Source organism: Bacillus rossius, chromosome 7 (assembly GCF_032445375.1).
Source record: "Bacillus rossius redtenbacheri isolate Brsri chromosome 7, Brsri_v3, whole genome shotgun sequence".
NCBI lineage: Eukaryota > Metazoa > Arthropoda > Insecta > Phasmatodea > Bacillidae > Bacillus > Bacillus rossius.
Genome location: NC_086335.1, coordinates 55,497,329 through 56,039,047, shown reverse-complemented (window position 1 = coordinate 56,039,047; position 541,719 = coordinate 55,497,329). Strand labels below are relative to the sequence as shown.

General features: G+C 38.3%; 18 protein-coding genes across 54 annotated transcripts; 6 read left to right on the top strand and 12 right to left on the bottom strand.

The window, feature by feature from the left end:
* Positions 1-18,868: 18,868 nt before the first annotated feature.
* Positions 18,869-54,915, bottom strand: LOC134534076 (trifunctional purine biosynthetic protein adenosine-3). 3 transcript variants are annotated; one of them, XM_063372088.1, is made up of 18 exons: positions 54,808-54,915; positions 52,409-52,506; positions 47,359-47,448; positions 45,030-45,277; positions 42,982-43,162; positions 42,120-42,333; positions 38,323-38,453; positions 37,160-37,283; positions 34,546-34,795; positions 32,580-32,802; positions 31,420-31,618; positions 27,960-28,211; positions 25,978-26,181; positions 25,355-25,504; positions 25,048-25,190; positions 24,226-24,348; positions 21,883-22,140; positions 18,869-20,822 (listed from the first exon to the last, which is right to left on the bottom strand). In XM_063372088.1, exons 2-18 carry the CDS (start codon positions 52,481-52,483, stop codon positions 20,637-20,639), a joined length of 3,051 nt encoding a protein of 1,016 aa, XP_063228158.1. In that variant the 5' UTR covers positions 52,484-52,506; positions 54,808-54,915; the 3' UTR covers positions 18,869-20,636. The 3 variants fall into 3 exon arrangements, with proteins under 3 accessions (XP_063228158.1, XP_063228160.1, XP_063228159.1); XM_063372090.1 differs by having other exon boundaries at positions 34,546-34,765; positions 54,808-54,914; XM_063372089.1 differs by lacking the exon at positions 54,808-54,915 and adding an exon at positions 52,844-52,941.
* LOC134534078 (deoxynucleoside triphosphate triphosphohydrolase SAMHD1) lies at positions 52,885-69,942 on the top strand. Of its 8 annotated transcripts, none has more exons than XM_063372102.1 (10): positions 52,885-53,030; positions 56,775-56,865; positions 58,341-58,515; positions 60,580-60,751; positions 62,454-62,606; positions 63,326-63,582; positions 66,327-66,389; positions 67,260-67,455; positions 68,012-68,232; positions 68,737-69,942. In XM_063372102.1, exons 2-10 carry the CDS (start codon positions 56,796-56,798, stop codon positions 68,834-68,836), a joined length of 1,407 nt encoding a protein of 468 aa, XP_063228172.1. In that variant the 5' UTR covers positions 52,885-53,030; positions 56,775-56,795; the 3' UTR covers positions 68,837-69,942. The 8 variants fall into 8 exon arrangements, with proteins under 8 accessions (XP_063228172.1, XP_063228170.1, XP_063228171.1 ...); XM_063372100.1 differs by having other exon boundaries at positions 52,885-53,269; XM_063372101.1 differs by having other exon boundaries at positions 52,885-53,434.
* A 2,225-nt stretch (positions 69,943-72,167) lies between these two features.
* Positions 72,168-111,066, bottom strand: LOC134534077 (guanylate kinase-associated protein mars). Of its 7 annotated transcripts, none has more exons than XM_063372091.1 (17): positions 110,578-111,066; positions 108,616-108,809; positions 106,101-106,165; positions 105,576-105,672; positions 103,331-103,389; positions 87,977-88,088; positions 86,389-86,743; positions 85,373-85,493; positions 83,265-83,517; positions 82,270-82,447; positions 80,790-80,891; positions 78,293-78,414; positions 77,105-77,186; positions 76,589-76,630; positions 75,561-75,629; positions 74,979-75,053; positions 72,168-72,377 (listed from the first exon to the last, which is right to left on the bottom strand). In XM_063372091.1, exons 1-17 carry the CDS (start codon positions 110,792-110,794, stop codon positions 72,328-72,330), a joined length of 2,193 nt encoding a protein of 730 aa, XP_063228161.1. In that variant the 5' UTR covers positions 110,795-111,066; the 3' UTR covers positions 72,168-72,327. The 7 variants fall into 7 exon arrangements, with proteins under 7 accessions (XP_063228161.1, XP_063228163.1, XP_063228162.1 ...); XM_063372093.1 differs by having other exon boundaries at positions 85,373-85,484; positions 110,578-111,065; XM_063372092.1 differs by having other exon boundaries at positions 87,977-88,085; positions 110,578-111,063.
* Positions 111,067-127,906: 16,840 nt separating this feature from the next.
* Positions 127,907-146,878, top strand: LOC134534075 (little elongation complex subunit 2-like). Its single transcript, XM_063372086.1, has 12 exons — positions 127,907-128,020; positions 129,442-129,604; positions 131,301-131,462; positions 133,228-133,356; positions 133,742-133,864; positions 138,101-138,218; positions 138,859-139,014; positions 139,295-139,433; positions 140,300-141,095; positions 143,298-143,442; positions 143,663-143,876; positions 145,228-146,878. Exons 1-12 carry the CDS (start codon positions 127,989-127,991, stop codon positions 145,430-145,432), a joined length of 2,382 nt encoding a protein of 793 aa, XP_063228156.1. The 5' UTR covers positions 127,907-127,988; the 3' UTR covers positions 145,433-146,878.
* Positions 146,879-152,576: 5,698 nt separating this feature from the next.
* On the bottom strand, positions 152,577-154,521 carry LOC134534074 (26S proteasome non-ATPase regulatory subunit 11). The gene has a single exon (XM_063372085.1). It carries the CDS (start codon positions 154,459-154,461, stop codon positions 153,193-153,195), a length of 1,269 nt encoding a protein of 422 aa, XP_063228155.1. The 5' UTR covers positions 154,462-154,521; the 3' UTR covers positions 152,577-153,192.
* An 8,153-nt stretch (positions 154,522-162,674) lies between these two features.
* On the top strand, positions 162,675-186,720 carry LOC134534072 (translocation protein SEC62). The gene is made up of 9 exons (XM_063372082.1): positions 162,675-162,787; positions 166,095-166,215; positions 166,702-166,807; positions 167,413-167,617; positions 167,707-167,894; positions 170,175-170,361; positions 179,369-179,574; positions 179,677-179,824; positions 184,226-186,720. Exons 1-8 carry the CDS (start codon positions 162,752-162,754, stop codon positions 179,810-179,812), a joined length of 1,185 nt encoding a protein of 394 aa, XP_063228152.1. The 5' UTR covers positions 162,675-162,751; the 3' UTR covers positions 179,813-179,824; positions 184,226-186,720.
* A 557-nt stretch (positions 186,721-187,277) lies between these two features.
* Positions 187,278-195,944, bottom strand: LOC134534073 (tetratricopeptide repeat protein 36). Of its 2 annotated transcripts, none has more exons than XM_063372083.1 (3): positions 195,621-195,943; positions 191,679-191,867; positions 187,278-189,798 (listed from the first exon to the last, which is right to left on the bottom strand). In XM_063372083.1, exons 1-3 carry the CDS (start codon positions 195,721-195,723, stop codon positions 189,542-189,544), a joined length of 549 nt encoding a protein of 182 aa, XP_063228153.1. In that variant the 5' UTR covers positions 195,724-195,943; the 3' UTR covers positions 187,278-189,541. The 2 variants fall into 2 exon arrangements, with proteins under 2 accessions (XP_063228153.1, XP_063228154.1); XM_063372084.1 differs by lacking the exon at positions 187,278-189,798 and adding an exon at positions 189,810-189,995 and having other exon boundaries at positions 195,621-195,944.
* A 5,108-nt stretch (positions 195,945-201,052) lies between these two features.
* On the bottom strand, positions 201,053-207,898 carry LOC134534091 (biogenesis of lysosome-related organelles complex 1 subunit 1). Of its 2 annotated transcripts, XM_063372124.1 has the most exons (4): positions 207,706-207,898; positions 206,494-206,566; positions 205,535-205,752; positions 201,053-201,444 (listed from the first exon to the last, which is right to left on the bottom strand). In XM_063372124.1, the coding sequence occupies exons 1-4, from the start codon at positions 207,764-207,766 to the stop codon at positions 201,425-201,427; spliced, it is 372 nt and encodes a 123-aa protein (XP_063228194.1). In that variant the 5' UTR covers positions 207,767-207,898; the 3' UTR covers positions 201,053-201,424. The 2 variants fall into 2 exon arrangements, with proteins under 2 accessions (XP_063228194.1, XP_063228193.1); XM_063372123.1 differs by lacking the exon at positions 201,053-201,444 and having other exon boundaries at positions 203,453-205,752; positions 207,706-207,895.
* A 1,242-nt stretch (positions 207,899-209,140) lies between these two features.
* Positions 209,141-234,659, top strand: LOC134534089 (uncharacterized). Of its 2 annotated transcripts, none has more exons than XM_063372120.1 (8): positions 209,141-209,396; positions 216,714-216,917; positions 220,978-221,130; positions 221,223-221,302; positions 224,312-224,410; positions 226,167-226,817; positions 226,909-227,083; positions 227,474-234,659. In XM_063372120.1, exons 2-8 carry the CDS (start codon positions 216,755-216,757, stop codon positions 227,572-227,574), a joined length of 1,422 nt encoding a protein of 473 aa, XP_063228190.1. In that variant the 5' UTR covers positions 209,141-209,396; positions 216,714-216,754; the 3' UTR covers positions 227,575-234,659. The 2 variants fall into 2 exon arrangements, with proteins under 2 accessions (XP_063228190.1, XP_063228191.1); XM_063372121.1 differs by having other exon boundaries at positions 209,141-209,462.
* A 1,042-nt stretch (positions 234,660-235,701) lies between these two features.
* On the bottom strand, positions 235,702-348,947 carry LOC134534086 (bifunctional 3'-phosphoadenosine 5'-phosphosulfate synthase). Of its 2 annotated transcripts, none has more exons than XM_063372118.1 (10): positions 346,830-348,947; positions 272,318-272,432; positions 268,831-269,205; positions 267,140-267,258; positions 264,517-264,723; positions 258,873-259,112; positions 248,859-249,056; positions 243,059-243,265; positions 238,854-239,130; positions 235,702-236,977 (listed from the first exon to the last, which is right to left on the bottom strand). In XM_063372118.1, exons 1-10 carry the CDS (start codon positions 346,860-346,862, stop codon positions 236,886-236,888), a joined length of 1,863 nt encoding a protein of 620 aa, XP_063228188.1. In that variant the 5' UTR covers positions 346,863-348,947; the 3' UTR covers positions 235,702-236,885. The 2 variants fall into 2 exon arrangements, with proteins under 2 accessions (XP_063228188.1, XP_063228187.1); XM_063372117.1 differs by lacking the exon at positions 346,830-348,947 and adding an exon at positions 332,670-332,822.
* Positions 348,948-348,990: 43 nt separating this feature from the next.
* LOC134534090 (uncharacterized) lies at positions 348,991-352,345 on the bottom strand. Its single transcript, XM_063372122.1, has one exon. It carries the CDS (start codon positions 351,034-351,036, stop codon positions 349,687-349,689), a length of 1,350 nt encoding a protein of 449 aa, XP_063228192.1. The 5' UTR covers positions 351,037-352,345; the 3' UTR covers positions 348,991-349,686.
* A 4,220-nt stretch (positions 352,346-356,565) lies between these two features.
* Positions 356,566-381,259, bottom strand: LOC134534088 (U3 small nucleolar RNA-associated protein 6 homolog). Its single transcript, XM_063372119.1, has 11 exons — positions 380,923-381,259; positions 378,338-378,464; positions 376,972-377,112; positions 375,883-376,065; positions 374,432-374,590; positions 370,618-370,754; positions 370,084-370,236; positions 365,870-366,065; positions 364,833-365,178; positions 358,157-358,327; positions 356,566-356,850 (listed from the first exon to the last, which is right to left on the bottom strand). Exons 1-11 carry the CDS (start codon positions 381,012-381,014, stop codon positions 356,681-356,683), a joined length of 1,875 nt encoding a protein of 624 aa, XP_063228189.1. The 5' UTR covers positions 381,015-381,259; the 3' UTR covers positions 356,566-356,680.
* A 5,136-nt stretch (positions 381,260-386,395) lies between these two features.
* Positions 386,396-408,125, bottom strand: LOC134534459 (transmembrane protein 181). Of its 6 annotated transcripts, none has more exons than XM_063372928.1 (13): positions 407,724-408,125; positions 405,113-405,284; positions 404,028-404,131; positions 403,759-403,923; positions 403,311-403,413; positions 400,537-400,690; positions 398,779-398,859; positions 398,589-398,688; positions 397,200-397,327; positions 394,928-395,077; positions 392,602-392,704; positions 389,054-389,278; positions 386,396-386,780 (listed from the first exon to the last, which is right to left on the bottom strand). In XM_063372928.1, the coding sequence occupies exons 2-13, from the start codon at positions 405,268-405,270 to the stop codon at positions 386,650-386,652; spliced, it is 1,602 nt and encodes a 533-aa protein (XP_063228998.1). In that variant the 5' UTR covers positions 405,271-405,284; positions 407,724-408,125; the 3' UTR covers positions 386,396-386,649. The 6 variants fall into 6 exon arrangements, with proteins under 6 accessions (XP_063228998.1, XP_063229000.1, XP_063229003.1 ...); XM_063372930.1 differs by having other exon boundaries at positions 405,113-405,281; XM_063372933.1 differs by having other exon boundaries at positions 389,054-389,226; positions 407,724-408,062.
* An 8,134-nt stretch (positions 408,126-416,259) lies between these two features.
* LOC134534071 (protein wntless) lies at positions 416,260-421,466 on the top strand. Its single transcript, XM_063372081.1, has one exon. The coding sequence runs from the start codon at positions 416,422-416,424 to the stop codon at positions 418,045-418,047; it is 1,626 nt and encodes a 541-aa protein (XP_063228151.1). The 5' UTR covers positions 416,260-416,421; the 3' UTR covers positions 418,048-421,466.
* A 3,268-nt stretch (positions 421,467-424,734) lies between these two features.
* LOC134534069 (polyphosphoinositide phosphatase) lies at positions 424,735-458,288 on the bottom strand. 6 transcript variants are annotated; one of them, XM_063372066.1, is made up of 16 exons: positions 458,186-458,288; positions 456,450-456,675; positions 452,706-452,849; positions 447,574-447,781; positions 446,280-446,368; positions 444,711-444,756; positions 442,828-443,059; positions 441,757-441,952; positions 441,444-441,642; positions 440,226-440,460; positions 437,358-437,583; positions 432,820-432,958; positions 430,857-431,057; positions 427,891-428,046; positions 426,752-426,925; positions 424,735-425,384 (listed from the first exon to the last, which is right to left on the bottom strand). In XM_063372066.1, the coding sequence occupies exons 1-16, from the start codon at positions 458,258-458,260 to the stop codon at positions 425,123-425,125; spliced, it is 2,808 nt and encodes a 935-aa protein (XP_063228136.1). In that variant the 5' UTR covers positions 458,261-458,288; the 3' UTR covers positions 424,735-425,122. The 6 variants fall into 6 exon arrangements, with proteins under 6 accessions (XP_063228136.1, XP_063228139.1, XP_063228141.1 ...); XM_063372069.1 differs by having other exon boundaries at positions 442,981-443,059; positions 458,186-458,283; XM_063372070.1 differs by lacking the exon at positions 424,735-425,384 and adding an exon at positions 425,564-425,718 and having other exon boundaries at positions 458,186-458,267.
* A 5,230-nt stretch (positions 458,289-463,518) lies between these two features.
* On the bottom strand, positions 463,519-471,790 carry LOC134534070 (uncharacterized). Of its 7 annotated transcripts, none has more exons than XM_063372075.1 (3): positions 471,721-471,790; positions 468,376-468,595; positions 463,519-466,508 (listed from the first exon to the last, which is right to left on the bottom strand). In XM_063372075.1, the coding sequence occupies exons 2-3, from the start codon at positions 468,590-468,592 to the stop codon at positions 466,372-466,374; spliced, it is 354 nt and encodes a 117-aa protein (XP_063228145.1). In that variant the 5' UTR covers positions 468,593-468,595; positions 471,721-471,790; the 3' UTR covers positions 463,519-466,371. The 7 variants fall into 7 exon arrangements, with proteins under 7 accessions (XP_063228145.1, XP_063228146.1, XP_063228147.1 ...); XM_063372076.1 differs by having other exon boundaries at positions 471,656-471,750; XM_063372077.1 differs by having other exon boundaries at positions 468,376-468,625; positions 471,656-471,749.
* A 339-nt stretch (positions 471,791-472,129) lies between these two features.
* Positions 472,130-492,450, top strand: LOC134534068 (cyclin-L1). 2 transcript variants are annotated; one of them, XM_063372064.1, is made up of 9 exons: positions 472,130-472,467; positions 475,949-476,133; positions 478,238-478,358; positions 479,083-479,147; positions 479,342-479,546; positions 481,230-481,441; positions 484,633-484,734; positions 488,145-488,273; positions 490,297-492,450. In XM_063372064.1, exons 1-9 carry the CDS (start codon positions 472,243-472,245, stop codon positions 490,460-490,462), a joined length of 1,410 nt encoding a protein of 469 aa, XP_063228134.1. In that variant the 5' UTR covers positions 472,130-472,242; the 3' UTR covers positions 490,463-492,450. The 2 variants fall into 2 exon arrangements, with proteins under 2 accessions (XP_063228134.1, XP_063228135.1); XM_063372065.1 differs by having other exon boundaries at positions 472,157-472,467; positions 488,145-488,269.
* A 385-nt stretch (positions 492,451-492,835) lies between these two features.
* Positions 492,836-526,305, bottom strand: LOC134534568 (SET domain-containing protein SmydA-8-like). The gene is made up of 8 exons (XM_063373049.1): positions 526,228-526,305; positions 520,600-520,744; positions 505,101-505,385; positions 500,760-501,014; positions 499,443-499,750; positions 497,868-498,256; positions 496,293-496,411; positions 492,836-493,213 (listed from the first exon to the last, which is right to left on the bottom strand). Exons 2-8 carry the CDS (start codon positions 520,732-520,734, stop codon positions 492,950-492,952), a joined length of 1,755 nt encoding a protein of 584 aa, XP_063229119.1. The 5' UTR covers positions 520,735-520,744; positions 526,228-526,305; the 3' UTR covers positions 492,836-492,949.
* Between the last annotated feature and the right edge of the window lie 15,414 nt (positions 526,306-541,719).

The window sequence follows — 541,719 nt, the reverse complement described above, 5'->3', positions numbered from 1 at the left end:
TTCTCCTCGACAGCAGTGATAACGACTCCACAGGCCGGCCATTGGTCCGCGGACTGCTATTGGTTATTCACAGTCACCCCAGCGAGATTGAAACTCTCGAGCTGGGCTCCCGTATCCGCCACCCGCGGGACGCTGTCAGTAGCAGTTGGCACTGCTAGGCCGCCCCCAGTACGCACACAAATCCCACACGTACTGCCAGCCTTCGGTTACCCAATAGGGCGCAGGGAACTCCCAGCCAACAGCCCGCGAGAGAGATGCGCACGCCCCGAGAGACGACCACCGACCTTTTTGTAAATTTTAATCTTTTGCTATAAAATCTCAAAGAATTATTACCTATGTGTGCGATTGATTATTGTCTGGACGCAAGTTGAGTTATACAACCTGATACAGTATGCCCAAAAATGCCGCCATTTGGGCGAGAAATTAGAGTGCATGCCACGAGGCGACTACGTGGCGGGTACCGACCATCCTCAGCCCTTAAATATCCCTATACAGAGGTAGGTACACATATCGCGAGAGTGCGCGGCCCTGTTTGGGAAAGTTGCAAACCACCACAAAGACGACAGTCCACTAAAAGCGGACATTGCCTCCTTTCGTCCGTCAACGCCACGCATATAGCCAAGCTATTTACAAATTGCCTTCATCCGTCCGTCAGAATATTTTCCCAAATAAGTGCTCCCAGAAATACATTTTTCTCTCTCGGAAATTTGTATAGATGTGTTCGTGATTTATGTCGTGTTTTTGTATGTGTTGTACTTGCATTCCCTGGGAAAAATTTTGAGTCGTTTTTAAATAGTTTGAACATTAGTTTTAAGAGCTATAATGTTAATATACTGACGTCCCTCGGCTTCTGGTCCCCGTTTTCCCGTTGAAATAAATGTCCTGTTATGCCCGTACTGCCCTCGTCGGAGAGGTGTGGGTCCAGGCCAACGTGGCCGGGACCGGGAAAGGCGGGACCTGGAGGGAGAGTGAAGTGATTGCGAGGAATGTTGGTAGGTTGTCGCAAGCAGAACACGGCATTAACGAATTTCACGAGCCGTCTTTTATTAACGCTTATAAAGTCCTGCCACAGCCTGGCGGAACCGTCGCGGAACAAGTGCCCTACCACGGCGACACGGACTCCCTGATGACGGGGCGGTTCTCAAATACGTTTCGGCGCGAATCGTAAAGTTTATTAATGCTAAGCTGACCCAGTGAGAGAGGGCCCGAAGACGGAGCGCTGTACATACGCGGCCCGTTACGTAATGTTCCGTGGACGGCGAAAAGTTCAGAGACTCGTAGCACCACGTTCGCGTTGTAGAAACTGCCCGCTAGACACGTCTCCCGATGACTCGTAAGTTAACAATGCTAAGCTGATTCGCGGTGGCAGCTCAGCTGCCGTGACAAACTGCGGACTGAGCGAACGTTCAATTCCGAGCGCAACGTGCGCGGCTCGCGGAGCAACGAACACGTCTGTCTCCGCTCGAGACCAGGACGCGACTGCCTCTCCCCGCTCGCCCGCGGGCCGGCGCCCGCGGCTGGCGGGGAGGGAGGGGAAATCGGCCGGCGTGGGAGAGAGCTCCGTCCCGCGGCGCGCCAGGCTGCGATTACATACTACGGCGAAACCCTTCAGAACAAGTTATTGAATTATTTACAAAGACATACACGAGACATTAATGAATAAATAAGTTATTTACATTTAAGACCCTTGATCGTTTGCAAATATATATACACAGACATAACCCTCACTGGCATGCTAGGGCGCACGCGGGTGCGTCCCTGGCCGTCGCACTCCACTGGGGACACACAGGGAGGACGTTGACGAGGCATAACGGCCTGAGGGAGCCGAGGAGACACTTGGGTCGACGTCAATACAAAACATGTGAACGATCTATACTTTCTATGTTTTCTTTTTTCTTTACGATCTATGTTTTCTGGTAACAATTGACTGCTATGGCCAATACCATAGGTATATAATATTGTGAAAGCAAGGTATAATGATATAGAACCAAATTAGTTAACTCAAGTTTTTTTTTTAATGGTACACAATTCATACGAACAAAAAAATATTATCACCATGGCAAAAAACAACCAACAAAGAAAGTCATGGATATCAACATCATGCAAACAATGTAAACAATGTATGTATAATATATGAAGTTTGTTCTCAGTCACAACACTCCCACTAGAACATACTTTGTGAATGTATTAGGTCACTGATTTGAGTCCCATTCCTTGAACACAGAAACGGTGTTTGGTGACTGGCAGGCCTTTGGTCAGCACATCAGCAATCATGCCAACAGAACCTTGATGAATCACGTTGATCACCTTGTCTTCTACAAGCTGACGTATGAAATGATGTTTTGTGTCAATGTGCTTGGTTCTTGCTCTATAACCAGGTGATGTCGCCAAATCAATTGCACTTTTACTATCACACAAAATGTTTATTGCTCCATGTGAACAAATATTGTCTAACTCGCCTATCAATCCTCTAAGCCAAAGTACCTCTTGACATGCTGCGGAGAGTGCCATGTACTCGGCTTTTGCTGTTGACAGCGCTACAGTTCTCTGCTTCTTGCTACTCCAGGTAATGGCACCTCCTTGCATAGTGAAAACGTAGCCAGTAGTGGAACGTCGATCATCGATATCATTTGCCCAGTCTGCATCACAATGTCCTGTAATGTCACTGGATTCACTACTACTGAATTCAAGCTTGACATCTGCTGTACCCTTCAAATAACGCATGATTCTTTTTACAGCCACCCAGTGAGCCTTACAGGGGTTACTACTGAATCTACTAACTGCATTTAATGCAAATCCAATATCGGGCCTGGTTCCCTGATAAACATACATCAAACTTCCAATAGCCTCTTGGTAAGGTACGTTGCTGAACTCTTCAGGTTCTTGTGATTGCAATCCCATATTCTTCGACAGCCTTTGGTTGATGTCACTAGGGCAGACTGCTGGATTGCATTCTTCCAAGTTAAACTTGGACAGCACCTCCTTGATATAACCTTCTTGATCAATCCAGATCTTCCCTGCAGTACGGTCCCGTGTAACTCTTATTCCCAGAATGCATTTGACCTCTCCCAAATCTTTCATCTTGAATCTCTCCATCAATCCATTTTTAATGGCATTTTTGGTTTGGCTGTTGTTGTAGGCAATGAGTAAATCATCAACATAGACAGCTACAATGACGATGCTCCCACTTTCTTCCTTAAAATATATACACTGATCTATCATTGAACGAGAGAGCCCAATCTCTTCCAAAGCTCTATTTAGCTTCTGATTCCATGCTCGACTACCTTGTTTAAGACCATATATTGCCTTTGAAAGTTTGCAAACCTTCTCTTCACCTTCTTCAAAACCTTTTGGCTGAGTCATATATATATCTTCCGAAAGATCTCCATGTAGGAAGGCTGTCACAGCATCCATGTGATCAATGTCTAGGTCATACTTTGCAGCCAATGCTAAAATTATCCTTATTGACGAGTGACGAACTACAGGCGCAAATGTCTCTTCATAATCAATTCCTCTTTTTTGAGCACAACCCTTTGCAACCAGCCTGGCCTTATAACGTTCTATTCCTCCTTCTGTGTTCCTTTTGGTTTTGAATACCCATTTGCAGTCGATGGGTTTTCTGTCAGCTGATAGGTTTACGATTTCCCATGCGTTATTCTGTCTTAATGAGTCAATTTCTTCCTTCATGGCATGAATCCAATGTTTTCTCGCAGAGCATGCTAGAGCTTCCTCCAGAGTCTGAGGATCAGCAGAGTCAACATTAACCTTGTACATGATGAAGTCCTTCATTTGTTTTGGTTTCTGGGCTCTACCAGAACGTCGGAGCCGCTGATCTTGTGTATCATCACTAATTCGTTCCTCGCTACATACATAGTCTTCAATTGCACAGTCTCCCACTTGACTGAAGCCTTCTTGAGCCTCAAAACCCTTAAATTCATTCAAACTATCTGTTTCATGGCATGAATTGTCTTCAACATCATCTGGTACCATGATGGGAATGTCTTCCTTTAACTGGAGAGATGCAGTTGGAATAGGTTTAAACACATCCTTTTCAGCCTCACTGTGAACTCTGTGAACTCCTTCATTCTCAATGAACACTACATCACGACTCTTGATAACTCTTGTAGTTCCCTGTTTGAGAAGTCGATATCCTTTGGAGTTCTCACAGTAGCCTACAAAGATGCATTCTTCACCCTTTTCACTAAATCGTCTACGTCTTTGCTTGGGAACGTGTGCAAAGGCTTTGCACCCAAAAACTCGCAGATGTCGCAAGTCTGGCTTGCGCCCACTCCAGACCTCCTCTGGTGTTTTTCCAGCTAACACTCTGGAAGGGGAACGATTGTGCAAGTAAGCCGCTGTGTTCACTGCTTCAGCCCAAAAAGAGTAATCCAGCCCTGCCTCGATGAGCAAACAACGTGCCTTCTCCACAAGAGTGCGGTTCAGTCGCTCTGCTAGACCGTTCTGCTCAGGTGTGTAGGGGCAAGTGGTCTGATGTTGGATTCCAAGTTCCTTCAAGATCATCGATAGTCCACTGTTGACATATTCACCCCCATTGTCTGTACGCAATATTTTGACTTGCTTATTTGTTTGTCTCTCAATCATGGATCGAAAATCCTTGAATGTATCTGTGACTTCACTTTTAGATTTTAAAAAATAGACGAATACCTTTCTAGAGTAATCATCTATGAGAGTGAAGAAATAGCGGGAACCTCCAATCGACAACTCTTCCATTGGACCACAAATGTCAGAATGCACTAACTGCAATGTGTCAAGTGCCCTTGTTCCTTGATGCTTGAATGGGAGTCTTTGCTGTTTGCCTTTTACACAAGTAGTACATGTAGCACTGTCCACGTTCGAAAAATTCAGCCCCGACGCGGATCCATCCCGCAACTGTTTCATACCCCATCGGTTCAAATGACCTAGCCTTCTGTGCCACAGAGCACTGCCAGAAACCGATCTGGTACAATTGACTCTTTCTTCAGATTGGTCCAGCTTGTACATATTGTTCACTAAAGAGCCTGTAGCCACCAGCTCCCAGTTAGTATCATAAATGCAACAACCCTTATCAGAGAACAACACAGTGTGGCCATGCTTGACAATTCTACTCACAGACAGCAGATTAGTTGAAACATCAGGTACATACAAAACTTCCTCTGCCTTAACAGTATCTACCTTTCCAGCTACAGATACCTTCAAGTGTACATCTCCTTTGCTTCTAGCTGGCAGTCTATTGTTATCCGCCATCATGATTTGATCATTTGTATCTTCACGAGTGCCTGATAGCCAGCTGAGTTTTCTTGTAATATGTGCAGTTGCCCCCGAATCAATGTACCATTCCTCAGTATCAGCATTTCCTGTAGTGAGAACAACATTCAGAAAAGCACGGTGACCGGCGCCTTTATTTTCTGTGCCCTTGTGCTCTGAATATCTTGCACGTTCAAATCGTTGGGGGCAATGACGTGCTATGTGGCCATACCCATTGCAGTCAAAACACTTGGGACCCTTGTTGAAATCCCTCCTCGCCTTGGAGCTGTAGAAGGCAGACTCTTGTTCAGGAACTCCTGGTTTTCTTGCAGTTACTTGGACTTCTTGCAATAGTTTGGTCTTAATAGAATCTCCAGTAATAGGCGCTCCTGAACTTTCTAGTCCCATTATCATTGGCCTATAATCATCTGGCAACCCGGCTAACAATAATGTTCCAATCCACTCTTCACTAACCTCAAAATTAATGCCTCTGAGTTTGTGTGCAGTAGTTATAATACTATTGACATACTCTTCTACAGAAGTACAGCTTTCTAACCTAGTCGTAATTAGAGACCTTAACAATCCTACTCTTCTTGTTAACCCTGAATCCTGAAAAGCATTCTTCAACTTGTCCCATGCCTCCTTTGCTGTACAAGTGTCTTGAACATGTACATAATTTACAGAGCTGATTGACAAAATAATCTTTGCCCGAGCGCGCATAATCTTCTTGTCATCCTTTTCTTCACCTGTGACACACTGCCACAATTCTTCATGTTCCAGATAAGTTCTCATTGCAAACTGCCAAGTATTATAGTTTTCCCGTCCGACCAACTTTTCGATCGTCGGCAATGAGCTATGAGCTTGTCCTGCTGCCATATCTAATACCATGTTTTCTTACGTCTATATCATAATTTCACGTAACTGGGCCCATAACCTATTGTGAAAGCAAGGTATAATGATATAGAACCAAATTAGTTAACTCAAGTTTTTTTTTTTTAATGGTACACAATTCATACGAACAAAAAAAATATTATCACCATGGCAAAAAACAACCGACAAAGAAAGTCATGGATATCAACATCATGCAAACAATGTAAACAATGTATGTATAATATATGAAGTTTGTTCTCAGTCACAACATATAATCCATCCGTTTATACGTCAAATTTAGAGCTTGTCAAGCTGTACGACGGTTGGCGTCATACTTAGATATAGCGTACATTTTGCACGCATTCGTTTATTATATTCTGTGCTCTTGATAAGCTATATTCATATAATTTGTTAAGCTTTTGGCAGTTGGGATGTGGCAATGAGCTTGCTAAAATGGATTACTCTACCAATCATAATAAAAGCGTGACGCCACTCCCGCTGCCTGATCAAGTTTAGAATAAATATTGAATTGAAAATGATCTCAGGGTAGGATGTTTTTTTTTTTGGGGGGGGGGGGGGGGGTTCGACCTCGTGGCTGCAGGCAGGAGTGCGTCGTTAGTTTAAACTACCTGGGCTGTTCAGGCCACCCAGGACGCCTTGAAATAAAAGGAAACTGACTGAAAAGACACTGCACTTTATTACAGTTTGATACACTTGCTGTTCCAACCCTGGCCGAGTCGGTTGTCAGACCGTCTCTACACGGTCGGTTCAACACACCGACGTTGAGCGCGAACAGGTTAGGCGGCAAACGCGTGTAGAGGTTCTATCATGCGGCCGGCACTGACAAAACTAAGGCCGTGGCGAACCACTGCAGCACTGAAAAGTTGCAACTAAATTTATATTATGACTGAATTTGAATACGAAATGGCAAAAGTACACGATCAACAGTTCTTAAACAGGAATGTAACTACATATTGACGTCAGCCGGGGCTACGCCCCATGAGCCTAGTCAGTCTCCGTTTCCTCAACATTCCTCTCCCCTTCCCCGGCATTTGTACCGCCATGTACGTAGTCGTGTGTTTGAATTGCGCGCCACGAACTACCACAAGAGGGCGCTTAGAAGCAGTGCGGCGATCCCTAAAATTGCTATGTTAATATTAATTGTAAGCCTTTTTGTTGTTTTCATCCATCTTCGCCCCAGTGCTGTGTAGTTTACTTGTGTTTCTTTAATTTAAATAAGTTACCTTAAATAACTATAGACGTTGCCCGGGCGGACCCGAACAGGCACGGACTTGGATGAGGATAGGAATGCTTTTATATGAATTATCATTAAATAAGTAAATAGTAACAAACTTTCCATTGTCAGTAATTTTTATATATTTTTAATGTTTATCTGTAATTTACTCAACTTTCGCCGGGGCACGGAGTCGTAGAATACAGTAACGGTAATTGTGTTGGCGCGAAGGGCGCCATGTTGCCACCTGCGAGCGATGAGCTCAGCCCAGTCCATCTTCATCACTGACCGAGAGCAGACGCGCCAGCACCCCGGGGACCTCAACCTTTGTTCATCACTGACCAAGTAATTTCTGTATCGTTAATTCTTTTTAGATCGCTTTCGTTCGTCATCCTCGGGGCAGCTCTCGGTCAGCGGGCTGTTTAATTAATTAATTGTCTCAGTCGAGTTTTTCATCACCGTGTAATAAGTATACTTTGCAGTATGGCCACGTGTGTGGACCATGCCCTCACCTAAACCGATTCGTGCCTCAGGCTTTTTAACCGTGTAATGTGTAACGTGTAACGGGCGTGTAGAGAGACGTGTTAGTGAAATTAAATACTTATTTAATCACGTGGTGAGTGAGTCTAGGAGTGTGGCGTGCCCGACGCCTAGAGCGGGCCAGGTCTGGGTAGCTAGGATAGAAAGGGCTGGTAACTCGTCCCCACTTGGGCTACGTCACGCCCTGAGTGAGAGACTCCGCCGGGTCCACGTGCCCTTCCACGTGGTGGCGCCCATAGTTAACATCTCGAAATCACCGGCAATGCGCGATCAGCCCACAAATGGCGCCCAAGAGCGTGGGGCGAGTTACATCTTCCGCGAAAACCAGACCTGTACGAGCGTGTGAGATAGGCGGTTGTTACGCGGAGCGCGCGGAACTAAAGTTCGCGCTGGAACTATTGTTCGCGCGGAGCGCATAGCGGGACTCTGGCGCGCCGGCCACGTGACCAGCCGGGCGCGCGCTTCCAGGAATTCGCTGCGAGCAGCCAGGTGGCCGCATTCCTCGCGACAACAGCAGCCGGGCCAGGTCAGTGTGTGTGTGTACCGCCATCCGCGTCGCGTCGCGTAGCGAAGGGAAGAGGGGCAATCGACCGGCCTCACCACCACACGACCATGTCGGACAACCACGGACTTGACAAAAATCCGGGCGCGATTAAGGCAAGTGAGTTGTTTCAAAAGAATAGCTTATATTGTGTTATGTGCGCGCGACCGCGCCAGGTGAGCGGGACGGCGATTTCTTCGTGGACGGACACGTGCGTGTGCGTAGGACAGTATGAAGCGCAGCCGAACCACGAGCAGGCAGAACGGGCGGATCAGTTTGAGGCGGGACACGGGAAGTGCACGGATGCGGAGTGTGAGGGCAAGACGCGGGAGGGAGGCTGGTGCCGGAACTGTCGCGCGTTCAAGCACACGGCGTGTCTCGCGAAGTCCGAAATAATCTCCTTTCAAGACGGGTGGTACACGTGCCAGTGGTGCCACCACGTGAGAATAGCGGGCCCGTCAGGCCGCAGCCCGGTGAGAGACGCCGCCGACACACCACGGAGCAGGGTACCTCTCATAGGACACGTGGAGCTACCGGAATTTGCGGGCAGAACCAGCGACGATCCGCGGAGATTTGTACACGCGTGTCGGGAACGCCTGAATCGCTACGGAGTGCCGGAGTGTGAGTGGGCGAACAGGGTGAGCACCGCGCTCAAAGGCGACGCCAAGACGTGGTGGCAGATCGTCCAGGAGTATGACATGCCGTGGACCGAGTTCGCGAGATTGTTCGAGGCCAGATTCGCGGACGTGAAGACAGAGATGAGAGTGCGGACGGAGCTGTATTGTCTCGAGCAAGGCGCGACGGAGGCGGCGGAGGCGTTTATCATGAAAAAAATACGTCTGTACAAGCGGCTGTTTCCCGGAGAAGAACCTACCGGAGTGCTGGAGCGGGTAGTTGAGCTGATGCGCCCGGAATTTCGCCCGTATTTACGCCCGATGACGCGGCGTCCGGCAGAGGAGTTCGTCCAACAGGCGCGCGTCTTAGAGCAGGACCTACGAGCTGTCAGACCGACCAGGATCCACGCCACCCTGAGCACCAAGCAGGAAGACACGACGCCCGCCGACACCAAGGCGCTGGTGCCCTACACGGCGCCCACCCGAGGCCAAGCTAGGCGCGACGAACCCGGACCGAGCGGCCACGCGCAGCTGACATGGCGGAGACGGACTACCGGCGGCAGCCCACCACCTCAGTGCCACACGTGTCCACCAGGCACGTTCCATTGGCACGAGAACTGCCCGGTGAGGAACAAGTTCCGGCCTGACTTCGCGGCGCAGCAGCCGTCGGGAAACGGACGGCAGGGGGCGGCGCGCTAAGACAGCCCACCTCCCCCGCCTCACCTAACAACAACAGACCTACGGCGGCGGGGCCTCTCCTGGGTCACGTGGGAGCGGCGGAGGCCGACCTGTTGCGCATTCCGGTGGTTGTCAACGGGCGCGCAGTCCACGCGCTTGTTGACACCGCCGCCAGCCACAACTGTGTGGCGGCACGCGTGATTGGCCGTGACAACTTCGAGTACCACCCGGGCCAACTCCAGCTGGCTACCACGGGGGACGCCTGCTACACCCAGGGCGTCGCGACGCTGGAGGTGGACGTGCGGGACCAACGGTCCGTCACGACGGCGCTGGTGGTGGAGCAGTTACGTGATGACGTCATTCTGGGGCTACCCTGGCTCTACGAGCAGCACGCAGCCATCGACATCCGGGCCGGCTGCGTCCACGTCGGCACCCAGGGGCGGCGGACCATCCACGGGCTGGGTAAGCCTACTCCACCAGCAGTAAACCAGGTCAGTCTCGACGAGTTCCAGCACGGAGTTCCCCCCGAGTTTCGTGCTACCATCCAGCAGGTCCTCGATCATCAGTGTAATGTGTTTGCGTCCGCGGACCCGCTGAAACGTACCACCATAGCTGAGCATGCCATCCCGACCCATCCTCACGAGCCAATGTTTATCCCACCCGGTAGCTACGGCCACGTTGGTAAACAGACCATCCTAGACCAGGTTCAGGACATGTTGCATGACGGGATAATTGAGCCTAGCGAAAGTCCGTATAATTTCCAGGTCGTGTTGGCAGAAAAAAAAGACGGGAAACTACGCTTCTGTGTCAATTTCAAACCTATCAATAGAGTGACAATTAATGCCCCACCCCCCCTGCTGAACATGGCCGACACACTTTCAGGCCTGGGTAACGCCAAGATATTTTCTTCCCTCGACCTAAAATCTGGGTATTGGCAGGTGCCGATACGTCCGGCGGACCGACCCAAGACGGCGTTCACAGCCCCAGACGGGCGGAGATTTCAGTTTTGCGCGATGCCATTCGGCCTACAGGACGCCCCCGCTACCTTCCAAGGGATGATGACACGGGTCTTAGACAACTACTCGGGCAAGTTTGCGGCCGCGTATCTGGACGACATAATTGTTTGGTCTCAGACGTGGGAAGAACATGCGCATCATTTAGCATTAGTCTTGGAACGCCTGGCGAGCCATGGTCTGACATGCAATCGCGAAAAATGCCACCTGGGGACCACAGAACTAGATTTCCTGGGCTTAGTGGTTAACGCGGACGGAAACCGACCCACGGAAAAACAGCTGAGTGTAATTATCAACAAGGAGCCCCCACGCACGCGCAAGCAACTGCAAAAGTTCTTGGGGCTAGCTAACTGGCTGCGAGCCTTCGTCCCAGAGTTCTCGGTAGTAGCGGCGCCGATGACAGAACAGCTGTCACCCAAACGTCCGTTCAGGTGGACCGTGGAAGCCCAGAACGCTTTTGACGAGCTAAAACGCAGATTTCAACAGTGCCACTTACTCGCGCGGCTGGACCCAGGCAGACCCCTGATCGTACAAACAGACGCGAGCGAGAAGGGCATCGGGGCCATCCTGTTACAACTCGGCGACGACGGCGAGCCTCGGGTGATTGAATATGCAAGCGCCAAGTTCGGCGACGTCGAGCAGCGGTATAGCGTGAACGAGCGTGAGTGTCTAGGCGTAGTTTGGGCCCTCAGACGCTACCGCCCACACCTGGAGGGGCAGAAATTCGTACTGAGAACTGACAGCCAATGTCTCAAATGGCTGGCCACGATGCAGGGGCGACGTTCGAAGCTGACGCGTTGGGCCATGCTTCTACAGGCCTTAGATTTCGAAGTCGAGCATGTACCGGGAAAACAGAACGAACTAGCGGACGAGCTGTCGCGAGATCCGGACGTCACCGTCACAGCCTGTGACGATGCGGAGTGGGAGGAGCTTTTGCCACCACCCAGCGGGCGCATACCCAGGACCCCGCGCACCCCGACAACCCAAGCCGCATTGTGTGCCCTAAACCTTAACGTCATACCGACATTACCGCCAGGCGCGGAGCTTGATGACTTAGACGCCTACGTGCGAGCGGCCCAACTCACGGACACAGACACACAGGAGATCGTGCGCCGTTGCGGGAGCGGAGAATGTGAAGGCTACCGTGTATTGGACGGGACACTGCAGGCGCGACCTAAGGGGACAGCTGGCCAATGGCGGACGTTCGCGCCAGCCGCCACCCGCCGGGAGGTGTTTGACATGTATCACGTGAACAGGCTAGCCGGACACCCCGGCGCAGACCAGACGCGACGCGATCTGCGGGAACAGTTCTACTGGCCAGGGGTAAACAAGTTTGTACGGGACTGCGTGAGGAGATGTAAACATTGCCAGAGGCACAAGGCGCGCCGCACCGACGGGACAGCCCAGCAGGTACCCAGGCAGCCCACCGAGCCATTCCATACAGTCGCCATAGACCTAATGGGACCATATCCCCGCACGCCCCGAGGGAAAAGATTTTTGTTGGTGGTGACAGACTGCTACACGCGTTGGGTGGAGGCCTACCCCCTGGCGAACATCCGCGCCGGCACCATTGCACGCAGCCTGGAAACGGAGTTTTTTCCTAGGTGGGGGTACCCCCGGGTCCTGTTGTCGGACAATGCCACCCAATTTGTCGGGCGCCGGTGGGCGCAGCTGGGGAGAAAATGGCGGGTAATCCTACACACCACCCCCGTGTACCACCCCCGCGCGAACCCCACGGAACGACGCAACCAAGAGGTGAAGGTTCAACTGCGGTTGAGGCTCGCGGATGACCACGCCCAATGGGACACGCACATCCCGGACGTTCTGTACTGCATCCGGCGACGGGGTGAACGCGGCAACCGGCGAAACACCAGCCACCATGGTCCAGGGGCGGAACCTCACCCTCCCCGGGGAGTATCACGTGCGGCAACAACAAACGGACCCGGACGTAGAGAGCCCCGAAGGACGCCTGAGGCGATTGGCCGAGACGCACGATAGGGCGCGACGTAACCAGGCAGCTTACCAAGCACAACGCACACCCGAGACGACCCGCCCGCCCCCTGAACTGAAACCAGGCCAGCTGGTTTACGCGAGGCTCCACCCCCTCTCCTCCGGCCGACGCAACTTCTGCGCCGGCCTGGCGCCAAAGTGGTTTGGCCCGGTGGCGGTGGTCAAGGCGGGGCCCACGGCGGTCGTGATAAAGTTACCCTCAGGCCGGGCCGCGAAATATCACCGGGACGATGTGCGCTTGGCACAGGAAGAGACGGAGGCGGCGGACGAGGCGGAGACGGGGCAGGAAGAGACGGAGGCGGCGGACGAGGCGGAGACGGGGCAGGAAGAGACGGAGACGAGACGTGACGGAGCAGGGACGCGGCAGGAAGAGACGGAGGCGGCGGACGAGGCGGAGACGGGGCAGGAAGAGACGGAGGCGGCGGGCTGGGCGGAAGAGACGGGAACGAGACGTGACGGAGCAGGGACGCGGCAGAGAGAGACGGAGGCGGCGGACGAGACAGACGGGAGGGCGGCCGCACAGCTGGTCACGTCCACCCCAACAGACGGGGACGGGTTCAGAGGCTTCCCGGACCTGGGGGCGGGACAGGCGACGCCCCTCGCAGTCACAGATGTCCGGCCGAGGCGGCTGTTCGAAGACTCGGGGAGTGACGTCTCGCCTTTCAGGGGATTTCTCAGGGACACGCCCGGAGTGACGGAGGGCCAGTCGACATCCCAACCACTGATAAGGTGGCCGGAGGAAGTAGAGAGTAGGCCGGGTTCGCCGGACGAGCCATTATGGCCGCTGCATTACTCGTTGGCAGACTCCACGTTCAGGGTGACAGTAACCGAACCGCAGGAAGACGAAACACCGCGGGAAGAGAGGGGAGACCGGGCGTCACAAGACCCAGTTCCGGCTCCGCGATACACGCTACGACCCCGAGGGATCGCGAGGAAGCACAGCTGTTGTTGATAAGGGGGCGACCACGCCCACAGGCGACCCAGCGGAAACGTCGACATGACCGGCTATTCGAGGGGGGGGCAATTGACGTCAGCCGGGGCTACGCCCCATGAGCCTAGTCAGTCTCCGTTTCCTCAACATTCCTCTCCCCTTCCCCGGCATTTGTACCGCCATGTACGTAGTCGTGTGTTTGAATTGCGCGCCACGAACTACCACAAGAGGGCGCTTAGAAGCAGTGCGGCGATCCCTAAAATTGCTATGTTAATATTAATTGTAAGCCTTTTTGTTGTTTTCATCCATCTTCGCCCCAGTGCTGTGTAGTTTACTTGTGTTTCTTTAATTTAAATAAGTTACCTTAAATAACTATAGACGTTGCCCGGGCGGACCCGAACAGGCACGGACTTGGACGAGGATAGGAATGCTTTTATATGAATTATCATTAAATAAGTAAATAGTAACAAACTTTCCATTGTCAGTAATTTTTATATATTTTTAATGTTTATCTGTAATTTACTCAACTTTCGCCGGGGCACGGAGTCGTAGAATACAGTAACGGTAATTGTGTTGGCGCGAAGGGCGCCATGTTGCCACCTGCGAGCGATGAGCTCAGCCCAGTCCATCTTCATCACTGACCGAGAGCAGACGCGCCAGCACCCCGGGGACCTCAACCTTTGTTCATCACTGACCAAGTAATTTCTGTATCGTTAATTCTTTTTAGATCGCTTTCGTTCGTCATCCTCGGGGCAGCTCTCGGTCAGCGGGCTGTTTAATTAATTAATTGTCTCAGTCGAGTTTTTCATCACCGTGTAATAAGTATACTTTGCAGTATGGCCACGTGTGTGGACCATGCCCTCACCTAAACCGATTCGTGCCTCAGGCTTTTTAACCGTGTAATGTGTAACGTGTAACGGGCGTGTAGAGAGACGTGTTAGTGAAATTAAATCTGGAGAATAAATATAAAGTGAGTACTTATTTAATCACGTGGTGAGTGAGTCTAGGAGTGTGGCGTGCCCGACGCCTAGAGCGGGCCAGGTCTGGGTAGCTAGGATAGAAAGGGCTGGTAACTCGTCCCCACTTGGGCTACGTCACGCCCTGAGTGAGAGACTCCGCCGGGTCCACGTGCCCTTCCACGTGGTGGCGCCCATAGTTAACATCTCGAAATCACCGGCAATGCGCGATCAGCCCACAATATATTAATAAGTGAAAGTTCGTGATGGATTGCAAATACGTTTAGATGTACGTGAAAAATATACTGCGAGGCGTGACTGTTACTGATGACTGCCGTGAAGCGGCTGGATTATGAACACATAACACAAATTAAATATAATAATGTTAAATAAACTATGAACCTTGAAAAGCCTAACTTGATAATAAACGCTAAAACATGAAAGTTACTGTAGATCGCCGTGACGCGGCAGGATTGCGAATACAAAAGCCCTTACTTATGATGCTATCTTACGCCATGTCGCCTAGAGGCTGGTTTTGGAGCGATGATGTCTGCGCGACTGGCGCATAGCAACCGTCCCTGGTGAGCGCCGGAAGGCAACTGGCTAAAAAGCGCGGCGCCAACCAACGAGCATACAAGCATCTGGCGCGAACCTCCGCCAAAACGCGTGGAGCGCGGGAAAACAGCCACGACCAGTTATTGACTTAGTTGTTAAATTTTGTGATATTACATGATTATTTTACAATTGCACATAATTCTCATAATACTTCAGTATTTTTTAATTGTTATTATTTTGGTTTCTAAAACGAGGAATTACTCATTTAATTACACACTAGCGCATTGCCACATCCGGCCGGGCGCTTTGGTCGACTTGCTGTTCGTGGCGGCGCACTTCAACTCACACGGCGGACATCACGCACGGGCGTGTTCGTTGCACTTACGAGTAAGTGTTGTTGGGACGTTAACGGCCTGTGCGACCCAGAGGGAGCACCGGCGGCTGGCGTCAAGCGTGATAACAAACCAGTCTGACATATGTATATAGATGTAAAAAAAAAAAAGTAGGAATTTGGTAGCGAAGCTTTCAACGGCGACCTAAGCCTCCAACGAGTGGAAGATAGGGGCAAAGCCCTTCTGCGGGAAAGGGTAGGGGTGAACTTGAATTCATATTCCACAAGCGAAGTCCCTAACGATTGAAGCTAGTTTTTTTTATATACAGTTACTAACGTTCAATACAATAATAAAAAGCAATAGAATAAATCTTCTTAACAAAACTAGAAGCATGATATTTTGCATAGGAGTTCCTCACATAACGTAGGTGAGCATATGAAAAGAATTTTTGAAAATAAAATAGGGCATGAAAGTTTGTCATTTGTAAAGATAGAAATTTGGAAACTGGTGTTTAGGCTTATGTTTTTGTCAATAGTCAGTTATATCAGCGCTTTATTGGCAAATACATAAAAAATGAGGTTCAGATCGGGCACACGGCTAGTAGTATATAAATCCCAATAATAACAGCAATAATAGTCATAAATTGTTTGACGTAATAAATCAAGACAGTGATGGGTACAAACTTAACATATCATGTATTGTCTGTTATTTGAAACAATAGTCATTAACCTTCGGAGCTCTGCAGTGTTTCAGCCAGGGCTAACAGGAAAAATCCTCAAGACTCGGTACATATAGCCTCGTTAGCAGTCCGGCAGCGGCGCTGTTGTCCGCGCTGATGGAGACCCCTTGTGTTCTGTCCTTCGCCCGTTGTCGCCGGGTCCGGACGAGCGTGTGGCATTCACGAGCGGGCCGACGGGACGTGTATAAGTACGGCGCCGGGCGAGGGCACCAGCACCAGACAGCAACATGGCGTCGGCGCGCTTCCTCCTGCTGTGTGTGGCGGTGACCGTGTTGCTAGCGGCGCGCTCCTCGGCCGAGCTAGAGGCGCAGACGGCCAGCAGCACCGCGGTTCCGTCCGAGGCCCCGCAGGGGGTCCAGACTACTGAAGCTGAAGGTGGTAAGTCTGCGCCCTACATTGTTTTCTTTGATACAATTTTTAACAGACGCGAATTTTCCGTAAAAAAAAACAGGGGGGGGGGGGGGGGGGGGCGTTGCTGAGAGCAGTGGCGTAGCCAGGATTTGCGTATGGGGGGTGTTAAGAAGCATGCCCCCCCCCTACCCCGCCGTATTAAAGTGGGGGGGGGGGGGTCCGCGGGTCCTCCCCCGGTAAAATTTGGATTTTTAAGGTGTAAAATAGTGCTATTTTAGCAGTTTTCGGTTCTTAAATTTAAATATTGTAATGGTAAATTTTTTTTATTAATTTTAATATGAAATTTGTTTGAGTTATGAATAAGAAATTAATTAAAGGTTTAGGTGCTAAGGGGGGGGGGGGGAGTTTGAACCCCTTAACCTTAACCCCCCCCCCCCCCCCCCCCCCCCCTGGCTGAGAGTGGGACATTCTTTTAACGACACACTATATTTGAAAATTTTTTTAAATACAAATTCAAGAATTGAAGTTTGTGTTGACCAGCACTTTATTTTAATTTCCCCATGTCCATATTTTAAACAGAACACTTGACTGACAAATAAGTAAAATAAAAATGAAAAACGGCACAGTTCTTGATTTAGAGCAGCCATCCGGATTGATCGAGCATGCATAATATACTTTTACGATTTATTTAAAAAAATTTAGTGTAAAAATGTAACGCTAGTACACTGAAAAGCTTATGTGCAATTTTTAATTTTGCTTCGAGCTTGATTTTTCAAGTCTGTGGTAAAAAAATACCAGAACCTATTGGTGGTCTATCAAGGCTAGTTTACGACAGAGTACTTATTATTAATTAACAGTCCTAGTCTTAACCATTATACTCGAACACACACACTCATATTTTAAGGATGTTAATTTAAATGTTAATTCTTAACTACTCACTCACAAACTAGCCTAAAGGCAAAAATAACTGTTTTACGCAGCATGTCTTAAGATTTTGATGATTTTGAATACGAAAGGACAGCAGTTAATGATATAAATAATTATTTAATAAATGCTTTGTTTCAGATGAAGATCGCTCGACTGTTTGCAACTACTACTGTTATCGGAACTGCTGGGCAAGAGGCTACTACCGAAGCTACTGCTTGTATGGCCAATGCCGCTGCAGAAGATAGAACACACTCGCACGCAGAACATACACAAGACAACCACTGCTTGTTATAGTGTTGGCAACTTTGGAATAATTGTGCAGATATGAAATAAAATATTTGAATTTAACTGCAACTGTTGCACTTCCTTGCACTTCCATGATTGCTTGGCAAAGAAACACACACATTAACTGTATAAATACTTTCCAAAAAATGACGTGGTTCAACTTATAGTTATATCAACGGGATTATCATTATTGCTAGCAAACATTTCTTTGATGTGTTATTTCGGGAAGAGTTCCAGTTTGTCGTTGGGTTCCTTCCACTTATTTCTGCTCTTAACACTGCAGCTACTGGTCAAGAAACGCCCTCCACCCCAACTTCCCAGTGGACAACTGTATATCACAGCATTCTTTGCTTTCTGACCGATTGCTTTAGAATTACAGCCACAACTCAACTTTTGTTTCTCCAATTTTCTTTAGAAGTTTCAAAAGAGTCCTCGTAAATTATCTACTAACCAAAGTTTATCCAGGAAAGCTTAGTAAATGTAGTAAAATTTAATAATTTAAATAATTTTTAAACTTCTGCATTTTTAAATTGTGATTTTCACAATATTTTCATCAAATCATAATCAAGACGGTCACATTAGATTCAGTGTCTCATTATTGCAGGTAAATATGGTAGGCTGGTTGCAAAAACGTTTAAGACATTAAATACGGTCCAATTACAAAGCAGGTTTTTAGGCCTTTTGTTGTTTTAACTGCACCTAGGGTGAATGACATTAATTAAAATACATAAATAAATATATTGTGCAGTATAATTTCAATTTTTCTATGTTGCATCCTCCCACAATTAGAGTTGTGTTTTTAGGCTTCTCTTGCTTAATAGTTTCCAGTGACTGGCTATTAAGATGCCATGAAGAGAACAAATGGTTAGGCTAGGAGAGGAAGCAAATGGAACGGTTGCAAATCATACATACCTGCAGCAATGTAGTGAAACCAAACAGCAGAAACAACAAAAATTAAATCACACAACACTGGCATCTGAAAATAAGAGCTAAATGTAACACAGACATGTCTATATAAATGGATAAAAAATAAAACTACATAAAAATATTTAGTTTAACAAGTTTTATTTTAAAAAAGTACATAAAAATATTACAATGTAGAAAAATACTATCAGCTTACATGCTCATTACAAAATAAAAATTTGATTGTTTATAAAATACAGTCATAATTCCTATTCATAAAATCTCAGATTTAACATGTGAATTTTCATAAACAGAAAAAAAAATTATAACAAAAGTTAACAAAAATATATAACTTTAAAAAACCTACAGCAAAAATATAGGGAATTCTCATTGAAAAATATTTAGTACTTATAATCATTAACAAGCCTAGGGTGTAAAAATAAAAGAGATATTTTTAAAGTTGTTACATTTCATTGGAATGCCACAAAACTGAAAACCACACACACTTTGTACACGGTCCTGTGTTACATATAATTCTTGGTCACTTGAAAAATGTAAATGTCAAGTTTTTACAAGTGCTAAACTACACAGAGTTTGAAGTACAGCTCGTATACAATCCAATATACAGAACCACTACATGATGTTTGTAGTTGAAATTTGTGTGACTTTGAGCTAGAATCCTTTAGAAAGAAAACATAATGAGTGTTGAATATCAAAAAAATATTATGAAAATGTACCCATGAAAAGTGAAATATTAACCAGTAATAATAAGGAAACATTGTTCAAAGAGTAACGATACACACCCAGTAAATTAAAAATGCTGGCTGGACATTAATGCAACTTGGTAGTCAAGATCAACATCTAGAATCCACCTGAGAAATCTAATAGTGAGCAGCTTGATTGGTGCAGAATTACAAGGGATAAAATTACACGGCGAACTGCGATAAAGCCAAAATAACAACGAAAGGTGTATTAATACACAATATAACAATGAAATGTAAGTTAGAATTCCATTTAGCACCAAAATGCAACTAAAATCATGAAACCAACCAGAAATTTAATATTTTACTATAGTGAATTCAATGAAACTAATTTATTTAGCATGAAAAGTACACCAAACAAAAAATAAATAAATCAAATAAAATAAATAAATTTCATTTCATTTCATTTGATCTTGTATCCCTTATTAGTTGGGACAAGATTATATGGTGAACTGCAATAAACCTGAAATAAAACAGATAAACATATGACTACACCATAAACATCAAAATGCAAATTAATGCAAACACCGTAATGCAACAAAAAATCATGAATCAGGAAACTCATTACAAATTTTCAAATATATTAAATTCAATGAATGTAAATTATTTAACCTGGAATTAGTACCAAAATGTTTATACTAAATATATTGGAAAAAGTTTTGCTTTTTTTGATAGTGCAACTGTTATTAGTAGTAACTTATTTTTACATAATGCCACTGGCACATTTTTCAAATGTATATAAACTAGCTGATTTATTATTATTATTCCTAGTAGTTAGACATGCTTATTATAAATTATTATACTGTGAAAGTACATCAGGCATCAGTCAAAATGATACTGTTTTGGTGAAGTATCATTAAAAAAGTAAATGTATTTTTTGAAAATTGTGCAATCTTCATGAATGAACAGAGTTTATAAAAAAAATAAAAACAATAACCAAAATCTATTTTAAAAACAAAATTGGCCTAAAACTAAAAACCCCATAAAATCTTGTCTCCACTCAGATTACAGAACGTGCTGAACGATAGAGAGTGCCAGATCAAAGTCCTTTCCACTGAACGGATATATAACTGAATGCAGTAACTTGTTGGTTTGCAACGCGTCTCTGGATAGCTGCAGAACATCGCGAGCCCGAGGGAGCGACGGCGAAGGTCAGCGCCTCCACGCGAGCGTGCCGTCCTCTCGGAGCCGCACGGCGCCGGTGGCCACCAGCCTCAGGGCCGTGGGGAAGACGCGGTGCTCCGCGACCTTCACGCGCTCCTGCAGGGTCTCCTCGGTGTCGCCCACCTCGACCGGGACCGCCTCCTGGGCCAGTATCGCCCCCGCGTCCACATCCTCCTGGGGACACCCCGCGCCGAGCGGCGTCACAAACCCGACGGGCGAAATTCAAGCTCGGGTTCCTACTCCAGTGCGAACTAACTCAAAATTTATCCGCTTCAAACCTACAAAGATAATACAATTTTCAGTACTTTAAAGAATTTGATCACATACAAGTATCACAGAATTTTAAGAACAAGGCAATGATTACTAGAGTGTGGGGCACCAGGGGTGTAGCCAGGTTTTTTTTTCTTAGGGGTTCAAACCCCCCATCCCCCCCTTAGCACCAAATCTTTAATTAATTTCTTATTCATCACTCAAATAAATTCCATATTAAAATTAATAAATTTTTTACCATTACAATATTTAAATTTAAGTACCGAAAACTGCTAAAATAGCACCATTTTACACCTTAAAATCCAAATTTTGCAGGGGGAGGACCCGCTTTAATACTACGGGGAGGGGGGGGGGGGGGAAGGTTAGTGAACATGCTTCTAAACACCCCCCATACACAAATCCTGGCTATGCCACTGTGGGGCACTCAATGTCATAGCTACCCCCAATGTAGAAGACATACATATACAATTTGCCAAATTTTTGTTTTGAAAGCATGTAAACATATAGTTGATAGCCGTTATAATTATGTAGAGGTATCCAAATTCATATTAGTGATATACGCATAAATAAACAAAACAATTGTATGCCTGCCTGCTTACAGTACAGCTCCCGCCAAGATAAACGTGAACACATAGCGCCCAACAAAATGTAACAGACTTGTTTTTCAGCCGATTTTACTCAAATTTTCGACTTTCTCTGCTCAAATTTTTCACAGTTTCTCAAAAAACGGTCGTATAAACGGAATGGATGCATCAGAGAGAAGGGGGGGGGGGGGGGGGGTGTCGCATCGGCGGGATTCTACTGTATTGCAAAAAAAAAATTCCAAAAAATTTTTAAAACAATTTTCTTCACATATAGGTCGCACTTCATTTCCCCCCTTATCAAATCTGGTAAAATTGCCGCGACCTATATGCGAGTAAATACGGTAATTGTTAGCGGGAGCGGGAAGCGCGCTGCCGCGCACCTCGACGAAGTGGGCCGTGCAGCCGGTGACCCGCACGCCCGCCTCCAGGGCCTGGCGGTGGGCGTGGGTGCCCTTGAAGAGGGGCAGCAGGGCGGGGTGGATGTTGATCAGGCGGCCGCGCCAGCGCGCCACGAACCAGCCCGTCAGCACGCGCATGAAGCCGGCCAGGCACACCAGCTGCGCGCCGGCTTCCTCCAGTGCGGCGTGCAGCACCGCGTCGAAGAGCTCGCGCGTCGCGTGGTCCTTGTGGCTGATCACCTGTGCACACGTCGTCACCCCCGTCACGAGTCGACATCTGGGTCGGCGAGCGCGAACCGTGACGCGACTCCCAGACCTGACTCACAGACGCACCACACGCACTGCATTATCCACGAAGGGTGCCCTGAACAATCCAACACCCCCAACCTTCACCAGCTGCCCCCTCAGTACATTCCACTCCACTCACCACCATCGACTGTCTACCCCTCTCCCATCCTCCGAACCCTTCGGATCTTCTCGCTGTTGTTCCCTCTCCCCCTGTGGTCACCTCTGACTAGTAATTGGGAACCTTAAACTCCAACTGAGTTTATCTTTTTTTTTTTTTCTCTCCCAACACACCAAAGTCCTTTAGGTGAATATTTCTTCCGGTATGACCATTAAAATTGAAATTTCATAGTTAATGGTTTCTAAAAGACACTCTCCTAATTCAAAATGTCAGATATTCTATTTATTATTTTGTATTATACTATCTTATGGAAAAAAAATTAGAAAGTAACTCCATTTATGTGAATTATCATAGATACGTACAGTATACGTAACAGCTTTCATTCCGTCATTTAAAATAAGCGCGAGTTCTGTTTTGTACATAGTGATATAGTGATATTATAACCTGGCAAGAACTTATTTATACTTCACTAGTTCAGAATATTAACTTCTCACACGACAAAGTGTCTACGCAACACATCACGAAAGTTACGAAATACACATAAAAGGAAACTGAATGACTGATCATAAAACTTTAATTCCCAGCAGTCTTTTTATTAATTTGAATTTTTTTTATGCCTCTTTTTTGAGTTTATAGTGGCACATTAAATATAAATTTCGACTTAAATCATGTGAAAACTGTATCTCTTAAAAGGTTTTAACTTTCTAACATAAAAAATTAGTAGGTTCTTCCGTAATATAAAAAAAGGTTAAATAAAATTTTATCAAAAGTTCCTGAAATTTTATTACAAGGTCCTTTTAGTACCTAAGTCATTTTTTTATAAATTAATCTGTTAGGCCACAAAATAAACAACTGGCGTGCGCACACACACACACACACACGGGAGCCGGTGTGACCTTGAGCCAGTTCATACTTGAATGCAGCGTCGTTTAGAATTGCATTCATAGGAATATCGAGCGTTATCACAAGGGTGTGTGAGCAGCAGCCTTACTGCAGGGACCTGGCACCCACTCTCCTCTACTAATGGTTAGAGGTACACAACACCACGAGGACTACATCATGGACCTTATACATTGTGCTAACATTAATAATGTAAATTCTGCGCTGTTACGGAAAAAAGAAAAAAACAAAATGAACTACACATGAAATTAGGTATTAAAATGTATGCAACGCATTGTGTTTACTTTCCATGGTTTCTGGAAAAGAGTTGTTATTTTGAACAGATCATTATTGAAACAGAATTGATCGTTCAGGTATATTTTTCACAAAGAGTCAGTTTTCAAGCGTTACCAGGTTTTACTGGCCAACTGGTGGAGTGTCTGCCTTAAGAGGTGTGGGCATGTGGTGAGATATACTGTGTGTGCAGATGCCGGAGCAGTTTGAGCTACTCCTTTACTGCCCAGTAGTCTTGATAGGTAACACCTGCTGGTGAGTAGTACCTACATTGCTTTTCTCAAAAATAAAAGCAAGAAAAATACTTTTAGGTCTACTTTCTTCAAATTTTCAAAATTTCAACAAAATTTTTTACAATATTAAAAAAAAAAAATGTTACTTTGAGGTTGTTATTTCCTGGAGCCATGGAATCTGTTCAATTAGTTGTCAAAGTCCCATTTTTAACATTCTGTCTGCCTACTCAAAAGAACACGGATTACAGGACAAATTACAATTTTCCAGGTTAAAATTAAATGCTACTGGCTACACTCAACACAAAAATTTAAGTACCTAACATTTTTAGGATCAAAATTCTTCAAATATTTAAGAATTATAACACCTCACTAAAATTAGAAAAATTTATTTGAGATAAATTGGTGGTTTCACTAAAACAGTATGAATGGAGAAAATATTGAGCCAGCCAGCATATCTCATTTATAAATTACAAGTACACATTTACATAAGTGATATTCTAAAAACGTGAATACCTTTGTTGGAATTCCGGCTTTCTCTGCCCGCTCCAAGCCTGCCACTTTAGCTTTATTTGATATCACCAGCACAATCTCAGCACCAACTTCTTGGTTTGGGTCATTTGTTGCATCAATCAAAGACTGAAAAACAATCAGACGAGACAAGATTTTATTTATTCCTCATTTTAGTTTTCAAATGGAAAATTTGGTGTTAGTGGTTTAATTTTTCATTTATTTTAATGCTGTTTGGCTTGTCCAATAGCCACTGCAAACAATATTATGTTAGTTAATAGTTTTTTTTAAGAACAAAAAAAATTAATTGGCAAACATTTGTGTTTTTCCAGTACACACCAGAAACTGTTATTTGGGAATACAGAATTTATATATATACACACACACACACACACGACACACACACACGACACACACACACGACACACACACACACACACACACACACACAGACAGAGAGTTTTGTGAATAGGATTGCATTGGACTTACAGTAAGTTGCCCTTCACAAAAATTTTTTTTGGATAAACATTTAGAGTAGCAGGATCAGGAAAATAAAGTGAATTGGAACTGAAATGAAAAGTTGGTAAATTAGGCTCAGTTAGGTTCAGATAGGGTAGCTGCATAGTTGAAAACACGTTTTATTTCATAATTTAAATATATTTTAACAAACATTTATATATAATTATTGTAGCTGACTTAGCCAAACCAACCTTTCACATTCAAACTAAAAAACTGATATACTGAATTTATCTAACTATAAAATAACATAACATTTGTATGTACATATTCACTGAATTGTAGGTTGTATAAATATTATTTTATAACTACCTGCAAATTAGTCCCACTGCCAGAAATGAGAACTGCCACTCTTTTTCTATTCGGTTGAAGTGATCTGACGAGCGATGGAACATAAGGCTGCATCACTCTTTCCATACTGCTTATGAAATTATCCACTTCGACTCTCCTACCATCTGGATTCAGAAATTAAGACATTAGTACTTTTGATAGCACTACAAAGTCACAAATTACTATTAAATACTGATACAGAGTTGTTTCATAAAACTAATAATGATGAGAAACAACACCTATAAGCACATAATAATAGCATGAAACTACCGGAACTTGGAAATTTTACCTCCACTGAAGCGTTCTACCTTTCCAATAACAGTGGCATGTTCACTGGCAAGCAGGCTGATCACTGCTTCTCTTTCTGATGAACTCGTGATCACCACTGCTCCCACGCCACAGTTGAACGTGCGTAGAAGCTCTGCATCACTCACTCCGCCTGAAACAAGTGGTATAAATCACTCAGGGCCACGATGTTTTTGCGAGGAGAGAGTCCAACCATGATTACTAAGCAATTTCGATGGAGGCTAATGTGAGCACATTCAATTAAATTTGATACAAGTGTATAACCAAGTTTTCCCAGCAATTCAATATGTTTATTTTAACGTAAGCTGCTTTTTCCACATGAAAAATTTTTTTTTTACTCTACTTAAGGTAATTTCAAAATATACCAAAATTTGCCATCTATATAAGCAACATTTTGGCATTTTTTTTAAATTAACTTAAATAATATAACAGTATGAAATAATATTTTATTCAAATTTTAAATTCCAATTCACCTCATGAGATGCTTACCTCATCTTAACCTTAGAATAGTAGATATTTTTTGCTAAAGTAAGGTGCAAGAAAATGTAGTTACTTCATTAAGATAAACTGAAGCTAAGCCTTGAGCAGGCTGCCGAGGACACACACCTGCGACGGCCAGCCAGCCGACCACGGGCGGTATCGTCCACGCGGCGGCGTCCAGCGTCACCCTGCACTCGGGGGGCAGCACCCGGGGGATGTTCTCGGTGAGGCCGCCGCCCGTGACGTGGGCGAACGCCTTCACCTTGCCGCTCCTCAGGGCCGGCAGGGCGCCCTTCACGTACAGCCGGGTCGGACACAGTAGCTCTTCGCCTGGAGAGCACGGCAACCATGCAGGAACACTCCTGGCTACAAGCACTAAATAACTGCAATGAACCGCGAATATACTCCTTTCAAAATACAGAGAAAGTTCATTCATCTGGTATTTTTTTATTATCTGGCCTCTGTCAAGCTATTCGTGTTCGGATTTATCCGGGTGAATTCCAGAATTCAGCAAAGTTATGTACATTACTGCGCTAACTGAATTTTTAATTAGCTCAGAGTTTATTGACACTGTTGTTTTAATTTCGGTACAGCGTTTCAAGTTTCCCAGCAGGTTACATTTAGTATTCCCGTTAAAACTGAAACTGTGTTCAATAATCGTGCAAAATCATTAATCTGGCGTGGCCATGGACCCAAACTCACCAAATTAAAGACTTTTATTTTCACTCAAATAGTATATTTAGTAATACAAAACAATACAGAGGCCAAATACAATTTTTAAAATTCATCTATGACTGTTCGTTATATTGTTATATTGTTATATTATGAAAAAACTATCAAATAGATTTTGGTGAAACTTAGCAAAATAATAATAATATTATTGTATTGAATTAGATTTACAGCACTTTTTATTGCAAAAAATTGTACTCCTCCTTGCAAACAAAATCACCTACCTGCACAACTAGTTTCAAATAAACCAGGTAATTGCAAATATTCAGAATAAGCTTAATGTAACCAAAAATATATATCTGCATTTGGCTATACAGTTTAATTACCGGTAATTAATTATTAATATTTTGGCCAACCATCTCATAGACAGCGATGCTATAGGAAACATACACTTACCGTATCTTCACAGTTCAAAAAAAGTTGAGGAAGGAAGCGGCCATGGTATAGATTATGAAACCAATTCAGCAATTGCCTGGAGTGATTTAGAGAAACCACAGAAAACCAAAATGGGGATGGTTTGACAAAGATTCGAACCCGCTGGAATGGGAGGCCAGTGTAACTACTGTGCCACTTTCATCTATTGGAAAACAATTTTTTTTTGGGTAGAGGGGGAAAATTCTGAGAGTAAAAAAAATTCATCTCACTAAACTCTTTCCCGAAACAGCTGTGGGACGGTTTATCAGTAACTGGAGTACCCAGCGCAATTGGCCCGCTGGGAAAAGTCACACCTGAGGACGGGTCGGCCGGCCAGGATTGACACCCAACACACACCGCACGTCTGTGGGCCTGGTCAGCAGGGCACCGACAGCCACTTGATACAAGTCTTCTACCTCATCCGGTCTTATGCCCTACCGTTGTAGGGGCAGAGTGAAGCGACGAGAAACCCAATTTTGCCTGGCTGGCAGGGGACAGAAGCACTGCCCACGTAAAGACCCGCGACAGGGCCCCAGCTCAAGCTCACGAGGGCCGGAACAGAAGCACCCCAGCCATTGTTCGCACTGCCAAACTGTCCCGTGGCCAGGAAATGACGCCCCTGCCTGTCGAGCCATACCATCACTCAAGCTGCATCAAGACCTGTAGCCCGAGCAGGCACATTCTGATTGACTCGTACTCCCACCAAGCCCAACGCCGGAGCCCCGGCGACGCTAACTTTTCTGAGGCAATAAACCCTCTGCCCTGTGGCGTGGCAGCCAGAAAAAAGGCCACCAATTGCTATTCACCATGTAAAATTGCCTCTATCTATAACCTAAAGTTTGTCTTAAAAAACACAAAAAAAAAAAAAAAAAAAAAAAAAAAATTAAAGAAAAAAAAAGAAGATTGGACTAAGTGAATGCAATTATTTTCTGAAACAGAGAGACGTACAGTAGGTACAAACTCACCGTAAGTCCTACCAGTGGGGCTGAATACTGCCTTGTCTGAATACTTGACCCCTGACTTCTGCATGATACTGCGCACCAAGCTGAAGCCATTGCTGTGCAGGCCGCTCGAAGGCAGGCCTATCACGATGTCCCCGGGCCTGATTTCATCGACTCTCGGCAGAAGCTTGCTGCGCTCCACTGCGCCCACTGCGAAGCCTGCCAGGTCGTACTCCCCGGCGGAATACAGGCCCGGCATTTCCGCAGTCTCGCCTCCTGCAATCCACACAACATTTGAAATAATGTATATTTAATAGTATTCAAAGGGCAGTGAAGTGGTTGCATCAGCTAGTGTAACTATTGGCATTTAGTCTGAGTAATTTTTTAGAATATAATTTGGAATGTGAGTTTACCCATTTATGATATATAAATGGACTTGATACATATAGCTATAATTTATTTCAACATGTGCAAAACAAAACAACAAAAAATATCACTAAAATTTTTATAAAATTACTTTTTATAGCTTTTTTGTAGTTATAACAATTTATTACTATAAAATATATATCTTGCCATAGCAAACAATTATGTACAAGTATTTATTAAAATATCACTTTAAAATTACAAAAAAAACAATGTCAAGACATTTATTTCCCCATAATCTTGCTATTCGTATTCAAGATTATTTTTATATATTTGTGTTCAAATTTGATTGAAATTACCGATATCAGCATAGGCCTACTACTCTGAACCATCTGGGTCTCAACTATATTTAAATTAATGAATCATGCTGAAAGTTTAATACAAACAGCACTTCACACTAACACAGGTGTGTGACACCATAGCGCACATGTCTGTTATAGGATATGCCTGAAGCATAAGAAACAGAATAATGCAGAGTTCAAAATTCACCAAACTGATAATTCAGACTTTGGTTGTTTACGGTGTGTGAAACCATAGGCCATATTCCAGAGCCACAAGCAGTGAAGCTGGGTACTACAGGACTGCATATTTTGATCATTACTTGTTATTATGGTAACAAAACAAAATATTAGGGTTGTGCGAATGTTCGGTATACCGATACCGAAATCGAAATTTTGCTACTTTCATTTTCGATTTCGGTAAGAATTTAATCTGTCGAAGTTCGTTTTTAGCGAAATATTTCGAGCCAAACGAAAGTTCAATAGCTTACCGAAGTTCGTTTGTTCTAGTTGAAAAAGAACTCGTAATTTAATAAAAATGTACAGTAGAATACCGGTATAATAACGTACCTTATTATAAAGTATATTTCACTTTAACGAATTTTATTTAAGTCCCCGCCAAAAATCGTATCTTCGCCATGCAAAACGGTTTCAGTTTAAAGTATCATATTTCCACTATAATGTATAAATTCTACTAGTAGCGTGGCATTACTACACCAAAATTTACTTAAACTGGTAAATATATTTCCAGCTAAATGATTAATGTAGTAGAACAAAGATACACAAATACCACCGCAACGTATTTTCTAACCTCTAAATTCTCAAAAGAAAGTGAACAAACAGTTGCGCGCACAACCATAGATTATACCGTACGTAGTATGCGACGTGAGCAACACAACACCATTCGATACATCGAAAGACGGAGGTTTGAGAGAATTATTAATTATTTAGACAAAAGTGTTACGCTACGCTAAAAATACTGTTTGATGTCTGTGCCGGGATTGTTTATTTTTATTGTTGAGTATATTTTCAGGTTACGTTATTTAGACACTGCATTGTATTTGTGCTACAATATGAATGATCCTGGAGATAAAAAGAAACGAAAGTAATTCACTCTTAAGGAAAAAGTGGATATACTCAGAGAACTAGACAAGGGGAAAAAAGCAAGTCGCAGTTGCGAATACATATGGCATTGCGGCTCTCCTGTAGCTATTTTTTTTATATATTTTTTTTCTCTTTGTAAATATATGTATGCATGTTTCAGTACTAAGTACAAAAACTTGAGGTACCTGTAAGTACTTAGCACTGAGATTCTACTGTAATGTCTTTATATGATTTGCTTGTTATTACTAATAATGTAATAACATATGCAAATCATATAAAGACATTAATTAGAAAAAAGATTTCCATTAAGATTAATTTACGTGGTGATGAAAAAAACTCACTTTAATGAAAATACGGTAAAATCATAATTTGAACAACCATGGCAGATAAAGTAAACAAAATTCAACCGTGATTACAGTAGGCCTAGGTATCAAAACAAAATCATGCAATATTTGAAAAATTACCTGATTCATTTGCTTTCAAACAGTAGTGTAGGTACTATATTCGTAAAACATACATTCCAGAACTGTTAGTACACTATTTAGTATTTACCGTATACACATAAACAAAGAACGTACCTACTTTTATTCGCGCACAGCCAAACAAAAACATCGTCGTCTGCTTTATTTAAATTTTACATACTCTGACTGGCATATAAAATCCTCATAATATACAGCCAATTAGACAAAAAGGTCAAGTCACTGCATGTAATGACCACTTGGCAGCAACCATTTGTTATGTTTTGTTTTGACCATGTCCCTTGCCTGGTCTACAGCTTCCTGAGCTAGCCATGTGTGACAGTGGTGCAAGATGGTGGTCGTTCCGCAGTAGTCACGTGTTTTTTCATCAGTACCATGCACGTGATAAATATATTATCATAGACTGCGACATTACAACTGTAAAGGAAATAGTCTGTGCGCTGAAAGATCTGGATTGATTCTTGAAATTTACGAGTGACATGGGGCTGTGTTGTGTGGTCTAGGGCGGATGTTGATTATATTAAATAGTAATATTTATATATACATCAAAAGGCACCAAAATGATTTATGTAATAGAATTTATTACTGAAGAGCAAATTTTGGGGCACTTATTTTCTTTGTTAATTAAAAAATTTCGCTTAACTTTCGTTAAGAATATATTTATCTCATAGAAAAATTCATTTTCGTTTCACTTTCGCGAAACTTGATAAATTTTCTTTCACTTTCATTTCGTGTGGATAAAGTCACTTTCGCACATCCCTACAAAATATCAGGTCTATGTGTTCAATCTCAACCACCGGCATAACTAAAAATCATGAACACTTCATATTTTGTAAACCATTTCACAAAAAAATAACAATAATAATAGCTTACATTTTTTTTTTTAAGATTCGAGCTTGGGTTCGAGATTTGGTAATCTCAGATAAATATTCGGGTATGGATTCGGATTCGGGAAACAATTGAATATGCCCTATCCCTAGTCACAATAGCAGTAACCATATTCCATCACAATATTCTAAACAGTGCATAAACATTTTTGACTGAAATCCTATATAATATTTTGGTGACCGGGAGTGATGTGAAACCTCATATTCTGCTCTGGTAAATTACACGGTTGTTGTTCAAATGCTGCAGGATGTTTTGTTACAAGATACTGAATACACGGGTTGTGATACCCGGCTGCCACCGACGACCACGCACCGATGAGGGCACAGCCCGCGGTGTGGCAGGCCTCTGCGATCCCGGAGACGACCTGCCCCGCCACGCCCACGTCCAGCTTCCCGCAGGCGAAGTAGTCCAGGAAGAAGAGTGGCTCCGCCCCGTGGGCCAGGATGTCATTGACGCACATGGCCACCAGGTCCTGCCCGATCGTCGCGTGCGTCCCGCACAGCTGCGCTATCTGCAGCACACACAGTCACCTTCATGCATTTCCACCACACTACACAGTATCCTTACTTATATACGCCCCTCCTCCTTGTTTTGTAAACATTTTAGAGAAAAAAAATTTAAAAATGTGTTTTTCTGGGTTTATCTGAGGGCAGGGCAGCTTGGCATGCATCAAACAGCAAGCCATGTATTGTGAGCGGCGGGAGGTGATTTTGTAAGCGGCAGTGATACAGAGACTGGTATTATAGTTTGTCCGCTCTCAGTAGGACTGTCGTGAGGCGTGACAGACGTACGCAGTTAGTCGTATCTCAAACGACATAAAGATAAAGAAAGCTGGACTCGCACGCTTGTGTTGATGTGCAGTGTTGTCGGAGAAGAAGAGGGGAAGGGAAGTGGGTGGAGCAGGTACCTACGTCTGGTTGGCTGGCTAGCTGGCAGGAAGAAGGTAAAGCCACATCTCTGCCTCCCCCACCCTCCCTAATTAGAACAAAGACGCAAAACTTGCTAGTCGTTCCGCTAGCTGTTAAATTTAATCAAAATTTAATTGGTGTTTAAATAAGTTGTGGCGGTATTTCATTTTGCTTTTATTAAATGTTAGTTTTTCATACCTGAAAAAAAAAAAAATCTATTTTTTCCTCCAAATTAGCGTATAGGCACCCCCCCCCCCCCCCTTTTTTTTTTGGAGTCGAAAATTTGGAAAAAATAGGGGGGCCTTTACGCGAGTAAATACGGAAAAGTGAGTTTGCTTGTTTTGCCTGCAGAAACAACTTTATTACCAGCATATAACAGTGCAAAAAAAAACCACACTGTGTGTCTTGTGCTATAGACACTACAAGTGTGAATAGTTACAGACGTTACAGAGTTTTATATTTATTACTGAGTGAACATGTTCGCGTTATGTTCCTATCTGAACTCAAGTTACACGCAGGGCGCTGCAAGGAATCCCACAGACGGCGGCAGCAGCCGGCACAAACCTTCAGCTTGGTCCCTACTCCGTCCGTCCCGGACACCAGGAGAGGGTCTCTGTAGCCTGCAGCAGCCACGTCGAACAGGCCGCCGAAGCCACCGATGCCCCCGACCACTCCGCTCCTGTTCGTCGTGGCGACGACTCGCTTTATCCTGTCTACTAGCGTGTCTCCAGCGACAATGTCCACACCACTGTCCTTGTACGTCAGCTTTCCTTTCTGGAGGATCGCCCTTAAACAAGTACAAACACTGCATTAGGAAAATGCTTTTCTAAGTTATTATCATTGGTCTAAATTATAACTTTTGAAATATTCTGTAGTGTGTGTACATATGGTACTATCATTACTCACACCACAGTAAAACTTCCACACAAAACATTTTGTACGTTATCAAAACATAGAAATCAATATCCAAATTTTTTAAAAAAAGTCACCTGTTGACTATGTTGGAAATTACGAGATTTTCAAATAGATCAAAACATTCATTGAATTGCTGCTCTTGTCATATCACTGGGAAAAAATTACTCACAAGGGATTGGCATTTTCCTCCCATATCAAGGCAAGGCCATACATGACGTACGTGTAAATTACAACACCTACACTTAATTGCTGGTAGCTAAGAAATTATTTTAACCATTTTCACGGCTATTCCATGGAAATTATACACAATAAAATAATATTGTTCTATAGGTTTCACAGGTAAACTACTAAACTAGAAAGAGACCAGCTATTAATCGAGAGAGAGTTGATTATAATCAGTATGTAGCTATATTTCCTTATGAACAATAATTTCGAGTTTTATTTATTTAAGTCATTTATTAAGAAAATTCTTCTAAGTGAACAAATTGCATTTTTCCTCACTAACTAAAACCTATTTTGAAAAAATTAGTTCATTACAATAAAATGCAGTAAAACCTTCTTAATAAAGTTAAATATGTTTCCTGCATAGTAACTTCTTAACAGGGATTTACGTAACTACAAGTTTGAGCTTACCTTTGTATAACAATTTTCTACGCAATTAATACCTAAATAAAATAACAATACTATAACAAAAAAATTAATTCAAGTTAAGAGATAGTTTTTATATTTGTTAACTATTTGAAGTACCCTGCATTGCCCAGACTCTACACACTAAAGGGGATGAAGTTTTTTTTAAAATTTTAAATAGAAAGTAATATTCCTCCTAATTAGGGCCAAAATTTAGCAAAGCTCGAATAAAATTGGATTTTGGAGACTTAAAACACCCTTCCAAATAATTATTTTTATATAATTACAATCTTTTATTGTAAAGCTTGAAGGTATACAATGTTTGTCAATAATCCATATGGATGGTCTAGAGATAAAGACAGTAAATGTTCCTCTTATTCTGAACATCTAATGTAAAAAATTTCAACAATAATAACAAAAATTCTGCTTTAAGGAGCAAGAAAAAGGTATTTGAGTAGTTTTTTTGAAATTGCCTGTACACAGTTAACTTCCGCTTGTTTTGAAGGTCAAGTGTGCAAAATCTCATTAAGCTCAAAGTAGAACAACTGTAGATTTTTATAAAAAAAAAACAAACCCATACACCCTTCTCTATAAATAAATGTGTGCGCGTAGCCATGAGGCTACTAATTACTTTGCAGGGTAAGTAGACCGCATTAAATTAAACCACGGGTATGCTGGTAAGAACTTATTTATTAGCCCAACCGACTGCACGAACCAATACTACTGCATTTATCACGCAGCTGTCGCAGGCAATGAGAGTAAGAGTGACTTGACTTGTTCGAACGCCAGGAAATGTTGTTTGTCTCTACGCAGGGCTGGAAACACCCCCAGCGGGGGGTTTTTTTTTTTTTTTTACAATCCCCCGGGCAGCCGGGCTAACGTAACTCCTGAAGGTGTGCTGCCTCCGTCGCCCAGAGGTGTACATGTGTATTAAATGGAATTAGCTGTAATTGTGAGCCTGCTGTTACAGCAGAGAGGCGGGACTCACCTGGCCACACCTTTGTGGGCGATGTCAGTGCGGTGCTGGGCCCCGTCGAACCGGACGAGGCGGCACGCCAGCGTGGCCCGGGCCGCCGCCACGGCCAGCTCCCGTGCCCGAGCCACCACCAGCAGCACACGGCCCCCGCTCGTCACCACCTCCCCACCGTGCCGCGCCGTGCCGCTGTGGAACACCAGGTGGTCCGGCAGCCGGCACACCTCCTCCAGTCCTGCGCCCGTTGCGACCACGCACTTAGCCCCTGCACACCAGGCTTCTGTGAATCCTCCTCTTTTTTTACTCCAATTTAATATCATATTATTCACGAATATAAAAATTTTTGTAATAAAATCTAACCAAACACTAAAATATTAGTACAATATTTCTATGCTGTAGGTAGTCTCTACCCATGTATAGTCTTTAGTATTTAACTTTTATTACTAATATTTTATAACACTTGCTAAGTTTTCTATTACCATTATACTAGAACACAGATAAAATCTTTAGGTATGTAACATTAGAGTATCCCTGAATGTAAAGTATGCATGATGCCTTTTTATACCACCTAATGACTCACTTCTTTTGTTATCAGATCATTTTTTTTTTTATCAAATGGTACATAAAATTTATTATTTTTTTTCCCCTGTTAACAACGTATGACTCAAAACATTTTCCTATTTCACAAACATATTATTCGGGAAACTACTCTCTCTACCTCAGGCAGTTAGTTACTGTCTAAGAAAAAATAACATGCCCTCTTTTATCGCATAATCGTTGCACTCGCGTAATCGTTGCACCCATATTTTTGGTCTTCAAAATTTGGATAAAAAAAAACTCTCGCGTAAACGTCGCATGATGTTTTTGGTCCCGCTATTAGATGCCGAACGCTTTGTGTAGGTATCTTTTCCGTATAAAACAATGTATTTTAAAGAAGAAATCTAATATTTATTCTGACATTGCCACTTACAGTGGAACCTCATTACGAGTATGGAATACTACGAGACCTTCGTTGTTATGACAGTTTTGTAACGCACCGTCAGTTTGACTACGTAAATCATAGTAAATTAAACCGGTTATTACGAGTGCCTCCTTGTTGGCCCTTTCGTAAGTACGAGTGATTTGAATGGCATCTTCAAAAAAAGAAAAACACGGTCAGTTAAAAAAATAATGTTCACGCAGTAAATACAGACAGCTATGTGGCTACGCGGGCGCCAGACGGACTGGGTGGAAGGACTGGTGACAAACATGCACTCTCTCTCTCTCTCTTTCCCTCCCTCTCTTGACGGCGCCAGTAGCCTCCCATCCTAAGGCAGCGGTGGGGTAAATCTAAAAATAGACCAGCCAACACCCTTCCTTTCTTCTTTATTTTTTTTATTTTCATCGCTTCACATACCCCTCCGTGATCTTGAACGGCGCTGGTATTTGTATCAGGCCATTTCATTCGCAATTAAATCAAAAACCGTTGTAGATACAAAAAATTTCATAGACACATTCTATTCGTAATTTAATTTGCTACAACTTTTATTCGACACATTTTTTTCACTATAGTGCACCGTTTTCAAGTTACGGTGTGAAATTAAGACTGTTTGGACGGTCCAGAATCTAACTTGACTTTAATTTTTTATATTCGGTAATTACGATTACTCGTTGTTATGAGAATTTTTGTCGCCGTTGTCAGGTCTCGTAGTAACGAGGTTACACTTAAGTTGTCTGATGTGTAAATTTTCTTTTAAAAACGTTTCTAAACTTTATAACCTTCATCTTTTCGTCTGCGTCGCCACGGTGTACCGCTTACAAATAATGTGGCCAGCGCTCGTTACAATCATTAATTTTTGGTTATGTTGCTTCCCGTATAGAGCGCGCAAACGTAGCTGAATATCGATATCTCGTCAAGTGCGTACAACGCGCGCTCTCCGTCGAGTGCCGAGTTAACTACATCTGATGGCCCACTCTCTTTTGTGGAGTGTGTACTTACTGCTGTGATAGTTAAGCGTTCGTTCGGCTTACATTTGGATCACAGATTTTGGTTTTCCATTTAAAGTTGAAAGGTTTTTTGTTGCATGACTTATTAATATAATAGTTTGGCGTGCTCTTCTATACTTCACGTTTTAAATAAACGTACTTTCCATGAATTGGTTTTTTTTATGAATAACTTTATCTGACTATAAAAAATTTTTTTCAGCATAATCGTCACACCCCTGTTTGTCAAGCTTGATTTTAGAATAAAAAGTGCGACGATTATGCGAGAAAACACGGTATTTAAACGGAAGATAGTTTTTTTCCCCTACATTTCTTTGTTTCCTTCAACATTTTAAACTACAGACTAAGAGAACTCAATGTAACTACTGTAACATGAACCTGATTAAATTTTCAGTATAAATTTCAACATATTTAGATTGGCTAAATTGTAACACATTCTGCTGCACCACTTGCATTAAAAAATTAAATCAAAAAGAGAGAGAGCCTAATTTTTGGAGATGAACTCAAAACACTCGGCGACTGCCACTGGTGATCCAACTATTGAGCCAAAGCTGGGTCTAGCCCATTCAGTATTTGTCGATTAAATATTTTCCCATCATCCTTAGACACAACTTTAGTATTCAATTATTTAACAGCAGCTACTAACCTTCAATGACATTTCCCTTTGTTGAAGTCTCAGGATAGCCACGACTGGCCATAACAACGCCAACTGTATAAATGTCAGTCTTCCACTTCAGATCCATTTCAGCTAGTTTTCCTTTACAACACATCTGCAGGTGAAAACAGTAGCAGGTATAAATGATTAGGGTGATAAAAACTGAACTCACATTTTGAAGCAGCAAGGTCCGGCCTTCATGATTTCAGTTTTCCAAAAGCTCTCAAAATCACTCCAGGCACATGCTGGGAAGGTTGCTTGTCATAGGCAGTGGCCAAGTCATTTCTCAACTTTCTGAATTTTGTTACGGTATGAATCCCTCTCTTAACGACCTCATTAGCGAGATGTAAAGACAAAGTAAAATTATACGTACATCAGTAACTCAAGTCTTTACTTATTAAGCTGGACTCACAATGATCGTTTCCATCAATCACGTGACCTAAGGACAATTAGAAGGTTTGAAAAATTCCATTTGTCTGTCCGTGCATCAATAGATTCCCAAGCTTTAACTTTCGACAGACAGAGGAATGAAATTATAACCTCCTAAGTGTAAGCAAGGTATTTCCAGCAACTTTAAATATCTTAAAAATGTTTTGAAGTTTGGTTTTGTTTAACTTCTTCCATGAAATGTATTTAACTTATGTTTGAACACTTTTTAAAGTTTGAAGTTCAGTACAAAAATTGAAAAGACATAGAAGTGTAAATAATTATGCTTGGTAAAACTGAAAATATGATAATAAATATCAGAGCAAAAAAAAAAGAGTTTAATGATTACAAGACCTTAACTTACATTATTGTCAAACTAATCTACCCATACAAGAGAAATTTTCCCACTATTTAAGCCTTCTAGGCTACTAGCAGCATCAAAATGGAAAATTATTTAACGAACGTGCAAATCACTGTGAATCGCTCAGATTGTTGACAGCCGGACGAATGGGTGACGGATAGATGCGACAGAGACACATGACCTTTAGAGGCAAATTTAAACCACCTTAGCTTTTTGTACTCAACATTCAGTCAGCATAATTACCTTACTTGCTAGTGATTATTTCAGGACAAAACACGTTCATGCAAAACCTTTAGGCTAGACAAAAAGTTTCAACATGTTTAAGTAAGTATAAATCAATGAAACCCAACTATTCTTTGCAACTAACCATCATGACACTATACAAGTCCGACTCCAGAAGTGGCAAAATAACTTCCGTTTCTGGATCACCAAACCTACAGTTGAATTCCAGGACTTTTGGTCCATCTGCCGTGATCATAAGTCCGGCATAGAGAACACCTGCAAGAAGAAAGTCAGCTCATAAACACGGCCAGATGTACAGCAGTCAGAAACCCTTCAATCAAAATAACTTAATCTAAGGACCATTCAATTAAGATTTTTTTCACAGTGGTAAAATGTTGGCCAAATACAATTATTGTTGGAGTTTGGTGCTTCAAAAACCCCAGTCATAGTCTAAATGTCGCTGTTCAAAAGAAGTAGTAATCCCACCACAACATTCCTAATTTAGAATCAAACATACTGCTTAACTTTGGGTTTCTTCCATCTTGTTTCGGCTTGCGCTAGTGGAGAAACTGATGCACAACAGTGTGACGGTAGCATTCACTACAACTAGCCAGAAAACTGGTGATTTAATCTGCCTGGTTACGAAACTAAGGAGCTGTTAATTATAGTTTGTGCAAGCTGTCAACAGGATGCCAGGACATAAGTATTAATTAAGTTGTTTTTTATTTTAACTAATTTTGATGTGAAAAAAAAACGTTGCTATTTTTTAATATTTAAATGTCGTACACTTGTCACCAGTATAGTACATAAATATATAAAATTAATAATAATTTGGCAAATACATATATATTTTCTATTAACAAAATATTTTTAATTAAAACTTTGGTTTTTACTTTTACATAATACTTGGTAAAATAATATACACTAATAAATAAATGTTTATAGAAGTACATAATAAAATTGCAGACTTTCGCAGCCACAGTCTAATACGTTATCCTGGCTTTCCGTTTGAGGTGCGTTGAAGTGGCAGGTTGTACAGTATAACCCCGACCTAACGAACACCGTTATAACGACAAACTCTTTATTACGAACACGCAATATGGTCCCGCCAAAACTGTATTATTTTTTACGTATATTAACCTCTAATTAACGAGCATTTTTTCTTCGCCACATGACGTAACTCCGTTATTACGAATTACTTTTACCATAGGACGAGAACTAAAATAACTTTAAACACGATATAGTGTTTGCAAGCTACATATTTCCTTGTATGTATTATGCTTTCGCGTAATATGTATACATTCGACTTCACAACGTAAATATTGGCTTAGCTTCATAGATAACCATAGTACAGGCTACATACCACATCTATTGAAAAAAGTAAACATCTATGAAAACCTATTCCATAGCTGCGACAATACATTTTAGAAAAACCTCGACAGTAACTATCGATTATAGCCACAGTTGCAGTCTCATCTCTGTTTTGCCAGGTGACGATTACTGCATTTAAGTATGACATCTCTGACTGTTATGAGTTTTTTTTACCGCCCGCTAGTTACATTCGTGTGATGTTTGTGTGCGCGATACACTGCAACGAAATTAACGAAGTGAAATATTAATTTGTTTTGATCGATGGAGGGTAAAAGAAAACGCAATGCAATTTCGCTAGCCACAAAAATGGAAATTCTGCATGCTGTGGATAGTGGTGAAAAAAAATCTGACGTCGCTAAGAAGTATGGAATACCATCATCAACTCTCTCGACTATACTTTCGAACAGAAGTAAAATAGACAGTGCAGTTCTTCTTGGGACAGATAAAAAGAAATATCGACCATGCCAAGATGAAGCGTTAGATACGAAAATGTTCGATTTTTTGATGGAGTCACGATCAGCAAACATACCTATTTCAGGGCCGATTCTGCAGGAGAAGGCACGGTATGAAGCACTGAGAATGGGGATAGAAGGCTTTCAGGCATCTAATGGATGGTTGCACCGATTTAAAAGTCGATGGAGCCTGACAACTTTAAAGGTTTCTGGCGAAGAAGGCTCTGTTGACCCTGCAGTAGAAGAAGCATGGACTTCAAAACTCAATGGAATTACAGCCGGTTATGCACCAAACAACATCTTTAATGCAGATGAGGCTGGTGTGTTCTTTAACCTCCTTCCAGATAAAACCTTGGCACTGAAAGGGGAAACATGTCACGGGGGAAAGAAAAGCAAGGACAGGTTTACAGTTCTTTTGTGTTCAAATTCAGATGGAACAGAAAAGTTGGCACCACTTGTCATTGGTAAATTTGCAAGACCCCGCTGCTTTAAAAATGTGAAGAACCTGCCATGTCCTTACAAATTAAACAAGAAATCATGGATGACCTCATCTATATTTTGTGAGTGGCTTGGAAGCGTAGATGCACGAATGGGTTGTAAGAACAGGAAAATATTAATGTTTCTTGACAACTGCTCTGCACACAGAGTGGAAGGAATACAACTGAGAAATGTAAAAGTGGTTTACTTCCCACCAAACACCACTAGCAAGCTCCAGCCAATGGATCAAGGTGTGATATCGCAGGTAAAGAGGATTTTCCGTCGCCAACTTGTGCAGTACCTCATCAGAAAAATGGAATGTCAAGATACAGAAAACATGAAGTGGAACATACTACAGGCAATGCAACGCATATGTATGGCATGGAGCAGCATTGAAGCAACTTCCATTGCCAAATGCTTCCAGAGAGCAGGCTTTCAAGTTAGCCCTAACGAAATAGATGATGAAACACTTGAACATGTTGATGAGGATGAGTGGAAGCATGTTACCAACAATGCAGCAGGTGCTACATTTGAAGATTTTGTTGAGGTTGACAGTGCAGTCATCACAAGCTCATCTTCCACAGATGAAACTCAACCAACATGCAAGGATAATGAACAAGATGAAGAAGGTGAAGAGATTGAAGCTGAAGTGACCAGACCATCAAGAAAAGATGTGTATTCTGCTCTTGACGTACTCGAAAGATTCCTTTTGACGTCAGATTGTTCGAACAATCAGTCAAGCTTGAAATCACTACGCCAGGTAGAGTGTGCAGTTGTACAAGAAATGAAAATCAGCAGCTGTAAGCAAACTTCAATTCGGGACTACTTTTCAGAAAAGTAGATGTATATTTTCTGCATTGTACAGTAACCTGTACAGAATTACATATTAATGGGTCAGTGCCGATTGTCCTTATTAATCAAATCAATTAATTTTCTGTTTTTATTGTGAAATGTTGATATTATTTGCTAGGGCCTAATTGTAAGTTATTCTCTTGCAATTGTGCCATGTTATTATTTTTTATGATTGATGTGTACAGTATGTAGGCTATTGTGTTTGTCTTGGATCGTTTACTGTATTTCAAAATTCCTATTATCGATACCTTATTAAATTTGTCAAAAAACAAACTTTTTCGAGATTTTGGATAAAAAAAATGACCCCTTTATAAAGAACTCCTTTATAACAAACATGCCAAAATTTAATCCCTTCAATTTTGTTATAAAGAGGTTTTACTACCAACGTTTGCTCTGCATCGCAGCAGGCATGCTCAGGGTTTAACGTCTGTACACTCTACCTCTCCAACGGGACTGAACCTCAAAAGCCCAGAATAGTTTAACAGTACACAATTAGGTACATAATTCAGTTGAACTTCATTGCAATTGTGATTTGCTTCTGATTTAGGTGTTGTGCTGAGTATTTTCATCCATTTTGGTGTTATTCTGGTTTTAAAATTATTCACCATATAGGTAATCTTTCCTCTATCATTTTGAATACTTAAGGACTTTCTTATGCTTGTCTTAAGTTTGAATCAAGTTGGCACAATGAAGTTACTTTAAAGAGACACCTCTGAAATTGCCATGTTGCTGAAAGGTATTACCACTAAAGCGAAATGAGCAGCAAGGCGTGACCGCAGTCACGACTCACCAGTGAAGGAAATGTTCTCCTTCCTGAGGCCGTCGACGGCAGCCTGCAGCACTCTCTTCTTGACGAACTCCAGCTCCCGGCCACACAGCAACGGGCACGGGCAGTAGGCGCCCATCCCCCCCGTGTTGGCGCCCTGGTCTCCGTCCAGGTGTCGCTTGTGGTCTTGCGACGGGAGCATCAGCTTCACCGTCGAGCCGTCGCAGAACGCCAGCACCTGAAGTGCAGCCAGCCGTCATGCAGCTCCCAAAACTGTTTCAGGTTTACTTCGTTTGGCTTGGTTGATTATTGCGACAGTTGTAGTCACTCCTGTTGATTATTTTACGGAGGTTATACCAGTAAGTAAAAAGAAGTGCACGCTTGGAATAGTAAGACATGCTCATCATGCCAAAAAATTAGGATAAATAGCTTAAAATTGAAACCACCCCAAACAAAAATTGAAAAATCCACATGGCAAAGGCTAATCTTCCTTACAAAATCATTTTCAAACAAACTATTGAACACTCTCACCTTACAGGAACATTCCATTTTTAATTTTCCTATTACACAAAGTAAAAGAATAGCCTATTGGGAAAAAAAAGTCAGTAGCTTGCAAATAAAATAAAAAAGATGTAAAGTTTAAATTTACCTGCAGAAACAGAGTAAAGATCCCTGACAATTTCAATGCATTACACCATCTCCTCGCAAGTGGGTTCTCAGTAGCTGTGTTCGCTAGCGCGTCACCCTCATGTGGCGAGGGTGCGGGCGTGATCCCAACACCCCAGCAAGACTCACATTCATGAGCATTCTTAGTGGTTCGGAGCCAACTGTAACCTTGCGCCCGTGCGCACAAACAACGCGACACTAAACCAGGTGAAACACTCACTGACACTTCCTCTCCCTGCAGCAGCTCCTCGACGACCACGCTGTCGCCGGCCGCGCCGAACTTGCGCGCCGTGAGCACGGCATCAACGGCAGCGCACGCTTCGTCCCTGCCGGAGGCCACGACCACCCCCTTGCCGGCCGCCAGCCCCGAGGCCTTCACCACCAGCGGGGCGTAGCTGGCCCTGCACAGCACGGCACGGACCGACCGCTGAGATACCTCAAGCAAAAACCTCGTTAATGTCGTGACTGTTAAGAAATAAGACTGTAGACATTTCCATAACTTTACCGCTTCAACACCACAATATGACTGAACGCCCGGCAGGCCATTCTTTTACAAGACGATGAATTCACAACACTGAAATTACACCAACTTTACAACACTAAAAACACACATACCAACTGTAACATATACAACATCACCTTCCTCTTAAGTTGAAGACCGCTTCCAAATCAATAAAACACTAGTCATACCGACTATGAGAAAAACGGACAGGAGGCTTAACATTTCTTACAGGTCTTTCGTGCAAATTAACATAAATTGTTTCGCCAGTATTTGAATCTAAATTATTTTCTGGATTATAGTCACTTGCGAGGCCAAAACAGAACATAACACCGAGCCCGACAATCCACGACGAAAAAATGGCCATCCTCGTCTCCAAATATGTCGTGACTGTAAAGAAATAAGACGGTAGACGTTTCCATAACTTTACTGCTTCAACACCACAATATGACTGAATTCACAACACTGAAATTACACCAACTTTACAATACTAAAAACACACTTACCAACTGTAACATATACAACAGTTACAAAGTTCCTCACTTAAAAGAACACTGAAACCCTTTTAAAAAAAACTTTCCTGACTTGGTAACTATGCAGTGTCCAAACAATAGGTGTTTGTGAATAATATATTATATGGTTTGAAGAATATACATTTTAAGGAAAAACTCATTTTTTTGAATAGTTCACAATAATATTCTAATATATTAAATTTAATTTTAGAAAGCCATCAATTTATTCAGATGTTTTATTTTTTATGGAAAGATTCATTTATAGCTTCTAAATTAATTTAATCAATAGTATTAATGCAGAAATAACGGAACTTTGACTTAAATATACAAGTATTCTACCTTACTTATTAGTTTTACAATTAATGAAAATATTTTAAATTCCTTTCCTTAATATACACAACCAGTATAAATCTTACAGTCAAATAAACTAACATGATACTGCATTAAAAACCATTCATGTTTTTAGAAACTTTTAAAGTTGACAGTTATTTAATCATTCTTCAGGTATAAGTTAGTAACGTGACAATTTATCGAAAACAGTGACCACCTAATACTTTAACCTCATAGTTGTTTTGGTGCCATTATTTTGGATGTGGCGTTCTGCAAATAACTTTTTTTTTTCACTAGCTTCATACCTCAAATTGGATTTATATAGCTGTGTAAGGAGATTGAGGCAATGGTTTTATCATTTTAAGTATAAATTCTAAAAACAATTATGTAATAAGCATGTAGGAATTTAAAGGTAAATAAGTATTCCAAATCACACACATTATTGGAAAACTATACATATAAGTTACTCATTAAGAAGTTTTCCTGCTTAATGAGTTTTTCTTATTTAATATGTTAAAATTTTTAAATATGTACGTTTAAATTTTTACACCTGGCGAGACACTTTTTGACCGAATTTTACAATATTTCATATCTCTACAAGATGCTATTAACAGTTCAGTATAAATATTTCTCATTAGTAAGTATAATTACCAAAACTATCAGTATTTTCAGGTACGTTGTAATGAGATTAGACTGTGATGAACTAATATAATAATTCAACGTGTAAAGACATTATGAGTATGAAATATTAACATTTAAAATTAATATTTCGATGGCAGAAAATATTATATTTGTAATCAGATTGCATGGATATAATGTATTTATGGCAGTTTCAATTTAAGCTGAATGGGAGAGGATAATATTTTTTACCAAATGAAAAATAAAGAAGGCAGTTCAAAATGACGGGGAACTGTCTGACTGACTCACCCCTGAATAAACAATTTTGCTTCTTCCGCCGAGGTGAACGACCTCCATTTAGCCGTGGGGATGCCGTTACGGTCCATGAAACCTTTCGCCCAGCTTTTATCGGACTCGATGCGAGCTCCATCTCTTCCCGGCCCGAAGCAACAGATGCCGGCGTCACGCAGAATGTCTGCGATGCCGCCGGCTAGAGGATCCTCCGGACCCACGACCACCAGGCTGACGTCTTTGGCCAGGCACCATGTGGCTACAGCCTGCAAGTGGCAGCACTGTGTCAGCAACTTCAAACACAACACTTGGAACTCATCCTTACTTATCACTTTACATGATTCTTAAAAATATATAATATCGATAGTCATTCCTCATTCTAGCAGGGACAAACCAAATAAAATTTTTTTTATAGCAACTAACACAAAATTAGAATTTAATTCTGAGTAACAACCATGCAATTTCATTAGACCAACCATCACTAATTCAACTAGTGAAAAACTTTAATGTTCTCTTGTATAGAAAGATGTCCAACTTGTAAGCTGAATGGTTAGAGATTCTGGCTGGAGCTGAGGGTCCAGTGTTCAATTCTTGGCCGGGTTGCAAATTTTACACATGTTGAAAATACCCTTCCCCGGGTTCAGGACACGGTGTCGTGTTAGCCCTTCACCTCCGCACTGCAGAAGGCAACGACGGACCACTGCAGAATCGACTCGCCTGGTCTGCCCCTGCCACGCAGTGGTATTCATCTCGCGACGATGACCGGGGATCCAAGCCAGCTTCCGGGGTGCTCACGCATTCCTCATCCCACAAGAAGCCATCATTTTCAAATTAAACTATGCCCCAATGTAGGTACTAAATACAGTTGGTGCTCTTTAATTCATGGAGCCATGCATTTTTCATGAAAAGATTTCCAGACCAGCTGTGTATTAAAACACTGTAGCTTGTCTGTGTTCAGCATCCTGTGCTGAAGCAAACACGTCCTGAATGGCTCAATCAAATAGGGCAATGGCTTCTCTTGCCGACAGCCACCAATTACAAGGGAATAATAGTTAATGCGGGCATACTGTATTGCAATCTAATGAGCGATTAAATTTTTACACAAAAAATACATGCCTCTAGTAATCCTACAATCTTTAGTATGGCACATTCAAAAATGTGGCACCAATCTAATCGCTCGCGTTCAGATTTTTGAGGGTGATTTTCTGTTTCCTAGTAGTTTATAATCACATTTGCACAATAATATAACTGTGTATGTACCATGTACAGCCAGAGAGCAGCTCATTACAACTCCTTTAAATACTGCTGGACTGTATATTAATTTTTTGGGTATTCCTATAAAAAAAATATATATTGATACATGATTCTGAAAAATTGATAATCTGGAAGAGCTTTTATTATACAATGAACACGAGACATTCTGTAAAAATTTAAAAACTTCACACTGCATACCAAAGGACAGATGGTAACAGTGCACATTTGTATGTGCTGGGAAGCTCTCAGATATAGGCAAATTCAAATATCAAACAGAACTCCAAAATGTGAATTAATTTTATTGCACAGTAGCAAGTTTTAAGTATCTCATAAAAAAAACTAACAAGTTATGGTACTGACATGGTCAGGGCCAAAAAGAGATTACATAATAAGTTCTAAGTTTTCTTTGGATGACAAATTTAAGCAGTATCATTTCAGGGCTTATTCTGAGAATGCAGTTATACAGTTCAGAACAAGATTCAAAGAAGGCCTATGGATCTGTTTTACTACAGTGATAGTGGTGTCGCTTAAAATATTTTAAGACGAAACCTTCTGTCTTGATGGAGGTGGAAATACAAAGGTGAGAAGATGACCAATGGAACAACTGAGGAAGGGTGCCAGCCAGCCAGCCAGCTGGCCGGCCAGCTAGGTAGCAAAGGTGAGGAGCTCCGCACTAGTTCATGGCGGGCAAACGCGACGTGGCGAGAATTCTCAGGGTTGTGACGTCACGAGTGGTAGTGGCATAGGCAGGAGGGTTGTACCCCAGAAAGGATACAGCACAAAGGTTTTGGCTTGCACCCTTAAAAAAAAACAGCCGCTCCAGTTAACAGTCGCCACATACCCTGCAACTGCGCCAGTCCGAAGTCCGCATTGTAGGGGAGGAGGGGAGGAGGGAGGGAGGGGGACAGGAAAGAGGGAGTGGGAGAGAGAGTAAGAGAGGTGTATACATCTTCCCATCAACTCTTCCTCCCTAATGTACGCCCATGTAAAGAAGTACATACATTTTTCTCATTTCATACATTACCAACATGTTAAAGAAAAACCGTCCATACTCAATAAAACACCTGAATATCATAAAACATGTAAATCTTACCTCATAGTTCTTTACATCTAATTCAACTAAAATAACTTTATCCACTTGACTTATTCCAGCATTTCCTGGTGAAACAAAAATTTGTTTAACCTGAAACATAAGAGAGCTGTGTATAAGGAAATAAGTTTTATATTTTATTACACAAGTTAAATACCCGCAACTGAATATGCAGCACTGCTACTAGTTTAAACCAAGGCTGAAAAAAAAAGGATAACTTAAAGATAACTTTGATTCCTAAAAAAATATTTAGAACCGCAAAACAGGGTGTATAGGATCAGAGGGGTAAAGAGTATCAAAAGTTTGTAACATTATATTTTGAAATATAATATAGCAGAAAATAATTATACATAGAACTATGTATTAGAACTATCATGAAAACTATTAGAACAATGTATAATTCTTGAAGTGAAACTTCTTTGCTGAGAGGGCTACAATTGTCAAGCATTACAAAAATTCTGATTGCACAAGGGTAATAGGTGGTGGGGGAACCGGTAGAGAAGTAGAGTGTGTCAGCAGCAACGCCACTCCAACGAACGCACTAATGGTCGAATGGGAAAATGGCAAGTGGGGGATAACTACATAGCGTAGCATGCTACATGCTAGTTGTAAGGCTGGGGAGAGGTAGAAATGACGCAGCAGTGATGCTACGGAATTCTAGTAATGCTTCATAACAGAGCATGACATTTCCTCACAAATTATTATCATTGAGGAATTTCCATAGATTTTCCAGGTTTTGATGTAAATTTCCTGACGTTCGTTGACCAATTTCCACTTCCCTAACTTTCCAAAAAATAGACACCCTCAAGGTATAAAACTGCAATGTAAACATCTGCCAATTTTCGCCTTGCGTTTCCACGTTTTTCATATGAAGTTAAGTGGTCCAAAAATGTTTTCAAGATTCTGACATGTGTATGGCAGGCTACATTTTTCTTTTCATCACATGCAGCACATTTTCATGAAAAATATTACCACAGTTTCTACATTTTTCAGATTAAAATTTTATGGTTGGTAATGTCTCGCGACTTTAGCATTTTATATTCTATCATAGTTTTCTTGCATTTGTAGCTTTTTACATTATTGCACTCTTACATTTATTGTGAAATTTATATACCCAGGCATGTATCTGTCTGGTGTAGGAGTGCAACACTAAAAAAAGGGGGAAACAACAAAAATGGATTTATTCAATTCCTTCTTTTATTTTTAATACTTCGGTCAAGGCATATTCAGGTATTTTCAAGAACTTAACATGTAACTGACCATTTTACATTAGCATGTGTGTGAACTTGGACACTGCCATACTAAATATTTTACTTCCAGCCATATGCGAAAACTATGTGTACAATTGTTGTGTAAAGTGAATGAAGAACAGTATTCACTTGAAATAGAATACGATACAAACTAAGGTGGAAAACAGTCTTGGCCCCGTCTTTAACGTAATGACATTTAACATTCTTGTATTTTAAAACAGCCTCAACAACCTATGCTATATTTCTAGTGCTGTTCTTTGAAGTCTACAGGATCATATTGCAGTTAGAAGCAAGTAAACAGTGACAACAGGATCAGGGATATTAGCCCAGTAAATGAAGGCCAAAAATCGCCTGTTGTCGCAACTAATTCCGGGAAAGCTGAATTTTTGTCAGATGTTAGACCCTTATAAGACACGTATCTCCCCCTTGTGCTTTCCCCCCCACCACTCTCGGAAGTTCTAAAATGTTGACCTTTACAGAATCGCTTGTGAATACGTAAATAATTGTGTAAAGTCTTATCTCGGCAATAGCGTGAAGAGTGGTTTAGTGGTTAGGGTCATGGCGGGCGGGCTGCAGGGCAGCTATGAAAAAAATGAAGGGACAGTCTTTCGGAGAACTGAAATTACATAGGAAGGATATGGTACTGACTCAATCTAGTCACAAATCTGTGGCTGTTCGATCAAAGCGAGTGACTGTGAATCCTCAACAGTTATTCAATCAAATACTCTGTTTGTGTGATGGTCCGACTAGATTAAAAGTTTACCTTTCGTACGAACTGGCTTCTCGGCCACCATCCTTATTCGTTGATGTTTCATTACGTAAAGGAGCAAAGTCACCATTCCTGAAGGTATTTTCTGAGGGCATTACTGATGAAATTAAACCCCAACAATATACAGGTACTGGTATAGTTATTGATGGAGGCTTTCTCCTCCATAGTGTAACATGGCCAATTGAAGAGACGTTTGGAGAAATCATTGAAAATTACTGCACATATATCGTCACTAAATATGGAATGAACTCAAATGTTGTTTTTGATGGGCACCCTTCAGAGCCAACAACTAAGGGAGAAGAACAGTCAAGAAGATCTGCTAAAAACTCATAATGTAACTTAGAATTTGAGACAAATACAAAATGTATCACGAAAAAGGAAGCTTTTATATCTAATACGAACAACAAAGAAAATTAACTATGAAACTGTCTGAAGCATTAAATAGAAGGGGAATAAGTTCATTCATAGCCGAAGGAGATGCTGACTTAGACATCGTAAAAACAGGAATTGAACATCTCAATAAATTCAATGTAGTCATAGTTGTGGGATCAGACACAGATCTTCTGGTACTGCTTGTAGCACTTGTGCCTGAAAATAACTCTGTATTCTTTCGAAAAGAAATCTGTGGCAAAAATCCTTCCGTTGTTTATTATGACATACAAACACTAGTAAATGTGCACAAGAGCATCAGAAAACTTCTTTTATTTGCATATGCAATTACAGGCTGTGACACCACCTCGTCATTTTTTGGTTTGGGAAAGACAAAATCTGTTGATGTGATCAAAGTTGTACCACAAGCCAAACTTCAAGCAGAGTTATTTTTGGAAAAAGATGTATCTCGCGATGAATTACTCGAAAAGGGAGAGACATTCATACTTGGGCTTAGGGGATATTCTAATCTGAATGAAGCTCGCTACTACAAATTTACATCCATGACATGTAAATCTGCTTTAAAATCAAAATCTAACTTTGGTTTATCAAAATTGCCCCCCACATCAGAAGCAGCTCACCAACATCTATTACGAGTTTACCTCCAGGTGCAATATTGGATGGGCAATAAACTTCCACCTACAGATTGGGGTTGGAGGCATGAATATGTAAAGGAAAATTGCAGGAAAAATAAAGTTTTAAAACCTGTTCCCAGTACCAAAGCCTTTGCCCCTGACGACCTTTGTCTTCTTTCCTGCAGCTGTAATACTTCATGCGGTAACAATTGCAAATGCAGAAAATCCGGTCTAAGCTGTTCTGCTATGTGTGGAAACTGTGATGGATTATCATGTCTTAACTCTCTAAATTTCGACGAAGAAATTGAACTACCTTCAGACAACTAGTGTCATAGTAAAGTTTGTAAATGCCAATGACTGATGCAGATGAAGGTCAACATGTATTCATTAAGGACAATTTGTTAAAAATTAAGGATACATTACTTTTATATTAGGGGCGGGTGGGCGGTCCGTGATGCTGTCATCTAAACTACAATTTAATATTTAAAACATTTATAACTTGTTTAAAGTTATTCATAATCATGACAGCTACCGGTTTTAGCCAGTCAGGGACACGGCGGGTGGTGGATAATGGGAGGCCCTTAATTGGGTAGGGGTATCTTTCCCCCCCGAACCAAATCTAGCTATGCGTGTTTAAGTAAAGAATTTATGTACACAGAATTGCTTTAAGTTTTTGCTAATATATATTATTGTTAACATAAAGTGCAAAAAAGAAAAAAATTATGTTAGTTGTTTTATGAATTATTTTATATAAAAATGAATACTGTTTAAAACTAGATATATTATTCCTCAAATAATTATGAAGGCTACGCGAACGGACTGCGAATACAAAAGGATGCACATAGTAGGTCGGTGCACTCTAGCCATACGCATGCGCTCACTTCCCCCCCTACCCAGCAGTAACCAATGAATTCCCCGATATAAACTATACAACATTTTAAAGCTGGAGCTGGAAGTGTGTGCTACAAAATTTCCTTGAAGATTTTTTGTGTATTTCCAATATTTAAAAACATCCAGAATGAGAACTGCACATTTTGACATTAAAAACCATTTTTTTTTTTTATGTTTGTGATTTTATAACGCCTTAACTATCAACATTAAAGAAAATATTGTCAGAAACAAAATTAAAAACCAGATTTTTGTGAACCAAATATGCTATATATTTACTACTTTACACAATTATTTACGTATTCACAAGCAATTCTGTAAAGGTCAACATTTTAGAACTTTAGAGAGTGGTGGGGGGAAAAGCACAAGGGGGAGAGGCAGGGACTTTTGAGGAAATACGTGTTTTATAAGGGTCTAACATCTGACAAAAATTCAGCTTTCCCGGAATTAGTTGCGACAAAAAACCTTTATTTACCGGGCTAATATCACTAGTTGAAAACCAGTCTCAGTTACGCTAATAAATAAAACCATTACAGGTAATATTTATAATAATTGTATGCTATCTATTAACACAAAAATATTTTATAACATTTACCTGAACATGGCTGCGCCTGAGTCACCGCACAAACAAATACAAAATGGTTAATTACATGTGAAGTTGTTAAAAATATGTCTCGACAGAATCATTAAAAATAAAAGGAACTGAAAATATCCATAATTTTTTTAAAAGCTTTGTGTTCCTTCACTAGTCAATAATCTAAAAGAAGAGATAAACTAGCTAGACACTTTAAAGCATAAAATAGGCTATTAACTTTCTGAGAGGAGAGTCAAGTGTGAAGCTGTTAAGCTGTAAATGTAATCATATGTTAGCATGAGAATTTTTTAATTAGAAATACATTATGTAACATGGAAGTAAATAAAAACATTTGGTTAGCACAGGAAAGAGTAGATAAAATAATCAAATTCAGGGGCCTGATGAATTGGCCAAGTTACAGCTTTATAAAAAAATCCTTATGGGATAAATATTTTGTTTTTAACTTTACCTTCGTCCTTTTTTAACGTAAAGACATATTAACATGACTATGAACTGAAGTTAAATGGTGTAATATAAATAGTATATAAATATATTTGCAAATACTTACGTGATCAGACTGGCTCAATTTCCAACAAATAGCATGTTCTCTTCCTCCACCCCCAACCACAAGAACACTTGACATTTTCCAATTTTGAACAGATAACCCTACAAAAAAATTACAAGGTTAATTAATGATAAAAAAAATTGAATACTGACTGTCAAAAAAGAAGCGCGAAAAGTTAATCAGATATGGCCACCATAATGTAAGTTACAGCAAGCCAACATAAGGAAAAAAATATATCAATGTATAAAAATATATAAATACTTGTATTAAAACAAGATAAAAAATAACTTATCTAAATACTGTTATAAAAAATGTCTGCTTTTACCTAGGTTGAAATCATCAACATCTTAGGTATATAATAATACTATTTTCTACATTAATTAAGGTTATCCACTATTATGAACATTTACGTAATTCACATGAACGCTGTTACATCACCTTGGCTTGGCCCTTGGCGTACCCCTTTACCCAACTTCTTGGGCACGGTCTCCCAAAAGCACGGTCATATAGTTTATATTACTGTTTATGTACTCTAAATGACCGTGGTTTTGGGCGCACCACCTGTGCATGTATTTACTGTAGTAAAAGGAAGGGGTTTAAAATAAACTTTCCCGATAGATGAATTGTATGTTGTAAAGTTTGAAAGATTCACGAATGTGAATCTCATAAAATTTTCAAAGAATTATTTAATTTTTTTTTTTCTAAATGGGAGACCTTCCGTAAATTTTAAGTCACCGATAATGTTAAGTACTGCAATATGCATGCAGATTTAGGATTAAAACAGATTATATAGATTATCTCGCAATTGGGCTTTCACTTGGTGGTAGAATGAATACGTTTCTTCGTATGTTGGAAACATTGATGGTATTTTGTACATTTCATATTTAAATTTATAGTCGAAGACTTAATTTAGGTCATAGTATCATCATCTGGACGCCTTTTATGTATCAAGCTCGTTACTTTTGTTCTGTGCACGTTACAAAGTTAGGCAAATTGTGTCCGTTCCATATGTTGCATGTAATTGATAAGGTACATTTTGGCAATGTAATTCTATAGAAAGTATTTTTTCGTTAAAATTTTTTAAATGCATTTACTTGCTTCCTAACGTATTTTCAAATCATTCTTAATGAGGGAGCTGTGATAGTTTCAATAATTTGCAGTAGTTTATCATTTCAACAGATTGCTATGTTAGGTACATTGCATGTATGGATGTTATGAAAAAATATGTGAATATCTTAACCGTCATCCTTATTTTACAATTGTATAAATGTATTTAACCTAATCAATCATTAAAACTGTATTGTATAATATGGTGAACTATATGCCCCTAATTATTGCAATGCCTTTTTACAGAAACAATAGTACCTACTTAATAATGTTAGTACTTGAAAGAAAATTTTAGATTTTTTTCTGGGGCTCCTAAATTCAGGATTATACTAGATCGCGATACCATACCAATAATGATTACCTCAGAAATATGGCATCGCTTGCCTCATTTTGAGGGTTTTGTGTGGTGAACTATAAACTTATATTTTTTCATGAATTTAATTTTTTTGAATATTATATTTTTTCAGTATCATGAACTAGAACATAATTCCCTTCCACCTTCTCTGGCTCTATTCTGTTTTGATATACTGAGTTTTCATTATCACTGAAATTATGTCTATAGACGTAACAACTAATTGCGGTATTAGGAAAATAATGTGTGCCCTATTTATTTTAAAATTTATTATATTGAAAACTGAAAGTTTTGTGAAAAGTGGTAATTTTTGAGGAATAAAATATCTTAACTGCAAATAGAGTTGACCGGATGGGATAGTATTCTAGTCAATGATACCAAGAAAATATTATATCGTCAAAGATTTGATGCATAGGCCGTTTTAGGCTTTATTATCATAATGCAAGAGTTTGTATCAGTTAAGGCTATTAAGTAAATAATCACTAATCATCACTTATTTGTAATTGTTTGCTGTAAGATGATTAAACACAAGTCATTAAAAAGCTGTAACAATTCTCGAATGAATAAATTGGTGACACACATTGCAGACCAGAGACAAATGTTTTCAGAATAGACTATATACTATTTCATTTTGGTCTTATAAACCACCTGTGGAAAGGTATTTAACCACCTGTGGAAAGGTATTTGGAGAATTCTAAAATACCTGTTACAGCAGAATTGTGTAAGGTAATCAATAACTTACACTAATGGCAGGCCAAAGTATAACTATTATAAAATGAAGATGTTTTTAAAGACATCTTTAAGAGGTGTTATTGAGAAAATGATTGAAAACCATAAACTGACTGCTTTTCTATGTTTTAACATAAAATTCGGCATTTTTTAGTTGAAAAAAGGCAGTTATTGTAGGAACACGTTATGTATGCATATGCAGTAAACTATTTACCTTGTGGGAGTACCGCAGCAGCTGGTCGTGATATGTTGTGCTGTGTGATTTAGCTTTAGTCTGGCACTTGTTTGTTGGACTGATTTTTGGCATGGAAGTGAAAACAAGTTGTGTTTACAAATGGCTCTTTATCTGGTGTTAGAGGTTGTAGGGCAAAGTTCAATGAATACTGTTGTAATCGTTCCGTGGGGGGTGTGACAAAATAATTACGTGTTACGTATGCGTTGTTGCAACCACCACGCAATGTTGGCTCATAGCTCTTTTTTGTAAAACTACTCTGTGGTAACAGCTAACACAGTCTCCTAAGAAGATTAAAAAATTGTTTAATATCAAATTTTACAAAATAATATTTAGATTTAAATATTTTAACATAATTTAAATAGTTTTTAAAAATAGGCTTATTTAAAAAAAAAATTGGAAATTCATGCAAGTCTTTGTTACTACAGAGCTCCAGCAGTAATTAAATTCTGTATTGGTAAAAGATTTGAATAGTATTGAAACATTAAGTATGGTCTATATGATGTCTTTTGGTCAGAAATTTCACTTATGAAGTATGAATTTGAAAGAAGAAAAAACTGCACTGGATGCAAATTTGTACAGGGTTCAGATAAATTCAGTGAAGAATTATTTAAAGTGGTACATATGTCACCAGTACAATTTTTTTGATTCAGTAATTTTGCATTTTCTGATTGCTCATGGTGATTTCCTAACAGATGCTGTAATTATACTACACAGTTTTGTCAATGATGCTACTCCCTACACTCCTTACTATCTATTGAATGCACCCCACATTTTACATTTTAAATGTTACAAGTATTTTCATATGTACATACCTATTAAAAATTCACAATCACAAATTTTCAGAACAATCTGTATGGGGTTATAAATGGGTATGGGGCTAGGAGAAATTATTTTATTCTTTTAAGTCCATTTTAAAAACTTGATTTATAAAAAAAATTATTTTATAATTTTTAAATTTATTACAAGTTTTTAATTTAAAATTTTATATTTGTTGTAATAGTTCAGCATCTGTTCTTTTATATAATAAATATAGTTTAAAAAAACTAAAGAAACATGCTTTTAAAGATTATCAAACTAAAAAGTAAAAAATAATTTTAAAATTTAATTTATGACAATAGTATATAAGCAATACTAGTATAAATGAGAAAACAGCTTGAGGCGCTTTGTGCCATATTTTTTTGTATATTAAGCGCCCCATGCTTTTTTCTCATTTATACTAGTATTGCTTATATACTATTGTCATAAATTAAATTTTAAAATTATTTTTTACTTTTTAGTTTGATAATCTTTAAAAGCATGTTTCTTTAGTTTTTTAAACTATATTTATTTTTAACTTTTTAGTTTGATATTCTTTAAAAGCATGTTTTTTTAGTTTTTTAAACTATATTTATGTATCATTATCATAGGGAAATGAGTTACCGACACTACCTATTACCATCTGAGATAACTATTTGGAGTTGCAACGTCACAAAGAAATGGTAAAGTCTCTCCGAATTAGAATTTACCGGAAAAAAAAAAAACACATTTTCGTTTTCGGCGTGGCCGGGAGAAGCCTAGAATCCACGATCGCTGAATCCGAACGCTGACGTCACAGAAGTCGCGCGCCTTAGACCGCTCGGCTAACGAACGTAATGAACTTGGTGGGACATTTTACAGTGATGAACCACTCACTCTTAGTCGAAAGAGTTACAGACGGACAGACAAACATACAGGTGAAGCTAATATAAAGCATGTAAAAAGAGTTAGTGTTATTTATTAAAACCTAGTAAATGTGACCAAAACCTATTTAATGTTAATCAAAAATATTCTAATAATGTTCTAAGAAACTGAAGTATTGGTGGGATTAGCCATCTTCTACCAGATTAATGACATGAGTACATGGTATGAAAACTTGGCTCTCTCCTATGCTTGCTCCTCATTCACCGGTGGGTGTGGCTGTTCACCAGTGTTGACCCTGGAGCAAGACCATGCACAGCGTTTGGTACGACGCGTCTGCCGAGCGAGGCGTCACGGCTTCGCCAGCTCTCCCTGAAGGAGGTGAGTGTGCAGCCAAGCACCTTAGTTGAGTAGCAACAGCTGGACTGCGTTCAACCGAGCTTTCTTTGAATTCCTTGTGCCGTGTGCCACAATAATTGTCGCTGGTCGCAGAGTCCGGTGGGGCACTGAATATTCTCGCCAGATAGCGTAGCAGCTCAAAACGTTTATTGGACAGAGTTTTAGGAACGAAGCATCGGGATGAGATGGATTGAACGAATGAAAAAAAATTAAAATGGTATGAAGGTGTGAAATGAAATGTCTCCTGTAAAACATCACACTAAAACCTGACTGTGTTAAAAGCAGTCACTGGGGTGATCCACCACACCAGTAAGAGTTTGGGTATATAAGCCAAACGGGAACTGAAGATAAAACTAAACTCAAACACAAAATTATAAAAATAATTATAATAAAATAATGCAGACGGTAGGGACAGTATTAGGTAATAACGCTTTAGGATAGAGAAGTACCTACTAGGATCAGGTTTGCATTCTTAAGTGTAGAACCATAACTCACGAGCCTTAGGAGAAAAATAAAATAAAAGTTTTTACTTTTAAGTTGACCACAAAAAAAATTAAATATAAAATATTTGGCTGGCAGAACTTAATAATTTAATATTATTATTTTTTAATTTCTGTTCAAAACAGTATCACAGAAATATATGTTTTTTTTAAAATTATATACTTATGTTTATCAAAAACAATAAATGTTTCACGACGACAATCAAAAATCATATTGTTTCATCTTGGGTTAACCGTACGTGTCATGTCTTAGTATGTTTAATTTCTACCTTGTTTTAATTACTTACAATAAAACTTGATAAATAAAAAGTATTATACAACAATTTGATAATATCATTACATGTTTTAATCAGTGACTGGAAATAGTTTTGAAGGTATGAAATTACACTTACTGTAAAAAAAAAATTATAAAAGGAGGTGGTAAATCTGAAGAGGGAAAAAACTTTACAACTCAACAATGTATCATTATTATTATTAATTACTAAATTTAAAATTAAAAAAAAGAAACAACAATACTCATCTTTAACTCCTCACATATTGACCAGTTGTCAAAGGGCCCGTACAAAACCTACAAAACTTAAGGAAAAAAAAGAAAATAGCTTCTCGCTCAGCCAGACTTTTCTGTAATCCTGTTTGGCCGAATGGTAGGCTCTAGGGTCGATTTTCTCTCAGATGGGCAGTGTCGGCCAAACAGCATGCGGTTGATATGCCACAGTCCAGTTATGTCACATGGTTTCATGGTCAGTTTGTTTTAGACTATAAAACTACATGATGTATGGCAGAAAATGTACCATGGGCTAATAAAATCTAAGCATGTAAATTAACATTATTGGCTATATATTTTTGATTTACTGTATGCTAATTTTTTTTTAAACAAAAATAAGTTTATGATATTGTTTGACTAACCTAACTTAATTTTTCAACAGTTCTGTTGCATGCTGGGATTATTTTTCACAGCAGTCGAAGGCAAAGTGTTCAATGATTGCATCCATGGACACATCACACTGCCGCCCGAGTGTGTGAGTATAATTGACACTCCAGAGTTCCAGAGGATGAGGAACATCAAGCAGACAGGCTCAGTCTACTTCGTATATCCAGGCGCCAGTCACAATCGCTTTGAACACTCTTTGGGGTGAGTACAAGCTTCCAACAGACAGCTTTATCTATTGTTTCATTTTATTTTACAATCGTTCGACCCAATTCTGGGGTATGATACATGTAATGCATATGTCTATATACATACATATGTAAATATTATAACGGTTCGTTATATACAAAAAATAAACAGATGTTGAACGCCGATTGTAATTTTGTTGTTTTTATTTTTTCATACTAGGATGCATAGACAAATTGAACCCAATGTTTCATTCACTCGTTTCACACGTACATCTGCCCGTCGAAAAATGCCCGCAGTTCGCTTGATGAGAATTAACAAAAAAAATAGCGTAGATTAAGTCCTTCAGTAATGTTTTACTGCAAGTACACGAAGATGGTGCGACCTTGAACAGGGCCGCACCCAGCGAAAACGAATTTCGCCACGAGCCAAAACGCCTACGAAGGTGGCCGTAATTTCTAATTATACCCGAACGAAATATAACAAATAATTAGGTTAATTTAAGAATAGGCCTGGCTCCGACCACCAGCGTGAAATTATCTCTTCAAAATACTTCTACATCATCTGCGAGAAGCCACCGAACGCGACCTACTGGTGCAGCGATCGACGGACGACTGGTGAAGTCCTGCCACACTCTCCTCCATGCAGGGAGTAGACGTCACATGACCTCACCGACCAATCACACGCACGCTTCTTTCACGCTTACAGATACAAGCCAATCACAGAACAAGTTACAATACATGAAAAACCCTGTACACAGAACTCGGGGCTTCCCTTGATCGGTCTCTTTTCAATTTTACATCAAAATCGGGGACTCCCATTTTCGTTCTCTCTCCCACACCGTGAGAGAGCAGTTATCACTCAGTTCCTACGCAGGGGGGAAATTACCGTCTTTATCTCGGTTGGCGGGGAAGCACTGTTTCTTTCTCACTTACACTTACAGGCCTCTCATGCCTCTCTTTCTAACCATCACACTAGACACAGTCCCTTGTTATAGAATTATGCAACACGTTAATTAAAATTAAGAACAATAATCATAATACGAATTACTTTACAAAATTCAACTTATTGAGAAAAACCTGAAAAAGTAGGCTTAAACAGGTAAAATTCTAGTATAGCGACTTCTTTGTGAATAATTACATAAAAAATAGTACTGATTAAAATTGTCTAATAAAATACAAAATAACTTCTTAAAACACATAGCACGTGCAAATAACATATATTAATAGCCATAACGTCTGATTATACTGTCTCATAACATACACACCACTCTAAAAACATTGACTTATTACTGCTTACATATACAAAAAAAGAAGTTTAAAAGAAAATTATTTAGCTAGGATGGCAGGGTCTTGCAATGCTACAATATACTTTAATAATACTTAATAATAATACATATGTGCACCATATTCTATACAACCACAATAATAAAGCATTAATTTATACATTGGTTTAAGTCATCCTACAACCTTATTATATATATATATATATATATATATTTTTTTTTTTTTTTTCATAAAACTTATGAACTGTGGCTACAACTAACATTTCGCCAAAGTTATGAACTGTGGCTACAACTAACATTTCGCCAAAGTTATAGACTCCATGATTGAACTGTGATTTTTTTTTTTTTTTTTCCTAAACCTTTAAAATGAAATATAAATAGTAGGCAATTGTAATGTTATTAAATTTAAGTAGTTTTTGGTCCACAGGGATCAAGTTTATATTTTTTTATGAAGAAGGGGAAAAAAAATTCTCTAAAAAATTAATGTTGTGCCAAAAGCTAATGGTAACAAATTGTAGTTTCCATAATACATTGTATCAGGTAACAAAGTTCTTAATCTTACCTGTATTAATAATAATCAAAATGCTAGTAGATTGGTGGTTATGTAGCATCTTACAGTCATAAATTAAGAAATTTATTTATATAAAAGACTAGATATTCAAGTTGAAATTATTCAAGTAATAATTCTTTGTTTTCTTAATTATTAAATTTTCTGTATTTTAACAAACAGTGATTCATGCCAAACAAAACTGAATAACATAAACTTTAATGTGTTAATTAAAATCTGATTTTTTTAGGGTCTGCTATCTTGCTGGTCAAATGGTAGATGCATTGAATTATCCCAAGGATAGGATTACGGCATCACATAAAATGTGTCTTCAAATAGCTGGCCTTTGCCATGATTTAGGACACGGACCATTTTCCCACACGTGGGAAAAATTTCTGAGGAGAAGTAACATCGACTGGATGGTTTGTATGTATGCTCGTGTAGAAATTTAATTAAAAAAAAAAAATATAAGCATTTGCTTTGTGATAACCAACTCTGTAATGTAGCAATTCCAAACTTGGAAAAGATTGCAAGCACTACTGCAAGTCAGTTTCCTACAAGCGACGGGTGTCAAACTCGTTTGGGTCGCTGCCCATTTTTCGTTATGTACGTGTTAGGAAAGCAACACGCTTAGAATTTTGTGCAGCCAATTAAAACTAACATATTTTATGTAAGTTTCAACATTTTGTTTATTGTTTTATGGTTTCTGTTGAGACTCATACAAGGCAAGGGCCACTGAATTAAGTAATAAGCATTTATTATATGAGTGTAGTGCTTATAGCCTCTTAGCCGGACATAGCACACACACAATTTCCCCTTTATTTCCCCTTTTACAACTATCATATCAAGTGGTCGGAGGAAATGTATTTCATAAAATTTCTATATAATATTCCCATTGTATCGTTTCGATATTTCCCCCATAAAACGTTCAGTCATCACCAGTACATAATACCATACTTGTACGTTTTCGTAGATTAACGTCCTTTGTACAGTTTTCATTTCTCTTCAGTAAGGAGCCCTCGGAAGATGTTGACTTGTAGAATTCTATAGTTCCCTTCACTGATTTGCTGACCGTTGAGGTAGAATCCTCGATGCGTCCTAAACAGTTCGGCGAACTATTCAACGACACTAATGTTCACTCATAGAATTCAGTCGTTTCTCTCATAGTTGGCGTATCAGTATAGCAGAAATCACCATGTGACGTAGAAAGTCCTCTAACTGTAGAATTACGTAGTTTTGTGTATCTAGACTTCAAATACTGCCAATGTTAGTAAAGTTCGAAGATAGGTAGTAACTCCAGAGCAAAGATTGTTTGATTCTTATTAAAGTTAAGGCATGCAAAAATATTTTTATCTATTCATTCCTGAACATATCTCTTCAATATTTTAGTTTCAATACTGGCATATAAAGGCAGAATATATGCCAAAACTGCACACTAAAATCATTAATACCCAAACTCATTCAGTAACAAACACATTCTGACTAAATGTTCTAAAAAGAACCAAACATTATCTCATTTTTACATAGCACAATTCGTAAATAATCAAAACCAAAGGTTTTACTATGAAAATCAATTTCTTTTTGCAAATACTTGATCAAAATTTCAATGTTATTAATCTATGAATATAATTAAATTTCCATTTAATATATTTTTCTGTGAATAATTGGCTTCACACCAAAAACAATGTAGTTGATTTTTTTTTTGTGACAGTCTGATATCATTGGAAGAAAGTGTGATAGAAAGGGGGTGGGTCGCAAACAACCCTTGGCGGGCCGTTAGCATCACACACCTTTAATAAAAGATAGTGAAAACATTGCCAGTTTAAGTCATGTTTTCTGTCCAAAAATATCTATACCTACATTTAAAACCAACCAAAAAACAAACTGGTATAGGCAAGTGTAAAGGTTCCCTAAGTGCTGTTCATAAGCAGGTGCCCTGCAAAAATCTTTGGCAGTTTCTTAATTTAATGTTTTCTGCTGCAACTATGCCAACCCTCTGCTGACCCAGGCAGGCAGTAATTTTGAATGCTTGTGAGCTATAACGACATGTCATAATTTATATTTTTATTTTATCCATTGCTTGTGTTAGCTAAATAATTGTTTACACAGTTACTTTGTTTTCAGCATGAAGAAGCATCTGTTGAAATGTTCAAGTATTTGCTGGAAAATAATCCTGAAGTAAATAAATTGTTTTCAGAACAAGAGAAAACATTAATCAATGAATTAATAATTGGGACAGGTGGTTCATTGAATGACGAAGAAAAATACTTGTATGAGGTGAGTGTCTTCACAGGCACAGAATGTTGTGTGCCTAACATATACATATTTAAAATGAGGAACATCACTATTTGATAATGTGCCTTCTGTGGATGTAATGCTCGTGTGTGCGCCATCGTTGCATGGCAACTGGATAGTGGTGAGTTCTTTACATTAATTAAAATTCTTCATGGGCATCTTTTTGATGTGATGTAATGTAATTTCCTGGTGTCACTTAATGTCAGCATGTTTTTTTAAATGCCAATTGGGTCTCCCTTTCCCTCCCTATTCCAAATAATAACAGATAATTTGGATCTTGACTGTAATAAAATGAAAGAGTTAGTATAAGTTTTGTGTTTGTCCTTAAAGGATGCTTTGCACTGAGTTTTGGTATCTAAATGCTAGCTTAATGTACAATATATATCAAAAAATAATATTCTCAAATTTTCAGTGGTGTGATGGTATTTACTAGTAGTGAAGAAGACACTGTATGCAGACATTATGTTAACATCATTAGGAAAACACTATAGCTGGAAAAGTTATTAATCATCCTTGCCTCCCCTTGATTATAAAACAATATGCTGGCCATATTAAAAATAAATCAAGGTTAACATTATATTGTGATGGTTACAGGAAAACTCTGGCAGTTATAAAGTTACGTGGATAAGTCCTGAAAATAGAAGAGTGTCTTAGTGCATGAATACAGATATGTTCTTGACCAAATTTTATAATTCTTCCAGATCATATCCAACGAAGAAAATGGGATTGATGTCGACAAGTGGGATTATCTGCTCAGAGACGGAATGCAGTTGAACTTGAAGATCACCTTTGATTACAGACGGCTTCTGCAGTTCTGTCGCATCCTCCGCGTGGGTGGCAAGAACCACGTTTGCTTCCAGAGGAAAACGGAGATTGATGTCTGCAACATGTTCCAGATGCGAGCGCTTCTCCACCACCTCGCATACCAACACAGTGTTTCCAAGAACATAGAGCTGATGTAGGCATGCTTCCCTACATCTTTAACCTGCTGTCATGACTTATCTATAATTATAAAATAGGATGTTGGTATGTACGACGTATATAAAATCCGACACCGTTCAACCAGTCGCCATGAAAGTTGGCACATCAAAGTGTTTTTTTTTTTTCATGGAGAAGGTTTTTATGCGATCCATTTTTTTTTTGTAACTCACCAGTAGATGGCACTGCAGCACATCAACTTTTAAACAGTTCAACAGAACGCCATGGGTAAACAGAAAATCATAGGTCATAGACATGCAGACAGAAATTGTGTGCTTTTTTGTATTTCCACTACACTGTCATATGGCGCTATCCATTTTGCTTAAACTCGTGGACAATATATCACACTGTGTTCAGCCCAGGCAACGCCAGGGACTGCAGCTAGTGGGTGTATAAACGTGGAAATATTTTAATTTGCATCATTGTTTGAAATATTCTCTTCACCAGCAGTGTTGTTAAAATGTCAGTGATGGTGGGAACTTGAGGCTCTGTTGCACAATTTATGTTGATTATTTTATTATTGTGTCACTAGGCCTGTGCGAAACTTCAACTAGGTAATCAAACAAATGAATCAAAGCTCTTTTTAATATTTATTCAATGTGACTTCGCCAGAAAATCTATTAGTTTTATTTGAAGCTTCGATTCTGATGCATACCTTTGTGTCTTTGTGAAGCTTAGTGTTTGTTGCCAAGCATTAAAACATTGGAAGCCTAAGATATGCTCATGAAAAAAAATATATATATATATTTTTTTTGTTGTATATGTGCTGCGTGAAAAATGTTGGTTACTTAAAAAAAAAAATCAAAAGAAAGCAATCCATTTGTTTTTATGAATGCTCAATATTAATATTATACATTTTTTTAAAATATTTTTTTATTTAATGAGTTTATACATAAGGCCCAATTGGTTAATCAATTACTCAGTTCAAACATTACAAATGTTAAAAAAAAATTTTTACTTTAGTCCTTTATTTTATTAAATAATTGCAATTCAGCTTCACCGAGAAAAATATTTACAATTGGATTCAACTTCACAAATATTTATTAAACATTCAAAATTGATTTTTACTGATTATCTAATAACGATAGAAAGTCATGCAAATATTCATAATTATGACCACTTATTTGACCTTTTACAGCTGAAACATACTTAACATTTTGCAAATATTTGGTGATAAGTATTGTGAGTAAACATAAAATGCAAGAGAGCTATCAGTATAAATTAAATAGAAAATACCTTAATTAATAGTAATGACAATAAAATGAAATAACCAACTCGGTGTGTGAGGCCAAGCCTAAAGCTTGCATACAGTACTTACACCAGGGGTGAAGTGAGGGGAGTATATTGGGGTCTGGCCATGCGCTAGCTTACAGCACACTTGTTCGATGTGAATTACTTGAGAAAATAATTTTGTAAAATCAGTGTCTGAAATGCACGTAACGTGCCTAAAACATTGACTGACATTTTGCTACAAAAAAAATTTAATAAACATTGTATGATAACATTCAAGACTCCAAACTGCTGTTTTAACTTACATTAAATTTTTCTAACTGCTATTGTCAAATGCACAATGTTATGACTGGTTTCATCTTATAAAATGTATTAAATAATGGATGAAAGGAAAAGAACATGTTCATTTATTAAGGAAGGATGGATGCATATATGAATGTATGTACAATTCTTACACCTTGAGAATTTAAATGTGATTAGGATGTAGACATAGAAACCAAACATATCTCTAACTATTGTTTCTGTGTATGTACCCTCTTTTATCGCGTAATCGTCGCACCCATATTTTAGGCCGTCAAAATTGAGATTAAAAAACTTCTCGCGTAAACTCGCATGTTTTTGTTCCCGCTAGTAGATGCCAAGCGCTTTGTGTAGGTATCTTTTCTGTATAAAATTATGTATTTTAAAGTAGAAATCTAATATTTATTCGGTCATTACCACTTACTGATTTAATTAACGGAAATACAAAAATGTCTGGCGTGTAAATTTTTTCATTATAAAGACTTTTTAAACGTTATTTCCTTTATCTGATCGTCTGCGTCGTTGCGGTGTAGGTATCTTTTCCGTACAAAATTATGTATTTTAAAGTAGAAATCTAAAAATTAATTTAGGTTATTACCACTTATTTATTTAATTAACGGAAATACAAAGTTGTCTGACGTGTAAATTTTCTTTTAAAGATGTTTTTAAACGTTATTTCCTTTATCTGATTGTCTGCGTTGCCGCGGCGTACCGCTTATAAAAATGTAGCCAGCGCTTCATTCATGTTTGGTTATGTTGCTTCCCGTATAGAGCGCGTGCACGTAGTCGAATATCGATATCTCGCAGATTGGATGCAACGCGTGCTCTTTGTCAGGTGCCCAGTTAGCTACATTTGATAGCCCGCATTCTTTCGTGGCTAGAGTGTACTACGAAACGTTAGTTCACGTCAGATTCAAGTGGCTTGCGTTCGCGTTAGAGTTTTGGTTTTTCTATTTAAAGTTGAAGAAAGGTTTTTGTTTAATGAATTATTAATTTAGATTGTTTGGCGTGCTCTTGTAAACTCCACCTTTTTTTAAATAAACCTACTTTCCATGAACGGGTTTTGTTTTTATGAATAACTTTACCTAACAAGTTTTTTTTTTCCACATAATCGTTGCACCCCTACTTTTCATACTTGATTTTAGAATAAAATGTGCGACGATTATGCGAGAAAACACGGTATTGTTGTTTCAGGTTCGTAGATGCTCTGATAGCAGCTGACAATGCTGGCTTTACAGTCAACACAAAAACTAAACAGTAAGTTCGATGAAATTGGCTGCTGCTTAGCCAGTATAAACAAAATTAAAAGGAAATCAATGGAGAATGCTAAAACTTTGAAGCATGTTTTTTTTTTTAAAATATTATGTCAGTTAATTATATTTATGTAAAGTAGTGTTTTCAAGATTATTTCAGTGATTGTTTACTTTTTTTGGTTTGATGATTTCAGTTTGAAAATATTTAATTTAAAATTTAACTATGTAATTTATAATTTGTAGATCCAATTTTTGTCTTCCCACATCAGCAAGTACTTACGTTTACGTGCTTCTCTTTGTGGATTAACCAGTGCTATGATTCACCCACAATACTAAGTTACTTGCACGCAGCCAATCTAGTTTGAGATGCTCAGTTTGCAAGTTTTTCAAACTTTATACATTATACCTTTGAAGTCATGCCTGTTATATGGCAAGGTTTGCTGTGATATATATTTATGGGTAGCCATGGCAGCAGTATCAGCTTTTTTTAAAATTTATGTGAATAAAGTTATCTTGCTTTATTTTCTGAAGTTCATCCAAATATTTTTACATTACACAGCACAAGCTTCCTTTCGATAGAACAGGCTGGATATAATTAGTTATAGGCTCCTTTGTGTGATAGCCTGAAAGGAAGTATTCTTTACTTCATGTGAGTAAATAGTTACGGTAGTCCACAATGGTTGACTCAAAGTGATAAGTGATTCTGAGCACTGTTGAGCTGTAAATGACAATCCATAATCTGTATTGCTTGCTGTCGCAAAAATTGGGAAGAAATAAAGTAAAAATGAAAGCTATAAATCTTAATAAGTGAACAATTGTTTTTTGGAAACTAACATCTGGGTATGTGTGTGTGTGTGTGTGTGTGTGTGCGCAGGTACAAACTTTCAGAAGCGCACACAAGTATGGAGGCATTCAGCCATTTGACAGACCACATATTTTACGACATATTGTACAGCCCCCTGGAGGAACTCTCGGAAGCCCAAAAAATTATCAAAAGAATACTAACCAGAGATTTGTACAAATTAGTTGGTTCAAGATATCAGGATGTAACAAGCACAAAAGTTAACGAGGTAATGTTCGAACAGAATTCGTAAAATAACTGTACACCATTTCTTACTTCTGTTGTGTGAACTTTTGAAAGTTTCACATCATGTACAACAAAAATTGTAATGATACAAATTAATTTTTTAAATGTAATTGTTTTAATAATAATAGTGGTTAAAACTATAATGTATTCTGCTATTCTCCTAAGATAGCAATTAAATCAATTTTAACCAACTAATTTTGTTTTCTAAACTCCGTTAGCCAGGGTATAAAGGATCGCTCGTTTGTGATGTCAGCTGCTGACAGGTAGAACTGGGAACAGTCTTCAGATGCATACTTAGGTCTGCTTGCACAATCGTGACTCAAGTCAAAGTAAAATCCTACCTGTTTTCATCTTACTGTTTAAGTATGCATGAAAAATCAACAAATACAATTTTATTTATTGTGGTTTGATGATAGTAATTAAGGAAAATTTTTGTGCGGAATCAGTTATTAAATTCAGTAAATTGATTATTTATATTTGGTTTAAAAAAATTATTAATTAAATAGAAAACTTTTGAAATGTATTTTTTTTTCTTCCAGATAATTAAGTGTCTAAAAGATGAACTCGATCAAAAACTAGCCACCGCTGTCGATAATGATGAAGATAGGCTGAAAAACTTTGCAATAGAGATTAAAAAGCTCGATAAAGGCTGTAAAATGTTTGCTAATCCATTTGCCAACATTTTCTTCTTCGATAAGAACACGCCAGATGTTGCAGTCTCTATCAATCCACAAAATGTTCCTATCTTTGGATGCAATGAGTAAGTATTTCTCCTTGTTGCAAAGTTCTCTAGGTTTACTTTTATATAAATGGTAGCTAAATGCTTCACACTTATATTGTAGCAGAACAATAGTGGAAAGTTGCAAAAAAAAAAGGGGGGGGGGGGGGGGGGGCAACACATTATGGAACACATTCTAGTGGTAGGTCTTGGTTCCTACCCTGTTAGCATACATATGATAAGGGTGTTTTGGCAATTTAGAATGTATGTTTTTTTCCCAAGTTTTCTGTAATTTGGTTATTTATTGTGGTTGGAAAAGTTCGTGCAATGTGTAGTTGCAACAATTCCTACGTTGCTAACTGCTCAAAGTTGTTTTTGAAGTTGAAAACAGGATACCCATAAAGAAAAAAAATTAACCTCTAAAGTTTACTAGTTCATCAGATTTTGATGGTATTTGAAGATTTTATGGGCCCTTAGTTTTAGTATAAGTGACTGAGTGGACATGTTTCCATTTATGAGTTCTAATTAGTTTTTTCTTCCCCTCAGAGATTACACCCTCTGCAGAATCGAGGCTCTTGTGTTCTGCAAGACAAAAATTGACGATGATGATTGCAGCAAGTTGAAGCTGGCTCTTAACTTGGATTGAGCAGACAAAAATTCCTTTAGAAGTTACTCTAAAGTCAAATGTGGTTCATATGAATCATGGAGTGGTTTAATGATTGGGTGTTACTGTATGTAGCCTCTGAGTTTATGGTAAATGTACATTTTTATATACAAAGATGATTATTTTTATTATTTTTTTGTACGTTTCAAACTATTAATCATGAATATTTGTGTATGCTCAATACCATTTTGATACATACCGATGTAATGCTTGACATGCAAAATTGTGAATACTGATTTCCATATGCAGGTTGTGTTCGTAACAAAATTATGTAAGGGTTTTAGTTTTATTACATATTAGATAAGTGTGCTTTATCACTAGTAGGAATATAGTGTTATTTATGTGGCTTACCAGCATTGGTGCTGTAGTAATGGTATTTTAAAAATAATTTATTACAATGTGTACAAATAAATCCTTAAAGCTAGTCTGTGAAACCAAGGGAAAGAGGATTTCATTTGTTTGGAATATTTTTATTTATTTCTAAGAAGTATAAAACTTGACTATTTTATTTTCAGAACCTAAGTTCAAAATGGCTGTGTATACTTAATACCTATGAATTGTGTGTGATAGCCAGATTGGTAACTGGTGAAAGACATTAACTAGCTGACAGTAATATTAACTGTGTGCATTTATGTTCATTTTAATGTGTTCTTAGATAGTAACATTGAAGACCAAAGTGAGTTAAAAAGTATTTTGGTTGCACATTTTAAAACCAATTTCATATTGAACTGTGTTAATTGTTTTGTTTACAAGCTTCATGTTCAGTTTTTAATAGTGTTTGGTCCATTCCTAAAATATGCAGATTCTAAAACCAGTTGGATATGCTTCTTTGATTTTGTACTCTACCAGATAATGCTTATCAAAATACTTTTGGTTTATAAATGTACTCAATACAAAAACCTGTTTATTTTAAAATGTAATCACAAATAAAGTTGATTCATTTACAGTAACAATACACGTACAGTTTATAAAGACATGACAGTTTCAAATTGTAACCAAGAGCCTCTAACGTGTACCAGGGTTGGAATATTTAAACGAGAACCATTATTTTTTAAATAAAAAAAATTGTGCATGTTATGTTGCATAAATTTTCTGTTTTTTTTTTTTTTTTTTGTTATAAATGTGTTTGTTAATGGGTTCAGATTGATTTTTATTTTGTTTATTTAGAAAAAAATTGTTTTGTTCATGTACTGGCTTACTACATGAAAGCTCCTTAACCAACTTGAATATAAAAAATTTGAAAATTTTGTGGTGAATACATTTAATAGTTAACTCTCATAATACTCTGAAAACTGGACTTACAATTTTACCCTTGTAAAAGTTGTGCCTCAGTCCCTGGGAATATGCAGGGCCTAATATTTATTTCATGTAGTCAATTCAACTCAATAAGTAAAGACAAATTGATTTTCTACCTGTCAAAAACTGAACTGACTTTACTTGTGGTTAAAAAAATCCTAATTTTTTTTTTATCTAAAATGACTCAAGCTGAAAAATTGAAAAGCCTTACTCTGCGATTTAAAAATGATCAATTTGATATCTTACTAATTAAACAGGCATGTTAATTGACCGACTGTTACACCACCTTTGATATCATTAAAATATACTTTCAATTTCAAGTAATAATCACTAAACTTTCATTCCAAAACTATTTGATTGTGAATTATTCAATCTCGCTAAAATACATAGATGGAATCAGCCAATTCCAGAACCAAAATTAACACAACACTTGTATTTAATATACTAGTGTTTTAGTAAATGGTTTTTGATTATTAAAAAAACTAAACTATTTATTTTGTACATAGAAAAAAATAGTTTAAATCTTCCTATTAATTTATACTGCATATATTTATAAAGTTTCTTGTTTTTAGTTAAACCGAGTCAAATTAACAGTTAATTCTTTTTACATCTTTATCTATGTTACATTAAAATCTTTGCATGTTTTTTTCATATTACAAAAAACAAAGGTAATTACTTTTATAAAAAATATATTTTTCAGTTTTACTTTGAAACAGACAGGCTTCATTACATATTTCTGGCCATGACACGTTTAATAGTGCTTGGCAATTTATGAAAATTTTTTTCTTATAAATAACCTGTTCCATTGTACTTCAATTTACTTTGAGAATCGTACACAAATCAGCAAACCTTGACAGTCATGTTCACTGTTCCGCACATCATGGAAGGGGGGGGGGGGGGGGGGGGGGTGTGTCAACATACAGTGAAGCTAGTGTGTACGTAATTAACTAAATTATAGATAGGTTGCAGGTGTGATGATGTATACTCTGTTTGGTCACACCAGCGAGCAATCAGTTTGTGTGTATTTGGGGGGGGGTGTTTCAATGGGTGTGCACTCTCTCTCTCTCTCTAGTGTCAAGCACAATTATCACTCTATAACCAGGAAGCCATCTGCACATACTATGCTGCCAGTATAAAGTACTTCAATTATGAAGTACCAAAAAATGTGTTTTTTTTCTTCTGGTACATTGTAATGAGTTTTTACTGTACATGTCTGAGTTGGTTTCCTGATATTTTTTTTTGTGTTTGAATTTTTAGGACCTGAAATGTTCAGAGTCCATGCAATTAGTTCGGGTTGTGGACCAAAACCAAAACTGAAGATTTATGACATGCACACTGGCAACTCAGATAAATATGCATTATTATGATTATTATTTTTAATGGATTGATCTATGTTTATGTTTGACATTGTCATTTCTACACACACAAAAATTTGTTCTTCCATACCAGCATGCACAAGCTTCTGCTAATTCAATAGTCAGCATCTACTGTTTAACATACAGTACTTTATTGTATCAGAAATAGCACTGCTAGTTTTCAGGCAAGAATTTGCTTCTTTCTTTTTCTGGCATACAAACTTAGTTATCTCCCACCATATATTGTGCGATACAAAATGAGGGTAATTTAGTTTTTGGTAAAATTTATATACGTGAAATATTGTGCACAGTTTAAAAATTCATGCTGTACTTTAGAAGTATAAAAAAATTTGTTACTTTCATAAACCTAAATAGGCTTAATATGGTAGTATAAAAATATTTGTTACTTTCATAAACCTAAATAGGCTTAATATGTGAACATACTACTTTTTTTGATAAAATAGCTTAAATCCATACTCCAGCATCACTCATACCAAATCATAACTACGAACTTAGTACAACAGTACACTGAAACACACAAGTTACATTATTTTTCTACCTTCAATATACATGCGTGCATTATAAGGCTACCATAATCTCTGGTTATCAGACCAATAATTACATACATAGACAAAAATATGAAATATTTTTTCTACAACCTATTTTTTAAAGCACTATTAAAACTTTATTGCAACACAATATTAAAAATACAAAATAACCAATGAAAAATTGACTACATTAATCATATTTTAAATTCAGTCCTATTATTAAAACTATATAGTGTTCATTGCTAGTAACTATTTATATTATATTGCAGATCCTTCACTCGAATGTCAAAGCAAGTCGTTTTGAACGCCGAACTCTTGCAGGTTCTAGAAAGGAAAATACAATTAGAGATGTAAAAATATACACCTTCATTTGAAAAATGGCCATAAATCTATTCAACAGCCAAATACAACGTTAAAACATTTCTAACTGCACATAGACATTTAGTTTTGGTTTGATTCCTTTAAGATTCCTTTCTTTCAGATAATGGTTATTAGTAGAGGCACGATTATATGGTAATGCGCGATAAAACGAAATAACACCGAAAACCGCTTGAAAACACGAAATAAAACGAAATTGTGCGAAATCCGCGATATGTCACGAAATTTCGTCTATCCTGATTATTTACGTTTTTTTTTCCTATTCTGTAAGGACAATTCACTATCTTCAGCACAATCAAATATTTCTGACAGTAACTAGCGGCCATATATATTATATGCGACGGTGATTCATTATAGATTTTAAAATGAAGTCTCGGAATTAACGTAATATTTTCTTTAAACGGTAATATTGTGTACCATAATAATTTAAGATGTTGATAACTATGATACAATGGCCGCCGTTCACTTTCTGTAAATACAAAAATAACAAACGTCCAAAATGTTTTTCTAAGATTACGTTTTTAATCATTAAAATATTACACACTAAAGCGCATTGCTTTTACTGTTTATTTAAAATAAAGTACGTAGGGTATGAAAATAAAATTAACCCTGCTTAACGTAACGATTGTAAATAATAAATAGTACATGTTTATGTCGGTATCAATTTTCACGTACGTATGTTGGTATTCGGTATGTGTTTGTATTCGCATCTATTCTCCATTGTTTTGATCTTTCCAGCACGGCAAGTTTTAGCGTATTTCGAGGTTAAATTCTTCCTATGTGATTAAATTTTTTTGATAATGCCTAAAACGAAGGTTTCTGCCAGTGACCGATCGAAAGAATTTTCCAGCGAAGGATTTTATTTCAGTGATAAAATTTTAATGTGCAAATTCTGTAACTGCAGGATAGACTACGAGAGACGCGATACGCTTGTGAAACATGTCGTGAGTAAGAAACATAAGCGTTTGAGGCAAAACTCATCTGTTAAACGAGATCCTTGTCTAAGAGTCTTTAATGCCATTAATTTGCGGTTCAACCCAAGAAATGTGAGTAGGGTTAGCAGTTAGCATAGAAGATGCAAACCTACAGAAGTCTCTGCATAACTTGCCTTCTGTTTCCCATCTTCCCATTGATACATTCATAGATGGCTATGTTGCTTTCAAAAAAAAAATTGAGGATGAACTTTCATTGCCAGAAACAAGCCAAATTGATGTTGCAAAGGTACTTTGCTCCCTTAAAGGGGACTACAGTGAATTTGCTCAAGCCAGTTTAAGGGCAATCTGGTTCCCAACATCAAACGTTGATGCAGAACATTCATTTTCCAACTCACTGGTAGTTAGTGACAGAAGACAACGTCTCACTCCAGAAAATGCGGAAAATTTAATTATGATAGCATTTCAATAAAACCGTCTTAATAGTAACTTTGGAAGTGCTTAATTGTGTAATTTTGTAGTGTATGTGATTGTAATTAAGTCGATAAATTTTTAGTAGTTATTTCAAAGTTTGAATTTATGAATTTGCCAATGAACTTAATTGTCTATGAATTTGCAAATGAACTTAATTGTAATTAGATCATGAGGTTTTAGTGTTTATTAATATTTGTTTTAATAAATTTGCATGTCGTACAGAAAAGTAAGAAAATTTTGCCGTGGGTATATCGAGCAAAAAAATAAAACCATATAACACCGAAATCTTTATTTCTTTACACCGAAATTTGTCTTAAAATAACACCACAAAATCTTGACTCTAGTTATTAGTAATTTATTTATGATGTAACAACTTGTATTCAAAAATCTGTTTTGATTTTCAATTACAAATAACAACACAGCTTTTAAATATAGGGTAATATAAATATATTTTTCATAAGGTACCTGAAAGCCCCAAATTAAAGTAACTAGTGTGTGCCAATGCTTTCTCTGTAAAACAACTGCTCAAAATAATATAATTTATTCTCAATATATCTTACACAACAAATATAAGTTATGGTACATAAACATAAGGTAGTTTTATTTAAGAATCAGAGAAAATAAAGTAAATTAAAACATTCAACACTGAAGTTAACTAGGTCATAACAAAAAAAATCTTGTGAAAGGAACAAGACTTCTATTAAATTGGTTTGAGTTACCTAAAGATAACTTGTCTTCTTTAAAACTTGGGACATATTAGGAAATTCCTTTCTTTTTGTGTTGCTCTTTATAAGTGGGATTCTAAAGTGAACAAACTGCTGGAACTTGAACTCTTTATTTGTGAAAATCTCTATGGGTGCATTTATTGTATTTTGCATCATCAAAGAACAAACAGGCTTATAGCCTAATAAATCAGCAATAAATTTAAGGGGAAAATGGAAACTTTTGCCCTCCAGCAACATTTTCATGCTTTTAAAAAGAAAATTTTTCAGTTCCTACTTACGACTCATTTTTTGTTGTTGTTTAAAAACAACCTAATCCATAAAAACCACCGAGCACTAAACTACTGCAATACAGCAGCATTATGGCACACATTATGAACAGGAAGGGGGTAGGAGGGTAAAAAAGAATAATTACTTACCTTGCACTGGAGTTTCAATGTTCATTAAATCACCAAACACCTTTGAATTTTTTGAGGTGCTTGAATACCGAGAACCTGTAAGTATACACATTACATCTGACACCAAAGGCTATAAAATATGCACTTAAAGACTAAAAGCAGTTTTTGACTGCATGTACTTCTAAGCAGAACACTGGTCGATGGAAAAGTTGCCAAGTTATTTGTTGTAACACTAATATACTTGTACAAATTGTTTAACTTCTTCAAAAAACATTTTATACAAAATCGCAAAATTTTCTGAATCGTAGAATACTGTTGAATTAGCCACAACATAACTGGCATATCTGCAAGTAACTGCCTTAACCTAAATCTACATAAAATTAAACTAAATGAAATGTGTGACTATCACACAGTACACATAAAAGATAGTATTTACTTCTGTATTTTAGCCAAAGTGCACAATTTTTTGCAATTAAATAAATGCTATGCAAGAAGCTGTTATAATAAATTGAAAATACGCAGTGCTTTAAGACTTTACTTAATAAAGTGAAATTTCCCACAGAAAAAAAAAACAAGAAATTTTTATTAGAAATAGTTACTCACTGCGTCTTCTTCGGACATAAGGCGTTACAGAGTATTCCAATGTCGGTGACGACTCTGTCCCCTCAGTTTCTGTAACAACAAAAATCATGCAACAGGGAACTATCACATACAAAATTTATAATTATTTAGACAATTCAGTTTATATAAATTTACTAAGCACAGTATGTCCAACTCTGATCATACGACATGGGGAAATTCGATCAAGTTATGTTCTTATCTATAAAAAAATTCCACGAGTACATTCATATTCCGTAACTGTAATTCCAGATTTTTTGTACAGAAAATAATCTGGGACTTAAAAGGTCGTCGCTGCTCCCCGAGCTCGTCCTGCCGCGTCACCGTTAACTATCGCCGAGCGGCCTTGGGAATTCCGTGGGCCTCCACGCGGAGCGGCAAGAATGGACACCGCCCTTCTGGACTGTTCGGAATCGGGTCGGCCCGGAAGGAACGACGTGACTCGTCAGAGCCGCTCTCGTCTGTTCTGGAAAGACGGCCCACAAGTACTCGAGCAGCAACACCGGCCTCCGCGGGAGTTCCGAGAAGATTTCGAGCGAACGGAAGTGCGACATCGGTAAAGAGGGTGAGACAGAGAACCCCTATATAAAATATAGTTAAGTTTGCTAATATAACACAAAATAGAACGATAGCATTTATTAAAAGTAGGAACTTTGATGAAAGTATTTACAATCAAATAATTACAATATAATTTATGTTTCAAGCAGTCACAAATTTTGCATCCAAAATTTCCCTTCTTGTTGTTAGGCATCCATTTCTTCAACTGAACTGGAAAGTTGCACGAGTGATAATAATTACAAAGACCTGTATGACTGTTTACACCCATTATGTGACACTTAGAGAATACCTATCTGTTGAAAGTGTTTGTGACAGCAACAAATGTTAAAATTTCAGAAATAGGTACCCCTTAGATAATAAAAATAATAATGAAATTGAAAAAAAAATAATCAAAATTGTGTATCAGATTAAGCCATAATTATACTGAACTACGGATAATTAATTTGTTTTTTTACCTTGGAAGTGAACAGTAGATACTTCTTTTTTCGCAGTTTCAACTGAAAGAAAAAAATTCAGTATTCACTAAAAGGATCACAAAAAAAAAACCCTTCATGTTTATAACAACCCATACATAGTCACCAACTTTCACAGTTGATGATTTAGTTATCCGATTCTCTGTAGGGAGGAAGTCATCACTCAATGTTTTTCTTTTATCACTGATGTTTCTTTTTTATTTTTACATCTGACGATTTTCACCAATTCAAAGTTTTACAAGAATACTTTATATTTTTACATAACATTAAATAGTTTGTATTTAATTTATAAGTAGTTAATTTGTTTCAGCTCTCAAACTAACACTGTTAGCTAGTTACATTTATTGTTATTAGTAATAATAATCTTTTATGAAATTTCTAACAAAAACCTTAAAAATTATGGAATTATGTTTTCCTAATAGTGTGGCCACCCTGTAGGTGGAAGCTAAAGACAATTACATATTGATCACATTAATAGACACACATTCTACTACTTACCAGACTTCTCCAGTTTGTTAGCCAAAGATTTTTTCTTCAGAACACTTCTAGGGGTGGCAGTGATAGTTGAAACAGAGGATTCCTGCAAGAAAACAAATATGTACTGGTAAGAGCAAGAGGAGAACATAATAAACGAATCTGGCATTCCCTGATTCGGCATTTTCTGCAATCTTGCACTGATTGAGCGGCTCACGGTAAAATTTTTGGGGAGTAATTCGTGTTTTAAAATCCCATCAAAAATAGAAGAAAGAGGATTGTCTAACTAACAACAATTAATTGTAAAGGTTGTATTTTTGTGAACCTCAATTTATATGACCCAGTATGTCAAAAAATTTGAATTTAATATTTTATCAATTTAAAAACTGCAGTCACTATGATTTAGGACTGCTCTGGTAATACTAGTCATGCCAATGCCCACCTTGAAAAATGGCTTCTGTGTTCTACATGCGCCCCTCAATCCCCCTGCCAGTATAGGTGACTAGGTTGTTGGCAGTTTCTCACTAGCTCATCACACTTATCCCTCCATTCACAACCATGTGAAGCAAAATCAAAATACATTGCTGCATGCATGATGTTGGCCAGACACACATCAGTTTACGCTAGGGTATTCAGAACCGTAACCAATTTTCAGACGCGGGAATTTTGTTACTAGTCTTCGATGGAACAGAGAATTTACGATACTTTCAGTGCTAGGTAAATACGGGGAGGGGAGGGCGGAGCCACCGACACATTGTTCGTATATAGTTTATAGTACACAGTACACAGAATGTGCTGATTGAACATTCACTTAAGCACTCAATGTTATACCTAGGTGTTTTTCTTAATGTAGCCAAATATTTAAATGATCATACTTCAACTTCGTCTTTGAAGACTTAGATCATCTTCACCTTTGATTCGAATTGGGTGTGTGTGTTTTTTTGTCTCTTTCCTTGCTTTTTTTTTTTTTTAACTTTCCTTACATTTTTACAATAAATAAAATTTTCTTATAATCCTAAATGAACCTTTGCCTGAAAACTTAATAATGATAGTAGTAATAAAAAAGCAAAAGTAATCAATGTTTCTCAATTTATACAATGCACACTGCCTGACATGAAGTCTATTCTAAGCATGTATTGTAAATAATATGAAAGATGAGAAGCAAATTCTAAAAATACGTACTGCAGTTTAAGTTACTGATTTGAAAGCTACCTCTCTGTTTGCAGTAGTGCTTGAGCCAGACACAGAGTCCCAAGTTACTGTTTTCCTCCTGGATTCCCGCACGAGAACTTGCTGATGCAAACTCGCACTCTTCGCTCTTGGAGTTCGTAGCGCTGGAAGAAAGATATACTCTTAAGAATAAAATCAACACCTACAAAAAATCATTCACTAAATTTGTGCTACAAAAAACAAGCTCTCTTTACAGTGTTAGTTCTCTATAAAATATGTACCAGTATTACTCAAATAACTACGAAGGTCATTTTATAAGTAAAGAACATTTGTTCCTCTAGATATTTTTATTTAAGATATGAAACAAAACTTATGTTACAACAGATATACTTTAGCTATTTTTCTACGTAGTGGCCATATAAATTTAAAAATGGTCATAGCGTATCACAAACTTTTCTATGCCTTCTGCAAGTTGCTTGAACCAGTCATTAACATACCCTTTCAGTTTTTTTTGTCACTTCCATTGTAAAACATCTCTTTCATTGAATTTTTTCTTCAATCCTTTATTTCAGTTTGCCAGGTCACAACTGAAAATTGGCCTAAGTGTTCTTTATGAACATATGTTTGTCCGCCACTAAACATGAACTGAAGCTTCATTGATCAGTTTACCTTCACCATAAACCTAGGTTATATGGCGGTAAATTTTTATAGGATGGACTATTTTTCGCATTAAAAAAAGAACCTCACACTGGAGGGATCTTTAATTTTGTCACACATTTCAAAGTCACACAATAAAGAGTAAACGACCGTTCCAACTAGCTCGCTGTTAGCATCAGACTTGTGCGAAGCAGGAGGTGGGGGAATTTCATGGCTTGTCAGATCAAAACTTTTTTTCACTTTTAGAATGCCCCTCATACATGGTAATGTGGTAGCTTGGTGGGCTATTAATTAACATTATAGCAGTTGATGAATACTTTAACTCAAAGCTGTATGATGTTAAATTTTTATTGCTGTGCTTAGATGTTTACTGTATAGCAACATCCTCAATTATAAGTTCAAAATTCAATAATTAATTAGTATTGTATTAACCTTAAATTTGTTAAATATTGTGAATTAATGATGTAACAACATTATCAAACACAAACCAATACATAGTTATGGAAAATTACAAGAACATGAATTAAGGAAATATTCAAGATATGAAGAGCCTATGGTTTGCCACAGTGTCATCTCGCTCATAAATGCAATTACAAATGAATGGCAAACAAATAAACTTATGAATAATTCTTCATTTATAAAAAAAAAATTAAATGTGCACATACGGGTTGCCTAAAGTAACGGGTGAACCAAGTTCAGGACATTTTAATGTCTTCTTAATAACATTTTCTTACAATATATTATTTTTATAATGTGGTAATTTTATATATATAAAAAAAAGAAAAAAATGAAACATGATACAAAATATATTTACTGTTGCAGGAACATTTTGATTTTTGTGTCGTAAACATTTTAAGAGGTCATTTCAACACTTTTTTTATATGCGGGGGTTATAGAGAGATCAAGAGAGCAATCGTGTGATGAAACACGGACCCAAATGAGGCATATAATAAAGGTTGTGATGTCGCCAGTGTGGGGACAAAACTCTAACCCTCTTATAATACCAAAGAAACACCGCTAGATGTTCTAAGGATACTGATTTTATTGAGTTAATTATATTTATTTAATTTTACTTTTGTATGGATAGTAATATGAAAATTATTCTTTGTTTCTAATTACCCGCAAAAATACTATGTAATCTTTGTCCATTTTATAATAGGAGGAAGTATTGCTGAATTTTGTATGCAAGTTATGGAATTTTTATTTTTATTTAGCCATACGAATGTTAGTAAAATTTCCAAAAACATAAAATAATGTTGGAAGACTTGAATGAAGCGCGACAAATTTAAGTTTCTCTATAACTTATAATATTTTAACACTGTCAATAAGCAGCAATAGTAATTTTAAAAAAAATGTATCATTCCTAAGAAGACTATCCAGTTAACAAACATGTGTATTACAAAAGGAATGCTAAGTGGTGCGAAATGAGATGACTGGATCTTCCAGATGCTACAAACACAGTTTAAAAACTACTCATCCACCCTCCGCACATTTTTCCATGCTTTTCATAAACACACACCATTCGAATATCTTAAGCAGTATCAAACTGTGTCTTTTTTTTTTTTAAATCCTTGCAAACCGTTTGTGGGCCCAGGTAGGTGGGCCCCTCAAGGCAACTGACGGACCTTCAAGATAACAGTGGTGTCAGATTGGCAAACAGTCAGACATCTCAACTGTGGCACGTGTGTGCCTTTTGGTGGCAGAAATAGCCAAAGGACAAATTAATTAGAGCATAGCCTTTTTCTGAATGCACATTAACATGTCAAAAAACAGCAGGCTGATTCTACTTCCTATGCATATTTTCTATACACAAAATTCTACCCTAAGACTAATCATCAGTTGCAAATGTTATTTATTATATTCAGAACCAAGAAGCACTTACAGGGTGTGGTAGGCACCGGCTCCAATCGATTCTCAGACAAAATCATGTCTTCATTAGATTCTGACTTGGCAGAATTATCTTCCTTTTGTTTCTTACGTGCAGCTTTAAAAAAACAAGTAATATTAATACATATAACAGTTATGTGTCTAAATTAACAGGAAAAACAGAAGATACTTATCAGCAATTGTGACTCAGTATGAAATTTCAGAAAAATCAGTCTAAACCTAGACCCCACAGTTTTCTGAAGCATAAATATTTTTTGCAAACATAGCATGTAATCAAAACTCAAACCACTTACTGAAGTTGAAATAATACTTCAGATATATCTGTGCTTCTATAAGTAGATAGGTATCAATACTAAAAATCTGAGAATGACACGAGTCTAATTTACAATGCAATATGCATTTAAGTATAATACATACATATCGCAAAAGGTACAGAAAACTGTAAATCACAATGACAAACATGTGAGCCTCATTACTGATGTGATTCGTTTATGTTGTTGGTGCACAATTGTGTGTGCTATATTTAGTTAAAATGCCAAATTGTTCAGAGTACGGATGTCACAATCACAAAAAAAAAAGACTAAAGATACTGTAATAAAACATTTCTCATTTCGAAAAAATTAAGATCTTTGTAATAAATGGGCGAACAAATGCAAAAGGAAGGGCAAATTCTGTGTTAGTAGATGTAGGTTTAAACAACTGGACATTTTACGTATAGACATGTTACGTACTTGTTTTCTAAAACATTATCCCGGTATTTCAATCTGGGACAAGTAAAAAAAAAAATTCTTACAAGACCTAAAAGAATACAGTGGTCATCTGAAGATATAGCAGCTCATATATCATTAAGAAGTTTCAGCCAAAAGGCCTACCAATATTTGCGACATAATCACGAGTATTAGCTTCCAGCAGTAACAACTTGGAGATGGGCTTCAAAACTTAACTGTGATTCAGCGTTACAAAACACATTCTTTTGTTGATGAAAAAAATGGCACAGAGTTTCTCTATATATGAATGTGTTACTGGGCTGTCTAGTCGAAATGCAAGTCCTAAATTTAGTTTGTTTCAATAACAATATTTTTTTTTAATCAATATTCACAATAAATGTTTTAGGAGTACATAGTTATTTTATACTAACTTGTAACTTCATATTAACATTTTGTCATTTTATAAAATAAATATTTTTTTTTCAACAAAAAAAAACATGTATATCCATTGTATCAAGATTGTTTCATATCTAAAACATTTGGTGCAAAATCTTTAAAACAGCAGAGGAAATGTAGCATGCTTTTAGCTCAATTACTTTACTATGCCACAAAAGGATCAGGTTACCATTTGACACCATACACCAGAACAGTACCAAAACATAAGTGATGGCTGATTATAATATAAGAATATTTTCTTATTTATAAGACTTTGTCCAAAATGTCAAAACCACCGAATCAATAAACCATAAACTGAACCAACTGACTCACCAGCTATAAGGGCACGCACAGATGACTTTGTTTCTACCTTAGGCTTGGCATTATCAACTGCTTTCTTGTTCTTAGAAGTTTTCTTCTGGGTTTTCTTTTTGGAACTGACAATACGTTTCTTTCCACCATTTAAATACAGCTCTTCTAAAGTACAAAACCTCTTGCGTACATCAATAATCTGTAAAAACAATAACTTACAAAATAAAGAATACAAAAAAACCTGAGGAAAAAAACATTTATCAACTTAAAAACAAATTCAAAGAAAGCATTTAAACCATGTGACACACCACATTAAAGAGATGTGACTGATAGGTTCAAATCAGGTACAAAGGTGAGAGATCAATCCTTTTAAAGCAGTGAATTTAGCATAAAATGAAAACTGGTTGCTCCATTTGAACCCAATTCTTTCTCCTGACTGTGTGGATACAAGGTAGACATACTAAACTCACCCAAATATGTTAAGTTATGGTTGTTAGGGCTAGTCAGCTCTCTCTCTCTCTCTCTCTCTCTCTCTCTCTCTCTCTCTCTCTCTCTCTCTCTCTCTCTATATATATATATATATATATATATATATATATATACACTTGAACTCTTTGTTCTTTTTATATATATATATATATATATATATATAAAAAGAACAAAGAGTTCAAGTTAGCATAACAATACAATTTCAAACAATTACAATAATGCTTATACATACTTAGAGGTTGAAGAAATATTATAGCATATTATTCAGAAATGAAAAAAAAAAAAAAAAAATATATGTGAACCTTATGCTAACATGTCAGATGCAGCTTGAGTAAACACAAATATATTATAATACCAGTATATGTTATTCTATTATTGTTAAATATTCCAATGCTAGTACACTTAAATCAAAACTGCCAGATTATAATGTATTGCATGCGTACATAAAAATAGTAAAATAGCATTAAGATAAACCAACTGGGACTAAATGCTGGAGAGATATTGAAAGTTGGCAGCAGTGGCCTCACCTGCATGTTCATGACTTCCCAGAAGCCCTCCAGGTCGTCCACGGTGACGAGCCTGTCGCCCGTCTTCATCTCGCAGTCCGTGATGAGTGTCTCGAACTGGGCCATCTTCTTGGTCAGGAGCAGCTTGCTCTGGCCGACCGCCGAGTCTATCAGGTCCCCGTGGTCCCGGAGGCTCTCCTCGTTCAGCTTCCGGACGGCACTCCAGTAGTCGCAGAGGCCGTGTAGATTACCCTTTTCCATCTTCAACTTCAACCTGCAGCAACACACAGTTTGCCCAAAATGTTCCCTGCAGTGATAGCAAACCAAAATAAACACATTCTGCAGAGTAAGAACAGTATTAGTTCTAGTCAACTACGTTTTAAGTACTAAAAGTTAATTGAAATTTTTAAAAATTTCTAATTTGTGTAGGGTGCAAAATGGTAGTGCCAACGGCACGTGGTGTTCCCAAGCGGTCATCCATCTAAGTACTAACCACGCTCGACGATGCTTAACTTAGGTGATCGGACGAGAACCGGTGTATTCTTGAATTTTTTCCTTTTTTTTTATAAATATTTTGGCGTGCCCCGGAATCAAAGACAATGTCCTGGTCCTCACGGAAAGGAACTTGGAGTGCACATGACGTCTCAGGGCGAGATAGGTTCGTGGTGCCTTATTCCTTACAAAGGCGTCAGAAAGGTATGACGTGCGTGCAGCCAGAAGGCAAGCTCGGAACCCACTGCTGCTGCATGCATTCACTGCGACCTCCCGCCCCGCGACCCGTCAGTCCTCCATGGGTACTGTTACCATGCCTGGCTGACTGTGATAACATAGGCACCTGACACAAGTCTTAGGGGTATCCATTATTTTGAACTTCACCTAATTTATCATTGTCTGTTTTACTAATGGAGTTCCAAATAACTGACCCATATTCTAGTTCTTCTAGCTAAAGATATTTTAATAGTAAAGACTTAAGATAGAATCTAAATTAGATGCATTAAAAGTAATATATTTAATTACATCAAGAGTTTTATTCACACTAGAAATTAAGGTTTGAATATGATAATGGAAGAATAATTGAGAATCAAGAAAGATACCTTATTTCTTTCATATATTTGGATTTCTTAATAGACTAATTTTAACATTTATAATCATAATTTATAGTATATTTTCTAGTATATGTATTGGTAACTGTCTCATCAATTGCACAACTGCAATAGTATAGCATTTGAATGCTAGCTATATTTAAGTAGTTCATAATACCATATTTTAAATAAGGAATTTATAACTAAATTGTATTTTGCATACAATAATGTCAAGTTCTGTGCAGATTGAGATCTAAAATCATTAAGTAGTTGTTTACTGAACGAATTATGTTAACTTCATTTCCTTCTAAGTAAAATAATTTTGTTAATATTAAATATTTTCAAGGGTCTGCAATGGTGCCCAATTTCCGATAACGTGACCACACTTCAAAACACCAACAGTGTCTTCAATTATATCACGGAATGTTTGGTTGAAAGCGAGGAAACAACACCGTTTGGGTACAGTTGCATTGTTGAGAACCTGTCAAGATAGGCACATTAATTGTGTAGGGTGCCAGTTCACGGGACATTTACAACTATGTATGAGGGAGGGAGAACTGACAGTGCCACACGGCCTCATGTGCGCACACACACACACATGCTCGCTGTTTTTTTTTTAGAATATCCCCTCCTTCCCGCCAGCTTAGCAGACGTCACTTACCAGCGCCGATCCGACGGGCAGCAAACATATAACTGCACTGTTCACGGAGCTTTACATTACTACTGAGATATGTTAATTAAACAAATTATGCGTACTCATGGAGTTATATTTTAAAAACTAACATAGGCTAGTTATTTACGGACATATGCAATCACACAGTGCTTGGTTAATTTTTTTTTCAACAAAAAAAAAACTTGCATTAGATACTACATTTTTTAATCTAAAAATCAGCATAAAATATGTGATCCTTACATGAGTAAATACGGTAACCATTATTATATTTAGTTTTAAAAGCTACAGCTATGGGAAAACACTAAATTAGATATACCGAACAGCATATGCAACAAGAGGTTATAGAAATTCTTGCTTTGTTAAACCAGACATACCTGAAATATTTTATTCCTCGCTGACCTTCGTCTTCTAAGCTACTCAACAGATTTGAAAGATTCTGCAAATATCGAGTTGGAGTAGAACTCAACACGCCTGGACTGCTGCACTCTGAAATGACTAATGACATGTTTGTGTAAACTGAAAATTTTGAAATATGAATAAATATACACAAATATTTAATCTCAACTAATACAAAAATTTTAACTTAATTAAATAATTTATACAAAACATTTAAATTTCTTACAAATACAATAAAATTTTAAAAAAAATTACTTAAATGCCATCACTTTTTATGAGGTGGGTTTTTTTTAAAAAAAAAAAAAAGGTAAAAATTTTACAAACATAAGCAAATAACAGACAAATGATCAAGATATCTCATGTTGACTGTACAATATCCTTCAACCCAATTCCAAGTTTGGAGTTGAAAATACAGTACAAATTAAAAGTTCTTTCCAGTTTTAAAGTGTTTAAAACTTTGAAAAACACACTTTTTAATATATACTATGTACTTTCTCAATGTAATTTTTCTCAATGTAAAACCTTACTCCAGTGCTTGCCCCACCAAATCATAAAATTTTTGAGTATGAAGTACAACTTGTGAGTAATGAGAACTACTTACACTAGAACCCTGATTTTACGTATTCATTCAGTTCCACAGATTGCATTTGTAAAATCGCTGCTTTCATTAAATTAAGGGTTGCCCATTTTGATCCCACCCCCAGCCCCAGGCACGTTAAAACTGAAGAAAAATATTGTTTTACTTTTTGAACCGAATATATCTTGTATTATTTGTGTTATAATAAATAATAAATAAATACATAAATAAAATACCATTCAATATTAATACTAGTAATGCAATGTAAAAAAATAACATCAGACAGCAGCGTGTGAACATATAATACGCGCTGACTCTCCTCGCCATAGTCCTCTGCCACGCCGACAGGCGACCCAATGTACAATTATTGTATTCGAATTCGAAATTTTCGAGTACTCGCAAATCCCTACTACCAACCTTTATTTTTAGAAGCACTTCTGCTTTTTCCTCGTGTAACAGTAATGTAAGGACTGTGCATTACTGGATAGTCTTCATCTTCTGCTCTATTTTCCTTTTCTTCCAATTCTTTCTGCGGTTCATCCTCGCTATGCTTCTCAGCAGCATCCAAACTCTTTGGTTCACCCAGCACATTTGGAAGTTGCAGCTTTGGTGATGTAGAAACTGTGGAGCCAGACATCGCAGGCGAGGCACTAAATGTCATAACTGCTGCGGCTGCATCATCTCCCACATCAGATATTGGAGACCGGCTCCTTACACCAGTCACACAAGACCCAGCTTGTGAAGTAGAAGCGATAGGTTGTTCATTTTCGTCCTAAAATAAAATCAGCCAATAAATTGAAGGATTACAGACAGCTGCATTATTCTAAAATCTGAATAACATAAGATGTTTACACACTTCAAACCACTGCTTTTCAACACCTTAATTTGCATAATTACGTACATGAGTATGCATAAAAAAAATCCCAAAAATTTTAAAAGCAAACAATTTTTCTTTATTCTAATTCATGTAGGTTTGCAAAATGCTTCCATTATTTTGACAATAAAACATTTAGATAACAGTGACAGTAAATTTCATGGAGGTATTTGAAGAGGGTGTTTGTTCTAAATTTGAGGTCAGTCTGGTTAACAACTGGTTAATAAAACAAACCATAGCTGTATTAAGGATAATGCTAGAAGTTATATTAATAGCTTTTTTTTTTTAGGAAGAATCATAAAAATGATATCATGAACTGATATCACATCCACCAGGAATCAGCACAGAACTTCGCTGTAACAAAACAATGTTTTGCTATATAAAAGGAAGAGAGAGATTAGAGTCGTTATCATTTTGACTTCAATTATTAACATAACGCTGCAGACACCCATTTCCTAACTCTTACCAACATGGTAAAAGCAATAACAAAGTTGGAGTATCGAGTACAAAACTCACCTAACTCCAAGTGGTAAACCGAAATTGATCCCTAATAAAGATGTAAGAAATATATCTGCAGATGGAGCATGTCCTAATTTAGTCTACAGTCCATCTTACACTTTGATTGTAGTACATAGAAAAATAGTGCTACCTGTTGCCAGCTTTACACTACCCATGTTAGATTAAAATTCTTATTTTTTTTTATCTATAATTATATTATGTTTTAATTTTTTTTCAATTTTACTCTTTGTGGTTTTTTAAGATCATAAAATAGTGTGACAATATTATCATAGTTTTATTCATTCTGAAATAAAAAAATAAAATTCTAAACAGGTTTTATTAGTACACAGGAGAAACTATTTGCATCAGTCCGACACTATATAAAACAAAAAGACATTACCTTTTAATGTATTATAATCAGAGACAACATTTCTAATATGTAATGAGAGATAAAAAATTTGATAAACAGTTGAACTCAAGATGGCATCTAACAATTATGTTTTCTTAAAAGTAAAAATTTAATATTATCAGATAATGCTCTTGACGAAACATAAGAAGAAAATATATTTACAAATCTCTCATAACAAGAACTCAAGGATTGAAGAGAACAAGTATGATATGGTATAAACTTACAGCAGGAATGAGAGGAGGTGCAAGAGGAATTGCTACGACATTACCATGACGAGGTCGTAATCTCTTCACTTTGCCAGAATCAACTTTAGGTAGTACCTTCTTCCAACTACTACTGCAACATACAAACATATTAATATTTAACTCTCTCAAAAACATAAAAAGATGAGAATTGCATGCAAAATGTAAATTCACAATTTCAAAACCAATTTTTTTTGGGGAACATAATAATTTTTTTGATCCTTAATCACACAATTATATATTATAATCATTAATCATTCAGAAATATCAGCATTCAAATGGATTAACTATTAATATAACTACAAGGTGTAACATTGCAAGACCCTCCTACCTTCCCCAGCTTTTAAAATAAATTTTCAGGAATAAAAATAAATATGTTTTGTCTTTCAGAGGGAATAAGCTGATTATATAGTTTCAAGGTTATAGTGAACCAGTTTTTATACTTGTAATTTATCATTATTAATATTCTTGTAAATATTTTTTGGGTTGAGATGTTTTGTTTAGAAAAGCTGTTTAACTATATTTTTTCTGCTTCTCATTTGTCATAATGAGTTATGTGGATAAATGCAGTTTTTCAGTATGATATTTACTTTCGATTTTGTTTTAATGCCCATGTTTTACGTTTGGAGTGATTCAGAAGCTTTCATGATGATTTTAAAAAATTTGGCATTCTTTCGGAAATAAAGACAGAAACATATGCAACACGGCAGCATCCATATTTTCAGGTCCCGAAACGTTTTGGAATTTTTTTTTATGTATTCTTATGATGGTAAAGTTGAACTTGTTTATTTCCCACAGGGTTTATAATCTGACTAGAGAGTCAGAGACAGTAAAGCAGGCACTGTCTTCTGTTAAGTTTATCTGTAGTGACGTGTTGTAATCAGTTTCTTTGTAAAAGTTGTGTTGTGATTGGGCAGTGAGATCACGTGGCTTCCTCCTCCGTGTGGCTAGAGGCAGTGGTGGCATCTCGCCAGTTCACTGCTCGATGTTGTCTGAATATGTCACATTCAGAAGTGGCTCAAGCCAATTAATATAAATTAAGTGACAAACTTTACAGCTATGGTCCGGGCTGCGCTGGTATTAAAAATAGTTTCAGACATTTATTTAAAATTTCAGCCCCACAGCCTGCAATCAGCCCACGATGGGACTTAGTAATTTTCAGCAGCCGTCCCAAGGGAACCTTTATCCTTGGCTTGTACCATCGATGCCAAGCAACTTTGTGACTTCTTTACGAGATGTAAAATGTGTGAGCGAGTATTAAAAACGTTCTGGACAACATAAAAATTAATGAACATTCAAGTTTTCAAGCAAGGACATTTTATTTGGGTTGTTATGAGAACTGTGTGTACTTGTACACATTGTGTAATGGCAGACTGTGTTTTGCAATTGTTCAGAAACTAAAATAAAAAATAAAGTTCTAATTAGGGGTGTGCGAATATTCGTAAACACGAATAGTTGCGAATAGTAACTGACGAACTATTCGCATTCGTATGTCGAATAGCAAAATTTAAAATTGCGAATACCGTATTCCCGAATATAAGGCGACCTGCAGTTTCAGGAGGCCAAACAAATGTAAAAATAATTTTGGTAGAAATCAATGTGAAAATTCATTAGACATACATTTTGTGTTGATAAATCCTTTTTGCATTTATGTATACCGCATTTAACTTTCCGTTTCACAGCTACGTATTACTATTTGGTAGTGTGTTAAACGTAACAAAGCAAACAAAGAATGCAGCTTGCCGGAACTAAACAAGTGGCTAGCTGCCATGGTGAAGCATACGGCCATGAATAACTTCGGTGACGTGACCGCGAATATTTTTCAATATTACTCTCTGACAGATAGTCTCTGTCCTATGAATTTTAAAGAATAATCTAAGATAATGTGCGGGAACCTTCTTAGTTGTTTAGGCCCCGCTAGGGTAGCCAATTAAATATGTAGAGCTACTTTCGTGCTGCTTAGTAGGCTCCACACACACACTTAAACGTTGGGCTGAATAAAACTGTGTAATAAATTAGATTTCTTAAATTGTGTGACTCTTCACTGGTAATGTTGACATAAGGTAAGTCACAGTTAGGTGTTATTTGATTGATATGGAACATACATAAATACACACTGGAGTAGGTGGAATTACAAATAACACAACACAACACTGTGAATATTAAATATAGAATTATTTTATTTCCAATGTAAAAACGATTTAAAAGATTTCAATCTTATTAATATATTTAATTATTATTCATATCCAAAACAACAACCTAACTTAACGGTGACATCATAGTAATTCAATAAAAGTTCAATTACCAGGAGTTATGTTGCGCACATTTAAATATTTTCAAAAGTCTTAATTCGGGTTCGTTGACACTACACAGTTTTTAATTAATGTTTTTTTTTTTTAGGGAACTTAAATCAATTTACCTCGGCTAGATAGGTTCAAAATCATCGGCAGAGCTCAGAGCCTCTCATCTATAGGACCACTGAGTCTGTTAATTAATGTGTAAATTCGTAAAATTTATGTCCAAGTATTATTTAAATCCTCTATAAAGTCAATTTAATTCATGAAATCAATGTTTATAATAAGTTTCGGCGACGATGTGACGTAAAAACGGGAGTTTCGTGATTCGTGCATAAGATTAGGGCACAAAAAATCTGGGCACTTTTATTACTCACGTTAATCACTCCTATGATATTTATCTTTTTAGATAAATCCTATTTAAATGTTCTGAACTCCCTAATGGTTCATAATTATCATCCACTATCCGGGATGCCTGATGCTAGATAGCTAATTTTCAGGATTTAAATTCGCCGACGTCACGAAGTTGCCGCTCATTCAGCTGGCCATTGTAGAACTCTCTTTCTTACTAGTTTCCTCAAAATAACCAGTAAGACTCACTTTTAAATGGTGGCCCGTGATTGGCCAAAAGGACCGTTTCAGTTACCTAATTTCTTACCGAAAACGTAAACTCCGAACGCAACAATTGCGCAGATAACAAAATTTCACTTAAAATTCAAATACATAAATATTAAAATTAATAATTTACATAATAAAATTACGGCGTTAATTTTACCGTTTACAGTTTTCAAGTCCATTAGTCCTTAGAGGGGTATCAACAATACCTCGTTCAAATAGTCCGGTAAAAATCCAAAGAATCACTTTTCCATAGACATACATAACCAAATATTGCCGTTTCTGAAAATAAATGATATTATACATAGAGCAAACAAAAATAAAATAAATCGTAAATAATAATAAATAATTAAACTGTCAAAACAAACATGTTGCAGTACAGATTTTGCCGCCCTTGTCAATTACATTGAACAGTGCTCTTTGACCTGTTCAAAACGGTGCAATGTGATTGGCACTTCCCTTTCTCCGTCGCACAATACACAACACTCTTCGTTGCCTAGCAACGCGCGCACCAAACGACAAACAAAAAAAAAAACAACTTGAGAGAGACTACCTCTCCTCGATTCGTTTTTTACCGTTGCGCGCCTGAAAATCGCGCCTTTTTAAACACTTTTTATCGGGTCGTCGCTGCTAACAGACCTGCGCGAAGAAGTTCACGGATTTTGCAGTGCAAAATCTTCGAAGGCTGGAACTGCTGCTGCTCTCCGACAGCTTCTGCCTTGAGCCGCTCCTGTTGAGAAGGACTCGGGAGGACTTACTTACTGTGAGTGTGATTCACTAAAGGGATTCGAAGGGGTGCAATGTACACGTGAGTCAACAATAGGACGTTCTCCAGGTCACGTCACGGCAGTGGGTCAACGTCCACCTGCGGTGATGACTGCATCCTGGCTGCGACTCCTCCTTCCTGCAGCGGACAGCGGCGTCGAGACGGCGCCTGTCCTCAAAACGACCAACAAACCTGGCCTGGTTCACCACGCGTCGACGGGGTCTGGCGTGGGGCGATGATGCTGTACCAGACAGCACGGCATCTGGCAATGCAGCTGACGTCATCAACTGCTGATGTGGCGGCGTCCAGCCGCCCTGCCTCACGACTACGCGCGAGACGGCGTCGTGGCGTCTGCGGTGCTGATTGCGTGGGGCGAGGTCACCACTTCCCACAAGGAAGCACTCGTCTATTCCCATCACTGTTAGGTACACAATCGTTGCGAACCGCACTACGTCTAGCTCACTCTGGTGTAACCTTCGCACCTGACTTAAGTATAGGTGTCCGGGTCTTAATCGATACCTTAATCACTATGTGCGTACTTGTACTCTTGCAAATACAAGTGTCTGCAGGCAATACAACTTGTGTACTTGCCGCGGAACACTATGACGTCACCGTTAAAACAAAAATATCTTAAATTAACCTTAAAATTCCTAGCTTAACATATAACATTCTCATTATTAACATCATTGTTAGAAAAAAAAATAAATAAATACTATTAATTATTAAATCTCAATTCTTGCATAACAATGCCTGGTTATCAATATCCATTAAATTCAATATTAGTACTTTGCTTGCTACTAACATATCACATTGTTAGTTCGTACTTGATTAGTATGCATCACAGTGCATTTGCTTGTTTGTGTTCTCATTTCATGAGATTTCATACATTTCACCACAACATTTCATTATAGCGTATCATTATTGAATATCAAACATCACATGTTTTGCTTTTCATTATAACATATTGATAGCTAACATAATTTATATTCATTACTCAATGTTTGTAACTTACATGTTTACATTTCATTATTAAAAATATTTGCATTTAACTATAGCATATTTAGCTTGCAATTTACATTTGCATTTCATCACACTTGTTAACATTTCATCCAAGAATATATATCATATCATGTACATACTGACAATTAATAGTTCATTGTTATGTTTACATAGTACATACTAGCAATTGATCATATAATATAACATTTATATATAACTATATATATATAATAACATTTACATAACATACCATTAACCTTTCATTATGTTTACAAGTTATACAATCAAAATTTCATAGCGTTTTTACACATTGTTTACATTATCTTCTCCTATACAGAGAAGTCGTTGGTTTACACAATTACCAACTTAGTAACTTTTTCAATTTCAGTCTGCTGTGCTCAGCTCAACAGCTGTAGAGGCTTTATCTTCCTCCTCTCATCTTCCATTACTGTGTTTTCATCCCGTAGCGGTCTCGCTGGGTTGAATAATGTTCACATTTCATCTCATCTTGGTTACTATCAGTAACACATGAGTCTTGTAATCTACTGAGGCTCCTGGCTTCAGTGTAGCTAAGGTTCCTTTTACAAATCAGCTGTTTCACAAACATGCTGTATCAGGATAGCTTTCAACATAGGGTATCACATGTTCAATATCTTTTTCATTTCTTTTTAAGAAAATTTTCTTGCTTCTTCAATTTTATAACTTCTGTTAGGCGAAGTTGCTTGTGGACACTTGTTTGCCGGAGTATCTTCACTTCTCGTGACAAAGGGCTTAGATCCTGAGTTTTTCAGATCCACATTCTTCGCTATTCTTCACATCATTCGAAGAATACTATTCAAGCAACTATGACAGTGATGCGAGTGAATAGTGTTGAGACGACGTAATTTTCTCGTATAGGGGCTTCTCCCAATAAATTCTTAAAAATCATCGATTTCAAATTTCAGTGTTTTCATTTCATAAAATATCAATGCCTTGACATCCAAAGTTTAATAAACTAAATATTTCAGCTAAATCTGATTGGATTTGTATGCGAAATGAGTGCATACTTTTCTAACCTGCATTCTGGGTAGAATGCAATCCTAAAGATCATTCTTTTCCCTAAATTCATCCCAGAAATGGTAATAAAATAGTGAAGTTTTAAAATCTTAGTGAGTTCTTCTATAAATATTAGAAAATTTAGTGATTTTCTATTTTTCATCATCAACATAACGACGCCTATTGGATTACTCAGCATCATCATTAAATCAAGGTAACCTGCATAATATTACTCTGCTTGTAGTTGCAAAGGGTTATGTGCTTTTAGAGATGCTTTGCATGCCAGTGTTTATATATGTCTACACAGCAGGATGGGGTATCATACCACCTAGTTACATCGACACTAAATAAGCTTAATTTCTTCTCGTTTGTTAGTACACAGTACATACAGCTTCACATAGGTATAGGCTAGTCTAATGTTGTATATATATGTCTTAGTGACATTTGAGTTCATACTCATACGAGGAATTGTGCAAGCCAACTGATACATAAACACAATACACATTGTACACAGGTAGCTTCACAGGCTACAATAACATCTGTATGGGTGGCATTTCACTTCACCTCAAATACAGCAATATAGCGGGAATTACACTTCCGCATAACCACAGGGTAAATATCTGCATAGGTGGCATTTTACTTCACCTTTACACAGAAACAAGCGGGAATTACACCTCCGCTTAACATTACAAATTACAGTGGCTGCACTACGCCTCACATGGCGTACTAGATCACATAATCACAGTGACATACACTTACTCCTCTGTACAGTTCAGATCCTTGGTCTGAAACTTACACTTAGACTGCTCTCAGCTGTTTATGGTACTACACCTTGTACCATCACGAGGCATTCGCAGCTTAGGTCGGTACTGCTTACATAGTAGTAGGGCTCTTGTATTCCCTTAACTGCGTTATATTATAACGGCCTACTGGTCGGCCTGTTGCTGGCTCTGCTAGTGCATAGCAATTCTCTTGTACTATGTCTGTGATGACATAAGGACCTTCAAATAACAAAAACAATTTCTTGGTTACATGTTCCCAGGCCTTGCTTACCGGAGTTGTTTTCTTCAGTACCTGGTCTCCAATTTTAAATTTTGCTAATTTTGATGCTGGTTTCCTCTTGCGTCTGATGTCAGCTTCTGCTGTCAACTTCCTCTTCACTAGAGCTTCTACCTCTTCTCCTGTAGGTAGTTTTTCCTCTTCATTAGGGGTGTGTTCACATCGGGGTAAATATTTCGGGTTGATCGCCACCGATCTATTCAGGCTCATGGCTTCTCCAGGGGTAACTCCAATAGAACCATGTACAGTATGGTTAATAACGCACTCTACATATGGCAACTTATCTCGCCATGATTGCTGCGAGTTATGGCATAGCGTACGTAAAAGACTCCCTATTGACTTCATGAGTCTTTCCACAGGGTTACTTTGTGGATGCCGTACACTGATGGTTGTAGGTATTGCACCTAATTTCCTGACTCCTGTTTGCCACAAATCACTGGTAAACTGGGTACCTCTGTCTGACAATACCACTTTAGGTAAACCAATTTCTTCAACGAAAGTTTTTAATTTTTGCATAACTGCTTTTGCAGTTGGGTTCACAATTGCATACAATTTTGTGAATTTTGTGAAAACATCTTGCATCACAAAAACATACTTAACACCTCCCTTTGACTGTGGTAGGGGGCCAAATAAATCAACGGATAATAATTCCAATGGTGCTGTTGGAATAATGGGCTGTAATTCTCCATGCAGGTGTTGTCCAGGTGGTTTCACCTTCTGACATAGGTCACAGGCACTTGTGACCTTACTTACGTAGCGTGACATGTTAGGCCAATACACTTGTCTCTTTAATGCTTCAATGAGCTTCTTGCTCCCTACATGTCCCAAGGCTACATGTAGTTCCCAGGTGATTGGTTGCCTCAAATCAGCTGGTATCACTGGTTTCCAGTGATCTTCGAAAATGACTCTCTTCCTTGACTGGGCAAACAAAACATTTTCTGCTGACAAGCAGAAATGCTGGTGAATTTTACTATCAGCTGACTGCTTCTGCAGCTGGTTGATGGTGTTTTTGCAGTACTCATCTGCTTGTTGTTTACATTTTATATCCTTCAGGATATCTCGGAGTTTATGGTTGGTTTTAAATATTTCTGTGGATGCTGGTGCCACTAAAAATTCCTTCTGTCGTTTTGATGTAGATGGTGAACTTTCTGGTAGTTCATGCAGGCGACTTAGGTAATCTTCAGTGGTGTTGGCAGATCCCTTGATATGATGTATATGAATATCATATTCCTGCAGTAGCAAAAACCATCTCGTAAGGCGGCTACCAAATAACTTGCCTGCCTTAAGGCATGTTAACGCCTGGTGATCTGTTAACAATTTCACTGTTTCTCCAAGTAGCAGATCCCTGTACTTCTGGAGTGCCCATATAATGGCCAGAGCCTCTCGCTCTGTAACAGTGTAATTTCTCTCTGCTTTGTTGAGAGTACGACTAGCCATTGCTACAGTCTTTTCAATTCCATTTTCCTCCTGTGCAAGCTTACAACCTAGGGCTGTGTCAGAGGCATCTGTGTATAACAGAAATTCCTTCCCTTGGGTTGGATGGTATATGACGTGTTCAGTCAGGAACAAGTTTTTCAAGCTGATGAAGGCTTGCTCGTGCTCTTCACTCCACATCCATGCCTGACCTTTCTTCAATAGGCTGAACAGTGGAACTGCACACTGTGCAACTTGGTTGGAGTATATCCTGTAAAACCCAATTATTCCAAGAAACGCTCTTAGCTGTTTCACGTTCCTCGGTGTAGGAAACTCTTGGATGTTCTGCAGCTTGTCTGGGGCTGTCTTAATGCCTTCAGGTGTGAGGATGTGTCCTAAAAAGGGTAATTCCTCTCTGCAGAAAACAGATTTTCTAATTTTCACAGTCATGCCTGCCTCTTGCAATTTGTGCAGTACAGTGGCAACATGCTGCATGTGCTCTTCAAAATTTGATGATGTTATTAATATGTCATCGACATACGCCCTTGCAAATCCCTGACACTCGGGTCCTAAGGTTGCGTCTAGACATCTCGTAAAGTCAGCCACTGCGTTACACAGTCCAAACGGCATAACTGTAAATACATACTGCTGATTCCTGAACAGAAATGATGTATATTGGCAGGAATTAGGCTCTAATGGTATCTGCCAATAGCCTGACGACAGATCCATGGTTGTGAGATACTTCACACCTTGATACAATCTTAAAATTTCTGCCGTTTGTATAGGACTTTCCCTGTCCTTGACTGTAATTTTGTTGAGCTCCCTAGCATCGAGACACAGTCTTACTGTCCCGTCTCGTTTACTCACACAAACTATGGGGTTAGCATAGGGGCTTGCTTCTCTCCTGATTACATTCCAATCAATCATAAGTTGTAGGTAGGCTGTGGCTTCCTGAACGTACTTCACCGGAATGGGATAGCATTTGCGGTGGTACGGTGCCTCCTCATTTATTTTAATTTTCGCTTGGTAGAATCTGTTTCTGCCTGGCTTGTCAGAAAATACTGACTGAAAATTGGCCAGTACACCAAACAGTTGTTGCAGCTGACTGGGTGATACACTCTTCACCTCCTGTAGTGACTGTCTTATGTCTTCAAGTGATGCCTGAAGTTGCTCACTTGCTTGTGCATTGTATATGTGCCTGTGCATAGGTTCACTGTACAATATTCCCACAAAACTTTCCCTCACATGCCACTTGCCTGTGAGTGTGACTGGAGTTTCACAGTCATTTGAATGAATTTTACATAGTTTAAAATCTATCACTACACCAAATTGTGATAGAAAGTCGGTGCCTATTATTAGCGGTTTTGCTAGGCCTTTCACAACTAGTGCAGTCATGTCTTTCGGTCTGCCTAGGCCGTGTACTGTTATCAGTACCTGTCTGTTTACAATAGGGCTTGCCCTTGATGTCACTCCAATTATCTTGAGTGCTGGTACTGGTATCTTGGGTAGTATGATGCCCTGATGCTCGAGGTAGTTCACCAACTCCTCACTGATACACGTGACTTCAGCGCCACTGTCAATTAATGCATCCACGTTGCATTCTTCAATTTTTAATGTCACATGTGGACAAACTGTACAAACTTGATGAACCCTATTTTCATCATTTTCATTATAGAGAAAGTCCCTTTCACTTTCTCTTAGCATAACAGTGCATATAAATTTATCGTAGCTGATGCAGCTGTAAATTGGAGTTTTGTCGTTATGTACCCCTGAGCCTGAATAGTGGGTTTCTGTTCGGGGCGATCCAACTGAAACCCGTTCTAGTTTAACGTGCCCTGGTTGGCACGTCCATCTGGAACACGTTGTTGTTGTTCTTTGTGGTTCCAATTACTTGGTCCTGCGACGCTGGACACTGCAGCCTTGAACTCGGCTGCTACCGGGTTCACTTCCCCTCTCTGGTAGTATGCAGCTTGATGTCCTGGATGCTGCGCCTGGAATGGTGGTGGAAATGTCGCGTTCTGGTAGCGTTGCTTGTTTCCAGAGAACTGGCTATTATGGGCTTGGCCGCCATGATTCTCTGTCGTCTGGGGGGAATAATGGTGGGGTGGCATTCGGGTTTCTTCGTGCCGGCCCTGGTATCGAGGTTCCTCCGTCTTGCGGTACTTCCTCGCGTACTCTCTCTCGTCTTCAGACGAGGATCTTGGGCGTCGGTCACGGGACTCCCTGGGAGGCCGTACTTCAGGCGAGTAGGAGCGGCGGCGGTTGTCGTTGCGGTCGTCCTTCCTCTTGCGCTGGTACATCTCTTCGTCGCTATGATAGTTCCTCGTATTTGACCACCAGGTCTTCCTCTTGTTGTAGGGGCCTTTGCGTTGGCTCATAGCGTACCGGCCATATGAGCTTTGCTCTCTGCCCTTGGGTTGCCACGTCATAGTGTGGACAGCTGCCTGACGGTTGTCCCTTGGCTTGTTGTCCCTGTTTTGCCAATAGTTATTCAGGGGTGGCTGGCGGTTCTGCTGGGGTACCCTCTCGTGGTCCTCCTTGGGTGCTGGCGTCCTGTCCATTTTCTCCAGCTTGTCGTAGTTCAGGAGCCTCTCTCTGAACTCTGTGACGTCTCGGTACGTCAGGCCGGACAACTGCTTTTGGTAGCGCAGCGGCAACTGAGTGAGTATTGCCGCTACGAACTCCTCGTCCGTCATGGGCAAGTCGAGGTATCTAGTTTTCTCAAACATTGTTGAGAGGTGGGCTTCCAGCGTTGTGCCCTTCCTGGGGTCATACCTCTCAGTATGGAGCTGGGCACGCAGATTGCTCTGAATGCGCAGACTCCAATACTGCTGGCGGAACATGGCCTGGAAGTGATTGTAGCTACTGGTGGTTGCACTCAGCATTTCCCACCAGTAGAAAGCCTGCCCTTTCAACGCACTGTTGAGGCATTTTAGTACCTCAGCCTCGCTGAGATTGAACGTGGCCGCATATTCCTCAAAGCGCTTCAAGAACCGTATAGGGTTCTCGGTAACCCTTCCTGAAAACGTGGGCATGGCCTCTGCCCAATGCTTGGCCGGGTGGTGGATCAGAGTAGCAGGGTCCATACTCGACGTGTTTACAAACGTCCTGCTACTTGGCCGATGAGTGATGGGGGTGACACGTGACGGTTCCTGGGGCAGGTGCTCAGTGTAGCACTCGGTGCCGCCCTGTTGCTTGCTTGTGGTGGGCAGTGTTGGAACAGTAGGTCCATGGCACTCGCTTGCCTGGGCCTGGCCTATACTACCAGCTGATGCAGCTGTAGGGCTCGGTTGGACAGATAGATTTTCAAACCTGTCCCTCAGCGTAGCTGTGGCCACCTCGATGTCACCAAGCCTACTCTCCAGGTGCTGGATGTGCTCACGCACCTCTTCCCTGGCGTTGGCCTGTCCTCGATGCTCGTTGGCCATCATGTTCCTCAGGGACGTGACGTGGGATTCCAACCCATCTACCCTGCTGTTGTATTGGGAGACCTGTTCGGCTATCTGCTGAATCTCCTCATGTTGTTGCAAGAGTCTAACCTCGATGCTGTGCTCGAGATTCCTTAGGCTGGCATTGTTCTGTTCCATGGCAGCATTGGTCTGTTCCAATCCAGCCCTCAACTCAGCCGTGAGATTGATGTTATTTTGCTCTAGTTTTTCAGTGAGAGCAGTGTTGTTTTGCTCTAGTTTTTCAGTGAGAACGGTGTCGTTTTTTTCCAATTTAGAGTCGTTCTGCTTCATCTGAGCATTTGTCTGCAGCAAGATCTGCATCAGTGACTCTAGTGTCACTGGTGGTGGAGTAGGAGTGCTATCCTGGGGTGCAATTGTGTGTAGGACAGTGTCATTTATGTTTTCCTGCTCCATGATTAGGGGAGATGTGAGCCGCCCTAACCTTTCCTCACAGGTGACTACAGGCGAATTCCCTGCAGATGATGAAGGATTCGACTCACTGCTTGAGGTTTGTGCAGTAGCATACTCCTCCCCTACACTTCGTGATCTTTCTCTAAGAAAGTATTTGTTTTGTTCGTCGGCCATAGTGGTGTGCAAGGAAGTAATTGAAAAAAATAATGCGTTACACAAATAGTGCACTTGCACACAGTACTCGGATGGTACAGAATTTACACAAAAAAATTGTTGAGGTGTCCCTTAACCTCAAAATCGGCCCCACCGTATGGGCTCCAAATAAATATGTGCGGGAACCTTCTTAGTTGTTTAGGCCCCGCTAGGGTAGCCAATTAAATATGTAGAGCTACTTTCGTGCTGCTTAGTAGGCTCCACACACACACTTAAACGTTGGGCTGAATAAAACTGTGTAATAAATTAGATTTCTTAAATTGTGTGACTCTTCACTGGTAATGTTGACATAAGGTAAGTCACAGTTAGGTGTTATTTGATTGATATGGAACATACATAAATACACACTGGAGTAGGTGGAATTACAAATAACACAACACAACACTGTGAATATTAAATATAGAATTATTTTATTTCCAATGTAAAAACGATTTAAAAGATTTCAATCTTATTAATATATTTAATTATTATTCATATCCAAAACAACAACCTAACTTAACGGTGACATCATAGTAATTCAATAAAAGTTCAATTACCAGGAGTTATGTTGCGCACATTTAAATATTTTCAAAAGTCTTAATTCGGGTTCGTTGACACTACACAGTTTTTAATTAATGTTTTTTTTTTTTAGGGAACTTAAATCAATTTACCTCGGCTAGATAGGTTCAAAATCATCGGCAGAGCTCAGAGCCTCTCATCTATAGGACCACTGAGTCTGTTAATTAATGTGTAAATTCGTAAAATTTATGTCCAAGTATTATTTAAATCCTCTATAAAGTCAATTTAATTCATGAAATCAATGTTTATAATAAGTTTCGGCGACGATGTGACGTAAAAACGGGAGTTTCGTGATTCGTGCATAAGATTAGGGCACAAAAAATCTGGGCACTTTTATTACTCACGTTAATCACTCCTATGATATTTATCTTTTTAGATAAATCCTATTTAAATGTTCTGAACTCCCTAATGGTTCATAATTATCATCCACTATCCGGGATGCCTGATGCTAGATAGCTAATTTTCAGGATTTAAATTCGCCGACGTCACGAAGTTGCCGCTCATTCAGCTGGCCATTGTAGAACTCTCTTTCTTACTAGTTTCCTCAAAATAACCAGTAAGACTCACTTTTAAATGGTGGCCCGTGATTGGCCAAAAGGACCGTTTCAGTTACCTAATTTCTTACCGAAAACGTAAACTCCGAACGCAACAATTGCGCGGATAACAAAATTTCACTTAAAATTCAAATACATAAATATTAAAATTAATAATTTACATAATAAAATTACGGCGTTAATTTTACCGTTTACAGTTTTCAAGTCCATTAGTCCTTAGAGGGGTATCAACAATACCTCGTTCAAATAGTCCGGTAAAAATCCAAAGAATCACTTTTCCATAGACATACATAACCAAATATTGCAGTTTCTGAAAATAAATGATATTATACATAGAGCAAACAAAAATAAAATAAATCGTAAATAATAATAAATAATTAAACTGTCAAAACAAACATGTTGCAGTACAATAATTATGTTGTTTGAGAGGTTTTTACATAAATAAAGAGTGGATTACTGTGAAATTATTAAAATAGCTTTTGAAGCAACGTACCAAATTCCTGTAAATATGGCGTCTTCGTGCGTGTTCGGCAATGTTCATTTTACAACAAACAAATATTGTGGAAAGACAGTTGGCAGCCGTGAATTTCCAAACATTATTTCCGAAATGTTTTGTAAACGTAAACAATCGTTCTGAAAATAGCTGTGATATTTTAGTACAAATTTTCCGTTAAAAATCTGAAATTAAATTAACGTAAATGTTAACACGCGATTGTACACAAAGTACAAATATGATATGTGTAATAAAATGTTTCCATTTTTAGATGCTTCAACATTCACATTTTTACTTAAGAACAAATATTTTAATTTTCAACGTTAAACAATTGTGAATTACTGCAATATTGGGTGGATTTATCGTTTTCCCCGTGTGAGCTAACGAAGTTTTTGTTAGTATAAAAATCATTAACAATTTGTTAAAAAATGTTTCTACTGTAGCTTTCAGCTTGGAACTAATGTTTGCGGTGCTGACGTCTTTTGGGCGAAAATAAGGCGACTTCCAATTTTCTCATTTCTCGTTTATGTAAAAATGGTCGCCTTATATTCGGACCAATATTTGCATCAAATATAAAATAGATAACAATTATTAAATATTATTATATATGAAATATAAATTCATGTCCTCAATAACTCTTAAAAATACTAAGTGAACTTTTTTTTGTGGTTTCATTCACAGAAAATATCTTCTATAAACTAAATATATAAAAACCCACCATTGTTCAGTGTAGTAACATTATATATATATATATATATATATATATATATATATATATATATATATATATATATATATATATATTACAACTATTCGACTTCGAAACTATTCGCATTCTATTCAAAAATTTTACTATTCGATTCAAAATTATTCGACCATCAAAATCCACTATTCGCACACCCCTAGTTCTAATAAATCTTCTTTCTTCAGTAAAAACTGCCCAAATAAATTCATACTTAACCTCAAAATTTTACACCATCACAAACATTTCCAATGACCATTTTCATCATTAATTATTTTTTAAGTGTTTATGAATGTTGCTAATCAGGTTTTCTTTTAGCTGAGCCGATCTAAATTGTAATAAAGGATATTATAGGAGAGGTAATAATATAAGATGTGTTAACACTTAATACACACAAAGTTACTTAAAGATGAGAAAACTCCTAGAAAAACTATTGAAGGCCTGAAAATTTAAGTATAAGTATTAAATATGGCAAAACCAAATGTCAGAGTGTACTCATGGGATATTTTGAAAAGTGTGCAATTGAGAGCAGCAAACATTTACAAAGTGATTAAAAATTTCAAACAACCTTTCTCTTACAAAGCACTATTTCTAAAGTTTAAATGACACATGCTGTTAATTTTGTGGTTGGAAAACCAAGTTGATAATGTTGCTAAAGAGGATGTCTACACATCTAAAAATAAAATTAATAACTATGAATACCTAAGGCAATTGCTTGATTTCAAAACCACTCACCTCAACTGATCTGGTTTCTTCGATAGCTGGGGGGTTGGAAAAAGCTTATCTTTCTTGGCCTAAAAATTAAAATCTGCGATCAAATACAGAATTTGTAAAAATTAGAAATGGTCAAATAACAACACTGTGTATAGTAGTGCTAAAATTATCTACGTTTTTTTTTCAGTAAGCCAGTCAACGTAGCACATCAAATGGCACAAAAATTCAAGAAATTGTTTTATAATTTTGTCATTTCACCTCTAACTTCTTTTTAAACTCACAATCACATGTTCACATTGCTGAAAAACCTGAAACACTCATATTATTCACAAAAAAAAAATCTTTAAAAAATGTAGTGAACATACTAATATACCTAAGTATTAAACTTTAATTAAAATTGACATGCACCTAGTTGAACCTAATTGCATCTCACCTATTATTCCTACAACATGATTTATAATTTTATTTTACCTTTTGACATTCTGACATCTTCTCCAACTAGTCTTATCACTGAATTGCCTTAATCATGGCTGATGACACAAGTCCTAAAGTATAACGCTTGGTGTTCCGATGTGACAGACCCACTACTCACCAAGGTTACATAAATATGAATAAAAGTATGTTTTCACCGAAAGCCCTGTTCACTGTGAGCCCATATCAACAGTTAACTTATTTGGTATAGTTATATGTAACTAAAGAGAAGTTTGTATTAAAAATAAAATGTTAATTTCATTTTTTATAAAATTTTGATATCAGTAATTTTTTGTATTCAGGTCTTTAGTAGCAATGTTCTAGCTAGTGGGCCATTCCATGGAACCAGACTTCAAAGTTTGGGCTATTTTTCATACATCAAGTACTAAATTTTTATTATAATAAAACATCAACAGTACTTTACTTCAAGCAGTATTTCCTCTTTGTATTGAAGTTATGCATTTGTTATTTAACCTTTCTGAACTATGTTTATGTAACTACGAGACAAGGAAACACAATTACAAGAAAAAAGACGCACATTTTATAGCTCAATTTTGAACAGTGAATTTCATAGCACAATTATTTAATTTTAATTTATTTTCAATCATCCATTTTAAATGCATACCTGGGTCACTGTTAAAAGTTCCAATATTTCCCCCAATTAAACTGACAGAGCACAGTCAGTTTGTGCCTGTATGCGTGGGACGTGGTGGGCTTAAACATTATCCAAGGACGTATACATCACTGATGATTAGGGGCAAGCATAATTCGTGAAAAGATTCTGAGACTAGCTGAAAGTCAAAACACTGTAGCATCGTCTGTTTCGTGATTGTGAGTGTTTCTTTCAGGAACATGTTGATTGTTACAACATCAATCACAGTAATTCAGTGCGGGAGGAAACGCAAGCCGAGTGGCTCAGTCAAATAAGTCAACGACTTCTCTCACAGACAGCCGCCAATCACAAGGAAAAAACCGCTGGCGCGGGTATGCCTTGTTGCAATCTAATAGACGTTCAGATTGTTTTCACGAAAAATGCCTGCCCTTATTGATGATTGATAGCCAAACAGGAATGAGCACAATGCAACAGGCAGCTCACGTCGGGTAATTATTTATTTGGTGTGCCGAGAATAACAAATTGTTGTAATTGATGGCGAAAATCACATGTTGTTCATTTGATATGCTAACTGGTTGAATTTGGCACCACACTTTAATAGTGTGGTTACACCACGTTTCAAGTCTTGCCTGGTTATTTTGTAAACTCTTCATGTGCCGCAAAGCAGTCCTACTACTTTTAGCGAATGTCCACTCCAGCCGGGGAAGTTTATTAAATTCTATTAAATGAAGCTTTCTTTTAAACGTAATTGAAAGCTGTAAATATTGGTATCTTTACCCACACCCCCACCCTTACCCAACTCAATAAAAAAAAATTATGTACATGATTCCATATCTGTGTTGTTTGTGAGAATTAATAAATAGCAATGAGCACAACTGTGAAATATAAACAGATACAGATTCACTTAAATGTAATGATAGTACAATAGTAGATTGTCTAATTATAGGTATGACAATAAATTATATTTTCCTGTATAGTGCACATTTTTAATACCTAAAGCAAAATCCACAATTATTAAAAGGATTGGGAACACAGACCACTAAATTGACAGTTTTTGTTTAGGGAATGCTTATTGGAAATGTATACCTACATTTGTATACCAAAAGTGCAAGTGGATCTTAAACCATTATAAAAGTCTTACTGGACAAACATTGATGAAAAATAAAATTGTACTGCACTTACAAAAGCTTGCAGAGGTGATGTGAGTGTAGCTGCTACGGCTGTTTTCTCAATCTTCACTCTGCCAGAATCACCCAATGGAAGTATCTTCTTTCGGCTGCTGTTGAAACATTCATCCAAACCAAAAAAATTAATTCTTTCTGTACACTTTAACACCAATAAAATAAATTGTCAAGAAGGTACTAACTGTTAAGTTTGGAAATATGACAGCTACTAACAAAACGTGAATCTAAGTACATTATGTAATCAGACAACATTGGCGATAACAGTGAACTAGACCATGAGAGCAAAATTTTTAAAAAAAGTTTACTGTGCCCTTAAAGCATGCTCAGCTAAACACGCAATAACTTTGACCCTTAAAAATTGGTTGAAAGCATAAAAAAATTACTACCGCAACACACAAAATCTCAAGATAAACACTTTTTGAACTTGAGAAAGATGGTAACTAATTTCAATACATTGCTATAGAAACAAATAAAATTAAAACTAAGTCATCTCTAATGCACTGCTCACTGTCAACAAACTTACCTTAACTGATTTGGTTTTCTTGATGATTGGGAAGATGCATTTGTCTGCTTACCATCTTTGTTTACCTAAAATGCAAAACTATGTTCAAAACAGTCTCAATGAAGTGACATGTATGTATGTGTGTATATATGCGTGTGTGTGCGTGCACGTGCATGTGTGTGTGTGTGTGTGTGTGTGTATAAACATGTACATTAAATGCATCTAATGTGCCCAGGAAGAAATCTATAAGATAAAAAAAAATATCAACCATTTATTTATTATAATTTCCTTGATATTCTTTATATGATACTATATTTCAAGTCAATGACAACAGTGCATTATAACCATCACAGGAATTAGAATGGACATTATCCATCCAAGACAATAGAACCCCCCCCCCCCCCCACACACACACACACGTGCGCACGTGCACGCGCACGCACACACACACACACACACACACACACACACAGAGGAAGTAATGGAAACCCTGGTAATCTGATCATTATCTTTTGACATTTACACATTAAAGTGGACGACTCTCAATGATTCCTGAATCATTCATGATTTTCATCTGTCAACTCAACACCCTGCATGTCTTCATAATATTTTTTCCAGTTGTATGCCACCAACTGACAAGAAGGCTAAAACTTTGGAGAAAAACTATCTTTTCAAGATAAAATTGTTTGACAGTCACATAAGCTAAGAACTAATTTTTTTTTTCATTCTGATGTTCATTTAAATATATTTTTGAGTTAACATATGTTATTACACTTCTTTGCCTCTGTTGGAATTTGTTTCAAATATCAAACTTCAAAACATGTTCAAACACTATTTAGAAACGCGCTACGGGAGCAGTTGAGCATATTGATAAAATTTAAAACCTTATATAATAAGCACCATGCCTAGCTAACATTTTTTAGGTCATAATTATATCAGTCTGTTGAAAGTTGAAAGTTAAAAGTTAGAAAGGTTTGGCGGATGGATGGATAAAATTTTCCAGACCTTCTGATTGGCTTGAAATAGCATGATTGTTGGACGGATGGGAAACGGATGGATGCGGTGAATCATTTGAGTTCAGTTTTAGAGATAAATAAATAAAGCTGGGCAAGTGTGTCACACACATATCTAAATGGAAAACAGATGATACGGTATACTAATTTTCTTATTAAAAGAAAAAGTAAAAAGGTACTTGTAATGTCTGACTCCACAGCAAAAGATATAAAAACTTTGAGGCAAAGTTACAAAGCATTCAGCGAATCATCAATTTCACTATAGACGTATCATGTGATTTTAAAAAATGTACTTCGCAAATTCAAATTTGGAAGAAAAAAAAATTTCTTTACAAATTCATTATATGATTTTGCCATCAAGCATCAATTCATAGTTAGGTTTATATCCAGTCAAACTGACAGCATTAAAAAGTATATTTAATGAATTGCAAGCCATTGCAAAAATAACTGTCACAATATGTTAGTTATATGCAATATTAACTTCCTCAGATATTCCTCATTTCTTAACTAGAGTGAATCGTTAGGTTCACAGTAAATTTAATTTTCCTTAATGGTATAAAGGAAATGGGAAAATAAAATACAAAAACTTGTTTCAATCTTGTGGAGAAAGGTTGTGTAATGGTCAAACCCTGAACCAGTGTTCCAACGACCAGTGTTTAAATACTGGTCTAGCGATCCTGATTTTATTTTCCCATGCTTCTCGTGTAATTACTCCAAACAAATGCTGGAATGGTTCCTTAGTGTCTGTAATTGATTCCTCAGCCAATATACCTGTTCTGTAAAGTTGTGTGTAACTGTGAAAACATGTTAATCCCAAAATTTTTATTTAAAAAAATAAGTCTCAATATTAAACAGTAAATTTTGTAGTCCAGTCTTGAGTAGAGTATAACACAGTCTGGAAGGTAATTTTAAATCCATAGATGTTTGAATAAAGTCACCTCCTTTCATGAAGCTCAGTCAATTATTGTATGACAAACAAATTTAACATTGCTATGACATCTACAATATACAAAGTTAAACAAAAAAAACCTTTATCCTAGCATTGCCCATTTACTGAACCTACTATACTAAAGTTTCTTCATAGGAATTACCAAACTACGATGTGGCTAACCTGCGTAACCAACCGTTCACGTGATTTCACAGTATTTATAATGTCGCTATACTAACCCAACCGTCGACAATATTTTTGGGTATTTCTTATGTTACTAACGTAACCTATGAATTGTCCGTTACCAAGTTATTCAAACACTATTTTAATTAAATTTAAAAAAAAAAAAAAACTTTCTTAATTGAATGACATTTGAACAAACAACCAACAAACAAAACATATACAGATGTTAATTTCAAAGGAATTTTGATAAGCATATGTGAAAATACTACACCTGTATGGCAGATGACCAATTTACTTGTAACTTAACACACCCGTCGGTTCAAGACCTACAACAGATTGAAATCTCGCAAAGCATGCCATTAGCATAGTTCCATAAGACAGAAAATGTTGCAAATAACTGTGTTTAAGCTACCTTTGTTTTAGAGTCGCCACACAGCACGGCCTTGCAGTTCTCCTTGTTGCAGGAGCTCAGCGGAGAGTACACACTGTGCTTAACCACGCCCACTTTGAACACTGGCTTGTCCAGTTTCTTCTGGAGCCGCTGTCTATCCTCCTTCTCCTTCTTCCAGCGCTTCAGGGCCTCGAGGCGGCTAACATTCCTGCGGACTGCAACATATACAACATGGGTAGGTAACCATGGGTGTAGCTTCAAATGTAATTATTTTCTTAAAAACACTGGATATTAAGTCAGAACCTTCCATTTTACTGGTTGATTTGACATGAAAAAACTCTCAACTAGTACCTTGAATTTCTGCCACTAACAAATGTTGGTTTAAACCATTGCGAAATAGCATACTTTTTTTTTGTTTAGTTACATACAAGTAATTTTAGCTTAATGTAGTACATCAATGCCACACCTTACATTAACCCCTCACTAGTCTCTTTGTTCTCAAAAGAAAAATATAACGACCTTCAATATGTCACAGTTAGTGCCACCAGCTATTGACTGTTACTAGTAAGTTGGTAGATAAGTTATGTTGATTATGTTAGGCAAGCTGGAGTTTATGACTTTTTTTCTTTCTTTGCAATCCTAAAGTATCTGGACTTTCACACCACATTATTGAAGGAATCAACAGCAGGTCTTTGAATTGAAATTGGTTTTCACTTGAAATGGAAAAAAATTAGGGAAGGAAACATATTAGGGTACAAAGGTTTTGGCCCCCGCCGTAACGTAACGACATTAAACATCCGTCTTTTTGAAACAGTCTCTGCTATGTGTTTTCCTAAAGATATCTAGGAAACCACAGGATCAAGTTGCAGCTAATCTCAAGTAAACAGAAGGGCAACAATAACAACCAACAGGCAAATCTCTCGTGGAAAACAGTCTCAGCTATGCTAAAGCGCAACATGGCGACTGTTGTGTTACCGCACTTATTGATGGTAATTTCTTAGAAACCACTATGAATTTTGAAACATTTTCAGGGTAAATAGAGAAACAACTGTAGTATTCAAAAACGCAACGTTTGGGATTTATAATTATTTTTACGGAAAAGCTGGACCTGTACAATTTACCTTAAAGTATTTTTAAGGGAGTAACATAACCTAACCAACTGTTCACATTATTTTAACATAATCTAACCAATTGCCCATTCCACTTTAAATTAAATTTGAAAGTAGCTCTCCTAACCCAAACAACAACTCTCACAATATCAGTATTTTAATATACAAACCTAACCTAACCTAACCACTCATTAATATTAACTGATTCACTGGTCCTGTTGTTGCAGTTTGGCACAAGCTTGATAGCAAACAGACCTCCCTACTTTTTTCCAACACTTCTCGGATAAAGTGACCACATTCCATGCCCATACACATTTCTCATCCAAACTATATACCATTCCCCATTGTTCTCATAATCAGAAATTTCTTACCCCGTTCATTCTCGCTCTAAACTGGCTAACTTTCCTGCTTCTAAGTTCCCGTCTCTTACAACCATTTCCAGACTTTAGCCTCTCTGATACACCACTAACATCTGGTACATCCTCACCAACCCCTCTGCTATAAACCACTACATTCCCTTCACTCAATTAGCTGCACATTCTCCAGGTCCCTCTACTGGTAATAGTAAGATTCTTGCATTAAAAAGGCCAAATTATTGCAAATATCTCAGGAAATAAAAACAAATACTTTAGATTTTTTTTTCCAAAAAAAAATCTCCATTCTGAATTACATGTTTTAAATCAAATAAGAGATAAGTACATGTTTGGGTTCCTACCAACTCAAGTAAATCAAAATATAAATAATCTAAGTAGATCTTTTACATTTAAACTAATTAAACCTTTATATTTTCTTAGAGTCGCGGATTAACCATAAAAAAATATATTTTTATCAGCCTCCATTCTAGAAAATTACCCTAAAACTAATAAAAAATTACCTTCTTTTAAAACGGGAGGGTCTTCATTACTCGCACTCTCGTCTAAAGGTGAGTCGACTTCTGAAATTTGCCTGTGACTTTGAAATGCATTTTTTCTGCGGTTTTTGCGATCATCTAACAGCTGCTCCGCGCGTAGAAAACGCTTTGCGTCACTATCACCGAAACACAATCCTCGTTGCTTGTAAGAATCTCTAAAATCTCTCCTCGAAAATGACATCTTAAATTAAACTTGTTCAGACACTTATTTACAACTATATATATTCATCAAACACAAATGTTCTTTAGTTGTCAACAAAATTGAAGAACCTAGTTTGTTACTAAAATATAGTATAATATTTAAAATAGTCAAAAGACAATCTACGTCAAAGAACACACAATTACATCCAAAAATTCTAGTCAAATTTTCATAAAAACTAAAAATCTTCACAATAAACAAAAACCAACAGAAAGACCGGTAAACTTAACTGTGTAAAAAAATTCAAATATACCAAAGAAAATAGTACGTAAGACGACCGACAAAAACCAAACAAACTCTATCTTACGTATCTTTTACGTTTTATATATAAAATATATTATATAAATATGTAAAACAATTTAATTTCCAAAACAGACGTGGTATTTTTACTCATCGATTACGATGACATGCAGCATATTAGATATTTTAATGTCACTATTTTATACGCAGAATTTCGTTTTTAGATATTTTTAAAACTGAGGTTTTTTTTGGAGGGGGGTAGTATATAATTATTTTAAGATCTATAGACCATGGAAATATTTGACAGAACCGAAGGAGTAAAATCACTTTGCCAGTGTGGAGTTTCATCCCACAAAATTAAAAAGGTTTATTATCTTGGCAATGTCATAGAAAAGTACTATGTTTGGTAATAGTAATAAACTGTGTATTTTAAATAATCCTGACGTCACCCGACCGAAGGCCACCCTAAGGCTCGACCTGCAACCGCCAGTATCCGAGCCCGCTAACGGATTGTGCCCCTAGCCATGGCCCACCCGAGTCAGGCGAGCGCCGCGGAACATAGGTATAATCTGACGCCATCCCCGCTGCCTGTCCTGGAATTTGGTTAATTGAATTTATATAAAGTGAATTTAGTCTCAAGGGCGGGGATCCTGGCCTCGTGGCTGCAGGCAGGAACACGTCGACAAAGGGCCCCCCGGGCTGTTATGGCCTCCCAGGACGCCGCATCAGAGAAACACACACGTAAATTTAAGCATTTTATTCCGGTAGCACATGTTACAGAACGTTACATGAGGCACTGGCATGTGACTGGCCGTATCGTCGTCAACCTTCGCTCCGCCTACACGGCCCTCGAATAGCGGCACTGATTACGTCTCACGGTGTTCCGAAGACTGCTCCACCAAGGGGTGCAGGCTATTCTGAGCTACGGTGATAACGGTTCGTGGCTCGGCACGTCTGGTGCATAACATGTGGTAGTCCGTAATGCACTTACTGACTGGAATTGTTACTGTCTTGGTGAATCAACAATTAATACGACTGATACATGGACACGGTGATAACGACATGCACTATTCTAAAACACGCTAATTGACACTGAATAATTATTGGTACGTCCCGGACTCGAAGTGGGTACGGTCTTCAGGCTTCTAGTGATCACGGGGAGCGAGGTTTGTCCTCGTAGTGGCGGGGCCACGTTTAAACTGGGAACGGACACGACAGGGACCCGACGTGGTCTCTCGTTCGCGGCCGTGGTACGTCCCAGAGATTGAAGCGTTCGTACGTTAATCGGACGCATTTGGCGCAATGCCGCCCTGCGCAGGCAAAGTTCAAACTCCTCGTGGGGGAGGTCTTACAGAGTGAGGCGCAGGCACCTCGGCGGGTTGCCTTGAAATATAAATTACATATTACATTAAAGACCCGTAGCCGGGTCACACACTTTAATTATGGACCGCACGACAATTCATACGGCCGGTTAGGGCCGACCAGGAAGCTGAGGAAAGGTGATTCGGAGATAATTACCTATTGATGCTAAACGTGGTTATTGGCGCGAAAGTTGGATGCTCCCCGTGCGCGGGGCTGCCGGCCCTGGCGAGTGCTGGATGGCTACTGACGACTCTCCCTGGCGGCCGGGCCAGGGAAGGGAGGAAAACGCGTGGGAAAACGACGGAGCGCGGGAAGGCGATGCCGGCCAGTTTTTTGCACGGCATTAATTTACAACATCATTAATTAATTAAACACAATTTTTATGCTTGTTAGAATTGTTAGTTTCTGTTTGTTAAATCATTTGCATGTGCACTGAATACCTGTTGTGCATGCCACACCCGGCCGGGCGCTTCGAGCATTTAGGTGGCCGTGACTGACGTCACGCCGTTCGGGGCGCTGCACTAAGCCACACGCGCGGGCGTGTTCGTCGCACTAGCACTGGCTTGGGTGTTGAGGACACAGAGCGGTCTGTGCTCTCAGAGGGAACACCGACGGCGGCGTCAAATCAACGCCCTTGACTTAATCGGCAAGACAAACCAAGTCACGTACATGGTAAATTCAATACACATTAAAGAATACATCACTTTAAATTAACAACACCGTGCAACACAAGTGCGACGTAGGAGTGCCGGGTCACTCACGTGTGGTTTTTTAGTAAAACAGCTGTGAGTGCTCCCCTTGCGGCCTTCAGCCTGATTTCACTAGTGTAATATGTGACTTAATTAAAACCACCCCAAATTATCATTTATCATTCGCCACTGGCGTAGTCATCAAGCGACGAACAGTCTCCAGTGTGACTCTGATAATTCAAACTTATTTTATATAAACTTGTTACATCTAATTTCTAAAACAAATATTTATATTGAGTTAATGACTTGTGTGAATTTAGAGCCACTTACATTTTCTTATTGATATAATTTTTTACGAAAAACGGAACTTTAGAAACTCTGGCGCGACAGGATGCTCACCCCTCCCCTTGCGACAGGGCCAGACGCCAGTACAGCGCGACTCGTGGACCGGGATGGACGCACGTCCCACGGGGAGACATCATCCTTTGTCTTCACTCAACTTCCATCTGGTAACTATAGTCAAACTTCGAAACCTCTTTTAATTACTCCCCGTGTGCGCCCAGTCCTTTTCCGGTGTAGGGCCTATCCCAGCCGCGTAAACATAACACGCCCCGCACAACGTATTACGCAGGGCAGTGCAATATACGGAACGGGCCGACTCATACCAGACTTCCAATTAACTGCCGAGTGCACAGGCACTGGCTACATCTAATCGAAGACTTTACTTAATTTAATAGCGAGCCGCGGTCCACACAGGTGGGCCCGCGCGTCGCCGTTTACAAATTACGGGATTGGCCGACTCCAATCAAACTCTCTCCCTCAACCTCGACTGGCGTGAGGACGTAACTTTAGTGACGGCGCGTCAGAGCACCCAGTGTATAATAACAGTGTACTTTATGTAGGGAAATCGTGTGAATGTAATTGCAAGTGTAACTACTATGTAATTAGCCGACGGACGTGCGCGCGCGCTCCCCGGCTTTAATGTGTTATTATTTCTTCACTACCGTTAAGTTCGAGTTCCACTCATAATTGATTCATCGCTGCTTAACCTTTCCGACTTTCATGGGTTTTCATTACCCGATAATAATGATACGATCATTGAATTAGTTCCTGACACGGTTACTAAAATGTTCAGATCGCCTACTAAAAAAGTGATTTCTAATTCGCCGGGAATATCTGAAAAAGCAAGTGAAAGTTCATCGAAGCAAAAATCATCTAGTGAAGCTTGGACGGTAAAACTTCTTGATCCCACCATGGAAGACTTAATCTCGGCCGTGAAATCCCTCAGTATGAAATTTGACGAGTTAAAAAGCGAGAATATGGTGTTAAAAAACCCTTCTTATCGACTCTCGTAGTGAAACTGCAGAGATAAAAAATGAACTGTAACAGATCAAACAGATCTTATCTTCTAAGACTTATTCTGTTAATTCATACAGTCAAGTAGTAAAAAAAGTCTCCTCAAACAAGAAACCTGTTTGTGTCGAATCATCCGGTGTATCTGGCAACAGTGCGCCCACCAGTGACCCACTTACAACTCAGCGTGTCTCCAACGACGTCATCAGAAAAAACGGTAAACAGCTCGTCGACGAAGACGGCTTCACCGTAGTACAACATTTACGCAAGTCCACGAATAATGAAAACTCCGATATAAAATCATCTAACACGGATCGTAAGAAAAATTCCTTGCAAATTGGCATCATGAATGTTTCAACATTAAAAACAATTGCTAAACCTATTTACAAAAAAACAAAAGCTCTCTTTGTCACGCGTTTTGAGCCATCTGTCATGGATAAGAAGTCGTAGATTATATTTCCAACGAACTAAATCTCAAGCAAGTCAAAGTGGCCAAGCTCCGGACAAAGCATAATTCTTACGCCTCCTTCCATGTATCTGTTCTGGAAGAAGATTTTAGTAGAATCAATAATATTGTTTTTTGGCCCAGTGGCTGTTTAATCACACCTTTCTTTGGAAAACTGCATCAAGACCAAATTGTTAGTACTAATTCATCTCCTGAAGCTCTCGGTAATTCTACCCAATTACCTCCAAGTTCCTGCAGTACATCGTCACCTTTTATGCCAGCAACTTTTATGCCAGGGCCTGGAGGAGTGCTTCCTACTCACTTTCCAGTGAATGCCCAATCTAAATGAATGGGAAATTGCATATCAGAATGTTAGAGGACTTAGAACAAAATCCGTTGAATTCTTTGATAATCTTATTAATACTCAGTATGACATAATCTGTCTAACAGAAACTTGGTTCAACGAAAGATTGTGGTGATATTGGTTTTAACCTCTTAGCAACCTCTTTGCATGAACATTGTTTAACCTTTAATATTATCTCTTATTCAAATCTATGTATTAATTCATGTAACAATCTAAGTCATGTTTTGTGCTTAATAAAGCCTTAGTTTCTGAAGATAAGGTTTATTTTGTCAATTTATTAAGCACATTCTATCAAGAAACATTTAATACAAACAATGGACAAGTATTTCAAGCCCGAGAGATTTGAAGCAGATCACACAACTGGGAAAAGCTCCTCACAATGGAATCACTGGAAGAAAACATTCGAAGTCTTCACAGCTTCAATCAAGGCTTCTGAAGCTGATAAGCTGTTACTACTCTACAATCACGTGAGTCACAGTATATACGAACTTATTAGCGAATGTACTTCTTATGCGTCTGCAATCGAAAAGCTAGATTCACTCTTTATTAAACCTAAGAATGAAATATTTTCAAGGCATAAACTAATGAGCCGACACCAGCAACCTGATGAAAGTGTAAATCAATTCTTACAATCTTTGCGTCTCCTTAGCTCTGACTGCGAGTTCAAAGATGTTAAAGCAGCAGCTTATAGGGATGAATACATTAGAGATGCATTTATAAAAGGTCTCTCATCGAACAGTATCCGACAACGTTTGTTAGAAAACGCAACTCTTAGCCTGGATGAAGCATTTGCAAAAGCACGATCATTAGAATCAGCTCATATAATTTCTGAATCTTATATTCCTAGCCAGACACCTTTAGCCTCAACTGAGCCGGTTCAGCAACCAAATTCTCCTGTAACCGCAGCCAGCAGTAGTAAAAAAAGTTTCTTCTGTGGGTTCCCTCGTCATCCTCGTTCTTCCTGTCCAGCGCGAGAAGCTACGTGCAAACTCTGTGGTAAGAAAGGCCATTATGCAAAAGTCTGTAGGTCAATTAAGCCCAAAGATCGTACTGCCGCCTTACCTGACTCTCCTCAAGACACAGATGACTTCTCAACTATTGCTTGCCTTCCTGCTAAGTCTCTGGTTTTCCCTACTAACCAATCTAATCGTAATCGTAAGACCAAACCAACATCTTCCAAAACATCAGCTGCTTCTCCAACTAGCCTTTCCAAAACCATTGTCAAACTGAAAGTAAATGGTTTTCCAGCTGAAGGGCTAATAGACACGGGGAGTTCGGAGAGTTACATAAATGATGGTTTTGTCTCCAAACATAAATTAAAACAATATCCTACGTCATCTGAAGTAGCTATGGCATCGTCCTCTTTGGCCATGCCTATAAAAGCTTATTGTTCCGTAGATTTACAAATCTCGGACAATATATACAGAAAAACAAAGCTTAACGTTCTAAACAACTGTTGCGCAGATGTTATATTAGGGCACGATATCTTTAAGCAGCATTCCACTCTGTCGATAGTTTTTGGTGGTAATAAACTTGAACTGCAAATCAGTAGCTTAGCATGTGCCAAAGTCGGTCCGGTCACCCTCTTCGAACACTTAACACCAAATTGTAGACCTATCGCGATCAAGTCCAGACGACACTCAAACGAAGACGAAAAATACATTCAATCCCACATAGAAAAACTTCTCTCTGACGGTGTCATTGAAGAAAGCAACTCACCCTGGAGGGCGCAGGTACTAGTCGTTAGTGGAACACATCGAAAACGTATGGTCGTCGACTATTCTCAGACTATAAACCGATACACGATGTTAGACGCTTACCCAATCCCTTCCATAGAGAAAATAGTTTCCGATGTAGCTAAATATAATATCCACAGCACAATAGATCTCAAGAGCGCATATTATCAAATACCAATAAGGGTTGAAGACAGGCCGTACACCGCCTTCGAGGCAGCAGGAAAACTCTGGCAATTCAAACGTATACCAATGGGTGTCACCAATGGAGTGTCTGCGTTCCAGAGGAAGATGGACGAGATCAAGACCAAAGAAAGACTACAAGGAGTTGACATCTACTTGGACGATGTGACGGTGAGCGGAAAAGACCAATCTGAACACGACTCCAATCTACGAAAATTTTTAGACATCTGCAAGAAATATAATTTAACCATTAATCAAGAAAAATCCCATTTCAATTTGAAGTCTCTTAAGCTCCTCGGTTATCTCATCGAAAACAATATACTCAAACCAGATCCCGACAGACTTAAGCCACTGATTGATTTCCCTATCCCTAGAAACAAAGCATCCTTGCAACGAGCACTAGGGATGTTCGCTTATTATTCTAAATGGATTCCAAAATTTTCAGATAAAATACGTAGATTAGTGAACTGTAAAGTATTTCCTATGGCCCCTGAACTAATCCAAGACTTCAACAATTTACGGAACTGCATAGTTAAATCCTTCGTCGTTAACGTAGAGGAAGACATCCCATTCTGCGTCGAAACAGATGCCTCTGACGTCGCAATCGCCGCCACTCTGACTCAAAACAAGAGACCAGTAGCCTTCTTCTCGAGAACCCTCACTAAGAGCGAACAACACCATTCAGCTGTCGAGAAGGAAGCTTATGCGATCATTGAAGCCCTTCGGAAGTGGAGGCATTACTTGATAGGAAGAAAGTTTCAACTTATAACCGACCAGAAGTCATTTCTTACATGTTTAACATTCGGCATCCTGGTAAAATCAAGAACGAAAAATTTACAAGATGGCGGTTAGAACTTGCTCCTTACAACTATGACATCATCTACAGACCGGGGAAGGAGAACGTGGCGGCTGACGCTCTCTCTAGGACTTGCGGCTCGCTCCATACCTTCGACAGACTTGTCCACTACCACAAGGCTTTGTGTCACCCAGGGATCACCCGGATGGCTCACTGGGTGAAGAATCAGAACCTTCCCTACTCCATCGACGAGATACGCCGAGTCACGTCTTCCTGCAGAACATGCTCCGAAATCAAACCTCGCTTTCACAACAAGCGGAGCACCCTCATCAAGGCCACCGCACCCTTCGAACGGCTCAGCGTTGATTTTAAGGGACCATTACCATCCAACACTCCTCGAAAATATCTGTTAACGGTAGTCGACGAGTACTCCAGGTTCCCTTTTGCCATCCCTTGCAACGACCTATCCTCCACAACCGTCATTCAAGCACTAAATCAGATCTTTACACTCTTCGGATATCCTTCATACATTCACACAGACAGAGGCACATCCTTTATATCCAGAGAACTTCAATCATTCCTACATTCCAATGGAGTTGCTACTAGCCATACTACACCATACAATCCGTGTGGAAATGGCCAAGTAGAACGTTACAATGGGATAATATGGAGAACTGTATCGCTGGCGCTGAAAACGAAGGGACTTGTGATAACGCAGTGGGAGAAGGTGTTACCTGAAGCGTTGCACTCCATCCGCACACTGCTCTGTACTGCTACTAACGCTACACCCCACGAACGTATGTTCTACCATAAGAGAAGGGCCAGTTCTGGAGTTTCTCTTCCTTCGTGGCTTACTACACCAGGGAAAATTCTAATGAAGAATCACGTCCGTCAGAGTAAATATGACCCCCTGGTGCAAGAAGTAACTCTGCTTGAGGCGAACCCTGACTATGCTCTGGTTCAACTTCCAGATGGTAAGGAGACAACAGTCAACCTCAGGCATCTCGCTCCTGCAGGGGATATTGTCAACAATGAACCTAACTTAGAAGACGTGAATTTTCCAAACCTCGCTGATGATCCTAGTCAACACACTGAAGCATCTGAAGACACCCAGCTGAACCTCACTCCAGAAGATTCACCTGCGAAGAACATGAATGATCAAGACCTACCTCAAGTGAACCCAATTCCGACTCCACCCAGATCTCCTCCCAGACCTCAACCTCCACTCCGGAGATCTTCCCGCACCACTAGACCTTGTGAATATCTCAAGGACTATGTCCTTAAATGAAGAGGGGGCGAATGTGGTGATATTGGTTTTAACCTCTTAGCAACCTCTTTGCATGAACATTGTTTAACCTTTAATATTATCTCTTATTCAAATCTATGTATTAATTCATGTAACAATCTAAGTCATGTTTTGTGCTTAATAAAGCCTTAGTTTCTGAAGATAAGGTTTATTATGTCAAAGATGTATCAATGCTCATTATTTCACCGATAATTATTCTATTTTTAGAACTGATAGGGATCCGCTACTCTCATCAATGGAACGTGGTGGCGGAGTGTTGATCGCAGTGAATAAACATAAATTCCCTTCTGTTCAGCTAATTCAATTATATGACTATCGTGGAGTAGAAGCCGTATGGATTAATATTAAAATTGCTTTTAATAAGTACTTAACATTGGGTAATATTTATCTTCCTCCAACAACATCACCTAATCTATTCACATTGTATTTTGAAGCTCTTGAACAAAAACTCGTTAATTCTCATGATAATGTGATTATCTTAGGTGACTTCAATGTACCTGGGATAGATTGGAAAGGTAATCACTATTTCAATATTGCTCATGCACATGTCAGATCCAAGGCTCAGTGCCTACTTGATTTCATATCTAATTTGGATTTAATTCAGCACAACCTAATACAATCTTCCAATAACCTTCTAGATCTTTGTCTTTCTAATCTATCCCATTGTGTGGTTGAAAAAGCTGTTGAATCTCTGGTCAAAGAGGATATCTATCATCCTACCCTACTTATTAATCTACTTATTGAGGCGACCTCACACAATTTTACTCCAGATTCTATTTTCAGAAACTACAAAGCTGGTGATTACTTAAGTCTATATAACTCTCTAAAAACCCACAATTGGGATGAATGTTATAACACCTCTAATGTAGATGCTCTTGTAGATCAACTTACATCTTGTATCTGTGATAAAATCAATACTCACATTCCATTATCCACACGTAAGGCCTCTAAACATCCTTATTGGTTCTCTGGTGATTTAATTCATGCCTTAAAATCTAAAAAACACTTTCATAAACTCTATAAAAGAAACAATAATACTCAGTATTACCTTGACGCCGACCGCCGGTGCTCCCTCTGGTTCGCACAGGCCGTTATGTCACAACAACACTTACTCTTAAGTGCGCCGAACACACGCGAGCGTGATGTCCGCCGAGTGTGTGAAAGTGCGCCGCGACGAACACCAAAGCGACGTCAGCGCCCGGCCGGGTGTGGCAATGCGCCTAATTAATTATATAATTATTTTGTCAAATTAAAACACCTAAATTAATAACAATTTAAAGGAGGATTCATGTAAGGGAAATTATGTCTAATTGTTTTATAAGCATATATTGTGTAACTTGTCTTTAAGTTCAAAACTGGCCGGGTCGGTTTTCCCGCGTTCCACGTGGTTAGGCGCGAGGCCGCAGGGCGGTTCGAGTTCAGTTACCGTCGGGAGCTCGAAGGGGTCGGGCGCTCTGCGAACGTCGGGCCATCAACTTTCGCGCTTCATCTCCATATAAGCAATAATGTAAGTCTTTTAAAATCTTTTAACTTGCTCGGCGCCGACCCCACCTCAGTCGCACGATATTTCGTGCGACTCGTAACTTATTAATTTTTATCCCGACAGGGAATTTTCTCATGTTCTACATAATATCATGTCCAGGTTAAGGACAGCGTATAGTGTTACGCAGTTTTCGGCTTCATAGCCAGTTAATCGTTATTACCGTAGGCTCTTTGTAACGAGTGTTGAATGCTACTGACTAACTTTCGCCTTTTAATTATCATCATTCTAAATGTGTAATTTGTAACGTGTGTTTTAACTAAATAACTTTCATTTCCAAGAGGCTTCAACGTGTACGTCTCCATTTGGCGTATCCACGTAATTTTAGAGACATTAATATTTCGTCGCAGGCTATACTGCAAACAATCCTGAACATAGGAATTTCTCTACGTGTTTACATGTCAGCCCAAGTTGTGGCAACACCAGTCCCGTGACTATCTGCCAAACCTTTCATAGGGACGAGTATCCACCGTTTCAGCTTGTCGATATTACTTTGCAATCTATCTTGGTCGTGCGCGCCGTTACGTTCAGAGATACGCGTGTCACAGCGGTCTGACAACGGACGCGGCCAGTATCGGGACGAATCAGTGTATCAATACTGAATAAAGTGCAGTGTCCTGTAACTCGTTTACCAATCATTTACAAGGCGTCCTGGGTGGCCTGAACAGCCCAGGTAATTTCCGAACCGAGACGCGCTCCTGCCTGCAGCTTCGAGGCCGAACCCCCGTTAAAACCCCTGAGATTCTTTCCAACGCTAATATTTAATTAAAAAACTAAAACAGGCAGCGGGAGTGGCGTCAACCTTCTATTCTCTAAATATAGAGCACTAGTTAAAAATCTTATTAAGCGTGATAAAACTAATTGGAAACGTAGTATCAATAATAAGGTTAAGAATAACCCTAAAAAATTCTGGAGACATGTCAATGTTATGAAAAATGGTTATAGTGAACCTCATTCTCTTAATGTCAATGGTGATATCTGTAATGATCCAGGTATTCTATCCAATGTCTTTGCTAAGTACTTTGCTAGTGTATATGTACCATCCACCAACCACCTTCGTATCATTGATCCCGATATTATTCACGATTCAATTCCTGTATCATTCTTATCAGAAAGCCAGGTCTTATGGGGAATTAAATCATTAAAACCAACTATGTCTACTGGTCCTGACGGTATACCAAATTTCATTATTAAAGGCTGCTCTTTTATTCTAATGCCTCTATTGTTGCATCTATTTAATACAAGTCTAAAATGACAAGTATTTCCCACTAAATGGAAAATAGCTAAGGTTATTCCCATACATAAAAAGGGTAGTAAACTCAGTGTATTTAATTATAGGCCTATATCATTATTAAATGGCTTTACTAAAATCTTTGAAAAAATAATATTTAAACATATTAACTTCCCAATAAACAACAGATAAGCTCCTAATCAGCATGGCTTTAGAAATACAGTATGTCATCGGTTTACGTCGGGGTTACATTCCTGAAAACCGCGACGTAAATAGAAACGACGCAAAATGAGGCATGTTTCATGCCACCAGCCGGCCACGGCCCAAGGTCGGCCGGAAGCGCTGGCATACAGACGTGACAACGGGCAATTTTATCAGCAAATGACAACCGACAGCGTGGGAAACAAGTCCAACTAGTACTTCTCAGCTTTATAGAATGGTTATTTAACCAGCTGCTTTATTACCTTTATTGAGTGAAATATAAAAACAGATATATAGTACATATTGTACGTAGTATAAACGCATAATGCATTCAAAGTGTAAGGATACAAAGTGGTTTAGCGCTACACAGATTTTACTTTGAGTCATTCGCGGGAGAAAACAACTGTTTTCTTTTGGAGGCTGGTAAGAACAAAGTCAAAAGAAATGCATACATACAATAAAAGTACTATAAGTATGACAAACATTGAGAGCCCTTGATTTAAAATAATCACATGAAGTAATAAACACCTAAAAGAGGTTATACAATAGCGCGGCGCAATTCTTACAATTTATGTACGGGAATAATTATAATAAAAATCAATGTAAAATATTTTTCATGAGAAACACTACTTTAAATTTACGTCGCAAACAATATAAATTATATCATTTTACGTAACAACGGCACGTTTAAAACTCCGGCCAACTCAATGATATCATAGCGACTGAAGTGCCAAGGAGTTGGACGAAAAGGGGTAGGAGAAAATGCTGTGTCGTTGCGGGAAGTAGATAACACTTCTACGTGCGACATACGTGGGTGGCCGAGCGGGCGGGCTGGTAGTATTGCATCACCGCGCGGAGAGCAGCGGAGAGCAGGAAGCATCCCTCATGATGTATGATAAGATAAGGCGGTGAACGTGTAGCTTACGCTACATAGCATAAATTAACTACCGAAGGAAACAAAGAATTATAAACGAATTATATACGGTGTTTTGGTTAAAATAAAGATTTACGGTCATTGTAAACGACGTTATTGTGAATCGGCGACAACTTAAATTGAAACATGAGTACTCAAACATTAGCGACGTTAATCCGAAACGACGTAAATCGTTACGACGTAAATAGAGGACTTACTGTAGTATGACAACTTCTACTAATCTTCTCTCATTTATTAATCCTATATACAATAAAGTTACAACAAGGGGGCAGGTTGATGCATGTTATTTTGATCTGGCTAAAGCCTTTGATACTGTCAATCACTCCATTTTACTAGCTAAACTTTCTAACTTCGGTCTCTGTAATAATTATATAACCTGGTTGACTAGTTACCTTAAAGATAGATGTTTCTTTGTTTCACTTAATAAAAACACTTCTACTTTATATCATGCTACTTCTGGTGTGCCTTAAGGGGGTACTTTATCTCCCTTATTATTCATTATTTATATCAATGATATTTTTAAAGTTCTTCATCATACTACTAGTTTTCTGTTTGCTGACGATCTTAAAATATCCAGAGAAATTTCCTCCTTAAATGACTGTCTGCTTCTTCAATCTGATATTGCAGAAATTGATAATTGGTGTAAAATGAATTTAGTTTCACTTAACAAAGATAAAACAAAAATTATTTCTTTCACAAGGAAAATTCATCCAGTTAAATATGATTATTTTCTTGACAACTCAAAGATTTCCATATATCTTAGTATAAAAGATCTTGGTGTTATTCTTGACTCCAAACTATTCTTTCATCAACATGTTAATTCTTTAGTATCCTTTTCCCGTAGAACCTTATATTTAATAAATTATATAACTTACTATGCATCTAATATTGAATCCATTCTTACTCTTTATTTGTCCTTTGTTAGAAGTAAACTCGAATATTGCTCAGTTATCTGGAACAGTATTAACACCACCGATAGTGACAAAATTGAATCCATACAAAATAAATTTTTCAAAATAATTAGTTCTAGACACCATCAATTACCCAATTTAGAATCTCTTTCAAATCGTCGCATCCATCTGGATGCCCTGTTTGTGTTTAAGTGCTATAGTTCAAAAATTAATTGCTTATACTTACTTGATAACTCTGGTATTCGAGTCCCGCAGTTCAAAAGCCGCCTTCGATCCCTATTATGTTCCTTACACAATAATAATGATTTAATTTACAGACTTATCTCCAATTTCAATAAATATGAAAATTTTATTAAAAACTTTAAATTTTAATTTTTTATGATTACCCTAATATCTTGAGTAATTTTATAATCCTGTTTATTCTTCCCATTCTAGATCATTTAGTTAAGATTTTCTCAGTTGCTGTTTTTTTTTATTATTGTGTCGTCTTTTATTATCCTGTGTATGTTGTATTTATTCGCTTGTATGTGTCGTCTTTTATTATCCTGTTTATGTTGTATTTATTCGCTTGTATATGTCGTGTTTTTATTACTTGTTCTGTGCACACCTCCAAAGCTTCGGCTGTTGGTGTGCATGTCACAAATCTAATAATAAATAAAAAAATAATAAATAAACATCCACCTCGCGCACGGAGTGCAAAACCGTGTACGTTATTTGCAAACCTCCCCAATCCAGTTAGGGATCAGTGTCCTATGCTGTGTAGGGCCAGTGGTGCAGCAGGCATTAGGGACGCCTAACATCACGACCACCGCCGCCGTTCCTAGTGGGCCACGCAGGGGTCTTCGGACCTCACGACCCACCTCGTGGCTAACCACCGCGTTATTCTGGCGCCCTCCCGGACACGTTTCCCCGCAAGAAAACAGCCTTCCCACTAGGAACACCGCCGAGTCTCGAACACGAGAACCCGGGCGACAGCAATCCTGCTCTATGAAATTTTGTAATTATCGCCACAATGGTAAATAACACACACATTCTGTTCAATGTTTTAAAACTCAAATATATTCTATATGTAAAAATAGAGTTGTTTAGTTTAAAAAGTTAACTTTTGGAAATGAGTGTTATTTGATATTCCTGATGAAAAGGATTATATTCGCTTGGAGTTAATGCAGTATATCATACAGTAAAATGTTATTCGGATTGTAGCAAGAGCTTATTATATCCATTTTAAGGAATTATTTAAATCCATACTTCGTATAAAGTATTATATATTATAAAACTTCAAGAATCTACTAAAGAGAAATAATAGTCACCCAAAAAGTTCAGCGAGTTGATCTTGAAAATTAGTTACCTAAACAATATTGACGTCGTCCGGCCGAAGGTCACCCCAAAACCAGACCTGCAATCGCCAGTATCCGACCCCGCTAATGGAACGAACCCCTAGCAATGGCTCGACCGAATCAGGCGAGCCCTTGAGGACACACGTAGAACCAAAGCCCATGCCATAATTATTCAGCCAACTCGTCCCCAGTGTATGATAAATCAGATACAATTTAATGGTAACAGCACTTTTTATTAAAACCCTGTCCAAGGGAAGTGCGACGTAGGAGTACCTGGGTCACTCACGTGTGAATTTACGTAAATACATTTGTGAGTATTCCCCTTGCGGCCTTCTGCCTAAATTAATTAGAGTATTATGTAACGTAAATATGACTTCCCCATTTTTTGTGTATCACTTGCCACCGGAGCAGTGAACAAGTGATTAACAGTCTCAGGTGTGACTCGTATTATTTAAATGTAATTTATGTAAACATGTTAAATATAATTCTTAGAGAGTATCTGCAAATTAGGTTAATCTTTATTAATGTATGAATTTAGAGCCACTTTCAATCTCAAGTTAGTTTTTAATAATTTCCGAATAACGGAACTTTAGAAACTTTGGCGCGAGAGAACGCCTCGTGCCAAGGCCAGACGCCAGTACCGAGCGACTCGCGGACCGGGGCGGACGTGCGTCTCACGGGGAGTCTTCATCCTTTGTCTCCACTGAAATTCCCTACTGGTAACTATAGTCATAATTTAAATCCTTTTTCGTTGCGTAAACTCCCCGCGTGTACCCGGTCCTTTTTACGGTGTAGGGCCTAACCCAGCCGCTTAACTATAAACTCCCCGCACAAAGCATTACGCGGGGCAGTTCAGCATACAACATGGGCCGACTCCCGCCACCAATGACTTTTGGATAATCACAGAGTGCACAGGCACCGACAACAACGACATAAAGTCTTGTAATAAATTTAATAGCGAGCCGTGGTCCACACAGGTGGACCCGGGTATCGCCGTTTTGCATTTTTCGGGATTGGCCTCCTCCAATCGACCTCCCCCTCAACCTCGATAGCGTGAGGATTTAAGATTAGTGATGGCGCGTCAGAGTGCCCAGTGTCAATTTAGTGTAATTTTCGTAGGGTAATTCAATGTGCATCGTGTAACTGTAAACTGCAAGTGTAACTGTTCGAACCAATTATAAGTCCACTCCACACACTCCGTGCGCGACGTGTATACGACAGTGCAAAACCGAATCTGTCTATGTTATTGTGTGAACTTCCCTAACCCAGCCAGGAATCAGCGTGTTATGCTGTGCAGGGCCCGTAACGTGTCAATATAGCCAGGTATCCCTCCAACCACGACCATCGCCGACGGTCCTAGCGGGCCACGCAGGGACATTCCCACCGAACGACCAAACTCTTGGTTAGACACAGAGCTAACCTGGCGCCCTCCTGGATACACTTTCATTAAAAAACCAGCCTTCCCGCTGGGAACCACGCCGGATCTCGAACACGAGAACGTGGACGATGGCGACGTACACTGTCAATAGATATTGGATACATCCTGAAATTTCATTGACTGCAATTAACAGTAAGATTTCAATTGTGAACCGATTTTGTACAAGTTGTGCGCATGAACTGCTATGCACACGTATTTTTTTAAAAAATGTGAACTCAGCCTTACAGTTGCAGAAAAAAATTGGTTGTCTGTAAAGTCGGTTTACAGACGATCGTTTGTGACTACGCCACATAACAAAACATTGATGAAATGATTGCATACTTTTATGAATAAAATTGAATCATTTTTATTTTAATAATAAAAGAATAAATACTTGTAATTATATTAATGCAAGAATAATTAACCTTTATTGCCGAAATTGCTGTTGTAATAAGCAATGAAAACAACAGTAAATTTCACTTCACTTTATAAACAGTCAACGAAACAGTTCACGTGAAAATGTAAGTTGTGTGCTGCCACTGCCTTTCTTCTCCTCGGACGCATAGGCCAATCGAGTGGAAGAGAGATAGATGCGGCGCAAGCGTACAATGAGCGTAATGGGACACAACGTAATGGAACAATGAGCGTAACGGGATACAGCTTAACGGAACAATGTGTGTAACGGGACACTTTTTCGTGCGTGCAGCGGGCGTTCATCGATTTATTAGTCGTTGTCACGTCAAAAAAAGTGCTCCTCCCATCGCTAATCGCTCAGTCTTGACCTTATCTTGTGAGTGAAAGTGCTTGTTTGAAGACCTGGTTGTGTTAGCACATCGTTACGTAGTTCACTTAGACGTCGTCGACCTTGTGTACATCTAGTGCTGGTTGTGGGAAAAAGTCAATAACCATATAATCACCAAAAAAAAAAAAAACATTTTCAGTCGCCACCGCTACACGCGACGTGTGTCGCCGCGACTAATATTCCCCTCCACTGCTACACGCGACATATCTGTCGCTGCGACTATAAATATTCCCCATCCCTACTATTTGGTATGTGTATGTTCTATGATGTTTATTTGTCCCCCTAATTTTATATTGACGTGAATATTTTTATAAGAAATTTGATATGAAAATATGGAAGAAGAGGATGTTCGTGCTCTGTCAAGGTATTACGTTTATAAGATACGTGTTGGCAAAGCACATTTGTAAATTTGTAATTAAGTGTATATTATTATAGTTATATGTAGGACAATTAATAAATTATTATTATTTTTTAATTTTTCCAGTCTATCGTCTAGGACTTTCATTATGGTTTATAAGGATTTGATTAGATTTGTTAAACTCGCAATTGGGCTTTCACCTGGGGGCAAGGAGTCCTCCCTGTATTTGTTTCCCCCCTCCTTTTTAAATCTTTTCTTCAGGTCTCTTGCATCTCTCACATCCAGCATTGGGCAGATTTCTAACTTCAGTACTTTTTCGTAAATAAAATAACAAAATTTAATGTTTTTTTTTTTTAACAATTAAGACGTTTCACTATTTACCCTAAAAATATTGTTAAATAATTCGTACATTACTGGTTCCTTGAGAAATTACAGTTCATAGGTTACATTATAAAACCTGTGCAATGACGTAGCTGTGGCCAATTTGTGCTTTATTTGTTTTTAGCATAGCAGAATCTGTTTTCAAGGAGATGTGTATCTGATCCTGTTGTTGCCCCCTTCTGTACTTGATATTAGCAGCAACTTTATCATATGGTTCTTCAGAGATCCTTAATACAGCATAGCTGAGACTGTTTTCTAAACGACATGAATGTTTTATGTAACAGTCGGGGCTAGAAATGTTTCCCACCCTAATGAGTTTTCTACTCTAATTGTCCCTCTCTCTCTCTTTTTTTTTTTAAAGCCTAAAGGTTTCATATCATGTATCCAAGCGTGCGGGGCTGCTTGAAGGGAACAGGTTGGACAGTAAAATTGATGATGTAGGTATACCACATTGTTCTAGCCATTGATGAAGTATGCAACAGGCAGTACCGGATCCATACTTGGTGATGGAGGTATGAGAGCTATAGAAGGTTTGTCAGCACCAGTGGCCTGGTGTGACATTGTGAAATGTGTATGCACAATTTTGCAGGTTCAGAAACCAATAATAAAACAAATTTATATAAGGTTTTTCCTTCAGGGAAAATAATTATAAAAACTTAATGGTAAAATTCTTACAAATTAATCCATAGGGTTGATTCCCAGTTGCCAAATAAGAACAATTTCAATTAAAATAATAAGAGCTAAAAATTTAAAATAATAAAAGTAAGTATAATTTATAATTTTTCACTGAATTAACTGCTCTTAAAAAATTGTTGCTGATTTAAATGCATGTCCAGATTAGAACCATTCATCACTCCACATTTACTGTATTATAAAAATATGTTACAAAAAAAAAATTGTTCATTGTATTATTTATTGGCATCATTATTAAAGAAGACATTTTTTCTGTAGCAACAAAAATTACATTTAAGTTTTTATAATACATGTTATGTTAAGCAATTGTTCTCTTATTTTTGAAAATGCTGTATTTGTTTATTTTGTTTCAGTTGGCATGGGGAGCCTAATTTTCAAGAAGACTGGTTTCGAAATAGTGCCATGGAGCGCATACTGTCAAACTGTTTTGTGGAAAATCTCAGAATCCAAAATTTGTTTAACACAAAGGCCAGGCCTCGTAAACCTCAAATAAATGTTCTACAGCCGGAACCACAGGTCCATTTGGCATTTTACACTTTTAGATTATGGTTGAATTAAATATTATCATTTAAGGTATTTTTAAATTAGTAAATGTTTAGAATTTTGGGTATTGGTAAAGAGTTTAAAATTGTACACCTTACAGTGATTTTAGTCACATTATTTTATTTTTATTATTATTAAGTTGGTTCCCTTAAGAAATTTGAAAATTATTTCTATTTGTGGTGAAATTAAATAGAATTATTAGTTATGTAAAATATTATTTTTATATGGAATATGTCAAGGCATACAATTTAAAATACATGCACCAGCAATGTTGTTTACATATTATGATAATTTTTTTTCCAGGTTACATATGCTTGTTTAAAATGTTCTGCAGGATTATAAGCTTAATACATGTACAAGCAAGCTATACAGCTCTTAATTAAGTTTTTGGACATAACATTACATAGATTTTTGACAAAGATTAAGGGCAAAACAAGGTTTCATTGCATCTGAAACTTTGACTAGAGTAAGGTTAATTCTACTACAGGTTAGGAAGAAAACGGGTTTTCTTATGGGCGAGTTTGGCACAGGGAAAATTTCTGCCGCTAGGTGCGCTGGCGTAGCGAAAGGTAAACACACTGCCATTTTATGAGGGTGAACCGCATTGAAGTCAAATAAAATAGTCTGTATGATATTTGGTTTTGTGCTTTTTGTTTGCAAGAATTATATTGAACAAGTCTTCCGTAAAGAATGTGTGAATTTCACAACTTTATGGCTTTTGGATACGTAAATAAAAACTACACCTATTACAATTATCAACAGCCCAAAACGTACTGAAAATATGAATGCCAATTTTTTTTAAATGTTTGGGGTTATTGGCATACAAAAGATGTAGGTAACCTGAAGTTTTTTTTAATAATGATACAGAAACAAACACGAACCTTAACATAAACAAAAAGATCATAATGCATGTTGTAATACCATTTTTATATCTGGTTTGATACCAACGAACTCATCCTACTACAGAGCCTAACGTGACCATCAAGCTGGAAGTCGGGATGGAATTGGTTAGGATATACAATTTATTTTCACGAACCTTGAAATGAATTTCACAAACATAATCAGTTTTCCTCAAGTCTCTATCACTCCTTGGGATCTTTCTGTTCCATAATTCAATTTTTTTTTCGTCTGCAGGAGCCTTAAATACTTTAATGCTTGTGTCGTAATTTCTACTACATCCAGTTTTGCAACCGGGCACAAAACAACACTTAGGCATATTGAAAAACTAAATTAAAAACTACTTAAAGATGAAAGTTAAGCTATCCTAATTTTAAATTCAAAACGAACTGAGAAGTTTTACACATATTGTTATTTCACTTTGAAAAATGCAAATGGCCCCTTTAAATGTTTCAATGCATTGAAACAGATGAAAGTGACCACCTCATCGAACACCACTGCTAGCTGGCGGCGAAACCAAATAGTGTGCCAAACTTTTAACATTGATCTTAACCTGTAGTAGAATTAACCTTAACTAGAGCTACCTTGTTAGCAGAATGTCATAACTCATTTCTTGTTTCAGTAAATGTGTTTTTTGCTTTAAGGGGAAGTTTTTTTAGATGGTAGAAAACAGGTTCGTTAAACTAGGTTGTGGCAGTTGCTTGATTGAGCCTCCTTTCTCCATTTTGCTATTTCTGAGTTTAATAACATTCAAAAAAAATTTTTTTTTCAGGCAAAAATTAGTGTGTACGTACCAGGTGGTAAAATATCAGTGGAGAGTACTCTCAGATCTGAATTGACCTCCAAAGAACAAAAAGAATATTTGAGACTCTACCTTGCCTACAAATGCAAGGGCAAGGGTGCATTACAGAAACAAGAAGAGAACATGTTTACCGTAAGTTAAGAGTTAATAAGTATTATTTTTTAATGATAAGCTGTTGTGTGTGGCTAAACATAAGTAAGTTAGTAAGCTGTGAAACAATAATTATTAGAGATGATAAAGATGTTTTGAAATTTACATGCACAGTGGCATACCCAGAAACCCATGCATGGGTGTAGGGTGCTCTGGTTGAGAAATTAACTTTTCCCTCATTTTTCCCAGATTCCCTTGACCCTCCAAACACCCCCTCCCCCCTCCAACCTTCTACCTTCCCCTTAAATGCTAGCGTTAGCACAGTATTCCTTAGTGTATTTTTATTCATATCTATTTAACTAAGGCTCATTGTACATCTTGGTTAAACCAACACTTGGGTAGCATCTAAAACCAAAGTTTTCATTATTTCATGGGGTTTTATTTTGAATTCATAATCGTAATTCCTTTGAAATTAGAGTTCCTGAACTTATTACTTGAATATTTGTGCTGGAACTCCAGAAACCTTAAAAAACACGTAGAGAGGAGTTGGATCTTGTAGGAAACAAGGCGCCTCCGATCATGAGAAAAATAATCCTTTCCAGTTTTATAAATTTTTTTTTTCTGTTTGATAAAAGACTCCTATTTAACAAATGGTTAAAAGTTTTTAAGATTGTTCTAAATGATTTGTCAAGCTTGTTAAATGCATGAAAATTAGGCCTACTTTACTGTTAACAGTAGAAATGTTGATAGTCTCAAATTTAACTGGTAAAAATTACAAAAAAAAAATCTAAACCTTTCTGAAAAGAGGCAGTTTGGTCTAGTCTGTAAATAAACAACCCTTTTTTTTATGTACAAATTCAGATTCAGGCACTTTCTTTAGTAAAACTTTTTTATGATAATATATTTATTTGTTAATACAATGCATAATGTTATTTAAGAATCACTATGCAATTTGTGTAAAAATTAAAAAAATAATATTTTTAACATAAATAAGCTAGGCTATGTTAAATGTTAGCTTTGTAGATTGTAATATGAAGGAAGGGTTTTCTTTTCACTATTATAATCATAACTGTACATTTTAAAATAAATAAACTGAACAACCCTTATTTGCTCAAGGATAAAAGTGACGTGACTCATTGCTGTCCTTGTTCTTTTAATTGATTTTACATTGCTTTTCCACGAGTTTTATTTACATAATTAACTTTTATACACCAATCTCAAATTAGATAAGCATTTCAGTTTAAGACAATGCAGATTAAAAAATTTTTCTAAATAAAAATTTTAAAAAAAAGTTTGGAATATGTAAGTGTACAAATTATAGTATTTTTTCACCATTTTTTTTTTTAACTTATGTGACGTGCCATTAACTGGATGAATTCTCGGGGTTTCGTGTGTTTTGTGTAATCTTTTTGCATATAAATATTTGCTCTCAGATATTCCAGTCATCTTCATGACTTTTACTTTATCAGCCTCATCTGGCTGTTGGATTAAAAAAAAATTCATTTTAGAATTATGGTATTGTGGTAAATTACAGTCTTGAGATTCAGGAATAGTATTTGAGTTACGCTAATCTTAATTTTAAATCAAATTTCAGTTTATGAACAGGCAAAAAGTACACTTTTTTGGCGAACCAAGTTACATATCCATATTACAAAGTTAGAAATTGTATGTATGTATTTGATTTTTAGGAAACGTTTTTAAATTGCTTTAGGTAAGAATATATATTTCATGTAGGCAGATATGTATGTGAAACTACAATCACGTAGGGTGTGTGAGATTTGTAATCTATTTTGGTGTCTGTCTTTAGTTTCTGCGTCAAAAAGTGGTAGAAGAAAACGTAAAGTATGAAGAGTTTGTTCAAGCTTCAGCATCAAAGAAAGAAGAAGACTATCATCTACAGGAAAGCATTAGGATTTACACATCCCAGGCTTGGCAGGTACGGAGCATGGCAAAGTGGCATAACATTACATGGACACATCAAATGGTGGAATACATTCCCGTGTAATTAATTACCTTAAAATATGTTTAGTGTGGTTTTTAAAGAGTTGCTCTAGAAGTTTTGAGAATCATTGAAATGTGGGCAGTGGTGAATGGAATTGTGGGGAGGGGGGGGGGGGGGGATCCTAAGAAATCGTGAAAATAAAGTCATACCCAACAACAAACAGGAATAATTTGAAAGCAAACAGCAGGCAAAGAAATTCTATCACCTCTGTGCCCAGATGAAATTCTGCATATGCTCCTGACAGTTGATTTCCGTGAGCTAAATGTTACTTCGTATTAAAATTATGTGCATGCTAATCCTTTGTTTTCCTCTCCGCAAGTTCCGACTCGCAGCTGTTGATGAGTACCCAGCATTGTTCAAGGTGATAGCCACCCTACCCCTCGTGACAACTTTGGATGGATCCCTCGTTAGAATGAAGCTGGAACGCACTGTCCTGGAATTGGTGAGTTCAACATTGTGAGCGTCTTATGTTTGCTTGGAAACAAAGTAGTACTGTCGGCACAGAGTCTGGCGGTAACATTAACCAGCGTGGTTAAAGTGTTGTAAATGTGTTCCTTCAATTGGTCAACCATGTGTCTTCTTGCCTTGCCCTGTGTACACAAAATTTTTTTTCATAGAAAACTAGCTGCCCGACCCGGCTTCGCACGGCTATACTAATGGAAAAAAATTAAGCCACATCTCCCATTTACAGTAATGGTAAATAAAAATAATTCAGTGAAAATTTATTACATTGCTGTATAATGTACCGGAGAGAAAATGAATAGCACCGATGGTTTCCCGACTCGTGCACGCAACGTACAACTGATGTACCCGTACTTCGCTACTGCAGTCTACAGGCAGATCACTCTTGCGCCGCTCATTATACATGCCCCTCCTTGTGGGTACCCCACTGCCGCGCGATGCCCGTTGCCATGGAGACGCAGAAGGCATGAACAATGCAAAATCCTGTTCTCATGCAGACAAAGTACCCACTGTTGCCTGGTTTTAACCACCCATGGGATCTAATTTTCAGAAAATGTCATCCTGCATAACATAAAGAACATTACTGTGAAGTTTCAAGTCTGTAAAATATATATACTTGAAAAAAAGGGCAATAATAAACAAATTAAACACAGAGAGAGGAAAAAAACAATAGTTTAGGTTTGCGATTTAAATACTAATTGAACTCTTATGAGGGTACTAATTGCTTCGTTGTTAATATCACATGGGTGTTTTTTACTTATTGTATGGGAAAATTAAGAATGATAAGGCATCTAGTGCGTGGCAACAATGTTAATAGGCAATAGGAAATAAACTTCTAGCACCTGCGGCATTGTCAACACACACTTCGTACGTGTACTGCATGTTGTATCTAACCCTTTCCAACGCATTTGATTCTAAATTGGACTTTTAGTAAGGATCCCTAATGTTACTGATAATATAATAATATAGCCTATAGCCTTTCTTGATAAATGTACTATCCAACTCTGAAATAATTTTTCAAATCGGACCAGTGGTTCCTGAGATTAGCACGTTCAAACAAACAAACAAACAAACTCTTCAGCTTTATAATATTAGTATAGATATGGCATTCAGAGTTGCAAGATCTCATTACATGGTAACATTTCAGACCCCAGGCTACCTCTAATTGATCTGACTGTTACATACAGACATGAAAACACTTCAAATATTTTGCGGGGCATTGTAAATATGGTTTTTACCTCGTTAACTATGCTTATTGATCTTTTAAATGAAATAAAGTCTCTTGAAATGTTCACAGATTTTTACTTTTTATTTTTTTTTCTCTTTCACGAAAAACCAACAGTCACAGTGGTGGCCATCTTCTGACCAACAAAAAACATTTACGTGATAAAAACAAAACTCATAGAAACCAACAATGTATTGCACAAACAAATCAGTTCATTACTCGAACATGATGTTTAATTAAAGTTTGATGTTAATACCAGGTCGTGGTAAAAATCGCTGAGAATCCAGTCCTCTTGGCATGAAAATCAATTTACAAAAAAAGGTGTATTTAGGTGTACTCTGCCATCTCTGGTCGAAAATTCAAGTTAAGAAAAATGACCGAAATAAAGGTTAAAACAGCATGTCCCGGACTACAGGCGTCAAATTTACTGACAATATTGCGATAGACTCCTTCACCAAGAAGGACGTTCTCACATGACATGCAATAACCAATCACAGAGCAAAGGAAATCACTCAATAATGTTTGTAATTCATATATAAATAAAATAAAGGGTGGCGTGTAATAGTAAGACACTGTCCTTAACACTCCTGAGCACCCAGATTCAAATTTTGTGTTTGGTCATAATGTCAGGTTTTCCCTGGTTTCCTGAATGCTGGGATGTTTCGATAATGTGAAGGCCATAGCTGATTGCTTCGCCAATGTCCCTGGTCTGTATCATTATTTTATTGTTGGTATTGCCAATAAGCCAGAATAAAAAAAAATATTTATATTATGTGAAAATCCCACTAGGCAGGATTTAGAAAGATAGTTAATTATCCTCAAATAATTTTTTTGGATGTCTCATTAAAAATAGAGCTATAAATATATTGCCATTTTTAATATATGCTTTAAATGAAAATTTGTTCTATAAAATGAATATAAGATCCAATTTTGTGTATAAGATGCCTTAAATACTTTTACTTTTTAAATAGGTAGTTTAATTAGTTTTTTGATTACAAATGTGTATTTTTTTACAACAATTTTTTTAAATATGTTAAGTTCATAGTTGATAATCATACTTATTCAACTGAAAGCTACAAACTCATTTCCTCATGAGTATAATTACTTGATCTATTTTACCTATCTTTAATTTACATACTAATTAATTAAGCAAATTTATATTAATAATTCCTGGCTCATAATAAATTATACAAAGGGTTCGGTTCGGAAGACTGAAAATGGATAATGTTTTCCCATGTGCCAGTCTAACTTTCACTTTACTAATGGTACATGAAACTATCTGAATTTTTGAAATATATCTACCATTGAAATGAAATAAAACTTAGAAACTGAACATTTAATCTAGGTATGTGATATAGTTTCAAGTATACAAGTATACAATTATTCCTCAACACATACCTATCACACTAATATGGGTGACATACAGTGGCATTGGGTTATAGTATCCAAATTTGTTTTGTGTACTTTTATATTTTACCAAAGTTAGTCAACAATGATATGTATATTATATCTGTTCAGTTAAAACGAAAGCTTTAAACATACGTATAAGTGACAAATTAAATCAATATTACAAATATTAACTACTGTACCGGACTAGTCAAAAATCATAGAGCAGAAATGAATGAGAGTTTTCACTTCAGGAACCTCTAGGAAATTGTTAGCAAGTAGGTGCACGAAAACTGTTGAATCAAAGATGCAAGCTAAAAGTAAAATTAAGTTTTCATTATCATGAAACTGAAGGTGTCAAGCAAATTGGTCGGGTATATGCAGTTTAGTTAATAATGCTTTGGTCAAAAAGTATTTATTATCTTTTACTACACATGATATACATCACACAAACGGAAATGGCCATGACATACACACACTAACCGGGTACAGGAAAAAACAGGCATCAAGAGTCAAGTCATAGAGTCAAGTTAAGGTTTAAATAATTTACAAACCAACAAAATGGATAATTTTGGATACAATAAATAACAATTCATAAAACCCTTTATTTTGAAAACTAAAACATCTTACGTACTGGGATTTTTTTAACAGTTTAAATACCAGTATACAATATTTTGTCCATAGTTACTACTATTTAATATGAGAACCGAAGTTTTCCACTATATCGGAGCATATTATAGTCTGTAACTGACATTGGTCTTCGCGATGTCATACACATAGTCAACTGCTGAATTTGAATTCGCTGATCTCGGTCAATACACTAACACCTCTTGAATGACTATGCATCCTGACAAAAAGTTTCTGGTTCAAAATGTTGACATAAACTTCAGGTCATCGACAAGAAGTCTCTAGTCGAAATGTATAAAATAGGCTGTTTTTAAAACCAATTGTCCTTTTCAATAAACAATTGAAATTAGTACTCCACAATCAATAGTTCATTTAACGCACTTGGGTCTCTGGCTGTGAATTCGTATCGATGTAGCTGAACAGTATCTTCAGCATGTAGAAATAGCTGCAATTCGACTCATTCTCGATCCGGTTAATAAATTATTAACTCTTCTTACCGTTGAAAAGGTTTTTAAAACACCAAATCCTATAGTAGAATTTAATAAAACCTTTATATAAATTGAAGTAGTCCTTAAAATATTCAGCATTAATACATTTGCTAATACCAGATCCAACTATATCCAAAGTCTAAAATGTTCTGAACCAAAAGAACAAACTTGCTTAAAATCAGAAACAAAATTCCAAAACTGTTGATTACTGAATTTTTTTTTTATTTAACTCTGCAGTTACGTAGGGTAATTTATAATGTTCCTGATTAAGATTATAATACTTGAATTAAAATTTACATTATTCCTCTATGAAATTTCCTTACAACAGGTATGTGGTGTATAAAAAAGCTTGTTTTTGAACATGCATTTAGTCCTCAGTCTCAGTGTTTATCTTGCCTGGTATGTTGTGAGATAAGTCTGTAGCTCTCGACAAGTGCATTGATAGCAGAGTAGTTGTCCTGAAGAAAATCATTTGCTTTTTTTTCCTCAGGGAGAGGCTCCGAATATTTCACCGCCACAGTTCCAGTCCAAACTGTGTTGCGGTGGGCAGTACGATAAATTGTGTCGTGACTACCCTATCCACAAGAGTGTTATGAAAATGTGCCCAGGTATAGTTAGCTATGAAAGTTATTGTACCAATATGAATTTGTTGTTTTCTGGCTAGTTCAGAACTAGGAAGAAACATTGTGGTCTATAGCTGATTTTAATTTAATTTTAAAAATTTTCAACTCAATCGTGCTTCAAGGAAAGTTTAGCCTTTTAATTATTGCAGCAATCAGTAGTCAATAAAAAGTAAGTTTTGAAACTTGTACTTTACAATCTCATTGGATTGCCGTGCTTTCAGACAAGGGAAATAGCAAAACAAGTAATGAAAGATATATGACTAAACCTGAAAACTTAACCAACCAGCCCAATAGTTAATAATGACTTGGCGGCTTTAAAAGTTTTAATTAAGTAAATAACAGATCTATTTTAAAACGTGATCTGATGAGAAATAAGAGCAAAACAGCACATTGCTAACATATAACTACCTCTGAAACATTCGATCGGCCATTATTTGCATTGAAAAGGAAAACCTAACCAAGTACTTAAAGTTATTAGAAAACATTATGAAATTATTTATTTCAATGTTTTATATGTTGAGAGGGTAAGGACTTGCAATGCTACAAGTAGAACATTGATGTTAGGCATGGAACATGTTTTTTAGAATATATTGAATCTATTACTGAAGCTGTAATTTTCTTCCAGTTAGCAAGGATGCAACTGCTGAAAGGCTTGCTCTCGCTCACAATGCAGACATTGTGATCTCGTCAAGCGCATTGCTGCACTTGGCAGACAACTACCCAAACTTCGACAAAGTGTGGGACATTCCGGTTGTAATCAAAGAACTGGAGCATGATGTGGGTGAGTATCATTCAAGACCATAGAGATAGACCATTTTTAACTGAAACAATGTTGTTAAGTCATTACTGAAACATGTGCTAGTTTTATGGTCCACAATGTGTGTGTGTGTGTGTGTGTGTGTGTGTTTTTTATATATATATATATATATATATATATATATATATATATATATATATATATATATATATATATATATAAGTAAGTAGATTAGGATTTTGGTACAGATTGTTTTTGATGTCGTACAAGGGTTGGCTGAAAAGTATTTACTTTTTTTTTATAGGATCTGGAAATATGAAAAAAATAATATTTATTGATAAAGCCCTTCCATCTACAACTATGACAGCCGAACAGAGAAATCTTTGGTTCCATAAAATAGCGGTGAAGAAGATGTTCTGTTGTCAGAATAAGCCTGATTCAAAGTAAGTGCCCATATTAAGACATTCTATTTGTGGATTTCAAACTATCATAGATCATAGTTTTTTACCTGCTGTATTGGTACAAATCAGTTTGTGATAGAATATTCATAATTTTGTTAGTTTTGAGTTTGATAATGTTTATTTACTTTTGATATGATTCTTAATAATGTTGTATTTTGGATTTTATCTGGCATAATGGTGTGGTGTAGGAACTTGTGTTAGTTTTCTTCTCTTGGTTCTCTCCTCCCCCCCCCCCCTCCCCTAATTCCACCATGGAATCTTATATACCTCCGTATTTGCCGTTTATAACAGTTAAAAATATATACCTCTGTCCATAAACCATGATAGGTGAACGTGTTTATTATGTTGCGGAATTTCAAGAACATTAGTTCCTTCACTGACATAGTGTCTTTTAAATAAGGTGAAATTTTTAAGTTGATGGTAACTGGAATTGACATATTTCTGTTAGTTTTTCACCTTGTTGGGCACAAGCTTACAAGTCATGAGGCCTGTGACAACATTAGATGCTCATGTTTTGGAAGGATACTGAATGTAGATCTTTGGGAAAGTGCATATTTATTTGGGAGACTACTACAAAAATTAAAATTGCTTGTAAAACTTGTAAGTTTTTATTGAAGATTGTTGTTAGTACAATTTTTGTTTGCCAGTTCATTCTTTTTAAGTTACGTATGCCATGCAGGATAATAAAGTTTTAATATGTATTTAATAGTAATAAGTGCTATCATTGGACATTGTTTATTGTTAATAATGATTGAGTGTGGTTTTTTGGCTTGTATATTTTTGTTGAAATCATCTTGTTTTCAATTGACAGTAGAAATTATTTTCTTGGCTGTGATTTTTTTTTCCAGGCACACTGTCAAGAGACCAACATTTGTTGCTAAAAAGCGCAATAAAAAGTGTAAAAAAAATCGACACAAGAAAACAAGCTCAGTGCAGGAAGTTGAAAACGCACCAGGCTCTGAGGTTTTATCACAGACGGGAAGTAATGCCTCAGGGAGCGATGAGCCAGAAGCAAAAGAGAGGTCGGCCAGGGACACCACAGAAGTACCTGCGTCACCAGCGGGGACTATAGGAGACGCGGGCATTTCCCAACGAGGTGTGAAGCGCAAGCAGGTCGTTGCATCCGGGGGTCCAGGGGCCGAGTCGGATGGCGATGACGAGAGTGATGGGTCTAGCTCAGGCTCGGAAGGTAAGCTCATGATCGCGTGCGACGAAGCTGGCGGTGGGCGGGCGAGAGTGTCTAAAAAGAGGAGGACGTTGAGTTTCGACGACAGCGAAGATGATATGTTCATCGATCAGGGAACTGGCGGAGAGGACAAAAAAGTTTTGGAAAAGTTGTGTGGTGAAGAGAAGGAGGATGATTATGATGATGATGATTCTCCACCTGACGAGGTGAAAGTGGACAAAAGTGCTTTTCAAGATGAGCCAATGGAGCATCCAAGTGCACAGCAGTCAAAGGAAGAAGAGGAGGACTTGCCGAGCAGTTTACAGGAACCGTCAGTGGATTCTTGCATCGCGTACAGCATGTGGCAGCTTTGCTTGCAGGAGAATGAAAAGGAAGATTTGAAAGAAAGGATCCTAAAGAAAAAAATCCAAAATAAACATTTACGAATTTTGGTGAGGTGCAAAGTTGATGGTGTAAAGGTGAGTCAGTCTCTTCTTTTAGGGTTTTAAAATTTGTTACTTTTTGGAAATGTGTTGTTAAAAAAATACTTAGTAATGAAAAATATTAAAAAAAATTAAAGTTAGTACATAATGAAAATAACTAGAATAGGGCAAAATTAATTGTAGAAAATTTTAATGCATGTTACATAACATGTTAAATATATTCTTTGTTTTAATTTAAAGAAAACAAACAATTCATAATTTAATTACACCACATGCTTCATATTTGTTAGAAAAATATCTGCTGTTAAAGTATTTCATTATTATGTTAGTATAATTGCATAAGTCATCATTTTTATAATATAGGAAGAGATTATTATGTATGCGAGTTTTGGTTTTTAAAATAGATTGAAAGCTTTCACTGCCATTTTCTAATGAACTGTTTCGGTGTTCGTAGTTGAACAGTGTTGCAGTGCTCGTATGTGCCAATGTTTTGTTCTGCATTGAGAATCAGCTGAGAGCAAGCCTACCGTTGTCGTGTCCTCACGCGCCCAGCTGAGGGCGTGTCTGCGACACTTGGAACTTACTGTTCCCATAACTTTCTGTGTGGGTTTCATTTCAAAGATCGCAACCCTGACGACATCTCGTGGAATTGTCGGAAATGGTCTGGTCGCGGGACGCTAAATTATATTTTATATTAAAAGTGGCTCATAGTCCAGGAAAGATTAAAAATTGTTCTCGTAATGTTGCATAATATGCCCTCCAGTAAATTGGCTAACTGGCGTATGAGAGGTGTTTGTAAAGGCTTATAATGAATTGCATCAAAAAAATTTTTTATTAAATTTGTTTTAAAATGTGTTGTTAGGCTCTGAGACCGCATTAGTTTCCAGGCTCTGTTTCTGATTACTGTCAGTCTTTGGGTCTCGTTGCCTGTGCTCGACCAGTTACATTTGGAGGCATTTCGTCATGTAGAGTGCTGATATCCTCTGTGGGAAGATAGCTGTATTGAGAGACAGTTCCTGTAATTATATATGTTGTCCAATATATAACCAACAGAGAATCACTGGAACAGGTCAGACAGTGGAACCATATTTATATTTAAACATCAAACAAACTCGTTACAAGAGGTTCTAAGCTGAGTAAAGCATGGCAGAACGAAAGGAGAGAAGCCACTCAGGGTCCAACTCAGATTGACCAACAACAGCCATTGAAACGAGACCTTGTATGATTAGCCAATAGAGAAGTCACTGGCAGGAAAGCCTTCCCGTGATTGGCTGGCACTAAGCCAATGGGACTATCCTGGAAAAGTTTATACAGCCATACCACCACCCAGCTCTCTGTTGATTCTCAACCCTGAAATGCATGTTTTAATGCAGAGAGAAACATTGGTAACATTTCCACTGTGGTGCTCAACTTGAAATCGAGATACTTTATCTTGTTTGCAAGTTGAGATCTATATGCCTTTATGTTATTAGAATTTTCTACTAAATAACTCTGTCATTTTAGATGATTCTATTGGTTAGTTTATTGACTTAACTTCATTTTTAGTGGCTTACCATGCAAAAACCAGGGGATATTTACTCTAAAAAATAATATACGTTTATAGGTCCATTACCCCTGAAGTACAAATCAATTCCTGCTCATTACCGAAAAAAAAGTATGATATAAAAAACAAAGTGGTGAACGACCAACTTAAGAATGGATGCATTAATTTTGAGCTGCACGGTGAGTCCAAAGTTTATCTTAAAATACTTATTTTATTAAATTCATTTCAAAAAACATGTTTTATTGTGTGAAGTCAAAATTAATGCTACATAAGTGGTAATTATATAAAATGTTATCGATGAATTATTATGATAGGCACTAAATATTTCCTTCTTATAAACCATCTCAAAATTTTTACAGGATATAAACTATGTGGTTTGTAAAAAAAACTGCATTTTAGAGAAGTAAATAATTTCATTTAGTATGTAATTATGTGTCAGTAGCAGAAATTATCTTCCAGATTTAGACAGTCATCATAGCAATACAAAATAAAAGGGAATTATTGGTCTTGGCCCATGGATCATGGTCTTTGTTTACTAGGGAACCATGCAACATTTGGAAGTAGGAAAACCATGGTAAACCTGAATCAGGATAGCCGGACGGGGATTCAAATTTCCAAATTATACATTGTACATTGTAAAACAGGTTAGGTATTTGTGCATGTGTTTGCTTGAACTATTTTGCTCTTGTTTTCAGACTGTAGAAGGGGAGTCACAGAAAATGTGCATTGTGCCAAAAATGGAACACAAGGTTGAGTTTGGCGCAGAGAGGTTGTCTTCGAGCGAAATAATCAGATCTTGGGTGACACTGTTCTTTAGACCAGGAGTGAACCTAGCGCGAGGTAAGTAGCTGTTTCACGTGACTCATCTCTGGAAGACACAAAACAAATAAATGTAACTGAATCACTAAAATAATAAATTATTATATATTAATTACTATAATTCATAAATCACATTTGCAAATGAGTCACAGTTTGATACTAAACCTATCATCTCAAGATAATTTTTTTTTTTTTACATCCTGTTGTATCTTTTACTGAATGTGTTTGTTCTTGTTCAAAGTTCGTATAGATGCCAAGACGTCGGAAGTGCTAATGTTTGAGGAGACTAATTTGAAGGAACTAATGGAGTACGCAAGTTTTTCAAAGTTTCCAGTACAATCTACAGTGTTGGGAACATTGTACACAGTTCTGACTGCGATAGACGGCTATAAGCCAGGAACGTACCTCATGTCGCACCGTCGTGATAGTTTCTTCAACTTCCTGCAAGCAGACATGTAAGTATATCCAGTATCCACTGTTCTGAAAGAAGTTCTTTTGTGATCTGTGCTGTTTTATTGTAACATTACTGAAATAGTTGCTTGTCTAGATCTTGTAAAGTTTTTAACAACCCTTTCTACCTCCCTCCCCACTAGTTAAATAGTTTAATAAAAGAGTTATTATGTCTGGTTAGGTTTTATGCTATCATTAAAATACCAGCTTTTATTACTTCTAAGAAGTAGCTGTGTGTTTGTTATGGTTTAATGATCATAATATGCATATTTTTATACTTTTTAGGTGTTCCTGATGATTTGCTTTCTTTATAGTGAATAAGCCACTTAAAATTGTTTTTACCTGTTTATTTAGTTGTGAAGTTTGTATAAGCTTTCACATATGTTTTAAGTATTGCTTTTTTTTTTTAATTTGTAAATGTGAGTTCACGTAATTTTTCTTTCATATTTTTTGTTTGCCACGGTACTTCTTTTGAAAATGAGCTGATTCAATAGTTTGCCAGTTATATAGTAATTAGAGACAGAGTTCTGGAGCCTGAGAAATACTCTGGATTTTAGTTGAAGTGCTGTTGCCATGCGCCAGTATTGGCTGGTATTTTTTGTGTAATTTTGTGTTTGGTCAGAGAGCATGTCACATGAGCACGCTGTGTCCTTCTTCAGGAAGACGAACGACCATGAAATCAGTCGGCATTTGTACGATGTATCAGTAGGTCGGGTCTCGGGCGGTGGCTAACAAACATTTGATTAATAATTAAAAAAATTAAATAATTTGCATTCTTGCATCTTCTGAGTTTTTGTTAATTTTTCCGGGATTGAGCATTGTACTTGTCTCAATATATTGTTTTTGCTAATTCAAAATTCAGTTAAAGCTCTTTTATTTACATTCAACTAGTAACAGTTTGGGATAAGTTAATCATCATGTACAGAACTCTACACCCAACTACCCGCAACAGTTGACGAGAGAATTTATAAGTGTTCTTTTGTACGTGCAAGGAACATTCTTCGTCTTAGCCGGGCACAATTATTGTAACTTGTCGCAAGTTGCACTGCTACAAAGTAAATGGTAATAAATGTATCTCGTAGTTACAAAACTAATATGACTGTTGTCAATATTTGTTACAGAACATTCAAAACAAATGTAAATCACACTGTAACTGTGGTCAGACTTGTTGAATTTTGTAGGAATGGACTTTGATTATTATAAATATTGTATAATATGTTGTGTAATTCTTGTCTGCGGCACGTGTGCTCATTCGCAAGGCGGTCCAGTGTTTCTAATGTATTGTGTGTTTACATCGGAATTTTCACCTCCCTTAAGTAAAGTCGTGAATTGAGTGTTATTTTTTTTTCATATCAGGAATGGCCGGCATGATTTGAAGACTGTTTACCGTGTCAACTGTAACGAAGTGTCTGCAAGCAGGCAGTCCCAGTACCTGCCAGTTGACCCGAGCGTCCTCATGCCTCGCAACGTCATCTGTGGGAGAATTCCCGGCACGTTCACTCCTAAACCGATTGCAAGGCCGGGCGTGAAAAAGAAAAAGTTTAAGAAAAGGAAAAAATGATCTGTACATGGTTTTTCTTTGACTTCTGTTGTATGATAAATATTTCTGTGAATAAGAAGTACCTTTATGATAACAGTACCTACTGTAATCATTTGAAAGAAATAGGTAGTTAATTAAATACACTAAAACATTTTTTTTTATAACAGTAGTAGTGTTTTCTTTGTGACAAAATATACGTTTTGCTGTTGCTACCATAATTTAAAAGCATGAAACCCAAAACTACAATGTATAAACAACTTTTAGAAAGGCAATTCATTGAAACATAGTTCTTTTGTACTAAACTCTTGATAAATGATGTTAATTAGGGACTGAAAACCAATTAAAACATGTCTGAGTGAATAATGAAAAAAGATCAAGAAAATTAATAAATTGTTGCTCTATTTCTTTTGTAAATACAGAAACCTGTTATAATGTTTTTTTTCAACTTATCATATTTTTTTAATTCTCAAATATTTCTTCATGAAGACAATGTATTTACTTCCTATGTAATGTTTTATGAATTATGCATTTACTTATATTCTCGTAAAAATTCAACGAATACAAAATAAAACATTCCAAAACTTATCACATTTGTGAAGTTTAACAAGTTACACTGTTTAATTTACACTTATTGTTCTTTTTTGTTTGCAATAATTAAAACATTGATAAGTGCTAATTTGATATTTTCAAATTATAATGTCGTCCCCTCAGTCATTAATATGAAATTAGGCATTAGTCCCCTGCATTGTGAAGCTATCAAATTTTTCTTACAACCTCTGAGTGTACAGTCTAATAATTTGCAAAAGCATAACTATTAACCTTGCACAAACATCAGTCCTAAAGTGAAATCTCATTTTGAAATTCCTGAACAACCCAGTTGTTTTTTGTTTTTTGTACTTAATGAGTACTTTATACTGAACTGTCACTGGATGTAAAACATCATGTACAGATTTGAAAACTTACACTTTAAAGTAAGAAATCAGTTAGTAAGGTATTTTGTACTGATGTTTTACTGTAGTATAACCATCATATCTCAGTTGGACAAGGGTGTTAAGATGGTTAATGTTCTTAAGCTGATTTAAAAAATTGTTTTTCAAATTTTTAAAAAATTAAAACTTAATAAATATGAAAGGCCAGTGCATACACATAACTATTCTGAAACATAGACCGAGAGCCCAAGGAGGGATATGTTGAAGTGTGACTCCTGCAGTGGAAACTGAAACCATGTTTGACCTTACATGTGACGCTATCTGTTGAGTGGGCCCACAACTACTAGCGGGAAAAAAAACTCTGGTAGGAGGTTCAAATCCAAAGTGTTAACTTTATAATGATGATTTAACTAATTGGTGACTAATTGCTTGATAGAAGAGATTTTAACTAAAAACTAAATACTGTTTTGTAATAAAGAAAAAGCATGTGCCATATCACAATGTATGTGAGTACCAAAATAAAGTGAATTAATTGTCACTGGTTTTTTTGCTGATGCACTACTTCTAACAATGTAGCTATGTTAGTAATATATTATGATAGCTGCTATCTAGTTTGGGAAGAGGGGGAGGGGGGGGGGGCGAAATCCTACTTCAGAAACTAGGTCTCAGTCTGTGCTGTTAGTTTCTTCCCCATGTTCTGAAACATCTTTGGTTCACTTATTTTATAACACAAAAAAAAACTGTGAATATAGATTTTTTTTTTTCTTTTTTTTTTTTTTCTTTCAACAATATGGTTGCCAATGTCTGCAAGTATTCTGTAAGCGCATATCACTATCAGGACTGTTTCACTTATTCAGTTCTCACTCCACTTCTTGAGCCACTGTTTTTTTTCTGTAATGTTTAATAGTCACGACACACAACAGTGACAATAAAACACTAAAGAATGCTAGTCCTTAAATTTCATCACCAAGTTTTACATGCCCGAGCAGTGACGAGAGCGGAGTCCAGTTTGTTTACAGAGATAAGAACGTGACTGTTGGTGTTGATGGTAGCGGATAGGAAGGGCTGGCTCAGCAAGCCTCTGCAAATAGTGTTTAGTACTGCTTCTTCTAAGCTGATAAGCTGACCGTTTAAAGTTCCGTTAGCCATGGGAAACTGTTGCAATACTCAGCCACTATGCAGAATTGCTAAATGATGCAACATATATACTTTAGAAAATCATGTCATATTGCTGAAAAATGTTGTGTGTCCGTATAAATACATTATGTAATTCTAAAAGCAGAATAGAAATATGCTAATTTAAATTTAAAAAAAATAAATATCATAGAAGCAGAGATTAGTTAATGTGCTGTTGTATACTCAAGTCATCCACCAGCACACAATGAACATTACACCATTCATATTGCATAATAGTTCATCAATCAAATGTCAAAAGCATTATTTTACACCAAAGAAATAGGTCCATTATATATGTGTGTGTGTGTGTGTGTTTTATACTCATGAGCTTTTTTTTTTTTTTTTCATTTGATTGCAGAACTATGAACTAACATATTTAAATAGATAAAACAGTAATTCTGTAGTATATATGTGCAACACATGTCAACATCACCCAATGTGGATTTAAATTTGTCTCTGGAAGTAATACAAGTGAAAATGGCAAATGAGGTCATTAAGACCTACATATAAAAATATTCTGGTTACTTGCCCGAATAATTTTTTTTTCCTTCTGTTTAACTACAAATGCTTCCAGAATGTTGTCTGATTGAAATGAGTTTAAGTAAAAGCCATTACCTACAGTATTTGATGGGAAAAGAGAGCCTAAAAAATTTCGAGCAATTTTGAAAAGTGGTAGACAGTTGACAGAAAGTCAGCTCTCACAGTTATTCCAGACCTGCCAACTCTCACGATTTTGGTGTGAGGCTCACGATTTTAAGGTCCATCTCATGCCCTCACGCCAAAATAGTGTTTCCTCACGATTTTTTGGGGCCCCAAGATTTTGTTTGTAAAAGTTACAAAACAAGTTTTACGAAAGCTTACAGTAACGAGTTTCCATCAATACTCGAGTCACGTAAAGGAAGCAATTTTGCGTTTTGTAACATGTGCCGTGCTGATTTTTCTATCTCGCATAGTGGAAGAGGAGACATTGTGAAACATGTCGCTACAAAAAAACACAACTAACACGTGAAGTGTATTGCTTCCAATAAAAAAACTAATTTTGCTGTGAACAGTGATAGTAGTGTTACACGAGCAGAATGTTATTTTACATCTTTTTTAGTTGCGGCCCTGCATGATCACTACACGACAGCGCTAAATTTTGTTCAACTAAATTAAATCTGCAACCTATAATTTGTTGAAATAAATTTTGAAGCAGAGACCATGTAACATATGTACAGGTATGTCACTTAAATTTAAAGATTCTCATTTGTTGTTTTTTATTTCTAACTTGTATTTATGGGCCTAATTTTTATTGAGGACCTCATGATTTTTTAAATTTGAATGTTGGCAGGTCTGTTATTCTATTTTCACACCGGTTGCATTCTGCTACATATTGCCAACCTTATTTTGTGTCATATTGTTACACTTGTGATTGGGCTTCCGCTCGTTAGCAAGGAGTTCCCCCCTTCCCCCAACTCAACCAATTTCTGAAGCCTCTTCATGTCCTTTCATCTTCTCACATCCAGCATCTTTCCCTCAATCCTATTCCACTCCTGCCCTGACCGTACCAGAAATACTTGCCTTCCTCTTTCTGTTCTTATCCACAGTTTCTGAATCTTCCACCCATGATCCCTCCTTTGTTCAACCTGTCTCCCAGAATCCCCCAGCCCCCCTTGCCCCTTATCCACCTAAAGAAAACTGCACCAATCTCTACTTTCCTCCTCCTGTGTAGTGTGTCCACCCCAGCTCTTTCGTCATCACAGATGGCCTGTGTGTCACCCTTGGCCCCTCCCTTCTAAGATTGGGAGGCACAGAAGATGAATGACTTATTTTGTCAAACCCCAACGTCTGCAAGCACACAGCAAAAGCCTATAAATGTAGTACTCAGGACTTATATGGTCCTTAAAAGTCTTTAATTTTGACCTACTACAGCAATTAAAGGAAAAATTTTGGCTTGCTGAAGCACTTGAAACAAATAAAGGACCACATATTGCATCATTCACAAAGCACAATCTATCATGGATATGTTTTTTATTTGATGTAATGCAGTTGATAAGCCAACATTATTGGACACGTACACGTGTTTATGTTAAAAATAAACTTAATGAAGTTCTGAAAAACAAAGTTCCAATCTTCAGTACACGTTATTGTTGCTGACAGTGTTGTGACACGTGACTTTATTTTACAACAATTTCTATTGCCTATCTATCAATTGCAAAAAAAAATTTGACATTTCATGATGTCTTAACTTCAGAAAGCCAGCAACCTGATATGTATCGTAAGAACATTGCATTCTAATACCTTTCAAATTTGGTGGTTTAATATAGATTTTTATTGTAGTTTTTTTAATTGATACTTTAAATTTATTTAATATTTATTTGGGTTACAAAGGAGTCTGGACAAGGGATACATCAGGGGGAGTGTGTGTGTGTGTGTACACACACACGCATATATATATATATGCGTGTGTGTGTGTACACACACACGCATATATATATATATATATGTATGTATAAATTCCTATCAACAAAGGGAAAGGATTTGGAAGTAAACTGGGAAAAGTGGTTCAATTTCCCCCCTTCCCAGAAAGAAAATTCTTCATCATGCGCTCATGCCCTATAGTGAATGACAGTCTGTCATCAATGTTTGCTGTGCAATTTAAGTCCGTCATGTATTTTAACGATTGAAAATGACATTAAAAAATTTCTGTAGTTTCAAACTCAAGAGAAAAAAAATTTTTCCCCTACATTACTGCCTGGGGTCACCTATGCACACAATTAATTTCCTTCGACATCCTCTGTTATAAGGAAGCATATCTCGAGGCTGCATCGGTGCTAGCCTCCATGTCACCTGTACGGTGTTCCTCAGCACAGCACACATCTTTGAAGCAGACACTGAAAAGTACTGACTGGAGATTTTAAAACTTTTATGCAGTAATGGTGCCCTGCAGCACTTATTTCCACCTGCCAACACATTTGGCATGGACAGTACTTTTTTTTTGTAACCACCATAAAAAACTTCCAATTTTTTCAATCGCTTTATTTTTTGTAAGTACAGCACAAAAAAAAATCATTTACAAACAGGTCAGTCAACTTCATTTTTGATGTTAATATGCAAGTCATAGGTTTCGCTGTGAATATTTTGGCAGTACAATGATGGCAGGGTATAATGATAAATAATCAATTTGACAATTTGCTAATGGAAAAGTCTTTAAACACTAAATGTGTGCAGATTTTAATAATTCTTGTGTTTCAATTGGTACTTAAATTTCCAGTGCATCCTTAAAAATGTTCTGTTTTAAAAATGAATAAACTTGGTCATATGAAGCCGTATGGCTTTACGGTCCAAAAACAGACAAATGTAAGCTGGCTTCCATCTGTCCCCATTAAACATAAAAAAAAAAAAAAAAACTTTAAAGTGGGCTGTTTCTTCAGAGCTTGCCTGTACAACATTTCGAAATCAGAATAAATATGGCTTGAAGCTTGTTAACATCTGCAAAATCTAGAGTTTTTAATCCGAATTTGAAAGCTGAAATAAAAATATACAGACATTGTGCTGATTAATCACAAAATAATTTTCATTGACATACAACAAAAACTTGATTTCAAGTAGTTGATCCTTTAATGAGTACATATCATGTCCATCGATGTTCGACAGAACCAAAGTGTCGCTAGCTGCTAAAAAATTATTTTCTAATACTGAGTGCACTGCCAGTGTTCAAACACTGATAAAAAGTTCAAATGTTCTTCAAATCATAAACATGCACAATAAACATTTAAGTTAAATTTTAAATTAACATTAAAACAGATCAAAAGTTTAAAAAAAATTATCAACAAATTACTGCCATTTTTAAACTTTAGTGAAATTTCCTTTAAATAGAGAAAATTGCATCACTGATGAAAACTGAAATGTTCTAAGGTTTTAACATTGATGCATAAGCAATGCTTTTTTTAATTACATGCAGTTTTGGTTAGTTGCAACCACATCAAAATTTACATGTACTTAAGTTTAATTATAACCACACCATTGTTTTCAAAAATGCATACAGTGACAATGTAGATTATTGCAACAACAAATTATTAATAAATCCAACATTAATCCCCAAAAAAAATTAGAGCCCAGTTCAGTTTTCAGTAGGCTTCAACATTAGAATTTGAAAGTTACTAAGCTACAGCTGAAACAATAAATATATCAACTAACATCCTTACAACCTTTAATCAAAACTTATTTTTAATACTTTTCAGGAAAAGCAAATTAAGAAATGTTTAATGTGCAAAGAGTGAAAGTTGGATTTTTTTTTTTGTTTTTAATTAAAGAATTTTTTTATATCTCACATTAGTATGCTACATGGTTAGAATGCTTGAAATAGGTTATTTCAGTCATATCGTACAAAATACATCTCATAATATAGACTGCAACTATGTGTAATGAGAGCAGATTTAAGATATAGGAAACATGCTGCCCGTATAAGGAACAGTCGAATGACAAGCCTAAACAATGTGCTCATATCACTACCATAATTATTCTGAAAGTGTTAACCTAAAGCTTAGTTTATAAACTGCATAAGGGAGCAACACACAACAAAAGAAAGAAAACCAGTATAATTTTTTTCAAATAAGTTGAGACATGAATAACCCCACACATTGATTTAGAGAAAAATTTAAGAAATTCCTACGGACAGTTCTTTTGATAATTTTTGTTCACCCTGAAGCCACTTCCACTTACCAAATGTTTAAAGTAAAAAGAAAAACCGCAGCCTTCTATAGATATTAACTTTAAAATATTTTCTGACTTCATTTAATAATAATTGTAGAAATTAAATATGCCAGCCAAAAAATTTAGTTAACAGTTAGAAAATAGGTGTGTCACAATTTATAAACAGGCACACTTAATTGTATGTATTTTTTACAGCATTTTGCTTTCTTGAATTATTTGCATATTTTATAGCTAGGCCTTACATGCTTCCATCACCAGACTACTCTTTCTTATCCATCAAACAATTTTCTTTGATACTTCAAAATAATTTTTTTATAAAGAAACTACTCAGAATGATTACCAGCTAGCTTTACAACCAAAATGAGTACTGTACACAAATACACATGATGTATTAGAGAACTTCAAATACAGCATTGTTTAATTCCACCACTCCTTTTAAGCAGGACATTTAGACCACAAGTGCAAAACATGGGGACAAAATAGTTAAGTTTTCATGTTTTATGCCAGCTAACCAAGTTCTTGGATTTGTGACACACGAGCAAATAATTTCAACAACTTTATTAAAATGCAAGGATAAAATAATAAAAATTGACACTAATCTATAAATTAAATGTAATGAAAGATTATAAAAAAGGATTTCCTACATAGAACATTGTTTACAACATCAATGTTCATGTGGCTAAACTTTAGAAATAATTCACAAAGCCAAAAGTGTACAGAATTATTATTGCCACACCATCCTGTTAGAATAATTAACTTTATTTTGGTTTAATAAGTTTACCACAGTTGGTTTATTGAAACTACAAGCATGCTATTAAAAATCAAGCCAAACAAATTCTTTCAGAATGGATGCAACTATTCAAAGACACAATATTTTTTTACAGTGGATTAATTTAGCAGAATAAGAATTCACATCTGCAAAGTTCTTGCCAAACACTGCTCTGTAAATTTTTTAGTTCTTGAGCAAACACAAAACAGAATTTAGGACAGTTTTTTAGCTTTTTGATAAAGTGTGTCCACAACTTTCCCCATACTATGAATAGTTTCAAGAGCAGTTTCGTAGGTCTTGTCCACTGGCGTTTCTTCAAACACAACCAACACACCTTCACCCTGATCTAGAATTCCATGGAATTTCTTGTCTAGAATCATTTGTGACAGTTTTTTCTCTACTTGTTGAGTCGACAACTTGATGGACTGCGAGACGTAATCAACTTCAACTCTCGAGTACGGTTCAATAATACGACAAAGGTTTTGTTCGAGCATGTTATCATAGAGGGTTCCCAAGTGGGCTTTCACAATAACGTCATCCTCAAGTTCCACCTTGAATGTTTTTAATGCCTGTTGGAAATCTGCTAATGAACGTTTGTGGCTGGCTTGAGCCACACATTTCATAGCTTCTATATCTTTACCTGCGTATTTCAACGCCAACTTCCCACTAATGATTTGCTGGACATCATCAGGATTGCCCAGCATTATTTTTGACAATAACATGTATTTCAGAGCTGTCAAAGCTTTCCCAGATTCAACACTGTCATAACCTTCAAATGCTTCGTAAAAATAAGAATATGCCGTTTTGAAATCACGTTCATCCGCAGCATGTAGGATTCCCGACTGCAAATCCAATGCTGCTTGTAATTTTGGTGGGCAATAAATGGCATTTGCTGTAGTCCGAGCAGAAGTAAGAGCAGCACGAGCTTTAGGTAGATTACTCAAAGCATGGTAAGTTTTACTTTCTAGGAGCTGAACTTCCACTAGCAAATTTTTGTCATCCAACTTCTTCAACTCTCTAAGTAACGTTGAACCAAGTGCGAGCGCTTCAGAAAACAAGCCAGTGTCGAAATACAATGCAATAAGGCGGGCCTCCAGGGACTGGCGAAGAAATGTTCTCCTTTCTTCCTTGGCCCACTCAATACATTCTTTGCACAACTGTACTTCAATACCTATTCCAGCCTCGAGATCTAAAAACATATCTACTAGAGACCTCACTAATTTTGCAGCTTTAGCTTTGCTTATCAGGCTAAGAAATGGTCTTGTGGCCTTAATTAGCTCCGCAAGGTCTTTGGCCTTACCCTCTTTCTTGTACAACTCGCCGAGTTGAAGGATTCCTTGCTCCTTCGCACGAATTTTTTCTTCGTCATTTTCAGCTACTTCTTGTTCTTGAATAATTTTGTTTAAAAGACTAATGCTGTCTTCTCTTTCATTTGAAGATGACACAGATCTTGCACGTTCAAACAAAACAGCACCCGCCATGTTTAAGTTCACATAAAAACCTACAACATTCGCTCTGTCATTAGAGCAATGTGATATTCATGCACTAGTAGTTAACTACGGTCAAATTTTCCTATACTACCCAAGACATGCAACAGAACAAACATAAAAAATATCAATTAACTAAATAAATCCTTTTATGTTGAATTGTTGTTTTTTACCATTGTAAGTGTTTTTTTATAATTCGTAAACTACTTTTTAAAATTAATAAAACATTTTTTGAGTGCCATCATCCGCAAGCTTGTGTTCGAGCCTGGGGTGTACCTAGTGGGAGCTGGTCCGAATGAGGTTTGACTAATCTGAGAGGGTGCCTGGCTAGCTCTTGCAGCTAAACGATGATGTCTCGTGGGTCATCAGACCCAACTTGGCTCACTAGGTTCAAAGGCTAAAATTTTATTAGAAGCCCAATAAACACCAGAAACTCGGGTTAAGCTGAAAAGGGTCGTTGAATGATGGAAGCATTTGGAAAACAATTGTTTTATTCAAAAATAACTTGGTTTACATATTTACAGTTTGCGCAGGCAAATTACAATACAATTTGCCGTCCGCCACGGTCTCGTGTTCGAGGTCGGGCGCAGGTCCTAGCGGGGTGGCTGGCTTTCTTAGCGATTTCTGTTCCGGGAGGGCGCCAGGCTAGCTCGGTGTCTAACCGTGTGATGGTCGTGGGTTCGTTGCCCCAGCGTGGCCCGCTAGAACCATCGGCGGTGATGGAATTTGTTTCCTGATTAGGTTGGGTTGTTTAGGTTAATTTACTGTTGTGTCCTATATTTGACCTCGGCCTCCTCTCTCTGCAACCAACATGGCCGCTTCACAAGGAAAGCTGTATCCCAACAGACTTCTCTACACCAGCCATGGGATATAGGCTACGAGTGGTGCCGCAAACATAACATAGATGGCAGCACGCATCCTTTTGAACGTTTATAGCAGTGCATATGGATTTATTAAGGACTATATAATATAACATGTGTGTCAGTGCTATATATGTTATAAGTAAATAATATCCTAGTGTGTGAATTCCTGGGGAGGGCACAGGATGGCCTGTTTTTCTGTATTGGGGAAAGATATGTCGCTCTGTCAGTGATCATTGTAGGGAGGAGATCTATATAAGCTCGGTACAAATTGTGCCTAGCGAGAGCTCCTCTCTAAGTAATTGGCAAATATAACTTGGTGAAATTGGATACAGAGGAAACATTATTTAATCTATCTCTTGCTCTCAGCTCCCTTCCTCCCTCTGGAGCGGCCTTCGGGTGCTCGCTCTAGAAGCTCTTTCCTTCCTCCTTCTAGAGCGGCCCTCGGGTGCTCGCTCTTGAAGCTCTTTCCTTCCTCCCTCTGGAGCGCCCTTCGGGTGCTCGCTCTAGAAGCTCTTTCCTTCCTCCCTCTGAAGCGGCCTTCGGGTGCTCGCTCTAGACTTTCCTCCCTCCTTCCTCTGGAGCGGCCCTCGGGTGCTCGCTCTAGAACTCCCACCCCTCCCCCCTCCTCACCCCTCTCCTCCTGCCAATCAAGTGGGCTGGCAAGAAACACCCTAAGGGGAACAAGGTGTGTGGCCAAGAACATCAGGGATACTTCTCTAGACCTGTGGACGCCGCGGCATCCAGCCCAGAATACAGCCTCTCCAGCACCAGCCCCGGTACCGGGACACGTCATTACATACACTGTTCTGGTTGTTCTACGGGTCGCACGTCGCGCACGGGAGGTGCGGGGTGGACGTTTTATTGTTCACGATTTACACTGGTTCATTACATTGGGCGCGAGGTCTACTCGGCGATACATGACTGCCAATGAGGCGTCGGAACACGTAGAAGTTTTGATTACACTATTATTACAATTACACTTGACAAAACGGCACTCTGTGGTGCTTTTACGTACACGATTACACTGCACACGTTATCTGAGAGGGACACCTGCGTGCCTCTACGTGTGTTTACTTATTAAGTCCTCACGCCAGTCGCAGTTGAAGGAGAGCTTTCGATTAGCATCGGCTAATCTCGTAATCGGTAACTTGTGACGCGCGGGCCCACCTGTGTGGAGCGCGGCTCGCTACTAAATTAAAAACACGTTTAAGCTTGGATGTAGCCTGTGCCTGTGCACTGGGCGATTAACTATAATTCTGGGGTGGCGGGAGACGGCCCGTACCGTATACTGTACGGCCCCACGTATTGCTTTGTGTGGGGCGTGTTAAATTGACGCGGCTGGGTTAGGCCCTACACCGGAAAAGTACCGGGCGCACACGGGGAGTATTTTAAAAAAGGTTTTGGTTGTGACTATAATTACCAGATGGACGTTCGGTGAAACAAAGAGATGCTGGCTCCCCGTGGGACGTGCGTCCGTCCCGGTCCGCGAGTCGCGCTGTACTGGCGTCTGGCCCTGGCGCGAGGGGAGGGGTGGGCTCCCTGTCGCGCCAGAGTTTCTAAAGTTCCGTTATTCGTAAAAATCTATATAATTAACTAAATTTAAGTGGCTCTAAATTCACATAATAAAACATAATGATCAATTTAATATCTATATATGTTTTAGAAATGACATTTACTAAGTTCGTCTAAAATAAGATTGAATATTAGAGTCAAGCTGGAGACTGTCTGTTTCTTGGTAACTACTCCAGTGGCGAATGATAATGCTAATTTGGGGCGGTTTGCGTTACGTCACACATTTCACTACTGAATTTAGGCTGAAGGCCGCAAGGGTTGCACTCACAGCTGTTTTAGTAGAAAGCTACACGTGAGTGACCCGGGCACTCCTACGTCGCACTCTATTAATTAGGGGCTTTTGTTTGTTTCTGATTACTTTATTATTGTGTGGGGAATTTTGTAGGCACGGGGAGTGCGTTGCATGCGTAATTAAAATGGTTCGCTATTCTCTAACTTGGGCTGCGTTCCGCTCACTTGACTCAGGTGGGCCATGGCTAAGGGTGCTTTCCGTTAGCGGAGCCGAGTACTGGCGAGTGCAGGTCGGGCTTTGGGGTGGCCTTCGGCCGTACAATGTCAAATTGAAAGAACAAAAAACCGGAACACAACTTATCAATCTTACTTAGTCCTCGTGAAACAATAGTGATGGCCCCCCGTAGTACAAATTCACAAATCCATTGAATAAAAAATATATTTACATATTAGTTGGCGTCAAGTATAAAAATGCAATCATATATTTTTTTATGTAAATGTATAGTTTTAAATCATAAGTCAAATCAGAGATCTTTCGGGACTTGCTGTGACTACTCAAGTTACTATTTTGACCATAGGAAAAACAACTAAAGGTATGGATTAATTTAAGAATTTAAAAAAAGAATTTTGAGCAAACACACTAACTGACTTATTAGTTAGTTGTGTATTAACACTTCGACTTCTCTGAATCGTGCAATCCGGTTGGAGGGTGCATTAGGCCAGTGGGGGAATAGTACTGCCGAAGGAGGTATGGCATCTGGGGAAACTGAATAACAAGAAAATAAGTAGCCTACTCTATAATAAACAATAGCATTCAGTACTTATTTAGATTAGTTTGATTCATTTAATTAAAAAGATCGTTATTTGTTTAAACAAATTTTTAAGAGACATTGTACCACTTATTTTAGTAAAGCTCGGTCTCCATCCTGCCAGTACCAGTTCCTGCAGGTGGAACACACCCTAGCATCACATCCAAGCGAGTCAAATAACGTAGAAAAGCTGCAATTCTTACATCACTGAGATCTGCATGCTGTTAAATCTTATTAAATAACCGAATCCTTCGGTACTTAATTCATAGAAATACCTGGACCAGTTCGGGGTTCAGGGTCCAACCTTCCTGCCATAACTTCTCCTTCGCCACGCGACCATGTCGTGAAGTTTTAAAAAGAGTTCAGGGCTAACTGATTCCGATGGCAATACTTTGACGTCACTCCCGCTGCCTGTTTAGGTTTTTAATTAAATATTAGCATTGTAAAAGATCTCAGGGGTTTTAACGGGGGTTCGGCCTCGTGGCTGCAGGCAGGAGCGTGTCGTGGTTCAGAACCTACCTGAGCTGTTCAGGCCACCCAGGACGCCTTGTAAATGACTGGTAAACGAGTTACAGGACACTGCACTTTATTCAGTATTGATACACTTATTGGTCCCGGTACTGGCCGCGTCCGTTGTCGGACCGCTGTGACACGTGTATCTCTGAACGTAAACGACGCGCGCGACTAAGATAGGTTGCAAAGTAATATCGACAAGCTGAAACGGTGAGTACTCGTCCCTATGAAGGATTTGGCGGATAGTCGCGGAACTTATGTTGTTACGACTTAGGCTGACACGGAAACACGAAGAGAAATCCCTATGTTCAGGATTGTTTGCAATCTAGCCTGCGACGAAATATTAATGTCTCTAAAATTACGTAGATACGCCAGCTGGAGACGTACACGTTAATGTCTCTTGGAATTGAAAGTTATTCAGTTAAATCACACGTTACAAATTACACATTTAAGATGGTGAAAATTAAAAGGCGATGCCATCAGCCGGGGTTTCGGGTGCGATTCCCGCGGCGAGTCTAAGGAGCTGTACGTGAAAATTGGGGTGTTTTCCGGGAGGGCGCCAGGCTAGCTCTGTCGTCTAACCGTGAGTGGGTCGATCGGCCCCAGCGTGTCCCCTAGACTCGGTGGCTTGACTTGAAAAGTAGCGACGGCCGGGTTAATCCCTGCACCATAGAAAAAAAAAAACCGACCCGGAGTCGCGTGGGGAGTTGCGTTGTAAAAGGTATTCGGTGATGACTATAGTTACCAGTCGTGAGGGATCAGAGACAAAACTTGAAGGCTCCCCACGGTACGCGCACGTCTGGTCCGGGCCGCGAGCTGATCAGAACTGCCTCAGGGGTTGGCGTGCGGAGGGGGGGGACACTCCCTCCATGCACCAAGGTTACGCCGCTCGTCTCATTTGGGTGAAGACTTGGCGAGGGGTACGTTCCGCCAGCAGGAGCCAGTACTGCGGGCTGAGGCCGGGCTAATGGCCTTCGGTCGGTACGACGTCAGCGAAAGTTAGACAGAAGCATTCAACACTCGTTACAAAGAGCCTACGGTAATAACAATTAGCTGGCTGTGAAGCCGAAACTGCGTAACACTATACGCTGTCCTTAAACTGGACATGGAATTATGTAAAATATGAGAAAACTCCCTGTCGGGATAAAAATTAATAAGTTACGAGTCGCACGAAATATCGTGCGACTGCGGTGGGGTCGGCACCGAGCTAGTTAAAGGATTTTAAAAGACTTACACTATTGCTGATATGGAGATGAAGCGCGAAAGTTGATGGCCCGACGTTCGCGGAGCGCCCGACCCCTTCGAGCTTCCGACGGTAACTGAGCGCGAGACCGCCCTGCGGCCTCGCGCCAAACCACGTGGAACGCGGGAAAACTGACCCGGCCAGTTTTGGACTTAAAGACAAGTTACACAATATATGCTTATAAGACAATTAGACATAATTTCCCTTACATGAATCTTCTTTTAAATTGTTATTAATTTAGTTGTTTCAATTTGACAAAATAATTATACAATTAATTAGGTGCTTTGCCACACCCGGCCGGTAGCTGACGTCGCTTTCGTGTTCGTCGCGGCGCACTTTCACACACTCCGCGGTCATCACGCTCGGGCGTGTTCGATGCACTTAGGAGCAAGTGTTGTTGTGGCATAACGAACTTTGCGGACCAAAGGGAGCACCGGCGGTTGGCGTCAACTTCTATAGTGGGGCTGCCACCAGATGGTGTAGACAAGTAACATGAAGTGCAACATGTGTTAACAGTGTTTCCATTGTAATTTTTAGCATAATGACTCAGGCATAGTACCTGCTGGCGGCTCGTGTGAATAAAACCACACTCACCAAAACATTTGTTTCATTCAGTAGTTCGCCAACCAACCCACTTAGGAATCAACTACCTATGTAGAGACGGGAGTGCTCAAGGATGTTGTTAGTTAGTAGAGTAGCCACCAACAGGTGTAGTCACCGAGCTTAGTGAGCGTCCTGGCGCCGGCGACCCACACCAACCCTTGGGTTAGACATCCGGGCTAAAGGTACGATTCCTAAGGCGCGACTCACGCGATTCTAGCTGCGTGGCAGAGCGTCACGAGCATCTGCGCATGCGCAGCATGATGTAGTTTGGCCGCGCGCGACGCGACCCGACTGGTGGCGGGACCAGTCCAGTCGCTTCCGTTGCGCGCCGCGGACTGAGCTGCTGATCATTCAAATTGCATTTTGAAGTACAGAAGACGTAATGCTTGCTGAGTTAGTTGGCCAGCATCCATGCTTGCATGATTTAAAGCATCCACAGTATAAGGATCAAAATGTACGGGAAAATGTGTGGGCTTATCTAATGAACGTGAGGAGATCCTGAAAGCTCTTAATGGAAGTAAAATAACGGAACGTGAAAATGATGTAACTGATGTGTTCTTCAGAAGTATGTCGCTAACAGTGAAACAGCTACCACCCTCTCTACGTGCACAAGCTAAGATGCGCATCTGCAGTGTTGTGTCAGAATTAGAAATAAGAGCACTTGAGATGGCACAGCACACAAACCTGTCTCCTTTAGGAGCTCCTGTACGATCTTCATCCACTTTGTCGGACACTTCATGTCCTAGTCATTCGGCGAGTGATTACTATGATGATGTTACAAATAGTGGCGAAACACACCAATCGCAGTCATTGTTACAAGGTTCCTTCCAATACAACAATCCTATTATCAGTGAAACAAACGAAACGTATAAGTTAAATATGTCATAACATACAAAACTTATCAATTCGTGTCATCTCCACAGTTGTATTGAGCGCGTGCTTTGTCTTTATATTTCTCTCATACTACTTTATGCAAGATAATTGTACTTTAAGCAATTTTATTCGCTCTACTTAATATGGCAATTGAAAGTTACAATTCCTGATACTAATATTTATTTTAGAAATTAAATTTTATAACTCAAATTAATATTGATGTGAGTGCTTTTGTTATATTTAATTTATAATTAAGTTCAACAGTTTACCTTAATGTTATGGCCCGTTTCTCTGCAGGTGTTATTGGTTCTCTTACTTTGTTGCACGACTTACATTTGACGTCATCTTCCACTAGTCCCAAAATATAATTGAACTGCCTTACATTTAAACGGAAAAACTCCCTCGTCGTCTTTCATTAAGTGTCTGTTAATAAGGACTGTGTAGAATCCCTCTTCTCATCTTGCTTTAAACATCACATGTGCATCAATGTTTCTGATGTTGTGACTCAGTAACAACGTCATCAGTTCTTCATCTTCTTCTTCGTCCAGCAGTAACCATTTAACAACGTTACGATAATCCATTGCTACAAACAACTGGAACTGCGCTGTGATCGCGCCGCATGAAGTATAGTTTTCAGCCGCTTCTTAGGAATGGGGCAACCTCACGAGCCGCGCGACTCTAGCCGCGCGACGATAACCGCGCGGCTAGAGTCGCGCCTTAGGAATCGTACCTTAACCTGGCACCCTCCTGGACCAATCTCATATTTATATTATTGTAAATTACTTCCACATCGCTAAGTACAACATGGTTTTCAGCCACAGGATGGCCGGGCGATGGCAAAATGCAATAATTGCCTTCACCTTGCCGTTCTTCTCCACTCTCTCTGAATCTTCCACCTGTGATCCTTCCTCCCTCTATTCACCCCTTTGTTCAACCTGTCGCATAGCATCCCACAGTCCCCTAAAAAATCTTCAATCTCTCTACTTTCTTCCTTCTGTGTAGTGTGTCCCACCCCAGCTCCTTCATCATTACAGATAGTCTGTGCATCTCACCGTTCATCCCTTCCCTCCTCCTCCTACACATACCTATCACATCACCCATCTAGTCACACTACATTGCACCCTTTCTAGTTCCTTAATTTTTATCCCTCGATATGGTCTCAATTTGCAGCTGCATATTCAAGCATTGACCTCACCAACAGTGAACATGCCTTCTCCTTTACTCTCTGTCCTGTACCCTTCAGTATCCTACAATCATCTCTAGCCCTCTCCTTCTCTTCTTTACCACCCTCTGCACCATTACTTTTATTCCCCTACCTCCGGAATCTTTTGTCCTTTCCAACTATATATTTTCATAATAACCTTTATTCTCCTTGTAACTAACCTGGATTATCAAAAATCCATCAAAAATGGGCTAGAGAACAAGCCTTCACACGATTTTCAATTTAATTCTTATTAAAAGCGGTTTATCGTCACTTTTTTTGTATGAGCTAACGAAACAAACACATTGAATGTTATCGGCAATTTATTATAAATACCGAAATTTGGTAGACCTGTAGTATTGTTTGTCTGTCAAAAATGGCTGACAAGAAGAAAGGAAAGAAGAGGAAGGAGGTAAATTCTTTACAATATGTTTCTGTATTGGTGTTTAGGCGAAAGAAACTTTTAAATTGTTTGATTTTATATATATTTATATTTTTGTGTTATCGGATGGTAGTTAGAATAGGAAAAGTAGTCTTCGGGAAAATATTGTCATGACCTTTGTGGGTACACAGATGTCATTACGTTGTGTAATTGTCAAACAAAAAATTAAATGTTTATTGTTTGTACTCGAAAATATCTTTGATGTAAACTTTCCTTTTATCTCATTTAACCTTACCTGTCAAAGAACTTGAGACGTTATTGTCTTTACAAAAATATACACACAGCTTTTAAGTCCGTGACTAGCACAATGTGTTTATTGTCTCCCTCTTGTCCTTCTCCAAAGCTTTTGATGTATCCACCACGTACGTAAACAGTCTGTCTGTCCCGTACTATGCAACATGCCTGTTCTCAATAGTTTTCAATCACAATTGCTTCTCGGGAGGGAGCTGTATGTTGTGCTGAATGCAGTCCATTGACAGATCCGTAAGCTATTGCTAAGATACTAATGGCTAATTGTTCTGTATCAAGTATCCAAGTTTATTCCTGATCATGATAGCATGATCCTGTATGATTGATCTTGTGGTACATCATGTTTGTTGTTTTAATTTGGAATGTCGAAAGATCCTGGACATAACAAAAATATTACAATACAAAAAAGTTAGGAAGTAAAAATATTAATATATTCTTTTTTGATCTGATATTAGGATCATAATTCATTGTTAAATCACAGTTTTTGTTATATTCAGGATATTTTGATGTACTAAATTAAAATGGCAAGCATCATGTACCACAGGATCAATGTATTTAGGCTAATGTCATTAGGTTCAAGGGATAGGCTTGGATACTTGCTACGGAACTTTTACCAACTAATGTTCTTCCTCGTTTTTCGTGGAAAAAGTAAAGTTGTCATGTGTAAATTGCAATTAGAAAGTGAGGAAGGATTGTAGAGGGGAAAGATGGCGTGTCTCCCCTTGGATCCACTGCTTTTATGAATATTGTTCGGCAAAATTGTAACAAACAAATACAGTTCTGTTTTTATTGAGATTGGTCTTTCTAATTTATCTATCAGACTTAGAACCATGTAAATTGAATGGATTAAAGTAGCGGCACACACTAGTAGCAAACAAAGACAAGTACACTGACGACACTAGGTGGGCGAAGGTTCGACCTATCGACCTCCATCAATATGTTGTCATGATATTGGTGACACAGATTGGTTGAGTGATCAGATCTCTTGCCTTTTATCAAGGCAAATTAGGTTTTTGCTAGTAGAAAATGTGGCAGATGTTTATATAAGGCATGGGATCACCCTCTCCAATTCATTCCATTAATTCTCTGTATCCACATTATTACCCTTAACTGTCCATGATGACCACAATTTAGATGAGACATTAAGCTTTTGTTCATTGAGTCAGTTAAAGAATAATCAGTTTTAAGACACTGGACCACAGCAATGTCAGTCAACCAAGGCCCATGGACCATTTTTGGCCTGCATCGAGGAAATTACTACTTGACTGCTAAATTAATTGAAATTAAACAAGAGTGCACATTCTCACAAAATTTTATTTTTTAAATTATGCTTCTCAACTGTTGTGAATGAGTGTGTGGTTTTTCTGATATGAGGCTCAGTTGCTTGCTTGTCCTAGTATTCTACCAATCACTAACAAAATTGTGCCATAAACTTTGGACAGTGAAAGGAATTACACATTATTGGAATTGATACTTTATACATATATGTATATATTGCTATTAGTTTCCACTTTTCAAGTGCAGCCATCCCCGGACTACAGAATTCATATTCAGTTTAACGTTGTTTGTTCATTCAAAAACTTTTTTTGGTATTTTCATGCCTTGTAGGTACATAAATTTCATTTAATTAAAACAACTCCAAATGAAATGTTTAATTTTGAATATTAAAATCAAACCAATTAATGCACTAAGCTGATAAAATAGAAATTCAATGACTAATATTGTCCTGTTCTTGACAAGTAGCTACTTGAAACAGTCCCATTTTACATGAATAAATATGGGGATAAGGCAGATAAACCATGAAACAAATAGAGTCTTAATACAAAAACATGAAGTCGACATAATCAAGTGGTACGATAGTCAACATGTTTAGCAGCCATTGCAGGATTCGGACAGGAAGTTGGAAAAACATTGCACCGGTATGGGCCATCTGGAATAAATGCACACTGGCACTTAATGTTGCTTTGTGATACTCTGTAAACTATTAACTTGCTGATTATTTCATATTAATTCTGCAATATGTAGTTAAAATAACATGGTGTGGATGCCCATACAAATTGTGTTTTCTAGAAAAAAATGATGTGAACGGTCATGGTTCTACCTCAGAAGTTAATAAACAGAAAGTAATATCTCCGTGCCACTGGTGTCTCTAAAATGGAAATTTACGTTTTATTCTGTTTTTAGCATAAATGTGTAGCTAATTTGCAATAGCCCTGAGAACTGAGTGTAATCTTAATTCATTGCCATCTTGGAATTTTTTATTTTATTTGAGGAACTTTATTAGTTTGCTAAACTGATGCCAAAAACTTAAGTCAAAAACGTTGAAAAAAAATTAATCTAGCTGATTTCGTTAGTTCTTTGATGTCATTTAGTACTGATACATTGTGTCTGCAGTGTTCGTATATTTAATCCATTTGTGACAGTTAAATAACTGCATTTTGGTGTTTTGATTTATGCCTTGTAGTTCCTATTATGTAGTGTTTTTTTTATTATTATTATTTTTTATTTTTTATTTTATAGTGCATATGCTCTTAATAGAGTAGATAAAATGCAAGTGAAAATTCACTTCTTCTGATGTTTAAGAGTGTTTCATTTTTGACGTGATAACGTCTTATAAATCGATGAACGCCGGCTGTACACACAAAAAATTGTCATGTTCCGCCTGAGCCGAGCATGCAAGAACCGGCCAACCACAGTGTGAAAAAATCTTCTATAATATCAAACAGGTTAAGGTGGGCTTTTTAACTGATTGTTCGTAATTATATTTTAAAAAAAATTAAATTAAATTTGCAAAAACTGTAAATAATATTTGAAAATTAAAAAGTATGCAATTTTACATCAATGTTTTCTCATGACGTTATCACATAAAATTATCGTCCATAAACTGACTTTACATACAAACCACCCCCCCTTTTTTTTCTTCTTTTTTTTCTTCCTTTTTTATTATTCTGGTACATGGTGTCAGGAACTTTGTTTTTAGTATTATTGGTGATAACTGGCTTTACTTATTCACAATTTTTCTTTTCAGGAAATAACTGAGGAACTTGAGAAACCTCAGAAAGAAGAATACACTATAGCCAAGTGGTTGAAGAAAAATGTCCCAACAAAAAAGACAAAGTTTTTGAATCACAATGTTGAATATTTTACAGGTTTGTAGGGTTTTGAATTTAATAATTTAAAAGCAACAGAGGTTCAAATGACTTGCATGAATTTATGTATTTCTTATTATAATTGTGACATGCCTACCTACGGCTAGATGATGCCTTAGAATTTAGATGGTAGGCACAACACAAAAATGCTGATACACACAACAAGCATTCACGCAAAGCTACAAGAGAACAAGTAGAAAAAAAGGTGCTAGGATATGAGAAAGCTAGACAGTACTGGACAACACAAAAACAAGACTAACCAATGCCAGTAGTTGTACTATATACTAGACCAGGCTTGGTTTTTGCCTTATTTAGTATTGTTCTTGCATGTGTCTTGCTTATTGTAGACAGGTTCAGCTAAAGTGCAATGGTTCTATCTGTTTCAATAAAATCAAGTTTTTCAATAAATGGTACAAGGGCTGGAAAATATCATTTAAGGACTTTAATTTACTTATGAAGATAAGGACTGTGTGCTGTGCTCGACAGCTGCGAAAGCAGTGGACGCCTTCATGGCGTCTCCGTGGGCCACGGAGAAGGAAGGCGTGGAGCCGTACTTCGCCACGCGGCTGGATGTCGTGAGGTACCTGGACAAGTGAGTGTCTCATCGGCAGCGCGTCATCTCGTCTCGAGTGCAGCGTGAAGGCCCTGCAAGCGTTGCACTCACTCCCTTCCCCTGCTCATCCCTTCTCACGTGTTACAATTGAAAAAAAAAAATTAGTAAACTGAACAATAATACTTAGCTTCAGAGTGTTATTATAATTTAATTTTGAAAGTCATTTTCAATATTTGCTATAAAAAAATATATATTTTTTTCAACTTTTTTTCCATCGATAGTTTTTGACAGTAACTATTTGCACAAAGTTTATTGTTTCCAGATTTTGTTTAGTTTTCATAATAATTTTTTTAAATTAGCATTTATAAAAAATTAACAATTTTATGTGTTTTTTATACATCTGCATTAAGTCCAATTTCCTGAATTAATATTTACACAAACACAAATAAATGTTCTTCAAGTATTAAGTGTTTCTTCTAAAAACAATTTTTAGGAATTGTTTAATTTTTATTTTGCTTTTAAATCATTTCAGTATAACATTATATTCAGTAATTTAAAAATTAATTTAAATTCTGAAATTAATTTAAAATATGAAAACTTAATGGCATATTTGCATTACCTTTACTTGTTTTCATTGTTTTAAGGATGTTGAGGCATAAATTTTTCCATCGTGCCAAAAAAGTCCCAGTGTCTGAACAAGAGCTGAAGGCAAAACTCAAGAAGAAAGAGAAGGACAAGAAGAGTGAGGGAGGGGAGAAGCGAAGCAAGCGACCTGAAGAGGAGAAAGATGACGCAGAGAGCAGCCACGCAGAAGGGGACAAGAAAGATGACAAACAAGGTGGAAGTGTGGTGAGTGGCATGTTGTAATCACGTCATTGACGTGTGTTTGTTGATGAGGTGAGGCGGATGACTTAGCAGTTGCTCTTTCAATCACATAGGAGGACAAAGAAAAGAAGAAGCGCAAGATTCGACTAGAAATGCATTTAGAACAAGCTTTTGTTGATGGTCTGGATGCATATGTCTGGATCTACGATCCCATCCCAGTGTATTACTGGTTTTTCGGAACGTTAATGGTGCTTGGTGCAATAGCTATCTGCCTGTTTCCGTTGTGGCCGCAGTCTGTCAGGTAAGGTGTTATCCTGTTCAAATTTGTTATTGATATTGCTATTGAAGATGAGAGTTACCTAGCACATGCTATTCATTTTTTACTTTTCAGTTTTGAATTTTTTTTAGTAAACTCTGAAAATAGCTTGCTATAAAATGAAGTTAATTTTGAAAATGTATTTTAGAGCTGATGACTAAAATGGATTCTCACTAATCTGAACCCCGCTAATCCAAACATGTTTAGGGTGAAAATAAACAAATTTAAAACCTTAAAAGTGTTAATTATTTTAAAAGTTATTTTTGATTCTGATCCAGTTATTTTAAAATGTTGATTGATACTGTGCTTTTCTAAGTTAGAGGTGGGATCCCATTTTATACCGAAAAATTGGAAACATCTTTCCCGAAATTTGGTGCTGGAAAGTACTTTTTCCTGTTCTCCTGTTTTATTCTGGTAGTATAAGTGTCCATGTGCAAAAATTAACAAACTTTTTTTAAATCAAAAAGTTCAATCTAATCTGATTGAATACATGCACGCAATCAAAAACACACCATTTTTAGCAGTTCAAACTCAATTTATTGTTGGTGGCATAAAAAAAACATTCACATGCATGATCTTTAACAAGAACCTTATTCAGCAATTAAAACATATACAAAATAATCAGGTTATTTTTATTTAAGTTATTAATTTCGTATTTACTTCAGCAGAGCCTTGTTGATGTTTGAATATCCCTACCATGTAAACGAATATAATTTTTGTTATTAGCTGACATAACCTCACCAAAACTTTCACTTTGTTTTTATAACTTCAACGATTGCAAAACTAATCCATAGGAAAATGAGCCTTTTTACAGTACCTAATTTTATGATTCACCTAACCAAAGAAAATATTTCACCTAACATCACAAATAAAAAACACACAACACACCTCTTACCTAACACAGCAAACAAAATGCACATAAAACAAAACTACAAATCACAAACATTTAAAACTACAAAAGACCACTTACCCTTTCTTGGCTTTATGGCAATAATTATTTACTGTTGATACATCTCTTGAATGTATTAAATTTACACCGAATTTTTTTTTTCTCTATTTGATTGCTTCTGTATCATGAAACGCGAACCATCACTTTCCACACATTCTTTCTCTACCATTACATTAATTCAGTATAAATAAAAATATCTTGTTCTTCTCTCATGACTTCTACATCATCGCTATACATATTGAATAAATTTCTAACTACCTACTAAATACTTATTGTGTACTTATTTATTCACTTTATAAAAATATTCCATTTCACATAATAATACTGCACTCCTACTCGTACCACAACCACTACTATAGCTCCAAAACTCACACCATCATTCGTGTTTATTTTCAAGGCGCTATTTTGTCTTTCACTGTTACCAATTTTGCATACTATATTTTCCTTTGTTCCTCCGTTCTAGTTTATTATTGGCCAACTCGCATGTCAGCTCAATGTTTGTTGTTCAAGAGTATAGAGTGCCCAAAACTTATACATACAGGGAAATAATAAATCATAAAATGTTGACTTAATAAACATATTACATTAAATTATGACATGAGTTCAAGAAACATTTTTCCTCTTAATTCATTGTCCTCTGGATCTAATTCAAAAGTCCACACAGACAAAGTCGCAGGTAAAAGCATGTTATAAAATCAGATGATTTATACTAAAATTTAAAAAAAAATTAGTAAATATCATTTTTAAACAGTTTTGTTATGTTTTAAACACCCTATATACACCTGGCAATTTATTGAGTGTATTTCGTTAGTCAAATTTTTTGGAATAAACCACATACTTTTCTAACAATGGTAAAATATCAGCAATACCATGAAATTGCATGAGTGAAGCCTTTTATTATTAGCTAGTATACATACACCCATACAAACACACAGACAGTAGGTCACTTAAAAATTAATCACATTTCAAAAAAAATCATTTAAACTTAGGTAATCCCTCTTATGTAACATTCTAACATAATTTGGTTATTTTGATGATAAAGACTAATCTTAAATATGAATATTGCAAGTCTACAAATACCACTGTGTTGCCAAACATATTGTGTTCCGAGACTTCAAGAGCATTACACTGAGTGAACGGAATTGAATTTAAAAATGCAGTTTTCATACTTTTGTGGTGCTCAAATGCCTTTATATTTTATGTATTAATATTGTCCAAATGAAACAATGTTCATGTTAATTTTCAGTTGCAATAATTTGTTGTTTAGCGAATGTAATTACAATGATATCTCTTTTTTTTTTTTTTTTTTGCCCCAGGAAGGGAGTGTATTATTTGAGTGTCGCATGTGCTGGCTTCCTTGTCTTCATAATTGGACTGGCCATCTTGCGAGTTGTGATATTCTGCATCCTGTGGGTTCTTACGATGGGGAAACATCATTTGTGGCTGTTCCCGAACCTCACAGAGGATGTTGGTTTCTTAGCATCGTTTTGGCCTTTATATCAGGTACAGTTTTACTGCACTATCCTTTTTTTCTTAGAATAATTATTTATTGAGTTATGTGAATAATACTTTATACATTACAGTTGGATGCTATGGTGATATCCAGTGTAATGTATTCACTTTTCAGCTGGGTGAACGGGTTTCGATATTTGGCATATGGAAACTAGTGTGGTTTGCATCATGCCCATGACTTCATGAGTATTAAATATTTGATATTCGTGAATAATTTGGTATTGGATTCAGCTTACAAATCTAGGTAGTCTTTTTTTAATTATTTGCTATCAAAAGAAACAAGGGGAATTCATTCATGAAAAATTTAACTGAAAAAATAAATGTATTGTTAATGAAGCTAAGAAGAATTATTGAGATATTTGGGTTTGTTTTCTGCAACAATAAATGTATATTATTTTTATATGTAACAAATAATATGTGATCATTTTATTTTATTTTTGATCAATTTTGGTTGAACTCGTGTGAAGTGTGGAAAAAATGTTTCACTGTATGTTAAAAGCCGATTAGAAAAATATTATATATAATTGTGGTCTCTGTATTTACATTCGCACAGCAGACATTCTGCCGAGCAGACTGCTGTGTCAGGTGGCCTTCTGGGTCGTGGGCTATGCGAAGGTTATCAGCAACTGTACTGTGACCTGTTGGTAAAGTATTCACCAGCATGGAACACTCATGACAACTCTTCGTAACAGTGGTTTTATGCTTGAGAAATAAATTCTTAGTTATTTTATGTTAAAATGTGGCTCATAACACAGTGTGAGGATGATAGGATGATTAGTCTGCCATGGGCAGATGACAATGCAGTGACTAAGGCGAACTAGACGAGGTGATACTGCGATGGTTCACAGTTGCCTTCCGCAGTATGGAGGGAGAGGGAGGACGTGAAAACAAGTCCTGGACCGGGAAGGATCCAGATCTGGCCGCGAATCCAACCCAGTTGCTCAATATAGCTACAGCAGAACTTGTCTACTAGGTTGTTAGTACAGTAGTGCCTGAATTCTGAATTAACCGAGTTAATGTGGGCTGCTGCTGCCTTGAATCTATGGTGACGTGGACATAAAAAGAAAACTGTCTTGGTTTTCAGATGGCCCAGTGGTATCATTTTTGAGGTGGATGTTTTTCCAGCTTTTCTCCAGTGTAAATTCTTTAACAAACACTGTGATTAATGGCATATTTAAGGTTTTTTTTATAAAGGCTTTTGATAATTTTTCTAGGTACTTAAGCAAGTATTACTACAGTTTTTGCCGGTAATGGCGCTTTAGGTCGCTCAGATAAAATGAAAATTTGGTTAATCGAAGATCTGTAATCAAGCCTACTGTATTTTGCATTGCCATTGGAGGTGTTTATGTAAAATCCCTCTTTAAAAATAATGTCTTTGTCTAACTTAAGATAGTTTACGTAACAAAGTCATTTCAGTAAAAAACAATTTCAAAGCAAATTGTTTTAACAGAAACCTTTTCTGTTCCAAATGCCAAGCTACGATTGTATTGCAGAAAAATGCATTTCTCTAGTTTCTGAATCATTTTGTACACATCATGTGCACACACTGTGTGTGTTTGTTAATGTCATCCTAAGGTGTTCGGAGCCAGCATGATGCGTTATTAACACGCTAATGCACCCTTGACCTGACTTGTCACATCCTCTCTGTTCAGAACACTTCTCCTTGCACTCACTTGCACTCAGTTGCACAAATCTTTCAAAGATAATACTTCTCCTCCCACTTCTCACCATAACACTGGTGTGCTTTCTAAGTCAATCCAACACGCTGTAAGTTCATTGTCAGTTTGTTGTCAGTTTCTTTCTTTTATTCAGTGAGTTGAAAAACCAGAGAACACATCCTGCACTTGTGTGTCCGGCTGTCATTCAAGTACAGTTCATTGAATATGCAATGCATATTGCCAAGTGAAGTGTTAAATTTTCCCTTTGTTGGTCACCAATTTCATCTCACAGACATCTTTTTTTTTTTTTTTTACAAGTAGAATCTAGTTGATAACATTGCCTTTTATTGAACTCATTTTGAAGAACCAAGGAAATTTATACTGCATGAGATTGGAAAACATTGCTCTAAAATATTTGGGTAATCGTGTAGCCGAGGCCTATTCAGAAAGTAGCCCGCAGATCACATGCAACCCCCAAATCCTTAAGGGGATTGGTGCACCAGCATCGTATTAAAAAAAACAATATATTTGTTAATGATTCAGCTACTAGAGAAGATTTGAACCATTCTGGTGTAAAATTATTTTTTTAATTTTTTTATTTTAATTAAGTTATTGCTGATTTTCGGGATTTTTTTAAATTCAAGCTTTATTAATAAACTATAAAGAATTCAGTGGTAAAACTTTCGCAGATAAATTTTCAGACACGGGAGATATGACTGTGACCATTATTTTATCTGTAATTATTATTAATTTAACGTATTTACAATTTGAATTTTAATAAATGAGCTGCTACGAAATTGCGTGATATTCATTTGCGAATTTAATAACATTCGCGTTTTCATTTGTAATTCAAACGCCAATATATCTGTCGGCTGAATGATTGACTTTATTTTAGTCTTTAGCTTATTGCAGTCGGACCTAAAGTAAAAACGTAGCTGTAGAAGTTTGAGCAGCGTGCAAGCTCGGATACGAGAAATTATGGAGCGCGCTGGACAGTAGTGACACCTTGCGACAGTTTCCCGAACTGTTTGCAGCCAGTGTTTTCTCTCGTTCCCACCCTGCCTCAGCTGTCTGCTGTTTACGAAGGGGAGACGGGATTTCGCGCGAAACTGATATGAAGGTCAACGTACTCATTTTCAGTAGATAAGAGAACGTGTTTGGTCTAGCTCGGCGTATAATTGAATGGTTATTCTCTGTTATTATTTAACACAGTGATTTAGCTAGATGTTTTTTGTTGTAAGCGTGAGATTTATTCAGGAATAAAATGCCGAAGAAACCTCCACCAAGCATAGTACACAAAAGAACAAAACTATCGAAAGCCATTAGAGCACTTAGAAAAAAGAATAAAGAAAGATAAGAGATTATTTTATTATAGCTTTTTTACCATACATTTATTTTTCAGAGTTGCGTATGTACAACGCGATGGACGCGATGCGACAACATAAAGATGTGTAAAATTGTAAACATGCTTTTTTTTTCTAGCAATGCGTGAACCATTCATAAACTATACTCAACATGTATCCGTATGATTACGTTTGAATTTTTTTTATGACAGGCATCAATGTTAACAAGTTTATTAAGCCACAATATACTTTTTTTCAGAAAAATAAGTGTAGCAGAAAACACTCAACATAGTCTCACACAAAATCAGTTTACATGAATGCAGTTTTAAGAAGTAAGCTACGTAAATAATAGTTAAACATTATTTAATATATGCTGGTAACGTTTCCAAAGTATCAGCTTCGCCTTCATTCACGAACAATATTCGTGGCCTTATTTATTTATTTTGCTGGCGTTTCGTTGGTGACTGTTAGGACTGCAAAATTAGTAAACATTTTTCACCCTATCCTGAGTTAAATCTAAGTGTGCGCGGTTAGATGAGGACCAGATGTGTATCATGCTTACGCCTTTACACTCTACTCAGGGGTGCCCACAAGGGGGGGGTAACGACGCAGACTGCGTCATTAAAATTTCAGGGGGGGGGGGGGGGTGGTTAAAAGACGAGAAAAATGTATATATTATTTACATAATTATAGCTTCTAATGTGAAAATACGATTCTGGTGCTTTGATAAATGAAAGGGATCTTGTAAATCAAATTGGCAACCCCGCACTTTCCTCAACAAAAGCAGTTTGGCATCTGTCGGTTCAGGATGGAAATATTACCTGATATTACCAAAATTATTATTAGAAAATCAGTTTTAATTAATGAAAAATGTGATAAAATATAATACTAAAAAAGTATAATATTATAAAATAATTGAGTAAATCATTTAGAACATGGCATAAAAAAATTCGGGGGGGGGGGGGCATAATTAGTTTAGGGGGGGTGAGTCATAGTGTTTGGGGGGGGGGGGGGCACCTCTGCTCTACTCATGCGGGTATTAACCATGCGCGTAAGGGCGTGTTGCCAATGACCTGTACGATAGTCAATCCTCTACGGACTCGAAAAATGTCACCTGCTCATTGGCTACTTGACTTGTGACAACTGTTTGTTATAATGCCTGTGATTCATCGTTGATTTTGTTGAGGAGTTTTCAGTGATTCAGAGCCTCCCATTTAACTGTGGCCGAATTGAAGAAGCAGTACAAATGTTACATGCTTGAATTCATAGCGAATGGAAACCACAAATATTTACTGATGTAGTGGTTGGTAAAAAAAAAATATTATTCGTATCGCGTCCATCGCTTCGCGCCATGGTGGCTCCTATATTATATGGATTTACAAAATATAACGATTCATTTACGACACTTAAGATAAGGTGTGTAGGATTTTAAGAATTCACTTGAATTAATATTTAAGAACATATTTCAGGATAACTTGTGAAGACGCTCGTACAGACGGCACCGGTTGTGATGACTCATTGTTAGGGACACCTGTATTTCGAGAATACATTTCGTGTCAAGGTATTTCACAAAATACTGTAGCTTTTCTCTTGTGGTTATTGGCTGAGAGCGGTGAGAGGTGTCGTCCCGCTCTTGACGAGGCCAATGAGAATGTGGTCACAGTACTGCTGCACCCTCACAATTTGCCTTTCCTCTTATAAAAAGCTACAGTATTTTGTGAAATACCTTGACACGAAATGTATTCGCGAAATACAGGTGTCCCTACTCATTGTTACCAGAGCAGGGGCCATCTCGTGTACACGAAGTGGCATGCGAAACCTCAACACAACTCGAAAATCAGTGAGTGTTACATTGAAATGTGTCCGCTACAAATGTTCAGGAATTATAATTTTTAAATCGAGTAGAAATATTCCTGCAATTAGCATTAGGTATATTTTAATAGACATTGAAAGCGAATCATTAAGTAGCTTCAAAATCCAAATACCGGAATACAGATAGTCTGTAACAATACAGACCTCACCGACTAGATATGGTCCAGATTGTTAATACTAACACATTTGAAAAAAAACTGACTAGTTAATGAATATGTTGAAATTTTGTAAACCTGTTACTTAAGATGATTGGTGATGTAATAATGTCTCTTGGAAACTACATAAGATTTTAACTGCTTTTATTTCTCCATAAATTCGCAAATCACCATGGCGGCCAATTTACGATCACGATTTAGTTCTTAAATTTTAAATTAGTTTATTTGTTGAGAGCCTGGTACAATGTATCTGACCACTAAAGCGATCCGAGCCGCGTAGTGTATACTACTGCGAGGTTGCAGAAGTAGGCTCGGGTCGGGACGAATTTCGCTGTGAAGAAACAAAGGTTTTTAATACATAGAAAATTATCCCAAAGCCGAAATTTGTACAGTAGTAGAATGAACATTTCTTAGTAACACGTCAAAAGTGTAAGTACTGCCGCAAACCTTGTGTGTCACACCGAAAACGAGTAGTTAAGTCCAAAATTAAATTTTTTTGCAACGATCCACAATAATGGATATTGCAAATGCAGTTTATGGAGTAGACCTCAGTATGGAACCCAAAATAATCTAGAAACATTGCCCTATCTAAGGATAGTGATAAAAAGCACAAAGTTTAACATGTTTCTATAAAATAGACCTTTTAAATCATTAAAGTTAACGAATTCACTTTCATTCAATTTTAAGGAAATATAAATACATCTTACATAAACTTAAAGAGCCCAACGTGGAAATCGCTTAAAGTAATCGTTCTTGCATATTTATTCATCTTTAAATTGGTATATTTTTTAAGTGTCTCATACAATTAGTCTGACCACTAAAGCGATCCGAGCCGCGTAGTGTATACTACTGCAAGGTTGTCGAAGTAGGTTCGGGTCGAGACGAATTTCGCTGTTAAGAAACAAAAATTTTTAATACATGGAAAATTATCCCAAAGGAAAATTTTTGTACAGTAGTAGAATGAACATTTCTTTGTAACACGTCAAAAGTTTACCGATGAAACCTTGTGATCACACCAATAAATGAGCAGTTGAGTCCTTAATGATAATTTCTACAATGATCCACAAAAATGTTTCGTAAATTTAATAACTTTAATACTTTTTTAAGTCGGTTCTCATTATGGCACCAAAGTAATATAAAATAATGCCCTACATGGTAACTGTGATAAACACCTCAAAGTTAAAACGTCCTATTATTAAATTGGTAATTTTAATCATAAAAGGTAAGAAAAAAATATATATTTTTTAATAGAAATTTGACTACATGTTACATAAATATGTTGAGCGTAACGTCAAAATCACTTCATAAATATTGTCTGTGTTTTTTTTTTTTTTTTAAGGTTTAAATGTGTATATTTTGAGTGTCTGGTACAATAGTCTGATCACTGATGTATTTCAAGCTGCGTAGTGTGTGGTGCAGCAGTGTTAAAGTCGCTCGTGCTGGGACGTTTTTTGCTCCAGAAAACTAAGGTTTTTAATGTATGGTAATTCCAGACTGAATTTTACTCTGAAAGAATAAAAGTTTCCTAACTGCAAGTGATTTTTGCTGCAAACGTAGATAAAAATCTTCCAGGATGCAATTTGCTTAGGTAAAAATGTTAGTATGATCGACTCTTTAATTTCTAAATTATAAATAACAACAATAGAACTTCCCGGAAAGTTGTGATAAACTGACGATATTGCGCGAGTAGCAGACCCGTACGTGACTACAGAGAAAGGCTATTTTCCTTGACCGTTAGGATTTCTGGGACGAACACCCTCTCACAGCTGGGGTCATAAAATACGGTCAAACTCTTGCAAAACATCCACCACCGCTCTTTGCCACTAGCAATTCAACGAAGTAAGCTAGGCGCAGCACTCCAATGAATTAACTTAGAAAAAAAAATTACTAAATATGTAATTCTATCAATACATTTTACAACACAACTTATGTATTATTTATTTTCTGGAAAAAAATAATATTATCATCCGAATTATGTTATAAAAGTGACAAAACTCAATAAGCACATTAACGGTGTATCGTTTTCTTCAATTGTTATATAGTAAAATAATTTCATACAATTAAATATATATATATATATATTTTATAATATAGGCTACATTAAAATTTTGCACAGTTCTGATCTAAAATAATATAATGTATTAGAAATAAAAAATAATTATATTTTTTGGTATTAAAATAATTTTTAATAATAAAATTTTTGTAACAAAATACGAACACACATATACAAAACCAGAGGTCCTCTAGAATTTTGATTTACAAGTTCCAAGCAGAAATTGTTTATTGTTAATTTTATTGTATCAAAAATCATTCATATATAAAAAAAATAATATGTATATCTCAAAAGATGTAACATGAATACACCCTATCATATGCATTAAATATATTTTAAGTAATCCCTAAATAATACCAAGTTTATTGAGTGTCGCAGTACGCAGCGTGTTTCAAAGCCCGCCGGCCGTGAAAGATCAGTACGGCCGCAGTACACTGCAACGCTCGGGCAGCTTTAATGAGGCAACTAATTATGCTAGACTCTTTATAAATATGCTATATTAAAGCTAAAAGTATAATTAAAAACATTTATTTAGACATTTTTTCGCATTGGGCTCTTCAAATCGGTGTAAATCGTATTTTTATCTGGGTGGCAAAGATAAAAAAAAAATATGTCGTGAATTAATCGCTTTATATCATATATATTAAAAATTTAAATTTTTTCTAACATTAATGGGTGTATTAAAGTTTCTAGATTATTTTGGTAAGTTTACGGACAGTCTAAATTAAAAACTGTATAAATGGGTAGCATTTTAATGGACTGATGCAAGTTGCTGTCACCTAGGACTTAAATACAAATTTTCGGTGATAACGCACAAGGTCTACAGCGGTAAACTTTCGGTATGTTATTAAGCATAGTCAACTCTACCACAGTACAAAAATTCAGCTTTGGACAAATTTTTCACAGGTTGTCTTGGTTTCCTGGAGTAACATGAAAGTCTACGCGGGGAAGGGCGGCTACCTGATCCGAGAATGAAGGATAGGGCGAGATGGGAAGCGAAGATAAGAGCTGGTTGGGTGTCCGTGTTGGAGAGAGAGAGAGAGAGAAAGAGAGAAAGGCGATATTGTGGAAGACCTTCGAAAGATTCCCGCTAGATGGCAGGCCTCAGAGCTGCAACATTCGACAACCTCCCCTCACAGAAGCTCTCTCGCCACTAACTTGCCAAATCTCACCCGCTAGCTTATATACGTGCTGGCTGGCCATACAGTAGTAATAAACGAGCATTTATGAAACACTTAAGCTCATTTCCAACAAATTCTGACGAATGACTGTTTTTTGTCCTGCACCAATCCCCTTAAGACTGACCATGGACTAAATAATTTATGTTTCAAAAATTTTGACTTTCCAATGAAAAAAATATATATGAAAGTTTTCTACATAATTGTGTGGGACGTGGGTGAGTGATGCTGGTGTTATCTTCATGCTAGATCCAGTTTCAGTATTGTTTTCTTTAGATTTGACATCAAGGAATAATTCCTCGAAATTATATGAAGTGGTCAGTTTGCTAATAATGAATATTAATATAAATAATACTGATAGTGTATGTCTCAATTGTAATTCAAAATGATGTATGTAGTTTTAGTCGTGGCAGCCGGTGACAAAATTATTTATTATTTATTTTATTTCTGTGCTTCATCCAAATCATTCTTTCATTGCCAAATGCCTGACTTTTTTTACTTTGGTTAGTTTTAGTTGTCTGTTAGCACTTGGAGTGCACACTGGAAAGTGGTGCATGCATTAGTGCACGTTACGAGCTCTGTACCCAAAAAACTGGGCCAGTGATTGCCGCAGTACAAAAATAACATCCAGGTATTTGTAATATTCCATAATTTTCGGGGATAATTTTTAGTTCAGGTAGTTAAAGTGATAAAACATTGAGAGAAATCATTGCTGACGATGGTGTATTGATTTTTCTAGTATGAATACAAAGGACCTGCGGGCCAAGATGCCAAGTCAAAAAAGAAAAAGAAGAAGAAGGATAAGGATTCAGATAATGAAGACCAAGATGTCAGAGATGAAGAAACTCGAGATGAAGAAACCAGAGATCAGGAACACCAAGATCTTGAACCTCTTCAAGAACCAGAAATCCTTAAAGAAGAAATTGAGAAGTCTGAAGCTATCAGGTATGATTATAATATCCATTTATTAGTTTTGCAGCAACTGTCTTTCAGCTAGTCAGCTTTGTGCAAATGCAGGTTTACTGAAACCTCAGTATGGTGTTTCAGGCCTTCAGCAGAGGAAGTTAAAGATGAGAGACGGAAGAAGGGAACCGAAAATTCAGAAAGTGAATCAGAAAGCAGCCAAAACTCACAAACCGGAAAGGACTTTGAAATTGTTGATAGAGAAGAGGTTGAATCGTAACGCACATTTCAGGTGAAGTATATTATATCAGATATATCCATTAGCCATTCCATTACTCTCCATTTATAAAAATGTAAATGTAATCTTGACATAGAAAAAAGTTTCTGATGAAAATATACTACTTGTTCCAGTAATATATTTTACAGTACACTCCCGATTATCCGCTAAATTAAGTGGCAGGGCCACCGCGGATAGTGAAAATCGCAGATAATCCGCAAAAGAGCCGAAAATGTGAAACAAAAAAGGAAACATTAATTTCAACTTAAAAATCTAAAAATTTATGTGTAGTAGAAGTTACAATTAACAGTAAATATTTTAAATGATGCTAAAATTTTAGTATTTTACTGAATAATTAACATACAATACATTTCAGTATTGTAAACATAAAAGTGCTCGGTACTTACTTCGTAACAAGGATACAGTACTGTAAGTACTCAGAGATTTCATTAGACACTGCGTGAGTTCTGAGAAGGCCTGTGGCGTTTTACTGTATACTGCACACAATACACTCGTCAGTAGAGTTCAAATTTGCTCACATGTAATAAAATACAGATTTACATATGTGCTGTATTTTTTTGTAGCATGCGTGGATAATCCGCACCGCCGATCATCCGCCCGCAGATAATAGGGAGTTTACTGTATCTGCATTTGTTTTTATATGTGCAACATCTTAGCTGTCTATACTGCATTTGGAGAGAGTAATTTCGTGACTGCTACTGTATTCAAGGAATGGAAGTGTGTAAACCACAGTGCTGACATCTGTGGCGAATGGCACAAACCAAAGTTCACAAAGACAAAGGGAAACTTTATATTATTAACTGATTATTGAATTTTAACAAGATGGGCAACATATTAATAAAATTCCTTGTTGAAAATCAGGTCTAAAGCTGGGGTTTAGTATTTTCTCAAGTTTTTTTTGCATTTATCGGAGCAGTTTCTGGATAAAAATTGTGGTCTGCTAATCAAATGAATGAATAAGTCACCTTAGAGTCCAAGTAGTATCAAGATGGTGAGGCCAAGAGCGAAGGTGGTGGTGGCAGTGGTTGTGTGCGTTAAGTGGGGGAGGGATACTTTTCACCTGAAATTTTTTCAAAATTCTTTTAGTTTTTTTAAATTTAATTTTTGTTGCGATTTTCGACCACATGTTCACAATAATCTACCTGCCAATGGCTGTTGCATTGTTAATTATGCTTTCTTCATCTCCTGGCATTGCATTGTTAATGATTTATTCAAGTTCGGATCTCAACCCAGTCTTTCTGAAATTATCTTTGCCATCGTATGTGATAAATTTTAATTTGTGACTTTTAAAAACTGTTAAATCTAAGATGACATCTTTGGTTTATGGGCATTTCTCCACCAATTGGCAAATCGTTTTCCCAAGCAAATTTGACATACTTGGTGTTTTTATTACCGAGTTCTGTATATTAATGACAATATACGGGCCATTCCATGTCAAATCAACCAAAAAAAAAATACTATTTTCAACCCGACCTCCTCAGATTTGTCTGAAATTTGGTATGGTGGTAGCCGTAGTAAATACTAACTTAGAGCAATTTTTATTTTATTTTATCTCTTCCGGTTTTTAAGTTTTGCAATTTTAAAAAATAGCCAAAACTCCAGGTTTTATGCTTGTGAGCAAATTTTGATTTCTTTATAGGTTGAGTTCTAATAAAGTTGGGACAGTCAATAGGGGCTCATTTTTTAAGCTAAATTTCTGGGACTCAATTTGATACACAGCATGACCACATTAAAAAAATATTTTAAATTTTCTAAAATGTTTTTAAAATTGTATATATACTGGGTTTTGTAAAACTGTACTTTTAAAATTCCAAAAAAATATATGTTAATGAACAACTTACTATGAATGTTGAAAGTTTCATTATGGAATGCCAATGGGATCATTATAACAAATAAAAACAAAGGTTTTAATTTGTTACATTTAATAAAAATCTGTTTTTTCTTTCATATAAAATCACTCCTGGATGATAAAACAGTCCCGTGTTGTTAATTTTCATAAAATTACCATAACTCGTAAAATAAGAGGAAAGTGTGAGCTTTTTGAAGATATATATTTAATTTATTACTGCGTTTTGTTGTATTTACATTACTTCTTAACTATCAAGAAAAATAGATATGCTTGGGACAGTATAGTATGGACTATTCTCCGTTCACTCTTAGCTGAGTTTTGAAATAAACAAACACCGTCATATCACTGCGCTGCGTCCGTAAGTGATAGGCTGAATTCATCTTGCGCGCCAAGCATTAGTTGCAACACACACACTTCAGTACAGTCAGTGCTAATAAAATAACAGGAATATAACAGGAAAATGGTGCCATTACCGTTCAGGACACAAATGCAAACAATGTTTATTTTTTGAATAATCGATATAATAGCACCGTAACGTAACACAACAGTATGATAGTGTTACGATTTGGTACTCACCTAATCACTATTTGGCAGTGGTGCTATCCCTTCCAGACTTGAATCAGACCTACCACCACTATCTTCTTCACTACTGTTGTCACTGACACCGAGAGGAACTATAACACTGTCAACGACAATATCACTGATACCATCCAATTCTCACATTCATTCCTCTTCTTTCATTACGTGCCGAATACAGTAGTTCCACTTCTCTGGAGTAATCTGAGACAAAGCTGTGGCTACCAAATCACGTACCTCGCTTAGCTTGAATGTTCTGTTATTACGTGGCATGTAGCCTTTAATCTGACTCCACACGAGTTCGATTGGATTCAAGTTGCAATGATACGGCGGTAGCCTAAGTACAGTGTGCCCCGCTTTCTCAGCGATGTTGTCAATCACATATGCAGTAAAAAATGAATGTACTGTTTGAACTAAATTCAGCAACTGCACTTTCACAGACGTTGCACTGAAGGATATATTTTTTGACTGTAACCACTCGATAATATTATGGTTTTCTCCACGAATGATTTGGCACACGAAAACACTTTACGACTTTACACTGTGATAGGACGCATTCTCCATAACAACAACACTGTTCTGTTCTAATTTTGGCAATGTTTTTTTTCAAACCAATCCCGGAAAACGTCACCATTCATCTCTTCATGATAATCGCCGGATTTCTTTGACTGAAAAATTAACTCACCGTTTTCCACAAAACCACTGTCGCTACCAATATGAAGCAATATAAGGCGCTGTCCCTTACCTGTTGGATTTTTTAGTCCTGTTGACAGTCCTGAGAGAAAAGCTTCTCTCTTCTTCTTAACTGTAGAATCTTTCCAAGACTTGTTTGTAGCATACCCTTCATTCACCCACGTTTCATCTAAATAGTATATTTTGCGTCCTTGTTGTCGGTAACCACGGATTTTGCTTAAATAATTTCTTCGCCATAGTGAAATGTCGTCCCTATCAATTATGACATTTGTTTTGCTTCTCTTTACGTACTGAAAACCGATAAGTATTAACAGTTTATAAAATGTTGTTCGTCTGAAATTAGGAAGTTCAGGGTCGTGGTTAACACACCGTAGTACTTTGTTCAGCGTAGGTGGTTCATTTGCGAAGAAAAAACTATGCACTTTCACAAAATCATCGCAAGTTTTGATAACAGGATACTGGTCCGGCGTCAGCCATAACAAACCATGCGCGCGCGAATCCGAAATACAACTGTTGCGCCGGGCATCAACTGTACACTGTACACATGGCCTCTGCTAACATAATTGTAAGTAAATACTTGCTGACACATTAAACTGTATTGGATATTAATGGTGAAACGCTATAATGTTATATAACAACAATTGTTATAAAAAAGGCAGTGTAAAAATACTTACAAATGGTGTTTAACCAAGGGACTATTTCTTGCGCACGAATAATGTGCGTGGCGGCTGGCAGCCAATGAAAATGTTTGTTTACAAGAGGCTTTGTTTATTCCAAAACTCAGGTAACAGTGAACGGAGAATAGTTTCCAATCAGCAGAGAAAGATCCTTACATTTATTCCGGTTAATCGTAGTCCTAACAATTTTTTTTTGTTCCATAATTTGATTTTTGAAATTTTAACTAAGCAATTTTTTCAGTTCGAAGTGCAGTGGTGGTGCACCCACAAGAAGGGACATGTATAAGAGCAGTTTTCTGCTTGTAGACTTCCGTAGCGAAGTGTGGGCGCATCAACTAGTTACTAATTGAATCCCTATTTATAAATGTGTTCTGCTGGTGAAGGATTATTGTTGTATTTTGGGGTGATCATAATTTTTTCCCTACCATAAGTTTATTATTTTACACATGCCATAAATATAATTTCAGGCATCAAATCAAGATTACAGTAAATAATAGAATTGCACTTCGATTACAAGTACGGTCACATAACAATAAGAAAATATTTTTATATTTTATATGTTTTATATTTAAAATATAACTTTTTTTTATTATTTTACAGATGCCATCAAGAGGGAAGATCATACATTTTAATGCAGAACGTATTATTGATGTTCGAAAATTGTATGTGGTAAGGTCTTTTTATGGTCACGGTGGTCATAAGGACGAGGTGTCTATATTTCAAACACTGGTTCATTTGTTTCCTCCTTCAGTGTGCTGGTTTCTGTGGACACCTTTAAGGGGACTTATGTTACAGATTGCATTTGGGTGCATTTTTAGTGCAGTTTACCATGCTGTGTTTATCATCATAATTTGAATCAAGTTTTTGGTTTTGATTTTTTTTAAATTTTTATTTCGTGTAAACATACACTACACCATACTCCGATAATCATGTGGAAGAAAATGAATTTTACTTGGAAAAACCTACTGAAGTTGTTCAGGGAGCAAACCACTTTATTTTTTTGTTTTTAAGTAACCACAAAGATTTATCTTTAATATTTAGGGAGTTTTAAGTCCATACCATATCAATGTCATTTTAATTATGTATTTTTGAAGCTTTGTGTTCATACCTAATGTGCCATTGCCATTAGCAGAATTACTTACAAGTCTTGGTAACACCCTTCCCCTCTGTTTTTGTCGAAGGTGGATCAAAACTCAGAGCATTATCATACTGAAGTAAAAAAAACTGTTGACATGTTGTTGGTAGTGATATTATGTAGTTACTCTTAACTTGAATCTGCGGTGTGTGTGTGTGAGCGGGTTGATCTGTTATCGCTGCAGTCTTGGTAGGTTGTAAGAAAAACAGATTTTTACAGTCAAAATGGAATTTTTTTTGTATAAATATTTTTTATTCCCTAGAGAGGATTGGGATAAAACTTCCTGAATAGAAGTGTCCACCCATTCCTTTTCCTTTTGTCTGGTTTGTTAGGTGCTGTCAAAAATCTAGACACTATTGAATTTTTAAATTTAAATAATGGACAATGATATTAACTCTTGGTAGAGTTTGTGATGTTAGTGAATTCTACTAAACACGTCAATTTTTTTTTTTTTTTTTTTTTTTTTTGCTATTAGTCGGAATATTTTCATCAAATAAAATAGAATAATATAGCGCAGCATCAAGATCTTAGTGCCACAAAGTTGGCATTGTTTCACCAGTCAAACACATGGCAGAAAAATGTTTTGTCACCTGATGGTAAAATAGGTAATTTAACTATTTATTTATAATAATTATTGTAATGGAGCATTGCTGCTAGGTCAGGTATTTATCGCAGGTTCGCCTTTGTTTATAGCGTAGAGCTGTATGGTATTGGTCCCCAGTGTATTTGTTTTTAAATTGCTGCTTATTTAGGTCATTTTTGAATTTGTGGTGTACTCAAAGGAAAATATTTGTCCATGCTGACATAGCCTTAAATATTCAACTGCAGTTTTGTAATAAAAATGTTTTCAAATAATACAGTTTTAAATATAATATTTTCTTGTGACATTAGACTCAATTAAAATTTAAACGTAAATTTAATTTTGTTTTACTTCACTAAATTATGCTGTAAAATTTTTGTTGGAAGTGTATTTGTTCAATTTGATCCAAGTTTGTTAATTTTTAGTGTAAGATAAGCAATAGACTAGATTAGTAATAGTGTATTTTTAAATTTTTGCTGATTCCTTGGCTTATGACTTGAAGGCAGCCCGAGTACCTACAGGTTTACAGGAAAACATTTTAGCATGTATTCGTTGTATACGTACACACCAAAGCCAAGAATTTTCACATTTAAATAAAAGTGAAGTTATATATGTTATTAATTATGAAATTAATGGTATTACACTCATTAAGAACAGTGTATACACTAATACATGTTTTAATTTTATTTTAATTAATTCAAGTCCTGTATTTAAAAAAAAAATTAATTTATATTATTGATGATGAACAGAAATGTTGAAAAAAAAAAAAAGGTGGGGGGGGGGGGGAGAAGGTAGGAATTGTTTTTGCAAAACCTTAAGAAAAATTACTATCAAATTATTGCACTGCTTAACTGAAACAACCCTACTTTGCATTTGATTTGAGCATTGTTTTGTGTATTGAAAGGCATTGCTATGTATGTAAAAAAATTTTTATGTATGCCACATTACTTATGTATTTATTTGGGTTCTAATGTTGTTGGAGGACCTGGTCAGTGTTCTGCTGCGGATCACTCTATAGAACTTACACTGAAGCAACTGTTTCTACCCGGTCCAAGTGCAAACACTGTTCATACAGCCCAGCAAACTGTTAATAGCACAAATTCTGTCATCTTGGAAGGCATTAAAAAAAATTAGTTTTGAACTATTTAGCCGAAACTTGTAACCTTAAAATTCAGATGTAAGATTTTAATCTGGACAGCATTCAAGTGAAAATACCCAGTGTTGTTAAATGTTTGTGTGACAGCCATGTATCGGAGATGTGTGTAGCTTATGAGAAGTTTTTTTTTTAAGTTGTGTACTCAATGCCCACACAAAATTTGTAATTGTTTTTTCTTGTATTACAAATAATTTTTCAATTATATAAAGACTGTAAATATAAAACTAACTTTTTTTATAAAGTACCCAAATTTGAGTTTACCAAGCAACATTTGTTTTGACCACAAATACATTTCCTTGGTTTCATTTTATAGCTGTTTAAACTTTAATTTGTATAGTTGAGCTTATTTTTCAACTCTGTTTATGTTCTTTCATCTCAGCTGAACTTTTACTCATGTTAATATATAAGCTAGTGAATGTCTTAGTGATAAAAGCACATAATAGCTCATAGAAAATGTCCACTTGTGAGTGGGGGATAATGCTATTGCAGGGAGTATGGCAAAGTTCCACCATCTGTCCTTGGTTCTCTTTAACTATGCCATCGTGTGTTGTTTTGACTGGTACTGGGCTAGAAACCTAGAAATTGAATGAAGGTCCAATTGCATTAATTTAAATACAAATTGATTTGGGTGGAATATATTGGGTTCAAAGGCTAGCCCAATTGTTTGGTTCAACATTTATTTATACACTAATATTTACACAATTTTTCTTCACTATTTTGATTAGTTACACACTTAATCTTTATGAGGGTCATTCAATAAAAGTAACAAGATAAGTCAATGTAGCTCAGAAATGATTTATTTAATAAATGTGACACTTGCACGGCCGCATACAGCACAGATAATGCAAGAATCCATTAAAAAACTAGACAGGGAGATTCTTCCACACCCTCCTTACAGTCCAAATATCACCTCAGATTTCCACGTTTGGTCCCCTAAGCTCTACATGGCATAAAATTCAACTCCAACAAATAAGTCAAAATTCAGGTGCAAATGTGACTCCGAAAGCAGCCAAAAGAATATTATGCCAAGGAACGATGGGACAAGTGTATTAAGTAAAATTTTATTTTAATTAAACAGTTTTTGAGTTACATCGATTTGTTTTGTTACTTTTTGAATGACCCTCGTATAAATCAATCTGAAGTTTGTTCATGTATGAATACTTAACCTAATTATTTATATTAACCTATGATTGATTTATACAAGGGTCATTCAAAAAGTAACGAAACATGAATAATATTATGTGACTGAAGTCTGGTCCTTGTCTGTGTACTGCGGTGCCCAAACACACTTTCACCACTTACGTCTTGCATGCATGTCGCAAACAGCTGCAAAACCTCTCTTACCAGCCAAACAGTCTCCTCTTTGCCAGCATTTATTTGTGGGTATCGCTAAGCCGAGCACTGTCTCACTCTGTCAGCTGACTTGTCTAGCATGCAGATCTGGCCGAGGAAAGATGCAATAGCTTTTCACTGTTGCTTATCTGCAGCCTAGAAACTGCCAGGGAATGCATTTGTGTTGTCTGAGCTTTGACTGGCTGGAGAGTTCAAGACACAGCGGCACAATGTAATGACAGTGATGTAACACAAACAGGAGCTTGCTTGCCAGGGCAGGAGTTATAAGTAAGGATAAAGTGTAAAACAATTTGTTCGTGTGCTAGTATTTCTCTTCATCACTGAGTTATGTCCACAGGAAAGTGATAATTAAACCCACATAGCAACACTATTCAGTGCTAAGAAAAATTGTACTGAAATGAAAACTGAAGGTGGCAATAAACTTAGAGGGAACTAAAAATGCCAGCACTGCAATAATGCAAACTGGTGACCAAGGTCAACAGCTGGAATCCATCCAAAAAAAAAACACAGTAACATGAGAAGTTTGATGGTTGCCGGATTGCAGAATGTTGGATTTAAAGACTTTTCATTGTATAAAACAAGGTCTCCATAAAATGTTTTTTAATAATTTTACCTTTGTTTGTTGTTGATTGATGAAGTTTATCATTGAAAATTTATACAGATTCAAAATTAGTTGATAAGCTGCGAAATACGGAGAAGAAATAGTGTGGAAAGAATTGAGAGAATTTGAGGTGTGTTCATATTGATAATGCCATGTAAATAATTCAGTTTTTAATTATTCACACTGTAATACAAAACAACCTATTTTTATATTTTTCTCAACTGTCATTTTGTCACTCTTTATTAACAGTTCACCTGAGAATTTGACTTCGAAACACCACCTTGAATTTTTTTTTTGCATCAGATGTTTTTGGTGGTCCCATTCGTGGTAGTGTGGTCCCGGCTTTCCAGGCTTCTGAATAAATTAATTTCTGTGAGTTGAAATACTCTGCAAGTGAATAGAAATCATTTTTTCCAGATGAAACTGTTTAACCTTATCCTTAAGAGATTATTGTTACTAAAAAAAAATTACCTTCCAGGGAATGATTTGAATATTTTTACTGTACCACACTTTATGCTCACACTCAGTTTGATGTATAAACAGAGATGTTTCAAACTTTAAAGCCATCGCCAGAAAGTATCTTTGCTTTCACAAGAGAATATAACCATTGTTTCAATGGTTTATTTAAAAAAAAAATTATTACATTCAAGCTCAACAGAATTCTCAGTACTAAACAAGTTCTTTCAAAATGGAATTTTACTTAATAGTAGACATTAGATGGATTTTGTGCACAAATTGAGTAAATATTTTCAGATTAAAAGTTAGTACTATGTTAATATGGAACATGATTAACAGGTTTATTCAGTCAGGGGCGCAACAGCAAGGGGGGGGGGGGGGGGGGCAAGGGTATTTTGCCCCCCCTCTGAAACCTTGAATTGGGGGCAAAGAAAGTGCTGTGTAATCAATTTTTAGATAATAAAACTGTTTAAATAGCACCATTTTCCACCTTGAAATACAAATTTTCCCGGGGGAGGACCCCCAAACCCCCCGCTTCAATAGAGGAGATCGGTGATTCTTTATAAAAAGGTATATTGTCCCCACCTTTGAAAATTTAGTTGTTGCGCCCCTGAATTCAGTGACTTGCCAAAGGGCTAAGCTTCGCCAGACTGAAGCTTGAGAAACGCGTCGTGCAACATCTTGTTGCAAAGGGCAGCGTACGGGTTCAACTGGGCGAGCTGTGCCTTGGCGAACTGACTGCCGAGCCTGCTGGCTGCCTGGAAGTCCCTCCGGGCCGCCTCCTCCCTGCCCTCCTTGCGGTGGACGATGCCCCGCTGGCACAGGGCCTGGCGGCCGGTCCGTCCCGCGCCGCCGCTCAGCGACACGGCTCTGTCCAGGTCCGCGAGTGCTCCTGGGAGCAACGCGTGGCCTCGGTTGGCTTGGCTAGCTCTCATGTGCCATGTCGGAGTGGGGCGCTCGATTTAGAGATGGCGGATCCAATATGGCCGCCGGGGTCAAGGTCTACTTGTCCCGTTACGACCATCCAAGATGGCCGCCGTGACGTCACAATCCAAGATGGCGGTCGGCACCACACCCTGGACCCTGTGCCTGGACCGGCCAAACTATACTACTATAGTCACTATAGTTTTACTATTGTCATTATGGTTTTTTACATTTACATTTGTTGTTTATCAAAAGATCCGTTACCAAATATTTACTAAATGTGATTATAAATATATAAACACTTGCGTGACTTTTTACTGCCATTAGATAACACTTGGTAAATATTTAGTGAACACAATTTGTGATGAACTATCGTGATGAATGATAAGGAAATGAACTAACCAACATGTCCTGTGGAATAATTAGGGGTAAACTTGATCAGATCCAAACCAATTATTTACCTATACCGAATATTAAGCAACATTTAAATAGTTGGGGGTCCTAAATAAATGCACTTAAAATTTTGAACTAAAAAAAAAATTTTGTTTTGAGAAATCTAATTTTTGTGATTTCCATACCCAATTCTGTTTTTACTTTATTTACAGCTCGTGAACTCTCAGAATCGTGTTTTATTTATTATTATCTTTTTCATTATCTTGGTGATTAAATATCAGTTTTAATTATCATATAATATTAAGATTTTTGGTGGCCTGTAATTTGCAAATGCATATTATTCACCTGTAAAGCTATGTCGGCCAATTTAAATGAACACACATTTGAATTAGTACACCTCTAATATGAGAATTTTATATTAAAATTTAGGTTTTGTGAGTGATATACAGTTTCAAAAATGATTAAAAAGAATGAATGCGGGTTTAACATCTTGTCATCACTGTCATTTAAAAAGCTGAAGGATGGCGAGATGACAATGGAGCATTGATGGAGTGTATTGGTGAGGGGGGGGGGGGGGGGGGGTGGAAGTACCCCGCGAAAACACACCCGCTCATGGAATGTCCGCCTCTTTTTCACTTGCAACCCTACCGGTAATCAAACCTGGATCGCTGTGATAGGAGGCTAGTGATTGGACCACTCAACTGACAAGTTTCAAGTATAAATAATACTTTGTTTAAAGGCCTACAGCAGTGGTTCTTTAGGTACAAAAAAAACCTTGTGAATTTAACTGTTGAATAACTGTTACAAAAATGATAATTGGATGGGGATCGTCCATTAATCACGTGAGGCTCTAAAGGGGGGGGGGGGGGGGGTTGTCGGGAAAAATCACGAAATATCACAAGGGGGGAGGGGGGGTGTAGAGAGATATCACGTGTAGTTATTTTTTCGCGCGATTTCTACTAAACCGAAAAGCGACGCGTGACCTTGACTCGCCGTAGCCAGGCAACAATATCCCCGCCCGCCGCAACATGAACCACCCGGCTCGGCTTGCCAGTCGCCAGTAAGACTGTGATTTTGGCACCGAATACATGCGTAAATCACATATAAGCCTTTCCTTTATTATTTTTTATGCCAGTGAGAATAAACCTGCAACCGTAATGTGTGTCTGGACATTTTTATCACTGTGCTTAATTTTCCAGAATTAAATTAGATTATACCTATATTTAAAGATAATATTCTTAAATTTAAAAAAAAAATATTTTGTACCAAAAAAATACACGTGATTTATTGGGGGGGGGGGTAGTCTGAAACCTCACCACAAATCACTAGGGGGGAGGGGGGGTTAAAAATTTGCTAAAAAAACATCACGTGATTAATGGACGACCCCATGGGAAAATTTTGCAGTGAATGGTTTAATCATAATTTAAAATGCATGTATTTTTAGAATAACGTTACCTTCTATGTTGTCTTGGATTCTGTAAGCTTGAGCTCTGTTGTTGTAACAAGATGGCAAGGTGGGGCAGGTGTTTATTGCTCTCGTAAATATACCAACAGCCATGGCTACGTCTCCAGATTCTGCAGCTTTCACTCCTTCCAGCTCCAACTGCTTGGCCTGTTTCGACTCTAGTGTCTGAGGTTCATCATCTGTAATCATTAAGGATTACAGATATGCTTTGTTTTAATGAGTTTGATGCATTGACAGATGTCATCACTTTGATTTGTAGCAGCCTTTTGCTAACTTACATTGTTTGTTTTTTTTGTGTCTCATTTCAGTAACTGAATAAACTAATTATATTTGCATGTTAAATGTAAATAATTCTTTACTGACTACTTTAATGACATGAAAATTTTCTCTACAAAGCTTTCAGCATTTTAACATAAAAATTTACATGTTACTGTGAACAGTAGATCTATTTGGAATGTTAATTTTGCTTAACTTATATTAAATGAATTTAAAGGTCCTGAAAAACCTGAAATTGGTTACCCAGGTGTTTGTAAATATCCTGTTTTATCACAGCTTTTCAGATTACCAGATTTTCATTCTAGCCAAATTTTTTGTATAATTTAGTGATAAGTTGTACATTTAATAGTTAATGTGACCACTGTCATTGTTTAAGTTCTCTTGTAAACACAGCTTAAGTACCAGGTTACTTTATGCATATGCTTTAGTTTTTTTGTGTAGTACTTTCAGAACATGACTACTATACATTGACGCAAACACATACGTGATATGACAGAAAAAAAATCAATCAACAATATTAATAACAGGGATTCATACATATGAGATGCAATTTTGTCAATAATTAGCAAGGCACACAGTACAAATTCATTTTTTCTATAGGTACTAATGTCCATTAAATAACACGTTTCATCGGAAGGTATATTGATACAAATGCGTTTAACCGAGGTTCAGGAACGTGAACAAAACGGTACGGGCGCAAGATGGCGTGGTTATCAGTAGCATGCGGCGCAGGGCGGTCGTGCGGAAGCCTAAGGCCCGGAGCACACTTGCGGACATTGTCCGTGCGGTGCCGCTGCGGCGCCGGAGATGCGTTCTCGGAAGTCTTGACTGATAAGAAATAAAGCACACACAGCTGCGGCACCGCACGTACAACTACGTTCCTTAGTACATTGTTGTCAATCGAGCAGTGCACACGTGCGGTCGATTGCCGCAAAGTGAGATGGCAGCATCACGTGAATTTGAAGACATATTAGATGTTGAACTTCATCGCAGAAGTTAAAAGTTACCCAGAGATATGGAACGTAGTCGTTGAAGAATGCCATGACCGTAATAAAAAAAAAAAAAGAAGTGCGTGGATCAACATGTGCCGTAAATTTTGCGAATCGTTTAACGAAAAAGGTACACAAAGAATATCGGTTTACATTTGTACAAATCCATCTCGTTAGTCGGCATCGTTCAGACTGCGGTATTTGTCCGTACTGTGTGAATGTGTTTCTGCGGCAACGTTGCTGAGCCGCAGCGGCGCCGCGCGGACAATGTCCCCATGTGTGCACCGGGCCTTAGGCTTCCCGCGGTCGAAGGCTCCAGACGTGCGACGTGGCAGCTGGCAGGCTCCGTCACAACTCTGGCATACCCACGTCCTAAACCACATCACATGCCAGTCCGTCTGTACGTAGCACACGTCCGAGACTAATTCGTGGTAACACGCGTGTGCTCGGTCAGTCCCGCTGCTGATACGTTCCGCGGCACGTTCGTGAGTTCTAGTTCGATGACTGATGTCCCGGCGATATAATGACGGTTGCGTCTGCTTGGAAAAAAAAATATGGCCCTCAACACAATATTTTAAGTAGGTAAACTTAAAAAAATAATATATCGAAACACTGTACCTTCAGTGGCTATAGCCCATAACTGTAAATGTGACCCTTGCGTACCCTTAAGTTTGTTTCCAGCGAATTGTATTTGCAAAAAAAAAAAAAAAAAAAAAAAAACCTATTTCATCCTAATATTTGGATAAAATCATGCATAAAAACGTTCTCAAAATTCAACAACTAGGTGGTATCCTATTTTCGACACCAAAACACTTGTAAAGGAGTCCAGTTCGTTCTAGCTCTTGAGCAATCAAAAGCCACGCCCACCTTGGGAGAGGGAAGGGGACGGACACGCTCCACCTACCCGGGCACACACACGGTGCGCAGAGCTTCAGCATAAACAACGTGATTTCAAAACTACTCAACATATCCGAGTGAGGTCTGCTCACGTAAAACATTTAAGAGTTCGCTGAGGGCCGAAAATTCCGTTCGATTTCGGATTAAGTATTTAAACTGTATTCTTAGAACAGTTAATATGGCTAAAATGCGTGCTTTCAGAGTATTTTTTAGGCGTAAAACAACCAGTACAGATTCTTGAAAGCACTTTTTACGGTCTTGCATTACACTTTTATCTTCATTTCTCCGCCATATACTGTTAAGGTCACCGCTCAAATTTCACAGTTATTTTGTGACGAGAAGACTGCGCGCCAGTTCAGAACCTTGCGCTTAGAGGCTATACCGCGCTATAAATACCAGCGTAGGTACGTCGCGTTTATCATCCCGCCTCACTAACACACATACAATCAGACCGAAACGTACGGGGTATTAGGATATAAATATGGATTGAAACGAAAACGTTTATTTAATGTTTTTTTTTTGCACTGTCTCATGAAAAAATTCCGAAAATAAAAAATTAAGAAAAACATGAAAAAAATTCACAGAAAAAAGACTTAATCAACTGATGTCGGACAAACGGGACCAACGATGAAACTAAACAAATATTATGGACATCACAACCACAGCACGGACAAAAAAATTTCAACATAGTAAACTCCCTATTATCTGCGGGCGGATGATCGGCGGTGCGGATTATCCACGCATGCTACGAAAAAATACAGCACATATGTAAATCTGCATTTCATTACAAGTGAGCAAATTTGAACTCTACTGACGAGTGTATTGTGTGCAGTGAGTGTACAGTAAAACGCCACAGGCCTTCTCGGAACTCACTCAGTAAGCTGGCATGCGTCGATATTATTGTCTCTGTCGCACTTTGTTTCTAGTCGTATGGTTGAACACTTTTATGTTTACATTACTGAAATGTATTGTATGTTAATTACTCAGTAAAATACTAAAATTTTAGCATCATTAAAAAATTTGTACTTTAATTGTAACTTTTACTGTACATAAATGTTTAGATTTTTAAGTTGAAATTAATGTTTCCAATTAGTTTCCCATTTTCGGCTCTTTTGCGATTATCCGCGATTTTCACTATCCGCGGTAGCCCTGCCACTTAATTTCGCGGATAATCGGGAGTGTACTATAACTATCATGCAGCACAAGAGTTCGTTGAAGGAACTTATTCATGAAAAAAAAAAAAAAACACATTAGAACACAATGGGCTAACAACGACGAGACAAGATTAAATGCAGGCAGACAACTAACCTGGACAACGCAGCAACTGTGTAACAGTCTGTGTCTGATGACGGCAACAGATGTCAGTTCTCGAAACGCCGCAACTGTTCTCATTGGAAATCACCTGTGTTCGTCAGTGCTCTCGTCGTTGTTGTCCGTAGTACTTGTCTATCTTCAATCCTGCCTGTACTTTATCGAAGTATTTTTATATATAAAATTAGTACTTCGTAACCTTGAAATGCAATCTCATTGGTTGCCAATAGTTACGTTTCCGTGGAAGCAGCAGGCGCGATAGTGAAATGTTCGGGGAGATACGTAGTTGTACGCACCGAGGTCATTACAAGTACTGATGATTTTAGAACAGTTTGTGTCGTGGGGCTCTACCTATTTGGTTCTGCCGATCCGTTTCAAGCAAAGTGTTTCCATACAGCTCTTAAGACGTCCGGATGACACTATAACACCGCAGTTATCATCACAAACCATTTAACATACCTGTAAGATCAGCAGGCAAATCCTCGTCGTATGCGTTCTCCCCGATTGGCAGAAGAGGGTTGAAGATGCAGTTAAGCACAGCTCTGTCGTGTTCGCTGGCCATTTTCTTCAGAAAAGTTCTACTTGTGCACAAGGAACAGTCTGCACTGGTGGGCAGAACCACATGTAGAAGTGGAATTAATTCAAAACACGGCTATCAAGGGCGACGGAAAAAAATTAACTCTAGCTGGTTTGTTGCGTCATCACACGTAAAGTGGGTAAACATCAAACTCGCCCGACTGGTTGCGAGTGTTAACATCTCGCCGGGGCAGTACCACTACAAGGAAAAAAAAAATCGTTTTGAAGTAATTGTTACTGACGAATTTATGAGAACAACGCAGGGACGGTTGTGAGATTGGAAATAGTTCACATTTATAAGCTAATAACGCATAACGGCAAAATATTTTATGTATGCAAGGGCGTATCCAGGTATGAGTGGCAAGTGGCTGAAGTGGAAAAAAATTATAACAATAAAACGAAGAGCAATGAGCTGTAGTTCAAAAATGTGTAACTAATATTCACAAACTATTGTTCAATTATTATGTTCTTCCTTTTATTATAGTATGGCACAATTGACCCTCCTCACCCATTAGTTTGAAATCCGAAAATATTTTTCCTCCCCCTTTCCTTTTTGAGCTGGATACGCTCATAATAGTCTGACATGTAACTTGTCTTAAATTTGACAATTCTCAAAAGTAGTACCACTTTCGTTTTGACAACAGTGTTCGTAAACAACTTCACGTGGTTTTGGTTGCAAATGTAATTAGGCACAGCTCTGTCGTGTTCGCTGGCCATTTTATTATGATGCTTTGCAAGTGGTAATTGGGGAAATGGTCCATACTTTTTATAAACTGTCTAATTTGAAACAAGTTACCTGTCACAGACTATGCCTACTAAGAAATGCAGTTAAATTACGTATCGATCCTGAGACAGCCATGGCTTCAGGTCGTGAGTCCTGGGTTCGAACATAGCTTGTAGTCTACAAGCAATCGTAGATAAAGCTGCAGGAGTTAGCATTGCAAATTATTTTTGAATGTCCGATATTCAAAAGAAGATGTTAGTACTGTAAACATACATTAAAACAAATAGGTACTCAACCTATTTAATTATCCTGGGAATAAAGTCGTCTATTTCTCACTCACTTTATCTCTTCATGTCCATTCGTTGTGTTAGTGTGCGTCTGTCTCGAAAGACCTTGCTGTCGACGAGACGTTAACACCAGACAAAAAAAATAGCTCTCCGCCCAAACTGTATAGCAAACTACGTCTACTTTATCTTGCTGAAGTAAGCGTACCCGTACCGTTACAGATACCCCTGAGAGCACCAACTCCAACGATTATAAACTAGTGGCCTTGAGTCAGAAATGTGTGTGCTCGTTGGCCTAAGTAGAATCTGTGATAGTCGACCTAAACCCACGTATTTTGGTCTGTAGAAATAGCACAGTGGTTCGACACGTTCGAGGACGAAGCTAATTCTTTTAGGATTCCGGCTTATGGGATCACCTTCGTGTGTATGTGCGTGCGTACATTCACCACGTAAGAATGTTTTCTTCTTCTATCCCACTTATCACTACCACCATTACCTAACTTTCCCTCTGGCCCTATCCTTCCTTCCCACACTCTCTTTATCTCTTACCTTTGCTCTCTCCTATATCTCCCTCCCCTTCCATCTCTCAACCACTTTCTATCGTTCCACTCCCTCTATCATATCACTTTCATTCTTCCTCTACCCACTCTCCTGCCCAATACCTCTCTCTACCCTCTCAACATCAACAAATCGTCACTCCTCTCCCCTACCGCCCCTCTTTCCATTGGCGTAGCACGCGGGTGGTAGGGATGGCCCCCGCCAGGGGCGCCGGAACAGGAGGGGGCGCTGCCGCGACGGTTTCGCTGTTAATGAACGTTTTAATCCAAGAGGGGGCGCCATTTTCAAGTCTGGCCCGGGGCGCCAGTCACCTTGGCTACGCCACTGCCTTTCTCACACCTTTCTTTTCACACACTTTCTCCTTCATCCTATCCCTCTTCTTTTTTAAGTGCAAGCTGTAAAATGTCTTGTAAGTGATCATAATTATGATCAAATACTATAGAACTCAATACCAGACACTCTGTTTAGCACGGAGAAACTTGGGAACCACTGACTTTAGCACTACCTCGGGAGGTCTTTATAAACTGTTTAGAATAGTAAGAAATTAAAATTTAACCTTTCCTATTATGGCATATTTCATGTTGCTTCATGTTCTTTCAAATCATTCCATGGGCTCATATAGTTATGAAAAGTATTGTGTTACATAAAGTAACATTCCTTTTTAATTGTGGGACATACCGTACCTTCTATCATGGTTATTGTATTGTATAGAATCGGGAAATTTTCTCATACAACTAAAAAAAAAATGTTGCTGTTTGTATAAATTAATTTCAGTTGATACAAATTTATCAGACTGATTAAATCGTGACATTAATTTAGATTAGTACTATAATATTATAGTCCCTAAATTTCACAACTCTTACAAATCAGCTTTAATGCTAGTTACGAAACTAATATTGCCAGGAGTGCCGAACGCAGTGGTTTCCATGATTTCCAGAGTGTGTCTGGTATTGTTACCATTAGATAAAACTTAGCTAATATCAGGTGACATTATTTAATACCAAATAAATGCTGGAAAGTTACTGTGTTCCTTTTACAATAATTATCGTTAAATATAAGTAATGACATGAAAACAAACTAACCAACATGGCATGTCAACCCAGACCTTAAGGAGTGATTGTTACATGTTCTAAATAAAAAGGTCAAGGTCTGGGCCAAATCCCAAACCAAGGAGAATGCTTTTACTAGGAAACAATGCTTTGCAGGCAGACCTCCACCATATACATAAGTTGGTATTATCAAACATGTGTTAGAACCACGGACACGGATCCCGGGATGCCCGGACCCGGGTGGAATCAAAAAGCCAAGCGGCCCACTCGAGCTTGCATAACCGTAACTGTGAAATGGGAATGATAAACGTGAGTTCCTGTTGAGTCAGACTGCAGTGGCATTGTTAAAAAAATTATTTTTTCGGCATCCAAAGATTAATTATCTTTATGCTCTAATGTTAAATTATTTAGTACCAGATATATTAATCTAAGGATACTAACTGTATTTATCTACATAATATTATATGTTCTATACTTATACATTTATTACTCTCATGAAACATTTTTGTTATTTTAAGTAATTTTTAGAATTTAAGCACTCATATGAATAGGTGTGCGCAGGACTTCAGTAGTGGTGGTGCCAGAATACACAACAGCCCTATCATTCACGGACCCGAGTCTAAAGCGGGGGGTCCGGGGGTCCTCCCCCGGAAAAATTTGGATTTGAAAGCTCAAAATGATGCTATTTAAGGTGTTTCCGAACAAAAACATTAAATACACAGATGTAAATATTTTAACATTTTTTATGACAAATTATGGCTTTGAACGTTTTAATCGCCAGGAAAACTACTAAACTATTTACAGTTTTAAGCTTTGTTGAGCCATAAAGTAAATTGCACAAATTGTTTGCACAGAATTCATGCTGGTGGCTTTGAAAAACCGTACTTAAGCCCGCCGCACATGGTACAATATTCCTTACAATATTGTAAACTAGGAGTTGTACTGGCTCTTCTACTAGTTTCTTCACTAGAATTCAAACTGGATACTAGTAGCTGTACTAGCTGGGCTACTGGTTTTGCGTAATAGACTGCGTCCTATTTTCGTTGCTTGGTGTGTTCCAATATTTAAAGAGTGGCCAATCAGAACTCACGAAAACAGCATGAGGGGTTGTTTACACTTTTAAGCGCGCATGTCGTGATAAACATGGACGGAAAGAAGTGGAATAGTGATCAACTCCTCGTTTTAATAAATGCATACAAAGAAGAGCCTTGCTTGTATGTAGTAAAAAATGTGAATTATCATAATAAAAATTTGTTGTGGAAAATATTCTCTTAACAAAACTAGTAAGGCAGCTAGAATCGTGTGCAGCAGAAACTTGTAGCGCACCTAGTGTTTCAGCTTGTAGCCTACACAGTACAGAAACCAGTAAGCATTCTAGTAAACAAACTAGTAGAAAATATTGTACTGTGTGCGGTGGGCTTTACATGTTTTCTGAAGACGCCAAATAAATGCTAGAAAAAACATTCTCAAATGTTAAGTTTTAAAATCCAGAATTCAAGGGAGTTTTTGTAACATACCTCAAATACGTAAAATATTAAAATAATAAAATTACACAAATAAGAGTGGGCAAAAGTTTTAACTTTTGGAATACAACAAAAATGTATTGTCGGCGACTGCATATAAGTCATCGAGTAATCCTCTTTGGGATCCGGCTTTTTAATTTTAATCACCCATTTATACATCATACAGCTAGACATATACAGCAATTAACGAACCATAACACCTGTCAACTAGTGAAAATAAAATGATAATTAATTAATGAGTGATCCACGCAATAAACACAGGCTGTACTCGTATAATCATTACAACAGTAAACTGATGAGTAAACAGTAAGAGTAAACACTACACAGTAGTGCTACCTGGCGGACGGCGGCTATTATTCCGTGCGCCTGCCGAGTGGAGTGAACAGTGGACACCGAGCGCGCATTCTATGTAATTCGAGGAGAACTAGGAGAAGTATTTACATTTCAGAAGTTTCGTAGCCACGACCCGCGTGTACAACACAAGTAATTGCACCTGGCTTGTTTCCGTGTGTATAGTTGGTTCGATTGATAATTGATATCCTGATAGTGTTATGAGCACATATCTGTAACTCGACACGATTGGAAAACATATTTTTTTGGAAATAATACGGTTTTTTGTAAGTATGTATTATTTCTGCGTGTAAAAAACAAAATAACGTTAACCCTAATTGTGGTGCCAAGGCACCTGTGGCACCTACCGTGCGCACGCCTATGCTCATATGGATATTTGTATGTAATGTTGTCTTGTCCTACTATTTGTTGTTCTTATAATTATTTTGTTCTTATAATTGTTTTGTTCTTATTTTTGTTCTGTTACTGTATTTGTTTTTTTTACTTGTCTTACATGTTGTGCCCACCCTTGGAGCCTTGTGCTGTTGGTGTGGCATGTTACAAATCAAATAAATAAAATAAAAATAAATAAATATTAGAGTAATAAGGTTAGTTCTCTTTCTTAGGCAGGCAAAAGGACTGAGATTTAGTGTGAAGTTAGTAAGATACTGGAAAAAAAAAAAAAAAAACTTGTATAAATATTAGTGATTAAATAGAAATACAGCTAAAACAATTGGGCTACCCTTCAAACCCTATATTCCACCACTTGTAACAAAATTTATTGATAGCTAAATGTTCTTATTTTATACTGGCATTATTTCATTATGGAACATAAAACTAAACTGAATTAATGTTTCTTGGCAACCGCTAAGAATATCATGGTTTATTTCTGACATGTCATTATATAACATAGATTATGTGAAACACTCCCACAAACAATACAACAGTCACAGCCAAAAACATACATATAATAAAATGTAACATAATTTGATGTACAGAAGAACATGTTTTTTTATATTAATTAATGTAAAATCAATAAAACAAATAAGAATGTACTATACATAGGCTTCAAACAAGTTCATACATGATTCAAAAACAATGAAACTTCAGATCACTACACAATTCTTCGAACGGTGATCTTGATAGTCTTATTCTCCCTCAGTAAATGCCAATGCTTCACTTCCAGGTGGAATATTGCAAGGAGTAGTGAATTAATATTCTAAGATGTATCTTGAGTAACTGAAATAAAAATAGTGGATTACAAAAATAATATTGAGCTAATACTTAAACTAAAATAATTTAAAATTCATTCTGTGGTGTGGGTCAGTCATGTCTTGAGGCATGAGTTAGGGAAGGAGGTAGGAGCTCTGGAGAGAGTGGATTCAGAGGGCAGAGCGGTCTCGCTGGTTGCTTCCGGACAGAGGAGATTGAGAGGGTTTGATTTGATTTATTTTTTATTGCATTCAATAGACCATACATAATGGTATAGAATATGTCATAAAAGTATGTCATAGGGTATGAGCGAGCCTCGAAGGTCACTTCCCGAGTGATGGGATTGAGATGGTTGGAACTAGCTTTGAAGGTTGTCTTAAATAGAGGTTTGGGATGTGTAGTGTGAATCCTGAACAACACTTCCCAAAAAGAGGACTTCTAATGAAAAAAAATATTCCAACTAATCACACTTACAGGTGATTTTCCTTAGACTGCTCTGGGTGGAATTATCTCAGGTAGTACAAATCTTGTTGCTATACACATACAAAGTGGATGGGAACATAGCAGAGAGTATATTGACACATGAAGTTCTAGAGCTAACACATACCTACATACTTTTTCGGTGTCGAAGGCAACAAGTTCAATACTTTCTACTCCATTTGTCTTGTTCGCAATTAACCTTACGTGTCATTGTATCGGAGTGTTTGTAACCCTACCGAGTCCATAATATACTATGTTACTGTGGTATCAGTGTGTCTCTTTGGATCGCAACACATGGGGTCTGTTGGTAGTGGCCTATGCCAAAATGGTGGACATGTCATGCTATTAACTTCATAACAGTGTTAACAGTATGTTATTCCATCAATTCTCCAGGGTTTTTCTTGTGCCTCAACAACAGTGTTGTTTAATTCTTATATTTATCATTACATATTTCACACACACTTGTTCTACATGATCTTTCTTGCCATTTTAATGATGACCATTGAATTCTCTTCCTTCATTTCACAAATTGCCACATCTTTACGTAGAAAAAACATCCAGTACAGGACTTCAGACGAACAGCAATAGAAGGATTGGTAGAATTGAGTCACTGCAGTGTCTCCCGAATACCTGCTAATTAAATGTAATTTTTAAACTTACTTCTATGGAAAAATTTATAGTATGTATAACCTTGTTATAATGTTTTCTTTCCTGCTTATAACGTCATATTTTTTAAGTCCTGATATTTTCTCCGTAACGACAATGTATTTATTTCCTGCATATAATGTTTCACGTATGGTGCATTTCCTGCTTATAAACTTTGCTTCTAAACATTCAATAAATGAAGAAAGAAAAAAGTTTTAAAAACCTAACTACTCCAACATTTATCCCATCTGTGAAATTTAACATGTTAAAAGGTTTACTTTACACTTTACATTTGTTTTTGTTTATAATGAATGCTATAGCATATACATATGTAGATTGTTCAAAGAGGATTATATACAAAAATAAACTGTAAGTGTGACAGAACACTAGCGTTACACATTAGTGTTGGATAACGCAGTGTATCTGATATATTGAAGGTACTTAATGTTCGTAGTTACGTACCTGTTGGTACCCTTGTCTTGGAAAAAAAAAATCCTTCAGTTCTTTGCCATTCTAGTGTGTTTTTAGATGTACGTACATAGTCCTACAATATTTTAGTTGACAAATATTCCTTTATGGCAAGACATAAAGTATTTTCTATTGCCGATAAAGAGTTTAATTTATTTCATTCGTAGGTAGGAATCCAAAAATTACACCTTATAAAGTGGCGAAAAGATTGGAAATAGGCATTCCCATTCTAAATGTCTTCGTTATGAATTGTGAGAAAATTTTAAAGAAATGTGGCTGTGTGTCTTTAAAGACAAATAAAATATAAGCTGGAATAAAAAATGAAGGTGAAAAATTGTTGGCTTGTTTAAGCAAATTCAAGCATTGAGTGTAACCATTAGTGGTTTTAACATTAAATTTGTTTACAAAGCTTGATGAGTCCATTGCTAAAAAGTTCAAACAATGGCAAGTGCTAAATTGATATGTCGTCCTGTTGATACCTTTTTCCTGCTTATAATGTTTTTATTCCTTCTGCCCCCTTGAAAAACATTATAACAGGGTTCTACTGTATATAAATAGCAAGTAAGAACAATAAAAAATTACAACTATACCTAACAGAAAAAATAATTATAAAACCTCAAAAGTGACTGTGTACAGTAATGACTGTGTACTAAATTTATTTTGTCTAACGCTCAGATGTGATAACACTATGATACCCCTAAGAATATTATTACATAATAAATGGCAAGGTGTACACACGTCCTCCTACACCCCTTATATTCGTGAATAGGCACCCAAATTACTCGGCATTAGCTAAATATATTATGACTACAGTGTTGAAGTGATTCAAATTATGTATTTCATTATAAATGTAACAATAACTAAGGTTTTAATATTATTGCATTGTATTTTCTGATTAGGCCATTATTCAAATGTTCACTTCAATATTTAAAAAAATTTCTCAACTTGCTATGCAATGTTTGGTTCCGGTTGTAACAACCCAGATTACAGCCTTCCTCATGCAATCCAGTAGTAATCATTTGTTATAAATTTTTTGTCATTTTTCAGGTTAGGTTTCCAAATGATGTAAAGTTTTTTTTTCTTTTTCAAAGTTATTGTGAAAATATTTCACCGGGTTTATTGTTTATATTTTTAAAATGCATAAGTTTATTTTTTAAGTAATTTTTTTGCTGGCTTTTTTGTGTGGGATGGCATGCTGACGTAATTCTCCTTCGTTATTTCCACGACCGAGGCTTTGTTTCACACGCTAGGCGTTTGAGTCACAGTCACGGGAGAGTGTGTGAGAGAGAGAGAGAAAATAGCTGCATCGTGGGAACAGAAGTAAGCATTTCGTGGAAGTTTCTGTTGCTATGCGCCGTGATTGGCTGAAAGTTACATCAGCGAGCCCAGGACACTGCCCACACACAAAGGAAAGGAAGGCTGTAAAGTCAGTCATTGTCCGAGCACCGGGCCAAGCGGTCATTGTTCGAGCGCCGGGCCGACCAGGCCGTGGTTGGGCGATGGCTCCGTGTTGGATCTTTCCTCGATGTACAGTTTAATTTTTGTTTTGTGTTCTGTTGTCCGGAATATTGTGATTTTTACATGAATTAAAAAAACAGGTAATACATTGAACATTGCATTTAAATTTCTTCGTGACCTGCTACTAACCTGTAGGTTCCACTCAGCACCTAATTTTGAGCTAGCCGGAGGTGGTGAGTGGTGACACACGGTGTTACTCGTGCAAAAATTAAACTGGCAAGGGAAACAAAAACATCCACGTAAAGAACGTGCCGAAAGGCTTTTTTTCCCCAAGTTAGAATAACTGTTAGGGCCAACCCTCAACTCATTCGTTCTTGGGAGGAGACTGAAGGGGGAGGGGGGAAAGCCAGCACAACTCCCCTTGCGCCTTCCTTCTCTCAACTACCCCGCAAATGCAAATGGGGAAAGAAAACAAAAACTACAGAACTAACAAACTATAGCATGTTACTATTAGACAGTGCATACTTTTATCCACTAATTCACCTCAAACTGAGGCAGTTTCTCATTTTGCAGTATGGTGGTTTCACAAAGCACATTGGTCTTCAAAATGTCACAGTCACATACAGTGAGATCTTTTGATCTCTCTAAAAATTATTACAAAAATTTACAGCAATAGTAAATATTCTCCCAAGGAAAATTTGTAAATCCCAGAACCTGGAAGAAAAACCAGGGATGTTATAAGTGACAGGATGATCACTAAGGCTGATTCACATTTAAAAGAACGATTTTTGGAGTCTTTCTACTTTCAGTATCCCCGCCATAAACTTAAATAGAGACCATGTGACCTGTAGGAATGCACCAAGCAAGGTGGAACTATCATCCTCTTCTAACAAATGCAAAAATTAATTATTTTCAGGAGCCACCAAAATAAAAAAAATTGCTAGTTTTATAAGATGTTATTTCAAGGAACTACTTTACTTGGCAAAGTGCTGACCTAACCGGGTGTGTATTCAACCCTGCACAAGTAAACGTGAATGCATCTCCGACAAGTGCTTCACCAACGGACCTTTGTAGGAGTACTCGAGGGCGCTGGTTATCGTGTGCATGTCAGCTTCAATGCTCTGAGCCCAGTTCTCGGCGTCGCCAATCTCCTTCAGCGCTCCGCTGAAGGCTTCGACCAGGTTCAGCCACTGCTGGGTCTGCTTGGCGAAATTCGTCGCGTTGTGGTGAAGCTGCTTGGCTTCTGCATCGAGCCTCTTCTGGTTGAGGTAGGCCTGGGCTACCCTGCAGCAGAAGAAACGCTGTGTGGCTACGCGGGGATACGAGGTACTTACACAACCCTTCCCCCAACCACCACAACACACTCACAAAAAATGAAATTCTGCATAACACTCCTGGTTTCAAGTTGGTTGTAAAATCAATGAACAATTTTTTTTTGTTTCTTTCTTTAGTCCATAACTTTATGCTGGCCTCTCATTTCATACCTTTTGAAACTATGAAAACTAAAAGAAAAAAAATATACTGAGCCTTGCTTTATTTAAGATTACTGATAATATTTATGTTTTAAAATATAAAATAGTGTGGCCATCCAGCAGTAAAACAATTTCAATACAGAGCAGCTGTGGTGCAAGGAATTATTTTTTTTCCCCTACAAGAAACAATGCATGGTTATTTTTCATTGATTCAGTCCATCACTACTACAAAAAGTTTTAATAAACTCATTGTGCAAAGTAATTTTAGTCCTATGAAGTTTAGTATAACTTTACTAATAACAATGTTACAGTATTAGTAACCTTTTTTTTGTGTGGTGGACGTAAAATGAATTTAGCAAACTAGACTCAAATCAAGTGTACCCACGTAGTGTTGTTTATCCAAATTTCATTATTACAAAGTAGGTAACAATTTTAATGTCCCTTCAGTTGTGTGTATGAGTTTTTACTGTTGATATGACAGAGAAACTGTAGCACGCAGCAGATATTACACTCCTGTGTTCAACAGTAAGTAGGATGATAAAATGCAACTGACCCAACATTCAAATGATCCACCAAGGCTTGCGTCAAGTTGTTAGCAGCTGCCACTGCTTCTTTTCTCTTCTGCTCTGGAAAAAAAAAAAAAAACCTCAAAATAGGAAATTCCTTCGGAGTAATACATAAGGTCTAAATGCAACAACCAGTCACAATACTACATATTTTCCTTTCCCTGTAGTGTAGCATTTCAAGTCCACAGCTTCCCATATGATATAAACATAACTTTGATATTCAATACAACTACAACATGTAATTTTTTTTGATGTCTGATAAATCCCTTCAAGTAAAACGTAATGAAAATATGAGCAATACTGCAAGTCTTTACTCTGCAGTAGTATTCCAGACCCTATGTCACCATTTTTTATGTTTTTCTATAATAACCAAAATATTACATATCACCATTGTCATTTGCATACATGAATAATATTTAAGTTCAGATAACCTTTGATAGTAGCAATTGCAAAGGTAAATGTTCCGTATCACGTATCCAAGTTTATCCCTTGATTTGATGGCATGATCCTGTGGTACAAGATGCTTACTGTTTCAATTAAGTACGTTGACAGATCCTGGACTTAAGAAAAACTTGTAATATAAAATTAATTATGATCGCAAGTTGAAAACAAAAATAAAATTCCTCAAGAACTGACATCATTTGTATTGTGATATATTTTGTTATGTTCACATCTGTCAACATACTAAATTAAAACAGCCAGCATCATGGACCACAGATCAAATATACAGGATCATGCCATCAGGATGAAGGAATTAACTTGGATACGTGATATAGAACAATTACCTTCGCTTATAACGATTCTCCTCCACTTTCCCTTAGCTCATCTAGCTGTTTTCCTCTACACCCCCTCCGGTTTCCTCTAGGGCAATGTTGTATATGGGTCCCACACTACTGCTGCGTATTCCAGCATTCTGCGAAATATTGTCGCGTAGGCCTTTTCCTTTAAAACACTGCTTCCTTCCCTAAGCACTCGTCCAAGCATGCCTAGGGCCCGTCTGTTCTTCTTTACAACCTTCTCCACTTCCCCCCCCCCCCCAAGAATTTAATGAAGGATCACCCCTAGGTATTTATCACTTGAGGCCTCACCCATCACAATTCCCCTCCAGTGGTAAACCCTCTTAACGTTCTTTTTCATATTGAACCTGGCCACTTTCGTTTGCCCACATTTCTCGTCATGTAATTCCTTTCAATACTTACCTTGAACTTCCTTTCTTGTCGTTTGTTTAGCTTGATGTTCCTTGACAAGTGATGATAACATTTTTAATATACGTGGACTTCGATTCGGTTTTGGTCAAGTTTTTGTATTTATATCTACCAATTACACAAATTGCACTTCACAAAACATTATACGGCCATGATTTCGCAAGTGGCTGTAGCTAGCTGCATAGAGAAAGTAAAGGGCTAGCTGAACCAGCTGAACGTAGTGTACGTTCCGTAATCATAAAATTAATCTAACATGATATTGTTTCGTTGTGTTATTCTAACATACTTTTTAAATTTTTATATATTTAATTTGGATGCATTGTTATGGCTATATTAATATAAAGAACTACCTATACACACAACACTTATATCTATATAATGTAATTTTACACAAAAAAAACAGAACAACTAAAAATATAACATCATTGAAATATTTCCTGCAACATTACGGAAATATTTCAGAAAAATTAGTCATAAATATGTGTAGTTTCTTGCTATAAACACTCATTAAAAGCTCGCATCTAGGGATTTGGCTCGCATGTACATCTACTGTAATTATTTACTCTATGAACGTATGCATGCCTGCGCTTAGGTTTGGATTCATTGCGATCTGCGATGTGCGTTGTTCACTTAAATGAGTCATAGAATAATTTGAATGGACCAGCTACAATCGGAACTAACCAAAGTGAATACAGATCATATCTTTCGTCTATCTTAATCACACAAACCATCATTATCTCTAATCACCTCGATATCAATGAAGTGTTATTAAATCCTTATTCCTTCGTTCTTCCCTTCTCCCTCCTGGTTCTGTCATTCACTAGTCTATCTTAAATGTGGGGCTACGGTGATTGAGTGGTCACATTACTCGCTTCTCACCAAGGTGATCTGAGTTCGATTTCTGGCGGAGCCAAACTTTGATAGTTGCAAGTGGGAACATTGCGGACTTTGCTACGAGCCGATGGGTTTTATTGGGGAGCACTCCTGTTTTCTCCACTCATTCATTCCATCAATGCTCCATTCTTCTTCTGACAACTTTCATTTTCTGTAATGACATCGATGTTGACAAAATCTTTAGCCCATTTGTACATTCTAATCGTATTTCCTATGTCTCACACAAGGCATGAAGTAAAAAAAACATATAATTAAATAAGTGGCACGTAAATACAAATGACTAGAGTCAGTTTGACTTTATCTTTTTTTAGGAGTTTCCTTTTGCAGGATACTGTTTATGTATGAAACAGAATCAGGTGTGGTTTAATGACTCACGCGTGATTGAGTCATTCCTAAATTCTTTTTCCATTTGTCGATGAATAATTGTGCTTCTTATATCTAACCCAAAGTGTTTTAAAATCCAAAATAAAGTTCTATGATGTTAACTTTAGATTTAAGTTAAATTTGCGCGGGCTGAGTGTGCGTAATGAATAACGCCCCCACCACTTCCAGACGAAAATTCTTTTGTCACTATTTGGTATTGGTAGCCATATTCGTACAAGGTGGAGCTCGAGCAGACAGAAGAAAGTTGGTGTGACAAGTAGTGATACGGTGTTTACCTCGTCATTAGTTGATGTTTTATGAAGGAAATGCCTAGTTGTAACTGACGTAGTAATGTTAAAGAAATCTGGGAACAAATGTCGCAAACCTGAGATATCTTTCCTTCTATTCTAAACAAGATTACCGTAAATGTAAGTGTTGATGGGCCACACAGTAAATAACGCAGGCTTCGTACAAGGCTACGATGCCAAGTGGACGTATGTACCTGTTTCACATTCGTTAGCACATTTATTATGTAATTAGAATATGAAAGGACTTTCAGAATTACTCTTATTAACTATATCCTCATTTGAGTAGAGAGAAACGTAGTAGAATATTAAACGGCAGTAAATCACTTGGTTTTCATGGGCAGAAATTTCGAATTATCAGTCAGGTTCAAGAAAGTTGATTAAAGAAGACAGTGATTTTAATGTTTCATACTTGTTTTTAAAGTTAATGTATTGGGTTTCAGAAGTGGAATACTGCAAATCCAGTAAGCTGTTGAATTTTTTTTTCTGTTAGTGAATAAGATTAAAGTGAAATTATTAGTTCTCTGTATCCATCTGTGAACATTATAGTTAAATGCACATCTACTTACAGTGAGTCAAAATTTATACCAAATAATTCTTTCTAACTGCATATTTTGTCTCTTGAGAGGTATTATTTTTGTAACTTAAAAGGCTGTATAATGTTCACCAAGTACATAAGCGAGTTCGACACAGTGTTTACTTACCCTTACTTATATCAAAGTTTTTTGTGGCTGTAGTCATTAAACATATCTTTTCATATGTCTTGACATTTGCTGCTCAATTTTTCAGCATTTCTGTTGGGTCGTTAAGGCCCGTCTGCAACAGTCTGGAATCTGAAAGCAGTTTGTGTCCTTATCCTTACATGAATGATGTCACATTGTGCACGAAAACAGCTCTGTCTAAAATTGTGATTTTCAATGTCTGAATATACTGATTTCTAAAGTAGTCACCAGAACGCAGTAAATATACAGCGCCAAAATAAATGTTTTTTGATGGTTTTTATATTTATCATGCATTGTACATGAGTGCACAGATAAATTTTGTATAGGCTATTCATTTAACATATGAAAGTTTTGGTAGTTCAATAATATTCATTTATACTTTAAGGCAGAAGTAAATGCTAATATATGAATTTGTGTGTTCGGCCTTTGAAAAGTTCTGGTCGTAAACTTGATGGCACTGATTAGTGTTTTTTCTCTTTCTCGTTGAATTTCTACCATACTGTCCGTTATTATCCGTTTACCTCTTCGAAACTGGAACATCGGAAACTGCAAATATCACGAGCGTTCTTCTATGCTACCAAATAACTCAGATTGGGACAAATAGTTCAAGTTGACAAGGGAGATTCTGACCATCCCCCACACCACCCATGACGTCAAAGGGTCACGTGGGTCAGTCAGCGGTTAGAGTCCGTCGGACACAATATAAAACATTGCAATTGTAGACAAACCTTTATCGACAGATATCCCTAACCCAGTTGCTAGGATATATTTTAATTGTCAAAAGGAGCCACAGATATCCAATTCTAATTTTTTTTTTTTTACAAAGTGGAAACTTGGCAGAGGTGTGGGTTTTCTCAGAGTAGGTATATGTTTATCCTCCACCAGTTGTACTTTGTTAATGCTCCAGTTCACCTTTTCACCTGCCATCCATCATTGATACATTCTTTGCCATTTGAGAACTGACAAATTATTTTTAATTATGACAGGAAAAAATGTTTCCATTGCTTGAAGGGTTATGTTTTTATGATTAATGCATGGGTACTTTTAGATATGCTAATTAGGCTTACAAATTGATGTTGTCATTAATCATACGTGGTACCTTAGTGTGTTCAAAATTCTTGGCATGATTTGGCCTGTACCTCATAATGTATTCTAAACCCATTTACACTTGCAATTATTGTGCATCCCTAAAATTAAAATAAACCTCAAATTGCTGCCCGCCAAACACATCCATGTTCTACTGTAGACCAACTTGGACTGATCTTGCATTGTTGAACAGTTGATAATTCTGAAGGAGAGCCTCTTTTCTGTAAAAAAAAAAAAAAATTGTTTACTTCTGATGTCATTAAAAAAAAACATAAGCTCATGACAAACTTTTGGTTGGGTTAGGTTAGCTACCTACATTAAAAATACTGCAAAATTGTGTGAATGGTTGGCTGGATTAAGTTAGCCATATTAAAATTTTGTTAAATCATGTGAATGATTGGTTAAATTATTGACTATTATTCTCCTAATCGGGCTTTCACCGGGTGGCAAGGAGTCCCTTTTCACTCACTTCCTTCCCCCCAATCCTTTACCACTATTTCCTTCTCGCTTCCTTCACAAGCTCTCCCATTTCCTCCATATTCTCAACCCCCTTCCCTGTACATTAAATAATTTGTGCCTCCCCCTCCCCCCCCTCCCCCCTGGATGATTTCCCATCTCACTCCTCATGTTTCTGATTACATCTGTCGAATCTCCTATCCTCCTGCCACCCTTAAACTTACAGTACACCTCCTCCCCTGCTCCCCAACCCTGACCCCTCTCATCATGGAGTCCCCAGTTATATCTTTCCTCAGTCTCTCATTTCTGCCCTTTCTCCTGGAATTTACAATTTCCCTTCTCCAGCTGTGTTTCCCTCATCTCTATTGGAAACTCCACACTTCCCTCCTCTCCAGCTATGCTGCAGCTTTTTCCTTCTCCCTTTCCTCACTTCTATTACTGCTTTCAGGCCTTCGGCACCCCTCACCAATATTTCTGCCCCCCCTTCCCTCCGCTATTACTCCTTCTCACTAACTAAATACACCCCTATTCTTCTCTACTCCTGCCATGTCACTTTCCCTCCTCTCCTTTTCTTTCCTTCCATGATCTCTACCCCTTATTTCTGACACTGTCCTCCTTCACCTCTGGTCCCCCACTCCCCTTCCCACATTGCTTACCCTGTCTTTCCCAGGTCCTAACCGCCTTGAAATATAACCCATCTCTAGTTTACTCCTATTACTCCCAACAATCTCAATATTCCCTTAATTTCTATACATTTCTGTCTTTCTCTATCTCTGGCTCTTTCTGCCTGCAATCTCTGTAGTCTTTCCTCCTTTACATTCTCATGCAGCTCGTCTAACACTGCGTTTAAAACTAGACTTCCATCATCCCCCTATTTTTCATGTTTCTTTGTTTAATTTTCATCCTGAACTTGTTTCTGGATGTCAGCCAAGTTACCCTCCAGCAATTTCACCATTTGCCCCAGCTTTCACACGTCCTCCTCCATCTCCCAGATAGCTCATTTTTCCACTTCTTCCTTCTACCTGTTCCACTCCTGGCACATTTCCTTTCCTCCCTCCATAATTTCTCCATTTATAGTATCTCTTAGCCAGTCATTAAAACTCCCTCCAGCTGGTTTTCACATATCCCCCTAACATCATTATCTCCTGCCCCTTGCATAGCTCCCTCTTCCCCACAAGCCTATTTATTTCTGTGTTCCTTTCGTCCTCCTTTTCCTCTACATTTCCCTTGTCTGCCTCCTCCTCCATCTCCTCATCATAACATTTCCTAATTTCCGCTCGCCCGTATCCTGTCCTTCACATTTTGTGTGAAACCAAACTCCACACCCATCACATTTAACTCCCTGCTCACTTGTGTTTTAATTGTCTCGTACGCTCATCCCACTTGTCTATTGGTACTTCCTGTTTATCGCTGTCGGGTGCACATACTTGTTGGCATGGCTTTCTCTCGTGCTGCTGCCCGCTGTGTTATGTTCACATTATGCTACATTCTCAACGTGATGAATTATGCTCACATTTAATGTCGCCTTGTGAAACTTACGATCCACCTGTTGCAGTCCAGCCAATCAACAAGTGTACTTTTTTTTTTCACAGGTTCATATAAGGCAGTCATTTCACATGATTCTGATCATTAAAAAAAGTAAAAAACTTTCCAAAGAACTAAGCTAGCCAACCATTTACCATTTTTTTTCTCTCAAAAATGATGGTAGAATATTTAGTCATCAAATTAAAAACATTGAGAGTTACCTATCAGAAAAGTGCACTTCCTTGTGGGATATTCTATTTTAAATAATTATTACTCCGTACAATATTAAAATTAAAAAAAAAATGGTCAACTATCATCCTGTCTTAAAAAAGGTAATGGAAACACAAAACATATGGTGGGCAGAGGGTGGTAATTTGATTTATTATTAGTTATAAATTTTCAATTCAATAAAAAAAATTATATTTTTTTTACTCAAGGTTTTTGGGTCATTCCATGTGAAAAAAAACAAATTTAAATTATTGGGTTTCATGACTATTTTATTAAAATTTTATATTTACACCATAGATGTACCAACTATTTAACAGTACAAAACCAATTTTTAAAATTTTTTATTGGCAGCCATATTGAAATTAGACTAATTTTTCTACACGAAAAGTAAACGTATGAAAATGTGTGTATTTTAGGGTTTCGAAAAATTAATGCTGTACTTTGTCTATTACAATTAGAACATTCTGGTTTTGACTGGTTGAAAGAAGGTATTCTAAGGTATCATGTAAGGTATATACATGCAAACAAGCATTTAAGGTACTAGGGGAAAATGGGACTTAAAAGTGTGCCAAAAATGAGCAAAATGACCTAATTCAAGGTCATACTGATGGTGAAGGGCTATGAACCACTGACTGGCAATTTTTCTTCAAGAACTATGACTAATAGGGATCACATCCATGGAGAAGTAAAGACTGGATTGTAAGCCCTTCTTGCTTTTTTTATGTTAAAGTAGCAACATTTAAAAAAAAAAAATTGAAATTTCAAGGTTAAATAACTGTTAAAAATTACCAGATGCTAGACTTATCACTAATACATTGACAAGATTCATTTAGATAAGAGCCGACAGAACAAGCCATACTTAAATAATAATACTGTGCTGTATATATACCTCACTCATGCGTTAGGTACAACAAAACTTGTTGACTCTATTAAAGTTCACTGCACACTGACTTGCTGGCTACGGTAACACTGGAGTTAGTTGGTTTTAGCCTACAAGAACCAGTTTAAAACAGTTATCATGCAGGATTGGTAGAGACTAGTTCCATGAGGTTTTTTCTATTAGTCATACAGTATACATTACATCTTTATTACACTAAGCTTTCGGAAACATATATAATTTATTTGGATCATAAATATATAGCAAAAAATCTGCAATTGTATATATTTAATGGGAAAGCAAACAAGTGAATTTCTGTACACCTTTGAGAGCCTATGGCTAAGAAACCACAGTGAACCACAAAATGAAACTTGCAGGTTGTGCTAAGTACCAGTAGGGGTATGCCATCCCAAAGTGTGTAATTTTTGGCAGGTCCCGCTTAACAGTTATTTGACCTTGAAATTTCAATTTTTTTTTTAAATGTTGCAACTATAACATAAAAAAAAAGCAAGAAGGGCTTACAATCCAGGCTTTGCTTCTCCATAGATGTGACCCCTATTAGTCATAGTTCTTGAAGAAAAATTGCCAGTCAGTTGTTCATAGCCCTTCGCCATCAGTATGACCTTGAATTTGGTCATTTTGCTCATTTTTGGCACACTTTTAAGTCCCATTTTCCCCTAGTACCTTAAATGCTTGTTTGCATGTATATACCTTACGTTACATGATACCTTAGAATACCTTCTTTCAACCAGTCAAAACCAGAATGTTCTAATTGTAATAGACAAAGTACAGCATTAATTTTTGGAAACCCTAAAATACACACATTTTCATACGTTTTCGTGTAAAAAAAATTAGCCTAATTTCAATATGACTACCAATAAAAAATTTAAAAAATTGGTTTTGTACTGTTCAATAGTTGGTACATCTATGGTATAAATATCAAAATGAAATAAAATAGTCGTGCAACCCCACTTAGGTGATTTCACATGGAATGACACTTTTATTATTATTAACATATATTTGTTACTTGAATGACCAAAACTAATTTTGTTCTACACCAAGTATAACATTTGCACATTTGACTTGTTTCTTTATGGGCATTTTGTTGATAATATGTATATTTACCATTCATTATATGTAACAAAAAATTATGATCAAAGAGAAACCAAAGGTGTTAGGTAAGATAAATGATTACACTTTGAATAATTTATAATGTCTAAAAGTTATACTGGCGGAATAATTTGTTTTGTATTGAGTCGTATTTATGTGTTACTGTGTATTCTGGGATAGAAGATATTCTGTTAGTTTGGGCTCTAATTTTATCGCCCTTGATAAGTAATAATCTCACTTCCTTTTCCTGTGGTAACAGTGGATGTGCTGTGTGCTGGCTTAGTTTAATTTCTGGTCATATTTATCTACATGGCCACACAGAGATTTTCCCAAGAATCAGTCAGGAGTTGTATATCAGAATGCAAACATTTGAAAAAGCAGCTGCTTTTAAACAAGCTTTACATACACTGTTTAGTTTGCCATTTTGTATTTAGGCAGTTAGGCTAAACCTCATGTAGTAAAATTTTTACTTATTTGTTTTTAAGTTTTGTAATATATAGTCATTTGTGTGTACATGTTTCAAAAGAAATATTACTTATTTTTGATAATAAAGGTAGGATAAAGTTTTTACTACCCACTTTTAAATTATTAAGTTAGTACAGATGTAGTAAAATATCTAATTAATTATTTGTTTTTTCTTTTCGGGAATAGTTATTTGTGTGTACATATTTTAAAAAAAATACTACCCACTATTAAATTATTAAGTTTGTACCATTTTTAAATGGTGCTTAGTCTTGTGAAGCATAGTTTATTTGGCAGCCCAGGAAGCGCTAGCTAGGCAAATGTTTTTACACTTCAAATCCAGAAAATATTTTTAGGGCCCTGACATGTATTATTTCCTCAGTTTACTTGAACCTCGATAATGTGCTTCCTCTGTGACAACATATTTGGCCCAAATAAATTACAAAAAAAAATCTATTATATCAAAATATTAGCTTTTTGGTTTTATTTGTGGGCTATTTCATTAGGAAAATTTGATACAGGCTGTTCACATCTGGAAAGTCAGGGAAGTTGGAATCACTTGCAATCTCAGAAAAGTTTTGAAATTCCCCAGTGAAAGTAATTTGAGGGGTAAATTTAATATTCTGTCCACACCCAGACTTTGAAAGAATTTTTTTCAAATAGTGTTTTAGTATATAGTCATACACTGTAAAATTGTATATGCCAGTTTCTGTTTGAATTTTAACTTTGGTATATAATTATGTCACCTATGGGAATGGTGAAAGATTTATTTGCATTGTTTTTTTTTAAATCGCAATATAGGTGTGTGTGTGTGTGTGTATATATATATATATATATATATAGTCTAATAAATTTTAAGTTTTGGTCATGGAAATTCGAAGAAATTTATTACAGGATTGTGTCGGCATTTGGTTAAAGCAGTTGGCTGGTTGTTTGTGGAGGAATGGCAGTGAGGTGACGCGGTGTGCGTTTCAGGTGCGTGATCAGTGCGTGCTGGGCGAGGGGGGTGTAGCGAGATGCCGCTCCCTCCCCCTCCACCGCCGGGGCCCCCGGGCCTGCCGCTCGGGCCTGTCCCCAGCTCCGACGGCGATGGCAGGGGCATGCTGCTGCAGTCCATACGGCAGGGCAAGCCGCTCAAGAAGGTGTCCACCAACGACCGCAGTGCCCCTGCCGTGTCAGGTACGTGGCCCTCCACTCTTCACTCTGCAAGTCACGAAAAAGTAGCAGAATTGAAGGAGTGGTCACGACTTCACTCTGCATGTCACGAAAAAGTAGCAGAACTGAAGGACTGGTCACGACTTCACTCTGCAGGTCAGGAAAAAGTAGCAGAATTGAAGGACTGGTCACAACTTCACTCTGCAGGTCAGGAAAAAGTAGCAGAATTGAAGGACTGGTCACGACTTCACTCTGCAGGTCAGGAAAAAGTAGCAGAACTGAAGGACTGGTCACGACTTCACTCTGCAGGTCAGGAAAAAGTAGCAGAACTGAAGGACTGGTCATGACTTCACTCTGCAGGTCAGGAAAAAGTAACAGAACTGAAGGACTGGTCACGACTTCACTCTGCAGGTCAGGAAAAAGTAGCAGAACTGAAGGACTGGTCACGAAAGTCTCGAAATAAACAGTAACGCTCTAGAAGTCTCAAAAGTGTGTGTGTCCCGTTCTAGGTTCATTATTTCATATTCATGTTTAACATGGTTGAACTTGCACCCTTTTTTAGTTTCCAGACTTCAACAAGATGAAACAGTGTATTGTGGATACTGGCAAAGTAAATTTTTTTTTAATATTTTTGTATGCAGCATGGATAAGGAGAACCAAATGGAATAAATAACTGAAAATTTTTGGGTTTAAAGGCAATGCTGGTTGGTGAATTCTACGAGATATGGTTTAAAATTTCTTCAGAAAAATTTATTTTATTCAGTCTTTTAAATTTATAAAAAAAAAATCTGAGGATTATGATAGGCTAAGTTAAATTAATTTTTTTTTTTTGAAAGCCATGATTCCTTATTACATAGTAGTCAGTAAAATTTTAATTTTTAAATCTAAATAGTTTGTTTTATATTCTAATTCTTTCTCCTTATCCATACTCCACGAAAACAATAAAAATGCAACATTGCCGGCTAATTTCGCAAAAAATATTCAATGTAATTATTTTTCCATAGTTGTGAAAGTTCAGCAACCCAAGGTCAGCAAGTTTAACTGTGTGGAACATAAATATAAAATATTGATCTGGAATGGGACATCCCCCCTTAATTTCCAACAGCTCTTGGCTGACTTCCACACTGTTTTTTGACTCTTCACTTTAGTTAATAGTTGCACATTGCAATAAAATAGTTTAGGACAATATTCTTATATGCTTAATTTGGAAATTCAGCATGTTCCAGCAAATAGAACATCTCTTTGAAATTATGTTTAATTTTGCTTATATATAAAAATAGCATTATGGTATTATAAAGTTGTATGTGACGAAGTTAGGTTTATTAAATTTCTGTCTTTAACGATGATCTGTTTATGTAAGGTAAACAACTTTTTAAGGCGCATAAAAGACAAAGCGTTTCATTATGTGACGAAGTCGAGAAATTGTTTCACCATGTATTTGTAGACATTGTGATCTAGATTTGATCCCAGATGGGGATGCACCCATGGTTACGCAGGTAGGTGGTGGTGTGAGCTGATGGGTTTTCGTGTGCTGGTCCAGTTTATACTTAAAATACATTCCGTCAGTACTCCAATCTCAAATAATCACTTCTCATTATCTCTTTAAGACCAGGCGTTCAGCCCTAATACAGCCATCCAACTATCTCGCTGCTTTCACCTTGTTAGGGGGTAGAAAGTCAGGTAAGTTGCAGTTGGTCAGGGAAAGTCAGGAATATTACATGAAACCCTGGAAAAATCATGGAAATTCCCTAATGATAATAATGTGAGGAAAAAAGAGTTATACTTCAGTCTGCCATCACTCAGACTGGGAAACGTTTTTCTTCTTTTTCTTTTTTTACTTTTTATTATGTAGTCATTGGTACTATAAAATGGTTTATGCAATGTTCTGTTTGAAATAAAGAAAGTGGGGAGCGAACTAAGCCAGCCATGGAAATGGCGGAGCCTGGATTTTCTTTATTTTTATTAAAAATTGGCAAATATGTAAACTATTAAAGACTAATAATTTTGTCAGGGATAAGGCATATGAAATTTATCAGTATTGATACTTGTCCAAAATTGGTAACTTGAGTACTGAAATTAATGCTTCATTTATGGCAATTGAGAACCAAGTTATTGCATTTGTGTTGATTTTTGCTCATGTGTATGTGAGTGAGTACCGGTCAGTTGCTTTTTCGTTCAAACCGTTTCTCCTTCATGTATACGTGGTTTTTAGATAAATCAGTCAGTGCTTCTGCACTTTATAATTAGCAAACAATTAAGATATCTGTAAAAGTTCTCAGCCTCTATAAAGTTGGTGGTAATTTTTTTATATAAAATTTTTAATTCCTCTTTTTTATGTCGGTGGTTTTTTCGACAGTTGTTTCTAGCATGAAAATGAATTTTTTTTGTTAAGAGGTTTTTGTCATGTAATGATGGTATGTTAACAATTTTAGCATAATAATTTCCTGGCTATTATGATTTTTATAAATCCTACATATATTAAAATGAATGTAAGAAGTTATGATCTAAACCTACATTAGTGTTGTGTCCTAATGGTGAGGTCTTCAGCACCCTAGCTAACTAAACTCTTTCAAAAAATTACTGCATTAGCTTATCTTTTGTTTGGTTATCGTCCGGTATTAGCTGAGGTGATAAAACTTGCCTTAAGTGATAAGATATTAGCAGTCTTCTGACAGCTGTTCAGTAAATGTCAATTGACAGCTATTTGTATATTATTACAGTTTGCTAAGCAGTTGCTTCAACCCAAATAAACAATTTATTTTCAAATGGGACACAATAAATTGGCTGTTATTATTGAAAATTAACATATGTTACACCAACATTGGAATATCATTAATTTAATGATTAAGAAGTAAATTATTTTTCAAGTCTTAACCTTTCATGTAATGCTAGTCATTTGTGTTGCTTTTGCATTTAGAGACAATAACACAGAAAAACTCTTAATAATATTCTACTAAATGTTTTACATTCTGTTAATTTTATTTGTCCATTTAACGCTAAAACTTAATTTTATCATTCTAGTCTATGTGTGTATTTTCGTTAATTAATGCTGCTGTCAAATATTTTGTAGATTGTATAATTGTTGAAAGTAATGAAAAAGAATGTAAAATGTTAAATTTTTTACTGTGAATTATTTTTAAAGTACTGTTTATACACTTTAACAGGTACCTTCGGGTTGGTATCATTTCAGTTTCTCTCCATGTCTAGTGGTATTTTGGATCAAATTAATTTGCCATGGATGATGAAGTGAGAAACAGGATAAAAGATTAGTCAGAATTACTGCAGTACTCTAGTTAACAAACGATTTGAATGATTTTGTCAAAGTCTTTTAAATTTACATAATTCACAGGGTGTCCACATTGTGGAAATTCAGTGAACTGTCAGGGAGTAGAATTAGGGAATTTACATGAAATCCTGGAAATGCCATAGTGACAATAATTTGAGGGGGAAAATCTCATGCTTCAGTCTGCCATCACCCAGACAGTGAGAATGTTATTTTCCCGATGGTGTTTTAGTGCCTAATCACACTACGAAATAGAATACATACTCAAGGTTCAACTAGAAATAAAGAAAAATGGAGAGAGAACAGGGCCAGGCTATGTGGATGCCTGAGGCTGGATTTTCATTTATTTCCGAAAATTGCAGCATAGATTTAAAAAAAAAAAAAAAAAATATTTGGAAAATTTGAAATTTTGGTCATAGAAATTTTATTACATATCTGTGTGAACATCATTATATATATCAATGGCTTAGAATGAAAACCTTGTATCTCATAAAATGCAAATTTTACAGCAGAGACAAAAAACAGTGCTACTGATATACGTGGTTTCTTTTTTCCCGATAGAAAGCAGTAGGATGCACATTTTATTTCTTTCAGCCAAACATTTTGTGAGATACGAGGTTTTCCAGCCCAAAACATTAAAAAACTTATTTTCGTCCAAAAAATTGAGATACGAGGCTTTCATTCTAAGCCATCGATGTATATATACACACACACACATATATATATGAGTCTGGATCATCATTGTAGCCAGTTGTGCATGTGAGCCGTGGCGGGAAGATGTAGGAACTGACTTGTGTGCAGGCGGGGCGAGCAGTGCGCCCACGACGCTGGGCAAGAGCGCGTCGCCGTTCGGGACTGTGAGGGTCGCCGGGGGCGGAGGCGGCAGCAGCAACGGCCTGGGTGGGCTGTTCTCTGGCGGGATGCCCAAGCTGAAGCCGACGGGCCGCGACATCGGTCAGTCTGCGACACGCGCAGTTCTGTGTGCTCGTCTCCCTCCCTCTCCCTCCCTCGCTGGAGTTGTTTCTGCACGGTGGTCATGCTTCCAGGTGCCGTCGCTGCGCCTTGCTCCAGAGAGGATTGGTCGTCGCACTCGAGGCCCGCGCAGAGTACATCATCATCATCACCTGTAAGTTGGTGTCGAAACTGCTATTCGTTAAGATTTATCTCATTTACAAACAAGGTTTTCCATGTAGTTTTAGTGTTCAGAGTTAGTTATACTAAGAGATGGAATGTACATTTCATCAAAAGAAATACTCTATGTTATATTTTGAAATTTCAAAAGTTTTCAGGGTTATGTTCTAAAATGTGACACTTAATACGCACCATAATAAATTATAATTATTTGTTAAAATTATAACTGATGCATTTAGAAACTGTTTTTTTTTGTCCAAAATATGTGCAGTTTTATTTCTTGAGAGGTTGGCCAATATGAAGGGAAAATTCTGAAATAAAACCTTAACCATAAATAAAAGGAAAGAATTTGAAAGCGAACAACAGAGTTAATCCCCCGAAATGAAATTCTGTGTTTGCTTTTGTCCAATATGTATGCGTGCAATCTGCATTCAAGACAGGTTTTTATTAGTGCAAGTACTGGAGTGATTATAGTTATAAGGGTTGTTCAATAAGTAACAAGACAAATCAAGGTAGCTCAAAAACTGTTTATTTAATTAAAATAAAATTTTTACCTCTTTTTCAACACAATTCTCTGCCCCCAACCCAACACTTATACACTTGTCCCATCGTTCCCTGGCATAAAATTCTTTTGGCTGCTTTCGGAGCCACATTTGCACCTGAATCTTGACTTCTTTGTTGGAGCTGAATTTTTTGCCATGTAGAGCTTCATTAAGGGGACCAAACATATAGAAATCTGAGGGGGTGATATCTGGACTGTAAGGAGGGTGTGGAAGAATCTCCCAGCCTAAAATTCTTTTGGCTGCTTTCGGAGCCACATTTGCACCTGAATCTTGACTTCTTTGTTGGAGCTCAATTTTTTGCCATGTAGAGCTTCATTAAGGGGACCAAACATATAGAAATCTGAGGGGGTGATATCTGGACTGTAAGGAGGGTGTGGAAGAATCTCCCAGCCGCTAGTTTTTTAATGTATTCTTACGTTATCTATGTTGTGTACGGCCGTGCGTTGTCGTGAAGCAAACTTGCTCTTTTTTTTCAAAAGTCCATGACATTTAGTGCAAATTACAGGCTTTAATTTGTTTTCCAGCATATCAGTGTAATATTGACCAGTGTTCATTGATCTTCAAAAAAAATTCACATAAAATCGTGCCTTGTGAGTTCCAGAAAAGTGTAAGCGTCACTTTAATAGCAACTGGCTAGGTCTTTAATATTTCTGCATTGGAGAACTTGTGTGTTTCCACTCAAGGCTTTGTCTCTTCAATCAGGATCGTAATAGTGAATCCATGTCTCATCGCAGTCATCGCCCATTAAAATTTTTAAATAATAATAAAAAAAACTTCTTTCTCAGTGAAACATCGAGCTTTCAACTGTTTATTCATTTGGCCTCGTTTCTTTGTGGGAGTCTGTAAGTTGTCCCTGCACCAATCTCACGAAGGTTTTCTTGTATTGCAGTTTATTTTTAATGATATGGACAATTCCAAAACTTACAGAACTTTTGCAGCTATAATTTCAACAGGGATTATTCTCTTGTCTCGGATTATCATGTCCATGCGAGATTCAAAGGAGGAAGTGGCAATTTTGACAGCTGGTCAGAAATCTTGTAAGGATGACAACCTAAACTTTTGAATGTTTCACATTTATTAAATAAACCGTTTTTGTGCTACATAAATTTTGTCTCTTTACTTATTGAATGACCCTCATATTTATTGTCCTTTTTTTCCATTTAGATTTTTTAATTTTTATTTATTTTTATTTATTTGTAGAAATGAGTTTTTGGATACTTGCTTTCGTTTTGTTCGTACAAAGATTTCTTGAATATTTTTAATAATTTGGTCATTATTGACAGTTAACTACCTAGTAGCCTCCCGATTATCTGGGTGCAGTTTATTCAGTTTGTGGGTTAACCGTGCCATATTTCACTTTCATAAACCGTAAAAACCAAAATAACTTTTGAAATTTTATTTCCATGCACATACAATGGCAATGGCATTTATGTAGCATTAAATACAATGCAATGAAGTAGTAATGCAAGTTAATGTGACTAAGCAACAAACAATATTTTTCTCTTTCCTCAGTAGCTATTCGCTTATTTCATTGCATAATTATTTCTGACTACGCTCAAGTGTTCAGCAAATGTTTATGTTCCTCCATCCTGCAGCTCTGGAGTGAAAATCAAGAAGCTTTCAGGGCTAGTTTACCTGGCACCACTAGGATGTGCTAGTGGCAAATCTTGGCACACACACATTTAGTAAACAACAGTTTCGAGAATTATGTAAACAGGTTAAATAATCTTTCTAATATAAAATGTTAAATTAATTCTTTTTAAATTCTTATTATAACTGAAATGTATCTTTTATTTCAATAACATGATTATTTTGTTACTCCGAAATGTTGGTAGCGCCTACATAGGAAAAAAAAATGTTATGCTTAAGCCCTATTATATAAGCAATGCGGTACGTGAAATTTTTAAATTTAATTTTTAGTTGTTTAATCTTTAAATGTTATGCAACATTTATTTAAATGCACATCAATAGTATTTAGATATATATTAGTACTGTAAATAATTTTAACAGGGTAAGTTAGTCAGCTAGCACACGTACTTGTTTAGAAAACAAATTATTTTGATTAAAATACTCTCTAATGGAAAAAAACGTATTTGACTAGCGCTGTTTTGATTAGTGCTCAGTTTTACTGGAATTAATTAGGGTGTTCTTTGAGGTGCGGGTGTTGCAGTATTTGTCCAGATAGTCAGGATGAACAATTTTTAATCAATATTTTTTTAAATATTGTTTTAACCGTGATTTTTTCGGTTATCCGTGGACTCCTTGATGGTCATCACCCCAAATAATCGGGAGTCTACTGTGTATTGCTTTCACATTTTTTTAAAGTGATCTAATGTGATCACTGTACACATTCCAGTTGAGGAGATTGTGGTAATAATTTAGCATGGAACTTTTCTACTTTAAGAAGAAGAGACAGTGAGGTGAAATTTTTTTTTTTCTAGCTTCAAAACTCGAACAGGCGCCCAACAGCGGCAGACATAAAGAACAGGGGCCCGCCTCCACAGCCGCCTCCCGCTGCTCAGAAGCCAACCATGCCACTGGTGAGCACTGTTCAGGTGAACAGTTCTACTTCATACTTATCATTAACAGTTTTACACTGTTTAGAAAAAAAATCTAAAGCCAGCTCCAAACAGTTTAAAAACAATTAAATTTTTAATGTAGAATATATTTAAATGAATGTACAACATCAAAACGCCATCATACCTCATTATCACTTGATTAATTACTACACTGTGAAGTAAATAAGTAAACAAGATTTTGACTTTGTTTTAAACAAATTGTACAGGAACGTTAGGGGTATTTTGCATCAGACAGTCGGTGCTTGTACTGTGTAGTGTATCATTGCAGTAAAATCTATTTAGTGTGATTTGCTTTAACACATGTTAAATATATATATATATATATATATATATATATATATATATATATATATATATATATATATATATATGTTGTTTAGGCAAAAATTTTCTCTTTTTAGTAAAAACAAGCAGTTGATGGGGTCTGAAATAATGTATCTGAGCCATACATGAAACATCACTTCATGATTAGATCATCCTTTTTGCATTTATGTATAACAATTTATATTGATCACATTACTTATTAAAAAAAAAGTTTGAATGGTCTACCCTAAAAGTCAAAAGAAAACAATTAGAAAATATTTACATTTTTAAGTATTACACAATCACTCTTAAAATACCGCGTTTAACTTTCCGTTTCACTTAAGCTACGTATTACTATTTAGTAGTGTGTTAAACGTAACAAAGCAAACAACGAATGCAGTTTGCCGGAACAAAACAAGTGGCTAGCTGCCATGGTGAAGCATACGGCCATGAATAACTTGGTGACGTGACCGCGAATATTTGTCCATATTACTCTCTGACAGTCTCTCTGTCCTATGAATTTTAAAGAATAATCTATGATAATTATGATGTTTGAAAGATTTTTACATAAATAAAGAGTGGATTACTGTGAAATTATTGAAATAGCTTTTGAAGCAACGTACCAAATTCCTGTAAATATGGCGTCTTCGTGCGTGTTCGGCAATGTTCATTTTACAACAAAGAAATATTGTGGAAAGACAGTTGGCAGCCATGAATTTCCAAACATTACATCCGAAATCTTATCATTTTCTGTTTGTAAACGTAAACAATCGTTCTGAAAATAGCAGTGATATTTTAGAACAAATATTTCCGTTAAATATCTGAAAATAAATTACCGTAAATGTTAACACGCGATTGTACACAAAGTACAAATATGAATTGTGTAATAAAAGGTTGCTATTTTGAGATGCTTCAACATTCACATTTTTACTCAAGAACAAATATTTTAATTTTCAACTTTAAACAATTGTGAATTACGGCAATATTGTGTGGTTTTATCGTTTTCCCCGTGTGAGGTTAATATAAAAAATGGTGAACATTTTGTTTAACAATATTTCTACTGTAGCTTTCAGCTTGGAACTAATGTTTGCGGTGCTGACGTCTTGGGTGCAAAAATAAGGCGACTTCCAATTTTCGCATCTCTCGTTTATGTAAAAATGGTCGCCTTATATTCGGACCAATACGGTAAATGTAAATACATATGCTTTAGTTCTTATTATTAAAACTTTGAAACAAGCCTGATATTGTTATTACAGTTAATATGCTTCTTTCATCTATGTAGTGAATGTTGTCTGTTCTAAATACTTGCCACATTTATGTTATGAAGTCTCAAATTGATTTTTTTTGTGATGTAATGATACTACAAAGATATTATTGTGAAAATATAAAATTCTTGGTTGTTTTTTGTTTCCAGAGTTCGTCAGATTCCGTGCACGCTGGCATGAGCAACAACAGTGGCATGTCTAGTCGGCAGCCGCCCAGTTTACCGAGCAAGCCTCCGGCAGGAGGCTACGGGAAACCGAACCTCGCGCCTAAGCCCCCGAGCACTTTGTCGAAGCCGTCGCCACCGCCCAAGAAAGTGATGATGAACGGTGGCGTGGGCCGGCCCATGGTGACCAGGGCTCAGAGCATGCGAGTGCCTCGATCGCCGCCTGTCGCCCCGTCGACGGAGCCACCCTTCCCTCCTTCGAGCAAGGAGTTCGGCAGCTACAGGGGGACGGGCCTGCCATCTTTCCATCAGTCCCAGGACTCCCTGCACCATCAGCGCTCGCACCTGCACCCCAACCCCCCTCCGCCCCCTCGCACAGCCACCCTTCCTTCCAACCTGAACCATCACGGCATGAAGCAGCCCGCGCCGCCTCCCCCGCTGCTGATGCGGCCGGGCATCAGGCCGCCCGTCACTCGTCCCCCGCCCCCGCCCTCCCGGCTCGGGTCCAACATCCTCCCGCCGGTGTGCCCGCCCCCTCCGCCGCCCACCACCGCTCCCCCTCCTCCCCCGTACCGCACAGCCCCCGCCTCTCACGTGCCGCCGCCACAGCCGCCGCAGACCAGGCTGGCCCCTGCCGTGAGTGTCCCTGGTGCCCTGTCGTGCTGCTTGCCCTTCGCCGGCGTGCGTAGGTGGGTGTAGCCTGACACCTGGTGCTCGCTGTTCGTAGGTTCCGAGCTTGGCACCGCCTCCTCCGCCAGTACGCAACACTTCCATTAGAAACGGCGTGTCTCCGGGATCCACGGACATTGAACAGCGCTTCGCTAGTATGTTCCATTTGGTGCACGAGTTCCCCCCACCTCAGCCCTTCCTCAGAGTCGCCAAGATGTACAACAGCCATAATGGTAACTTTCATGTGCTTGTACATGTTCGACTATTAGGTTACGTATTAATCAGGAATATGTTATAAACTAGAATGTTATAACATGTTTTTCCATGTTCTATTTGCATATTCAGACTTTTATAATGATTTGTTCAAACATACTTAGAAATGCATGAGTGATGTGTAGTAGGTTTATATGTTTGTTATGGTCAGTCATTTATCTTTACAACACTGTGTAAAGCCTGAATTTCATGAATTATGTTGGGTGGGTAAGTGAATCGCAGAATGTGTTTTAAGTGTCTTAAGGAATACGATTATTTATAGTCATGTAGCAAAATGAAGTGTCTAACTGTTTCAAGTTGCATTTGTTTTGCCAAACAACCTGATTCACATGATATTTTTTCTGTTTCAGTGAAACAGCAGGCACCCATGGTTGCCAAGCAACAAGCCCCACAGCCTCCAATGTTACAACTGAGTAACAAGATGTGGGAAAATGACTCCTCCAATTGCTAGCAAAAAACATTGGTTCGTGCGTGTTGGCCCAATGTGATTATCGTTAATCCTTTTGATATGTTCAGTGAAGTTTCCTGGACGTAACATTGTACATATTGTGATAATTAATGTCTCGTAGAGCATAGACCTTATGTCAGCTGACATTATTTTCACTCCCATGTAGGATTTTGGCTATAGTCATTAAAGAAAAAGTAAACAGCTATGTGAGCATGGGCGAAGTAACTTATAACGTTATAGCTAATGAGTGGTATTGTTTGAAAATGGAAAGCTTTGTTGGTACAATGGGTGTTGATATGCTGTGTAAGGTATGAACAGCTGTGCTCATTCGAAAATAATCACAATCAGTGATGTTTAAAGAGTAGTCCATCGAGAGGTTTTGCAAATACTGTTGTAAATGTGGCAGCTGGTCTGTCTGTAAAGCTATTCTACAGAAATTTTTTTCAACCCATTAAATTTTGGATAAGTAAGGACAAAGTAACATGAAATTCGGTCCATTTCACTTAAAATGTGAAATTTTTTGAAAAGCATCTTTATCTGTTTTTGAGTCATAGCATCAGTTTTTTTCATAGGTAAATGCATCAAGCAAGCTGCTACTGTATTACATGGTGTAGATTGATCGTTCTATCTTTACACTTCATTGCAACTATCGGGTGTCGCCATTTCCCGTAGGTGGTGCTGCAAGCGAGAAAACAACAAAGCATGTGCATGCAATTATCTAATATGTTTGAGTTATTCTATTGTGACCTGTAACCAACACACTACAACACTTACAGTTGATACTATTAAAATTTATAACTGGGACATTCTTTTATGTTCATATTCTACCGTGTTTTTTCACATAATCGTCACACATTTTGTACTAAAATTAAGTTTGAAAAGTAGGGGTGCAATTTTTATGCGAAAAACATTTTTTGTTAGGTAAAGTTATTCACAAAGACAAAACCTATTCATTGAAATTACATTTATTTAAAAATTAAGAGTATACAAAAGCACGCCAAACAATTTAAATTAATGTCATACAGCAAAAACCTTTTTTCAACTTAAAATAGAAAAATAAAATTTGTGACCCGAATGCGAGCCTGAACTAATGCATAAATATTGTTGTACACTCACCACGAAAGAGTGCGGGCTATCAAATGTAGTAAACTCGGCACTCAACAGAGAGTGCGCGTTGCACGTAATCTGCAAGCTATCAATATCGATATTCGACTATGTGTGCACGCTCTATGCGGGAATCAACTTAACCAAACATGAATGATGCCAACTAGCGCTAGCTACATTTTATAAGCGGTGCATCGCAGCGATGCAGACGAACCGATAAAGGTTATAACATTAATAAACGTCTTTAAAATATTAAACCTGAGCAGAGCTATTGGAAGAAGATTTTACCTGCATGCACTGTCCTACTACCATATTCTGGAAATGCAGCAAAGCCAGTGTTACTACAGCTTACAACTTCTAAGTGAACCCACACTCTGATTGTTTCATTTGGGATACTGTCTGAGTGATTGTTACTGTGACCTGATAAAAGGAACACACGGGTATGAATTGTGGCCAAGTGCTTATCTTACTGCCTCTTTTGTGGGACTTACAAACTGAGCATTAAATTTTTACTTTTGCATTGAAAGTTTTAAAAAATTCTAATTTTTACCCCAACAGTGCAAACTTCGGACACCTCAAAGACACATGTTGATGACCTCTTGAACTACCCTAAAGCTTTAAAATATTTTAAGTGTTACAAAGGAAATAGTAAAGAAAATTTCATGATACATTTCTGATTGCCATTAGAAATTTTTCTTTCCGCTCGAAAATTTACCAAACCAACAAAGCCAGTCAAGCGCAGACCTTGTAAAAAGTTTTAATTTTCCATGCAGGAGACTTGCAAACATGAATTTTCCTGAATTTTTGTAATTCTGTCTAAAAGAGAAATTCTTACTGTGTAGTAATTTAATAACAATATTTTTGTTATTATTGAACTCTACTTTTAAATATATATTATTGTAAAACTAAAGAATTTGGTGGTACATTGCTACATAAAAGGTAGACGAAGATAGGTTTTCTTTTGGAATTTTCCATTAATTTCTCTATTTTGTACATGCGTCAGAACAGTATCGGTATTACTCCCTAAGTCTGTTTGAATCAAATAAATGTTAATGTAATTTTAATTACGGTTTTGCCAATAAATCTATGAACAACTTGACTTACCTTAAAGCTGGTTCTCAAATTTAAATTTATTTCAAGCACATGGGTTTGACTCTGTAGTTTGGCTTCAGTGTCATAGAAAGAGATAGCTTATCAATTATAACCACAAATTATTAGTCAACAATTGATAACTTAAATGCATTTTATTAGCAGTGGCGTGGTTTGTATGCTTTCTAACTTACAGGATAGGATCAGTGAGAGGTTGTGAAGTAAACTCTGTTGTTGATGCAAGGCTTTCCAGCTAAGAACTGCTCACTCAGCTATTGAGGCATTGATACTACCACAGTTAGTTGCTGATAAAGCATGTTGGAGAATGTGAAAACATATTGATCATTACATTACACTTAACATTGTAAGGGTTGTGACTAAACAAGAAAAAAATATTTGGCTAATAGTAATAATATTATACAAGTCTTTTGTACATAATGTTATATTTATATTTTAATAAACCAGTTTTTACAGGTTAATGGGAATAGTTTGTTGATTTTAAGCTGAGGTTGGTCTTGTAGCAAGATGAGACAGCAACAGTTAGAGATAGAAAGTGATTTGTCACATTTTCACTGTTCAGTGTATGTATGTACGTACATGCGTGCATACTGAAATTGAAGATTTAAAAAAAAAAAATTTTTTTATGCTCACTTGCTGCAGATACTATTGATGGAATCCATACAATCGCATATTTCTATCAAATATTTTTTTGTTCTGCTCGTAATATTTTCGATAAATGTTTTTGTTTAAATTCATAAATTGGAATATGTATCTTAATATTTGATAAGATATCTTTATTTTATTTTGTTATAGCCGTGTTCAGATCTGTCATATTGCAGTTTTGTAATTTTCCCATTATAATGCATTCAGCATGCCCTTTTTTTGCAGTCAGAACTACACTTTTATATGGTTAAACTAGTTACGTGAGGATTTGATAGCATTTTGATAAAATATTTTTTTTTTTTTTAAATAAATTACATCTTAAAATGCCTTAAATTTTATCTCACTAATAGTGATAAAATATTTACTTCAAGTATAGCAATTAACTGCAATTTACATCATTTATTTTGGTTACCACATGACCTATTTTTATAATTCTCATTTTTCAAAACTGTGTAAAACTGGTACAATGTTGGTATTTTTTTTATGTAAACTATGTGTCAGGAAAGACTGTCCGATCTTGGAATTTTGCCTAGAGAAAATGCTATTGCCCAAAAGTTAAATTATCCAGACTTGATAAAAAAAATTTGCAGGCGCTGAAAAGTGACTATCTAGGTATTTTTTAAAAATATTTTTACTACATACTCATTTGATTTGATTAATGTTTGCATGGAACACAGAATAAATAAAAGTTTACATAATATTGTAAAGGAACATTTAGGAATTCCTGAACAAATTCTGGCTCTCGTTCCTGAGATAGTGGTTTTGAAAACACAATTTAGAGATTTTCCAATACTTACACGTGTTAATGCCTATTACATAATTGGTTTTTAAATTTTATATGAAAGATTACGTAAATGATTCTCAAAAGTATTCAGTATAGATTAAAGCATTGGCCATTCACAAAGATTGGCGGTATCTTTGTTGAACTATGTAACTTTTTAATTTTGGTTTTTCATTCACTCTTTCTGATACTATATTGAAATTGTCTTCTTAACTGATATGAAATCCTGAAGTTTTACCAATGAGTTGTGTAACTGATATACATTTCTACTTAATTCAGTATAATATATATTGAATAGGCTAAATTTAAAGTATGTTCTTATTTGGTCTTGTAGCCATAGAGTATGTACTTTGGTTTTTCTTGTCTACATTTCCTTTTATCATACCAAAATAACATCATAATGTAAAAAAAAACTCCTGAAAAGATGTCTGATATATCACACTTGCATAAAAAATATAAGTATATTTACCTCTGAACACATGTGTATTGCTCACCTTATAAATCGTGAAATTGCTATTGCTGAAAATTCAATTTCAATGGATTAGTTAATGTTACAACTAATAGGTATGTACACATTTCTTTTAACTCTCCCATATTTTTATAAACTTTAATTTAATGATGGAATTTCATAAGAATTTTTAAAATATCTTTAATTTTTTTTATAGAAATATAATTTTTCAACATATTAGGTTGATCATTTTTAGTTTCATGTTTTGTGTAGATTTTATTTGTTCTGCCTACACACACACAGAAAATGTTTCACACTCCTGTAACAGCTTGTAACATTACAAGTTGAATTTTATAAATGTTTTCATTAAACAAGAAACTGTAGTTCATTTGATGTTTATAGCCCATCCCATCATAAATGTGTACTTCTGAATGCACATTGGTGGCCTTGTTTTAACTATATACAACCAGGTTTGTTAGCTAATGTTTTATGTTTTCAAGATTAATATAATAATAAGCAGCAGCAACATAAGTCGTGTCAGTTTACATATGTAATGTATTACTGTTGTTGAACATGTTAAAGTTTGTGAGTTAAGTATGTTGTTTACTTGGTTCTCGGTTTATTAGAGGCCATTTCGGCAAAAAATACCCTGCAATTAACAGATGTTTATTAGTAACAAGTGTTAGTATTGCAATGCATTCAACCATTTTTTTTTTTTTTGTGATATAACTTTTTTCCTAACTAGCAAGTACCTTAAAATTGTAATGGCTGGCCGATTCTGCTTACTAAAATATTGCTGAAACTTGGTGTTAGCTTGTTTGTTTCGGTGTTGGCCAACCTGAGGTGTGGGGCCCGCACTGAAGTTCGTCCTGTTCGTAGGGCCGTAGGTGATTGTCTTGGCGTCGCGTGTACAGTGTAAACAAACCAACGTGTGTGTTAAAGGCTGTGGTTTACATGCATTCTTTTAAGGACAGTTGTTTTCTCCGTTTTACCAGTTTTTAATTGTGACCCGTTGTTGCGAGTGAAGTGGGGGGTACAAAGATTGTTGATGGATTTTCATTGTTTGTTAAGACTGATAGTGTGTAAAGTTGTTAGCGAATGGGGTTCTTGTAACCGAAAGAAGTCTTTGCGCTACCACATTCTGACAGTCCACCTCCTGGCCGAGATTAGCGAGAGAGATTTAAGTTTTGTCATGCGTGGATGTAAACAAAGTAACAAAAAATGATCCTAGTTTGTGCACACCTCTAAGCCTGTTCTTTTACTTTAGCGGTAAATAACAGTTTTTTTTTTTTTGCTTTATTAAATTTTTTTTTTTAACATATTTTTTGCTTAGCTTTTAAGTTTATAACCAGTTTTCAATAAACTATCATAGGCTTTCCCTCTGTCTTTGCTGAAATCTTTCCTCCCCTTTAATATAAAAACATACAACACTTGTTCTTGTACACACATTTACATCCTCTCCATATGCCAGCAACACCTGCGGTGTTACCTCAAAAAAATGTTTGCAGTGATGATGGGAGGTTTAAGCAACGAACATATTTTCTTTATAATAACCCAGTGTTCCTATTTTAGACTGATAAAAGTTTTTCTATGTTCTTATCTGTACAGCATTTTTTTTTAACTGCTTTTTTGATGAAGCTGAGTTAATTATCACTGAATAATTAATGTGATGCACGCCCATAATTTATTTGAAGCAATCAATGTAGGCACGTGGTCCATATAGGTAAACATCTGAAAAGTTTTTTATTCATTTATTATTGACTTTATGGCACATTTAAAGTGTTTAGTCTTCTCTTACACGTAACCAATTTGCCCTACTACACAAAGCTCATGAATACTAAATCTAATTTATCCAAACTAATAAACAATAAAGAGCTGATATGATGTGCCTCAGGAATAAATTAACTTGGCTGTGGTTCTGTAATCATTGGCGACATTTAATTATGTGTTTTGCAACCTTATGTTTGCAAGAGTTTTTGAGCCTCGCAACTCTGAAGGTAGCCTTGCAAGATGTAGAAGTAATCCAGGTTCCAAAACATCCATAGCTACCTTGCATTATTTAATATATTGCGAGCTTCTGGATTGGTGACGAAGGTGACTGTCTGTGACAAAGCTTCTTGACGTTTCATTGTTGTTGAATTTGCATTATGTGCTGTGGTGTTAGCTATTTACCTGTTCATCTCTTGTACAGTTTCTTTCACTGTCATTGTCAAATATATTTTTTTCCCGTGAATTGCTAGTAGCTCAAATGAAAATGTTTGGGTAGTTTAGTTTATTTATTTTAAATAATTACGTAAAATGTTTGAAGGAATTGGTATGTGTGTGTGCGTGTATGTGCTTGTTAAAGTTTTGTGACTGCTGCTTTAAGCAAGTTACTTGTTAGTTTGTGTTGATCTGTTACATTAAATTTTATAGAGTAAACTGATCACTAGTTGATATAATGCATGACTTATAACTTATAACTTCTAACTTCTATCTTTCTGTAAGTGTTGTTGGAAGTCATTGTACAGATGTGGAAGGTATTTATCTTAAAGTTGTTTTGAAACTGGTGTGTTGTAACCTATTGCTAACTAAAATTTATGTTGCTTGAATGCCATTTTGAGGCTAAGTAATAACTTCTTTTTTTTTTTTTTGAAATTTTTGTACTTAGATAAATATTAGTTTTTAGTTATTGAATTTTGTGTATATGTTATTCTACTAAGAAATTAAGTTGAAAGTATTACAAAATACTTTATATTATGTAATTATATGAAATTAGGTAACAAGTTTGGCAGCTGAATGTTTTTCTTACTTTCACTTTTTTTGGTTAGTGTTAGATTGACACTTTTTGGACTTAGGAGTGTTACTTTTATCAAAAGCTGTTTCCTTTTGATGGTGACTACATGCCATCTTTATTTTTATAAAGTTGGTACACTGCAGGAAACTCGAAGTATTTTGGGTATTTATAGAGAAGCTCATAATACTAACTGTGTGCCTGATGAAATATGTTGATAAATTAAATTAACATAAGTAATCAGCAATTTGAAAGACAAGTAATAATCTCTAACATATCATGTGTTTTTTTTTTGTTGGCAGTATAATATTCAGAGCTAACATAATGCTAATTAAATGGAACTACATTTACAGAAATTAATGTTTTTGAGTTTAGTACTAAAAATAGATATATTATTATTGTGACATGCATCAAACACATGTAGTGTTATTATGGTAGTTCACTAAGTTTGAGTTAGTTATCATTTTTGATAATGAGTTAAATCTCTCTATGGTTTATTTAATTTTCATATACTATATTGTATGTTTTTTTTTGTTTCTATACTTAGATACTTAAGTACCAAACTAGTGTGACACGATTATGATGATAAAACATTTATAACCTATTGTAACTATTTATTTGAATAGTGTTTGTATTTAAAATTGTGAATTTTTTATTTAAGATTTAACACAATATTTTTGAATTAATTTTTTTGGTGTTCAAAGCTTTTTTTTTAATGGAAGATGTATTTAATTGAGCTAAAATGTTTCGTAAGAACATAAGATGCCTCTGTACTGTGACTTCTAAAGGTATCTCTCTCTCTCTCTCTCTCTCTCTTGTTAAACACTAGTCACTTGCGCTTATCTTTATTTAAAGGAAAAGTAATAATAGGCATGGGATGGGAAATAATATTGGAAAATTGTATTGAGTGCCTAATGAAGCGCAGTTCGTAAATAATACAATAAAACTGTAAATATGGTTAACTATATATATATATCCTGTAAATAGCTATGCTGATTTATAAATATAATGTAAATCTGTTCACAGAAATAAATATTTTTATTTCATCCAAATATTTTGTTAAAATTTTTCTGTTTTTATCATTATGCTCATTCAAATAACATGTTTGTTCCCTGTACATCAGAATATCTTTGGTTGAAATTGATATTTTCAAAGTTATTAGATAAGTAAATTTAAGAAAATGGTAGCATCTCACAAGTTTTAAACTCCCTCCTTAGGATTTGTGTTGGTATAAAAATGGGCAGTCAAACATGATCAAATCAGTAACATAAATTTGTGTTAATACTGTTTTTATTGTCAACAATGAACAAACATAACAGTGGTCTAAAATATAAACATCAACATAAATATATACTAAAAAATCTATACATAAAAATTCTGAAATATTATTTTGTGTTTACCATCCTGGTTGAAGGAGTATAATTAGGAATGTACCTATTTAATTACAATAAAAGAAGCAATTAAATTTAACTGTTTACTTACAATTTTTTTTAAGTAGATTGATCATGACCCTGCTTGTACGCCATTAGGCATTGGTTTGTAACTAGTTAAGAGGCTGCCTACCCTCAGGCCTAATACTATTTTCAACTGGCTTATTAAAAGGCTCTCTCCAACCAAGGACACAACAGACACAAATGGTATCTCTTTATCATACCTTCCCTTTCGATAATAGGTCATTGGTCATTATTATCAAGCATATGGCTGTTCTGTGTATGTACCTCCAGTATGACAGTGTGTGTTTAGAATTATTACCTGTTATTTTTTTATTAGCAATATAATTTCTTGTTTAACACAACAGTGTGTTCCTATTTACACAGTTTAAAAAGTTCTTTGTGATTCATATCTAAGTTAATTTTTACAATGACCACTATGATTGATTGATTAATCACACATCACTCACTGCTCATCAAGGTGATTTAAGTTTCAATATTCCTGGTCAGTCATAACCTGGATTTTTCGTAAGTAGGAAACTTTGCAAATTTGCAGTGGACTGGTGGTTTTGCTTAGTGTTTCTTTTTCCCATGCTCCATTCTTTCTCATCCCTCCCTCATGCACAATGTCGACGATATAAGCGCTAATTCCTTCATTCAATTTTTAGTATTTTCACTATGATAGATGAAATATCTGTTTTTAATGATAAATCATCATCTACACACAATACCGTCCCCATGATCTGCCAATTCCTAAATGACTGTATTATTCCACAGTTCACAGGCTTGTGATGCAGCAGCTTTCAACGTAAAATTGGTTAAAATGGCAAGAACCTTAATACTTTCTGCTTTTTTTTTTTTAGCTTGAATGGAATGTTAGGACTTTGCTGCATCACGTGGCTGTTCACTTCCATGCTCTTATTCGAGGAATGTAAATGACAACCTGTAGAGCATGAGGTTTACATTCTAGACCATCGATAAAATAGTGTGCTGTGAATATAATGACAGGATATGTGCAGCTGCTTCTCACTGGAGGGACTGGTAGTACCCGGACAGGACCTCCCATGCCTTGGGCGCCATGAAGCCGTCGGGAGGTTGCTGGCCCGAGCGAGCGAGACCTGGGGAACATTGAGGGGGCATCATTTTCAGCATACCGGCGCACAAGTCCATTCAGGAAGTATTATGCGCACACAGAGCAGAAGTTGATTCCGACATGTGAGGAACTCTGAAAAGCTTGTTTGCTGCAGCTGAAGTACATAACTCGTAGAATGAGAGGTACTTCACCCGGAGCCAAGGCGGCTACAGTGCAACCGCCCAGGGCCCCATGCTGGCCCTTTTCTTTTTTTAATTTTCCTTGTATGTTAATTTTTTCTGTGGCAAATGTGGACATTACTGAAAAAATGGAACATTCTATTGTTATTTGCATGTAATTCAAATGAGTTTTCATAATTTCTTACAAAAAAATCTAATTTTTTTTTATTCTCTCATGTAATAACTTCACCGGAATTTGATCATTAGCATTTATAAAACTAATTTTAGTACATCATCATTTCTTTAGACAAATTAGCAAAACATTCACCTAAATTTGAGTTTGAAGTTGGATTAAAAACTTTGTTATAAATAGTTTATTCCTCAAATTTTCCAGGGGTGGGTTATACCATACGTGCTAGGCACCCCGGAAGGCCTCTCAAAATATTTTGGGCCGCGATAAAGTGAATGGCTGAGGTCTCTGAAAGTCTAGAGCCGGCACTCCTAGACCCAGCCTGCTGCAAGTGGCAGAGCAAGAGAGGTGGAGGCTGTATCCCAATTAGCCTTCGAGCCGAACATGCAAGCATCATCTTGGCCAGAGGTGGCCCTAGACTTTGGAGAGTGGCCTTACCAAGAGGCCTGGGGGATATGCACTATCCACCAGAGTGAAGGGAGTCCCCTGTTGGAAAACTTAAAATACAAACGTATAAAACAATAAACCAACCTAGAACTTAAATTTTGATGATGGTTTTGCTAATTTATCTTTATGGAAATTTGATATTATTATTACATTTTAAATAAATAATTATTTATTTAATTATTTAAAATTGTAACATGCCCACCAACAGTCATATGACTTTAATGGTGGGCACGACATGTAAAAACAAATACATAGTAATCACTGCAAAGGTATGGACTTCCAACACTGTCGGTACCACAGCAGGACAGAACATCCGCAAATGGCCAACACACGAGGGAAGAGTACCACATATTAGCTGTTATAACAACAAATAAAAACATTAATACAGTAAATAAAGACAAACACAATAAAAAAACAAAAATAATGCTTATAATGTTATAAAATGAGTAAGGGGTTCACAGTTGAATAACGAACACTTTACATGACAGATGCATTTGCCGTATTGTAATAAAAGGACCGGTGCGAGCAAAATCACAGGAGATGGGTGCATAGGTAAATATGTAGTTGGGCGATACCTATGTGTTAAAGAAAATTTTTTAATCCGGAAATACTTTAGGAGATATCTAATTTTTTTAATTTTCATCACAATACCTGTGCATTCATGCGGCGTTCATATTGTTTCTTGTTGACGAGTATCCTTTGTCCCGGTTTGTTAGGACAGGTCAGTTACATTATAAATACTTTAAAACTAAACAACCATTAAAATTAATTCATATTATTTTTAATGTCCGCTTAGTTTGAAAGTATTTATAATGTAACTGACCTGACCTAATCGACCATTTTAATTAATTAGGCATTCACGAACACATGACAAAATAAAAAATTTCTTCGGTCGAATGATTGCACAGGTCTTGTATTGCAAAATAAGAACGACGATATCTCCCAAAGTATTTATAATTTCTTATCTCCGCCGGGTTTTTTTTGAAAAGAGGAAGTTAAAAAGCATAGAATAAAAGTATTTTCGGAATTTAAATTTTTTTTAACAAATATCGCCCAACTACATATTTACCGGTGCATGTTTCCCGTTAAGAACAGCATAGGCCTACCTCTCATTTTGGTCCCAGATATGAATTCGAAATCTTGTTTCCGCTCGGGCTCGAAGAAGGACATGCGGCTGTTGGCGCGGTCGTACGCCGCCACCCTGAAGGGGATGATCTCGAGCTGCTGCAGGCCGGGCGCCATCTTGAGCACGCGGCCGCCGTGCGTGGCGTCGTAGAGGTCCCTGCCGAGCGCCTTGTCCGGGTGCGGCAGCCCCGCGGGGTCCCTGCCCACGATGTAGAAGTTGGCGCCGGCGACCATGCGGGCCTTGGCGTGCCACTGGACCTGGTCACACGGCGCGGGGCACAGCCTTTTGTCAGGGCCGGTGCAAGGTAAACTGGCGCCCTAGGCGAAAAACCTTAATGCCCCCCCCCCCCCTCAACCAACGCCGGACACCCCAAAAAAAATTTTCCTTGCCTCAAAATACATCACGTAAGCCTAACATTTTGTCAACAATCAAATGTAAGCAGGCTTGTGTTTTTTTTGTTTACTTTTTTACTTATTACAAATCATAAACAGGTCACAGTGGACTTCAAACTGTTACAAAAATCCATTTTCATCTAGTTTCAATAATCGTTAAACATATTATATGAGCTGTTGTGTGTCGTGCTGCGCCGCCCCCAGCTACTTGGCGCCCTAGGCGGTTGCCTAGTTCGCCTGTATGGACGCGCCGGCCCTGCCTTTTGTTTCTTCAGTCAACAATCATGTGAGCGAGTCTTTCTGTCAGCAGTCGCATCTAACCTCGGTAACGAGCAAAATTCGCGTGTTTCTCAAGTTGCAAATACACTTATAAAACGAAACTCGGGACACTAGATTTAACTTAGAATTATTTAAAATAATGCCGGGCGTGATAAATATAGGCAAACCGTGTTTTCAACTGCATTTCTGCACGCTGAAACACGTATTTTCCGTATCCGCCTCTAGAATTCGCTGCCGGAGCAGCTGAGTCAGAGAAAAAGAGGGATAGTTTGCATCTGTTCACTGCTGCCCCCCACCCACAAACCAAAGAAATTAAATTCTGTGTACTCTCCAGGTTGGAAATAGCAGGCGTTTGGAATTATTAATTCGAATCTGTTACTTTTGCATTCGAGTCGTTAGTGGTGAGCGCTGTTACGTAAAATAAAAAGTAATTCAGTAGGTGATAGCTAAGAATTGACTCTGCAAAAAAAAAAAAAAAAAAAAAGAATACACGAAATCAATATGTATCATGATGGATGAATGCCGTACATATAAGCCTATTAAAATTCTACAGTCTGAGGTCTGTTTAAAGAGGAATATGTGTTGGTCAAGTTAAAGTGGTGTAGGGCTGGAAACGTAGGGCAAATACCTTTATATTATGACAATCAAACAATTGTAAATCGAGGTAGGTCTGCACAGTTTATTTTCAAGTTAATTTTTAAACGTATATTGAACCCGTGTTACTTTCATACGGGTCTACTTTTAGTTGAAATGATCACAAGTGTATCCTAGTGAAAGGAAGCACAGAAAAGGTCCAGACACACAAAGAACCTTCTTTGTTTACGTTCGGTTACTTCCTGTCTGCAATATCCTTCCATCTGGGAGAACTATCTAAGCGGTGCGGGGGGGGGGGGGGGGGGGGGGGGGTGAAGAAAGGGAAGGGGATTGTCTGCGCGCTGCGCTGTCGCAGACAATTTTCAAAGATTTTTATAATCCGTAACTTCCACATGTCAAATTGGAGGGAGTATAAAGTATGTATATCTATACATTCACTTGAAGGGGAGTTGGAGGCCCGTGTGGTGTGTTCTGGCTCGCGGAAGGTAAGTTTTGTCCCTCAACGGCATTTTACCGGAAGTCTACTGTATTTCACACTGAAAGGTTTGCCCTCCCTATTTTTTTAAACAATCGAAACCAAAATCTTTCCCGACAACACCTCATATTAATTAAACTATTACAAATATTTTTTTATTCAATTTTGATGGTAAGTAAGTAGGTTTATTTGCAGTAATTTAATTTTTTAATACATACCAATTAGGATAGTACATGAAAAATGCCATTTTTTAAATATTTGGTGATATACATATATGTATCTTTCAATACAAATAATTAAGTTTATCTGCCCTCTAACATTTTTTTTTGTGTTGTAACACTATTTTCTTTAGAAACAATCACTCTGCTATGTTAGCGTCCCCCCCCCCCCCCCAACCAATCAGGGCACCCGGGGCCAAGCCCCGTCTGCCCTCATCTAGTTAGGTCCCTGGCTGTAAATAGTTCCTTGGCACCTGGATTATATCTCTGATTCTCGGTGCTCGATAAACTGCCGAGAACCGGGGCCGACACATCGCTAGAAGGAGGTAGGTGTCATTAAATATGTGCTACTGGGGCTATTAACTTTGCAGCATAAAACACTATTCACAGTTTTCGTTATTCTGTACGAATACAATTTATAAAAATCTGATTTCTTGACGGTGAAAATCACTATGTCACCTTAGGAATTTAAGATAATTAGTAAGTTGCACGTATATTTATGTCACGTGAGTTCCCCTATAATCTGCACATGATAAGGAAACCCCTGGCTTAAACTAGCACTAGCCTATTTCATTAAAACCTACCATGGAAATAACCTTCTGTTTATTTTCAACTCACAAGCATGAAATTTGTAAAACAGTTTATTCTGATTCACGCAAACCAACTTAATTTTATGGCCTTACACAAAAATTTACATAAACCAACCAAATACCTACAGTGAAAAATCATTACAATGTATAAGCAAAAAAAAAAAAAAAAAAATCAAAGTTTCTGATTAGTAACACCGAATGTACTTTATCCCGAACAGTTACCAAATGTAAAACATCGTGTAGGGATCATAACAATACTTAAAAGTGAGAAATCCTTTAAAGTGGGGTATTATAAATTAGGTTTGACCATGAAGTTAAAGCAAGCTATACTGCCAAATGAACAGATATCTCAGGACAGGTGTAGGCCTTGCAGATGTGCAATCAAAGGATAAAATATTAGGTGCGTGTGCGTGGTTGCCACTTAATAGTACTAACAGTTTAGTGACATTTAACGAGATGTGCAGTATTTTATCAAAATTCCTTGTCAAAATTAGGTATGCAGAAGTCAGAAGTGAAACTTCACACTTCAATAGCCTTCTGAACGATAAAACTAAAAAATGGAGGTTAGCAATAATATATATATAAAAAAAACATTCAAAGAGTCTTAAGGGTAGTCAGGCCACGCCATATTGGATTGTTCCATCTTTATGCTATATTTCTAATTTTTAACTACTTATTCCAATTTTTGTCATGTCAAAGCATAAGCAATTTCTCCCAGACCTTGTTTAGCCTATCTTGTTGAAACCACGTATTTACTATCAGGCTCTAGTCTGTAAGCGCCGCGAGGAAATGACTTATTATTTCACGTGATCGACTACAACTGTCATGATTAGAGACCCGGAATTTTCGCGGATTGTTCTGGCCTCAGGATAGAATTCCTATGTGTCCAAACAACAACTGCGTGTCGATCACGAACACAGTGCGAGAGTGTGAAGGTTTGCATTCTAGCTTGCGACTAAATGAATCCACGAAATTTCTGGGTCTTTAGCATAGGCGTGCCCAGACATTTCCATTAGGGGGGGGGGGGGGGGCCCTGCTAAATTTTTAAATCAGAAACTGAATTTAGAATGTTAAATAGCCTAAATACAATCACTCATTGCCGTGTTTCTATTTTTGTGCAGTATCAACGAGATATGTTTACTAGTTAATATTTATATCCGTATAATTTTAACAATATTGAAAATATGTTGTTTTTTTTTTCATAGACAATGTTTAAAGGGTACTTACACATTTTTCCCTCTCGAATTTTCCAATAGCTTGGTCCAGATCTACCTTGAAATGAACTTCTTTTTAGTGAATGCAAACACAGCAATTCAGACAACAGAAATTTAACAAACCTCTTAATTTTTTTTTTTTTTTTTTGCTTGGCCATTTTAACGGACCTCGTGTTTTAAATAAACTAATGCGGCTGTATTTCCAGAACGATAAAATGTTTAAAAATATTGTTAATTAGCACGCTGCAACAATGAAAAACAGTTTGAGTGTCACAGTGCCAGGAATATACGAATATTAACGAACGCATCAGAGAAAATGCCGATCTGAGTGATTACTACATTAGGGGGGGCCAGGTGGGCCATGGTCTCTGGTCACGATGATCACAGCAGTTGACGGGTGCTGACCGGCGGGGCGGGACTGACCTCGGTGGGGCCGGCGTACAGCATGGGCGAGGGGAAGATGGCGAGCACGGTGAGCTCGGGGTCCAGCACCCCCGACTGCAGCACCGCCTCGTGCTGCCTGATGCGCACCGGCAGGGGCACGTCGTCGTCCTTGGTCCAGCCGCCCAGCGGGTGCAGCAGCAGCACGGGCTTCCGGTAGCCCTTCTCCTGCAGCAGGCGGCGCGTGTCCTGGGGGGCAGGAGCGTGGACTAGCGCGGGCTTCTCGTCGCACCAGTGCGTCACATCATGGCAATGTTCGCTCGCTCGCTCGTTCCAATTAGAATATCTCAAGAAACTTCTGCACAGATTGATTTGAAATTCTGACGCAACGTTCAGTTCGAATAAGCGCGTGTTTTTATACACCTGCGTCACACCTGTGACAGGTAAAAAAAAATATATATATATAAATATAGATATGTAAAAACATTGATTTTTAATATTTTCCCTGCTATGGAGTGCTATATATATATATATATATATATATATATATATATACACACACACATATATACTAGCTGACCCGGCGAACTTCGTACCGCCTAACAGTCAATGAATGTCGTGTTAACTTTTGGCTAAACTTAATTTAGGATTTTATTAATGTAACAAAATTAATACTAAAAATTCAATAAAAGTACAAAAACCAAGTATTTCAATAGCGTGTCAGCAAGACGTTTGCTTTAATGAAGCTATGTATTTTGCTGCATGGGTTGCACTCGGGTTGATTCTCTTCAGTGAAGCACTTTGTGATATACAAAATTTTTCGTTTTGTTATCAGGCGCAAGAACAAATAAAGCGGCTGGTTTGCCGACACGTGAACATGCCACGTACCATGAGAAAAACATGCATTTTCTAGATTCAGACGTTGAAATTTCTTCGATGAAGCGTTCCAATTGTAATAACGTGGCATCTCCGAGTAAAGCAACGTTCGTGCAAACGGATCGCTTTGGCAAATCGCAAAGAAACTGGTCAATGTTGTCGCTGGAGGTGATTCAGCATGTTGAGTAAAATTCTACGCGGTGAAATAAACTCGTTGACCATTCTCCAGATGCACCGCCAAATTTTCAACAGTGGGATGGCGTTTGTGAATAGAGAATGAAAATCTACGCCAAATCGCCTCATTGCAGTCCACATATCGACCAACTTGATAGCGCGTAATTTCATCGTTGGTATTGGATGTTTGGTTGCCAAAAACCGCCATAACGCTGCCTTTCGCGATGCATTTGATGAACTTCACCTAATTGCAATACTCAACGTTGCAATATGTCTTGAATGTTTTGGAAAAAGTGGCGAATATGGAATAATCCAACTGTTGTCGACCATGAAATTATTTCCTTTCACTTTCATGAAATTTCAAGAAATTTAATTAATTTTAATGATAAAAGTAAACAATACACCACAAAATGGGTAAAAACTATTGTCCCAAACATGGCGACGACAAACGGTATAGAGCATTAGTTTTTCTTACTCTCTCTACTTTATTCGTTAGAATAGTTTCGCGGCAATTGCTTAGAGGACATAGAGAAATAACACTCACAGTTTGTACATCTGTAACTTCGTATGTCTATGACCAACCTGCGTGGCATGAGCTGTCAATTGTGGAATATGGCGGAGTTCCAAACCTAATTTATTTAAAAATTATTTATTTTTTAATTATATCAATATTTTAATAGTTACTCTGCTATTCAGGGCGTAGACGAATTCAAAAAATCATAAACATTAAAATTGGTCCAGTCGTTCTTGAGTTATAAATGGTGTAGGCCTAACTAATCCGACTTCGTTTTATATATAATTTTTTCCCCGGGAACAGGATAAAAAGTATCCTATATACGTCTCCCGGTTCTAAGCTACCTCCCTACCAATTTTCAGCCAAATCGGTACAGTTGTTCTTGAGTTATAAATGGTGTAACTAACACGACTTTCTTTTATATATATATATATATATATATATATATATATATACACACACACACACACACTAGCTGCACCCTGCCACGCTTCGCTGTGGCACATTGTGATTGAATAGTTGAGAAATGAGAAACAAAACAAAGAATACATTTCATATAAGTTTAATTTTTCAATACTTGTGGATATACAATATTTTTTTTGTTTTTCCACTGTATGCGTAGATATAAAGACTATCTGGTTTTCCGACTCGGGAACACGCAACATACAGTTGTCCATGTGAAAAGCAATGAGCTTGAGCTTTATTGATTGTGATTGCAAATGCCAATCGAATTGGGAATTGCAATCTTTTAAATTGAAATGGTGTATCGGTCGGGATCATGGGTATTCGAGGAATGAGGACATCGTTACATTTTAAAGGCCTCGTTAAAATCTTTGCTTCCACTACGTTATTCATTAATTTCTTAACTGAAAGTCGCATGCCGTTGCAGAGTTTTGGCTGATTAATATTCCGCAAGAGGATAATTGGCACACCTATTTTCAATTTAAGTATGTAAGGTGGTATCCCTGGCAGATCAAGTAAGTTTAAAAATTCCGTAGAACATATTAATTAAATTAAAAATTTAAAAAAAGGTATAGGGTCTAAGGAGTTCAAAAAATGAATAGCCTAGAACCATCTACATGCAATCCCACATCAAGTGGTGATAGACCCATACAAAACATAACCTCTACTTACGATTGATGCAATTGTTGTTATTGGCGATAGAACATATTAATTAAATTAAAAATTAAAAAAAAAAGTTATAGGGTCTAAGGAGTTCAAAAATGAATAGCATAGAACCATCTACATGCAATCCCACATCAAGTGGTGATAGACCCATACAAAACATAACCTCTACTTACGATTTGGATAACGGCGCAGCTCAATCGAGACACGATCACACTAAAGTACCTCATTCATATTGTATAATTAGTCCCATACCGGTACGCGTAGTCATTTTTTAATTATTTCACCTCACAATAAAAGCATTCTCATTGTATATAGCCATTTCTCGCTCGCTTTACTTGACGTAGTTTTTTTTCCATTGCTAAGAGAAATCCTTTGGCATGGAGAAACGTTTCCATAACAGAAAATGTGTGTTTTTTGTTTTTATTGGTGAGAAAACACATTAATAAAATGGCGCAGTTACTTTTTCGCGGTCGCGGGTATGTTGCTGACGTGAAAAGTAGATAAAAACAATCCTTGATGCGGGTTGTATATAATGGTAAAATTTCAGCTCGATCAATGCAGAACGTTTTGAGTTTTTGAAGCGTACACAAACCAACATAACATTTTTATATATATGGATGTAGATAGGCATATATCGGAGAGAAAAATTGAGGGAATAATAAAGATAGACAGCGATAAAGACTAATATGTAAATATAGATATAGAGAGCTAAAGAATTAGAGAAAGACATATCAATAAAAAAAATTGAGTTTAAATATGTAGCGAGTATATTTATAATTGAAATGTTTGATGCAGGCCTACAGCCTCTCTTCGTCAACGAATTCAACGACCCGGCTATGATGCTACTGCCGTTTTTTTTTTTTTTTTGCTCGCCACGGAAGTGGGTCGCGAGTTTTTTTTTCCCCCTCGCGGGCGTCAGTCATCAGCTGGTGCAGTTAGTCGCCCCCCACCCAGCCGGCGGTCCCGACTGGTCCGCAGACCTCGTGCCCGATGGGAAGCGCCAGGAGGGATGCTGCGGATTACCGAGGTTCCCCCCCCCCCCTCGTTGACCCCGCAGTTCTTGTTCCCTCCCTCCAGGAAGTCTCCCCGCGTTCTGTGCGCACTTCGTGTCAGCGTCTAGCCACATCTCGGCTTTGAGGCACGTTCAGAAAAAACCAATACCACCTTCTCTCGACATGCACCGTACCTATAATGATACGTTACTCACGAAATACGGACGTACGTCGGACCGCCATTCGGCAGGCCCCCCGAATTGGAATTACGGTTCATCTGTTTCTTCCAGGCGGGATTCTGGGATGGTTCCTAGCAAATTCATCGTTCCTTTTTCCCCGATTTACTTTACCCACTTGTGCTTGCGTCCGCCTGTAGCGAAGTCGTCAACGAGACATGTAAACTATCAACCTACCCATCTCCTAGTCAGGGGCAGGGCCGGTGCAATGTAAATTGGCGCCCTAGGCGAAAAACCTTAATGTCCCCCCCTCCCCCCCCCGGGCCGGACACCCCAAAAAATTTGTTCCTTGCCTCTAAATACATCACGTAAGCCTAAGAGTTTGTCAACAATCAAATGTAAGCAGGCTTGTGTGGTTTTTTTTTTTTTACTTTTTTACTTATTACAAATCATAAACAGGTCACCGTGGACTTTAAATAATTACTTATATCAATATAAACATTCCAAACTGTTACAAAAATCCATTTTCATCTAGTTTCAATAATCGTTAAACATATATGAGCTGTTATGTGTCGTGCTGCGCCGCCCCCAGCTACTTGGCGCCCTGGGCGGTTGCCTAAGTTCGCCTGTACGGACGCGCCGACCCTGGTCAGGGGTTATGCGCAGTCTTCTCTTCGTGCCCTCATGCAGGACAGTGACAGCCAACTCGGACTCGGCCCGCGAAAACACTTCGTTCGGCTGCTCTTTCAATTTAACATCACTATCGGTGTACTCTTGTCCCAGCCGTCTTTTTCACAAGGGCTGTCCGGACTGGAAGTGAAGCATGCAAGTGTGCATACGTCACACCTGTTTGAATGAACATTTTAGTAATTGGCTTTATAAATAACCAGTATTTGCACATGTTTAAAGAAAAATGTTTTATGTTTTAAACGACTTTTAAAAAAAAATCATGCGCATATTATCGATCGTTGCTTAGAAAACAAGTAAAACGTTATGTAGACCACCATAAATTTAAGCGTTTGTACTATTATTATGTTACAAATTAGGGCTAGGATTAAATTTATTAAAAAAAAAAGTTAACTACCTGTTTGGTTGGCTAATAACTAAGAATGGGCCAATCAAAGAGACAAATTTTTAGTATTCAAAGGTTTCGATATTCGAGGAAAAAAAGATTCTAGGAAAAATATTAAAGTAAATAAAAAAAATAATTCGACACTAATTACCTCTGAAGTTTACAAGACCAATATATATCCTGTTACCGTTCCCCAAGATATTTCACTTTTAAAATGTATTTATATTTAAAAAAAAAAAAAGTGTATTGATTTTGGAAATCTATTTTCAGAATTAAACATTTAAAGGGTTAAAATTCACGGGGACGCACCACAACGACGAAATACCACAACGCCGAACGTACAATAACGCCGAATACCATAACGCCGAATGTCAAAATTGACAACGCCGACAGCTAGAAAACTGCTGTGTACCACAACGCCGAATTACCACAACGCCGAAATACATTAACGCGGGAAAATGTCATTGCAGGACTGCCACAAAGGTTACGTTAGGTAAGGTTAGCACACAAATTCATTCAGTTGTTTTTTATTTTGCTCCTGTGGCCCCCCTTCCCCGCAAAATCATTTTTCGGCGTTGTGGTAATTCGGCGTTGTGGTACACAGCAGTTTTATAGCTGTCGGCGTTGTGGTCAATTTTGACATTCGGCGTTATGGTATTCGGCGTTATTGTACGTTCGGGGTTGTGGTATTTCGGCGTTGTGGTAACGACCCAAAATTTTCAACACCATAGTTAATATTTTTAAGTTCTTATACATCATTTTATTTCGTACCGTTGAGATCTGCATTCGAACTCGAGGTGTGTATTCGAACTCGAGGTGCGTATTCGAACTCGAGATGTGTATTCGAAGGAATGGGAGTCGATGGATCGAGCGGGAGGACGGGAGGGCAGGCAGGCAGGCAGGCACCGACCTGCATGAGCAGCGCGTGGCCGTTGTGCACGGGGTTGCGCAGCTGGAAGGCGAACACGGCGTCGGCGCCCATGCGCCGGAACCGGGCGCGCAGCTCGTTGGGCGTGAGGCGGTACTCGTCCAGGCCGTCGCCCCAGCGGACCCTCTCCAGCACCTCCAGGTCTCCGCCCGCCAGCCAGTCGCCGCTCTCGTAGATCATCTGCAAAGCGTCCCCTTCAGTATACGTCACACTTCACATCGACCTTCACGCAGCACTAGAGACCCGGAAAAATTCGCGAATTCATTTCGCGATAGGCTAAAATACAAATAGTTATACCTCAGTGCTGCCTCTGCTGTTGGCTCACAACTCACCTGGATGACGCTGGGCCAACGAGAAACACCCAGCCAAAGCTTTATCGAATCACAGGCTGCTACGTTGGGGCGTCTCACATGACAGTAGCCAATGAGTGGGTGACATTTGACCGAGTGTACGTAGAACTATGGAGTTCATCCTACAGGTCATTGAACCCGCGAATTTTTTCCGGTCCCTATGTATCACTAGAGACAGGAAAAATTCGCGGGATTCCTTTCGAGACGGGCTGGAATCAAAACTCGTTTGGCTCAATGCTGCGTCAGTGATCGGACCGCAATTTACCTGAAGGACTCTGAGCCAATGGCAAAACAATCGACAAAAGAAGTATCGAATCATAAGAATCGCGGTAAACAGGTGTCCCGAGTCGGTAGCCAATGACCAGGTGATATAGTTGCCCTGGAGTCTATCCTAGTGGTAATTGAAACCGCGAATTTTTCCAGTCCCTATGTATCACCCGGTGAAATTTGACACCCACCTGAAAACTAAAAACATTTATTTATTCAAAAGTAATAAGAAAATTTAATAAAAAAATATTTACGCCATGAACTACAGAATTCTTGCTTCGAACCCGATTAGATAAAGTTAATTTTTTTTAATAAATAAAGATTCATAAAGTAATTAGTAGGAAGGTGACTGCAACAGAGGAGATTAATCATTCGGCGTGGGAAGATCCTAACATAATGGTCAATCGTGTGAGACTGCTAATGGCATGGATTAGTGGAAGAAACTACTCGCACATCAACGAAGTAGCCTTCATATTCAAGAACTGAGAGAAGCTGGCTACATACAATCATAAATTGTTTTAATTGTACGTGTATAAAAATTAAAATATATATAATTTGGATTTTAAAAATGATTGTTTTATTTTTACCAATATGATTTCTAACTAAGACTGAGTTCTCACGACTGTGTGTACAGGGTGTGTCCTTTTAGTTAAATGTGTGTCCCAGTGTGTGCTTTGCGTGTCCAGTGCGTTCTTTGCGTGTCCTTGCTTGTCCAGTTCGTGTATTGCGAGTCCATTGCATATCCTGGGTGTGCACTGAACGTGTGTCGTTTCGTTAAATGTGCGCAATCAAGTCTGCATTCAGCTCTGAATAATTATTGGTTCAAACCTCTTGGTCTTGACAAAAAAAATTAACAGGATTCTTGGTCATTTAGTAAGGGTAAAACATGTTTCGTTGGTCTATTTGCTTGTAACTGTTGTTAATCGATATGTATGTCTGACAGTTCGGAGACTTGGTCTTGTCTGTTTGGGATACATAACAAGTTTCGACAAAGAAGGTCTCTTGGTCCGAAGACACTTGGTCTATACGCCTAACATTCTACATGACCTAGTTGGAAGGTATTACAGTATAAAAAAAAATTAGCTTCGCGTTATAGGCACAGCGACAACTTACTTATTTCGTCGGACAGCTATCTCGTATAGAGTCGTTTTTCGTAGAAAAAATTATTAATAAACTCCACGAAAGGTAACAGGAAGCAGAATTTAAATATTATTTTAAGCTTTAGATACTCTTATCGCTGGCCGAGACTCGAATCAAGGACGAAAATCTATCGAGTCACTCATTACATTTATAGGTGATTTTTTTTGACAATTTTAACATTTATTCCTAATTTCTAAGTTAATAATTACAGATTTTCAAGATGGTGGCTAAGAAGCCCTACAAGATGGCGGATGCCACGACAGTCTGGTGACTGGCACTCTAGCGGGTAAAAAGAAACCAATATGGTGGCAGCACACCCTAGCATACGGCATGTGTACTACGTGACACTAACGCGCCTGTATCGATTACTGAAAACAAGATGGCGGCAGCACCCTCTCGCAGGCGATGTTTGTTAACTATCGCTCCTGATAGCAACTATTGAAAATAAAGATGGTGGCAACGCCCTCTAGGAGGTGATGCTATTATTCCTTCAAATTAAAAAAAAATAAAGTCCGAACATGTGCGTTAAATATTTATATAGGTACCTTATTTAATTCTCAGTCTGGTAAATGTATCGTTGGCCATGCAGTTAAAGGCGTATGTTTCCCAACCAAGAGATCCAAGCTGTCGCGGTTCAAATCACCTTCGGTTTCAATGTATTTTGCATAAAACAAATTAAAGGATCACAACAACATTGGCAGGTAATGGAACATCGACCTTATGTACATGAGACAGAGCGATTCTGGTGGTCTCTAGAAACAAAGATGGCGGAATTCAAGATAGAGGCCTCCAGCAAAACAAGAACAAAATATATGACATCTGTGATGTCATCCAAGATGGTGGCCGCCATCAGACGAAAAAAAGATGGTGGACATGACATCAGAATCGAAAAAAAGTGACTGTGATTGCAGATCCAAGATCGCGAACATGACATAACAAGCTAGGTATTAGTATTAGTGGGGAAGGGGGTCAAGTGGTGCTTCCCAGGAATGGAGGAAAGATATGCTGACAATTTTTCAAGCCATAACGTCTTGGTGCACATGAAAGATAACACTGCTGCATTTATCGGCCATAAAAACAAAACATGAGCGCACTGTTGACTTTTGCTCCCTCTATCACCTATCTCTCGTTCTCGTTCTCATTCTCTCTCTCACTCTCTCTTTCTCTTCCCCCCCCCCCCCCCCCCCCTTTTCTAAAATAAAATTCTGCTAGCGCGTTTATCACCGAACCACACACATCGCACGCATGCACACTTGATGTTGATACGGTTTAACCCAGAGGCCTGTCATCAAGTGAGCTAATTGAACACTAAGGATTCCGTATATATCACCATCAGAATGTCATTCACATTCAGAGCTGAATTATAAATAATTTTTAATTGTGTGATTTGAAAACAATCTTGATTTTACTAGCTTAATATAATTATTTTGACTCGTACAACATTTTAGTTTGAGGAAATCACTTACCTAACGAATGTTTTTTTTAATGAAGGTGCGAATCAACATAATGTTACACTGTCAGGCTGAAATCCTTGCTTTTTTTTTCAATCGCACTCGTTAAAAGATCTTTGTGTTTTGCATATGCCTGTCTAATACGTAAATTAAAAATGATAAATAGTTTGCGGAGCTATAAAACAATGTGTAGCACCTAAATGTAAAAGAATGGGGAGACCTTGGAAAAAGTTTGTGTTTGAATACCAACAGTTTTGTTAAATTTTGTGTGCTCATGTGTGTTTGAATGTATCAGTTTATTCTGAAAGTACTAATAACGGTAGATTCCTATTTGCGTATTATGCTGTTTTTGTAGCTACCATTTCAAATAATGTCAATTTGTGTGTATTGGATTAGATGGGCATTTATGTAAATTAGAATCGCGATTGTACGAGACAAAGATGGTTATGTATTTTGAAACAACTAAGTTAACCTAACATTGTTTTAGACCACCAACGAACACCACCTTCCATTTCTATTATAGTCTTATAAAAATCCTTAATTTTACGTCATGAAATACAAATTAGATGATATTGTATTGAAATGTTAAAAAAGGCCCTAGATCCTGAACCCGAAGAATAATAATAACCTAAATCCTGATATTTGGGACAAAACTAAATTTATTTAGTTTTATGCTGTGTGGTTGGTAGTGTGAGAATCATTTATGACCGAATTCAGGGAAGAAGAAAAAAGGGAATGATGTTTAACTTGGGAGTGAAATCTCTGTTTACTTCACTCCTATATTTCACCCACGCATAGCTGGGTGCACAATTGAAAAATAACAGTACCAGTAACAGTAGGTGGTGCACACAATATTTAACCGCCATGTTTTCAAACCTACTGATTCACCTGTGATGGTCGTGTGCATATGAGGGAAATGAACATATTTTATTTAGATACGGACACATGGCGCAACGAGAATAGAGTAGAATGGCATTTTGGCGGGACTAGAGAATTGTTTATATTTATCAATAAGATTGTGGCAAGAGAGTATCGTGATATTACAATGTCCAGGTGCAAGTAATTCCTGCTTTGAAAATGAATTATCGCTGTTACCACATAAAAAAATTACTAGCAAAAAAAAGCATAAAAATGGTTGTTCGGTATAATGGTAAACTAATTTTTTTGCAGAACCCATATTAATTTATATGCTGACAAAAATGGGTTCACAAATTGCTTGTAAAATGTCACAGGATAATCATTTGGTAGTTAATACAATGGTTTACTAACACTGCCAACAGATGTCGGATACATCTTGAAATGTATTGGCTGAAATTAACAGTCAGGTTTCAATTGTGAACCGATTTCGCACAGGCCGTGTGCACAGTCGTGTGAATGGCCTGCTGTGGAACACGCAGGGACGTGAAATCACCACAGAACGGTCCACCAAGAAAGCACTTGGAATTGAAAAGTTTTCGGACCAGGGCCCCCACATGGCCGGTGCTACCGTTGCTATGGCAACGGGGCCCATGGGTCTAGGGGGCCTACGAAGGAAAGAAAAAAAAAACTTAAAACAAAAAAAGTAGACAATTTTAGATAAATCATAGAAAACAATTAAACAGTAAGGCCTAAATTTAGTTACCGATTAAATATTACACCAGAGTAATATTATTCGGAATATGCTGTGCGTACAGAACGTGTCTGAATCTACAACTGTGAGTAACAAAACCACCACCAATTGACATGACACCATGTTGACAGTGCAGAACACTTACACTCATTTATTTGCCATTATTCAAAATAAATTTACGTTGACAATCGAAACACTGATTTAAAACTAGTTTTAATGTGTTTTAAAAATAATTGTGAAAAGATTAAAAAAAACAAATAAAAACAATTTACATTAAGGAAAAAAAACATTTTTTTTATCTCTGTTAGAAACAAATAAGGTGGGGGGGGGGATCATGACTTCTAGCAACGGGGCCCATAGAATGATGTGGGGGGGGGGGGGGGGGGCCTGTTTCGGACTCGTGTAAAACAACCGCTCACGCAGTTAGGTCCCCGGAGGAGGACGGTCGCCGACGCGTCACGCTCGTGGGGCGTGGGACGTGGTTCGGGCATGGCTCAAGTTACTGAGCACCGAGTGGTTTATCCAACACTATAACACTGGCGGTCCCGTGGCCTAGAACCTCCGAGCACAACCGTCACGTGTACAGCCCTATAATAACTAACAAGTCAGCAATTTCATACATGAAAAAAATCCAAGAAAGTAACCTCAGCGTGCAGGTGGATTTTATAAGGCAGTAGGTAATGTATCTCTCGCCTGACAATTTTCAGCACAAAATCTGGCATGTTAAACATTCAAAACCACAGGCGTATGCAGGTGGTGAGAAGGGGAGGGGAGGATATATCCTCCACACCCCGAAAGCCTAAGAAAACCTCAAAAAAATCTATCATTCCCACCAGTGGCGTAGCCAGGATTTGTGTATGGGGGGGGGGGGGTTTAAGAAGCATGCCCCCCCCTTCGTATTAAAGCGGGGGGTCCGGGGGTTCTCCCCCGGGAAAATTCGGATTTTAAGGTGTAAAATAGTGCTATTTTAGTAGTTTTCGGTACTTAAATTGAAATATTTTAATGATAAAATTTTTTATTAATTTTAATATGAAATTTTTTTGAGTGATGAATAAGAAATTAATTAAAGATTTGGTGCTAGGGAGGGGGGGGGGGGTGTTTGAACCCCTGAAACCCCCCTCTGGCTACGCCCCTGATTCCCACCAACAAGAGGTTCTTCCCTTTCTCTCTCTCTCTCTCTCTCTCTACCCCCCCCCTCCCCTCCACAACAAATGAAATTATATTCTGCGTGCGTTCTTATTCCGGAGCGCGCGGCGCACATCTGGAAACTGCTGAGGCAGGAATGTCGCTTCCTGTCGCCTCGCCGACCGAGGATCCACCCTCGCGGTGTGTCACGTGACTTCCTGTCGCCCGAGGAACCCGCTGCATCGCGTCCATTTCCGTCCTCAGCGGAGACTGCAGTGGTGTCAACTGAACACTCGCTGCTGGGCGAAACTGCCCAAAAATAGAACTGTTTTGAAAGTTAAATTATTCAGGGCCAGCATATTAACATCTTTGGAGAAACATTTTAAACGAACGAATGCATGGACATTAGGACCATATCATTTGTCTGTTACCCCAGTGGCTGGAGCTGCTGGAAAAGACCGAGATAAAATAGCCCGTCGCGTCCGTCCCTCATTCGTTCGTGGCGTCCCTAGCGTTTTATAACACTCTGCACGTCCGTTATGATATTCTTCGATTTCAACGCTACCAACTGACGAGACAACTCAAATTATGGATAGAATTTCTCTTGGATACGTAGAATGGTGTGCAGATCACTTATATAGCTCATAAATTGAATTTTTTTTAACGCTGGTATTTATGTAAGCATTTTCCCAGTAACATTATGTAACTTGTTACATTTCAGCGGACGGTTTTTGTTTTATTAATTGACGTTTAAAACGTGTGCAAACGTAAGCTAAGAAAGAATTATGATAGCAGCTGAACAATTGGAACCAACTTTAAAACCTTCTAATAAAATAAGCTTTTACAAGGAAAGAAAAACTTTGCAGACATTTGAAGGTTATAATTTTATCCGTCTGTCCAAAATATGAGTTGGCGGACGGACGGACAGGAGGAATAATAAAACGTAAGGAGACATATAACCGAGCAACGTGGCAGCTGGGACGACTGGAGCGTGGTAGCGTGAAAGGACGGGACTGCGAGTAACTGCAGGCGACCCCTGGAAGAGAGGTTATGTCTGGCTGCGCCGCGGGTCACGGCCGGCGACCTGCCTCGATCCTGCTCGGTAATGACGTCAGAGAGCTGCGCCGAGACAGCAGCGTGCATCGAGGCCAAAGCCAGCCGGTGCAGCTTCGAGCCGCGTCCTGGCGCGGACAGAGCGTCTGCCGGCCATCTGGCTGGGGATGGTGTGCGATGAGTGCTACTTCCCAGCTCATTCTAGCGCTCACTTTAGCAAACTACATTACAGCCTTGAAATATCATGCGCTGTAAACCTTTTTTCCTTGTACTTTCACAAGGATAGTCCTTGGACACTCAGTTGCTAACGATATCACTTGTAAAAGAGGCAGAGAGAGCTTTGTTCAATTTGCAATTTTACAAAGCTCTGCCTTGCAGCTTTACAAGAGTGATGTCGTTGGCAACTGAGTTTCCAAAGATTTTCCTTGTAAAAGTACACACACACACACACACACGTATGTATATGTATATATATATATATATTACAATGTATGCAGGAGCTTACGCAGAATTTAATTTCGAAAAGAGGGACGCCTCAACTTGGTAATTATTTAACTCTTTAGTTCTTTGGCCAGTAGCAATCCCTATAAACTGTGTTCCTATGGCGGGATTAAACCACAGGTACACATATTTGAATTTTATCCTATCGCGAAATGAATCCGCGAATTTTTCCGGGACCGAGACACAGGACGCAGAAACAACCTGCAGGGCATGCGCCTTCCGTGAAGGCAGTCAGGCTCGGGTGTGACGTCAGCTTGGCAGATCCCCCACATCATTCTGTGGGCCCCGTTGCTAGAAGTCACGATGCGCCCCCCCCCCCCACCTTTTTTTTATAACAGAGATTAAAAAATGTTTTTTTCTTTTATGTACACTGTTAGTTATATATATTTTTAACCATTTCACAATTATTTTTAAAACACATTAAAACTAGTTTGAAGTCAGTGTTTCGATTGTCAACGTAAATTTATTTTTAATAATGGCAAATAAATGAGTGTAAGTGTTCTGCACTGTCAACATGGTGTCATGTCAATTGGTGGTGGTTTTGTTACTCACAGTTGTAGATTCAGACACGTTCTGTACACACAGCATATTCCGAATAATATTACTCTGGTGTAATATTTCATCGGTAACTAAATTTAGGCCTTACTGTTTAATTGTTTTCTATGATTTATTTAAAATTGTCTACTTGTTTGTTTTAAGTTTTTTTTTTCCTTTCCTTCGCAGGCCTCCTAGACCCATGGGCCCCGTTGCCATAGCGACGGTAGCACCGGCCATGTGGGGGCCCTGCAGCTTGGCGTGCGAGCGCAGTCGAGGCGGAACTTTTAGTCCAAGTAAACAGGAGGGTATACCGCATGCATCGCAGCGCCTGACTATCAGCGGGTTGATTACGAACACTCAGTTGGCGGGTAAACAACGAAGATTGTGGAGATCCTGCAAGATGAAAAAACGCGATAACGAACACATTATTTTTTTTATTAAATACAGAATAAGTGTTTATACCGCAATCTTTCAGTACGAGCACACATTTCAGGTGATATCACACCGTAGCTGCGTTATATCGTTGAATATATACACACAGGGGCGAAGCCAGGGGGGGGGGGGGGTTAGGGGTTCAAACCTCCCTTCTCCCTTAGCACCAAATCTTTAATTAATTTCTTATTCATCACTCAAACAAATTTCATATTAAAATTAATAAAATTTTTATGATTACAATATTTAAATTTAAGTATCGAAAACCGCTAAAATAGCACTATTTTACACCTTAAAATCCAAATTTTAAATGAGTAAAACCATCGTTAAAATTTATGTTCCAGGTTAGCTGAAACATTTTTGTTTTAACTTTTGTTTTTATTTATTTTTCCATGCTTCAGTGGGAGGACGCCCGTTCACACACAAATACCCCCCCCCCCCCCCCCCCCCACATTCACCGTTTACCCTTCTGAGGCGCTATTCCATAATCCCCTCTCCAAGATATCAGGGCCTCTCACTGACACGAGTGTATCCATACAGTTAGGAATTGTGACATAGCTGAAGCCACTTTTTAACCACACCATCGCCATACTGTTCCGCTCAAAACATTACGTAAATGGTGCTTGATAACGTCAGATGACGGTTAGTGAAAACAGGCACTTTCATAAAAATAGTCATTTAAAACTGTTTCCACGCTGCAAACACTACACTTCAGACATTGTTTTAGGAGTCTAACCAATCACTACGATTCAACAATTAACTGAAGGGGGGAAAAAAAAGATGACTTCATACCAGGGATCAGGAAAGGATACAGATGAAGCATTAGCCATCAGACGTGAAGCCATTTTTTCCCCCTATTTTTTTATGGTTTTCACATACGAATATGGCGGATGTTTATTTACATTTGTATCAGCTGTTCTGGCCTGCTTTGATTAACGACTGTATTAAAGCTGTTCGAGAGAAAATTAGATCAAATTATTACTGGTTAGTATGTTTATACATATTTTAAGTCAAAAGGAATCTTCATAATACAAATGTAATTATATGAGCTGACATTTTTCTCCAATTTAACCTCCAATACGGGTACAGCTGATACTTTTGTAAACAAACGGCCGCCATATTGGTTTGTGCAATGTAGTGCAGTGAAATCTCCCTCGCGCACGTCTAGAATAGAGCTGTAGCCTATATGTGCTCAGGGGCTTAGCCAGGGGGGGGGGGGGTTGGGGTTCAAACCCCCCCCCCCCCCCCTTAGCACAAAATCTTTAATTAATTTCTTATTCATCACTCAAACAAATTTCATAGTAAAATTAATAAAAATTTTACCATTACAATATTTAATTTAAGTACCGAAAACTGCTAAAATAGCACTATTTTACACCTTAAAATCTAAATTTTCCCGGGGACCCCCCGCCTTTAATACGGGGGGGGGGGGGGGAGAGAGAGGCATGCTTCTTAACACCCCCCATACACAAATCCTGGCTACGCCATGACTAATGACCGATGGCGTGATGACGTGATGACGCGGCGGTACCTTGGCGTGCGGGTGGCCGGCGTGCGCCGTGCCGAACTGGCGGCACACGCGCTCCTCCTTGCGGTGGCTGTAGAACTGCGGCGCGCGCAAGATGGCCACCGGCCGGCCGCCGCGCGCCAGGGCGAAGGCCCGCGAGCCGTCCAGACGCTCCTTGTCCGCCGCCGCCACGGGCAGCGCGATCACCACGGACTGGCTGTGCGCCGCCAGCCCGTTCTCCAGCAGGCAGTTGAAGTGCTGGCTCTGCGACACAGCGGGGGCCCTGCCTGTTCCTCACGCCGTCGGTTCCGAGACCAGGGCCGGTGCAAGGTCAATTGGCGCCCTAGGCGAAAAACCTTAATGTCCCCCCCCCACCCCCCGCCGGACACCCCAAATTGCCTCAAAATACATCACGTAAGCCTAAGATTTTGTCAACAATCAAATGTAAGCAGGCTTGTGTTGATTTTTTTTTTTTACTTTTTTACTTATTACAAATCATAAACAGCTCACCGTGGACTTTAAATAATTACTTATATGAATATAAACATTCCAAACTGTTACAAAAAACCATTTTCATCTAGTTTAAATAATGGTTAAACATATTATATGAGCTGTTACGTGTCGTGCTGCGCCGCCCCCAGCTACTTGGCGCCCTAGGCGGTCGCCTAGTTCGCCTATATGGACGCGCCGGCCCTGCGGTTAGCGGAATGACGGCACAAACTGTCGGAATTATTCCGCCGCCGCCTTTGCTGGTGAAAGCACAATCCTGATAAGAGATTTGAGAGTTTTGTCGTTCTTTGGAACTTAAGAGGCCGTGTCAGTAAATGTTTATTTCCAATATTCTGCTCTAGAAGTTCTCTCTTTTAACAGTGAGATTTAGTGGCTTTTTCAACCGAAGGACTGTAGCCGCAGCGCGTGATAAAGCTACTATACCCTTATCACAGGATTAGTGGGAAGGTTGACAGCTCGAGTTTACTCGACGAAAAATGTATCTGGTTCCTCGACAATCTGAGAGGATGACAATCTGACCGGCGGCTCACTAGGAAATTGCAGATGCAGGGATTCAGAATCAAGAAACCTCACTTTAACAAATGTAGTATGAGTCGTATCTAAAACTAAAACTAAAAATTTTAATACTTTAAACGTATCGGAATACAATTAATCTTCAAACATGTGGTAATTATTCTTTATCTGGATGTAATAGTCCGTGAAAAATAATGTTAGTTGACATTAAAAAGTATACGAAATTCATCATGTAACGTTTTAAAAGGATAATAACATAAATGCATATGCTTAGATATTGCATATGCATCACACACAATCTAAATACAATCTCACTTAAGTCAGACTACCTAATTTTTTACAATGCACCATCATACAGTTTAACAGAGGTAGGTGAACCTCTTATCGACGTTGTTTCAAAGAATTTAAATTTACAAATATTACTATTTATCTTAATACGATATGTAGCCTACCTTTATGAATACGAACATACTTAAAAAATATTGAATTTATCACATTACACAAGACTAAAACACTAACAAAACTTAATTTTATACATTGCTGTAGCATATTAGAAGACGAAATAACTCACAAGACTAACATTAAGAGGGCTGCATTACAAATTTACTTTACAGAGAAGAAAATATCCTTTCAGGATATTTCATTACCTCATTGATTACATAATACTGCCGTTGATGTGATCGTAGATATAAAGTATTTAAAAAATATATTCCATTATGTTTATGTAAATATTTTGAAAACGTTATTGCTTAAAGATGCTCATTATTTAAATAATAACGAATCTTTTACTTTTATGTACTGAACAAACAAAATACTTATAAGTTAATAAGAATAAGCTTAGTTGAGTAACATCTTCAATTTGTATTGAATTCAATGTACATATCGAAAATCATGTACAATGAATGCAACAGATTGAATTCAATAAATATTTGATCTTGTGAAACGGCCATAATATTGATGTAGATTAGGGACCGGAAAAATTCGCGGTTTCGACGGCCTTCAGGATAGACTGCACATTCCCCTGTACACTCGGGCAAATAACGGCAGTTCATTTGCTGCTGACTTGTTAGTCGTCTCAGCTTGTTTGTCTGTGATTCGATCCTTCTTTGGTTGGTGTTTTATAATTGGTTGAGATTCGTCCAGATGAACAGTAAGCCAATAGCAAAATCATCTAAAAGGTATATGTATTTGACTTCTAGCCTATCGCCGAATGAATCCGCGAATTTTTCCGGTCTCTATTAATTATAGATGCTCACATGCATCGTGAGAGTCCGTATAAAGCCTATTACAATTCTATAAGTATACATTAAAATGCTTTTAAAATATATATGTGTAATATAATTAAAACTTGTTTAAGTAAGATCATCACAAAAAAAATGAAAATCCTTCAACAGTAAGTGATGTTTTATAAGATTTTAACAAAACACATCTTACAATAAGAGAATACTAATCATACCACATAATTCAACACAAAATATACATTCCAGTAGGCGCTACGTAAAAACCACTTCTATTTTTATGCTGATTACTCTGCATTGTTTTATATATATATCATTATTTCTAACTTTTAATATTCTCTACACATTAACTGAAATTACTTATTTACAGAGTCTTAGCTAATGTTGGTCTGTACCACATACAGTTCGTACGATATCTCTACGCAAAACACATACAGTTCATTATTAGTAATATCAATTATATTTCATGAACATAATGAAATTAGTATAGGCCCTAGGTTGTTCACTGTTAATTGAGTACTTCTGAAGTATTTTCATTGTGAGTTAACATACATACCAAATGCCATTCTTCCAGTAAAGTTACAAAGAAGACAACAAGATAATATAAATATGTATGTAGTACCATATTTTAAACTCCTATTAAATGAATAATAACTCAATCTCTATTCTGGACTATTAAGTAATAATTTTTATTACTGTTATTTATAACTTAAATAAAATGACAACTAACAAATTAGTAAAAAATAGAATTACGTGCGATATAGTGTGACATTTGTACTTGGACGGCAAACGAATATAATAAAATGTCTATGACAATGTTAACTTTACTCATTATTATGGAAAGAAACAAAATGGGCAGATAAGCATATTCTACGCTGACATTTAAAAATGCTCAATTCAAAATGAACATTCCCTAGCAAGAAAATTTATTTTATATCACCACAAAAAATCAAACTGCGGCGTCATTTTCCCGATGACAAACAAAAAATTTGTATGGTCGCGAATAATACATTCGTATAGCGTCACATCAGCGGAATATTCCCTTGGCATAAATGTGTGAAGTCTGTGGCACTTATGGAGAAGTAAACCTTCGCTCGAACACAAAAACAAATGAACGAACAGCTTTTTTTTTTTTGATAAGATGTGCAATCGGAGACCCCTGGGGTGGTTGAAGAGTGTCAGGTCCGTCGCCAGACCAGATAGTAAAAGCTCAGGGGCTGAGGATAGAAAAGGCATATCTCCAAATTATTAAGTATAAATGTTGTCATGTAATTGTTAAAGACTTGATTACACCCAGGTTTATAAACCCATCATGATCATGAAGACACTGATCGGAAGGTAATGTGCAATACATTTCAATGGCGTTTTCAGTTTTTGCTAAATAATTATAAATATAAGCAAAATTTCAATGTATCTGGACAAATCAAAATATTGATAATATTATTTTCATCACAGAAATAATATATGATATGATAACTAAATTTGAAAAAAGCGGTTATGTTAAATGTATTGTATACTTTCAGTAGGCAAAATTTCCGGCCCCTACCTCTTATAGACTTTGAGAAAAACTGCCTTTTAAAATAACATTGATATAGATAGGAGCGCAAATTTGTGACACGGCCTCTTAAGATCACGTGGATGGTTGGTTAAGGTTAGGTTAACTACATTTGAAACCTGCAATAACTATCAAAAATCTCAAACCATCAGTCCATCAGCTGAGTGTCACTGCAGACATCTTTTTTTTATACTCTTTGGTTGCTTTGCTAATTATTTTTCTCTCTCCTTTTTCTAACTAACTGCAATCGCAAATTTGAAAGTTTCTTCTACATTATGTGATGAAACAATACACACAACAGCAACAGCAATCAGAAGACTCATCGTGTGTGAGGAACGACTCGGTTAAATCCGAACTGACGGTTTAGACCAGTGGTTCCCAAACTTTTTCAGCTGGCGACCCACATTTCCTTATAGGAATGCCTCAACGGTCTAGCTGTTCACGGCGGAGTAAAAAAACCTTATCTGTATCGTACCCCTTCCTTACGTATCTATACATAATTTACCATCAAATATTGCAAATATATACATATACATATGCTTCTTTTTAAGATACCGATTGATTATTGATAAACAATTTGTGTTCCGATTTGAAAAAGGTTGACAAAATACAAGCACTTTGTAGCAAAACAGTTATTTATTTAACAATAGATATGTAGTTTGCACACAATTACCTCGTTTAGGGTAAAATTTTAATCCGGATTGAACCTGGAGTGGAGTGAGGAATCTAGATTGAAATTTTACTTAAAACACTTTGTTGTGGACTGAAGTTGGAGTGAAGTGAGATAATCCACTCCACTTGTTGAGGTGGACTGGACTGAAGAATCCGGATTGAGATTTTACTTTAAACACGGACTGGAGTGAAAAGAAAACAAGAACGAGCAAGCCGCCGCCATATTGCATTGTTTTTTATTGGTCTCGCATTTCAGGCAAAATTTGTGAAAATGGCAAAAAAAAAAAAAAAAAAAAAAAAAGAGCAGAGGAATGTGTGGACAGATATGGAAGTAGATTTATTGTTGGACATAATGATTGAAAAAAAACATATTTTAAGATTGCTGGACGGAAAAAAGGTTGTTGGATCGCACCACATTTTCAGTCCATGTCGACTCCAACTTCGATCTTGTTTACATTTCAATATCGGGTTTGTGATATTTACGATAAACGCCTACGTCTAAATGTTCGTTACACATTCACTCCGAGTTCACTCCGTTCCAGGTTCAATCCGGATTGAAATTTTACCCTAAACGAGGTCATTTAGATTTTTTTTCGATTTTTCTTATCTTTTCTGATGGTTTAGTCGATGGTTTCTGATAGCAGGGGTGCCCACAAGGGAAGGGGGGGGGGGGGGGTAACGACGCAGACTGCGTCATTAAAATTTCAGGGGGGGGGGGGTAAAATACGAGAAAAATGTATATATTATTTACATAATTATAGCTTCTAATGTGAAAATACGTTTCTGGTGCTTTGATAATTGAAAGGGATCTTGAAAAATCAAATTGGCAACTCCGCACTTTCCTCAACAGAAGCAGTTTGGCATCTGTCGGTTCAGGATGGAAATATTACCTGATATGACCAAAATTATTATTAGAAAATCAGTTTTAATTAATGCAAAATGAGATAAAATATAATTACTAAAAAAAAGTATAATATTATAAAATAATTGAGTAAATCGTTGAGAAAATGGCATAAAAAATTTCGGGGGGGGGGGGGGGGGCGCATCGTTACGTTAGGGGGGGTGGGTGAGTCATAGTGTTTGGGGGGGCGGGGGGTTGGGCACCTCTGCTGATGGTTTCGGGATGGAGTCGCGACCGCTGGTTGAGACTACTCGCGGGAATGGAGGTGGGGTACCAGACCTGCAGGAACTCGTCCTCGCGCATGAAGCCCTTGAGCGGCGCGGCCCAGCCCTCGGCCAGCACCTGCACCCACTGCAGGTCCACGGAGCTGATCTCCAGCTGCGCCAGGGACTCCGCCTCGCGCCGGGCGGCCGCCGCGCGCTCCCGGGGCACGAACAGCTCGCGCACCGCCTCCCCGTCCTGGCCCATCGTCGGCGGGATGATGCCCTGCAACCAGCCCACGTCTCCTTCTTCTTCCTTCAACCGTGTGGCCCACAGCTTCAACCCTGACGGCCAATGGTCCAATTTTTGTTTCAGTGCAATCATGGGCGTCGCAACCGGGGGGGACGGGTGGGGGGGGGGGACACGCCCCCCCCCACCCCAATAATAAGTCTTCAATTTCGTCCCCTCCAATAATATATTTAGTTTCGTAGTTATGTTAAAAATATTTTTTCTGTGATATTACCCATATGTTGCGCATTTAGTCCAATCGTGGTAATGTGAGCATTTTTCTTTAAATTCGATCTTCGTGTCAAAATCAGGTCCGATACCGAATGCAGATATGTTAACTGTGTTTTTACAAATTTGTTCTCTGAAAATATTTTTTTTAGAAAAAATAAATTATATATTGCAACCAACTATAATTAGAATATTTAGGAAAGAATAATGCCTAAAAACCACCTTTTTGCACCTTCAAACCCCAAATTTTCCCGGAAACCCCGCTTTTTTCTCTCTCCATGGTATGGACATTCCTCAACAACTAAATCAATTGAAGTCCCCCCCAAAAAAAATATATCCTTGCGACGCCCATGGTGCAATCATCAATTTCGATTCGTAGGTAAGCAATTATCAACATGTGAATGTCACACCCATGCCTTACCCGGGACTCGAACCCAGGACCCCTCGCACCGTAAGCCGGTGTGCATCCGACCACGCTACGGAGGTCGGCTCCCCAGCCTCTCGACACAACATTGGCGAGTCTTAGTCACGAGACACAACTACTCTCAACACTTCAACAACCGAGAGCTGGGCGTGAAGAACTAGAATGTGTGCAGGGGCGCAACAACAAGGGGGGGGGGGCAAGGGTATTTTGCCCCCCCCCCCTTCTCTGAAACGGGGGCAAAGAAAGTGCTGTGTAATATATTTTTAGATAATAAATCTGCTTAAATAGCACCATTTTCCACCTTCAAATACAAATTTTCCCGGGGGGTCCCCGCTTCAATAGGGGGGGAACGATGATTCTTTATAAATATGTATATTTACCCCCCCCCCCCCTTGGAAATTTAGTTGTTGCGCCCCTGTATGTGTGTAATCTTCAAGGGACCAGGTGCCGGCCGCGATTTAGCGTCAACGGTCAAGACTGCAGATGAAAATGTTCGCACATCCGACGTTTCGATGCATCTTGCAGTCAGCACCATCCCAGAGTGCGACGTAGGTACAGCAAAACGACGCTCGACTATACATCATCACTGACGCACGGGTTCGAAAACCCCCGAAATCCAAGACTGCCAACTTTATCCCACGTGTTAAAAGCTGAATTCACTATGATTCGCCCGTCCCTCATAATATTTTTTTTTATGCTGCCAGCAACTATTAGGGCTTATATTTTCGAGGGAAAATTCTGTTGCAAATTGTTTACCAGTTTGACGATCGTGTACGCTAAGCACTTATAAATGATTAAACAAAGTCTAAAAAATTTATTTAAATATATTTTTGAGTTAACCGTGCATTATTAATTACTTTTGTGATTCCGACAATTATTGTTTCAAATATATCAAACTCGAAATGTGTTCATAGGCAAGTTAAGAACATAATACGAAAACTGCTTAACAAATAATAATAATAATAATAATAATAATAAACTTTTAAAATAAAGGCAATACCTTTGAGACATTTTTTTGACTTGACGTCTAATAAATCGTTGAACGCCGGCTGCACGCACGAAAAAGTGTCCCGTTACGCACATTGTTCCGTTACGCTGTGTACCGTTACGCTCATTGTTCCGTTACGCTATGTCCCGTTACGCTCATTGTCCGTTACGCTGTGTTCCGTTACGCTGTCGGCGAGTGCAGTAATAATAGGTTATGTTACAATTGACTAAAAAATTATGGTGATTCATATAATTGATGATGGATATTTGATTACAGTTTATTCATATGAAAACTTGTTCATAATTATATTTAAACTTTATAGCTAAACGCCAGTTTTTAAAATTAATTACAAGTCATCTACACGTGAACTGTTTGTTTCGTCGACTGTTTATAAAGTGAAGTGAAAAGTTAATGTAGTTTCCATTGCTCATTACAAAGACAATTTCGGCCATGAAGGTTAATTATTCTTGCATTTTAAAAATCTGAACACTAGTATAATTTCGAGTATTTATTCTTTTATTATTAAAATTTAAAAAAAAACTGATTCAATTTTATTCGTAAAAATGTATGCAATCATTTCATCAATGTTTTGTTATGACGTTGTCACGTTAAAACTATCGTCCGTAAACCGACTTTACAGACAACCAATTTTTTTTTTTTTTTGAGGTTATAGTTTAATCCGCACGTACGTCGAAAGTTAAAGCGTGGCAAGGTTTTGACGAACGGACGGGCCATCTGATTGGCTGAACGTCACGTGACGGACGGCCACTCACGTGAGCCTCCAGGAAGTCGATCACTTGCATCGTGCTCTCTTCCACGGTGACGCCCACGGTCTTCACGACCAGGTCCGGGCTGTCCGGCTTCTCGTACGCCTGGTCCACGCCGGTGAAACCTTAGACAACGAACCAGCACCTCCACAAAATAAATAATCAAGGCCAGACGCTGGCACAAGAAATTTTGACAGTAAACTGTCCCAATTGAAATAAGATATTTTTTTCCCCCCCAACTCTGCTAAAAAGAACTGAACCGCTAAAACTAAGCTTAAAAAATATCACAATACCACACTCAAGGTCTTAAGTTGGCACTATCAAAATAAAAATAAAAACTCAAGGCAAGTATAATAAGAAGAATAAAACTGGCCAGTGCTTTACGGGGTCACGGTGGTTAAGTGGCGAGACCACTTACCTCTCACTAAGAGGACACGGGTTAGATTCGCGGCGCGTTGAAACCTAGAGACCTCGCCCCGACTCCCCTAACCCCCCCCCCCCCCCTTTTACCAAACCCAATCATTCCTTGCAAAATTTCTGAAATTTTGCAAATTTGTATTTATGTTTTTTTTTTTTTGGCATTATTCACGCAGAAATTGTGTAAATATTAAGTTTCATATTAATATATGAAAATAAATATGGAATATATGGAATACTATATGGAAATAAGTAAACCACACTCCTACTCCTGCCTCCGAACATACATTTGTATACTACTCATATACAATAATAAAATCTTAAGGAAAAATTTTAACAGTGTGGCTAGCGATCGGTAAATACAAAAAACACACTAAAAGTATATATATTCAATGCTAAAAGTCCCGATGAAGCCACGTCTATAAAACACGTAAAAGTATTATTCTAAGCTATTCTCGTCATGTTACCATTTGTGTTAGCACACCATTTTTTTTTATGCGGCAGCTTAGTTGGTGGACAGATGGAGCGTCAGGACCATTAAGTAAAATTTCCCTACGAGATTATTTAAAATCAAATTTTTACAATTGTATGTAAGTAGTATACAAATGTATGTTCGGGGGCAGGCGCAGGAGTGTGGTTTATTTATTTCCAAATATTATTCCATATATTCCATATTTATTTCCATATATTATTCCATATATTCCATATTTATTTCCATATATTAGTTCATATATTCCATATTTATTTCCATATATTAGTTCATATATTCCATATTTATTTCCATATATTATTCCATATATTCCATATTTATTTCCATATATTATTCCATATATTCCATATTTATTTCCATATATTAGTTCATATATTCCATATTTATTTCCATATATTAGTTCATATATTCCATATTTATTTCCATATATTATTCCATATATTCCATATTTATTTCCATATATTAGTTCATATATTCCATATTTATTTCCATATATTAGTTCATATATTCCATATTTATTTCCATATATTATTCCATATATTCCATATTTATTTCCATATATTATTCCATATATTCCATATTTATTTCCATATATTAGTTCATATATTCCATATTTATTTCCATATATTAGTTCATATATTCCATATTTATTTCCATATATTATTCCATATATTCCATATTTATCTCCGTATGTTAATGTGAACCTGAACATCGCCACGCCGCCTGCGTGAACAATGCGCGAGCAAGTGCGGAACGCCAGCTAGAGAGCTGGAGGGCTGGAGGGCCTCACCCTTGATGGCGCCCTGGCGCGCCTTCTTGTACAGGCCCTTGACGTCGCGCTGCTCGCACTCCTCGATGGGCGTGTCGATGAACACCTCAAAGAAGGGCAGGTCGGCGTCGCGGTGCACGTCGCGCGCCAGGGCGCGGTCCTTGGCGAAGGGCGACACGAAGCTGCACAGCGCCACCACGCCGCTGTCGGCGAACAGCTTGGCCACCTCCGCCACGCGGCGGATGTTCTCCTCGCGGTCCTCCTTCGAGAAGCCCAGGTTCTTGTTGAGGCCGGTGCGCACGTTGTCGCCGTCCAGGCCGTACGCGGGGATGCCGCGCGACACCAGGTACGCCTCCAGCTGGAAGGACACGGACGTCTTGCCCGCGCCGGACAGCCCTGCGCCCACACCAACACCGCCCTCTCAGCATCCTCGCCTCAGAGGTGCGTTGGAGCACTTGGAACCAAACACAGTTGGAGGCAATCAATTTTGGAGTCAGTGACATTTGGAGCCACAGACTGTCGGAGCCAAAGACTGTTGGAGGCAAGGACTTTTGGAGCCAATGTCTTTTGAAGCAACACTTTTGGCTCTAAAGATTGTTGGAGCCAATGAATGTTGGAGCCAATGAATGTTGGAGCCAATGACTTTTGTAGCCAATGTCTTTTGAAGCCTAAGACGTTTGGAGTCAAAGACTTTTGTTATCAAACACATTTGAAGACACAACTAACCACAACTGAGTGTACAACTCACGTAGTTTCGGTTCCCTACCACGTTCGTGCAACTTCGAATTTCTCTCGAAAATTGAAATTTAAAAAAAAAAATCGAAGGGTTTAGATTAGGTTAGGTCAGTCACAACATGCTTGTTTTCATTGGGAACTTCTGATTTAGCGGGCTGAAGTGGCGTTAGTACCAAAACGCAAAACTTCGGAAATCTTCGGAAATTCTTGCTGGGAACCGAAACTACGTGAGTTGTAGGCTTCCCGTGTTTTGCTTGGGATGGGTCTGGGTGCGTCCCGGGCCGAAGCTAATCATCAGCCATTCATCATCTACTTTGTTCGGGTCTAGATCTTAGGTCTACGTATCGCGTACCACTAGCGGTACGTTTCCGGTGGAACGCGATCAAATGCTGACATATATATTGTTTCTTTATAATGTTGTTCAATTTTAATTTATGTTACAATCATTTGGTTTTTAGCGTTATGTGTTATAAAAAAACTGCCATTTTGCAATCTACATTTTTTTTAAATTTAAAAAATAACCATAGCTTATATATTAATATCTAAAACTAAAAGATTAAGGTAGGTCGTGTGGTACCCCCAAAGTTTCTAAAAATATTAAGGGATATGTACTTGCTAAAACGTTGGGAACCCCTGATATAAACCATAACTTGGTCCCAGGTAAAACCTGCATAGACACAGGGAAAACCTTGCGCTCCTTCATGCGGGGTTAAATTGTTGCTAGCATTAAGCAAGCAGGTCCAGTACAGGACAAGAGGGATGGTCCAGGAAGAAGAGTTGGTTGGGGTAGGTATGTTTCAACCATGCCGGGTTCGGGAGCTTGGACCTCGCGGCCTGTATTGGTGTTTGCGCGCGTCTGGGTTGGTACCCATGGTGGTGAGCGCCTTCATTCGTCACCTCGCGGCTGCCAGTCAGCGCGTGTGGTTTTACGACTGTGGAAAGGAAGGCGGTGTTGAGCGCATATTATTAATAATTATCATTGTAATTTAATTGACGTTAGTTAATCGCGAACTGGCATCGGGTCTCACTCCAGAAGGGAAAGAGCGGAAGGTTACTTGTCGGCAGTAAAAGGCATTCGGCAGTTAGCGAAATCATCAAATCTGTCATTCAGTCCATTCTCAACAGAGATCAATGCCGCCCTGCCACCCCGTCAAATTTTATATTCCAACACCTTCCACTAGCTCAGCCGTGTTTGTCTGACAAGTTCGATGACTTGAGTTCCCATCAAATATGTTACATATAGGACAGGTTCTAAACTATGTTGGATAATGGATGCAACCAGCCCATCCAAACAGTTCCTGTCTAAAACAGCAATGACATCCGTTTCCGTCACAACGCGTCTTTAAAATGAAGAACACATGAAGAATTAAAGAGGTTAAAAAAGTGAAATCATTAAAATAATGAAAATATGAATGTCGTATGCAAAATAATTTTACATGAAGAAAGGAAATTATGTTTCTATATCCGAAAAAAAACTACTGAACATTTATTTTTATTATGTCACGAATGTTTTTGTGAGTTAAATTTATACATGTTTAAAAAATATATATATATAAATGCACAAATAGCATTACAAGTTCAAAAATTCCATCCAGCACTGTGAAGCATTATTTAATTTCAAAGTGAGATTAAAACCGAAAAGTATGAGATAGCTCAGACCAAAAATAAACTTTGATAGTGTGACATTATGTAAAACATATTTAAAGTTATCAGTCCACATATACCCTACTTGATGAAGTTGATTGGAAGTCATTTTCCGCCCAATACTACCCCTTCAACTCTATTGTAAAATGTAGCTGGAGACAAATATTTGACAGTGTGGGCGGGGCCTTAACATGGAACAAGATTCGTGTGCGCAACATCTGGCCGCAAAGATTCTGGTAACAATCGCATAACTTGTAAAGTTACCAATGAATTATATGAACGACAGACTTGCAATTCTTGTCCTGGCTGGGTAAACCCAAATAAAAGATTTTAAAAAAAAATCTCTTAACACAAGCGGGGTATCCTTTATAACCCCCCCCCCCCCCCCCCATGCAACTTTGAGTAACAACAACACTGTTTTCACTGATGAAAAATTTCACTGAGACTACAAACTATTTTGTTGGTTCTATATATGGACAAAAAGGTTTTGAGGTGACCAGTAAACTGTTTGTTCTTCTGTTTTTGACGTGACAACGTCTAATTAATCGATGAACGCCGGCTGCACGCACGAAAAAGTGTCCCGTAACGCACATTGTCCCGTTACGCTGTGTCCCGTTACGCTCATTGTACGCTTGCGCCGCATCTATCTCTCTTCCACTCGATTGGAACTACCATTGATTTGACTTTTTCGAGGCACATTAAACTTGGAACACTCCCATTCGTTTCCTACTTTTCCTATCATCGTCCTATCCTTAACAGAATAACACAGATTGGAACAAGTTAAATAGCAAACGTGTATAAAAGTTATAGTTAAAATAATCTCTTCGTTAAAGTAATAAACATATTTGAATTAGTGAGTGCAAATAAAAGTAAATTTACCAATTAAATTGTAGATTTCATTTCACTCCTTCTTTGTATCCATACAAAACAGTGATAATTCAATAAAAATTATTCAATTTTATTCATAAAAGTATGCAATCATATCATCAATGTTTTGTTATGACGTTATCACGTTAAACTATCGTCCGTAAACCGACTTTGCAGACAACCAATTGTTTTGTTATAATAGTGTGCAATGCTGGAGGATGATGTCTTGTCACCCAGGACACGGCGGGGCTGGAATGCTGACCTGTGAACCACACGGTGCAGCCGCAGAACCTGCGCAGCCGGCCCAGGATCTCGCCCCTCTTCTCCCGGGACACGCGGTGCTCCTGCGCCGTCACGTTCGTGGCCCGGATGATGCTCTGCAACAAGCACTCGCTCACAAACACCAGCATTCTCCGAGTTCAGGGCCGGTGCAAGGTCAATTGGCGCCCTAGGCGAAAAACCTTAATGCCCCCCCCCCCCCTCCCCCCGACCGGACACCACCAAAAAAAATTTTCCTTGCCACAAAATACATCACGTAAGCCTAAGATTTTGTCAACAATTAAATGTATGCAGGCTTGTTTTTTTTTTTTTTTTCACTTTTTTACTTATTACAAATCATAAACAGGTCACCGTGGACTTCAAATAATTACTTATATCAATATAAACATTCCAAACTGTTACAAAAATCCATTTTCATCTAGTTTCAATAATCGTTAATTAAACATATTATATGAGCTGTTATGTGTCGTGCTGCGCCGCCCCCAGCTACTTGGCGCCCTAGGCGGTCGCCTAGTTCGCCTATATGGACGCGCCGGCTCTGTCTAAGTTGTGTGTTTATAAGTTATCACTTTCCAAGTCACGACGCGTTTCCTAGTTGTGCGATGCAGCAGTGTGCGTGTTTAAGTTATGTGTTTCTAAGCTATAACAGTTCTAAGCCGCGTGTTTATGAGTTATAATAATTCTAAGTTGTGTGTTTCTAAGTTACGTATTTTAATGTTATTATAGTTCTAAGTCATGTGTTTTTCAATGAAATGACAGTTCTAAGTTATGCGTTTCAATGTTATGACAATTCTAAGTTATGAGATTCTAAGTAATGGCAGTTCTAAGATGTGAGTTTATAATTTATGTAATTTGACGTTTATGGTCCGACAGTTCCACGTGTAGTATTTTCATTATTAAATTACAAAACTTCGTCGTTTTCAGGTACGTTGTATTGAGATTTTACTGTAAATGATTTAAAATAATGCTAAGATATATTATGCCAAGTCTTCACAATATAGGTAGCCTAATATAGGCTGATTTTACCTTGGTTACAAGGTATCTCGCTGCAGTCGACAGATCGATTTAGCTGGCGGCGCAACGACAATTTTTTAACTCCACGGCACAACCACAACACGAACATTTATCGACCTACAAGTAGGTGTATGGCGCCAGACGCGGGTCCGCCGTGTGGACGAAACCAACGAAAAAGTGGACAACAGATCGGCCACGGATAGGACACCAAAATACGTTCCCTAAAAAAAAAAAGACTGGCGGTGTCCTATCGTGCACTAGGAATACGGCTAGGGTACAAGTGTAGCATATTCAACACCTAACACTTATTTTTGTGTCCTCGAATATCGGCCTTTTATGCCGTATCTATGTCCGCCATCTCCTGCACTCCATCACATCTCTAGCGCTACCGGACAACGATGATTCAAAACCGAGACGCTTCAGAATAAAAGCCACGCTATTTGGAAACCTGCTCAAAATATCAGATTGGTGGCCGTTTGAGAAAAGCATTTAAGAATACGCTGAGTACGAACGAGTAATTCTGTATCCGCGTTTTGTTTTTAAACTGTATTTTTAGAAGATGATTAAAAACACGTATTTTCAGCATAATTTTTAGGCCTATTCTTGAAAGCACTCACGGGTACTTGCATTGCACTTTTACCTTCATTTCTCCGCCATCAAATGATATGGTTACCGCACAAATCTCACAGTTACCATAAGCACGACGAGAAGACTGCGCGCCAGTGCCTTGCGCTTAGAGGCGATACTGCGCTAGAAGCACCAGTGAGCGTCGCACTTATCATCCCGCCTCACTAACGCAAACACAACCATGCCTGGGCGGGCTTCGTTAAATTATAAAATTGGTTGTTGTAATATTGCGTCCGGTTGTAGCAAATGCTATATTTGAATTTAATTTTGTGCTGAGGTTGGCAGGACTGACCGTCGTAAGTTCGTTGAAAAATGGTCATATTAGATGGAATGTACTTTATACCTACACGTTTCATTCTGGTCTCGCTTTGTAACAAGGATGTTTGTTTGAGAGTGAGCAACCGTAAGAATGAAAGAAGAGGCCACCCTTTAAAAAAAATTGCAATTCTATTGCGTGCAAGCATTCGCCATTCAATCGTCTTTCCAGCATAAATAATCTTAAACGTCTTTTTTTCCCTCCCATGGTAGAAACCATGAACATGGTGAAGGAGGTGTGGTCGCACATAATTACCTGATACTTGAGACTACGACACGTTATCAGTGATAACAAACACCTTCCTTCCCTCGTTTGTAACTCCTGCGCACAACTACGTCACATATACGCCGTTTATTGCCTTCCCCTCCCCCCCGCTCCAACAAACAGCCGCGGATGTGATAACACTCGCACACGTCAATTACAGCGATACACAGCTGTACAGATAGACAGCAGCTAACTGCTAGCACCGCCTCGCAAGTATCGAGCCGTTACGAAAACTGCGGTCTATATTCCTCTGCCAAGCATAGCTATGGGAATACTGAAGCCAGCCATTCACTTACAATTGAAACCTCAACATTTATTTCATTTATTTATAAAAAATATAGTGTCATTCAATCAGATCATAGTACAGTCATTAATGTATAGGGTAGAACTAAGAAAAAGAAACCCTCGTACACTCAGCTACGCAAAGAAACAAAATACACAAATGCAATTAATGCAGACATAAATATATAATACATGAAGAGTCCTAGGACGGTCGAGAGGAAATGACGTGATTGTCCTGAGCTTATTTGTGTGCACTCTTACCGAGTATTTTGACGAATGATAACAAAATCGCGAGATTTAGTGTTGCAGCTACATCCAAAATTTATTTACACCACTGGATACCTGAAGCTGTAGGATCAAAGAATTCGTTACGCTGAGTGAGGACTATGACGCATCGCACGCGGTGGAGGGGGAAGCACCACCATTTTGATGTCATTTTGTTGCGTTTCCAGATTTCCATTTATTATAACTTTTGACACGGAGAAGCTACAACGTTAGTTTGAGTTTCAATCGTCAGCTCTAGTCAAAATATATCGATTGCATTAAAACATTAGTATAAAATAGTTACAGTGAATATATATGGTCTTAAAATAAAAAATAGAGTATTTTATATTTAGTATAGAATATAATACCTGTTACGTACACGCATTCACATTTATAATACACGGTCATGTCCATGACACAGCCACACCCCATTTTTTTTTTTTTTTTTTGCTGAGTTTCGTTTGTGCTGTCTCTTGTGTCGGCGAGAGTTGCTTGCCTGTTGTCAGCGTCCTCGTTGTATTATTCTTCAGTTGATTACAGTGTTGAAGTTTTTTCTGGCTTAGTTATTTTATCTTGGATCCGTATGTTCCTTTTTTTTTTTGACAATGACTAATCATGGCTTATTTTCAGTGTTTTGCACATACTTTATTTATCAATATTAGTTTTACGCAACAGACAAATTCTCTGTAAAGGAGTATTTCCGTAACTTCTCACCCAATCATAGAAATTTACGGATTTATAGTTTCCATTTTACTTCATGTTAGTAATACAGTAGGCGTATCGACCAAATGGACAACACATACAAATGATAAAACCAAAGGGGCACAGAAAACGACGCATATATATGAATCGACAGGAATATAATCAGTTAAATTAATATACATGGAAAACTAGGTTAATTTAAATTTAAAAAAACAACATACAATCTGTATGTTATCTTTAAAAGATTTGTGCAATGGGAGTGCATGACTTGATGTAAGTTTTTGGACATACGCCATTGCTAAGAACTTTTTCTGTTGAAGAAAAACTAATAAATAAAATAAATAAATAAAACAACAAAAACTGGCATCATTCACACACTAACCAACCGAGCTGAGATTATTTGTTCTGATGAGAAATCTATTGCGGTTGAACACAATCATATAAAAAAAGAACTCATAGCCAATGGTTACCCTGTCAACACCATCAAACAGCATTTGAAATCCAACAAAACACTCAAATCCACAGAAACTGAGAAACCTGCAGGAACCCTAGTTATTCCATATGTTCAAGGGCTTTCAGAAAAAATAAGACGCCTAGGAAATAAATATGGACTTCAAACAGCATTCCGTTCTAAATCTACTATTAAAAGTATTGTTACCAAGGTGAAACCAGCCACAGAAAAATTACAAACTCACAACTGTGTGTATCAAATCCCCTGTGAATGTGGCCACATGTACATAGGTGAAACTGGCAGAGCTCTATCCACCCGAATCAAAGAACACAAAAACAACTGCAAGAAGGGTGAAACCCTAAAATCCAGACTTGCTGAACATACATGGGAAAATAGCCACAAAATTCTCTGGGAAGACTCCACACCACTCATACAGGAATCCGATAAAATAAAAAGGAAAATCAAAGAATCAGCCTTCATTATTAGCAATAAAAATATTTTCAGCCAGCAGAGCATTGAATTAAAAAATATGTGGATCCCTTTGATAAAGAGAGAAACATCCCTGCAGCACAAAACAATAGCCAATACTCAACCCGCCGCCGATCCATCATATTGCCATCCGGGGCAGTTAGTGTGTGCGAGACCAGAAACCGAAGTTTCTATAACTCGCTTAGTGCATTGTAAATCAGGTGCACCCCACACTTTTGTAGAATCACTTGGATCAACGGGCGGGGCGCGTGTCTTGAGGGATAAGTTTGGCACACGGGCCTGTGTGTGCGCTGGTAGGTTGTGTAATGCTAGAAAAAATTACGTGTACCTAATTCGGCGGGGGAGAGAAGCTCCCCACCAGCTAGATCGGCTAACTGGCGTGATGTAGTGTCGTGTTGGTGTGCAATAGAGGCTTGTCGGTGTGCTGTAATTTCAAGTGACCTAGTTAAATTCGGGTGTGGCGTGTAGTGTAAAGCTGTGCAAGCCGCTCCTACGAACCCCTGGGAACACAGAAACATGCTAGGGTAGTTAGCCCATTATTGCATGTAACAAGGTAGTTCAGGCCGTCACTTCACACAGGCATATCATCGTGTGGTCGTGTTGGTGATACGGTAAAAGAAATTACATAGATTAGTAAACACCTGGCCGCCTTAAGGACCGAACTATTGCGTTCCAATATAGTTCGGTCAAAGTTAGGCTAAACCAGTATTGCTGTAGCTAGCCCCCTGGCTGTTGTCTTCTAAACCTGAAAAATAGAAAGTGAAATTAATAAATGAAGGTCGTCCTATTCTATTATTGTTCGAGCAGAGAGATGCCCTCGTCCAGTATTTTTTTTTTAATTTATTTAATTTTTTTTTTGTTTTTAATTTTTATATATATTTTTTATTTTATTATTTTATAAATTTTTTTTTTATTTTTTTTATTTTTTATTTTTAAATCTAGACTTAAAGCTACTGTACAAGCCCCCAGAGCCCTGCCCTGACAGGCATGCATGCCTCTCGGCCCAGATCCCCAGCGAGGGCTGGGGCAGCTCCCTCTGCCAGTTCGCCTGCATGATTCTGCCTTGACAAGGTGCTACGACATGTGTGTGGATTGTCGCGCGTGTTGTAGTGGTGTGGCTGTAAAATGTTACGTACCCCGGGGAAGGGAAAATTAATTAGGTGATGATGGATTTACGGAACTAGCTTTTTTAATTCAAAATCCCATGCCTTTCCGAAACGCGGCCGGCACTGGAGGTGAAGCCTGCCAGGCGGGTCTCGCCCTTCAGACATAGGGAGTCAGCCCTAACAACACAGGCAGTGAATCTCCCGGGAGCCAAAACCTACACCTGCGTGCTTCGGACCATTTTGAATTAGCTAGGAGAGAGAAAAATGCAGAGAATGTAAGAAATTTAATTTGCTATTATTAAGTGGTGAGCTAGAAGTGTATTTTATTGTTATGATTCAAAATCCCCCGCCTTTCCGAAACGCGGCCGGCATTGGAGGTGAAACCTACCAGGCGGACCGCGCCCTTCAGACATAAGGAGTCAGCCCTAACATCACAGGCAGTGAACCCGAGGGGGCCGCACATACCTGCGTGCTTTGGACCATTTTGAATCGAAAGAAGTGGAGTTAATGATGCTGAAGTTATTTTGTAGCTTGTATTTATTTATTTTTATTGTTGTTATTATATATAGAAATTATAATTGTTTCACAATTCAAAATCCCATGCCTTTCCGAAACGCGGCCGGCACTGGAGGTGAAGCCTGCCAGGCGGGTCTCGCCCTTCAGGCATAGGGAGTCAGCCCTAACAACACAGGCAGTGAATCTCCCGGGAGCCAAAACCTACACCTGCGTGCTTCGGACCATTTTGAATTGTATAGGCCGTGTAAACTTTAAACTTTAAACTGTAGGCTCTGCGCGGTGTGAACACGCCCGGAGCTGGAATGCGACTGCCTTGGTGTCGGGAGAAAAAACAGTTTTGTTTGGGGGCCCCCAGCGCCCCGACCAATCAGAGAGCTTCTAGGCCTGTGATTGGCCGGGGCCCCGAAAGCCCCCGCACGAGGTGTTCGGAGAGCTATTTTATGTAATTTAAAATTTATTGAAGACTTTTTTTAAAAACTGAATCCATGTCGCTTTCGTTTTGTAATAATTATTGTTTTAATTTAATCGAGGTTTTTTATTTTTTTTGTTGCTCGGACGGGTCGTAAATCGCTATTGAATTTATCAGTGCGTTTTCGTGCTGTGGTAAATCTAGGTACATTTTATTATTATTCTTTGATATTATTTCGCGGATGTACGGAATTTTAAGTGCGTTGTGAATAGTTTCGTTACTCGTAAATCTGTTACAGTCTAAAATGGCCCTTAGGAAATTATTCTGTTTAACTTGTAGCCGATTTATATGGTGATTTGCAGCATAGCCCCAGACCTCGCAACCATATAGCAACTGCGGGCGTACAATTTGAGTGTAAAGTTGGAGTTTTTTCCTGCGTGGTAAATTAGGTGCTTTTAACATTGGGTACAGGCTTCTTAAGGATCCTGTTGCAATGTTTGTTGCTCGAGTAATGTGTTTGCTCCATAGTAATGTCCTGTCTAGCGTGAGTCCTAGATATTTTGCCTGTGAAACATTAGGAATAGGTTGGTGAAAAATTTCTAGTTCCCTGTCTGGTCTGCCTCTACGTTTTGAAATTACAAGCGTGGTTGATTTAGCTGCATTAATTTTAATTCGCCACCGAGTGTAGTATTGCTCAAGTGCAGTTAGCTGCCTTTGGACGCATACCATGGCATATCTTAGGTTACCAGATTGTTTAATTATGGCTGTATCATCCGCATACATCTGTACGTAGGCGTTTGCATGCGGTATGTCGGCTGTGTAAATATTATAGAAGAAAGGAGAGAGTGGGGAGCCTTGTGGCACTCCAGCTGTAAGTTCGCGAGTAGTCGATTTAGCCCCGTCCAGAGCAACATAAAAGTTACGACGCCATAGATAGTGGGCCACCAGGTATATATATGTGTCTGGAAAATTGAAGTTTATTAATTTTTGAATAAGACCCGGAATCCAGACTTTGTCGAATGCTTTTTCTGCGTCGAGCATTGTCATTACTGTGTAGGCTTTAGATGGGTTATTAAATCCGTCGGTAGCATCTTCAACGATTTTAATTAAGGGGTGGATTGTTGAGTGACCTTTCCTGAAACCAAACTGAATGTCTGGAATCACGTCGTGTTCCTCTGCGTGTGTTTGAAGGCGCGAGAGTAAGGCTTTTTCAAAAATTTTACTCATACTGTTTAGAAGACTTATAGGTCGCCTGTTTTCTGGGATGGCTGGGTTTTTCCCTGGTTTAGGAATTGTGATTATTTTTGCAAGTTTCCAGGAATCGGGGTAAGTTTTGTGTGTTAGTATTGCGTTGAATATCGCCAGTAAATATTCGAGTGCCTCGAGAGGGAGTTTTTTAAGTGTTTCGTAATTTATTGCGTCCGTGCCGCCTGATTTGTTGTTCGGACTGGCTTTAATTAGCTTTAAAAGTTCCCTTAACGTTATGGGTTCAGGAACAGACTGCGTGCCTGTTTGTAAAAAGTTATTTACCGCCTGTGTTGTTGTTAAAGTGAAGTTTCTGTCATTTACGTCTGTGTTCGGGGAGAATTGTTTCTCCAGTAGGTCTGCGACTGCGCTGGCCCTGTCCTCCGCGATGCATCCAGCCCCGGCGGCTGCTATAACAGCCGGGGCCGAAACAAATTTCCTGCTGCCGCGGAGCCCGCGAGACAGTTTCCACACTTCCCGCGGTCCCGCGGCCACTTCGCTCATCAAGTCTCCGAATTGATTTATTTTTTCCTGCTCCAACCCGCGCTGCACGAGATTACTCAGTCTGTTGTATTCGTTTCCGGCCCCTGCCGTGCGGAGCCCCCGTGCTCCGCCTCCGGCCCGCCGCCCAAGAGAAATGCAACAATCCAGATCGGGGCAGTGTGCCCGAGTGAACCGCCCTCCTGCCTCAAAGCGAGAGTGTTCCCCAATGGCACTCTTTACCGTGTCCGTGAAAAGTTTTACGTGTGGATCCACTTCCTCGGGCGAATCCACTTCGGGGGGCTGATTTAGGGCGTCTACAAGTTCCATCTCAAACCCGTCCCAATCTGCAATCTCCAGTCCATCATCAAAGAGCTGTATGTTGGATGTAGCATCAAAAGTCATTCGTGCCAGCACCGGCAAATGATCGGAGCCTAGTTCATCTAAGGCCTCTGCACCCATCTGAGCGTTTGGAATGTTGGTCAGGGCCACGTCTAAAATTTCCGGGGTGCCACCATCCACCGGACAGCATGTCGGGGAGCCAGGTGCAACAATGATGTAGCCTCCCGCAACCGCGCGGCCGTGCAGAACGCTCCCGCCGGCGCCCGCTTGGGTGCAGCCCCAGTCAGTGTGTCCGCTGTCCAAGTCTCCTGCTATAAAAAACCGATCCTCGACCTCCACCAATCCACTGAGGCCCCGTGGTGTGAGTGGGTCCTGTGGCGTCCCGCACACCGCGGACATGCAAACATGCGAATTACCACCACGGACGTTCATGCTGGTGGCCTCAATGTGCTGCAGTCCACCCATTGTCATCGGGTGGTGGCGAATTCCGTGTTTTACCAGTATGGCCGCACCGCCGCCGTGGAGTGCGGGGCGGTCTGCTCTGCACACTGTGCAGCCGCACATGCACGCTCGCATGTGTGGCTCTAGAAAAGTTTCAGAGATGAAAGCGACATCGACTCCGCATACAAAAAGTAACTGCTCCAGCTCACATACTCCATTCCGGAGGCCGTGCGCACCGAAAACTAGGACCTGTAAAAGCCTCCCCGGGCTCTGCGCCACTCCAAGGTGTAGCGAGATTCAGGATTGCGGATAGTAAGATCATCCGTCGCCTCGACGCGTCCGCCTCAGCTCGGATGGCGGCGCAGCGCGGCGAGAGTGCAGCAATGAGCCGTGAGAAATTGCAGAGCTTCAGAATCTCAGCCAGCTTCAACAGATCACCGACGGTGCCACCCTCCACTCCGCTCTGCGCTGGAGCGTGTGTGGTGCGTGGCCCCTTCACGGCCCGCGAACATCCACGCTCCGATCGTGTCAGCTCGGTGGTTGCTGCCTGCGGCCGCGTCCGTGGCCCGCTGACCACCCGGGCGCGCGGCTGCGCGTGAGCGGGGCGGGTGGGGGGGAACTCCACCCGGCCGCGCGCGGCCGGCGGCTGTTGCTCCGTCCGCGCCCGCGTCCGCACGGATTGTCGCCGCGACCCACCCGTGACCACTCTCAAAAATACCGGACACCGCCTCCATGCTGCAGTGCGTCCCCGCACTCCACAGCTAAAGCAGAATCCATCTGCGTCGCCAGCCTTCGGGCAGTCCTTTCGGGTGTGATCCCCGCCACACCCGACGCATCGCGGTGGCTCACTGCAGCGAGTGTGGGTGTGACCAAACTCACCACAGCGCCCGCACTGGGCGATGTCCCGTGGGCGGGCCTGGCATTTCCGAACAGCCACCGTCGCACAGTGAAGCGCACGAACGGCGAGAATGTTGACGTCTGAGGCCGCGACTGTCGCGCAGAAAGTTCCCGACCCAAATCGCTGTTGCCGCCCTGTGGCGTCCGACCGGGCGACTTCGAAATCACGCACGTCATGAACCACGAATCCCCCCTCCGTCAGTTCCGCGGCAATGTCGGCCTCGACGACCTTCGGGCACAATCCCCCAACAACGACCCTTGTGTTGCGCTCGTCGGGATGCGCAAACGTGTGGTGGTAGATGTTGTGGCCCTTCAGGTATGAGAGAGCTTGAGAGTAGCCCTCTCTGTTCTCAAATGTCAGTCGCAGCTCTCTCCTGCGCGTGATCGTGCTCCTGAACGCGACTCTGTGTGTGTTCAGGAAAGTTGCGATCTCCTTGAGCTTCGCAACTTCCCTGACCATTATCGGCACACCCCTGCACCGCGTGCCGGCCGCGGCCGCGGTCTGTGGCTGTGCACCCGTCTGCGGTTGCGTGTCGGCAGGCAAACTCGCCAGCACGCCGCAGCTGCTCTGCAGCGGGATTGCGGATGTCGCTGCTGTGCGTTGCTGTGCGGAGCCGCGCCTCGAAATCCGCGCGTCCCCACCGCTCGCCAGCACCGCCTCCCGACGCCCACCGAGTGACGTGCTCCGGCCTCCCCTCAAGGCCCCCCCACCCGAGACCTGTTGGAAGTCGATCTCATCGTCAGCGCGCTCGCGCCTGGCGTTAGCCTGTTGGGTTTCCATGGCCTGTTCGTGTGTTGTTGTACTCGTACTCGCCATGATCCCTGTCCCTGTCGCGGTTCCGACTCGCGGGCTATCCGACCCGCCGGGTCGCCCAATACCTGAAGCAGTGGTGGCCGACAAACACTGATATGAACAGCGAAGCCAGGCCTTAGAGAGGCTGTCCTCTCTGCACCACTGCCTGGTGCGAAGTGATGATACTCAACCCACCATAACCAATCCGCTTTAACTACATGGTGCACAGCCAATGGGGAGACAGCTCGTCTGTCATTGGCTGAGCAAGATGTAGCCCTTTCTCTGATAAATACCCTCATTTTCCAGCCCCTTCTCTCTCGCACTTCGCACCAGGCAGTGGTGCAGAGAGGACAGCCTCTCTAAGGCCTAGCTTCGCTGTTCATATCAGTGTTTGTCAGCCACCACTGCTTCAGGTATTAGGCGACCCGGCGGGTCGGATAGCCCGCGAATCGGAACCGCGACAGGGACAGGGATCATGGCGAGTACGAGTACAACAACACACGAACAGGCCATGGAAACCCAACAGGCTAACGCCAAACGCGAACGCGCTGACGATGAGATCGACTTCCAACAGGTCTCGGGTAAAAAGGCCTTGAGGGGAAACCGGAGCACATCACTCGGTAGGCGTCGGGAGACGGTACTGGCGAACAGTGAGGACGCGCGGATTTCGAGGCGCGGCTCCGCACAACAACACACAGCAGCGACATCCGCAATCCCGCTGCAGAACAGCTACGGCGTGCTGGCAAATTTGCCTGCCGACACACAACCACAGACAAGTGCACAACCACAGACCACAACCGCGGCCGGCACACGGTACAGGGGTGTACCGATAATGGTCAGGGAAGTTGCGAAGCTCAAGGAGATCGCAACTTTCCTGAACACACACAGAATCGCGTTCAGGAACACGATCACGCGCAGGAGAGAGCTGCGACTGACATTTGAGAACAGAGAGGGCTACTCTCAAGCTCTCTCATACCTGAAAGGCCACAACATCTACCACCACACGTTTGCGCATCCCGACGAGCGCAACACAAAGGTCGTTATTAAGGGATTGTACCCGGAGGTCGTCGAGGCCGACATTGCCGCGGAACTGACGGAGAAGGGATTCGTAGTTCATGACGTGCGTAATTTCGAAGTCACCCGGTCAGACGCCACAGGGCAGCAACAACGATTTAGGTCGGGAACTTTCTGCGCGACAGTCGCGGCCTCAGACGTCAACATTCTCGCCGTTCGTACACTTCACTATACGACAGTGACTATTCAAAAATACCAGGCCCGCCCACAAGACATCGCCCAGTGCAAGCGCTGTGGTGAATTTGATCACACCCACACTCGCTGCAGTAAGCCACCGCGATGCGTCAGGTGTGGCGAAAATCACACCCGAAAGGACTGCCCGAAAGCTGACGACGCAGATAAATTCTGCTTTAACTGTAAAGTGCGGGGACACACTGCAGCATGGAAGCAGTGTCCAGTATTTTTGAAAATGGTCACGAGTAGGTCACAGCGACAATCCGTGCAGACACAGGCGCAGACAAAACAACAACCGCCAGCCACGCACAGCCAGGTGGAGTTCCCCCCCACCCGCCCCGCTCACGCACAGCCGCGCGCCCAGGTGGTCAACAAGCCACAGACACAGCCGCAAACAACAACCACCGAGCTGACACGATCGGAGCGTAAATATTCGCAAGCCGTGAAGGAACCACGCACCACACACACTCCAGCGCAGAACAGAGTAGAAGGTAACACCGTCGGTGATCTATTCGAGCTGGCAGAGATTCTGAAACTCTGCAATTTCTCACAGCTCATTGCTACACTCTCGCCACACTACGCCGCCATCCGAGCTGAAACAGACGCATCGAAGCGACAGATGATCTTACTATCCGCAATCCTGAATCTCGCTACACCTTAAAATGGCACAGAACCCGGGGAAGCTTTTACAGGTCCTAATTTTCAATGCACACGGCCTCCAAAATAAAATATATGAACTGGAACAGTTACTTTTTGTATACGGAATCGATGTCGCTTTCATCTCTGAAACTTTTCTAAAACCACACATGCGAGCGTACATATGCGGCTACACAATATACAGAACAGACCGCCCCGCACTCCACGGCGGCGGTACAGCCATACTAATAAAACACGGAATTCACCACCACCCGATAACAATAAATGGACTACAACACATTGAGGCCACCAGCATAAACGTCCGTAATAATAATTCGCATGTTTGCATGTCCGCGGTATACAAGACGCCACAAGACCCACTCACACCACAGGACCTCAATAAATTAATGGAAGTCGAAGATCAATTTTTTATAGCAGGAGACTTAAACAGCAAACACACTGACTGGGGCTGCACCCAAACAAACGCCAACGGGAACATTCTACACGGCCACGCGGTTGCAGGAAACTACATCATTATTGCGCCTGACTCCCCGACATGCTATCCAGTAAATGGTGGCACCCCAGAAATTTTAGACATAGCCCTAACCAACATTCCAAACGCTCAGATAAATACAGAAACCTTAGATGAACTAAACTCCGATCATTTACCGGTGCTAACACAAATAACTTTTAATGCTACATCCAACATACAACTCTTTAATAATAAACTAAAGATTACAGATTGGGACGGGTTTAAGATAGAACTTATAGACACCCTAAATCAGCCCCCCGAAATAAATTCACCCGAGGAAATAAATCCACACGTAAAACTTTTCACGGACACAGTAAAAAATGCCATTAAAAACACTCTCGCTTTGAAACAAAAAGGCAGTTCACTCGAACACACTACCCCGATCTGGATTATTACATTTCTCTTAGGCGGCAAGCCAGAAACAGAGCACAAAGGCTCCGCACAACAGAAGCCAGAAACGAATACAACAGACTGAATAATCTCGTACAGCGCAAATTAAAAGAGGAAAAAATAAATCAATTCGGAAACTTAATAAACGAAGTAGCCACAAAACCGCAGGAAATGTGGAAACTATCTCGCAGGCTCCGCGGCAACAAAAAATTTATTTCAACCCCAGCTATTATAACAGCCACCGGGGCTGAATACATCGCAGAAGACAAGGCCAACGCAGTCGCAGACCTACTGGAGAAACAATTCTCCCCGAACACAGACGTAAATGACAGAAACTTCACTTTAACAACAACACAGGCGGTAAATAACTTTTTACAAACAGGCACGCAGTCTGTTCCTGAACCCATAACGTTAAGGGAACTTTTAAAGCTAATTAAAGCCAGTCCGAACAACAAATCAGGCGGCACGGACGCAATAAATTACGAAACACTTAAAAAACTCCCTCTCGAGGCACTCGAATATTTACTGGCGATATTCAACGCAATACTAACACACAAAACTTACCCCGATTCCTGGAAACTTGCAAAAATAATCACAATTCCTAAACCAGGGAAAAACCCAGCCATCCCAGAAAACAGGCGACCTATAAGTCTTCTAAACAGTATGAGTAAAATTTTTGAAAAAGCCTTACTCTCGCGCCTTCAAACACACGCAGAGGAACACGACGTGATTCCAGACATTCAGTTTGGTTTCAGGAAAGGTCACTCAACAATCCACCCCTTAATTAAAATCGTTGAAGATGCTACCGACGGATTTAATAACCCATCTAAAGCCTACACAGTAATGACAATGCTCGACGCAGAAAAAGCATTCGACAAAGTCTGGATTCCGGGTCTTATTCAAAAATTAATAAACTTCAATTTTCCAGACACATATATATACCTGGTGGCCCACTATCTATGGCGTCGTAACTTTTATGTTGCTCTGGACGGGGCTAAATCGACTACTCGCGAACTTACAGCTGGAGTGCCACAAGGCTCCCCACTCTCTCCTTTCTTCTATAATATTTACACAGCCGACATACCGCATGCAAACGCCTACGTACAGATGTATGCGGATGATACAGCCATAATTAAACAATCTGGTAACCTAAGATATGCCATGGTATGCGTCCAAAGGCAGCTAACTGCACTTGAGCAATACTACACTCGGTGGCGAATTAAAATTAATGCAGCTAAATCAACCACGCTTGTAATTTCAAAACGTAGAGGCAGACCAGACAGGGAACTAGAAATTTTTCACCAACCTATTCCTAATGTTTCACAGGCAAAATATCTAGGACTCACGCTAGACAGGACATTACTATGGAGCAAACACATTACTCGAGCAACAAACATTGCAACAGGATCCTTAAGAAGCCTGTACCCAATGTTAAAAGCACCTAATTTACCACGCAGGAAAAAACTCCAACTTTACACTCAAATTGTACGCCCGCAGTTGCTATATGGTTGCGAGGTCTGGGGCTATGCTGCAAATCACCATATAAATCGGCTACAAGTTAAACAGAATAATTTCCTAAGGGCCATTTTAGACTGTAACAGATTTACGAGTAACGAAACTATTCACAACGCACTTAAAATTCCGTACATCCGCGAAATAATATCAAAGAATAATAATAAAATGTACCTAGATTTACCACAGCACGAAAACGCACTGATAAATTCAATAGCGATTTACGACCCGTCCGAGCAACGAAAACATAAAAAACCTCGATTAAATTAAAACAATAATTATTACAAAACGAAAGCGACATGGATTCAGTTTTTAAAAAAAAGTCTTCAATAAATTTTAAATTACATAAAATAGCTCTCCGAACACCTCGTGCGGGGGCTTTCGGGGCCCCGGCCAATCACAGGCCTAGAAGCTCTCTGATTGGTCGGGGCGCTGGGGGCCCCCAAACAAAACTGTTTTTTTCTCCCGACACCAAGGCAGTCGCATTCCAGCTCCGGGCGTGTTCACACCGCGCAGAGCCTACAGTTTAAAGTTTAAAGTTTACACGGCCTATACAATTCAAAATGGTCCCAAGCACGCAGGTGTAGGTTTTGGCTCCCGGGAGATTCACTGCCTGTGTTGTTAGGGCTGACTCCCTATGCCTGAAGGGCGAGACCCGCCTGGCAGGCTTCACCTCCAGTGCCGGCCGCGTTTCGGAAAGGCATGGGATTTTGAATTGTGAAACAATTATAATTTCTATATATAATAACAACAATAAAAATAAATAAATACAAGCTACAAAATAACTTCAGCATCATTAACTCCACTTCTTTCGATTCAAAATGGTCCAAAGCACGCAGGTATGTGCGGCCCCCTCGGGTTCACTGCCTGTGATGTTAGGGCTGACTCCTTGTGTCTGAAGGGCGCGGTCCGCCTGGTAGGTTTCACCTCCAATGCCGGCCGCGTTTCGGAAAGGCAGGGGATTTTGAATCATAACAATAAAATACACTTATAGCTCACCACTTAATAATAGCAAATTAAATTTCTTACATTCTCTGCATTTTTCTCTCTCCTAGCTAATTCAAAATGGTCCGAAGCACGCAGGTGTAGGTTTTGGCTCCCGGGAGATTCACTGCCTGTGTTGTTAGGGCTGACTCCCTATGTCTGAAGGGCGAGACCCGCCTGGCAGGCTTCACCTCCAGTGCCGGCCGCGTTTCGGAAAGGCATGGGATTTTGAATTAAAAAAAAAAAAAAAAAAAGCTAGTTCCGTAAATCCATCATCACCTAATTAATTTTCCCTTCCCCGGGGTACGTAACATTTTACAGCCACACCACTACAACACGCGCGACAATCCACACACATGTCGTAGCACCTTGTCAAGGCAGAATCATGCAGGTGAACTGGCAGAGGGAGCTGCCCCAGCCCTCGCTGGGGATCCGGGCCGAGAGGCATGCATGCCTGTCAGGGCAGGGCTCTGGGGGCTTGTACAGTAGCTTTAAGTCTAGATTTAAAAATAAAATAAAAAAATAAAAAAATAAAAAAATTATAAAATAATAAAATAAAATAAAAAATATATATAAAAATTAAAAACAAAAAAAAAATTAAATAAATAAAAAAAAAAAAATACTGGACGAGGGCATCTCTCTGCTCGAACAATAATAGAATAGGACGACCTTCATTTATTAATTTCACTTTCTATTTTTCAGGTTTAGAAGACAACAGCCAGGGGGCTAGCTACAGCAATACTGGTTTAGCCTAACTTTGACCGAACTATATTGGAACGCAATAGTTCGGTCCTTAAGGCGGCCAGGTGTTTACTAATCTATGTAATTTCTTTTACCGTATCACCAACACGACCACACGATGATATGCCTGTGTGAAGTGACGGCCTGAACTACCTTGTTACATGCAATAATGGGCTAACTACCCTAGCATGTTTCTGTGTTCCCAGGGGTTCGTAGGAGCGGCTTGCACAGCTTTACACTACACGCCACACCCGAATTTAACTAGGTCACTTGAAATTACAGCACACCGACAAGCCTCTATTGCACACCAACACGACACTACATCACGCCAGTTAGCCGATCTAGCTGGTGGGGAGCTTCTCTCCCCCGCCGAATTAGGTACACGTAATTTTTTCTAGCATTACACAACCTACCAGCGCACACACAGGCCCGTGTGCCAAACTTATCCCTCAAGACACGCGCCCCGCCCGTTGATCCAAGTGATTCTACAAAAGTGTGGGGTGCACCTGATTTACAATGCACTAAGCGAGTTAAAGAAACTTCGGTTTCTGGTCTCGCACACACTAACTGCCCCGGATGGCAATATGATGGATCGGCGGCAGCCCCTTCTCATTCTTTACCGCGTGCTGGTCGGAGAAGGGTCAGCCTCTCTCTTTGCCTAGCCTGGCGTTCCTAAAAAGGAAGCTCAGGTCAGTGGCCAGTGCGTAAGGTGCTAGGTTCGATAGGTAGCTAGGACGCGGCGAACAGATAGGAATACCACGCTAGTTAGGTCGGACGATACGCCTGTTGTGTGCCCTGCTTTTTTCAAGGCGGGGCACCTACTTGCGATGAGTAGTAGCGACGAGGAGATGGAGGTCGGCACCGCGACGAAGCGCACGCATGAGGGCAGCGAATCAGACTGAACACTTTGTTCAGTCTAAAAAACCGTCAGGGCTCCAGCCCACCACAACCGAGGACGACAACAGTGGCTTCACCACTGTTGAGCGTAGACAACGCAGGCGTAATAGCGATGCGTCACAAGCGGTACCGACACCGCAACAACGGACACCGACTGACGAGGCTCCGCGCTATAAACGCGTACCATTCGTAATCCGCAACAGTCAGGCAATCGGCAGCTTGGGCCCTGCCTTCGCGCGACTCGGCATCAAAAACCGAATGACGCTGACGAAGCGTCAAGAAGTGCGCATAACATTTGATGGCAAATTGGACCAAGACAAAGCGACCGCTTGGTTTAAGGCAAACGATGTGCCTTTCCACACTTTCTCCCAGCCCAGCGAGCGAGGGGAAAAAGTAGTGATCAAGAATTTGAGTAAATTCACGCCGGTTGATGCGATTTCTGAGGAGCTCACCGCGCTCGGGTTTAAAGTAAATTTCATCAAACAGCTCAGTCGGCGGCTAACAGACCGCAACTCAGGGCAAGAGTTTTTCGAGCCAACACCGTCATTCGTGGTGTGCGTGGCACCTAGCGCGCACGACATCTACGCCGTCAAACAACTATACTACACAAGTGGTATAAAGATTGAGCGGTACACGACTCGCGCGGAAGACGTCCCGCTCTGTAAGAGGTGTAGTTCCTTCGGACACACCACCGGAAACTGTTCAGAAGTACCTAAATGCATCAGGTGCGCGGGTTCGCATCCCCGCAGCGAATGCCCAGTCCCAGAGGAGGCACCAAAGGTGTGCTCGAACTGTAAAGAGACAGGCCACACCGCGGCCTGGCGACAGTGCCCCGCGTTTTTGAAGATCGTAGAGTCGCGTAGACAGGCCGCCGCGGAACAGGCAGCACAGAAAGCTGCGCGCACAGCCTCGCGAGCACAGCCGGCCGCACCGACGCGGGAAAGTTTCCCCCCTCCCCCCGCGCCCACCAGGGAACACGTGCACCGGGCAACAACAACAACAACAACAGAGCGCAGTCCGCGAAACGCACGGCCCAGCGAGCAGGCCAGCCAACCGGGCATAAATCAAACACAGGCAGTAGCTTCCACGTCATACGCGGCAGCTACGTCAGGCGTAAGCGCACCGCGGCGCACGGCAACGGAAATCGTGCAGGCTCGCGTCGAGAAGAGCCAGCAGCATAGAACAGAAACCGCGCCAGAAGCACAGCCAAATAATAATATCACTAGCCTCGCGGAACTCGCAGAGATCTTGCGCATGTGCGATTATTGGAATTTAGTGAAGGCACTCGAACCGTATTACGCACGCATCCGCTCCACCGAGAGCATTAAATACCGCCAAACCATTCTATTGGAAGCACTCGCGACAGTGCTCCAGTAAATGGCAGTAAACATGGGGAAAACACTACAACTCCTAAACTTTAATGCATGTGGTCTCCGCCTTCGGTCGTACGAGTTGGAACAGTGCCTTGTAATATATGGGATTGATGTGGCATTCATTACCGAGACTCACCTATCACCGCATCATCGATTTAATATTTGTGGTTACACCACTTACCGCACTGACCGCGCCACTCGTGGGGGCGGCACAGCCATATTAATTAAACACGGGATTCATCACCATCCGATAGAAATAACTGGCTTAGAGCACCTAGAGGCCACCAGCATAAATATTCGTAATAAAAATGCGCATGTCTGCATGTCGGCAGTATATAAACCCCCAGATAAGCCACTACTTTCTAGGGATTTAAATCAATTAATTAATCAATCCACAGCAACACTTTTTCATCGCAGGCGATTTAAACAGCAAAAACGAAGACTGGGGATGCAAAAATACTAACCCAGCAGGCAGAAAATTATTAGATCATTCGGTAGCAAATAATTACGAAATTTTTGCTCCAGGCTCGCCAACTTGCTATCCAACGAATGGTGGCATGCCTGACATATTAGATATAGCTCTTACAAACATACCAGGTGCGCAGGTTATTTCAGAAAAATTAGATGAGCTTGACTCAGACCATTTTCCGGTACTTATTCAATTAACTTTTAATGCTCAATTTTGCGCAGCGATATTTAGCCGCACTTTTGGTATTCCCGACTGGGACAAATTTCGCGAAGACCTGGAATTAACTTTTACAGAAACTCCAGCGATAGACACAGCAGATGAGCTCGAAACTCACGTAAAACTTTTCACCGACACAATTACAGACGTGCGCAAAAAACACACGACAATCGTGAATAAAAGAGAATTTACGCGAATAAATTACCCAGATGTAGACATGCTAATCGTTTTAAAACGGCAGGCGCGCAACACTTATCAACGAACGAGAACACCGCAAGCTAGGACTGAATACAATCGCCTTAAAGCTCAAGTCTCGCGAAAACTTAAAGATTTAAAAATAGAAAAATACGGAAACTTAATAACAGAGTGCGCAACTCAACCTCGGCAAATGTGGCGGCTCACACGCAATTTACGAGGGAAAAATAAATTTATCTCCACACCGGCCATTGTTACAAACGCGGGCATTAAATATGACGCGATAGATAAAGCAAATGCTATAGCAGACATTTTTGAAAAACAATTTTCACCAAACGAGGACATAAACGAGCCTCAGTTTACTAGGACCACGACAGTAGCTGTTAATAACTATTTACAAATCGTTCCACAAGCCGAGCCGGAACTCGTAACAATTAAAGAGCTCTTAGAAGCTATTCACTCGCGACCAAAAAATAAAGCAGGCGGACCTGACGGAATAAATTTTGATACTTTAAAGAAATTATCATTTCAGGCTATACAATACTTTCTTAAAATAATAAATGCTATTTTTATTCTTAAATCCTACCCAGCGTCATGGAAACTAGCTAAAGTTATCACCATTCCGAAACCGGGAAAAAATGCGTCACTACCACAAAACAGGCGACCTATTAGCCTCCTAAATAGCATGAGTAAAATTTTCGAAAAAATTTTACTCAAACGACTTCAACACCATTCGGACGAACACGAAGTCATTCCAGATAACCAATTTGGTTTTAGAAGGGGCCACTCTACCTCTCACCCCCTAATTAAGCTCATTGAAGAGGCCACTGACGGTTTTAACTCACGAGCGAAATTTACTGTCGCAACGATGCTAGACGCGGAAAAAGCTTTCGACAAAGTTTGGATACCTGGCTTAATTCAAAAATTAATTACATTTAACTTTCCAGACACGTATATTCATCTGGTGGCCCACTATTTATGGCGTCGAAAATTTTTTGTATCAATAGAGGGGGCGAAATCATCCACTCGGGAGCTGACAGCAGGTGTGCCGCAGGGGTCCCCACTCTCACCCTTTTTCTATAATGTTTACACAGCCGACATCCCGCGGGAACATGCCCACGTGCAATTATATGCAGACGACACTGCAATAATATATCAATCCCCGAATTTGAAGTTTGCTTTAACCAAAGTTCAGAGGCAGCTTACCTCACTCGAACAATGGTACACTCGCTGGCGCATTAAAATAAATGGAGCCAAGTCCACAACTTTAATTTTAACTAAAAAATACACCGCCCCCGACCGCGAATTAAAAATTTTTAATCAAGCCATACCATTTGTTAAATCGGCTAGATATTTAGGTTTAACTCTAGATACCAGGCTCACCTGGAAAGTTCACACCACTAAGGTGACACAGTTTGCGCGAGGCACTTTGCGCAGCCTATACTCAATGTTTAAGGCCCCCCAATTTCCTAGAAAGAAAAAATTACAGCTGTATTTACAAATAGTTCGCCCTCAATTATTATATGCTTGCGAAATCTGGGGCTATGCAGCAAAATGCCATATCGATAAAGTACAGGTCACTCAAAATAAATTTCTTAGAGCCATTGCAGATTGCGGCTGGTACACCAGCACACTATAAGTACACCAGCTACTCAAAGTAGAATATGTAGAGGAATATATAAAACGGCAAAACAGGTCTTTTTATGGCCAGCTCCCTGAACATGCCAATACTTATATGAATTCACTTCCGGACTACGACCCAGCTGCACAGCGACAGTTTAAAAAACCGCGACTTGCCTAAGCCAGGTTATACTAGAATCCACACATCCCATGTACGCAGGGCAACTTAGCAAACATAGCAGACGTTTCTCTCTGGCCCCGACGTGCCTGTCTACGTCCTGCGGTGCAAATAATCAACATTGGACTAGCCAATGATTGACATGCCCAGGACTCGTAAACATTGCGTCAACACTACTTTTGGCCCAGCGGGGCTCTATTTTATTGCGTCAACACTACCTTTGACCCAGCGGGGCTCTAATTATAAACCAGCGACAACTCGACCGCAGGCCCAAATTCCTTTAATTACCAAATCTTTCCTTCCCCCACCTCCTCCACTAGTCCTTGCTAGTTGTTTTCCCCAGCCATTATTAATTAATTCATTAATGTAACTTTCATTTTCTTGCTAATTCGAAATGGTCCGAAGCATGCAGGTGTAGGTTTTGACCCATGCAGCGGTCCACTGCCTGTGTGTTAGGGCTGACTCCGTATGCCTGAAGGGCGAGACCCGCCTGGCAGGCTTCACCTCCAGTGCCGGCCGCGTTTCGGAAGGCATGGGTTTTTGAATTGCGAAAAAAAAAAAAAAAAAAAAAGAAAAAAAACCCACTGGACGAGGGCATCTCTCTGCTCGAACAATAATAGAATAGGATGACATTCATTTACTAATTTCACTCTCTATTTTTCAGGTTTAGACGACAACAGCCTGGGGGCTAACTACAGCAATACTGGTTTAGCCTAACTTTGACCGAACTATACTGGAACGCAATAGTTCGGTCCTTAAGGCGGCCAGGTGTTTACTAATCTATGTAATTTCTCCTACACATCGGTAAACTTACACGATGATATGCCTGCTTGGTCAGCCGGGTATGTGCGGCCTTGGAGCTATACACTACACTCACACAACGAAATTAATTAGGCCATTTTTGCGCACACTCCACACGCCTCTAAATACAGACATCACGACACTCTCATGCATCAGTTAGCCAACTAACTGAGGGGAAAGGGTGACCTCCCCCCGCCTGACACCTACACTATTAAAAATAGAGCCAAGCAACATGCGACAGCTATTTTACTTCTTCTGGACCGTGAGCCACCTTTAATCTTAAAATCACACACATCGCGCCCCGCCGACGTTTCCAATGATTCGATCAAAGTGACGGGGTTGCACTATTTATATTGGCGACCACATAGCGAGTTATGGGAACGTAATAGTTCCCGGTATCGCTGTCACATGCTCCCGGCCGAGCATATGAGGAAACGGCGGCAGCCCCTTCTCAGTCGCACCTGTGTTTCCGTACCATGTGCGTCTCTGCCTGAGGACGGGAGCAGATAGCAGTTCCCGAAACGTCGCTTGTTTCTGTTTAGGTAAAACTATTGTATTTGTTTGTTTTTTCGTTTTGTCATGTTTTTTGTCTCGCTTCAACTGTTGTGCTGAATTATTTTGGGTTTCAATATTTTTGTGTTGTCATCATTTGTGGGGATTTTTTCGTTCTCTTAGTACATTTTTCTTTGTTTTTTCTTTGTTTGCTGACCATATTCCTGTTTCGGAATATTTTGTGGTGTTCATATCCTTGTTGACAACAGCAATTGTTTGCTTAATTTTGTGTGTTTTTTGTATCTTTTTTTGAGTATTTTTATTTTTATTTTTATTTATTTATTTTATTTATTAGTTTTTCTTCAACAGAAAAAGTTCTTAGCAATGGCGTATGTCCAAAAACTTACATCAAGTCATACAATCTGTAACTGAGCATAACCATGTGACTAAAGCCTTACAATGGCGATGTAAAACTTTACATTCTGAGTAATGTGATAATAACATCACAGTCGCCATTTAACTTCATAGCTAACGATAACAAGGTTGTTCAGTGCCAAGGCGTCTGGCCTCCACAGCGGGAGTTCACATAGCGAGGTGCCGGGTTCGAATCACCAGTAAGTAGTGCGAACGAAACAAACGGGCAATTATTGTTTGCACCGGCAAGTGCGCGGAACTGCTGTTCTGTCGTGAGAGACCGAAATCGAATACTGCAGTCCTTCTACAACATTTGCCGGAATATCAGACGGATTCATTCGGCGCTCAACTTCCATACGTCGTGCTGTGGGCAAAATGCATGGCAAACTCGTCCAATGTATCTATACTGAGACTATCATAAAGAGAGAAAGTATGACTTCGTTAATTTGTTTTTTGACGTGACAACGTCTAATAAATCGATGAACGCCGGCTGCACGCACGAAAAAGTGTCCCGTTAATAACATTGTCCCGTTACGCTGTGGCCCGTTAGGTTCATTGTACGCTTGCACCGCATCTTTCTCTCTTCCACTCGATTGGAACAACCATCGATTTGCCTTTTTCGAGGCACATTAAACTTGAAACACTCCCATTCGTTTCCTACTTTTCCTATCATCGTCCTATCCTTAACAGAATAACACAGATTGGAAGAAGTTAAATGGCTAACATGTATAAAAGTTATAGTTCAAATAATCTCTTCGTTAAAGTAATAAAGATATTTGAATTAATGAGTGCAAATAAAAGTAAATTTATCAATTAAATTGTATATTTTAATTCACTCCTTCTTTGTATCCATACAAAATAGTGATAATTCAATAAAAATGATTAAATTTTATTCATAAAAGTATGTCATCATTTCATCAATGTTTTGTTATGACGTTGTCACGTTAAACTATCGTCCGTAAACCGACTTTACACACAAACAATTTTTTTCCTTCGTTTTTTGAAATTAAACTCCGAAATTACTGTACAGTGTTAAAAAAAATTTCTCCACGGTTATAATGTTGCATTATTCTAGATCAGTGATGGCCATTTAATTATTTTCGATGGCTAGAAACATGGGCGTAGATCCTGCGCCGGGGGGGGGGGGGGGGAGGCTCGGGGCCCCTATAGAATCAAAAAGCCCGTCTCTGAGGGGGTCCGCTTGCGCTTGCAAAAACGTAACTGTGAAATGGTGATAATAAACGTTATCACGCGCTCTTCCCCTGGAAATTCTATAGAATTTCGCCCATGGCCAGAAATCATTTTTGGAAGTAATTCGGGGGCCAGATACATATTTATAAATATTATATTTTTACATTTAAAAAAAATTATTATTCTGTAGGGTTACCTACTTTTAATTAAAAACTGTGGTATGTGATGAAAAAAACTAAAAATGTTTCTTTTAAAATTTAAATTTACAAAAAAAAAAAAAATATTTTTAACTTTAGATCTAGAAGAATTGCCGTGGTACAATATACAGAATGGGTCTGAATTCGACCAACAAACTATGGCGGCAGGTTCATCACGACAAAATAACCTTGATGTGTGGTTGCAACCGGCACACGGCCGTAGAGAGCGTGTCTTAAGTGTATAATAGAGGCTTCCAAGTCCAACACACGAATAATGGAACTACGCGTAATTTCAGGGTCTCTTTTGCAAAGAATCATTCGTTGAAGAAACGAAAGAAGAAAACAAAAATTTGTAAAAGTTTGCGAAACCTAGTTTCAAAAAAAAAAAAAATTATAACTGTCAAAGCAAGGCGATTGAGAATATTTTTTTTATTGTCTTTTTTTTCTTTTCCTTCCCCGCTTGTTTCCGTCAGCTACCAACTTCCGGGACCACGCCGCGGCTGCCGCTACGCGCGGGTGGACCGCCTGGTGACAGTTCCAAGGACATCGCCTGAACAAAGCATCGGCACTTAGCTCTAAAGATAATTCCTTTGGCTCGAGGACATGCCTGCGAGGCCGCGTCGAACTCGCCCGCACAGAAAAAAAAAGGGGGGGGGGAGGTAAAGTCGGTTTACGGACGATAATTTTACGTGATAACGTCATAAGAAAACATTCATAAAAAATTGGATACTTTTTCATTTTTAAATATTTAGTTTTTTTTTTTTTGCAAATTTAATTTAAATAATTTGTTCAAATATAATCACGAACAATTAGTTCAAAAGCCCGCCTTAACATGTTTGATATTGTAGAAGATTTTCTCGCACGGTGATGGTTGGCCAGTTCTTGCACGCTCGGCTCAGGTGGAACGTGACAATTTTTCGTGCGTGCAGCCGGCGTTCATCGATTTATAAGACGTTATCACGTCAAAAAAAAACACAACACAAAAGCATGCTAGTCAAAATAATTAGGAACTCAGAAACAAAGAAAAAAAATTGGTTGTCTGTAAAGTCGGTTTACGGACGATAGTTTAACGTGACAACGTCATAACAAAACATTGATGAAATGATTGCATTCTTTTATGAATAAAATTGAATCATTTTGATTGAATTATCACTATTTTGTATGGATACAAAGAAGGAGTGAAATGAAATCTACAATTTAATTGATAAATTTACTTTTACTTGCACTCATTAATTCAAATAGGGTAAAGCAAGGTAATTTCGTGATAAAATTAATTTTTCGCTAATAAATATTGTTTTATTCAACCATTACTGTCGTATTTGGCCAAAATTGTTTAACTTCTGTGTAATACTAACATTATAAGTAATAAACTTGCAATTATATACATATTTTCAACACAAAATTTAATTTCAAATTTTAAATGGTTTGACAGGTAATTTCGTGATATGGGTATCTAATTTCGTGATAGGGGTTAGGCAATTTCGTGATACAATAACAATACAAATATTTTCAAACAAATACCAACTATAATAACAAATAATATAATTTTAACTTGTAACATGCGTTCTAATTGCTGTTTTCTTCATTTCTTCAAAAAAATGTTCAAATAACCTTCGAAAAATTAGGTTTAGTCTAGTTTTTTTTAGATGCTTACCTCGCTCAACTCACTTTCAGCATTAGCACAATTATCACACATGAAAACTAGTTCCCCAGAATCAGCAGGTTGGCACTCTTCATGATAAGGCATCAAGCAATAACAGCATTGTACCCATTTAGCGCCATTTCTTATTTGAACGTCTCTGAAATAACTGTTCCCGCACATACCACAGATCCAATCTTCATAAAGAATTTGGACTTCCTTTGATTTTGTCTTGCATTCGCGAAGTTCTGGACCAGATATGAACGGTTCTAATGTTGGTGTCGAAGCTTTTGAAGTTGATGGGACAATATTGGAAGTTGATGGGACAGCCATGGAAGTTGATGGGACAGCCATGGAAGTTGATGGGACAATCTTGGAAGTTGATGGGACAATCTTGGAAGTTGATGGGACAATCTTGGAAGTTGATGGGACAGCCTTGGAAGTTGATGGGGTAGCCTTAGTAGTTGATGGGACAGCCTTGGAAGTTGATGGGACAATCTTGGAAGTTGATGGGACAGCCTTGGAAGTTGATGGGGTAGCCTTGGTAGTTGATGGGACAGCCTTGGAAGTTGATGGGGTAGCCTTAGTAGTTGATGGGACAGACTTGGAAGTTGATGGGGTAGCCTTAGTAGTTGATGGGACAGTCTTGAAAGTTGATGGGGTAGCCTTAGTAGTTGATGGGGTAGCCTTAGTAGTTGATGGGACAGCCTTGGACGTTGATGGGGTAGCCTTGGACGTTGATGGGGTAGCCTTTGTGGTTGATAAGATATCCTTCGATGATGACATTACAGGATTCGATGTTGGTAGGGCAGCATTTAAAGTTGAAGTGGCAGGTCTCAATGATGCGTATTTTATTGACCCCAAGGTGGTAATTTCTCCTACTGGAGTAAGGCATCTTGCACTTGAGTCTCGCTTTATCTTTCCTTTGTTAATGAGGGTGTCTCTTGACATTGATTGCAGGACCAAGATCTTGTCAGCTACCAATATATGATCCTTTTCCGGCTGTTCTTGAGGTAGAGGCTTGTTTGTTAGTTTGGAGGGTTCAAAAGCTTCCTTAGGAATAGCACACTTGTTGAATGGATGAATTCCCGTTTTCTTGAAAGAATTTGTAATGTTCTTAGTGCAGAAGCTCTCAATAAAGGCAGTATTCATAATCGTATGAAAATTTGTTCTATTTGGTTTTTCCGTTGGATTTTACTTCATGTAGGAGTTAAATGTTGACCCCAATGTGATTTTAAGGATTTGTAAACTCCTACATCTAACTGTTGCAACAAATGAGTTGTATGGGCTGGGAAAGTAAATAAGAAAATCTGATTTTCTTTCGAAAACGAAATAACTTCAGGGTTAATATGCGATGCGTGTGAATCCATGAAGAGGATGACTGGTCGAGCAGGAGGAATGGAGGCTACAAAGAACTGGAACCATTCAAAGTACAGATCACTGTTAATCCACCCTTTTGGAGACAACTTCCCTATTGCATTAGGCAAACAATCTCTCTTTAGGTTATCGTTCCACCTGACACCTTTGAAAATAATCATAGGCGGAATACATGTCCCATTTGTGCACACACATCCCAAAAGTGTATGTTATTCTCCCTTGTCTGCATAAACTCTCTTATAAACATATCGCTTTCCCACTGCTGTTACAACTTTGTTTGCTTTCACGACATACGAAAGACCTGTTTCGTCACAGTTCCATAGCCTATCAGGTGCTTCTTTGATATCCAATCTGTCCAGTAATTCCTCTAATTTAATATAAAAATCCCCAATGATTTCTTCATTTGCCATAGAAGCCCTGTATGCTGCAAGGTTTTTCTGGAGATCTTAATGAGTGATTGTACCTACTCTTGAAATATGTACACCACCATTTGCTTGCACTTTCACTGTCGGAATTTAATAAATTTTCACGGCCGGCACTTTTTGCGAGTTCATGTGCTAATTTCCTTACTGTAGAAACAGTTAAACCTAATCCTAACTCTTGCATCTCTATGATGTAATTATACAGACTAATTTCTAGGTTTGAAGTGAGAGCGAATGGTCTTCCTAGTTTTGGCAGAGGTTCATTTCTGTTTTCACAGGTGCTATTTTTTAGACAGTCTCTTAGTGTACTCCATGGCACACCCATTTCCTTGGAGGCTTTATAAAGTGAACAATTTTGTTGTTTAACGAATTCAGCAGCTGCAATTAACTGTCTTGAGTCATATTTTCTGTATTTACTTCTTGTTTTATTCATCATTCAACTGAAAAATAAAATAAGAGCCAATATATTTTTGTGGTAGCCAATAAGTAATTTCGTGATATAGGTAATTTCGTGATATAGGTAATTTCGTGACACACTATAATTAGCTTTCTAAGTGAAACTAAGTTATTGTAAACTTAATTTACAACACAAACTCTCATAATAATTTTGTTCTAACAAGCTTAGAAAACTTACAAGATCAATTCATATTAAAGGCTTTGAAAATGTATCTTTAACAAGGACAAAAATGCTAAGAAACGCCATGAACAACATAAGCAATAACAACTGTATGCAGACGTGGAAAATCATAAAATTATTCACACTGTAAGAGGTTTAGATTCTCTACAAAACTGTGTATTAAATGCTAACATACCATGTACATGGATCCTTTTATGAATATTCGAAGTTAAACCTGCAAAAGAGTACTCAAATTTAACGACACTTTGCTCACTTTTACGAAAACTTTTGTTTTGTGACGTTGACGCATTCCAAGACACGAACGATACATACCACATTATCTAATGGAGAACGCCGAAACTACCAGACCAAAATGCAGCTCCAAAAAACCGCTGGTATTTTCGTTACAAACGTCATAAAAAATGTCACGAAATTACCTGTGTCACGAAATTACCTTACTTTACCCTATGTTTATTACTTTAACGAATAGATTATTTCAACTATAACTTTTATACATGTTTACGATTTAACTTCTTCCAATCCGTGTTATTCTGTTGAGGATAGGACAATGATAGGAAAAGTAGGAAACGAATGGGAGTGTTTCAAAAAAAATGTGCCTCGAAAAAGTCAAATCGATGGTTGTTCCAATCGAGTGGAAGAGAGATATATGCGGCGCAAGCATACAATGAGCGTAACTGGACATAGCGTAACGGGACAATGTGCGTAATGGGACACTTTTTCGTGCGTGCAGCCGGCGTTCATCGATTTGTTAGACTTTTGTCACGTCAAAAAAACCTAATTAGGGGATCCGACACGCATGAGTATGTGATCAGAGTGTGTGTGTGTGCGTGGGTTCAGCAACAGTGTGAGCAGCGTCTACTGACATCCCGTCGGGACGCGGGGCAGACTGCCTTGCAGACAGCAACAGGGCGGTGGGTGTCATCTCGAAACTGTCCGTTATAGTCCATGTTTGTAGGCCCGTGGCGTGTGTCCCAGTAACAATTACTTCCTTCAAAGAAAATTTGTATGATCTTACAAATATTGAAAAAAAATCTAAATCTAGTGTAAACACTTCACAAACACACACACAGGCACGCACACACATACATAAAGAAACTATAAGTAGAAATTGTAATAAATAAATATCACCTTTTCGATATAATTTTTTTTTTTTCTGTGATGCAAGTGCAGTAGAAGCAGTTAAAATTCCTAACCGTCACTAAACTTAATCCAGTACTGAGCTTCCCTGCAAAAAAAAAAAAAGTAACAACCCTGTAACAAAAAGTACCGTACGAACTGGGCAGAGGAACATGGCGGATGGTGGCACGCCGAATGGAGATCCCTTCTGTTCTCCGACGGGTCGCTCATGATCAAAGTGTTCTCATCTGGAGGAAACTTGGGTCACGAAACAACCAATAAATGCTACGGTATTAATCCTCTAAAAAATTTATGTGCGATCCACAAATTATTTTGACCAGTTATTTAGTTGTGAGGCAATTGAGTTTTTCCTACCGCCAGTGCAGTGTTTGTTGGGGTCACATTCTTGCGCGTCTTAAATTAAATGCAGTAGTTATCATTAAGAGGTTGCTCAGCTTGTGGGTTCTAGTGGCGTCGAGGACGAAAGGCTCTCAAGCGTTTTCGGTCGACATAGCAGTCACCATCTTCAGCAGTCTCCCACTGAGGGTCTTGAAAGTTCTCTTGACTTTAAATGGCCTCGCCTGAGAAGAGTGTGTCCTCTGATTGGCTGTGCCTATGCCATCTTTGTTTAAGTATTGCAACAGGCAGGCACGTCTACGAGTGCGTGTGGGTGGTTCACCCGATGCACATTCAACATTGCCTTGGGCCCACTGACTTGTAAGCATGCGTCGATCATGCGCATCTGTAAAATTGTCACAACTATAATATTTTATTTTTACCTTTGCTTAATATCTTGGTCTAATGTCCACAAACAAATTTATATATATATATATATATATATATATATATATATATATATATATGAGGCAAGTGCGACGCTCGCTGTTTCTTCTAACGCGGTATAGTGCTTCTAACGCGGTATAGCCTCTAAGCGCAACGCTCTGAACTGGCGCGCAGTCTTCTCGTCGTCACATGATAGCTGTGAAATTTGAGTGGTGACCGTAACAATATATGGCCGAGAAATTAAGATAAAGATGTAATGCAAGTCCCTTAAGTGCTTTCAAGAATCTGTACTGGTTGTTTTACACCTAAAAATTACTCTGAAAACATGCGTTTTAGCCATTTTAACTCTTCTAAAAATACAGTTTAAAAACTTAATCCAAAATCAAAAGTTCTTTTCGGCCCTCAGCGAACTCTTAAGGGGATTGGTGCACCAGCATCGTATTAAAAAAAACAATATATTTGTTAATGATTCAGCTACTAGAGAAGATTTGAACCATTCTGGTGTAAAATTATTTTTTTAATTTTTTTATTTTAATTAAGTTATTGCTGATTTTCGGGATTTTTTTAAATTCAAGCTTTATTAATAAACTATAAAGAATTCAGTGGTAAAACTTTCGCAGATAAATTTTCAGACACGGGAGATATGACTGTGACCATTATTTTATCTGTAATTATTATTAATTTAACGTATTTACAATTTGAATTTTAATAAATGAGCTGCTACGAAATTGCGTGATATTCATTTGCGAATTTAATAACATTCGCGTTTTCATTTGTAATTCAAACGCCAATATATCTGTCGGCTGAATGATTGACTTTATTTTAGTCTTTAGCTTATTGCAGTCGGACCTAAAGTAAAAACGTAGCTGTAGAAGTTTGAGCAGCGTGCAAGCTCGGATACGAGAAATTATGGAGCGCGCTGGACAGTAGTGACACCTTGCGACAGTTTCCCGAACTGTTTGCAGCCAGTGTTTTCTCTCGTTCCCACCCTGCCTCAGCTGTCTGCTGTTTACGAAGGGGAGACGGGATTTCGCGCGAAACTGATATGAAGGTCAACGTACTCATTTTCAGTAGATAAGAGAACGTGTTTGGTCTAGCTCGGCGTATAATTGAATGGTTATTCTCTGTTATTATTTAACACAGTGATTTAGCTAGATGTTTTTTGTTGTAAGCGTGAGATTTATTCAGGAATAAAATGCCGAAGAAACCTCCACCAAGCATAGTACACAAAAGAACAAAACTATCGAAAGCCATTAGAGCACTTAGAAAAAAGAATAAAGAAAGATAAGAGATTATTTTATTATAGCTTTTTTACCATACATTTATTTTTCAGAGTTGCGTATGTACAACGCGATGGACGCGATGCGACAACATAAAGATGTGTAAAATTGTAAACATGCTTTTTTTTTCTAGCAATGCGTGAACCATTCATAAACTATACTCAACATGTATCCGTATGATTACGTTTGAATTTTTTTTATGACAGGCATCAATGTTAACAAGTTTATTAAGCCACAATATACTTTTTTTCAGAAAAATAAGTGTAGCAGAAAACACTCAACATAGTCTCACACAAAATCAGTTTACATGAATGCAGTTTTAAGAAGTAAGCTACGTAAATAATAGTTAAACATTATTTAATATATGCTGGTAACGTTTCCAAAGTATCAGCTTCGCCTTCATTCACGAACAATATTCGTGGCCTTATTTATTTATTTTGCTGGCGTTTCGTTGGTGACTGTTAGGACTGCAAAATTAGTAAACATTTTTCACCCTATCCTGAGTTAAATCTAAGTGTGCGCGGTTAGATGAGGACCAGATGTGTATCATGCTTACGCCTTTACACTCTACTCAGGGGTGCCCACAAGGGGGGGTAACGACGCAGACTGCGTCATTAAAATTTCAGGGGGGGGGGGGGGGTGGTTAAAAGACGAGAAAAATGTATATATTATTTACATAATTATAGCTTCTAATGTGAAAATACGATTCTGGTGCTTTGATAAATGAAAGGGATCTTGTAAATCAAATTGGCAACCCCGCACTTTCCTCAACAAAAGCAGTTTGGCATCTGTCGGTTCAGGATGGAAATATTACCTGATATTACCAAAATTATTATTAGAAAATCAGTTTTAATTAATGAAAAATGTGATAAAATATAATACTAAAAAAGTATAATATTATAAAATAATTGAGTAAATCATTTAGAACATGGCATAAAAAAATTCGGGGGGGGGGGGCATAATTAGTTTAGGGGGGGTGAGTCATAGTGTTTGGGGGGGGGGGCACCTCTGCTCTACTCATGCGGGTATTAACCATGCGCGTAAGGGCGTGTTGCCAATGACCTGTACGATAGTCAATCCTCTACGGACTCGAAAAATGTCACCTGCTCATTGGCTACTTGACTTGTGACAACTGTTTGTTATAATGCCTGTGATTCATCGTTGATTTTGTTGAGGAGTTTTCAGTGATTCAGAGCCTCCCATTTAACTGTGGCCGAATTGAAGAAGCAGTACAAATGTTACATGCTTGAATTCATAGCGAATGGAAACCACAAATATTTACTGATGTAGTGGTTGGTAAAAAAAAAATATTATTCGTATCGCGTCCATCGCTTCGCGCCATGGTGGCTCCTATATTATATGGATTTACAAAATATAACGATTCATTTACGACACTTAAGATAAGGTGTGTAGGATTTTAAGAATTCACTTGAATTAATATTTAAGAACATATTTCAGGATAACTTGTGAAGACGCTCGTACAGACGGCACCGGTTGTGATGACTCATTGTTAGGGACACCTGTATTTCGAGAATACATTTCGTGTCAAGGTATTTCACAAAATACTGTAGCTTTTCTCTTGTGGTTATTGGCTGAGAGCGGTGAGAGGTGTCGTCCCGCTCTTGACGAGGCCAATGAGAATGTGGTCACAGTACTGCTGCACCCTCACAATTTGCCTTTCCTCTTATAAAAAGCTACAGTATTTTGTGAAATACCTTGACACGAAATGTATTCGCGAAATACAGGTGTCCCTACTCATTGTTACCAGAGCAGGGGCCATCTCGTGTACACGAAGTGGCATGCGAAACCTCAACACAACTCGAAAATCAGTGAGTGTTACATTGAAATGTGTCCGCTACAAATGTTCAGGAATTATAATTTTTAAATCGAGTAGAAATATTCCTGCAATTAGCATTAGGTATATTTTAATAGACATTGAAAGCGAATCATTAAGTAGCTTCAAAATCCAAATACCGGAATACAGATAGTCTGTAACAATACAGACCTCACCGACTAGATATGGTCCAGATTGTTAATACTAACACATTTGAAAAAAAACTGACTAGTTAATGAATATGTTGAAATTTTGTAAACCTGTTACTTAAGATGATTGGTGATGTAATAATGTCTCTTGGAAACTACATAAGATTTTAACTGCTTTTATTTCTCCATAAATTCGCAAATCACCATGGCGGCCAATTTACGATCACGATTTAGTTCTTAAATTTTAAATTAGTTTATTTGTTGAGAGCCTGGTACAATGTATCTGACCACTAAAGCGATCCGAGCCGCGTAGTGTATACTACTGCGAGGTTGCAGAAGTAGGCTCGGGTCGGGACGAATTTCGCTGTGAAGAAACAAAGGTTTTTAATACATAGAAAATTATCCCAAAGCCGAAATTTGTACAGTAGTAGAATGAACATTTCTTAGTAACACGTCAAAAGTGTAAGTACTGCCGCAAACCTTGTGTGTCACACCGAAAACGAGTAGTTAAGTCCAAAATTAAATTTTTTTGCAACGATCCACAATAATGGATATTGCAAATGCAGTTTATGGAGTAGACCTCAGTATGGAACCCAAAATAATCTAGAAACATTGCCCTATCTAAGGATAGTGATAAAAAGCACAAAGTTTAACATGTTTCTATAAAATAGACCTTTTAAATCATTAAAGTTAACGAATTCACTTTCATTCAATTTTAAGGAAATATAAATACATCTTACATAAACTTAAAGAGCCCAACGTGGAAATCGCTTAAAGTAATCGTTCTTGCATATTTATTCATCTTTAAATTGGTATATTTTTTAAGTGTCTCATACAATTAGTCTGACCACTAAAGCGATCCGAGCCGCGTAGTGTATACTACTGCAAGGTTGTCGAAGTAGGTTCGGGTCGAGACGAATTTCGCTGTTAAGAAACAAAAATTTTTAATACATGGAAAATTATCCCAAAGGAAAATTTTTGTACAGTAGTAGAATGAACATTTCTTTGTAACACGTCAAAAGTTTACCGATGAAACCTTGTGATCACACCAATAAATGAGCAGTTGAGTCCTTAATGATAATTTCTACAATGATCCACAAAAATGTTTCGTAAATTTAATAACTTTAATACTTTTTTAAGTCGGTTCTCATTATGGCACCAAAGTAATATAAAATAATGCCCTACATGGTAACTGTGATAAACACCTCAAAGTTAAAACGTCCTATTATTAAATTGGTAATTTTTATCATAAAAGGTAAGAAAAAAATATATATTTTTTAATAGAAATTTGACTACATGTTACATAAATATGTTGAGCGTAACGTCAAAATCACTTCATAAATATTGTCTGTGTTTTTTTTTTTTTTTTTTAAGGTTTAAATGTGTATATTTTGAGTGTCTGGTACAATAGTCTGATCACTGATGTATTTCAAGCTGCGTAGTGTGTGGTGCAGCAGTGTTAAAGTCGCTCGTGCTGGGACGTTTTTTGCTCCAGAAAACTAAGGTTTTTAATGTATGGTAATTCCAGACTGAATTTTACTCTGAAAGAATAAAAGTTTCCTAACTGCAAGTGATTTTTGCTGCAAACGTAGATAAAAATCTTCCAGGATGCAATTTGCTTAGGTAAAAATGTTAGTATGATCGACTCTTTAATTTCTAAATTATAAATAACAACAATAGAACTTCCCGGAAAGTTGTGATAAACTGACGATATTGCGCGAGTAGCAGACCCGTACGTGACTACAGAGAAAGGCTATTTTCCTTGACCGTTAGGATTTCTGGGACGAACACCCTCTCACAGCTGGGGTCATAAAATACGGTCAAACTCTTGCAAAACATCCACCACCGCTCTTTGCCACTAGCAATTCAACGAAGTAAGCTAGGCGCAGCACTCCAATGAATTAACTTAGAAAAAAAAATTACTAAATATGTAATTCTATCAATACATTTTACAACACAACTTATGTATTATTTATTTTCTGGAAAAAAATAATATTATCATCCGAATTATGTTATAAAAGTGACAAAACTCAATAAGCACATTAACGGTGTATCGTTTTCTTCAATTGTTATATAGTAAAATAATTTCATACAATTAAATATATATATATATATATTTTATAATATAGGCTACATTAAAATTTTGCACAGTTCTGATCTAAAATAATATAATGTATTAGAAATAAAAAATAATTATATTTTTTGGTATTAAAATAATTTTTAATAATAAAATTTTTGTAACAAAATACGAACACACATATACAAAACCAGAGGTCCTCTAGAATTTTGATTTACAAGTTCCAAGCAGAAATTGTTTATTGTTAATTTTATTGTATCAAAAATCATTCATATATAAAAAAAATAATATGTATATCTCAAAAGATGTAACATGAATACACCCTATCATATGCATTAAATATATTTTAAGTAATCCCTAAATAATACCAAGTTTATTGAGTGTCGCAGTACGCAGCGTGTTTCAAAGCCCGCCGGCCGTGAAAGATCAGTACGGCCGCAGTACACTGCAACGCTCGGGCAGCTTTAATGAGGCAACTAATTATGCTAGACTCTTTATAAATATGCTATATTAAAGCTAAAAGTATAATTAAAAACATTTATTTAGACATTTTTTCGCATTGGGCTCTTCAAATCGGTGTAAATCGTATTTTTATCTGGGTGGCAAAGATAAAAAAAAAATATGTCGTGAATTAATCGCTTTATATCATATATATTAAAAATTTAAATTTTTTCTAACATTAATGGGTGTATTAAAGTTTCTAGATTATTTTGGTAAGTTTACGGACAGTCTAAATTAAAAACTGTATAAATGGGTAGCATTTTAATGGACTGATGCAAGTTGCTGTCACCTAGGACTTAAATACAAATTTTCGGTGATAACGCACAAGGTCTACAGCGGTAAACTTTCGGTATGTTATTAAGCATAGTCAACTCTACCACAGTACAAAAATTCAGCTTTGGACAAATTTTTCACAGGTTGTCTTGGTTTCCTGGAGTAACATGAAAGTCTACGCGGGGAAGGGCGGCTACCTGATCCGAGAATGAAGGATAGGGCGAGATGGGAAGCGAAGATAAGAGCTGGTTGGGTGTCCGTGTTGGAGAGAGAGAGAGAGAGAAAGAGAGAAAGGCGATATTGTGGAAGACCTTCGAAAGATTCCCGCTAGATGGCAGGCCTCAGAGCTGCAACATTCGACAACCTCCCCTCACAGAAGCTCTCTCGCCACTAACTTGCCAAATCTCACCCGCTAGCTTATATACGTGCTGGCTGGCCAGGACTGCCACCACTTAGCCTAAAATCGTTCAGCCTAAAACCCTCTCTGAAACACTATTCAGCCTAAAGTCACACAGCCTAAAGTCATTAAGCCTAAAATCACTCAGCCTAAAGTCATTCAGCCTAAAGTCATTCAGCCTAAAGTCATTCAGCCTAAAGTCATTCAGCCTAAAGTCACACAGCCTAAAATCGTTCAGCCTAAAGTCGCTTAGCCTAAAATCATTCAGCCTAAAGTCGTAGAGCCTAAAATCATTCAGCATAAAGTCGCTCAGCCTAAAGTCACTCAGCCTAAAGTCGTTCAGCCTAAAGTCACTCAGCCTAAAGTCACTCAGCCTAACGTCGTTCAGCCTAAAGTTGTTCAGCCTAAAATGTTTAAGTCTTATGTTTTAAGTATCTGACTGCTGTAAAACCGTTATTTTTTATTACAAACGCTCAGTGATTGTAGTGCCATCTAGGCAGCAGTGTTGGAACTATTCTCGAAACCTAACTCTCGAGATGCAAAGCAAAATGTCTGACATCTGGTAAGGGATTGGGGAACCCACAGAATGATGATAAGCAGCATGTGCTCATATGTTTGCATGCATGAAATAGGATTAAATTCGAGCCGAAGAAATAATGACAGGAGTTACTTCAGTATAATATACCATATATAAAAATCACTAAAAATTTGTATTTAGCTTCTATATTTTCTTAAACCTAAAATAATAATGTTGGAAGCAGTCAATATCGAACTGTGAACACAAGCTTTACACAATTTATTTGTGAAATTTTTCCACGTTTTTACACATACATAATAATATAGGGGTAACTCAATAAAAGAACGTGTAAATATTAAATTTTATTATCAAGGAATTATAAACATAATCGTAACATACTAACAAATATTCAAGTTTATCACAAATTCGGTAACAAAGTAAAGAGCATGACAGCGTATATACTGTACGAAAACTTTGGTACGTGGACGAGTTTTTATGGTATTGGCCATAGTTCTATTTTAGTACGACTGTACACTAAATTTTTAAAACAATATTATTTATCGTACTGTTATCTTTTAGGCATTACTATTATACTTATCGTAGCCTACATATAAAAATTCCGACATGATAGCAAGTGAGTACCTTGGGCGACAGACTGTGTTCCTTTTTAATATGGCAAACGATGGACCGCATAGAAGTGAAATTTCTTGGTTTTTCTTCTCTTAACAGAATCTCTTAATGAAGAACATCAAAAATGAACAGTAGAACAAAGAATGTGTTGCCTGCAAATGCATTTAATATAAACTTCTTATTGTAAGCACTGATTAATCGCTTACATATCACAAATCTGTTTCTCAGTTTTTTCGAGTAAGTTTTCATTTGTATAATTGCGGATTTTTTGACACTTTATATTGGGGTTTTTATTGTAAAAATATGTTGTATTTATATCGCTATTAATAGCATTACTTAAACGAAACTATGACTGAGATCGTACGCTCTGAAATATTTATTTTTATGAACGTAATGCAACATGTAAAATTTTAAAATTTCTCGATTTTCATTATTATCCTATTTACGTAATTTTTTTATGTTAAATATTTTTTATTACGACACAACTATGTTAACATTTTGATAAAAAGTTGTCTTGATATCATCCACATGTATATTACCTCTATGCTTTGTGTACCATACTTAAATTTTGTTATGGCACCAATTACGCCAGTTATAGAGCTGTGAAGTCCGGGATTAGTATTTCGAATGATTTACAACTTCCCGAATCCCTGCCATTAATAATGTATGATGGATACTTGTTATTTCCTATTTGTGATGGCATGTGTATGTGACGCTATTAGTTTTTCGGCATTTTTGAAACATTAACGGCGTTAGGTACCTGCCATCTTCGGAAAAATCCGCTGGGGCGTGTTGGCAATGTCAAGGGTGCGATGAGATCTACAACTTATTTCGCGACCTACCATGTTGCCATTCTTAAAGCTAGTAAAAGTCGGGAATAACGTCTGGGTCCCCGGCCATTCCTCCCTTTGACAGCTAGTCAATACAGCAGAAATTCTACATAACAGCTTGGCCGGGGGAATTCCTAGTAAACCTTTAGTTTTTTTTTTAAAGCTGTTATTCTACTATACTTGTGCATCCAAGCCCACGGAAAATTATGTGACTATTTAAATTTTTATTCTGCGTGTATATATAAAGATACTGTCTAGGAACTGGATAAATTACCACATCACTTTGCATATAAATACGAAGTAAATAAAAAGATGGCCTTGAAATACATCACGAGAGAAAAAAAATCGTTATTCAGAAGGTATCAATTAAAAAAAGTGAGTAATTGTTGCTAAGATACAGGATACGATTGAATTCGTGGTAACTCTTTTGTCGTTCATGTAACTTATTGTCCACGTGTTTTGTAGCAAACAGCAAAATAAATCAATATATTAAACGAAATCAATAAATATTGTTTTTCTCATTAGAACATGGTTTGGGTGCAATTATATTATTGTAACTGTTATGTTTATCTCTGCTCCCATTATTACTATCATAGTGAATATAAAACGATTTTTTGACAGAATTGTGTTGAACTGCAAATTAAGTCAGAGTTATGGCAATTTTTTTAAGCTTTTTGAAGTATAGAATATCGTTTCATTTGTACAGTACAAGCATAGATTTGTGACATCGTTATTGCTTGTCAAACCAAGTTAACACACTATAAATTTTCTGCTCCTACAAAACTGTCTGATTATTTATAATTCTGATGGTAAGTGCCATGCCATCGTGTTCATAAAAGCACGGTAGGTGGTGGCTTCATGTGTATACTGTTGGCAGTATTTATGTAAAAATAGAAGATACTGTTATTGATAGATGAAAGCAAATGCAATGTGCCAACATTTAATGTAAAATTGCTTATTAAAAGAAACATAAATTTTAAAAATTATAATAAAAATTTAAGATGTTGTTAAAGTCGCGCCGTCGAAATGATACAGACGTTGGTAAAATCACACAAATATAAAACCGAAAACCGTTTCACTAACAGGTCAAGAATGTACTACTAAACATTATTTATGGAGAAAACGAAGTGGTAGGAGAGTAACATAAGTATTTTCTTACTGTTTTGAAAGCAACCGGCTAGAATTATTTAGCATATTCGAGACCTTCAGGCGCACAAACGCTATACATCCGTACTGAGTGCCTCGCACGTCTACGCGCAGGCCACTGACAATAAGTGTAGTATTTTTTTACGTTTACAGCATATCTTAGTACGCATTTGTCTGTAAAGGATTAATTTTATTTATGTATATATATAATTTCTACAAGATTAATATATATTATAGCCTATATAATTCTACAAGATTTCGGAAACGTAAAAGTATGGGATGGAGTACAGTTGTTTGATGGTGATAACAGCTAAGCAAAGCAAAATCAAGACTTTTTTAGTGTAGTATTCGTTGATAATTGATATATAGAAAACGTTAATGTAAGGCAGTCAACAACAAAACGTGCCAGAAGATGAGCGCAGTATCCTGTAACCAACCGCGGCCTCTCGTCACATAGGCTACTGTAAATAAATTGTTACGTTGATGTATTACGTTTCTTCGTTTTCTGCAGGTTATCTAACACGCTAGGCCGGTACCTGACTCGCATACCTCTGGGTTGCTATCAAGGGTAGCATGCACGGCCAGTATTAGCTATTTACATAGTAGAGCTAACATTCTTCCAGCTACGTTGAACCGAAATTTGTTAACTAACAACAAACCAAATAAATTACTGAATATGGCAGGGCTGCATAGTATGAGAAATCACGTGGTAAACATGTTAACAATTTTTTTTTCACAAAAAGCTGCAGCTGTAAGGACGAAAAGACATGTAAAAAAAATCTGCGTTTTCTAAATGTGATAATATGAAAAGTGCATATAAATATAACATTGCTTGGTAGTACGATAAACAATATTATATTAATGACTATATAACAACTTGATAATGACCGGATATTTTGTCAATTATTTAGTGAGCAAGCAAATTGCATATATTAGGGCGTGTGTCAGGTCGTGTCTCAATTGGTTTAGAGTGCTCTGTCGTGCTCAGGTTTCTACGACATTTATTCATCGTACAGAGCACTCTGGCCGTCTCGATAATGCGCTGAGAGAGTGCGAAAGAGCGAGAGTACCAGAGAAAGCGATGCTATATACTTGCTGCACTCTCTCGTACTCTCTGCCATCCGCTATATTGTTTATATTTGTAGAACGTGGTTATTGCAAACGGTGGAAATGTTAAAAATGGTGCTGAGACATCACAATATTTCAATGCAACAAAGCATTGCAGTTGTAATTTATTTTAATTTGTGCATACATTTTTTGCGCGTATCATGTGTTTTAAATGCATACTAACATTGCTTAGATATCGCATTGTCCCAATTCAGAATGCGAGAGCACGAAATAAGGAAATAGCACTCTTGCCATCAAATAATGCGAAATGATGCCAGGGGATGGATAGAAAAAAGTCAAGGCTAATCTTGGCTTCGCTCTCTGAGGAATGTTAACAAATGAAGGGGAAGAAAGGTTAACGCTTGCCATAGCTGTGGATTTTCCGAGAAACGAGAGGGTGGCGGGAGGAAGCAATTTTGTTTACCTGATTCAAGAAAGAACTGCAATGTCCGATTGCAACGCATTTCAATAACCGGGATTCGCGCCTAGGACAGTTAGGGCGGAATTCATAGTGAACTGCGTTGTTTTCATTTCACAGTACAATAAATAAGTATTACTTATTCGAATGCTTTAAAGTAATACTTCATGAAGTAATACTTGTTGAAGTACAACTTATTGTGATTTCATAGTCACTATAAGACATAAGTACTTATTTCTCAAGTATTCATAAACAAATAAGCAATACTTACTGTATAAACCGTTCTTCGTCAAGTTTGTTTATTATGCATATGTTGTTAAATGCATAAGCCGATTGTAATTGTTCAGTTATTATTTCTATAGACATAGCCCATTTTTAAATTTCAGATTTCACATTTTTAGAACAGTTTGTTCATGAAAACTTAATTAAAAAGATAACTTTGCAGCTAGTTTGTAATCAGAACATCACCCTACATAACCTTTTTCATGTCTGCTTTGCGATGGATGTTGGCAAGTGCAACGATTTTGAACGACTTGTGGAGCACAAAATCTCCATTATTTGAACCAAAGCTGTGGAGTATTGAACGCTCCAGAATGCCGGAAAGCACGCAAAACCTACAAAAACATTAAAAAAATTAATAAAAACTTATAATAGTTAAATTTTTAATTTGAAATGAAAATATATTTTAAAACAATATGTGAATATTAAAACACCGAAAAAGCTTGTTTCTATCATTTAAATTACAAAAGTATGGACAATTCACGACGCGAACAAAATGCATTAATTTTTTCGAAAACGGTGGCGTGTACGGCAAAAATGCTGTACGATTTTTTGTGTATTTCAGAATTAAGTTAAAGACCACATCGCAACCATCGCTGAACAAATGACGATATAGGCCTGTGACTTCCCAATTGAACGCTTCTAAATATGAATGTACTAATCTACAAAAATAATAATTAAAACACGGTGTGTGTTTTAAATGATGATAGTTTCAATGTGTATCTGACCGGCGTATGTAATGATAACTTGGCATCAGCCGAGTGAAAGTTTAAAGTAATTTAAATAAAGTAAGGGTTTGTTTTTTTACTATGTCCATGTATGAAATAATCACATGACAGCAATAAGTAACTATAGTGACACAACATTTGGGAATTTCTGGTGATACGAGTAGTATTTGGTTGAAGTCATCTAAAAAAAGCCTAGATTTATTGGCATTTTTAGTGTACGCTGATTTCCGATTTCATCTAATTATATCAACCACTTGGAAAGGTAATATTAATGGGCTGCTTTTCAGATCCAGACGAACAATATGTTATGTGAAATCACTTGAGATCAATATTCATTCGACAATCTTATTTTGTGGTTATTGTTTCCTTTAATTAAATATATATACTAATATATAGTCTATATATATATCGAACAATGCATTTGCTATACTGCTGAGGTATTAAAACAGAAACAAATACACTCAAACGGACAAGAATATTCGGAAAATGTAATTATTTGTATGTTTTTCTTTATTTGTTGAAATAATTTGTAAGTAATTCATACAAGATATATCGCAATACAAACTATAAGTATGTTCTGCTCAATACGATCAAAATCCCTTCCTTAACTATATTCTAGAGTATAAGAAGTAGTATATTCGGCGAGCTAAACAAATTAACAAATTACTATATTTGATATAATTTATTATTGGTTTACTTTTATATTTAAAAAAAGAGCACTTTTTGCATACTTCATACGATACCAGACAAGCCATCACATTATCCGGGCTTCCTAGGTACAGAGCTACGCACTGTGTTTTCGCAAATATAGTGAGAATAACTCAAGTTTAAATAGCTGACTGCGGTAACCAGGATATCTGGGACACGCTTTCAGCCAACGCACAGGCCACCCGCCTTAATACAGTTCACCTGATTACGACTGCTAGCCATTAAGTCAGGCGTCGCAGCCAGTCAATGCGGATGTGTTTTAATTATGATACAATCACTGGCCGTCTCCAGCAACACTCACATTGGAGCATTTTTACCAGCGAGATTTAGAAATATGTAATGTTGTGTGGCGCTTGTTCGTGTCAGGGGGGAAATATGGTATTGGCGAGGACGTCATCTGCATCCGCATCTACTCGCATACAGCTAAGGCCGGCCGCACACCGGATACGGCGCGGCACGGCACGGCGCGGCGTTTTGCCGTAAGGCGCCGCATGCGATGTGGTTTGTATTGCTATCAATGGAGGTGCCGCACACTGCATCGTGCACGGCATGGCGCGGCGAGGCGGCGCCGCAAGGCGCCTTGTACTGCCTTGTCAAGTTTCGTCTTTCGGGCAAGAGGCTTGATGCAAAGCGTTCTGCGCATGCGCGAGAATCGTAGTTGAGAGGCAGTGGTAGTGGCGTGTAGCAGTTGTTTGTCTGTCAAACGAAAATGGCAAGCCAGGAGGATGATGTTGATGCAGTTACTAGTGTTGATGTTGACAGGTTGTTGTTTTATGTACAAAACAACCCACCAATTTACAATACATCGTTAAAGGAACACCATAATGTGGACGTCATCTCAAAAATTTGGAACGACATTGGCAAAGAGCTGAGTGTACCAGGTAAATGTTGTTATACGCCTGTCTTTAGTACTATCTGTTGTGCGAGTATTTTAATAGTAAGATAGTTCAACAACGAAATAAGCTAAGAATTTTCCCTGTAAGTTTTAAGCTAGGCCTAATATTAGCACTTGTTATTGTTGCATAGGCCAAAAATGGCTACAAGAAACTTCTGTCTGTCTGTCTGTCTGTCTCTTTGTCCTACGATAACGGCTAAACGCGTTGACCGATTTTTATATTTTGTTGCATGTATGTTCCTTATACCTAAGCGGATCGATGTAGATATAAGACTTTTACTTTCTCTCGTCCGTTTTAAGATAGCGGCCAGTTTTATGACGTCACTACAAGAAAACATCACCTTAAAATCACTGAAACAATTAAAAATAACCCACTTCCCGATATCGTAAAAACTTGAAATTTGAAATGTGGGTTCTCCTCTATATTTGGACTGGAAAAAAAATCACAAAATTGAACATTTTTATAGTGCGGGCTGTTATGTGGGGCTGAAAATACCCTTGCATCCTTAAGATTACATGTTAATTTTGATACTACTGTGAGTTTTAGGTTCCTCAATAAATAAAGCGGCAAAATTTTACCAAACTGAGCGCTCACACTTGTAAACCCTAACACTTATTTACGACATAAAACAATATCTTTTTTAGTGACCCTAGTTTTCAAAAAACCAATATGGCGGCAAAAAAAAACAATATTTGTTGTTTGTTGACCGATTTTGATGAAACTATGTTTCACGCTGTATTTTTGGTCGCTAAAACGAATATGATGTAATTTCTTTTGAAATTTCAAAATTCAATCTGCCAAAATCCAAAATAACGGCCGAAAATCGATTGTGGCTACCGAAATTCAAAATTTAAGTATGTTTATTGACCGATATTGATGAAACTTACTGCATATTGTAAGACATTAAGAATAAAATAACAGCAACATTAATTCATTCAGAAATAGTCATACTTTATTTAACACATCTTCTATACATAATACAGTCAATAACAAATCATGTTGTTTATACAAAAGCCATTTGGTCTTGCCATGGTACTGAACCTTCAGTGTTGAAGTATTCTTTAAAGTTCTCTCTGATGTTGTAAGCAGCTTTAGCTGCTCTTGCCCTCGAAGTCTCTTGTTTATTGTCACACTCAACTTCAATGTTCATCATTTCGTCATACACCTGACTCATAGTACCCTCTTTTACTCTAATTACATTGTGGAGAACGCAACACGCTAACACAATGATTTTTGTCTTATCTGGATGAGTTAACATAGCCAATTCGAAAACACGAAATTTCTTCGCCATCATACCGAAAGCACATTCAACAATTCTACGTGCTCTAGATTGTCTATAGTTGTATATCCTTCGTTCTCGTGTCAAAGAATTCTTGTTGAAGGGGGTCATCATGTGTCTGCTGAGGGCATAGGCTTCATCTGCAACAAAGACATAGGGAAAATCAGTTGTCTTTGTCTTAAATAAAGTTTTGGGCTTTGGTAAGTTCAGTTTTTTATCGTTAAACAAACGACCAAATGTTGAAGAATTAAATACACCTCCATCACTGTGTTTTCCAGCTTCTCCAACATCGACTGCTACAAATTTACCTTCCGCGTCAACAATAGCTTGTAGAATAATAGAGTGGTATGATTTGTAATTAAAGAATAATGAGCCACTATTCCATGGGGCTTCAATGCGTACGTGCTTGCCATCAATAGCACCGCAACAATTTGGAAAATTCCATAGCTCTTCAAACCTCACTGATATTTCCTTCCACTTCTCTGGTGATGGATCAGTCATTAGGAACATTGGAGACATTACGGACCAAATGGCAGTACATGTTTCTGCTACAATCTTTCCTGCAGTAGTAGCGCCAACTCGATGGTTGAAATGCATATACTGGAACCGATCACCGGTTGCAATAAATCTGTAAAAAAGGACAAGATAATAGAGTTGCTTACAATTTTTCCCACAATTAAATATTACAAATAATATTGTTAAGATGTGGAATTGATTTGTTTCAGTATGGAAAATAAGTTTACCACTTTTATTTTATTTAGTGCTCTTTCGTAACTTCTGGTTTCTTTTTAGGTAACACATGCAAGAAAAAGTGGACCAATCTACGTGGCTCATACGTTAGATACGTAAAGGAGTTGAAAAAGACACCCAGTGGTTCCAAGCAACAAAAGAAAAAGTGGCACTTATTTGATGCTATGAGCTTCCTCCAACCTTGGATTGGTACTACGCGGAAAATGACAGGTAGTTTAGATGACTTTTTGCAAAATAACACCGATGTGACCCAAGACATATTAAACGAATCACAAGAACAGGGAGAGGTTGAAGACGATCCTCAACCACTTATTGAAAAGCAAAACAACTTTAACCCCTCAAAAAAACAAAGAAGAACTACAGCAGATATAGTGGCTGCACCAATGGTGGAATACCTAAAAACTGTCACAGAAAAACGTAAAGCTGGAGAGGAAAATTCTGATAGTGCAATGTTAACATTTTTTAAAAGTTTAGTGTCCGAAGCCGAAACGCTTTCTCCAAAAAGACAACGCCTCTTCAAATCATCGGTCATGGCAAAATTGCATAGCCTGTTGGAGGATCAAGATAGTGAGCAGAGTCGCTACACTCCGTCCCCTGCTTCAGTGGCTTCGTCCTCAAGCTCAACGTTGAACCATCAGTTCTTTCCTCTGATTAACCAGTTGCATGGCGTAAACTATAATGATGGTACAACTCACGGTGAACAATATCATCAATTTCCATGATTGACCACAAATATTTTGTATTGTTTTCTCAATAAAAATAGCATTTGTAACGTTTGAAACCTGGCATTTTACTACCCGAGGTTGTCACAGGTTATTTTATACATTTTAAGTAATTATTTGTTTTTTAGGGGATACTACATGAACGAATTATAGTTAACAAATTGAATAATGTGCAGTTAATAAAAATAATCTTACCTTAATGTGATCAGTAGTCGTTCTTCTGGAGTTATGCTCAGCCTATAGTTGGTGTTTTGTTTTTGGATGGATGGAGAAATTAATCCAAGAATGAAATCAAACGTTGCCGGTTTCATACGACAATAATTATAAAACTTTTCCGGATCTGCTCTTAGCTCAGCAATAAACAGTTTTATGTTACGTCTTTCATTGATAGGATGCACCCAGATTTGTCTCTTGGGGGAATCATCTATTGACTTTAGGAAGTACCACAACGCTATTACAGTCGCCTCTTCTTCTTCTGCGTTCATTTTCACGTGTCACAGACTGAAAACTGATTTCACGAAATATGTATCAATCTATCAAACACACAAGTTCACTTGTCTGAATTCTTCAATCCACTGAGCGTCTGCTCAAATTGCTTTCCCGCGCCGTGCCGCGCCGCGTGCTGCTCTTAACCATCGGGCGCGGCGCGGCAAGGCAAAACGTCTCGCCGCGCCGTGCCGTGCCGCGCCGTATCCGGTGTGCGGCCGGCCTAAGATTTACATCTGCCATATAGTGACGAGTAAATGAGTCAACTGCACGGACTCAGCGGATACTTTTCCGAATGGTTAGTTGTCAGGATTATTAAGGGTGTTAGGCCCAAATTCATTTATATCATATTATTTTGTCTTTGTATTGGCCTCATACGTACAAGTTTCTCTGCAAAACCGATTTTCACTATAACTTATAGTTTTCTCATAACAGGCACTCAAAGTTGAAATATATGACATCTCTTGTAGGTATTATTTCAGTAGCCGATCGATGTAATTTAGTAATTTTTAGTAGTTTACAAGTTCATTATGCATACTATTGAGAGATATATTTAAAAAATTTTAAAAATAATAAGTTATTTGTGTGCTTGAGCCAGAATATGAGAAATTTTCACTTTTTTCTGGAACCAAAAAAATTTGTATAAAACATATAATAATACAATATTACGAAATACCTATCTGAATATACATTCATCTAAAACAAAATATGTGACTTTTACTGTATAAAAATCGTAAGCTCCAACGGAAGTAATGTATCCCCTGAAATTCCAAATATATCAAATGCAACCCGCCACTCTAGTGGTGCCGTGTTGTCTCACTCATCTGAAAATTTCAGGTAGGACGACGACAGTATAAGTTCTAGGGTGGGGGGGGGGGGGATTAGCAGGTGATTTGGACCGGAAATGATAAGGCATTTAGGAACACATTAGTGACACTGGAATTTACCCAGCCTGTTTCATGCTACAGACAGGCAATAGCTCGTGTACCACTAGTTTTGAGAAGGGGTGCGGGAAACTTAAATATGATTAACTGTGGGGAAGGAAGAGACCAGCAAAGGAAAAACGATGCTGAAGCTGATGTTATATCCGTTTGAGTGGCCTAGCATCCACAGTACTGGATGTAAACAAAACCTTCTTAATGGTAATGGGACCAGTTATTTGTTGCATTTTGTTTTTGTACGCCATATTTAGTTGGAAGAAACAAGGTTAAGTTACTTTTTAATGCTTCGCAGAAATCATAATATTCCTAGGTAAACGTGCACAATGTTTCGCTTTGCATACCAATCACATGACAAGTTGTTATTGATGCACATTGTGCATTCATGTCTACCGAAATTGCATATTATTATTTCTATCTCGTCTATCAACTATAGAAAATGTAAGCTATCAACTACCTGACTAATGAACCTCAATATGGAAATATGAGTTAAATACAGTTATCTTAAACCTACTGAATTAAACCTTGTGTTTGATTTTTTTTTTTCACGTTTTCATTTATATATTTTACTATAGATGGATGGAACAAGTAGGGCTACTGAAAGCAAGGGCAACATGAATTTAAAATTACTAAACGTCCACTAGACCTATATACTGTTCACTTTAAAGGCAGCCGCCTGGCTGGGGCTCCGAGGCTCGCAATAGATGGGGCGATAAGGTTGATCCGGCTATGAGTACCGAGTGCACCAGCACTTTTGAGTGTTATCAATGCTCCCAACTGGCGTGTATGCGGAATGACCGACACATTTTGTAATGGGACGTTCAGTCGTTAACGTAAAATGTTATTGGTGAAATATTTGTAGCAAAATTTAACGCATACTTCAATCTAAGTTTTGCTTGTGCCCGGTTGGTATTTATGAAATATACTTCAGTGTGAAGAAGCCCTGTTTGACTATGTTGCAGCGCTCCAAAATGATATTTTTAGCATGCGTGTCGTCTTCAAAGTTACATTCTGCCCTCTTCTTGAGTGCGTTTTCTTTTTGTAGGTAAACAAAATGTAGGCACGTGAAATAGTTCTGTCGAACAAAACGTGTTTTCAATTACGTTGCAAGCCAAGCGGCTCCCTTAAAAACAAATTATTATTATTATCGTGGAAAACAAACTTGCATACAGACAATTGTTGTTTGTAACTGCCGAAGAGAAACTTTGAACAAACAATTATGTCAGTGTGCTTATACGTAGCTCTCGTTTTGAGAAAATAGCTCAAAGAAAATACTAGGTAATCACCACACAATTGACTATCCTAATATATAGTATTACAATACAATTTTTTTGTCTCCTGAGCCGATAGAAACCAATTATATGTTTGTATAGGGCAAGGTATTTCCCAGGAATATTTAAGGGCCAATCTAAGGGAAATTGCGAATTACATTTTAATATGGGGCTTCACGAAATATATTGTAATCATGTCTACAATAGCCATTATGTTATAAATTTTTCGGTAAAATTACGTTTACAACTTTACTGTTCATGAAACTTTACAAGCTGAATGTGATGACCCTACAAATGTAACCTTCGAGTCGAATCTGGGGGGAAATGTTGGATGGAATATGACAATGCGACTTTTCGCGAAATGTATCGTAATAAGGCCTAATTAGATATTACTTTGTAAGTTTTCTCGTTGCGTTCATATCTGCGTAGCTAATCGAACTTTATAAATTAAAATTAATTTTCTAGTAATAAAATCGTTTCTTGTAAACTTTAATGCTGTTCGGCACTTCAAACATTATAAAAATACAGCCATTGAAGTAATGAACGGTAGCTGTAAAATGTAATTTATAATACTTTGACTTTATAGTTGTTAATAATTCACGTCTGCTGTGTGCACACTGTTGTACGAAATGCATTGATTGACAGCAGTAATGAGGCTCATAACCTACCTTTCTGTGATTATAATTTTTTCCTTGTTATTTGCGGGGGGAAGGTAAGAGACAGATGCTACTACGATCTTAGAAATATAAAATATAATATTCACAAAACCATCTTCCTTAACTGTGGTCAATTCGTAATATAAGCAAAGTGGAGATGTTTATGCGTTACCCAAAACAGCAAATACCCACGATATTTTTGAGTAATTTTACGTATAGCCTTCTTCTAATAAGTTATCATATAACAAAAAAATTTTTTGCGATAAAGGTAAATGAAAAAAGTCTACGAAAACGTCTTTCAACGAAGCACAGTACTATTTTACCATAGCAACTGCATAGGAACGAGTTGTTTAGCTCCGAAATTGCTGTGCACTGGAATACCTCGTGCAGACGACTTCAGTAGCGTATGGTTCGCTTTACCTGTACGACGATGTCACTGATCCCTAGTCTCTGAAAATAGGAAGCGAAAGCTGCGAATTGAACTTACTTTTGTATTATACACTTGCTCTCCTTCATATGCATTTATATTATTTTGTCTAAATGGCTAGACCATCTATTATACAATTGAAACTGCATACTTGAAACAAATGTCTACTATTATGGTGCAAATGAGACGTAGATAATTTAAAAATCCGTTTGGAGAGAAAAAACATAAAATAGAACCCGAAAGTTTTTTTTCATTAAAATGTCTCACAGTAAAAATGTCTGTAAATATCCACTGAGAAAAATAGTCACTGAGATATCAACAAAACTGTTCTGTAATCCGTTTAAATGGTACCTGCAACAAGACTTTAGTAATATTAACAGATTGTTTCCTACTTCATTACAATAACTATCGTTTGAGGAACAATCCAAATCTTGTAACGCGTTTTCTGTTGGAGGAACTATATTCTCTGTAGACAGAACAGACAGTTTTGTTGTTACAAATGTATAAATGATTATAAATACTGTCTCGAAGTATTGTAAAAATTACTAAACATGTTACTGCTGAGCCAACAAACTGTTTCGCAAGCAGCACCAATCACTTTCCGTTACAGTTACAATAACTTGGTTCTAGAAACTATCTGATTTTGTTAAAAGTTTGTAAACTAGCTGGGTAACCTTAACAGTACTATATCGTACCCGCAACAAGCTTGCTTCGGTTTAAAATACTATCCTACTTGTTGTGACTACCATCTGATTCTGTTAAAAGTTTACAATCAAACTGGGTAACCTTAACAGTACTATATAGTGCCCGCAACACGTTTGCTTCATTTTAAAATACTCTCCTACTTGTTGTGCCTACCATCTGATTCTGTTAAGTTTGCAAACGAACTTGGTAACTTTAACAATGCTATACTATGCCCGCAACATATTTGCCTCTATTTGAATTACTTTTCTATTTGTTGTGCTTACCATTTGTTTCTGTTTCAAACTTTCAAAGCAGTGCCAATATTCGAACCTCCGGTCCTGAAATTAATATGCAGGCATGCTAACAGTGAACAATAATTTTAAAAAAAGTTTGCGATTAGTTTATAGATGTAGTTGTGGGCATTCCCATTTTGTACATAGCTTTGTAGTTAAAATAAATATAATCTTACTTTGCATTCATACATAGCATCGTAATAGTATTTTGTGAGTGATGATAGTAGTGTCAGTGTGGTCAAACCACTTACCCACAAAGGCGATTCACGTTCGATCTCCGGTGGAGTCAGCCCCCGATTTTTCGCAAGTGGGAACCGTGGTGGACGTTGCCGTTGGCGGGCTAGTTTTCTAGGGAATCTTCTGTTTCCGTCAACTCTCCGCTGTACGGCCTAATTTAATATCATCCTTCAAGGCACGTAGTTGCGTCCGGGCTCCCAGACAGAAATCTGCATTCGGTGTACAATACCTGCCCTCGGGTACCCTCCCCATTTCATACATGTTTGGTAGTATCATGTGAGATGATAGAACTTTGTAATATGCACGTACACTAAATTTAAATTAAAGCATCCTTGAACAAGTTCAATGAACAATATTCACACGAGTGTGCTGGCCACGTAACTCAAGTTCAAGTTCAACACGAACCTGATTTAGGCCTGCAGCTGTGTAATCGGTTAAAATGATTTTACTACATTGGAGAGCTAATTAAAAAATTAGGCAGGGTAAGTAAATATATATTCATGAGTACACACAAAAAAAATTGGACCACTTATAACATGATGCGTAGCATGTGGGCCATCACCGATGCAGCAGCTCACAGTCACAGCAATCTGAGTTCTACCAATGGGCCATAAATGAAATTTCGAGTGTTGTATTTTCGAAAGTCGGCCATAGCTAACAAGCTAGCAGAGCCATTATTTATCATAGCCAGAAGCTACCCAGCATTGCCAGCAGTAAACGTGCAAACGGACAACTGTAGTTTGCTGCATGGGAACTTAGATAAACTCGGTTCCTATTTTAGAATACTACCTGCGCGTGCACGTCCACCCACGGCTTTGCTGGCGTTAAATATTCGTAGCAATTTGTAATAATGTTTTGCCTTGGAATAATATCTTAAAATTTGATTTTAAATGCCCCACGTTTAATCGGTGCGAACTTCGGACCGTAGATTAAAATGACTAGTAGTTTCACTTCCTAATACGTTGAATTTCAAAAAAAAAAACTCATAAAACTAACTGATCTTATGACATTATTTGGAGTGACCAATTTAAGTTTAAATCACGTATCGATAACGCGTCAAAAATATTGAACCAGTTATTGAAAACATATTTCATCTAACTCCCATACCTTTGGAGATGGAATTTCTTATTTTTGCGTGAACAGCTTCTTCATAACTGATTAGTACTCTACTTAATGTGCAAACGCTATAGTTTCATAAACCAACACTTAAAAAAAGATTTATATGTTCATCATCTTTGCCATAATATGTTAATTTTCCGGGGGAAAACATGTCAGTTTGGAAATCTTGATTTGATACAATCTTATTCGACTATCTCTGTATGTACCACAAATGGCATATAAACATGCACTTCAAGTGCTATATGTAGTTTTAAAACTTATGCTACTCAATTAAATTATTGTGAAAGAATCAATTCACAGAAGTTGTTTATTTATCCGGTTTAGTAATATTGATATTTGTCTAGTTAAAATTATCTGTTTAGTATTTTGTTTATTTACTTATAGCCTAATTACCCACTGACCAATATTAACATATTTTTGTTTGTTTATTTTAAGAATTATTAATTGATTTATATCTTTAAAATAACGCTATTTATTTCATTTAATATTTTATTTGTTTTTCTCTATGCTAGAACATTCTCATATCACTATGCCAGTTGAATTATTACTGCTTTGTGAAATATTTCCTTACTGAGTGTCACCTATATTTTTATATCTTTGGTGCACAGTTTAAATGAGATTTTGGCTTTGTTAGCAAAAATTCCGTGCTGCTGATTCGAACCTTGTCCGATGAAGACGTGGCTGGGGCGTAGTCATGTCTCAATTCATCCTAATTAATAGCTTAGAAACTTAGGGCCGTAATTATAAACGTAATTCGAATGACAACCAAACCAACTGCCCTCCAGCGCAATCGATGGTTTCGTAGATTATAGTCCTCTTCCGGAGGTCGGTTGACCGCCGGCGAACAACCGACCTCCACTCCAGGGTGGATGAGGTCTGGCGCTCTGCCAGCGGTCCTCCAGCGGACATCCGACATCTCGATTTGTAAAAATGGCAAAATATCTGATGAGGTTAGGTGACATATGCAAAATAATTTCAGCTTCTACAAACAAATCGAGTAAACGGAATAATTGCTGGTACGAAAAAGATACTTTTGGGACATGGCAGACCCGTTGATTACTGCTACGTGATAAATTTAAATAGTCATACAGTTTGTAAATATGTGTGTATCGGTATTTGTAAACAAAACCTAACATCAGAGTGCAATCTTTTAAAGAAGATGTTAATCCTACTTTCACAAAACCATATAACATGGTGTGATAATACTAAGTATCACAGAACACTGAAACTTTAGTTTAAATTGTTTATTTATATTTTTCAGTGTTTGTTTACTTTTCACGTAATTTTATTTATGTAAAATTTATATGTCTTTCAATTGTAATAAGCTCTAGAGTTTGTTTTGTTTATTGCTCAGAGCAGTAGCTATGTCTCTATGTTTTGACAAAATTTTCTAATGTTTGAAAAAGATACGTGATTAAGAGAAGGTGATTGGTCTATGGATCGGCGGACCTTTAAAATGGAAAATTTAGGCATTGTTGGAATTTTGACGATATAATTTTTGAGAGAATAATGAAGAGGAAGGTTTTGTGTGCCATTTTTTTGGCTGGTGTGTGTGGCCGCGTCGGGCATTTCCGACGCGGAATTCAGCTATATTTTCAGCAGATATTTCACTGAATAAGTGAGCTGTTGCGCCCCTGAGCCGGGGCGAATGTTACGGTAATATTTAATTACCGGGGCTTTCTTTATCTATGGAAATATAAGGTACGAAAGTTTAATGTATTTAGGCCTGAAGTTTTGTGTTCCGCGAGCCCCTTATATTAACTGTTTCGGCCTAGTAACTGATTGTTCCTGTTAATGCCTCTGGTTTTCGTCATGGCACAACCTAATTATCTTAACTTTCACCCAGTAGTCTCGACTTAAAGACTCTTGTGTGATCCGAGGGAACTGAGTTAGTTGATTTTTAATTCACTTTAAGTATTATTATTTACCATAAATGAACTTTTGCTTTCGGTTGTGCCCAACATAACTATGTAGATAACTTTTATTTTATTTTATTTTATATGAGTTATGTGTAAGCAACCTTATTTCCCAGTGTTAATCACCTTATGTGTGTCAAACTAAGCTTTAATGTTATTGTGTTTACACTTATTCATAATTTTAATAAATAAAAGTGATAATTTTCAGTTGTATTAATATTTGAAATGGGTAACATTGGGCATAAGCCGCAATTGAAAAACCACTTATAGCAGTGGAAATATTTATGAGAGTGGCTAACCCAACTTGGAGACAGTAAAACTGCGATTAATATAATTGTGGTAACAAGCAAGTAATTGTACAATGGATGTAATGTTTTCTTGGTGGTGTTTTGCAAATCAGTAGTGTTTGCAAAACTCGAATACAACAACCATGTGATTAAATACATGACTAACATAAAAACCATTATTTTCCAAGTGCCACTTTCGCTCAGTAGGACAAAACAAAAATGGTACAAGAAGAATTATTAGGAAAGGTTAATGAATCACACTTTATTGGGAGGATCCAATCCTCTCCTAAACCATCCTACCCCGTTACTGTAACTAGGTTATTACGTACACTACCTACTGACATGCATGGGGCTAGCAGACAGCCCTGCGTGTAAATACTGCCCAGCAAACACTGATGATGCCTGCCACACCTTCTTCCACTGCGGCAGATGGGAGACAGAAAGAACAGCGGCCGAAGAAACAGTCGGAGCCAAATTGAGCCAAGGAAACATAATTTCCCTTATGAGCAGCTCTCCGCGGAACTGGGAGACAATAATGAGCTACGCCGAAGCAGTTCTGAGAGCAAAGAAGCTTGAGAACTGACCAAGAAGAGCGCCTAGTCGCGTATCTTGGGTTCAGGCTGAAGTAATGCGAAAGCGGTTTCCGGTCTGGCCCCCTTCCTAAAAGAAGGGCAGAAAGAGAGGACTGTTTTTAGTCAGTAAAAATCTGACACTACCAACAATTCCACCTGTTGGTGTCTTTTGAAGATTTTTAAACCTCTCTACCAAAAAAAAAAAAACTGACATTATTGCTTAGGTTTGGTGCTACAGATGATAGAAAGCACGTTTTTTTTTGTTTTAATTTTAGGTCTACTGTGCAAGATTTCCAACATGCAACCATAAGTTGAACTACAATTCTTTATGGAGTAGTTGACCTAAGTTGTGTAGTTGTTTGTGCTAATGGCACGTTCAGAGTTAACAGAGCTTTGTACTGTGAGTGGCCTATGGATCATATTTTCTGATACACTCTGAACTGACATTGCCACTATTCTTGGTTTTTGCTAAAAAAAAAAAAAAAAACGCAGGGTAGTAGTTTTTTGATTTTCCCTCCCCATCTTAAATATCAGAAAATCAATTTTGTTTTAGAACAGGTAAAGGTACAACTGCTGTTAGATCTCTAGTCAACATGGTTTTAAATTCAGTTAACACTAACAACTTTATCCAAGCAAATATGCGTGAGTTGAGTAAGTCATTTGACTGTGTACGATAATATTTTATTATCCAAACTACAATTTTATTGTATATGTGTTGTTGAATTAATTTTTTTAGGACATATATAATAGGACGAAAGCAATTTGTAGAAATATGACAAATCCTAATGCACCCTTACCTTTTTACATGTTTAAATTTCATAATTCAAATTGCCTCAAGTTTCTTGTATTCCGTCACGTCGCGCTTATTTATATTCAAGTAAATAGCATTATTTCTTCAAAATGACAGTATGTTTAACACATACTCTAGTATTTACATATTATAACCTTAAAACTATTTTCCGACTTTCGAGCCACCTAGCTCACAGTCAAAAACAATAACAAGCAAAATGCAAATGATTTTCGAAGGCCTTTTCCAAAATATCGAAAAAGAGTGGTTCGGAAGTATTTCAAACACAAAATTCACAGCAACGTTGCCACATTTCAAGGTGAAGAGCCATCCAACTCTCATTCTTCGGGCGGTCAAATGGCAGATGTTTATAACTAGGAAAGGGTGGATTGCCGCCAGTAAGCCGCTGGGTGGGTGACAGCCGGCGGCTTGCCGGCAGTCATTCGAATGTCGTTTATAAATTCGGCCCTTAATCTTCTATTATCAGTATAGTTTTGGCAGTAAACAAGTTTTCTACAGTTTGAGGTAAAAATACAGTGTTAATTGGTTTAAAATTCAGTTTTAAATAGTTTCTTTAGTGCACTATGTCAAGCGTCACCACAAGAGAAGCCTACGAGGGTGTCATGGAAAATTCGTTTAATCAAATTGTCAACCTATACTTTTCGGAAGTGTATTTTGTACTAAAATATGTGAGTTTAATTCACGTCATCGCTCAAACGTTACTGGTATTCCTGAACTCGTGCTTGACGTATAATCGAATATATCTTAAAATGTACTAGCCCAGAGATCCCGAGAAATGAATTTCAGTTGATCTATTTACTGATTTACCCAGGGAATAATTCAAGTACTATTCACAAAAGTAAAATTCCTAGTGAAGAATTTATTGTAAAGCTCTACAAAGCTATGCAATTTTAATGGTAATTGTGTCTGTTATATGTGTGGTTTATGATAGCCAATGTTCATTCCTTGGACGTAAAGTTTTCATTATTTTATTTTCACATTATGTGATAAGGTGACAAGAACATTGTTATTGAATTTTCTTGCCACAAGACTTATTAAATTTATTATTAAATGTGTCTAGTTGCTAATTATTTCGTATTGCAGTAATTATTGTACCGTCTTAAGTTGTATTCTTAGTCTGGCGCTCAGTGACGTGTACTCAAAAAATCTCACAGATAACGAATTTTCTGACATTGTTGAACTTGAACTGCAAAAAACCATGCAAAATGCACACTTCACAATTATTCAAAAGAATTTAATATTATTGTAATATGACACACATATCGCGTCGCAAGAAAGTCAGATCTTCCTACAATATACCAATGCGAACCCTAAAACTTATTAGTGCAATTCTTCAAGAAAAATTGTTGTTAAACATGTCATAGAATACTTACAAAACTTTGAATTATAGGTACACATACAAAACATATTAAGAAATAAAAGGACGCCAGTGTCAAATGGTAGCGTGGTGGATATAACGTCCACAATTTATTCTAGATGTGTCTGTTAACACAATTTCAAGCCATTCAGTATGGTTTTAATTTTTTGGCACAAAATAGCACTGTCTACAAATAACTGACCTGCCAAAATGTTTTTTTTTTATTTATTAAAAATAGGTTATAGATTATTTTTGTAATTAATGCACACATTCATTTAGAATCGACCTCTACCAATTGAGTGAAATGTTTTGTATATTATTATTACATTTTCATAACGCTATGGCAATTCTCAACGTATTACTACTATTATTCTTTTTAGTATTTGCAACATATTTGTTGTGTTCGCCTTGCCAATTCATTATACATTTAAGTTTAATTTCTGTGGCTTTAGCTGTTATTGCCGCTGAATGAAAAGGTCGAAAATGTAGTGCTCATGGCACCATCTTCAGGTGAAATCTGACACTACCGTCCTCTACGATATATCGTATCAGTACTGCCACCTAGGAATAAAATATGTTACTACATGAGATGCGAAGCGCACAAAACTTAAACTTTTATGCCATTGCGTATCAGAACCGTCACTCAGCCTAAAATTATTCAGCCTAAAATCGTTCAGCCTAAAAATACAACCGCTCACATACATTAACAGCCAAGATCAGAATTTCGTTCTGCCTAAAGTCATTCAGCATAAAGTCGCTCAGCCTAAAGTCACTCAGCCTAAAGTCGTACAGCCTAAAGTCATTCAGCCTAAAATAACTCAGCCTACAGTCACACAGCCTAAAATCGTTCAGCCTAAAGTCACTCAGCCTAAAGTCGTACAGCCTAAAGTCATTCAGCCTAAAATACATCCAGCCTAAAGTAACATAGCCTATAGTCACTCAGCCTACAGTCACTCAGCCTAAAATACATCCAGCCTAATTTTAGGCTGAAAAATTTTAGGCTCAGTGACGTGTACTCGCTGGCCATACAGTAGTAATAAACGAGCATTTATGAAACACTTAAGCTCATTTCCAACAAATTCTGACGAATGACTGTTTTTTGTCCTGCACCAATCCCCTTAAATGCTTTTCGTAAGCAGACCCCACTCGGATATCTTGGGTAGTTTTGAAATCGCAAGAATGCAAGAGAAACAGAATATTCACATCCATCACATTGACGAGTACAGGTTTATAAACTAGACGCAATACCATAACGCAAGTATTGTTCAAATTCCAACTTTTTTTTCCTTTTTGGCTTGCGTTTTCGACGGCCATATTTGAAGGGGAGTGTTCCGAAAACTTTTTAAGACGCAAACGTTATGAGCGTAGGAGGCTACGATGTTCTTTTTATCAGGTAATTACATAATGTTTACACTTATTAAAGAAAATAATGTTTTTAAATAAACTTACTGACAGTTTATTTTGTTTTCGTGATAAATGTGAGTAGTATCTAAATGGCGGAGCTGGCGCAGGGTCCAGAGTCCGGAGCCGAGAGCCGGCCAATGACCAAACTCCCTGACGTCACGGCGGCCATTTTTGGTGACAAATTTCATTAAAATTAATCAAAATTGACTGTAAATTCCTCAAAATGTCTCTATTTTAAGAATAGATCCCGTTCTGAGGGAAAATTTCTCTTTTTTCCCCCCCTCAACAAAAGTTCTGAGGCTTAATTGTCCTTACAGAGGCTTAACTTTCCTCCTAGAGGCTTAAATTCCTTAAAATAAAAAAAAAACACGTCACAGTAATTTTTGAACAAAAAAATACGAAATAATTCCGCAAAAATCTATAACAAAATGTAAAAATTCAAAAATTCCATTTTACAAAGAAAAATCCCGTAACATTTTTTTAAAAATCGAAATGTCACAAAATGTTTTTACCTTTAATGGTCGTAATTTAAGTTCCATTTTGGCTTTATAACCTTTTTTTGAAGGGTTAATTTTTCAGAGTCTCGCGGGAAAGTGTTCCTTTTCTCTTGGGGGCTAACTTCATAGCCCCAGGCCTAGGCCCGCCGCTGAACCGACTGTACCTGTAGCTTCGCGAGCCTGCCGCCGGTCGGGGAGGAGTCCATGCTGACGGCGACCGGTGATGCCAACCTTCGCGCGCGGCGGAATGAAACAGAGGCGCCGGGCGCCAGTGCGATCGCTAAGAACGACGCCTACCAAGGGCGCCACGCACGCGCACGCCTGCCTGTGCAAACACTTACACAGCTGCAGCGAGAGGCTTAGAGCGCGGACCGAGAACTTTAGAACTATCAACAAGAGAAGGCGCCTGATAGTACCTAACGAGAAAAAAAACAGCAAGTGAGCCTATTCATGTAGTTACGTAAATTCCTTTTTGGAATATTTTCGTTGAACTTTCACCACTTGCAGGTTAAAAATAATTTCGTGTTAATCCGTCACCATAAAACTTTTGTCTCGCTGAATCGCTGTTTACAACCGTCTACAATGACTCGAAAACGGAGACGGATAACGTAGAATGCTGAGCTCTTACGTTTACGTTGCGCCTTGCGACCAATTAAAGCCGAGTACTTGGCTGCGATGGTAGCCATCATGGGCGTAGCTCCCGGGGGTTGGAGGGTAGAGGGGCTTGCCCCCTCCCCCCCGCTGAGGGGGGAAACTACCAGCACTTGCAAAATCGTGACTGTGAAACGGGTTTGATGTCAAAACTGTCTCTTATGGAAAACTTTCTGTTTAATTAAAAGTTTTCTGCCTATTGCATGCACGTAGGCCAAAATATGGACAGTATACAACATACATGCACCGTACCCAGAGATGACGTGTCGGTTAACTCCACGTGCAAAACTCTCGCTTCCCATCCCTCCTGCAAATTCCCGCGAGCTCCCCTTGCGAATCCTACAGATTTGTGCCCCTGGCAGCCATGTTTGTTTATGTTCTAAATACGTTAAAAATTGTTTCAATTACAATAATATCTAGTGTTAGATTATTACTCTGTCGTTCGTTTTTAATATATACTAGCTGATCCAGCGAACTTCGTACCGCCTGACAGTCAATGAATGCCGTGGTAACTTATTGCTAAACTTAATTTAGGATTTTATTAACGTAATAAAATGAATACTAAAAATTCAATAAAACTACAAAAATCAAGTTATTCAATGACGTGTCAGCAAGACATTTGCTTTATTGAAGCTATGTATTTTCCTGTATGTGTTGCACTCGGGTTGATTCTCTTCAGTGAAGCACCTTGTGAGATACGACATTTTTCGTTTTATCAGGCGCAGGAACAAATAGAGCGGATGGTGTGCCGGCACGTGAACATGCCACATACAATTGACCTTAAGAAAAACATGCATTTTCTAGATTCAGACTACAAACACTTAAGGATTGGCCTTGTGATTTATTAATCGTCATGCGGCGAATGCAAGACGAATCGGAAATTGAATTCGTTTAAACTCAAAGGGCATATCGGTTGGGATCATAGGAATCTTCGGAATGAGAACTTCCTCACCTTTGAATTTTAATTTGAGTATCTTCGCGTGAATCACATTGATAATCAGTTTTCTTATCACCAAACGCGTTATATTGCATAGTTTTGGTTGGTTTACATTTAGAAGCATGATGACTACCGAGCCAACCTCCAGTTGTAAATATTGTGTGGTGGTAAGCCAGGCACTGTAAACAGTCACCCGTTTACAGGTTGATTTCACTATCTCATGTTTATTGTAAATTGATTATTATATTGAAATATGCATTTGCATTATAAGTTGTACCAGCAATCACACTAACACGGATAGCTTAGGCCAGCCAGTATGTTTAATCTTTGGAAATTGCAGCAGTTTAATAATTTATTGTCTTCATTTATTATTCTTTGGACACCTATTCCTTTTTCTGCAAGCTTTACATGAGTTAAACACAGTTTTAATTACAGTACATTGGATTTTACTACGACTGCTTGGTATTCTTCCTGCTAGTTGCGAGCTCGCTGGTTGCTACAACAATCCTGGGAAGTTGAGGTTGAAAAGGGAGAAATAGAGGAGACGCCATGTTCGAGAGAAGACGTTTCCCTTGCGATGTGTCGCCAGAAACCTGGTGCCCGCAAAGGAAACAAGAAGATCGTGTCAGCTACGATAGTTAGATACTACGGTGCTAACATAGTATTCAGATAGGAGAATTCTGAGTTCATCTACCTCAGAATACAGGGTATACGCCTTAACACGACATACGAGGCGTTTCGCGAGTGCTTCCAGCATCGCGACTTCTACATCTGATTCCTGTCATCTCGTGGTGAGAACTTTCCTTGTACCACGTTTTTCAGTACCATTTTGGTGTCGCCGATCCAGTCAACGAGTCGTAGCCTACGGCAGTCGTAGTGGATTAGAACTCTATTGCAGCGTCCCTTTCTACACGTTCCTGCGACCATCCACCGACCTACCCAGAAGTCCTGAATGGCCGAAGAACCTGCCCTACCACAAATTGAGCTAGTACCGGTATTTTCAAATCTTGAGAATTCAGTAATGACGGTGTAGTATCGAAACTGGACCCGAATCCATTCATGTCTGGCTATCTGTATTTGGTAGGTTATTTATAAGCTGGTACAACGTTAGTATAATGTGAACCTAATCTTGCTAGTCAAACTTATTCAGATCAATAATTTTCAGTTCAAGTGTTGTACATATCTACAGTAGCGGATCCAGGGGGGTGGGGGGGGCTAAGGGGCTCAAGGGCCAACCCCCCCCCCCCCCCCGCAAAAAGCATTTGGGTCCACTTCCATTATGACTACACAAAGCACACACGATTATGCACAAACAACAGGTTCGCGCGAGACGTAAACGAAATGTATATAGTGCTTGTAATAAGAGCTTCGGCTGTAACAAAGATTATGTGGAAAGGGAGTGTGTGAAAGGGGGAGAGTGCACGGTATCACCTCTTCGCTCTCCTCTTTCCAAAAGGCCCGCCCCGCAATCGCGCCTTGTACTCGAGATACATAGGCCTTCATGTATGGTTTGTGAGATCCAAAACAATAGAATGAGCTATTTAAGTGATTATTAACTGTTATCGCGGCGTTCTTTTATTTGCTTTTGTCAAATTTTGAAAAAATGACAGAGAAACGTAAACAAGGGGATCTTCGTTCGTTTTTCTTACGGAAGAGGGCGAACCGAACGAAAATGAAGCACTATTACCTGGAAACAATGCCAGTGACATCATTCTTGACTCAAAGTTCATCAGGTAGGTACATCCTTCTGATTATTCTGTATGCACTTAAAATAAATTCATATTAACACAGTTAGTCGAGGAAAGCTGTTGGTGACTACTATTTCAACACCTTAAATGATTATGTGCCATTTTTAAATAAACCTGTAATTTAGTGTGATATTACTATGCACCACAGAACACTGAAACTTTAATTTAAATCATTTATTTATATTTTTCACTGTTTGTTTACTTTGGTGTGAGCATAATTATTTATGTACAATTTATACATTTTTCGTTTATATAACCTCTAAAAATCGTATTGGATTACGTTTTTTAAGGCCGATGATTGGCCCGGAAATCAGCGGAACTTTTGAACTGTGTATTGAAACATTGTTCCTAGTGACGTTATTATTTTGTTAGCTGAATTATGAGTATTCTGTCTGGTGTGCCATATTGTGGCTTGTGTGTGGTTCCGCGTCGGGCCTTTTCGACGCGGGATGTAAGGAATATCTTACGTCGCAGATTCGCAAATCTTGTGAATAATTACGCCCCAGAACTTCAGCGAAGTTCTGTTACAATTGTTTTGACTGGGGTCGTAATAGTAATTCATGAAGACAGCGGCAATTCAAGTATGGCTATGTGGTATGCTAAATCCTGAGAGGACGCCATACTAGCATACTGCGAATATTATCACTAATTTTTCGTGTTAACTGTTGTTGCTTCGGGACATTAACAATCATAAATGATTATTTATTTACATTTTTGTGAACAACGTTTTAAGTCTCAGTATTCATTATTTACGGCACAATTTCTAATCACACAACATACACTCAGAAGTCTTTTGATTAAAGATCTCTTGCGAACCGACTGATCATGAGCTAGCATCTATTATCTTTTAAATTCTTTATATTATCTGAACTCTTGTATTTTTTGTGTCCAACGTAATCCCACACCTAATTTATTATTTGTTTTATTTTATTACATGACACGACTGTATAAGCAACCTTGTTTAATTTTATTTTTAAGTTTAGTAATAAATCCTTTTAATTTTGGAGTCCAGATAATTGTATGTATTTTTTTATATTTTATTCTCTATGTTAATTACCCATGGGCGTCGCAACCGGGGGGGACGGGGGGGGGACACGTCCCCCCCCCCCCCCAATATAAAAGTCTTCAATTTCATCCCCTCCAATAATATGATTAGCTTCGTAGTTATATTAAAAATATGATTTCTGTGATATAACCCATATGTTGCGCATGGTGCATTTAGTCCAATCGTGGTAATGTGAGCACTGTGTTTTACAAATTTGTTCTCTGAAAATATTTTTTATAAAAAATAAATTAGATATTGCAACCAACTAAAATTAGAATATTTAGGAAAGAAAAATGCCTAAAAACCACCTTTTTGCACCTTCAAACCCCAACATTTCCCGGGGGAGAACCCCCGGACCCCCCGCTTATTTCCAGGGGAAGGATATTCCTCAACAACTAAATCAATTGCAGTCCCCCGCAAAAAATATATCCTTGTGACGCCCATGACCTATGGACAAGGTAATTTACTCATTACGTTACAGCGACATTAGAAAGAGTAAATAATTAAATTACATTATAGCAGTTCTGAAGAGTTAGTTAAGTTGTTGGAAAGTTGTTGATTTCGTTGTGATTCAATTTTATTCATAAAAGTATGCAGTCATTTCATCAATGTTTTGTTATGACGTCACGTTAAACTATCGTCCGTAAACCGACTTTACAGACAACCAATTTTTTTTGTAGTGAAAGTAGACTTTGTCATTTAAGATAATTATCTGTTCTACAAAATAAAATCACTAGTTAACCAAGTCATTTGTAACTTAGTAGTCTTGGATTTTTAAAATAATATGCTGCACGATTTAACTTAACCGGACTCACGTAATTTCTAAAAAATTCTTGTTAAAACTAATGAGGACTAAGAAATGTTTTTGAATAATATTGAAATGCATGTTGGCAACACTTAATCAGTGTGATCTACACACACATGAATTATTATTCAGGTGTATTGTTTGTTCATTTTGGATGTTCTAATAAATATTTGTCCTTTTGTACAGTAAATAAATAACAATTTATGCTTAAATTGGTGTTTATAAATTTTGAAACCATTTGTTTGATGTGTCAAAGTAATTGTTAAAATATTTAAAATTAAATTTGCTTCAGATCCCGTTAACAAGAATAAGATCTGTGGTGTTACTGTAAGTTTAGTTAAACATACAGAAATATATATATATGTATATATATATATATATATATAATTGTAATCACATCTAAATAGTTCAGGGTAGGGGCAAATATGTCACACTAACTTATGGGTATCAAATAGTTAACATTGCCCTCAGCTGGGTCAAGGCCCCCCCCCCCCCCCCCAAACTAAAATCCTGGATCCGCCACTGCATATCTATGTGTTGAAATTATAATATCAATTATATACATTTAATAATTTGATATTGTTTTAATTATTAAATGTCATCAGTTTTGGTATTAATCGTACACGAGTACAGCCAAACACCATACTTTGCCAGCCATTTAACATACATTACCCTTAACATACACTACACCGTAATATCATCTGTAATTACTCAAATATAAGTAACTGTGACGTGTTAGCTGTGTCAAACGCAGTTGTAATAGTCATAGACAGGCACACTGTGGGGCCGCGTAACAGAAGAATTGTCACACCAAGTGTGGGGACGTTCGCGTCACAGCACATCCAAGGAGTTTAAAAATACAGCTGGATAGTTGGTGGCTGCGTCTTCGTTTGTTACACAGTCAAATGATTTGAATGAATGCAGAGTACCAACGATTTGATTCTGAATTACGAAGTTTAAGTCATCCACATCTTTGTTCTTAGCCGCCAAAATTGCTCACTCACTCAACCATTTGTTATCTTTGTGGTTAGCAATGATGTTCGGGAACACTTTGTTGATGAGCTCGTCTTTCGATGAGACGAAATTGCAAAAATTCGGAAGAAATGAAATCAACTCGCTCTTGTGTTTGAGAAGTACGAAGTCGGGCCATACTGACGCGGCGCTCTTCTCTTGCGATTCCTCGTTCTTCTTCAGTGGATTGATTCGCAATGTTCCGAAGCCTAATTGCATTACGGCTTTATTGGGAAAAAATAGATCTTCTTTTTCGCGGCATTGTTGATAATAGTACTCGCATAATAAGATTTATAAATATCACTCGCACAAAACAAACAAATCGACCAGTAACCTTCATTTATGCTTTTTTTTTTTAAAACAAATCATAGACAACATTCAACAGAAAAAAAAATATCACTTTCGCGACTTGCAGCATATATACTGATAGGCAGCGGCACTGGAATGTTCCGAGAGTTTCTCATACATTCTGTATTGTCAACCTTTTGTTATTTTTTTTTGTGGTAGTACTGTAGTGTTGATGTGAATGGGTGATTTATTTTAATTAATTTTAATGATAAAAATAAACAGTAAATCATCAAATTGATAAAAACATTGCCCCAAATATGGCGACGACAGACGGTTTAGGGCTTTATTATTTAGAATAGCTTCGCGGCTATTGTTTGGCGGACCTAGAGAAATAACACTCACAGTTTGTACGTCTGTAACTTTGTATGTCAATGGCCAACCTGCGTGATATGAGCTGTCATTGCGGAATATGGGGGAGTTCAAAACCTAATTTATTTAAAAAATATTTTTTTCCTGTGAATTTTATCAATATTTTAATTGTTATTCTGCTATTCGGGGTGGAGAAGAATCCAACAAATCAGAGATCATTAAAACCGGTCCAGCCTTGCTTGAGTTATAAATGGTGTAACTAACCCGACTTTGTTATATATATATATATATATTTGTGTGTGTGTGTGTGTGTGTGTGTGTGTGTGTAAATTCTGCCTGTGCTATAATCTCGAAGCTAATATTATTTTTGTAGTTAAATGAATATTTCGTAATATTGAAATTTGATCTCACTGGTTGCCATTTGTTACGTTTCCGTGTCTTGCGGAAGCAGCAGACGCGATAGTAAAGTGTTCCGGGAGATCCGGCTCCGTTTACGTGATCCGTCTCCGCTTCCGTTTTTTTGTAGAACGGGCTTAGAAACGTGCCAACTGTTGAGTAAACTAAAATTCTGCAGAAAATTAATTTTGTGTTATTAGATTAGTTAGACAATAGTGTAAGCTATGCACTTACAACTCATTAAATTAATTTTTTACACTCTGGAATTTATTTGAACATTTCCAGAATTACAATGAGTAATTAATTACACTTCTGTGACGCAGACTCTCTTAGTTTCAAGAAACAGTTTTTAAAATGTGTTCAAACGTAGGTTAAAAAATAATTATGGAAGCAGCTTAACAATTAAATGAACATCAAAACCCAATATAATAATATTTGACAGGTAAAAACCTAGCTGATATCTGGAGGTTATAATTTCATCCGTCCATCTGTCAAAAGTATGAAGTACACAAGTTTTGAAGGACGGATTGATGATATTTTTCGATGGCCATTTTATTGGATGCAGGTCACGTGTTGACCGACGGACGACGGACGGACAGAGAGGACGGACTGCTGTGGTTCGGCTCTAGGCTCAGATAGCCCCAGCTGCGGAACTAGCACGCGTGCACGGGAGCTTGAATGTCTCTGACTCCAGCGCGGATTCTTCCGGCCTCCGGCAGCGCCAGAGAACTCTCGGCACCAGACGAGGCGATGGCGAACGTGGTCGCCGGCGCGGGCCAATCAGGGGCCCGGGAAAGCGACGGGCCGGCGAAGGCGGCCAGTGGGTCGCGGATGTGTGAAGGATTTCCGGCCGCTTCTAGCTGAGCGTCGCAGGACGGGGAATTGTCTTTTCCACCGAGTCTGTCGCGACGGTCCGGGGACGCACCACAACGCCGAACGTACAATAACGCCGAAATGCCAAATTGACCACAACACCGACAGCTAGAAAACTGCTGTGTACCACAACACCGAAACACATTAACCCCGAAAAATGTAATTGCAGGACTGCCACAAAGGTTAGGTTAGGTGAGGTTAGTACACAAATTCATTCAGTTGTTTTTCATTTTGCTCCTGTGCCCCCCCCCCCCCCCCCACCGCAGCAACATTTTTCGGCATTACTGTATTTCGGCGTTGTGGTACACAGCAGTTTTCTAGCTGTCGGCGTTGCGGTTCAATTTGGCATTCGGCGTTATGGTATTCGGCGTTATTGTAAGTTCGGCGTTGTGGTGACGACCCCGACGGTCCTACCCGGGCACACACACGGCGCGCAGAGCTTCAAGCCGACCACGGGATTTCAAAACTGCTCAAGATATCCGAGCGGAGTCTGTTTGCAAAACGCATTGGATAATATGCTGAGGGCGGATGAGTAGTTCGGTTGAGATTCATGAAAGCACTTGAGGGACTTGACTTGCAATACACCCGCGGCTCTCATGGTTACAATGCTCTTTATTTCGGCATTACTGGGTTCGGCAACTATCGATCCCCCCCCCCCCCCCCTCGGGTTGATTCAGGCTGTCAGTAGTAGGGGGCCGGAGGTGGTGCATAAACTGAGATGGGTAGCCTCAGTCCCTTTGCATAGCCAAAAGCTCTAACGCTCTTCCCGGTTGCGTATGCGGCGTATCCGCATCCACGCCCGTGGGGGCCCCAGGGCGGTAGGGCCTTACGGCTAAGAGCGCTGGGTTATCAAAGAAAAGGGAGGGAAACCCCTTGAAGACTTGTCTGTCATCCTTTACCGCCAGGTCACTCTACTGCAATACATCTCATGTGTTTTTTTTTTTTTTTAAATACCATTGTACTGTATATTAATTTTCCCATTGGTTTGACCGGTAAAACTATATTTTCTGCATTCCCCGTCGCTTCTCGCGAGGCAGACGGCTGAGGCTCGCTCGAGCGCAAATTTCGCGTCTCGTTCGGGGGCTCGTTTTGCCCCGCTGGCTCATTTCTCTCGGCTACCTTCTGCCTCGTTCGATACCTACGACAACACTTCTATGCATTTTTAATAATTGCTTCTGCTCGGGCGATATCACTTGTTTTTTTTTCTCTCTCTCCAACATAGCCTGTTATCGCTTAGGTATTTTGCGATTGATGGATGCAAAACCAAAGTTAATAACTTTATAGTTATTCCACTTAAATAGCACCACTCAGTGCTCACTCACGAGTCTATTGCTCTCGGAGCTACAGCTCTGACTGACTACTTCAGTTCTACGCTCCCCACAAACGCTCATTACGTCATCACTGCAAATGTTAAGCGGGCGAGTCATACGTAACGACCACGAGCAAAGTCTGCTCTACTAACATATATTTACTTCAACTCTGTAGCTTTCATAGTTCACGAGTTTTAAGCGGTTTCGAATCCTAAGCCGAAGCGACACCCAACCCGAGATTAAAGACGTTCATATTCCTGACGGGAATAATTCGTGTGCAAATGAAAAGCACCGGCGCGGGGCCCGGCCAGGGAGCGCTATATAGTTCCTCGGGGGGCCGTCTGCAGCGCTGCTGCGGCTCGCTCGCCTAACGTCACGGGAAGCCTACAACTCACGTAGTTTCGGTTCCCTGCAAGAATTTCCGAAGATTTCCGAAGTTTTGCGTTTTGGTATTAACGCCACTTCAGCCGCTAAATCAGAAGTTTCCAATGAAAACAAGCATGTTGTGACTGACCTAACCTAACCTAACCCTTCGATTTTTTTTTAATTTCAATTTTTGAGAGAAATCCGAAGTTGCACGAACGTGGTAGGGAACCGAAACTACGTGAGTTGTAGGCTTCCCTTACGTCACCGCAGGACCCGCCTCATCAGCGGCAGTTGTTTGTTCTTCATCTCCCTCTGTGCGTCCCCCCCCCCTCCTCCACCAGCGCCGCGAGGTCGCGCTAACTGGACCGCGGACAGCCTTCCCGTCTTTTCACGCTCGACGTCCACCGATCGCCGCGGCAAACAAACAAAAAAAAAACAACAATAATAATAAAGAAATGGAACGTCGTGGCGACGTAACCGCGCGACTTCCAGATACCGCACGCAAAACAGGGGCGCAAAACTGCGCTCCAGTTGTCTTGTCATTGCTATTAATTTATGAATTTCATGTAAATTTATTCCGATACCACTCCTGCTTTGTTTCCTCATCAGATATTTACTAAACTGTCACGGAAGTGATCATAATTACAAACTCTTGCGTAACATAATTTTTTTTCGCCGTAATTAGATAATATTTAGTAGACATCAGTTCAGAATACTTGAGAAGAAATATAAAATCTTAAGAGAGCTATCGTAAGCCAGCGAAAGCCCTCGAATAACAGAAATGACAAGGAAATGAAATAACAAACATGGTGTGTGAGACCGAGCATCGATAATGTCGAAGTTTTGCCACCGATTTAAACTGAATCGATAACATAACTAGAGTCGATTGTTTACATCACTTCAATAAGGGTTATTCAGTAGTCTTGAGAGCCTTAAAGACCAATTTACTTATCAACACTGGCACGAAAGGAGAGCCGTGTGTTAAGCAGTTTTGAATTAATCGTTTGTGTGTAGGCTTTTATTGTTAAGACAATATTCATAAATAAATAAAAAATTTATTTTTACTAAACCATAACAAATTACAAATTTACAACAAAAAATACAGAATGGCTGATGACCAAGGCCTTGAAACCCCGCCTACCTGGGTACATATATGATATGTAGAACTTCAGAAAGAAAAAAACACAAAACTGAAAAACGGCTCAAGATACCAGAGTAGTGTCTGTTTACGAAAAAATATTGGTTGTCTGTAAAGTCGGTTTACGGACGATATTTTAACGTCACAACGTCATAACAAAACATTGATGAAATGATTGCATACTTTTATGAATAAAATTTAATCATTTTTATTGAATTATCACTATTTTTTATGGATACAAAGGAGGAGTGAAATGAAATACACAATTGATAAATAGCCTATACTTTTATTTGCACTCATTAATTCAAATGTTTATTACTTTAACGAAGAGATTATTTTAACTATAACTTTTATACATGTTTGCTATTTAACTTCTTCCAACCTGTGTTATTCTGTCAAGGAGAGGACGATGATAGGAAAAGTAGGAAACGAATGGGAGTGTTTCAAGCGTAATGTGCCTCGAAAAAGTCAAATCGATGGTTGTTCCAATCGAGTGGAAAAGAGATAGATGCGGCGCAAGCGTACAATGAGCGTAACGGGACACAGCGTAACGGGACACAGCGTAACGGGACACTTTTTAGTGCGTGCAGCCGGCGTTCATCGATTTATTAGACGTTGTCACGTCAAAAAAAAAAAACTTAAGAATACTCTGAATGCGGATAGGTACTTCTGTTTCCGCATTTCGTTTTTGAAATGTATTTTTAGAAGAGTGAAAATGAGAGAATGCGTGTAGTCAGAATAATTATGAGGCATGAAATACCCCGTGCAGATTCTTGAAAGCACTCAAAGGACTTGCACTACACCAGTATTTCTTTATTTCTCCTCCATATAATGTTATGGGTCACAGCCGCTCAAATTTCATAGTTGTCTTATGCGCGTGTAGAGAACTGCGATCCAACACCAGCGAGCACTGACGAGACACACTGCAGGGATACCAGGGAAGGAGTCGGCCACAGCCTAATGACAAGGAACAAGCCCAGCACCGGCCAGGCCAGGCATCGGGAGGATCCGGGCCGGTACGTCCAGTGCACTGGGACCAGCACTAGTTTGATTCAAGGGCGTGGGATTGCGATTCCGGATATTGCACGTACTCCTCGCGACGAGTATGGATAACCACGCGTATTTAGCGCGAATAAGAGAATGGTTTGGTACTAGTGTTAATGGACAACACTTCTAAAAAACGGGCAATAAACATAATATCGGTTTGTTATCAAGTTGGACTACCTGATACACATCAGCATGTACGCCCAAACAGTGTTGGATTTATAAATGGGCACATTAAGTGGCCGACGCAATGAGGGGAAGGGGGGGGGGAATTAGGAGGATATATCCCCTCCCCCCGAAATTATGGAAAAATTTTCGATATTTTGGTGAAGGCGGTATGTTATTTTTTGGTGAAGCAGGTTGAAATTTCACAAAGCCTGGAACAACAAGCTACACGGGAAGTGACTCATGTTGAGATAAATAATGTTGACATAAGTTTTTTGAATACAAAAATTATAATTTTATTTGTTTTCTATTTTTTTTATTTTTTTATTTTTTTTGTATTCTTGTGTACGCCTTTGGGAATAGGCTTTACCTCAAATTATGACTTAATTCTTACCTCAATGCTCTGAGCTTTCGCTTTCTCTCTCTCTCTCTCTCTCTCTCTCTCTCCCTCCCCCTTTTTGTTTTACACAACATTGCAGGGCTCTGTTGTTGTCGCTATTGTGCATGTAGTGTGTAAGTCTGTTTTTGTCCGTTTGTCTTAGTATCTTACGAACTGGATAAACGAGTTATGAGTTAAAGTGATATAATATTTCTTTGACCCTAAACTTAAACATATAAAAGTTAAAAGTGTTGAATATTTCCAAAAATAAATACCGGATGTTACCAAATAAAAAAAGAAGCATATTTATTTTAAAGAAGTAATTTTTTACTACAGTTATAATAACTAAACATTGGCAATTTTTAACCTTTCTTTTTTTGAATCTGGTCAGTAAATTACAATAGCTACAATTAGGAAATTAGCTTCCAATGTATATTTAAATTAATAACATTTCATAAAAAAAAACGGTTCGCAAGTTAACTGTAAAACTTTATTTATGAAACATATTTAGGCTGCGCGAGTCCAACCACCGCATTTGCCCGGTTTATTAAAAATATATAATTACATTTTACACCATTTATTGTGTAACGAGCTAAATGTTGGTAGTCTTTGGCGTACCGACACGTTCGTGTTGCCAGTAGTGTTTTTACTATCGTTCAGAAGCAGGAAAGAGTCTACATAAAACAGGCTTTTTCCAGTGACACTAAAATAACCTATGACGTATTTTTGCAAGATTTTTTATTCCGCGATTTTCTCTTTTTACCTGATAAGGCATTCAAATTGTATCGGTTTCACTAGAATTAACATTTAAATTTTAATCTTAACTAGGAATTAAAGAATAGATTTCTTCACAGAATTGTAGCTACCCCTGACAGACAAAAAAAATCATATTCCGCCACTCACACCGAGAAAAAAGTTTCTTTGAGTACACCAAATATTTGCTCGTACATGGAGATACAAATATTTTGTTGCTGCGGGAAGTAATCCGCCGAATTGGAAAAGTGAAAAAAAAAAAGGGGGGGGGGGGGGGACTGTTTTGTACACACTACGAAATACTACGATAATTATATATTTGCAATGAACTTTACTTGAATAAACGAAAATCCAATCTGCATAAAAACACTTTGTTTTAATGCTTAGTATTTCATGTTTGGGTTGTACTGTTAATTTTTGACATATTCTCAACAGGAAACCATACATGCTTATGAACATTTGACAATACATTTCCCTTATAAACTGCGCGCTGCGTATGAGATAACTCAACTGGATTACACACTTTCAATCTTCTACCAAATCATAAAAAAGTGTGGTAATAATATGTAATAGTTTAGTTTGTATCTCATTTTCCATTTAGCGTACTTGTAAATGTTATGTACAAGTGTGTATTAGCAAGTCCTAATATGTATCTTACAACACCAAGTTCTGTTTACGTGTCTGAGAATGCAAATAATAATTAATAAATAAGTAAATAAAACGACTAAAAACATATATAAATAGGATTTGTTACAATTTGACATAGCTATATTAAATCTGTGTATATTAACACATTATCAATTTTTTAAAAATAATGTTACCATTCTACAATATATTTAAATGACTATAATTTTTACTTGGGGCGCATAAGTTACATAATGCCTCATTTTATAAGGTACGATTATTATTCTAGGAAAAATTACTTTAAAAAAAGATAATTTTCAAGTTTCTTAAAACTTCCTACCAATCATTTTTCTTCCTAAAGTTGGTGTTCCTGCTATTTGTACTATTGCGTGTTCGATGTGATGTGTAGAAATTCCACTTACCTGACTGCTGCTAGGTGGATGTTCTGCTGACATGTCGATGAAGATTGTGACGCAGGTCGAGTTCGCAGTGCACTGTTGAATGACAACACTAAAACGAACACTTAAATACTTATGTAGTCAGTGACATGTATTGTAGATCGGAAGAAGCGAGACGTTTGTACTGCCAGTTTCCGCGCCTGCGCAGGATAGTTTGTTCACCGCGAGGGCAAACACGTGTTTTGTTTAGCAAATGTTTATTCGCTAATGCAAGTGCAAAGTCAACTTTGGTCGCGAAAATTTATGCTACCTTACAAACTTGGTGTTTAGTAAGTTACTGCAAAACACTGCGCGTAGCCACTGCCCGCAGTAGCAAGTGTATAACCGTGACAGTCCCCTCCCACTTTCTCACTCTTGATTTCTCATCCGCAAAATGTGACTGGACGCGCCGAGACCCGACAGACTAGAAGCCTTGGCGTAAGCGGGTCAGATATCGGGCGCAACATGGCGGGGCACAGTAGAGCTCAGGAAAGGAGGAAATATGGTTGAAGGAAATATTGCTAATTTATTTATTTTATTCCCCCGCTTCTATGCGACATTTGTTCGGTGTCGATAATTTGATCCGTGCAATATTCAACATGGTACGATGCTATTGGACTATTAATTAAAGTAAACGTTATAGGTTATAAAAATTTCAAAATAGATTTACCAGATTAAAGAAATTATAATTATTTGGCTAGTTAATATTTAATTTGTGTAGCCTTTGTAATCAATGTGGGTCTCACTAGTTAGGAATAATTTGAAAGTACAAAAAAAAAAAAAAAACTTAAAAAATACAGCTTTAGATTCCCTTCAAATTGTAAAAAAAAAACCTATTTATGGAAATTGGCTTTAATTTTTCCTGAAAACAGGTTTATTTTTACTGGTTGTAATTAATAATGGGGAAGGCAATGCAGACCAGAAAATTTGCCAATGAGAGTTTGTTTTCTATAAAAAAATTAAAGAATCATGAAAAGTTATATTTTTGTTCTTTTTGTTTCCTAATTATTAAGTAAAGGAGATAGCAATATTTCTAGCAAGTTACTGGTAGTTGCAAGTTTTAACAGTTGGTTAGGTTAGGATAGGATAGCTAGATTTGAAATACCATGAAGTAGTTTTAGATGGTTGGTTACATTAGGTTTTATACATTTGGGTTACCTTACCTAACCAGTCAATGTCATAATTTTACAGCATTTTTTTATTGCAGTTAACCACTTATCGTTAAAACAATAATATAATTATTTTGATAAAATTCTAAAGTCATGGCTTTTCTGTACATTAATAATAAAATCCCAAAAATACATTTTTTTGAATACTAACAGTGTTCCTCTATTTACCCTGTAAACAGCGTTTCTTAATTCATACTGGTTTCTGAGAAATTACCATGAGCCTATGCAGTGAAGTGGCCATTGCCATGTTGTGCTTTAAATGCGTTACAGATTCTGTGGTTTTACATATGTAAGAATGTGTATATTTTGCATATGGATATTATTACACAATGGAACGTAAATAATAACTTTAAAAAATTATGTGATTCCTTACTGTGCATCCAAACCCAAAAAGTCAACCCTAGATGGATAATTTTTAGTAGTTTAAAAGGAATTATTACATGTACCTATCAAACATAATAATTCTTTTTTGTGTGTCAGGTTACATGCTATAGCACATTCCAAGTCAGTGCTGGCAGCTTCCATACTGCTAAAAAAAACCTGTCAAGGGTTGACACTTGGGTTTGGATGCACTGTAGGAAATAGCAGAAATTTTTTTAAAATTATTTTTTATGTTCTATTGAGTTGCAATATCCAAATAAAAAATATATACATTCTTATACATGGAAAATCCAGGATTGGCTACGCAATTAAAGCATAACATGGGACGGCCGTTTCACAGCATAGGCTATATAATGTGACCTATAAATGGTAATTTCTCAGAAAACAGAATAAATTTAGAAACACTGTTTTCAGGGAAAATAGAGGAATGGCTTTATTATATAAAAAAAGGATTTTTTAAATTTTATTATGCAAAAGCAGCTACATAAGAATATTGCCAATATTTCTTCTAGATTTTAACACGTAAAACCATCCTGAATAGTTAAAAGAAGAAAAAAATTAGTGAAAACTTTAAAATTGCACACAAAATTCAAGTTACAACTTTAATACACACTGGGTAAACGAGAAGTTTTGGTATAACACATAAATTCCAGCAAATACAGGCTTGGATATATAGGCTGTTTCAGTGATCCTGTTGGGCTTTCCTTGAGTATTTTAATTTCCACCTCTGTCAGTCACCAACACTCCCATCTCTCCTCTTCTTTCTTCATCTCCTCTTGAAATGGAGACATGGTTCCCTACAGTTACACCAGCGAAATACTGGGATCGGTTTCTTACCATATGTGAAGTCATTTTGTTTCCTTAGCTTCCTTAGTCTGTGTTATATGTCTCAATCACTAATGAACTCAAATGTTGACGATATGTACCTTATACAAACACTACACACTAATCTGCATCAACCATGTTTCAGGTGATAAAACATCATGTGTGAAAGGACTTAACAAATAGCCTCACAATGCCAGTAAAAAATAATTTTTGCTTAAATGTGACATTAAATGTCCATGTCAGTAGTTAGTTTTTACACCTTACACATATATTGGTACACTGGAAAACTATGTGATGACAATTATTTCAAAACATTTCAAACATCTAAATTGTGCTTGGCATTTGAAACAAGGACAACGATCAACTACACAAACATTAAAGTACGTTAACCCACGTTCAACTTGTCTCGAATTAAAGCATGAAAAATTTGCTCATGAAAAGATTGAAAAGTTATGCAGAATAGGAGACTATTGTTGTTTCAAAGGTGTCATTTGAATCAAAACGACGACGTTCGATACAATCGACATGACCATGTACCCGAGCAAGGAACAGTCGATCTTGAGAACCCCTCCCGCGCTGAACGAGAAGTCCCTGCTTGAGACCTGGTCATGGAACAGACCCAGTTGTTGGAGCATCCCTTCGCCTGGTGGTGGTTCCAGAAGCATCTCTTGTATGATCGCCAGCGTGCGTCTCACTTCCGCGCACGCGGCTCTGCACGATGATATGATCCAGGCCGTCTGGGAAAGTTGCAGGAAACACCATAACACGCTTAAACTAATCACTATTTTGACAGGGTATTCTGCCTTTGTAGCTCCGACGCTTACGGTAACAAGTAAAATGTACCCTTGGCAGAATGTGCAATGCAACGCAATTACCAGCAGAATGTGTGCACCGTATGCATCATTTATTAGGAAAATGCATTTGGAAACTTTCTCGAAGAGCACGCGTAATGAGAAAATGCACATTTCCTCATTGAATCGTACATCAGAGTGCAAAAGAACTGATTCACGTGTAGGTCTTGTCCAGATACGTCCTGGCATCTGGCGTAGAGAATTATTTTCTTTGAGTAGTGATCTTGCCATTAAAATATTGTTCAGGTTTCGTGTTCCACATGTCTTACAAGTCACTTGGTGAAGTTTTAAGTTGAATGCTTTAAGCCGTGTCATCACTTGTAAAACCCAATTAGTGTAGTTCAGTGTAGCGATCAAATTGATTGAATGGGTTAAGTAAGAGAACATGCAGGACATGCGATTAAATCCAGCATGGTCTCCTCCCAGCCACAAGTCAAAAGTAAAAAGGGTAATAGTGTAGATTCCTGCTACAGTAACAGCCAATACTTGCGTGCACTTTGATTGTTCGTTGTGATTACTAGGATCGTTAAACAAGATATAGTCCACTTCCAAGAAAAGTTTGATTATCTCTTTCCTGGGGTTGATGTTCCAGATCATGTTAGCCAACCCCACCAGACTTGAAAAATTCAAAATAATTGTTGCAATTGTCAAAGAAAAAAGCACAGTACCAACTTGAAAGTACACTGATGCAGTTTGTGCAACCTGATACACCAGCATAAGAAGAATGGCAACAATTAAGATTCCAGTGTATGCTGTGGCTTTTAATGACCTTCTGAAATTTACTTTCACTCCGCTTGTATTGCTTGTGAGTCTTATATAAAATGTTTCTAGACCAAAAATCCTTTTGACTGTGTATAGTACATCTTGATATATATTATTTTCTTGGAATGGGAGAGACATTGCACCTGAAAGAAAAAAATTAAGCATGTAAATAGTTGCTGGTAGGAATAACATTATTATTAACATAGAGCTTGACAGAATTTTATTAATCTAAAAATCTTGTGGACTTGAAGGTCTTTACCGGCAAAACCACAGGACAATGTAACTCTGGGATATTGAAGAAATAATCTGCCATTGACTATTTTAAATAACCATACCAGCATTTGTCTACAGTAATTTCAAGAAACTATTGTAAACCACATGAGGATAGCTGAGTTCTCCTGAATGTGAGTTGAGTGCTTTATAGTGTTTCATGTGTTCATCCAAGTGTTTTCACAGGCTCAAACACTGAGTGTTTGTAAGATATTCCCAACTAAGCCTCTAATGAGTTAGGGTTTTACAACTTGATTATGGCGGCAAAGAAATGTGAACGAAGCAGCAATGGAATGCATTATGAGAACAGTGGGAGTACCCTGAGAAAACCCATCCTATGAGACTGTCTTGGGATGAAGGTAACAGTTTAAGGCTGCCTTCCTCCCAAAAATGGCTTCCTGGGGTAACCATGACACAGAGTGGCATAATTTTATGATTTGAGTTTCTTTTGGGACACTGCAAAGCAGTTAAGTGAAAGATTACATAATTTCTCTAACGATAAATGTTCTTTTATCACAAATTTTACTTTACATTTTATTTTAACATGATTATCACTTTAAAATGTAAAATGCATTTTTTTTAATTTTTTTTTTGTGCTTTGAACAAATCTGGAAATTAGGTTAATTATTTTATAAAACAAAATTTATGACCACCAGCAGCATAGTCTATACACTAGAAATCTGGACTTGAACGATTTTGATCTCACTTTTACAATAAATAAAATTTTAATAAGCATGTCTCAAAAGAACTCAGAAAAATAAAAAGGCATAATTTTGAATGTTTGAAAAATGTGCCAATGAGATTAATGTAATATATGTAATAAGAGATGCACGATCAAACAACATTATGTTAATTTTTTTCCATTCTATATTTTGGTACAAAAGTAATGCTAAATAATTATATTAAATTAATTTATGACAGTAAAAGATACAATTTGGTTTAAGTTATGTCAAATTGCTGATTGACTTCAATTTTTTTAGGGCGCGGTTACACGGGAGTCTGAACTACTTCAGGTGAACATGTTCAGCTGTTGAGTGCGGTTACACACAGTCTGAACATGTTTCGTTCGAGGCCATTTCCCATTTAACTTAAACAGGTTGGCAAAGTAGTTCAGATCGACATATCTTCTACATTAGCCTCTGATTGGCTCTTTAGAATATAAACAGTCTTTTGCAGAAATTCAAGATGGAAAGTGTTTCTGGCACAAGTTCGAGTAATATTTTACCGAATGCAACAAAAAAAAATCAACATATAATTATATATATATATATATATATATATATATATATATATATATATATATATATATATATATATATATATATATATATATATATATATATATATATATTAATTGATCCTGACTTTAATTTTCTTAAAACTGAGATAGGTACTCTCGCTCAAAAAATAATAATAAATAAGTTTAAAAATTTTACTGTGCATGTTCTTTGAATTCCCGATTTGTAAAAAAAAATATTGAGCAATATGAAAACACATTCCATTTCTCCTGATAATGCTGTATAAACAAGTGAGAAAATCCCGCGTTTTCTGGATACAATTACAAAATAGAGATCAACAACACAGTCATTCGTTGACAGTAGACAATCGGTTTTAGAACTAAACACACTTTTCAGCAACTACCGTGTAACCGTACACTTTCGCGTTTGTAAACGTGTTTCCTTAAACATGTTCACCTGAAGTAGTTCAGGGTCCCGTGTAACCGCGCCATTAGTTACATTTTGATGCCAAATGATTTATTAACTTGCATTGTGGTGTTGTGTGTTGTATTGACTTTGCAGTGTTATTTGGGTTTTATTGCAATCCACAATTTAAGCTTGTCCATAAAAGTAAGTCTGACTTATTCCTTTCTCCATACAAGTGTTCTGTGAAATGTGTTACCTTATGTCTCTTTACCTGCTTTTAACCTTTTCTGTTTTACTTTAGCTCTTAATCTTAATAACTTTGTTGTGGAAGAGAACTTAAAAACTAATAAACCTGATTATCACAATAGAATAAATTACCAATGTGAAAGAATCACGTTTTCAAGTCAATGTTCTTCACACTGGAGTCCGAAGACGCCACGCTGCTGTGCACTCTCTGACTAGACCAGTTCTAGATGCCTCCATGCAATATACAATATACGTAAACATAGTTGAAGTGTATCAAAACAATTCCTCCTAACAAGGGAATATTCTTTTGTTCTTCAAAATAAACAGATGTGACAAGAAGCCTCGTCAAGAGCCGTCTACCTGCCAGCTACGCAAACAGCTTAGAAATTACTGTAACGATAATGATTTATGTAGTACTCGATCAACATCAGCCCTGCAAAATAAATGTGTCGCAACATCAGTGTTGTAAAAAAATTCCATTAAAAAATAATACTAACCAATTTTTATATGTTAAGTGTTAGTATTGAAATTAAAGAGAAATTGTTTTTATTTCAATAATTTGCTGCCAAATAAAAAAAACTGTGTTTTATATATAAGAGAATGTTTTATAAAAGAAAATTCACAAAAAACAATCTATAATCTCTGGTAGGAACAGTACATCTCAAAGCTTAGAGAACTATGAAACTACCCTTGAATAAGAGCAAGGTGTAGTTTTTAATTTACCAAATTTTGTAACTGTCATGCAGAAAATACTAACTTTGTTGTCCTTGTTCAAAATATAAAATTCAACTTTCACCAGACATCACACACCTACTGTAGTTTTTACCACCAATGTCTTTTTTTTTTTTTTTTTTAAACAGATACCCATCAACTGAAGCAGTCTGCAGAGGTCTGACCATTAAGTGATAATTTATTGTAATTGGCTATTTACACTGTCATGGCTGCACCATAAGCATTTTCCTCATACTAAAAAATAATATGGTTTCATTTTTTAAGACTAGTTGGAACCACCTTGTCCCCCTCATTTAGTTGAGTTTACAATTTTCATTTACCAACACCCAAAATGGGTGCAATGAACTTAGTATGTAACAACTTTTCTCATCACACAATCAGTCGTGCTTGTGAAACTGCAGGATGTGGTTGTGAATATTATTACTGTAGGTGACATTGTGGCTTCAGTTTTTTTTCTTCTTTTCAGTGATGCTGGAACAGATTTACTGAAATGAGACCTAACCTGTAATGACAAAAATTTCACGTGGTTAAAAAAGTCCCTTATAATTCAACTGAAAGATTTTGTTTATTCTAAAGTTTTGTTTTTCAGGCCTAATTCATTACTTCTGCATGATTTTGAAGAGTTAAAAATTCAACTACTTATATTTAAATAGGTTTTGTTGTTTTAAAATACTTACGTTCATGTAAATGCAACATAAAATAATTTTAGGGCACAAATAATACAGAGTAAATAAAAAAATAGTCAAAAAGTTTTCCCCCCTTCAGATATGTTTCATAACGAAAGAAGCAAATGTGAGAAAAATTCTCACGCGCAACCAATGGTGTAACATATAACGTTGCAAAGTATTCTTATCTCATGATGTTTTTCAGCAAGGCAGTTTGAAATATTTTTGGAATATTTCTGATATTTAATTTTTTTATTTAGAGAAGCCATTAGACTATGTTTTTACAAGGTTGACAAGGTTACTATTTGTGTGTGATTTTCAGTATTAATTCATTTTAAATGTAATTTTTATCATTATAATGTTACATGTGTATTTCATGGTGTATTTGGGACTTTTCTAGAATGTATGACGGTGGTTTCTGTGAAAGAAAGAAAGATGTGTGATACAGAGGCGCCGAAATGATAAACAATATTTATCGCATTCTGTATTGGTGAGAAACATTTGCCATGACCGTGGGAAAGCTCTCTAACTGGGAAATCACAGTCGTAATTGTAACAAAAGTATTTGTAGCCAATAAGAAGGTAGTTATTTTTACGGGAATTCCCCAGTTGATACTTTTTTGTGGATGTTTTGTGCGGTTTTTTGTCTGACTAGACATTGAGTGGTTGTGGTACCAATAAGGCAATAAGTCGCGGTCAGGTGATGGCCTAAAAAGTAAAGATTAAAAGAGAGTTGAGAGGCAATTTTGAGAATTTAATAACTTGGTATTATCGGACAGTGAAATCGTTTTAAGGCAGGCAGCGAATGTGGTTGTAAGATGGTTCTGTGTAGAAGTTGAGAACAATGTTGGCAACCATTTTGAGTTGTGGGTTCTTGTGAAGTAATAATAAAAGGCAGAAAAAAATTAGCAAGAGTCCGAGAAACTTTATTTTCAAGCATGAATCAGTTCTTTTTCAAATTTAATTTAAACAGCATTTTTCAAACTCTATTTCTTCAATTGTTTATGTATGTGCAAGGAACAGTCCTCGTCTTAGCCTGGCACGATTGCAACTTGTAACAAATGGCACCCAAACTGGGGTGCCAATTGTAACAATCAAGACCATATTTGAGCTAGCCATAGGTCTGAATTGTTACAAACATAGCAACATGTAACCAATGATGGGTTAAGCTAATCAGGGGTGGCTTACCAACAAAATCTAACCATATACAGTATTACAAATAAAAATGCCATCCACCCCCATGCCTTATTGGTAGGGACATGATATGGTGAGTTGCAATAAAACCAAAATAACGCTGAAAATCATTTCAAAACACAGCATAATCCCAAATGCAAGTTAATTTACCATATAGCCCCAAAATGTAAGTTACACTAGGGAATTAAGTAGCATTTAACCAAATCTTAATACATAAAATAAAATAAAAATATATTTTAATGTTTGAAATTCAATGAATGTCATTATTTTATTTGGGGAAAAAAAATTGTACCAAAGTGCATGGATCACAAAAATTAATTTAATTTGTTTTACTATGCATCTATTATTGAATCATTTTTAAACCTCGAATACTTGCTAATTTATTTTTATTGTTCTGAATATCTCTTTTACACCAAATAAATTTTATTACAAATTGTTTTATTGTAAAAATACAGCATGTAAATTTTACCACTCTTCTAGTGGAGAAAGTATTACAAAACAACTTTTATATATAAAAAAAAATAAAAACAATAACAAATATCCTATATTTGAAAAATTAAATTGACCTAAAAATAAGACCATAAAATCTTGTCTCTACTTATTGGTTATTTAGGATTCAAACCCAGCAGCCCTCACCAAAGTTGGCGTTCCAAACAACTGCTCTGCGATGGTACATGAGATATTTCATCAGAAGCACCAGTTTGGCAGCAAGTATTTTTAAGCTGGCTAGATATCGTCAAACATTTGCTACTTTTATTGTTTGTTTGGGTCTTTATTTTATGTGGTGAAATTAAGATGCAAGCATTATAAATGAGTGAGGTGTTGCATATAACACTGGGAAAAAAAAAAAAAAAAAAAAAAAAACACTATGACAAGCCAACCTAACAGTACAGATAAACAGAAAGATCAACAGCACGTACTACCACTATAGAACATGAGAACATAATATTTCTTCTGAGAATATAGAAAGGCAAATACATGTTATGCAGTTAACATACAAGACATTTATTTACACTCTATATATGACAGAAAACAATTTATAATTACGACAGATATAAGTTTTCACGTGGCCACTGGCATCTGCTGCCATCTGCTGCCATCAACTGGAACTGGTGGCGGGCGTGAGACCTGTGCGCAGGAAGTTGAACTCGCTGATGAATGTGTCCGTGTGGGATGGCTCCAGCGTCTTCACGGCCCGCCAGTACAGTTCGCTCACACACTTCTCTTCCCCGTGCTCGTGTTCGAATTTCACGTACTGGAGCCACACATCTGGAGTCAAAACAAACATCATTCTCAGTTCAAGATTTATTATAGTATTAACACTAAATATGCACGTATTAAAGTAAGGTTTTTTTATTGATGTAGTATTGAGAAGAATGGAAAATATGGATAACCCATTCTTAAAATGATTTTTTCAATGAAAAAAATTTATTTAATTTTTTTTTTACATATGCCACTGCTGCTTACACTGTATGTCATATGACTTACAGTGCAACCATGGTCTATGTAAAAAAAAAAAATAGATAACCCAATCAAAATTTGCCATTTAAGTCGAATCAACTACACAAGAAATACTGAGCCCTCTATTTTACAATAAAATCTACATGTTTTTGGCTTCAAATGTAAGTGAACGTAAAGTTTGTAAAATGTATACATGAATAAATAATAAATGGATTTTTAATGACAACTTAGGCATAAACCTTATAAACCTACCAAAGTTAGGTAGGATTTCTTATTGAAAAAATAAATTATTACATGTATAAAAATAAACAAAAAAGTACAAAATGAGGTGTTTAAAAAATTGCTAATCCCACTTTTAGTTAACATATTACTAATAAATAAATACAACAAAAGAAATATATATTTTAAATCAATTTAAAATAAACTGACAACAAATTAATTGACTTGATTGTGGGACGGAACTAATGTGGCTTACTGATAACCGATGCCGTAGTACACACTGACCACGAAAGAGTGCAAGTTATCAAACATGGCATACTTGGCACGAGATAGTGTGTGCATGGTGTATGTGATTGGCGAGTTATCTATATAAATATTCTACTAAATATGAACCATTCTGTACAGGCATTACATCAATCTGACATTATGCCAACCATCACTGACTACATTTTCATATGCAGTGAAGCAAATAGAAGTGGTAACATTTTAAAAAGTGTGTCTGAAAGAGAATTTACACATTGCACACTTTTGCATTTCTGTTAATTAAATAACTAAACTAACCAATAATAGATATAATTTCAACTTAAAAAAAAAAATGTTTCGAATAGGAAACATTTTTAGGCAACTTTTTACATGGGAAATAATAAGATATGTCTTATTGAGAAAATGGCCGGAGAAAATCATTTTATCGTAATAGATGGTAAATTGTATTGAGCGGGAAATGTCTTGAACATTTTTTACTGTTTTTGGAAGTTTCAGCTGATCAAAGTACAGATATAATTCAGTACGCAATTTTATACTTAGCAGAATAATAATAACAATCAAAGTTGTTTGGAGCAACACTCCCAATTTCTGCTTGCAGAAGTGCTCAGCAAAGTGCAAACGAGCCACTCACCTGTGTTGGTCTTGCCGAACTGCTCGCAGGCGGTGTTGAAGCACTTGCGCACCTGGTCCAGCTTCACCTCCGGCTGGAAGCACTCGAACGACACCATCTTCAGGTGCAGCTCCAGCGAGAACGGCGGCTGCATGCAGATGCTCTTGTAGGTCTTGCGTCCCGCTATGATACCTGGAATAACAGAGGAAAAGACTGAGAATTGCTGCGGACACACAGCTATTTGTTACAATTACCCACTGCACCAGTTGGTCAAATGTAGGCCTGTGCAAATAGTCAAATTTTCAGATAAGAATACAAATAATAAACTGATTCAACCTCGAATACTAAAACTTCAAAATAATGAATATCTGTTTTCTTACAAATACGTACTTGACATAGTAAAGTATAACTCATGAGTACGGATGTGCGAAAGTGACTTAATCCACACGAAATGAAAGTGAAAGAAAATTTATCAAGTTTCGCGAAAGTGAAACGAAAATGAAGTTTTCTATGAGATAAATATATTCTTAACGAAAGTTAAGCGAAATTTTTTTAATTAACAAAGAAAAAAAGTGCCCCAAAATTTGCTCTTCAGTAATAAATTCTATTACATAAATCATTTTGGTGCCTTTTGATGTATATATAAATATTACTATTTAATATAATCAACATCCGCCCCAGACCACACAACACAGCCCCATGTTACTCGTAAATTTCAAGAAGCAATCCAGATCTTGCAGCGCACAGACTATTTCCTTTACAGTCTTAATGTTGCAGTCTATGATAATATATTTATCACGTGCACGGTACTGATGAAAAAACACACAACTACTGCGGAACGGCCACCATCTTGCACCACTGTCACACATGGCTAGCTCAAGAAGCTGTAGACCAGGAAAGGGACATGGTCAAAACAAAACATAACAAATGGTTGCTGCCAAGTGGTCATTACACGCAGTGACTTGTTGACCTTTTTGTCTAATTGGCTGTATATTATGAGGATTTTATATGCCAGACAGAGTATGTAAAATTTAAATAAAGCCGACGACAATGTTCTTGTTTGGCCGTGCGCGAATAAAAGTAGGTACGTTTTTTGGTTATGTGTATACTGTAAATACTAAATAGTGTACTAACAGTTCTGGAATGTATGTTTTACGAATATAGCACTACACTACTGTTTGAAAGCAAATGAATCAGGTAATTTTTCAAATATTGCATGATTTTGTTTTGATTTGATACCTAGGCCTTCTGTAATCACGTTTGAATTTTGTTTACTTTATCGGCCATGATTGTTCAAATTATGATTTTACCGTATTTTCATTAGCGTGAGTTGTTTTCATCACCACGTTAATTAATCTTAATGGAAATCTTTTTTTATAATTAATGTCTTTATATGATTTGCAATTGTTATTAAGTTATTAGTAATAACATGCAAATCATATAAAGACATTACAGTAGAATCTCAGTGCTAAGTACTTACAGGGACCTCAAGTTTTTGTACTTAGTAATGAAACATACATACATACATATCATCTTTACAAAGAGAAAAAAAAAAAATATATAAAAATAGCTACAGGAGAGCCGCAATGCCATATGTATTCGCAACTGCGACTTGCTTTCTCCCCTTGTCTAGTTCTCTGAGTATATCCACTTTTTCCTTAAGCGTTAATTGCTTTCGTTTCTTTTTATCTCCAGGATCATTCATATCGTAGCACAAATACAATGCGGTGTCTAAATAACGTAACCTGAAAATAAACTCAACAATAACAATAAACAATCCCGGCACATTAGGGATGGGGAATATTTACTGTACCGGTGACTTTGTCACGGCGACTGCAATGTCACGTGTCACGGTGGTGACTTTAGCTATAAGTAACAGGGCCAATGTCACGTCTCTTCGCGCTTGTCGCTGCGATGCGTGTCACGGGTCACGTGTCGCTACGAGTGTGTCACCGTGGTGCGAGTCGCTGCGGCGTGGGTCGCAGGTCGCTAAGAGTAACGGCGCGGTTGGCATGTCACGGGTCACGTGTCGCTGCAGAGCGTGTCACTGGCGCAAGTTGCTGCGGGCGTGTCACTGCGGTGCGAGTCACAGGTCCCTAAGAGTAACGGCGCCGGGAAATTAATGGTGACTTGCCGCATCAGCAACACGTGACACACGAGTACTTTCTCGGCGAGGTATGCGACACTGGTGTGTCCAGTTACTCTGTTCAAAATCATTAAATGATTCACAAATTTTGTGAATCTGAACTAAATGTTATTGTCCAAATTTAAAAAAAAAAAAGCCAAACAAACACTGTTAATTCGGTGAGGTAGGATATTGCCAAGTTTTCGTGTTTTGCGTATTATTAAAAAAATGTGATGATTAATGTTATATTTTAATAAAAAAATATTTTATTTAAAAATATTTATAAATAATATAGAAGATATTTATTTCATGTGTAAAAATGCATAGTTAATAATTCCAATAAACTATGAACTAATTTGGTTTATCAATGATTACATGTTGTATGTCACATATATAAAAATATACAATTATTAGGAGATTATGTTACACTATATTTAATAATAAAAAAACTCCGGTTTTACATTTTAGCAACAAGGTCACTAACAGTGACAATGTCACGGTGACTTGACCCTGTGACTTTCATGTCACTGGTCACGGCGTGTCACAGGAACAAAATTTGTCACTGCTCCCATCGCTACGGCACATACATCAAATAGTATTTTTAGCGTAGCGTAACACTTTTGTCTAAATAATTAATACTTCTCTCAAACTTCCGTCTGTCGATGTATCGAATGGTGTTGTGTTGCTCACGTCGCATACTACGTATGGTATAATCTATGGTAGTGCGCGCAACTGTTTGTTAACTTTGTTTTGAGAATTTAGAGGTTAGAAAATACTAGGGATGGGACGAATCCACATTTTGGTCGAATCCGAATCCTTGTTCGAATCCTCAGTGTTTGTCATCGAATCTCGAATCCCAGTCCCACACTAAACTTCACTACATGTTATTAAAAAAAAATCACACATTTATTTTAAAAAATTACATAGGCCTATGTATTAAAAAAAATACATGTGTATTTATAAAATTATAAAATAAGTGCATAGTGTATACACCTGATATGAAATAGAGGCAAATAACCTCAAAAACCACACACGTAAGTTTGCATCTGTCTAATTCTCTGTTAAATTAATCATTCCTATGTTTTCAATAAAATACGTTTGTATAACAGACACCATTTAAAAAAAGTTACTTTTTTTCTGCAATATTATATTATTGAAGGTTGGAAATGACCGAGTAGTTATGTTAATTGACAAAATGCAGCGTAGTTTAGGTTATGTTTGTGCTATTTCCGTTACCTTTATAATATAGTTTAGGTATACAATTTTCTAGAGCTGGACGAACCTCCGTTCTCTGGTTTCGAAACGAGCCAAACCGAACCTCATACAGAAATAATTGTTTTGAATTAAAATGAACCGATGACTAGCATTTTGGTCTTTAATTGAGTGGTGAGAAAGAAAGGTTCTCCAGCCATATGTAAAATTTAAACATTATATAGCTTAGCTTATATATATACCAACTTTTAATTCATGAAGAAGTTACATCTAAATTTCAAAAAGACTATCTTCCTTTCTCAGTGTACACAAACCTACATTAAAAAAAATATATTATTATAAAGATGACGAACATTCAGCATAAGGCCAAATAACATATTTTTGTGGTAGACATAACCTAACATTTTTAATAAGTAAAACTTTTTAAAAGGACATTAAAAAAAAGTCGAATGTGAATTAAGTTACCTATCTACATTACAAAATCCGCTGACTGCAGTTGCTGTTTTCTTGGAAGAATGCTGCTCGTCAGAAGAAACTTTAGACATTTTTTGGGGTGGTTCTGGGTAATCTGGGTCGTCTTTATCTTTTCTCCATTTGGAAAACTAAAACGACGTTAGCCTGCTCATCGCAAATAACCTCAAGAACAATAATATTGTAAACGTAACGTAAGAAGTGTGGTTATAGAAATTTGCGTCGGAAAAAAGAAAACACGAGAAATAATGATGGCTGCCGCGACTACGCTAGTCAACTTAGTACCGTACTGTAAAATTTACTGGACCAGTACTTTTAATACACAAGATTAAATTAATATTTTCAGTACCTGACTGTTATAACCAAAAAGGCCAAAGAAAAGAAATACATCCCAGTAATTTAAAATACGTAATCATTTCCTACCGCATTTGTCTTGTGTTAACTTGATCACGTTAGTTTTGCCGAAATACGAGAGTTCTCGTACATGCGCTTTAGTTTAACGTATGGGGTACGCAATCTTTGGTGATTTTACAACACTTCTCGTACACGCACTATAGTTAAAGGTATAATATACAATTCCTTTGGCATTTGTACGATAGTTTATATTACGTAGTACGAGAAATGCATACAAAATTCTCTAAAGTAAACAAAAAGCAAAGCGCGCCTATATGAAAAAATTCTATGCGAGTTATGCGACGATTAATAATTTTTATTTTTATTTTGTCTGCGCTTGAAACTGTTGAGGCGACGATTATGCGATAAAAGTCGGAATATTACAAATAATGGAATTTTGTTGTGCTGTTTTGTGAATGGTCTCAAATGGGGGTTAGAAAATTAGAAAAACGTAATTTTTTTTAAACGAACGTTCGGTTTTTCGAATATATTTTATGAGGTTTCGAACCGAACGAAAGGGTTCGGTTCGGTTCGAAATTTTAGAACTTCGCCCAGCACTACAATTTTAAATTACTACCTAAAACTCTTAAAAACCCACCTCGAATCCAACCTCGAATCCCACCTCGGATCCTACGAATCCTCGAATACATAGGATTCGGTATATTCGACGAATCCAAGATTCGAAAATCCCATCCCTAGAAAATACGTTGCGGTGGTATTTGTGTACCGTATCTTTGTTCTACAACATTAATCATTTTGCTGGAAATTTATTTACCAGTTTAAGTAAATTTTGGTGTAGTAATGCCACGCTACTAGTAGAATTTATACGTTATACTGAAAATATGATACTTTAAACTGAAACCGTTTTGCATGGCGAAGATACAATTTTTGGCGGGGACTTAAAAAAAAATACGTTAAATGAAATATACGTTATAATGAGGTACGTTATTGTACCGGTATTATACTGTACATTTTTATTACATTACGAGTTCTTTTTCAACTAGAACAAACGAATTTCGGTAAGCTATTGAACTTTCGTTTGGCTCGAAATATTTCGCTAAAAACGAACTTCGACAGATGAAATTCTTACCGAAATCGAAAATGAAAGTGGCAAAATTTCGATTTCGGTTTCGGTATACCGAACATTCGCACAACCCTACTCATGAGCTTATATACCAATTTCACTGGTGAGAATGAGTCATTTGTGTGATATAATTACCATTTTTTTTATGTTTAATGGGACTTCATAATCAAAATCATGAACAATGAGCAACGTTTTAAACATGCAAGAAGTATTAAAAGTTTTTTTCCACTACTGTCTTGCTAAAATGTAATGGAAAAACTCATGTGAATAATTTAATACAGCATATTTGTCATTTCAAACTTGAAAACAAGTTATCATCATATTTTCAACGGCGTATAAATCAATAGTCACGATCGATCTAACACCATGTGATACAGAAGCAGCTTACTTGTTGTATATATCTATGACGAAACAGACATTCCGACTTAAAAGTATATAAATAAAAGTAAATTATAGTTTTATGAAATTAGCAAAAAATGTGTAAAATATTGCTAAACTCACATACAATTTACCTGGCTGCCGTTAACAACCACGACACGTGAATAACTAGAGCTTAAATATGTAAATATGACTTCATTCAATCACTAATTTGGGAAAAAAACATTAAAAAAAAATTCACATTTTCCTTAAAATAGATTGCAATGGATTTCACTGTATTTTGCGGTTTGAGAATTTTTTTTTTGAACAATGTGTAGAGTAGCAGGTTGTGCAATATAATTATTATAGCAGACTTAATGCAGGATTAAGCAGTAGTAAATATTAATTGTAATCTTTATTCCTAGACAAAAGGGAAAATGTCAAATTGAATATTAATACTATGTCTTGCATACACGGTCAGATACTAAATAGATACTAAAACTGGCACATAAAAATGTATACAATCTAAATAAAACTGTGAAATGTGAAAAATTAATTTCCTGGCTAACATTTAAGGAAAGACAGTTCCCTCCCTCTTTTTTTTTTTAAAAAATAACCAATATTCCATCAGCTCTATTATGTTTCTGATATCATACACACAGTAAAAAAAATAAAAAATAAATAAAAAATACGCACTTGAAATTCGGCCCAAATAACTTTGCCTTTGTGCAATTTTAGCAACTACTACGATTTCTCTTTAAGAACACAAAAAAAAAAAAAAAAAAATAAAAAATAACAGGTAAATAACACCATAAGGACATGAATTAATTATTTTTCGTCGAAAACCGTCAGCTTTTTCATGTTGAAAATATGATCATGAAAAAGACTGGTTCCTTGTATGTACATGAAAATGAGCGACAGTGAAACTGAAACTTAAATGAGGCAGAATCACGAACGGGCAGGTTTTAAATGTAATGAAACTAGATTTTTTAAAATGTTTTCTCTGCATTCGAGCCAGAGACTCAAGTTGCCGAAAGTGTTCCCTCCCCTCGTACCCTTGGTGAGCACGGCCCACTCGAGGTAGAGCGGCTTGAGGGCCCGCGAGACGGCCGGCGGCTGGGCCAGGCCCTCCTTGAACACCGTCTCCACCTTGGGGCGCTCCTTGCGGTCCTGGTAGTAGAGCAGCAGGGTCCTCCACAGGGGCAGCGCGGCCTCGGCGCGCCCGCCCACGCCCACCACGGCGTCGCGGAACACCCGGTTCACCGACACCTCGTCCCGCAGGGCGATGTGGAAGCGCAGCCGCAGCAGCCACAGCTCGGGGCTCTGGGGGAAGCGCTCCGTGGCGACGCGCAGCACGCTGTCCAGCTTGTGCACCTTGTTCGTGCTCTGCAGCATCTCCGCCTGCCGCCAATCACGAGCACCGATGACATCCGCCATTAATTACATACTTTCACAAACACTATTCTGACACAGCGTGACGTCCTGATTTTACGAACACACTTTCAAATGCCCTGATGCTAACCACTTCCAAATAAATAAATCACTTCAGTGGCGTAGCAAGGATTTGTGTATGGGGGGGTCCTCCCCCGGGAAAATTTGGATTTTGAGGGATTTTTAATAATGCTATTTTAGCAGTTTTCGGTTCTTAAATTTAAACATTGTAATGGTAAAAATTGTATTAATTTTAATATGAAATTTGTTTGAGTGATGAATAAGAAATTAAAATTAAAGATTTGGTGCTAAGGGGGGGGGGGGGGGAAGGTTTGTCCCCTAATTACCCCCCCCCCCCCCCCCGGCTATGCCCCTGAATCACTTTAGTCATTCTTTTCAAAATTCATAAAATTTTCAATTATAATTATTTTGTCAAAGTTTATGGTTAATATTTCTCATTATGACACATAAGGGGATATTTTTCAGAAACATTTTTACTCACTATCAGAATTAACAGCCAAGACTTAAAACTCTGGCACAAAAGAAATACCAACGATAAAAAATTGTAATTTTTTTTACACCATGGAACCTCGAACATGTGATGGTTTTCTCACCGAAATTCTGATAAAAAAACTGTGTTGCAGCTTCCATTAGGGCTTACCCACAGTTTGTAGTACTTCTGTGCCAGCTTGCCAGCAGCGTGAGCGCCCTGGAACGCTTCTCTCAGGAGTTTCTTCTTGAACACAGGCAGGTGCGTGGTGTCTTCGTTGATCTCCAACAGCGTGTCAATGTAGAGTGACCACATGCGCTCCGTGTTCACCTTCTTGAACGCTGCCACGTAAACACCCACACACAGCCTGCCACGAACACAACAGTCCTACTTTTGTAAGACAGCCAAAATTATAATTTTTTTTTTTTACAAAATATTAGCAATGGGCCAATAAAATCCTCAAATACCATTATATTTTAAGTATTCAAATGATAAGATGTTCGAGATGAATGATTTGGAGGAAATATAGTGAATTAAAAAAATAACAATGACAACTCTTCAAGTCCTATTACTGTTCTCCAATAAATTTTGCATTTTAATTATTTAATTATGATATACATTGATTCAGGAAATGATATTCATGAAATAAAAATTTAAAGAATAAATTATTCAATTACGGAAAAAGTGATTCCAAATTTGCCACCCGCTTCAGTCTTGGTTATGGATAATGCTCCATACCATTGCAAGCAGGAAGACAAACCGCCATCCAAGTACGACAGTAAATGTGCAATGATAGCTGGGTTGCAGAGAAAACGTATACAATGTGACAATAAAATGTGGAAAACAACACTTACCGAACTTGTTGAAAAACATTGACCGAGAGAAAAACGTTTCAGAGTAGACAGGTTAGCTGAGCTAAATGGTCATCGTGTAATTCGTCTGCCTTTCTATAATTGTGAATTAAATGCTATTGAGCTTGCGTGGGCCAAAATGAAGCGTTTAATTCGTGAGAACAATACTTCTGGTGAACTTTCGTTGCAAGCGTTGCAGTCACAAACCACCAGGGCCTTAGATTCCATCACAAGCACCGACTGGGAAGGTTACTGTCAACATGTGGTCAGTAAAGAGGACGAGTATTGGAAAAAGGACTGGGTCATGGAGGATGTATTGGAAAGTTTTATAATAAATGTGTGTAAAGACAGCGATGACAGTGCATCTGAACATAGTGACGCAACTACTGACAGTAGTGATGAATCTGTTCTTGCTGTCCTATTGTGACATTCATATACATGCTGCTATGCATCACTGTTTTTTCAGATTCTCTAAACAGCCAAAATTCATGTTTGAGAGAGTTATATTAATCTAAATACAAATGTTTTAAAACTTATTTGTCAAAAAAAAGTTTTTTCAGAGTACTTCGTCTTTGTTTGCTAGGATATTCTGTAACTATTATATTATGTTACTATGTACTGTGTTATGACTGTGTTATTTTTTCTGTTGCCAAACATTGTTACTATTATCGTGTTTTTAACGTTAACATTATTTAACACTGCTGTCATTCATCTTAACTTAAATCTCTTCTGGCTGCTAAATGGTGTTATAATAGCATGTCATTCATGTTATTTCTGAGTCAAAGTACTGAACGTTTTGTCAGTAGGATTGTACACGAAAAGAATATACTTTTATCTAGGGGTCAATTATTTTATAAAATACCCGAGGATGGTTTGTTAGAAATATGGTTTTCGGCACACTCAAAATCACTAAAATGGTTCTTTCAGAGTGCTGTTATGAAAAAAATACCAACCCGAGTGCATAGAAGTGGTAAAGTTCTTGACTTGCGTAAAAGTGTCATGTCGATTGTCTTCACGTTTCAGCCAAACAAAATGGAAAATAAAGCATCAGCAAGGGAGTTACCTGCAAGTCTTAATTAATTGTGTTTTCTACAGCAACCCACAATTACAAATTTAGTTCTTAACTTTAAAGTATTGTATAGCTATGTTTAACTATGTTTAACTAAGCTGCCCATACGAGCAAATAGTGCACTACCTTTAAATAATAAATTACCGTAAAGCATTATCGCATCTTTGTATCATTAAGGGGCCCGCCTACCTGGGCACACATACGGTGTGCAGAGCTTCAGGAAAAACAACGCGATTTCAAAACTACTCAAGATATCCGAGTGGGGCCTATTTACGAATAGCATTTAAGAGTTCGCTGAGGGCCGAAAAGTACTTTTAATTTCGGATTAAGTTTTTAAACTGTATTTTTAGAAGCGTTAAAATGCCTAAAACGCGTGTTTTCAGAGTAATTTTTAGGGATAAAACAATCAGTACAGATTCTTGAAAGCACTTAAGGGGCTTGCATAACACCTTTATCTTAATTTCTCCGCCATATAATGTTACGGTCACCGGTCAAAATTCACAGTTATCCTGTGACGACGAGACGAATGCGCGCCAGTTCAGAGACTTGCGCTTAGAGGCTATACCGCGCTAGAAGCATCAGCGAGCGTCGCGCTTATCATCCCGCCTCACTAACACACATACACCCCTGACGAGGCGGGCCCCTTAAGATCTGCGCTGTGTTGCACCGTACGTGAGATTGTTCTCGACCAATGTTTTCGGAACGGCATGAAGACTTCCAGGCCGTTGCTATCTGCGGAGCAGGCAAGGCAGGACGTGTCGATTACAAGGTCGCTGAGCTCTAGGGAGTCGACCCGCCAAGACGTCGCGGCCCTACAGTATTATAGCAGCACACTAAAGCAATTGCAAGTCATGTATTATATTGGATATGGATCTAACCCTCAAGGTCTGTTAAAAGAATATATTAACACTTATGTTGTTTGAGTTAAAATTGATTTAGGGCTGAAAACACCAACAGTTCTTGAGTAGTAGACACCTTTAAATCATGGTAGCTTGCTTTTAATTTAAGATTTTTGTAAGATATTTTATTTTTCCATACTCTCAGTTCAAATGACCATCCCTGCCTCCCAGGGAGGAACAAAGGACAGTTCGGGATCTCGGCACAATAAACTCCTTCGTTTATGTTCCAACACATCCTGCTGGTGCAACAGTATATTTTTTCCCCTAGCCTAACTAAAACTAAGTGTATTTGTTTGGGAGGAGTCTGGGTTAGAGAAGACTCTAGGAGCATCCCAAACCAAAGCCTGTGCGCCTAATCATGCAGGGTTTCAGCCACACAGAAAAGGTAGCATGCATTGTGTGCTTTGGTCGTGGATTGGTCAGCCATGGCAGCAATTAATGCCACACCATCAACTACCCCAGCAATTTTCTAAGATTCAATAACTTTTTTTCACGTGACTCAAGGGCCTTAAATGGAGGCTATACAGACACGTGCATGGGTCGCCCAAAATTTATGTCCCCCTACAAAAGCATTTTACAGCTGTTTACCGAAAGTCTACTGTATTTTCACGGGAAAAAATTTGGCTGCTAAACTTTAGTAGTACCGGGATTATATTTACTGTTCTCAGTGCTGGTTGATTTGATTTTTTGGTGGAACCGAGAATTTTGTTTTGGTAGTACCAAGAACCGGGCTTGACCCATCACTAATTATTTGCTACGTATTTCTCCCTAATGGTTTGAAAACAAAGTCTATCCTTATTTGTCATCTTGTATTCATAAACAATATAAACAATAAAAATGACTCACTGCCACAGGACACAAGATTACAATAACGCTGGCAAGGGCATAATTCTGCACTAAAAAGTTAAATTTTGACCAAAAATATCTTCCCACCAAAACAAAAACCAATTAACATGGAATAACACTATGGGAGAAGACGTAGTTACCCAATCATGTGTAATCTGCCAACGGGTGTGAATGTTACAGATTGATGAGCACTCTAAAATGGCATTACTTATTATGTATTGGCAAATTGAATCTAGCCCGGAATGAAATGAATACATGGTGAAATAATCATGGCTCTAGTAATAGGACTATTTGATTTTGAAGAGCTTGGCTAATGGTTTAAAACAATAATATAGGTTGCATATACACAGACAGGTGTCCAAAGACATAGAAGCAAGCATGGGTGGAGCATAAATCCCAAAGGAAGCTAGTGCCCCCCCCCCCCCCCCCTCGCAGGAAACAAAAAGCCCCTCTCAGAAGGGGTCCATTTGCACTTGCAAAATCGTAACCGTGAAATGGGAATGATAAACTGTATCCCGCTGGCTCCTTTTGGGGATCCTACAGATTTTCGCCCCTGGAAGCAAGTGTCATGCATGCATACAAAATCTTGTTTCATGACGAAAAGTTGTAAAATAATTTCCAAATTAAACAGTACTGACAGCAGAAGTTGAATGATATTTACACATGCATCAATATTATTAATACATATAACATATACCAAGATATTTTAAGACCTCATACTTGATACGTTCCCGCAGAGACTTCTTAGAGTCATCCTTGACAGCCCTATGTTCCGAGGGAAAAGGGCTGTCCGTGTAGTGGAGTCCCTCCAACTCACGCCTCGCCATCGTGTTCCAAGTGAGTTCGTCGTTCGGAAAGTTCTTCAGCAGATCACTGCATCATGACATCCACAAGTAAGACACCAATGTACGGTAGTACCCAGAATTAGCATGATGCATATAGAACAATTACCTAATACAACAAGAATCCTTACATGAGAAATGAATGACATACAAGCATGAATGCTGCAGTTTAATAAAACCATCTACAAAAAATTAGTTTGTAGCTCCTTGTGTATGACTATCCTACTGATAAGTGATCTCATTCAACATTCCATTTGAGGTATTGAATTATAATTAATCCTCCAATCTCAAAAAAGAATCATGATGTAAACTGTTTAGTACATAAGAAAACTTGTGTTAAAAATTAATTATAATATTTGTAGAAGTCATACCTATTTTGAATACATATCTGTATTGACAACTAAGAACTCACTTGATAATCTTCCTCTGCAAATTCTGTGTGAAATCATATTTACTTGCAGTAGACAACAAGGTGGTGATGAACGAAACGTCATTTATTTTCTTCACTGCCATTTCATACATTACTTCAGCAATTTTCCCTTCTTTGACCTGCAAACAGAATTAGCTATCATAGACGTTTGTTATCACTTAACAGCATATAAAATGGTTTTTACAAACTGTGAGTTTAAATAACAAATGACAAAAAAAAAAAAAACAATCTTACCTTATGATAAAGTAATTCCCTGATATGTTTCTCAACTTACTTATAAATAAAAATTTTTTTACAGAGAAAATTTATTAAAAGAGTAAAATTGTATGTATTAATGGGTCTCCAGCTAATTTTTTTAAAACTCATTATCCAAGAAATAATCTTAAAGTGGGATTTTCTTAAGAGAGATTTACATTTATACTGGAATAGATTACATTAAGCTAGTTACCTGGTATCGGAACTGTTTAAAATAATTTCCAGTGAAGAACAGAGATACAATTCAGAGTTATTCTAGAACTTTATAAACCCCCAGCACAAACTAATTTAAGTAGCTGAATGATAAAAGATCACTTTTACAGGATCACTTCAAAGTGCTCATTATTTAATTCACATATCAATCTTTCGACAACTTATACACAAACTTCCATTTTACAATTTTTCTTTATACTATTCATTAAATTTCAAATGGGGATGAGTAATTTTTTCAAGTACAGTAGAACCTCGCATATCCGACCATGGTGGGACCAGGCCATGGTCGGAACGGCCAAAAGGTCGGATATCGGGAGGAGCAAAAAAAACGACTTTCTCAGATAGAAAAACAGCTATATCGTACTTTAATACAACTTTATTGTAAAGTATGTACTTATAAAAATGTTGCTGTATATATTTCAAACATTTACTGTTTTTAAATTAAATGAGATCAATAAAATCTAAGCATACCTTATTTAAAGAATTCAGTAATGGACTTTTGTTTTAATTTTGTCAATCTTGACTTTGCAGAAGTGTCCCTCCACTTTTTTGCCCACAATACGTCCATTGGGTTTGCATTTGGATGTTGCTCAATGTATTTCAGCGCAACTTCGAAGGCGTCCTTAGCAGCAGAATGACTCACTACGTTGTCACCGGTGGTTTCGTCTTCATCCGAGTCGATATCTTCTTCCACGGCTTTGTTCTGCACAACAGCGATAATTTCGTCGTCATTTAGTTCTTCATTGGTGTCTTCCGAAACATCAGCTTCAACAAACCACTCTTCTACATCATTCATCTGGAGATCATGCTGAAACACTTGTAAATTTTGTAATACTTCTGTGTTGTCTGTCTCAACTTGTGCTTCTGTCTCAGGTTCTTCTTGTTTCAATGGTGGCCAAATCTTTTTCCAAGCCTTCTGAAGGGTAGTTTGATTAATTTCGTCCCAGGCTGCAGCAACGGTGTAGATTGCGTCTTTTATGTTGAAACTTTTCATCGCCTCAAAAAGGTTACCTCCTTCTGTTTTGTCCAGCAGAGAGCCGACATATTTTCTTCTGTATCTTCTCTTTAACAACTCGATGACGCCCTGATCCATAGGTTGTATTAAAGGTGTAACATGGGGCGGTAAAAATAAAGCCTTGATGTTTCCTTTATTTAATTCACATTCAGAGGGGTGACTAGGAGCGTTATCTAACAGCAAAACAGCACGAGCAGGTAAGTTTTTAGACTTTAAATGTTTTTTTTACTGCGGGGACAAATTCGCCAAAAAAACCACTCCTTAAATAAATCGCCATCCATCCAAGCAGATGATTGATTCCGATAGAAAACTGGAAGTGTTGCCATGTTTAGATTTTTGAATGCTCTTGGTTTCTTAGATTTTCCTATGACGAACAGCGGCATTTTGTGGCTTCCCGTGGCATTGCTACAAGTTGCAATTGTGAGCCTGTCTTTAGCCAGCTTTGTTCCTAACACAGGTTCATTTTTAGCAGCTAGAGTGGTTTTTGGAAGCATTTTGTAATTTAGGCCTGTTTCATCTACATTGTACACTTGTTCGGGTACAAGTTTCTGTTCTGTGACCAACTTCTCAAATGTTGCTACAAATTCTGTAGCAGCATTATCATCAGCTGAGAGTTTTTCCCCCGCAATAATAAGATGTTGTATGCCATGACGCAACTTCCATTTATGTAGCCACCCTTCGCTAGCGCTAAATTTTTCTAGATCACCTCCCAGCTTTTCATGCAATTTTATGGCTTTTTCCTTTACAATGGGGCCTGACAATGGTATTCCCTTGCGCCTTTCCTGACAAAACCAAACCCATAATGCTTCATCGACAAGTTCAAGTTTTGGTTTTTTCAACATTTTTCTACTTTTTAAGGCATCTTCTGTCTCAACTGTTGTTGAGTACGTTTCCAGATTTTTACGGTTTTTTTCCCAATCTTTTATCGTAATCACCCCTACACCCAACTCAGAAGCTAATTTAATAACAGACTCTCCATGGTCCAATCGTTGTAAAATCTCAAGTTTTTGTTGCAGAGAAACACAAAAACGTTTACGTTTTTGAGTTGCCATTGTCACACACGTAAAGCACTACGTATTGCACACTTTAAATTCTGTAGTCGTGAATAAATAATGGGGAAAAACACAAACAGTATTGACGTTAACAAACACAGAACTGTACAAGATTATAGTCAGAGCACATTACACATCAAGATTCACGGCTGAACTGACAGTTTTTGATACGAAAACAAAGCATATCGTAGATGAGTCACTCCTTCAAGCATAACAGGCTCACCAACCGGAAGCGCGTGTGAATCACCGACAGTCGGACACTAGGTCGGATATCGGGAGGAGTCGGTTGTGGGAACGTCGGATATGCGAGGTTCTACTGTACGTATGTGTTTAATACTAAACACTGTAAAATACTTTCTTATTGGTTATGATATGCATCATGTTTTTTAAGGGGGGAAAAAAAATCAACAACACCTACCTATTTCCATTGGCGGATGTATGTCTGATCCTCCCACGGTATTACTTGAATTTACGTATTACCAAAAAATTTGTACCATGAGTGATTAGGTACCCAATATAATATTGATGATCATTCATCCTATTATTCATGCATAGTCCTCAAAAATTAGAATAATTTAGCAAGGGAAAAAAAATCAAGTGGAAGAGTAAACTGCTTTCACTTCATTCATGCTCCAATAAGAATGGTGCATATTTCCAACAAATTTTTTTTTAAGTAAAAAAATACCTACTTTATTTTGAACAGAAAAATATTGGTATTTTTTTTTTAATAACCAAGTTAACTACAGTAGAACCCTTTCATTAATGTTGCTAAAAAAAATTTCAAGTGTCCATTAGTTGAAAAACTTTGAAGTTGAAATTATTAGCTTTTAAATTCCACACTAGAAGTTAACAGCGAACCTGTAAAAGTGGCACCCACATGAATTAAAGAGTTTATTTAACGTGATGTCGACATCAGGGCAATGAGATGAACGCGGAGCGCTGACAGAACGAGTGGGCAGGTGAAACAGGAGAACCTTGAGGAAACAAGCTACCAGCTCACAGAAAACATCTGCCACGTTTCCCTCTTTCGAGGAAGCTGGGTTCGAAACCCCTGGGAATAGAGCAAAGTAGTTAATATTTTTTTTTTTTGTAAGAGTTGAGTAATGCTACATTCACAAAGTACGTACCAGATACCACGCAGTATTTTCCATATTTGTTTCAAATACCGAACGTCGGTTTGCAAACAGACAAAGTAAATAATTTAAAAATCCACAATCAAAACATTCACAAGGTAAGGGAAGCTGCAAATGAAGAATCTCACCTGGTCCAATCCAACCATTTCCACGTGATCCTGAGACGAGCAGCCCGCAGCGTTGTCGGCATCCCCTGGGAGGCGCGAGTCGCTCGAGTTGGCATCCTTGTCCTGCTGGCCGGACTCCTTGCGCTTCATGTCCGCGTACGTCAGTTCCAGCTTGAACAACTGCAACCCCAGAGCTCACTCTGTGGTCACCTGTCCCGGCTTCCCGGTTTCTATAACTACAGCAACAGCACCCTCGCCGATACTTTCAAAGTCGCTTTCAACACTTATGCACCGAGTGCTACGAAAAAAAAGTTTAGTACTGATTTGATTTTTTTCAACCTTAATTACATCACACGCATCTGTAATGCATCACGAACATTGAGGTTAATTAACATCTTAACAAAAAACTCATTTGACAGGTAAGCTCATGCATAACAGTCAAGAGATACAATTTTATGGTTTTATTTATTATGAATTCTGTTTATTCATAAAGATAGCATATTATTCCACAAATAAGACATTTAAAAGTTTTATAACACTTATTTCACCAATAGCGTCATTCTTATGATACATGTTGCACTTTTTATGATATAATAATTTGTAACACACCTATAACTACTCTTAACAATAAATATAAATCAGCAAGTATTTGTGTTTGGAAAATTAACCAACGTAATAATGTAAAAATGAGTTTCTATGAACGGCTGCAACATCAAAAAAAGTTTTAAAAATTTACAATCTATTGAGTACATTGTGAAATTTCAGAATAAATGTTATTTTATTTTGTGGCAAAATATAATTTTGTATAAAGAAAGTGTTATTGTTTATTTATAATCAGTTTGTCTATGAAGAGTTTTAAAGAATGGAAGCATGGAATAAATTAACATGAAGTTCAACATTTTGTTAAAAAAAGTAAAAATATATATTTTTTATTATTGTGTGGTGAAAGTTCATATGTTGGTATGGCTCTAGGACTTAATACATGCATCATGTGTTGTCATAAAAAGAAGGTAAATAGTATTGATATAAACCATTATAGTTAGAATATTTAAAGTTTGATTCATGTTCCAAATATTAAAATTTGATTCAGAAAATTGTTGTCTGCATTCTTCACCAGAGGTTGAGTGCGGTGATTGTGCTAGTATTCAAAAGAGCTATGAGTAGTAAATTAAGTATATAAGAAAAAATTACAGTAAAATAATTACAGATTATTACAGTTGAATAACTACAACACACATACACTTAGTAAAAATTTCACACTAAATAAATTAAATTCATTTAGTGAATTTAATATATTAAAAGAGTAAATTTTTTTGACTTAAGTTAAATTTTTATTAAAAATGCTGAGCGAGTTCATGATTTAAGTTGTATCTACTGTTTTTAAATAGTTGACCTCTTGAGAAAGTGTAACATTTCATTTCCTTCGAAACTGTTAAACTGAACAAAGTTTTCCTCGACTGCATCAGCGCTACCTCCAAGTGCAGCAAGCGAGACTCCGGGTGGAAGCGCAGCCCCCTCATGAGGTACTGGCGAGCGTTCTCCACCGAGTTCATCTCCTCGAACTCGACGGTGGCCGCGCACTTCCACAGGCTGGGCTTGTCGCTGTGGATGGCCAGCATGCGGGCCAGCATGTTGCTGGCGCTCGAGTGGAAGCCCTGGGGGGCAAGCACGCGCGCCACTTTCAAGCCCTCGTGAACATCCGTACTGGCAATGGAACCTTCCTAGTCATCTGCTCCGATTTTAACATTAATGACATTACTCGTTTACACAAAAAAAAAAACAAATTTTAATTTCAACTTACACTGTGGGGCTACAGATACAAACCCATTTGACCCATTTGCCATCACGCTAGCTTACCTATTACTCATGTAAATTTTCCTAACCATTTAATATAAATAATCGTTGCTGGTATATTTTTAAATTCTAAATGGCATTTAATTATTTTTTGTATTTTAGAATAAATTTTTTTGGGGGGCTCCTCCTTTGCCACCCCTTATGACCAGTTTGCTCTCGATCAGGGCTGGAATCAGCCAATCGAGCGGTTGCACGCAACACACGGGCCCATGACCATCTGAGGCCTGCCAAGGCTCAGGCAGTGCTGTCCGCACTGACGAGGAATCACTCATTCACCAGTAAATAAATCGAAATCAATCATGATGGCACATTCTTGATAATATAACAAATACAAATAATATCCTATTTATGCAGAGAAGAGTAGAGTTTTTCAGATATAGTGGAATCCTATTTCCATTCTTAACAAAGCAAAATAATTTTGTAATTGTTATAGACTTAAAGAAAATATATTTCTACTATTGTTTTATAACATTAAAATATGTATTTAACTGGACGATTACCCTCTTCTTTTTGGAGATAAGTCACAATGAAACACACATTTTTGAAAAAGAAAATTTAATTTAATAGAAAAACTGCATGAAAGAGACACACTGCTGACACATTTGGCTTTCACAATGGGTTAATGGCAAACATCTCATTCTCTACGGCTAATAACTAGTCTGTTGTAAAATTTTCTTCAAAAATTGGGACTCGGTAATAGCACTCACCACCCTCTTGCAGAAGCTGAGGTACCACGCCCAAATACGGATGTCATCTTTGAACACCGTCACTGCAATCCTGAACAGCCTGTTGAGGCGGTTGGCAATGCTGTACTCTATATCTGCTTTGCTCCCAGACAAACCCATTTTCTGAAACAATCCCCACGTGGCACACACCCATGTACATGCTTGAAGCATGTTACCCGGCTCCCTTCAATTATGTTTTTTTAATGCCTGTACCCACTGAATTTATATTTTACCTGGTTGTCTATTCAAATTACATTTTATTTGCTAAGTTAACTTTCACTCAATATTTCAGTTAGTTCAACAATTTCAGCTAACTGTAACTAGTTTATTTTCTTTGCAAACTTTAATGGTCTCATGATTTTTGTGTAGCACCTAATTAGGGCACTCTGAATGTGGCAGTGTTTACTCGTGCGTGCTGAAATTACGGTGGAACTTGTGTTTTGTTGAATAGCCACGCCGCGGTGCATGGAACTGCATGAGCTCAGCGGCGCTCACGGAGAGTTGCTTCGTGACGGCCTGGCGCGGCGGACTAGCTGCGAGGGGTGCGACACCAGGGTGGAAGGACCAATCAGCTGAGCTGGGCTCGCTGCGGCCTGTCTTCGCGACCGTCTGCGAGTTCTGCCCGGTCCTGCCTGTGCTAGCAAGCTGCCTGTCTTCAGCCCGTGAGGCCTACGAACGGACAAGTGAGGTGTCGACGCCAACATTTCCTCTGTAGCCTGGCGAGTTAAATCGACCGGCAGAAAGATTTTGATTCCCCTGAACATTACACACTTTTGTCGAGACTGCCCAACGATTGAGTCAGTGCCCCATAACTTTTTTTTTATTTGGCTGTGGGTCACCCCATGTCAAAGTCACTCAACCCGAAAATTTTATTATTTTTATGAGACTTACACGAATCATCCTTCATGATTATAAAAATAAGAAAATATTTTCAGAACTGTTTTATTTTATTGCATTTTTTGTGTAATTAATTAACAAAATTTTGAAAAATCATCATTATGTAGCTTGCCTATACTTAGAGAACTGCTAGACCCCTCATTTTAAAGAGCACCTTACAAGATCTGCCACAGTAGTTTGCGATGCATTTGGACACCTTGGTATTTGCACCACCCTTGGGTTGTCCTAACAAGGTTAGTCGAGGCCTGTGGTCAACTGGTGAGAGATTTCTGCAAGTAAACACTAATGTCTCTGATTTGGTAGAGTTAATATTTATTCGCCAAGTCGTGCATCACAGTTAGTGTGGATTGCAGTCTGTTAGTGGCTAGTCAAAAAGTGATAGGCCTACCTATCTTGAAAAGAATGTACTCACCAGTGCTCAGAAGCAATACTAGAGTCAAAATGAACTTACCTGCCTTCGAACTTTAACAAGATTCAGGACATCTATTTCATACTGAATGTATCGAAGGAAATCCTCTTCAGATTTAACTTGCCTTTGAATTTTTGCTTCAAATTCCTTTCGCATTTTGCCTATTGTCCTGTAAAAAAATTGTGTAATTAATAAAGATCACTGGCTTTCGCTGATATGTTAGAAATGCTCGACTTGTGGAATCTAGTTGCACCAAAACTGCAATGGCGTATGTCCAGGAAATTGTATTAAATCTAAGATAAGAAGTTATTTTTGAGTAATTGTAGTAACAAAATAGTATGCATTAATCATCAATTGTGTGATTAAACAGGTATTTAAAATAAATTTAAAATAAAATTTAAAAAGTAATGAGATAAAATCAGAACAATTAGAACATATATAGTAAAAACTGATATCGTAGGCAGGCAGTGGTAAAGTTTATAATGATTTAACAGAGCTGTTACGGTGTGAATTGTTGTGACAGTGATTGTCATAATTTTTTATTTAATTAATGGTTCAACAAATATTTTTCTTGAAGTATGTTAAAGTCTGTACAAAAAATGCCAGCATTTACAATAACCCTTACAAAGGTGAGTATTTTTGCTATATTGCAATCACAATTTTGAATGACTGAGATTCATAAATGTTTGTAGCTGATCAGCTAATGCTACTGAGTTTTATAGGATCCAGTGCAATTAAAAACATAAAGCTTATTAATAATAAAAATATTTTCATACATATTCTTAAAGGTGTTTTTGTGATTGCAACTATAAAGATAGGTTAATTTATCAATTAACTGTTTTAAGTTCGCCTGCGCAGTAACGCAAATGCCACCATGTGCGAGTCTCTTCTATACTCGCAAACAGCTTGCCTAAATGATTAGAGATACCTTAAAATTTTAACTTGTAGCATCAGTTATGAAGTGAGATTGGTCGATTAAGTTAGATATATTTGAAATACTTTAAGATCACGCAGATGGTTGGTTAGGTTAAGTTAGCCACATTAAAATACTTTTAAATCCTGTGAATGGTTGGACAGGTTAGCTATATTAAAAATACTATAACGGGCAATTGGTTCAATTAAGTTGGCTATACTTTTAATTGCAATTTCTACTGAACCACTCAAATGATTGAAGAGTATTTTTAATGTAGCTAACCAACCTATATAATAGTACATTTTTTTACAGTATTTTGAATGTACTTTACCTATTTTAACTAACCTTTCTCACTTCTTTTAAAGTATTTTTAATGTAGCTAACCTAAACCAAACGACCATTCACGATATCACAGCTTAAGGCCGGGCTACATTCGCAATAGCACGCAAACAGCACACAGGTAGCACACACGCACAGAGATAGCACAGAGCTTGATGCTACATTCACGCACAACACAACACAAAAGAATACCGGAAGCATTCAAAAAAAAATAATTTTACGAAATGTTCATAGCTATAAAACCAGAAATAGATATTTAATTGATGTCAGTTATAAACAACTATGTAAATCATATATGAGTTTTGAAAATGTAATTACCCTTGTGTGCAAGGACAGTATCTTTTGATAAGTATGAACAAATCTTAGAACAATGGCTCATATCCAATCCTTTATAATCACTAGACGAATGGAACAATTTAAATTTTAATGATCTTACGTTTGTGTAAAGTTATATTATTGTTAAGATGTTTTTCTTTAAACTTAAAAATGTGTATTTATATATTATCATTATATATTTTCAATGACAATGTCTATTGCACCCTGCGTCTAATGACAATAAATATTATCAATTATCTATCAATTATCAAATCTGGCTTCTTTAACACATTCATACACGGACTTCCAAGCATTTAATTTAGCTTCTTCATTTTTGTATCCTGCGGATCCCGTCATACAAAATATTTTTACTTTCTATTACAGCTATCAAATAGCTATCAAATGTGCCTTCCATTTTTATGTTATTGTGTGTTTCAAAACAATAACAAACCACTCAAGTCAACAGCACCAATACTTTCGTGACAATTGTTCTTTTATAAGCCCACTAGAGTAGTACTTAAACTGTTTGCTGATTGGCTACCACCAGGGTCGCGCACAGAAAATAACCTAAAAGTTAAAAGTTAATGAACTTTCTGTGCGCGTGCTATTTGCCAATATGGCAGCTCATATCTAATAGTGTATGTTGAACTTCTGTGCGTCTGTGCTGTTTGCGTGCTATTGCGAATGTAGCCCGGCCTTTAGTGATGTATAAAAACCTAATCAAACCACTTGATAAAATAGTTAACTATTCAAGTATCATAACGTCCTCTTAGAGAATGATTGATAAACATGCAAAGAAGTACAATAAAGACATTTTGAAATTAATTTTTTCTCAGAAAAATATATCTCCAGAATTACAAAAACTCGCTAGTGTGCAGGGTCAAGAAGTCGGCGTAAATTGTAGGGTAAAATACATACTGTATTAAGTAACTTAGGTTATTAGAAAAAAAATAAAGCGTGATTTCGTTTAAGAGAGGGGAATCAAGAGGCTAATTTGAAACCACAAAGTTCTAAAATGATATAATTGCATTAAAAAAATATTTAAAAAATATTTAACAACCTGACTTCTTGTTTATCAAACATGTTCGTTCTTTCCATTTGTTCCAACTCTTGGATCATTTCTTCCATACGATATTCTATGAATTCTGCCATTTTAAAGTATGTGATATGTTACTACACAAAATAAACAGCAAAATAACTTCTGTAACAGCCTGCTAGAATTTGAATACGATGCACGAGGCAAATAACCAAAACCTAACCTCCACAAAAAAAAACCAAACAACAATAAATAAAATACAGCATAGAGCCACAGCAACACAGGAGAAACGCAACTCATTTATAGAGTACACAATCATATAGATAGGTCTGGCAAACTCCTAAACTTTGCCATGGTGTATCTCTTCGGCTTAGAGACGCTCACAACGGCCTGCAAACTAACGGCCTTAGTAGTTCTGGAACCCATCATTAACATTATGTTAAATAAGACGTTCATATAAAATGTATCATTCTATGGTTACAATATGGCGGATAGAAACTTAAATATGTGCGCGGTATGCGGGAAAAAAAAGTAAAAAAATACTGAAAAAGGAATATGCTCCGATCATAAATGTAACAGATGGTATCATAAAACGTGTATGAAGATGTCAAAATCATTATATGAAGAACTTGCTATGAATGAGAATAAGAAATGGTGCTGTGAAAGGGATGACAGTGTGGCAGGGGTTAATTTACAACAACTACAGTCCACTCTTACAAAAATTGAACAAAAGGTGGACCAGCTAAGTGATAAGACAGAAGATTTAACTGGGGCTGTAAAATTCTGCAGTGATAACTTTGATGAATTTAAAGTGAAGTTGAGTTCTCTAGAAATGAATATGAAGTTGGTGGATAGGCTTAAAAATGAGGTCACGAGAGTGGAGAAAGAGCTGGAAAATGTTGAGACTTACCTCATGCATAATACTCTTGAAGTTTTTGGAGTTCCAGAAGAAAGAAGTGAGGACCTTTATGAAGTTGCAAGCAAAATAACGACAGCTCTGACAGTGGAAATAAAAAAAGTGATATTGAAATTGTGCATTGGCTTCCCATGAAAAACCAAGAAATGAGCAAGCCCATAGTGATTAAGTTCACCAATAGATGGAAGAAGCAAGAACCGCTGGAAGCTAAAAAGAAAAAAAACGGAACCTGGCATCTACCGAGCTAGGTTTCAAAGACAGAACAATGGTATTCATCAATGAACATCTCACAATGCAAAGCAAATCGCTCTTCAAACTGCCGTCACCCGGCCTCTGTAGAAGGCCCGGGAAGTACTTGACGGGTGCTACGGGCGTCGTGGTGCTGCTGTAGTCCGGGGGCGCCAGGCTAGTGGAACACTAGGCCGTTGGTGGTGGGTCGTGGGTACTCTGCCCCCGCGTGACCCACCAGGTACGCGGCTTGAAGTCTAGCCTGAAATCTCCTGAGACCGCTCGGCCGTGTGGAGAACAGGGTGGCGCGAAATAATCGTAAGCGACACCGGTTATGTTGATTTGCGTTTAATTAACGGACTTCTCCAGTGGTACGCATGGGTAGTCGGTACTCCCTATGCGTACTCTACGCGGTGCTAGAACCGCTACAAACACTAAGCGAATGCGGTATGCGGCGTCTGAGCCGTTGTACAGTTACATTAACACATGTTGATTACAGAACAAACATGACACAAATATAACACAATGAATGTGCCGCGGCAGTCTCGCGGGCGCGGTTACAAGTGTTTTGGAGACTGCCAGTACCGAAAGTTAATTGTCTTAGGGTGGCTCAGTGAACGTGACCTTAAATTACATCTTACACTTACTTGTGGTTGCAGCCGGCAGGCATATGTGCGGCGGTCTAGCAAAAGCGTGTTGGCTAGAGTCAGCCAGTGCCATAAGTGGCGTGGTCTGCGACGCGGTGTGGAACCACTAACGAAGGCCGTCGGGATAAGCCCGGGCCCGCAAAATACACGCCGAGTCGACGTGAGCAGCTATGAAGTAAAAGAAAAGGTTTAGATATTAAAGTGCCTACAAAATGAACGATCGGTGAAACAAAGTGGAGGGCTGCTTACGGACACACGTCTTGACCCGGCGCGGAGTGGTTGGAGACTGCCGAAAATGGCCGCCTCCCAAGGGAGGGAAACTTTCACCTCCTTTGTGAGTCGGCGCCAAAAACTTACATTAACTTAATTTGCTCTATTATAAGCTAAAAACATGTTCCAGGTGCCCAATTAAAAGGTAGCACCTGGTAATTGGGTGCTTAAGGCTTAACAATGGTTTTAGAATATTTAATTATTTGAATTGTGGCATCAAGTTGGCGACTGTAAATTTATTAACTTATTGTCTCCCTGTGAACTGTATTATTGGGATTTCTCCTAATCCGACTGGATAATTGTCACAGGCACTTTAATTAAGGCCAGTGGCCACGGTGAATGTTAATTAGGTTCGTTGTCTGCTCCGTGCATGCGGTACTCGCACTTGTTTAATGTCTGGGAATTAGTAATTTGTCCTAAAGTCTTTTCCCTTAATTGTTTTATGGGTTCGAGCCCCCGGGGTTCAATGCCCTTAAGTTTCTTTACGTCTATTGGAGTCACGCCCGAGGCGCTCGCCTGACTCATTCCCGCTGGGCTGGGGGGAAATGTGAGGCCTTGTGCGGGTCCTGCATGCTCATCCCTGAAACTAACATAGCTTCCCCAGACACTGCAGGGTAATTTTACCTTATATCTATGCCCAAGCTAATTATCATGTAAGATGGTGATGCACTTGGCGCCAATAGATGGCGCCTGCTGCAGAATGTAAATAATTGGGATTCATTGTGGGATTACTCAGCCGGCCGTGACTAGTGTCACGCCGTTCGGCGCACTGCCCTAACTTACCCTTTCTGGCACGCGCGGGCGTGTTCGTTGCACTCGTCCTGATCAGGAGTTGAGGGCACATAATGGCCTGTGCGATCAGAGGGAGCACCGACGGGTGGCGTCAAGTGTATTGTAATAAAGTAACAAGCCTAAAATATAAATTAAAATCGGAATATTACACCATAAAAATAATTGAAGAAACAAGCTATAAAAATAAATGGAGGGAGATGGATAAAATAATATCTAATTGTAAAAGTATTAAGAATCAGAAAATAAAATTTGCTATTAACAATACAATTCTTACTAATAAAGATACAGCTGAGGTTTTCAATCACTACTTTGTTAATATAGCAGTTGATATTGCCTCAGCTATAAAAACCATTAAAATACAAAGTATACACATTGAAACAACTATTACAAACCAGAACTCTGATTCAGATTTACATGAAATAATGCCAACTAATGATGCGGAAGTAAATAAAATTATAAATGAATTCAAGCCAGAAGACACACCAGATTGTGATGGGATAAGTAATATACTGACGACAGTCGTCGTGCCCTCCTAGGCTTGAGGCCGTTTCTGCCCATCGCCGGGTACCTGAGGGGGCACGCCCTGTCCCCCCAGCCCACTGCAGTGCAGTGTTTCATATTAGGGTCGCACCCGCGTGCGCCGTAATTGTCTATGTTAAAGACCGCTCAAAGACGGACAATTATTGTATATTTGTAAATATTGCTTTATTAATAGTGTTATGTTTATTAGGGTTTATGTGTGGCTATGTAGAGGCCGCACCTGGCTCGCGGCGAACACGCGGTCTCTCCGCACCGACTTTTCACCCTCCACCGCTCTCCCCACGCACGCGCGCGGCGGGAGGGGAGTCAGTCCCAGCTTGGATGCCGAGTAGTGCGGATTTGCGTTTCCACGCTCCGCGAGTTCCGGCGTCCGCGGTTACGTGTAATATTTGTTATAATCATTATTCATAAAAAATAAATAATTACCACTCAAAATAATTTGCCAAGTTACAGTTTTAACAATCCTTAATTAACATAGAAATGTAGGGATAGCATTGTGTTCGTCATATTGTAGTGACACAAGGAATTGTTAGCCTAAATATATTCGATGCCATATTGAACAAAATAATTTCGTGATAAAATTTTTTTCTGTTAGATCTTAAATGCTGATTTAGTTCAATAATATTAAGGTTTGTAGGGAATAATGACATATTGATTTCTGTAATTTAAGCAAAAAAAAATATTGCTACATGTGTATGTATATGTATGTGTTTTAAAATGTTCCAGGTTAATTTTATTTTACTGTATCTATTATACTTCAACTTTAAGATTGAAAAATACTAAAAAAAAAAGTGCTGCATTTAATGCTTTAGACAGAAGTGCCCCCCCCCCCCCCCCCAAACACTATGACTCACCCCCCCCCCCCCCAACCGAAATTTTTTATGCCATTTTCTCAATGATTTACTCAATTATTTTATAATATTATACTTTTTTAGTATTATATTTTGTCACATTTTGCATTAATTAAAACTGGTTTTCTAATAATAATTTTGGTCATATCAGGTAATATTTCCATCCTGAACCGACAGATGCCAAACTGCTTTTGTTGAGGAAAGTGCGGGGTTGCCAATTTGATTTACAAGATCCCTTTCAAAGCACCAGAAACGTATTTTAACATTAGAAGCTATAAGTATGTAAAAAATAAATACATTTTTCTCGTCTTTTAACACCCCCCCCCCCCCCCCCCCCGAAATTTTAATGACGCAGTCTGCGTCGTTACCCCCCCTTGTGGGCACCCCTGCTTTAGAGAACCAACACAATGTTAAATATCTTTGATGCCGTTTGTTCCATCGCATTATTTTGGCTAGTAAATTGTTTTTAAATAACATAATTAAAATAAATGTAAAATGTAAATAGTTAAACAATTATTTTTAAAGTTGCAATTCTATCTTGTTATGATTATTTAAGTTTGCAAAATGTATTCCAGGGTAATTTCACTATCATTAAGTTTACTTTGGCACACCAATATACTTAGTATATCCTCCGATGTTCGTGATATATATGGGTGCATGTTGCCACATTTGGGTTCGCCATCTTGAAGATTTCGGCTCGTGGCTATAGCAGTTTATGCATGCATGCACATTCGAATTTCAAACTTTTAAATGTCCATTGCGTAATACATGCTTATGTCATTACATGTTTGGTACATACTGAAATGTTACCCCCAGTGTGCCCAAAAAGAACCTTCATATTTAAGATACAAATAATATATTCTTGTGAAGAGTGGTTGATGATGTTAAAAAGGGAGAGGGAGGGGGATATTTTCATCCCCTGCCTGATCACGTGGACGTCAGCTTACAGGTATACAACCAATCGTTCTAGGTAGAAGATCGTGTTGTCTTCTACCAGTTGACGGGCTGGAATAATGTGGGCAATATGTAAGACACAGGAGAAGATAGTTTGGAGGTTTTTATTTACCTTGACGTCTCGTCGTGTAAAAATAAATATTATAACGATATTTATCCTTTAACCTAACAGCATTTGAGGCTTTATACTAAAAAAAAAAAAAAAAAAAAAAAAAAAAAACACTCTAATGTGCTTTTAATGCAGACCTGCTTTAGCAAGAGCAGATTTCATTGCTATATGTACCAAATAAATACCAGAATAAATTTTTTTCACATTTATTTCATTTTTTGAAAAAAACGATTGAAAAGTTTATATTCAACACACTTACAAATACCACTGCAATGTTAAAAGAGTTACAATAATTTTAGGTTGAACTTTTCATGTATCATTTAGTTATTTAAGAATTTATGATACGAAGGCTTATTATGCAGTCAACAACAACAGTAACAACAAACTTAACAACACTTTTAGCAGTTTTTTTTTGCAGTCTATAGAAACAAGCACAATTATTTTTTAGTCACTATCATCATCGTTTCTGCAGCGATTCAACGGACGGCGACTTTCTTCATCTGATCCATAAATAACATCTTCATCGGAGTCATTTATCATTGAAAATGCCGGGTTGTCTTTCGTAATAGGTGATTCTGAAAAAAAAAAATCAGCTGTAACACATCTGCCACGAATAAAAAAAGTGACATGTTTAGTACCAAGTAGGTATCCTCACTTAATGCCAGGAGACTAATAAAACTATCTGACTAAACCTCCTTTTCAAAGTGTGACAGACAGCCTGAGGTTGCCTGGGATTCGAACCAGAAACGTGTGGTTAGAAAGTAATGCCTACACAAATTCTGCTTCAAAAATAGACCATTTCAAATGACATGACATAACACAAATAACAAAGTAAAGTAGAGATAAAGAAGCTCTAGTTGAAAACATGATTTCACACGTCATGTAGGTTTGTTTTATTTCAATGACATTACTTAGATTTATGGGCTAATTCTATACATTTATCTTTTCTACAGTCATTATATATATTCAATGCTACAGTTGATGTTTCGACATTAACTCGGTCACTATATATATACCAAGTGGTATCTAATAGCAGAAATAAGTCGAAAAAATGTTAATAATTATGAAGCTGTAACAAAATAAATTTAAATGCATCGCCTTTAAGTAAAATTCATGACAAAATATTAAATAATTAACATTGTGTGTGCGACAGAACTTTAAGGTCTTATTTCCTAACTACTAATAGGTATTACGTTCACATATAACACATGGCATTTTGATTGTAACAAGGAATATGAAGTTACTTAGAAATTTATTCACGCCTGTAGGCTGTGTCGAAAGGGAATTTTTTTATTTGCGTTCTTAAATTTTTTTCTATGACAAACAGTGCAAAACTGCAAATCGTATTAAAGTATATTTTGTGTAGGCCCTATTAAGTCATTAGTATTTGTCCAGGATTAACATAAACTTGTTCATATACAGATATACAGATACAAGATTCCCACTAAGGTATATTTTACGCTCAAATTATCTGTGAAAATTGTTATTTTTTATTTGATAAAAAAAATACAAAAAATCCACGCTTTTTCTTTACATCTTTCATGAACCATAATTTCAGGGCCGTATCCAGGATATTGTGAGGAGGGAGTGCAGTACAAACATTGTATAATTTTATTTTTTATGAGGAAGTTATTTTTATAATTGAAAAATAAAGATAAATTGACTGTCACACTAAAATATCAGACAAAATAGTAGACTTTTAAAATTATAATGTTCACACGTTCAAATTTAATTAATTATTTTGCTTGACAAAAGAAAATTGAACATTTTATATATTGAAATTTAATTAGTTGTTAATTTTTTATTAAAGTTAATTGTTCTGATATATTTCTTTTAAAGAAATAAGTTAAAAATATGTACATAATGATGTTATTAGAAAAATAATCATACATGTCACGTATGTATGAAAGACATGTTTACAGTAACACATGTGAAATCCAGCACTAACATAGACTACTTGGAAAAAAACAATTCCTGCCGTTCCTATGTATGAGGCATTTCAGGTTATAATGAGTAGAAATAAAATTATATTGTAGCACACTAACTATTAAAATAATCCTCCCAATATTATATTTCTGTAACCTTATGTAGTTAAGATTTTTTTCTTTGAAATCCTGGAAGGAAGGTGTCTGGACCCAACAGACCTCCCCCCTGGTCGCATCCCGCTGACAGTTTGATATGTTGTTTTAAGATTTGTTTTGGACATTCGCCGTTGCTGTTTACACTCTATGTCACAAGACACCTCAATAACTTGCAAAAACTAAGATTAATATGCAGACATACAAGAAAAAGGCAAAATCAGCCGATGTTAAAAATTAAGAGCTTAGAGACCGACAGCACAGAAAATTCCGTGGAATGGATTAGTTTTTAAAATATACAGACGGACACAGTGGTCTAACAAAGACGTGACAGCTGTAACAAATACAGCGAATAACGACAACAAAAATGGTCTTGGGACGTGTGTTTGGATGTTCATTTTTTTTTTTTGTTTTTTTGTCAGGCTATGTTAAGTAAAATGTAATGATGACCAAAATGATAATCAAGGTCTTTATTCCCCCCCCCCCCCCCCTTGCAAACAATTGTTTTCGCTCCCGGGGTCAGACGAAACAGTGGTTGTTGTTTGAACCTGAGTAATTGCTAATTATCAGTCCGCGCGATGTGGATTGAAGTTTCTTTATGAAATACAATGTAACCAGCAATGGCGTATGTCTAAAACAATAATAATCTTAAATCAACCTTTCCCGTCGTAAGAACTGTTCTCAGGACGTAGTTTGACGTGCGTCGCCACGGACATGCGACGGACGGACAGATGTGGCCACGCGGCGTGGCTATCGAGGGACTGACTCACCGTAGATGGTGCCCTTGGCGGGCGAGTAGACGTACGCCATGGCGTACAGGTAGAAGTTGAGCAAGCCGTAGAAGGACATGAACTCGGCCGAGTTCTTGTAGTTGGTGGAGAGCTCGGCCACGAAGTTGTCCTCCAGCACGCCCGCGCCGAAGCGCAGGATGGTGACGGCGAGGCTGGTGGACAGCACGATGGTCATCAGCAGCGTGAGGAACTTGAGTCTCATGTCTGCGCACGACAACCAGTCGAGCCCCCGTGCACTTGCGAATCTGACAGTCGTTTTCAGCAACTTTCGCACTACTTATATGCATATACTCAGGGGCGCAACAACTAAATTTCCAAAAAGGGGGGGGGGGGGGGGGGTCAATATACTTTTAATAAAGAATCATCGATCCCCCCTGTTGAAGTAGGGGGTCCGGAGGTCCTCCCCCGGGAATATTTGTATTTCAAGGTGGAAAATGGTGCTATTTAAGCAGTTTTATTATCTAAAAATTGATTACACTGCACTTTCTTTGCCCCCGTTTGCCCCCACTTCAAGGTTTCAGAGGGGGGGGGGGGGCAAAATATCCTTGCCCCCCCCCCCCCCTGTTGTTGCGCCCCTGCATATACTCTCCCAATTTAACAATGCGGCAACACATTTTTTTGAGAACCTTTGGTCTATATCAACAAAATGCACAATGTTAAAAATACTAACGCAACAATGACCGTAAAAAAATTATTACTACATTTTTTTCTCACCACACACTTATTTTTATTTGTTTTTCATAGCCAAGCATAATCCACAAGTTGTATATACGTGAATAATATTCTAAATAATTAATTACCAAGAAATTTTATTTTTAATTCGATATATTTACTGATTTTCAGGATTTCGGGCCTCTATTGTAGGGAAACTTTCTTACTAGCTTTGTGTGTTTATTATATTAATTATATTAATTATAATAATTATTAATATTATAAATGATAAAAATCATAACAAACAATATAATAAACATCACACAAAGTATAAAAAGGACATATTATGTAAAAGCTAATAAATATAAAACAAAAATACACAATTAAATAATAAAATTTATGAGACAATTAATAAGTATCTATACATTAATCACAATTATGAGAAGATATTAGGTATTCATCCACACTGTAATAGGCTTTCTTAATAAGAACTTGTTTTAAACTTTCTTTGAAAACTGGAAATTTATTAATTTTAAAAGATAATTGAAGATCTTTAGGAAGTTTGTTTATTAATTTTGCTGCTGAAAAATAAGGATTCTTTTCATATAATGTTGTTCGATGAGATTTAAAATATATATCAGCCTTTTTTCGAGTATTATAAAGGTGGATATCATTATTATGGGGAAACTTAATGTTTGTTAACCCAAAAATTATTGTTTGATATATATATAAACTTGGCACAGTAAGAATTTTTAGGTATTCAAAATGGGGTTTACATGTAATTGAAGATTTAACGTTTTGAATTATCCGTATAATTTTTTTTTTGCAAAATGAATACATTTTTACACTTTGTGAGTGTATAAAACAGGAAGATAATAAATAAATAAATAAATAAATAAATAAATAAATAAATAAATAAATAAAAATGGCCCCACTTGGGTTGCCACTAATCTCTGTGCGGTCCCTTGTCACACTTTGTATGAAAGGCCCCACTTCTATGGAGACTAAAATAAATCACGTTGGGCTGTATTAATCTGTGTAAATAAATATTACTTGTGTGGCTCTCCGTTGGCATGTGTTGATGGTAACTAGGCCACAGTTAGGTGTTAACTTAGCAAAACAAATATACATAAATATACACTGGGACAAATGATATAAAAAAATAACATGACACAACACTCACAATTGAAAATATATACTTATTTATTAAAACGAAAATAGTTCCAAATTTTCCCTTATTATTGATATTATTTAATTATTGATTATATTCAAGTTACCTAACTGTTCTTTGACATCACATACCACATGTAATTTCCAACCATCAGGAGTTACGATGCGCACATTTACTTACAAGCAATAGTCTTTAATTGGGGTTCGGTGATATTACACAGTTTATATTTGTTGATTTTAGGGATATTACTTATTTTCCTCGGCTAGTTAGGTTCAAAATAAAGTCGGTAGAGCTCAGAGTCTCTCGCTCTGTAGGACCTCTGAATTACTGTAGAAGTGTGTAAAATAAAATAAATTTGTATCAAAATAAACAGTTTTCTCGTGGAAAATGTCAAATTACAATGTTTACATTACTTTTAGGCCGCGATGTGACGATTTACGGGAGTTATGTGACGATGTGCATGTAATGGAGGAAACAGATTTTTGCACTTTTAATTACTCACGTATTTACACTCCCAGGCCCTTTATCTTTCTACATAAAGCCTAAATTAGTATCTAGACTCCCTAAGATACATAATTATTCATCCTCTATTCGGGATGCGTACTGCTAAATAGCTAATTCGTAGGATTTTATATTGCTGACGTCACGAAGTTCAGCTCTCATTAGCTGGCCATTACATTCTCTCTTTCTAGCTTCTTAAATTAAGCCAGTTAACAATACTTAACTTAATTTCAAATGGGGGGCCGTGATTGGCCGAAAACCAAAATCAGTTACCTAAATTACTTAATAAATCGTGAAATCCGCACGCAACAATAGCGCGGAATACAAAATTTCACGTAAAATTTAAATATAAATATATTGAAATTACAATTTCTATTACAAAATAACGGCGTTAACTTTACCGTTTACCGTCTGAATGTCAATTACTCCTTAGAGGGGTCTCAATAATGTTCAATTTCAAATTGTCCGAATCAGTCCATAGAGTCACATTCTCATAGATATACATAAAAATAATTTACCGTTTCTGAAAATAAATTACATATCAGACATAGAGCAAATATTAAATAAATCATAAATATTTACACTTAATCTGTCAAAACAATAATATGTTGCAGTACACTATGGAATAATTAATTAATTATTTTGATTAATTAAAATGTAATCCTACAACAATTAATTAGTAGTCAAAATAAAACTCAGAAAGTCTGCAATTTTTACAGTGTTTAACGTTAGTATGAAATAATGGCCTGGAACAGGATAAATTCCCCTCAAGACAAATTGAAATAATTGTAGCTGGTAAAAAAAAAATCAACCCTACAGAGTCGCGTTTTGCAGCAGTGTAAGGCTGCTTAAAAATGCTTAGTAATTAACTTATATCATAGACTATTCTTAGAACAAATATAAATAATTTGATAAATCCTTCAGTTCCACTCATTTCTTCATCTGAAATATAATACATGCACTACTTACTAATGCTCCAAAGTATCACCAGAAAACTAGTTTACTTCGTGTACCTATACAAAGACATTAAACTTTTTAATTCATACATCTGTGTACTTATCTAAAAATTATGTAGTTAGTTTCTCCTATGGTACATGCTTAAATGTATAATATTGAAAAGGGAACAAATACTTTTTTCCAATGATTCTAAAATGTTAATTTGACTTGAAGTGTGCAGTACAGTACTGTGCAGTGCAATACTCACCGAAGAAGGGCATCGCCCGCAGTTCACTGTACGCCCGTAAGATGAGGCACAGCAGGTACAGCACGTACAAACCACACACCACGAAGAAGAACATTTTGAAGCCCTGCGAAACACATGATTATCAGTTTGAGGGGGGGGGGGGGAGAGAGAGAGAGAGAGAGAGAGAGAGAGAGAGAGAGAGAGAGAGAGAGAGAGAGAGAGAGAGAGAGAGAGAGAGAGAGAGAGAGAGAGAGAGAAATATTTGGAAATACATGGTTTACTTGCAAAACTAAGAAAGGGAACAAGCTATTTCGTCTTAGTATACAGATTTTAAATTTCAAATCAAATGTACTACTCAACACGTTTCAAATATTCTCCGAATATGAAGGCCAAATAAGAATAAGTATATGAAACATCATATTTATTTAGATATCAGTTTTTTTATAGTGATTCTCAAAAGAGAACTTGCTCGGTTAATAATGTTTAGCTTCCCGTGCGAAGCCAAGCACCAAATTTAGTACTTTATGTAAATAATTAATGTCCTCTGTAGCTAATAGACACGATGAACATGAAGTAAGTCTCTTAGCGTGCGTTGTAACCAGTCCAACTGTTTACAGTTATATGATTATTATTTTTATTATTATTGTAACATTAATTGTATATTTCATGAGCGAATATTATGTATTTAATTATTTTATTGTAAAGAGGACAACCAAGGTATAACAGATATGACACATCTTATTGCCATAGACAACACTCTTTTAACTTCAGGGTCTTCTAAGAATTATTCCTTGGAAACTTTATTCATTTGGTCTTAGTTCGATTCTTTTACACTCCAACATCCACGTTTTTATTTCACTATGCAGCTTATTCTGTTTGCTGATATCGATAGCTCCTTGGTTGCTAGGGACGGCCAGTAAATAGATATTAGGAAGAAGAAGGGAGACGCCATCGCCATCTTGCGGAAAGAAGACGTTTCTCGGGCTGGGGCGAACCAAAGCCTTGGTTGCCGCCCGAGGAATAGAAGATTCGCGTCATCCGCGATCGTGTACTACTTAGAATTCTCCGCTCTACGAGTTGAGAGAATTGTATCTGGACTAAATAAGTCCTAGATAGGGAGTATCGGCGACGTCGAGTGCCAACTTCCGCGTCGGTCCCGTTTTCGTCCCGTAGTGGTTCCAGACATCTGAGGGCAGCGCCAGCTGCGATCGGCCACGACGATTGGTGAGACAGATCCAGATTAAACCAGACTTTCTAGGACGAGAGGGAAGTCGAGTCTTCAGCCAGATACCCGGCTACCTCAGACCTTCTGTAGTTCGCTAATTACAGCTTACAGCGTCCAGTGTTCCAGTGTAGCAGCAGACCACCTGGAGGTCCTGTGAAGAGAGCCTCAAGCCTCCGACAGCGTATCGCTAGACCCGGCATGGTATTCAATGTGTTCCAGTGACGTCATTTGCATCTAATTACCGACACCTAGGTTTGACACCTTGGTTGTTCTCGCTTAATCACATGTTAACAGTAACTTCACATCCATATTCAAGAACCCATTAAAATCATATGTTTTTCAGTTATTATTATTTCATTTATATGCAAATTTCCACTAGTCACGCAACAATACCAAATTTCCTTTTAATAATTACTCTCTGGACAGTAACACAGGGCAGTGACGTGCTAGCTGGACTATCAGTCTGGGCAGACCATCCAGTAGCAGCGTTCCTGATATTTACTGCGAAGAGGGTAGGCGCCAAGAACCCCGTGAGAACACATACCAATAATTAGAGAGTGGCCAACGTATAATACAGAGCAAGGAGATTTACTTAGAGTGGCTACCACAACTAGGGGCCAGCATAAAGTTTATTTCAGCGTTTTTTTTTTTTTTTTTTTTTTTCACACGGGGATCTGTCGGGATGTAGAACCAACAAGTGCTCTACTCAGGGCCGGATTTAGGGGAGGGCAACCGGGGCGAAAGCCCCGGGGCCTCCACAAACGGAGGGCCCTCACAAATACCTTGATATTCTTTTTCCGCTGTTTTACCTTTACCTACAGTACTTTGTACATACATGATTATATTATTGTTAAATATTAACAGAAATATTCATTAACACTAAAATTTAATTTCATATAATTCTTGATCTCCGATTATATTTATGTATGTTTTTTTTTAAATGCTAAGAGAATCTACTTGATTTCACAATAAACTATTTATTTGAAAAATCGACTGAAAAAAATTGTTCATTTTATTTGGAAAATAATTTGGGGTCAGGGGGCCTCCGCTCCTCTGTTGCCCCGAGGCCTCCAGACCTCTAAATCCGACCCTGGCTCTACTCGTCACGGGACAGCATCTCACGTAGAAGTTGGCGGTGTCCAGCTTGTAGCTGTAGGTCGGGTCCTGGAGCTCGTTGATCTTCTGCCACGTGGCCATGATCACCGCCGACAGCCACAGCATCCCTACGATGACCAGCTTCGGCATGTAGAACGTCAGGAGACGACGCTCGTTCTGCAACACGCGTCGACACAAGAGTCGGTGCCAGTCGCGACTCGCCGCGCGAGGCGAGAAGTACGGAAAGCCTGCAGTTCTCGGAGGATGGAACCTCACGCCCGAATTATCCTTGTTCCCGCATCTTCGATATTTTTTTTGACGTGACAATGTCTAATAAATCGATGAACGCCGGCTGCACGCACGAAAAAGTGTCCCGTTACGCTCATTGTTCCGTTACGCTGTGTCCCGTTACGCTCATTGATCCGTTACGCTGTCGGCGAGTGCAGTAATAATAGGTTATGTTACAATTGACTAAAAAATTGTGGTGATTCATATAATTTATGATATATATTTGATTACATTTTATTTATAAGAAAACGTGTTCATAATTATATTTAAACTTTATAGCTAAACGCCAGTTTTTTAAAATTAATTACAAGTCATCTACACGTGAACTGTTTCGTCGACTGTTTATAAAGTGAAGTGAAAAGTTAATGTGGTTTTCATTGCTTATTACAACAACAATTTCGGCAATAAAGGTTAATTATTCTTGCATTTTAAAAATCTGATTACTAGTATAATTTCAAGTATTTATTCATAAAAGTATGCAATCATTTCATAAATGTTTTGTTATGACGTCACGTTAAACTATCGTCCGTAAACTGACTTTACAGACAACCAATATTTTTTTTTTTTTTGGATGTGCAAACATATTAGCTATCGGTATACGGCATTTGGTAGGAGTATATTCGTGAATGGAACGGAAGTAGATTGAACGGGAATGTGTAACCCCGGCGCCGAAGTCGTCAAGATGGTGGGCCCACTCGTGTAGCAACATAAATACGTATATAGTATCTTTCGTAAACACTACAGGAAATACCAAACTTAATTTTTTTTTATAGTGAAACTACTCTGGAAAATATTTAGTAAACTCAAATTGTCGTAGTAAAAAAATTGGTTGTCTCTAAAGTCGGTTTACGGACGATAGTTTAACGTGACAACGTCATAACAAAACATTGATGAAATGATTGAATACTTTTATGAATAAAATTGAATCATTTTTATTGAATTATCACTATTTTGTATGGATACAAAGGAGGAGTGAAATGAAATCTACAATTTAATTAATAAATTTACTTTTACTTGCACTCATTAATTCAAATATGTTTATTACTTTAACGAAGAGATTATTTTAACTATAACTTTTATACATGTTTGCTATTTAACTTCTTCCAATCTGTGTTATTCTGTTAAGGATAGGACGATGATAGGAAAAGTAGGAAACGAATGGGAGTATTTCAAGTTTAATGTGCCTCCAAAAAGTCAAATCGATGGTTGTTCCAATCAAGTGGAAGAGAGATAGATGCGGCGCAAGCGTACAATGAGCGTAACGGGACAAAGCGCAACGGGACAATATGCGTAACGGGACAATGAGTCATCCTTTTTCGTGCGTGCAGCCGGCGTTCATCGATTTATTAGACGCTGTCACGTCAAAAATACTTCATTAATTTGCAGCATGGGCATTAAACACTAAATACTACAATGAAAAGGGATTGCTTATCGACAGAAACTCATATTAAAGATTAATGCTGAAGCTTTCTGAATGCTGCGTGATAAAACAAGTCTGTAACGGCGCAGGACAGCATTCCCACTTTCACATGACACCAAGGCTGGGTTTATAAACAATGTAAGAACGTAAGAAACAAAAACGCAAAAAGTTAAACAACGCCGATTTAAAATACTCGTTTATAAATTACGCAAGACATATAAAAACAACGCAAGTATCAACCACCATTATAATCCTTGCGTTTTTACTTGCGTTTCAGCCTTCTATCTTCAAAGTAGGTGTTCCGAACACTATTAAAAATGCAGATGACGTTAGTATAGACGACTAAGATAATCTTTTTATCACACACATCACTTTTTCACTTTAAAAATTATCGCACAGTCCAAGAAAATTACGTTTTTAAATCAAATTATTGAGAATCTCACACGTTTTCGTTTAAAAAATAATAATTTATGAAAAGAGCCCAATAAGTTTTTTTTTTACCATTTTCAAGTTGTACGGTTGGCGATGTCTCGCGACTTGCGTGTTTCATAAACTAACGTAGTTTTCTTGAAAGAAAGAAAGCAGTGTTACCTGGCGCAGGCCGTGGTAGATGCACAGCCAGAAGAGCAGCAGCGAGCAGAGGAAGGTCGCTTGCAGCACGGCGTCCAACATGCCGGGGATCCAAGAGTTGATCAGGAACGTCATTGGGAATATCGGGTCTGAGAAGGAAACACAGCGATCATATCTTTAAATGTAATTATGAAATTTCAAATTTCAAATATTGTTTAAGAGATAAACAACCAGTTGATACCTACTTTCGGCATTGTATTCAAAATAGAATAAGTTTCAGCAGAGGCATAATTTCAGTTTATTAACTGGTGGTGGCAAGGCGTACCGGGGTTTGGGGGTAAGGAATGCTCCCTGGTGTAAGGGGACCGGGGTTGCCTCCCCCGGGAAATTTTAAGGAACTGTCATTTAATTATTAATTTTTTTAAAAGCTTTTTCAGACTATTTTCACCACAAATCACAAAACGTCTGTCCGCACAAGGAAAAGACTGATTGTGGATCAGTTGGTGTTATTCGAGCAGTGAAGTTGGGTTTTCTGTGGTTGCTATGTCATATTCTGACTCAGATGAGGAAGACATCATTCATTATTGTCAGTACCGCAGCCTACGCAGGTTGCGGAGGGAGACACTGGGGCCGTCCGTACATGAAGGAAAATACGAACTATAGGCTGTTTGTAGCAGAAGAAGAGCTGTCTTGGTCAATTTCTCTCCTGGAGTAGCCAGGAAGTTTGTAATTTTAAAGCTATTCGTGTTTCTCCATCTTCCTGACGAATTTCAAGCTATGGTCTTGGTAATTCATCATGAAAAAAACAAAAAAAAAAAAAGTGTACTGTCGAACACCTCGTGGTTAGGTGCAACTTAAAGCAGCAACGCAGATGCGACCGCAGAAAACAGTCGCGTACAACCGGTTTGAAGCTGATTGTGTTGGTATGAGGTGATTATTGCAACGCAGCTCGTACGTTATTGTAAAATGTTACAAATCTGCAGGCGAGCGTAAAGTTTCGTTTAGTTGCAAACTGCCCTTCTCAGAAGGGCGCACGATAACAGTTTATATTTGTTGAGTTACTTTTCATATAGTTTCCAAAATAAACATAACGTTTAATATGAATAGTGTATTTTTATAAAAAGTCTTATTGGCAATTATTCATTTTGAAAATGTTGGGTTAGCCCGAGCCTACTTGCTGGAACAGCCGCTGTAATTGTCGCAAGCTATAATATGAGATAATCAAATATAATTACTTTTGAAATAACATAGTTTATTTTAGCATATCATCTTTGAGCATAAAGTTTAGAATTTCTTTAACTATCTTAAAATATAATATAATATTAACAATACAATAATTATAATACATAAAATATGTTAGATATTATATATATATACACACACACAACAATGTACATGCTGGCAACGAACCATTGTACAGCAAGAGCAGAGGCAGCAACAGCGACATCCACTTCTGTTCTATGGACCAGTCGTACATCACGAATCTTCTCAGTGAATGGGCGAACCAGCACTGAAATCAGGGGGAATATAATCAGTTACACGCGTTTTTACAAACTCAGTACAGCCGCAAGACGTGCAACTAAAATGGTTAGGTACTCACTGTGACAATAAAAGTCCCGATGAGGAAAATGAAGCGGAACCATATTTCTATTTGTGTGAAGGCTGGGTTGTAGCTCTTGAACTGAAACAAGATTGTGCAGTACCATGTTTACATTTTCAAGTAAATACGGGAAAGGTAGGAAAACTACACATCAATGTATGTTAATTTCTGAAGAGTAAGCACAATCCAAGTTATAGTTTAAGCTATGGCAGCCATGCTGACTAACTGGTTACAAAACGATTGTAGAGCTTTAATAGAAAACATTGAAAAAACTCTTCAGGTATCTCTTAATGGTATCTCAATACGTCCATACAATTTTTACATCTTCTAGATGAGTTTTTAAGATGAAAATACTAGTAAAAACTTTTTTTTTCTGTTTTACTGAGACCTTTTAGTATGCATTTAGCTTAATTATTACACCATTAAATTAAGCAAGCTAATCTTCGAGGTGCCACTTTACTGACGAAAATACTGCGAAAGAGTACAAAGTTTGCGGGTAAAGACGACGAGGCGTTTGAAGCGCGGGCAAGTTTCACCCTTAGCGGTGTCCGTGTTTTCGTCGTGTTGTCCAAATTTATCTGTTCAGTTTTATCGTTGGGTACGTCTGTGCGTCGTTGTGTTGTTCACGATCGGTGTTTTTCCATATTTACTGTTATTGTTGCAAACTGTCTCGTTGTAAGCCAATTGTGTTCGCCTATGCTTGTAATTCTTTCCGACTTAATTGCTTCCACGAAATTAACCTTTCCTGCCTAGACATGTACGTGTGGCATTTGCTGATGTTGGTTTGTTCTACGTGTTTTTATGTATTCATCTTTGTTGTTCATTCTTTGTAAGTCAGCAATTCGTTCGTCCATAGAATAGTTTTAAATAATATTTTATGTGCTAATAAACAGGGGCGCAACAACTAAATTTCCAAAGGGGGGGCACTATACCTTTTTATAAAGAATCATCGATCCCGCCTACTGAAGCGGGGGGTCCGGGGGGGGGGGGAGTCCTCCCCCGGGAAAAATTTGTATTTCAAGGTGGAAAATGGTGCTATTTAAGCAGTTTTGTTATCTAAAAATTGATTACACAGCACTTTCTTTGCCCCCATTTGCCCCCACTTCAAGGTTTCAGAGGGGGGGCAAAATATCCTTGCCCCCACCCCCCTTGTTGTTGCGCCCCTGCTAATAAATCGATCAAAACGTTACGGTACCACTTTCCAAAGTATTCAGTAAAAGTCAAGTCACTACAATAACCAAAAAAACCAGCGAAATTTTTGTATCGACGTCATGGCCCCCCCCCCACATTCGAGGTACGGGCCCTGGACCCGGGGTTGAAGACATCCCCCCCCCCCCACCCAACCCAGGATAGCAGACGGCAACCCCCCCCCCCTCAAACCCTGGATAGTTGACGGGAAAAGGGGGGGGGAAATATTACAGTCACGTGCTAAATTATAATTGTAAGGTTATGTCTTACCTACACTCTTTTTGGAATGTTGTTTAACCTGAAAATACAGGGAAGGTATAATCATGCTTACTATTTATAAGTCCAAACTAAGCTTTATTTATAAAATATTCTAAAAATAAACAGGGCTGGGCCCGGGCCCGAGTCCTGGACCCAGGGGTCCACCCAGCCCCACCCTTGTGGGGGCCATGATCGACGTTGGTCGGTCCTCAATCATCCCAACGGAGCAGTTCACATTGAATTACAATCCAATACAAAAAAAGGTCGGCATCGGCGTCTCTGTTCGAAATTGCGGCGATGAATCGCACGTACGTAGAAAGTGATGTCCTTGATGTTGTATCGCTGGTGGAAGCTCTCGAGGCCGTAGAAGTGGACCGTGAGGATGTAGTGGGTGTAGTCCAGGAAGCCGAGGTGAAGGACGATGAACTCCTCGCAGCTCTGCCCCTCGCAGCGCAAGTGTCGCGTCCTTCAACATACACATTTTCCTGCAGTTCAATTAAAAATACAGGGACGCAACAACAGGAGGGGGGGGGGGGGCAAGGGTATTTTTACCCCCCCCCCCACCCTCTGAAACCTTGAAGTGGGGGCAAACGGGGGCAAAGAAAGTCCTGTGTAATCAATTTTTAGATAATAAAACTGCTTAAATAGCACCATTTTCCACCTTGAAATACAAATTTTCCCGGGGGGACCCCCCGCTTCAATATGGGGGATCGATGATTCTTTATAAAAACGTATATTGCCACCTCTCCCTTTCGAAAATTTAGTTGTTGCGCCCCTGTAAAAAATATATATATATACATATTGCTTCGTTAAAGCATTGCGACGCATGCCGAGCATTAGCTAGATAATGGAATCTTTTCAATATCAGTAATCTTTCATTTTTCAGCTTTTTTTTCGATAGTGCTTCATAGAGTCTAGATTACATACAGACCACCAATTTTTAGATATATAAAGGTAAATAACTATACACTGGCCAGAACAACGTCTGCCTGGATCTACAAGTGATATAAATTATTTTGCACACTTGACATTCAAATTAAGAAGACATTTAGTACTGTCTACAGATGATTTCGGAAATGGTCCCCTTCACCCTGTGTTCAGTCCGGGCAACGCCGGGTACTGCAGGCTAGAAGTATATAATTTAGAGGAATGCCTTAAGTTAATAGTGACTGATTGCAACATATATTTTATCCGGAGAAGTCATTAATGGTTGGAATTTTTATTAATTTTTTGGAATTACCAAAAAACTGTAATAATTATGTCAATGGACACTATGCTTTGGTCTTTTAAAATATCTTAATGTGTTATGTGTGCCGTAGCGAAGGTAAACTAGTAGTATATATGTAGTAGGGGTTTCGAAAACAGGGTGCAGGGTTTTTTGATTGCGATGTCACGGCGGCCATCTTGGATGACCTTGGTATTTGACCTTGCCAAAATTTGACCTTGCCAAAATGGACTCAATATTTGCAAAAAAAAAAAAACTCAAATTTTTTAAAAGCAATTTCACTTAAAAATATTTTTTAAAAAATTCTGAAAATTGAAACAATTTTCATATTTAGAGTAAATTTCCAAAATTTAAAAATTTAAAATTCTAAACTCCTTAAACATTATTTTGGCCTTAAAAAACTAAAAGTTATAGAAATTGCTTGATTCCTTTTTATAATTTTAATTCAAGCTGCTGATATGATTATTGTACTTCATTTTAACCCCATTCGACATCTTGGATTCCGCCATTTTGAATTATGTTACGTCCACCATTTTGTTTTGTAGAACTAGCCAACATTTTGGATTCCACCATTTCTAAATATGACGTCACGTCCGCCTTACTGAAAATACGTTATTATTATCCAAATCGCAAAAAAACTAAATTCAGAAAATATTATCATTACAATTTTAGTACAACTTTAATAAAAAACGTGGTCATGTAATAGACCTTGAAGTCCTTGGTGTGTATATATATATATATATATATATATATACGTATGTATACCTATATATATTCCTTGATATTAGGGGTGGGGGGGGGGAGGGGTCAGTTTACCGCCATTTTTGCTCTCACCGGCTTCGAACCAAGGACATTTTGGCCACCGTGACTTCACAATACAAGATGGCTAACTCCAACACTAACACCAAACCCTGCAGTCTGTTTCCGGAACCTATATTACATGCTACTGCAAATTGTTAAAGACAAAAAAAAACGCGTGAAACCAATATGGCGACTTACGGTTCATCTTTCACCGTCTGAAGAACGCCACACAAATGAGCTTAAACTTTACGGCCTTATATAAGCAGGCGAGTACGCAGGGTTTTGAATCGCGCAGATTTAAGTGGACCGGACTCGGTCGGTATGAATCTAGTCACTGCAGGGAGCTGGAGTGGAATCCGCTACCCACAACGCATGGGCGCGATGCCTCAGTGCCAGGCATAAGATCGTAACAATTGAACTGTACACCACTCAGCGTGGTGGCGCAGGATGTCCGGAAGAATTTAATCGGTCATAAAAACTAAGAATTTTTCACTGCAATTAACAACAAAAAAAAAATTTTTTTTGAATGAAATTAATTTTTTTTTAAATCTCACGCAGTAATTATGACACAAACAAATTAATTGAAGTTCACTCTGTTTCATCACGCCTGGAATTAATCCAATCTTATCAAGTTCAAAACGCTGAACAAAAGTGCTGCATAACTTACATCGCTATATATATACATAGGGGCGTAACCAGGTTTTTTTTTTAGGGGTTCAAACCACCCCTCCCCCCTTAGCACAAATCTTTAATTAATTTCTTATTCATCACTCAAACAAATTTCATATTAAAATTAATAACATTTTTACCATTACAATATTTAAATTTAAGTACCGAAAACTGCTAAAATAGCACTATTTTACACCTTAAAATCCAAACTTTCCCGGGGGAGGACCCCCGGACCCCCGCTTTAATACGGGGGGTGGGGGGCATGCTTCTTAACACCCCCCATACACAAATCCTGGCTACGCCACTGTATATATATATATATATATACATACATATAGAAGAATGTCGTTTAATTACGTGACGTCATGGTAATAAAATGTAATGTGAATACCTGTTGTGTGCACGATCAGCGTGCAATATCACAGCAGCCTTGTGATCCTCCGTCACTCCTTCGACGGAGACACTCACATGGAAACTTTTGTCGAATTTCTCATCTGAAACAGCAGAAAACCCCCGAGTTCATGGGAAAAAGCACTTACTTTGTGTTGTCCAAGCTAAAGGCGAATTTTAGAGTGGGAACATTTAAGATATTTAATAATAATAATGGTGAACATTGTTGAGATATCATTAGCAAAATAGTAACACGATGTTTTGTGTTTCGTTTCTCTTGCTTGCAATTCGATGAATAGTATTTAAATTAAAATTTCTTACATTTATATTTAATTTAGTCCTTAATAAATGGTTATTATGAACTTAAATTCAGCTTTTTTATGTCAGTCCTAGCATGTACTGAACACATGAAATCACTTAGCTTCTTTACCGTAACTCTTCATACAAACCGTCTGTGTTTTCTGTGGTCACTTGTGCTATGACCCACAGCTGCTGGCTGTATGTAGACATCGCTGGACTCTTCATGACGTATGGGCCTGTCGCTATTTCACTTCCATTCAGCTTCGGTCTGAGCGCTGACACCTTCTGTTCAGCTGTCAGGGTTATGGGAGGACCTGGGAAAAATAATTTACGTCTCTTTAAGTTCGGGTGTATCGATACAATAAACACGTCCTTACTTATTATGACGTAGGCTTCGCAAGTGTATGTATTTAATTACCTGCAAGTCCTATGAACACACCAAGACCAAAGCAGGCAAAAAATGCTAGGAACACCATTACAAATTCTCGTTTGTGCATCGAGTAGAGACGCATTTGCACAGACCTGAAAAATACATAAAAAGCGCAACAATTTATGTTATAATTGCTAACACCGTAAATAAATTAACATCACTACCAATAATCACCAGTAATTGTTTACCTGAACTCACACATACCTAAAATTGTGTGTAAAACAATAGAAAGCTAAGTTTTCTAATCTAAGAAAGTTTCTTCGTCACTTTACGAGGCTTATTGTAACATTGTATTATTTTTAACTAAAATAAAATTATAGTTATTTAATGTATTTAAGTTGCAAAAACACGGCGAATGTTTTGAGTTTAATAAAAGAAAGAAAAATTACGGGATTTATGTGGGTAAAGTGCTTGGGACAGCTACACAAACAAATGTATTTTTTTTTTAAATATCTGTCTGTCACGGTAACAATACAAATCATTATTGTAAATGTATAATACATATTTTACAAAACTACGCTACGTTTATTACTATAGTTTTAGGAATCTAATGCGTACAACAAATATTTATATGTATTTATATCGAGTAGGTATCAAAGTAGCCAAATTATAATATGTTATAAACAAAGTATGCCAAAAAACCAAAATCATAAAATGAATGATAAACGTCCTTCACAAATTCTCCTAGATTTATTAAATAAGCATACAAAGTTGACTTTTCAATGTTAAAAAAAGAAAAAGCTAAAAAATAGACGTAAGCAATATTCTTAGTAACGTTGATATGTAGCCAAAGAGGTTTAGTTGAGCAACCGTGGGCTGAAATAGCGAATACCGGGAGCACGAACGGTCGTTATTTCATCGAGATGGAAGCACACTAGTTATTTGCGTGTTTCGATTCGAAGTTGTCAAGTTATAGGGCGGACGCAGCCTGCCATAACAGCGTTCTGTTAAAGATATAAGATGACAAAGAGATCGCTCACAGCACTGGAGTTAACCAAGAAGCTAAACTTATTCTTAATACTACCTCATTTTCGAGGCAATATTTCACCGTGCACATCCTTGTATGCCATTACCTTTCACATCGGTCGTGGTGGTACGCAGGGGCGATGTACCTGTTGAACTCACTGAAGAGGTCGCTGAACTGAGACAGGGCATTTCGTATCCTGAGACACAGGCCTCCAGTAGGCAGGTGGTACGAGTAGCCCAGACCAGTGCTGTCTGCCTTCGACATGGCTACAGCCCCTGCTAGACACGTGGAGAACAGTGTTGCAAGAAACTTACAAGCCCTAGCCTCTTTCTACTATGCTATCATCATAATTGTTCATTCTTTTGAAACCTAGGAGAAACAAGATTTTTTCCAAAGAATTTTTTTTTTAATTCTATAATAACACTAGTGCTAAATGCATGAACGTCATAGAACATTGGCCATTGTAGTGTTAATTGTAATTTCGCCGAGGTTTAAATACACATAACACAGTAAGCCTAACAGTATTAAAAATTTAATCATCAATATTGAATAATTAATGGTATTTAAAATTTTATCTTTGTAATGCCGTATTTAATTTATACAATTTCCCGTAAAGTTAGCGCAAAAAACGATGATAAATGTAAACAGTTTCATAGAAGATGACACTGGGTTTACTCCTCGGAAGTGTTAATGTTAACCAAGCTCAAGAAGAACAGATTGTTAGATGTTTGACTGGACTTTCGATCTCATATTGTAACTGGATCGCTGCCATCAGCTGAGATAGGCCGAATCCAGCTTAACATTGAAAGAAAAGTGGAGACTAACGTTTGGAAAACATTTAGAACGCGAAGTGAGCGAAGTGACACATCTCAATCGCTTTAAGTATTTTCAGCAAAATAAATGTGTATTATCAAGAATTAACAGTTTGCTAGTTTCATGATGTTAGCTTTAAGTAATTGTTAATCATACAACGTGTTTCCAAACAACTTCCACAAACCCCGCAGGCGATTGCTTTCGAGAAAATAGGACGAAAACATATCCTAATACCTTTCACTAAAGTGATTACTAAGAAATCTATGCTCAAAAAATATAAAATTTTAGAAAAATCTGTTTTATGAATTATAAACCTCTAGCGAATGAGCAAGACATCAGCAAATAATATTACAAATAACGGACATCTTACACCTGCGAAAACATGGTCCTAAAGAAAAATTGAGATTTCCCACCTTCTTTCCTTTCATTAAGCACAATTTTATGACACTTAATTGCAATCTATTTTTAGTGCGATGTACTGTAAACCAGTATATCGGAATTTAAAAAAGGGTCGTCTTTTTCGAGGACACACGCATAAGCTTTTTTTTTCACGGACCGAACAAGACAAATTATCAAATTATTTATATATATATGTGTGTGTTTGTGTCTGTGTGTGTATATTTATTTGTGTGTGTGTGTGTGTGTGTGCATAAAGAATGGATGGTGTATAAACACAAACACACATCTATGTCCTAAGATGAAATTTTTTTTGTCATGGTTTGAAACACAATTACGTGGAATTATTTGGGGGGGGGGGGGGAGAAGTATATTTCATGTCCTACTTAAACTCGTTTATCAATTTGGTTACTTAGCTAAAATTATAATTTGTTTTTTGGCTACTTGAAACTGTAAACAAACAAAATTGCATTACAAAAGCGCATACGTCAGAAAACATGAAGTCCTTGACATCCTCAAACATTGCAAAGAGTGGTAAAAGTCTACTCTAGTTGAGTAAAATCGGCTAACACTGTTTAAATTTTTATTTTATAATGACTAATATTTTCTCGTCAATGTTTATAACTTTGGTGTTTTTACAATGACCAAAACCCGAAGACAGCATGGACATAATCATGCATTAAAATAAAATAAATACTTTCTCAGACTCTTTTCTCATCCCTCGTAGAATTGTTTTAATACCTATACAGTCATATTGAAATCACAAAGTTATAGTTACGTTTCAGTTTTGGAAACACAGCTGTAAACCAGCGCCCGTGAACTGGAATTTCAAGCGTAAACACGTCACACACAACGTTGTTTATTCGTGCTAATTGGCAACTAGTGAGCTATTGTTGGGTGCATGCGCAGAAGACAGAAAATCTGTTTTCCGCGTCATTAATATTTGTTGCGGGACGACTAGTTCACGCCCGAATGCCCCTCGGGGCTGGCGACGCAGGAAAGTTAATTATTAACGTATCTGATCGCAGGGCCGGTGCAAGGTAAATTGGCGCCCTAGGCGAAAAACCTTAATGCCCCCCCCCCCCCCCCCCCCCACCCACGCCAGACACCCCAAAATTTTTTTTCCTTGCCTCAAAATACATCACGTAAGCCTAAGATTTTGTCAACAATCAAATGTAAGCAGGCTTGGTTTTTTTTTTTTACTTTTTTACTTATTACAAATCATAAACAGGTCACCGTGGACTTTAAATAATTACTTATATCAATATAAACATTCCAAACTGTTACAATAATCCATTTTCATCTAGTTTCAATAATCGTTAAACATATGATATGAGCTGTTATGTGTCGTGCTGCGCCGCCCCCAGCTACTTGGCGCCCTAGGCGGTTGCCTGGTTCGCCTATATGGACGCGCCGGCCCTGTCTGACCGTTACAAATCCCCGTGCGCGCCCCGTCCCACGCCCCGAGGCCGCGCTTGGCTCGGACAAAATGGCGTCTCATCACGTACCTGGGAGCGGAGAGCGGGCGGGAAGCCCGTGCACCTGGTGCACTGGAGCACTGAACTTCCTGCAGCGCGCCTCTTGCGGGTGTATTGCTGTCTCTCGCGTCTCGCCCACGCGCCTCTCAGCAGCTGAGCCGCCACCCGACCAACCGCCACGCTACGGCGTGTACGCCGGCGTCTCTCCACCGGGAAGGGCGTGCGTGCCGTTGGGAGGGGGGAAGCGCTGTATTGATCCGCGGAAGATTCCGTCCACGCCGCGCTCAGGGGGAACACACGAACCCGTGTTCGGATGGAAGGCGAGGCAACACCAACAACAACAACAGCTACTGCTGACCTGGCGTTGGTGTTTGTACACGTGGCGCTATCTCGGGGACGGGTTCGCACGTTTCCGTTCACCTATCGGCCAGCGGCGACCCCAGACTTTGCAGCACCCTTATATTTTTGTGAGGGGCCTTACCGGGTGGCCCGGGAGGGGGAGGACGTTTATGGAATAACCTCCAGAGATAAGGAGAAGAAGAAAAAAAAAAGGGGGGGGGGGGTTTCGGCGTCCCTCCCTGGGAAAATCTGAAGAAAAATATACTACCTTAAAAAAACATTTTAAGCCAACCTGAAGCTTAAAATTCGACGATGATTTTATAATTCATCTTAAAAATGTTCCATATCATTTTCCTACTAAAATACACTTGGATTGATTATAATATTTAAAATTAGTAAATTCCTGTGAAATTAGGTGTGTGTGTGTGTGTGTGTGTGTATATATATATATATATATATATATATATATATATATATATATAAACACTTTTCAAAGAATATGAATTTTTAAAGTATTTCCAATGTTAAATCATTAAAACTCAATTGAAATTGTAAGGTATTTCCGAACAGTTTAAACAATTTGCTAATAACAGTTTAATTCTTCCTTTTACTATTAACGTTCATAATTGTTTGTATAAAATTAGACGGAAATGGAAAATAAAAATGGAAAGGCCGTTGTAGGGCCCCTCTAGGCGCGGGGCCCTGGACGGTTGCCCGGTTGCCCCGCCCTGGAGTCGCCCCTGTCCACGACTATGATCCACCTTCTGGACACCGACGAGGCCAAACACGAGATAGGGCCGCTGCTTGAATTGTGATTCACGCCATTGGCTGGACACGAAAGATCAACAATCGGTGTCGTGTCATTGAACGAACGTGGCATTCTAGGCGTAACTGTGCTACGTGATATATGCAACGCTCGCACGCGCAAGTGCATGAATTGGCGAGCAGTCTTTTCGTCGTGCTGCGAGTAATTTTGGAACGACCATACAATTTTACGACTAAAGATAAAATTGAAATACGAGTCAAACGATAATTTCGAGCTTCAGTAACACAATTTTGGCTACTTTTTTCTTTCATTATTCTGAAAGGTTTAGTGGGTACGGTTTACAAACTAATTAGATAATTCTAAAACCACCCATTCACGAGGTATGACACAAATCCACAAACCCAGAGTCGGAAATCAGGCACTATGACCCCTTGATCACAAAAAACGAAACGTGCTAGCAGAATTACCATGTCGACATCTACATCTTCTTAAATGCTTTCATAAACAGATACCACTCGAGTTTTTGGTCACACTGGGTGTAACAATGGGAATTAAAACGGCCAATCTGTAATTTTATTGCAAGCGGGAGGGGGGGGGGGGGGGGGAAACTCGCGTCTGTTCTGTGTACTTATGAGGCATACTCGTTGGAGGGGGGATTTGGAGGGATATTCCCCCTCCCTCGAAATTATATATATATATATATATATATATATATATATATATATATATATATAAAATCACTCCCACCAACTAAAGGAAACGATTTAAAAACAAACAGGGGGTAAAGTGGTTTAATCCTCCCCGAAATTAAATAATGTAAACACTCCTAGTATTTGTAATTTTAGGTGGTAAAATATAATTCTTTCCAGCCAAAAAAAAAAACAAACTAGAAATGCTTCCTTTTTTAAAAGCCACATTAACATGTATATATACACTTCAGTGAACATTTCAAGAATTTTCCAAATAAATAACGATTTCTAAAATTCTGCATGTCCTTTGGTGCCAGAATTGCGTGGATAAAGACAGCTTGTAGCCTACACAGTACAGAAACCAGTAAGCAAACAAGTAGAAAATATTGTACCGTGTGCGGTGGGCTTTAGTGAAGTTCGCGGCGGCCTGCGAACTAACGGTCCTAGTATTAGTGAAACCCATTATTAACCTTGTGTTAAATTGGGAGTTTCGTAGAAAAGTGGGCTTATTTTTTAAAACTTAATTGCGTTGTAATTTTCGGTTACAGTTTATGATTTATTATTTATTTTGAAGCTTTTACGGGGTTAAATGCATAACAATAATTTGTAACTTTGCCGCAGTTAAGTTAAAAATCGGAATCTTAAGATACAGATCCCAAACTGATATCTCTCATAAGAAAGCATGTTTTAAATGTTAAGTGCGTAGGCTATTTAAAACAAGAATATTAGTTTTCTGTGAATTTTAATCTTAAAAATGTGTAAATTTTTTCTAATGTGATTTTTAATCCAGTAATTAAATATAACAACGGGAGGGTCCGACGAGTCGGGCCTAACCGATTAGGCATAAACTGTGTGAGTATAGGTACTTCTTTCAAAGTCTTCAAATATCTCGCCTGAGAGCGCCCTAGGAAGCGAGAAAAATCTCTTTAATGATTTTAAACAGAATTTATAATGTATGTTTTTCATGTAGATATTTTCATAAGAGTGGCTTAGTGCATTGGTCAGATGCATGATATAGGCCTATCAATGTGATGGTTTGGGTTCTATGTCAAGTTCTACTGTTTATTATTGATTTTTTTGTTTCTTGCAATAATAAATTATAAATATTAAATATATTCAAAATGTTAAATTACACAATTAAGCGAGGTTTTATAAAAATAAACATTTACGAAAATGCTACTAAGTAATAATTATCTACTTTGCTGTTTATCTTTTATCAGAAGAAACAATTATTATTTTTTTTCATTTTCGAATTAAAAATAATACTTTTTATGAAAAATCACTGCAGACACGTGGCGAGAGCTCGAGACACTGTTCACAACTGTAGAGACTATTACAAACTCTATGAAAAGAGATATAAGGGATTTAAAACATCTGACAGAGCAATGTGCTCTGAATCCACGAAAGAGAAAAGAGAAAAATGATTTTCTGGGGATATAAAGACATAAAACTTATCTATTGGAGGACATAATATAAAATCACAAACCATGCTCGACAGTAAATACATTTCAGAAAAGTATCATTGAAAATTTTTTTGTTTAAATATATTAATTAAATAATGATGGTAAAATGAACTAAATTGATTGTATTAATTTTATATACATACATTTTACTCTTTAAATATATTTAATTTCTGTAATTAATAATTTAAAATTGTGAGAAATAAAAATAGAGCATATGTAACTCAGTATGTACACATGATAGAAGTAAAACTTCTTTGGCAAGCCAAACCTCGACTCGATAGTACCTATATTGTAAGGAGCAAAACGGCAGAGAGAGAGAGAGAGAGAGAGAGAGAGAGAGAGAGAGAGAGAGAGAGAGAGAGAGAAATAGAGAAATAAGACCATTGTCTAAATAAACAAGAATTAACAAATTTATTATTCACTTCAAAATAAGCCCTCTGCCCAAATACTTACTAGTTGTCAGCAAGTCGGTAAGAGTCAGGAGCAATGCTGGTGCCAAAATGCTCCTTTCGCATCCCCGCAAAGACGTAACGTAATCGTGTGGCAGCGAATGCTAAAATTCACAGTAAACATGGCTAGCTTTCAGTTGAAGTGAGCTAGCAACGAAAATACATGGTCGATTTGGTTCAAACAACTTTTATAATTTACTTTAGAGTGTAAACTATGTTTTGCCGTCTCCCGGGTTCTCGTGTTCGAGACCGGGCTTGGATCCTAGCGGGGAAGGCTGGTGTTTAATGAAAGTGTATCGGGTAGGGCGCCAGGATAGCTCTGTGTCTAACCAAAAGTTGGAAAAATTTGGATTTTAATGTGTAAAATAGTGCTAATTGAGCAGTTTTCGGTACTTAACTTTAAATGTTGTAATAGTAAAAATATTATTAATTTTTTAATAAAAAAAATTGTTTAAGTGATGAAGTAAGAAATTAATTTAAGTTATTTTAATCAATCCAAGTGCCTTGTCCACGTCCACTCAAAATCATAAGTCATGCTCGAAGCTCGACAATACAAAAAAAAAAAACGAATAAAAATGGTTGGGTTCCCGCAGAACTGGTCTATTCCTGGAAACAATTAGCTTTAGCTTGAAGAGTTACCCAGTCACCACCTGATTATAATTACCGCGCTGGTTAAATACAATAGGTGTAAGATATTTGAAAACTTAGGACCCGTCACGGCATCACAACTTATAACTTCTGCTAGTTACAGGGGTAGGGGAAGGGAAGGAGAATCGGTAGGGCTCGCTTACTCTTCCCCTCCAGTGCAGTGGCCGGTGATAGCAGTAAGACACCCAGGCTTTTAGCTAACCTGCTTTCAGATAAGAAAAAAATATTGGCAAAGGGGGGGGGGGGGGGGGGTGAGAACTCCTAAAACCCCCCCCCCCCTGGCTAAGCCACTGCCCCTGCGTGGCCCACTAGGACCATCGGCGATGGTTACGGTTGGAGGGATCCCTGCCTATTGACACGTTATAGGCCCTACGCAGCATAACACATTGATTCCTGGCTGAATCAGGGAGGTTCACACAATAATACACACAGATTCGGTTTTGTACTGTTGGTAACACGTCGCGCACGGAGTGTGCGGAGTGGAAGTTTAATTGGTTCGAACAGTTACAACTGCAGTTTACATTTACACTATGCACATTGAATTAACCTACGAATACATTAAATTAACACTGGGCGCTCTGACGCGCCGTCACTAATCTAAACCCTCACGCCAGTCGATGTTAAGGGGGAGGTCGATTGGAGGCGGCCAATCCCGAAAATTGCAAAAGCGGCGGTACTCGGGTTTACCTGTGTGGACCGCGGCTCGCAGTTAAATTAGTTACAAGTCCTATGCGTCGTTGTTGCCGGTGCCTGTGCATTCGACGACTATCAAAAAAGTCATTGGTGGCGGGAGTCGGCCCGTGCTGTATGCTGAACTGCCCCGCGTAATGCTTTGTGCGGGGAGTTTATACTTAAGAGGCTGGGTTAGGCCCTACATCGTAAAAAGGACTGGGTACGCATGGGGAGTTTAAGCAACGAAAAGTATTTGAATAATGACTATAGTTACCAGTAGTGAATTTCAGTGGAGACAAAGGATGAAGACTCCCCGTGGGACGCACATCCGCCTCGGTCCGTGAGTTGCTCGGTACTGGCGTTTGCCCTTGGTGCGAGGGGAAGCCTCAGCGTTCTCTTGCGCCAAAGTTTCTAAATTTACATTATTCGGAAATTATATAATTAACAAGAGATTGAAAGTGGCTCTAAATTCGTACATTAAATAATTAAGATTTGACGTCGTACCGACCATGGCCGTTAAGTCCGTGCTCCGCACCGCCAGTACCGTATCCCGTTTTCGGAGCGCGCCCCTTGCCCAGCCAGATTGAGTCAGGCGAGTGGCTCGGGCGTGACCCCAATAGACGTAATGAAATTTAAAGGTACGGAACCCTGGAGGCTCGAACCCATAATTCAATTAAGCGAAAAGCCATTAGTACGAAATTACTAATTACCCGACATGTAATAAGTGCGTCGTAGCCACTCCGGGCGAGTACACCACGCACGGAGCAGACAACAAACCTCATTAACAGTCACCGCGGCCACTGGCCTTAATTAAAATGCCCGTGACTATGATCAAGTCAGAATAGGAGAAATCCCTCTAAAACAATTCGCAGTGGGACAATATGTTAGTAAATTTACAGTCGCCAACTTGATGTCACAATTTAAATAATTAAATACATTAAAACCATTGTTAAGCCTTAAGCACCCAATTACCAGGTGCTACATTTTAATTGGGCACCTGGAACATGTTTGAACTGGTAATAGAGTAAATTCAATTAATATAAGTTTTTTGACACCGACTCACAAAGAAGAGAAAGTTTTCTCTTCCTTGCGAGGCGGCCATGTTCGGCAGTCTCCAACCACTCCGCGCCGGGAACAGACGTGTGTCCGTGGGCAGCATTCAAGTTTGTTTCATTGATTATTTTTATTCTGCACCACACCTTCAAATTTTAATACTTTTATTAATTCATCGCTGCCCACGTCGACTCGGCGCGTATTTTGCGGAACCGGGCCTATCCCGACCGTCTTCATCGTGATACCGTGCTGCGTATCGTATCACTCACGTAAGTGTTTCGCCGAACTTAGGAGCCCGCTCATCGAGCCCCCCCCCCTCCCCAACACCCGTTAACTTTCGGCGCTGGCCGTCTTCAGCGAGCATCGACCCACGTCCCGCGAGACTGCCGCGGTAACCATTGTCACATAGTGTTGTGTTTTTTCCTTGTTAACTGTGTAACCGCTAGACGTTGCCAAGTGTTGGTGAGATTTTTTGTAGCGGGACTGAACCGCGGAGCGGACTTGTAGAGCGTACCGTGTACCCACATGGACCCCCGGTGAAACTCCCAAATTAAATGTATTTTCACCAACTCGTATACGATCATTTTCCGTAATCTCCCGTCCTCCACACGGCCGAGCGGCTTTCACAGTCAAGGGAGAACCCAATCAGGTTAGATTCAAGCCGTGTACCTGGCGAGGCACGCGGGGTCAGAGTACCCACGACCCAACATCAACGGCCTATAAGCCCGCTAGCCTGGCGCCCCTCCGGACAACAGCAGCATCGCGACGCCCGTAGCGCCCGTCAGGTACCGCCCCGGACCTTTCATAGAGGTCGGGTGACGGCAGATTAAGCTAATTTGCAGATACTTTCTTAGAATTAGATTTAACAAGTTTACATAAATTAAGTTTGAATAATACGAATCACACCAGAGACTTTTCGTCACTTGTTGACTGCTCCAGTGGCGAGTTATACACAAAAAAAGGGGAGGTCATAATTATGTTACACCATACTCTAATTAATTTAGGCTGAAGGCCACAAGGGAGACACTCACAAATGTATTCACGTACTTTCACACGTGAGTGACCCGGGCACTCCTACGTCGCACTTTCCAAGGGGGGGGGGGGGGTTAATAAAAAGTGGTATTACCATTAAATTGTGTCTGATTTATAATGAACTGGGGTCGAGGTGGCTGATTAATTGGGGCATGATCCTTGATTCTACCTGTTGCTCCGGTGCTCGTCTGACTCGGGTGGGCCATGGCTAGGGGTGCGTTCCGTTAGCGGGGTCGGATACTGGCTGTTGCAGGTCGGGCTTTGGGGTGGCCTTCGGTCGGACGACGTCAGTTTTATAAAAAAATCTTTAATTTTTCGTGCACAAATTTTTTTTATGCAAGCAGCAATAAATTATGTCCAAACAAAAAATGAAAAATATGACGAAACGAGTGACACCTTTTCATAACAGACCACATAGACTTTCTGATGCAGAGAGATGTCTGTTCTAACAATTAAAAAAGGATAGAAGCCCGAAAAAAAAATGCAACGGAATAGGCCCAGGCGGCCTAAAGTGATGAGTGCGCACGAACGAAATATGACGCCTCGAGTGGTGCAGCCATCTACATCGGCCGAACCCAACGATAACACATCGAATATAAAATAATCAGTGTGATGTAATTCACATTCGGATAAGGACTCCTTCCACCCATGGGTTTGACTGTTATAAACGGACTTTAAACCAGGCCAATATAAGTACCCATCTTTCAAAAACCAACCTTTTCGGACATTGATGGGATAGCTTAGATAGCTTTACAGGTGCCGCGATGCTGGGGTAGTGGCATGCTCATGAGCCCAAAAAAGAGGAAGGTAGACAGCTCACTTCTTCCAGCTCCTTCCAGATAATTGCAAATAAGGACAATGTTTTCAGAAAGACACGATGACCGAACGATCCCCAGTCCCGCTTCATTAGCATGAGGCTGTTCATCACTGAGCTGGTGCTGGGGGAGAAAATTACCTTTATCACCTCGTACTGAATGGGAGATGTCCACCACGCTTCCACCCTAAAGTGATATTTTTTAGCCCAAAAGCATGTGGCAAAAAATTACCTTTTACAGTATCAATGTAGCTTACCAACCAATCACAGACCACACTCTTTTATAGTATTTTTTTTAATGTAGCTAACCTAACATAACCAACCATTCTCAAAATCTTATAGTATTTCTAATGTAGCTAACCTAACCATTCGTTAAAACGATAAACTTCTTGTATACTTCTTGAAGTAACGCAACGCCCGTTTCGAAAATGTTTGGAAAACACCCAAGACGAAAGAAAAGACACGTAAAAATTTTTATTTTATGAAAAAGTTTTTTTTTTCGCTCCAGAATTGCCTTTTGTTGATATTTTTAATGCGTACTATAATAGAATTATTTTGGTTATACAAAATGCCTTGAGATTTTAAACATTTTTTTTTTCTATTTGCACTTATTTGTTTCAGCGCAGATCATGTGTGAACTCTACTTCATTTTTCTTTTATGCAGCGCCGCCCAGCCGCAGCCGCCCAAAAATGTAAACAAACTTAAGGTTCTGAAGAGGAGTTTGTGTTGTGTAACTAGAATATTTTTGAAAGGTATAACAGAGTTAATTGCTGTGTGAAATATCTTCATTTATACTTGTAAAATGACTGGGGCTGTCCTAGAAAATCTGAGTGGTAAGAAATTGGCAATTCTAATTGGAATTCTCCTATTATGTCAAGTGATTTGTTTTCTAATAGGCGGCTTGATTGCTCCGACTCCAACTAGTGCCGAAAGCATGCTGGCAACCAAATGCTTTGACAGTGGAAACAATACAAATAAATGGTTCTATTCGCGAGGAAGAGGAAATTGCCGAGAAATAGATCTGAACAAGAATAATATTTCTGATGATTACACACTCGCGAACCAGTTAGTGTTTGTTTTCCAGCTGCCTGTGCCGCGAGAAATGACAATTCTGGATTATTCCCGATGGCAACAAAATCTGATGGGAGTCTTGCAGTTTGACATAGAATATCAAACTGACATGGAAATGGCTAATCGTGTTACAATAACTTTAGATTCAAGATTGGGGTACAGGAACAAAGGCGATCCTGATGATGCATGGAAAATGTATGCCGCTTCTGTCGAAAGGAGGATTCTTGACTGCACAATAGATGACAAAAGAGATAAATATCTTTATAAGTGTTCAATTATACCGCTGTTTGAACTAGGCTCGTTACATCATGATTTTTACCTTTTGAATGTTCGATTACCAGTCGATGATGAGAAGAGACTCAATGAAGGGCTAGGTCATGTTGCAGACCTGTGGCTTGTGGCAATCAATCAGAATGGGGGTTTCACCAAGGTGTGGGTGTCTTTGAAGGCTTTCTTCTTCCCATTCATTTTGATTGTGTTGATTTGGTTTTGGAACCGCGTTCACCAGCTATCCCGCAGACCAGCTCTGCTAGAGTACATGTTGCTTTACCTCGGTTGTGCCCTCACCGTTCTCAACATGCCACTCGAGTTCCTGACGCTGGCATTCGACATGCCCTTCATGCTTCTGCTGGACGACATCAGGCAGGGGTTGTTTTACGCTGCCTTGTTGTCGTTCTGGCTGGTGTTTGCAGGAGAGCACCTCATGATCCAAGACAGCAGCCACGAAACACTCCGCGTGTACTGGAAACACCTCAGTGCGGTGGCCATCGGCTGCCTGTCCCTGTTTGTGTTCGACATGTGCGAGAGGGGCATCCAGCTGAGGAATCCATTCTACTCCATTTGGGTGTCAGATGTAGGGACGAATCTTGCCCTCACATTTATCATTCTGGCGGGCATTTCTGCAGGGGTATATTTTGTGTTTCTGTGTTATATGATTTGGAAGGTGTTTCGCAACATCAGCACCAAACGCACGGCTCTGCCGAGCATGTCTACGGCCCGCCGCCTCCACTACGAGGGCATCATTTACAGATTCAAGTTCTTGATGCTCGCTACTTTGCTGTGTGCCGCTCTCACCGTCATCGGCTTCATTCTGGGGCAGGCTTCGGAGGGGCGCTGGAAGTGGGGCGACGACATGGAGCTGGAGTTCACCTCTGCCTTCTTCACCGGCGTCTACGGCATGTGGAACATCTACATCTTCGCGATGATCGTGTTGTATGCCCCTTCACACAAACAGTGGCCCGTGGAAGCAGACAGCCGAGGCATCGTCAGCGAGGAGATAGAGTTCAGTCGCCTCGCTACTGATCCCAGCGAGATTTCATCCCTCACGACGTTTGCTCGCAAGTCAGCGCTAGACTAAACACTGTTTCAAGCTCTAGTTGTGAGTCTGTGTTTATTGCAAGCACTGCCAAAATTGTGTGAATTGGGTAGGACCATGCATGGAATTTACTAGAAGTTGGTATTGGCAAGATTGCCTGCTAATTTTTGTATTTTATTATTTGGTTTAGTTTTTGATAGTTTGTAAGTAGCAGTATTACCATGCTCTCTTAAGCTGTCCTTACACCAAGGAATCTCTCACAACGATGACATGAACTTGATCGTCTACGATTTGTGGCAGTTACTTAATATGTATCACTCAACAATATTGTAGGATGAGATGAACTGAAACCAGTGAATGTTTTGTAGTAATGTATTTGTGTTATGAGGACACAATTTTAATTCTAGATTACGGTAGGTAAGTAGGCACTGTTGTGGATTATAAGAGTTGCAGTTGAGAATGGACTGAGACCATGCATCCCTTTTTAATTGTAAACCATCCAAAAATAATGATTTATAGGTTAATCTTCTTGAAACTTGAAAATTTTCCAAATTGTAGGTTGAAACAGTGATATTCAATCATTTGTGTCACTATCGCACATTAACTGTGCCATATAACCGTAGAAGTAACTCAGCAATGGTTAATTCTTTCAAGTTGCAACATAGATTGCAATTGATTGCAGCTCTAAAGGGTTGAAATATTTGGTAAATTACATGATGGGTTCATTTTAAATTAACAATTTGACATGCATTCTGAAATACAGCGACTAAAACTGAGTTAGGGGCATAGACACTATTCTTAGAAAATGGATTATAATAAATATAACTCATGTGTAGCTCATTTTTAATGCTTGTGATATATTTTGCTTATATAAGCACTTGACTTCCAAGTATGGGCATAACATTAAAGCCATGCTACAGTATTGCAATCAATAATAAATGGGTAGCAGTATGAATTAGATCATATACTTAATGGGGTCTTCTACAACACATAAGAGATGCCCATAACCATGCATAGAGGAAAATTAAAATGTATTTCTTGTGCCACTCTAAGTATCAGCCAGTCACATGCAGGCAATCAATAGTTGCATAAGCGACATAGAGTACAATGTATAATTAGCCAGTCTTAAAACAAAAATGTGCACTTCGTGAAATACATACACTACGGCAATTTTCTTAAAGTATATTCCAAAAATGGATGCTGTCTGTGTGATAGCTTTCAACAGAATGAATGTTATGTTTGTTGAATAAACCAATTAACCATGGGTAAAATAATTTCAGACAACACAAATATCATTAAATATTAGAATTGGACACCATCTGTCTGTTTTTACAATAGTTTTTATAGGTTGCATTACAACGAAGTTCTTACAGTTGCAGCAAATAGATTTGTGAAGTTCTTTATGATAACGCTATTGTTGTTATAACACTGTTTTTGCGTAGCAAGTCAAACTACGATTACTACCCAGTATTATTTTATATTTTTACTTCAATGCAGCTATTTATGGAGATAGGTTAGGTTTGTCAGACTTGTTCGTTGCAACATTTACCATCATATCTGAGATGGTTTGTTTTTTTATAATTTTGTATGTGTTCTTTTGTAAATAGTGTTTTATTTTATGTTTGGTGTTAGTTTTGTAGACAGCTTGTATCAATGTGCATAATTGGAATCTCACATTATAATATATTTGAATCATTTTGTTTACAGTCATATTTGGCATTTGGTACAGTCATATGTGGCAATTATGCTGTGATGTTCTGTTCGAGAGCATAGACTGCACCATAACAAATTTTTTAAATCAGTCCTTGAATGGCCTATTTGCCAAAAGAACTGTCAACATTGTGCCATGGTGGACACAGCTTGTACGCTGTCGAGGTTACGAAACCCAGCACTGCTTCGTTTGTCATAGTTTAAATGCAGTTAGTGTTTGATCGGAGGGATCCCACACTCGGCGGAGAGCGAATGAAGTGAGCGGCGACACAGCCCGAATAGCTAGGTCGACCGGATCACGGGTTCTCTGAACGACTGAGGGGCCTCAGAGAGACACGTGGTTGATCGAGGTAGACACCAGTAGTACTGATTTAGGGCTAGCCGAGTGGGGTGGCGGACAAGGTAGATAATGCTGGGAGGGGTTGCCCCAGCCTCTTGCCATAGCTGGGTCTCTAACCACCTTCCTTATCACTGACTAATTAATTTTGTTTCCGGTTGTTATTGAAAATACATTTTTGACTGTCAGCTGGCAGTTGTCAACCGTTAATAAAATTGGACTAATTTGAAGTTGTCCATGCTTGTAAAAGTATAATTGGTCAGTGCTTGTACTTTCATCCTTTCATGGTGACTGTTGTAAACTGACATTTAAGCTAGGACTGTTTTTATTAACAAGCGCTGGTTTCCAGCAATTGCATGAAATAGGTCTGTTTTTTTTTTTTGTATTTATGATTTAATTGATAATCATAATGTAATATGTGAACAGTTTATTTTGAAATTTTTGATTGCATTTGATACTTAACCTTTTTAAAGGGAAATAAGTTTCAGCTGAAATATGTAATACATAAGGTTTTTATGTCAATTTACAAAAAAAAAAACTATTCTTTTTTAGGATTTTGGAGGGGGTATATCACCCCCCCCCCCCCCCCTTCCCCATCAATCTTGCAGACTCCCCAGGAGCAGGTGAATCATAGCACTAGTTTTATTGAAAAAAAAATTGTTATTTATAAATTTGTACAGCCATAAAGTATTTATTTGTATTGTGAACTGTTGTAACTGTGAATTATTCTTTCAAGTGAGTGGGAATTGAAGTATTTTTGCTTTATTGCTGATATGTAGTAACATAGTGAAAATTTGAAGGAAATGGTCTAGATTTTTTTATGTGTAGGTGGTGCCCAGTTAATAGTTACATCATTCATTAGCAATACCAATATGTAATGTAAAGTTTTCAATGCAATTTGTAGATGGTGGTTGATCAATTTGGAAATGGCATCGTAATGTTAAATGGAAAAGTCAGTGTATTTTCTTGTAGATTGTATCATAATATGCATTCTCTTTAGTATTAATATGCGTGCAGAATGATTGGTTTTTATCTCCATCATGCTAGGGTGTGTACAACTTGTCTAAAAGTACTGAAATAAACAGTGACAGTGCTGAAGTTACGAAACTCGTATTTTCAGTAGGTTTTTGTTAACTTGTGTTTTGTTTCTTGATGGATTACTTCAACTCTTCAGTTTATAGACTGTCCATTTAAATGATATGGAACTGTTTTAGCTTGCTAACTTAAAATAAGTAAGTTCTGGCAAACAGATCTATTTCTTACTGTGTGTAATTTTACTAATTATATTTAGAAAAATTTAAAATTAATTTTTAAGATGGTCATGAAATTGGCTTTTCAGGTATTTGTAGACAACCTGCATACAGTAATATTTTTACAGATTCATGTATAGTTCTACTTCATTTTTTTTTCATTATCTGATATGATTTGTTAATATGATCATAAATTTGATTATCATTCCAGTAATGTTGCAGCTTATGATAGAACTAAGAATTCAGTTTGCAATAATTACAATATTCATTCTTACTAAGTGCAATAAATGGTTATAGTTACTAGTTTGCATTAGCAATATTAATTTCAAGTACGGACTGTATAAATTGAAGACTGTTACGTGGCTAACTTACTTAATTGTTGTGAATTATATTACCTCTTGCAGCGTTTTCTCAGATACAACGTAAGTGTTTAAATGTGTCATTATATGTGATTTACTGTACAGAAAAATAAATTAGTTTTTTAATTTATTTCTGATAATGAAATTTTTACCCATTGTAGAACACAATAAACTTTTTTGCTGATGAATAATGTTGTGGAAGACTTGTTAATTATGTCCAAATCACTATGGAAAGTCATAAATCAATTCCAACTAAACATTAACATAGTGATTAAGACTTCTGTTTACGAAGTGGTTTTGTTTTAAGGCGTATTTTGTTAATTAGTTGCACACAAGTAAAAAATCTATGATATTTCAAAACCCTTGCACTTCTTAGTTTAATAGATGGTAAAAATTAGTAATAGCCAAATAAGTGCGAATTGACATAGAAAAAGCTCTTTTCTTTTTCGTATTTTCATATTATGCAGATGAGTGCTTACAGTTTGAGACAAGCATACATTTAACTATGGTAAAAAAGTCTAGAGCTGACTGCCACATCACATGCTGGTGTCAGAATCAAATTTTTTGTGTTCCACCCTATGGGCGTATGCATTCAAAAGTGCTATTTGCAGTCTTATCGAGCACTTCTAGTGTGACTGGATGGGCAATGGAAACAGTTCTTTCTATGCACGTGTGGCTAGTACCTAGTTCAAAAGTGGCTAGAACCACCTCTCTCACTATCAGTTTGCAGCAACGCAAATGTTGTAACTGTTCAGACCTCCAGCTAGCTGAAAGTTAGCAGAGATTGCATATACATAAACAATTGAAAAATTTGTTTGAATATTAAAATACTATACCTATATATATTTATTAAACGTCTCTCAGTCACAAACTGATTTTTACCATTTTTAATTAATCCTTAATGATAATTCCAAAGTTGCATTGGCCGCCATCTTAAAACTATGAAAAATACATGTCGAAAATACAAACCGGCAAAAAATGGCAACCGGCGATGGCAGTGGCCAGGCGGTGTCAGCTGTCGCGGCAGCTTGCACACGTGCTGACGGCTTCGAGATTACAGACATGCGCGGCACGTCGCACGTCAATGCAAAGAACTCAATGATGTCATCAAAATAGCTGCAAATGTGAACTACTGAACGGAACCACGAATTCCACCTCGTTAAAACTGGCTCAGGGAACACCTTTACTTTTCCACTGGACATTCCATACTTTTCTGATGTAGGATAAGTAGTGGTGTTTCCTTTTCCTGCTGTTCAAAAATGCCTTCTTGATCTTTGCCACTGTTTTGTTTAACAGTGTTAGTGAAGTCTGCCAAGTGTTGACCACTAAGTGCATCTTGTGGGCCAGCATTGCAAATGAAATGCATGTTCCAGTAGACCAGATTATTGAAACATTTTGTCATATAAGGAGTAGAATCACTCACTATGGCCTTACTGAATCAAATCCAATTCCATACTTTGCTAGGGTATCCAAATAACTTATTATATCATAACATAGGGTATCCATAACATGTGCACTGACTCCAAAACCCAAATTTATTGTTTGTGGGTACTGAAAGTTGATAATCATATAATGTTCGCAAGAAAATCCTGCTTGCAACTCGCAGTACAAGCCGAATAACTCAGTTTTTGGAATGATGAAGTTGCATGACGGTGGTAAAAATTCCCAATCAAAGGTTACGAAACAAAAAGTTGAATATAAACGGAAGAGCCCTAAACACAGCAGCAAAGTTCTCTGCCTCTAAATTCTTTGTTAAATCTGAACCACTGACGGACACGTGACCTCTCGGTACCTCGTACACACGCTGACTGACTCCGTGACCGTCCTTTGTCCTCACGAGGACGTAATTTTCAACCAATCTCGAAAATGTACAGGGAAAAAAATTGGCTAATCATGGGCGCACAGAAACAAGAATTCGACCAACTCATGAGTCTTTCCCACACACAGACATTGATACACGTATTTAATGTAATTATTTTTACTGTTTATTTTAAAATGTCTTAACAGAAGAGAATATAATTACAGACAAACAAGCAGGAACAATTTCTTGGCTGTTGCTTCATTTGTAACCTTATACATTTGAGATGTGTCAGAGCTGCAGTTTGCTGAAACATGATATTTGAATATAGGCCAAATCAGGTCTGAACAAGTCTATGACAGGTGGAGTACCTGGTGGGGGTAGCAGCCCCTCCCAGCTGTGGTCGTCCTGGAAAGTGGACCTAGGGTCGGGGTGACGTGACAGCTCGTCAGCGAGCTGGTTGTCCTGCCCCTTCACATGCTCGACCGCGAAGTCGAAGCTCTGGAGCATGAGTGCCCACCGCGTGAAAAAGGCAGGTTATTTTTTCTCAAAAGGGGTGTTATTTTTCACAAAATTGCAACAAAAAGCGAGGTTATATTGGTGTCTGTTTCTTTCTCTCACACTTGATAACACTGTGCATCATCCAGATTGTTATAGAATAATCCCTGTACCCACCCATTTACGAATCAAAGAAATAGGTAAAATATAACTTTAAATGGATTATGGATTATATAAAGCAAGCAAATCAGGAACATTTTTAACAGCATAAAATATTGTAAATTATGATCATGAAACACATGGCAAACTCACTTAAAAAATAATAAATACTGTTATTTACATGATACAAAAAACCTCACCAAGTACTGAATATGATCAGACAACATAATAAATCATTAAACTGTTTAACAAGTGTGGAGAGCTCTAGCATGTCCACAACTTTGATGTTACCAGTCTATAACCTCCTGGAGCTTGATGTGATTGGTCCGGTACAAGAGTGACTCGTACAATAATGTGGACTTACTTGTAGGCTTTTATGTTGGCATGTGGCTAGCACCTGACTACTGTGCAGCTGACTTTTGAAGAGTGCATGGTAAATTATTGTGATAAGACAGTCCGAACAATCTCAGAATTAAACTACAACCATTTCATTTGCCATTAAGAGCAACCAAAAATTAATATAAAAAAAATGGACCAAAACTCTGATTGTAGATATGCACACAACTATCAAATTAATATAAAACAGGAAAAGGAAAAAGAGTAAGTAATAACAGAATATATTTTGACTAGTTTGTATATTTATGAATTTTTTTTTTACAATGTTTGTACAAATATATAAATACATATAAATACATATAAAGACATAAAAAGTACATTACAAACTTAACAAAATACGGCTTGACGATTATAATATTCATGTAGGTGCGCTGATTTTATATTTTGCTATAGGTTTTGGTATAGGTTCTGAGCTATGGAATTTTAGCAAAATAACACTTACCAAAAAAAAAATGCTTTGAAAAATACCCACATTCAATTATCAAAAGAAGTAGCATTTATTTAGTAGGAGGAAATAAACTGTCTTGGTGTTGTGTTGCCACCTTGAACCAATGAGCCACGATATAGGCGCTGGGAGACTGTGCAGGAGTGGGGTGTGGGTGTCAGGAGGCTACCAGCACTGCGGTCGCACCAGCTGGCGGCCAGCGTACCTCTGGTACACGACCAGGCTGGAGGGGCTGGGCTCCGAGGCCCCCCGTGTGCCGCGCTGCACGTACCGCTGGTACACCTGCAGGGCCTCGAGACTGGGCCTGGGCGGGGCCACCTGCGCCGAGGTGTCCAGGGACACCACGTTGCGCTGCAGCAGTCGCAGCGGCCGCACCGCCCTCCGCTCCGCCCCCTGCTCGCTGGCCGTGTGGCCGATGGCCACGAACCTGCCACGAGCGCTCCCTCGCTTCCATTCCTCCGCTACTATGAAACTAGACATTCTCAGGCCTTCGCAGCCGTTGTCACGGTGGTCTTAACTTTGGGCTGAAGCCGCGTCATGGCGGTGAACAACACAAATGTTTACAGTTGTTGAACTACGACACAAATTTGTGGGTTCGATCTGTTAGCCAAGAGTGCCAGGAAACCCCAGTCCTGAAACTTTTATTGTTACAGTGTTACAGAGTTACAGAGTTATTCGATAATCCGGTTACAGCCCTGGTTCAAACGTGCAGGATGATGCAGGATTGAAGATCTTTCACTGCAGTCTGAGGTCTAGCTGCTCTGAGAGGGATGAGAGGGATTAAGAGACATTTTCCTTCAAGAATTAATGCATTGTACCGTATTTTCTCGTATAATCGTCGCACATTTTATTCTAAAATCAAGTTTTAAAAGTAGGGGTGCGACGATTATGCGGAAAAAAAAAATTTGTTAGGTAAACTTATTCATAAAAACAAAACCTGTTCATGGAAAGTACGTTTATTTAAAACAAGGCGGAGTATACAAGAGCACGCCAAACAATCTATATTAATAATTCCTTAAACAAAAACCTTTCTTCAACTTTAAATAGAAAAAAATAGAAAAACCAAAACTCTAACGCGAACGCAAGCCACTTGTATCTGACGTGAACCAACGTGTCATAGTACACACTTGCCACGAAAGAATACGGGCCATCAAATGTAGTTAACTCGGCACCTGACAGAGAGCGCGCATTACATCCATTCGGCAAGATATCAATATTCGACTACGTGCGCGCGCTCTATACAGGAAGCAACATAACCAAACATGAATGATGCTCTGGCTACATTTTTATAAGCGGTACGCCGCGGTAACGCAGACAATCAGATAAAGGAAATACAGTTTAAAAACATAATTAAAAGAAAATTTACACGTCAGACAACTTTGTATTTCCGTTAATTAAATAAATAAGTGGTAATGACCGAAATTAAATTTTAGATTATACCTACACTGCGGCGATGCAGACGATCAGATAAAGGAAATAACGTTTAAAAACGTCTTTGTAAGAAAATTTACACGTCAAACAACTTCGTATTTTTCCGTTAATTTATTAAGTAAATGGTAATGACCAAATAAATATTAGATTTCTACTTTAAAATACATCTTTTATACGGAAAAGATACCTACACAAAGCGCTCGGCATCTACTAGCGGGACCAAAAACATCATGCAACATTTACGCGAGAAGTATTTTATTCAAATTTTGACAGCCTAAAATATGGTTGCGACGATTACGCGGGTGCGACAATTATGCGATAAAACATGGTATTTTTGATACTAACTACTGCACAAAGCCTCACCTCTTGTACAGGGAGACGTCCTGCCGTGACGGGGGCCCCACCTCCATGCCGTACACCTGCCTCATCGACGGGAACAACGACTCGAAGCTGACCGCATCAGAGGAGCTGTCTTTGGACGGCAGCTGCTGGGAGTCGGAGTTCTCTGGCTCGTCGCTGTCGTCGCTGTCGCTCTCGCTGCAACGACGTACCAATCACCATTCCAAGTCGTCGATAAAGAGAAGTGGAGCGAATAAGTTGTTCACTTTGCATTTAGTTTTGTGCTTTTTTGCTAAGGTTGGCACCTCTCTTTTTTTTAAAGTCTCGAAATTCCTTATTTTGCTCTCTAATAATTTTTCCATTATTTTTATCTTAAATTACGTAACCATTGTATTGTTATATTTTTAAAATTTAACCCCAGAATATTTTGTAAAAAAAAAAGTTAAAGTCTGGGTGAACAGTGATAAATGGTATGTCTTCGTCGACTAGTGCGTGGTTTTGCCACTGGCATGCGGGGCTCTGTTCTGCTGTCAACAAGGCTTCGTGGAAAAATTGGCCCACGTGGCCGGGAAAATGATTTGGGGGTCTGTGACAAGAGAACGTCTTCAGACGCAGTGACAGCAGCACAATTTCCGACGCGGTGAAGAGAGCATGTTTCCACCGCCGAGAGAGACTGCTTCCGCAATGAGAGTGAGGCGGTCGTTGCAGCTGCACAGCGTCCCGTGATGGCAGAACCCACTTAACCACAGCACCAACAACCAACACCGTGGCTGGCCACTACAACAGCATTGGCAGTTACGATAATGTTCAAGCTTTCATTATTTTGCGTGTGGCAGTTTATTGGGAAAATCAATTAACGTTTTACCAGTAACTTTAGAAACTTTAAAGTTAAGCCGGCAGTTGGGCAAATAATTGTTTGTCGATGCCAAGTGAAGTGACCTAGTGTTTGATTTGCTAATTTTTTTAAAGCTTAACATTTTTGCATTAATTATTTTTTGTGGTGCTTAAAAAAACTACGCATTGGTTGAACCATTGAAATGCTACATGTTTGTAGATTTAATTTTGGACAGACGTTTTAGGCCCTAGGAACATCAGGACATGCTGGGCAGTTCCCAACGACGACGCACGAGTCAAAGCAATGCGGCTGCCACGTCTGCACTGACCTGGCGCTGGACGTGGTCGAGCTGGTGGAGCTCTGCCCCGTCATGGACGGGTTCTTCATGGCCCCGCCCTTCGTGGCCGTCTCCTCCCGGCGCCGGCCCGGCCTCACGCGCATCGTGAAGGGGCTGTAGTTGGTCGTGAAGTGCGGCATGAAGTCCCTGCAAGACGCACCTTGTGCCACTGCTCACCACAAACCTCCGGCAAGGAACATAAATAAGCCAGGGTAAAATATGAAATAATATCACTGTTACGAATGCATGACGTGTTTGTACACAGTAATTTCACATGGACACCAAATTCTATGTGAGAAATAAATTAAAATAAACATCGCCAGGTCTTCCCTGGATTTATTTTTATGATATAGTAGAACCCCTTTTTTTTTATTCAAGGGGGTGTCAGAAAATATTGTAAAAATCAGGAAAGTGTAAAATGTGGGGAATGAATGAAAAATTCTTTTTGTTTAGAAAGTTGTGATATTATATGACCTGAACATGCCGTACTCTGATATACACATAATTATTTATTAAGTGTGTCTTTTATTTGAAAAACTACTACACTGCGCTGTATTTTCTCCAATGATTTTTGATTCTTCACAATAGTGTTCAGAGTTCAAATAGGCATTCCTAACCTATCAAGAGTGTGAAACAAGAGTACCTTTGTGCTCATCCATACACTTTAAAATCTTTAGTTTTTCATCAATTAAGAAATTTTTCTGGTTTTTACATGCTGCCATTTCAATACAATACAGATAAAAATTCAGTAATCTACTCACAGTAAAATACCAAATATTACGCTTATTTACAAATTTGTTTCAGAATATGTTATGATTCACGGATGTTGACAAAGATTAATACTGTAAATATAAACTGTACATAATACTGTACAGTATTATGTACAGTTTATACTGATGGACAGTTGGTATTTCGATAAACTGTAGCGCTAGCATCACGTACTAATATTTTCTCAAAGTTCGCCATTACTGTATATACTCGTGTATAGTGTGCCCTTTTTCCCCCTCACGTAAAGGAAAAAAATCACGGATGCGCGCTATACACGGAAAAAAAAAGTTGAGGGGGGGAGGCGTGGAGGAGGAGTGGTAGTCGTTAACTGCCGGGTGACGGGGTGACGTTTCTGGCCAGCCCCCACACATACGCACAAGCAACAAGGCCTCTCTTTCACACACATACAGACTCACAACCTGGTCTCTCGAGCACACACGCTCACACACACGTGCACGCGCAAGCTCGCACATCATGGTCTCTTGTTTATTTTAAGACCTCCCCCCTCTGCAGAAAGCCAGTGCAGCAGCTAGTAAAAAGAGAGAACATGTTGTCACCAGTCCCCAGCCCACTTCCTTCGCTTCCTCGTCCCAGCAGCTACCTGTGAGTCATCTAGTCCTCCGTGCCAGCTTAGCAACAGAGCGTGAGCGTGACGGGAGTGTGGTGTTTAGTCCTGTCAACTGTTACTTGATGGTCATAGTCCCATTCCTGCCTCCCTCCCTCCCACCTGTTCTTGTACCAGTTGTGACGATACAGCGCTTCATTATCTCCCGTCTACACAGCAGAGTTTAGCTTGCTTGGTCGTTTCAGATGGTACAGTAGGCCACAAAAGTTTTGCTTTCAGTTGGAAGAGTATTTAAGTATTTTCATGACATCACCACACATCAATGTAAATAATAATTTGTTTCATAACTAATTACTTAACAGGTACAACAAAATGTTAGTAAAATTTATTTATGGGGAAAAAATTTTTCTTTTTTTTCTCTTTGGAATTTGTTGCAAAAATCGTGGTGTGCACTATACACGAGGGCGCGCTATACACGCAGGGACGCAACTAGGGGGGAGCAAGCGGGGCATACGCCCCGGGCGCAAAGCTGTGGGGGCGCCGAAATCGCTTGCATTGTAATTCCTACTACAACTGGTAACAGGTAAAAAGTTTTTTAACTTGCATGCCAGGAATGTCTAATCTGATGTACAATATGTCTCAACATATTTACCTAATGAACAAGTCTAGTGATTATACGGACTACTTTATGGACATAGTGGGTTCATGCATGGAAGTTACAGTAGCACAGAAACTGTTACATGTAGGTATGGAAAATGCTTAAATAGCACCATTTTTCCGTGGGAGGGCCCCCGGACCCCCCCGCTTTATTGGTGTGGTATGCACAAAAAAAAGAGGGGGAGGGGGGGGGGCGCGCATGAATCCATTCATGCCCCGTGTACCAGAGACTCTAGTTGCGGCCCTGTATACACGAGTAAATACGGTGTTAGGCCAGTGTTGGCAGCCTGTCAATACTGTTTTTAATGGAAGAACACATAGAAAAATCCCGGAACTAAAGTGCTAGTGTTCTCAATAGCATTTTGAATTTGGTATTTCACAATTAGACAATCTTTAATTAAATACATCTGATTTCAAATACAAGACTTGATGACAAATCAAAATTGACTATGTACATGGTGCACAGAAATTTTATAGTGTGTTTGAGATGTATAGTATTTACAATAAGTACTTGTTTTTTTTTGAGTGTTGCTTAGTTTATATCTAGTATTGAAGTTTTGTTTTGTATGTATAATCAAATGGGTTTAACCAGGGGCGCAACAACTAAATTTCCAAGGGGGGGGGGGGGGGGGGGGGCAATATACCTTTTTATAAGGAATCATCGATCCCCCCTGTTGAAGCAGGGGTTCCGGGGGTCCTCCCCCAGGGAAAAATTGTATTTCAAGGTGGAAAATGGTGCTATTTAAGCAGTTTTATTATCTAAAAATGTTACACAGCACTTTCTTTGCCCCCGTTTGCCCCCACTTCAAGGTTTCAGAGGAGGGGCAAAATAACCTTGCCCCCCCCCACCCCCCACCCCGTTGTTGCGCCCATGGGTTTAACTGTTGTATTAATTAAAAACCCTTGAGTTTGGTGATGTGATAGAAAAGAATAGACGCAGGTTTGTCGGGACTGCGAACTCCCTCACCGGACAGAGTGGCTGATGTAGGTGAACGCCTCGGCCAGCACCGTCAGCTCGTAGGGCCGGTGGTAGTCCTGGTAGCAGTCGACCGCCTCGTGCCGGGGATCCCGCACCGCCACCAGCTCCCGGAGAGCCTTGCCCGCGTCGTCCCGAGCCTGCGGCAGGCAGCTCAGCACCGCCGGGTCCCACCACTGGCTGAGCGGGCGCCTGCGGAACAACTGCGACGTGACCGGGACGACACTGCGGGGGTCTACCACTGCCACCTGGTTCCCTTGGCTCACCAGCAAGAAGCTGTAGCCACGTAGTGCAAAGAAACAAGAGATCGTTACTTTTAAATACATTAGTGATCACACTGGTAGGGGCAGGCATTTTTCGCGAATAAAGCAGAACACCTATTAGACTGCAACAAGGTATACGCGCACCGGTGGTTTCTTCCTAGCGATTGGCGGGCCGTCTGCGAGAGAAGTAGTTGCCTTGTTTGGCTGAGCCACTCAGGACGCGTTTGCTTCCGCAATGAATTACTGTTGATTGGTGTTTTGACAATCATCACGCACCTGAAAGAAACTCACCCAATCACGAAACACAGACGATGTTACAGTGTTTTGGCTTTCAGCTGGTCTCGGAATCTTTTCGCGAAATATGCATGGCCCTGTACACTGGCATACCTGCATACCTATTGGTTTTTTTTTTTTTTACTTTCCTAGCTTGTCATAGTCTTGTCACATTTCTGTACTCTACTTTCTTGTCTAACAGGAGCAGCCACAAACATTTTTTTTTCTTCATATAAATAAAAAATGTAGGTATTTAGTTTAAAAACTATAAAACCTTTATTTAAATCACTCTTCATATCAAAGTGCTATATTCATGCACCTAACGTTTCTTTTTTTATAAGAGTTAAATTGTTTACACACCACACATCAATCAATTGAAAACAATATTATTACTGTGATTTCCATACAGATCTTTCATTAGCTTTAGAAAAACAAATAAGAGTATCCTTAAAAGCAAAAGAAAAATGAACTAAGGCACGCCCAACATAATCAATCAAGTATTATGTGTACACTAAAGGCAAGACTACAAGGATGCCCTATGTATTTCTTTACCTTACCCATACAGAAAATTAACATTTCAATAACAGTTAGATGATACTTACTGCCATGGGCATCGCAAGGATATATTTTTTGGGGGGGGGGGGGGGACTTCAATTGATTTAGTGGTTGAGGAATATCCATCCCCTGGAGAAAAAAAAAGCGGGGGGTTTGGGGGTCCTCCCCGGGAAAATTTGGGGTTTGAAGGTGCAAAGGGTGGATTTTAGGCATTTTTATTTCCTAAATATTCTAATTATAGTTGGTTGCAATATATAATTTATTTTTTCTAAAAAATAATTTCAGAGAACAAATTTGTAAAAACACAGTTAACATAGGTATCGGACCTGATTTTGATTTTACACGAAGATTAAATTAAAAAGTGCTCACATTACCACGATTGGACTAAATACACCATGTGCAACATATGGGTTATATCACAGGAATCATATTTTTAATATAACTACGAAACTAAATATATTATTGGAGGGGATGAAATTGAAGACTTTTATTATTTGGGGGGACGTGTTCCCCCCATTCCCCCCGGTTGCGACGCCAATGCTTACTGCAAGTTATCTTCTATGTCTCTATATGAATTTTATATATTATTTAAAACCTAATAAGTCTGATACGTCATTATTTTAGGAAATATGTTCATTCAGTACTTCTTTCACAAAAAAATAAAATAAACACATTCAAAAAATAAAAAAGAAATAATTAAATCATTTTCTTAAAATAAAGGCAACTTTTTAATGTGCTGAGCTGAGCAACCTAAGTTCGTTACCCCAAAGGATATCTCCTTCAGACTGTTACACTAGAGGCGAGGCTGGCGAAATGCTAGGAATGTAAGAATGCTTGTGAAAATGGGTCGGCACAGTGCGTACCTGTTCTGCTTGGAGCAAGGGGAGACTGCGACCGGGTGGTGGAGGTAGTAGTCCGTCAGCATGTCCCATATGGGAGGCTGGCTCTCGTGGGGCACAAACAACCCCAGGAACAAGTTCATGGTGTGCTGCTTCTCAGCATCTGCACACCACACGGGCCATACAGTTCCCAACAACGAACGAAGATTTCTAGAACGTATCACACTAGCACCCAAAACTTTACCCAAGCAAGTTTCAGTGTTCCCCGCTCATACGCCACAGAGCCGTAACATGTGAATTTACATCATTCCTTAATTTTTCATACTCCACATTTTATAAAACACACGAGGGACTTTCACTGACATTAACACACAGAATAAATTGATTACTATTTGACACCCTGTGATGCATTTTCAAGATCAATGTAGCTGAATTAAGTGAATAACAAATTACGTTACTGATCTCCGTTACCATTTTGAGTACAGTGACTGGTGAGTCATATAAATTTTGAGGTGGAATTTTAATTGTAACATATTTAGTTAATTGGCTAAAACTAAATTATTATTGCAAAACTCATGTCCGGCCAACAATACCTACCAATTTCAACAACCCAAAAACATAATTATATTTATTAGACAACCTTTAATTAAATACATATGATTTCAAATAAAAGATAATTCTGAATTGTTGACAAATCAAAACTGACTAGATGGTGCACAGAAATTAATACAGAAGCCTTAAGAATTATGATGGAGAACATTGTGTAATGCATATTGCATAAAAAGGATGTGGCTTGCCAGCTGGCCAGAGGGGAGCTAGCGAGAGACACTCGACTAACTGGGCCGGGCACAAGCAAGTGCGGAGTTGAATGTGGTTATGAGCGCTGGAGGGTAAGCAGGCTTTTGCCAATCAGGACTGGATGTATTTGACAGATAGTACCATGACACTGGTGTGACCAGTTCTTTCCGAAGTTATCACACATGATATTTACACATGTATAGACTTAGTAATGAATTAGTTTGCAGAGACGATGGAGTTTTACCGACTTTTTATGCTGTAATTATCTCGTGATACTGTGATGCATGGTCACAACCACAAGGAACCGGGGATCGGCAGTGTCACAAGGACCTAGACATGCCACTGAGAAATCAACTGCTGACGAGAATAGTTGGTGCTATGGGAACGACAATAAACTAAGAGCATCGCCGTGAACGAGACACCTTACGTAAATGGGCCAGCCTCGGAAGCTCAGCGTCTGGTGTGCATCTAGGGTAGGACTAGATTATTAACAGTATATGGATCAAGTGGGGATTGTGAAGCCACAGGCATTATTACGTAAATATAACTAATAGAACATGATTAGAATTCTCTGTGTTAGTATTTTTATGCCTTATTACTAGAGATGTGCGAGAAGTCCTTTTCAAAAACCGAGACGAGATCGAGACACAAATACTAAAATTCTCGAGAACCGAGACGAGATCGAGAATACAGTTTTTTTTTTTTTCTTATTTCAAAATTGCAATTTGGTGTCAGTGAAGTTTTCCTCAACGAGATTTTAGATGCAATAAATTGGGCCCACCCTACTCTTTCCTCTTGAGTTCTTTGTAATTCTTGATGTGCAAATATCAACAGTTTTACATGCATAAGCTATTTAATGAAAGAAATGAAAGGACTACATATATGCTATAAAATATACATTTACAAAAATGAATCCACAAAAATAAATAGTCCTGCACTGTAGTCACATGATCATTTCAATAGCCTATTATTGAAAACAGTCAACTTTATTTGGTAGGTCACATTTAAAATCTGCTGTTTAAAAAGACAAGCTGCTCTATATTTTCGGCCAACAGATTCTCTCTTCTGGATGTAACAGTGTTACCAGCACTGCTGAAAAGCCTTTCGCTTTCCACCTGCGTGGCTGGTATGGCTAAATATTTTCTTGCGACTCTGGCAAGCGCAGGGAAACGTGACTGGTTCTGCTGCCACCACATAAGAGGGTCACTTGATCGGGGGATAACATTTTCACCAAGATAAATGGTAAGTTCATTTTCAACTCTTGGTGACTTTACTGAGGAACAGCTTGATTTCTTCAGATGTTCAAAAGTATTCCACAGAGAACAGCTGGCTTCAACTGTATCTGATGGATTTTCTTCTGGAACAGATGCTGTTTTTTTATCAACAACCACTTTGAGATCTGAAGTAATATGCTGCACACAAATAAGATTTTCGTGATCTTGCAGCAAAATGTTTTTGAAGCGTGGGTCAAGTACCATTGCAATCATGTCTTCTTTTACTGTTGTGTACAACGGGCACCTAGATTTAATACTTTTCTGAAGAGAAACAGCAAATGCAATTCCAGGGTTACTTTGTTCTTCAACATAGTTAGAAAGTGTTGCCTCAATGCCATACAGCAAAGGTATTTTGGAAGAGATAGTGGGAAATTTAGAATAACACAGCTCTCTTGTGGCTTGTTCTATTGGCTGTAACACACTTACTACATTAGCAGCAAGTTTCCACTCACTCAATGTAAAATTTTCTACTGCCATTGAATCTCCTAGATCTGCAGATAAGGGTACCTGCTGCTCAACAAGGCGGGAGAGCATTGTAAACTCACTGTTTCATCTTGTCGGCACCATTGGTAACAGCTCGTGTACAGGTTTGCTCAACTTTAGCTGCAGAGCATGAAGCCTTTCTCGAGAAATATTGCTGTGGCGATAATGTCCCACGATTGCCCGGCCTTTTGCTAGAAGGTCTGCAACATTGTGTTCACTTTTAGCATCTTGAACTGCCAACTGTAGTGTGTGGGCAAAACACCGTGTGTGAATCCATGATGTTTTGTTTATGGCAGCTGTGAAATTCTTAGCATTATCTGTAACTACGTACAATGGAATTGAATTGGTGGGAAAATTCCATTCCTCTATAGCTGCTGTCAACTTCTCTTGGATTGCCAGAGCAGTGTGCGAACCTGAAAAGTGGTAATTTCCAAGGACATGATATTTCAACTCAAAGTCTTTTGTCAAATAGTGACTTGTGAGAGAAATAAAACTGTCCTGCCTTGCGGATGACCACATGTCAGTAGTAAATGAAACAGACTGAAGTCCATCATCAACATCTGTCTTTATTTCTTCTGCAAGTTTGGCTTTTTCTTCACGGTAAATTTTTGGTACAATAGACCTGGAAAATGTAGTGCGAGATGGTACTTCATAACCTGGTTCTAGTTCATTGAGCAGTCCTTTAAATCCGCGATCCTCTACAATGCTGTATGGCTGAAAATCACATGCCATCATTACACCAATTTTCCTGTCAATTATGGTTTTTCTAGCTTCGCTAACTTTTTGTTTCTTTGTGACACAGTCTTGAATTGATAACTGTCTATAAGAGTTTTCTTTTTGTTTTGTAGCTTTTTCCTTTGTTAAATCCAAATAATTCTTTTCGGCGGCTGGATGAAGTTTCAAGTGTCGTAAGAGACCACTTGTTGAACCAGTAGGCGTCTGAATACGTTTTTTGCACACTTTGCACTCACCCTCACCCTTTCGTTTTTCATAAAATTTCCAAATGTGCGACAATTTACGGTCTTGAACATTTCCAGAACTATCAGCCATTCTAATAATTACATGTATTAGCGCTGAAAATAATAATAAAAAAACTGGCACGATCTTTTATTTCCCGGTAATTTAAACTAAACTTAACCCCAAAAAGAAAATAAACAAAGTATTGAGCTCTTTCCATAGATTACGGGACACACAAACAGTGAGTGTTCACTTCTTGCCGTATCCGTGCCGTTGTTGCTAGCGATCCAAGCGACGTTCTTTCAAAATATGATATATTTTTAAAGTGCGACATGTATTGGTGTTCGTTTGTATTGTGAAACGTCACTGTTTCGAAAAAAATTTACGTGAACGTGGAAAATAAACAATAGAACATACACTGTTTTATGTCGGCATGTGGTGACTAATTCAAGTTTTTATTTTAAGTACCTAGTAGCTCTTTTTTTACGTGTAAGTAAAAACTTTGTTTTATTTAAATGCATAAGTAGACAATCAGAGCTAAGCAATACAAATTCTCGAAATTCTCGGAAATTCTAAAATGTTCTCGAGACGAAATCGAGAATATTTTGATCTCGATAATTTCTCGATATTAACGAGACTCGCACGTCTCTACTTATTACTAAAGACCCGGAAAATTCGCGGGTTCATTTCGTGTTATGCTAAAATTCAAATAATTATACCTTAGTGCTGCTTCTGTCATTGGTCCACTGTTAATCTGGAGGACTGAGGGCCAACTAGAGACCCTCACTAGTAGAAGTGTCGAATCACAGGCCACCCAGTCGAGACGACTCACAAGTCAGCAGCCAATGAACAGTTGGCATTTGCCCGAGTGTGTAGAGGATACTGGAGTCTATCCTGGAGGTCATTGAACCCGCAAATTTTCCGGGTCTCTACTTATTACACACTATGCACTTACAATCTCAAATTGCTTAGCAGCTCGCTGGAGTTTTTTTGTCCAGGAAACGTTGCGAGCAGGATAATCTAGTTACCGATGCGACGAGGAGCACTGACCAGAGAAGGTGTTGCTGTAGTAGCGGCTGAGCGTCTGCATGATGTCGTTGCCCTGGGAGGTCCAGGGGGCCGTCTTGCGGTACGTCTTGATGCGGTGCACCAGCTGGGAGCCGCCGTACTGCAGCGCCAGGGTGTCTCCGTGGTCCTCGTACAGCTCCTCCAGCATCCGCACGCAGTCCGTGTCGAACTCCAGCCTGGGGCTGTCCAGCACGCCCAGCGCGCACAGCTGCGCACACGCACACATCTGTGCTCACAGTGCTCGGCGAGGCAACTACGCTGCAAGTCGGTCAGTGGACAGAACACTGCGCAGTCACCCACATTCAGCTTGGGAATCCAATTGCAATCATTACGTGACTTAACACTCTCAGGTTGCATAATGGTGTGCATATTTTTGTCCAAAATAGATGAAACAACACTCTTAAGACTTCATTTTGAGCAAGAATAAGAAGAGGTTTTTAGATCACCAGTGTGATAAATATGTTCACATTGAAATTAATAGGACAGTTAATTTGGATATCACATGATAGTGATTACCTTAATGTTGAGTAATTTAAAATGAATAAGATTAATTAAGGAAATATTCAAAACCGACATTTGTTTTAAATGAAATGGTGGTAGATGACTCAAATATACTTGTGAAAGTACTTTGTATAATACATTAAATAAAATATACTTTTTATTTCAACACAAGGAATGATCTTTCACATGTAAGTGTAACATGATGGCTACTATACTGGGCACCATGTGGTCTCTGCTGTTGTTAGTAATTTATATTGAAATAAAATTTTTCAACTTGCAAAACTTTTTTTACTCAATAAAACAATGTTCACGTATTCACAGTGCAAGTGTTCGAGACAGCTAGGCCTGTACAAACCAAACTAGTACAGTAAAACCTTTTTGTTGCGACCCCATTTATTGCGACCACCTCTCTATTACAACCCGATTTCGAGGAACCGTGAAAAAATTGCTGAAAATCGGAAGATAATCAGACAGAAAATAAGTTTCTTGTGGTGAGTAGCGTGTTACTGCGTTTCTCTTGCCGAGTGCTGTACTGCTGTAGGCAGCGCATATCTAAAAATAGATACCACTTACTGTCGACCGCTGTCAGAGCTTGACAACCCCAATTCCACGTCCCTTCAATGCAGGAAAAACCCTCCGGCCGCAGAGTGTGAACATGGTAGTCGGCCGCTCGCACGCCCTTGCTCACCCTCTGCCCGTACTGTGCGCTGCGGCCGATCTCGGATGCTGCTTGTACTTGTTAACAATCACGTTATCTGCTTAATTTTAATGAGGAGAGTAAAAATATATTAATACTGTCAGCAAATTCATAAAAGCTTTATGTGTCCGCAAAACAGGGCACAACACTGGCCCGCCAGTTGTTTTCATTCAAAACGTGGCTAAAGAACTTGCATGGATCAGGCTGAAAACATCCGGCAATACGTGTAGGTTATAAGGAATCTTGTTATGAATTGAGATGTTATGTTTTTCGAGTAGATATACACAGCGACCGACTGGATGCTTGCCCGCCTCGACTTGTTTTAACTGCCGCAGTGATGTTTATTTTGACAGCTCAAGCAATTATCTTTTCCCGTGGGTTGACAGAAAAAGGTCGCTTCACCCAGCATAAAAAAAAAGGCTACACCACTTATTCCCCACGCAGGAAACACACTGGCTGCTGTCTGTCTCCCCCGCATTTATCTTTCTTTTAACATTCCACGTCTTGCCTCTCGCGCGAGCAATTACGAAACGACCACGCATTTGGCCGTTTTATGCTTTGTTTGGTGACAGCAGATTGATTTTATTTGGTATATTCCTTTTCATAGGACCCTTGCCATTAAAATACATTTATATTTAAGTTTGAAAGCTTGTAAATTCCTTGCCAGAGATGACTGAACTCGAACTTGGTGTGAAAAGTGACATATTTTGACATATTTTTTTTTTGGGCGTGTTTGATGTGGAGGGAGGGGTCCGAAAATATTTACAACAATCTTACCCCTCCCTCACCGCTTTAGTACCCCATTCATAATAGCCCAATTTTACGGGAGAAGGGAGGGTGAAATGAGCATTTTCTCACTGATGGTTTTTCAAAGGAGAGCGAAGGTAGGACACTAGATGGTTTGTGTGTCTGGGAGGGATGAGCTAGCATTGAAGAATGTTAACGAGGGGAGGGAGGGGTGAGCTTATGCGTCATGAAGCCGCTGCCGCCATCGAGTCGGGCGAGCTTAGTGTGCGCCCACTCGCGTTGCAGAACCTACCCTGCCATATTTTTAAAGGAAATGTCCCATTATTTTTTTGTTATTCTTACATGAACATTATTGGAAGTATTAAAGCCGACACAAAAATACGCTGTGTGTTAAAATTAACAGATTTTAATGATCTTTCATTTCGTTTTTAATTTTTTTTTTTTTTCACATTTTGGTCAAAATAACCAATTTTTTGACGGTTCCCGAGAATGTATTCGTAAAATCACTGCTTCGTTAAATCGGGGGTTCTAGTGTATTTAACTACGGCAAGCAGAAAACGTACATATAAACTAACCAGTAAAAATAAACTGTCTTTTGACATGTTTTCTTTAGAGGTGGCCTGTAGGGCGACGGACTTGTCATGAAGGTTGAAGTAGGTTTAAAGCGAAGCCGTCTAGCATTGTGAGTGACAGCATTCTGCCATTGTACGGCTGGTTTCTTAGCGAGTAGCGGTTTAGAAAGGGGGGGGGGGGGGGGGGGGTGAAATCAACTGAAAATTTTGGAAAACATCTATTACGACCCCCCCTCTATTAAGACCCTATTCCTGGGAACCGTGAGGGGTCGTTTCAGAGAGGTTTGACTGTACAGAGAACACTGTTGAATGAAAGCTGCAGCGCCCACGCACCTGGAAGCCCAGGGCGCACTTGCCGATGGCGAACTGGGCAGTGTTGGTGCGGTCCAGGCAGTCCACGCAGTTCACCCTGATGACGCCAGTCTGCAGGCGGCGGCCCCCCCAGGGGTGCCCCAGCACGGACTGCGGGCTCTGGTTGTAGTAGGGCGCCTGGCTCTGGTACAGCCCGGTCTTGCACACGGCGCTGCGAGCGATGTCCGCCAGCTTGCTCATCACCTTCGCCTCCTTCCTGCAGCGCAACAGCCCCTCCTGTCTCCTGCCTCCTGTCCCGACGGAACGACATCTCGGTGACATTGAGGTCGTTAGAATGGTGAGATGGAGTAGCACCATAAAACATATTGCATTGGTGGTGAGAAACGGAAGTATGGGAAAATCCATCTGCTTACAAAAGACATCTACTACAAAGGAAGAGAAGCTAAGAGGTAAACCCACAATTTCTCCCGATCCTCTAAGTACACTGTCACAACATGTCTTTTCCAAGAAGATAACATTGTTGCCTTAAAGCTGAAAATTAAATTTTTGATTGCAATTATGCAACTGAATTATCATATTCAGTATTCAGTTTATTTTAAATAAAATAATGACAATAATTGTGTACTTCTGTAGAGTGGACGCTATTTTTATAGTTTTAAGGGTGCCGTCTGCCCGGGCACACATACGATGCGCAGAGCTTCACAAAAAACAACGCAATTTCAAAACTACTCAAGATATTCAAGTGGGGGTGTCTACGAAAAGCATTTAAGAATTCGCTGAGGGCAAAAAAGTCCTTTTGATTTTGAATTAAGTTTTTTAACTGTATTTTTAGAAGAGTTAAAATGGCTAAAAGGAGTATTTTCAGAGTAATTTTTAGACATAAAGCAACCGGTAAAGATTCTTAAAAGCACTTAAAGGACATGCAATACACCTTTATCTTCATTTCTATGACATGTAATGTTATGGTCACCGCTCAAATTTTACAGTTGTCCTATGGTTAACGAGAAGACTGAGCGCCAGTTCACAGCTTTGTGCTTAGAGGCGATACCGCGCTACAAGCACCAGCGAGTGTCACACTTATCATCCCGTCTTGTTAACACAGATACATCCTGACTAGATGAGCCCCTTAAGGTTGCATCAGCCGCAAATTTGTAGTTCCATCAAACATCTGACCATTCTGCTGTGCAGGTACGACTGAGTATCTGCAGAGAGGCACAGAGGGAGAGAAGGGACGAGTACCTCTTGTTGACGCGGGCCATGTCGAAGCTGACGTACTGCACGTGGTGGTCGGGCGGCAGGAACTGGTTCAGGTAGCGCACCTCCTGGCTGAACTCCTCGCTCAGCATGCTCTCCTGCTTCTTCTGCTCACGCTTCTTCACCAGGTTCAGGATGATGACGGGCGCCCCGAACCGCCCCAGCAGCTGGTCAAAATGCTTGCCTGTTCGACAACAAACCCCCACCCTGCTTCCTTACCGCACACAAACACCAGTTCCGGCCTACTTCTCACTGATGCCGAATGCTTGTTCATGGAAAGTACAGAAGGATGTCCCACCGGCCGTCTCGGCGTACGGGTCGGCCAGGTTGAAGCTGATGGTGGGCTTGGGCACCATCTTGCTCATGTCCTGGCTCCAGTGGGCGGGGATGGAGCCCCGCAGCTGCACGAAGGACGTGTAGCGGCCCAGCTGCATCGAGGACACTCCGGAATCGTGCAGGATCTGCTCAGTCTCCACCTCGTTCGCCACGTCGCCCTGCAGACACGAGTTCATGAGGCAGTGCAGTGGTGGCACGAAGCATACTACAGCAGAAATGACTATGAAATGTTTTCCTGCACAATACTAATTTTGTATTGTTATATCTCTAGTGTATGTATGACGGAGGTTGACAAGGCTGGACAACGGTTTACGGCGGCGTGCGAGGCAGAAGTATGTGTGTACACAATTTACGAAACACAGATTGAATGTAGTGGAGATGATAATATCTCCATTAATGCTAAATAACCAAAACTGCCAGCCAGCAGCAAATAAAATTTATATATATATATAAAATCAAACTTTGAAACAACATAACATATACTGATTGTGACTGTTTTAATTTAAAGCAAAATCAAATATCCATGTAGTTGATGCTATCCCTTACTTTTAATTAATGTTAGTGATGATAATCAATAAAGATACACTCATTTATGACTAAACAGAGTTCAATAAGGATACTACATCCTACAACCAATTACCGAAACGGTCAATTTTCCCTGTTTTCAGATTTCCCCTTTCAGTGGGAACGCTGTTACTTGTTCAATCCCCAAAACAATGCATGGATGAAAACCAGATAAGGACTGAGCGCGAAGCAAGCTGCAGCCTCAAATACAGGTATTTGTGTCTGTAGGAGTTGAATATTTCTACAAGTGCTGATGGAGAACTCCAAGGAATAAATGAAGAAGGCTTGTTCCCTTGCACTTCATGCATTGTATGTGACAAAGGTTCTAAAATGAACACTCTCATTCTCAGTAGGCGTGTAAGTATTAAAAAACACACCAGAGTAGATAAAACAACTACGCTAAGGATTACATTCTTACTACAGTCATCTAACAGAAAGTATGCAGAAACGGCCATTGTGTGGAAAAAACCTCAAAGTTGGCACCCCTCTTGAGGAAGCGGGTGCCAGCGTAGTGGCTGGATCGGCGGGCCAACAGGGTCACGTACAGCGAGCGGCCAAACACACTCATGTTGGACTGCCCGACAAAGCCGTGCACCACATACAGCAGCCAATCGGGATGCACCTCATTCTCTATTTGGCTCAGCAAGTGAGAGTTCCACGCGAACTTGCGATGCGGCTGGTTGCGCACCCCACACGCTGCCCTGGGGACAGGGCGAGCGTTGTCACTTTACACTCTGATCACTCGTTTGTGATTGAAAACGAGCAACAACGTTCACATACGACCACACATTAAAACTAAATATACAAAAATGACTGTGGGTAATTGCACTAGGTGGAGCCAAAATATTGACGAGCTTCTAAGTTAGGGGCCAGCCCTAGGTTGTATTCTTGCACCGGCCATACAATGAAGCTCGAGGATGAAGCAGTGACGAATGCAATGAAGGAGGAAATGGAAATAACCTGAAATGTTATAAGGTTTTGCTGCAGGATTCATTCAGCTTCTTGTTGATAAAAAAAGTAGCAATGACTAATACTTCAGCTGATGCTGTGAGATCACAGGCCTCAAAAGTTAACATCTCTCTCTCTGTTTACAGACAAACAACTTTAATAGTTACAACTTCCCTTTTGCTATATCTATTGTTAGAATGTGCAAGTATTCATCCGGGAATTTTTTTACTGTGAACATAGTAATAAGACACATTATTAACTAGTCAGTAAATAAAACAAACTGTACAAAATATTAAAACCAAGCTAACTGAGCTGTGAACCCCCACTGTGTCCTGCCTGTTCACAGCCACGAACAGTAACAGATAAGACATGGTTCTAACTATCATCACCTCGTCTTTTACTGGCACAGTGCCTTAGCAGTGCCCTTCTTAACTTAGTTCCTGGATGCTAAGCTTCTGACTTCACAGGAAATTGTTTGCTGAGATGGCTTTTAGACTAATTGTAATTACATCATCTTAACTTAGGTATTTATGTATTTCACTCTAAATATTTTATTTACTATTCAGTAATTTTTTTTTTCTATTTCTTGTTATAAGTTACACATTCCGGACCTGTTCATAATTAATAAAAATATTTGCACACTGTTGGTGAATGAAAAACTACCTCAAAGCTCTCTCCTCTGAGGTACATGCCTTCGAGACAAATCTCTCCGACGTTCACACACCCTTGTTCTCTGTCCGCAGTACGGTCAAATCAGTTCCAGCCCTAACTTCCCCTGACCTACACGCCAACATCCCAGCCACTGCCTGCCAAGGCCAGTACTTGGACATAGCCCCAAAGCAATCACCCAACACCATTCAGAATTCCATATATGCCACTCTCACACAGCTGAGAAAGAAAGATTCAGAAAATACAACTGATTTATTGAAAAATGCTCTTTTGAAATATCCTGCACCCAAGAAATGCTTATCTCTCTTTTTTTTAATATAGAAAAAAACTAAAGTTATTACTGTATATTTTATTTAAATTATTTTCTTTTTTAAACTGCACATCTTTAGCATTAAAAATTACTTAAATCTAAGACACCATCAATTAAAGAAGCTCTTTTTTCATCTTTAGTTCCTCTAAAATAAACTACTTGTGGATTTGAAATGCACTTCAATTTAAAAGTCACAAAAGAGGGTACCACAGAATTGAGTCAGTACTAAATGGAGGATACCATTGATTGTAAGAGTAACTTATTTTCAAAATATAAAAAGTCACAAAAAGGTGCATCTTAAAATACAGTAAATTTGTTAAGTTTGAAGTTTTTGAATAAGAGATATTAAAAAAAAAAAAAAAAATTCTCATCATCAATTACCGAGTGGAAAAGGAGCATAAGAATGACTGCTAGGAGAGGCTAACCTGTGTGCCGTGTCAGAGTGCTGTCCTGAGGCTGTTTCGGCTTCCCCTGCAACACACGACCATGCAAAATAGGTTAAATACTTGCTAAATGGACATATGAAAACAAGTGAACATATTTTCATCAAAACACATCAAAACAGTACTATAAAAAAATGGGGAATAGTTTTTTACATGACCTTTATCAGCAACATAAAATAACATAGTACAAGTTTTACGAGGCCGCAGAGTATTTTTCTGTCACGTGTCCTCTACAGATTACACCTAGTCAAAAGAGGTTGAAGAGCTATTTCGGTTGTGAAATGCATTTATTCAAATGTTTTGCCTCAGTTACTTAAAGATATTTCAGATTCGTAACTGATGATCATTCTTGATCTATTACATGTTTATAGGCAATGACTTGTGTGTTGGTTAAAGAATAAATAATGGGTGAAATATTTCTAAATGAATTGATATATTTAATAACTACATACATAAATGAAACACATAAAATAATATTATGTTTACATTATACAACATAAAATTTCAAATTTGTTCACATTAATGTACAGGCAGGATGGCAACAGAAGCGCTCTTTAGGATCTTTAACAATAAACAACAATTATTTATTATTTTTATTCCTCCACTGTTAAGCACTTTGTATCCACGCACACAATGCACGCTAGCATCCAGATCCATGCCTGACTGTCAAGTGCTGCTTTTTGCAAGGACACTCAGCCGCTACAGCTGGTGTCTCCCCTATAGAACTCACATTTTCACCCGGTACCCGGTGCAACTTGTGGTGCAGACAACAGGCAGGGATAGAAACTGCAGAGAACTGCTTTAACAGAGCAGGGAGAGGGAGAACGCTGAGTGGGTCGATTCTCCAGCTAGCGATTGAGCCCGACGGTAGCCAGCTGGGAAGGGGTTTGACTAAGCTGCACAACAAGTGGTTTATTTGTGGGTGGCGAACCTCCCTCACGAGGTTCAGGCACTGGATGTAGCCAAAGTGAGAGGTCAAAGGGATATTTCTCTTCCTGAAATTCTGAGTAAAACATGTACATAAGATTGTGCTAACATTAAATTTACACTACTTAGTGTATAGTAAAGCAAATAAATAACAAGTGATAAACGAAATCAAAATAAAAAAAATATACAAAAATAAACATAAATAATCAAGGTAAAAAAAAATATATTTTTTTTTAAATGCAGATACGTAAGCGTATTATATCCAGTACTAAAATTATGTTACAGCTATAAAAATGACAAGTTAGCATGCCATACTAAAAGTATCCTACAAAATAAGGGGAAGGCTTTTGCAGAAAATGCCTGAGGTTTCTTGGCTTGTTGGCTTTAAACGCATTTTAAGTGAAGAGTTCACCTAAACTTCGGTAACCATCACCGGGGTGACATTCTCCTGCTGAAACAGTAGACTGTCACCCTGACGGCAACTACAACGTCGACCAGAACGCTGTTGAACCATTCACTTTTGATCCTGCTATCCTTTCACACTTTGGATATCTCAAGCATGGAGTAAAATTATTACTTGAAACGTTACCAAATATTTTGCAGTATAGTGCAGAAATGTTGTACCTGAGAGAAGTCCGCTGTCCTGGGTCGCTGGTGACTGCGACGGCTCGGTCATATTGCTCTGCAACGTGTGCGTCAGGTCGTAACTGTAGCTGCGTACATCACACAACACGACTTGATCACAACTTTACAGATGTCAGAGTTAGCTACATGGACACAAAATATTATAAAACTTAGAACAAGATGCAACAATTAGAATACAACATGATGTCATGAAGAAATGAAAACCATCTTTGAAGTAATGTTATGGAGACCAACAAATTCATTCAGGAAAAAATTAACCTGGCCTATACTATACTAGCGCACTTAATTCAAAAACCCTGCTAGTTTAAAATATTTCTGCTATAGATTATTTACTTAACCTGCCTTTTTAATTGTAAAACCATCTAACCTTACCCACCTTAATAGAAAAGTTACTGAAAAAATCACCTGTCACATGGCCTGACTTGGCATTGTTGAACTGAATACGGTGTCAGAAAACATTTTTGCCTCCAAACTCTATCAGTGCTATTTCAAGGGCTACAACCTAGGTGATGCGGCTCTCTAAACAGCAATTGTCGAGTGTTACATTCGCTATCACAAGTGATGCAGGCTTGGGAATACACACATCATTTCAAGATATCTTGGTAATAAAATGTGCAAAGTGAATAAATGACGAGCAGAAAAATTTCCTATCTGTGCAAGACTATTCTGGGGTTCCCGTATGTCGTCAGTCTTCCTTAACGTTTCTCAATACAGTGAAAGGTCTTTAATCCGGCACTTTATGGTTCAGCACATTCTGAAATCTGGCCGGATCAGATTTTTTGCAAATTGATTCCAGCTGTTGACCTTGGATGTAAGGTCGCAGTACTTTGCTGTTGGCTTTTTTAGTACGCTCAGAACTTATTGTTACTATCGGTTTTCATTTCAGTACAGTATTTATTATTTTATTGCAGGTTGCATTTCACATTTGCACATACGGCGGTCCCACAAAAACAATACTGATGTTCGATAATCCCAAAATCACTAATCTGGCATGTTCTAAAACATGTGGATTTAAGTCTTTTGTACTGCATGTTACAAATTACATTAAGGTGAAGCTAATTGAGAATCAAGTCATATTTATGTGCAGACACAGTATGGTTTAAGACTGTATCAAAAAATCTCGGAATAAATTTTACGGTCTGGACTTCCAAATGTAATGAACAACTCAAACAGTCGTAGTAACGACTAATGAATCACACATTTATCGCATGTTTTCCTGAATCTGTGGAGCTGGTTCCTGTCAGCACGCAGGGCACGAAGTGCTAATGCAGACCTGAAGTAGAAGTTGCTGGAGAGGTCTATGTTCTGGAACATCTTGAGGTAGCGCTGCTCGTCAGGGTGGGAGGTTCGCACCCCGTTGTTGGGGATGTATATCATGGTGGTGTCCTCGATCTTGTAGATGGTGTGGTGGCCAATCACCGCCACCCGGCGACGCTTCGTCACCAGGATAACGTAGTATCCCTCCAGGAAACACACAAACCCTACGAACAGTCATTCATTACATTCTCAAGCTTCTGCTTTCATTCATTTATAAGCAGAATCTAGCGAAGATTTGAGGTTCAAATTCAAAGGTACATCACCAACAGTGTAGCAAGTGTTGAAGTTGATCATTTAGATTGTATATACTGTAATGAAATTGTACTGTATTTTGATAGTAGACAATTTAATAAGTGTTTTTTTTATAACACCAGTTATATTCTTTTATTATAAATTACAGCATTACACGATGCTTGTGGAAACTTGTATGTTAAATACTCTTTGGAATTAAAGTGTTAGTTTTAAACAAGGGCAGGGGCAAATAATTGAAAGTGATTATTAAGAACACTGAGTTTTGGAACATATATTGAATTTAGAAGGCTGAAAAGGACTGTCATTTTTAATGTGATAATATATTTTATTAATTAAAGTCCTACACCGAATTTAAAAGAATATCTACGGAGCAAGATTGAAGAATGTGAATTTAACACTTGTAAAAAAACATAAATAGACGATTAGCTAGATGAAGATTCGCTGCTTTTAAAATAATTCTAACTTATACTACTACAGGACTGAATCATCTATCTTCAAGTTCATCAGCTATGGTTAACTGCTATGAAAGACTACAGAAATTGATATTTTGAAGATTTTGTATTGACTGGATATTTCTACAATAATTGTACATACAATTATTGTATGTATGGTGATGATGTGTTGTTGGTTCAGGTATATGTGGGTTTAGTTAGTAATAGATTAATATTGCGAAATAGGTTAGGTGTATCCAAAATTCTTCATATTATCATTGATTTCTGTTAAAGTTTGTATAATTCCTCATTTCAATTTAACTTTGATTAATTTCGTATAATGCGTAACTATTCCTGATAAACTTAGTATTTTCCCTTAGAAGACCTGACTTTTTTGTTTGGCAAATTAATTTTTTTTTTTTTAAATTTCGTATTATTCAAGTTTCAACCATTAATTATGGAAACAATTAATTAATCAGTTGTAAATAACATTTATTTATTTTATATATATATATATATAAAAATAAAAATTTCAATACCACCCAATAAAAGTTTTGCACCACCTGGAATTATCAATAAACATTTGACCAACAACTTACTGCGAACAGCTAATGAAATTAAATTTTTTGATACCAAATAACACACTTTAATGTAAAAACCTAACCAAAACAAACCCAGCAATCTTGAAATTTTATGTATCATGCTTGCAGGATAACTACGTAGTGTAAAATATTTTTTGAGAAGTGTAATTCACTTAAAAAAAATTAAGAATTTAGTATTTTGGCAATATTTTCTTCAACACAGGACAGGCATGGTATTTACACCACACCATAAGGCACAGAATCCTAGTTAGCCGTGAGAAGAGAAAATTCAGTTTTTTTTATTTTTTTTTTAAAAAAAAGCAAGACAAATGATTTGATTCTTTTAGCCATATGGTCATTTTCCTCCCACTGGGAGGAAGTCATTCATGTTGCTTTTTTTTTTTTCCAGTCGGTGTTGGAAATATTTTTCGGAATTAAATGCAACAAAGTGTAGAGGGCGCAGACTTAGTTAAGGAATTTCCTGTTTTGAGTTAATTTTCAACTTTTCACCTGTATAATTGTCACTATGTTTCATGGTAACATGCACATCAGGGTAGATGCCTTTTTTTTCCCTAAACAGTCTGACCACAGGTGAACTCTCGCTTCATATTGTTATCAAAATTCGAGCATCGCCTTCCTCTGCCAATTGAGTTGGTGTGAAACTGTTTTGGATAAAACCTGGCAACTCTTTATTCAGCAATAATTTTTTGTGGTGGGATTTTTTTTCCCCCTTCTGAACTGTCAGCCAGTTAATCACTATCAAGAGAGACTTTTTTCAAACATAAAATCCAAATTACAATATAATATTTAGGCTGGTGGCACCCATGGTGGTTGTGGATACCTTCAATGCATCTCCATAATCACTGAATCATCGTTAACTATCGTCTCTGTAGCAATGATTCCTTAGCTAACCGCTCGGTTTGTGCATAGAACAAGGAGGGAGATATAGAAGTGTGACTCTTACAGTGGAAACTGAAACCATGTTTTTGCACGAGATGTTAAACTATCTGTTGGGTGGGGTCCATTACTATTAGCAAAAAATAACTTGGGCGGAAGGTTTAAATGTTAGCGTTATAATGATAATTTAACTACTTGATGACTAATTGCTACGTAGAATAGATTTAAAATGTGCAAAAAAAATTAATACTGTTTTGTAATAAAAAAGCATTTTCTATATACTTAAATGAGTAGGAAATGCAGTATTTATGGTATGCCACACCACAAAATATGTGGCTACCAAAATTAAGTAAATTAATTTTTCACTAGTTATTTTGCCTGATAATAGTTGATGCATTACTTCTAACAATCAATCTAGCTATGTTTGTAATATATTATGAAAGCTACCATCTAGCAGGTTGTAGCCAAAATACTTCAGAAACTATGTCTCAGTCTCAGTCTCAGCAATTAAGAGTTTCTTCTCCATGGGTTTTAAGATATGGATTCTATAGCATCAGGTAATGCTGGGATGGTGCCTTACAGATTATGGGAAATTTGTTTTTTATTTACCTAAAATATGTTGTATGCAACTACAGTAGTCTTGATTAACAGATATAATGGGGACTACAGCAGCCTCAGATAAGCAGAATCTCGGATGACATAGATAAAATAGGAAAACTGTCTTGGTTTTCAGTTGGCCAAGTGGTACCTATTTTTTGGGTGATGTTTTTTCAGCTTTTCATGTCACTTCAGGATACCCTTAACCAGTAAATTGTATCATAAACTGTATTACTGAGGTTAATTTTCTTTAGGCTTTAGACAAAGATTATATAATTTTCTAGGTCATCAAGCAAATGTTTCAACAGTCTTTGCTTGTAATGGCGGTTTATGTCGGCTCGGATAATACGTAATCTTGGTTACTCGAGAATCTACTGTATTTCTAATGATTTAGTTGTTGAAACTACAAAAAGCCAAACTAAATAACTGAACAAATGACAAAATAAATAAACAAAAACAATAAGAGCACTACTCTTAATTTTACAATGTTGAAAAATTGAGAGTTTCAGAAAGTTCAGACAGCTAAAAGCACTTAATTCATACTTTTTCTTTCAAATTGTCAACAATACATACAATACATAATACATAATACAAAATATTTCATTACAAATACAGGTATTTATTGCAATAAAGAGTGAGTTAAAGAAAGTTGAGGTTTCAAAAAAGAAAGAAGCAGTGTTTTTCAAAACTCCCGGGACCTGGTACCATATAAGTTAGATGCAGTATTAGTAAATACCACAGGAAAACCCTCTTCACCCAAGAGGGTGATCAACGTTTTACAATTTGAATGCTGAAAGCAGATTAGTGTCTTAGAATACATTATAAAGCAAGAAGCAGAAGAGAAAAGAAGGTGGTCACCCTTTCCCAACACAAAATAGTACAATATATATCGTAAGTTATTCATACTGACAATGCTGGAAGAGGATGCCAGAAAAGTGTCAGAACACTGCCATTTTTTCCATCACCAAGCAGGTTCTTGGACCGACACTCTTGATGGAAGAACCATGAACAGGAACATTCTACAGCTATAATTTTCACCCAAAAGCCATAATCAAGTGCACACTGAGATGCAAGACAGAGAAGCCATGTGAAAAAATTTTATGGCTGAACAAACCTGGAACATTTTCAACACTACAACACCCTCATCAAAAACTGCTTCGTACCACTTCATGTTGCACACAAACAACTACATACACAAATCTATCACCAAAGGTACCTTACCTGATTTTATTTGGATATGTTTCTGGTTCAAGTATATCTTTCTTGAGTTATAGTACTAGTTTTAAGTTTATTTATTTTGAAATCCATCTTTAAGTTGAGTAGGTACAAGTAGTCAGGGGGATTAAAAATCAGTTTTACATTTTTTTTCTTTTACGCTTTAACAATGAGGTATGCTACAAGAAATATTACAATCAAAATTTACATTCGTGTTATTAGAAAAAAAAATACAAGTTTAAAATGTTTTGTGTCCGACCAGAGCAGCAACATTAATATAGTTAAAGGAACTGAGGAATCATAAAACAGTTACGTAATGAAACAGCGATTATTGAATCTGAAACAAAACAGGACTCATCGAAAGATTCATCTGGCCCGGTGGGATGACCTGCAATTGGTAGGGTAAAGCTGGGATCACAACAGTGCGAAGTGGTTTTTACCCGTGCGACAGGAAAAAAAATAAAAAAAAATATATATATATATATATATATATATATATATATATATATATATATATATATATATATATATATATATATATATATATATATATATAATGTTTCCTGCTGTTATATATGCACCAAACACATGTCAGCTATGAATGCTTCCAGGTTTTTTTAAATATTAATGTTTGAGAGAAAATGGTTTCATTACAATTTAACAATCTATTGTAAATATTAGTGTGCATAAACCATTTCAGAGATTTCAAACGTAATTTTAGTAAACAAAGTCTTACAGATATGAAAATAAAAATGGAAATTACCAATGCAACAGTTTAACCATCTTTTAAGAACAAAATTCAGAGAAGCATTCAGTAATTTTAAGCAAAGTCACGCCAGCAATGCCATGGAAATATAAAATATTTTTAATAAGGAAGTCTGTCGTAGCCACCATTTTTGTTGCGCTGGCGTCATAAATGTGTAAAACGTGATTGGTAAAAAAGCTTCACATTGCAGCCATCACACTGCATTAGTCTGCAGGTTGACAACACTTCCTGCCAGTCACAGCCGACCCATCTTGTGTTTCAGTGGCCACCCGGGCATGCACGCCTGACCCCAGTTCGCACCAAGCCCAGCCGAAAGCGTCATACGTCCACCACTACCCGGGTTCCTTACCCAGCAAGCCATACGCCGACACGACAAGCGGGAATCTGTCTCGTTTCCAAACTGAATGCCACAAAGATGGTTTGGACTGCTCCGTCTCCGTATCTGGTTCTACCTCGTCCGTGACTTCCTCCGTCACGGGGTTTAGAGTGCGTCCTTTGTTTAAAGGGAAGTCATAGATTTGTAGGTAAAACATACCAACCAAACACGTTTTCATCAACACATAAAATATAAGTAGACAAAGTCATATTCATACTGCCACATACTACCTAACATGTAATAAGCAATTGTTTAGGCTCACACACCATCACTATTATACAGTAGATATCACTCAGATATGTCTTCAAACAATTTTAATTCTTGACCAAAGAAAAAAATTGAAAAAAAATGTAATTAAACAATGGAATTGTATAAACCAATAGCCAATTTAAATTCTTCAATGAAATTATAAATTATGAAACTGTTACATTACCAATCTCAAAGAGCTAGAACGTCTTTTTCATTAACGACAATGGAGGTCAATATTTCTTATAAAAATAAGCACGAGCATTATCCTAGACTTTACTACCAAGGTAAGCAAGTTTAAAAGATTGCCTTTGAGCTACGCAACTGGTTGATTGCCACAGTGACCACTATCAATCAGCCACCTTAGAAAAAAATTAAGAATATTACAATTTTTTTTTCTCGCGGGCTTAACGTCTTTTGACAGCAGACCCGGACTCAAACCTGAGTTCTTTGAAAAGTTAGTCCAGTGCATCACCACTACCCCACCTCACTTTGTAAGAACAGTACAAGACAACAGAAAAAAAAATTTCCTTTGCTTACATGTACGATTTACAACATTTCTTACCATCTAGAGCACAAATTAGTATTTTTGGAAAAAATACTAGATTTTTTTTTTTATATTTATATTTTCAATAACAGCATTTAAGTTCATGACATTTACTCAAAGCTTTCTCGTTAAGACCGGAGAACTCGCTGCGGCTTTGGAGGGTTCGGCACGTTCCCGGAGCTCCGCCTGCGTGAAGTAGCGTAACTAGGACGCCACTGATCTGGGAGCTTCGGATGTCAAGTCAATCCTGATGATGCGACACTTCGAAGGGGTGTGAGTACATTCCAGAAGGAAGGGGCGAGGGGGGGATGAGGGGGTATGAAAACGGTGATGCCAGCTTTCGAGCAGAGAAGCGAAGAGGGCGAGTGACCCTCTGGTGAGCGCAGGTGGATGACAAGCAACGGGCTCCATGTGCGAGACTGGTGCATCAGGGACCAAAGCACCCGGGACAGTGGTAAGTGTGCGGCCGATGAGTGAGTGGTGCGAGGCAGTGCGGTGAGACAGAGTTGAGCAGTAGAGAGAACCACTGTAGATACAAGCTGCAATGGGGAGAGTAAATAGTGGACCTTATGATAAAGAGATAAATTGTAGATAAAGAATTTATTTGTTATAACGTAATATTGTAAATATTTAATTAAATTTGTTTTTAAACTATCCTCTTTAAACCTATTTTCTCACTCGTAACATTACGAAAAATATTTATCTAAACTTTATATTTGACTTTGTATTTAACTACACAGAAATTACTCCATCCTAGGTGTCATCATACCATGCTTGCAGACAGGGCATTGTATTGTGAGCAGTCATTACCAAATGGGACTTTTGACAGAAGCCATCAACTAGATATGCCCAGATGTTTTATGTGTGAAATACAATGCTTTATTAACTTAAGAAATTTAAGGAGATTAAAAAATGAAAAACCTTTTTTAAATGTTAGATCCTAATCACTTATTTGCAAACTTTGAGGTTTTACAGATGGCTTCCATAGTAAATAAAATCTCGGTTAGACCGAAAATACGGTACCTGATATAGGGAGTGTCTTTGCCTATACTTATACGTATATAGGCTAGTATACAGAATGATTTTAAATTTGACCAATAAAATTCAGCTGTAGGTTCATCATGACAAAATATGTTGAAAACCTCGATACAACTTATGGTCTAAAATGCTCTCCAAGACTGGTTGTAACGGTTCGTTACTTACAAAAATAAAAAGATTTTTAAGCGTCGATTTTAGTTGTTTTATTCTTTGAAATTATAATGCACAAAACGAATCCAATGTTTCATTCACTCGTTTCACACATACATCTACCCGTCGAAAATTGCCCGCAGTTCACTTGATGAGATTTAAATAATTAAATAATAACGTCGATTAAGTCCTTCAATAAGGAAACTATCCGAAATATGTGCGGCCTAGAACACGGCCAAAACCTAGCGAAAAACAGCGAGCCGCCGAAACGCGGCCTCGCCTGGCAGCGATCGACAGACGACTACTACTGAACTCATGACACGTCTCCTCCACGCAGGGAGTAGACGTCACATGACCTCACAGACCAATCACACGCACTCTTCATTCACGCTTACTGATACAAGCCAATCACAGAACAAGTTACAACAAATAGAAAAAACCTTGTACATACAGAACTCTGGGCTTCCCCTGATCAGTCTCTTTTCAATTTCACATCGAAATCGGGGACTTCCATTCCCGTTCTCTCTCCCACACCGTGAGACAGCAGTTATCACACAGTTCCCATGCAGGGGGGGAATTACCGTCTTTATCTCGGTTGGCGAGGAAGCACTGTTCCTTTCTCACTCCCACTTACAGGCCTCTCATGCCTCTCTTTCTAACCATCACACAAGCCCAGACACAGTCCTGTGATTTATAATTATATTACAATACGTTAATAAAATTTAAGAACAGCAATCATAATACAAATTACTTTACAACATTAAAATCATTTAGAAATAACCCGAAAAAGTAGGCCTAAACAGGTAAAAATCTAGTACAACGGCTCATTTGTGAATAATTTCATAAAAAATAGTAATGATTAAAAACGTCTGTTAAAATACCAAATACCTTCTTAAAACACATAGCAAGTAAAAATAATATATATTAATAGCCATAACGTCTGATTATACTGTCTTATAACATACACACCACTCTAAAAACATTGACTCATTTATATTTACCTATACAAAAAAGAAGTTTAAAAGAAAATTATTTAATTAGGAGGGCAGGGTTCTGCAATCCTACATGGTATACATCTCTGAAGTTGGAGCTGAACAACACTTTTATATATTTTTTTGTATTTTATTTAAAAATATTAAACAAAAAAAGAAACAAAAAGACCTGTTATTATTTCATCTTAAAGCAAATAGTAATAATTAAAGAAATTTTTTGAACACCAAAACTGGAACTGCGCTGCAAATAAATAAAAATAAACATTAACACGGAATTACTGGGCAAGGAAAACACGAGACCTCCGAAAAACCTGGTCATGTTCCCCATTTCTGACAAAACCTGGGCAACCCCGCCAGGAACCAAGCCAAAATCACCCGGCAGGATCGTCGAGGGGGGAGGCCCGTTAAGTTTCCAGACTGTTAATAGAATTTATATCATATGTTTTGGTTTTTAAAAAAACTTTTTTTTTTCCAACCCTGCTTTAAGTGATGGGGGAGAGGTCTGATGAAACGATTTGCCCCCGGGCCTTCAGTTTATCTCGACAGCCCTGCGTCTTGGTGGGAAACCAATGGTCTGACCACACAATCCCTGTGACTCTAGCGTAACAGCTCTTTCGCACGACTGACAAAAATTATAACATCTACGATCAACAAGTATAAAGAGTGTATTATTTACAACATAAACCATCGCAATGTTACTGCCATGCCTTGCTCCCCACGTTTAAAACCCGGCAGCGCACTCACCCACGATGCCGAACGCAGACACGATGCGTGCCACCCCGTTGCTCGACAGCCTCTGTCCCACCCGGGTCCTGTTGCCAACGTCTATCATGGTGACCAGGTCGCGTATCTGCTCCTGGCTGTACTCCGCGCCATCGTCCACCACCACCAGCTCCCGGGGCTCCGTTCGGTCTATCTTCAGCACCCGAAACCTCGTCTGTTTGTTGTTGCTACCCACCAGGTAGAAGCGCTGCAACCACACACTGCAGTTACAACAGCTTTCCAAAACTGAACCACACTCTCAGGGAATCTTTTGCGAGAGAGAAAAATAGTCAGAAAAACAAATATTTCTATTTTTTTTTTTACCTTAAGATGATTACACATAAACTGATGCAAACATACCTAATACCCACTATTGGTTTTATATTTGCTTCCTTTTTCCTTGAGCCCATTTTAAAAAGGGTATTGTAGTACAATATGCACTCTTGTTAAAAGTCACATTAATGTTTAAGCTTTATTTTTTTTTTTTTTTAAGGTGATCCACAAGTTTTTAACAAATGAATTTTATTTGCTTAAACAATATAAATGAAAAATTATTGTTTTTAGTCACTTTTGAAACCTCTTCCCCAATTCAAAAATTTTTGGGGACTTAAGTGACTTTGAATCATAGACCTCAAATTCTATAGAAGACTTCATGTCAAATAAACCCAGATGCGTAAGATCAACTGCAGCTATGAAGCAACGCACTGTTTTTCCATTAACACAACGGACTTGTTCCATATCATGAAACTAACTGTGCTATTATAGCATCACACATAAGAGTGAAGGTTACTAGGGCCGAATGTACATGATATATCTTTTTAAAAGCAAACATTTTGTTATGAGTTTTATATTTAGTTTGTTTGAACATTAAACTAATATTATTAGTAACAAATTACAAACTTAAGTCAATGTAGGAATACCTACAAATTTTATTATTCTAAAAATTTATATCTAATAATAAGTATACACTTTTAATCTGTGTGCCTGCTAAACCTCCTCGATAAAGGGTTTGGCTGGCAGTAGTTAAGTCTTTGAGCGAAGTGTAATGAATCTTACAGAATTCCAATGGGAGAAGTGAAGATTAAAAAAATATTGAGTTACTGATTTTGTAGCAAGAAGTGCAGCTTTAATTGTACATCATAAAATGTTTGAGTCAGAAGTTAGATTAAGTTCTATAGTTACGCATTACACAATTAAAAACTGGGCACTAAATCAGAGCTTACGTTTGAGAGCTAGAGTATTTGGTACGATCTTGTGGTTTAGTGGTTGTACTAATATTTCAGAATATAGTCAAATGAATAGAAAGTGGATGATTTTGATTCTCAATTTCTGCCAAGAACAAATGCAATAAAACAACGGCCAGAAACGTTTTACAAACCGAGATTCCTTCTTAACTGTTGACGTTCCAGGGACCACATTTATACACAAAATATTCACCACACTATCATAGTTTAAAAAATAATTTAGCTAAATATATACACAGCTATTAATACTCCTGGTCACAGTTAAAATTTATTTATTTATTCGTGGAGTCCTTTTGATACCATACTAAGTACATACTACGGTTGTCACAATGCCGTAACATTAAGCCAAAATTGAGTTTGACAGTTTCGTAAATGTCATATGGTAATATTTACACTAAAAAGTGCAGAAAGGCTATAAATACTCCATTTAATTTTCTTAAAAGTATTCATTAATTAAGAGCTAACTAAACTTACTGCCTTTGTTTCATAAAGGGCTATTTTCTGAATAGAGCTAATTATGGGATGAAATATAATACCGCCCTTCGCCATTTGCTGATTTGCTTGGCTCGCAAAAACATAAACACAAATATTTACTTTACTTCACTTCGGTTGGCCTTCGGTGGTACATTTAGCCATAAAATAAGTTTTTTGGAATTGTAATAATTGTAATTCATAAACGACGGAGGCCTTTTCTTGACGCTGTCGAAAAAATAGGTGTCTTTTTAAATGATAAAATTTTTTTAATTACTAAAAAAACACAGAAATCTATAAACATTTTCATAAATATTTGTGTTGTAGTACTTTTCCCACAAGAAATTAAGTTGACATGAATTACACAATGATATTTTTCCCTGCTTAAAACAATTTATTTTTCATAGTCTTAGAATTTTCCATTTATTGGTCGTAACTTGACAAGTCATTTTTAATTATTACATATATATTTATAAAGATTACTTCTACAGCCATCAAAGAGACATAAATAATAACCAGAAAAATTGTGTTGTAAACAGTACAAAAAAAAAAGGCTAGGAATAGAATGAAAAAATAACTCTTTCATGAGAAGGCTGCTTTCCTAAGTGAGATTGGCCTTCTACCAATAACACTAAAAGCAACGTTGCCACACTTCCAAAGAAACTTTTCGGTAACCCGACAATGTTGATTCTGATAGCAGCTACACCTAGCAGTTTCAAGAGTAGATATTTATCTGTCTATCGAAATAAAACTAGCGGAGTATTCCGCTAGAGGAGTTCTTCCGACAGCGTCAAGAATAGGGCCCCAGATCATCCACACGTTAAAAAATTGGCGAAACAAAGTGCAAAATATACAAGAGTCTAGCGGCAGCAATACTACCTGCCTGCAACTGGCTGCAAATACCGCAACGCTCACGCTCGTTCCGGGGCCGGCTGCAAATGCCGACGCTTGTTCCGGGGCCGGCTGCAAATGCCGACGCTTGTTCCGGGGCCGCCGACGGCGTGCTCGGACGTTCAGCGAGCGCAATGTTAATGCAGGATCTGACGCTATACTTAAGTATTTTCTATTTAGTTTACTAAGCTTCGTCAAACACCGACCAGTGTGGTGAAAAAACGTTTTAAAGCATATTGTTTTCTAAAGTTTTATTTTCATAAATAGAATAATATTTAAAACATTACTTTAAAAGAAAGTTGAAACTTTAAACTATACTGAGAATGACTTACACAATTACTTATGTAATGTTAATTACATAATTGCACCAATTAACACAGACTTTACACCCTAACAAAAAACAAATTATTTACAAAAACTTTAACCCTATTTTGTCACTTATAAGCACAAAATAAATCAAAAATAATTGTAAAATTAATGAAATATAAAAATAAAAATTTGAATTATTATATAGGTATATAATATTAGTTATACATGTAAATGCCACCCACTAAACACGTGGCTTCAATCATTAACAAAATATTATTCAACTATGTGCACCAAAATGAAGCTTACTGATGGTTATCCTAAACAAATGAATAGTTATAATTTGAGATATTTCGTCCTTCAAACAATAAGTATAATACTGAATATGATTAATTCACTGTAAATGCTTAACAGAGTGTATAAATAATATGACAAATACTAACATACCACTAAACACGTGGCTTCAATCATTAACAAAATATTATTCAACTATGTGCACCAAAATGAAGCTTACTGATGGTTATCCTAAACAAATGGATAGTTTGACTTGTTCACAACTTATATTAAAGAAAGTACTACATTTTGTTTTGTTGAGTTCAGCAACTATATCTTCCTTTTCAGTAAATTCTAGTTCATTTTCTAAATGAAAACATAAATTGTCATCGCTAGTGGAAGCACTGGCTTGAACATTTTTGGATGAAGTTGTTTCATGTTTTTTTTTCTTTTGACAAATCAGGTGGATATGCTTGCACATGTTCCATTTGATAGTGGAATCCACACACGTGCAAGTATATTTATGGATGCATGTGGCACATTCGGTACATAATAGTTTGCAAGGGCAGTCCAATCTGTTTTCTTTTACGTGATACAATTCTTTTACCTCAGATGTGGATGAAACTTTCCAGCCATTGTCCTCTTCGATAATCAAGTCCGTGTTAAGAAGTATACTCGTTCTATGCCTACTTCTTATATTTACAAGTTTACTGGTCACTTTGCCTTTAGTTAGAACAATTAGCCTGTCAAATAGCTTATCCCTAAGAAAGTTCATAATAGCAAAAATTGCTTTATCCAAACGTCGTTCAGACTTTCCTTGCAAATATATGTATTTTAAAGTTCTATGCATACGTTCTATATGCATGTTTGTATTGATGCCACTATTCAGCCTGAAACAATATGCCCATGACTGAATATTTTTTACGTAGTTCTCACTGAAATATGCCCCAAAATCAGCTGTGTCTGAATCTCTATTCAGTCGGTTTATTACAGCAGGGAGCATCATTTCAAATGCAGCAGAGTCCCTTTCTTGCAACAATGTTCGCAAGAGTTTGTAGACTTCGGCCTGTTTCTCTCTACCGTTAACTTTTGACAGATTTTTCCGCCAGGCTCTGTCCACGTGCCAAGAGCAGTAAAGTCTCACAGTTGGTGGCTCTATTGTTAAAACCCATGCATTGAAGAATGAGTCAGCCATGTCAGACATAAAAACTTTGGGGCATATTATTCCAGCTTCTTTTTTTATGTACTCAAAAAAAAATTGATAGTACATGTTGATCAGTTCTATTCGATATCAGAAATGCGCAAGGAAAACCCTGCCTCATGTCATCTAAAACGAGTAATGTAATCAGTTCGAACCCGTAATTGTTAAGACCATGGGTACCATCGATACAAATGCAGTCACTGCCATATTTTTTCAATAAGTCACACTGAGCATTGTTCATAATAATTAAGACAAAATCATCATTTTTTAACTCGGGATGCAGTTCAGTGACTGTATTTTGAGGCTTGTAAAACAAAACACACGGCTTATCACTTGCCCTTACCTCGTTAACCCACGCCTCCACGCTAGTCCCATCTTCTCTGTGTCTCACAGAATCTGCACATAGGTTATAACACTGCTCGATATTATATAGGTCTTTTCTGGTTAGAAGGTGAATTCTTTCTAGTTTTGAATCAGATACTGAATCGCGTATCTTGTCTAGAATGGCATGGAATGGAATCTTATTGGCAAGGTCTGTTGCTAAATCACATCTTTCCGAATCGGAGAGATTGAGATGGCCTATATCATTTTGATGACCTACATGTGTTGAAATGTAACTAATTTTACACATTCCACCTTCAGATTCTATTACTCGTATGCTTGCAGGACATGTCCCATTGATTTTATTACTGCCCTGAGTTTTAAGGTGCCTCTGACCTGTACTTTTACACATGTAATAGCCCGACCGATGACATACAAAATAATGCCTAGTAGAATTGTCAGCACAACGTATTGAACCACGTTCTTTCACATACCTGGAAAATGTTTCTTTTTCAACATTTTGCTTCCATTTCACAAAATCTTCGAAAGAGGAAAACTCGAGATCTTGGGACTTGACACCAGCACTGTGTTCCGACTCCAGATGATCCAGAAATGACGTTTTCGTATTAGGTTTTAACTCACACAATGAGCACTTGAAACAGTTTGTGGTTTCCGCACTGTGAAATTTCCGTTCATGGTATCTTAAATTTCGAAAAAGATTATATTGCCTATCGCAACTTTTGCTCTTGAATTCCAAATTTTTTTTCCGGTTAGAAACTACGTCATCAATTTTACCGGGTTTTTTCGTCAGTTCGTGTGGCTGAAGATTTGTGTGATATTTCCGTTCATGGAAGCTTAGATTTCGGAAATGACTAAATTTTTTTATCGCAATTGTTGCACTTAAATTCACAATTTTTTTTCTTGTTCTCTGAAAAAGATACGTCGTCAACTTTCCCGGGATGTTTCGTCCGCACGTGTTGGCGAAGATTTTTCTTATATTCATACCCTTGTCCACATTCTTCACATACAAATTGATTACAGTTACTCATAGCTTAACACTCATTAAGCACGCACACTAAACAGTCTGTGTTTTTTTTTTTATACTGGAGAGAAAAAACGTGCGCGTAAAAATAAAAAACATCCAGGGGGTAGGCGCTCCTGATAGGCCAACTTCGGAAAGGATCGGCATTTGCAGCCAGTTGCAGGAAGGTAGCATTGCTGCCGCTAGACTCTTGTCAAAATATAAGCTTCCCCTTGCCTCGTCTACATCGTGTGGTTTGATCAGTGCAAGGGAGCCGAGATTGACTTTGCTTTCTTCATCCCTCTGTTAAATGGAAGAGAATGCAGTGGAGAAAAACTTGAGAATAGGAAGTGGGTAGGAATGCCTGCAGCTGAAGAAAGAAGAGATTAATGTTCAAAGAGAAAGATGCTAAGATCCCTCAAGCCAGCAGGACTTATTTTAATGCTCCTTGCTTATGGAAATGCTGCCTACCAGCTAAGAGCAGCACAAAGAGAATGTATGCACTATCTGTGCTTCATTACCTTACTTCTTCTAGCATCATACTCACACAACAATACTGCTGTTAGTATTTCTTATTTATACAGCCTTTCTAAAATACTAATCAAATCAATACTTTCCAGGATTTCATTTTTTTACATTTTTAAACCCTAGTAATAATTAATATTTTTACAATTTCGATGATTTTAACATTACATATTTAATTGTTAAATAATAAATTATGTTTATGTGTAATAGCCCACACATAGTTTAATCTAAAGATAACTGTATCCCAAAGCTGACTAGCTCTTAAGCTAGAAATTCCACACAGCTAGACTAAGTATTAGAAAATATGCTTATATCAGTCAACAGTAAAGATGTTTGAAGAATAAATACATTTTAACTATACGTGAAGAACTATCTCCAGATGTGCCACATACGTTCACAATTGGAAAGACATGTATTAAAATCACTACAGTTCCCATAAATGACCATTAAGATGCAAATAAAAAAAAATATAAATTTTAGTGTTGATAAATAAACTGAGAAGATTAAAACAAATTAAGTTTATTACTTAAATTATTTCCATGAGATAGCTCCCAGAACAAATTCTCACACATAGGTACACAGTTAACCAGATATTAGCTTAAAAAATTTGACAAAAATGGATTATTTTAAGTTCAAAATAAACAGCTCAATTAACTATTTTATTTGAGCTACAATAATGTTTTTTCTTGATAATGATGGGATTAATATCTGGTTTCTAAGCAATTATGATACAATTATCTGCACGTATACAACATTCATTAATTGCCAAATGGCTTAGGTATTAAGTATTAAACCAAATTTCTTCATAAATGTTTTATTAATTCATTAAAGAAAACAAATAATAGGTACAGCAGCTTCCCATTGTATTTTTACAAATAAAATAAAATATTATCAAGAAAATATCAAAGGTATTTTTTTTAAAAACTGAAAACCATTTACATACTTTTATCAGTGTTGTTGAATACTCTACTTCACCAACCACCCTTTGTCTCAATCATGAAAGTTCATCCCTTACGAAATTTATACTTATATAATGTTTTGCAGAGCAACAGGTAAGTTAGGTAAACGAAAAATACTTCTAACAGAAAAAAAACAAACTTTAATCCAACTTTTTATGGTTCTGCACATTCTCTAATCTGGCACCAATTGAGCAACTAGGTTAGTATTTTTTCAGGTGGATTCCAGCTATTCACCTAGGCCATCAGGTCACATCACGGAGCTGCCGGCATTTGTAATTTGATCAAAGTTTATCATTACTGTCGGTTTTTATTTCGGTGCATTGTTACCTGTTACATTCAGGTTACATCTGGTATTCTCATTAAAACTACATAGTTGGACGTTCGGTAGTCTGGAAAAGACACCAATCCGGTATGGCCGTGGTCACAAACGTTCCTGATTAAAAACCTTTCACTGTAATTGGTTCTTCTTGTCATATTTAAGCAGAGTAAAAAAAATGCTTTCACTTCAAGTTTATTAAAGTTTCAACCAAACATCATAATATTTATAGTTACAAAAACATTTCATCAATTAAGGTAAGTGCACCGGTACTCGTCACTGCTCCAATGGTCGTCACTAGCAACTTCAAATGTAAATAATAGAGAAGTAGCTCAATATATCGCCAACTTAAATATTGACAAAAATTTGGTCGACGTTCTAGCTGAAATTACCACAATAGTTTTCGGAACAAACACTATTTTCAATCAAAAAAAGTCCGTGCATCAAAAGTTCGTAGAGCAGTGAAGATAAATAGGGGAATTCCTATACTAAAACACTAAGGACGTTAGTGCACATTTTTACTTCTAATTCTGTAATTTTTCATGTTTATTCGTGATGTTTTGTGCTGAATGTGTTAGTTAAATGTTCTTGAAGAGGTGAAAGTGTTTATTTAAAAAAATTCGTTTTCTTTGTATGATTTAGTTAGGGTGACGAAAACTGGATCAATAAAAACCTTGTATTGCTAGTGTTCGTCATACCTGACGAGCACTGGTACATTTAATATTTTATTTAAAGTTGTGCTAAGTTACACCCTAAAGTTCTTAAATAATATTGGTTCTTTGTTGTTAATAGACAAAGTACGTTATTATGATCAGATCCAGTAGTCGTCACCTATGACGACTTCCGATGCATGTGTATGACGACTTCTGGGTCGGAAATTACTTTACTTTATTGATTGCAAAAATTGTGTAGGCATTGTTGTTTACATTAATTTAGGGGTCATTCGATATATATTTTGACATTAATAAGTAAACTAAACATTGTAATGTGTCTCGTTCTTTAATTACAGGGCAAAATGCCAAAACGGAAAATACTGTTGTATGAAGAGTCAGCCATGGAAGCTGCTCTTAAAGATGTAGCGAATGGTATGAGTATAAAATGAGCAGCGGAAAAAAATAGTGTGCCAAGGAACACATTGTCCGATAAACACAAAGGCAAATCGCCCTTGGGTAGGAAGATGGGCGGGCCCTGATTCATTTTTATATTTTACTTGTGATACCGCATAACATGCTATGTTATGTTGCAGCAACGAATTGAGTCGTATTGCGTACGCGTACAGTATGACGTCGCGTAAATAATAATAAATAGAATATAAACAATTAACAATATTTGATAATTAAACAGTTTTTGTTAACCAAGAAACAATTAAATCTCATTAGAGCGGCTTTATTATATCTCTTTTAAGATAAGAACAAAAAAAAACGTGAAAATACGCGATAGTGAAAAACAAAAACATACATATTTCTAATTTGTAAAAAAATACTTTGTTACGTTGTTTCTGTTCCAATCTCAAACTTTGTCTACACACATAATACCTTTAATAAACAGTAAAAAAACTTAGACGAGGAATTTCCAAATTATACTTTATTAATAAACAAACATCGTTCTTTGTATCGTAAATTCATTGAATATGCGCGCGCATGCGTAAAATATACGAGAAATGCGAGTAACAAAATGCAGCCGTGTGTAACGTTTCGTTACTCGTTACTAGACGGCACACCCGTTACTCAGTAACGAATACATTCGGTTTGCTACAGCTCTATGTGCTGTCCCTCTTTGTTCCGTGAGTGCTGTAAGTAAATTCAAAATTTAATGAGGATTATTCATTATATTACTGAACGATCTTTATGAAATGCCATTTTGATGTTTAAAATATAGTCCCAAATAAAATTTGAAGCCCAAATAGTACAATACTATCATTCTGGATCCATGAATTAAAACTAATGCAGCCGAAATCGCACATGACGACTACTGGCACAAACATGTGACGAACACTGGCAAACACGAAAATTTGCATGACGACTACTGGCTCGAAATCACACTTTTTTCAAAATTATAAATCTACAAAAATAATTTGTGTTTATCGAAGAGTGTTGGATGGCATTGTAGAGTAAAGTTTGAGGTTAAAAACAAACATGTAGGGGCAGTAATACACCTACAAGGTTATGTACACAATTTTTTTTTTATAAAACTCTTCTTAGCATGACGACTACTGGTACATCTACCTTAATTTTATATGTACAATTAAGTATTTTCCATAAAGGAAGAAGTATTTAACACAGCCTCAATTATGCTTGGTTAAGCTAAACAAATCCTAGCACACAAGTGTTCTATCTTTTCTCTCGCGCCAGTACGATGTGGCTGGCCGATCCAGATTCACTGCTCCGGCTGCTCTTCAGCGCTGGCGTCGACCACTTCGCCTTCTCTGATGGCAAACTCGGCCGTCTTCCTGAGCCCCGACATTCTGAACACCGTGGCATTCTGTATGTTCAAGTTCTTAGCCCACAGCTGGCCTGCAACACACAATGTTCACGAGTGCATTACAAGTAGTTCCCAGGTTGGTAGTTCCGGAGAATGGTCAGTATCAGTTGCTGATATCATTGTAAGGGGCCTTAATATTGTATTGTAAGGTAATCTGTTTGTGCGTGTGTGAGTGTTTGCATCGTCAGCTCTGAGCTCATTGCTCCTACGGCAACTGCCGTGCGAGGCATGTGTTGTGCCATTCAGCAGTTCCCGTCTTTGACTGGCAGCGTGCGCTGGCCTTGAGCGTAGGTGACGAGAGGTCACTTGGACTTGCGCAGGAGCAGCAGTTGAGAGCAGAATTATGTTAGTAGCGAGAGCAGAGAAATGATAGTTGCAGGGACGTGCTTAAGACATACTACTTTAATGGTAGAGTGTCAGATATATTGAGTACTGTGGGTTGCATACACGATTAGTGAGGATATACTGCACACGGATCGCGTACGCTAGGGGTCTCTGGTTCGAAGCTAGAGGCTGTAAAATGCAGATGATCCGTGTTGAAGACAATAAACAGAGTGTTTAAAGAACCTAACAGGCATAGGAGTAGTATCTTAGTACAACTTATGACTCCCCTGACTTAGGCTATACTTAACTGATAAGTGCAAAAATCCAGAGATCCAGAATCCTGCCCAATACGATCTTGACCTTCCCTATACCTAATCGTTTCTCCTTCCCCATTCCCTTATTTCCAGAATTTACTCTGGTGGGGTTAGAACCTTGGACCGTGACAGTAAGGGGTCAAGAATGATCACAGAACCCTTACGCAATCAATAAATATATATTAATATGTATGCAAAATGTATACTTAAAATATAACTGAATACAATAAGAATACATACTGTTATATACAAGAACATTTGTACATTCTCTTGCCCTCTAAGTATATTTAAAGCTACGCTTCTGGCAAGCAAGACATGGAAAATTGTCTGGCTGCTGTAACACTGATTTTTTTTTTTTTCACTTCTAAAGAGTTACCTTGAAATTCTGGTGCAGCGAGGGGGCAAGAAGTTTACAGTGAAAAACAAAAATAGCATGAACATTTTAAAACTGTAATAATTATGCTTTCAAAAAAATAATTTTCCTAAGCATAATAGGTTACTAATTTATAGGATAATACATAAAACATATTATACAGAATTACAGCATCAAAAATATAAATTTACTTTGGCTAAATTCAAATAATATTTTGATACAAGCATGTTATAGTATGTTTCCTTATAAAAGTAGGTAACATACAAATTTATTAACGAAATTTTATAAAATATATTTTTGATATTTTTTATTTAAATGCTAGCGAACATAAATATTCCAAATACTCAATCTAAGGTACAAAACAGCTATCATTGTTTGCTTTTCCTTAAGTGATGATATTATTTTGTCAATCTAATTTCAGTGGTAGTCCAAATTGTTACTCTACAAACAAATATCATGCAGACAATAAGTCTTCATGTACTTTTACAGCTAGAAAAAATAATTACAATTTCTAGGGGGGTGGAAAGGGAGGGGGAAGACCAATTCATTTAGTCAGCTTATTGAACATCAATATAAATTTAACAGGAATATCAAAGAAAAACAATATATAGTATAATGATAGTTAAAACAAGTTATATTAAGTTGCCCTATGACTGTACACACTATGTAGACAGTTTTATATTGTGCAAACATGATATATGTCAAACCACTAAGAAACAGGGATCCAAGGGAACAAATCTGAATGAGAACTGCTGTTAATCATTGCCGGATTACACAAAGAACCGAAACGAATAATGCTGGACTACAGAGCGTCGACGTACCAAAATGTTGAATGTTCAAGCACAAAAGACACTGCGATCCTTGCAAGCCGGTGCACGTGTGACTCACCTGGCGTCAGCTTCATCTCCTCCTCGCTCTTCAGGCCCTGGTACTCCGCCAGGTCCCTGCGGCCCGTGCCCATCATGTACACCACCACGCCAAACGCGTTAAAAGAAATGAACGCGTATATCAGGGAGAGTCTCTGCTTCCAGTTGACGGCTTTCTCCGCGGAAATCGGCCTGGTGTGGCGTCGCATGATTCTGTTCCACCATCTAAGATTCCACATGTTCTGGGACAGGAAATCAAATAACTGGACAGGCTGAAAAATTTCCGTACAACAAAATAACTTGAAAGTTTATGGCATTACAATAAAGGACCTACCATGAGTAGGTTTAATTATAGTCAAATTTTAAAAGAAGAACTGAGTAGAACTATGATAGCCCAATATCCCCAGAACAGAACCACAGTAGACAGTTGGCACTGTTCAAAAAGTCCACTTTGACAATCTTTAGCAAAAAAAAAAAAAAAAAAAAAAAATAGCATCAGGTGGCAAGGTTCGGGGTTTAAAGCAGGCTGCCAACCATTATATTTTATAATTGATATTTGGTTCACAACTTACAATTTTATAATCAGTGCAGAGAACATAGTATGCCATCTATCTCTTGGAGGGTAGTAGGTGTGAATTAGTCACAGGATGTTTTAGACACAAAAACAAGAGCAATTCAAAGTTCAGGTAGATCAGTTTTGAATTGATGAATTCACTTTCTTCACAGTAAACCAAGCGACTGTCAGTTTGGGATTGTTATCTATTGCAAAGTGGCTGAACATTGTTAGAGTAAGAGCTTAGAATAATTCATCACAGAGATGATGTCTACATGGTGGAAGTGCTTCAACAAGTAGTCGCTCATCAAAATAACTACTGTGCAGGTGTGCTGCAAGCCGCATTGCGTCTCGCCCCAGAGTCTCGAGTCCGAGGTGACAAGGGCTGTGATTGAGTTTGGACTGTGATAAGAAATCTGAAGTTAAGGATTGCTATGAAATCTGTTTGAAAATTAATAGTTGTTGGGTTGGGCAAAGGGTTCGAACCCACGATTATCGAATGTCCAGTATGTAAGTGACATCTTGACATTTGGGTTGAAATCTCAGTGGAAACAGTTATCACCACAGCTGTCTATGGATGTGCCTTGTTAACAGTATCTTACATTAGTGTCTTGTTTAGCAATGGTTTATTTTGTTAGTTCTAGTAATAATTTTAATATACCGTACATCGCACCATTTTTTTAGGAGGTAGGAAAAAAGCAAGGAAATAATGTGACAACTGGCAGATCCAGAGGAGGCGCCAAGCGGCATGCAAAAATCCCCCCCCCCCCCCCCCCTAAAACCGAACTCTGAATGATTCTTAAATTTTATCTTAATTCCTTATAAAATGTGTTAAATATATCAATTTTAAATGCACTACAAAAAAATTATATTAGAAAAGTTAATTTGGCTCTCCCCTGGTCATCATTATGGATTGCCCTTGAGCGTGACATCCTGGAAGACTGCCAAAAAAAAGATTTAAGAAAAATTGTTATTGATGCTGCAAGGTCAAGAAAGAATTTCATAATTAAAATTTTGTAGGAATGCAGTTCTCTTTGTGATGTTTTAAGACAGTGCAATTAGCAAGTGTCGTGGCAAATAAAAAGCAGATACAGCTAATGTGATCCAATACAATAGTGCAAGCACTAGTACATGGGCCAAGCACAAACATTTAAAAATCTAGTGGGACTATGAAACAAGTACTTTTATTTTTAGTTTCAACAACAAACACCCCCAAAATTTATTCCATATTCGTGCTAGTGGAGTAGGTCAAGTTTGTATGAAAGACATACTTACACATATGTGCAAACTGGCATGAAATATAGACTGTATTTGGAAACACAATTCCTGTCATTTCTATGGATGAGGGCTGAAATATGGAGGAAATACACTAATGTCGCCCACTACGGATTACAATAATATTTTCAAAATGGTATCTTTGTAACCTTATATAGCTAAATTGCTGTTATTTTCTAATTCTGTTTTTGCATTTATTTTTTCCTTTTAAAATTTCGGAAGGGAGGGGTCTGGACCCCAGGACCTCCCCCTGGCTAGGTTCCTGAGTGCAAGTAAATGAGCAATATATCAGCAAAATGACAACTCTTATCTACAACAGTTAAAAACTATACTCTAAAATTGATTTAGCTTAGCATTCAAGTAGAGTTGGCATCATTGCACTAGTGTGTTTGGTGTTGTAGACGTATGGAATAAATACATGTTAATTTGTTGAAAATCATGTACAACACTTGATTCTAAATAAATCATGAAAAATAATGTTAACCAAAGTATTTGGAGCTTGGATAAAAATTATTAGGCCTACCAGTTCTGTGCTGTAAAAGGAAAAGGAAAAGTAAAAAGTAAACAGTAAAAAAGTAAAAGTAAATTAAATATATTTTAAGAAAAGTGGTAAATAGCTACTGAACTTATATGAAGGTGAGATACTAAAATTATTTTATGGAGTGAGGCAAGCAGAATCAATAAAAAATTAGAAATGGTTACAGTGATTCCTGATTAAGAATGGTGTGGCAAATTGGTAAATTGGAAAATGTGAACTGGATTCATTATGAGAAATAATGTTTGTGATTTTTTTAGTAAGATGAGTTGGAAATATTTGTAAAAAGCACATAACGTGCATTAGGTATAATCAATGGGTGGCTATTGAAACGCAGGAAACTTAGTTAAGATTTTTGGCCTGTTGATCCATTACTAAACCTACTTTAAGATACCATTTCTCATTAAGATGACATTTCTCAACCCTCATTATGGTCTGTACGCCCAGCATTCAGCAAGTTCCGAACTGTCCTAGACCCTGCATTCACTTCACTTCCATGGTGACAGCTGCCACCAATCAATGACACATGATGCAGGGGATATGATAGTACATTTTAGTGGTTTGATAGACCGCTAAAAGTTTCGTATCACGTACCTAATGTATGCCTTGATCCTGATGGGGCATGATCACTAACACTCACACTACATAACACACATAAAATTAAGTCTCTTTAACCCAGCATTGTCGTGAGCTACTCTGTATGATAGAATGACTGAAATGAATAATGCCAGACTACAGAGCGTCTGTCTATATACTGACGGTACACCACTAACGGGCCATTGCTTTTTTTCCCCCTTAAAAAATACTTCAAAATAATTTTATGTAGTTGGTCTCAGAAAGGAAAGTTATATTCATTCTTTTCAATCGATACAAAGGTTCACTAAGCTGTATAATTTTCAGATGTTAATACATATTTCCAAACTGAAGTAAATCAGATACCTGTAAATACTTTTTTTCAAGTTTTTAACAGAATAAATAAAGAAATGTAAAAAAACAAACATTACATGTGCTTGCAATAGCAACGTTCCTTTTTCTACTACTAGTACTAAAGTTACAGTTTGTTACAAAATTTTTGGAAAATACTACTCTCCATACTGTGGCTTGAACTATTTTCCCGGGCCATTATGACTGCATCTTAAACAGAAAAATATATAGTATACGTAACAAATAGAATTATGACAGTCAAGATTTAAAGCATGAAAGATTTGAGATCACATTTGATGCATGACAATTTCCCTATGATGCCTATTGACTTGCTGTAAGTATAGCTAAATAGTATGGAACTCTATATTTGTTATAACTTTAAACACAAACTTCAATAAGTAAAGTCCAAATAATGGAAAATGCTTGGATATTTTATTGATTTATGTTTCTGGCTAAGAGGATTTTGTAGAAGGCATATTTGCATTTTTGTTAAAAAAAAAAAAATAAAGAAAATGGTGGCGTTGTGTTTGTGTTTGAGTGCGTTTTGTGGTTATATGTGCATTTTCTATAGTTATTGCAAATATTAGTTATTGTAATTGAAAATGAGTACATCAGTAGTCAGTAGTGAAAGTAGTCGTAATGCAAAATCGTCATCTAAGCCATATGGTAAAGTAGTGTTAACTTTAAAAAACTCGTTACTTCCCGATGAGAAGTTATCGGGCACCCCATCCCAAGATGATGGATTAGACTTTGAAACTGAAACCGATTTGAGGATTTTAGGCTGTGAGTTAATCCAAACTGCTGGAATATTATTAAGGCTTCCTCAGGTAAGTCGTAAATACACAAATTGTTTTCTTAAAAATGTCCATGACATAATCGATATTGTTTGAATAAAGGCCCGTTTACGGTTGCAATGCCCTAAATTGTGCCCAACGGATACTGATATCTGATTGGCTAACGTGACCTCTTGACGTCATGCATGGTGTGGGCGATGGTCTGAATCTCCATGGTCCGAATACGTTGGTCAACTTGAACTTTTTGTCCTAGTCTGTGTTCATTGGTAACATAGAAGAATGAACATGTGATTTTTCTGTTTCCAGTTCACGTTTCATTAGGTAAGCAGAAAATAACTGACATTAATTAGATTTTACTTTTGCCTTAAAGAATAAATATATATTACTTAGGTATTGTCCCGCAAATTTCACAACTTAACAAAAAAATTCAAAACTTAGCTGCATACACATTTACAAAGCATGAAAATATTAAAAATATTAATCGGAAAACAATTATTTTGGTGCTCTATATTTACTGTGCTCTGGTGACTACTTTAGAAATCGGTAGATCCGGACCTCGGACATCGCAGTTGTAGACAGGGCTGTTTTCCATGTGACAATGCGACGTCATTCACATTATGATGAGACAGACTGCCCACAGGCTCGGACTATTGTAGACGGGTCTTAATAGTGTAAAATTTGACTTTATATTAACTGGTATATCCGAAGAAAGGAGGATTTTTCCTTTTTAAAAAAATAAGTTTTTTGAGCACCTTAAATATTCCTGGATTCCCCCGCAAATGATGTTTTGATGTTCATTCTGGTTTGTGAAATACTCGTCATGTGAATGGCAATGAAGTCCAGAAAGATTTTGCAGTAAAAGCTATTAAAAACTACACATATTGCATAATTATGAGTAGGTACAATGAGATCCTATAAGAATGTTAATGGCGCGATTTACATGACAGCGCTGTTGTTATTACCACCCTACTACATTCTTAAGGGCATGCCACATTCGCGCAGTTGCTTCTGTCGTATCGGAGCTGATGGTACAGTCACGTAAGCAGATTTGTCTGACTAGACTTGGTAAACTTTGCTTCCAAAGTCAGACAGCACTATTGACATCTGACGTCATGAACAATATTCACCAATAAGCAGTATGATGAGTACATAGGGTAAGATAGTTCAAATTAATCATTTCTAGCAAACATTATGATTTTAGGTTTTCATAATTTTGTCTTGGGAACTATTTTGTTACATTTTGTTTCTGTTGGTTTGAAACGAAAAAACGAAAAAGTACCCAAAAACCTAAATAAAAATTATAAAATGTGTAGGCATGAAATTAACAGGTTTACCTCATATATTAAACCTTTACAAACTTTCAAGAAATTTATCTAAATTCCATTAACAGGAATTTAATCTAATCTCTATTTTGTATAAAACTCTGGAGTAAAACCAAGCAATGTATTGTGTTGCCCTCCATGATTGCTAATGTGAACCAGATGCATCAGACACGTGAATGTGGCACACTGCGATGGAAAATGAATCGGACAGCATGGTCGGACATTTCTTTGTTTTTCTTTGTTTTGTTGACCATATTCCTGTCACGGAATATTTTGTGGTGTTTATATCCTTGTTGACAACAGCAATTTTTTGCTTAATTTTGTGTTTTTTGCCTTTTTTGGGTTTTATTTATATATTTCTTTATTTTAATTTTTTAGTTTTTCTTCAACAGAAAAAGTTTTTAGCAATGGCGTATGTCCAAAAACTTACATCAAGTCAAATCAGATGCGACTGCACAAATGCTGTAGAACTTTCCATGACAAGCGTGGGAAAATGGGTGTTTTGAGCAGGGAACATTCACAAACTTGTTTAGCACAAATTATGATTCTTTATGAAACTAACTCTCAGTTATACCTCATATATCCTGCAACCCTACCTTTTCTTGTATCAAATAATATTTAGAAGATATAAGTTATTACTGACTATCCTATCCAAGTTGAGTATATTTTGTAATATCACTTTTTAAAATTATACTATTCATTTTCAACCATGATTTTGATGGCCAGGGTATCGTTAAGTATGCTATAGCCCTACCTATTCTAGTATAGAACACGTTACCGTTCATATAGTAGCTGTAGCAGTCTATCATTTTCTTTAAAATCCCTGTATTCTAGTAACCTATAGAACATGATACCAAAGATACCACATCCTAATGTAATTTTCTCTAGAAACATATGTTTTATTTAACACTTTATACCTTAGAAATGTACAGATCATTATTACTTCAGCACTGCCTTGTTAGCGACTTCATCAATATCCCTACCTACCATATCATGATGTAAACTTATAAAAATAATTTGTTTTGCCTGGCCTATCTTCACTAAACTTTTCGCTTTGTTGTTTTTACTTTACCTCCTAAATTTAGTGATTGACCTGCTAAAGAAAGTTAACCTTATATTGCCAGGCAATGAAACACAATTCACCTCTCACTTAACACTGGAAATGAAATTAGCACTATAACGTTTAAAATCCATAAAATAAAACCACATAGCTTTCCTGATTTTAAGGCCTTTATTTATTTAGCGTTATATTTATGTTACTCTCGTATATATTTATTTTATGCCACAAATAATATCCATTGCACTATTAAATTTATTCAGTCTCGCAAAAAACTAACAGTTTCATACACTTCCCTCATTACCTACTATGAATAACAATCATAGTCATTCTATGTACATACTGTAACATTAAATTAATTCAGTATAAAGATAATATTCAAATTTATTGCTTTCCTTGTACTAAAACTGCTATTTTTGCTCCTAACTCACACTATCATTAGTATTTATTCATGACAATATTCAGTCTCTTACTGTTAGCAATATTACATACTTTATTCCCCTTTGTTCTTCCATTCAAGCTGTTAACACATTGGCCAACTTCAATGAAGTCATATCTTTCCTCTACATTTTTCCCGACCAAAAATAAACATCCACTGATTACTGGTATCAAGATTTCCACTTGATTTAATTATCCAGGATATGAGTGCATCTGGAGAAAGCAAATGAAATCCATAAACATGTAATTTTTTTTACTTCTTGACATATACAGTATTTCTTAGTTAATTCTTGAGCAGGGTTACTTTTCCATGAAAAATAATCTAACATACATTTACATTCTTCCTGATATGTTTACCAATCATTCAAGCATTGTCGTTCAATGGTTTTTAGATTAGGTAGGCCTACATTATTTAAGCATAACAATTCTTGAGAACCGGTGGTTAGGTTAGGTTCGCTACATCGGAAATTCTAGCAGTAAAATATATGTTAATGGTTGATTTGGTTAAGGTTGTGTCACCTACATTAATGGCAATTGTTGCTATTGTATTGAAATGCATGACATCTTGCTGGGTCTGTCTGCCTTTTTATCCAGTGGCGTCCATCTAATAAATAGGTAGTCGTAATCCCAATTACAATACATGTAAAACTACTATAACAAGCTTACATTTGATTCAGAGATGTGACTTTTTGTACAGGTTTCAATGGCAACAGGCCAGGTGCTTTTCCAGCGATTCTACTACTCCAAGTCGTTTGTGCGACATGACATGGAGACAACAGCAATGGCTTGTGTGTGCCTTGCATCGAAAATCGAGGAAGCGCCTCGCAGCATACGAGATGTGATGAATGTTTTCAACCATGTCAAGCAAGTCAAAAATCAAAAGTAAGTTGTGGCAGTACACACATGTTGATAAATAGTCCTGTAATTAGGTTGCAGTGGAAAATTTGGATAAGATTTTTCTAAATTGCTTCACACGTAATGTTTTTTTTTTTAGAAAAAATAAGCAAATGTATTTTTAAAATGTTTTCTGTTTACAATGTATGCCGTCAGTGAGGATGGGGTCCACCTAAATCTAAAAGTGAAGGAGAAACTGTTAAGGTTTCTGGAGGAGGTCATGAAAGCACGTAGGGAGGTGGGAAGAGGGGAATACCATTTGGGAAACGGGAAAGTGGGGTACAGGAAGGGGGACAGATTGGGAGGGAAAGGGGGGAGAAAGACTGGATTATGGAGTAGTTAGAAAGCGTGGTGGTGGGGAGGTGGAAACAGAAGAGCAAACAAAAGTACGACGAGGTAATGAACATGTGAGGGTGGTAGTAATAAACTGTAGAAGTGTGTATAGGAAGTTAGACATGATCTGGAGCATAGTTGAGGCATATGGAGCGGATATTGTTGTAGCGGTAGAGACTTGGATAGATGAGAAATTGTGGATGGGGAACTGAGTAGGACTAACCATGAGGACTTAGAAGAGACAGGAATAATAAGGGCGGGGGTTCGCAAGAGGGAATTGGGGGTAGGGTTGAATGGGTGAGTGATAAGACAGAAGTGTTATAGATGAGAGAGGATCGGGGTAGTAGATATGGCTACTGGCGGTGTATAGGCCACCATGGCAAGGGGGTGAAACTATGCTAGAGCTCAGAAATAGACTGGACAGGCTAGGAGAGGAGAGATGGGTGATGGTAGCACGAGACCTGGGCTTGGCAGGGGTAGTGTGGGAGCAAGGACCGGAGGAGCAGAGATGGGCAGCTCATTTGGTAAATAGAGGATGGGAGCAGGTGGCAGGGGAGAACACCAGAATGGGTAATTGTGGAGGAGAGGAGGAAAATGTAACTCTGCTAGATGTGGTGCTGGTGAGACCAGTGGAGGCGGTTGTAAGCAGTATGGTGGTGGAGGGGATCAGTGGCCACAGGGTCCCGGTGGTGGAGGTTGAAATGGGGCAGTATGTAAATAGGGGAAAGAGATGCATAGTCCGACTTATATGATTAGGGAGCTAGGGTGGGAAACCTTACAAGGGAGAATGATGGAAAGGTTAATCAGACTGTATAAGGAAGTGATAAAGGGAGAGGGGGTGCTAGTAGCAGCTGGGGACTAGGGTACACAGAGGTGGGTATAAAGGGCGGAGACATCACGGATGGAAGCTCCAGAGGGACTGGAGGCGAACGGAAAGGGTTAGGAACGCTCTTCTCGGCAGGACAGAAAGGGAGTAAAATGGGTTGGATGAAGAGGTGGTGGGGGTGAAAAATCTGAGGAGAATGCTGGGTTGGGGGAGGGGATTGGGGGGATTGAGTTAAAAGGGAGGACTCCTTGCCACTGGGTGAAAGCCCAGTTGCAAGCGTAATAATAGTCAGTAGTCAGTCAGCCCTTAAATGACTTGAAGTACTACTTCATTCATTTGATGACATGTACAAATTTTGTTTGTGACCTTGAAACTTTTTTTTATTGTACCTGCACAGATCCTTGAGGCTAGTAATATTAATGTAGATTTGGGACTGATACTAGTTAGTGGCTTTTTTTTGGTGATTGATTTCTGTAGCATGGAAGTTAATGTGTGCGTGCATTCGTTGAGTCACACTCAGCTTTATAAAATGTATTCCAGCCAAGTATTTTTGGAGTATGTCTGGCACCATAAGATAAACCCAGGATAGATAGGCCAACATTGTATTTTGTCAAATGGACTACTAGAATACTTTAAAGATTTATTTTTTTCCAGTAAAAGTTTGCATGTTGGAACTTAGTTTTAGAGGTTACTTTAGTAAAATATTGCATAATAAGCTTTATTTTAAATAAAAAAATTTCCTAATGAGTGTGATTTCTAACTCATATTTTGTACAGTCTGTATTGAATTTATCATTGAGAGAACACAAGGAAACTGACGTTAAGTAGGAATGCACTTGCTGTCCATAGTGGTATCTCCAGTTCCTGGCCTTCCTCTCCTTGAATTCTCTCTCCCTCCAGTGGACTCTCAGCAGGAGGTGTGCGTTGTTCGCAGGACGATCTCACCCATGATACTCGATCAGAACTACGTGACCAAGAAGACGCAGGTGATTAAGGCCGAGCGCAGAGTGCTGAAAGAGCTGGGCTTCTGCGTCCACCTCATGCACCCACACAAGGTAGGCCTGCCTCACCTCTGAGCCACCGTGGTTCAGCAGTCGGATCACGAGTTGATCCGAGTTTGATTCCTGATGGGGCAGAACCTAGATATTTTGCACCAATATAGGTGTAAGTTATTCTGTATTTATACAGTGAAAGATACTTCATCGAGCATGTTTAGGACCACGGCTATGCCGGATTATTGAATGTCAATATAGTTTTAACGGGAATACCAAAGAAAAAATTAATATATAGTAGAGCAAGTTCTTGATTGATGGACCGGTTCCATTCCCGGTAATTGTCCGTTAAGCAAATTTAACCAAATTAAAGGCAACACAATATAGTGTCCACTATAACTAATGTCCATTAAACAAGTGTCTGTTAATCAAGTTGTAACTAGCTGCTCACTATAAAGAACAAAATCATTGGTCTTCTTAAAAAAAAATAATTGTGGAAATTTACCCTTAAAGTGTGAAATGTAACCCGCTAGAAAACAGGAAACATTCTACTGAAATGAAAACCGACAGTAACAATAAACTCACAGTGAACAAAAAATGCTAACTGCGCAGTAGTACATATTTGGTGGCCAAGGTCAACAGCCGGAATCTGAACATGAGCGGTTCAATTGGTTTCCGATTACATAATGTAAAAACAGAATTTCGGGTTTTACTTTAGTAGGATCATCTCATTAGCATCAGCCGTGCATATCCCTTGTTGACTGAGGGTGAATATTTTGTGTTGCAGTTGATCGTGATGTACTTACGCGTGCTGGGGTACCTAAACAACATATCATTTGTACAGAATGCTTGGTGAGTAATGCATGATTTTTTCTCACATTTTTTTTTTGTAAGTACACTATTTTCAAATGTATAATTATGTTACGTAGAAAGGAAAGAAATTTTTGCTTATAAGTTTTACTGTTGGAACTGTTTGGCAGCATGTTTACGGCCCCTGGGAGACGAATTGCACAGGGTACCGACCGCAGGCACTGTCGTGATCGCAGGAACTACATGAACGACTCGTTCCGCACAAACGTGTTCGTGCGCTACCAGCCGGAGACCATCGCCTGTGCGTGCATATACCTGACGGCGAGGAAGCTGGACATCCCGCTGCCCAAGAACCCGCCCTGGTTCGGGGTGTTTGGGGTGCTTGAGGATGACATCAAGGAGATCTGCTTCCAGGTGCTGCGGCTCTACAAGCGGCAGAAGGTACGTCTGGAAGTCGAGTCCAGGAGACTCATGAGAGGGAGGTGCCTTCTCACATTCAGTTTTTAGACTATAAAAAATTCTACTGTCTATTAATGAAAATTTAACTTCTTGAATACATTGTACATAAAACAGAATTTAATTAAATGCCTAAATTTTGAACTGAATGGTGAATCAAACTGACCTTCACCAAGTGTGCCTCAGAAAAAGATATTCAATCAAAATACGTAAGTGGAATCAGTAGGTATAGGCTTAAGCTCCTAAAGTTTTCATTCAGATTCATCTCTGGCTGCCACAGATATTTTTTCTTGTTAAATCGTTGGTATTGAAGTAATTTTAAATGAATAACAGTATCATAAATGGCCACTTTTTAAAATACTCAGAAATTCGTTTAATGTGTTCTTAAATCTTAATGAATGAAAATTTTCAATAATAAACTATAAAAAATTATGCCTTAAAAACAGTTTGCCTTTCAAATGGTGTCTTTCTGATGCTATCTCTCCCCCCTGATCAAACTCGGCAGATTTGATTAAGTCCACCAACCAGTTACCACAACAGTGTACCAAATTCTGATACTGCTAAACACTCATTGGAGATTATACATACAACCTTTAGCAATCCAGGATTCCTGTGCTTTCTCCTAGTTATTGTTCTCTCAAACATGTGTTTGGTGTTCTGGTCAGACTCGGAGAGTGCTATTCAGTAATATTCTGCTCACTCCCGTGCCAGTCACTACCTGTTTGATGATGTGATGAATGAAGAAACAAGCGAATACAGTTGGTATCAGTATACTGCCACAGGGGTTTTGGCAACCAGAGTTTCTGTGCTGTCTAACCAGTAGAATTATCCCTCGAGACAAACTCAATAATTCAATGCTTTCTCCACTGTTAGACATAAACATTAGGATATATGTGACTTCATTATGAAAATTTATTTCTTGATATATATGAGACAGTAAATAACAAAGGTTTTAGAGGCAATAGCAGGATGCAGTTTCACGAGTACAAACTCAACATTTGTAATTACCGGTAATCCCATGATATAACTTGCAGTTCAGCTCTATATGGTGTATTAATTAGCTTTTTGTTGTTTTGACATGCTTTTCTGTGCTATTTCGGTTTTATTTCAATTCATCATATAATCTTGACAGTGGTCAAGAATAATTCAATAAGCAGGGCCGGCGCATCCATATAGGCGAACTAGGCAACCGCCTAGGGCGCCAAGTAGCTGGGGGCGGCGCAGCAGGACATATAACAGCTGATATAATATGTTTAACGATTATTGAAACTAGATGAAAATGTATTTTAGTAACAGTTTGGAATGTTTATATTGATATAAGTAATTATTTAAAGTCCACGGTGACCTGTTTATGATTTGTAATAAGTAAAAAAGTAAAAAAAAAAAACAGAAGCCTGCTTACATATTTGATTGTTGACAAAATCTTAGGCTTACATGATGTATTTTGAGGCAAGGAAAATTTTTTTTGTGGTGTCCGGCCGGGGGGTGGGGGGGGGGAGGGGGGGGGGGCATTGTTACGGTTTTTCGCCTAGGGTGCCAATTTACCTTGCACCGGCCCTGTCAATAAGTGATTAATTTTGAGATGAGTCGAATATCAGATTATTGCTGAGTATGGTAATACTCTCAGACGTGTGGAAGGCAGTGCGGGTGTGACGTGGCGTGTTGCAGCCGAGCGCGGAGGACCTGGACAGGCGCGTCAAGGAGCTGCGAGTGCTGTACCAGGAGGAGCGCCAGAAGGTGCGGTCGCAGGCGTCCACTGCACAGCGCAAGGCGACGGACGCCGATGCCAACGCACACTCCAGGAACGGCTCTGCTTCGCCCAGCGGCAGCAAGAACGGGCCTCGCAGCATCAACTCCTCGCCCAGGCTGGGGTTCTACAGGTATTTTTATACCAGCACTGGATGTCACATTTAGGTCCAAAGTTATGATAGTTTCAAAATGCACTAACAGTTTGACCATAGTACATCAATACAGTATTTGCAATAGCTTTTATAATGTCACTTTTGTATGTGAGTGATTTTAAAGGCCTCGTGTAAAAAAGAATGGGGCAGTTCTGAAGAAGAAAATAGTTTTGCAGTTGCAGCAAAACCATTTTTCACAAAGCAAAAATACCATTTTTTATCACATAATAATTGTCACACATTTTATGCTAAAATCAAGTTTGAAAGTTAGGTGTGCGATTTTTATGCAAGAAAAGCATTTCTGTCGACGTTGCGATTTTCATAACAACCAAACATGTTCCATGGAAGGTATGTTTATCTAAAAAGCAGAGTATACAAAACCATGCCAAATAATTTAAATTAATTAGCCACGTAACAAAAACAGATTTTGTTTGATTTGAAATTGGAAAACGTAAACCATCGCACGAATGTGAGCCGGAAAAAACGTAATGTGCTCATGACCTTAATCACGAAAGAGTGAGTACTATCCAATGTAGTTTACTTGGCACAAGATAGAGCATGCACATTTCATGCAATCTGCAAGCTATGTATCAATATTTGACTATGTGCGCTCACTCCTATAAGGGCATCAACCAAACATGAATGATGCCAACTAGTACTGGCTATATTTTTTATACACTCTTCACAGCAGCGATTAACATTTAAAGGTTATAACGTTTGAGAAGTCTTAAAACGAAAATTTACAATCGGACAACTTTTTATTTTCGTTAATTAAATAAGCATGCGGTAATGTCCTAACGAATAATGGAAATTACTTTCTTCTTACTATTCACAACTTGTGTATGATGTAAAAACTTTTTCAGTTTATGTAAAATTAATTTAAGATGATGTTGCAGAATACAATTTCTTATCAAAGAAGATTAAATGTTTTGGTCCCACCATTTTTTCATAAGTTGTATGATGTATGTTGTAATTTCTCATGTTAAAGTTGCCCAAAAACGTTTTTTCTCTTATGAAACTTTTTTTACGTTGAAATCCAGTATTTGCAAATAAATTTCAGTTTACCTATTGTACTGTAAGTGTAAATTTTTCTTGTTCGGACATGTTTTCAATTATCTATTCCATCGCCACTGTGTGGCGCTTATGAAAATGTAGCCAGCCCTGGTTGTCATCATGATTGGTTAAGTTGATGCCTGTATAGAGTGTGCGCAGGTGGTCGAGAATCTATACCTATATGTATCACCAATTATATTTAGCGTGCGCACACTGGCTCGTATAGAGTAAATTACATTTGATAGCCCACACTCTTTCATGGTTAGTGTGTACTATGACGATGGTTATCAATAAGCTCCATAAGTTCCGTCTCGCATTTGGATCACTGTTTTTGTCGTCAGTTTATTTTAAGTTGATATAACTAATTATATCTTACATGGGGTTAACTAAAATTGAGATTAAATGCAAAATTAAAATATTTGTTTTTGTGTAAATGATTATTCAAAAATTTTAAAACACCTCAGTTATATATATTTTTACATTTTTATTCAATCTTAAAATAAAAGTAAGAATTAATTTATTCAATAATAAATTTTAACTTTTTGTGGTTTTTTATATGACATGGTTTAAGTGTTGATGGAATATTAGTAGGCTAGTATACATTAAATTTTTTTTGTGCAAAGTTAAAATATTTATTGAAGATAGAATACACTAGAGTCCCGTTATAGCGAGGTGTCACGGTTCCGGGTTTGATCCTCGCTATAACCGTGTCCTTGCTATAACCAAATTGGACAGATTTTGGTCCCCAAAAAATAAAAATTAACCGAAAATAGCATAAAAATTGTGTTTAAACCTGTATAATTGGAAAATAACAGGTTGTATTAACGAAATCTTAATTTCTGTGAGCAGATGTGTGAGTTCTCTTTAAAACGATACCCCACAAGTACGGATGCGATCACCGATTGCGTCATAATAACCAGAATACCCTACCACGCCACGTAAGTATAGCATCTCAGCCCGCGGCCGACGCAGCATTGTCCTGCTATCTATTGTCGACGCAGGCTGTCTGCTGGCGGCCTTGTTGGTTCGGGATGTTGATAACAGGCGGCGCTAGTGTAGCGCGACGAGTTAATTCCTTACAAAAGAGCAGGAGTGTGGCAACTCACGTACGCCTCAAACGAAATAGTCGCTGGAAAACTATACTTTTTTTTTTCATTTAAAGAAACCTGTAAACATTTTTAGAAAATAAATTTGGGATTAAACTCAAACCATCACCACCCCCTTCTCGGACAGATACCCCAACAACCGACCAAAACAAAAGTTACAAGAAAACTGTCCCAGCGATTCGGAAATAAATACGGTAGTGCCTACTATTTGTCAGATAGTAAAATAAATAACGTGACGTGTTTGTAAACGTGTCACGACTGAAATAATTCCAAACAAGTTTATAAATATTTGTGTATTATTAACGTGATCAATTAGCAACAAGCTCTGACGTTTTTGGCCTAACATAGTTATAAACAATGTTATTATTCGTTAATGAAAATGTCCCAACAAATTAATTAAGAGCATTTATATTTTAAAAAAAAGTGTGCATTATTGTTTAATGGCGAGAAAAAATAGATTTTGTCTATTTTATAAATAATAAGAAATGCGTACAAGTATATGTATATTCAAAGGTTTGGTTTATTCGAGTCGAACATACCTTGGCCTTGAAGCCAAGCGGAAGTTTGATAAAAGAAAGAAAGGACGGCATTCTATTTTTAAAGCCACGCACTTAGGCTGATGAATGTGACAGGTGTCAACGGCAAGATGTCTAGTGGCGAGCGAGAGGGGTGAAGCTAAAGCAGACAAATAACCAAGGCGCGCTTCACGCAATCACGCCGTAAATTTCTTAAAAAGACCTCGTTATAGCCGTGTTCTCGCTATGAACGTGCTCGCTATAACGGGATTCTCCTGTATATGCAGGAAATAAGGTAAATATGTATTAAATGACTTTAAGAGTTTTTCCTGAATTTACACAATACATTTTAACATTTTTCGGTTTAAAATGTGGAATTTCTAGTTGAATGGTGTGGAAATTTTAAATTTTCAGTAGTCAAATAATTTTTTTCTGTTTCTTCTATAATCTAATACTTTATTAGTTGTTATGCCTTGATTGTCTAATAATGTTTCAGTCGCAAAGAACACTATTCCTCAAAACATAGAAGCCGTTCAAGATCTACAAGTCTGAGTCGCAGCCCATACCGCAAACACAGCAGAAAGACGAAGAAAAATAGGTAATTTCTTATTTGCTTTTGATTTTTGTGAAATGGGGAGCATCAACATTTAAGTAATTGTTTTAAAAACTTATTAATGTTCAGAATTTGGATTGACTCAAATTATTGTGTTCTGCAGGGACATAAAACACAAACCGTTACAAATATTGGACATTGTGGGACTGGTTGCTTTATTATAACATCACTTGGTGAAACCATCATTGGAGGAATCAGGGCTAAGTCCAAACAAGTGTAAATAAGAAATGCTGGTCTAACCAAAGTCCAGGTTCTGGTGCAGACTAACCAGGCGGCGACAGCGGGCGACTGTTTTGACAGTGTAGACGGGCAGTCGTAGCAGCTGCGATCTTCGTAGGGCAGCTGTCTGGTAGGCATGGCCCAGAACAGGCTTATTTATACCCAGTTGACAACCGAACAGACTATCAGAGAACCATTCAGATGGTCAAGCTTCGGACGGGAAAACATGGCGGTCTTCCGCCACTTCCAGCTACGTCAACATGACTCCAACTGTGGCCGAGCCCACACGAGATAAGTTGCTCGTGCCACATTAGTCATGCTGGTAGTATCCTACTCAGGGCAGGAGTTCAGAGCTCCCTGAGGCGCGGTAGCCATTTCAACATTCTAGAATTATTTCTGTAATCAACTAAAACTAGTAAATAATATATAGTTTTGGGGTAGCTTTTTATTCTTAACATTATTGATGTCATTATTTATGTATTCATGATTATTTTTTGGAAAACATGTTGGGGTGCATGGCACAAAATTCAGAACATTGCAAAAGCTGATTTGAAACATTCTAATGTAGGATGGGCTCTGTTATTAAGTTATATTTAATTTTTAATAGCTTCGCTAGTACAGAATACATAAAGCAAAACCCCATTTAAATATTTCCTAAGAAACCCAATATTTAGTCTGGAAGACACAAATGTGTCAAAAGAGAACATGCAGAATTACAGTAAAACCTTTTTGTTGCGACCCCATTTATTGCGACCACCTCTCTATTACAACCCGATTTCGAGGAACCGTGAAAAAATTGCCGAAAATCCGAAGATAAACAGACAGAAAATAAGTTTCTTGTGGTGAGTAACGTGTTGCTGCGTTTCTCTTGCCGAGTGCTTCCTGTCGACCGCTGTCAGCGCTTAACAACCCCCATTCCACGTCCCTTTGTCGGCAGGGTGCAGATAAAGGTTTTTGTGGCAACGTGTTTACGTTTAGCTTATTGCGAGTGTCTAGTGTGGTACGCAGTTAAGGCAAAGCTACCTGCTGGATTTCTCTTGATTTTGATTACTATCGGTTGACAATACACAGCGACCGACTGGATGCACGCCCGCCTCGACTTGTTTTAACTGCCGCAGCGATGTTTATTTTGACAGCTCAAGCAATTAATTTTTCCCGTGGGTTGATAGAAAAAGGTTGCTTCACCCAGCATAAAAAAAAAGGCTACGCCACTTATTCCCCGCGCAGGAAACACACTGGCTGCCGTCTGTCTACCCCGCATTTATCTTTCTTCTAACATTCCACGTTCTCCTCTCGCGCGAGCAATAACTAGGGCCACGATTATATGGTGAATCGCGAAATCGCGAAATTTTCCGCGAATTTATATGGAAAATGTGAAAAAAGCGATTTTTAAGAAAAACCGCTAAATAACACCGAAATTACACAATACAAGTCTCTTATATTTTAATGTGAAAAGCTTAATAGTCAAGACTTGCCCGGGTCCTGGTTGATAAGCTGGAAAAATTTCCTGCCTTGCATTTCTACATGCTTCCTCTAATCAGCTTTAGGGCGCCGTCTGGTCAGCGTGTGTGTTAGTGAAGCGGGATGATAAGATCGACGCTCAATGGTAGTTCTAGCGCGGTAAAACCTCTAAGTGCAAGGCTTCTGAACTGGCGCGCAGTCATCTCGTTCCCGTCAGATAACAGTGAAATTTGAGCGGTGACCATAACATTATATGGCGGAAAAATAAAGATAAAGGTGTAATGCATTTCCCTATGATACTTTCAAGAAATTTGTAACGGGTTTTTTACACCTAAAACTTCGAAAACATGTCTTTTAGCCATTTTATCTCAAAAGAACCATTAACAAATTCTTAAATGCTTTTCGTAAACAGACTCCAGTCGGATATATAGTATAGTTTGGAAATTGCGTAGGTTTTTCGTGGCTGTGCGCGGCACACGACTGTAGTTGCCATGCGTCACGCGCCGAGAATGTTGTCCGGCAGGAAGGGCGAGTATAGTTCATTTGCGGCAAAAATGAATACTTTTACGGCCCTGCTAAATTTTTCCATTAAATAAATTTTGAAGTTTCAGTGATTTTCCTTCAGAAATAATGTTGTGTAACTAACAAACAATTTGTATCAAAACAATTAACGGTAAATGGCTGTCGCGGGGGCCCTTAAAAATTTTTCATTTTACCAGAACTGGACTATACAAACCTGGCTTTAGTCGCACACAGTTTGGTGAAGGTGAGGAAGGATGTTGACAGTTTCACATGCCAAAGGACGTTGAAGTAGGAGGGGGAGAGAGACACGATGGTTTGTATGCCTGGGAGGGATGAACCTTGAAGTCTAGACAAGGGAAGGAGAGGTAAGCCGTATGACGTCATGCATCCGCCGCCTGTGCTGCCGCCAGCCTGTCTAGACGATATTCCCGCGCTCCCACTTACGTTGCACAAGCTACTGCTGCCGTATTTTTAAAGGAAATGTCCCATTATTTTTTTGTTATTCTCACATGAACATTATTGGAAATATTAAAGCCGACACAAAAAATACGCTGTGTGTTAAAGTTAACAGATTTTAATAATCTTTCATTTTGTTTTGTTTTAAATTTTTTTTCTTCTGATTTTCACATTTTGGTCAAAATGTCCAATTTTTTGACGGTTCTCGAGAATGTATTCGTAAAATCACTGCTTCGTTAAATCCGGGGTTCGTGACATCGGGGTTCTAGTGTATTTAACTACGGCAAGCAAGAAATCGTACATGTAATCTAACCAGTAAAAATAAACTGTCTATTGACATATTTTCTTTAGAGGTGGCCTGTAGGGCGACGGACTTGTCATGAAGGTTTAAAGCACAGCCGTCTAGCATTGTGAGTGACAGCATCCTGCCATTGTATGGCTGGTTTCTTAGCGAATAGCGGTTTGGGAAAAGGGGTTGGGGGGGGGGGGGGTTGAAATCAACTGAAAATTTCGGAAAACATCTATTACGACCCCCCCTCTATTCCGACCCTATTCCTGGGAACCGTGAGGGGTCGTTTCAGAGAGGTTTGACTGTATTAAGGTGTGGAAAAACTTTTTTGATTGGACATGTACTTCTATGTATATGCTTTAACTGTATCTGCATTCTTGTGTAGAGCTTGTACAATTTTGAGTAAGTGTGTAAATCGGTTACCTTTAAATTTCCGTGTGCTTTCTAGGATGAGGACTCCGTCTCGATCAAAATCCAGGTCAAGGTCGCCGTACGACAGGAAGAGCAGGAAAACAAAGGCTAGGCGCAGCCCTTCACACTCGCCCACTCCGTCTCGTAAAAGTCACAAATCAGGCAGGTACGTGTTCCTCTTAAAATTATTGTTATTATGGTTGTAGTTAGAGATGGAAGGGTGCAAAATTTTGGGTCGAGTTCAGTTTTAATACCTTTGCGTCATGACTAGCCGAGTCCTCGCTGTATAATTTTCCATTCACGTCGAGTCGAGTCCTTAAAAATCGAGTCAAGCTTGAGTAGTTGCAGAAATTTTAGAGGATAATTTTATGTCCCTTGTGTTTTTGTTACTGTACAATTAGTAGTAGAGCCAAGATTTTATGGTGTTTTAAAAAAGTTAATTTCATCATTAAAAATAGTGGATTTGTCTTTATCGTCATTTAAAATTAGCAACACGTGTAGGCTAATAATAAGAAATATCAAGTACAATTACGTTGATCATCTGCTCAGCATTTCATGGTAAGATAATTAAAAAGCGTACATAAAAGAATTGTACACACAGTAATGAAATTTAAACAAAAGCTGTAACTAAAACATTCTATATTTCCTTAGTTTATGATAAAGTTGTAAATATTAAATCAAAAGAACATCTAAACCTTTTTTAACTGCAATTTCTAAAGCCAGGTTTTTTTCACAATTAAAATGAATAAAAAATTCATAATGCAATGTTAAAATTCGAAATCTGTACTCTTATACATTTACTATTGATGATTCTTTGTAGGCCCTTTAGCCATATCTGTAAAGTATCAGCTATATACTGGTATAGTAACTAACTTTTAAAAAACAACAAATGAAAACAAAATTCATATTTTTACTTAGTGTGTATATTTTAAGGGTTTTTAAATGAAAACAAAACCTAAACTAAATTGTCTTGAGGGGAGTTTTCGAATCGGCGTACGTTTATATCTTGGGCGCCACCACGTGGATGGACACGTGGACCCGTCTACCGACTCTGTCCCAGGGCCTTGTCGTAACCCATGTGGAGCTAGGCTCGACTTCCCCCCACTAGCACTCACTGGCCCGCTCTCAGTGGCGGGCACGCTATGTTACTGCTCGTGGGGTCTTGAGGTGCCCCACACACCTCCGTCTCTGTTCTGGGGAACTCGTGGTCGAGAATCAAGTGCAACGAGTCTAGTGAATATTGAGCTTTATTGGCGCCGACACGTACACTCAAGACGCACACAGAAAACAGCACATAGTCCAGGTTTCTTGCTAACCAGGACACCGCGTGGCCCGGCTCCGAGAGTACAAGTCCGCCGATTAATCTAAAAATGCTCCTGAGAGCTTCAATTAATTAAGTTAAACAGTCTACCGCCGGGGTAGGCCTCGGAGGTTGATTAAAAAAGGTTTAAAAAAATAGTTACGATGGCGGATGTTAACGGATCGGTTACAAGCAAAAGTTGAAGTCGACGAGGTGCTGAGATGCGTCCTACGCCGCACTGCGAACGGAAGAGACTGCCCGGGGCCCCGGGTGTCATGGCCGCAGGAAGTGCTGAACTTACCGTTAGTACATTAATATTAAAGACAGTTAAACATAACTATTAAAACCTTTTAAAAATTGCAAGTTAATTAAGATTTAAGGATTACATATTGCAGATATTTAAGAATTATATTATTTAAAAAACATATAGGTAGTCTTCACTGCTCCAGTTAGGGTGGGTGCCGAAAGGGTTCGCGCAGGGGGGCGGAACACACGCACACACACACTTGTTGGCGGGAGGTTTGAAACAGAGGGTGTCGGTGGGAGGAGAGGGGGTCGGCAGTGGCGTGAGGCACATCAGGCTTAGGGAGGGCGTAGCCCTGGTCGACGTCAAAATATAGATGAAAAAATTTATATTAATGGGAAAAATGAGGTCATTGAGGTGAATTTTGTTTCTTTTTTGTTTAGGCTTGCATTTCGGTGTTACGTAGTGTATGGGCAGCTATTTCTGTGATTGGCGGTGTATGACTTCCTTTTCGGTGTTTGGAGATGTATGTATTGATTTCAATTTTGCGTTGTTATTTCGCTGGGTGGGTTTGTGTGTTAGCTGTTTGTAGTTTGAAGGTTCTCCCAGGCGTTCTAAAGTTGAAACATTGGTCTGTGTGCGTAGAGAGAAGCATCACCGAGACTCGCGGTCACGCAGCAGAGAAGGCCACCACGGAGCAGAACACGCGCGTTCACGTTCGCTCGATCAGCACGAGTATGACAAACTGATGCAGCGGACCGTCACGAGCAAGCGAGAGCGGGACAAGTTCAAGGCGAAGCAGCACAGATGACTCTCGGAGGTGATCCCGCCGGCTGCTGAGTTCCGCATCCCTGAGTTGAAGAAGCCAACAGAGAAGAGAAGTGAATCGTAGAAGACTGACATTACAAAACTGCAAATTGAAGAATGTCTGTATTTGTGTTTAAATGCAGAGTTAAAAACAGTGTTAGCCTTGCAAGAAACAACTTAAGTCCATTTTTTTTTCCTCATAATTATTTCTAATCAAATTTAAAGGAAAACTATGAATATTATTAAAAGATTTTAAGTTGGTACTAACTAGTCAGTGCACCAGCAAAAATGTCTGCTAATAGGGAGGTGTTAAGAAATGTCAAACTATGTTATAATTGTAAACAATACGAAGCTATTATCATGTTTTACATTAAAACAATAAAAAAAATTAACTCAATCTGACCATCACAGGTGTGGTGGAGTTGGGAGCAACATAAAATAGACTAAATTCACACTTGCAACTTGCAGTTATTGTGTGCTGAATGATGATGCGATTGTTTTTTGCATTGGGATGTCAAGTAAGTGAAGGGTAGATAAACGACTCTTCTGTAGCTACAGATTCTATCTAAAAACGTTATGAATGTGTTGTACAATACAAATGAAGCATAGGTTTCCTTGTTATTGTGTATGTAACTAAAGACAATGTTTTTTGTTGCTTTATCTATGGTTATGGTACAATAGAGGTGTACTGGCAAAAAACACATCTACCTCCAAGTGTAAGTGGGAAAAATATTGTAACACTTTGGCCATACATATATGCCATAAAAACTGCATTTATATAATCTACAATATGTAAAAAAAACTTAATGTGACAGCTTGTACCTAATGCAATGAGCATTCATACAGCTGTCGAATATCATGCACCCTTCACCCATTCAATTTTTAAGGCAAATAATACTTTTACAGAAGTTTGCAAATATTGCAAATATGTAATTGTAAAGGATTCCAATAAAAACAGACAAAAAAATATCTTTCAAAGTTTCAAAGTTAGCCGACACATGCCTTCAGTGTAGTGGTTCAAAAGACTGAAGTTGGCTCAGTGATTGGTAATTTTAGGCTAATGTGTTTATATTATTCCAACAATCATTAAATGAGAAGCTAAAATTATTTTCTCCTCCAGATTTGAAAGACAGAAAACTTACGTATCACACAAAGGGGGCTATATTGTTTCACCAAACGTGTAATGTTTTTCCCCAGTACTACTAGACAACACTAATTGCGCTAGCCATGTATCCATGTATTTTTTAGTCATGTTGTTTAAAACTAAATAAAATGATTCAAAAAAGATGAAAACCACTCATAAATTATAAAAAAAAATTGTATCATCAGCGATTACACACTGTGATTAAATTAAACTGCAAGTAGTTAAGTATTCTTAGTCATGCACCTTGGGTATAGCAGTTTTGTGGAGTAAAGGGAATGTATATTATTTTAACTATAAAACAAGCTAATAGTTTCTTAAAATGTTACAAAATATAATTAAACTATTTATTACCACAGTCATAAAGTGAACTGATTAGCTGGCCAGTGGCTGTTTATAATTCACTGGAAATGTTTACCTCTGTGGTTTTTCCATTAGACATATTAATTGTATTACTTTGTAATCTTTTGTGCCACTACAGAGTTATTAAACTAGTTATAAACATTATAAACACACAAGTTTTGAGCATGAATACTTGTAAATATATTTCTTTTTCACCACCACCTGGAATTTTGTTAAGTTTTAAAAATTAGTATAAATGAAAGCTGCTAGGCAACTAGTGCAGGTACTTTTAATATACTAATGGACAGTGATACAGGTACCTACAGGCTGGTACTTGTAACCTACCTGTAACTTACAACGTTACAACCATGAAGAGAAGGTGAAAGGGCAGTTGCGACTTTCCGCTGTTCAAGCCAGCCTCCTTGAGCAATGAGAGGGAAAGAAAAGTGTGTGTGTGTGTGTGTGTTTTTTTTTTTTTTTTTTTTTTAAAAAGAGTGCCGGGGTGTATACAGATACCAACCTGTGAATACCTGTGTTCCATTTCATTACAGTGAAATCTCTTTACATTTTTCCTGAAAGAGCCCACAATTTTGGTACTTTATAGTGAAATAATCTACTTTGTGCTGAACTGTGATTAAATTTTAAACATCTTGTAGAGATGTAAGGATGTAGTCTTAAGTTATTATACAGTAAATATCTATTAAGAAAATGTTAAAGGTAACAGGGAAATTTTATTGAAAGGGAATAGTTGAATGTGTGTATAGGTACAGTATAATATTTTTTTTTTAACCTATTACCAGGAAATTTTCTTAAGAGGGTTGTATTGTAGTTTAAAGTGTGGACTTGGTAATGAGATTCCTCTGTAGTTAGTTTTTGAAATGAAGCGACATTGAGTTTGATGAAGGTGTTTATTGAGTGCTACGTAGTACAGCTATGAAGGAATGTGTTGAGTGCTGGTCTTGCCATCGGTCACTGTCGGGTGGGGGCTACGTGGGCTGCTCTGCAGGGCTACAGGAGGTCCAGTAACGACTGCCGTGCATCGCCGTCCCCGTTGCACGCACGCTGCTCCGTGGGCTGCCCCGCGGGACAGGGGTTGATGGTGGCCTGCAGCGCGGCCAGCGACGACGGCTGATCGTCACCGTCGCCGTTGCGTGCGCACTGCTGAAGGTCGAGGATGCGTCTCTTGGCCTCCACTGCCACCTCCCCCTCGGGAAGCTCCTCCGGCTCGCTGCTCAGCAGCCGGTCCGCCCCGAGCAGCATCTTCTTGCACTCCTGAGCGACAAGCACACCGTTGTCATCGCTCACGGGAGTGCCGGGGGAGGGGGGGGGGGGGTGTTTTGAGTGTCCAAACACCCCCCCCCCCCCCCCCCCCCCCGAAATATTAAAATATATATATGTACTTATGAAAAAATTTACACTTGTCTAGCTGTTGCAAATGCACTTAGATGAAACTAAGAAAGAACCCTTGAGCCGATAACCCTTAATATTCAGCAATGAGTTTTCAACAGTGTCTTGTTAAAAATATCATAAAGTCGGGAAACAAATTCATGTTATTTAAATCCAATATTTTAATTACGAAAGTGCTTAAATAGCACCATATTGCACATTGAAATCAAAATTTTTCCGGGGGAGGGCCCCTGGACCCCCCCTCCCTAGTATGGGGGCAGGGTGTAAGTAAACACCCCCCGAAAAGAAATCCTGGCTACACCCCTGGTGCCAGGGTAGACGTGTCATATTTCTGAGATTCTTTTCATTAAGTACTGTGTTTACCCAGATAACCTGCCCACAGTTTATTCGTAAAATCTGCGTCGGGAAACCGTGGTGCATGTCTTATTCGAAACTTGACAACGCTGTATGGCAACACAGCACAGCTATCAAGCTACAAGGTTGGTTAACCTGCTATTGCTTAATTGATGACGGACATCTTGCACGTGGTTTGTGTGTATTTCTGTTAAGAAATGTATTGCAGTAATTACTGATATGTATTACCACTACATCTTCTGTGTCTTCAAGGCTTGATATTTCTGTGCTGGCATGTTCAATTTAAGGAGGTCCGTTTGTTGATACTTGTGTATTTCTTTTTCAGATGATGGAAAACAGAAACTGATGATGAAATAAATGAGGGATAATTGATGTTATACTGTGTTATTAAAATAGAGGTAGCTTTAATATACAGTGAAAATAAAAAAAAATTCTCTTGTCATTTTCTTTACCACAATAATAATATATGTTGTGGAGTAACAAGTAAGACATATTTTATCCCTATAAGTTACTTTGTTCCCACAGAACACACACACCTTTGTTTGTGCACACTTTGCTGCAATACTATTCCATGCAAACTAAGTTACAGACACCGCTAGTTGGTGATGTATTGTTAATACTTTTGTGGTAATATACCTTACAATTAGACCATGTTATAACATGGAAACATTACAAAAAAATGTTTTATTCTCAACATTGTGAAGCTTTTAAAAAAAAATCAAAATATAGAATTAATTATGATGACAAAAATTTCAGAATATATGTCCAGGGAGCAGAAAGTGAATTTTTTAAAATGTATTTTTATACAGTGAGATTTGGTGGTAAAGAACAAATTGTAATTTCTGCCCCAACACAATGACAGCAGGGGTGATTGCCCCTATTACTGAAAGAGGTGACTCAAAAGAATAGGTTAAGTATGGTAATAAAAACAATATAAAGCTATGCTTCCTGTGGTTTTGCTTTTGCATCCCCACCATTACAAATGCTTGTATGAAATATACAGAATATGCAGTGTTGAACTATTTAGCCATAGTTAGAGAGACAAGATTTTATGGTTTTAATTGTGAGCCAATTTTATTTTTATTATTATTTTTAATATTTATAATTTATTTTATTTTTTAATATATTAATTAATAGTATATGACACTAAAATGTTTTTATTAAATACTTATTTCATTAAAATAATGCCAATTTGACTTGATCATATTGTAATTTCACAATAAATAAGTTTAAATTATGACGGCCAGAATTTTTGGAATAAAAATAAATTACCAAGTGTTCTTAAAAAATTCAGAACTATCAGGAATGTAAAAATTAGTTACTAATATGAAATACAATCTCCTAAACCAATTAAAATTTAATTTTTCCAATCCATTAAAATTATTAATTTTGGTTCAAATGGTATGTATTGTAAATCACATATTAAATTTAATATATTAAGAGAATTTTTTGTAAGAGTTCGGGTTGATTTCATCATTTTGAGTTGCATTTTGGTGTCATGCTGTGTTTTGATATGCTTTTTCGGTATTTTTAATTTTATCGCAGTTCACCATGTAATCTTGTCCCTAGCTGTAATGTATAACTTAACTAGCTGCCCGACCCGGCTTCGCACGGCTATACTAATGGAAAAAAATTAAGCCACATCTCCCATTTACAGTAATGGTAAATAAAAAAAAATTCAGTGAAAATTTATTACAATGCTGTATAATGTACCGGAGAGAAAATGAATAGCACCGATGGTTTCCCGACTCGTGCACGCAACGTACAACTGATGTACCCGTACTTCGCTACGGCAGTCTACAGGCAGATCACTCTTGCGCCACTCATTATACATGCCCCTCCTTGTGGGTACGCCACTGCCGCGCGATGCCTGTTGCCATGGAGACGCAGAAGGCATGAACAATGCAAAATCCTGTTCTCATGCAGACAAAGTACCCACTGTTGCCTGGTTTTAACCACCCATGGGATCTAATTTTCGGAAAATGTCATCCTGCGTAACATAAGGAACATTACTGTGAAGTTTCAAGTCTGAAAAAAATATATATATACATGCTTGAAAAAAAAGGGCAATAAAAAAACAAATTAAACACAGAGAGAGGAAAAAAAAAAACAATAGTTTAGGTTTGCGATTTAAAGTGATAAAAAGTATTTAAAAATTTAAATACTAATTGAACTCTTATGAGGGTACTGATTGCTTCGTTGTTAATATCACACGGGTGTTTTTTACTTGTATGGGAAAATTAAGAATGATAAGGCATCTAGTGCGTGGCAACAATGTTAATAGGCAATAGGAATAAACTTCTAGTGCCTGCGGCATTGTCAACACACACTTTGTACGTGTACTGTATGTTGTATCTAACCCCCTCCAACACATTTGATTCTAAATTGGACTTTAAGTAAGGATCCCTAATGTTATTGATAATATAATATAGCCTATAGCCTTCCTCGATAAATGTACTATCCAACACTGAAAGAATTTTTAAAATCGGACCAGTGGTTCCTGAGATAAGCGCATTCAAACAAACAAACAAACAAACTCTTCAGCTTTATAATAATAGTATAGATTTATGCATTAAAAAAACTGTGTTACCTTCATGTCTGTCTTGAGTTGCGGAGGTTTTAAAGTCCCTTCGCTTGCTTTCCTTCTCATTTGTTCTGCCAGAGCCTCGTGCAGCTCAAACATCACCAGGCCTCTGACGCGCGTCTCCGCTGCAACACATTTGCCACAAATTCCCACATGATAAGTGTTCTACATTACCTTAAAGTATTTTGTACTTTCGAAACACTAACTGAGGTACCCGTGCTTCGCTACCAAAGTCTGCCAGCAGAACACACTCGCACTCCTCATTAGACATAAAGAGCACAAAAATGTCCTTCATTAGTGCTGCTCCATAACCTACGATGAACCTTTGTACAGTGAAGTTAAAGTATATATTTTCCTATCCGTACAGGATGCTTTTCGTTTATTAACAGTTTATTATAAGTCACTACTTTCAATATTAAGAATAGCTTATGTTTTAATGAGGTTTCACTGTACCTATGTTAGGTATTTAACCCTCTTGGTTTTAGCTAGACTTTGATCAGTCAGCTGTATAAATGTTCACATGGGATAGTGAAGTGTGAAATGTGCAAAAAAAAATTGGGGGAGGGGGAATTTAATTTTATTTGGGAGAAAAAAAATCTGTTTGAGTTGCTAACTGACCTGCCTGGAGAATCTACCAAATTTCACTGCTCTAGGCATTTTTTGTTGTGCTTTGTGAATGACAAAAAAAAAAACTGTGATTATGACTATTTTCAGCAACCATTAATACAACACTTTAAGCAAGACAGTATTTAACAGATTTGTAACACTTAGCATCCAAAAAACTTAAAGATGGCAGTTATACAATGGTCACAATCGGTCCTTGAGGCCATGATTACTAATGAGTCATGCTCATGTGAAGAGGGTCATATGTTGGTGACATCTCTTGGTGTGACTCAACTTATGAGCACCGAATACTGAGTTAATTTTTTGATAGGTTGGTGAAGGGGGGGAATTAAACACCTAATTATTAGGTTCACTTGGGTACCTGTGCTTATAAAGGATTTTATAAAGTAGAGATCAAGGAGATAGCACGACAGATTATCTAAAATGAATACAGGAACTGAATATTTAGTCATGGACCGGATACCAAGATCCGTAGTTTCAGTCTTATGGAGGGACCTCCGCACGTTAGGTTAGGTTAGGTTAGGTTAGGTCACTTTACTAACTAACCACTGTCAGAAAAATCCTGAAGGGACTGCCCATCCAAGGGGCAACAATTCAGACAAGATTTCAAAAACACCACTATCAGAAAAATCCTGATGGGCTGCCCATCCAAGGGGCAACAATTCAGACAACCTTTCAAAAACACCACTGTCAGAAAAATCCTGATGGGCTGCCCTTCCAAGTGGCAACAATTCAGACAACCTTTCAAAAACACTACTGTTAGAAAAATACTGATGGGCTGCCCATCCAAGGGGCAAGTTTTCAGGATTATTTAAACTCTTAAAGGAGCGTGTTTTCAGAAATTGGATGGGCTGCCCTTCCAGTCTCTGTACAAATAAACCACTGTCAGAAAAATCCTGAAGGGCTGCCCTTCCAATGGGCAACAATTCAGTCGCCCCCGCACGTCTGTTGTGTCACCTGGGAAAAGCTTGTCGGCCAGGGCCAGGACCTGACGACCCAGCTCGATCTTCCTGTCCAGCAAGTCGCAGCCGAGCTGCCGGAGCCCCCCGTCGCGGTCCCTGCCGTAGGTGACGACCAGCTTGATGCGCAGCTCGGTGAGGTAGTAGTGGTTGCGGTGGAGGACCTTGCCGTCGAACAGGGCCAGCAAGGTCTCGCACTCCTCGGGGCAGGTTACGGCCCTCACGTCCCTCTCCGCCTGCCTCAGGAACAGGGTGATGTCCGAGGCCCGCATGGCGGCGCCGCACTCCGCACACCGCCAGCTCGTGTTGCCCGAGTAGCAGTAGTCCTCGTCTGTGGTGTTGGCGTCCGTCAGGGGGTCCTCGGGCAGGAGGTAGCCACTGCAGTCACTGGAACACGCCAACTTTCACCATCTCCACAGTCTTTCTCGTTTGCCACACTGATTATTGTACATTAAAAAAAAAAAAAAAGTTGTCAGACCGGAGTTAAATCTTTTAAAACTTTACTTAAACCAATGAACTGAATAATAATATTTTGGTTGGATTGTTTGTGATGTGTTTTTCTGACTGTAGTAAAGGCTACCTGTCAAAACATAGCTACTCTGGGAACAAATTTCACTCTCACTCGTGCAAATTATCGGTTAAAATGCTTTGATAGACCCGCATGAGATGTTCACTTCTTCGGTAAGCTCTCGGACAGTTAATCACGTGTTTGGACAAAATACTTTAACTTTTTTTTTTTTTCATGTTTTCGTCTTCTTTTTTTTTTGAGGTCGAAGGACGTTCCGACCATTACTCGTCTTCAACCGACTCATTTCCACTTTCAAATTGCTCATACCACTACTTGTAAACAGTCTCCAGAGTCACCACATACAGTAAGTTTGACATTTCGCGAATTTCTCTGCACTTTTTGCATCTTAAAACGAAACTTAATTGTAGCGAACTATTCAAAACGCGTGATGGGCAACAGACGCGATAAACACAACCTCACTCATCTGGCTCTGGAAGCAGACTGACAAATCACACGACTTCTTCAAACTTAACACTTGATATATCAGTGAATCAGGCTTATTACTTTAAATAAATGTAGTTTTAGAAGTTACTGCTATAAAAATTCACACCCAGGGCCGGTGCAAGGTAAATTGGCGCCCTAGGCGAAAAACCTTAATGCCCCCCCGCCGGACACCCCAAAAAAAAATTTTCCTTGCCTCAAAATACATCACGTAAGCCTAAGATTTTGTCAACAATCAAATGTAAGCAGGCTTGTGTTTTTTTTTTTTTTAATTTTTTACTTATTACAAATCATAAACAGGTCACCGTGGACTTTAAATAATTACTTATATCAATATAAGCATTCCAAACTGTTACAAAAATACATTTTCATCTAGTTTCAATAATCGTTAAAACATATGATATGAGCTGTTATGTGTCGTGCTGCGCCGCCCCCAGCTACTTGGCGCCCTAGGCGGTTGCCTAGTTCGCCTGTGTGGACGCTCCGGCCCTGTATCACACCTGGTAATTTGAGAAACACAGGAACGCTACAATGAGGTTTCCTCAAGGAGGGCAGGAGGCGCACCTGCGCTGGCAGGCCACCGCGCTGTAGAAGGTGCCCAGCTCGCAGGGGTCGAGGCACCGCTCGCAGCGGCAGGCCAACTGCTCGGCCGCGAGGTGGTAGCGCCGCCGCGCCGTGCCCCAGGTCTGGTCCGTGTAGCAGATGGACAGGTGCTCCCCCGCGGGGACCGCCACCGCCGCGCGCAAGAGCAGCTCCCCGTCCGGCGCGAACGTCTTGGAGCAGTTGGCCAGGCAGCTGTGCTCTATGAACGAGGCCGTGTCGTAGATGGTGATGTGGGGCGGGTCCGTCAGGTGGCTCACGTAGCCGTTGATCTGCCGAGCACGTCTTATGTCATCATCTGGCGCCGTGACACAGGGGAACCATGGACAAGACAGGATTCAAACCCGTCCCTGCTGTCTTACCAGTGGTACCTGACTCCAGTGGCGTAGCCAGGATTTGTGTGTTGGGGGTGTTAAGAAGCATGGCTCCTCCGTATTAAAACGGGGGGTTCGGGGATCCTCCCCCGGGAAAACTTGGATTTTAAGGTGTAAAAAAGTGCTATTTTAGCAGTTTTCGGTACTTAAATTTAAATATTGTAATGGTAAAAATTTTATTAATTTTAATATGAAATTTGTTTGAGTGATGAATAAGAAATTAATTAAAGATTTGGTGCTAACCCCCCCCCTCCCCCCCGGCTACGCCCCTGCGCTGACTCCATAAAGCGCTTGTTAAATGGGGCTACTATTACACAATACGAGGAAAATTTTACAAAGGTTATTTGTATTATTTCCAGTTAGTAATTTTGGCTAATAATTTGCCCAGCGTAAAAAAAATATGGCTTGTTTAATAGCAGTGGTGTTTAAGAGGAGGGGTGCCACAGGGGCAGGTGGACACCCTCCCCCCTCCCCGGGGCAGGACGCTTAAAAATTGACAAATAATTTAATACGGTTCCGCTAAAATTACGTTCGTTACGATCCTTATGGGCGGCTCCCCCCCCCCCCCCCCCCCGCAACACAGAAAAACCCCTGTGGCCCCCAGAAAAAATTCCTGGATCCGCCCTTGGACTGGTATCATCTAGTTAAGTTCCTTAGTGTTTTGGCTCTTGGTTTTTTTAGTATGGACTTCTAGTATCTGCAGACAAAAAAAAATTTTTTCATAATTTTCCAAATCTGAATACAGAAAAATTCTGATTTTTAAGTTCTAGAGATAAATTTAGAATAACTTTAAAACATTATTTTCTGTCTTAGAAAAGAAATAACCATGTTCAATTTACTATTTTCATATTTTGTCAGTATTAATAAATAGTATACCTATTGTTTCAATACTTAAGCTAAAACTGACCTCAACAATACCACAAACTTTCAGCATTTCTTCTTCAGTGAAGTCTTTCGACAAGTCGAAAAACTCAGTCAGACAATTGACTATCTCCACTCTGTCACTTTCGTACATCCCACTCTTCATTCTTCGTTCAGAATGGGGCTCCAAGCGCATGAGTATTTGCCATTTCTTTTGATCCATTTTCTTCTGTTGCAAACACCGCAGAACTGTAAGGCAGCGATATAATGGATGCGAGGATTTGAGGTCTTCTCTTTTCAGCTGAAAGCAACAGAAATCATGTTACGGAAAAAATATGTAACTGTTGTATTAAACAAGGAAATTGAATGTGTGTGTGTATTTCTTCCCTAATATCCTACAATTAAAAGATTGAGTAGCCAGTAAACAAAAATTGAATTAATTATGTTAGAAACTAACCTGGAGCACAATAGTCGAAGCAATGGTGTTTATGTTCAACCAAGATAAAATTGTGTCTGTAATTATTTTATTACTTTAAGTATTAAGTAAAATAATATAAAATAATAAAAATAAAGATTAATATATTCAATTTAGAGGATATTGAGCTGGAATGACAGAGCATGGTAACTAAATCTGTAGTCATACTGGTCAATGCTGCTGTCTGCCCTACAGTACGGTACAAACGTTTTGCAAGCCTGGCTCCATAGTTCAATTTTTAAAAAAATGTTCTAAACGGACCGGCAGGGCCAAACAGTAGGCAGCCTGGTTGCACATCAACTGTTCTAAAAATATATATAAATCTTCATAATGATGCTGTGTATCCCTTCTTAAGCACTCGAAGAAAAATGCAGCATCCAAGGAGATTTTTCAACCTCCTTGGCCGCACGCCGCACTCCACTGTTATGAATTCCCTCTCTTCTTCCTCTTCTGACTAGTGGTGGGCAGTGAAATCCATACCTGTTACTTTTTCACCGATATCAAAATTTCATGGGTATACCTGCGACCAGTTTCTACAAGTATCAGTGAAATTCGGTGAAATTGATTACCTACAGTAATACGACCACTAGCTTTTAGTGTCCACATAATCGTTGAATTAAGTTTCTGACGTTTTCAGTCTTAGTACAATCATTTTTTATGTATATATTTTGAAGTAAAACTGTATGTGGAGTATGCGAATTGCATACTTGTAATAATTACCGTAAAAAAAAAAATCACCGTTCACCGAATGAAAGCCTAGCAGAATATCACGGAAGATAATGAATTCTCATAAATGTTTTAAAATTAATATGTGTTCGTTATATTATTGAACTGAAAGGACAGAGATATAAATATGGAATCAATATTATTAAAAAAAATTAAAATAATAATTATGTAGTGTTCTGCACCTCCCTTTGTTACACTAATAATTCTATCTCTCTCTTTCTTTAATTTATTGTTGAAGTAGGGAGAGAAGGCAGTACAGGGTGGAGGAAAAAAGTGTAGGTACTGTGTTGTTGATACCTTCGTAAACTTAATAATATAACATTGCATAAAAACCTTAGAAACAATGCTCTAACAAATAAACAATAGTAGACGGTAACAACTGACGAATCCAATCTGTAGTTTACTATGGAAATATATAGTATTTTAATTATGGAGTAAGAAATTTGTATATTATGTGGATAGGAAATTGATTATTTAAAGAGTGGTGAAAAATCTGAAGTTTAATAGTTTGAACCATAGATAGTAAACATAACACAGCAACACTTTCAATAACAAACATACACTGACATACATAACCTGAACCTGACTCTTGATACATATGAAAATTAACAATATTATTCAACGATATAATTAGGAATCTTTTGTAAGTTTGAAAATATTATAAGAAATGTATATATTCATCCTTTCCAAGTGTGTATAAGAATTTAAGGTTGGTGGAGTTATAACAATTTTAATACTCAACAATAAAATATGAATTTACTTAAAAATTCTTAATTTATATTGTGACAAATCTTTCCTGGAGATTATTTGCAGTTCAAATGTCTTAGGATGTATGTTGGCACAGATCACACCCAAAAGTTCAAAAGTGATTTAATTAAGTCCAGTAGTTGTTTCAAAATTTATATCGTTCATAAATCAAATGATTTCAAAGTGAGTTAAAAATTAGAGAGTTTAATATCAAATTAAATTCTATTTTAAATAGAATTACACGGCTTTAGTTCAGCGGGAGTACGATTATCTTAAAAGTAGGACTTCTGGGTGTCTAAGTAGAATTACTTCTCTTTATATTATGTTATATACACAATCTAATTGAAGTTCAGTTTTATCAACTTTTGCAACAATATAGTTTGTTTGGCTAGAAATCTCACGTATTTATAAGCATGTAAGCAAATTTATACTGGCCGCTTAAGCCTTGAACAATGGCGACACTGCTTAATTATGGCGTCCCTAGCTAAGCAATTCTTAAATTGGCTTATACTTGGCATAACTGCTTTAAATCCAAGTAAATATTACTTACAGTTCGTTAAGATATTTAGTTGTAACAATTTCATTAATGTACACAACCGACGATACCCTAAACTCATATTTTTAATAATTTTAATTGTTCAGGCGTCAGGCCTTAGCCTACACGTAGTAACGCCAAAAATCACACTTTTTTTTTAAATTACTTCCTGTTCCTGTGTGGCTGAGATACGTGTATACACAATATATATGGTTCATAACATCCTTTCATGGCCTTTGGTTACAACAATACGGTAAGGAACTAGAATAAAATTAATTGAATTTACAAATTAAACAGATGGTCAGAAAAAAAAAATAAACGGTAAAAAAATTAACGAAAATTACAACAATGCAGATGAAAGAAAAAAAAAATATTAATATTATTAAAGTTCCACAGATGAAAAGTTTATGGTTGTAATAAGGCGAAATATTTACTAAACATTCATAGCAGATATCTTAATAAACACGAAGATGTCTGTGCTATCACCATGTAATAGTACAGTAGTATTTTTCAATTTTAACTCGAAATAAACTCAAAACAAAATGAAAGGTTTCTGTGAAAAACATTGCATGTATTTAATTTCATCATTCACCGAGAGGCAGTGATTTCACTTATCCCCTTTATTTCACCATTTTACGATTACGAGCATTACTAGAGAGAGATTTCACCGTTCACCGTTTAATTTCACAGGAACCTAAATTTCACTGGAACCGATTTCACTGATACTCAAAAGTAACAGGTAAGCCCACCACTACTTCTGACAGGCTTTCAAATGGCATAACACAATTTGAAAACAAAATTTAATCTAAAAAAAATGTAAGAATACTACCAGGTAAAAGCTTTCATACAGTTGATGAACACGTGGAAAATTGTAAATAAACGTGCTGTAATGCTGTTAGAGCCGACTCCAGTTTCTTCTGTCATTATAATATAATATATGTATCCAAAGATTGTTTTAGTTCAAATTAGTTTTGTATTATTTCTTGATTTGAATACGTCTTTAAAATTGCTTCCATAGTGGGAGGCAATTCAAAAAACGAATTAGGTATATGAAATCGGGGGATTGGTGTTGCAGATAGATATTTAACATTTCCATCAAAAATTTAATTACACCAGTGGATAGCAAAATAATTAAATAATTCGTTACGCTAAGTTGAGGGCTGTGACGAATCGCGCGCAGTGGAGGGGAAACACCGCCATTTTGAGGTCATTTTGCTGCGTTTCGAGAATTTCCATTTAGTACATATAACTTATGACTCGGAGAAGCTACGACGTTCGTTTGGGTTTCAATCGTCAGCTCTCGTCCAAAATCTATCGATTGCATATATAAAACATTAGTGTAAAACAGTTACAGTGAATATATATGTTGTTAAATATATATATAATCAAAAATATATAATGTCGGCTTTTAATTAATAAATTTAAAACACGGTAAATATTTGTTTACTTGATTTATTTCCTCAACCCTACGAAAGGAAATGCGTAGTTGCTATCATAAAAACAAAGGAAACATGAAGGACTTCTTAGTGTTCAAACATGATTATAACATACATAAAATAGCGTATTTTGTATGGAAAATATTACCTGTTACGTACAACACACGGCCGTGTCCATGACACAGCCAAACCCCATAATTTTTTGTTTGTATTTAGGCTAGTTTGACGTAACTAGTCATGATACAACTCACGTAGTTCCGGTTCCCTACCACGTTCGTGCAACTTCGGATTTCTCTCAAAAATTGAAATTTAAAAAAAAAAATCGAAGGGTTAGGTTATGTTAGGTCAGTCACAACATGCTTGTTTTCATTGGAAACTTCTGATTTAGGGACTGAAGTGACGTTAATACCAAAACGCAAAACTTCGGAAATCTTCGGAAATTCTTGCAGGGAACCGAAACTACGCGACTTGTAGGCTAGTGATGATACGGACCTGAGGCCGCACCTGCGCGGCCAGCTCGCACTCGGGCAGGTGGCGCTCCGAGCGCGCGCAGGCCTCGCTGCAGGCGGGCCAACCGCACCGCGCGCACGCGGTCAGCCCCTCCCCGGGCAGGCGGCGCAGGCAGCCGGGGCACACGGCCGCGGCGCAGCGCGACGGGCCCGCCACCAGCGGCCGCTCCTTCAGCACCACCTCGCCCGGCACCACGGGCCTCGTGGCCACGAAGTGGCGGCCCAGGTAGTCGTTCCGGTCCACCTGCGCCCCGCGCACAACATTCCTCACGTCTCCATCTGACTTCCAGGACAACAATACTCAAATGCTGACATATCACATTTCTCAGAAATAAAAACCGAAAAGTCAGCAGATTTATGAACTTATTCGGCCGCGTTATGAAAAAATGATGCACCATGCAACGAAAATTAAAAAGTCTATGTACAAATAAAAATTATATATGTGCTTTTAAATAATATACTCTACTGATTTATATTTAATACTGGTAATATAATCAAAAACATATATTTATTGTAAATATTTGTGATAGAAATTGTGTTTATAAACCTTGTCAAGTGTACATATTTACCTATATAAAATTGACGTCGTACCGACGCTACCCTTAAGCCGGTTTCACCCGATCAGTGGCAGGTTGCCCTTTCGGAGCGCATCCTCTCCAAACCCCGGACGAGTCAAGTGAGAGCTCCGCCACGGGACCTAATTCGATGCATAACTTATAAACATAATATAAGTACAATGATCAGTCCCGTTAATTTCAATCACCACCAACACTTTAATTACTTAGTTAATCAATGCGCATCAGTGTAATTACGTGTAAACAACAGTCGTCCACTGACTTATATTTTCAAACAGTTACTTGCTAGTTTGTCATATATCAAGCCCTCAGCAATTAGTTTCCAGATACTAATTTGTAATTAAGTACCTGGAACGATTTTTTTACTTAAACTTATAGTTGTAAGGTGATATAAGTGTCTTGGCGCGCGGCGCGGGGTGGTGGGGGTAGCCCGGAAGCTACCCCGCGCGGCGGCCATCTTCCGGCAGTCTTCTCCAAGCTCAGGCCCGGGGCGCAACTAACGTTCCGTGAGCGGCCATCATCTTTGAATTCAACGATCACTCATTCTGCCATGTGAGTAATTACCCCAAAACTTCCTTTTATTAGCTGCCCACGTGTCCCCGAGCCCTTTTTCCGCGGATCCGGGACTATCCCGACCGGCTTAAAGAGCATCGAGTGCAACTGCGCCACTGGCTCCACTTGCGGTACTGGCCGTCTCCAGTGAACTTTTTAATTAACATGTCGTGCAAATGCCTGCCGGTATCACGAGCGAATAATTTGTAACGCCAAGCTTCGTAACGCCATCACGCGACCCCCCATGGTAACATACGGCACTGGCCGCCTCCAGTGAACTTTTAACCCGCAAGACTGCCGCGGAGTTAGATCGTAGCGTAATAATTAATTAGTGTTTTCATTGGGTAACCCGGAACTTGTACCGTGTACCAACGTAACTTGTCATTCGTGAGTAACGACTAATAAAGTTACTCAGAAACGTCCCCGTGTGTAATTTCAGTGTTCTTGTAATCCCATCAGCCAGGCATGCAACCCCCTATATTGCTTAGGGCGTATCCAGCACCAACACAGTAAGTTCGTCGTCATCGTAAGCCGACTTATCTAGCGGACCACGCTGGGGCAGAAAGAACCCACGATTCATCTCATGGTCTAGTTCAGGCTAGCCTGGCGCCCACCGGACATTCAATCCACATACACGTCACTGCAACCCGCTAGATATTCCCCCTCAGCTCCCACAGAGAGACGGGCGGCGGCAAATGGCGCCCCTGCGTGGTGCGTGACAAGAAAAACGAAATCAGAAAAATTCGAAAAATTCGCAGGAAAAGTAGGAAATTACGACGGAGAACGACCATTTTTAGAAAGCGAAGGGCGAATAGTCGCGGGCGTGACGTGGAAGGCAGACAAAGGTTTTTCCACCCCCCACCCCCTCAAGATTCAACATTCCAGCAGGACGTGCGACGCGGGCGGGCGACGTCACACTACCCCCACTCCGCGGCGACCGTTTCGCTCTCTGCTTTGTGCGGTGTTCCGGGCATTCCTCCTGCCCACCGTTCGTTCTCGCTCTTCGCTTCACACAGCCGGCGCGGCAGCCCCTTCCACCGACGATTTGGATCGGCGCGCGCAGCTCCAGCTGCCACCATTATCGGCCTCTGTTATATGCGACAGTCCGGGCACCTAGCTCGCGACCCGGCGTAGCGCGCACGCGGACACGCAACAAAACAGGCACGTACAGTGCGTGTCATCACACGGCCACGCATACGAGACGAAAGTTACGTGTTAACACTAGACATCATGTCATACCAGGGCGGCGGATTACCGGCTAATATGGATTTATTAACCGGACCGGAACCCGCCTGGGTACAATTCCTAAGTGGAAAGGGGAAAACGGAACCCACGACACAAGTTAACAACGGACTCACCGCGCCCGGAGCGACGGCTGTTTGCCCAGCGGCAAATCACGCCGAACACGTGCCCCAGTTACAAGACACCACGCGGTACATACCTGACTGGGCCACGGTGACCACACTCGCACGACCGAGCACTGGCCAGGCGATGTCGCTACCCGAATTCGGAGGGGCCCCACACGAGGACCCAAGCATGTTTCTCGAACAATGCACATCGCGGCTAACGCATAATGGCACACACCCTGCCGAATGGGCGGAGAGGGCCAGCGGGCAGCTACGCGGCGCGGCGCGGACTTGGTGGACCAGGTGGGGGCGCTTCGGAATGCCGTGGTCCGAATTCGCCGACAGCTTTACGCACCGGTTCGATACCGGATGCCCACTCATAGACTGCTCGGCGCAGTTTTATGGGGTTAGACAGCGAGAGGGTGAAGATGCGGAGGCATTCGTAGCCAATAAGATCAGGCTGTTTCGGCGAATTTCGCCTAACCAGGATCCCGCCCAAGCACTGCCAGTCGTGACCAAACTGCTTAGGGACGACCTACAGCCATTCATGCGGCTATACCAAACCACGTCCGTCGTGGACTATGCTCGACAAGCACAGGCCACGGAAAACAACCTCGGCGCCGGGAACCAGCGTCATCAGGCGTCCACGACCCCGCGACGACCTTCGATACTACCCCCACCGCCTCAGGCGACGCAAGATGTTCGCGGGCACGAGGAGCAGTCACGCGGGACAGCCGGACGAGCGCCAGACGTTAGGGTAACCGAAGCCCGGGCCCCCCAGTGCAGGTTAGGTTGCCCGCGCGGCACGTTCCATTGGCACAACGACTGCCCCCGGAGGAACGACTCACCCGGCCCACCGCCACCCACAGCACGACCGGACCCGCCCCCGCAGCGACAGACACCCCCGTTCGCCCCCACCATGTCGGGAAACGGGCCCCGGGGGGACCATTACTGAGTCCCCCGGCCGTGGCACCAGCTGTCCCGCCGAGCGCCCATCAACCCCTACCGACCCTGGGGCAACTGCACAGCCTGCCCGCCGGTCTTATGCGTGTGCTCGTGGAGGTCAACGGACACCCAGCCACCGCACTGATCGACACCGGAGCAAGTGCGGTCTTCGTGCGCCCCAACCTGGTGCCGCCTGGCACAATGCACCCGGAGCAGGGCGAACTACGCCTGGCCACCACCGCCCACACCGGACGGATGATCGGCCGCGCGGATATCAAGGTAAGCCTACGGGAGCTCGACACCAGGGTAAAGGCCATTGTAGTGCAGGATCTGAACGAGGAGGTCGTGCTGGGCATGCCGTGGTTAATTGACCAGGACGCCGTGCTTGAGCTACGTCATGCCCGACTCAACCTGGGCCGGACGGAACGCTACGTGGCTTACGCTATGGGACAGACGCCCGTGCCGGAAGGCACCATCACGACGTTAGCCGACATCCGTCATAATGTCCCTCCACAACACCAGGCCGACATAAACCGAGTGCTGTCGGGACGACCGGGCGTCTTCATGACAACAGGCCCGTTGAGACGCACCACGGTGGCAGAACACCGTATCCCGACCACCTCTGATCAACCAGTGTACGACCCACCACGAGGTTATGGTTTCCACGAACAGCGAGCCATCCGAGAACAAGTCACTGAGATGCTACTGAGCGGCGTTATCGAGCCATCACACAGTGCCTACAACTCCTGTGTCGTTCTGGCCTCCAAGAAGGACGGTACGAACCGGTTCTGCGTCGACTTCCGCCCCCTGAACGCCGTCACTGTTAGTGCCCCGCCCCCTCAAATCAGCGTCGAGGCCGCCGTGGCCGGACTGGGGAAAGCGTGTGTATTCAGCACGCTAGACTTAAAGTCCGGTTACTGGCAGGTGCCGATACGGCGCGAGGACCGGGAAAAAACGGCGTTCACGGTACCCGACGGACGCCGATTCCAGTTCCGAGCCATGCCCTTCGGACTGAAGTGCGCCCCAGCCACCTTCCAGACCATGATGACCAGGGTCCTGGAGGGCTACATCGGGGAGTTCGCCCTGGCATACTTAGATGACGTCATCGTGTTCTCGGAGTCGTGGGAGGACCACTGTCGACATCTGGCGCTGGTGATGGAGAGACTGGCCACCAATCACTTGACCGCTAATCCCGCAAAGTGCCACATTGGGGCGACCGAAGTCGATTTTCTGGGACACATAGTTAGCGAGGACGGCAACAGGCCACAACCGGGTCATCTCCGGCAGATAGCTGAAGCGGAAGTGCCACGCACGCGCAAACGGCTACAGCAATTCGTCGGTCTTATCAACTGGCTGCGAAACTATATACCTAATTTTTCGCAACGGATCGCGCCGCTTACAGACTTGTTGTCGCCCCAGACTCGTTATCGATGGACCCCGCCCGCCCAACTGGCCTTCGACGAGATAAAACAGGAGTTCACCCGATGCCACACACTAGCGCGCATAGACCCTGACCGGCCCTTGGTCCTACAGACCGACGCCAGCGCCCTCGGAACCGGCGCTGTACTGTTCCAGGTCGACGACCAAGGGGAGCGGCAAATAGTGGACTATGCTAGCGCTAAGTTTGGGGCAGCCGAAACACGCTACCACAGCAACGAACAGGAATGTCTCGCCGTCGTGTGGGCGATTAAGAAGTACCGCCCACACCTGGAGGGCCGTCCGTTTACGCTCCGCACGGACAACCGCTGCCTCACCTGGCTGCATACCATGCAGGGGCGGAAGGGGAAACTGATCCGCTGGGCACTGCTCCTACAGTCCTTCGACTTCGTCGTTGAGCACGTGCCCGGCGTCGAGAACCAGCTCCCCGACCTGCTCTCCCGTGAACCCGACACCAGCGAAGGGGTGGTGGATGACCACGACTGGGAAGACGTCCTGCCCCCAGACTACGCCACGGCACGAGGCGCCCAACAACCCGCCTACGCTCAGAACATCGTAGGCGAGGCCACGGACGACGCGCCTCCGAACACGGCCGCCGACGTAGACCGCCGCGTCTTAGAGGCCCAACAGCGATCTCCTGATGCCCACCGCCGTCGGCAATCGGCCGAGAGAGTGGGGCAGACGACCTGGCTCCTCCAAGGGGACAGGATAATGAATAGGTCTCCCGACCCGACGGGAACATGGAGGACCTACGTGCCACCGGAGGCCCGCGAGGCCGTGTTGCTGTTTCACCATGACCACGACCTCGCGGGACATCCGGGGGCAGATCAGACCCACCGGGCCATCGGGCAGTACTACCACTGGCCCGGGGTAGCTCGGGACGTCCGTGAATACATCAAGGGGTGCGAGGTCTGCCAGCAGCGCAAGGCTCGGCGTGGGGACGGGGTGCAACAACAACAACCCCGCCTACCGTCGACGCCATTCCAGACCATCGCCCTCGACGTGATGGGGCCCTACCCGCGCTCACCACGTGGCAAACGGTTCCTGATCGTCATCACGGACATGTTCACCAGGTGGACCGAGGCCTACCCCTGCGGCAACTCCCGGGCGGCAACCATCATCGGCCTACTGACCCGCGAGTTCCTTCCTCGTTGGGGCTACCCCCAATCCGCACTGACGGACAACGGCAGCCAGTTCCTGGGTGCACGTTGGAGGGACTGGTGTCGTGAGGCCCACATCGACCACCACACGACGCCCTCCTACCATCCAAGGGCGAACCCCACTGAGCGCCGGAACCAAGAGCTCAAGATCCAGCTACGACTCCGCCTCGGGGACGATCATGCTCAGTGGGACAGCCACGTCGCCGACGCGCTCTTCTGCGTCCGGAGGCGCGTGAACGCCGCCACCGGCATGACACCTGCGGAGATGGTACAGGGCCACAACCTCCCTCTGCCCGGCGAGTGGGCCACCCACGGCGTCCCCCACCCCGAGGAGCGAGGGGGAGAACGCGACCAACGGCGCACAGCTGAACATGATGCCGCCCGGCAACAGCAGGAACAGTATACCCAACATATCACCCCCCAGACCACCAGGGCACCACCCCCTCTACGGACGGGAGACCTGGTGTTCGTGCGGGTCCACCCGCTGTCCACCGCCCCGCGGAATTACTGCGCCGGACTCGCACCCCGTTGGCGGGGGCCCTACGTTGTCCAACGCCGCGTGGGAGCGACCTCGTACCGGATCAACCTGGGTGGTCGCCATGTCCGGAAAATTCATCGAGACGACCTCCGGCTAGCGGCCGTACCGGGTGCCCCGCCGCCCGATGGAGCGGATGACGACGGCCCAGTGGAACCCCGAGACGACGATGAAACAACTCCGGCCACCATGAGCCCGACGCCGCATGGGATGGGCCCCGCGGACGAGCCCCACCCCAACCCAAATGGAACCCCGGACCAGGCCGTTACCCCTCAAGGGGCTCAACGGGGCACCACGCGCCCCAAGAGGCTCTGCTTCGCCCCCACGACGGCAGGCGAAGAAGGCCACGGAGCTGGGCCCGCGTCTCAGAGGGGCGAGGGGTCGCCTGGCGAGAGAGTAGACCGCCCCCGCCGAAGACGACGCCGCCCTGCTCGGCGTCGGGGCTGTGTCCCCGACCGCGCCCCCGACGGGAATATGACGAGTCCCACAGGCGAAGTCCGCGTGACACGCCCAAGCGACGGCCCGGGAACCAGCACGGACAATCGGCTCGGCACGTCCGGCCCCGGGACGCCAACGCCCGGGACCCCCCCATCCGACCCGGCCACGGTCTTCATGGGCCCCGACGGGGATTCCAGCCGGAGCACGAATAGGCCACGACGGGAGCGCCACCCTCCGACGTGGCTCCAGGACTATGTGCTCGACGACGGCGAGCCAGGCGCCGCAACGCCGCCGCCCGACCCGGCAGCCACTGTCGCGTCGCCCCGCAGCGAACCCGCCGGACGTGAACACTCCCCAAACCGGGAGAGCTCCATCGCCCACGACGTGGCCCTACAAGGGGGAACGGACCGGGATTGGTCAGGCCAGTGTCGAATTACGGAGGCGACGCCGTCGGAGCTCAGGGACCTTGACGGGAACATGTCCGACGCGAACCCCGTCATCACGGAACCAGACGAGCCACTAAGCATTGCTACGGGAAGGCCACGACGGGAGCGCCACCCGCCGACGTGGCTCCAGGACTATGTGCTAGACGACAGCGAGCCGTGCGTCGCGACGCCGCCTCCCGGCCCAGCTGACATCGCAGGGATTGGGGCGGCGTCCCCATGCGCCGCGATGCTGCCTCCCGGCCCCGCTGCCTTCGCAGGGACTGAGGCAGCGTCCCCGTGCGCCACCGCTTCGTTCATCGCGACGCCGCCTCCCGGCCCAGCTGACATCGCAGGGATTGGGGCGGCGTCCCCATGCGCCGCGATGCTGCCTCCCGGCCCCGCTGCCTTCGCAGGGACTGAGGCAGCGTCCCCGTGCGCCACCGCTTCGTTCATCGCGACGCCGCCTCCCGGCCCAGCTGACATCGCAGGGATTGGGGCGGCGTCCCCATGCGCCGCGATGCTGCCTCCCGGCCCCGCTGCCTTCGCAGGGACTGAGGCAGCGTCCCCGTGCGCCAACGCTTCGTTCATCGCGACGCCGCCTCCCGGCCCAGCTGACATCGCAGGGATTGGGGCGGCGTCCCCATGCGCCGCGATGCTGCCTCCCGGCCCCGCTGCCTTCGCAGGGACTGAGGCAGCGTCCCCGTGCGCCACCGCTTCGTTCATCGCGACGCCGCCTCCCGGCCCAGCTGACATCGCAGGGATTGGGGCGGCGTCCCCATGCGCCGCGATGCTGCCTCCCGGCCCCGCTGCCTTCGCAGGGACTGAGGCAGCGTCCCCGTGCGCCAACGCTTCGTTCATCGCGACGCCGCCTCCCGGCCCAGCTGACATCGCAGGGATTGGGGCGGCGTCCCCATGCGCCGCGATGCTGCCTCCCGGCCCCGCTGCCTTCGCAGGGACTGAGGCAGCGTCCCCGTGCGCCACCGCTTCGTTCATCGCGACGCCGCCTCCCGGCCCAGCTGACATCGCAGGGATTGGGGCGGCGTCCCCATGCGCCGCGATGTTGCCTCCCGGCCCCGCTGCCTTCGCAGGGACTGAGGCAGCGTCCCCGTGCGCCAACGCTTCGTTCATCGCGACGCCGCCTCCCGGCCCAGCTGACATCGCAGGGATTGGGGCGGCGTCCCCATGCGCCGCCATATCTATGCAGCACACGTTCAAGTGCTGTATTTGGCTGAAGATACCAAGTGACGTCGGAGACTAATCGGCAAAACCGGGCTTCTCTAGGGGGGGGCGTTTGACGTCGTACCGACGCTACCCTTAAGCCGGTTTCACCCGATCAGTGGCAGGTTGCCCTTTCGGAGCGCATCCTCTCCAAACCCCGGACGAGTCAAGTGAGAGCTCCGCCACGGGACCTAATTCGATGCATAACTTATAAACATAATATAAGTACAATGATCAGTCCCGTTAATTTCAATCACCACCAACACTTTAATTACTTAGTTAATCAATGCGCATCAGTGTAATTACGTGTAAACAACAGTCGTCCACTGACTTATATTTTCAAACAGTTACTTGCTAGTTTGTCATATATCAAGCCCTCAGCAATTAGTTTCCAGATACTAATTTGTAATTAAGTACCTGGAACGATTTTTTTACTTAAACTTATAGTTGTAAGGTGATATAAGTGTCTTGGCGCGCGGCGCGGGGTGGTGGGGGTAGCCCGGAAGCTACCCCGCGCGGCGGCCATCTTCCGGCAGTCTTCTCCAAGCTCAGGCCCGGGGCGCAACTAACGTTCCGTGAGCGGCCATCATCTTTGAATTCAACGATCACTCATTCTGCCATGTGAGTAATTACCCCAAAACTTCCTTTTATTAGCTGCCCACGTGTCCCCGAGCCCTTTTTCCGCGGATCCGGGACTATCCCGACCGGCTTAAAGAGCATCGAGTGCAACTGCGCCACTGGCTCCACTTGCGGTACTGGCCGTCTCCAGTGAACTTTTTAATTAACATGTCGTGCAAATGCCTGCCGGTATCACGAGCGAATAATTTGTAACGCCAAGCTTCGTAACGCCATCACGCGACCCCCCATGGTAACATACGGCACTGGCCGCCTCCAGTGAACTTTTAACCCGCAAGACTGCCGCGGAGTTAGATCGTAGCGTAATAATTAATTAGTGTTTTCATTGGGTAACCCGGAACTTGTACCGTGTACCAACGTAACTTGTCATTCGTGAGTAACGACTAATAAAGTTACTCAGAAACGTCCCCGTGTGTAATTTCAGTGTTCTTGTAATCCCATCAGCCAGGCATGCAACCCCCTATATTGCTTAGGGCGTATCCAGCACCAACACAGTAAGTTCGTCGTCATCGTAAGCCGACTTATCTAGCGGACCACGCTGGGGCAGAAAGAACCCACGATTCATCTCATGGTCTAGTTCAGGCTAGCCTGGCGCCCACCGGACATTCAATCCACATACACGTCACTGCAACCCGCTAGATATTCCCCCTCAGCTCCCACAGAGAGACGGGCGGCGGCAAAATAGGTTATGTTATCAAAGGTAAGTATTAACGTTGTTATTTAATAAATAATTAGAATTAATAATAAATTAGAATAAATTTCAGCATGCTTATTGATTCTCATTATTAATTAAATTTATAATTATTACTTTACTAAATAAAATAATGAATTTTTATATAAGTTTATATTAATATTGAATACTTAGTGTTTATTTATTTATTTTAAAAATGATTGAATTTATACTTTACCAACTTTATTTATAATATCACTCCAGTCCTATTATTATTTTATTTCTATTTGTTATTTGCATATACAATTAAAATTGAGTTTTTTTTATCACACCAAGTAATTTCAACTTCTAATGTGCGTACATAAGTACACAAACCCATTTAAAATCCCATTTTATTTTTTTTTTCTCTTTATGATGTGTAACATATTAGCTCTCAGTACAAGACATTTCGTGGGAGTAATATCGAGAATTTGATGGAAATAAAGGAACGGAAATGTGTAACAACCTCAGTGCTGCCATCTGTGACGGATGGCGTGAACCAAAGTACACAAAGACAAATTAAATGTTTCATGATTATTTTTTAACTAGATGGGCAGTATTTTAATAAAATTTCTTGTCGGAAATCAGGTCCAAAGCCAAGGTTTATTATTATTTTTTTTACAAGTGTTTTCGCTTTTATCGGAGCCGTTTAATTACATAGTTTAAAATTTCGCTATGCAAATCAAATGGTTCAATAGTCGATGTAGTTGCTCCGGCAGCGAATCCTAGCGGCGAGTGCAGAAACTATGTGGGATTCTCGTCCAGAAATGTAATTTGGAAACAAAATTGGCGTGTATTTATCAAGCTTGACTTTATTTAAAACTAATTTTACGTAAAATCTTGTGTCCGAGTTTTGTATCATAAGTTTAGTGTGTATAGTAAGTATTTGCTTCTTGTTACCGAGGTTAGATGTTACATATCCTTGGCGAGTACCTACTAAAAGATTTGCTCAGAATTTTTTTTCGTAAGTTCTAAGGTGGTAAGGCTAGGAGGGGGAGTGGGGAAATTGCCCCCTTCAATAGGCCCGCCAGTGTTGCTAACAGTCACGCTGTTACGGCGAGGGTCATGGGTTCCATCCTAACACCCCGGTATTGGTCTCCAATTTATGGTTCTCGTCACGTATTCAACGTTCCTATTCAACGTGCTGACTAACAAAAAAGAGGGTTGTCTGTAAAGTCGGTTTACGGACAATAATTTTACGTGATAACGTCATAAGAAAAAATTGATGAAAAATTGCATACTTTTTAATTTTCAAATATTATTTACAGTTTTTGCAAATTTAATTGAAATAATTTCTTTAAATATAATCACGAACAATTAGTCAAAAAGCCCGCCTTAGCCTGTTTGATATTATAGAAGATTTTTCTCGCACGGTGTTTGGCCGGTTCTTGCACGCACGGCTCAGGCGGAACGTGACACTTTTTCGTGCGTGCAGCCGGCGTTCATCGATTTATAAGACGTTACGTCAAAAAAAAAGTATTTCTAAAACTATAAATGATACATTTAGTTTCTTCGGTGAATTGTTATCCAGACAGTTGATTATTTAACAGCAGGCCTGAACGCTGGAGTTTGATCAGTGTAAGGTCAAAGTTGGCTGTGTTATCAGTCGGGTACAAACATTACCACAACTCGGTACATTTTTGACGTGTAGGAAAACACAAGTAGTATGCATGTCTAGTGTCTGGCGCGGAGATGCTAGTGCACGCGGTGCTATCGGCGACCTCGCGCGACCTCGAGAAGTGTGTTAACCACCCGCGTGATGCGCCGGGTTCCCGACAAGGGCAGGGGTGCGCGGCGCGCCATAGATAACACGATTACGAAGTCCGCGTGAGGAACGCGGCCTGGCGGTCGTTAGTGCCTGCTCGAGCGCGAGGCGCAGTCGAGGTCACAGAGTAACGAGCGACGTAGACTAGCGTCTTTTCCTCTCGTCTTCCAGGGTAGCCGGGCGAAGCCCGTTCATTGTCCAGCTGATTGTTAGACGCCCAGCACATGGGCTCAAGTGTAGTGCTCGCTTTGTGGAAATGAGTTGGTAGCCGTTACTTATTCCTTATACAGTTGTACTTCAAAATAAAATATTGAAATATTTAGAAGGAAAGTGGTTGTGTTTGTAAAGCAAATCTGTAGAATTATATTTAAAAAAATCGAAAATATGTACAAAACTATGAGGAACATTGTTTCCTGGAACAATTGTTCTTTGTAATATATCCAATTGTATTTTGACGTGAAATATTTAATTAAAGTAAACGTTAATGTGTTTGTGATTTGAAACTGTACAATTACCGAAAATATTTTTGATGATAAAGCTGTGATGTAAACTAGATCCGCATTAAAGAACAGTTACCTGTCAAACACCTATCCCGCAATATTTTGGGCGTTACAGTAATGCGATGGCGGGAAAAAGTGAATTCAACTACGTCACAGCTTGCCGTCTCCTGGCGATTCTTTAACTTTATTGTTGTCTTCTGTGCGCGGAACCATCGTTCTCGTATGTTTTGCTTTGCCGTCAGAGCAGTTAAATTCAGATAATGCAAGCAATGAAATGGGCGTTTGTCTACATGTCTTGTGTACTCCAACAGAATGCGCTTGTGTTGAAATAATTAAGTGCGAAGTAGTAAATTGACGCAGTTCATATTTAATTTATATACCTACGAAATCTAAAACGAACCGGTAAGTTAAACAAATAAATTAATGGGCGCGTGACTTATGTACCTACGCTTGTTAGAAGTTATACTTACTTGGCGTTATAAAAAACTAACTTTAATTTTGCAAGCAAATAATTAATATAAATAAAATAATAAAAGGACTGGAGTGATATTATAAATACAGTTGTAAAGTAAAAATTCATTCAAAATTAAATATAATAAATAAATACGCAGTATTCAATATTAATGTAAACACATAAATAAAACATATTTAATTTAGTAAGATAATCGAAATTAATTTTAATTTATAATGAAAATCAATAAATATGCTAAATGTTTATTTAAATGTTTTAATTTATATTATTTATTAAATATAAATGCTTATTTTATAATTTATAATGCAAATAAATTAAACATACGGGAACATAACCTCACAAACACCCCTACAAAAACGACCAGGAGACTACTAAACCTTCCACAGACACTCCGTGTCAGCGACAATGGAAGCTTTTAAGCAAACTGACATCGTTATGCATACGGAAAAATAACATAACCTATACCGTATACATATACTTGAAAAAGTTTATAAACACAATTTCTATCACTGATATTACAATAATACAATACAATCAATGACTAAAGCGCAAGATTTAAAAGCACAGATAAAATGTGTATTTGTATGCAGCCTTTTATACATCCTGTAAAAATTTCGTTTATGGTGCGCGCGCATAGTAAAAATTCATTGTCATTTTTTTTTTTCATAACGTGCCTAAATAAGTATAACTTCAATAATCATGTAACTGTGGTTTCATGTTCATGTCAAATTAGTCCTCGTTCATCAATCATTAATCAGTGCTTTTTCAAGGCTACGAACATCCCACAAATCAAAGTCCGCCATTTAACAATCTAGAATTAATATACAACCTTTTTTTTTTATTGGTCACAGCCTTGACCCTTACAGACAATATGACTAATGGCCTAATGGAGGGCCACTTAGAAGGGAAAACCACAGTGAGATATAAAATAGAATGACGTTAGGCCTGTGTCGTAAGGAAAAGAAGAGAAGGCAACGAATAAGTAACTAACTTGTTTTGTCATACACACTCCACTTACCAATTGTCAACACAGCGCAGTTCTGTCAATAGGACCGTCCTGCTTATCACACAGGTCTAGCTCTAGCTGGCGGTAGTCTACAGAGATAAGTTGGAAGGAAAGAAGTCGGGTAATTTATGATTCACGTGACCGACAAATCTCTGAGGTAGACTTGCTACCAATTTACCGGACACAGGAAAGCGAACTCGACATCATAGCTTACACAACGATCAAGGGCGTACGTAAGAATGGGGGGAGGGGGGGAGGTGGGGGGACATATTCACCCCCTCAAATGCTAAAATAATCTATCATTCCAACCAACAAATGGAAAGAATTTGAAAAGTGATTCTATCCCCCCGCTCCCCTTTTACAGGAAATTAAATTCTGTGTACGCTCGTGACAAAGATGTGGTGCCGGGAAAGCTGTCTCACTTGTAAGTTACGTGACATCAGTCAAGGGGGCAGGAGGAGGTGAGGGGGGGGGGGAAGTATATAATCAAAACATTTCTGAAATCTGTACTGATTGGTTGTTTGTATTCCAACACTTTGAAAAAAAAAATCTAATTACGAAATAGATACACTGCGTCATCTGGGAGAAGTCATTACTACAACATAAGGTGTTCTTTCTTTTGTTATAGTATATATATATATATATATATATATATATATATCCAATGGCCAAATGAAACTTTATGGTAGCGAAACTATCCTGGAACACATTTTGTACACTTTAATGATCATAAGATATGATCGCAACTAAAAAAGTACTTGAGAAAATGAGAAAAGCAGTTCAATTTTTTTTACAGTGGTGCTGCTATCTCGAGGAGTTTTGCCGTAACAATTGCATTGATGGAATGCGAAACGTCCGCTAGAATGCGTTGGAACCAGTTTCTAGCCTCGCGCAAGGCACTGTTTATTAAAACGGTTGTTATACTGTTCCTTTACTTAGATTATCTATAAAATAGAATAAAGTAAAACAACACTATGAGTTATTATAATAAGAAATTATGTACTGTATTCCCTAAGCCAACAGAATGCAGAATTGATGTAAATTTTCAGAGCACAATGCATTTTTCGGACTTGTGTTGAAACTAAAATCCGAGTGATAGGTAGGGACCGGAAAAAATTCGCCGGTTCAATGACCTGTATAGGATGAACTCCATAGTTCTACGTACACTCGGTCAAATGCCACCCACTCATTGGCTGCTGTCTTGTGAGACGTTCCAGCGTAGCAGCCTGTGATTCGATAAAGCTTTGGTCGGGTGTTTCTCATTTGGCCCAGAGTCATCCAGATGAGTTGTGAACCAATAGCAGAGGCAGCACTGAGGTACAACGATTTGTATTTTAGCCTATCGCGAAATGAATTCGCGAAATTTTCCGGTCTCTAGTAATAGGTGCTGTTTGATTGATAGAGACCCGGAAAATTCGCGGGTTCAATGACCTCCGCAGGATATACTCCAATATCCTCTACACACTCGGGCAAATACCAACTGTTCAATGGCTGCTGACTTGTGAGTCGTCTCGACTGGGTGGCCTGTGATTCGACACTTCTATGAGTGATGGGTCTCTAATTGGCCCCTCAGTCCTCCAGATTAACCGTGAACCAATGACAGAAGCAGCACTGAGGTATAAATATATGAATTTTTGGCATATCACGAAATGAACCCGCGAATTGTCCGGGTCCTCTATTGATCGAGCTGCTGAACGAGGGAGCTACGACGATCCGCGCGGAGGTGTGCGGACACCGACCTTGAAGGGCCTGCAGTGGGCGATGTGGCTCTCCCAGTCGGCGGTCTGGTGCTCCCAGCAGCAGTAGTCGCTCGCGCGGCAACCCTCGCAGGTCTGCGTGGCCGGCCGCCGACACACGGCGCATTCTGCCGGCATCTCGCCCGCCCTGCAAGCACCCCTCCTCACGTCTCCAGCTCCCGCCACGCCACGTCCGCTTACCATGGTAACGGTCCGGAAAAATTAAAAAAAAAAAAAAAAAAAAAAAATGGTTGTCTGTAAAGTCGGTTCACGGACGATAGTTTAACGTGACAACGTCATAACAAAACATTGATGAAATGATTGCATACTTTTATGAATAAAATTGAATCATTTTTATTGAATTATCACTATTTCGTATGGATACAAAGAAGGAGTGAAATTAAATCTACAATTTAATTGATAAATTTACTTTTATTTGCACTCATTAATTCAAATATTTTTGTTACTTTAACGAAGGGATTATTTTAACTATAACTTTTATACATGTTTGCTGTTTAACTTCTTCCAATCTGTGTTATTCTGTTAAGGATAGGACGATGATAGGAAAAGTAGGAAACGAATGGGAGTGTTTCAAGTTTAATGTGCCTCGAAAAAGTCAAATCGATAGTTGTTCCAATCGAGTGGAAGAGAGATAGATGCGGCGCAAGCGTACAATGAGCGTAACGGGACAATATGCGCAAAGGGACACTTTTTCGTGCGTGCAGCCGGCGTTCATCGATTTATTAGACGTTGTCAAGTAAAAAAAAAAAAGTCTGCGAGGTTGTCCGTAAAGTCGGTTTAGGGACGATAATTTTTTCGTGATAACGTCATAAGAAAACATTGATGAAAAATTGCATACTTTTTAATTTAAAAATATTATTTACAGTTTTTGCAAATATAATTAAATAATTAGTTTAAATATAATCACGAACAATTTGTTAAAAAGCCCGCCTTAACCTGATTGATATTATAGAAGATTTTCTCGCACGGTGGTTGGCCGGTTCTTGCACGCTCGGCTCAGGCGGAACGTAACAATGAGTCATGTTTTTTCGTGCGTGCAGCCGGCGTTCATCGATTTATAAGACGTTATCAGATCAAAAAAAAATACTTGTTCCTTCTTTGCGAATGCAGTTTACATAAAATATTTATATTACATATGTTAAAAATAAATATGTTTTGGTTAAGGTACAGTTTCGCATCACAAACACATTCAATTGTTTTTTAAGAGATATATATATACATTTATATATGTGTATATATACATATATATGTATATATATAAACATATATATATATATAACGTTTAAATACAATTGGATTAGTTACCCGGAACAATTTTCCCCAAATACAATGCTCCTTATAACGTATCCGGTTCATTTAAAATTAAAAAAAAGTTTTAGGTAATTTTTATGTTTAAATGCACCAACACATTCAACTGCCTACTTTGTTTAAAATTTACGTTGAAATACAATTGGATATGTTAAACACAACAATTGCTCCCGGAAACAATGATCAATTTTTTTTTTTTTACATATTTTCAAAATAAATATATATTAATTCTAAAGCTTTGTATTACGAACACATCTAATTACTTTCTTTATTATATTAATTTATTGTTAAAATACAACTGGATACGCGATAAGGAACATTTACTTACAAAAAAAACTTGGTTTGGACTCTTAATGATCTGCATGTCCATCTCGATGCTGCCACCCGGCTAGAAGGCTTAAATTGTAGTTATTAGATTGACTAACATAAAATATTCAGCTCTTATATATATATTGTTTTGATATTTATATATCCTCAGTTTTACTGTATGTAACTAAATACCCTCCTCGGTCTCGTTAATTTTTTTTATTAAATAACAAACTTTAAAATGAGTTGAAACGAAAGTTAAAAACATGTAATGGAAGCTGTTAAAGAAATAAGCTCACTTCAAAATTTTTAAAATGGTAAATGTAGCCGCCAATATTTGCTAACAGTATTGTGATGAGGTTCCTTATTAAATTTATAGTCTATATACATTAGTAGTACATAAAACTAAATCTAATTTATTCGGCTATCCTTTTAAGGCCAATAACACCCATATTATTATAAATGTGTCTTTGACATATACATTTTAAAAATATTTCAATACCTCCTGGGCAACCACTCCGCCTGATAACAGAAAATGACTGTGTCGAAAAGGGTTGAAAAAATGTCCGAGCACTAATATTTTCCCGGGGTGTCGAGGCCTGTATCGCCGAGGGAACGATTTCGACAGAGGGGTCGACGTACCAAGTCGCAGTTATGAAAGAGGCTACGTATTGACAACCAATCTGCGGAAACTGCTGCGATTTCGTATACAGCTTCTTGGGCAAGGGAGATCTCCTTCTATGAAATAATTATTGAAGTGAAAACTTCTTTAGCCGCGATGAGCGTTTTTTGGTAGGGGGAAAACATACAGGTTTGCGTCACCGACATGCTAGTTACCTTTTGCGACAGTCTGGAAACGCGCAGCGGCATATATATGTATATATATATATATATATATATATATATATATATATATATATATAATATACTTGACTGTATCATGTGCGTGTTGGACTCTTTTTGGATGGGTAAAATCAATTGAGTTCGCGTCACCGACATGCTGTAGTAGCAGTATTTGAAGTTAACTTGAACGCGTGAAAGGTTTTTTTATATATCCTGTGCATTGCCCTGTGAACACATGACCTAGGTCTGACATCACTGGTAAGTAATAGCCAAGTAATTAATTTTTTTCGTAATTTTGTACATACCATTGGTATCTGTTGTGACTAAAATGATATTCTGACATCATACTGACTATTAAAGAAATCTAGGAATAGAGAGTAGAGAAAATCGGTATGAAATCTTCTGAAACCCTCCCGGGTAAAATATAAATCAATAATTTCTAATTTCTTAATTTAAAAGTACATGTTTACAATATTCTTCCATAAAGTAAAACATAAAAATAAAAAAAAAGATATATTTTATAGCCAATAAGCTCAGCTTTTATATAAATGACAACAGAGAACATAATAATTTTACATGTGATCGTGCCATTTTATCCCTTCTCCCTTAAATATTCGACAGAATGTCATTGTCATTTGTAGAGGCGTGCTTTAAAACTCACTTAGCCCTATATAAAATTACTAAATTGTCAATATGCCAATCGTTTGCCTAGCGTTGTGAATAGCGCATTAGGTTGCTGAGCGGTATGTTCTAGGTTCGGATCTCGAGTGTGACTACTATTCGTCTAAATTTGGACGTGATAACGTCTAATAAATCGAGGAAGCCGGCTGCACGCACGAAAAATTGTCGCGTTCCGCCTGAGCAGAACGTGCAAGAACCGGCCAACCACCGTGCGAGAAAATCTTCTATAATATCAAACATGTTTAGGCGGGCTTTTTAACTAATTGTTCGTGATTATATTTAAACAAATTATTTAAATTAAATTTGCAAAATTTTAATAATATTTGAAAATTAAAAAGTATGCAATTTTTTATCAATGTTTTCTTATGACGTTATCACATAAAATTATCTTCCGTAAACCGACTTTACAGACAACCCTCTTTTTTTGGTTAAAATTTGTGTTTATAATGATTCTGCTGTTGAATTTCATTGGTGTGAAATATTATATTTCTGGCAAAGTGACATGAAAGTTATTGCCTGGTAGCATTTCATATTTTATGGAACATGCATTTGAAAGAGTATTATTTTTCATCCAGTACCGCATTGTCCACGTCAAGTTCATAAGTCACAAAGCAAACCGCTCTTGAAACAACTGTGTTTTTTTTGGACAACTTTTCCCTATGCTACTATGCATATTTTGTCGTACATTATTTGTCATGTATGCTATATTATCCCTTTTGTATTTTATTCGTGGCATGGACTGCAGGAAGAGACGATGACCGTCTGGTATTGCAGCAAGTGTGTGTGAATAGTTTTCGTCTGTACGTATTAATGTATTTCTTGGCTTCGCCGCCATGTGTGATCTCTTTCGTTAATAAGCGAATTTATAGAAAACGAAAACGCTTTTATAAAACATTCCTGAATTGGAATGTTCGGGGCGCTGGGGAACTACAGGCGCAGAAACCACCCGCGCCGCACCGGTGTGCGGAAGACGCGTGGTTGTGTCTCGCCAGGTGGCGGGCGCGGAATGCGCGCTGCATCGGCTTCTTGTGTCGGACATGGATCGAGATGCCCGGACAAGTGCACCACGCACGCTTCGGCCCTTAGAGCGTCTCGCTGTTGGTTTGGCGCGCACTGTTGGCACCATCATTCAGCGAACGGCTGCAAAACAGTTTGATGGTAAGTACTCCCGGTAGGGCTGGAACACCGCCGCAGGGAAATGGATACGCCATTTCATTGCAACCTGGAGGTGTTTGGAGAGGAATTACGGCGAGAGGCTGGGGAAACCCGTCCCAGCATCACTGACACCCTCTCCTCCTTTAGCTAATCAGGATAACTCATGGTTGACTCAGAGGAATCCCCAACCTAAGAGTACCACAAGGCGCCTCTCTGGGACCCCTCAGCCGCCCAGAGAGCCTGAGATCTGGCCGAAGTGAGTCCAACCTCCACCAGCTGTCCAGGCCAGCATCGGAGCTGTTTACTCACTGCGTCCGCGGACGTGTTCTTAGAGATAAGAGCCACAGTGATACTACTCGGTGACACAGATTAGTTGCGATCCACTCATTAATCACATGACTCTTTTACACTAAACGTTTTCATTTTGTACGCCATCTTAAATTAAAGTTTTATCTTTATTGGCAAATTTTTGGTATTAATAATATTATAAAATAGTGTCTTTTGAAGTATCATTACAGTTGTAGTCCTATCTTCAATCAATCTTACAAGATAAATTACTGCAAATACTTACCAAAACACATTTCAACCACACATAACAATTCAAACTGTCCCTAAAATATTTTCTCGCACAGTACACAGCGCTGTCGTCATTTCTATTAATTGCAACACAACCAACGCTGCCAGTATCTAATACAAAACAACAATATTTGATCAAACTTTGAAACAACCAGGGGAATGACAATCGACATTTGATTGCTCTTCAAATTATTAAATTAATACACAGTTGTTTGATTGATTTTCCTCTTACGAAACAAATATGTTTTCAGCCACAGATGAATCTGTTATTAAAATACAGACTAGTTATAGGACACTTAAGGATCACAGTATTTATTAAAAATTAATAATCAATTTTGGTAACTAACGTTATATGGTGACTTTTACAAGTTTTGGAGACACATTTCAAATCATCCGAGTTCTTCCTGTCTGTGAGAACTCTGCAAATCAGCCAAGGGAATTATCAGACTTAATATTTTATGAATAATTATGAAAATTTTCAATGAATAACACACGAGCGCCTCCAGGAAGACTTTTCGGGAGGGGTTATCGTCACAAGAGAAGATTACATTAAATAAGTCAGAGATTGGCCTTGGGATACTTACAAATTCATGGTCTCAAATACTAAAACCTTAATAGTTTCATAAACTTTTCATGAAAGAAAAACTTTTAATTTAAGAATTTAAGTTGAAAAAAAATCTTTCCAAAATAAACAATTTATAAAAAATGAATGCTCAAAAAAGAGAAGTCCGCCTCACCTACCCCTTTTGAGGAGTCAAGCCTGGTTCAGTTGAAGCAGTGACAAGCTTGCAGGAGCCCTGCACGAGTGGACGGGACCCAGTCCGGCGGTGGAATGTGCTTGGACAGACAGGCGGGCGCGAGGACTCTCTACCTACGCGCGCACAGCGCATGCGCACTGATTGTGGGTTGGGGGGTGGGGGGGATCCCCCGAGGCCGCGACCGCCCCCGCCTGACACGCGTTGTGTCGCAACCGATTAGTGACGGGCAGAACGATCCAGTTGTCCGAATCGATTATTTTAGTTCAGACCACTGTAAGTGAGGTCCAGCACATCCCAAGAGTCGTAAGTCGTTCTTCTGCTCAAGTATATTCGTTACGCCTGGGTGACTGGTCTTGTCACCTGGCTAGTTATCGTAATCTGGTCAGCTGTCGGATAGCTGAAAATCCAGACGTCTAGCTGTTAAAAAAAAAACAAAAAAAAAAAACAATGAGAATACATTTTAAAGATCTTGCAAATAAATTTATCTCGTAAACAAAACCGAGACAATGCATGACTAATAATTGTAGCGCGATACTTGTTGATTAGCTAATCCCTACTCCCACCCCTTATCTTGTTAACCCTTTTTTCTTTGATTTATCGTTTGCTCTTTTGAACACGCGCGCACGCTAAAAATCACTGATTACTGACTCACGACGTCACGAGTCATTTTACGAACGAACCAGAGTGACCGGTTCATTTTCCTCGTTCTCTCTGCGTGTTATATATTCTCCCGAATTGTGTTCAGCTTTCGAGTGATCGAATGTCATAGAAATCGATTTCGAACCGGTCGTTCACGAACGTCACATCACTACAACCGAAAGTTCTGTGGTTGGTTGGTTGTGGCGAGTGAGGAGGAGGGGGGGGGGGGGAGGGGCTCAAGACGACGACTGACTTCCCCGTGGCGACCCCGGGAGATAAGGCAGGGGCGTTGAACCGCCGATTACGGCCAGATGTCGTGAGGGGGTCGCCGCGTTTTGACACCACGTAGGCTCTTTCTGTTTTATTTCATTTGTTTTCCTTTTCACTCCGTTTACACAATAGCCCAGTAAATGAAGGCCAAAAATCGCCTGTTGTCGCAACTAATTCCGGGAAAGCTGAATTTTTGTCAGATGTTAGAACCTTATAAGACACGTATTTCCTCAAAAGTACCCACCTCTCCCCCTTGTGCTTTCCCCCCCCCCTCACGGAAGTTCTAAAATGTTGACCTTTACAGAATCGCTTGTGAATACGTAAATAATTGTGTAAAGTAGTAAATATATAGTGTATATTGTTCTCAAAAATCTGGTTTTTAATTTTGTTTCTGACAATATTTTCTTTAATGTTGATAGTTAAGGCGTTATAAAATTACAAACATAAAAAAAGGGTTTTTAATGTCAAAATGCGCAGTTCTCGTTCTGGATGTTTTTAAATATTGGAAATACACAAAACATCTTCAAGTAAAATTTGTAGCACACACTTTCAGCTTTAAAATGATGTAAAGTTTATTTCGGGAAATTTATTGGTTACTGCTGGGGAGGGGGAGAAGTGAGTGCATGCGTATGGCTAAAACGCTCTGACCTGCTACATTTATCTACCCGGCTTCCCTACAATCTACTCTTATCATGAGATTGTTATTTTTAATATTCCTCTGTTACATGCAGGATTTAAAACTTTAAATTTAAATAGGAACCTAAATCTAATAGTAGGCTAATTATTAATATATTGATGTATTCATTCACAATGCAAAATGGAAACAAAAATAATTGTTCGGTGGTGTTTATTTTTACATATTACGGGCGGAAGGAACGAGAGCTCTCCGATGAAACACTTAGGCCTGCGTCATAGTCTCGGCTCGATTCCTGTTGACGAAAATCTGGGAATTCCTGCTTGGTTTAGAACCCGAATCAACATTGACAAATGCAAGAACTGGATCACTGCAACCCCGTTTCGAAATTATTTAGATAATGGTAAATTCGCCATAAAACGTATGAGGTTCAAGTGGCTTTTAGGGTTAATGTGTTTGAGCCTTGGCAGCAAGAACTGGGTTAAGTGGCAGGCACACCACGTATGCATATTCTTATTACGTCTCGTTTATTAAGCCTTCGCGATGACGGAGCAGGAGTCTTATCTTGGCAATAGCGTGAAGAGTGGTTTAGTGGTTAGGGTCGAGGTGGGCGGGCTGCAGGGAAGCTATGAAAAAAATGAAGGGACAGTCTTTCGGAGAACTGAAATTACATAGGAAGGATATGGTACTGACTCAATCTAGTCACAAATCTGTGGCTGTTCGATCAAAGCGAGTGACTGCGAATCCTCAACAGTTATTCAATCGAATACTCTGTTTATGTGATGGTCCGACTAGATTAAAAGTTTACCTTTCGTACGAACTGGCTTCTCGGCCACCATCCTTATTCGATGATGTTTCTTTACGTAAAGGAGCAAAGTCACCATTCCTGAAGGTATTTTCTGAGGGCATTACTGATTAAATTAAACCCCAACAAGATACAGGTACTGGTATAGTTATAGATGGAGGCTTTTTCCTCCATAGTGTAACATGGACAATTGAAGAGACTTTTGGAGAAATCGTTGAAAATTACTGCACATATATCGTCACAAAATATGGAATGAACTCAACTGTTGTTTTTGATGGGTACCCTTCAGAGCCAACAACTAAGGGAGAAGAACAGTCATGAAGATCTGCTAAAAACTCATCATGTAACATAGAATTTGAGACAAATACAAAATGTATCACGAAAAAGAAAGCTCTTCTATCCAATACGAATAACAAAAAAAAATTATGAAACTGTCTGAAGCATTAAATAGAAGGGGAATAAGTTCATTCATAGCCGAGGGAGATGCTGACTTAGACATCGTAAAACAGGAATTGAACATCTCAATAAATTCAATGTAGTCATAGTTGTGGGATCAGACACAGATCTTCTGGTACTGCTTGTAGCACTTGTGCCTGAAAATAACTCTGTATTCTTTCGAAAAGAAATCTGTGGCAAAAATCCTTCCGTTGTTTATTATGACATACAAACACTAGTAAATGTGCACAAGAGCATCAGAAAACTTATTTTATTTGCATATGCAATTACAGGCTGTGACACCACCTCGTCATTTTTTGGTTTGGGAAAGACAAAATCTGTTGATGTGATCAAAGTTGTACCACAAGCCAAACTTCAAGCAGAGTTATTTTTGGAAAAAGATGTATCTCGCGATGAATTACTCCAAAAGGGAGAGACATTCATACTTGAAATGTACAGGCTTAGGAGATATTCTAATCTGAATGAAGCTCGCTACTGCAAATTTACATCCATGACAAGTAAATCTGCTTTAAAATCTAACTTTGGTTTATCAAAATTGCCCCCCACATCAGAAGCAGCTCACCAACATCTATTACGAGTTTACCTCCAGGTGCAATATTGGATGGGCAATAAACTTCCTACAGATTGGGGTTGGAGGCATGAATATGTAAAGGAAAATTGCAGGAAAAATAAAGTTTTAAAACCTGTTCCCAGTACCAAAGCCTTTGCCCCTGATGACCTTCTTTGTATTGTTTCTTGCAGCTGTAATACTTCATGCGGTAACAATGGCAAATGTAGAAAATCCGGTCTAAGCCGTTCTGCTATGTGAGGAAACAGTAATGGATTATCATGCCTTAACTCTCCAAATTTCGACGAAGAAATTGAACTTCCTTCAGACGACTAGTGTCATAGTAAAGTTTATAAATGCCAATGACTGATGCAGATGGAGGTGATTAAGGACAATTTGTTAAAAATTAAGGATACATTACTTTTATATTAGGGGCGGGTGGGCGGTCCGTGATGCTGTCATCTAAACTACAATTTAATATTTAAAACATTTATAACTTGTTTAAAGTTATTCATATCATGACAGCTACCGGTTTTCGCCAGTCCGGGACACGGCGGGTCCATAGGTGGTGGATAATGGAAGGCCCTTAATTGGGTAGGGGTATCTTTCCCTTAGAACCAAATCTGGCTATGCGTATTTAAGTAAAGAATTTCTGTACACAGAATTGCTTTAAGTATTTGCTAATAAATATTATATAAATATTATTGTTAACATAAAGTGCAAAAAAGAAAAATGTATGTTAGTTGTTTTATGAATTATTTTATATAAAAATGAATACTGTTTAAAACTAGATATATTATTCTACAAATAATTATGAAGGCTACGCGAACGGACTGCGAATACAAAAGGATGCACATAGTAGGTCGGTGCACGCTAGCCATACGCATGCGCTCACTTCCCCCCCTACCCAGCAGTAACCAATGAATTCCCCGATATAAACTATACATCATTTTAAAGCTGGAAGTGTGTGCTACAAAATTTACTTGAAGATTTTTTGTGTATTTCCAAAACATCCAGAACGAGAACTGCGCATTTTGACATTAAAACCCGTTTTTTTTTTTAATGTTTGTGATTTTATAACGCCTTAACTATCAACATTAAAGAAAATATTGTCAGAAACAAAATTAAAAACCAGATTTTTTAGAACAATATACGCTATATATTTACTACTTTACACAATTATTTACGTATTCACAAGCGATTCTGTAAAGGTCAACATTTTAGAACTTCCGAGGGGGGGGGGGGGGGAAGCACAAGGGGGAAAGGCGAGGACTTTTGAGGAAATACGTGTCTTATAAGGGTCTAACATCTGACAAAAATTCAGCTTTCCCGGAATTAGTTGCGACAAAAAACCTTTATTTACTGGGCTACAATTACACAATGTTTTACACTCACAGAACCAAGCTTCTGTGTGAGTTCTACAAGCATATTTTGTCAACTTGCTGTTTACGTAATCATTTAATCACAAAAACTAAACCTTATATGAATAAGGCGATTAATTGTCACAAAATACGTGGATTAAAATATGAAGAAACTTAACATAAATCACAATTTAAAATTTAAACTTTTTAAAGAAAAAATATTACATAAGTTATCAGAGATAATAAATGTTACATAAATATTAGATAAACCTCAACATCAGTTAAGTCAACATGAAATGGTGATCAAGAAAGTGAAGGATAGAGGACAGTACACATGGCAAAATGTTACGTGTTTCAGTACTTTCGGCAGAAAGTCCAATTCTGCATTAAAAATTATTTGATAAATCAAGCAGTTGCCATCTCTGTCCTTGGATAGGACCACCTATTTCCAAAACTCTAGCCACGCCTTAGCATGGCATAACAATGTTTTTGATAAGTTCAATAAGTGGTTGATGTTATAATCTCGACTAAAACCTAACCACTTGTTGCCAGCTTTCTCTGGGTACACGTCCGACAGTAAAAGCCGACAATCTCAAAATCAACCATAGTCGACAATCATAATCTTCGAGAACCATACAGAACATATTATTTTCATATGTGATCGAAGAACTTCACGTGTGTCCTGACTCCCAAAAAGAAATTATCACCCATTTCAATAATAGAGGTTTACATACATGAATCGCACTCTCAAATTTTAATACCATAAAGTCAACATTGTTAATAATACAAAACCTGTCCTAAAGGGATATTTCTGATGCGGATTAACGAACGTTCAAGGTTTTAAGGTGCAGTGATAATCTACACTCTGTATACTAGAAAAATAAACATTTATGCATTTTACAGTAACTCTCCGTGGTTAATTTTTTTTTTATTTTAAAATCGATTGTAATCTATGCGTGTATATTACAGGCATTACCTTTACATCTGATTTATCCATCCGGCATATCACTTTATTTGTTCGAGTAGATTTTTAATTTCGGTCGCCGGCTCACGAGGCCTGTCGCGTCCTACACCAGGCGGGTGAGGCTGCCACCTATAGGCCGCCAGGTGAGCTTGTGGTCCAAACAGTGTAGCCGCCACTAAATATCCCTCGTCCATACCTGCTACTATCTGAATGTGAGCTTTGCCGACGTCATCCATCTTCAGCCTCACACCAGTAATGGTGGGAATTGCTGCCCCTCCCACCATGATGAGTTTTCAGTAGCATTTCCTCTACCGGGGGCTCAACACCCGCCTGCAAGGACTCCTCCGTCAGAAGCCGTAGGATCCTGTAGGGAGTTGGGTTATTTCCCACCTCTCTACAGGCACTGAGTCGCTGGCTGCACGGTATACCCATTTAGCTACTTCCCGTAGCGGACAACCCCAGCCAGACTGTCACTGTGCAAAGGTGTATGAGAATATATTGGCAAAGAAGATATGGAAGAGCATTGCAGGAAAATGGTGTGAGGAGCAGCATAGATTTAGAGAAGGGAAGACTTCCGTAGACATGATTTTTTCCATACAACAATTTGGGAATTTCTAGAAATGATATTCGGATGTGGATAAGGTGTATGACAGTGTGAGAAGACAGTATGTTTGGAAAACTATGGAAGAAGCTTGAATTAAAGGATGGTTAATAAGTAGAATGAGGAGTATGTTTGAGGGAAACAGAAGGAGCGTGATAACTGGAAGATGAAGTGGTTTAAAAAAGCCAGTGGAGTGAAGCAGGTTAGTGCATTGTCCACACTACTATGTATTATAGTGTTGAAGTGAATTATGAACAGAATAGAAGAAAATATCGGAAAGGAACGATGAAGGCCATGCGTTTTGCTGACAACATTATGTTGAGGGGAGAAAAGTAAAGTGAGGTACAAGAGCAACTAACATCATGGAATGAGGAAGTGAGGAAATTTGGTATGAGATTCAGTGTGAAGTGGTGGTAATCAAGAGGAAAAAATGGAGTAAGGAGATAAATTAAATTAGGTGGTTTTGAGTTGAAACAGATAGAAACCTTTAAGTATCTAGAAAATGTATTGGGGGCGGGGGCAATAAAAGGGAAATAGTAAGGAGAGGACAACAAGAAGATGCATTCTACATGTGTGTGAGAAGAGGGAGGTGCCATTAAAATAAAAACAAGTGTCGTACAATACCTCCTACTATGTGACCATAGTCACTAATGAAGCAAAGACTTGGACTGTATATAAGAAAGATGCTTGCAAGAACAGAGCAACAGAAATTAAGTTTATGAAGAGTATGTTGGTAGTTATGAGGCGAGACAGGATCAGCAATAATATATAGCAAGCAAGAGCAGGAGTACAGGACCTTAACGAGATAATTGTAAAATAAAGAATGAGATGGTAATGGTTATGCACAATGGGTGGTAAAAGAAAGGCTGCCCAGTAAAATGATAGAGTTGAAGTATACAGGAAGAAAGGCCCATGAAAGACCGATGAGGAAGAGGGAAGAGCAGTTAGTTTGACTGCAGGAGAGAGGAGAAGACGAATATGGCGAAGGATAAGGAATGGTGGAGTGACAGAGGACCCGCCCATAGGCTGGAAGTAGTTGATTATTATGTGGACATGTGACTGTATCTAACATTAACTGTTCATAAAATTATAATGTTTCAATACAAATTGAGTTATGCTAGTTAAAATTTACATTCTCTAACCACAACTTTCATTTCTGTATTTACTTAATTTTATTTTTATGTGTTTCTTTGGTTGAATTACCACATTAAAGCCAGACCAATTGATTTGCAAAGTTCCAAGAAGAGTTTTGAAATGGCCTTTCGGCTAAAAAAATTGAGGTTTTTGCGATTTATTTATTTCGACGAACTAACATTAAATCCGGTGATAGAAGTATTACAACTCCGAACATTTATTTCCTGGCAATTGTACATATATCGTGATGCTGCTTAGTAGATGCTTGGCAATGGAACTGTGGAATATTTGTATCACGCATCCACGATTCAGAAACATTTAGTTTGACGACCAGTTTCGTAGCTGTACTTAGTTCTTCGAAGTGACGTATGAATCACAGCAGTAATCCAGTTCTTGGAAACGTCTCGCTGACGATCAACGAAGCTACCAGCGACGGCTGCGGTTTACTAGATACTGCAGAGAGGAACGAGCTTCAAAGGACCTTTTATCGCCCAAACGTCTGATATTCTTGTTAGAGAGGATTTAAACAGAAGTACCATTAGGTATTAACTGATGATAGCATAGCGGAATGTCAGTAGAGTAAAGAAATTGTTTGTGTTGCAGATATCCTGCTTAGACTTTTGAATTCTACGATAATTTACTTTCATTTTGCCTTACTTTATTTTTTCCAAGTATTGAGTTTCTAGTTTACTTGTGCTACGTGTTTTTGCAACTATCAATTTAACTTTATCCCAGAGTTAAGAGTTCTCAATATTGCTTTTATCGAATGGCTAACATAACCTATCCACATTCACCTTCTTGGGAGATTAATTTGTCGTAACATATATTATTAGTGACTTATCATGTAGCATCAGGAACATACCTGCAAACTTTAAGTTTGTATGTCTTATAGTCCCAGAGAGAGTGTGCAGAAGACTGCTATAATGACAGAATTCCGCCTGGCCTCTTCGAAAAAGGCGAAAAAGTACCATAACGGAAAACTGCCATAACGAGGAGGAATTCTGCCAGATTTTCTTATACACTCCATGGAATGAGTACAGCAGCATTGCTCTCGAAGTAGTGTATAGAATACTAGGTAATAGCGCTGTCAACCCTCTAGCTGTTTCTCAGGTTAACTTTAAAGCATACAGATAACACTACTGTCATAGTTGAAATCACAAATCACCGCATAGATCGCGCACTAGTAGAAACAAATGTTTCCAAAAATGTGTTATAGAGAATTCTTATTACAACGATTTGTAAAAAAAATTTAGTTTTCAATTATGGCACTTTGACGGAGGCGACGGAAAAGGACTATGATGGAAAACTGCCATAACCTAAGCGGGCAAAGGGAAATTCTGCCAAAATTTCTTATACACTCTACGGAATGAGGAAAACGGCCTTACTCGTAAAACCATAATGTAACTAGCTTCATAGAATTTAATTTTTTTCCACTCTGGAAAAATTAAAATAATTGTAGATAATTATTTAATTAGTGCAAATCCAACTCAAATATTCAAGGGCATTCTTACGTAATGTTTTCATTACTATTGTGATAAAAAAAATTAAAAAAAAAAACTCAGATATTAAGATTTTTAATATCCATATTAAATTATTTATATGTATTTTTAAAATGCTGAAATGCGAAGAAAATATTTTTGTGTAGTGTAGAAGCCACAGGTCGAGGAGCACAGGCGCTCTAAGAGAGGCATAGGCTCGTACATCGAATGTTGGAGGGCTTTCCACAAGCTTGCAGATTTTCAAAAATAAATTTTTTGTTGATTTCCTGCAAAACAAATTTACAGTCCCGTTATACACGGAAGCGGATAGATATCGCGATTCGTTCGGTTTGCGTCCGTCACCGTAGATTTCAGCACCGTAGAAGAATAATATTATTTAGTTTTTATAAAACGACTTTATAACAAATACGCATTCCAAATACACCAAACGTATTAATAATGTGTATTTGTTAAAACATTGTGCAAAAGATCAAGGGCAGCCGGCGTTCAACGATTTATTAGACGTTGTCACGTCAAAAACACATGACATACACTGATACTTATCAATAACTTTGCGACAAAGCACAAAACAACACAACTCAAAGATAGATAAAGATCATGTTACTTTGGTTTTCACAGAAAACTTAAACATAAACTAAAATGGTGTATACAAAATAAATATGTAGATTACAAAAGTTTAAAATAACTTCTTGCTTAAGTTTTTTACCTATGTATGTTTCTTGATTATTCAAAAATAAATCGTTACTAATGGTTTTAAAATGGCTGCAAGTAGGAATTTTTAATCCAAACCGAGATATGATGTCTGAACCAACAAAAATGGTAACAAAATGTATATAATAAAAAGTGCTTCACTGATTGAACATCTCATAAATATAAAAAGCAAATAGGTTATACATATAGTAATGTAGAATATTGAAAATAATTTAAATGCCTGAAATTATTTTATATATATTAAGTACTTTTTTCTGCAAACTTTCAATTATTTTCCAATTAAAAAAAATTGATGCAGTGACAGTTTAAAATATAACAAGACCTAAAGATCTTCATGTGTTGCTAATAGTATTATCTACATGTTGGTGAAAAAAACTTGGCATCAATAGAACTCGAAGGTCTTAAAAGAGGCCACCACGTTTAATGTCATTACTTACTATGTGATAATTCTAATTAATTAAATTAGGTTTTTGACTAAAGGTTATACAATATAAGCTATCGTAATTCAGAGACGTCTGTTAATTTAAAAATCAGATCCGGACAACTGAAATATCATGCTGAATAGTTTCACAAACATATTTCCCAAATTTTTTCCTTGATTAATTCTGATTACAGTTGAAATATCATTTATTAAATATTAAAGAGTAGTTTAGATAAACTACTACTTTGCGGAAGTCCTAATACCATGAAATTTCATTTACAAATTAGTAAGATATATAAAACGCATTGCTTGACGAGGCCTAAAATTGATAATATTGTGTTGGAAAGTATCAAATAAATAGAATATTTTATTTATATCTGGATGTTATGCTTGCACACACACACACAAACATACGTGTGTGTGTGTTAAAGACGATCCTGATTGAAAACTATGTGGTTTTTCAGAAATAATATTCATGTGCCTATAAATATTTTTTCGTCAAATATTTCTAAAATACTACATAACAAATATTCAATAGTTTGTGACTAAAATTTAACTGTAAATAACAATTGAAGAAAATATATATACCGATAAATAGTTGAACACACAACATCGGTATACAACCACTCACTGACTGATACAAACTTAATACAAACATTTTATGTTCAAAATCAAAATTTTTGAAAATGTTTTAAATGTATGTTTGAGCTGTATTTATAACATGTTGGAAAGATAATGCTACAGTTAATAAAAACTAAAACGCTACAAAACTAAAAAAAAAAAAATATATTTTTGCAAAACTCCGTTCCCCCGGAGAAACCCCCGGAATGGCCACCGCATGGGGAGCCCAAGAAAAGAAACGGGCTCCCCATTTGGAAGCCACCTGGAAGGTTTTTTTCTGTTCCACCCACCGTTTCTTTGGTAGCCTGACTTGTTACAAGGGATTGTATTCCTACCAGAGAAAATGCCACCATTTTGTCTGGGCAATCCGCCTTGGAGGAGCCGGGGCGCGAACCCGGGTCCTACAAGTCACAAGGCAGGCGCTCTACCCCAGAACCAGAGTGGTAGAGCGAATACTTGCAGTCTTCTTAACACTGATATGATGTTATTCCACAAGTGTGTCCTTAACACGTGCCGTACGTGCAGTAACATGTAACCTCGGTAACGAACAAATTTATGTGTTCTTATGTTGTTCGTTCAGCATGAATTAAGTAATTTCATAACAATGAAATATATTTTGTATAACTAGTCTGGCAATTTTTTAGTTAATTTCCTGCAAAACAAATTTACAGTCCCGTTGTACAATAATTATATAGAATTATCGACTAGTAAAAAAATATCTAAGAGCTTGCAATGTCGATGATAAAGTTATTTTGATATAGATGATGGATATTAAAAGAGTTTGTTTAGTTAAAATATGGGTGTGCTTACAAGATGAAGTTATTGTGCACACATATTATTTATTTGGTTTTAAAGCCACAGAAAAGTTTATTTTTTTTATATCACTTTTGGTTTTCTTTATTTTACCTTGCTTAATAAGCGCAGCTTATACTGGAAAGCTATTCAAACAACTGTTTGCAAAAAGGCGTTTTCAAAATCTTAAGTTAAGTACTAAATCTATGATAGTGTTGGAGATGACAAATTAAAAGATACATTTTCATACTGAAATCGCCCGAATTTCGGGCAATGATAGTTCTGACCTTAAATCGATCAGTTCGTGCAGACTAAGTATTTAGATGACACTAGTTTAGTGAGTTTAGCAGGAGCATACAATGAAACCATCAAATACTTACTTAAAACATCGGGATTATTAAACATGAACTTCTTTGAGTACACAAGCAGTGACAATACCTACTATTTAATTATTTGTAATTTTAGTTGTAACAAAAGTTGGAATACTCTGGTTTAAATATTGTGGATGTGTAATATGTTTTAACTGTTACAGTATCAAAAGTTCATTCAATGTATGTATATGTTTATTTCAGTCCAAGAAAAATATCCTTCAACAAGAGATTACACTTTTGTTATAATTTTATTTGTTTTAAATTATTATGTTCAAACTTTACCTTCAGTTTATCAACTTAAAGGGACATAATAATTTCGTTATGCAATTAAATACTCCATACATACTAATCTTAATAACTTTAAAATAATATGTAATTTTATTTTTTATACAATTTTTTGCAAACGTAAGGGTTTCAAATACCAAAAGATTAAATATTTATTATTTTGACGTGACAACGTCTAATAAATCGGTTAACCCCGGCTGCACGCACAAAAAAGTGTCCCGTAACGCACATTGTCCCACTACGTTACGCTCATTGTACGCATGCGCCGTATCTCTCTTCCACTCGATTGGAACAACAATCGATTTGACTTTTCAATCATGTTTTCGTCTTTTGAATTATTCATATTATATAATTTAACGATCGTCCACCGAATTTCAGCTCAATCGGTACTGTTATTTAAAGTAATGTTAAATTATCAAATACGTTTTTAACGAACAATGGTGTTTTACATTTACACATAATAATTCAAATTACACCTTGGGATCTTTTGCATAATGTTTTAAAAAATATTGTAACATATTATAAATAAGTTGTGGTGTAATTGGGATGCGTATTAGTTATAAAATCGTAATAATATTATTCCCCTACGGTGCTGTCATCTACGGTGACGGACGCTAACCCGAACGAATCATGCTCTCTGCCGTGGGAACCAGGCACTCGTTAATACATATTTTCCTTTGTTTATCGCGATGGGTGTTATTATTAATTAATTATAAACAAAATTTCGAGCCCAGGGCCAAAATTGCCTATAATTTAGAGCACTGGAAGACATAAAACCGTAAAATATTTCAACGAATTTTAATCTGTGTTTTTTATTGCTTATTAGGTACAACTACAATTTCGGCAATAAAGGTTAATTATTCTGGAATTTTAAAAATCAGATAAATAGTATAATTTCAAGTATTTATTCTTTTATTATTAAAAATAATAGCAGCTGTCGGTGAGTGCAGTAATAATAGTTTATGTTAAATATTTGATTACAGTTTATTTATATGAAAAATTGTTCATAATTATATTTAAACGAAAAGTTAATGCAGTTTTCATTGCTTATTACAACAACAATTTCGGCAATAAAAGTTAATTATTCTTGCATTTTAAAAATCTGATTACTAGTATAATTTCAAATATTTATTCATTTTATATTTCAAAAAGTAGCATTTGTCGGCGAGTGCAGTAATAATAGGTTATGTTACAATTGACTAAAAAACTATTGTGATTCATATAATTGATAATAGATATTTGATTACAGTTTATTTATATGAAAACGTGTTCATAATTATATTCAAACTTTATAGCTAAACGCCAGTTTTTAAAATTAATTATAAGTCATCAACATGTAAACTGTTTCGTCGACTGCTTATAAAGTGAAGTGAAAAAATGTGGTTTTCATTGCTTATTACAACAGCAATTTCGGCAATAAAGGTTAATTATTATTTATTTTAAAAATCTAATTACTAGTATAATTTCAAGTATTTATTCTTTTATTAATAAAATAAAAATTATTCAATTTTATTCATAAAAGTATGCAATTATTTCATCAATGTTTTGCTATGACGTTGTCAAGTTAAACTATCGTCCGTAAACCGACTTAACAAACAACAAATTTGTTTTCTTTTTTAACGATTCTTGTAATAAGAGAAATTGATTTTGCACAGACTCGCAGTCTTCCAAAAATAAACTACTAAAATTTAAATATTTTTATATTATGAAATAAAATTTTTACCATACGTAGCATATTATTCTACTTAATTAAAACTGTCAGATTAACTTGTTATTTGAATTTGTTGTGCCTTAAAGCACCTATTAACGTATTATGACAAATAAAATAACAACAATATATTAATGAGTGCCTGGATGCCGCGGAAGCGGATAGATTTTGAGATTCGTTAGGTTCGCGTCCGTCACCGTAGATTACAGCACCGTAGGGGAATAATATTATTTCGTTTTTATAAAAGACTTTATAACAAATACGCATCCCAAATACACCAAACATATTTATAATGTGCTACAATATTTTTTTTAAAATATTGTGCAAAAGATCACGAGTGTAATTTGAATTATTATGTGTAACTGTAAACACCATTGTTCGTACAAAAATCGGTGGACGATCGCTAAATTACACTTTTTTGTGCGTGCCGCCGGGGTTCAACGATTTATTAGACGTTGTCACGTCAATAACACATGACATACATTGATACTTATCAATAACTTTGCGACAAAGCACAAAACAACACAACTCAAAGATAGATAATGTTCATGTTACTTTGGTTTTTACAGAAATCTTAAACAGAAACTAAAATGGTGTATACAAAATAAATACAAAATAAATATGTAGATTACAAAAGTTTAAAAAAACTTTTTGCTCTAAGTTTTTTACCTATGAATGTTTCTTGATTATTCAAAAATAAATCGTTACTAATGGTTTTAAAATGGTTGCAAGTAGGAATTCTTAATCCAAACCGAGATATGTCTGTCTGCACCAACAAAAATGGTAACAAAATGTATATAATAAAAAGTGCTTCACTGATTGAACGTCTCATAAATATAATGCCTGAAATTATTTTATATATATTAAGTACTTTTTTCTGCATACTTTCAATTCTTTTCCAATTAAAAAAATTGATGCAGTTACAGTTTTAAATATAACAAGACCTAAAGATCTTCATGTGTTGCTAATAGTATTATCTACATGTTGGAGAAAAAAAACTTGGCATCAATAGAACTCGAAGGTCTTAAAAGAGGCCACCACGTTTAATGTCATTACTTACTATGTGATAATTCTGATTAATTAAATTAGGTTTTTGACTAAAGGTTATACAATATAAGCTATCGTAATTCAGAGACGTTTGTTAATTTAAAAATCAGATACGGACAGCTGAAATAAAATGCTGAATAGTTTCACAAACATATTTCCCAAATTTTTTCCTTGATTAATTCTGATTACAGTTGAAATATCATTTATTAAATATTAAAGAGTAGTTTAGATAAACTACTACTTTGCGGAAGTCCTAATACCATGAAATTTCATTTACAAATTAGTAAGATATATAAAACGCATTGCTTGACGAGGCCTAAAATTGATAATATTGTGTTGGAAAGTATCAAATAAATAGAATATTTTATTTATATCTGGATGTTATGCTTGCACACACACACACAAACATACGTGTGTGTGTGTTAAAGACGATCCTGATTGAAAACTATGTGGTTTTTCAGAAATAATATTCATGTGCCTATAAATATTTTTTCGTCAAATATTTCTAAAATACTACATAACAAATATTCAGTAGTTTGTGACTAAAATTTAACTGTAAATAACAATTGAAGAAAATATATATACCGATAAATAGTTGAACACACAACA

Bases quoted from the DNA above. Each gene is read 5' to 3' on its own strand.
- LOC134534090 (XM_063372122.1), bottom strand. From the start codon at position 351,036: ATGTTAATAATAATGTTATTCCTACCAGCAACTATTTACATGCTTAAT.
- LOC134534086 (XM_063372117.1), bottom strand. From the start codon at position 332,711: ATGGACTCCTCCCCGACCGGCGGCAGGCTCGCGAAGCTACAG. The intron at 272,433-332,669 runs GTACAGTCGGTT...TGCTTGTTGCAG, and splicing joins GCAGGCTCGCGAAGCTACAG to AGCATCATCCGGGCCACGAA. The intron at 267,259-268,830 runs GTGAGGCCCTCC...TCGTTGTCTAAG, and splicing joins GCGCCAGGGCGCCATCAAGG to GTTTCACCGGCGTGGACCAG.
- LOC134534089 (XM_063372120.1), top strand. From the start codon at position 216,755: ATGCCGCTCCCTCCCCCTCCACCGCCGGGGCCCCCGGGCCTGCCGCTC. The intron at 216,918-220,977 runs GTACGTGGCCCT...ACTTGTGTGCAG, and splicing joins CAGTGCCCCTGCCGTGTCAG to GCGGGGCGAGCAGTGCGCCC. The intron at 221,131-221,222 runs GTCAGTCTGCGA...TCATGCTTCCAG, and splicing joins GCCGACGGGCCGCGACATCG to GTGCCGTCGCTGCGCCTTGC.
- LOC134534069 (XM_063372066.1), bottom strand. From the start codon at position 458,260: ATGGCGAAGGGCGGTATTATATTTCATCCCATAATTAGCTCTATTCAG. The intron at 446,369-447,573 runs GTCTGCATTAGC...TGATGTACGCAG, and splicing joins TCCAGCAACTTCTACTTCAG to CTACAGTTACGACCTGACGC. The intron at 432,959-437,357 runs GTCAGTGCTCCT...TGTGGTGTGCAG, and splicing joins CTACAGCAACACCTTCTCTG to ATGCTGAGAAGCAGCACACC.
- LOC134534071 (XM_063372081.1), top strand. From the start codon at position 416,422: ATGACTGGGGCTGTCCTAGAAAATCTGAGTGGTAAGAAATTGGCAATT.
- LOC134534091 (XM_063372123.1), bottom strand. From the start codon at position 207,766: ATGTTATCATCACTTGTCAAGGAACATCAAGCTAAACAAACGACAAGA. The intron at 206,567-207,705 runs GTAAGTATTGAA...TTTTTTTTCCAG, and splicing joins GACAAGAAAGGAAGTTCAAG to AGCAGAAGAGAAAAGAAGCA. The intron at 205,753-206,493 runs GTCAGTTGCATT...CTTCTGCTGCAG, and splicing joins GTGGATCATTTGAATGTTGG to GGTAGCCCAGGCCTACCTCA.
- LOC134534070 (XM_063372073.1), bottom strand. From the start codon at position 471,717: ATGTTTGTTTTTTTACATTTCTTTATTTATTCTGTTAAAAACTTGAAA. The intron at 468,579-471,655 runs GTATCTGATTTA...GTGGAATCTTAG, and splicing joins TTGAAAAAAAGTATTTACAG to ATGGTGGAACAGAATCATGC. The intron at 466,509-468,375 runs GTGAGTCACACG...TGTGTGTTGCAG, and splicing joins GGAGATGAAGCTGACGCCAG to GCCAGCTGTGGGCTAAGAAC.
- LOC134534074 (XM_063372085.1), bottom strand. From the start codon at position 154,461: ATGGCGGGTGCTGTTTTGTTTGAACGTGCAAGATCTGTGTCATCTTCA.
- LOC134534459 (XM_063372928.1), bottom strand. From the start codon at position 405,270: ATGTCGAAGGCAGACAGCACTGGTCTGGGCTACTCGTACCACCTGCCT. The intron at 403,924-404,027 runs GTAATTAAATAC...TATTTTTCCCAG, and splicing joins TGTGTTCATAGGACTTGCAG to GTCCTCCCATAACCCTGACA. The intron at 400,691-403,310 runs GTATTCACATTA...TGTATGTTGAAG, and splicing joins GCTGATCGTGCACACAACAG to GACGCGACACTTGCGCTGCG.
- LOC134534076 (XM_063372088.1), bottom strand. From the start codon at position 52,483: ATGTCAAGTGTTCTTGTGGTTGGGGGTGGAGGAAGAGAACATGCTATT. The intron at 43,163-45,029 runs GTGAGTCAGTCA...CGTGCTGTGCAG, and splicing joins GCAAAATTGTTTATTCAGGG to GGCCAGCTACGCCCCGCTGG. The intron at 32,803-34,545 runs GTGAGTCCCGCC...TACTTGTTTAAG, and splicing joins GCCCACAAAGGTGTGGCCAG to GGCGATCCTCCAGAAAGGAA.
- LOC134534072 (XM_063372082.1), top strand. From the start codon at position 162,752: ATGGCTGACAAGAAGAAAGGAAAGAAGAGGAAGGAG. The intron at 167,895-170,174 runs GTAAGGTGTTAT...TTTTTGCCCCAG, and splicing joins TTGTGGCCGCAGTCTGTCAG to GAAGGGAGTGTATTATTTGA. The intron at 170,362-179,368 runs GTACAGTTTTAC...TGATTTTTCTAG, and splicing joins CGTTTTGGCCTTTATATCAG to TATGAATACAAAGGACCTGC.
- LOC134534078 (XM_063372102.1), top strand. From the start codon at position 56,796: ATGCACAGCGTTTGGTACGACGCGTCTGCCGAGCGAGGCGTCACGGCT. The intron at 56,866-58,340 runs GTGAGTGTGCAG...TATTTTTCACAG, and splicing joins GCCAGCTCTCCCTGAAGGAG to CAGTCGAAGGCAAAGTGTTC. The intron at 67,456-68,011 runs GTAATGTTCGAA...TTTTTCTTCCAG, and splicing joins CAAGCACAAAAGTTAACGAG to ATAATTAAGTGTCTAAAAGA.
- LOC134534075 (XM_063372086.1), top strand. From the start codon at position 127,989: ATGGAAGAAGAGGATGTTCGTGCTCTGTCAAG. The intron at 129,605-131,300 runs GTCCATTTGGCA...TTTTTTTTTCAG, and splicing joins TTCTACAGCCGGAACCACAG to GCAAAAATTAGTGTGTACGT. The intron at 133,865-138,100 runs GTGAGTTCAACA...TTTTTTCCTCAG, and splicing joins AACGCACTGTCCTGGAATTG to GGAGAGGCTCCGAATATTTC.
- LOC134534568 (XM_063373049.1), bottom strand. From the start codon at position 520,734: ATGCCGGCAGAATGCGCCGTGTGTCGGCGGCCGGCCACGCAGACCTGC. The intron at 501,015-505,100 runs GTCGCGTAGTTT...TGTTGCTTTCAG, and splicing joins GTATCATCACTAGCCTACAA to CTGAAAAGAGAAGACCTCAA. The intron at 496,412-497,867 runs GTGACACAACAG...AATGTGTTGCAG, and splicing joins GGCCGACAAGCTTTTCCCAG to CGGAGACGCGCGTCAGAGGC.
- LOC134534073 (XM_063372083.1), bottom strand. From the start codon at position 195,723: ATGGCCAGCGAACACGACAGAGCTGTGCTTAACTGCATCTTCAACCCT. The intron at 191,868-195,620 runs GTATGTTAAATG...TAATGATTACAG, and splicing joins TTTGCCTGCTGATCTTACAG to ATGATGAACCTCAGACACTA. The intron at 189,799-191,678 runs GTAACGTTATTC...CGTTGCTCCCAG, and splicing joins AATCCAAGACAACATAGAAG to GAGCACTCGCGGACCTGGAC.
- LOC134534068 (XM_063372064.1), top strand. From the start codon at position 472,243: ATGAGTACATCAGTAGTCAGTAGTGAAAGTAGTCGTAATGCAAAATCG. The intron at 476,134-478,237 runs GTAAGTTGTGGC...CGTTGTTCGCAG, and splicing joins AAGCAAGTCAAAAATCAAAA to GACGATCTCACCCATGATAC. The intron at 479,148-479,341 runs GTGAGTAATGCA...TCGTGATCGCAG, and splicing joins TCATTTGTACAGAATGCTTG to GAACTACATGAACGACTCGT.
- LOC134534077 (XM_063372091.1), bottom strand. From the start codon at position 110,794: ATGTCATTTTCGAGGAGAGATTTTAGAGATTCTTACAAGCAACGAGGA. The intron at 77,187-78,292 runs GTAGCTTTCAAA...GTTTTCTTGCAG, and splicing joins GCACTACTGCAAACAGAGAG to GAATCCTCTGTTTCAACTAT. The intron at 72,378-74,978 runs GTAAGTAATTAT...TTTCCTTTCTAG, and splicing joins CATTGAAACTCCAGTGCAAG to AACCTGCAAGAGTTCGGCGT.
- LOC134534088 (XM_063372119.1), bottom strand. From the start codon at position 381,014: ATGGCAGAATTCATAGAATATCGTATGGAAGAAATGATCCAAGAGTTG. The intron at 378,465-380,922 runs GTTGTTAAATAT...ATTTTTTTACAG, and splicing joins TTTGATAAACAAGAAGTCAG to GACAATAGGCAAAATGCGAA. The intron at 370,237-370,617 runs GTGAGTTCTTAG...GTCATGATGCAG, and splicing joins TTGCAGAGGAAGATTATCAA to TGATCTGCTGAAGAACTTTC.